This window comes from Stenella coeruleoalba (assembly GCF_951394435.1).
Source record: "Stenella coeruleoalba genome assembly, contig: scaffold_34, whole genome shotgun sequence".
Classification (NCBI taxonomy): Eukaryota; Metazoa; Chordata; class Mammalia; order Artiodactyla; family Delphinidae; genus Stenella; species Stenella coeruleoalba.
The window spans coordinates 1-576716 of record NW_027646159.1 but is presented as its reverse complement, the minus strand read 5'-3'; the positions used below and the strand labels follow the sequence as shown (position 1 = coordinate 576716).

The window sequence follows — 576716 nt, the reverse complement described above, 5'->3', positions numbered from 1 at the left end:
TGTAAAATCCAGAAAGGCAGGACAGGCCATGGAGAACTGGGAGCCTTGTTATGCTGAAGGGCGGGATGTAAATTGCCAACAGACACTCGGGAGAAGTGTATGGTGTTTCCTGAAACATCTAAAAAACAAAGAAACAGAACCTAGGGCACTGCCACTTATGGTCCTATAGCTTAGGGAAATTAAAATCAAAAAGACACAGCCACCCCAAAGTTTGGGACACCTCCGTTTACAAGAACCTCGTTTACCGTACAAGTTCAATATCATAGAAAGTGAAAAATGGATAAAGAACTTGTGGTACTTACGTACAATGCAGTATCACTCAGCAATGAAATCTATGTCACCAGGCCCGTAGCAGCATAATGAGTGGATTCAGGTACGATGATTCTAACTGAAATAAGTCACACAGAAAAAGAAACATCATAAGATATCACTAATACATGGAATGTAAACTTGGCTACACAGGAACTCAATTCCAAAACAGAACAGGTTCTCAAATTTAGAAAACCAACTTATGCTTGCTTAAGGGGAAAGGTGAGTTGGGTTGCTGCATAAAACCAGAGATTGAAATGAGCACAGATAAAGTTCCTTAAGCCAAATATGGAATAGACAAGAGCTACTCCTTGCTCAACGAAATGGACTCAACACTGCATATTAAACGCCTAAGAATGTACCTGACTAGTAAGTATCTTAAAACCTATGGATTGCTATGTCTCCAAAAGAGAATCAAGCATGTGTACAGGGGCATAAACGCAGCAGTGATAGGATTGGAGAGGTTCGGTGAGCAAATGAAGACCCTTTGAAGTCATATTGCATGGTACCCATTCCACGGGTTTCAACTACCCAGGTTTTAGGTATTCTTCCTTCAGCTAAAACATGCATGTGGAACCCAGAGTATGATCAACCATGTGATCGGGAGACGTGTTCCAATATGTCTCAGTTTTCCTCCCCTGGTCCTCGGGTGCAACATTCCAGACGCTTTACTAACACTCTCCCCACTTGGAGAGTCAGCGCCTTTAACCTCCTGTTTGGCCCAGTTTGCAATTTCTGCGGAAGATGAACAGGAATAGCGAGAACCAATGAGAGGCTAGCTGGAGGTGTCTGGACGGGCAAATTTAACTCTCATTTCCCAACAGGAAGAGGAAATAACCAAAGGCTCAGCGTGCCGTACCGGAACCAGTTTAGGGCCTGAAGCCATCCTGCGGTGTTGCGGCCAGCTCAAAACAAAGCGAGTTGAAGAAAGGAGCTCAGGGGCACTGTAATTCACAAACCTGCAGAGTTATAAATGACAGCTATCGTCCAAAAATAGACTGAAGTAAGGCTGCCAAGAGGACTTGAAAGCGGGGCAGAATTGCAGGAAACCGATTTCAGGAGGTAGACTGGAATTGCATTGAAAGCATAGGAAAAGAGGCAGAACGTCCACAATGATGCACTTGGCCAAAAAGGGCGTATGCGTTTTTTCCTGAATATATTCAGGAAAAAACGCATACGCCCTTTTTGGCCAACCAAGCAAGCTTGCAAAGGAAATCTGCACTACAATGAAGTCTCACTTCCCCCCGGTCAAAAGGGCCATCTGAAAAAAGTGTAAAATCCAGAAAGGCAGGACAGGCCATGGAGAACTGGGAGCCTTGTTATGCTGAAGGGCGGGATGTAAATTGCCCACAGACACTCGGCAGAAGTGTATGGTGTTTCCTGAAACATCTAAAAAACAAAGCAACAGAACCTAGGGCACTGCCACTTATGGTCCTATAGCTTAGGGAAATTAAAATCAAAAAGACACAGCCACCTCAAAGTTTGGAACGCACTGTTTACAAGAACCTCGTTTACAGTACAAGTTCAACATCGCAGAAAGTGAAAAATGGATAAAGAAGTTGTGGTATTTACTTACAAAGCAATATCACTCAGCAATGAAATCTATGTCATCAGGCCCGTAGCAGCATAATGAGTGGATTCAGGTACGATGATTCTAACTGAAATAAGTCACACAGAAAAAGAAACATCATAAGATATCACTAATACACGGAATGTAAACTTGGCTACAAAGGCACTGCATTCCAAAACAGAACAGGGTCTCAAATTTAGAAAACCAACTTATGCTTGCTTAAGGGGAAAGGTGAGTTGGGGTGCTGCATAAAACCAGAGATTGAAATGAGCACAGATAAAGTTCCTTAAGCCAAATATGGAATAGACAAGAGCTACTCCTTGCTCAACGAAATGGACTCAACACCCCATATTAAACGCCTAAGAATGTACCTGACTAGTAAGTATCTTAAAACCTATGGATTGCTATGTCTCCGAAAGAGAATCAAGCATGTGTACAGGGGCATAAATGCAGCAGTGATAGGATTGGAGAGGTTCGGTGAGCAAATGAAGACCCTTTGAAGTCATATTGCATGGTACCCATTCCACGGGTTTCAACTACCCAGGTTTAAGGTATTCTTCCTTCAGCTAAAATATGCATGTGGAACCTAGAGTATGATCAACCATGTGATCGGGAGACGTGTTCAAATATGTCTCAGTTTTCGTATCCTGGTACTCGGGTGCAACATTCCAGACGCTTTACTAACACTCTCCCGACTTGGAGAGTCAGTCCCTTTAACCTCCTGTTTGTCCCAGTTTGCAATTTCCGCAGAAGATGAACAGGAATAGCGAGAACCAATGAGAGGCTAGCTGGAGGTGTCTGGACGGGCAAATTTAACTCTCATTTCCCACCAGGAAGAGGAATTAACCAAAGGCTCAGCGTGCCGTGCCGGAACCAGATTAGGGCCTGAAGCCATCCTGCGGTGTTGCGGCCAGCTCACAAGAAAGCGAGTTGAAGAAAGGAGCTCAGGGGCACTGTAATTCACAAACCTGCAGAGTTATAAATGACAGCTATCGTCCAAAAATAGACTGAAGTAAGGCTGCCAAGAGGACTTGAAAGCGGGGCAGAATTGCAGGAAACCGATTTCAGGAGGTAGACTGGAATTGCATTGAAAGCATAGGAAAAGAGGCAGAACGTCCACAATGATGCACTTGGCCAAAAAGGGCGTATGCGTTTTTTCCTGAATATATTCAGGAAAAAACGCATACGCCCTTTTTGGCCAACCAAGCAAGCTTGCAAAGGAAATCTGCACTACAATGAAGTCTCACTTCCCCCCGGTCAAAAGGGCCATCTGAAAAAAGTGTAAAATCCAGAAAGGCAGGACAGGCCATGGAGAACTGGGAGCCTTGTTATGCTGATGGGCAGGATGTAAATTGCCAACAGACACTCGGGAGAAGTGTATGGTGTTTCCTGAAACATCTAAAAAACAAAGCAACAGAGCCTAGGGCACTGCCACTTATGGTCCTATAGCTTAGGGAAATTAAAATCAAAAAGACACAGCCACCCCAAAGTTTGGAACGCACTGTTTACAAGAACCTCGTTTACAGTACAAGTTCAACATCGCAGAAAGTGAAAAATGGATAAAGAAGTTGTGGTATTTACTTACAAAGCAATATCACTCAGCAATGAAATCTATGTCATCAGGCCCGTAGCAGCATAATGAGTGGATTCAGGTACGATGATTCTAACTGAAATAAGTCACACAGAAAAAGAAACATCATAAGATATCACTAATACACGGAATTTAAACTTGGCTACACAGGAACTGCATTCCAAAACAGAACAGGGTCTCAAATTTAGAAAACCAACTTATGCTTGCTTAAGGGTAAAGGTGAGTTGGGGTGCTGCATAAAACCAGAGATTGAAATGAGCACAGATAAAGTTCCTTAAGCCAAATATGGAATAGACAAGAGCTACTCCTTGCTCAACGAAATGGACTCAAAACCCCATATTAAACCCCTAAGAATGTACCTGACTAGTAAGTATCTTAAAACCTATGGATTGCTATGTCTCCGAAAGAGAATCAAGCGTGTGTACAGGGGCATAAACGCAGCAGTGATAGGATTGGAGAGGTTCGGTGAGCAAATGAAGACCCTTTGAAGTCATATTGCATGGTACCCATTCCACGGGTCTCAACTCTCCAGGTTTAAGGTATTCTTCCTTCAGCTAAAACATGCATGTGGAACCTAGAGTATGATCAACCATGTGATCGGGAGACGTGTTCCAATATGTCTCAGTTTTCCTCCCCTGATACTCGGGTGCAACATTCCAGACGCTTTACTAACACTCTCCCCACTTGGAGAGTCAGTCCCTTTAAACTCCTGTTTGGCCCAGTTTGCAATTTCTGCGGAAGATTAACAGGAATAGCGAGAACCAATGAGAGAGTAGCTGGAGGTGTCTGGACGGGCAAATTTAACTCTCATTTCCCACAGGAAGAGGAATTAACCAAAGGCTCAGCATGCCGGGCCGGAACCAGCTTACAGCCTGAAGCCATCCTGCGGTGTTGCGGCCTGGTCACAAGAAAGCGAGTTGAAGAAAGGAGCTCAGGGGCACTGTAATTCACAAACCTGCAGAGTTATAAATGACAGCTATCGTCCAAAAATAGACTGAAGTAAGGCTGCCAAGAGGACTTGAAAGCGGGGCAGAATTGCAGGAAACCGATTTCAGGAGGTAGACTGGAATTGCATTGAAAGCATAGGAAAAGAGGCAGAACGTCCACAATGATGCACTTGGCCAAAAAGGGCGTATGCGTTTTTTCCTGAATATATTCAGGAAAAAACGCATATGCGCTTTTTGGCCAACCAAGCAAGCTTGCACAGGAAATCTGCACTACAATGAAGTCTCACTTCCCCCCGGTCAAAAGGGCCACCTGAAAAAAGTGTAAAATCCAGAAAGGCAGGACAGGCCATGGAGAACTGGGAGCCTTGTTATGCTGATGGGCGGGATGTAAATTGCCAACAACCACTCGGGAGAAGTGTACGGTGTTTCCTGAAAAATCTAAAAAACAAAGCAACAGAGCCTAGGGCACTTCCACTTATGGTCCTATAGCTTAGGGAAATTAAAATCAAAAAGACACAGCCACCCCAAAGTTTGGGACACCTCCGTTTACAAGAACCTCGTTTACCGTACAAGTTCAATATCATAGAAAGTGAAAAATGGATAAAGAACTTGTGGTACTTACGTACAATGCAGTATCACTCAGCAATGAAATCTATGTCATCAGGCCCGTAGCAGCATAATGAGTGGATTCAGGTACGATGATTCTAACTGAAATAAGTCACACAGAAAAAGAAACATCATAAGATATCACTAATACATGGAATGTAAACTTGGCTACACAGGAACTGAATTACAGAACAGAACAGGGTCTCAAATTTAGAAAACCAACTTATGCTTGCTTAAGGGGAAAGGTGAGTTGGGGTGCTGCATAAAACCAGAGATTGAAATGAGCACAGATAAAGTTCCTTAAGCCAAATATGGAATAGACAAGAGCTACTCCTTGCTCAACGAAATGGACTCAACACCCCATATTAAACGCCTAAGAATGTACCTGACTAGTAAGTATCTTAAAACCTATGGATTGCTATGTCTCCGAAAGAGAATCAAGCATGTGTACAGGGGCATAAACGCAGCAGTGATAGGATTGGAGAGGTTCGGTGAGCAAATGAAGACCCTTTGAAGTCATATTGCATGGTACCCATTCCACGGGTTTCAACTACCCAGGTTTAAGGTATTCTTCCTTCAGCTAAAATATGCATGTGGAACCTAGAGTATGATCAACCATGTGATCGGGAGACGTGTTCAAATATGTCTCAGTTTTCGTATCCTGGTACTCGGGTGCAACATTCCAGACGCTTTACTAACACTCTCCCGACTTGGAGAGTCAGTCCCTTTAACCTCCTGTTTGGCCCAGTTTGCAATTTCCGCAGAAGATGAACAGGAATAGCGAGAACCAATGAGAGGCTAGCTGGAGGTGTCTGGACGGGCAAATTTAACTCTCATTTCCCACCAGGAAGAGGAATTAACCAAAGGCTCAGCGTGCCGTGCCGGAACCAGATTAGGGCCTGAAGCCATCCTGCGGTGTTGCGGCCAGCTCAAAAGAAAGCGAGTTGAAGAAAGGAGCTCAGGGGCACTGTAATTCACAAACCTGCAGAGTTATAAATGACAGCTATCGTCCAAAAATAGACTGAAGTAAGGCTGCCAAGAGGACTTGAAAGCGGGGCAGAATTGCAGGAAACCGATTTCAGGAGGTAGACTGGAATTGCATTGAAAGCATAGGAAAAGAGGCAGAACGTCCACAATGATGCACTTGGCCAAAAAGGGCGTATGCGTTTTTTCCTGAATATATTCAGGAAAAAACGCATACGCCCTTTTTGGCCAACCAAGCAAGCTTGCAAAGGAAATCTGCACTACAATGAAGTCTCACTTCCCCCCGGTCAAAAGGGCCATCTGAAAAAAGTGTAAAATCCAGAAAGGCAGGACAGGCCATGGAGAACTGGGAGCCTTGTTATGCTGATGGGCGGGATGTAAATTGCCAACAGACACTTGGGAGAAGTGTATGGTGTTTCCTGAAACATCTAAAAAACAAAGCAACAGAGCCTAGGGCACTGCCACTTATGGTCCTATAGCTTAGGAAAATTAAAATCAAAAAGACACAGCCACCCCAAAGTTTGGGACGGCTCTGTTTACAAGAACCTCGTTTACAGTACAAGTTCAACATCGCAGAAAGTGAAAAATGTCTAAAGAACTTGTGGTACTTACGTACAATGCAGTATCACTCAGCAATGAAATCTGTGTCATCAGGCCCTTAGCAGCACAATGAGTGGATTCAGGTATGATGATTCTAACTGAAATAAGTCACACAGAAAAAGAAACATCATAAGATATCACTAATACACGGAATGTAAACTTGGCTACACAGGAACTGAATTACAGAACAGAACAGGGTCTCAAATTTAGAAAACCAACTTATGCTTGCTTAAGGGGAAAGGTGAGTTGGGGTGCTGCATAAAACCAGAGATTGAAATGAGCACAGATAAAGTTCCTTAAGCCAAATATGGAATAGACAAGAGCTACTCCTTGCTCAACGAAATGGACTCAACACCCCATATTAAACGCCTAAGAATGTACCTGACTAGTAAGTATCTTAAAACCTATGGATTGCTATGTCTCCGAAAGAGAATCAAGCATGTGTACAGGGGCATAAACGCAGCAGTGATAGGATTGGAGAGGTTCCGTGAGCAAATGAAGACCCTTTGAAGTCATATTGCCTTCTACCCATTCCACGGGTTTCAACTACCCAGGTTTAAGGTATTCTTCCTTCAGCTAAAACATGCATGTGGAACCTAGAGTATGATCAACCATGTGATCGGGAGACGTGTTCAAATATGTCTCAGTTTTCGTACGCTGGTACTCGGGTGCAACATTCCAAACGCTTTACTAACACTCTCCCGACTTGGAGAGTCAGTCCCTTTAACCTCCTGTTTGGCCCAGTTTGCAATTTCTGCGGAAGATGAACAGGAATAGTGAGAACCAATGAGAGGCTAGCTGGAGGTGTCTGGACGGGCAAATTTAACTCTCATTTCCCACCAGGAAGAGGAATTAACCAAAGGCTCAGCATGCCGTGCCGGAACCAGATTAGGGCCTGAAGCCATCCTGCGGTGTTGCGGCCAGCTCAAAAGAAAGCAAGTTGAAGAAAGGAGCTCAGGGGCACTGTAATTCACAAACCTGCAGAGTTATAAATGACAGCTATCGTCCAAAAATAGACTGAAGTAAGGCTGCCAAGAGGACTTGAAAGCGGGGCAGAATTGCAGGAAACCGATTTCAGGAGGTAGACTGGAATTGCATTGAAAGCATAGGAAAAGAGGCAGAACGTCCACAATGATGCACTTGGCCAAAAAGGGCGTATGCGTTTTTTCCTGAATATATTCAGGAAAAAACGCATACGCCCTTTTTGGCCAACCAAGCAAGCTTGCAAAGGAAATCTGCACTACAATGAAGTCTCACTTCCCCCGGTCAAAAGGGCCATCTGAAAAAAGTGTAAAATCCAGAAAGGCAACAGGCCATTGAGAACTGGGAGCCTTCTTATGCTGATGGGCGGGATGTAAATTGCCAACAGACACTGGGGAGAAGTGTATGGTGTTCCCTGAAACATCTAAAAAACAAAGCAACAGAACCTCGGGCACTTCCACTTATGGTCCTATAGCTTAGGGAAATTAAAATCAAAAAGACACAGCCACCCCAAAGTTTGGAACGGCTCTGTTTACAAGAACCTCGTTTACAGTACAAATTCAACATCGCAGAAAGTGAAAAATGGATAAAGAACTTGTGGTATTTACTTACAAAGCAATATCACTCAGCAATGAAATCTGTGTCATCAGGCCCTTAGCAGCACAATGAGTGGATTCAGGTATGATGATTCTAACTGAAATAAGTCACACAGAAAAAGAAACATCATAAGATATCAGTAATACACGGAATGTAAACTTGGCTACACAGGAACTGCATTCCAAAACAGAACAGGGTCTCAAATTTAGAAAACCAACTTATGCTTGCTTAAGGGGAAAGGTGAGTTGGGGTGCTGCATAAAACCAGAGATTGAAATGAGCACAGATAAAGTTCCTTAAGCCAAATATGGAATAGACAAGAGCTACTCCTTGCTCAACGAAATGGACTCAACACCCCATATTAAACGCCTAAGAATGCACCTGACTAGTAAGTATCTTAAAACCTATGGATTGCTATGTCTCCGAAAGAGAATCAAGCATGTGTACAGGGGCATAAACGCAGCAGTGATAGGATTGGAGAGGTTCGGTGAGCAAATGAAGACCCTTTGAAGTCATATTGCATGGTACCCATTCCACGGGTTTCAACTACCCAGGTTTAAGGTATTCTTCCTTCAGCTAAAATATGCATGTGGAACCTAGAGTATGATCAACCATGTGATCGGGAGACGTGTTCAAATATGTCTCAGTTTTCGTATCCTGGTACTCGGGTGCAACATTCCAGACGCTTTACTAACACTCTCCCGACTTGGAGAGTCAGTCCCTTTAACCTCCTGTTTGGCCCAGTTTGCAATTTCCGCAGAAGATGAACAGGAATAGCGAGAACCAATGAGAGGCTAGCTGGAGGTGTCTGGACGGGAAAATTTAACTCTCATTTCCCACCAGGAAGAGGAATTAACCAAAGGCTCAGCGTGCCGTGCCGGAACCAGATTAGGGCCTGAAGCCATCCTGCGGTGTTGCGGCCAGCTCAAAAGAAAGCGAGTTGAAGAAAGGAGCTCAGGGGCACTGTAATTCACAAACCTGCAGAGTTATAAATGACAGCTATCGTCCAAAAATAGACTGAAGTAAGGCTGCCAAGAGGACTTGAAAGCGGGGCAGAATTGCAGGAAACCGATTTCAGGAGGTAGACTGGAATTGCATTGAAAGCATAGGAAAAGAGGCAGAACGTCCACAATGATGCACTTGGCCAAAAAGGGCGTATGCGTTTTTTCCTGAATATATTCAGGAAAAAACGCATACGCCCTTTTTGGCCAACCAAGCAAGCTTGCAAAGGAAATCTGCACTACAATGAAGTCTCACTTCCCCCCGGTCAAAAGGGCCATCTGAAAAAAGTGTAAAATCCAGAAAGGCAGGACAGGCCATGGAGAACTGGGAGCCTTGTTATGCTGATGGGCGGGATGTAAATTGCCAACAGACACTTGGGAGAAGTGTATGGTGTTTCCTGAAACATCTAAAAAACAAAGCAACAGAGCCTAGGGCACTGCCACTTATGGTCCTATAGCTTAGGAAAATTAAAATCAAAAAGACACAGCCACCCCAAAGTTTGGGACGGCTCTGTTTACAAGAACCTCGTTTACAGTACAAGTTCAACATCGCAGAAAGTGAAAAATGTCTAAAGAACTTGTGGTACTTACGTACAATGCAGTATCACTCAGCAATGAAATCTGTGTCATCAGGCCCTTAGCAGCACAATGAGTGGATTCAGGTATGATGATTCTAACTGAAATAAGTCACACAGAAAAAGAAACATCATAAGATATCACTAATACACGGAATGTAAACTTGGCTACACAGGAACTGAATTACAGAACAGAACAGGGTCTCAAATTTAGAAAACCAACTTATGCTTGCTTAAGGGGAAAGGTGAGTTGGGGTGCTGCATAAAACCAGAGATTGAAATGAGCACAGATAAAGTTCCTTAAGCCAAATATGGAATAGACAAGAGCTACTCCTTGCTCAACGAAATGGACTCAACACCCCATATTAAACGCCTAAGAATGTACCTGACTAGTAAGTATCTTAAAACCTATGGATTGCTATGTCTCCGAAAGAGAATCAAGCATGTGTACAGGGGCATAAACGCAGCAGTGATAGGATTGGAGAGGTTCCGTGAGCAAATGAAGACCCTTTGAAGTCATATTGCCTTCTACCCATTCCACGGGTTTCAACTACCCAGGTTTAAGGTATTCTTCCTTCAGCTAAAACATGCATGTGGAACCTAGAGTATGATCAACCATGTGATCGGGAGACGTGTTCAAATATGTCTCAGTTTTCGTACGCTGGTACTCGGGTGCAACATTCCAAACGCTTTACTAACACTCTCCCGACTTGGAGAGTCAGTCCCTTTAACCTCCTGTTTGGCCCAGTTTGCAATTTCTGCGGAAGATGAACAGGAATAGTGAGAACCAATGAGAGGCTAGCTGGAGGTGTCTGGACGGGCAAATTTAACTCTCATTTCCCACCAGGAAGAGGAATTAACCAAAGGCTCAGCATGCCGTGCCGGAACCAGATTAGGGCCTGAAGCCATCCTGCGGTGTTGCGGCCAGCTCAAAAGAAAGCAAGTTGAAGAAAGGAGCTCAGGGGCACTGTAATTCACAAACCTGCAGAGTTATAAATGACAGCTATCGTCCAAAAATAGACTGAAGTAAGGCTGCCAAGAGGACTTGAAAGCGGGGCAGAATTGCAGGAAACCGATTTCAGGAGGTAGACTGGAATTGCATTGAAAGCATAGGAAAAGAGGCAGAACGTCCACAATGATGCACTTGGCCAAAAAGGGCGTATGCGTTTTTTCCTGAATATATTCAGGAAAAAACGCATACGCCCTTTTTGGCCAACCAAGCAAGCTTGCAAAGGAAATCTGCACTACAATGAAGTCTCACTTCCCCCGGTCAAAAGGGCCATCTGAAAAAAGTGTAAAATCCAGAAAGGCAACAGGCCATTGAGAACTGGGAGCCTTCTTATGCTGATGGGCGGGATGTAAATTGCCAACAGACACTGGGGAGAAGTGTATGGTGTTCCCTGAAACATCTAAAAAACAAAGCAACAGAACCTCGGGCACTTCCACTTATGGTCCTATAGCTTAGGGAAATTAAAATCAAAAAGACACAGCCACCCCAAAGTTTGGAACGGCTCTGTTTACAAGAACCTCGTTTACAGTACAAATTCAACATCGCAGAAAGTGAAAAATGGATAAAGAACTTGTGGTATTTACTTACAAAGCAATATCACTCAGCAATGAAATCTGTGTCATCAGGCCCTTAGCAGCACAATGAGTGGATTCAGGTATGATGATTCTAACTGAAATAAGTCACACAGAAAAAGAAACATCATAAGATATCAGTAATACACGGAATGTAAACTTGGCTACACAGGAACTGCATTCCAAAACAGAACAGGGTCTCAAATTTAGAAAACCAACTTATGCTTGCTTAAGGGGAAAGGTGAGTTGGGGTGCTGCATAAAACCAGAGATTGAAATGAGCACAGATAAAGTTCCTTAAGCCAAATATGGAATAGACAAGAGCTACTCCTTGCTCAACGAAATGGACTCAACACCCCATATTAAACGCCTAAGAATGCACCTGACTAGTAAGTATCTTAAAACCTATGGATTGCTATGTCTCCGAAAGAGAATCAAGCATGTGTACAGGGGCATAAACGCAGCAGTGATAGGATTGGAGAGGTTCGGTGAGCAAATGAAGACCCTTTGAAGTCATATTGCCTTCTACCCATTCCACGGGTTTCAACTACCCAGGTTTTAGGTATTCTTCCTTCAGCTAAAACATGCATGTGGAACCCAGAGTATGATCAACCATGTGATCGGGAGACGTGTTCAAATATGTCTCAGTTTTCCTCCCCTGGTACTCGGGTGCAACATTCCAGACGCTTTACTAACACTCTCCCCACTTGGAGAGTCAGCGCCTTTAACCTCCTGTTTGGCCCAGTTTGCAATTTCTGCGGAAGATGAACAGGAATAGCGAGAACCAATGAGAGGCTAGCTGGAGGTGTCTGGACGGGCAAATTTAACTCTCATTTCCCACCAGGAAGAGGAAATAACCAAAGGCTGAGCGTGCCGTACCGGAACCAGATTAGGGCCTGAAGCCATCCTGCGGTGTTGCGGCCAGCTCAAAAGAAAGCGAGTTGAAGAAAGGAGCTCAGGGGCACTGTAATTCACAAACCTGCAGAGTTATAAATGACAGCTATCGTCCAAAAATAGACTGAAGTAAGGCTGCCAAGAGGACTTGAAAGCGGGGCAGAATTGCAGGAAACCGATTTCAGGAGGTAGACTGGAATTGCATTGAAAGCATAGGAAAAGAGGCAGAACGTCCACAATGATGCACTTGGCCAAAAAGGGCGTATGCGTTTTTTCCTGAATATATTCAGGAAAAAACGCATACGCCCTTTTTGGCCAACCAAGCAAGCTTGCAAAGGAAATCTGCACTACAATGAAGTCTCACTTCCCCCCGGTCAAAAGGGACATCTGAAAAAAGTGGAAAATCCAGAAAGGCAGGACAGGCCATGGAGAACTGGGAGCCTTGTTATGCTGATGGGCGGGATGTAAATTGCCAACAACCACTCGGGAGAAGTGTATGGTGTTTCCTGAAACATCTAAAAAACAAAGCAACAGAACCTAGGGCACTTCCACTTATGGTCCTATAGCTTAGGGAAATTAAAATCAAAAAGACACAGCCACCCCAAAGTTTGGAACGGCTCTGTTTACAAGAACCTCGTTTACAGTACAAGTTCAACATCGCAGAAAGTGAAAAATGGATAAAGAAGTTGTGGTATTTACTTACAAAGCAATATCACTCAGCAATGAAATCTGTGTCATCAGGCCCTTAGCAGCACAATGAGTGGATTCAGGTATGATGATTCTAACTGAAGTAAGTCACACAGAAAAAGAAACATCATAAGATATCACTAATACACGGAATGTAAACTTGGCTACACAGGAACAGAATTACAGAACAGAACAGTGTCTCAAATTTAGAAAACCAACTTATGCTTGCTTAAGGGGAAAGGTGAGTTGGGGTGCTGCATAAAACCAGAGATTGAAATGAGCACAGATAAAGTTCCTTAAGTCAAATATGGAATAGACAAGAGCTACTCCTTGCTCAACGAAATGGACTCAACACCGCATATTAAACGCCTAAGAATGTACCTGACTAGTAAGTATCTTAAAACCTATGGATTGCTATGTCTCCGAAAGAGAATCAAGCATGTGTACAGGGGCATAAACGCAGCAGTGATAAGATTGGAGATGTTCGGTGAGCAAATGAAGACCCTTTGAAGTCATATTGCATGGTACCCATTACACGGGTCTTAACTCTCCAAGTTTAAGGTATTCTTCCTTCAGCTAAAACATGCATGTGGAACCCAAGTATGATCAACCATGTGAACGGGAGACGTGTTCAAATATGTCTCAGTTTTCCTCCCCTGGTACTCGGGTGCAACATTCCAGACGCTTTACTAACACTCTCCCCACTTGGAGAGTCAGCGCCTTTAACCTCCTGTTTGGCCCAGGTTGCAATTTCTGCGGAAGATGAACAGGAATAGCGAGAACCAATGAGAGACTAGCTGGAGGTGTCTGGACGGGCAAATTTAACTCTCATTTCCCACCAGGAAGAGGAATTAACCAAAGGCTCAGCATGCCGGGCCGGAACCAGATTAGGGCCTGAAGCCATCCTGCGGTGTTGCGGCCAGGTCACAAGAAAGCGAGTTGAAGAATGGAGCTCAGGGGCACTGTAATTCACAAACCTGCAGAGTTATAAATGACAGCTATCGTCCAAAAATAGACTGAAGTAAGGCTGCCAAGAGGACTTGAAAGCGGGGCAGAATTGCAGGAAACCGATTTCAGGAGGTAGACTGGAATTGCATTGAAAGCATAGGAAAAGAGGCAGAACGTCCACAATGATGCACTTGGCCAAAAAGGGCGTATGCGTTTTTTCCTGAATATATTCAGGAAAAAACGCATACGCCCTTTTTGGCCAACCAAGCAAGCTTGCAAAGGAAATCTGCACTACAATGAAGTCTCACTTCCCCCCGGTCAAAAGGGCCATCTGAAAAAAGTGTAAAATCCAGAAAGGCAGGACAGGCCATGGAGAACTGGGAGCCTTGTTATGCTGATGGGCGGGATGTAAATTGCCAACAACCACTCGGGAGAAGTGTATGGTGTTTCCTGAAACATCTAAAAAACAAAGCAACAGAGCCTAGGGCACTGCCACTTATGGTCCTATAGCTTAGGGAAATTAAAATCAAAAAGACACAGCCACCCCAAAGTTTGGGACGCCTCTGTTTACAAGAACCTCGTTTACAGTACAAGTTCAACATCGCAGAAAGTGAAAAATGGATAAAGAAGTTGTGGTATTTACTTACAAAGCAATATCACTCAGCAATGAAATCTATGTCATCAGGCCCTTAGCATCACAATGAGTGGATTCAGGTATGATGATTCTAACTGAAATAAGTCACACAGAAAAAGAAACATCATAAGATATCAGTAATACACGGAATGTAAACTTGGCTACTCAGGAACTGAATTACAGAACAGAACAGGGTCTCAAATTTAGAAAACCAACTTATGCTTGCTTAAGGGTATAGGTGAGTTGGGGTGCTGCATAAAACCAGAGATTGAAATGAGCACAGATAAAGTTCCTTAAGTCAAATATGGAATAGACAAGAGCTACTCCTTGCTCAACGAAATGGACTCAACACCGCATATTAAACGCCTAAGAATGTACCTGACTAGTAAGTATCGTAAGACCTATGGATTGCTAAGTCTCCAAAAGAGAATCAAGCATGTGTACAGGGGCATAAACGCAGCAGTGATAGGATTGGAGAGGTTCGGTGAGCAAATGAAGACCCTTTGAAGTCATATTGCATGGTACCCATTACACGGGTCTCAACTCTCCAGGTTTAAGGTATTCTTCCTTCAGCTAAAACATGCATGTGGAACCCAAGTATGATCAACCATGTGAACGGGAGACGTGTTCAAATATGTCTCAGTTTTCCTCCCCTGGTACTCGGGTGCAACATTCCAGACGCTTTACTAACACTCTCCCCACTTGGAGAGTCAGTCCCTTTAACCTCCTGTTTGGCCCAGTTTGCAATTTTTGCGGAAGATGAACAGGAATAGCAAGAACCAATGAGAGACTAGCTGGAGGTGTCTGAACGGGCAAATTTAACTCTCATTTCCCACCAGGAAGAGGAATTAACCAAAGGCTCAGCGTGCCATGCCGGAACCAGATTAGGGCCTGAAGCCATCCTGCGGTGTTGCGGCCAGCTCACAAGAAAGCGAGTTGAAGAAAGGAGCTCAGGGGCACTGTAATTCACAAACCTGCAGAGTTATAAATGACAGCTATCGTCCAAAAATAGACTGAAGTAAGGCTGCCAAGAGGACTTGAAAGCGGGGCAGAATTGCAGGAAACCGATTTCAGGAGGTAGACTGGAATTGCATTGAAAGCATAGGAAAAGAGGCAGAACGTCCACAATGATGCACTTGGCCAAAAAGGGCGTATGCGTTTTTTCCTGAATATATTCAGGAAAAAACGCATACACACTTTTTGGCCAACCAAGCAAGCTTGCAAAGGAAACCTGCACTACAATGAAGTCTCACTTCCCCCCGGTCAAAAGGGCCATCTGAAAAAACTGTAAAATCCATAAAGGCACGAAAGGCCATGGAGAACTGGGAGCCTTCTTATGCTGATGGGCGGGATGTAAATTGCCAACAGCCACTCTGGAGAAGTGTATGGTGTTTCCTGAAACATCTAAAAAACAAAGCAACAGAGCCTAGGGCACTTCCACTTATGGTCCTATAGATTAGGGAAATTAAAATCAAAAAGACACAGCCACCCCAAAGTCTGGAACGGCTCTGTTTACAAGAACCTCGTTTACAGTACAAGTTCAACATCGCAGAAAGTGAAAAATGGATAAAGAAGTTGTGGTATTCACTTACAAAGCAATATCACTCAGCATTGAAATCTATGTCATCAGGCCGTTAGCAGCACAATGAGTGGATTCAGGTATGATGATTCTAACTGAAATAAGTCACACAGAAAAAGAAACATCATAAGATATAAGTAATACACGGAATGGAAATTGGCTACACAGGAACTGAATTACAGAACAGAACAGGGTCTCAAATTGAGAAAACCAACTTATGCTTGCTTAAGGGGAAAGGTGAGTTGGGGTGCTGCATAAAACCAGAGATTGAAATGAGCACAGATAAAGTTCCTTAAGCCAAATATGGAATAGACAAGAGGTACTCCTTGCTCAACGAAATGGACTCAACACCCCATATTAAACGCCTAAGAATGTACCTGACTAGTAAGTATCTTAAAACCTATGGATTGCTATGTCTCCGAAAGAGAATCAAACATGTGTACAGGGGCATAAACGCAGCAGTGATAGGATTGGAGAGGTTCGGTGAGCAAATGAAGATCCTTTGAAGTCATATTGCATGGTACCCATTCCACGGGTTTCAACTACCCAGGTTTAAGGTATTCTTCCTTCAGCTAAAACATGCATGTGGAACCTAGAGTATGATCAACCATGTGATCGGGAGACGTGTTCAAATATGTCTCAGTTTTCGTACCCTGGTACTCGGGTGCAACATTCCAGACGCTTTACTAACACTCTCCCGACTTGGAGAGTCAGTCCCTTTAACCTCCTGTTTGGCCCAGTTTGCAATTTCTGCGGAAGATGAACAGGAATAGCGAGAACCAATGAGATACTAGCTGGAGGTGTCTGGACGGGCAAATTTAACTCTCATTTCCCACCAGGAAGAGGAATTAACCAAAGGCTCAGCGTGCCGTGCCGGAACCAGATTAGGGCATGAAGCCATCCTGCGGTGTTGCGGCCAGCTCACAAGAAAGCGAGTTGAATAAAGGAGCTCAGGGGCACTGTAATTCACAAACCTGCAGAGTTATAAATGACAGCTATCGTCCAAAAATAGACTGAAGTAAGGCTGCCAAGAGGACTTGAAAGCGGGGCAGAATTGCAGGAAACCGATTTCACGAGGTAGACTGGAATTGCATTGAAAGCATAGGAAAAGAGGCAGAACGTCCACAATGATGCACTTGGCCAAAAAGGGCGTATGCGTTTTTTCCTGAATATATTCAGGAAAAAACGCATACGCCCTTTTTGGCCAACCAAGCAAGCTTGCAAAGGAAATCTGCACTAAAATGAAGTCTCACTTCCCCCCGGTCAAAAGGGCCATCTGAAAAAAGTGTAAAATCCAGAAAGGCAGGACAGGCCATGGAGAACTGGGAGCCTTGTTATGCTGATGGGCGGGATGTAAATTGCCAACAGACACTTGGGAGAAGTATATGGTGTTTCCTGAAACATCTAAAAAACAAAGCAACAGAGCCTAGGGCACTTCCACTTATGGTCCTATAGCTTAGGGAAATTAAAATCAAAAAGATACAGCCACCCCAAAGTTTGGGAAGCCTCTGTTTACAAGAACCTCGTTTACAATACAAGTTCAACATCGCAGAAAGTGAAAAATGGATAAAGAAGTTGTGGTATTCACTTACAAAGTAATATCACTCAGCAATGAAATCTATGTCATCAGGCCCTTAGCATCACAATGAGTGGATTCAGGTATGATGATTGTAACTGAAATAAGTCACACAGAAAAAGAAACATCATAAGATATCAGTAATACACGGAATGTAAACTTGGCTACACAGGAACTGAATTACAGAACAGAACAGGGTCTCAAATTTAGAAAACCAACTTATTCTTGCTTAAGGGTAAAGGTGCCTTGGGGTGCTGCATAAAACCAGAGATTGAAATGAGCACAGATAAAGTTCCTTAAGTCAAATATGGAATAGACAAGAGCTACTCCTTGCTCAAGGAAATGGACTCAACACCGCATATTAAACGCCTAAGAATGTACCTGACTAGTAAGTATCGTAAAACCTATGGATTGCTATGTTTCCGAAAGAGAATCAAGCATGTCTACAGGGGCATAAACGCAGCAGTGATAGGATTGGAGAGGTTCGGTGAGCAAATGAAGACCCTTTGAAGTCATATTGCATGGTACCCATTACACGGGTCTCAACTCTCCATGTTTAAGGTATTCTTCCTTCAGCTAAAACATGCATGTGGAACCCAAGTATGATCAACCATGTGAACGGGAGACGTGTTCAAATATGTTTCAGTTTTCTTCCCCTGGTACTCGGGTGCAACATTCCAGACGCTTTACTAACACTCTCCCCACTTGGAGAGTCAGCGCCTTTAACCTCCTGTTTGGCCCAGTTTGCAATTTCTGCGGAAGATGAACAGGAATAGCGAGAACCAATGAGAGACTAGCTGGAGGTTTCTGGACGGGCAAATTTAACTCTCATTTCCCACCAGGAAGAGGAAATAACCAAAGGCTCAGCGTGCCGTGCCGGAACCAGATTAGGGCCTGAAGCCATCCTGCGGTGTTGCGGCCAGGTCACAAGAAAGAGAGTTGAAGAAAGGAGCTCAGGGGCACTGTAATTCACAAACGTGCAGAGTTATAAATGACAGCTATCGTCCAAAAATAGACTGAAGTAAGGCTGCCAAGAGGACTTGAAAGCGGGGCAGAATTGCAGGAAACCGATTTCAGGAGGTAGACTAGAATTACATTGAAAGCATAGGAAAAGAGGCAGAACGTACACAATGATGCACTTGGCCAAAAATGGCGTATGCGTTTTTTCCTGAATATATTCAGGAAAAAACGCATATGCCCTTTTTGGCCAACCAAGCAAGCTTGCAAAGGAAATCTGCACTACAATGAAGTCTCACTTCCCCCCGGTCAAAAGGGCCATCTGAAAAAAGTGTAAAATCCAGAAAGGCAGGACAGGCCATGGAGAACTGGGAGCCTTGTTATGCTGAAGGGCGGGATGTAAATTGCCAACAACCACTAGGGAGAAGTGTATGGTGTTTCCTGAAACATCTAAAAAACAAAGCAACAGAACCTAGGGCACTTCCACTTATGGTCCTATAGCTTAGGGAAATTAAAATCAAAAAGACACAGCCACCCCAAAGTTTGGGACACCTCCGTTTACAAGAACCTCGTTTACCGTACAAGTTCAATATCACAGAATGTGAAAAATGGATAAAGAACTTGTGGTACTTACGTACAATGCAGTATCACTCAGCAATGAAATCTATGTCATCAGGCCCGTCGCAGCATAATGAGTGGATTCAGGTACGATGATTCTAACTGAAATAAGTCACACAGAAAAAGAAACATCATAAGATATCACTAATACACGGAATGTAAACTTGGCTACACAGGAACTGCATTCCAAAACAGAAAAGGGTCTCAAATTTAGAAAACCAACTTATGCTTGCTTAAGGGGAAAGGTGAGTTGGGGTGCTGCATAAAACCAGAGATTGAAATGAGCACAGATAAAGTTCCTTAAGCCAAATATGGAATACACAAGAGCTACTCCTTGCTCAACGAAATGGACTCAACACCCCATATTAAACGCCTAAGAATGTACCTGACTAGTAAGTATCTTAAAACCTATGGATTGCTATGTCTCGAAAAGAGAATCAAGCGTGTGTACAGGGGCATAAACGCAGCAGTGATAGGATTGGAGAGGTTCGGTGAGCAAATGAAGACCCTTTGAAGTTATATTGCATGGTACCCATTACACGGGTCTCAACTCTCCAGGTTTAAGGTATTCTTCCTTCAGCTAAAACATGCATGTGGAACCCAGAGTATGATCAACCATGTGAACGGGAGACGTGTTCAAATATGTCTCAGTTTTCCTCCCCTGGTACTCGGGTGCAACATTCCAGACGCTTTACTAACACTCTCCCAACTTGGAGAGTCAGTCCCTTTAACCTCCTGTTTGGCCCAGTTTGCAATTTCTGCGGAAGATGAACAGGAATAGCGAGAACCAATGAGAGGCTAGCTGGAGGTGTCTGGACGGGCAAATTTAACTCTCATTTCCCACCAGGAAGAGGAATTAACCAAAGGCTCAGCATGCCGGGCCAGAACCAGATTAGGGCCTGAAGCCATCCTGCGGTGTTGCGGCCAGCTCAAAAGAAAGCGAGTTGAAGAAAGGAGCTCAGGGGCACTGTAATTCACAAACCTGCAGAGTTATAAATGACAGCTATCGTCCAAAAATAGACTGAAGTAAGGCTGCCAAGAGGACTTGAAAGCGGGGCAGAATTGCAGGAAACCGATTTCAGGAGGTAGACTGGAATTGCATTGAAAGCATAGGAAAAGAGGCAGAACGTCCACAATGATGCACTTGGCCAAAAAGGGCGTCTGCGTTTTTTCCTGAATATATTCAGGAAAAAACGCATACGCCCTTTTTGGCCAACCAAGCAAGCTTGCAAAGGAAATCTGCACTACAATGAAGTCTCACTTCCCCCCGGTCAAAAGGTCCATCTGAAAAAAGTGTAAAATCCAGAAAGGCAGGACAGGCCATGGAGAACTGGGAGCCTTGTTATGCTGATGGGCGGGATGTAAATTGCCAACAACCACTAGGGAGAAGTGTATGGTGTTTCCTGAAACATCTAAAAAACAAAGCAACAGAACCTAGGGCACTTCCACTTATGGTCCTATAGCTTAGGGAAATTAAAATCAAAAAGACATAGCCACCCCAAAGTTTGGGACACCTCTGTTTACAAGAACCTCGTTTACAGTACAAGTTCAACATCGCAGAAAGTGAAAAATGGATAAAGAAGTTGTGGTATTTACTTACAAAGCAATATCACTCAGCAATGAAATCTGTGTCATCAGGCCCTTAGCAGCACAATGAGTGGATTCAGGTATGATGATTCTAACTGAAATAAGTCACACAGAAAAAGAAACATCATAAGATATCAGTAATACACGGAATGTAAACTTGGCTACACAGGAACTGAATTACAGAACAGAACAGGGTCTCAAATTTAGAAAACCAACTTATTCTTGCTTAAGGGTAAAGGTGAGTTGGGGTGCTGCATAAAACCAGAGATTGAAATGAGCACAGATAAAGTTCCTTAAGCCAAATATGGAATAGACAAGAGCTACTCCTTGCTCAACGAAATGGACTCAACACCCCATATTAAACGCCTAAGAATGTACCTGACTAGTAAGTATCTTAAAACCTATGGATTGCTATGTCTCCGAAAGAGAATCAAGCATGTGTACAGGGGCATAAACGCAGCAGTGATAGGATTGGAGAGGTTCCGTGAGCAAATGAAGACCCTTTGAAGTCATATTGCATGGTGCCCATTCCACGGGTTTCAACTACCCAGGTTTAAGGTATTCTTCCTTCAGCTAAAATATGCATGTGGAACCTAGAGTATGATCAACCATGTGATCGGGAGACGTGTTCAAATATGTCTCAGTTTTCCTCCCCTGGTACTCGGGTGCAACATTCCAGACGCTTTACTAACACTCTCCCCACTTGGAGAGTCAGTCCCTTTAACCTCCTGTTTGGCCCAGTTTGCAATTTCTGCGGAAGATGAACAGGAATACCGAGAACCAATGAGAGGCTAGCTGGAGGTGTCTGGACGGGCAAATTTAACTCTCATTTCCCACCAGGAAGAGGAATTAACCAAAGGCTCAGCATGCCGGGCCGGAACCAGATTAGGGCCTGAAGCCATCCTGCGGTGTTGCGGCCAGGTCACAAGAAAGCGAGTTGAAGAAAGGAGCTCAGGGGCACTGTAATTCACAAACCTGCAGAGTTATAAATGACAGCTATCGTCCAAAAATAGACTGAAGTAAGGCTGCCAAGAGGACTTGAAAGCGGGGCAGAATTGCAGGAAACCGATTTCAGGAGGTAGACTGGAATTGCATTGAAAGCATAGGAAAAGAGGCAGAACGTCCACAATGATGCACTTGGCCAAAAAGGGCGTATGCGTTTTTTCCTGAATATATTCAGGAAAAAACGCATACGCCCTTTTTGGCCAACCAAGCAAGCTTGCAAAGGAAATCTGCACTACAATGAAGTCTCACTTCCCCCCGGTCAAAAGGGCCATCTGAAAAAAGTGTAAAATCCAGAAAGGCAGGACAGGCCATGGAGAAGTGGGAGCCTTGTTATGCTGATGGGCGGGATGTAAATTGCCAACAACCACTCGGGAGAAGTGTATGGTGTTTCCTGAAACATCTAAAAAACAAAGCAACAGAGCCTAGGGCACTTCCACTTATGGTCCTATAGATTAGGGAAATTAAAATCAAAAAGACACAGCCACCCCAAAGTCTGGAACGGCTCTGTTTACAAGAACCTCGTTTACAGTACAAGTTCAACATCGCAGAAAGTGAAAAATGGATAAAGAAGTTGTGGTATTCACTTACAAAGCAATATCACTCAGCAATGAAATCTATGTCATCAGGCCGTTAGCAGCACAATGAGTGGATTCAGGTATGATGATTCTAACTGAAATAAGTCACACAGAAAAAGAAACATCATAAGATATAAGTAATACACGGAATGGAAATTGGCTACACAGGAACTGAATTACAGAACAGAACAGGGTCTCAAATTGAGAAAACCAACTTATGCTTGCTTAAGGGGAAAGGTGAGTTGGGGTGCTGCATAAAACCAGAGATTGAAATGAGCACAGATAAAGTTCCTTAAGCCAAATATGGAATAGACAAGAGGTACTCCTTGCTCAACGAAATGGACTCAACACCCCATATTAAACGCCTAAGAATGTACCTGACTAGTAAGTATCTTAAAACCTATGGATTGCTATGTCTCCGAAAGAGAATCAAACATGTGTACAGGGGCATAAACGCAGCAGTGATAGGATTGGAGAGGTTCGGTGAGCAAATGAAGATCCTTTGAAGTCATATTGCATGGTACCCATTCCACGGGTTTCAACTACCCAGGTTTAAGGTATTCTTCCTTCAGCTAAAACATGCATGTGGAACCTAGAGTATGATCAACCATGTGATCGGGAGACGTGTTCAAATATGTCTCAGTTTTCGTACCCTGGTACTCGGGTGCAACATTCCAGACGCTTTACTAACACTCTCCCGACTTGGAGAGTCAGTCCCTTTAACCTCCTGTTTGGCCCAGTTTGCAATTTCTGCGGAAGATGAACAGGAATAGCGAGAACCAATGAGATACTAGCTGGAGGTGTCTGGACGGGCAAATTTAACTCTCATTTCCCACCAGGAAGAGGAATTAACCAAAGGCTCAGCGTGCCGTGCCGGAACCAGATTAGGGCATGAAGCCATCCTGCGGTGTTGCGGCCAGCTCACAAGAAAGCGAGTTGAATAAAGGAGCTCAGGGGCACTGTAATTCACAAACCTGCAGAGTTATAAATGACAGCTATCGTCCAAAAATAGACTGAAGTAAGGCTGCCAAGAGGACTTGAAAGCGGGGCAGAATTGCAGGAAACCGATTTCACGAGGTAGACTGGAATTGCATTGAAAGCATAGGAAAAGAGGCAGAACGTCCACAATGATGCACTTGGCCAAAAAGGGCGTATGCGTTTTTTCCTGAATATATTCAGGAAAAAACGCATACGCCCTTTTTGGCCAACCAAGCAAGCTTGCAAAGGAAATCTGCACTAAAATGAAGTCTCACTTCCCCCCGGTCAAAAGGGCCATCTGAAAAAAGTGTAAAATCCAGAAAGGCAGGACAGGCCATGGAGAACTGGGAGCCTTGTTATGCTGATGGGCGGGATGTAAATTGCCAACAGACACTTGGGAGAAGTATATGGTGTTTCCTGAAACATCTAAAAAACAAAGCAACAGAGCCTAGGGCACTTCCACTTATGGTCCTATAGCTTAGGGAAATTAAAATCAAAAAGATACAGCCACCCCAAAGTTTGGGAAGCCTCTGTTTACAAGAACCTCGTTTACAATACAAGTTCAACATCGCAGAAAGTGAAAAATGGATAAAGAAGTTGTGGTATTCACTTACAAAGTAATATCACTCAGCAATGAAATCTATGTCATCAGGCCCTTAGCATCACAATGAGTGGATTCAGGTATGATGATTGTAACTGAAATAAGTCACACAGAAAAAGAAACATCATAAGATATCAGTAATACACGGAATGTAAACTTGGCTACACAGGAACTGAATTACAGAACAGAACAGGGTCTCAAATTTAGAAAACCAACTTATTCTTGCTTAAGGGTAAAGGTGCCTTGGGGTGCTGCATAAAACCAGAGATTGAAATGAGCACAGATAAAGTTCCTTAAGTCAAATATGGAATAGACAAGAGCTACTCCTTGCTCAAGGAAATGGACTCAACACCGCATATTAAACGCCTAAGAATGTACCTGACTAGTAAGTATCGTAAAACCTATGGATTGCTATGTTTCCGAAAGAGAATCAAGCATGTCTACAGGGGCATAAACGCAGCAGTGATAGGATTGGAGAGGTTCGGTGAGCAAATGAAGACCCTTTGAAGTCATATTGCATGGTACCCATTACACGGGTCTCAACTCTCCATGTTTAAGGTATTCTTCCTTCAGCTAAAACATGCATGTGGAACCCAAGTATGATCAACCATGTGAACGGGAGACGTGTTCAAATATGTTTCAGTTTTCTTCCCCTGGTACTCGGGTGCAACATTCCAGACGCTTTACTAACACTCTCCCCACTTGGAGAGTCAGCGCCTTTAACCTCCTGTTTGGCCCAGTTTGCAATTTCTGCGGAAGATGAACAGGAATAGCGAGAACCAATGAGAGACTAGCTGGAGGTTTCTGGACGGGCAAATTTAACTCTCATTTCCCACCAGGAAGAGGAAATAACCAAAGGCTCAGCGTGCCGTGCCGGAACCAGATTAGGGCCTGAAGCCATCCTGCGGTGTTGCGGCCAGGTCACAAGAAAGAGAGTTGAAGAAAGGAGCTCAGGGGCACTGTAATTCACAAACGTGCAGAGTTATAAATGACAGCTATCGTCCAAAAATAGACTGAAGTAAGGCTGCCAAGAGGACTTGAAAGCGGGGCAGAATTGCAGGAAACCGATTTCAGGAGGTAGACTAGAATTACATTGAAAGCATAGGAAAAGAGGCAGAACGTCCACAATGATGCACTTGGCCAAAAAGGGCGTATGCGTTTTTTCCTGAATATATTCAGGAAAAAACGCATATGCCCTTTTTGGCCAACCAAGCAAGCTTGCAAAGGAAATCTGCACTACAATGAAGTCTCACTTCCCCCCGGTCAAAAGGGCCATCTGAAAAAAGTGTAAAATCCAGAAAGGCAGGACAGGCCATGGAGAACTGGGAGCCTTGTTATGCTGAAGGGCGGGATGTAAATTGCCAACAACCACTAGGGAGAAGTGTATGGTGTTTCCTGAAACATCTAAAAAACAAAGCAACAGAACCTAGGGCACTTCCACTTATGGTCCTATAGCTTAGGGAAATTAAAATCAAAAAGACACAGCCACCCCAAAGTTTGGGACACCTCCGTTTACAAGAACCTCGTTTACCGTACAAGTTCAATATCACAGAATGTGAAAAATGGATAAAGAACTTGTGGTACTTACGTACAATGCAGTATCACTCAGCAATGAAATCTATGTCATCAGGCCCGTCGCAGCATAATGAGTGGATTCAGGTACGATGATTCTAACTGAAATAAGTCACACAGAAAAAGAAACATCATAAGATATCACTAATACACGGAATGTAAACTTGGCTACACAGGAACTGCATTCCAAAACAGAAAAGGGTCTCAAATTTAGAAAACCAACTTATGCTTGCTTAAGGGGAAAGGTGAGTTGGGGTGCTGCATAAAACCAGAGATTGAAATGAGCACAGATAAAGTTCCTTAAGCCAAATATGGAATACACAAGAGCTACTCCTTGCTCAACGAAATGGACTCAACACCCCATATTAAACGCCTAAGAATGTACCTGACTAGTAAGTATCTTAAAACCTATGGATTGCTATGTCTCGAAAAGAGAATCAAGCGTGTGTACAGGGGCATAAACGCAGCAGTGATAGGATTGGAGAGGTTCGGTGAGCAAATGAAGACCCTTTGAAGTTATATTGCATGGTACCCATTACACGGGTCTCAACTCTCCAGGTTTAAGGTATTCTTCCTTCAGCTAAAACATGCATGTGGAACCCAGAGTATGATCAACCATGTGAACGGGAGACGTGTTCAAATATGTCTCAGTTTTCCTCCCCTGGTACTCGGGTGCAACATTCCAGACGCTTTACTAACACTCTCCCAACTTGGAGAGTCAGTCCCTTTAACCTCCTGTTTGGCCCAGTTTGCAATTTCTGCGGAAGATGAACAGGAATAGCGAGAACCAATGAGAGGCTAGCTGGAGGTGTCTGGACGGGCAAATTTAACTCTCATTTCCCACCAGGAAGAGGAATTAACCAAAGGCTCAGCATGCCGGGCCAGAACCAGATTAGGGCCTGAAGCCATCCTGCGGTGTTGCGGCCAGCTCAAAAGAAAGCGAGTTGAAGAAAGGAGCTCAGGGGCACTGTAATTCACAAACCTGCAGAGTTATAAATGACAGCTATCGTCCAAAAATAGACTGAAGTAAGGCTGCCAAGAGGACTTGAAAGCGGGGCAGAATTGCAGGAAACCGATTTCAGGAGGTAGACTGGAATTGCATTGAAAGCATAGGAAAAGAGGCAGAACGTCCACAATGATGCACTTGGCCAAAAAGGGCGTCTGCGTTTTTTCCTGAATATATTCAGGAAAAAACGCATACGCCCTTTTTGGCCAACCAAGCAAGCTTGCAAAGGAAATCTGCACTACAATGAAGTCTCACTTCCCCCCGGTCAAAAGGTCCATCTGAAAAAAGTGTAAAATCCAGAAAGGCAGGACAGGCCATGGAGAACTGGGAGCCTTGTTATGCTGATGGGCGGGATGTAAATTGCCAACAACCACTAGGGAGAAGTGTATGGTGTTTCCTGAAACATCTAAAAAACAAAGCAACAGAACCTAGGGCACTTCCACTTATGGTCCTATAGCTTAGGGAAATTAAAATCAAAAAGACATAGCCACCCCAAAGTTTGGGACACCTCTGTTTACAAGAACCTCGTTTACAGTACAAGTTCAACATCGCAGAAAGTGAAAAATGGATAAAGAAGTTGTGGTATTTACTTACAAAGCAATATCACTCAGCAATGAAATCTGTGTCATCAGGCCCTTAGCAGCACAATGAGTGGATTCAGGTATGATGATTCTAACTGAAATAAGTCACACAGAAAAAGAAACATCATAAGATATCAGTAATACACGGAATGTAAACTTGGCTACACAGGAACTGAATTACAGAACAGAACAGGGTCTCAAATTTAGAAAACCAACTTATTCTTGCTTAAGGGTAAAGGTGAGTTGGGGTGCTGCATAAAACCAGAGATTGAAATGAGCACAGATAAAGTTCCTTAAGCCAAATATGGAATAGACAAGAGCTACTCCTTGCTCAACGAAATGGACTCAACACCCCATATTAAACGCCTAAGAATGTACCTGACTAGTAAGTATCTTAAAACCTATGGATTGCTATGTCTCCGAAAGAGAATCAAGCATGTGTACAGGGGCATAAACGCAGCAGTGATAGGATTGGAGAGGTTCGGTGAGCAAATGAAGACCCTTTGAAGTCATATTGCATGGTACCCATTCCACGGGTTTCAACTACCCAGGTTTTAGGTATTCTTCCTTCAGCTAAAACATGCATGTGGAACCCAGAGTATGATCAACCATGTGAACGGGAGACGTGTTCAAATATGTCTCAGTTTTCCTCCCCTGGTACTCGGGGGCAACATTCCAGATGCTTTACTAACACTCTCCCCACTTGGAGAGTCAGCGCCTTTAACCTCCTGTTTGGCCCAGTTTGCAATTTCTGCGGAAGATGAACAGGAATAGCGAGAACCAATGAGAGGCTAGCTGGAGGTGTCTGGACGGGCAAATTTAACTCTCATTTCCCACCAGGAAGAGGAAATAACCAAAGGCTCAGCGTGCCGTACCGGAACCAGATTAGGGCCTGAAGCCATCCTGCGGTGTTGCGGCCAGCTCAAAAGAAAGCGAGTTGAAGAAAGGAGCTCAGGGGCACTGTAATTCACAAACCTGCAGAGTTATAAATGACAGCTATCGTCCAAAAATAGACTGAAGTAAGGCTGCCAAGAGGACTTGAAAGCGGGGCAGAATTGCAGGAAACCGATTTCAGGAGGTAGACTGGAATTGCATTGAAAGCATAGGAAAAGAGGCAGAACGTCCACAATGATGCACTTGGCCAAAAAGGGCGTATGCGTTTTTTCCTGAATATATTCAGGAAAAAACGCATATGCCCTTTTTGGCCAACCAAGCAAGCTTGCAAAGGAAATCTGCACTACAATGAAGTCTCACTTCCCCCCGGTCAAAAGGGCCATCTGAAAAAGTGTAAAATCCAGAAAGGCAGGACAGGCCATGGAGAACTGGGAGCCTTGTTATGCTGATGGGCGGGATGTAAATTGCCAACAACCACTCGGGAGAAGTGTATGGTGTTTCCTGAAACATCTAAAAAACAAAGCAACAGAACCTAGGGCACTTCCACTTATGGTCCTATAGCTTAGGGAAATTAAAATCAAAAAGACACAGCCACCCCAAAGTTTGGGACGCCTCTGTTTACATGAACCTCATTTACAATACAAGTTCAAGATCGTAGAAAGTGAAAAATGGATAAAGAACTTGTGGTACTTACGTACAATGCAGTATCACTCAGCAATGAAATCTATGTCATCAGGCCCGTAGCAGCATAATGAGTGGATTCAGGTACGATGATTCTAACTGAAATAAGTCACACAGAAAAAGAAACATCATAAGATATCACTAATACACGGAATGTAAACTTGGCTACACAGGAACTGCATTCCAAAACAGAACAGGGTCTCAAATTTAGAAAACCAACTTATGCTTGCTTAAGGGTAAAGGTGAGTTGGGGTGCTGCATAAAACCGGAGATTGAAATGAGCACAGATAAAGTCCCTTAAGCCAAATATGGAATAGACAAGAGCTACTCCTTGCTCAACGAAATGGACTCAAAACCCCATATTAAACCCCTAAGAATGTACCTGACTAGTAAGTATCTTAAAACCTATGGATTGCTATGTCTCCAAAAGAGAATCAAGCGTGTGTACAGGGGAATAAACGCAGCAGTGATAGGATTGGAGAGGTTCGGTGAGCAAATGAAGACCCTTTGAAGTCATATTGCATGGTACCCATTCCACGGGTCTCAACTCTCCAGGTTTAAGGTATTCTTCCTTCAGCTAAAACATGCATGTGGAACCCAGAGTATGATCAACCATGTGAACGGGAGACGTGTTCAAATATGTCTCAGTTTTCCTCCCCTGGTACTCGGGTGCAACATTCCAGACGCTTTACTAACACTCTCCCGACTTGGAGAGTCAGTCCCTTTAACCTCCTGTTTGGCCCAGTTTGCAATTTCTGCGGAAGATGAACAGGAATAGCGAGAACCAATGAGAGGCTAGCTGGAGGTGTCTGGACGGGCAAATTTAACTCTCATTTCCCACCAGGAAGAGGAATTAACCAAAGGCTCAGCATGCCGGGCCGGAACCAGATTAGGGCCTGAAGCCATCCTGCGGTGTTGTGGCCAGGTCACAAGAAAGCGAGTTGAAGAAAGGAGCTCAGGGGCACTGTAATTCACAAACCTGCAGAGTTATAAATGACAGCTATCGTCCAAAAATAGACTGAAGTAAGGCTGCCAAGAGGACTTGAAAGCGGGGCAGAATTGCAGGAAACCGATTTCAGGAGGTAGACTGGAATTGCATTGAAAGCATAGGAAAAGAGGCAGAACGTCCACAATGATGCACTTGGCCACAAAGGGCGTCTGCGTTTTTTCCTGAATATATTCAGGAAAAAACGCATACGCCCTTTTTGGCCAACCAAGCAAGCTTGCAAAGGAAATCTGCACTACAATGAAGTCTCACTTCCCCCCGGTCAAAAGGGCCATCTGAAAAAAGTGTAATATCCAGAAAGGCAGGACAGGCCATGGAGAACTGGGAGCCTTGTTATGCTGATGGGCGGGATGTAAATTGCCAACAACCACTCCGGAGAAGTGTATGGTGTTTCCTGAAACATCTAAAAAACAAAGCAACAGAACCTAGGGCACTTCCACTTATGGTCCTATAGCTTAGGGAAATTAAAATCAAAAAGACACAGCCACCCCAAAGTTTGGAACGGCTCTGTTTACAAGAACCTCGTTTACAGTACAAGTTCAACATCGCAGAAAGTGAAAAATGGATAAAGAAGTTGTGGTATTTACTTACAAAGCAATATCACTCAGCAATGAAATCTGTGTCATCAGGCCCTTAGCAGCACAATGAGTGGATTCAGGTATGTTGATTCTAACTGAAGTAAGTCACACAGAAAAAGAAACATCATAAGATATCAGTAATACACGGAATGTAAACTTGGCTACACAGGAACTGAATTACAGAACAGAACAGGGTCTCAAATTTAGAAAACCAACTTATGCTTGCTTAAGGGGAAAGGTGAGTTGGGGTGCTGCATAAAACCAGAGATTGAAATGAGCACAGATAAAGTTCCTTAAGCCAAATATGGAATAGACAAGAGCTACTCCTTGCTCAACGAAATGGACTCAACACCCCATATTAAACGCCTAAGAATGTACCTGACTAGTAAGTATCTTAAAACCTATGGATTGCTATGTCTCCGAAAGAGAATCAAGCATGTGTACAGGGGCATAAACGCAGCAGTGATAGGATTGGAGAGGTTTGGTGAGCAAATGAAGACGCTTTGAAGTCATATTGCATGGTACCCATTCCACGGGTCTCAACTCTCCAGGTTTAAGGTATTCTTCCTTCAGCTAAAACATGCATGTGGAACCTAGAGTATGATCAACCATGTGATCGGGAGACGTGTTCAAATATGTCTCAGTTTTCCTCCCCTGGTACTCGGGTGCAACATTCCAGACGCTTTACTAACACTCTCCCCACTTGGAGAGTCAGTCCCTTTAACCTCCTGTTTGGCCCAGTTTGCAATTTCTGCGGAAGATGAACAGGAATAGCGAGAACCAATGAGAGGCTAGCTGGAGGTGTCTGGACGGGCAAATTTAACTCTCATTTCCCACCAGGAAGAGGAATTAACCAAAGGCTCAGCATGCCGGGCCGGAACCATATTAGGGCCTGAAGCCATCCTGCGGTGTTGTGGCCAGGTCACAAGAAAGCGAGTTGAAGAAAGGAGCTCAGGGGCACTGTAATTCACAAACCTGCAGAGTTATAAATGACAGCTATCGTCCAAAAATAGACTGAAGTAAGGCTGCCAAGAGGACTTGAAAGCGGGGCAGAATTGCAGGAAACCGATTTCAGGAGGTAGACTGGAATTGCATTGAAAGCATAGGAAAAGAGGCAGAACGTCCACAATGATGCACTTGGCCAAAAAGGGCGTATGCGTTTTTTCCTGAATATATTCAGGAAAAAACGCATACGCCCTTTTTGGCCAACCTAGCAAGCTTGCAAAGGAAATCTGCACTAAAATGAAGTCTCACTTCCCCCCGGTCAAAAGGGCCATCTGAAAAAAGTGTAAAATCCAGAAAGGCAGGACAGGCCATGGAGAACTGGGAGCCTTGTTATGCTGATGGGCGGGATGTAAATTGCCAACAACCACTAGGGAGAAGTGTATGGTGTTTCCTGAAACATCTAAAAAACAAAGCAACAGAGCCTAGGGCACTTCCACTTATGGTCCTATAGCTTAGGGAAATTAAAATAAAAAAGACACAGCCACCCCAAAGTTTGGAACGGCTCTGTTTACAAGAACCTCGTTTACAGTACAAGTTCAACATCGCAGAAAGTGAAAAATGGATAAAGAAGTTGTGGTATTTACTTACAAAGCAATATCACTCAGCAATGAAATCTGTGTCATCAGGCCCTTAGCAGCACAATGAGTGGATTCAGGTATGATGATTCTAACTGAAATAAGTCACACAGAAAAAGAAACATCATAAGATATCAGTAATACACGGAATGTAAACTTGGCTACACAGGAACTGAATTACAGAACAGAACAGGGTCTCACATTTAGAAAACCAACTTATTCTTGCTTAAGGGTAAAGGTGAGTTGGGGTGCTGCATAAAACCAGAGATTGAAATGAGCACAGATAAAGTTCCTTAAGCCAAATATGGAATAGACAAGAGCTACTCCTTGCTCAACGAAATGGACTCAACACCCCATATTAAACGCCTAAGAATGTACCTGACTAGTAAGTATCTTAAAACCTATGGATTGCTATGTCTCCGAAAGAGAATCAAGCATGTGTACAGGGGCGTAAACGCAGCAGTGATAGGATTGGAGAGGTTCGGTGAGCAAATGAAGACCCTTTGAAGTCATATTGCATGGTACCCATTCCACGGGTTTCAACTACCCAGGTTTAAGGTATTCTTCCTTCAGCTAAAACATGCATGTGGAACCTAGAGTATGATCAACCATGTGATCGGGAGACGTGTTCAAATATGTCTCAGTTTTCCTCCCCTGGTACTCGGGTGCAACATTCCAGACGCTTTACTAACACTCTCCCCACTTGGAGAGTCAGTCCCTTTAACCTCCTGTTTGGCCCAGTTTGCAATTTCTGCGGAAGATGAACAGGAATAGCGAGAACCAATGAGAGGCTAGCTGGAGGTGTCTGGACGGGCAAATTTAACTCTCATTTCCCACCAGGAAGAGGAATTAACCAAAGGCTCAGCATGCCGGGCCGGAACCATATTAGGGCCTGAAGCCATCCTGCGGTGTTGTGGCCAGGTCACAAGAAAGCGAGTTGAAGAAAGGAGCTCAGGGGCACTGTAATTCACAAACCTGCAGAGTTATAAATGACAGCTATCGTCCAAAAATAGACTGAAGTAAGGCTGCCAAGAGGACTTGAAAGCGGGGCAGAATTGCAGGAAACCGATTTCAGGAGGTAGACTGGAATTGCATTGAAAGCATAGGAAAAGAGGCAGAACGTCCACAATGATGCACTTGGCCAAAAAGGGCGTATGCGTTTTTTCCTGAATATATTCAGGAAAAAACGCATACGCCCTTTTTGGCCAACCAAGCAAGCTTGCAAAGGAAATCTGCACTACAATGAAGTCTCACTTCCCCCCGGTCAAAAGGGCCATCTGAAAAAAGTGTAAAATCCAGAAAGGCAGGACAGGCCATGGAGAACTGGGAGCCTTGTTATGCTGAAGGGCGGGATGTAAATTGCCAACAAAAACTCGGGAGAAGTGTATGGTGTTTCCTGAAACATCTAAAAAACAAAGCAACAGAGCCTAGGGCACTTCCACTTATGGTCCTATAGCTTAGGGAATTTAAAATCAAAAAGACACAGCCACCCCAAAGTTTGGAACGGCTCTGTTTACAAGAACCTCGTTTACAGTACAAGTTCAACATCGCAGAAAGTGAAAAATGGATAAAAAAGTTGTGGTATTTACTTACAAAGCAATATCACTCAGCAATGAAATCTGTGTCATCAGGCCCTTACCAGCACAATGAGTGGATTCAGGTATGATGATTCTAACTGAAATAAGTCACACAGAAAAAGAAACATCATAAGATATCAGTAATACACGGAATGTAAACTTGTCTACACAGGAACTGAATTACAGAACAGAACAGGGTCTCAAATTTAGAAAACCAACTTATGCTTGCTTAAGGGTAAAGGTGAGTTGGGGTGCTGCATAAAACCAGAGATTGAAATGAGCACAGATAAAGTTCCTTAAGCCAAATATGGAATAGAGAAGAGCTACTCCTTGCTCAAAGAAATGGACTCAACACCCCATATTAAACGCCTAAGAATGTGCCTGACTAGTAAGTATCTTAAAACCTAGGGATTGCTATGTCTCCGAAAGAGAATCAAGCATGTGTACAGGGGCATAAACGCAGCAGTGATAGGATTGGAGAGGTTCGGTGAGCAAATGAAGACCCTTTGAAGTCATATTGCATGGTACCCATTCCACGGGTTTCAACTACCCAGGTTTTAGGTATTCTTCCTTCAGCTAAAACATGCATGTGGAACCCAAGTATGATCAACCATGTGAACGGGAGACCTGTTCAAATATGTCTCAGTTTTCCTCCCCTGGTACTCGGGTGCAACGTTCCAGACGCTTTACTAACACTCTGCCCACTTGTAGAGTCAGCGCCTTTAACCTCCTGTTTGGCCCAGTTTGCAATTTCTGCGGAAGATGAACAGGAATAGCGAGAACCAATGAGAGGCTATCTGGAGGTGCCTAGACGGGCAAATTTAACTCTCATTTCCCACCAGGAAGAGGAAATAACCAGAGGCTCAGCGTGCCGTGACGGAACCAGATTAGGGCCTGAAGCCATCCTGCGGTGTTGCGGCCAGGTCACAAGAAAGCGAGTTGAAGAAAGGAGCTCAGGGGCACTGTAATTCACAAACCTGCAGAGTTATAAATGACAGCTATCGTCAAAAAATAGACTGAAGTAAGGCTGCCAAGAGGACTTGAAAGTGGGGCAGAATTGCAGGAAACCGATTTCAGGAGGTAGACTGGAATTGCATTGAAAGCATAGGAAAAGAGGCAGAACGTCCACAATGATGCACTTGGCCAAAAAGGGCGTATGCGTTTTTTCCTGAATATATTCAGGAAAAAACGCATACGCCCTTTTTGGCCAACCAAGCAAGCTTGCAAAGGAAATCTGCACTACAATGAAGTCTCACTTCCCCCCGGTCAAAAGGGCCATCTGAAAAAAGTGTAAAATCCAGAAAGGCAACAGGCCATTGAGAACTGGGAGCCTTGTTATGCTGATGGGCGGGATGTAAATTGCCAACAGACACTTGGGAGAAGTGTATGGTGTTTCCTGAAACATCTAAAAAACAAAGCAACAGAGCCTAGGGCACTTCCACTTATGGTCCTATAGCTTAGGGAAATTAAAATCAAAAAGACACAGCCACCCCAAAGTTTGGAATGGCTCTGTTTACAAGAACCTCGTTTACAGTACAAGTTCAACATCGCAGAAAGTGAAAAATGGATAAAGAAGTTGTGGTATTTACTTACAAAGCAATATCACTCAGCAATGAAATCTGTGTCATCAGGCCCTTAGCAGCACAATGAGTGGATTCAGGTATGATGATTCTAACTGAAATAAGTCACACAGAAAAAGAAACATCATAAGATATTAGTAATACACGGAATGTAAACTTGGCTACACAGGAACTGAATTACAGAACAGAACAGGGTCTCAAATTTAGAAAACCAACTTATGCTTGCTTAAGGGGAAAGGTGAGTTGGGGTGCTGCATAAAACCAGAGATTGAAATGAGCACAGATAAAGTTCCTTAAGCCAAATATGGAATAGACAAGAGCTACTCCTTGCTCAACGAAATGGACTCAACACCGCATATTAAACGCCTAAGAATGTACCTGACTAGTAAGTATCTTAAAACCTATGGATTGCTATGTCTCCGAAAGAGAATCAAGCATGTGTACAGGGGCATAAACGCAGCAGTGATAGGATTGGAGAGGTTCAGTGAGCAAATGAAGACCCTTTGAAGTCATATTGCATGGTACCCATTCCACGGGTTTCAACTACGCAGATTTTAGGTATTCTTCCTTCAGCTAAAACATGCATGTGGAACCCAGAGTATGATCAACCATGTGATCGGGAGACGTGTTCAAATATGTCTCAGTTTTCCTCCCCTGGTACTCGGGTGCAACATTCCAGACGCTTTACTAACACTCTCCCCACTTGGAGAGTCAGTCCCTTTAACCTCCTGTTTGGCCCAGTTTGCAATTTCTGCGGAAGATGAACAGGAATAGCGAGAACCAATGAGAGGCTAGCTGGAGGTGTCTAGACGGGCAAATTTAACTCTAATTTCCCACCAGGAAGAGGAATTAACCAAAGGCTCAGCGTGCCGTACCGGAACCAGATTAGGGCCTGAAGCCATCCTGCGGTGTTGCGGCCAGGTCACAAGAAAGCAAGTTGAAGAAAGGAGCTCAGGGGCACTGTAATTCACAAACCTGCAGAGTTATAAATGACAGCTATCGTCCAAAAATAGACTGAAGTAAGGCTGCCAAGAGGACTTGAAAGCGGGGCAGAATTGCAGGAAACCGATTTCAGGAGGTAGACTGGAATTGCATTGAAAGCATAGGAAAAGAGGCAGAACGTCCACAATGATGCACTTGGCCAAAAAGGGCGTATGCGTTTTTTCCTGAATATATTCAGGAAAAAACGCATACGCCCTTTTTGGCCAACCAAGCAAGCTTGCAAAGGAAATCTGCACTACAATGAAGTCTCACTTCCCCCCGGTCAAAAGGGCCATCTGAAAAAAGTGTAAAATCCAGAAAGGCAGGACAGGCCATGGAGAACTGGGAGCCTTGTTATGCTGATGGGCGGGATGTAAATTGCCAACAGACACTCGGGAGAACTGTATGGTGTTTCCTGAAACATCTAAAAAACAAAGCAACAGAGCCTAGGGCACTTCCACTTATGGTCCTATAGCTTCGGGAAATTAAAATCAAAAAGACACAGCCACCCCAAAGTTTGGGACGCCTCTGTTTACAAGAACCTCGTTTACCGTACAAGTTCAATATCACAGAAAGTGAAAAATGGATAAAGAACTTGTGGTACTTACGTACAATGCAGTATCACTCAGCAATGAAATCTGTGTCATCAGGCCCTTAGCAGCACAATGAGTGGATTCAGGTATGATGATTCTAACTGAAATAAGTCACACAGAAAAAGAAACATCATAAGATATCAGTAATACACGGAATGTAAACTTGGCTACACAGGAACTGAATTACAGAACAGAACAGGGTCTCACATTTAGAAAACCAACTTATTCTTGCTTAAGGGTAAAGGTGAGTTGGGGTGCTGCATAAAACCAGAGATTGAAATGAGCACAGATAAAGTTCCTTAAGCCAAATATGGAATAGACAAGAGCTACGCCTTGCTCAACGAAATGGACTCAACACCCCATATTAAACGCCTAAGAATGTACCTGACTAGTAAGTATCTTAAAACCTATGGATTGCTATGTCTCCGAAAGAGAATCAAGCATGTGTACAGGGGCGTAAACGCAGCAGTGATAGGATTGGAGAGGTTCGGTGAGCAAATGAAGACCCTTTGAAGTCATATTGCATGGTACCCATTCCACGGGTTTCAACTACCCAGGTTTAAGGTATTCTTCCTTCAGCTAAAACATGCATGTGGAACCTAGAGTATGATCAACCATGTGATCGGGAGACGTGTTCAAATATGTCTCAGTTTTCCTCCCCTGGTACTCGGGTGCAACATTCCAGACGCTTTACTAACACTCTCCCCACTTGGAGAGTCAGTCCCTTTAACCTCCTGTTTGGCCCAGTTTGCAATTTCTGCGGAAGATGAACAGGAATAGCGAGAACCAATGAGAGGCTAGCTGGAGGTGTCTGGACGGGCAAATTTAACTCTCATTTCCCACCAGGAAGAGGAATTAACCAAAGGCTCAGCATGCCGGGCCGGAACCATATTAGGGCCTGAAGCCATCCTGCGGTGTTGTGGCCAGGTCACAAGAAAGCGAGTTGAAGAAAGGAGCTCAGGGGCACTGTAATTCACAAACCTGCAGAGTTATAAATGACAGCTATCGTCCAAAAATAGACTGAAGTAAGGCTGCCAAGAGGACTTGAAAGCGGGGCAGAATTGCAGGAAACCGATTTCAGGAGGTAGACTGGAATTGCATTGAAAGCATAGGAAAAGAGGCAGAACGTCCACAATGATGCACTTGGCCAAAAAGGGCGTATGCGTTTTTTCCTGAATATATTCAGGAAAAAACGCATACGCCCTTTTTGGCCAACCAAGCAAGCTTGCAAAGGAAATCTGCACTACAATGAAGTCTCACTTCCCCCCGGTCAAAAGGGCCATCTGAAAAAAGTGTAAAATCCAGAAAGGCAGGACAGGCCATGGAGAACTGGGAGCCTTGTTATGCTGAAGGGCGGGATGTAAATTGCCAACAAAAACTCGGGAGAAGTGTATGGTGTTTCCTGAAACATCTAAAAAACAAAGCAACAGAGCCTAGGGCACTTCCACTTATGGTCCTATAGCTTAGGGAATTTAAAATCAAAAAGACACAGCCACCCCAAAGTTTGGAACGGCTCTGTTTACAAGAACCTCGTTTACAGTACAAGTTCAACATCGCAGAAAGTGAAAAATGGATAAAAAAGTTGTGGTATTTACTTACAAAGCAATATCACTCAGCAATGAAATCTGTGTCATCAGGCCCTTACCAGCACAATGAGTGGATTCAGGTATGATGATTCTAACTGAAATAAGTCACACAGAAAAAGAAACATCATAAGATATCAGTAATACACGGAATGTAAACTTGTCTACACAGGAACTGAATTACAGAACAGAACAGGGTCTCAAATTTAGAAAACCAACTTATGCTTGCTTAAGGGTAAAGGTGAGTTGGGGTGCTGCATAAAACCAGAGATTGAAATGAGCACAGATAAAGTTCCTTAAGCCAAATATGGAATAGAGAAGAGCTACTCCTTGCTCAAAGAAATGGACTCAACACCCCATATTAAACGCCTAAGAATGTGCCTGACTAGTAAGTATCTTAAAACCTAGGGATTGCTATGTCTCCGAAAGAGAATCAAGCATGTGTACAGGGGCATAAACGCAGCAGTGATAGGATTGGAGAGGTTCGGTGAGCAAATGAAGACCCTTTGAAGTCATATTGCATGGTACCCATTCCACGGGTTTCAACTACCCAGGTTTTAGGTATTCTTCCTTCAGCTAAAACATGCATGTGGAACCCAAGTATGATCAACCATGTGAACGGGAGACCTGTTCAAATATGTCTCAGTTTTCCTCCCCTGGTACTCGGGTGCAACGTTCCAGACGCTTTACTAACACTCTGCCCACTTGTAGAGTCAGCGCCTTTAACCTCCTGTTTGGCCCAGTTTGCAATTTCTGCGGAAGATGAACAGGAATAGCGAGAACCAATGAGAGGCTATCTGGAGGTGCCTAGACGGGCAAATTTAACTCTCATTTCCCACCAGGAAGAGGAAATAACCAGAGGCTCAGCGTGCCGTGACGGAACCAGATTAGGGCCTGAAGCCATCCTGCGGTGTTGCGGCCAGGTCACAAGAAAGCGAGTTGAAGAAAGGAGCTCAGGGGCACTGTAATTCACAAACCTGCAGAGTTATAAATGACAGCTATCGTCAAAAAATAGACTGAAGTAAGGCTGCCAAGAGGACTTGAAAGTGGGGCAGAATTGCAGGAAACCGATTTCAGGAGGTAGACTGGAATTGCATTGAAAGCATAGGAAAAGAGGCAGAACGTCCACAATGATGCACTTGGCCAAAAAGGGCGTATGCGTTTTTTCCTGAATATATTCAGGAAAAAACGCATACGCCCTTTTTGGCCAACCAAGCAAGCTTGCAAAGGAAATCTGCACTACAATGAAGTCTCACTTCCCCCCGGTCAAAAGGGCCATCTGAAAAAAGTGTAAAATCCAGAAAGGCAACAGGCCATTGAGAACTGGGAGCCTTGTTATGCTGATGGGCGGGATGTAAATTGCCAACAGACACTTGGGAGAAGTGTATGGTGTTTCCTGAAACATCTAAAAAACAAAGCAACAGAGCCTAGGGCACTTCCACTTATGGTCCTATAGCTTAGGGAAATTAAAATCAAAAAGACACAGCCACCCCAAAGTTTGGAATGGCTCTGTTTACAAGAACCTCGTTTACAGTACAAGTTCAACATCGCAGAAAGTGAAAAATGGATAAAGAAGTTGTGGTATTTACTTACAAAGCAATATCACTCAGCAATGAAATCTGTGTCATCAGGCCCTTAGCAGCACAATGAGTGGATTCAGGTATGATGATTCTAACTGAAATAAGTCACACAGAAAAAGAAACATCATAAGATATTAGTAATACACGGAATGTAAACTTGGCTACACAGGAACTGAATTACAGAACAGAACAGGGTCTCAAATTTAGAAAACCAACTTATGCTTGCTTAAGGGGAAAGGTGAGTTGGGGTGCTGCATAAAACCAGAGATTGAAATGAGCACAGATAAAGTTCCTTAAGCCAAATATGGAATAGACAAGAGCTACTCCTTGCTCAACGAAATGGACTCAACACCGCATATTAAACGCCTAAGAATGTACCTGACTAGTAAGTATCTTAAAACCTATGGATTGCTATGTCTCCGAAAGAGAATCAAGCATGTGTACAGGGGCATAAACGCAGCAGTGATAGGATTGGAGAGGTTCAGTGAGCAAATGAAGACCCTTTGAAGTCATATTGCATGGTACCCATTCCACGGGTTTCAACTACGCAGATTTTAGGTATTCTTCCTTCAGCTAAAACATGCATGTGGAACCCAGAGTATGATCAACCATGTGATCGGGAGACGTGTTCAAATATGTCTCAGTTTTCCTCCCCTGGTACTCGGGTGCAACATTCCAGACGCTTTACTAACACTCTCCCCACTTGGAGAGTCAGTCCCTTTAACCTCCTGTTTGGCCCAGTTTGCAATTTCTGCGGAAGATGAACAGGAATAGCGAGAACCAATGAGAGGCTAGCTGGAGGTGTCTAGACGGGCAAATTTAACTCTAATTTCCCACCAGGAAGAGGAATTAACCAAAGGCTCAGCGTGCCGTACCGGAACCAGATTAGGGCCTGAAGCCATCCTGCGGTGTTGCGGCCAGGTCACAAGAAAGCAAGTTGAAGAAAGGAGCTCAGGGGCACTGTAATTCACAAACCTGCAGAGTTATAAATGACAGCTATCGTCCAAAAATAGACTGAAGTAAGGCTGCCAAGAGGACTTGAAAGCGGGGCAGAATTGCAGGAAACCGATTTCAGGAGGTAGACTGGAATTGCATTGAAAGCATAGGAAAAGAGGCAGAACGTCCACAATGATGCACTTGGCCAAAAAGGGCGTATGCGTTTTTTCCTGAATATATTCAGGAAAAAACGCATACGCCCTTTTTGGCCAACCAAGCAAGCTTGCAAAGGAAATCTGCACTACAATGAAGTCTCACTTCCCCCCGGTCAAAAGGGCCATCTGAAAAAAGTGTAAAATCCAGAAAGGCAGGACAGGCCATGGAGAACTGGGAGCCTTGTTATGCTGATGGGCGGGATGTAAATTGCCAACAGACACTCGGGAGAACTGTATGGTGTTTCCTGAAACATCTAAAAAACAAAGCAACAGAGCCTAGGGCACTTCCACTTATGGTCCTATAGCTTCGGGAAATTAAAATCAAAAAGACACAGCCACCCCAAAGTTTGGGACGCCTCTGTTTACAAGAACCTCGTTTACCGTACAAGTTCAATATCACAGAAAGTGAAAAATGGATAAAGAACTTGTGGTACTTACGTACAATGCAGTATCACTCAGCAATGAAATCTATGTCATCAGGCCCGTAGCAGCATAATGAGTGGATTCAGGTACGATGATTCTAACTGAAATAAGTCACACAGAAAAAGAAACATCATAAGATATCACTAATACACGGAATGTAAACTTGACTACACAGGAACTGAATTCCAAAACAGAACAGGGTCTCAAATTTAGAAAACCAACTTATGCTTGCTTAAGGGGAAAGGTGAGTTGGGGTGCTGCATAAAACCAGAGATTGAAATGAGCACAGATAAAGTTCCTTAAGCCAAATATGGAATAGACAAGAGCTACTCCTAGCTCAACGAAATGGACTCAACACCCCATATTAAAAGCCTAAGAATGTACCTGACTAGTAAGTATCTTAAAACCTAGGGATTGCTATGTCTCCGAAAGAGAATCAAGCGTGTGTACTGGGGCATAAATGCCGCAGTGATAGGATTGGAGAGGTTCGGTGAGCAAATGAAGACCCTTTGAAGTCATATTGCATGGTACCCATTCCACGGGTCTCAACTCTCCAGGTTTAAGGTATTCTTCCTTCAGCTAAAACATGCATGTGGAACCCAGAGTATGATCAACCGTGTGATCGGGAGACGTGTTCAAATATGTCTCAGTTTTCCGCCCCTGGTACTCGGGTGCAACATTCCAGACGCTTTACTAACACTCTCCCGACTTGGACAGTCAGTGCCTTTAACCTCCTGTTTGGCCCAGTTTGCAATTTCTGCGGAAGATGAACAGGAATAGGGAGAACCAATGAGAGACTAGCTGGAGGTGTCTGGACGGGCAAATTTAACTCTCATTTCCCACTAGGAAGAGGAATTAACCAAAGGCTCAGCGTGCCGTGGCGGAACCAGATTAGGGCCTGAAGCCATCCTGCGGTGTTGCGGCCAGGTCACAAGAAAGTGAGTTGAAGAAAGGAGCTCAGGGGCTCTGTAATTCACAAACCTGCAGAGTTATAAATGACAGCTATCGTCCAAAAATAGACTGAAGTAAGGCTGCCAAGAGGACTTGAAAGCGGGGCAGAATTGCAGGATACCGATTTCAGGAGGTAGACTGGAATTGTATTGAAAGCGTAGGAAAAGAGGCAGAACGTCCACAATGATGCACTTTGCCAAAAGGGCATATGCGTTTTTTCCTGAATATATTCAGGAAAAAACGCATACGCCCTTTTTGGCCAACCAAGCAAGCTTGCAAAGGAAATCTGCACTACAATGAAGTCTCACTTCCCCCCGGTCAAAAGGGCCATCAGAATAAAGTGTAAAATCCAGAAAGGCAGGACAGGCCATGGAGAACTGGGAGCCTTGTTATGCTGATGGGCGGGGTGTAAATTGCCAACAGACACTCGGGAGAAGTGTATGGTGTTTCCTGAAACATCTAAAAAACAAAGCAACAGAGCCTAGGGCACTTCCACTTATGGTCCTATAGCTTAGGGAAATTAATATCAAAAAGACACAGCAACCCCAAAATTTGGGACGGCTCTTTTTACAGGAATCTCTTCTACGGCACAAGTTAAATATCCCAGAGAGCAAATAATGGATAAAGAAGTTGCGGTACTTCTGTACAACAGAATACCACTCAGCAATGAAATCTATGTCACCAGGCCCGTACCAGCATAATGAGTGCATTGAGGCACGATGATTCTAAGTGAAATAAGTCACACAGAAAAAGAAACATCATAAGGTATCACTAATACACGGAATGTGAACTTGGCTACACATGAACTGAATTACAAAACAGAACAGGGTCTCAAGTTTAGAAAACCAACTTATGCCTGCTTAAGGGGGAAGGTGAGTTGGGGTGCTGCATAAAAGCAGAGTTTGAAATTAGCACAGATACCGTTCCATAAGCCAAATATGTAATAGACAAGAGCTACCCCTTGCTCAACGAAATGGATTCAACAATGAGGTATCACCTCACACCTGGTAGAATAGGCATCATTGAAAATCTACAAACAAAAAATGCTGGAAAGGGTGTGGAGAAAAGGAACCCTCTTCCACTATTGTTGGGAATATAAATTGATACAGTCATTATGGAGAACAATATGGAATTTCTTAAGAAACTAACAATAGAATTACCATATGATACAGCAATCCCAGTACTGGACATATACCCAGACAAAACCATAAATCAAAAAGAGTCATTCACCGCAATGTTCATTGCATCACTATTTACAATATCGAGGTAATGGAAGCAACCTAAATGCCCACAGACAGACGAATGCATAAAGCTGTGGTACATATATAAAATGGAATATTACTAAGCCATGAAAAGGAATGAAATTGGGTCATTTGTAGAGACGTCGATGGATCTAGAGACTGTCATACAGAGTGAAGTAAGTCAGAAAGAGAAAAACAAATCTTGTATATTCATGCATATATGTGGAACCTAGAAAAACTGTACAGATTAACCATTTTGCAAGGCATAAATAGAGCAACAGATGTAGACAACAAACGTATGGACAACAAGAGGGGAAAGCTGTTGGGGGGGTGGTGGTGGGAGGAGTTGAGAGACTGGGATTGGCATGTATACATTTATATGTATAAAATAGATAACCAATAAGAACCTGCTGTATAAAAATATAAAATAAAATTCAAAATTAAAAAGAAATAAAATTTAAAAAATAAAACAGAAAAAACAATTATTCCCTGCACATACATGTATTTATATGAATAAATTATTTCCATGCTTATATCTGTAAATACAAAAAAGAGGAATAAAATCTACCTTGAACCAAAAACGAAAAAGAGAAAAAAAACACAGAACCCACCAGTTACACAGAGGAAAACCGTATCAGGGCACTTGCTCCAGTTGTAAACAATTCTGAAGTTGGTCAGTGGTGGGGAATCGTCTCCCATTCAGCCAGCAGCCCCCACGCAACAAGCGTCCTCATTGCAAAGCTGGGGCACCGTGCCGAGGCATCTGTGAGTAAACGTGAGCTGAGCCCCAGGCCAGTTGCTGCTGAACTATTCCCACCCGTCCCAGGTAAAACACCTGAATATATACAAGGACTTGAAAGCCTAGAGGAAGGGCCATAGAGCCACACGAGTGACAGCATGCCAGCCGACTTGGTGCCTGCAGGCCAGCCAGGATGGTCCTGGCCCTGGGTGCTCTTCTGGAAGATTTCCATTTCCCTGCCTGAGATACCCGTCCTGTCCCTGCCCCCACTGCTTTTTTCCTTCCTCACCTCTGCCCAGGGAGAAATTCCAGCAGCAGGTATGGGTGACACATCCTCTTCTTTAGCAGGTGGCAGCCTGGCAACTGCTGCAGAAAGTCCAGCAGAGCCCCACTCACACTGGGCCACCCACAAAGCCGTGGCCTCTCACTCCCTCCCACCAGCCCAGCCCCGAGACTGCTGACAGGGCAGAGAAAATGGCGTCAGGCACGGCTGCAGGGGCTCTTGCTGCCTGGAGTGGTATTTATATTGATCTCAACCCAGGCACACCTGGGGAGGGCTGGCCGGCACGGTAAGGCTGCCCAGGTCAGCCAATCATCACCCCTCAGGGGCTCACAGTTGCAGAAAATGGAACTTGCTGAACCGGCCAGGTCCAAGGAACAGGTGTGGGCTCCTGAGAGTCAGGATAGACAAGGGGCTGCAGCTTTGGCTTGTTTTCTAATCATTTTATCTGGCCCATGAGTGGGAGACAACTTCAAGAAAACCCTCTCCTAATGAGAGGAACCCAGGAGTCAGGCAGAGGAGGGGTGGGTGGTGGTTGGAGACAGAGGCCTGGTGCCCCGGGTGCAGTGGAAGTCTCTGGAAGACCAGGTGGAGGGAGGCCTCACGGAGTGATGCCCAGGGTCACAGACCTGTCGCAGCTGCTGTTTGTTAGTTCAAGTCCTGCTCTGAGGTGCTCTGTGTCAGCTCTGAGTGACAGGTGAGCTGGGGGTGCTCTGCAATGAGGGCTATGTGCACGGTTCCTGTGTGCCCAGCCCTGCCACGGTACCTGCAAGGGTAGCTCTGTATCCTGGGAGGGACCTGACCACGAGAGCCCCGTGGGCTGGGGTGGGGGTGGGGTACCTGCCCAGGTGAGCTCCATATTCTGGGATTGGTCTGACCACCAGAGCCCCATGGGCTGCTGGGGACCTGGTAAAGGATGTCAGGACAGTCAGTGAAGCCACCGAGGATATACCTCCAGTTGCTCCTAATTCCTACACCCTGCTGGTCATTCTACCAACCACCAGGACATGGTATTCTGTATTAGTCTTCAATGATGCCTTCTTTTGTATTCCATTAGTCCCAGAGTCACAAGAAATTTTGGCTTGTGAGTGGCAGGACTCCACATACAACTAAAACAATACTTCCGGGCCGTCTGGCCCCAAGGGTGCAAAAATTCCCACACCATCTTTGGGGAAAGCTTAGCTAAAGACCTAAAAGTTCTACCTCTGGAAAAGGAAACCCTCCTTCAATATGCAGATGACATTCTGATCACCAGCCCTACTAAGGAGGCCTCTGAACTACCAAGCCAATAAAGGATAGAAGTTGTCCAAGAAAAAGCTCAAATATCACAGACTGCGGTGACCTGCCTGGGCTTCATTCTCACAGAAGGTCAGAGAAGCCCATCCCAGGAAAGGGAAGAAACCATTTTCAGCCTTACCCCTTTCTAAAACTAGAAGACAGCTTAGGGGTTCCTGGGGAGGCCAGGGTTTGCTGCTTCTGGATCCCTAACTACAGTCTACTAGCTGGGCCTCTATATGAAACACTGAAAGGAAAAGATGATGATCCTTTTGAATAGAATCCAGAAGTGGCCTTTCAAGAATGGAAAGAGCAGTCAATTCAGACCCTTGCCCTGGAACTCCCTAATTTAGCTAAACCCTTTGACCTTTACATTCCCGGTGAAAGGTGAATCGCCATTGGAGAATTAGTGCAAAAACTGGGACCGCTTGAAATGGAACAATGCAAGAATGCCATCCAGGTAGGATAAACTACGGTCACTAAGGGGCTTGGCCCACTGCCACATCTGGCCAAGATACTGGCGGTATCTAAAAACCTGGAAATCAGCAGCCCAAAAGGCCACCTCCCTCCTAAGGGAAAAGGACCCCACGTGGTGATCCTAACCACCAACCATGCCCTGAAGTTGCAGGGTTCGCTCCGTGGGCACACCGACCTCGAGTGAGGAGGCCCTCCAACTCCAACATCCAGAGAGATAACCGGGGGCAACAGGGCACCATGACGACTCGTGTGAACATCACTTGACCTGGAGTTTCTCTCATAAAACAACAAGAGTGTGTCCCAAAAGAGTAGACTACTGCTTGCAGGACTTACTGCACCCAGAGGGGAGCTAATAATCTTGGCGGGGGAACAGTATACCACACTGTCACCATAGAAAAGCCTACAGACACCGTGATGATGGTGGCCAATAAGACCGGCTGGACTCCTGTTTACTTCAAAAGGCTGTTGACTCAGTAGCCATCATGGTCCTTGGTCACCACTGACCCTGGACTGTCTGGGAGTTGAGCGGGCAGGGCTCTGACACCTGGTGCTGTTTGTACGTTAATTCAGGGGCCTAACTGAAGAAAGCGCAGACTACTGGTCAGAGCATCTAGGCTGGCAGAGACGGTCAGCCTAAGGTGGCCGAACAAATGTGGGGCGGGGTGAAACCGGCCCCCACAGCGTCTCTGCACATCTCTTTCCTGGACCCTTAAAGGTCATTAGAATCTATAACACTTCCAATGCTGGTGCTCAGGTGGACGAGCAGGGAGGCAGGGGTCCTGGGGACAATCAACGTCACCGGGAGGCTGCTGGGGAGAAGCTCTGACCCTCGCCCCAGGGTATGAGGGCTCCCAACTCAGCACTCAGCAGTTACAGAAGAAGGGTCTGCACCCTCAGCACTCCAAGAATGAGGAACGGGACAAAAGGCAGAGGAGGGGTTTGTCCCCAGCAAAGCCCATTAAAACTCCCTGGGAGATAAAAATAGAATCTGGGCAATAAAGTCAAGTCTAACCTTTTTTATCCTTTGTGCTTTGTCTAATTTCACGTGCTCCTAGGGTCCCGCATGCAGAGGTTCCACACCCGGCACTTCAGACCAGATTTCCTAGTGCAGAATGGCTGGGTCGACACCTCAGCTCCTGGGGCCCAGTGCAGACTCCACGATATAGAGCCTGAGCTACAGCCAACCCGGCCCTCGAGAGCTCCGCCGCCTCCCTCCCTCCCACTGACTCTGACAGGATCTCTACACAGCAGCCCAGCCCACAGCCCACGGGGTAGTGCATGCTCTCACCTCTCCATTCTCTGATCAAAATATAAAGTTTCCTTTGCTTGTGAACCAAACTCAGTCTCGATCTGTTGGCCCCAATGACACTGGGCAGGGGGACACTTGTTGGGGTCCACTCTGGAGGATCAGTAACAGAAATTGAGACTATTGTAACCTCAATGAACAGATGTGTGAGCCAAACTGTAGTTAACATAGAACAGTGTATAAGGCTCGGGTAAAATAAGATGTTTTTAACACTTCCATTTGATATTTCCATCACTTTTTATAAGCAAGTTCAGTGAAAAGGTTTGTCTTATTTGTCAGGTCAATATTAGAGAAACGAAGTGATTTCTTTCCAAGGATGTACAGCTAATAATCTTGGTTAAACCTTCAATCTTGTTTTAAATGCTTTTCCATTGAAAATGATACCTCTCTTTCAGCTCCCCCATTTCTGAGAAGTATAAAATCTTATAATTTATTATTACCAAAGGGGAAAGGTGGGAGGAGGGATAAATTAACAGTTTGGAATGAACACATACACACTGCTATGTATAAAATAGATCATCAACAAGGAACTAGTGTATAGCACAGGGAACTACACTCAACATTTTGCAATAACCTATAAGGGGAAATAATCTGAAAAAGAATAGATATTTTTATTGACATCATCTATCAATGACAGTTAAAGTGTAGCCTAAGGGAAGCTGGTGGTGAGTGCTTCTGACCCTGAAGACTTCAATCATCTAAAGTTTGGACTCTGCCTACTTCCCAAGGCCCTTAATGAACATATGTGTAGCTGTAGCTTAAAAAATTCCCCAGTTTGGGTTTCGGGGAGACACTGATTTTGAAAAAGCCCTGGTGTTCTCCTTATATGAATGGGACTCTTCCTACTGCTAAAACATGTCTGTCACACCCAGAGGATGGTATACCGTCTGATTGGGAAGAGTTTGGAAAAGGCATCTCATCTCCTTATCTCCTGGTGCTCGGGTTCACCCCTCCAGCGTCTTTACTAACAGTCTCCCCACTTGGAGATGTCAGCACTGTCAACATCCTGTTGCGTACAGTTTGGAATTTGTCCAGAGGATGAAGCGGAAGGATGAGGAACAATGAGAGACAAGTCCTAGGTGTTCAGACAGGCACATGTCACTCTAATTTCCAATCAGGAAGACGAATTGACCAAAGGCTAGGGTTGCCCATGGAAACAGTATAGGGCTTGAGGAAATCCCGCTGCTTTGTGGCCAGTTCCCATAAACACGAGTTGAACAATGGAACTCAGGGGCAGTAAAATTCACAAAACTGCAGAGTTGAAAATATCCATCACTGAAAAATGTCTTGAGGAAAGTCAGAGAAAAGGACTTGTAAGCAAGGGAGAATGGCAGGAAAGGGATTTGAGGAGGTAGAAAGGACTCGCCATTAAGCACAAGAAAAGGAGCTGAACATTGCCAACATTGCCAACATTGCAGTTGGCCAAAAAGTGTGTATGCGTTCTTTTCTGTATATATTCAAGAAAAGGCCATACACTTTTTTAGCCAACCAAACAGGTGGGCACTGGAAGTCAATACTACAAAAGATATCACTTCGCATCAGTCAGAAGAGCCATCCTCATAAAGCGTAAACAACAGAAATGCAGGACAGGGCAACGAGAAGAGGGAGCCCTGTGAGACTTATAGTGGAAATGTATATTGCCAACGGCCATTCTGGAGAAGTGTATTGTGTTTACTAAAGCATCTAAAAAATGAGCTACAGAGCATAGGGCACTTGCACTCATGGGCGTATATCTTGGGAAAAACAAAAATCGAGAGGACACAGGCACCCCAATGTTTACCCCCTCTCTGTTTAAAAGATCCTCGACTAGGATATAACTTAAATGTCTCTGGAGGGAAAAAATGGATAGAGATGTGGTACTTAGGTAGAGTGGAATATTATTCAGCCTGGAAATCAATGAAATATGGCCAGTTGTAACAACTCCGGAGGAGTTACGTATGATCATTCTAAGTGACAGAATTCAAAAAGAAAAAGACACATATCATAAGATATCACTTAAAGGTGGAATCCAAAATGGCTACACATGAAATAAATTACAAAACAAAAACATAGTCAAATATGTAGAAAACACGCATAAGGCTGCTAAACGGGAAAGGTGGGGAGGGGTGAGGCATCATCCAGGAGGTTGAAATTAGCAAAGATACCATTCCAAATACCAAACTGATAATCAACAAGGCCTACACGGTAGCTAAAAGAACTGCACTCAGCACACTCAAGTCACCGGAAAAGAATATATACGACTGGTAAGAATCTGAAAAAGAATTTATTGATGTCTCTCTGTACGCGAATCAAGTGGATGTACAGCAGCAAGAAACAGAGCTTTGAAAATCAGCTGTAACCAATATAGTAATAAATTGAAAAAAATAAACGACAGAGAGACAGAGAAAACCTCTTACAACTTTTCCTCAGGGACGGTGATGCAACATGGATTGAACACATCTAGACCCACAGCAGGATGAGACATAAGGCTGGAAACTGTTTGCGCTAAGAGAAATGTGAGGTTGGGTGAGGAAATGCACACCCTTTAAAGTAATACTACCTGGTACCCATTCAATGGGTCCCAAATCTGCAGGTTCAAGGGATCTTCCTACAGCTAAAACATGCATGGAAAACCCAGAGGACTGTACACCATGTGATCAGGAGATGTGTCTAAAATGCACCTCATTTATCCTCTCCTGGTGCTCCTGTTCACCATTCCAGCCACGCTACTTAGAATCTCCCCACTTGGAGAATCAGCACATTTAAACTTCTGTTTCACACATTTTGCAAATTGTGAGGAGGATGAACGGGAAGAGGGGGAACCAATGAGAGAAGAGTTGTAGGGGTTTGGACGGGCACATATCACTCTAATTTCCCATTAAGAGTAAGAATTAAAGGAAGGCTCAGCCTGCCTCGCTGGAGCCAAAATAGGGCCTGAAGCAATCCTGCGGGTTTGAGGCCAGCTCACAAAAGAGCAACTTAAAAAATGGAGCTCAGGGTCACTGCAATTCACAAACCTGCAGAGTTATAAATGAAAACTAACGTCCAAAAATATGTTGAGGTAAGGCAAAGAAGAGGATCTGAATGCAAGACAGAATTGCAAGAAACAGATTTCAAGAGATAGATTGGACTCGTCTTTAACGCACATGAAAAGCGGCAGAATTTCGACAATGATGCAGTTGGCCCAAAAGGGCGTATGCGTTTTTTCCTGATTATATCCAGGAAAAAACGCATACGCACTTTATGGGCAACGAAGCAAGCAAGCAATGCAAATGTGCACAACAAAGAAGTCTCACTTCCCACCGGTCAAAAGGGCCATCCTAAAAAATTGTAAAAACCAGAAATGCAGGACAGGCCATGGAGAACAGGGAGCCTTTATACGCTGATGGGCAGTGTGTGAACTGCCGAGAGCCACTCTGGAGAAGTGTATGGTGGTTCCTAAATCATCTAAAAAACAGAGCTACAGAGCATAGGACACTTCCAATCATGGGAGTATATCTAGGGAAGTCTAAAAATCAACAAGACACAAGCACACCACAGTTTAGGGCTACTCTGTTTACAAGAACCTCAACTTCAGTACACCTTAAATATCCCAGGAAAGAGAACAATGGATAAAGAAGATGTGGTACTTATGTACAATGGAATATCTCTTCACCATGAAATCAATGTAATAAGGCTAGTAGAAGGATAAAGAGTGGATTTAGGTCCGATAATACTACTTGAAATAAGTCAAACAGAAAAAGAAACATATCATAAGATATCACTTATAGAGGGAGGGTAAATATGGCTGCACAAGAAATGAATTACAGAACAGAACAGTGTCTCACATTTAGAAAACACACTTATGTCAGCTTAAGGGGAAAGGAGAGGTGGGGTGATGCATAAAACCAGAGTTTGAAATTAGCACAGATACCGTTCAATAAACCAAATAGGTATTAGACAAGATCTACACCTTGCTCAATGAACAGGCCTCAACACACCCTATACACCGCAGAGAAATATATCTGAGGAATAAGAATCTTAAAACCCATGTATTGATATATCTCCATAAGGGAATCAAGTGTGTGCAGAGCGGCACAAACACAGCAGTGAAAAGGAGCTAAACCCCATTATAGAAATAAATTTTAAAAACAAAACGCTGAAACAATGAAAGAGAGAAAAATTCTTACAAAATTCGCTCAGGGGCTGTGATGCAACCTGGATTGACCACATATAAACCCACAGCTGGATAAGACATAAGGCTGGACACTTGGGGCTGACAGGATTGGTGAGCTTTGGTGAGCGACTGCCGAAAGTTTAATGCAATACTTCATGCTACTCAGTCCAAGGGTCCCAACACTCCAGGTTGAAGGGAATCTTCCTACAGCTAAACCATGCTTGGGAAACCCAGCGACTGGTATACCATATGATCGGGAAAGGTTTCTAAAACGCACCTCATTTTTCCTCTCCTGGGGCTCCGGATCGACATTCCAGCTGCTTTACTAACAACATCCCCACATGGAGTCAATGCCTTTAAGTTCTGGTATCGCACAGTCTGCAGTTAGTGCAGAGGATGAATGGGAATAGGGGGAACCAGTGAGAAACTAGCTGTAGCGGTTTCAATGGGCACATGTCACTCTAATATCACATCAGTAAGAAGAATTAACCAAAGGCACAGCAAGGTGCCCCAGAAGAAAAATAGGGCTTCAAGGAATCCTGTGGTTATGGGGCAAGACCACAAAAATAAGAGCTAAAAAATGGAGCTAAGGGCCACTGCAATTCAAAAACCTGCAGAGTTATAAAGGCCAACTATTTTTAAAAAATATATTGAGGTAAGGCTATGAAGAGGCATTGAAAGCAAGGCAGAATTGCAGGAAACCGATTTCATGAGGTAGACTGGAATTGCATTGAAAGCATATGAAGAGAGTCAGAAACTCGACAATGATGCACTTGGCCAAAAAGGGCGTATGCGTTTTTTCCTGAATATATTCAGGAAAAAACGCATACGCCCTTTTTGGCCATCCAAGGAAGCTTGCAAAGGAAATCTGCACTACAATGAAGTCTCACTTCCACCTGGTCAAAAGGGTCATCTGAAAAAAGTGTAAAATCCATAAAGGCACGACAGGCCATGGAGAACTGGGAGCCTTCTTATGCTGATGGGCGGGATGTAAATTGCCAACAGACACTCGGGAGAAGTGTATGGTGTTTCCTGAAACATCTAAAAAACAAAGCAACAGAGCCTAGGGCACTTCCACTTATGGTCCTATAGCTTAGGGAAATTAAAATCAAAAAGACACAGCCACCCCAAAGTTTGGGACACCTCTGTTTACAAGAACCTCGTTTACAGTACAAGTTCAATATCACAGAAAGTGAAAAATGGATAAAGAAGTTGTGGTACTTACGTACAATGCAGTATCACTCAGCAATGAAATCTATGTCATCAGGCCCGTAGCAGCACAATGAGTGGATTCAGGTACGATGATTCTAACTGAAATAAGTCACACAGAAAAAGAAACATCATAAGATATCTCTAATACTCGGAATGTAAACTTGGCTACACAGGAACTGCATTCCAAAACAGAACAGGGTCTCAAATTTAGAAAACCAACTTATGCTTGCTTAAGGGGAAAGGTGAGTTGGGGTGCTGCATAAAACCAGAGATTGAAATGAGCACAGATAAAGTTCCTTAAGCCAAATATGGAATAGACAAGAGCTACTCCTTGCTCAACGAAATGGACTCAACACCGCATATTAAACGCCTAAGAATGTACCTGACTAGTAAGTATCTTAAAACCTATGGATTGCTATGTCTCCAAAAGAGAATCAAGCGTGTGTACAGGGGCATAAACGCAGCAGTGATAGGATTGGAGAGGTTCGGTGAGCAAATGAAGACCCTTTGAAGTCATATTGCATGGTACCCATTACACGGGTCTCAACTACCCAGGTTTAAGTATTCTTCATTCAGCTAAAACATGCATGTGGAACCCAGAGTATGATCAACCATGTGAACGGGAGACGTGTTCAAATATGTCTCAGTTTCCCTCCCCTGGTACTCGGGTGCAACATTCCAGACGCTTTACTAACACTCTCCCCACTTGGAGAGTCAGTCCGTTTAACCTCCTGTTTGGCCCAGTTTGCAATTTCTGCGGAAGATGAACAGACATAGCGAGAACCAATGAGAGGCTAGCTGGAGGTGTCTGGACGGGCAAATTTAACTCTCATTTCCCACCAGGAAGAGGAATTAACCAAAGGCTCAGCGTGCCATGCCGGAACCAGATTAGGGCCTGAAGCCATCCTGCGGTGTTGCGGCCAGCTCAAAAGAAACCGAGTTGAAGAAAGGAGCTCAGGGGCACTGTAATTCACAAACCTGCAGAGTTATAAATGACAGCTATCGTCCAAAAATAGACTGAAGTAAGGCTGCCAAGAGGACTTGAAAGCGGGGCAGAATTGCAGGAAACCGATTTCAGGAGGTAGACTGGAATTGCATTGAAAGCATAGGAAAAGAGGCAGAACGTCCACAATGATGCACTTGGCCAAAAAGGGCGTATGCGTTTTTTCCTGAATATATTCAGGAAAAAACGCATACGCCCTTTTTGGCCAACCAAGCAAGCTTGCAAAGGAAATCTGCACTACAATGAAGTCTCACTTCCCCCCGGTCAAAAGGGCCATCTGAAAAAAGTGTAAAATCCAGAAAGGCAGGACAGGCCATGGAGAACTGGGAGCCTTGTTATGGTGATGGGCGGGATGTAAATTGCCAACAACCACTCGGGAGAAGTGTATGGTGTTTCCTGAAACATCTAAAAAACAAAGCAACAGAACCTAGGGCACTTCCACTTATGGTCCTATAGCTTAGGGAAATTAAAATCAAAAAGACACAGCCACCCCAAAGTTTGGAACGGCTCTGTTTACAAGAACCTCGTTTACAGTACAAGTTCAACATCACAGAAAGTGAAAAATGGATAAAGAAGTTGTGGTATTTACTTACAAAGCAATATCACTCAGCAATGAAATCTGTGTCATCAGACCCTTAGCAGCACAATGAGTGGATTCAGGTATGATGATTCTAACTGAAATAAGTCACACAGAAAAAGAAACATCATAAGATATCAGTAATACACGGAATGTAAACTTGGCTACACAGGAACTGAATTACAGAACAGAACAGGGTCTCAAATTTAGAAAACCAACTTATGCTTGCTTAAGGGTAAAGGTGAGTTGGGGTGCTGCATAAAACCAGAGATTGAAATGAGCACAGATAAAGTTCCTTAAGCCAAATATGGAATAGACAAGAGCTACTCCTTGTTCAACGAAATGGACTCAACACCCCATATTAAACGCCTAAGAATGTACCTGACTAGTAAGTATCTTAAAACCTATGGATTGCTATGTCTCCGAAAGAGAATCAAGCATGTGTACAGGGGCATAAACGCAGCAGTGATAGGATTGGAGAGGTTCGGTGAGCAAATGAAGACCCTTTGAAGTCATATTGCATGGTACCCATTCCACGGGTTTCAACTACCCAGGTTTAAGGTATTCTTCCTTCAGCTAAAACATGCATGTGGAACCTAGAGTATGATCAACCATGTGATCGGGAGACGTGTTCAAATATGTCTCAGTTTTCCTCCCCTGGTACTCGGGTGCAACATTCCAGACGCTTTACTAACACTCTCCCCACTTGGAGAGTCAGCGCCTTTAACCTCCTGTTTGGCCCAGTTTGCAATTTCTGCGGAAGATGAACAGGAATAGCGAGAACCAATGAGAGGCTAGCTGGAGGTGTCTGGACGGGCAAATTTAACTCTCATTTCCCACCAGGAAGAGGAAATAACCAAAGGCTCAGCGTGCCGTACCGGAACCAGATTAGGGCCGGAAGCCATCCTGCGGTGTTGCGGCCAGCTCAAAAGAAAGTGAGTTGAAGAAAGGAGCTCAGGGGCACTGTAATTCACAAACCTGCAGAGTTATAAATGACAGCTATCGTCCAAAAATATACTGAAGTAAGGCTGCCAAGAGGACTTGAAAGCGGGGCAGAATTGCAGGAAACCGATTTCAGGAGGTAGACTGGAATTGCATTGAAAGCATAGGAAAAGAGGCAGAACGTCCACAATGATGCACTTGGCCAAAAAGGGCGTATGCGTTTTTTCCTGAATATATTCAGGAAAAAACGCATACGCCCTTTTTGGCCAACCAAGCAAGCTTGCAAAGGAAATCTGCACTACAATGAAGTCTCACTTCCCCCCGGTCAAAAGGGCCATCTGAAAAAAGTGTAAAATCCAGAAAGGCAGGACAGGCCATGGAGAACTGGGAGCCTTGTTATGCTGAAGGGCGGGATGTAAATTGCCAACAGACACTCGGGAGAAGTGTATGGTGTTTCCTGAAACATCTAAAAAACAAAGCAACAGAACCTAGGGCACTGCCACTTATGGTCCTATAGCTTAGGGAAATTAAAATCAAAAAGACACAGCCACCCCAAAGTTTGGAACGGCACTGTTTACAAGAACCTCGTTTACAGTACAAGTTCAACATCACAGAAAGTGAAAAATGGATAAAGAAGTTGTGGTATTTACTTACAAAGCATTATCACTCAGCAATGAAATCTGTGTCATCAGGCACTTAGCAGCACAATGAGTGGATTCAGGTATGATGATTCTAACTGAAATAAGTCACACAGAAAAAGAAACATCATAAGATATCAGTAATACACGGAATGTAAACTTGGCTACACAGGAACTGAATTACAGAACAGAACAGGGTCTCAAATTTAGAAAACCAGCTTATGCTTGCTTAAGGGTAAAGGTGAGTTGGGGTGCTGCATAAAACCAGAGATTGAAATGAGCACAGATAAAGTTCCTTAAGTCAAATATGGAATAGACAAGAGCTACTCCTTGCTCAACGAAATGGACTCAACATCGCATATTAAACGCCTAAGAATGTACGTGACTAGTAAGTATCGTAAAACCTATGGATTGCTATGTGTCCAAAAGAGAATCAAGCATGTGTACAGGGGCATAAACGTAGCAGTGATAGGATTGCAGAGGTTCAGTGAGCAAATGAAGACCCTTTGAAGTCATATTGCATGGTACCCATTCCACGGGTTTCAACTACCCAGGTTTAAGGTACTCTTCCTTCAGCTAAAACATGCATGTGGAACCTAGAGTATGATCAACCATGTGATCGGGAGACGTGTTCAAATATGTCTCAGTTTTCGTACCCTGGTACTCGGGTGCAACATTCCAGACGCTTTACTAACACTCTCCCCACTTGGAGAGTCAGCGCCTTTAACCTCCTGTTTGGCCCAGTTTGCAATTTCTGCGGAAGATGAACAGGAATAGCGAGAACCAATGGAGGCTAGCTGGAGGTGTCTGGACGGGCAAATTTAACTCTCATTTCCCACCAGGAAGAGGAATTAACCAAAGGCTCAGCGTGCCGTGCCGGAACCAGATTAGGGCCTGAAGCCATCCTGCGGTGTTGCGGCCACCTCAAAAGAAAGCGAGTTGAAGAAAGGAGCTCAGCGGCACTGTAATTCACAAACCTGCAGAGTTATAAATGACAGCTATCGTCCAAAAATAGACTGAAGTAAGGCTGCCAGGAGGACTTGAAAGCGGGGCAGAATTGCAGGAAACCAATTTCAGCAGGTAGACTGGAATTGCATTGAAAGCATAGGAAAAGAGGCAGAACGTCCACAATGATGCACTTGGCCAAAAAGCGCGTAGGCGTTTTTTCCTGAATATATTCAGGAAAAAACGCATACGCCCTTTTTGGCCAACCAAGCAAGCTTGCAAAGGAAATCTGCACTACAATGAAGTCTCACTTCCCCCCGGTCAAAAGGGCCATCTGAAAAAAGTGTAAAATCCAGAAAGGCAGGACAGGCCATGGAGAACTGGGAGCCTTGTTATGCTGATGGGCGGGATGTAAATTGCCAACAGACACTCGGGAGAAGTGTATGGTGTTTCCTGAAACATCTAAAAAACAAAGCAACAGAGCCTAGGGCACTGCCACTTATGGTCCTATAGCTTAGGGAAATTAAAATCAAAAAGACACAGCCACCCCAAAGTTTGGAACGCCTCTGTTTACAAGAACCTCGTTTACAGTACAAGTTCAACATCGCAGAAAGTGAAAAATGGATAAAGAAGTTGTGGTATTTACTTACAAAGCAGTATCACTCAGCAATGAAATCTATGTCATCAGGCCCTTAGCAGCACAATGAGTGGATTCAGGTATGATGATTCTAACTGAAATAAGTCACACAGAAAAAGAAACATCATAAGATATCAGTAATACACGGAATGTAAACTTGGCTACACAGGAACAGAATTACAGAACAGAACAGGGTCTCAAATTTAGAAAACCAACTTATGCTTGCTTAAGGGGAAAGGTGAGTTGGGGTGCTGCATAAAACCAGAGATTGAAATGAGCACAGATAAAGTTCCTTAAGCCAAATATGGAATAGACAAGAGCTACTCCTTGCTCAACGAAATGGACTCAACACCGCATATTAAACGCCTAAGAATGTACCTGACTAGTAAGTATCTTAAAACCTATGGATTGCTATGTCTCCGAAAGAGAATCAAACATGTGTACAGGGGCATAAACGCAGCAGTGATAGGATTGGAGAGGTTCGGTGAGCAAATGAAGACCCTTTGAAGTCATATTGCATGGTACCCATTCCACAGGTCTCAACTCTCCAGGTTTAAGGTATTCTTCCTTCAGCTAAAACATGCATGTGGAACCCAGAGTATGATCAACCATGTGAACGGGAGACGTGTTCAAATATGTCTCAGTTTTCCTCCCCTGGTACTCGGGTGCAACATTCCAGACGCTTTACTAACACTCTCCCGACTTGGAGAGTCAGTCCCTTTAACCTCCTGTTTGGCCCAGTTTGCAATTTCTGCGGAAGATGAACAGGAATAGCGAGAACCAATGGAGGCTAGCTGGAGGTGTCTGGACGGGCAAATTTAACTCTCATTTCCCACCAGGAAGAGGAATTAACCAAAGGCTCAGCATGCCGTGCCGGAACCAGATAAGGGCCTGAAGCTATCCTGCGGTGTTGCGGCCAGGTCACAAGAAAGCGAGTTGAAGAAAGGAGCTCAGGGGCACTGTAATTCACAAACCTGCAGAGTTATAAATGACAGCTATCGTCCAAAAATAGACTGAAGTAAAGCTGCCAAGAGGACTTGAAAGCGGGGCAGAATTGCAGGAAACCAATTTCAGGAGGTAGACTGGAATTGCATTGAAAGCATAGGAAAAGAGGCAGAACGTCCACAATGATGCACTTGGCCAAAAAGGGCGTATGCGTTTTTTCCTGAATATATTCAGGAAAAAAGGCATACGCCCTTTTTGGCCAACCAAGCAAGCTTGCAAAGGAAATCTGGACTACAATGAAGTCTCACTTCCCCCCAGTCAAAAGGGCCATCTGAAAAATGTGTAAAATCCAGAAAGGCAGGACAGGCCATGGAGAACTGGGAGCCTTGTTATGCTGATGGGCGGGATGTAAATTGCCAACAGACACTCGGGAGAAGTGTATGGTGTTTCCTGAAACATCTAAAAAACAAAGCAACAGAACCTAGGGCACTTCCACTTATGGTCCTATAGATTAGGGAAATTAAAATCAAAAAGACACAGCCACCCCAAAGTTTGGAACGGCTCTGTTTACAAGAACCTCGTTTACAGTACAAGTTCAACATTGCAGAAAGTGAAAAATGGATAAAGAAGTTGTGGTATTTACTTACAAAGCAATATCACTCAGCAATGAAATCTGTGTCATCAGGCCCTTAGCAGCACAATGAGTGGATTCACGTATGATGATTCTAACTGAAATAAGTCACACAGAAAAAGAAACATCATAAGATATCAGTAATACACGGAATGTAAACTTGGCTACACAGGAACTGAATTACAGAACAGAACAGGGTCTCAAATTTAGAAAACCAACTTATTCTTGCTTAAGGGTAAAGGTGAGTTGGGGTGCTGCATAAAACCAGAGATTGAAATGAGCACAGATAAAGTTCCTTAAGCCAAATATGGAATAGACAAGAGCTACTCCTTGCTCAACGAAATGGACTCAACACCCCATATTAAACGCCTAAGAATGTACCTGACTAGTAAGTATCTTAAAACCTATGGATTGCTATGTCTGCGAAAGAGAATCAAGCATGTGTACAGGGGCATAAACGCAGCAGTGATAGGATTGGAGAGGTTCGGTGAGCAAATGAAGACCCTTTGAAGTCATATTGCATGGTACCCATTACACGGGTCTCAACTCTCCAGGTTTAAGGTATTCTTCCTTCAGCTAAAACATGCATGTGGAACCCAGAGTATGATCAACCATGTGAACGGGAGACGTGTTCAAATATGTCTCAGTTTTCCTCCCCTGGTACTCGGGTGCAACATTCCAGACGCATTACTAACACTCTCCCGACTTGGAGAGTCAGTCCCTTTAACCTCCTGTTTGGCCCAGTTTGCAATTTCTGCGGAAGATGAACAGGAATAGCGAGAACCAATGAGAGGCTAGCTGGAGGTGTCTGGACGGGCAAATTTAACTCTCATTTCCCACCAGGAAGAGGAATTAACCAAAGGCTCAGCATGCCGGGCCGGAACCAGATTAGGGCCTGAAGCCATCCTGTGGTGTTGCGGCCAGGTCACAAGAAAGCGAGTTGAAGAAAGGAGCTCAGGGGCACTGTAATTCACAAACCTGCAGAGTTATAAATGACAGCTATCGTCCAAAAATAGACTGAAGTAAGGCTGCCAAGAGGACTTGAAAGCGGGGCAGAATTGCAGGAAACCGATTTCAGGAGGTAGACTGGAATTGCATTGAAAGCATAGGAAAAGAGGCAGAACGTCCACAATGATGCACTTGGCCAAAAAGGGCGTATGCGTTTTTTCCTGAATATATTCAGGAAAAAACGCATACGCCCTTTTTGGCCAACCAAGCAAGCTTGCAAAGGAAATCTGCACTACAATGAAGTCTCACTTCCCCCCGGTCAAAAGGGCCATCTGAAAAAAGTGTAAAATCCAGAAAGGCAGGACAGGCCATGGAGAACTGGGAGCCTTGTTATGCTGAAGGGCGGGATGTAAATTGCCAACAGACACTCGGGAGAAGTGTATGGTGTTTCCTGAAACATCTAAAAAACAAAGCAACAGAACCTAGGGCACTGCCACTTATGGCCCTATAGCTTAGGGAAATTAAAATCAAAAAGACACAGCCACCCGAAAGTTTGGAACGGCACTGTTTACAAGAACCTCGTTTACAGTACAAGTTCAACATCGCAGAAAGTGAAAAATGGATAAAGAAGTTGTGGTATTTACTTACAAAGCAATATCACTCAGCAATGAAATCTATGTCATCAGGCCCGTAGCAGCATAATGAGTGGATTCAGGTACGATGATTCTAACTGAAATAAGTCACACAGAAAAAGAAACATCATAAGATATCAGTAATACACGGAATGTATACTTGGCTACACAGGAACTGCATTCCAAAACAGAACAGGGTCTCAAATTTAGAAAACCAACTTATGCTTGCTTAAGGGTAAAGGTGAGTTGGGGTGCTGCATAAAACCAGAGATTGAAATGAGCACAGATAAAGTTCCTTAAGCCAAATATGGAATAGACAAGAGCTACTCCTTGCTCAACGAAATGGACTCAAAACCCCATATTAAACCCCTAAGAATGTACCTGACTAGTAAGTATCTTAAAACCTATGGATTGCTATGTCTCCAAAAGAGAATCAAGCATGTGTACAGGGGAATAAACGCAGCAGTGATAGGATTGGAGAGGTTCGGTGAGCAAATGAAGACCCTTTGAAGTCATATTGCATGGTACCCATTCCACGGGTCTCAACTCTCCAGGTTTAAGGTATTCTTCCTTCAGCTAAAACATGCATGTGGAACCCAGAGTATGATCAACCATGTGAACGGGAGACGTGTTCAAATATGTCTCAGTTTTCCTCCCCTGGTACTCGGGTGCAACATTCCAGACGCTTTACTAACACTCTCCCGACTTGGAGAGTCAGTCCCTTTAACCTCCTGTTTGGCCCAGTTTGCAATTTCTGCGGAAGATGAACAGGAATAGCGAGAACCAATGAGAGGCTAGCTGGAGGTGTCTGGACGGGCAAATTTAACTCTCATTTCCCACCAGGAAGTGGAATTAACCAAAGGCTCAGCGTGCCGTGCCGGAACCAGATTAGGGCCTGAAGCCATCCTGCGGTGTTGCGGCCAGCTCAAAAGAAAGTGAGTTGAAGAAAGGAGCTCAGGGGCACTGTAATTCACAAACCTGCAGAGTTATAAATGACAGCTATCGTCCAAAAATAGACTGACGTAAGGCTGCCAAGAGGACTTGAAAGCGGGGCAGAATTGCAGGAAACCGATTTCAGGAGGTAGACTGGAATTGCATTGAAAGCATAGGAAAAGAGGCAGAACGTCCACAATGATGCACTTGGCCAAAAAGGGCGTATGCGTTTTTTCCTGAATATATTCAGGAAAAAACGCATACGCCCTTTTTGGCCAACCAAGCAAGCTTGCAAAGGAAATCTGCACTACAATGAAGTCTCACTTCCCCCCGGTCAAAAGGGCCATCTGAAAAAAGTGTAAAATCCAGAAAGGCAGGACAGGCCATGGAGAACTGGGAGCCTTGTTATGCTGAAGGGCGGGATGTAAATTGCCAACAGACACTCGGGAGAAGTGTATGGTGTTTCCTGAAACATCTAAAAAACAAAGCAACAGAACCTAGCGCACTGCCACTTATGGTCCTATAGCTTAGGGAAATTAAAATCAAAAAGACACAGCCACCCCAAAGTTTGGAACGGCACTGTTTACAAGAACCTCGTTTACAGTACAAGTTCAACATCGCAGAAAGTGAAAAATGGATAAAGAAGTTGTGGTATTTACTTACAAAGCAATATCACTCAGCAATGAAATCTATGTCATCATGCCCGTAGCAGCACAATGAGTGGATTCAGGTACGATGATTCTAACTGAAATAAGTGACACAGAAAAAGAAACATCATAAGATATCACTAATACACGGAATGTAAACTTGGCTACACAGGAACTGCATTCCAAAACAGAACAGGGTCTCAAATTTAGAAAACCAACTTATACTTGCTTAAGGGTAAAGGTGAGTTGGGGTGCAGCATAAAACCAGAGATTGAAATGAGCACAGATAAAGTTCCTTAAGCCAAATATGGAATAGACAAGAGCTACTCCTTGCTCAACGAAATGGACTCAAAACCCCATATTAAACCCCTAAGAATGTACTTGACTAGTAAGTATCTTAAAACCTATGGATTGCTATGTCTCCGAAAGAGAATCAAGCATGTGTACAGGGGCATAAACGCAGCAGTGATAGGATTGGAGAGGTTCGGTGAGCAAATGAAGACCCTTTGAAGTCATATTGCATGGTACCCATTCCACGGGTTTCAACTACCCAGGTTTAAGGTATTCTTCCTTCAGCTAAAACATGCATGTGGAACCTAGAGTATGATCAACCATGTGATCGGGAGACGTGTTCAAATATGTCTCAGTTTTCCTCCCCTGGTACTCGGGTGCAACATTCCAGACGCCTTACTAACACTCTCCCCACTTGGAGAGTCAGCGCCTTTAACCTCCTGTTTGGCCCAGTTTGCAATTTCTGCGGAAGATGAACAGGAATAGTGAGAACCAATGAGAGGCTAGCTGGAGGTGTCTGGACGGGCAAATTTAACTCTCATTTCCCACCAGGAAGAGGAAATAACCAAAGGCTCAGCGTGCCGTACCGGAACCAGATTAGGGCCTGAAGCCATCCTGTGGTGTTGCGGCCAGCTCAAAAGAAAGTGAGTTGAAGAAAGGAGCTCAGGGGCACTGTAATTCACAAACATGCAGAGTTATAAATGACAGCTATCGTCCAAAAATAGACTGAAGTAAGGCTGCCAAGAGGACTTGAAAGCGGGGCAGAATTGCAGGAAACCGATTTCAGGAGGTAGACTGGAATTGCATTGAAAGCATAGGAAAAGAGGCAGAACGTCCACAATGATGCACTTGGCCAAAAAGGGCGTATGCGTTTTTTCCTGAATATATTCAGGATAAAACGCATACGCCCTTTTTGGCCAACCAAGCAAGCTTGCAAAGGAAATCTGCACTACAATGAAGTCTCACTTCCCCCCGGTCAAAAGGGCCATCTGAAAAAAGTGTAAAATCCAGAAAGGCAGGACAGGCCATGGAGAACTGGGAGCCTTGTTATGCTGAAGGGCGGGATGTAAATTGCCAACAGACACTCGGGAGAAGTGTATGGTGTTTCCTGAAACATCTAAAAAACAAAGCAACAGAACCTAGGGCACTGCCACTTATGGTCCTATAGCTTAGGGAAATTAAAATCAAAAAGACACAGCCACCCCAAAGTTTGGAATGGCACTGTTTACAATAACCTCGTATACAGTACAAGTTCAACATCGCAGAAAGTGAAAAATGGATAAAGAAGTTGTGGTATTTACTTACAAAGCAATATCACTCAGCAATGAAATCTATGTCATCAGGCCCGTAGCAGCACAATGAGTGGATTCAGGTACGATGATTCTAACTGAAATAAGTGACACAGAAAAAAAAACATCATAAGATATCACTAATACACGGAATGTAAACTTGGCTACACAGGAACTGCATTCCAAAACAGAACAGGGTCTCAAATTTAGAAAACCAACTTATTCTTGCTTAAGGGTAAAGGTGAGTTGGGGTGCTGCATAAAACCAGAGATTGAAATGAGCACAGATAAAGTTCCTTAAGCCAAATATGGAATAGACAAGAGCTACTCCTTGCTCAACGAAATGGACTCAAAACCCCATATTAAACCCCTAAGAATGTACCTGACTAGTAAGTATCTTAAAACCTACGGATTGCTATGTCTCCAAAAGAGAATCAAGCGTGTGTACAGGGGAATAAACGCAGCAGTGATAGGATTGGAGAGGTTCGGTGAGCAAATGAAGACCCTTTGAAGTCATATTGCATGGTACCCATTCCACGGGTCTCAACTCTCCAGGTTTAAGGTATTCTTCCTTCAGCTAAAACATGCATGTGGAACCCAGAGTATGATCAACCATGTGTTCGGGAGACGTGTTCAAATATGTCTCAGTTTTCGTACCCTGGTACTCGGGTGCAACATTCCAGATGCTTTACTAACACTCTCCCCACTTGGAGAGTCAGTCCCTTTAACCTCCTGTTTGGCCCAGTTTGCAATTTCTGTGGAAGATGAACAGGAATAGCGAGAACCAATGAGAGACTAGCTGGAGGTGTCTGGATGGGCAAATTTAACTCTCATTTCCCACCAGGAAGAGGAATTAACCAAAGGCTCAGCATGCCGTGCCAGAACCAGATTAGGGCCTGACGACATCCTGCGGTGTTGCGGCCAGGTCACAAGAAAGCGAGTTGAAGAAAGGAGCTCAGGGGCACTGTAATTCACAAACCTGCAGAGTTATAAATGACAGCTATCGTCCAAAAATAGACTGAAGTAAGGCTGCCAAGAGGACTTGAAAGCGGGGCAGAATTGCAGGAAACCGATTTCAGGAGGTAGACTGGAATTGCATTGAAAGCATAGGAAAAGAGGCAGAACGTCCACAATGATGCACTTGGCCAAAAAGGGCGTATGCGTTTTTTCCTGAATATATTCAGGAAAAAACGCATACGCCCTTTTTGGCCAACCAAGCAAGCTTGCAAAGGTAATCTGCACTACAATGAAGTCTCACTTCTCCCCGGTCAAAAAGGCCATCTGAAAAAAGTGTAAAATCCAGAAAGACAGGACAGGCCATGGAGAACTGGGAGCCTTGTTATGCTGATGGGCGGGATGTAAATTGCCAACAGACACTCAGGAGAAGTGTATGGTGTTTCCTGAAACATCTAAAAAACAAAGCAACAGAGCCTAGGGCACTTCCACTTATGGTCCTATAGCTTAGGGAAACTAAAATCCAAAAGACACAGCCACCCCAAATTTTGGGACGCCTCCGTTTACAAAAACCTCGTTTACTGTACAAGTTCAATATCACAGAAAGTGAAAAATGGATAAAGAACTTGTGGTACTTACGTACAATGCAGTATCACTCAGCAATGAAATCTATGTCATCAGGCCCATAGCAGCATAATGAGTGGATTCAGGTACGATGATTCTAACTGAAATAAGTCACACAGAAAAAGAATCATCATAAGATATCACTAATACACGGAATGTAAACTTGGCTACACAGGAACTGAATTACAGAACAGAACAGGGTCTCAAATTTAGAAAACCAGCTTATCCTTGCTTAAGGGTAAAGGTGAGTTGGGGTGCTGCATAAAACCAGAGATTGAAATGAGCACAGATAAAGTTCCTTAAACCAAATATGGAATAGACAAGAGCTACTCCTTGCTCAACGAAATGGACTCAACACCGCATATTAAACGCCTAAGAATGTACCTGACTAGTAAGTATCTTAAAACCTATGGATTGCTATGTCTCCGAAAGAGAATCAAGCATGTGTACAGGGGCATAAACGCAGCAGTGATAGGATTGGAGAGGTTCGGTGAGCAAATGAAGACCCTTTGAAGTCATATTGCATGGTACCCATTCCACAGGTCTCAACTCTCCAGGTTTAAGGTATTCTTCCTTCAGCTAAAACATGCATGTGGAACCCAGAGTATGATCAACCATGTGAACGGGAGACGTGTTCAAATATGTCTCAGTTTCCCTCCCCTGGTACTCGGGTGCAACATTCCAGACGCTTTACTAACACTCTCCCGACTTGGAGAGTCAGTCCCTTTAACCTCCTGTTTGGCCCAGTTTGCAATTTCTGCGGAAGATGAACAGGAATAGCGAGAACCAATGGAGGCTAGCTGGAGGTGTCTGGACGGGCAAATTTAACTCTCATTTCCCACCAGGAAGAGGAATTAACCAAAGGCTCAGCATGCCGTGCCGGAACCAGATTAGGGCCTGAAGCTATCCTGCGGTGTTGCGGCCAGGTCACAAGAAAGCGAGTTGAAGAATGAAGCTCAGGGGCACTGTAATTCACAAACCTGCAGAGTTATAAATGACAGCTATTGTCCAAAAATAGACTGAAGTAAGGCTGCCAAGAGGACTTGAAAGCGGGGCAGAATTGCAGGAGACCGATTTCAGGAGGTAGACTGGAATTGCATTGAAAGCATAGGAAAAGAGGCAGAACGTCCACAATGATGCACTTGGCCAAAAAGGGCGTATGCGTTTTTTCCTGAATATATTCAGGAAAAAAGGCATACGCCCTTTTTGGAAAACCAAGCAAGCTTGCAAAGGAAATCTGCACTACAATGAAGTCTCACTTCCCCCCAGTCAAAAGGGCCATCTGAAAAAAGTGTAAAATCCAGAAAGGCAGGACAGGCCATGGAGAACTGGGAGCCTTGTTATGCTGATGGGCGGGATGTAAATTGCCAACAGACACTCGGGAGAAGTGTATGGTGTTTCCTGAAACATCTAAAAAACAAAGCAACAGAGCCTAGGGCACTTCCACTTATGGTCCTATAGCTTAGGGAAATTAAAATCAAAAAGACACAGCCTCCTCAAAGTTTGGGACGCCTCTGTTTACAAGAACCTCATTTACCGTACAAGTTCAATATCACAGAAAGTGAAAAATGGATAAAGAACTTGTGGTACTTACGTACAATGCAGTATCACTCAGCAATGAAATCTATGTCATCAGGCCCGTAGCAGCATAATGAGGGGATTCAGGTACGATGATTCTAACTGAAATAAGTCACACAGAAAAAGAAACATCATAAGATATCACTAATACACGGAATGTAAACTTGGCTACACAGGAACTGAATTCCAAAACAGAACAGGGTCTCAAATTTAGAAAACCAACTTATGCTTGCTTAAGGGGAAAGGTGAGTTGGGGTGCTGCATAAAACCAGAGATTGAAATGAGCACAGATAAAGTTCCTTAAGCCAAATATGGAATAGACAAGAGCTACTCCTTGCTCAACGAAATGGACTCAACACCCCATATTAAACGCCTAAGAATGTACCTGACTAGTAAGTATCTTAAAACCTATGGATTGCTATGTCTCCGAAAGAGAATCAAGCATGTGTACAGGGGCATAAACGCAGCAGTGATAGGATTGGAGAGGTTCGGTGAGCAAATGAAGACCCTTTGAAGTCATATTGCATGGTACCCATTCCACGGGTTTCAACTACCCAGGTTTAAGGTATTCTTCCTTCAGCTAAAACATGCATGTGGAACCTAGAGTATGATCAACCATTTGATCGGGAGACGTGTTCAAATATGTCTCAGTTTTCGTACCCTGGTACTCGGGTGCAACATTCCAGACGCTTTACTAACACTCTCCCGACTTGGAGAGTCAGTCCCTTTAACCTCCTGTTTGGCCCAGTTTGCAATTTCTGCGGAAGATGAACAGGAATAGCGAGAACCAATGAGAGACTAGCTGGAGGTGTCTGAACGGGCAAATTTAACTCTCATTTCCCACCAGGAAGAGGAATTAACCAAAGGCTCAGCATGCCGTGCCGGAACCAAAGTAGGGCCTGAAGCCATCCTGCGGTGTTGCGGCCAGGTCACAAGAAAGCGAGTTGAAGAAAGGCGCTCAGGGGCACTATAATTCACAAACCTGCAGAGTTATAAATGACAGCTATCGTCCAAAAATATACTGAAGTAAGGCTGCCAAGAGGACTTGAAAGCGGGGCAGAATTGCAGGAAACCGATTTCAGGAGGTAGACTGGAATTGCATTGAAAGCATAGGAAAAGAGGCAGAACGTCCACAATGATGCACTTGGCCAAAAAGGGCGTATGCGTTTTTTCCTGAATATATTCAGGAAAAAACGCATACGCCCTTTTTGGAAAACCAAGCAAGCTTGCAAAGGAAATCTGCACTACAATGAAGTCTCACTTCCCCCCAGTCAAAAGGGCTATCTGAAAAAAGTGTAAAATCCAGAAAGGCAGGACAGGCCATGGAGAACTGGGAGCCTTGTTATGCTGATGGGCGGGATGTAAATTGCCAACAGACACTGGGGAGAAGTGTATGGTGTTTCCTGAAACATCTAAAAAACAAAGCAACAGAGCCTAGGGCACTTCCACTTATGGTCCTATAGCTTAGGGAAATTAAAATCAAAAAGACACAGCCTCCTCAAAGTTTGGGACGCCTCTGTTTACAAGAACCTCATTTACCGTACAAGTTCAATATCACAGAAAGTGAAAAATGGATAAAGAACTTGTGGTACTTACGTACAATGCAGTATCACTCAGCAATGAAATCTATGTCATCAGGCCCGTAGCAGCATAATGAGGGGATTCAGGTACGATGATTCTAACTGAAATAAGTCACACAGAAAAAGAAACATCATAAGATATCACTAATACACGGAATGTAAACTTGGCTACACAGGAACTGAATTCCAAAACAGAACAGGGTCTCAAATTTAGAAAACCAACTTATGCTTGCTTAAGGGGAAAGGTGAGTTGGGGTGCTGCATAAAACCAGAGATTGAAATGAGCACAGATAAAGTTCCTTAAGCCAAATATGGAATAGACAAGAGTTACTCCTTGCTCAACGAAATGGACTCAACACCGCATATTAAACGCCTAAGAATGTACCAGACTAGTAAGTATCTTAAAACCTATGGATTGCTATGTCTTCGAAAGAGAATCAAGCATGTGTACAGGGGCATAAACGCAGCAGTGATAGGATTGGAGAGGTTCGGTGAGCAAATGAAGACCCTTTGAAGTCATATTGCATGGTACCCATTCCACGGGTTTCAACTACCCAGGTTTAAGGTATTCTTCCTTCAGCTAAAACATGCATGTGGAACCTAGAGTATGATCAACCATGTGATCGGGAGACGTGTTCAAATATGTCTCAGTTTTCCTCCCCTGGTACTCGGGTGCAACATTCCAGACGCCTTACTAACACTCTCCCCACTTGGAGAGTCAGCGCCTTTAACCTCCTGTTTGGCCCAGTTTGCAATTTCTGCGGAAGATGAACAGGAATAGTGAGAACCAATGAGAGGCTAGCTGGAGGTGTCTGGACGGGCAAATTTAACTCTCATTTCCCACCAGGAAGAGGAAATAACCAAAGGCTCAGCGTGCCGTACCGGAACCAGATTAGGGCCTGAAGCCATCCTGCGGTGTTGCGGCCAGCTCAAAAGAAAGTGAGTTGAAGAAAGGAGCTCAGGGGCACTGTAATTCACAAACATGCAGAGTTATAAATGACAGCTATCGTCCAAAAATAGACTGAAGTAAGGCTGCCAAGAGGACTTGAAAGCGGGGCAGAATTGCAGGAAACCGATTTCAGGAGGTAGACTGGAATTGCATTGAAAGCATAGGAAAAGAGGCAGAACGTCCACAATGATGCACTTGGCCAAAAAGGGCGTATGCGTTTTTTCCTGAATATATTCAGGATAAAACGCATACGCACTTTTTGGCCAACCAAGCAAGCTTGCAAAGGAAATCTGCACTACAATGAAGTCTCACTTCCCCCCGGTCAAAAGGGCCATCTGAAAAAAGTGTAAAATCCAGAAAGGCAGGACAGGCCATGGAGAACTGGGAGCCTTGTTATGCTGAAGGGCGGGATGTAAATTGCCAACAGACACTCGGGAGAAGTGTATGGTGTTTCCTGAAACATCTAAAAAACAAAGCAACAGAACCTAGGGCACTGCCACTTATGGTCCTATAGCTTAGGGAAATTAAAATCAAAAAGACACAGCCACCCCAAAGTTTGGAACGGCACTGTTTACAAGAACCTCGTTTACAGTACAAGTTCAACATCGCAGAAAGTGAAAAATGGATAAAGAAGTTGTGGTATTTACTTACAAAGCAATATCACTCAGCAATGAAATCTATGTCATCAGGCCCGTAGCAGCACAATGAGTGGATTCAGGTACGATGATTCTAACTGAAATAAGTGACACAGAAAAAGAAACATCATAAGATATCACTAATACACGGAATGTAAACTTGGCTACACAGGAACTGCATTCCAAAACAGAACAGGGTCTCAAATTTAGAAAACCAACTTATGCTTGCTTAAGGGTAAAGGTGAGTTGGGGTGCAGCATAAAACCAGAGATTGAAATGAGCACAGATAAAGTTCCTTAAGCCAAATATGGAATAGACAAGAGCTATTCCTTGCTCAACGAAATGGACTCAAAACCCCATATTAAACCCCTAAGAATGTACCTGACTAGTAAGTATCTTAAAACCTACGGATTGCTATGTCTCCAAAAGAGAATCAAGCGTGTGTACAGGGGAATAAACGCAGCAGTGATAGGATTGGAGAGGTTCGGTGAGCAAATGAAGACCCTTTGAAGTCATATTGCATGGTACCCATTCCATGGGTCTCAACTCTCCAGGTTTAAGGTATTCTTCCTTCAGCTAAAACATGCATGTGGAACCCAGAGTATGATCAACCATGTGAACGGGAGACGTGTTCAAATATGTCTCAGTTTTCCTCCCCTGGTACTCGGGTGCAACATTCCAGAAGCTTTACTAACACTCTCCCCACTTGGAGAGTCAGTCCCTTTAACCTCCTGTTTGGCCCAGTTTGCAATTTCTGCGGAAGATGAACAGGAATAGCGAGAACCAATGAGAGGCTAGCTGGAGGTGTCTGGATGGGCAAATTTAACTCTCATTTCCCACCAGGAAGAGGAATTAACCAAAGGCCCAGCATGCCGGGCCGGAACCAGATTAGGGCCTGAAGCCATCCTGCGGTGTTGCGGCCAGGTCACAAGAAAGCGAGTTGAAGAAAGGAGCTCAGGGGCACTGTAATTCACAAACCTGCAGAGTTATAAATGACAGCTATCGTCCAAAAATAGACTGAAGTAAGGCTGCCAAGAGGACTTGAAAGCGGGGCAGAATTGCAGGAAACCGATTTCAGGAGGTAGACTGGAATTGCATTGAAAGCATAGGAAAAGAGGCAGAACGTCCACAATGATGCACTTGGCCAAAAAGGGCGTATGCGTTTTTTCCTGAATATATTCAGGAAAAAACGCATACGCCATTTTTGGCCAACCAAGCAAGCTTGCAAAGGAAATCTGCACTACAAAGAAGTCTCACTTCCCCCCAGTCAAAAGGGCCATCTTAAAAAAGTGTAAAATCCAGAAAGGCAGGACAGGCCATGGAGAACTGGGAGCCTTGTTATGCTGATGGGCGGGACGTAAATTGCCAACAGACACTCGGGAGAAGTGTATGGTGTTTCCTGAAACATCTAAAAAACAAAGCAACAGAGCCTAGGGCACTGCCACTTATGGTCCTATAGCTTAGGGAAATTAAAATCAAAAAGACACAGCCACCCCAAAGTTTGGAACGGCTCTGTTGACAAGAACCTCGTTTACAGTACAAGTTCAACATCGCAGAAAATGAAAAATGGATAAAGAAGTTGTGGTATTTACTTACAAAGCAATATCACTCAGCAATGAAATCTGTGTCATCAGGCCCTTAGCAGCACAATGAGTGGATTCAGGTATGATGATTCTAACTGAAATAAGTCACACAGAAAAAGAAACATCATAAGATATCAGTAATACACGGAATGGAAACTTGGCTACACAGGAACTGAATTACAGAACAGAACAGGATCTCAAATTTAGAAAACCAACTTATTCTTGCTTAAGGGTAAAGGTGAGTTGGGGTGCTGCATAAAACCAGAGATTGAAATGAGCACAGATAAAGTTCCTTAAGTCAAATATGGAATAGACAAGAGCTACTCCTTGCTCAACGAAATGGACTCAACACCGCATATTAAACGCCTAAGAATGTACCAGACTAGTAAGTATCTTAAAACCTATGGATTGCTATGTCTTCGAAAGAGAATCAAGCATGTGTACAGGGGCATAAACGCAGCAGTGATAGGATTGGAGAGGTTTGGTGAGCAAATGAAGACGCTTTGAAGTCATATTGCATGGTACCTTTACACGGGTCTTAACTCTCCAGGTTTAAGGTATTCTTCCTTCAGCTAAAACATGCATGTGGAACCTAGAGTATGATCAACCATGTGTTCGGGAGACGTGTTCAAATATGTCTCAGTTTTCGTACCCTGGTACTCGGGTGCAACATTCCAGATGCTTTACTAACACTCTCCCCACTTGGAGAGTCAGTCCCTTTAACCTCCTGTTTGGCCCAGTTTGCAATTTCTGTGGAAGATGAACAGGAATAGCGAGAACCAATGAGAGACTAGCTGGAGGTGTCTGGATGGGCAAATTTAACTCTCATTTCCCACCAGGAAGAGGAATTAACCAAAGGCTCAGCATGCCGTGCCAGAACCAGATTAGGGCCTGACGACATCCTGCGGTGTTGCGGCCAGGTCACAAGAAAGCGAGTTGAAGAAAGGAGCTCAGGGGCACTGTAATTCACAAACCTGCAGAGTTATAAATGACAGCTATCGTCCAAAAATAGACTGAAGTAAGGCTGCCAAGAGGACTTGAAAGCGGGGCAGAATTGCAGGAAACCGATTTCAGGAGGTAGACTGGAATTGCATTGAAAGCATAGGAAAAGAGGCAGAACGTCCACAATGATGCACTTGGCCAAAAAGGGCGTATGCGTTTTTTCCTGAATATATTCAGGAAAAAACGCATACGCCCTTTTTGGCCAACCAAGCAAGCTTGCAAAGGAAATCTGCACTACAATGAAGTCTCACTTCTCCCCGGTCAAAAGGGCCATCTGAAAAAAGTGTAAAATCCAGAAAGACAGGACAGGCCATGGAGAACTGGGAGCCTTGTTATGCTGATGGGCGGGATGTAAATTGCCAACAGACACTCAGGAGAAGTGTATGGTGTTTCCTGAAACATCTAAAAAACAAAGCAACAGAGCCTAGGGCACTTCCACTTATGGTCCTATAGCTTAGGGAAACTAAAATCAAAAAGACACAGCCACCCCAAATTTTGGGACGCCTCCGTTTACAAAAACCTCGTTTACTGTACAAGTTCAATATCACAGAAAGTGAAAAATGGATAAAGAACTTGTGGTACTTACGTACAATGCAGTATCACTCAACAATGAAATCTATGTCATCAGGCCCATAGCAGCATAATGAGTGGATTCAGGTACGATGATTCTAACTGAAATAAGTCACACAGAAAAAGAATCATCATAAGATATCACTAATACACGGAATGTAAACTTGGCTACACAGGAACTGAATTACAGAACAGAACAGGGTCTCAAATTTAGAAAACCAGCTTATGCTTGCTTAAGGGTAAAGGTGAGTTGGGGTGCTGCATAAAACCAGAGATTGAAATGAGCACAGATAAAGTTCCTTAAGCCAAATATGGAATAGACAAGAGCTACTCCTTGCTCAACGAAATGGACTCAACACCGCATATTAAACGCCTAAGAATGTTCCTGACTTGTAAGTATCTTAAAACCTATGGATTGCTATGTCTCCGAAAGAGAATCAAGCATGTGTACAGGGGCATAAACGCAGCAGTGATAGGATTGGAGAGGTTCGGTGAGCAAATGAAGACCCTTTGAAGTTATTGCATGGTACCCATTCCACAGGTCTCAACTCTCCAGGTTTAAGGTATTCTTCCTTCAGCTAAAACATGCATGTGGAACCCAGAGTATGATCAACCATGTGAACGGGAGACGTGTTCAAATATGTCTCAGTTTTCCTCCCCTGGTACTCGGGTGCAACATTCCAGACGCTTTACTAACACTCTCCCGACTTGGAGAGTCAGTCCCTTTAACCTCCTGTTTGGCCCAGTTTGCAATTTCTGCGGAAGATGAACAGGAATAGCGAGAACCAATGGAGGCTAGCTGGAGGTGTCTGGACGGGCAAATTTAACTCTCATTTCCCACCAGGAAGAGGAATTAACCAAAGGCTCAGCATGCCGTGCCGGAACCAGATTAGGGCCTGAAGCTATCCTGCGGTGTTGCGGCCAGGTCACAAGAAAGCGAGTTGAAGAAAGGAGCTCAGGGGCACTGTAATTCACAAACCTGCAGAGTTATAAATGACAGCTATCGTCCAAAAATAGACTGAAGTAAGGCTGCCAAGAGGACTTGAAAGCGGGGCAGAATTGCAGGAAACCGATTTCAGGAGGTAGACTGGAATTGCATTGAAAGCATAGGAAAAGAGGCAGAACGTCCACAATGATGCACTTGGCCAAAAAGGGCGTATGCGTTTTTTCCTGAATATATTCAGGAAAAAACGCATACGCCCTTTTTGGCCAACCAAGCAAGCTTACAAAGGAAATCTGCACTACAAAGAAGTCTCACTTCCCCCCAGTCAAAAGGGCCATCTTAAAAAAGTGTAAAATCCAGAAAGGCAGGACAGGCCATGGAGAACTGGGAGCCTTGTTATGCTGATGGGCGGGATGTAAATTGCCAACAGACACTCGGGAGAAGTGTATGGTGTTTCCTGAAACATCTAAAAAACAAAGCAACAGAGCCTAGGGCACTGCCACTTATGGTCCTATAGCTTAGGGAAATTAAAATCAAAAAGACACAGCCACCCCAAAGTTTGGAACGGCTCTGTTGACAAGAACCTCGTTTACAGTACAAGTTCAACATCGCAGAAAATGAAAAATGGATAAAGAAGTTGTGGTATTTACTTACAAAGCAATATCACTCAGCAATGAAATCTGTGTCATCAGGCCCTTAGCAGCACAATGAGTGGATTCAGGTATGATGATTCTAACTGAAATAAGTCACACAGAAAAAGAAACATCATAAGATATCAGTAATACACGGAATGGAAACTTGGCTACACAGGAACTGAATTACAGAACAGAACAGGATCTCAAATTTAGAAAACCAACTTATTCTTGCTTAAGGGTAAAGGTGAGTTGGGGTGCTGCATAAAACCAGAGATTGAAATGAGCACAGATAAAGTTCCTTAAGTCAAATATGGAATAGACAAGAGCTACTCCTTGCTCAACGAAATGGACTCAACACCGCATATTAAACGCCTAAGAATGTACCAGACTAGTAAGTATCTTAAAACCTATGGATTGCTATGTCTTCGAAAGAGAATCAAGCATGTGTACAGGGGCATAAACGCAGCAGTGATAGGATTGGAGAGGTTCGGTGAGCAAATGAAGACCCTTTGAAGTCATATTGCATGGTACCCATTCCACGGGTCTCAACTCTCCAGGTTTAAGGTATTCTTCCTTCAGCTAAAACATGCATGTGGAACCCAGAGTATGATCAACCATGTGTTCGGGAGACGTGTTCAAATATGTCTCAGTTTTCGTACCCTGGTACTCGGGTGCAACATTCCAGATGCTTTACTAACACTCTCCCCACTTGGAGAGTCAGTCCCTTTAACCTCCTGTTTGGCCCAGTTTGCAATTTCTGTGGAAGATGAACAGGAATAGCGAGAACCAATGAGAGACTAGCTGGAGGTGTCTGGATGGGCAAATTTAACTCTCATTTCCCACCAGGAAGAGGAATTAACCAAAGGCTCAGCATGCCGTGCCAGAACCAGATTAGGGCCTGACGACATCCTGCGGTGTTGCGGCCAGGTCACAAGAAAGCGAGTTGAAGAAAGGAGCTCAGGGGCACTGTAATTCACAAACCTGCAGAGTTATAAATGACAGCTATCGTCCAAAAATAGACTGAAGTAAGGCTGCCAAGAGGACTTGAAAGCGGGGCAGAATTGCAGGAAACCGATTTCAGGAGGTAGACTGGAATTGCATTGAAAGCATAGGAAAAGAGGCAGAACGTCCACAATGATGCACTTGGCCAAAAAGGGCGTATGCGTTTTTTCCTGAATATATTCAGGAAAAAACGCATACGCCCTTTTTGGCCAACCAAGCAAGCTTGCAAAGGAAATCTGCACTACAATGAAGTCTCACTTCTCCCCGGTCAAAAGGGCCATCTGAAAAAAGTGTAAAATCCAGAAAGACAGGACAGGCCATGGAGAACTGGGAGCCTTGTTATGCTGATGGGCGGGATGTAAATTGCCAACAGACACTCAGGAGAAGTGTATGGTGTTTCCTGAAACATCTAAAAAACAAAGCAACAGAGCCTAGGGCACTTCCACTTATGGTCCTATAGCTTAGGGAAACTAAAATCAAAAAGACACAGCCACCCCAAATTTTGGGACGCCTCCGTTTACAAAAACCTCGTTTACTGTACAAGTTCAATATCACAGAAAGTGAAAAATGGATAAAGAACTTGTGGTACTTACGTACAATGCAGTATCACTCAGCAATGAAATCTATGTCATCAGGCCCGTAGCAGCATAATGAGGGGATTCAGGTACGATGATTCTAACTGAAATAAGTCACACAGAAAAAGAAACATCATAAGATATCACTAATACACGGAATGTAAACTTGGCTACACAGGAACTGAATTCCAAAACAGAACAGGGTCTCAAATTTAGAAAACCAACTTATGCTTGCTTAAGGGGAAAGGTGAGTTGGGGTGCTGCATAAAACCAGAGATTGAAATGAGCACAGATAAAGTTCCTTAAGCCAAATATGGAATAGACAAGAGCTACTCCTTGCTCAACGAAATGGACTCAACACCCCATATTAAACGCCTAAGAATGTACCTGACTAGTAAGTATCTTAAAACCTATGGATTGCTATGTCTCCGAAAGAGAATCAAGCATGTGTACAGGGGCATAAACGCAGCAGTGATAGGATTGGAGAGGTTCGGTGAGCAAATGAAGACCCTTTGAAGTCATATTGCATGGTACCCATTCCACGGGTTTCAACTACCCAGGTTTAAGGTATTCTTCCTTCAGCTAAAACATGCATGTGGAACCTAGAGTATGATCAACCATTTGATCGGGAGACGTGTTCAAATATGTCTCAGTTTTCGTACCCTGGTACTCGGGTGCAACATTCCAGATGCTTTACTAACACTCTCCCGACTTGGAGAGTCAGTCCCTTTAACCTCCTGTTTGGCCCAGTTTGCAATTTCTGCGGAAGATGAACAGGAATAGTGAGAACCAATGAGAGACTAGCTGGAGGTGTCTGAACGGGCAAATTTAACTCTCATTTCCCACCAGGAAGAGGAATTAACCAAAGGCTCAGCATGCCGTGCCGGAACCAAAGTAGGGCCTGAAGCCATCCTGCGGTGTTGCGGCCAGGTCACAAGAAAGCGAGTTGAAGAAAGGAGCTCAGGGGCACTATAATTCACAAACCTGCAGAGTTATAAATGACAGCTATCGTCCAAAAATATACTGAAGTAAGGCTGCCAAGAGGACTTGAAAGCGGGGCAGAATTGCAGGAAACCGATTTCAGGAGGTAGACTGGAATTGCATTGAAAGCATAGGAAAAGAGGCAGAACGTCCACAATGATGCACTTGGCCAAAAAGGGCGTATGCGTTTTTTCCTGAATATATTCAGGAAAAAACGCATACGCCCTTTTTGGCCAACCAAGCAAGCTTGCAAAGGAAATCTGCACTACAATGAAGTCTCACTTCCCCCCGGTCAAAAGGGCCATCTGAAAAAGTGGAAAATCCAGAAAGGCAGGACAGGCCATGGAGAACTGGGAGCCTTGTTATGCTGATGGGCGGGATGTAAATTGCCAACAGACACTCGGGAGAAGTGTATGGTGTTTCCTGAAACATCTAAAAAACAAAGCAACAGAGCCTAGGGCACTGCCACTTATGGTCCTATAGCTTAGGGAAATTAAAATCAAAAAGACACAGCCACCCCAAAGTTTGGGACGCCTCTGTTTACAAGAACCTCATTTACAGTACAAGTTCAACATCGCAGAAAGTGAAAAATGGATAAAGAAGTTGTGGTATTTACTTACAAAGCAATATCACTCAGCAATGAAATCTATGTCATCAGGCCCTTAGCAGCACAATGAGTGGATTCAGGTATGATGATTCTAACTGAAATAAGTCACACAGAAAAAGAAACATCATAAGATATCAGTAATACACGGAATGTAAACTTGGCTACACAGGAACTGAATTACAGAACAGAACAGGGTCTCAAATTTAGAAAACCAACTTATGCTTGCTTAAGGGTAAAGGTGAGTTGGGGTGCTGCATAAAACCAGAGATTGAAATGAGCACAGATAAAGTTCCTTAAGCCAAATATGGAATAGACAAGAGCTACTCCTTGCTCAACGAAATGGACTCAACACCGCATATTAAACGCCTAAGAATGTACCTGACTAGTAAGTATCTTAAAACCTATGGATTGCTATGTCTCCGAAAGAGAATCAAGCATGTGTACAGGGGCATAAACGCAGCAGTGATAGGATTGGAGAGGTTCGGTGAGCAAATGAAGACCCTTTGAAGTCATATTGCATGGTACCCATTCCACAGGTCTCAACTCTCCAGGTTTAAGGTATTCTTCCTTCAGCTAAAACATGCATGTGGAACCCAGAGTATGATCAACCATGTGAACGGGAGACGTGTTCAAATATGTCTCAGTTTTCCTCCCCTGGTACTCGGGTGCAACATTCCAGACGCTTTACTAACACTCTCCCGACTTGGAGAGTCAGTCCCTTTAACCTCCTGTTTGGCCCAGTTTGCAATTTCTGCGGAAGATGAACAGGAATAGCGAGAACCAATGGAGGCTAGCTGGAGGTGTCTGGACGGGCAAATTTAACTCTCATTTCCCACCAGGAAGAGGAATTAACCAAAGGCTCAGCATGCCGTGCCGGAACCAGATTAGGGCCTGAAGCTATCCTGCGGTGTTGCGGCCAGGTCACAAGAAAGCGAGTTGAAGAAAGGAGCTCAGGGGCACTGTAATTCACAAACCTGCAGAGTTATAAATGACAGCTATTGTCCAAAAATAGACTGAAGTAAGGCTGCCAAGAGGACTTGAAAGCGGGGCAGAATTGCAGGAGACCGATTTCAGGAGGTAGACTGGAATTGCATTGAAAGCATAGGAAAAGAGGCAGAACGTCCACAATGATGCACTTGGCCAAAAAGGGCGTATGCGTTTTTTCCTGAATATATTCAGGAAAAAAGGCATACGCCCTTTTTGGAAAACCAAGCAAGCTTGCAAAGGAAATCTGCACTACAATGAAGTCTCACTTCCCCCCAGTCAAAAGGGCCATCTGAAAAAAGTGTAAAATCCAGAAAGGCAGGACAGGCCATGGAGAACTGGGAGCCTTGTTATGCTGATGGGCGGGATGTAAATTGCCAACAGACACTCGGGAGAAGTGTATGGTGTTTCCTGAAACATCTAAAAAACAAAGCAACAGAGCCTAGGGCACTTCCACTTATGGTCCTATAGCTTAGGGAAATTAAAATCAAAAAGACACAGCCTCCTCAAAGTTTGGGACGCCTCTGTTTACAAGAACCTCATTTACCGTACAAGTTCAATATCACAGAAAGTGAAAAATGGATAAAGAACTTGTGGTACTTACGTACAATGCAGTATCACTCAGCAATGAAATCTATGTCATCAGGCCCGTAGCAGCATAATGAGGGGATTCAGGTACGATGATTCTAACTGAAATAAGTCACACAGAAAAAGAAACATCATAAGATATCACTAATACACGGAATGTAAACTTGGCTACACAGGAACTGAATTCCAAAACAGAACAGGGTCTCAAATTTAGAAAACCAACTTATGCTTGCTTAAGGGGAAAGGTGAGTTGGGGTGCTGCATAAAACCAGAGATTGAAATGAGCACAGATAAAGTTCCTTAAGCCAAATATGGAATAGACAAGAGCTACTCCTTGCTCAACGAAATGGACTCAACACCCCATATTAAACGCCTAAGAATGTACCTGACTAGTAAGTATCTTAAAACCTATGGATTGCTATGTCTCCGAAAGAGAATCAAGCATGTGTACAGGGGCATAAACGCAGCAGTGATAGGATTGGAGAGGTTCGGTGAGCAAATGAAGACCCTTTGAAGTCATATTGCATGGTACCCATTCCATGGGTTTCAACTACCCAGGTTTAAGGTATTCTTCCTTCAGCTAAAACATGCATGTGGAACCTAGAGTATGATCAACCATTTGATCGGGAGATGTGTTCAAATATGTCTCAGTTTTCGTACCCTGGTACTCGGGTGCAACATTCCAGACGCTTTACTAACACTCTCCCGACTTGGAGAGTCAGTCCCTTTAACCTCCTGTTTGGCCCAGTTTGCAATTTCTGCGGAAGATGTACAGGAATAGCGAGAACCAATGAGAGACTAGCTGGAGGTGTCTGAACGGGCAAATTTAACTCTCATTTCCCACCAGGAAGAGGAATTAACCAAAGGCTCAGCATGCTGTGCCGGAACCAGATTAGGGCCTGAAGCCATCCTGCGGTGTTGCGGCCAGGTCACAAGAAAGCGAGTTGAAGAAAGGAGCTCAGGGGCACTATAATTCACAAACCTGCAGAGTTATAAATGACAGCTATCGTCCAAAAATAGACTGAAGTAAGGCTGCCAAGAGGACTTGAAAGCGGGGCAGAATTGCAGGAGACCGATTTCAGGAGGTAGACTGGAATTGCATTGAAAGCATAGGAAAAGAGGCAGAACGTCCACAATGATGCACTTGGCCAAAAAGGGCGTATGCGTTTTTTCCTGAATATATTCAGGAAAAAAGGCATACGCCCTTTTTGGAAAACCAAGGAAGCTTGCAAAGGAAATCTGCACTACAATGAAGTCTCAATTCCCCCCAGTCAAAAGGGCCATCTGAAAAAAGTGTAAAATCCAGAAAGGCAGGACAGGCCATGGAGAACTGGGAGCCTTGTTATGCTGATGGGCGGGATGTAAATTGCCAACAGACACTCGGTAGAAGTGTATGGTGTTTCCTGAAACATCTAAAAAACAAAGCAACAGAGCCTAGGGCACTTCCACTTATGGTCCTATAGCTTAGGGAAATTAAAATCAAAAAGACACAGCCACCTCAAAGTTTGGGACGCCTCTGTTTACAAATACCTCATTTACCGTACAAGTTCAATATCACAGAAAGTGAAAAATGGATAAAGAACTTGTGGTACTTACGTACAATGCAGTATCACTCAGCAATGAAATCTATGTCATCAGGCCCATAGCAGCATAATGAGTGGATTCAGGTACGATGATTCTAACTGAAATAAGTCACACAGAAAAAGAAACATCATAAGATATCACTAATACACGGAATGTAAACTTGGCTACACAGGAACTGAATTACAGAACAGAACAGGGTCTCAAATTTAGAAAACCAACTTATGCTTGCTTAAGGGTAAAGGTGAGTTGGGGTGCTGCATAAAACCAGAGATTGAAATGAGCACAGATAAAGTTCCTTAAGCCAAATATGGAATAGACAAGAGCTACTCCTTGCTCAACGAAATGGACTCAACACCGCATATTAAACGCCTAAGAATGTACCTGACTAGTAAGTATCTTAAAACCTATGGATTGCTATGTCTCCGAAAGAGAATCAAGCATGTGTACAGGGGCATAAACGCAGCAGTGATAGGATTGGAGAGGTTCGGTGAGCAAATGAAGACCCTTTGAAGTCATATTGCATGGTACCCATTCCACAGGTCTCAACTCTCCAGGTTTAAGGTATTCTTCCTTCAGCTAAAACATGCATGTGGAACCCAGAGTATGATCAACCATGTGAACGGGAGACGTGTTCAAATATGTCTCAGTTTTCCTCCCCTGGTACTCGGGTGCAACATTCCAGACGCTTTACTAACACTCTCCCGACTTGGAGAGTCAGTCCCTTTAACCTCCTGTTTGGCCCAGTTTGCAATTTCTGCGGAAGATGAACAGGAATAGCGAGAACCAATGGAGGCTAGCTGGAGGTGTCTGGACGGGCAAATTTAACTCTCATTTCCCACCAGGAAGAGGAATTAACCAAAGGCTCAGCATGCCGTGCCGGAACCAGATTAGGGCCTGAAGCTATCCTGCGGTGTTGCGGCCAGGTCACAAGAAAGCGAGTTGAAGAAAGGAGCTCAGGGGCACTGTAATTCACAAACCTGCAGAGTTATAAATGACAGCTATCGTCCAAAAATAGACTGAAGTAAGGCTGCCAAGAGGACTTGAAAGCGGGGCAGAATTGCAGGAGACCGATTTCAGGAGGTAGACTGGAATTGCATTGAAAGCATAGGAAAAGAGGCAGAACGTCCACAATGATGCACTTGGCCAAAAAGGGCGTATGCCTTTTTTCCTGAATATATTCAGGAAAAAAGGCATACGCCCTTTTTGGAAAACCAAGCAAGCTTGCAAAGGAAATCTGCACTACAATGAAGTCTCAATTCCCCCCAGTCAAAAGGGCCATCTGAAAAAAGTGTAAAATCCAGAAAGGCAGTTCAGGCCATGGAGAACTGGGAGCCTTGTTATGCTGATGGGAGGGATGTAAATTGCCAACAGACACTCGGGAGAAGTGTATGGTGTTTCCTGAAACATCTAAAAAACAAAGCAACAAAGCCTAGGGCACTTCCACTTATGGTCCTATAGCTTAGGGAAATTAAAATCAAAAAGACACAGCCACCTCAAAGTTTGGGACGCCTCTGTTTACAAGTACCTCATTTACCGTACAAGTTCAATATCACAGAAAGTGAAAAATGGATAAAGAACTTGTGGTACTTACGTACAATGCAGTATCACTCAGCAATGAAATCTATGTCATCAGGCCCGTAGCAGCATAATGAGGGGATTCAGGTACGATGATTCTAACTGAAATAAGTCACACAGAAAAAGAAACATCATAAGATATCACTAATACACGGAATGTAAACTTGGCTACACAGGAACTGAATTCCAAAACAGAACAGGGTCTCAAATTTAGAAAACCAACTTATGCTTGCTTAAGGGGAAAGGTGAGTTGGGGTGCTGCATAAAACCAGAGATTGAAATGAGCACAGATAAAGTTCCTTAAGCCAAATATGGAATAGACAAGAGCTACTCCTTGCTCAACGAAATGGACTCAACACCCCATATTAAACGCCTAAGAATGTACCTGACTAGTAAGTATCTTAAAACCTATGGATTGCTATGTCTCCGAAAGAGAATCAAGCATGTGTACAGGGGCATAAACGCAGCAGTGATAGGATTGGAGAGGTTCGGTGAGCAAATGAAGACCCTTTGAAGTCATATTGCATGGTACCCATTCCACGGGTTTCAACTACCCAGGTTTAAGGTATTCTTCCTTCAGCTAAAACATGCATGTGGAACCTAGAGTATGATCAACCATTTGATCGGGAGACGTGTTCAAATATGTCTCAGTTTTCGTACCCTGGTACTCGGGTGCAACATTCCAGACGCTTTACTAACACTCTCCCGACTTGGAGTGTCAGTCCCTTTAACCTCCTGTTTGGCCCAGTTTGCAATTTCTGCGGAAGATGAACAGGAATAGCGAGAACCAATGAGAGACTAGCTGGAGGTGTCTGAACGGGCAAATTTAACTCTCATTTCCCACCAGGAAGAGGAATTAACCAAAGGCTCAGCATGCCGTGCCGGAACCAAAGTAGGGCCTGAAGCCATCCTGCGGTGTTGCGGCCAGGTCACAAGAAAGCGAGTTGAAGAAAGGAGCTCAGGGGCACTATAATTCACAAACCTGCAGAGTTATAAATGACAGCTATCGTCCAAAAATATACTGAAGTAAGGCTGCCAAGAGGACTTGAAAGCGGGGCAGAATTGCAGGAAACCGATTTCAGGAGGTAGACTGGAATTGCATTGAAAGCATAGGAAAAGAGGCAGAACGTCCACAATGATGCACTTGGCCAAAAAGGGCGTATGCGTTTTTTCCTGAATATATTCAGGAAAAAACGCATACGCCCTTTTTGGCCAACCAAGCAAGCTTGCAAAGGAAATCTGCACTACAATGAAGTCTCACTTCTCCCCGGTCAAAAGGGCCATCTGAAAAAAGTGTAAAATCCAGAAAGACAGGACAGGCCATGGAGAACTGGGAGCCTTGTTATGCTGATGGGCGGGATGTAAATTGCCAACAGACACTCAGGAGAAGTGTATGGTGTTTCCTGAAACATCTAAAAAACAAAGCAACAGAGCCTAGGTCACTTCCACTTATGGTCCTATAGCTTAGGGAAACTAAAATCAAAAAGACACAGCCACCCCAAATTTTGGGACGCCTCCGTTTACAAAAACCTCGTTTACTGTACAAGTTCAATATCACAGAAAGTGAAAAATGGATAAAGAACTTGTGGTACTTACGTACAATGCAGTATCACTCAGCAATGAAATCTATGTCATCAGGCCCATAGCAGCATAATGAGTGGATTCAGGTACGATGATTCTAACTGAAATAAGTCACACAGAAAAAGAAACATCATAAGATATCACTAATACACGGAATGTAAACTTGGCTACACAGGAACTGAATTACAGAACAGAACAGGGTCTCAAATTTAGAAAACCAGCTTATGCTTGCTTAAGGGTAAAGGTGAGTTGGGGTGCTGCATAAAACCAGAGATTGAAATGAGCACAGATAAAGTTCCTTAAGTCAAATATGGAATAGACAAGAGCTACTCCTTGCTCAATGAAATGGACTCAACATCGCATATTAAACGCCTAAGAATGTACCTGACTAGTAAGTATCGTAAAACCTATGGATTGCTATGTGTCCAAAAGAGAATCAAGCATGTGTACAGGGGCATAAACGTAGCAGTGATAGGATTGGAGAGGTTCGGTGAGCAAATGAAGACCCTTTGAAGTCATATTACATGGTACCCATTCCACGGGTTTCAACTACCCAGGTTTAAGGTATTCTTCCTTCAGCTAAAACATGCATGTGGAACCTAGAGTATGATCAACCATGTGATCGGGAGACGTGTTCAAATATGTCTCAGTTTTCGTACCCTGGTACTCGGGTGCAACATTCCAGACGCTTTACTAACACTCTCCCCACTTGGAGAGTCAGCGCCTTTAACCTCCTGTTTGGCCCAGTTTGCAATTTCTGCGGAAGATGAACAGGAATAGCGAGAACCAATGAGAGACTAGTTGGAGGTGTCTGGACGGGCAAATTTAACTCTCATTTCCCACCAGGAAGAGGAATTAACCAAAGGCTCAGCGTGCCGTGCCGGAACCAGATTAGGGCCTGAAGCCATCCTGCAGTGTTGCGGCCACCTCAAAAGAAAGCGAGTTGAAGAAAGGAGCTCAGCGGCACTGTAATTCACAAACCTGCAGAGTTATAAATGACAGCTATCGTCCAAAAATAGACTGAAGTAAGGCTGCCAGGAGGACTTGAAAGCGGGGCAGAATTGCAGGAAACCAATTTCAGCAGGTAGACTGGAATTGCATTGAAAGCATAGGAAAAGAGGCAGAACGTCCACAATGATGCACTTGGCCAAAAAGGGCGTATGCATTTTTTCCTGAATATATTCAGGAAAAAACGCATACGCCCTTTTTGGCCAATCAAGCAAGCTTGCAAAGGAAATCTGCACTACAATGAAGTCTCACTTCCCCCCGGTCAAAAGGGCCATCTGAAAAAAGTGTAAAATCCAGAAAGGCAGGACAGGCCATGGAGAACTGGGAGCCTTGTTATGCTGATGGGCGGGATGTAAATTGCCAACAGACACTCGGGAGAAGTGTATGGTGTTTCCTGAAACATCTAAAAAACAAAGCAACAGAGCCTAGGGCACTGCCACTTATGGTCCTATAGCTTAGGGAAATTAAAATCAAAAAGACACAGCCACCCCAAAGTTTGGGACGCCTCTGTTTACAAGAAGCTCGTTTACAGTACAAGTTCAACATCGCAGAAAGTGAAAAATGGATAAAGAAGTTGTGGTATTTACTTACAAAGCAATATCACTCAGCAATGAAATCTATGTCATCAGGCCCTTAGCAGCACAATGAGTGGATTCAGGTATGATGATTCTAACTGAAATAAGTCACACAGAAAAAGAAACATCATAAGATATCTGTAATACACGGAATGTAAACTTGGCTACACAGGAACTGAATTACAGAACAGAACAGGGTCTCAAATTTAGAAAACCAACTTATGCTTGCTTAAGGGTAAAGGGGAGTTGGGGTGCTGCATAAAACCAGAGATTGAAATGAGCACAGATAAAGTTCCTTAAGCCAAATATGGAATAGACAAGAGCTACTCCTTGCTCAACGAAATGGACTCAACACCGCATATTAAACGCCTAAGAATGTACCTGACTAGTAAGTATCTTAAAACCTATGGATTGCTATGTCTCCGAAAGAGAATCAAGCATGTGTACAGGGGCATAAACGCAGCAGTGATAGGATTGGAGAGGTTCGGTGAGCAAATGAAGACCCTTTGAAGTCATATTGCATGGTACCCATTCCACAGGTCTCAACTCTCCAGGTTTAAGGTATTCTTCCTTCAGCTAAAACATGCATGTGGAACCCAGAGTATGATCAACCATGTGAACGGGAGACGTGTTCAAATATGTCTCAGTTTTCCTCCCCTGGTACTCGGGTGCAACATTCCAGACGCTTTACTAACACTCTCCCGACTTGGAGAGTCAGTCCCTTTAACCTCCTGTTTGGCCCAGTTTGCAATTTCTGCGGAAGATGAACAGGAATAGCGAGAACCAATGGAGGCTAGCTGGAGGTGTCTGGACGGGCAAATTTAACTCTCATTTCCCACCAGGAAGAGGAATTAACCAAAGGCTCAGCATGCCGTGCCGGAACCAGATTAGGGCCTGAAGCTATCCTGCGGTGTTGCGGCCAGGTCACAAGAAAGCGAGTTGAAGAAAGGAGCTCAGGGGCACTGTAATTCACAAACCTGCAGAGTTATAAATGACAGCTATCGTCCAAAAATAGACTGAAGTAAGGCTGCCAAGAGGACTTGAAAGCGGGGCAGAATTGCAGGAGACCGATTTCAGGAGGTAGACTGGAATTGCATTGAAAGCATAGGAAAAGAGGCAGAACGTCCACAATGATGCACTTGGCCAAAAAGGGCGTATGCGTTTTTTCCTGAATATATTCAGGAAAAAAGGCATACGCCCTTTTTGGAAAACCAAGCAAGCTTGCAAAGGAAATCTGCACTACAATGAAGTCTCACTTCCCCCCAGTCAAAAGGGCCATCTGAAAAAAGTGTAAAATCCAGAAAGGCAGGACAGGCCATGGAGAACTGGGAGCCTTGTTATGCTGATGGGAGGGATGTAAATTGCCAACAGACACTCGGGAGAAGTGTATGGTGTTTCCTGAAACATCTAAAAAACAAAGCAACAGAGCCTAGGGCACTTCCACTTATGGTCCTATAGCTTAGGGAAATTAAAATCAAAAAGACACAGCCTCCTCAAAGTTTGGGACGCCTCTGTTTACAAGAACCTCATTTACCGTACAAGTTCAATATCACAGAAAGTGAAAAATGGATAAAGAACTTGTGGTACTTACGTACAATGCAGTATCACTCAGCAATGAAATCTATGTCATCGGGCCGTAGCAGCATAATGAGGGGATTCAGGTACGATGATTCTAACTGAAATAAGTCACACAGAAAAAGAAACATCATAAGATTTCACTAATACACGGAATGTAAACTTGGCTACACAGGAACTGAATTCCAAAACAGAACAGGGTCTCAAATTTAGAAAACCAACTTATGCTTGCTTAAGGGGAAAGGTGAGTTGGGGTGCTGCATAAAACCAGAGATTGAAATGAGCACAGATAAAGTTCCTTAAGCCAAATATGGAATAGACAAGAGCTACTCCTTGCTCAACGAAATGGACTCAACACCCCATATTAAACGCCTAAGAATGTACCTGACTAGTAAGTATCTTAAAACCTATGCATTGCTATGTCTCCGAAAGAGAATCAAGCATGTGTACAGGGGCATAAACGCAGCAGTGATAGGATTGGAGAGGTTCGGTGAGCAAATGAAGACCCTTTGAAGTCATATTGCATGGTACCCATTCCATGGGTTTCAACTACCCAGGTTTAAGGTATTCTTCCTTCAGCTAAAACATGCATGTGGAACCTAGAGTATGATCAACCATTTGATCGGGAGATGTGTTCAAATATGTCTCAGTTTTCGTACCCTGGTACTCGGGTGCAACATTCCAGACGCTTTACTAACACTCTCCCGACTTGGAGAGTCAGTCCCTTTAACCTCCTGTTTGGCCCAGTTTGCAATTTCTGCGGAAGATGTACAGGAATAGCGAGAACCAATGAGAGACTAGCTGGAGGTGTCTGAACGGGCAAATTTAACTCTCATTTCCCACCAGGAAGAGGAATTAACCAAAGGCTCAGCATGCTGTGCCGGAACCAGATTAGGGCCTGAAGCCATCCTGCGGTGTTGCGGCCAGGTCACAAGAAAGCGAGTTGAAGAAAGGAGCTCAGGGGCAGTATAATTCACAAACCTGCAGAGTTATAAATGACAGCTATCGTCCAAAAATAGACTGAAGTAAGGCTGCCAAGAGGACTTGAAAGCGGGGCAGAATTGCAGGAAACCGATTTCAGGAGGTAGACTGGAATTGCATTGAAAGCATAGGAAAAGAGGCAGAACGTCCACAATGATGCACTTGGCCAAAAAGGGCGTATGCGTTTTTTCCTGAATATATTCAGGAAAAAACGCATACGCACTTTTTGGCCAACCAAGCAAGCTTGCAAAGGAAATCTGCACTACAATGAAGTCTCACTTCCCCCCGGTCAAAAGGGCCATCTGAAAAAAGTGTAAAATCCAGAAAGGCAGGACAGGCCATGGAGAACTGGGAGCCTTGTTATGCTGATGGGCGGGATGTAAATTGCCAACAGACACTCGGGAGAAGTGTATGGTGTTTCCTGAAACATCTAAAAAACAAAGCAACAGAGCCTAGGGCACTGCCACTTATGGTCCTATAGCTTAGGGAAATTAAAATCAAAAAGACACAGCCTCCCCAAAGTTTGGGACGCCTCCGTTTACAAGAACCTCGTTTACCGTACAAGTTCAATATCACAGAAAGTGAAAAATGGATAAAGAACTTGTGGTACTTACGTACAATGCAGTATCATTCAGCAATGAAATCTATGTCATCAGGCCCGTAGCAGCATAATGAGTGGATTCAGGTACGATGATTCTAACTGAAATAAGTCACACAGAAAAAGAAACATCATAAGATATCACTAATAAATGGAATGTAAACTTGGCTACACAGGAACTGCATTCCAAAACAGAACAGGGTCTCAAATTTAGAAAACCAACTTATGCTTGCTTAAGGGGAAAGGTGAGTTGGGGTGCTGCATAAAACCAGAGATTGAAATGAGCACAGATAAAGTTCCTTAAGCCAAATATGGAATAGACAAGAGCTACTCCTTGCTCAACGAAATGGACTCAACACCGCATATTAAACGCCTAAGAATGTACCTGACTAGTAAGTATCTTAAAACCTATGGATTGCTATGTCTCTGAAAGAGAATCAAGCATGTGTACAGGGGCATAAACGCAGCAGTGATAGGATTGGAGAGGTTCGGTGAGCAAATGAAGACCCTTTGAAGTCATATTGCATGGTACCCATTCCACGGGTTTCAACTACCCAGGTTTAAGGTATTGTTCCTTCAGCTAAAACATGCATGTGGAACCCAGAGTATGATCAACCGTGTGAATGGGAGACGTGTTCAAATATGTCTCAGTTTGCCTCCCCTGGTACTCGGGTGCAACATTGCAGACGCTTTACTAACAGTCTCCCCACTTGGAGAGTCAGCGCCTTTAACCTCCTGTTTGGCCCAGTTTGCAATTTCTGCGGAAAATGAACAGGAATAGCGAGAACCAATGAGAGACTAGCTGGAGGTGTCTGGACGGGCAAATTTAACTCTCATTTCCCACCAGGAAGAGGAATTAACCAAAGGCTCAGCGTGCCGTGCCGGAACCAGATTAGGGCCTGAAGACATCCTGCGGTGTTGCGGCCAGGTCACAAGAAAGCAAGTTGAAGAAAGGAGCTCAGGGGCACTGTAATTCACAAACCTGCAGAGTTATAAATGACAGCTATCGTCCAAAAATATACTGAAGTAAGGCTGCCAAGAGGACTTGAAAGCGGGGCAGAATTGCAGGAAACCGATTTCAGGAGGTAGACTGGAATTGCATTGAAAGCATAGGAAAAGAGGCAGAACGTCCACAATGATGCACTTGGCCAAAAAGCGCGTATGCGTTTTTTCCTGAATATATTCAGGAAAAAACGCATACGCGCTTTTTGGCCAACCAAGCAAGCTTGCAAAGGAAATCTGCACTACAATGAAGTCTCACTTCCCCCCGGTCAAAAGGGCCATCTGAAAAAAGTGTAAAATCCAGAAAGGCAGGACAGGCCATGGAGAACTGGGAGCCTTGTTATGCTGATGGGCGGGATGTAAATTGCCAACAACCACTCGGGAGAAGTGTATGGTGTTTCCTGAAACATCTAAAAAACAAAGCAACAGAACCTAGGGCACTTCCACTTATGGTCCTATAGCTTAGGGAAATTAAAATCAAAAAGACACAGCCACCCCAAAGTTTGGAACGGCTCTGTTTACAAGAACCTCGTTTACAGTACAAGTTCAACATCGCAGAAAGTGAAAAATGGATAAAGAAGTTGTGGTATTTACTTACAAAGCAATATCACTCAGCAATGAAATCTGTGTCATCAGGCCCTTAGCAGCACAATGAGTGGATTCAGGTATGATGATTCTAACTGAAATAAGTCACACAGAAAAAGAAACATCATAAGATATCAGTAATACACGGAATGTAAACTTGGCTACACAGGAACTGAATTACAGAACAGAACAGGGTCTCAAATTTAGAAAACCAACTTATGCTTGCTTAAGGGTAAAGGTGAGTTGGGGTGCTGCATAAAACCAGAGATTGAAATGAGCACAGATAAAGTTCCTTAAGCCAAATATGGAATAGACAAGAGCTACTCCTTGCTCAACGAAATGGACTCAACACCGCATATTAAAAGCCTAAGAATGTACCTGACTAGTAAGTATCTGAAAACCTATGGATTGCTATGTCTCCGAAAGAGAATCAAGCATGTGTACAGGGGCATAAACGCAGCAGTGATAGGATTGGAGAGGTTCGGTGAGCAAATGAAGACCCTTTGAAGTCATATTGCATGGTACCCATTCCACGGGTTTCAACTACCCAGGTTTTAGGTATTCTTCCTTCAGCTAAAACATGCATGTGGAACCCAGAGTATGATCAACCATGTGATCGGGAGACGTGTTCAAATATGTCTCAGTTTTCGTACCCTGGTACTCGGGTGCAACATTCCAGACACTTTACTAACACTCTCCCGACTTGGAGAGTCAGTCCCTTTAACCTCCTGTTTGGCCCAGTTTGCAATTTCTGCGGAAGATGAACAGGAATAGCGAGAACCAATGAGAGACTAGCTAGAGGTGTCTGGACGGGCAAATTTAACTCTCATTTCCCACCAGGAAGAGGAATTAACCAAAGGCTCAGCGTGCCGTGCCAGAACCAGATTAGGGCCTGAAGCCATCCTGCGGTGTTGCGGCCAGCTCACAAGAAAGCGAGTTGAAGAAAGGAGCTCAGGGGCACTGTAATTCACAAACCTGCAGAGTTATAAATGACAGCTATCGCCCAAAAATAGACTGAAGTAAGGCTGCCAAGAGGACTTGAAAGTGGGGCAGAATTGCAGGAAACCGATTTCAGGAGGTAGACTGGAATTGCATTGAAAGCATAGAAAAGAGGCAGAACGTCCACAATGATGCACTTGGCCAAAAAGGGCGTATGCGTTTTTTCCTGAATATATTCAGGAAAAAACGCATACGCCCTTTTTGGCCAACCAAGCAAGCTTGCAAAGGAAATCTGCACTACAATGAAGTCTCACTTCCCCCCCTGTCAAAAGGGCCATCTGAAAAAAGTTTAAAATCCAGAAAGGCAGGACAGGCCATGGAGAACTGGGAGCCTTGTTATGCTGATGGGCGGGATGTAAATTGCCAACAGACACTGGGGTGAAGTGTATGGTGTTTCCTGAAACATCTAAAAAACAAAGCAACAGAGCCTAGGGCACTTCCACTTATGGTCCTATAGCTTAGGGAAATTAAAATCAAAAAGACACAGCCACCCCAAAGTTTCGAAAGGCTCTCTTTACAAGAACCTCGTTTACAGTACAAGTTCAACATCGCAGAAAGTGAAAAATGGATAAAGAAGTTGTGGTATTTACTTACAAAGCAATATCACTCAGCAATGAAATCTATGTCATCAGGCCCTTAGCAGCACAATGAGTGGATTCAGGTACGATGATTCTAACTGAAATAAGTCACACAGAAAAAGAAACATCATAAGATATCAGTAATACACGGAATGTAAACTTGGCTACACAGGAACTGAATTACAGAACAGAACAGGGTCTCAAATTTAGAAAACCAACTTATGCTTGCTTAAGGGTAAAGGTGAGTTGGGGTGCTGCATAAAACCAGAGATTGAAATGAGCACAGATAAAGTTCCTTAAGCCAAATATGGAATAGACAAGAGCTACTCCTTGCTCAACGAAATGGACTCAACACCGCATATTAAACGCCTAAGAATGTACCTGACTTGTAAGTATCTTAAAACCTATGGATTGCTATGTCTCCGAAAGAGAATCAAGCATGTGTACAGGGGCATAAACGCAGCAGTGATAGGATTGGAGAGGTTCGGTGAGCAAATGAAGACCCTTTGAAGTCATATTGCATGGTACCCATTCCACGGGTTTCAACTACCCAGGTTTTAGGTATTCTTCCTTCAGCTAAAACATGCATGTGGAACCTAGAGTATGCTCAACCATGTGATCGGGAGACGTGTTCAAATATGTCTCAGTTTTCGTACCCTGGTACTCGGGTGCAACATTCCAGACGCTTTACTAACACTCTCCCGACTTGGAGAGTCAGTCCCTTTAACCTCCTGTTTGGCCCAGTTTCCAATTTCTGCGGAAGATGAACAGGAATAGCGAGAACCAATGAGAGGCTAGCTGGAGGTGTCTGGACGGGCAAATTTAACTCTCATTTCCCACCAGGAAGAGGAATTAACCAAAGGCTCAGCGTGCCGTGCCGGAACCAGATTAGGGCCTGAAGCCATCCTACGGTGTTGCGGCCAGCTCAAAAGAAAGCGAGTTGAAGAAAGGAGCTCAGGGGCACTGTAATTCACAAACCTGCAGAGTTATAAATGACAGCTATCGTCCAAAAATAGACTGAAGCAAGGCTGCCAAGAGGACTTGAAAGCGGGGCAGCATTGCAGGAAACCGATTTAAGGAGGTAGACTGGAATTGCATTGAAAGCATAGGAAAAGAGGCAGAACGTCCACAATGATGCACTTGGCCAAAAAGGGCGTATGCATTTTTTCCTGAATATATTCAGGAAAAAACGCATACGCCCTTTTTGGCCAACCAAGCAAGCTTGCAAAGGAAATCTGCATTACAATGAAGTCTCACTTCCCCCCGGTCAAAAGGGCCATCTGAAAAAAGTGTAAAATCCAGAAAGGCAGGACAGGCCATGGAGAACTGGGAGCCTTGTTATGCTGATGGGCGGGATGTAAATTGCAAACAGACACTCGGGAGAAGTGTATGGTGTTTCCTGAAACATCTAAAAAACAAAGCAACAGAGCCTAGGGCACTTCCACTTATGGTCCTATAGCTTAGGGAAATTAAAATCAAAAAGACACAGCCACCCCAAAGTTTCGAAAGGCTCTGTTTACAAGAACCTCGTTTACAGTACAAGTTCAACATCGCAGAAAGTGAAAAATGGATAAAGAAGTTGTGGTATTTACTTACAAAGCAATATCACTCAGCAATGAAATCTATGTCATCAGGCCCTTAGAAGCACAATGAGTGGATTCAGGTACGATGATTCTAACTGAAATAAGTCACACAGAAAAAGAAACATTATAAGATATCACTAATACACGGAATGTAAACTTGGCTACACAGGAACTGCATTCCAAAACAGAAGAGGGTCTCAAATTTAGAAAACCAACTTATGCTTGCTTAAGGGGAAAGGTGAGTTGGGGTGCTGCATAAAACCAGAGATTGAAATGAGCACAGATAAAGTTCCTTAAGCCAAATATGGAATAGACAAGAGCTACTCCTTGCTCAACGAAATGGACTCAAAACCCCATATTAAACGCCTAAGAATGTACCTGACTAGTAAGTATCTTAAAACCTATGGATTGCTATGTCTCCAAAAGAGAATCAAGCGTGTGTACAGGGGCATAAACGCAGCAGTGATAGGATTGGAGAGGTTCGGTGAGCAAATGAAGACCCTTTGAAGTCATATTGCATGGTACCCATTACACGGGTCTCAACTCTCCAGGTTTAAGGTATTCTTCCTTCAGCTAAAACATGCATGTGGAACACAGAGTATGATCAACCATGTGAACGGGAGTCGTGTTCAAATATGTCTCAGTTTTCCTCCCCTGGTACTCGGGTGCAACATTCCAGATGCTTTAGTAACACTCTCCCGACTTGGAGAGTCAGTCCCTTTAACCTCCTGTTTGGCCCAGTTTGCAATTTCTGCGGAAGATGAACAGGAATAGCGAGAACCAATGAGAGGCTAGCTGGAGGTGTCTGGACGGGCAAATTTAACTCTCATTTCCCACCAGGAAGAGGAATTAACCAAATGCTCAGCGTGCCGTGCCAGAACCAGATTAGGGCCTGAAGCCATCCTGCGGTGTTGCGGCCAGCTGACAAGAAAGCGAGTTGAAGAAAGGAGCTCAGGGGCACTGTAATTCACAAACCTGCAGAGTTATAAATGACAGCTATCGTCCAAAAATATACTGAAGTAAGGCTGCCAAGAGGACTTGAAAGCGGGGCAGAATTGCAGGAAACCGATTTCAGGAGGTAGACTGGAATTGCATTGAAAGCATAGGAAAAGAGGCAGAACGTCCACAATGATGCACTTGGCCAAAAAGGGCGTATGCGTTTTTTCCTGAATATATTCAGGAAAAAACGCATACGTACTTTTTGGCCAACCAAGCAAGCTTGCAAAGGAAATCTGCACTACAATGAAGTCTCACTTCCCCCCGGTCAAAAGGGCCATCTGAAAAAAGTGTAAAACCCAGAAAGGCAGGACAGGCCATGGAGAACTGGGAGCCTTGTTATGCTGATGGGCGGGATGTAAATTGCCAGCAACCACTCGGGAGAAGTGTATGGTGTTTCCTGAAACATCTAAAAAACAAAGCAACAGAGCCTAGGGCACTTCCACTTATGGTCCTATAGCTTAGGGAAATTAAAATCAAAAAGACACAGCCACCCCAAAGTTTGGAACGGCTCTGTTTACAAGAACCTCGTTTACAGTACAAGTTCAACATCACAGAAAGTGAAAAATGGATAAAAAAGTTGTGGTATTTACTTACAAAGCAATATCACTCAGCAATGAAATCTGTGTCATCAGGCCCTTAGCAGCACAATGAGTGGATTCAGGTACGATGATTCTAACTGAAATAAGTCACACAGAAAAAGAAACATCATAAGATATCAGTAATACACGGAATGGAAACTTGGCTACACAGGAACTGAATTACAGAACAGAACAGGGTCTCAAATTTAGAAAACCAACTTATGCTTGCTTAAGGGTAAAGGTGAGTTGGGGTGCTGCATAAAACCAGAGACTGAAATGAGCACAGATAAAGTTCCTTAAGCCAAATATGGAATAGACAAGAGCTACTCCTTGCTCAACGAAATGGACTCAACACCGCATATTAAACGCCTAAGAATGTACCTGACTAGTAAGTATCTTAAAACCTATGGATTGCTATGTCTCCGAAAGAGAATCAAGCATGTGTACAGGGGCATAAACGCAGCAGTGATAGGATTGGAGAGGTTCGGTGAGCAAATGAAGACCCTTTGAAGTCATATTGCATGGTACCCATTCCACGGGTTTCAACTACCCAGGTTTAAGGTATTCTTCCTTCAGCTAAAACATGCATGTGGAACCCAGAGTATGATCAACCATGTGATCGGGAGACGTGTTCAAATATGTCTCAGTTTTCGTACCCTGGTACTCGGGTGCAACATTCCAGACGCTTTACTAACACTCTCCCGACTTGGAGAGTCAGTCCCTTTAACCTCCTGTTTGGCCCAGTTTCCAATTTCTGCGGAAGATGAACAGGAATAGCGAGAACCAATGAGAGGCTAGCTGGAGGTGTCTGGACGGGCAAATTTAACTCTCATTTCCCACCAGGAAGAGGAATTAACCAAAGGCTCAGCGTGCCGTGCCGGAACCAGATTAGGGCCTGAAGCCATCCTGCGGTGTTGCGGCCAGCTCAAAAGAAAGCGAGTTGAAGAAAGGAGCTCAGGGGCACTGTAATTCACAAACCTGCAGAGTTATAAATGACAGCTATCGTCCAAAAATAGACTGAAGTAAGGCTGCCAAGAGGACTTGAAAGCGGGGCAGAATTGCAGGAAACCGATTTAAGGAGGTAGACTGGAATTGCATTGAAAGCATAGGAAAAGAGGCAGAACGTCCACAATGATGCACTTGGCCAAAAAGGGCGTATGCGTTTTTTCCTGAATATATTCAGGAAAAAACGCATACGCCCTTTTTGGCCAACCAAGCAAGCTTGCAAAGGAAATCTGCACTACAATGAAGTCTCACTTCCCCCCGGTCAAAAGGGCCATCTGAAAAAAGTGTAAAATCCAGAAAGGCAGGAAAGGCCATGGAGAACTGGGAGCCTTGTTATGCTGATGGGCGGGATGTAAATTGCAAACAGACACTCGGGAGAAGTGTATGGTGTTTCCTGAAACATCTAAAAAACAAAGCAACAGAGCCTAAGGCACTTCCACTTATGGTCCTATAGCTTAGGGAAATTAAAATCAAAAAGACACAGCCACCCCAAAGTTTCGAAAGGCTCTGTTTACAAGAACCTCGTTTACAGTACAAGTTCAACATCGCAGAAAGTGAAAAATGGATAAAGAAGTTGTGGTATTTACTTACAAAGCAATATCACTCAGCAATGAAATCTATGTCATCAGGCCCTTAGCAGCACAATGAGTGGATTCAGGTACGATGATTCTAACTGAAATAAGTCACACAGAAAAAGAAACATCATAAGATATCACTAATACACGGAATGTAAACTTGGCTACACAGGAACTGAATTACAGAACAGAACAGGGTCTCAAATTTAGAAAACCAACTTATGCTTGCTTAAGGGGAAAGGTGAGTTGGGGTGCTGCATAAAACCAGAGATTGAAATGAGCACAGATAAAGTTCCTTAAGCCAAATATGGAATAGACAAGAGCTACTCCTTGCTCAACGAAATGGACTCAAAACCCCATATTAAACCCCTAAGAATGTACCTGACTAGTAAGTATCTTAAAACCTATGGATTGCTATGTCTCCAAAAGAGAATCAAGCGTGTGTACAGGGGCATAAACGCAGCAGTGATAGGATTGGAGAGGTTCGGTGAGCAAATGAAGACCCTTTGAAGTCATATTGCATGGTACCCATTACACGGGTCTCAACTCTCCAGGTTTAAGGTATTCTTCCTTCAGCTAAAACATGCATGTGGAACCCAGAGTATGATCAACCATGTGAACGGGAGTCGTGTTCAAATATGTCTCAGTTTTCCTCCCCTGGTACTCGGGTGCAACATTCCAGACGCTTTACTAACACTCTCCCGACTTGGAGAGTCAGTCCCTTTAACCTCCTGTTTGGCCCAGTTTGCAATTTCTGCGGAAGATGAACAGGAATAGCGAGAACCAATGAGAGGCTAGCTGGAGGTGTCTGGACGGGCAAATTTAACTCTCATTTCCCACCAGGAAGAGGAATTAACCAAAGGCTCAGCATGCCGGGCTGGAACCAGATTAGGGCCTGAAGCCATCCTGCGGTGTTACGGCCAGGTCACAAGAAAGCGAGTTGAAGAAAGGAGCTCAGGGGCACTGTAATTCACAAACCTGCAGAGTTATAAATGACAGCTATCGTCCAAAAATAGACTGAAGTAAGGCTGCCAAGAGGACTTGAAAGCGGGGCAGAATTGCAGGAAACCGATTTCAGGAGGTAGACTGGAATTGCATTGAAAGCATAGGAAAAGAGGCAGAACGTCCACAATGATGCACTTGGCCAAAAAGGGCGTATGCGTTTTTTCCTGAATATATTCAGGAAAAATCGCATACGCCCTTTTTGGCCAACCAAGCAAGCTTGCAAAGGAAATCTGCACTACAATGAAGTCTCACTTCTCCCCGGTCAAAAGGGCCATCTGAAAAAAGTGTAAAACCCAGAAAGGCAGGACAGGCCATGGAGAACTGGGAGCCTTGTTATGCTGATGGGCGGGATGTAAATTGCCAACAACCACTCGGGAGAAGTGTATGGTGTTTCCTGAAACATCTAAAAAACAAAGCAACAGAGCCTAGGGCACTTCCACTTATGGTCCTATAGCTTAGGGAAATTAAAATCAAAAAGACACAGCCACCCCAAAGTTTGGAACGGCTCTGTTTACAAGAACCTCGTTTACAGTACAAGTTCAACATCACAGAAAGTGAAAAATGGATAAAAAAGTTGTGGTATTTACTTACAAAGCAATATCACTCAGCAATGAAATCTGTGTCATCAGGCCCTTAGCAGCACAATGAGTGGATTCAGGTATGATGATTCTAACTGAAATAAGTCACACAGAAAAAGAAACATCATAAGATATCAGTAATACACGGAATGGAAACTTGGCTACACAGGAACTGAATTACAGAACAGAACAGGGTCTCAAATTTAGAAAACCAACTTATGCTTGCTTAAGGGTAAAGGTGAGTTGGGGTGCTGCATAAAACCAGAGACTGAAATGAGCACAGATAAAGTTCCTTAAGCCAAATATGGAATAGACAAGAGCTACTCCTTGCTCAACGAAATGGACTCAACACCGCATATTAAACGCCTAAGAATGTACCTGACTAGTAAGTATCTTAAAACCTATGGATTGCTATGTCTCCGAAAGAGAATCAAGCATGTGTACAGGGGCATAAACGCAGCAGTGATAGGATTGGAGAGGTTCGGTGAGCAAATGAAGACCCTTTGAAGTCATATTGCATGGTACCCATTCCACGGGTTTCAACTACCCAGGTTTAAGGTATTCTTCCTTCAGCTAAAACATGCATGTGGAACCTAGAGTATGATCAACCATGTGATCAGGAGACGTGTTCAAATATGTCTCAGTTTTCGTACCCTGGTACTCGGGTGCAACATTCCAGACGCTTTACTAACACTCTCCCGACTTGGAGAGTCAGTCCCTTTAACCTCCTGTTTGGCCCATTTTCCAATTTCTGCGGAAGATGAACAGGAATAGCGAGAACCAATGAGAGGCTAGCTGGAGGTTTCTGGACGGGCAAATTTAACTCTCATTTCCCACCAGGAAGAGGAATTAACCAAAGGCTCAGCGTGCCGTGCCGGAACCAGATTAGGGCCTGAAGCCATCCTGCGGTGTTGCGGCCAGCTCAAAAGAAAGCGAGTTGAAGAAAGGAGCTCAGGGGCACTGTAATTCACAAACCTGCAGAGTTATAAATGACAGCTATCGTCCAAAAATAGACTGAAGTAAGGCTGCCAAGAGGACTTGAAAGCGGGGCAGAATTGCAGGAAACCGATTTCAGGAGGTAGACTGGAATTGCATTGAAAGCATAGGAAAAGAGGCAGAACGTCCACAATGATGCACTTGGCCAAAAAGGGCGTATGCATTTTTTCCTGAATATATTCAGGAAAAAACGCATACGCCCTTTTTGGCCAACCAAGCAAGCTTGCAAAGGAAATCTGCACTACAATGAAGTCTCACTTCCCCCCGGTCAAAAGGGCCATCTGAAAAAAGTGTAAAACCCAGAAAGGCAGGACAGGCCATGGAGAACTGGGAGCCTTGTTATGCTGATGGGCGGGATGTAAATTGCCAACAACCACTCGGGAGAAGTGTATGGTGTTTCCTGAAACATCTAAAAAACAAAGCAACAGAGCCTAGGGCACTTCCACTTATGGTCCTATAGCTTAGGGAAATTAAAATCAAAAAGACACAGCCACCCCAAAGTTTGGAACGGCTCTGTTTACAAGAACCTCGTTTACAGTACAAGTTCAACATCGCAGAAAGTGAAAAATGGATAAAGAAGTTGTGGTATTTACTTACAAAGCAATATCACTCAGCAATGAAATCTATGTCATCAGGCCCTTAGCAGCACAATGAGTGGATTCAGGTATGATGATTCTAACTGAAATAAGTCACACAGAAAAAGAAACATCATAAGATATCAGTAATACACGGAATGGAAACTTGGCTACACAGGAACTGAATTACAGAACAGAACAGGGTCTCAAATTTAGAAAACCAACTTATGCTTGCTTAAGGGTAAAGGTGAGTTGGGGTGCTGCATAAAACCAGAGACTGAAATGAGCACAGATAAAGTTCCTTAAGCCAAATATGGAATAGACAAGAGCTACTCCTTGCTCAACGAAATGGACTCAACACCGCATATTAAACGCCTAAGAATGTACCTGACTAGTAAGTATCTTAAAACCTATGGATTGCTATGTCTCCGAAAGAGAATCAAGCATGTGTACAGGGGCATAAACGCAGCAGTGATAGGATTGGAGAGGTTCGGTGAGCAAATGAAGACCCTTTGAAGTCATATTGCATGGTACCCATTCCACGGGTTTCAACTACCCAGGTTTAAGGTATTCTTCCTTCAGCTAAAACATGCATGTGGAACCTAGAGTATGATCAACCATGTGATCGGGAGACGTGTTCAAATATGTCTCAGTTTTCGTACCCTGGTACTCGGGTGCAACATTCCAGACGCTTTACTAACACTCTCCCCACTTGGAGAGTCAGTCCCTTTAACCTCCTGTTTTGCCCAGTTTGCAATTTCTGTGGAAGATGAACAGGAATAGCGAGAACCAATGAGAGGCTAGCTGGAGGTGTCAGCACGGGCAAATTTAACTCTCATTTCCCACCAGGAAGAGGAAATAACCAAAGGCTCAGTGTGCCGTGCCGGAACCAGATTAGGGCCTGAAGCCATCCTGCGGTGTTGCGGCCAGCTCAAAAGAAAGCGAGTTGAAGAAAGGAGCTCAGGGGCACTGTAATTCACAAACATGCAGAGTTATAAATGACAGCTATCATCCAAAAATAGACTGAAGTAAGGCTGCCAAGAGGACTTGAAAGCGGGGCAGAATTGCAGGAAACCGATTTCAGGAGGTAGACTGGAATTGCATTGAAAGCATAGGAAAAGAGGCAGAACGTCCACAATGATGCACTTGGCCAAAAAGGGCGTATGCGTTTTTTCCTGAATATATTCAGGAAAAAACGCATACGCCCTTTTTGGCAAACCAAGCAAGCTTGCAAAGGAAATCTGTACTACAATGAAGTCTCACTTCCCCCCGGTCAAAAGGGCCATCTGAAAAAAGTGTAAAATCCAGAAAGGCAGGACAGGCCATGGAGAACTGGGAGCCTTGTTATGCTGATGGGCGGGATGTAAATTGCCAACAGCCACTTGGGAGAAGTGTATGGTGTTTCCTGAAACATCTAAAAAACAAAGCAACAGAGCCTAGGGCACTTCCACCTATGGTCCTATAGCTTAGGGAAATTAAAATCAAAAAGACACAGCCACCCCAAAGTTTGGAACGGCTCTGTTTACAAGAACCTCGTTTACAGTACAAGTTCAACATCGCAGAAAGTGAAAAATGGATGAAGAAGTTGTGGTATTTACTTACAAAGCAATATCACTCAGCAATGAAATCTATGTCATCAGGCCCTTAGCAGCACAATGAGTGGATTCAGGTACGATGATTCTAACTGAAATAAGTCACACAGAAAAAGAAACATCATAAGATATCACTAATACACGGAATGTAAACTTGGCTACACAGGAACTGCATTCCAAAACAGAACAGGGTCTCAAATTTAGAAAACCAACTTATGCTTGCTTAAGGGGAAAGGTGAGTTGGGGTGCTGCATAAAACCAGAGATTGAAATGAGCACAGATAAAGTTCCTTAAGCCAAATATGGAATAGACAAGAGCTACTCCTTGCTCAACGAAATGGACTCAAAACCCCATATTAAACCCCTAAGAATGTACCTGACTAGTAAGTATCTTAAAACCTATGGATTGCTATGTCTCCGAAAGAGAATCAAGCGTGTGTACAGGGGCATAAACGCAGCAGTGATAGGATTGGAGAGGTTCGGTGAGCAAATGAAGACCCTTTGAAGTCATATTGCATGGTACCCATTCCACGGGTCTCAACTCTCCAGGTTTAAGGTATTCTTCCTTCAGCTAAAACATGCATGTGGAACCCAGAGTATGATGAACCATGTGAACGGGAGTCGTGTTCAAATATGTCTCAGTTTTCCTCCCTTGGTACTCGGGTGCAACATTCCAGACGCTTTACTAACACTCTCCCGACTTGGAGAGTCAGTCCCTTTAACCTCCTGTTTGGCCCAGTTTGCAATTTCTGCGGAAGATGAACAGTAATAGCGAGAACCAATGAGAGGCTAGCTGGAGGTGTCTGGACGGGCAAATTTAACTCTCATTTCCCACCAGGAAGAGGAATTAAGCAAAGGCTCAGCATGCCGGGCCAGAACCAGATTAGGGCCTGAAGCCATCCTGCGGTGTTGCGGCCAGCTCAAAAGAAAGCGAGTTGAAGAAAGGAGCTCAGGGGCACTGTAATTCACAAACCTGCAGAGTTATAAATGACAGCTATCGTCCAAAAATAGACTGAAGTAAGGCTGCCAAGAGGACTTGAAAGCGGGGCAGAATTGCAGGAAACCGATTTCAGGAGGTAGACTGGAATTGCATTTCAAGCATAGGAAAAGAGGCAGAACGTCCACAATGATGCACTTGGCCAAAAAGGGCGTGTGCGTTTTTTCCTGAATATATTCAGGAAAAAACGCATATGCCCTTTTTGGCCAACCAAGCAAGCTTGCAAAGGAAATCTGCACTACAATGAAGTCTCACTTCTCCCCGGTCAAAAGGGCCATCTGAAAAAAGTGTAAAATCCAGAAAGGCAGGACAGGCCATGGAGAACTGGGAGCCTTGTTATGCTGATGGGCGGGATGTAAATTGCCAACAACCACTCGGGAGAAGTGTATGGTGTTTCCTGAAACATCTAAAAAACAAAGCAACAGAACCTAGGGCATTTCCACTTATGGTCCTATAGCTTAGGGAAATTAAAATCAAAAAGACACAGCCACCCCAAAGTTTGGAACGGCTCTGTTTACAAGAACCTCGTTTACAGCACAAGTTCAACATCGCAGAAAGTGAAAAATGGATAAAGAACTTGTGGTACTTACGTACAATGCAGTATCACTCAGCAATGAAATCTATGTCATCAGGCCCGTAGCAGCATAATGAGTGGATTCAGGTACGATGATTCTAACTGAAATAAGTCACACAGAAAAAGAAACATCATAAGATATCACTAATACACGGAATGGAAACTTGGCTACACAGGAACTGCATTCCAAAACAGAACAGGGTCTCAAATTTAGAAAACCACCTTACGCTTGCTTAAGGGGACAGGTGAGTTGGGGTGCTGCATAAAAAAAGAGATTGAAATGAGCACAGATAAAGTTCCTTAAGCCCAATATGGAATAGACAAGAGCTACTCCTTGCTCAACGAAATGGACTCAAAACCCCATATTAAACACCTAAGAATGTACCTGACTAGTAAGTATCTTAAAACCTATGGATTGCTATGTCTCCAAAAGAGAATCAAGCATGTGTACAGGGGCATAAACGCAGCAGTGATAGGATTGGAGATGTTCGGTGAGCAAATGAAGACCCTTTGAAGTCATATTGCATGGTACCCATTACACGGGTCTCAACTCTCCAGGTTTAAGGTATTCTTCCTTCAGCTAAAACATGCATGTGGAACCCAGAGTATGATCAACCATGTGAACAGGAGACGTGTTCAAATATGCCTCAGTTTTCCTCCCCTGGTACTCGGGTGCAACATTCCAGACGCTTTACTAAAACTCTCCTGACTTGGAGAGTCAGTCCCGTTAACTTCCTGTTTGGCCCAGTTTGCAATTTCTGCGGAAGATGAACAGGAATAGCGAGAACCAATGAGAGGCTAGCTGGAGGTGTCTGGACGGGCAAATTTAACTCTCATTTCCCACCAGGAAGAGGAATTAACCAAAGGCTCAGTATGCCGGGCCAGAACCAGATTAGGGCCTGAAGCCATCCTGCGGTGTTGCGGCCAGGTCACAAGAAAGCGAGTTGAAGAAAGGAGCTCAGGGGCACTGTAATTCACAAACCTGCAGAGTTATAAATGACAGCTATCGTCCAAAAATAGACTGAAGTAAGCCTGCCAAGAGGACTTGAAAGCGGGGCAGAATTGCAGGAAACCGATTTCAGGAGGTAGACTGGAATTGCATTGAAAGCATAGGAAAAGAGGCAGAACGTCCACAATGATGCACTTGGCCAAAAAGGGCGTATGCGTTTTTTCCTGAATATATTCAGGAAAAAACGCATACGCCCTTTTTGGCCAACCAAGCAAGCTTGCAAAGGAAATCTGCACTACAATGAAGTCTCACTTCCCCCCGGTCAAAAGGGCCATCTGAAAAAAGTGTAAAATCCAGAAAGGCAGGACAGGCCATGGAGAACTGGGAGCCTTGTTATGCTGAAGGGCCAGATGTAAATTGCCAACAACCACTCGGGAGAAGTGTATGGTGTTTCCTGAAACATCTAAAAAACAAAGCAACAGAGCCTAGGGCACTTCCACTTATGGTCCTATAGCTTAGGGAATTTAAAATCAAAAAGACACAGCCACCCCAAAGTTTGGAACGGCTCTGTTTACAAGAACCTCGATTACAGTACAAGTTCAACATCGCAGAAAGTGAAAAATGGATAAAAAAGTTGTGGTATTTACTTACAAAGCAATATCACTCAGCAATGAAATCTGTGTCATCAGGCCCTTAGCAGCACAATGAGTGGATTCAGGTATGATGATTCTAACTGAAATAAGTCACACAGAAAAAGAAACATCATAAGATATCAGTAATACACGGAATGTAAACTTGGCTACACAGGAACTGAATTACAGAACAGAACAGGGTCTCAAATTTAGAAAACCAACTTATGCTTGCTTAAGGGTAAAGGTGAGTTGGGGTGCTGCATAAAACCAGAGATTGAAATGAGCACAGATAAAGTTCCTTAAGCCAAATATGGAATAGACAAGAGCTACTCCTTGCTCAACGAAATGGACTCAACACCGCATATTAAACGCCTAAGAATGTACCTGACTAGTAAGTATCTTAAAACCTATGGATTGCTATGTCTCCGAAAGAGAATCAAGCATGTGTACAGGGGCATAAACGCAGCAGTGATAGGATTGGAGAGGTTCGGTGAGCAAATGAAGACCCTTTGAAGTCATATTGCATGGTACCCATTACACGGGTCTCAACTCTCCAGGTTTAAGGTATTCTTCCTTCAGCTAAAACATGCATGTGGAACCCAAGTATGATCAACCATGTGAACGGGAGACGTGTTCAAATATGTCTCAGTTTTCCTCCCCTGGTACTCGGGTGCAACTTTCCAGACGCTTTACTAACATTCTCCCCACTTGGAGAGTCAGCGCCTTTAACCTCCTGTTTGGCCCAGTTTGCAATTTCTGCGGAAGATGAAGAGGAATAGCGAGAACCAATTAGAGGCTAGCTGGAGGTGTCTGGACGGGCAAATTTAACTCTCATTTCCCACCAGGAAGAGGAAATAACCAAAGGCTCAGTGTGCCGTGCCGGAACCAGATTAGGGCCTGAAGACATCCTGCGGTGTTGCGGCCAGGTCACAAGAAAGCGAGTTGAAGAAAGGAGCTCAGGGGCACTGTAATTCACAAACCTGCAGAGTTATAAATGACAGCTATCGTCCAAAAATAGACTGAAGTAAGGCTGCCAAGAGGACTTGAAAGCGGGGCAGAATTGCAGGAAACCGATTTAAGGAGGTAGACTGGAATTGCATTGAAAGCATAGGAAAAGAGGCAGAACGTCCACAATGATGCACTTGGCCAAAAAGGGCGTATGCGTTTTTTCCTGAATATATTCAGGAAAAAACGCATACGCCCTTTTTGGCCAACCAAGCAAGCTTGCAAAGGAAATCTGCACTACAATGAAGTCTCACTTCCCCCCGGTCAAAAGGGCCATCTGAAAAAAGTGTAAAACCCAGAAAGGCAGGACAGGCCATGGAGAACTGGGAGCCTTGTTATGCTGATGGGCGGGATGTAAATTGCCAACAGACACTCAGGAGAAGTGTATGGTGTTTCCTGAAACATCTAAAAAACAAAGCAACAGAGCCTAGGGCACTTCCACCTATGGTCCTATAGCTTAGGGAAATTAAAATCAAAAAGACACAGCCACCCCAAAGTTTGGAACGGCTCTGTTTACAAGAACCTCGTTTACAGTACAAGTTCAACATCGCAGAAAGTGAAAAATGGATAAAGAAGTTGTGGTATTTACTTACAAAGCAATATCACTCAGCAATGAAATCTATGTCATCAGGCCCTTAGCAGCACAATGAGTGGATTCAGGTATGATGATTCTAACTGAAATAAGTCACACAGAAAAAGAAACATCATAAGATATCAGTAATACACGGAATGGAAACTTGGCTACACAGGAACTGAATTACAGAACAGAACAGGGTCTCAAATTTAGAAAACCAACTTATGCTTGCTTAAGGGTAAAGGTGAGTTGGGGTGCTGCATAAAACCAGAGACTGAAATGAGCACAGATAAAGTTCCTTAAGCCAAATATGGAATAGACAAGAGCTACTCCTTGCTCAACGAAATGGACTCAACACCGCATATTAAACGCCTAAGAATGTACCTGACTAGTAAGTATCTTAAAACCTATGGATTGCTATGTCTCCGAAAGAGAATCAAGCATGTGTACAGGGGCATAAACGCAGCAGTGATAGGATTGGAGAGGTTCGGTGAGCAAATGAAGACCCTTTGAAGTCATATTGCATGGTACCCATTCCACGGGTTTCAACTACCCAGGTTTAAGGTATTCTTCCTTCAGCTAAAACATGCATGTGGAACCTAGAGTATGATCAACCATGTGATCGGGAGACGTGTTCAAATATGTCTCAGTTTTCGTACCCTGGTACTCGGGTGCAACATTCCAGACGCTTTACTAACACTCTCCCCACTTGGAGAGTCAGTCCCTTTAACCTCCTGTTTTGCCCAGTTTGCAATTTCTGTGGAAGATGAACAGGAATAGCGAGAACCAATGAGAGGCTAGCTGGAGGTGTCAGCACGGGCAAATTTAACTCTCATTTCCCACCAGGAAGAGGAAATAACCAAAGGCTCAGTGTGCCGTGCCGGAACCAGATTAGGGCCTGAAGCCATCCTGCGGTGTTGCGGCCAGCTCAAAAGAAAGCGAGTTGAAGAAAGGAGCTCAGGGGCACTGTAATTCACAAACATGCAGAGTTATAAATGACAGCTATCGTCCAAAAATAGACTGAAGTAAGGCTGCCAAGAGGACTTGAAAGCGGGGCAGAATTGCAGGAAACCGATTTCAGGAGGTAGACTGGAATTGCATTGAAAGCATAGGAAAAGAGGCAGAACGTCCACAATGATGCACTTGGCCAAAAAGGGCGTATGCGTTTTTTCCTGAATATATTCAGGAAAAAACGCATACGCCCTTTTTGGCCAACCAAGCAAGCTTGCAAAGGAAATCTGTACTACAATGAAGTCTCACTTCCCCCCGGTCAAAAGGGCCATCTGAAAAAAGTGTAAAATCCAGAAAGGCAGGACAGGCCATGGAGAACTGGGAGCCTTGTTATGCTGATGGGCGGGATGTAAATTGCCAACAGCCACTTGGGAGAAGTGTATGGTGTTTCCTGAAACATCTAAAAAACAAAGCAACAGAGCCTAGGGCACTTCCACTTATGGTCCTATAGCTTAGGGAAATTAAAATCAAAAAGACACAGCCACCCCAAAGTTTGGAACGGCTCTGTTTACAAGAACCTCGTTTACAGTACAAGTTCAACATCGCAGAAAGTGAAAAATGGATGAAGAAGTTGTGGTATTTACTTACAAAGCAATATCACTCAGCAATGAAATCTATGTCATCAGGCCCTTAGCAGCACAATGAGTGGATTCAGGTACGATGATTCTAACTGAAATAAGTCACACAGAAAAAGAAACATCATAAGATATCACTAATACACGGAATGTAAACTTGGCTACACAGGAACTGCATTCCAAAACAGAACAGGGTCTCAAATTTAGAAAACCAACTTATGCTTGCTTAAGGGGAAAGGTGAGTTGGGGTGCTGCATAAAACCAGAGATTGAAATGAGCACAGATAAAGTTCCTTAAGCCAAATATGGAATAGACAAGAGCTACTCCTTGCTCAACGAAATGGACTCAAAACCCCATATTAAACCCCTAAGAATGTACCTGACTAGTAAGTATCTTAAAACCTATGGATTGCTATGTCTCCGAAAGAGAATCAAGCGTGTGTACAGGGGCATAAACGCAGCAGTGATAGGATTGGAGAGGTTCGGTGAGCAAATGAGGACCCTTTGAAGTCATATTGCATGGTACCCATTCCACGGGTCTCAACTCTCCAGGTTTAAGGTATTCTTCCTTCAGCTAAAACATGCATGTGGAACCCAGAGTATGATGAACCATGTGAACGGGAGTCGTGTTCAAATATGTCTCAGTTTTCCTCCCTTGGTACTCGGGTGCAACATTCCAGACGCTTTACTAACACTCTCCCGACTTGGAGAGTCAGTCCCTTTAACCTCCTGTTTGGCCCAGTTTGCAATTTCTGCGGAAGATGAACAGTAATAGCGAGAACCAATGAGAGGCTAGCTGGAGGTGTCTGGACGGGCAAATTTAACTCTCATTTCCCACCAGGAAGAGGAATTAAGCAAAGGCTCAGCATGCCGGGCCAGAACCAGATTAGGGCCTGAAGCCATCCTGCGGTGTTGCGGCCAGCTCAAAAGAAAGCGAGTTGAAGAAAGGAGCTCAGGGGCACTGTAATTCACAAACCTGCAGAGTTATAAATGACAGCTATCGTCCCAAAATAGACTGAAGTAAGGCTGCCAAGAGGACTTGAAAGCGGGGCAGAATTGCAGGAAACCGATTTCAGGAGGTAGACTGGAATTGCATTGAAAGCATAGGAAAAGAGGCAGAACGTCCACAATGATGCACTTGGCCAAAAAGGGCGTATGCGTTTTTTCCTGAATATATTCAGGAAAAAACGCATACGCCCTTTTTGGCCAACCAAGCAAGCTTGCAAAGGAAATCTGCACTACAATGAAGTCTCACTTCCCCCCGGTCAAAAGGGCCATCTGAAAAAGTGGAAAATCCAGAAAGGCAGGACAGGCCATGGAGAACTGGGAGCCTTGTTATGCTGATGGGCGGGATGTAAATTGCCAACAGACACTCGGGAGAAGTGTATGGTGTTTCCTGAAACATCTAAAAAACAAAGCAACAGAGCCTAGGGCACTGCCACTTATGGTCCTATAGCTTAGGGAAATTAAAATCAAAAAGACACAGCCACCCCAAAGTTTGGGACGCCTCTGTTTACAAGAACCTCATTTACAGTACAAGTTCAACATCGCAGAAAGTGAAAAATGGATAAAGAAGTTGTGGTATTTACTTACAAAGCAATATCACTCAGCAATGAAATCTATGTCATCAGGCCCGTAGCAGCACAATGAGTGGATTCAGGTATGATGATTCTAACTGAAATAAGTCACACAGAAAAAGAAACATCATAAGATATCAGTAATACACGGAATGTAAACTTGGCTACACAGGAACTGAATTACAGAACAGAACAGGGTCTCAAATTTAGAAAACCAACTTATGCTTGCTTAAGGGTAAAGGTGAGTTGGGGTGCTGCATAAAACCAGAGATTGAAATGAGCACAGATAAAGTTCCTTAAGCCAAATATGGAATAGACAAGAGCTACTCCTTGCTCAACGAAATGGACTCAACACCGCATATTAAACGCCTAAGAATGTACCTGACTAGTAAGTATCTTAAAACCTATGGATTGCTATGTCTCCGAAAGAGAATCAAGCATGTGTACAGGGGCATAAACGCAGCAGTGATAGGATTGGAGAGGTTCGGTGAGCAAATGAAGACCCTTTGAAGTCATATTGCATGGTACCCATTCCACAGGTCTCAACTCTCCAGGTTTAAGGTATTCTTCCTTCAGCTAAAACATGCATGTGGAACCCAGAGTATGATCAACCATGTGAACGGGAGACGTGTTCAAATATGTCTCAGTTTTCCTCCCCTGGTACTCGGGTGCAACATTCCAGACGCTTTACTAACACTCTCCCGACTTGGAGAGTCAGTCCCTTTAACCTCCTGTTTGGCCCAGTTTGCAATTTCTGCGGAAGATGAACAGGAATAGCGAGAACCAATGGAGGCTAGCTGGAGGTGTCTGGACGGGCAAATTTAACTCTCATTTCCCACCAGGAAGAGGAATTAACCAAAGGCTCAGCATGCCGTGCCGGAACCAGATTAGGGCCTGAAGCTATCCTGCGGTGTTGCGGCCAGGTCACAAGAAAGCGAGTTGAAGAAAGGAGCTCAGGGGCACTGTAATTCACAAACCTGCAGAGTTATAAATGACAGCTATTGTCCAAAAATAGACTGAAGTAAGGCTGCCAAGAGGACTTGAAAGCGGGGCAGAATTGCAGGAGACCGATTTCAGGAGGTAGACTGGAATTGCATTGAAAGCATAGGAAAAGAGGCAGAACGTCCACAATGATGCACTTGGCCAAAAAGGGCGTATGCGTTTTTTCCTGAATATATTCAGGAAAAAAGGCATACGCCCTTTTTGGAAAACCAAGCAAGCTTGCAAAGGAAATCTGCACTACAATGAAGTCTCACTTCCCCCCAGTCAAAAGGGCCATCTGAAAAAAGTGTAAAATCCAGAAAGGCAGGACAGGCCATGGAGAACTGGGAGCCTTGTTATGCTGATGGGCGGGATGTAAATTGCCAACAGACACTCGGGAGAAGTGTATGGTGTTTCCTGAAACATCTAAAAAACAAAGCAACAGAGCCTAGGGCACTTCCACTTATGGTCCTATAGCTTAGGGAAATTAAAATCAAAAAGACACAGCCTCCTCAAAGTTTGGGACGCCTCTGTTTACAAGAACCTCATTTACCGTACAAGTTCAATATCACAGAAAGTGAAAAATGGATAAAGAACTTGTGGTACTTACGTACAATGCAGTATCACTCAGCAATGAAATCTATGTCATCAGGCCCGTAGCAGCATAATGAGGGGATTCAGGTACGATGATTCTAACTGAAATAAGTCACACAGAAAAAGAAACATCATAAGATATCACTAATACACGGAATGTAAACTTGGCTACACAGGAACTGAATTCCAAAACAGAACAGGGTCTCAAATTTAGAAAACCAACTTATGCTTGCTTAAGGGGAAAGGTGAGTTGGGGTGCTGCATAAAACCAGAGATTGAAATGAGCACAGATAAAGTTCCTTAAGCCAAATATGGAATAGACAAGAGCTACTCCTTGCTCAACGAAATGGACTCAACACCCCATATTAAACGCCTAAGAATGTACCTGACTAGTAAGTATCTTAAAACCTATGGATTGCTATGTCTCCGAAAGAGAATCAAGCATGTGTACAGGGGCATAAACGCAGCAGTGATAGGATTGGAGAGGTTCGGTGAGCAAATGAAGACCCTTTGAAGTCATATTGCATGGTACCCATTCCACGGGTTTCAACTACCCAGGTTTAAGGTATTCTTCCTTCAGCTAAAACATGCATGTGGAACCTAGAGTATGATCAACCATTTGATCGGGAGATGTGTTCAAATATGTCTCAGTTTTCGTACCCTGGTACTCGGGTGCAACATTCCAGACGCTTTACTAACACTCTCCCGACTTGGAGAGTCAGTCCCTTTAACCTCCTGTTTGGCCCAGTTTGCAATTTCTGCGGAAGATGAACAGGAATAGCGAGAACCAATGAGAGACTAGCTGGAGGTGTCTGAACGGGCAAATTTAACTCTCATTTCCCACCAGGAAGAGGAATTAACCAAAGGCTCAGCATGCCGTGCCGGAACCAAAGTAGGGCCTGAAGCCATCCTGCGGTGTTGCGGCCAGGTCACAAGAAAGCGAGTTGAAGAAAGGAGCTCAGGGGCACTATAATTCACAAACCTGCAGAGTTATAAATGACAGCTATCGTCCAAAAATATACTGAAGTAAGGCTGGCAAGAGGACTTGAAAGCGGGGCAGAATTGCAGGAAACCGATTTCAGGAGGTAGACTGGAATTGCATTGAAAGCATAGGAAAAGAGGCAGAACGTCCACAATGATGCACTTGGCCAAAAAGGGCGTATGCGTTTTTTCCTGAATATATTCAGGAAAAAACGCATACGCCCTTTTTGGAAAACCAAGCAAGCTTGCAAAGGAAATCTGCACTACAATGAAGTCTCACTTCCCCCCAGTCAAAAGGGCCATCTGAAAAAAGTGTAAAATCCAGAAAGGCAGGACAGGCCATGGAGAACTGGGAGCCTTGTTATGCTGATGGGCGGGATGTAAATTGCCAACAGACACTTGGGAGAAGTGTATGGTGTTTCCTGAAACATCTAAAAAACAAAGCAACAGAGCCTAGGGCACTTCCACTTATGGTCCTATAGCTTAGGGAAATTAAAATCAAAAAGACACAGCCTCCTCAAAGTTTGGGACGCCTCTGTTTACAAGAACCTCTTTTACCGTACAAGTTCAATATCACAGAAAGTGAAAAATGGATAAAGAACTTGTGGTACTTACGTACAATGCAGTATCACTCAGCAATGAAATCTATGTCATCAGGCCCGTAGCAGCATAATGAGGGGATTCAGGTACGATGATTCTAACTGAAATAAGTCACACAGAAAAAGAAACATCATAAGATATCACTAATACACGGAATGTAAACTTGGCTACACAGGAACTGAATTCCAAAACAGAACAGGGTCTCAAATTTAGAAAACCAACTTATGCTTGCTTAAGGGGAAAGGTGAGTTGGGGTGCTGCATAAAACCAGAGATTGAAATGAGCACAGATAAAGTTCCTTAAGCCAAATATGGAATAGACAAGAGCTACTCCTTGCTCAACGAAATGGACTCAACACCGCATATTAAACGCCTAAGAATGTACCTGACTAGTAAGTATCTTAAAACCTATGGATTGCTATGTCTCCGAAAGAGAATCAAGCATGTGTACAGGGGCATAAACGCAGCAGTGATAGGATTGGAGAGGTTCGGTGAGCAAATGAAGACCCTTTGAAGTCATATTGCATGGTACCCATTCCACAGGTCTCAACTCTCCAGGTTTAAGGTATTCTTCCTTCAGCTAAAACATGCATGTGGAACCCAGAGTATGATCAACCATGTGAACGGGAGACGTGTTCAAATATGTCTCAGTTTTCCTCCCCTGGTACTCGGGTGCAACATTCCAGACGCTTTACTAACACTCTCCCGACTTGGAGAGTCAGTCCCTTTAACCTCCTGTTTGGCCCAGTTTGCAATTTCTGCGGAAGATGAACAGGAATAGCGAGAACCAATGGAGGCTAGCTGGAGGTGTCTGGACGGGCAAATTTAACTCTCATTTCCCACCAGGAAGAGGAATTAACCAAAGGCTCAGCATGCCGTGCCGGAACCAGATTAGGGCCTGAAGCTATCCTGCGGTGTTGCGGCCAGGTCACAAGAAAGCGAGTTGAAGAAAGGAGCTCAGGGGCACTGTAATTCACAAACCTGCAGAGTTATAAATGACAGCTATCGTCCAAAAATAGACTGAAGTAAGGCTGCCAAGAGGACTTGAAAGCAGGGCAGAATTGCAGGAGACCGATTTCAGGAGGTAGACTGGAATTGCATTGAAAGCATAGGAAAAGAGGCAGAACGTCCACAATGATGCACTTGGCCAAAAAGGGCGTATGCCTTTTTTCCTGAATATATTCAGGAAAAAAGGCATACGCCCTTTTTGGAAAACCAAGCAAGCTTGCAAAGGAAATCTGCACTACAATGAAGTCTCAATTCCCCCCAGTCAAAAGGGCCATCTGAAAAAAGTGTAAAATCCAGAAAGGCAGGACAGGCCATGGAGAACTGGGAGCCTTGTTATGCTGATGGGAGGGATGTAAATTGCCAACAGACACTCGGGAGAAGTGTATGGTGTTTCCTGAAACATCTAAAAAACAAAGCAACAAAGCCTAGGGCACTTCCACTTATGGTCCTATAGCTTAGGGAAATTAAAATCAAAAAGACACAGCCACCTCAAAGTTTGGGACGCCTCTGTTTACAAGTACCTCATTTACCGTACAAGTTCAATATCACAGAAAGTGAAAAATGGATAAAGAACTTGTGGTACTTACGTACAATGCAGTATCACTCAGCAATGAAATCTATGTCATCAGGCCCGTAGCAGCATAATGAGGGGATTCAGGTACGATGATTCTAACTGAAATAAGTCACACAGAAAAAGAAACATCATAAGATATCACTAATACACGGAATGTAAACTTGGCTACACAGGAACTGAATTCCAAAACAGAACAGGGTCTCAAATTTAGAAAACCAACTTATGCTTGCTTAAGGGGAAAGGTGAGTTGGGGTGCTGCATAAAACCAGAGATTGAAATGAGCACAGATAAAGTTCCTTAAGCCAAATATGGAATAGACAAGAGCTACTCCTTGCTCAACGAAATGGACTCAACACCCCATATTAAACGCCTAAGAATGTACCTGACTAGTAAGTATCTTAAAACCTATGGATTGCTATGTCTCCGAAAGAGAATCAAGCATGTGTACAGGGGCATAAACGCAGCAGTGATAGGATTGGAGAGGTTCGGTGAGCAAATGAAGACCCTTTGAAGTCATATTGCATGGTACCCATTCCACGGGTTTCAACTACCCAGGTTTAAGGTATTCTTCCTTCAGCTAAAACATGCATGTGGAACCTAGAGTATGATCAACCATTTGATCGGGAGACGTGTTCAAATATGTCTCAGTTTTCGTACCCTGGTACTCGGGTGCAACATTCCAGACGCTTTACTAACACTCTCCCGACTTGGAGTGTCAGTCCCTTTAACCTCCTGTTTGGCCCAGTTTGCAATTTCTGCGGAAGATGAACAGGAATAGCGAGAACCAATGAGAGACTAGCTGGAGGTGTCTGAACGGGCAAATTTAACTCTCATTTCCCACCAGGAAGAGGAATTAACCAAAGGCTCAGCATGCCGTGCCGGAACCAAAGTAGGGCCTGAAGCCATCCTGCGGTGTTGCGGCCAGGTCACAAGAAAGCGAGTTGAAGAAAGGAGCTCAGGGGCACTATAATTCACAAACCTGCAGAGTTATAAATGACAGCTATCGTCCAAAAATATACTGAAGTAAGGCTGCCAAGAGGACTTGAAAGCGGGGCAGAATTGCAGGAAACCGATTTCAGGAGGTAGACTGGAATTGCATTGAAAGCATAGGAAAAGAGGCAGAACGTCCACAATGATGCACTTGGCCAAAAAGGGCGTATGCGTTTTTTCCTGAATATATTCAGGAAAAAACGCATACGCCCTTTTTGGCCAACCAAGCAAGCTTGCAAAGGAAATCTGCACTACAATGAAGTCTCACTTCTCCCCGGTCAAAAGGGCCATCTGAAAAAAGTGTAAAATCCAGAAAGACAGGACAGGCCATGGAGAACTGGGAGCCTTGTTATGCTGATGGGCGGGATGTAAATTGCCAACAGACACTCAGGAGAAGTGTATGGTGTTTCCTGAAACATCTAAAAAACAAAGCAACAGAGCCTAGGGCACTTCCACTTATGGTCCTATAGCTTAGGGAAACTAAAATCAAAAAGACACAGCCACCCCAAATTTTGGGACGCCTCCGTTTACAAAAACCTCGTTTACTGTACAAGTTCAATATCACAGAAAGTGAAAAATGGATAAAGAACTTGTGGTACTTACGTACAATGCAGTATCACTCAGCAATGAAATCTATGTCATCAGGCCCATAGCAGCATAATGAGTGGATTCAGGTACGATGATTCTAACTGAAATAAGTCACACAGAAAAAGAAACATCATAATATATCACTAATACACGGAATGTAAACTTGGCTACACAGGAACTGAATTACAGAACAGAACAGGGTCTCAAATTTAGAAAACCAGCTTATGCTTGCTTAAGGGTAAAGGTGAGTTGGGGTGCTGCATAAAACCAGAGATTGAAATGAGCACAGATAAAGTTCCTTAAGTCAAATATGGAATAGACAAGAGCTACTCCTTGCTCAATGAAATGGACTCAACACCGCATATTAAACGCCTAAGAATGTACCTGACTAGTAAGTATCGTAAAACCTATGGATTGCTATGTGTCCAAAAGAGAATCAAGCATGTGTACAGGGGCATAAGCGTAGCAGTGATAGGATTGGAGAGGTTCGGTGAGCAAATGAAGACCCTTTGAAGTCATATTACATGGTACCCATTCCACGGGTTTCAACTACCCAGGTTTAAGGTATTCTTCCTTCAGCTAAAACATGCATGTGGAACCTAGAGTATGATCAACCATGTGATCGGGAGATGTGTTCAAATATGTCTCAGTTTTCGTACCCTGGTACTCGGGTGCAACATTCCAGACGCTTTACTAACACTCTCCCCACTTGGAGAGTCAGCGCCTTTAACCTCCTGTTTGGCCCAGTTTGCAATTTCTGCGGAAGATGAACAGGAATAGCGAGAACCAATGAGAGACTAGTTGGAGGTGTCTGGACGGGCAAATTTAACTCTCATTTCCCACCAGGAAGAGGAAATAACCAAAGGCTCAGCGTGCCGTGCCGGAACCAGATTAGGGCCTGAAGCCATCCTGCAGTGTTGCGGCCACCTCAAAAGAAAGCGAGTTGAAGAAAGGAGCTCAGCGGCACTGTAATTCACAAACCTGCAGAGTTATAAATGACAGCTATCGTCCAAAAATAGACTGAAGTAAGGCTGCCAGGAGGACTTGAAAGCGGGGCAGAATTGCAGGAAACCAATTTCAGCAGGTAGACTGGAATTGCATTGAAAGCATAGGAAAAGAGGCAGAACGTCCACAATGATGCACTTGGCCAAAAAGGGCGTATGCGTTTTTTCCTGAATATATTCAGGAAAAAACGCATACGCCCTTTTTGGCCAACCAAGCAAGCTTGCAAAGGAAATCTGCACTACAATGAAGTCTCACTTCCCCCCGGTCAAAAGGGCCATCTGAAAAAAGTGTAAAATCCAGAAAGGCAGGACAGGCCATGGAGAACTGGGAGCCTTGTTATGCTGATGGGCGGGATGTAAATTGCCAACAGACACTCGGGAGAAGTGTATGGTGTTTCCTGAAACATCTAAAAAACAAAGCAACAGAGCCTAGGGCACTGCCACTTATGGTCCTATAGCTTAGGGAAATTAAAATCAAAAAGACACAGCCACCCCAAAGTTTGGGACGCCTCTGTTTACAAGAAGCTCGTTTACAGTACAAGTTCAACATCGCAGAAAGTGAAAAATGGATAAAGAAGTTTTGGTATTTACTTACAAAGCAATATCACTCAGCAATGAAATCTATGTCATCAGGCCCTTAGCAGCACAATGAGTGGATTCAGGTATGATGATTCTAACTGAAATAAGTCACACAGAAAAAGAAACATCATAAGATATCTGTAATACACGGAATGTAAACTTGGCTACACAGGAACTGAATTACAGAACAGAACAGGGTCTCAAATTTAGAAAACCAACTTATGCTTGCTTAAGGGGAAAGGTGAGTTGGGGTGCTGCATAAAACCAGAGATTGAAATGAGCACAGATAAAGTTCCTTAAGCCAAATATGGAATAGACAAGAGCTACTCCTTGCTCAACGAAATGGACTCAACACCGCATATTAAACGCCTAAGAATGTACCTGACTAGTAAGTATCTTAAAACCTATGGATTGCTATGTCTCCGAAAGAGAATCAAGCATGTGTACAGGGGCATAAACGCAGCAGTGATAGGATTGGAGAGGTTCGGTGAGCAAATGAAGACCCTTTGAAGTCATATTGCATGGTACCCATTCCACAGGTCTCAACTCTCCAGGTTTAAGGTATTCTTCCTTCAGCTAAAACATGCATGTGGAACCCAGAGTATGATCAACCATGTGAACGGGAGACGTGTTCAAATATGTCTCAGTTTTCCTCCCCTGGTACTCGGGTGCAACATTCCAGACGCTTTACTAACACTCTCCCGACTTGGAGAGTCAGTCCCTTTAACCTCCTGTTTGGCCCAGTTTGCAATTTCTGCGGAAGATGAACAGGAATAGCGAGAACCAATGGAGGCTAGCTGGAGGTGTCTGGACGGGCAAATTTAACTCTCATTTCCCACCAGGAAGAGGAATTAACCAAAGGCTCAGCATGCCGTGCCGGAACCAGATTAGGGCCTGAAGCTATCCTGCGGTGTTGCGGCCAGGTCACAAGAAAGCGAGTTGAAGAAAGGAGCTCAGGGGCACTGTAATTCACAAACCTGCAGAGTTATAAATGACAGCTATCGTCCAAAAATAGACTGAAGTAAGGCTGCCAAGAGGACTTGAAAGCGGGGCAGAATTGCAGGAGACCGATTTCAGGAGGTAGACTGGAATTGCATTGAAAGCATAGGAAAAGAGGCAGAACGTCCACAATGATGCACTTGGCCAAAAAGGGCGTATGCGTTTTTTCCTGAATATATTCAGGAAAAAAGGCATACGCCCTTTTTGGAAAACCAAGCAAGCTTGCAAAGGAAATCTGCACTACAATGAAGTCTCACTTCCCCCCAGTCAAAAGGACCATCTGAAAATAGTGTAAAATCCAGAAAGGCAGGACAGGCCATGGAGAACTGGGAGCCTTGTTATGCTGATGGGAGGGATGTAAATTGCCAACAGACACTCGGGAGAAGTGTATGGTGTTTCCTGAAACATCTAAAAAACAAAGCAACAGAGCCTAGGGCACTTCCACTTATGGTCCTATAGCTTAGGGAAATTAAAATCAAAAAGACACAGCCTCCTCAAAGTTTGGGACGCCTCTGTTTACAAGAACCTCATTTACCGTACAAGTTCAATATCACAGAAAGTGAAAAATGGATAAAGAACTTGTGGTACTTACGTACAATGCAGTATCACTCAGCAATGAAATCTATGTCATCAGGCCCGTAGCAGCATAATGAGGGGATTCAGGTACGATGATTCTAACTGAAATAAGTCACACAGAAAAAGAAACATCATAAGATTTCACTAATACACGGAATGTAAACTTGGCTACACAGGAACTGAATTCCAAAACAGAACAGGGTCTCAAATTTAGAAAACCAACTTATGCTTGCTTAAGGGGAAAGGTGAGTTGGGGTGCTGCATAAAACCAGAGATTGAAATGAGCACAGATAAAGTTCCTTAAGCCAAATATGGAATAGACAAGAGCTACTCCTTGCTCAACGAAATGGACTCAACACCCCATATTAAACGCCTAAGAATGTACCTGACTAGTAAGTATCTTAAAACCTATGGATTGCTATGTCTCCGAAAGAGAATCAAGCATGTGTACAGGGGCATAAACGCAGCAGTGATAGGATTGGAGAGGTTCGGTGAGCAAATGAAGACCCTTTGAAGTCATATTGCATGGTACCCATTCCATGGGTTTCAACTACCCAGGTTTAAGGTATTCTTCCTTCAGCTAAAACATGCATGTGGAACCTAGAGTATGATCAACCATTTGATCGGGAGATGTGTTCAAATATGTCTCAGTTTTCGTACCCTGGTACTCGGGTGCAACATTCCAGACGCTTTACTAACACTCTCCCGACTTGGAGAGTCAGTCCCTTTAACCTCCTGTTTGGCCCAGTTTGCAATTTCTGCGGAAGATGTACAGGAATAGTGAGAACCAATGAGAGACTAGCTGGAGGTGTCTGAACGGGCAAATTTAACTCTCATTTCCCACCAGGAAGAGGAATTAACCAAAGGCTCAGCATGCTGTGCCGGAACCAGATTAGGGCCTGAAGCCATCCTGCGGTGTTGCGGCCAGGTCACAAGAAAGCGAGTTGAAGAAAGGAGCTCAGGGGCACTATAATTCACAAACCTGCAGAGTTATAAATGACAGCTATCGTCCAAAAATAGACTGAAGTAAGGCTGCCAAGAGGACTTGAAAGCGGGGCAGAATTGCAGGAGACCGATTTCAGGAGGTAGACTGGAATTGCATTGAAAGCATAGGAAAAGAGGCAGAACGTCCACAATGATGCACTTGGCCAAAAAGGGCGTATGCGTTTTTTCCTGAATATATTCAGGAAAAAAGGCATACGCCCTTTTTGGAAAACCAAGGAAGCTTGCAAAGGAAATCTGCACTACAATGAAGTCTCAATTCCCCCCAGTCAAAAGGGCCATCTGAAAAAAGTGTAAAATCCAGAAAGGCAGGACAGGCCATGGAGAACTGGGAGCCTTGTTATGCTGATGGGCGGGATGTAAATTGCCAACAGACACTCGGTAGAAGTGTATGGTGTTTCCTGAAACATCTAAAAAACAAAGCAACAGAGCCTAGGGCACTTCCACTTATGGTCCTATAGCTTAGGGAAATTAAAATCAAAAAGACACAGCCACCTCAAAGTTTGGGACGCCTCTGTTTACAAATACCTCATTTACCGTACAAGTTCAATATCACAGAAAGTGAAAAATGGATAAAGAACTTGTGGTACTTACGTACAATGCAGTATCACTCAGCAATGAAATCTATGTCATCAGGCCCATAGCAGCATAATGAGTGGATTCAGGTACGATGATTCTAACTGAAATAAGTCACACAGAAAAAGAAACATCATAAGATATCACTAATACACGGAATGTAAACTTGGCTACACAGGAACTGAATTACAGAACAGAACAGGGTCTCAAATTTAGAAAACCAACTTATGCTTGCTTAAGGGTAAAGGTGAGTTGGGGTGCTGCATAAAACCAGAGATTGAAATGAGCACAGATAAAGTTCCTTAAGCCAAATATGGAATAGACAAGAGCTACTCCTTGCTCAACGAAATGGACTCAACACCGCATATTAAACGCCTAAGAATGTACCTGACTAGTAAGTATCTTAAAACCTATGGATTGCTATGTCTCCGAAAGAGAATCAAGCATGTGTACAGGGGCATAAACGCAGCAGTGATAGGATTGGAGAGGTTCGGTGAGCAAATGAAGACCCTTTGAAGTCATATTGCATGGTACCCATTCCACAGGTCTCAACTCTCCAGGTTTAAGGTATTCTTCCTTCAGCTAAAACATGCATGTGGAACCCAGAGTATGATCAACCATGTGAACGGGAGACGTGTTCAAATATGTCTCAGTTTTCCTCCCCTGGTACTCGGGTGCAACATTCCAGACGCTTTACTAACACTCTCCCGACTTGGAGAGTCAGTCCCTTTAACCTCCTGTTTGGCCCAGTTTGCAATTTCTGCGGAAGATGAACAGGAATAGCGAGAACCAATGGAGGCTAGCTGGAGGTGTCTGGACGGGCAAATTTAACTCTCATTTCCCACCAGGAAGAGGAATTAACCAAAGGCTCAGCATGCCGTGCCGGAACCAGATTAGGGCCTGAAGCTATCCTGCGGTGTTGCGGCCAGGTCACAAGAAAGCGAGTTGAAGAAAGGAGCTCAGGGGCACTGTAATTCACAAACCTGCAGAGTTATAAATGACAGCTATCGTCCAAAAATAGACTGAAGTAAGGCTGCCAAGAGGACTTGAAAGCGGGGCAGAATTGCAGGAGACCGATTTCAGGAGGTAGACTGGAATTGCATTGAAAGCATAGGAAAAGAGGCAGAACGTCCACAATGATGCACTTGGCCAAAAAGGGCGTATGCCTTTTTTCCTGAATATATTCAGGAAAAAAGGCATACGCCCTTTTTGGAAAACCAAGCAAGCTTGCAAAGGAAATCTGCACTACAATGAAGTCTCAATTCCCCCCAGTCAAAAGGGCCATCTGAAAAAAGTGTAAAATCCAGAAAGGCAGTTCAGGCCATGGAGAACTGGGAGCCTTGTTATGCTGATGGGAGGGATGTAAATTGCCAACAGACACTCGGGAGAAGTGTATGGTGTTTCCTGAAACATCTAAAAAACAAAGCAACAAAGCCTAGGGCACTTCCACTTATGGTCCTATAGCTTAGGGAAATTAAAATCAAAAAGACACAGCCACCTCAAAGTTTGGGACGCCTCTGTTTACAAGTACCTCATTTACCGTACAAGTTCAATATCACAGAAAGTGAAAAATGGATAAAGAACTTGTGGTACTTACGTACAATGCAGTATCACTCAGCAATGAAATCTATGTCATCAGGCCCGTAGCAGCATAATGAGGGGATTCAGGTACGATGATTCTAACTGAAATAAGTCACACAGAAAAAGAAACATCATAAGATATCACTAATACACGGAATGTAAACTTGGCTACACAGGAACTGAATTCCAAAACAGAACAGGGTCTCAAATTTAGAAAACCAACTTATGCTTGCTTAAGGGGAAAGGTGAGTTGGGGTGCTGCATAAAACCAGAGATTGAAATGAGCACAGATAAAGTTCCTTAAGCCAAATATGGAATAGACAAGAGCTACTCCTTGCTCAACGAAATGGACTCAACACCCCATATTAAACGCCTAAGAATGTACCTGACTAGTAAGTATCTTAAAACCTATGGATTGCTATGTCTCCGAAAGAGAATCAAGCATGTGTACAGGGGCATAAACGCAGCAGTGATAGGATTGGAGAGGTTCGGTGAGCAAATGAAGACCCTTTGAAGTCATATTGCATGGTACCCATTCCACGGGTTTCAACTACCCAGGTTTAAGGTATTCTTCCTTCAGCTAAAACATGCATGTGGAACCTAGAGTATGATCAACCATTTGATCGGGAGACGTGTTCAAATATGTCTCAGTTTTCGTACCCTGGTACTCGGGTGCAACATTCCAGACGCTTTACTAACACTCTCCCGACTTGGAGTGTCAGTCCCTTTAACCTCCTGTTTGGCCCAGTTTGCAATTTCTGCGGAAGATGAACAGGAATAGCGAGAACCAATGAGAGACTAGCTGGAGGTGTCTGAACGGGCAAATTTAACTCTCATTTCCCACCAGGAAGAGGAATTAACCAAAGGCTCAGCATGCCGTGCCGGAACCAAAGTAGGGCCTGAAGCCATCCTGCGGTGTTGCGGCCAGGTCACAAGAAAGCGAGTTGAAGAAAGGAGCTCAGGGGCACTATAATTCACAAACCTGCAGAGTTATAAATGACAGCTATCGTCCAAAAATATACTGAAGTAAGGCTGCCAAGAGGACTTGAAAGCGGGGCAGAATTGCAGGAAACCGATTTCAGGAGGTAGACTGGAATTGCATTGAAAGCATAGGAAAAGAGGCAGAACGTCCACAATGATGCACTTGGCCAAAAAGGGCGTATGCGTTTTTTCCTGAATATATTCAGGAAAAAACGCATACGCCCTTTTTGGCCAACCAAGCAAGCTTGCAAAGGAAATCTGCACTACAATGAAGTCTCACTTCTCCCCGGTCAAAAGGGCCATCTGAAAAAAGTGTAAAATCCAGAAAGACAGGACAGGCCATGGAGAACTGGGAGCCTTGTTATGCTGATGGGCGGGATGTAAATTGCCAACAGACACTCAGGAGAAGTGTATGGTGTTTCCTGAAACATCTAAAAAACAAAGCAACAGAGCCTAGGGCACTTCCACTTATGGTCCTATAGCTTAGGGAAACTAAAATCAAAAAGACACAGCCACCCCAAATTTTGGGACGCCTCCGTTTACAAAAACCTCGTTTACTGTACAAGTTCAATATCACAGAAAGTGAAAAATGGATAAAGAACTTGTGGTACTTACGTACAATGCAGTATCACTCAGCAATGAAATCTATGTCATCAGGCCCATAGCAGCATAATGAGTGGATTCAGGTACGATGATTCTAACTGAAATAAGTCACACAGAAAAAGAAACATCATAAGATATCACTAATACACGGAATGTAAACTTGGCTACACAGGAACTGAATTACAGAACAGAACAGGGTCTCAAATTTAGAAAACCAGCTTATGCTTGCTTAAGGGTAAAGGTGAGTTGGGGTGCTGCATAAAACCAGAGATTGAAATGAGCACAGATAAAGTTCCTTAAGTCAAATATGGAATAGACAAGAGCTACTCCTTGCTCAATGAAATGGACTCAACATCGCATATTAAACGCCTAAGAATGTACCTGACTAGTAAGTATCGTAAAACCTATGGATTGCTATGTGTCCAAAAGAGAATCAAGCATGTGTACAGGGGCATAAACGTAGCAGTGATAGGATTGGAGAGGTTCGGTGAGCAAATGAAGACCCTTTGAAGTCATATTACATGGTACCCATTCCACGGGTTTCAACTACCCAGGTTTAAGGTATTCTTCCTTCAGCTAAAACATGCATGTGGAACCTAGAGTATGATCAACCATGTGATCGGGAGACGTGTTCAAATATGTCTCAGTTTTCGTACCCTGGTACTCGGGTGCAACATTCCAGACGCTTTACTAACACTCTCCCCACTTGGAGAGTCAGCGCCTTTAACCTCCTGTTTGGCCCAGTTTGCAATTTCTGCGGAAGATGAACAGGAATAGCGAGAACCAATGAGAGACTAGTTGGAGGTGTCTGGACGGGCAAATTTAACTCTCATTTCCCACCAGGAAGAGGAATTAACCAAAGGCTCAGCGTGCCGTGCCGGAACCAGATTAGGGCCTGAAGCCATCCTGCAGTGTTGCGGCCACCTCAAAAGAAAGCGAGTTGAAGAAAGGAGCTCAGCGGCACTGTAATTCACAAACCTGCAGAGTTATAAATGACAGCTATCGTCCAAAAATAGACTGAAGTAAGGCTGCCAGGAGGACTTGAAAGCGGGGCAGAATTGCAGGAAACCAATTTCAGCAGGTAGACTGGAATTGCATTGAAAGCATAGGAAAAGAGGCAGAACGTCCACAATGATGCACTTGGCCAAAAAGGGCGTATGCATTTTTTCCTGAATATATTCAGGAAAAAACGCATACGCCCTTTTTGGCCAACCAAGCAAGCTTGCAAAGGAAATCTGCACTACAATGAAGTCTCACTTCCCCCCGGTCAAAAGGGCCATCTGAAAAAAGTGTAAAATCCAGAAAGGCAGGACAGGCCATGGAGAACTGGGAGCCTTGTTATGCTGATGGGCGGGATGTAAATTGCCAACAGACACTCGGGAGAAGTGTATGGTGTTTCCTGAAACATCTAAAAAACAAAGCAACAGAGCCTAGGGCACTGCCACTTATGGTCCTATAGCTTAGGGAAATTAAAATCAAAAAGACACAGCCACCCCAAAGTTTGGGACGCCTCTGTTTACAAGAAGCTCGTTTACAGTACAAGTTCAACATCGCAGAAAGTGAAAAATGGATAAAGAAGTTGTGGTATTTACTTACAAAGCAATATCACTCAGCAATGAAATCTATGTCATCAGGCCCTTAGCAGCACAATGAGTGGATTCAGGTATGATGATTCTAACTGAAATAAGTCACACAGAAAAAGAAACATCATAAGATATCTGTAATACACGGAATGTAAACTTGGCTACACAGGAACTGAATTACAGAACAGAACAGGGTCTCAAATTTAGAAAACCAACTTATGCTTGCTTAAGGGTAAAGGTGAGTTGGGGTGCTGCATAAAACCAGAGATTGAAATGAGCACAGATAAAGTTCCTTAAGCCAAATATGGAATAGACAAGAGCTACTCCTTGCTCAACGAAATGGACTCAACACCGCATATTAAACGCCTAAGAATGTACCTGACTAGTAAGTATCTTAAAACCTATGGATTGCTATGTCTCCGAAAGAGAATCAAGCATGTGTACAGGGGCATAAACGCAGCAGTGATAGGATTGGAGAGGTTCGGTGAGCAAATGAAGACCCTTTGAAGTCATATTGCATGGTACCCATTCCACAGGTCTCAACTCTCCAGGTTTAAGGTATTCTTCCTTCAGCTAAAACATGCATGTGGAACCCAGAGTATGATCAACCATGTGAACGGGAGACGTGTTCAAATATGTCTCAGTTTTCCTCCCCTGGTACTCGGGTGCAACATTCCAGACGCTTTACTAACACTCTCCCGACTTGGAGAGTCAGTCCCTTTAACCTCCTGTTTGGCCCAGTTTGCAATTTCTGCGGAAGATGAACAGGAATAGCGAGAACCAATGGAGGCTAGCTGGAGGTGTCTGGACGGGCAAATTTAACTCTCATTTCCCACCAGGAAGAGGAATTAACCAAAGGCTCAGCATGCCGTGCCGGAACCAGATTAGGGCCTGAAGCTATCCTGCGGTGTTGCGGCCAGGTCACAAGAAAGCGAGTTGAAGAAAGGAGCTCAGGGGCACTGTAATTCACAAACCTGCAGAGTTATAAATGACAGCTATCGTCCAAAAATAGACTGAAGTAAGGCTGCCAAGAGGACTTGAAAGCGGGGCAGAATTGCAGGAGACCGATTTCAGGAGGTAGACTGGAATTGCATTGAAAGCATAGGAAAAGAGGCAGAACGTCCACAATGATGCACTTGGCCAAAAAGGGCGTATGCGTTTTTTCCTGAATATATTCAGGAAAAAAGGCATACGCCCTTTTTGGAAAACCAAGCAAGCTTGCAAAGGAAATCTGCACTACAATGAAGTCTCACTTCCCCCCAGTCAAAAGGGCCATCTGAAAAAAGTGTAAAATCCAGAAAGGCAGGACAGGCCATGGAGAACTGGGAGCCTTGTTATGCTGATGGGAGGGATGTAAATTGCCAACAGACACTCGGGAGAAGTGTATGGTGTTTCCTGAAACATCTAAAAAACAAAGCAACAGAGCCTAGGGCACTTCCACTTATGGTCCTATAGCTTAGGGAAATTAAAATCAAAAAGACACAGCCTCCTCAAAGTTTGGGACGCCTCTGTTTACAAGAACCTCATTTACCGTACAAGTTCAATATCACAGAAAGTGAAAAATGGATAAAGAACTTGTGGTACTTACGTACAATGCAGTATCACTCAGCAATGAAATCTATGTCATCGGGCCGTAGCAGCATAATGAGGGGATTCAGGTACGATGATTCTAACTGAAATAAGTCACACAGAAAAAGAAACATCATAAGATTTCACTAATACACGGAATGTAAACTTGGCTACACAGGAACTGAATTCCAAAACAGAACAGGGTCTCAAATTTAGAAAACCAACTTATGCTTGCTTAAGGGGAAAGGTGAGTTGGGGTGCTGCATAAAACCAGAGATTGAAATGAGCACAGATAAAGTTCCTTAAGCCAAATATGGAATAGACAAGAGCTACTCCTTGCTCAACGAAATGGACTCAACACCCCATATTAAACGCCTAAGAATGTACCTGACTAGTAAGTATCTTAAAACCTATGGATTGCTATGTCTCCGAAAGAGAATCAAGCATGTGTACAGGGGCATAAACGCAGCAGTGATAGGATTGGAGAGGTTCGGTGAGCAAATGAAGACCCTTTGAAGTCATATTGCATGGTACCCATTCCATGGGTTTCAACTACCCAGGTTTAAGGTATTCTTCCTTCAGCTAAAACATGCATGTGGAACCTAGAGTATGATCAACCATTTGATCGGGAGATGTGTTCAAATATGTCTCAGTTTTCGTACCCTGGTACTCGGGTGCAACATTCCAGACGCTTTACTAACACTCTCCCGACTTGGAGAGTCAGTCCCTTTAACCTCCTGTTTGGCCCAGTTTGCAATTTCTGCGGAAGATGTACAGGAATAGCGAGAACCAATGAGAGACTAGCTGGAGGTGTCTGAACGGGCAAATTTAACTCTCATTTCCCACCAGGAAGAGGAATTAACCAAAGGCTCAGCATGCTGTGCCGGAACCAGATTAGGGCCTGAAGCCATCCTGCGGTGTTGCGGCCAGGTCACAAGAAAGCGAGTTGAAGAAAGGAGCTCAGGGGCAGTATAATTCACAAACCTGCAGAGTTATAAATGACAGCTATCGTCCAAAAATAGACTGAAGTAAGGCTGCCAAGAGGACTTGAAAGCGGGGCAGAATTGCAGGAAACCGATTTCAGGAGGTAGACTGGAATTGCATTGAAAGCATAGGAAAAGAGGCAGAACGTCCACAATGATGCACTTGGCCAAAAAGGGCGTATGCGTTTTTTCCTGAATATATTCAGGAAAAAACGCATACGCACTTTTTGGCCAACCAAGCAAGCTTGCAAAGGAAATCTGCACTACAATGAAGTCTCACTTCCCCCCGGTCAAAAGGGCCATCTGAAAAAAGTGTAAAATCCAGAAAGGCAGGACAGGCCATGGAGAACTGGGAGCCTTGTTATGCTGATGGGCGGGATGTAAATTGCCAACAGACACTCGGGAGAAGTGTATGGTGTTTCCTGAAACATCTAAAAAACAAAGCAACAGAGCCTAGGGCACTGCCACTTATGGTCCTATAGCTTAGGGAAATTAAAATCAAAAAGACACAGCCTCCCCAAAGTTTGGGACGCCTCCGTTTACAAGAACCTCGTTTACCGTACAAGTTCAATATCACAGAAAGTGAAAAATGGATAAAGAACTTGTGGTACTTACGTACAATGCAGTATCATTCAGCAATGAAATCTATGTCATCAGGCCCGTAGCAGCATAATGAGTGGATTCAGGTACGATGATTCTAACTGAAATAAGTCACACAGAAAAAGAAACATCATAAGATATCACTAATAAATGGAATGTAAACTTGGCTACACAGGAACTGCATTCCAAAACAGAACAGGGTCTCAAATTTAGAAAACCAACTTATGCTTGCTTAAGGGGAAAGGTGAGTTGGGGTGCTGCATAAAACCAGAGATTGAAATGAGCACAGATAAAGTTCCTTAAGCCAAATATGGAATAGACAAGAGCTACTCCTTGCTCAACGAAATGGACTCAACACCGCATATTAAACGCCTAAGAATGTACCTGACTAGTAAGTATCTTAAAACCTATGGATTGCTATGTCTCTGAAAGAGAATCAAGCATGTGTACAGGGGCATAAACGCAGCAGTGATAGGATTGGAGAGGTTCGGTGAGCAAATGAAGACCCTTTGAAGTCATATTGCATGGTACCCATTCCACGGGTTTCAACTACCCAGGTTTAAGGTATTGTTCCTTCAGCTAAAACATGCATGTGGAACCCAGAGTATGATCAACCGTGTGAATGGGAGACGTGTTCAAATATGTCTCAGTTTGCCTCCCCTGGTACTCGGGTGCAACATTGCAGACGCTTTACTAACAGTCTCCCCACTTGGAGAGTCAGCGCCTTTAACCTCCTGTTTGGCCCAGTTTGCAATTTCTGCGGAAAATGAACAGGAATAGCGAGAACCAATGAGAGACTAGCTGGAGGTGTCTGGACGGGCAAATTTAACTCTCATTTCCCACCAGGAAGAGGAATTAACCAAAGGCTCAGCGTGCCGTGCCGGAACCAGATTAGGGCCTGAAGACATCCTGCGGTGTTGCGGCCAGGTCACAAGAAAGCAAGTTGAAGAAAGGAGCTCAGGGGCACTGTAATTCACAAACCTGCAGAGTTATAAATGACAGCTATCGTCCAAAAATATACTGAAGTAAGGCTGCCAAGAGGACTTGAAAGCGGGGCAGAATTGCAGGAAACCGATTTCAGGAGGTAGACTGGAATTGCATTGAAAGCATAGGAAAAGAGGCAGAACGTCCACAATGATGCACTTGGCCAAAAAGCGCGTATGCGTTTTTTCCTGAATATATTCAGGAAAAAACGCATACGCGCTTTTTGGCCAACCAAGCAAGCTTGCAAAGGAAATCTGCACTACAATGAAGTCTCACTTCCCCCCGGTCAAAAGGGCCATCTGAAAAAAGTGTAAAATCCAGAAAGGCAGGACAGGCCATGGAGAACTGGGAGCCTTGTTATGCTGATGGGCGGGATGTAAATTGCCAACAACCACTCGGGAGAAGTGTATGGTGTTTCCTGAAACATCTAAAAAACAAAGCAACAGAACCTAGGGCACTTCCACTTATGGTCCTATAGCTTAGGGAAATTAAAATCAAAAAGACACAGCCACCCCAAAGTTTGGAACGGCTCTGTTTACAAGAACCTCGTTTACAGTACAAGTTCAACATCGCAGAAAGTGAAAAATGGATAAAGAAGTTGTGGTATTTACTTACAAAGCAATATCACTCAGCAATGAAATCTGTGTCATCAGGCCCTTAGCAGCACAATGAGTGGATTCAGGTATGATGATTCTAACTGAAATAAGTCACACAGAAAAAGAAACATCATAAGATATCAGTAATACACGGAATGTAAACTTGGCTACACAGGAACTGAATTACAGAACAGAACAGGGTCTCAAATTTAGAAAACCAACTTATGCTTGCTTAAGGGTAAAGGTGAGTTGGGGTGCTGCATAAAACCAGAGATTGAAATGAGCACAGATAAAGTTCCTTAAGCCAAATATGGAATAGACAAGAGCTACTCCTTGCTCAACGAAATGGACTCAACACCGCATATTAAAAGCCTAAGAATGTACCTGACTAGTAAGTATCTGAAAACCTATGGATTGCTATGTCTCCGAAAGAGAATCAAGCATGTGTACAGGGGCATAAACGCAGCAGTGATAGGATTGGAGAGGTTCGGTGAGCAAATGAAGACCCTTTGAAGTCATATTGCATGGTACCCATTCCACGGGTTTCAACTACCCAGGTTTTAGGTATTCTTCCTTCAGCTAAAACATGCATGTGGAACCCAGAGTATGATCAACCATGTGATCGGGAGACGTGTTCAAATATGTCTCAGTTTTCGTACCCTGGTACTCGGGTGCAACATTCCAGACACTTTACTAACACTCTCCCGACTTGGAGAGTCAGTCCCTTTAACCTCCTGTTTGGCCCAGTTTGCAATTTCTGCGGAAGATGAACAGGAATAGCGAGAACCAATGAGAGACTAGCTAGAGGTGTCTGGACGGGCAAATTTAACTCTCATTTCCCACCAGGAAGAGGAATTAACCAAAGGCTCAGCGTGCCGTGCCAGAACCAGATTAGGGCCTGAAGCCATCCTGCGGTGTTGCGGCCAGCTCACAAGAAAGCGAGTTGAAGAAAGGAGCTCAGGGGCACTGTAATTCACAAACCTGCAGAGTTATAAATGACAGCTATCGCCCAAAAATAGACTGAAGTAAGGCTGCCAAGAGGACTTGAAAGCGGGGCAGAATTGCAGGAAACCGATTTCAGGAGGTAGACTGGAATTGCATTGAAAGCATAGAAAAGAGGCAGAACGTCCACAATGATGCACTTGGCCAAAAAGGGCGTATGCGTTTTTTCCTGAATATATTCAGGAAAAAACGCATACGCCCTTTTTGGCCAACCAAGCAAGCTTGCAAAGGAAATCTGCACTACAATGAAGTCTCACTTCCCCCCCTGTCAAAAGGGCCATCTGAAAAAAGTTTAAAATCCAGAAAGGCAGGACAGGCCATGGAGAACTGGGAGCCTTGTTATGCTGATGGGCGGGATGTAAATTGCCAACAGACACTGGGGTGAAGTGTATGGTGTTTCCTGAAACATCTAAAAAACAAAGCAACAGAGCCTAGGGCACTTCCACTTATGGTCCTATAGCTTAGGGAAATTAAAATCAAAAAGACACAGCCACCCCAAAGTTTCGAAAGGCTCTCTTTACAAGAACCTCGTTTACAGTACAAGTTCAACATCGCAGAAAGTGAAAAATGGATAAAGAAGTTGTGGTATTTACTTACAAAGCAATATCACTCAGCAATGAAATCTATGTCATCAGGCCCTTAGCAGCACAATGAGTGGATTCAGGTACGATGATTCTAACTGAAATAAGTCACACAGAAAAAGAAACATCATAAGATATCAGTAATACACGGAATGTAAACTTGGCTACACAGGAACTGAATTACAGAACAGAACAGGGTCTCAAATTTAGAAAACCAACTTATGCTTGCTTAAGGGTAAAGGTGAGTTGGGGTGCTGCATAAAACCAGAGATTGAAATGAGCACAGATAAAGTTCCTTAAGCCAAATATGGAATAGACAAGAGCTACTCCTTGCTCAACGAAATGGACTCAACACCGCATATTAAACGCCTAAGAATGTACCTGACTTGTAAGTATCTTAAAACCTATGGATTGCTATGTCTCCGAAAGAGAATCAAGCATGTGTACAGGGGCATAAACGCAGCAGTGATAGGATTGGAGAGGTTCGGTGAGCAAATGAAGACCCTTTGAAGTCATATTGCATGGTACCCATTCCACGGGTTTCAACTACCCAGGTTTTAGGTATTCTTCCTTCAGCTAAAACATGCATGTGGAACCTAGAGTATGCTCAACCATGTGATCGGGAGACGTGTTCAAATATGTCTCAGTTTTCGTACCCTGGTACTCGGGTGCAACATTCCAGACGCTTTACTAACACTCTCCCGACTTGGAGAGTCAGTCCCTTTAACCTCCTGTTTGGCCCAGTTTCCAATTTCTGCGGAAGATGAACAGGAATAGCGAGAACCAATGAGAGGCTAGCTGGAGGTGTCTGGACGGGCAAATTTAACTCTCATTTCCCACCAGGAAGAGGAATTAACCAAAGGCTCAGCGTGCCGTGCCGGAACCAGATTAGGGCCTGAAGCCATCCTACGGTGTTGCGGCCAGCTCAAAAGAAAGCGAGTTGAAGAAAGGAGCTCAGGGGCACTGTAATTCACAAACCTGCAGAGTTATAAATGACAGCTATCGTCCAAAAATAGACTGAAGCAAGGCTGCCAAGAGGACTTGAAAGCGGGGCAGCATTGCAGGAAACCGATTTAAGGAGGTAGACTGGAATTGCATTGAAAGCATAGGAAAAGAGGCAGAACGTCCACAATGATGCACTTGGCCAAAAAGGGCGTATGCGTTTTTTCCTGAATATATTCAGGAAAAAACGCATACGCCCTTTTTGGCCAACCAAGCAAGCTTGCAAAGGAAATCTGCATTACAATGAAGTCTCACTTCCCCCCGGTCAAAAGGGCCATCTGAAAAAAGTGTAAAATCCAGAAAGGCAGGACAGGCCATGGAGAACTGGGAGCCTTGTTATGCTGATGGGCGGGATGTAAATTGCAAACAGACACTCGGGAGAAGTGTATGGTGTTTCCTGAAACATCTAAAAAACAAAGCAACAGAGCCTAGGGCACTTCCACTTATGGTCCTATAGCTTAGGGAAATTAAAATCAAAAAGACACAGCCACCCCAAAGTTTCGAAAGGCTCTGTTTACAAGAACCTCGTTTACAGTACAAGTTCAACATCGCAGAAAGTGAAAAATGGATAAAGAAGTTGTGGTATTTACTTACAAAGCAATATCACTCAGCAATGAAATCTATGTCATCAGGCCCTTAGAAGCACAATGAGTGGATTCAGGTACGATGATTCTAACTGAAATAAGTCACACAGAAAAAGAAACATTATAAGATATCACTAATACACGGAATGTAAACTTGGCTACACAGGAACTGCATTCCAAAACAGAAGAGGGTCTCAAATTTAGAAAACCAACTTATGCTTGCTTAAGGGGAAAGGTGAGTTGGGGTGCTGCATAAAACCAGAGATTGAAATGAGCACAGATAAAGTTCCTTAAGCCAAATATGGAATAGACAAGAGCTACTCCTTGCTCAACGAAATGGACTCAAAACCCCATATTAAACGCCTAAGAATGTACCTGACTAGTAAGTATCTTAAAACCTATGGATTGCTATGTCTCCAAAAGAGAATCAAGCGTGTGTACAGGGGCATAAACGCAGCAGTGATAGGATTGGAGAGGTTCGGTGAGCAAATGAAGACCCTTTGAAGTCATATTGCATGGTACCCATTACACGGGTCTCAACTCTCCAGGTTTAAGGTATTCTTCCTTCAGCTAAAACATGCATGTGGAACACAGAGTATGATCAACCATGTGAACGGGAGTCGTGTTCAAATATGTCTCAGTTTTCCTCCCCTGGTACTCGGGTGCAACATTCCAGATGCTTTAGTAACACTCTCCCGACTTGGAGAGTCAGTCCCTTTAACCTCCTGTTTGGCCCAGTTTGCAATTTCTGCGGAAGATGAACAGGAATAGCGAGAACCAATGAGAGGCTAGCTGGAGGTGTCTGGACGGGCAAATTTAACTCTCATTTCCCACCAGGAAGAGGAATTAACCAAATGCTCAGCGTGCCGTGCCAGAACCAGATTAGGGCCTGAAGCCATCCTGCGGTGTTGCGGCCAGCTGACAAGAAAGCGAGTTGAAGAAAGGAGCTCAGGGGCACTGTAATTCACAAACCTGCAGAGTTATAAATGACAGCTATCGTCCAAAAATATACTGAAGTAAGGCTGCCAAGAGGACTTGAAAGCGGGGCAGAATTGCAGGAAACCGATTTCAGGAGGTAGACTGGAATTGCATTGAAAGCATAGGAAAAGAGGCAGAACGTCCACAATGATGCACTTGGCCAAAAAGGGCGTATGCGTTTTTTCCTGAATATATTCAGGAAAAAACGCATACGTACTTTTTGGCCAACCAAGCAAGCTTGCAAAGGAAATCTGCACTACAATGAAGTCTCACTTCCCCCCGGTCAAAAGGGCCATCTGAAAAAAGTGTAAAACCCAGAAAGGCAGGACAGGCCATGGAGAACTGGGAGCCTTGTTATGCTGATGGGCGGGATGTAAATTGCCAGCAACCACTCGGGAGAAGTGTATGGTGTTTCCTGAAACATCTAAAAAACAAAGCAACAGAGCCTAGGGCACTTCCACTTATGGTCCTATAGCTTAGGGAAATTAAAATCAAAAAGACACAGCCACCCCAAAGTTTGGAACGGCTCTGTTTACAAGAACCTCGTTTACAGTACAAGTTCAACATCACAGAAAGTGAAAAATGGATAAAAAAGTTGTGGTATTTACTTACAAAGCAATATCACTCAGCAATGAAATCTGTGTCATCAGGCCCTTAGCAGCACAATGAGTGGATTCAGGTACGATGATTCTAACTGAAATAAGTCACACAGAAAAAGAAACATCATAAGATATCAGTAATACACGGAATGGAAACTTGGCTACACAGGAACTGAATTACAGAACAGAACAGGGTCTCAAATTTAGAAAACCAACTTATGCTTGCTTAAGGGTAAAGGTGAGTTGGGGTGCTGCATAAAACCAGAGACTGAAATGAGCACAGATAAAGTTCCTTAAGCCAAATATGGAATAGACAAGAGCTACTCCTTGCTCAACGAAATGGACTCAACACCGCATATTAAACGCCTAAGAATGTACCTGACTAGTAAGTATCTTAAAACCTATGGATTGCTATGTCTCCGAAAGAGAATCAAGCATGTGTACAGGGGCATAAACGCAGCAGTGATAGGATTGGAGAGGTTCGGTGAGCAAATGAAGACCCTTTGAAGTCATATTGCATGGTACCCATTCCACGGGTTTCAACTACCCAGGTTTAAGGTATTCTTCCTTCAGCTAAAACATGCATGTGGAACCTAGAGTATGATCAACCATGTGATCGGGAGACGTGTTCAAATATGTCTCAGTTTTCGTACCCTGGTACTCGGGTGCAACATTCCAGACGCTTTACTAACACTCTCCCGACTTGGAGAGTCAGTCCCTTTAACCTCCTGTTTGGCCCAGTTTCCAATTTCTGCGGAAGATGAACAGGAATAGCGAGAACCAATGAGAGGCTAGCTGGAGGTGTCTGGACGGGCAAATTTAACTCTCATTTCCCACCAGGAAGAGGAATTAACCAAAGGCTCAGCGTGCCGTGCCGGAACCAGATTAGGGCCTGAAGCCATCCTGCGGTGTTGCGGCCAGCTCAAAAGAAAGCGAGTTGAAGAAAGGAGCTCAGGGGCACTGTAATTCACAAACCTGCAGAGTTATAAATGACAGCTATCGTCCAAAAATAGACTGAAGTAAGGCTGCCAAGAGGACTTGAAAGCGGGGCAGAATTGCAGGAAACCGATTTAAGGAGGTAGACTGGAATTGCATTGAAAGCATAGGAAAAGAGGCAGAACGTCCACAATGATGCACTTGGCCAAAAAGGGCGTATGCGTTTTTTCCTGAATATATTCAGGAAAAAACGCATACGCCCTTTTTGGCCAACCAAGCAAGCTTGCAAAGGAAATCTGCACTACAATGAAGTCTCACTTCCCCCCGGTCAAAAGGGCCATCTGAAAAAAGTGTAAAATCCAGAAAGGCAGGAAAGGCCATGGAGAACTGGGAGCCTTGTTATGCTGATGGGCGGGATGTAAATTGCAAACAGACACTCGGGAGAAGTGTATGGTGTTTCCTGAAACATCTAAAAAACAAAGCAACAGAGCCTAAGGCACTTCCACTTATGGTCCTATAGCTTAGGGAAATTAAAATCAAAAAGACACAGCCACCCCAAAGTTTCGAAAGGCTCTGTTTACAAGAACCTCGTTTACAGTACAAGTTCAACATCGCAGAAAGTGAAAAATGGATAAAGAAGTTGTGGTATTTACTTACAAAGCAATATCACTCAGCAATGAAATCTATGTCATCAGGCCCTTAGCAGCACAATGAGTGGATTCAGGTACGATGATTCTAACTGAAATAAGTCACACAGAAAAAGAAACATCATAAGATATCACTAATACACGGAATGTAAACTTGGCTACACAGGAACTGAATTACAGAACAGAACAGGGTCTCAAATTTAGAAAACCAACTTATGCTTGCTTAAGGGGAAAGGTGAGTTGGGGTGCTGCATAAAACCAGAGATTGAAATGAGCACAGATAAAGTTCCTTAAGCCAAATATGGAATAGACAAGAGCTACTCCTTGCTCAACGAAATGGACTCAAAACCCCATATTAAACCCCTAAGAATGTACCTGACTAGTAAGTATCTTAAAACCTATGGATTGCTATGTCTCCAAAAGAGAATCAAGCGTGTGTACAGGGGCATAAACGCAGCAGTGATAGGATTGGAGAGGTTCGGTGAGCAAATGAAGACCCTTTGAAGTCATATTGCATGGTACCCATTACACGGGTCTCAACTCTCCAGGTTTAAGGTATTCTTCCTTCAGCTAAAACATGCATGTGGAACCCAGAGTATGATCAACCATGTGAACGGGAGTCGTGTTCAAATATGTCTCAGTTTTCCTCCCCTGGTACTCGGGTGCAACATTCCAGACGCTTTACTAACACTCTCCCGACTTGGAGAGTCAGTCCCTTTAACCTCCTGTTTGGCCCAGTTTGCAATTTCTGCGGAAGATGAACAGGAATAGCGAGAACCAATGAGAGGCTAGCTGGAGGTGTCTGGACGGGCAAATTTAACTCTCATTTCCCACCAGGAAGAGGAATTAACCAAAGGCTCAGCATGCCGGGCTGGAACCAGATTAGGGCCTGAAGCCATCCTGCGGTGTTACGGCCAGGTCACAAGAAAGCGAGTTGAAGAAAGGAGCTCAGGGGCACTGTAATTCACAAACCTGCAGAGTTATAAATGACAGCTATCGTCCAAAAATAGACTGAAGTAAGGCTGCCAAGAGGACTTGAAAGCGGGGCAGAATTGCAGGAAACCGATTTCAGGAGGTAGACTGGAATTGCATTGAAAGCATAGGAAAAGAGGCAGAACGTCCACAATGATGCACTTGGCCAAAAAGGGCGTATGCGTTTTTTCCTGAATATATTCAGGAAAAAACGCATACGCCCTTTTTGGCCAACCAAGCAAGCTTGCAAAGGAAATCTGCACTACAATGAAGTCTCACTTCTCCCCGGTCAAAAGGGCCATCTGAAAAAAGTGTAAAACCCAGAAAGGCAGGACAGGCCATGGAGAACTGGGAGCCTTGTTATGCTGATGGGCGGGATGTAAATTGCCAACAACCACTCGGGAGAAGTGTATGGTGTTTCCTGAAACATCTAAAAAACAAAGCAACAGAGCCTAGGGCACTTCCACTTATGGTCCTATAGCTTAGGGAAATTAAAATCAAAAAGACACAGCCACCCCAAAGTTTGGAACGGCTCTGTTTACAAGAACCTCGTTTACAGTACAAGTTCAACATCACAGAAAGTGAAAAATGGATAAAAAAGTTGTGGTATTTACTTACAAAGCAATATCACTCAGCAATGAAATCTGTGTCATCAGGCCCTTAGCAGCACAATGAGTGGATTCAGGTATGATGATTCTAACTGAAATAAGTCACACAGAAAAAGAAACATCATAAGATATCAGTAATACACGGAATGGAAACTTGGCTACACAGGAACTGAATTACAGAACAGAACAGGGTCTCAAATTTAGAAAACCAACTTATGCTTGCTTAAGGGTAAAGGTGAGTTGGGGTGCTGCATAAAACCAGAGACTGAAATGAGCACAGATAAAGTTCCTTAAGCCAAATATGGAATAGACAAGAGCTACTCCTTGCTCAACGAAATGGACTCAACACCGCATATTAAACGCCTAAGAATGTACCTGACTAGTAAGTATCTTAAAACCTATGGATTGCTATGTCTCCGAAAGAGAATCAAGCATGTGTACAGGGGCATAAACGCAGCAGTGATAGGATTGGAGAGGTTCGGTGAGCAAATGAAGACCCTTTGAAGTCATATTGCATGGTACCCATTCCACGGGTTTCAACTACCCAGGTTTAAGGTATTCTTCCTTCAGCTAAAACATGCATGTGGAACCTAGAGTATGATCAACCATGTGATCAGGAGACGTGTTCAAATATGTCTCAGTTTTCGTACCCTGGTACTCGGGTGCAACATTCCAGACGCTTTACTAACACTCTCCCGACTTGGAGAGTCAGTCCCTTTAACCTCCTGTTTGGCCCATTTTCCAATTTCTGCGGAAGATGAACAGGAATAGCGAGAACCAATGAGAGGCTAGCTGGAGGTTTCTGGACGGGCAAATTTAACTCTCATTTCCCACCAGGAAGAGGAATTAACCAAAGGCTCAGCGTGCCGTGCCGGAACCAGATTAGGGCCTGAAGCCATCCTGCGGTGTTGCGGCCAGCTCAAAAGAAAGCGAGTTGAAGAAAGGAGCTCAGGGGCACTGTAATTCACAAACCTGCAGAGTTATAAATGACAGCTATCGTCCAAAAATAGACTGAAGTAAGGCTGCCAAGAGGACTTGAAAGCGGGGCAGAATTGCAGGAAACCGATTTAAGGAGGTAGACTGGAATTGCATTGAAAGCATAGGAAAAGAGGCAGAACGTCCACAATGATGCACTTGGCCAAAAAGGGCGTATGCGTTTTTTCCTGAATATATTCAGGAAAAAACGCATACGCCCTTTTTGGCCAACCAAGCAAGCTTGCAAAGGAAATCTGCACTACAATGAAGTCTCACTTCCCCCCGGTCAAAAGGGCCATCTGAAAAAAGTGTAAAACCCAGAAAGGCAGGACAGGCCATGGAGAACTGGGAGCCTTGTTATGCTGATGGGCGGGATGTAAATTGCCAACAACCACTCGGGAGAAGTGTATGGTGTTTCCTGAAACATCTAAAAAACAAAGCAACAGAGCCTAGGGCACTTCCACTTATGGTCCTATAGCTTAGGGAAATTAAAATCAAAAAGACACAGCCACCCCAAAGTTTGGAACGGCTCTGTTTACAAGAACCTCGTTTACAGTACAAGTTCAACATCGCAGAAAGTGAAAAATGGATAAAGAAGTTGTGGTATTTACTTACAAAGCAATATCACTCAGCAATGAAATCTATGTCATCAGGCCCTTAGCAGCACAATGAGTGGATTCAGGTATGATGATTCTAACTGAAATAAGTCACACAGAAAAAGAAACATCATAAGATATCAGTAATACACGGAATGGAAACTTGGCTACACAGGAACTGAATTACAGAACAGAACAGGGTCTCAAATTTAGAAAACCAACTTATGCTTGCTTAAGGGTAAAGGTGAGTTGGGGTGCTGCATAAAACCAGAGACTGAAATGAGCACAGATAAAGTTCCTTAAGCCAAATATGGAATAGACAAGAGCTACTCCTTGCTCAACGAAATGGACTCAACACCGCATATTAAACGCCTAAGAATGTACCTGACTAGTAAGTATCTTAAAACCTATGGATTGCTATGTCTCCGAAAGAGAATCAAGCATGTGTACAGGGGCATAAACGCAGCAGTGATAGGATTGGAGAGGTTCGGTGAGCAAATGAAGACCCTTTGAAGTCATATTGCATGGTACCCATTCCACGGGTTTCAACTACCCAGGTTTAAGGTATTCTTCCTTCAGCTAAAACATGCATGTGGAACCTAGAGTATGATCAACCATGTGATCGGGAGACGTGTTCAAATATGTCTCAGTTTTCGTACCCTGGTACTCGGGTGCAACATTCCAGACGCTTTACTAACACTCTCCCCACTTGGAGAGTCAGTCCCTTTAACCTCCTGTTTTGCCCAGTTTGCAATTTCTGTGGAAGATGAACAGGAATAGCGAGAACCAATGAGAGGCTAGCTGGAGGTGTCAGCACGGGCAAATTTAACTCTCATTTCCCACCAGGAAGAGGAAATAACCAAAGGCTCAGTGTGCCGTGCCGGAACCAGATTAGGGCCTGAAGCCATCCTGCGGTGTTGCGGCCAGCTCAAAAGAAAGCGAGTTGAAGAAAGGAGCTCAGGGGCACTGTAATTCACAAACATGCAGAGTTATAAATGACAGCTATCATCCAAAAATAGACTGAAGTAAGGCTGCCAAGAGGACTTGAAAGCGGGGCAGAATTGCAGGAAACCGATTTCAGGAGGTAGACTGGAATTGCATTGAAAGCATAGGAAAAGAGGCAGAACGTCCACAATGATGCACTTGGCCAAAAAGGGCGTATGCGTTTTTTCCTGAATATATTCAGGAAAAAACGCATACGCCCTTTTTGGCAAACCAAGCAAGCTTGCAAAGGAAATCTGTACTACAATGAAGTCTCACTTCCCCCCGGTCAAAAGGGCCATCTGAAAAAAGTGTAAAATCCAGAAAGGCAGGACAGGCCATGGAGAACTGGGAGCCTTGTTATGCTGATGGGCGGGATGTAAATTGCCAACAGCCACTTGGGAGAAGTGTATGGTGTTTCCTGAAACATCTAAAAAACAAAGCAACAGAGCCTAGGGCACTTCCACCTATGGTCCTATAGCTTAGGGAAATTAAAATCAAAAAGACACAGCCACCCCAAAGTTTGGAACGGCTCTGTTTACAAGAACCTCGTTTACAGTACAAGTTCAACATCGCAGAAAGTGAAAAATGGATGAAGAAGTTGTGGTATTTACTTACAAAGCAATATCACTCAGCAATGAAATCTATGTCATCAGGCCCTTAGCAGCACAATGAGTGGATTCAGGTACGATGATTCTAACTGAAATAAGTCACACAGAAAAAGAAACATCATAAGATATCACTAATACACGGAATGTAAACTTGGCTACACAGGAACTGCATTCCAAAACAGAACAGGGTCTCAAATTTAGAAAACCAACTTATGCTTGCTTAAGGGGAAAGGTGAGTTGGGGTGCTGCATAAAACCAGAGATTGAAATGAGCACAGATAAAGTTCCTTAAGCCAAATATGGAATAGACAAGAGCTACTCCTTGCTCAACGAAATGGACTCAAAACCCCATATTAAACCCCTAAGAATGTACCTGACTAGTAAGTATCTTAAAACCTATGGATTGCTATGTCTCCGAAAGAGAATCAAGCGTGTGTACAGGGGCATAAACGCAGCAGTGATAGGATTGGAGAGGTTCGGTGAGCAAATGAAGACCCTTTGAAGTCATATTGCATGGTACCCATTCCACGGGTCTCAACTCTCCAGGTTTAAGGTATTCTTCCTTCAGCTAAAACATGCATGTGGAACCCAGAGTATGATGAACCATGTGAACGGGAGTCGTGTTCAAATATGTCTCAGTTTTCCTCCCTTGGTACTCGGGTGCAACATTCCAGACGCTTTACTAACACTCTCCCGACTTGGAGAGTCAGTCCCTTTAACCTCCTGTTTGGCCCAGTTTGCAATTTCTGCGGAAGATGAACAGTAATAGCGAGAACCAATGAGAGGCTAGCTGGAGGTGTCTGGACGGGCAAATTTAACTCTCATTTCCCACCAGGAAGAGGAATTAAGCAAAGGCTCAGCATGCCGGGCCAGAACCAGATTAGGGCCTGAAGCCATCCTGCGGTGTTGCGGCCAGCTCAAAAGAAAGCGAGTTGAAGAAAGGAGCTCAGGGGCACTGTAATTCACAAACCTGCAGAGTTATAAATGACAGCTATCGTCCAAAAATAGACTGAAGTAAGGCTGCCAAGAGGACTTGAAAGCGGGGCAGAATTGCAGGAAACCGATTTCAGGAGGTAGACTGGAATTGCATTTCAAGCATAGGAAAAGAGGCAGAACGTCCACAATGATGCACTTGGCCAAAAAGGGCGTGTGCGTTTTTTCCTGAATATATTCAGGAAAAAACGCATATGCCCTTTTTGGCCAACCAAGCAAGCTTGCAAAGGAAATCTGCACTACAATGAAGTCTCACTTCTCCCCGGTCAAAAGGGCCATCTGAAAAAAGTGTAAAATCCAGAAAGGCAGGACAGGCCATGGAGAACTGGGAGCCTTGTTATGCTGATGGGCGGGATGTAAATTGCCAACAACCACTCGGGAGAAGTGTATGGTGTTTCCTGAAACATCTAAAAAACAAAGCAACAGAACCTAGGGCATTTCCACTTATGGTCCTATAGCTTAGGGAAATTAAAATCAAAAAGACACAGCCACCCCAAAGTTTGGAACGGCTCTGTTTACAAGAACCTCGTTTACAGCACAAGTTCAACATCGCAGAAAGTGAAAAATGGATAAAGAACTTGTGGTACTTACGTACAATGCAGTATCACTCAGCAATGAAATCTATGTCATCAGGCCCGTAGCAGCATAATGAGTGGATTCAGGTACGATGATTCTAACTGAAATAAGTCACACAGAAAAAGAAACATCATAAGATATCACTAATACACGGAATGGAAACTTGGCTACACAGGAACTGCATTCCAAAACAGAACAGGGTCTCAAATTTAGAAAACCACCTTACGCTTGCTTAAGGGGACAGGTGAGTTGGGGTGCTGCATAAAAAAAGAGATTGAAATGAGCACAGATAAAGTTCCTTAAGCCAAATATGGAATAGACAAGAGCTACTCCTTGCTCAACGAAATGGACTCAAAACCCCATATTAAACACCTAAGAATGTACCTGACTAGTAAGTATCTTAAAACCTATGGATTGCTATGTCTCCAAAAGAGAATCAAGCATGTGTACAGGGGCATAAACGCAGCAGTGATAGGATTGGAGATGTTCGGTGAGCAAATGAAGACCCTTTGAAGTCATATTGCATGGTACCCATTACACGGGTCTCAACTCTCCAGGTTTAAGGTATTCTTCCTTCAGCTAAAACATGCATGTGGAACCCAGAGTATGATCAACCATGTGAACAGGAGACGTGTTCAAATATGCCTCAGTTTTCCTCCCCTGGTACTCGGGTGCAACATTCCAGACGCTTTACTAAAACTCTCCTGACTTGGAGAGTCAGTCCCGTTAACTTCCTGTTTGGCCCAGTTTGCAATTTCTGCGGAAGATGAACAGGAATAGCGAGAACCAATGAGAGGCTAGCTGGAGGTGTCTGGACGGGCAAATTTAACTCTCATTTCCCACCAGGAAGAGGAATTAACCAAAGGCTCAGTATGCCGGGCCAGAACCAGATTAGGGCCTGAAGCCATCCTGCGGTGTTGCGGCCAGGTCACAAGAAAGCGAGTTGAAGAAAGGAGCTCAGGGGCACTGTAATTCACAAACCTGCAGAGTTATAAATGACAGCTATCGTCCAAAAATAGACTGAAGTAAGCCTGCCAAGAGGACTTGAAAGCGGGGCAGAATTGCAGGAAACCGATTTCAGGAGGTAGACTGGAATTGCATTGAAAGCATAGGAAAAGAGGCAGAACGTCCACAATGATGCACTTGGCCAAAAAGGGCGTATGCGTTTTTTCCTGAATATATTCAGGAAAAAACGCATACGCCCTTTTTGGCCAACCAAGCAAGCTTGCAAAGGAAATCTGCACTACAATGAAGTCTCACTTCCCCCCGGTCAAAAGGGCCATCTGAAAAAAGTGTAAAATCCAGAAAGGCAGGACAGGCCATGGAGAACTGGGAGCCTTGTTATGCTGAAGGGCCAGATGTAAATTGCCAACAACCACTCGGGAGAAGTGTATGGTGTTTCCTGAAACATCTAAAAAACAAAGCAACAGAGCCTAGGGCACTTCCACTTATGGTCCTATAGCTTAGGGAATTTAAAATCAAAAAGACACAGCCACCCCAAAGTTTGGAACGGCTCTGTTTACAAGAACCTCGATTACAGTACAAGTTCAACATCGCAGAAAGTGAAAAATGGATAAAAAAGTTGTGGTATTTACTTACAAAGCAATATCACTCAGCAATGAAATCTGTGTCATCAGGCCCTTAGCAGCACAATGAGTGGATTCAGGTATGATGATTCTAACTGAAATAAGTCACACAGAAAAAGAAACATCATAAGATATCAGTAATACACGGAATGTAAACTTGGCTACACAGGAACTGAATTACAGAACAGAACAGGGTCTCAAATTTAGAAAACCAACTTATGCTTGCTTAAGGGTAAAGGTGAGTTGGGGTGCTGCATAAAACCAGAGATTGAAATGAGCACAGATAAAGTTCCTTAAGCCAAATATGGAATAGACAAGAGCTACTCCTTGCTCAACGAAATGGACTCAACACCGCATATTAAACGCCTAAGAATGTACCTGACTAGTAAGTATCTTAAAACCTATGGATTGCTATGTCTCCGAAAGAGAATCAAGCATGTGTACAGGGGCATAAACGCAGCAGTGATAGGATTGGAGAGGTTCGGTGAGCAAATGAAGACCCTTTGAAGTCATATTGCATGGTACCCATTACACGGGTCTCAACTCTCCAGGTTTAAGGTATTCTTCCTTCAGCTAAAACATGCATGTGGAACCCAAGTATGATCAACCATGTGAACGGGAGACGTGTTCAAATATGTCTCAGTTTTCCTCCCCTGGTACTCGGGTGCAACTTTCCAGACGCTTTACTAACATTCTCCCCACTTGGAGAGTCAGCGCCTTTAACCTCCTGTTTGGCCCAGTTTGCAATTTCTGCGGAAGATGAAGAGGAATAGCGAGAACCAATTAGAGGCTAGCTGGAGGTGTCTGGACGGGCAAATTTAACTCTCATTTCCCACCAGGAAGAGGAAATAACCAAAGGCTCAGTGTGCCGTGCCGGAACCAGATTAGGGCCTGAAGACATCCTGCGGTGTTGCGGCCAGGTCACAAGAAAGCGAGTTGAAGAAAGGAGCTCAGGGGCACTGTAATTCACAAACCTGCAGAGTTATAAATGACAGCTATCGTCCAAAAATAGACTGAAGTAAGGCTGCCAAGAGGACTTGAAAGCGGGGCAGAATTGCAGGAAACCGATTTAAGGAGGTAGACTGGAATTGCATTGAAAGCATAGGAAAAGAGGCAGAACGTCCACAATGATGCACTTGGCCAAAAAGGGCGTATGCGTTTTTTCCTGAATATATTCAGGAAAAAACGCATACGCCCTTTTTGGCCAACCAAGCAAGCTTGCAAAGGAAATCTGCACTACAATGAAGTCTCACTTCCCCCCGGTCAAAAGGGCCATCTGAAAAAAGTGTAAAACCCAGAAAGGCAGGACAGGCCATGGAGAACTGGGAGCCTTGTTATGCTGATGGGCGGGATGTAAATTGCCAACAACCACTCGGGAGAAGTGTATGGTGTTTCCTGAAACATCTAAAAAACAAAGCAACAGAGCCTAGGGCACTTCCACCTATGGTCCTATAGCTTAGGGAAATTAAAATCAAAAAGACACAGCCACCCCAAAGTTTGGAACGGCTCTGTTTACAAGAACCTCGTTTACAGTACAAGTTCAACATCGCAGAAAGTGAAAAATGGATAAAGAAGTTGTGGTATTTACTTACAAAGCAATATCACTCAGCAATGAAATCTATGTCATCAGGCCCTTAGCAGCACAATGAGTGGATTCAGGTATGATGATTCTAACTGAAATAAGTCACACAGAAAAAGAAACATCATAAGATATCAGTAATACACGGAATGGAAACTTGGCTACACAGGAACTGAATTACAGAACAGAACAGGGTCTCAAATTTAGAAAACCAACTTATGCTTGCTTAAGGGTAAAGGTGAGTTGGGGTGCTGCATAAAACCAGAGACTGAAATGAGCACAGATAAAGTTCCTTAAGCCAAATATGGAATAGACAAGAGCTACTCCTTGCTCAACGAAATGGACTCAACACCGCATATTAAACGGCTAAGAATGTACCTGACTAGTAAGTATCTTAAAACCTATGGATTGCTATGTCTCCGAAAGAGAATCAAGCATGTGTACAGGGGCATAAACGCAGCAGTGATAGGATTGGAGAGGTTCGGTGAGCAAATGAAGACCCTTTGAAGTCATATTGCATGGTACCCATTACACGGGTCTCAACTCTCCAGGTTTAAGGTATTCTTCCTTCAGCTAAAACATGCATGTGGAACCCAGAGTATGATCAACCATGTGAACAGGAGACGTGTTCAAATATGCCTCAGTTTTCCTCCCCTGGTACTCGGGTGCAACATTCCAGACGCTTTACTAAAACTCTCCTGACTTGGAGAGTCAGTCCCGTTAACTTCCTGTTTGGCCCAGTTTGCAATTTCTGCGGAAGATGAACAGGAATAGCGAGAACCAATGAGAGGCTAGCTGGAGGTGTCTGGACGGGCAAATTTAACTCTCATTTCCCACCAGGAAGAGGAATTAACCAAAGGCTCAGTATGCCGGGCCAGAACCAGATTAGGGCCTGAAGCCATCCTGCGGTGTTGCGGCCAGGTCACAAGAAAGCGAGTTGAAGAAAGGAGCTCAGGGGCACTGTAATTCACAAACCTGCAGAGTTATAAATGACAGCTATCGTCCAAAAATAGACTGAAGTAAGCCTGCCAAGAGGACTTGAAAGCGGGGCAGAATTGCAGGAAACCGATTTCAGGAGGTAGACTGGAATTGCATTGAAAGCATAGGAAAAGAGGCAGAACGTCCACAATGATGCACTTGGCCAAAAAGGGCGTATGCGTTTTTTCCTGAATATATTCAGGAAAAAACGCATACGCCCTTTTTGGCCAACCAAGCAAGCTTGCAAAGGAAATCTGCACTACAATGAAGTCTCACTTCCCCCCGGTCAAAAGGGCCATCTGAAAAAAGTGTAAAATCCAGAAAGGCAGGACAGGCCATGGAGAACTGGGAGCCTTGTTATGCTGAAGGGCCAGATGTAAATTGCCAACAACCACTCGGGAGAAGTGTATGGTGTTTCCTGAAACATCTAAAAAACAAAGCAACAGAGCCTAGGGCACTTCCACTTATGGTCCTATAGCTTAGGGAATTTAAAATCAAAAAGACACAGCCACCCCAAAGTTTGGAACGGCTCTGTTTACAAGAACCTCGATTACAGTACAAGTTCAACATCGCAGAAAGTGAAAAATGGATAAAAAAGTTGTGGTATTTACTTACAAAGCAATATCACTCAGCAATGAAATCTGTGTCATCAGGCCCTTAGCAGCACAATGAGTGGATTCAGGTATGATGATTCTAACTGAAATAAGTCACACAGAAAAAGAAACATCATAAGATATCAGTAATACACGGAATGTAAACTTGGCTACACAGGAACTGAATTACAGAACAGAACAGGGTCTCAAATTTAGAAAACCAACTTATGCTTGCTTAAGGGGAAAGGTGAGTTGGGGTGCTGCATAAAACCAGAGATTGAAATGAGCACAGATAAAGTTCCTTAAGCCAAATATGGAATAGACAAGAGCTACTCCTTGCTCAACGAAATGGACTCAACACCGCATATTAAACGCCTAAGAATGTACCTGACTAGTAAGTATCTTAAAACCTATGGATTGCTATGTCTCCGAAAGAGAATCAAGCATGTGTACAGGGGCATAAACGCAGCAGTGATAGGATTGGAGAGGTTCGGTGAGCAAATGAAGACCCTTTGAAGTCATATTGCATGGTACCCATTACACGGGTCTCAACTCTCCAGGTTTAAGGTATTCTTCCTTCAGCTAAAACATGCATGTGGAACCCAAGTATGATCAACCATGTGAACGGGAGACGTGTTCAAATATGTCTCAGTTTTCCTCCCCTGGTACTCGGGTGCAACTTTCCAGACGCTTTACTAACATTCTCCCCACTTGGAGAGTCAGCGCCTTTAACCTCCTGTTTGGCCCAGTTTGCAATTTCTGCGGAAGATGAAGAGGAATAGCGAGAACCAATTAGAGGCTAGCTGGAGGTGTCTGGACGGGCAAATTTAACTCTCATTTCCCACCAGGAAGAGGAAATAACCAAAGGCTCAGTGTGCCGTGCCGGAACCAGATTAGGGCCTGAAGACATCCTGCGGTGTTGCGGCCAGGTCACAAGAAAGCGAGTTGAAGAAAGGAGCTCAGGGGCACTGTAATTCACAAACCTGCAGAGTTATAAATGACAGCTATCGTCCAAAAATAGACTGAAGTAAGGCTGCCAAGAGGACTTGAAAGCGGGGCAGAATTGCAGGAAACCGATTTAAGGAGGTAGACTGGAATTGCATTGAAAGCATAGGAAAAGAGGCAGAACGTCCACAATGATGCACTTGGCCAAAAAGGGCGTATGCGTTTTTTCCTGAATATATTCAGGAAAAAACGCATACGCCCTTTTTGGCCAACCAAGCAAGCTTGCAAAGGAAATCTGCACTACAATGAAGTCTCACTTCCCCCCGGTCAAAAGGGCCATCTGAAAAAAGTGTAAAACCCAGAAAGGCAGGACAGGCCATGGAGAACTGGGAGCCTTGTTATGCTGATGGGCGGGATGTAAATTGCCAACAACCACTCGGGAGAAGTGTATGGTGTTTCCTGAAACATCTAAAAAACAAAGCAACAGAGCCTAGGGCACTTCCACCTATGGTCCTATAGCTTAGGGAAATTAAAATCAAAAAGACACAGCCACCCCAAAGTTTGGAACGGCTCTGTTTACAAGAACCTCGTTTACAGTACAAGTTCAACATCGCAGAAAGTGAAAAATGGATAAAGAAGTTGTGGTATTTACTTACAAAGCAATATCACTCAGCAATGAAATCTATGTCATCAGGCCCTTAGCAGCACAATGAGTGGATTCAGGTATGATGATTCTAACTGAAATAAGTCACACAGAAAAAGAAACATCATAAGATATCAGTAATACACGGAATGGAAACTTGGCTACACAGGAACTGAATTACAGAACAGAACAGGGTCTCAAATTTAGAAAACCAACTTATGCTTGCTTAAGGGTAAAGGTGAGTTGGGGTGCTGCATAAAACCAGAGACTGAAATGAGCACAGATAAAGTTCCTTAAGCCAAATATGGAATAGACAAGAGCTACTCCTTGCTCAACGAAATGGACTCAACACCGCATATTAAACGCCTAAGAATGTACCTGACTAGTAAGTATCTTAAAACCTATGGATTGCTATGTCTCCGAAAGAGAATCAAGCATGTGTACAGGGGCATAAACGCAGCAGTGATAGGATTGGAGAGGTTCGGTGAGCAAATGAAGACCCTTTGAAGTCATATTGCATGGTACCCATTCCACGGGTTTCAACTACCCAGGTTTAAGGTATTCTTCCTTCAGCTAAAACATGCATGTGGAACCTAGAGTATGATCAACCATGTGATCGGGAGACGTGTTCAAATATGTCTCAGTTTTCGTACCCTGGTACTCGGGTGCAACATTCCAGACGCTTTACTAACACTCTCCCCACTTGGAGAGTCAGTCCCTTTAACCTCCTGTTTTGCCCAGTTTGCAATTTCTGTGGAAGATGAACAGGAATAGCGAGAACCAATGAGAGGCTAGCTGGAGGTGTCAGCACGGGCAAATTTAACTCTCATTTCCCACCAGGAAGAGGAAATAACCAAAGGCTCAGTGTGCCGTGCCGGAACCAGATTAGGGCCTGAAGCCATCCTGCGGTGTTGCGGCCAGCTCAAAAGAAAGCGAGTTGAAGAAAGGAGCTCAGGGGCACTGTAATTCACAAACATGCAGAGTTATAAATGACAGCTATCGTCCAAAAATAGACTGAAGTAAGGCTGCCAAGAGGACTTGAAAGCGGGGCAGAATTGCAGGAAACCGATTTCAGGAGGTAGACTGGAATTGCATTGAAAGCATAGGAAAAGAGGCAGAACGTCCACAATGATGCACTTGGCCAAAAAGGGCGTATGCGTTTTTTCCTGAATATATTCAGGAAAAAACGCATACGCCCTTTTTGGCCAACCAAGCAAGCTTGCAAAGGAAATCTGTACTACAATGAAGTCTCACTTCCCCCCGGTCAAAAGGGCCATCTGAAAAAAGTGTAAAATCCAGAAAGGCAGGACAGGCCATGGAGAACTGGGAGCCTTGTTATGCTGATGGGCGGGATGTAAATTGCCAACAGCCACTTGGGAGAAGTGTATGGTGTTTCCTGAAACATCTAAAAAACAAAGCAACAGAGCCTAGGGCACTTCCACTTATGGTCCTATAGCTTAGGGAAATTAAAATCAAAAAGACACAGCCACCCCAAAGTTTGGAACGGCTCTGTTTACAAGAACCTCGTTTACAGTACAAGTTCAACATCGCAGAAAGTGAAAAATGGATGAAGAAGTTGTGGTATTTACTTACAAAGCAATATCACTCAGCAATGAAATCTATGTCATCAGGCCCTTAGCAGCACAATGAGTGGATTCAGGTACGATGATTCTAACTGAAATAAGTCACACAGAAAAAGAAACATCATAAGATATCACTAATACACGGAATGTAAACTTGGCTACACAGGAACTGCATTCCAAAACAGAACAGGGTCTCAAATTTAGAAAACCAACTTATGCTTGCTTAAGGGGAAAGGTGAGTTGGGGTGCTGCATAAAACCAGAGATTGAAATGAGCACAGATAAAGTTCCTTAAGCCAAATATGGAATAGACAAGAGCTACTCCTTGCTCAACGAAATGGACTCAAAACCCCATATTAAACCCCTAAGAATGTACCTGACTAGTAAGTATCTTAAAACCTATGGATTGCTATGTCTCCGAAAGAGAATCAAGCGTGTGTACAGGGGCATAAACGCAGCAGTGATAGGATTGGAGAGGTTCGGTGAGCAAATGAGGACCCTTTGAAGTCATATTGCATGGTACCCATTCCACGGGTCTCAACTCTCCAGGTTTAAGGTATTCTTCCTTCAGCTAAAACATGCATGTGGAACCCAGAGTATGATGAACCATGTGAACGGGAGTCGTGTTCAAATATGTCTCAGTTTTCCTCCCTTGGTACTCGGGTGCAACATTCCAGACGCTTTACTAACACTCTCCCGACTTGGAGAGTCAGTCCCTTTAACCTCCTGTTTGGCCCAGTTTGCAATTTCTGCGGAAGATGAACAGTAATAGCGAGAACCAATGAGAGGCTAGCTGGAGGTGTCTGGACGGGCAAATTTAACTCTCATTTCCCACCAGGAAGAGGAATTAAGCAAAGGCTCAGCATGCCGGGCCAGAACCAGATTAGGGCCTGAAGCCATCCTGCGGTGTTGCGGCCAGCTCAAAAGAAAGCGAGTTGAAGAAAGGAGCTCAGGGGCACTGTAATTCACAAACCTGCAGAGTTATAAATGACAGCTATCGTCCCAAAATAGACTGAAGTAAGGCTGCCAAGAGGACTTGAAAGCGGGGCAGAATTGCAGGAAACCGATTTCAGGAGGTAGACTGGAATTGCATTTCAAGCATAGGAAAAGAGGCAGAACGTCCACAATGATGCACTTGGCCAAAAAGGGCGTGTGCGTTTTTTCCTGAATATATTCAGGAAAAAACGCATATGCCCTTTTTGGCCAACCAAGCAAGCTTGCAAAGGAAATCTGCACTACAATGAAGTCTCACTTCTCCCCGGTCAAAAGGGCCATCTGAAAAAAGTGTAAAATCCAGAAAGGCAGGACAGGCCATGGAGAACTGGGAGCCTTGTTATGCTGATGGGCGGGATGTAAATTGCCAACAACCACTCGGGAGAAGTGTATGGTGTTTCCTGAAACATCTAAAAAACAAAGCAACAGAACCTAGGGCATTTCCACTTATGGTCCTATAGCTTAGGGAAATTAAAATCAAAAAGACACAGCCACCCCAAAGTTTGGAACGGCTCTGTTTACAAGAACCTCGTTTACAGCACAAGTTCAACATCGCAGAAAGTGAAAAATGGATAAAGAACTTGTGGTACTTACGTACAATGCAGTATCACTCAGCAATGAAATCTATGTCATCAGGCCCGTAGCAGCATAATGAGTGGATTCAGGTACGATGATTCTAACTGAAATAAGTCACACAGAAAAAGAAACATCATAAGATATCACTAATACACGGAATGGAAACTTGGCTACACAGGAACTGCATTCCAAAACAGAACAGGGTCTCAAATTTAGAAAACCACCTTACGCTTGCTTAAGGAGACAGGTGAGTTGGGGTGCTGCATAAAAAAAGAGATTGAAATGAGCACAGATAAAGTTCCTTAAGCCAAATATGGAATAGACAAGAGCTACTCCTTGCTCAACGAAATGGACTCAAAACCCCATATTAAACACCTAAGAATGTACCTGACTAGTAAGTATCTTAAAACCTATGGATTGCTATGTCTCCAAAAGAGAATCAAGCATGTGTACAGGGGCATAAACGCAGCAGTGATAGGATTGGAGATGTTCGGTGAGCAAATGAAGACCCTTTGAAGTCATATTGCATGGTACCCATTACACGGGTCTCAACTCTCCAGGTTTAAGGTATTCTTCCTTCAGCTAAAACATGCATGTGGAACCCACAGTATGATCAACCATGTGAACAGGAGACGTGTTCAAATATGCCTCAGTTTTCCTCCCCTGGTACTCGGGTGCAACATTCCAGACGCTTTACTAAAACTCTCCTGACTTGGAGAGTCAGTCCCGTTAACTTCCTGTTTGGCCCAGTTTGCAATTTCTGCGGAAGATGAACAGGAATAGCGAGAACCAATGAGAGGCTAGCTGGAGGTGTCTGGACGGGCAAATTTAACTCTCATTTCCCACCAGGAAGAGGAATTAACCAAAGGCTCAGTATGCCGGGCCAGAACCAGATTAGGGCCTGAAGCCATCCTGCGGTGTTGCGGCCAGGTCACAAGAAAGCGAGTTGAAGAAAGGAGCTCAGGGGCACTGTAATTCACAAACCTGCAGAGTTATAAATGACAGCTATCGTCCAAAAATAGACTGAAGTAAGCCTGCCAAGAGGACTTGAAAGCGGGGCAGAATTGCAGGAAACCGATTTCAGGAGGTAGACTGGAATTGCATTGAAAGCATAGGAAAAGAGGCAGAACGTCCACAATGATGCACTTGGCCAAAAAGGGCGTATGCGTTTTTTCCTGAATATATTCAGGAAAAAACGCATACGCCCTTTTTGGCCAACCAAGCAAGCTTGCAAAGGAAATCTGCACTACAATGAAGTCTCACTTCCCCCCGGTCAAAAGGGCCATCTGAAAAAAGTGTAAAATCCAGAAAGGCAGGACAGGCCATGGAGAACTGGGAGCCTTGTTATGCTGAAGGGCCAGATGTAAATTGCCAACAACCACTCGGGAGAAGTGTATGGTGTTTCCTGAAACATCTAAAAAACAAAGCAACAGAGCCTAGGGCACTTCCACTTATGGTCCTATAGCTTAGGGAATTTAAAATCAAAAAGACACAGCCACCCCAAAGTTTGGAACGGCTCTGTTTACAAGAACCTCGATTACAGTACAAGTTCAACATCGCAGAAAGTGAAAAATGGATAAAAAATTTGTGGTATTTACTTACAAAGCAATATCACTCAGCAATGAAATCTGTGTCATCAGGCCCTTAGCAGCACAATGAGTGGATTCAGGTATGATGATTCTAACTGAAATAAGTCACACAGAAAAAGAAACATCATAAGATATCAGTAATACACGGAATGTAAACTTGGCTACACAGGAACTGAATTACAGAACAGAACAGGGTCTCAAATTTAGAAAACCAACTTATGCTTGCTTAAGGGTAAAGGTGAGTTGGGGTGCTGCATAAAACCAGAGATTGAAATGAGCACAGATAAAGTTCCTTAAGCCAAATATGGAATAGACAAGAGCTACTCCTTGCTCAACGAAATGGACTCAACACCGCATATTAAACGCCTAAGAATGTACCTGACTAGTAAGTATCTTAAAACCTATGGATTGCTATGTCTCCGAAAGAGAATCAAGCATGTGTACAGGGGCATAAACGCAGCAGTGATAGGATTGGAGAGGTTCGGTGAGCAAATGAAGACCCTTTGAAGTCATATTGCATGGTACCCATTACACGGGTCTCAACTCTCCAGGTTTAAGGTATTCTTCCTTCAGCTAAAACATGCATGTGGAACCCAAGTATGATCAACCATGTGAACGGGAGACGTGTTCAAATATGTCTCAGTTTTCCTCCCCTGGTACTCGGGTGCAACTTTCCAGACGCTTTACTAACATTCTCCCCACTTGGAGAGTCAGCGCCTTTAACCTCCTGTTTGGCCCAGTTTGCAATTTCTGCGGAAGATGAAGAGGAATAGCGAGAACCAATTAGAGGCTAGCTGGAGGTGTCTGGACGGGCAAATTTAACTCTCATTTCCCACCAGGAAGAGGAAATAACCAAAGGCTCAGTGTGCCGTGCCGGAACCAGATTAGGGCCTGAAGACATCCTGCGGTGTTGCGGCCAGCTCAAAAGAAAGTGAGTTGAAGAATGGAGCTCAGGGGCACTGTAATTCACAAACCTGCAGAGTTATAAATGACAGCTATCGTCCAAAAATATACTGAAGTAAGGCTGCCAAGAGGACTTGAAAGCAGGGCAGAATTGCAGGAAACCGATTTCAGGAGGTAGACTGGAATTGCATTGAAAGCATAGGAAAAGAGGCAGAACGTCCACAATGATGCACTTGGCCAAAAAGGGCGTATGCGTTTTTTCCTGAATATATTCAGGAAAAAACGCATACGCCCTTTTTGGCCAACCAAGCAAGCTTGCAAAGGAAATCTGCACTACAAAGAAGTCTCACTTCCCCCCGGTCAAAATGGCCATCTGAAAAAAGTGTAAAATCCAGAAAGGCAGGACAGGCCATGGAGAACTGGGAGCCTTGTTATGCTGAAGGGCGGGATGTAAATTGCCAACAACCACTCGGGAGAAGTGTATGGTGTTTCCTGAAACATCTAAAAAACAAAGCAACAGAGCCTAGGGCACTTCCACTTATGGTCCTATAGCTTAGGGAATTTAAAATCAAAAAGACACAGCCACCCCAAAGTTTGGAACGGCTCTGTTTACAAGAACCTCGATTACAGTACAAGTTCAACATCGCAGAAAGTGAAAAATGGATAAAAAAGTTGTGGTATTTACTTACAAAGCAATATCACTCAGCAATGAAATCTGTGTCATCAGGCCCTTAGCAGCACAATGAGTGGATTCAGGTATGATGATTCTAACTGAAATAAGTCACACAGAAAAAGAAACATCATAAGATATCAGTAATACACGGAATGTAAACTTGGCTACACAGGAACTGAATTACAGAACAGAACAGGGTCTCAAATTTAGAAAACCAACTTATGCTTGCTTAAGGGGAAAGGTGAGTTGGGGTGCTGCATAAAACCAGAGATTGAAATGAGCACAGATAAAGTTCCTTAAGCCAAATATGGAATAGACAAGAGCTACTCCTTGCTCAACGAAATGGACTCAACACCGCATATTAAACGCCTAAGAATGTACCTGACTAGTAAGTATCTTAAAACCTATGGATTGCTATGTCTCCGAAAGAGAATCAAGCATGTGTACAGGGGCATAAACGCAGCAGTGATAGGATTGGAGAGGTTCGGTGAGCAAATGAAGACCCTTTGAAGTCATATTGCATGGTACCCATTACACGGGTCTCAACTCTCCAGGTTTAAGGTATTCTTCCTTCAGCTAAAACATGCATGTGGAACCCAAGTATGATCAACCATGTGAACGGGAGACGTGTTCAAATATGTCTCAGTTTTCCTCCCCTGGTACTCGGGTGCAACATTCCAGACGCTTTACTAACACTCTCCCGACTTGGAGAGTCAGTGCCTTTAACCTCCTGTTTGGCCCAGTTTGCAATTTCTGCGGAAGATGAACAGGAATAGCGAGAACCAATGAGAGACTAGCTGGAGGTGTCTGGACGGGCAAATTTAACTCTAATTTCCCACCAGGAAGAGGAATTAACCAAAGGCTCAGCGTGCCGTGCCAGAACCACATTAGGGCCTGAAGCCATTCTGCGGTGTTGCGGCCAGGTCACAAGAAAGCGAGTTGAAGAAAGGAGCTCAGGGGCACTGTAATTCACAAACCTGCAGAGTTATAAATGACAGCTATCGTCCAAAAATATACTGAAGTAAGGCTGCCAAGAGGACTTGAAAGCGGGGCAGAATTGCAGGAAACCGATTTCAGGAGGTAGACTGGAATTGCATTGAAAGCATAGGAAAAGAGGCAGAACGTCCACAATGATGCACTTGGCCAAAAAGGGCGTATGCGTTTTTTCCTGAACATATTCAGGAAAAAACGCATACGCCCTTTTTGGCCAACCAAGCAAGCTTGCAAAGGAAATCTGCACTACAATGAAGTCTCACTTCCCCCCGGTCAAAAGGGCCATCTGAAAAAAGTGTAAAATCCAGAAAGGCAGGACAGGCCATGGAGAACTGGGAGCCTTGTTACGCTGAAGGGCCGGATGTAAATTGCCAACAACCACTCGGGAGAAGTGTATGGTGTTTCCTGAAACATCTAAAAAACAAAGCAACAGAGCCTAGGGCACTTCCACTTATGGTCCTATAGCTTAGGGAATTTAAAATCAAAAAGACACAGCCACCCCAAAGTTTGGAACGGCTCTGTTTACAAGAACCTCGATTACAGTACAAGTTCAACATCGCAGAAAGTGAAAAATGGATAAAAAAGTTGTGGTATTTACTTACAAAGCAATATCACTCAGCAATGAAATCTGTGTCATCAGGCCCTTAGCAGCACAATGAGTGGATTCAGGTATGATGATTCTAACTGAAATAAGTCACACAGAAAAAGAAACATCATAAGATATCAGTAATACACGGAATGTAAACTTGGCTACACAGGAACTGAATTACAGAACAGAACAGGGTCTCAAATTTAGAAAACCAACTTATGCTTGCTTAAGGGGAAAGGTGAGTTGGGGTGCTGCATAAAACCAGAGATTGAAATGAGCACAGATAAAGTTCCTTAAGCCAAATATGGAATAGACAAGAGCTACTCCTTGCTCAACGAAATGGACTCAACACCGCATATTAAACGCCTAACAATGTACCTGACTAGTAAGTATCGTAAAACCTATGGATTGCTATGCCTCCAAAAGAGAATCAAGCATGTGTACAGGGGCATAAACGCAGCAGTGATAGGATTGGAGAGGTTCGGTGAGCAAATGAAGACCCTTTGAAGTCATATTGCATGGTACCCATTACACGGGTCTCAACTCTCCAGGTTTAAGGTATTCTTCCTTCAGCTAAAACATGCATGTGGAACCCAGAGTATGATCAACCATGTGATCGGGAGACGTGTTCAAATATGTCTCAGTTTTCCTCCCCTGGTACTCGGGTGCAACATTCCAGACGCTTTACTAACACTCTCCCCACTTGGAGAGTCAGCGCCTTTAACCTCCTGTTTGGCCCAGTTTGCAATTTCTGCGGAAGATGAACAGGAATAGCGAGAACCAATTAGAGACTAGCCGGAGGTGTCTGGACGGGCAAATTTAACTCTCATTTCCCACCAGGAAGAGGAAATAACCAAAGGCTCAGCGTGCCGTGCCAGAACCAGATTAGGGCCTGAAGCCATTCTGCGGTGTAGCGGCCAGGTCACAAGAAAGCGAGTTGAAGAACGGAGCTCAGGGGCACTGCAATTCACAAACCTGCAGAGTTATAAATGACAGCTATCGTCCAAAAATATACTGAAGTAAGGCTGCCAAGAGGACTTGAAAGCGGGGCAGAATTGCAGGAAACCGATTTCAGGAGGTAGACTGGAATTGCATTGAAAGCATAGGAAAAGAGGCAGAACGTCCACAATGATGCACTTGGCCAAAAAGGGCGTATGCGTTTTTTCCTGAATATATTCAGGAAAAAACGCATACGCCCTTTTTGGCCAACCAAGCAAGCTTGCAAAGGAAATCTGCACTACAATGAAGTCTCACTTCCCCCCGGTCAAAAGGGCCATCTGAAAAAAGTGTAAAATCCAGAAAGGCAGGACAGGCCATGGAGAACTGGGAGCCTTGTTATGCTGATGGGCGGGATGTAAATTGCCAACAACCACTCGGGAGAAGTGTATGGTGTTTCCTGAAACATCTAAAAAACAAAGCAACAGAACCTAGGGCACTTCCACTTATGGTCCTATAGCTTAGGGAAATTAAAATCAAAAAGACACAGCCACCCCAAAGTTTGGAACGGCTCTGTTTACAAGAACCTCGTTTACAGTACAAGTTCAACATCGCAGAAAGTGAAAAATGGATAAACAAGTTGTGGTATTTACTTACAAAGCAATATCACTCAGCAATGAAAACTGTGTCATCAGGCCCTTAGCAGCACAGTGAGTGGATTCAGGTATGATGATTCTAACTGAAATAAGCACACAGAAAAAGAAACATCATAAGATATCAGTAATACACGGAATGTAAACTTGGCTACACAGGAACTGAATTACAGAACAGAACAGGGTCTCAAATTTAGAAAACCAACTTATGCTTGCTTAAGGGGAAAGGTGAGTTGGGGTGCTGCATAAAACCAGAGATTGAAATGAGCACAGATAAATTTCCTTAAGCCAAATATGGAATAGACAAGAGCTACTCCTTGCTCAACGAAATGGACTCAACACCGCATATTAAACGCCTAACAATGTACCTGACTAGTAAGTATCGTAAAACCTATGGATTGCTATGTCTCCAAAAGAGAATCAAGCATGTGTACAGGGGCATAAACGCAGCAGTGATAGGATTGGAGAGGTTCGGTGAGCAAATGAAGACCCTTTGAAGTCATATTGCATGGTACCCATTACACGGGTCTCAACTCTCCAGGTTTAAGGTATTCTTCCTTCAGCTAAAACATGCATGTGGAACCCAGAGTATGATCAACCATGTGATCGGGAGACGTGTTCAAATATGTCTCAGTTTTCCTCCCCTGGTACTCGGGTGCAACATTCCAGACGGCTTACTAACACTCTCCCCACTTGGAGAGTCAGCGCCTTTAACCTCCTGTTTGGCCCAGTTTGCAATTTCTGCGGAAGATGAACAGGAATAGCGAGAACAAATGAGAGACTAGCTGGAGGTGTCTGGACGGGCAAATTTAACTCTCATTTCCCACCAGGAAGAGGAAATAACCAAAGGCTCAGCGTGCCGTGCCGGAACCAGATTAGGGCCTGAAGCCATCCTTCAGTGTTGCGGCCAGCTCAAAAGAAAGCGAGTTGAAGAAAGTAGCTCAGGGGCACTGTAATTCACAAACCTGCAGAGTTATAAATGACAGCTATCGTCCAAAAATATACTGAAGTAAGGCTGCCAAGAGGACTTGAAAGCGGGGCAGAATTGCAGGAAACCGATTTCAGGAGGTAGACTGGAATTGCATTGAAAGCATAGGAAAAGAGGCAGAACGTCCACAATGATGCACTTGGCCAAAAAGGGCGTATGCGTTTTTTCCTGAATATATTCCTGAATATATTCAGGAATATTAAAATATTAATATTACTAAAATATTAGGGCTGAAGACATCCTGCGGTGTTGCGGCCAGCTCAAAAGAAAGCGAGTTGAAGAAAGGAGCTCAGGGGCACTGTAATTCACAAACCTGCAGAGTTATAAATGACAGCTATCGTCCAAAAATAGACTGAAGTAAGGCTGCCAAGAGGACTTGAAAGCGGGGCAGAATTGCAGGAAACCGATTTCAGGAGGTAGACTGAAATTGCATTGAAAGCATAGGAAAAGAGGCAGAACGTCCACAATGATGCACTTGGCCAAAAAGGGCGTATGCGTTTTTCCCTGAATATATTCAGGAAAAAACGCATACGCCCTTTTTGGCCAACCAAGCAGGCTTGCAAAGGAAATCTGCACTACAATGAAGTCTCACTTCCCCCCGGTCAAAAGGGCCATCTGAAAAAAGTGTAAAATCCAGAAAGGCAGGACAGGCCATGGAGAAATGGGAGCCTTGTTATGCTGATGGGCGGGATGTAAATTGCCAACAACCACTCGGGAGAAGTGTATGGTGTTTCCTGAAACATCTAAAAAACAAAGCAACAGAGCCTAGGGCACTTCCACTTATGGTCCTATAGCTTAGGGAAATTAAAATCAAAAAGACACAGCCACCCCAAAGTTTGGAATGGCTCTGTTTACAAGAACCTCGTTTACAGTACAAGTTCAACATCGCAGAAAGTGAAAAATGGATAAAGAAGTTGTGGTATTTACTTAAAAAGCAATATCACTTAGCAATGAAAACTGTGTCATCAGGCCCTTAGCAGCACAATGAGTGGATTCAGGTATGATGATTCTAACTGAAATAAGCACACAGAAAAGGAAACATCATAAGATATCAGTAATACACGGAATGTAAACTTGGCTACACAGGAACTGAATTACAGAACAGAACAGGGTCTCAAATTTAGAAAACCAACTTATGCTTGCTTAAGGGGAAAGGTGAGTTGGGGTGCTGCATAAAACCAGAGATTGAAATGAGCACAGATAAAGTTCCTTAAGCCAAATATGGAATAGACAAGACCTACTCCTTGCTCAACGAAATGGACTCAACACCGCATATTAAATGCCTAAGAATGTACCTGACTAGTAAGTATCTTAAAACCTATGGATTGCTATGTCTCTGAAAGAGAATCAAGCATGTGTACAGGGGCATAAACGCAGCACTGATAGGATTGGAGAGGTTCGGTGAGCAAATGAAGACCCTTTGAAGTCATATTGCATGGTACCCATTCCACGGGTTTCAACTACCCAGGTTTTAGGTATTCTTCCTTCAGCTAAAACATGCATGTGGAACCCAGAGTATGATCAACCATGTGATCGGGAGACGTGTTCAAATATGTCTCAGTTTTCGTACCCTGGTACTCGGGTGCAACATTCCAGACGCTTTACTAACACTCTCCCGACTTGGAGAGTCAGTTCCTTTAACCTCCTGTTTGGCCCAGTTTGCAATTTCTGCGGAAGATGAACAGGAATAGCGAGAACCAATGAGAGACTAGCTGGAGGTGTCTGGACGGGCAAATTTAACTCTCATTTCCCACCAGGAAGAGGAATTAACCAAAGGCTCAGCGTGCCGTGCCGGAACCAAATTAGGGCCTGAAGCCATCCTGCGGTGTTGCGGCCAGCTCAAAAGAAAGCGAGTTGAAGAAAGGAGCTCAGGGGCACTGTAATTCACAAACCTGCAGAGTTATAAATGACAGCTATCGTCCAAAAATAGACTGAAGTAAGGCTGCCAAGAGGACTTGAAAGCGGGGCAGAATTGCAGGAAACCGATTTCAGGAGGTAGACTGAAATTGCATTGAAAGCATAGGAAAAGAGGCAGAACGTCCACAATGATGCACTTGGCCAAAAAGGGCGTATGCGTTTTTCCCTGAATATATTCAGGAAAAAACGCATACGCCCTTTTTGGCCAACCAAGCAAGCTTGCAAAGGAAATCTGCACTACAATGAAGTCTCACTTCCCCCCGGTCAAAAGGGCCATCTGAAAAAAGTGTAAAATCCAGAAAGACAGGACAGGCCATGGAGAAATGGGAGCCTTGTTATGCTGATGGGCGGGATGTAAATTGCCAACAGACACTCGGGAGAAGTGTATGGTGTTTCCTGAAACATCTAAAAAACAAAGCAACAGAGCCTAGGGCACTTCCACTTATGGTCCTATAGCTTAGGGAAATTAAAATCAAAAAGACACAGCCACCCCAAAGTTTGGGACGCCTCTGTTTACAAGAACCTCGTTTACAGTACAAGTTCAACATCGCAGAAAGTGAAAAATGGATAAAGAAGTTGTGGTATTTACTTACAAAGCAATATCACTCAGCAATGAAATCTATGTCATCAGGCCCTTAGCATCACAATGAGTGGATTCAGGTATGATGATTCTAACTGAAATAAGTCACACAGAAAAAGAAACATCATAAGATATCAGTAATACACGGAATGTAAACTTGGCTACACAGGAACTGAATTACAGAGCAGAACAGGGTCTCAAATTTAGAAAACCAACTTATTCTTGCTTAAGGGGAAAGGTGAGTTGGGGTGCTGCATAAAACCAGAGATTGAAATGAGCACAGATAAAGTTCCTTAAGTCAAATATGGAATAGACAAGAGCTACTCCTTGCTCAACGAAATGGACTCAACACCGCATATTAAACGCCTAAGAATGTACCTGACTAGTAAGTATCGTAAAACCTATGGATTGCTATGTCTCCGAAAGAGAATCAAGCATGTGTACAGGGGCATAAACGCAGCAGTGATAGGATTGGAGAGGTTCGGTGAGCAAATGAAGACCCTTTGAAGTCATATTGCAAGGTACCCTTTACACGGGTCTCAACTCTCCAGGTTTAAGGTATTCTTCCTTCAGCTAAAACATGCATGTGGAACCCAAGTATGATCAACCATGTGAACGGGAGACGTGTTCAAATATGTCTCAGTTTTCCTCCCCTGCTACTCGGGTGCAACATTCCAGACGCTTTACTAACACTCTCCCCACTTGGAGAGTCAGCGCCTTTAACCTCCTGTTTGGCCCAGTTTGCAATTTCTGCGGAAGATGAACAGGAATAGTGAGAACCAATGAGAGAGTAGCTGGAGGTGTCTGGACGGGCAAATTTAACTCTCATTTCCCACCAGGAAGAGGAAATAACCAAAGGCTCAGTGGGTCATGCCGGAACCAGATTAGGGCCTGAAGCCATGCTGCGGTGTTGCGGCCAGCTCAAAAGAAAGCGAGTTGAAGAAAGGAGCTCAGGGCCACTGTTATTCACAAACCTGCAGAGTTATAAATGACAGCTATCGTCCAAAAATAGACTGAAGTAAGGCTGCCAAGAGGACTTGAAAGCGGGGCAGAATTGCAGGAAACCAATTTCAGGAGGTAGACTGGAATTGCATTGAAAGCATAGGAAAAGAGGCAGAACGTCCACAATGATGCTCTTGGCCAAAAAGGGCGTATGCGTTTTTTCCTGAATATATTCAGGAAAAAACGCATACGCCCTTTTTGGCCAACCAAGCAAGCTTGCAAAGGAAATCTGCACTACAATGAAGTCTCACTTCCCCCCGGTCAAAAGGGTCATCTGAAAAAAGTGTAAAATCCAGAAAGGCAGGACAGGTCATTGAGAACTGGGAGCCTTGTTATGCTGATGGGCGGGATGTAAATTGCCAACAACCACTCGGGAGAAGTGTATGGTGTTTCCTGAAACATCTAAAAAACAAAGCAACAGAGCCTAGGGCACTTCCACTTATGGTCCTATAGCTTAGGGAATTTAAAATCAAAAAGACACAGCCACCCCAAAGTTTGGGACGCCTCTGTTTACAAGAACCTCGTTTACAGTACAAGTTCAACATCGCAGAAAGTGAAAAATGGATAAAGAAGTTGTGGTATTTACTTACAAAGCAATATCACTCAGCAATGAAATCTATGTCATCAGGCACTTAGCATCACAATGAGTGGGTTCAGGTATGATGATTCTAACTGAAATAAGTCACACAGAAAAAGAAAAATCATAAGATATCAGTAATACACGGAATGTAAACTTGGCTACACAGGAACTGAATTACAGAACAGAACAGGGTCTCAAATTTAGAAATCCAACTTATGCTTGCTTAAGGGGAAAGGTGAGTTGGGGTGCTGCATAAAACCAGAGATTGAAATGAGCACAGATAAAGTTCCTTAAGCCAAATATGGAATAGACAAGACCTACTCCTTGCTCAACGAAATGGACTCAACACCGCATATTAAATGCCTACGAATGTACCTGACTAGTAAGAATCTTAAAACCTATGGATTGCTATGTCTCCGAAAGAGAATCAAGCATGTCTACAGGGGCATAAACGCAGCAGTGATAGGATTGGAGAGGTTCGGTGAGCAAATGAAGACCCTTTGAAGTCATATTGCATGGTACCCATTCCACGGGTTTCAACTACCCAGGTTTTAGGTATTCTTCCTTCAGCTAAAACATGCATGTGGAACTCAAGTATGATCAACCATGTGATCGGGAGACGTGTTCAAATATGTCTCAGTTTTCCTCCCCTGGTACTCGGGTGCAACATTCCAGACGCTTTACTAACACTCTCCCCACTTGGAGAGTCAGCGCCTTTAACCTCCTGTTTGGCCCAGTTTGCAATTTCTGCGGAAGATGAACAGGAATAGCGAGAACCAATGAGAGACTAGCTGGAGGTGTCTGGACGGGCAAATTTAACTCTCATTTCCCACCAGGAAGAGGAAATAACCAAAGGCTCTGTGGGTCATGCCGGAACCAGATTAGGGCCTGAAGCCATCCTGCGGTGTTGCGGCCAGCTCAAAAGAAAGCGAGTTGTAGAAAGGAGCTCAGGGGCACTGTAATTCACAAACCTGCAGAGTTATAAATGACAGCTATCGTCCAAAAATAGACTGAAGTAAGGCTGCCAAGAGGACTTGAAAGCGGGGCAGAATTGCAGGAATCCGATTTCAGGAGGTAGACTGGAATTGCATTGAAAGCATAGAAAAGCGGCAGAACGTCCACAATGATGCACTTGGCCAAAAAGGGCGTATGCGTTTTTTCCTGAATATATTCAGGAAAAAACGCATACGCCCTTTTTGGCCAACAAGCAAGCTTGCAAAGGAAATCTGTACTACAATGAAGTCTCACTTCCCCCCGGTCAAAAGGGCCATCTGAAAAAAGTGTAAAATCCAGAAAGGCAGGACAGGCCATGGAGAACTGGGAGCCTTGTTATGCTGATGTGCGGGATGTAAATTGCCAACAGACACTCGGGAGAAGTGTATGGTGTTTCCTGAAACATCTAAAAAACAAAGCAACAGAGCCTAGGCACTGCCACTTATGGTCCTATAGCTTAGGGAAATTAAAATCAAAAAGACACAGCCACCCCAAAGTTTGGGACGCCTCTGTTTACAAGAACCTCGTTTACAGTACAAGTTCAACATCGCAAAAAGTGAAAAATGGATAAAGAAGTTGTGGTATTTACTTACAAAGCAATATCACTCAGCAATGAAATCTATGTCATCAGGCCCTTAGCATCACAATGAGTGGATTCAGGTATGATGATTCTAACTGAAATAAGTCACACAGAAAAAGAAACATCATAAGATATCAGTAATACACGGAATGGAAACTTGGCTACACAGGAACTGAATTACAGAACAGAACAGGGTCTCAAATTTAGAAATCCAACTTATGCTTGCTTAAGGGGAAAGGTGAGTTGGGGTGCTGCATAAAACCAGAGATTGAAATGAGCACAGATAAAGTTCCTTAAGCCAAATATGGAATAGACAAGACCTACTCCTTGCTCAACGAAATGGACTCAACACCGCATATTAAATGCCTACGAATGTACCTGACTAGTAAGTATCTTAAAACCTATGGATTGCTATGTCTCCGAAAGAGAATCAAGCATGTGTACAGGGGCATAAACGCAGCAGTGATAGGATTGGAGAGGTTCAGTGAGCAAATGAAGACCCTTTGAAGTCATATTGCATGGTACCCATTACACGGGTCTCAACTCTCCAGGTTTAAGGTATTCTTCCTTCAGCTAAAACATGCATGTGGAACCCAAGTATGATCAACCATGTGAACGGGAGACGTGTTCAAATATGTCTCAGTTTTCCTCCCCTGGTACTCGGGTGCAACATTCCAGACGCTTTACTAACACTCTCCCCACTTGGAGAGTCAGCGCCTTTAACCTCCTGTTTGGCCCAGTTTGCAATTTCTGCGGAAGATGAACAGGAATAGCGAGAACCAATGAGAGACTAGCTTGAGGTGTCTGGACGGGCAAATTTAACTCTCATTTCCCACCAGGAAGAGGAAATAACCAAAGGCTCAGTGTGCCGTGCCGGAACCAGATTAGGGCCTGAAGACATCCTGCGGTGTTGCGGCCAGCTCAAAAGAAAGCGAGTTGAAGAATGGAGCTCAGGGGCACTGTAATTCACAAACCTGCAGAGTTATAAATGACAGCTATCGTCCAAAAATATACTGAAGTAAGGCTGCCAAGAGGACTTGAAAGCGGGGCAGAATTGCAGGAAACCGATTTCAGGAGGTAGACTGGAATTGCATTGAAAGCATAGGAAAAGAGGCAGAACGTCCACAATGATGCACTTGGCCAAAAAGGGCGTATGCGTTTTTTCCTGAATATATTCAGGAAAAAACGCATACGCCCTTTTTGGCCAACCAAGCAAGCTTGCAAAGGAAATCTGCACTACAATGAAGTCTCACTTCCCCCCGGTCAAAATGGCCATCTGAAAAAAGTGTAAAATCCAGAAAGGCAGGACAGGTCATGGAGAACTGGGAGCCTTGTTATGCTGAAGGGCGGGATGTAAATTGCCAACAACCACTCGGGAGAAGTGTATGGTGTTTCCTGAAACATCTAAAAAACAAAGCAAGAGAGCCTAGGGCACTTCCACTTATGGTCCTATAGCTTAGGGAAATTAAAATCAAAAAGACACAGCCACCCCAAAGTTTGGAATGGCTCTGTTTACAAGAACCTCGTTTACAGTACAAGTTCAACATCGCAGAAAGTGAAAAATGGATAAAGAAGTTGTGGTATTTACTTACAAAGCAATATCACTTAGCAATGAAAACTGTGTCATCAGGCCCTTAGCAGCACAATGAGTGGATTCAGGTATGATGATTCTAACTGAAATAAGCACACAGAAAAGGAAACATCATAAGATATCAGTAATACACGGAATGTAAACTTGGCTACACAGGAACTGAATTACAGAAGAGAACAGGGTCTCAAATTTAGAAAACCAACTTATGCTTGCTTAAGGGGAAAGGTGAGTTGGGGTGCTGCATAAAACCAGAGATTGAAATGAGCACAGATAAAGTTCCTTAAGCCAAATATGGAATAGACAAGAGCTACTCCTTGCTCAACGAAATGGACTCAACACCGCATATTAAATGCCTAAGAATGTACCTGACTAGTAAGTATCTTAAAACCTATGGATTGCTATGTCTCTGAAAGAGAATCAAGCATGTGTACAGGGGCATAAACGCAGCACTGATAGGATTGGAGAGGTTCGGTGAGCAAATGAAGACCCTTTGAAGTCATATTGCATGGTACCCATTCCACGGGTTTCAACTACCCAGGTTTTAGGTATTCTTCCTTCAGCTAAAACATGCATGTGGAACCCAGAGTATGATCAACCATGTGATCGGGAGACGTGTTCAAATATGTCTCAGTTTTCGTACCCTGGTACTCGGGTGCAACATTCCAGACGCTTTACTAACACTCTCCCGACTTGGAGAGTCAGTTCCTTTAACCTCCTGTTTGGCCCAGTTTGCAATTTCTGCGGAAGATGAACAGGAATAGCGAGAACCAATGAGAGACTAGCTGGAGGTGTCTGGACGGGCAAATTTAACTCTCATTTCCCACCAGGAAGAGGAATTAACCAAAGGCTCAGCGTGCCATGCCGGAACCAAATTAGGGCCTGAAGCCATCCTGCGGTGTTGCGGCCAGCTCAAAAGAAAGCGAGTTGAAGAAAGGAGCTCAGGGGCACTGTCATTCACAAACCTGCAGAGTTATAAATGACAGCTATCGTCCAAAAATAGACTGAAGTAAGGCTGCCAAGAGGACTTGAAAGCGGGGCAGAATTGCAGGAAACCGATTTCAGGAGGTAGACTGAAATTGCATTGAAAGCATAGGAAAAGAGGCAGAACGTCCACAATGATGCACTTGGCCAAAAAGGGCGTATGCGTTTTTCCCTGAATATATTCAGGAAAAAACGCATACGCCCTTTTTGGCCAACCAAGCAAGCTTGCAAAGGAAATCTGCACTACAATGAAGTCTCACTTCCCCCCGGTCAAAAGGGCCATCTGAAAAAAGTGTAAAATCCAGAAAGACAGGACAGGCCATGGAGAAATGGGAGCCTTGTTATGCTGATGGGCGGGATGTAAATTGCCAACAGACACTCGGGAGAAGTGTATGGTGTTTCCTGAAACATCTAAAAAACAAAGCAACAGAGCCTAGGGCACTTCCACTTATGGTCCTATAGCTTAGGGAAATTAAAATCAAAAAGACACAGCCACCCCAAAGTTTGGGACGCCTCTGTTTACAAGAACCTCGTTTACAGTACAAGTTCAACATCGCAGAAAGTGAAAAATGGATAAAGAAGTTGTGGTATTTACTTACAAAGCAATATCACTCAGCAATGAAATCTGTGTCATCAGGCCCTTAGCATCACAATGAGTGGATTCAGGTATGATGATTCTAACTGAAATAAGTCACACAGAAAAAGAAACATCATAAGATATCAGTAATACACGGAATGTAAACTTGGCTACACAGGAACTGAATTACAGAGCAGAACAGGGTCTCAAATTTAGAAAACCAACTTATGCTTGCTTAAGGGGAAAGGTGAGTTGGGGTGCTGCATAAAACCAGAGATTGAAATGAGCACAGATAAAGTTCCTTAAGTCAAATATGGAATAGACAAGAGCTACTCCTTGCTCAACGAAATGGACTCAACACCGCATATTAAACGCCTAAGAATGTACCTGACTAGTAAGTATCGTAAAACCTATGGATTGCTATGTCTCCGAAAGAGAATCAAGCATGTCTACAGGGGCATAAACGCAGCAGTGATAGGATTGGAGAGGTTCGGTGAGCAAATGAAGACCCTTTGAAGTCATATTGCATGGTACCCATTCCACGGGTTTCAACTACCCAGGTTTTAGGTATTCTTCCTTCAGCTAAAACATGCATGTGGAACTCAAGTATGATCAACCATGTGATCGGGAGACGTGTTCAAATATGTCTCAGTTTTCCTCCCCTGGTACTCGGGTGCAACATTCCAGACGCTTTACTAACACTCTCCCCACTTGGAGAGTCAGCGCCTTTAACCTCCTGTTTGGCCCAGTTTGCAATTTCTGCGGAAGATGAACAGGAATAGCGAGAACCAATGAGAGACTAGCTGGAGGTGTCTGGACGGGCAAATTTAACTCTCATTTCCCACCAGGAAGAGGAAATAACCAAAGGCTCTGTGGGTCATGCCGGAACCAGATTAGGGCCTGAAGCCATCCTGCGGTGTTGCGGCCAGCTCAAAAGAAAGCGAGTTGTAGAAAGGAGCTCAGGGGCACTGTAATTCACAAACCTGCAGAGTTATAAATGACAGCTATCGTCCAAAAATAGACTGAAGTAAGGCTGCCAAGAGGACTTGAAAGCGGGGCAGAATTGCAGGAATCCGATTTCAGGAGGTAGACTGGAATTGCATTGAAAGCATAGAAAAGCGGCAGAACGTCCACAATGATGCACTTGGCCAAAAAGGGCGTATGCGTTTTTTCCTGAATATATTCAGGAAAAAACGCATACGCCGTTTTTGGCCAACAAGCAAGCTTGCAAAGGAAATCTGCACTACAATGAAGTCTCACTTCCCCCCGGTCAAAAGGGCCATCTGAAAAAAGTGTAAAATACAGAAAGGCAGGACAGGCCATGGAGAACTGGGAGCCTTGTTATGCTGATGTGCGGGATGTAAATTGCCAACAGACACTCGGGAGAAGTGTATGGTGTTTCCTGAAACATCTAAAAAACAAAGCAACAGAGCCTAGGCACTGCCACTTATGGTCCTATAGCTTAGGGAAATTAAAATCAAAAAGACACAGCCACCCCAAAGTTTGGGACGCCTCTGTTTACAAGAACCTCGTTTACAGTACAAGTTCAACATCGCAGAAAGTGAAAAATGGATAAAGAAGTTGTGGTATTTACTTACAAAGCAATATCACTCAGCAATGAAATCTGTGTCATCAGGCCCTTAGCAGCACAATGAGTGGATTCAGGTATGATGATTCTAACTGAAATAAGTCACACAGAAAAAGAAACATCATAAGATATCAGTAATACACGGAATGTAAACTTGGCTACACAGGAACTGAATTACAGAACAGAACAGGGTCTCAAATTTAGAAAACCAACTTATGCTTGCTTAAGGGGAAAGGTGAGTTGGGGTGCTGCATAAAACCAGAGATTGAAATGAGCACAGATAAAGTTCCTTAAGCCAAATATGGAATAGACAAGAGCTACTCCTTGCTCAATGAAATGGACTCAACACCGCATATTAAACTCCTAAGAATGTACCTGACTTGTAAGTATCTTAAAACCTATGGATTGCTATGTCTCCGAAAGAGAATCAAGCATGTGTACAGGGGCATAAACGCAGCAGTGATAGGATTGGAGAGGTTCGGTGAGCAAATGAAGACCCTTTGAAGTCATATTGCATGGTACCCATTCCACGGTTTTCAACTACCCAGTTTTAAGGTATTCTTCCTTCAGCTAAAACATGTGTGTGGAACCTAGAGTATGATCAACCATGTGATCAGGAGACGTGTTCAAATATGTCTCAGTTTTCGTACCCTGGTATTCGGGTGCAACATTCCAGACGCTTTACTAACACTCTCCCGACTTGGAGAGTCAGTCCCTTTAACCTCCTGTTTGGCCCAGTTTGCAATTTCTGCGGAAGATGAACAGGAATAGCGAGAACCAATGAGAGACTAGCTGGAGGTGTCTGGACGGGCAAATTTAACTCTCATTTCCCACCAGGAAGAGGAATTAACCAAAGGCTCAGCGTGCCATGCCGGAACCAGATTAGGGCCTGAAGCCATCCTGCGGTGTTGCGGCCAGGTCACAAGAAAGCGAGTTGAAGAAAGGAGCTCAGGGGCACTGTAATTCACAAACCTGCAGAGTTATAAATGACAGCTATCGTCCAAAAATAGACTGAAGTAAGGCTGCCAAGAGGACTTGAAAGCGGGGCAGAATTGCAGGAAACCGATTTCAGGAGGTAGACTGGAATTGCATTGAAAGCATAGGAAAAGAGGCAGAACGTCCACAATGATGCACTTGGCCAAAAAGGGCGTATGCGTTTTTTCCTGAATATATTCAGGAAAAAACGCATACGACCTTTTTGGCCAACCAAGCAAGCTTGCAAAGGAAATCTGCACTACAATGAAGTCTCACTTCCCCCCGGTCAAAAGGGCCATCTGAAAAAAGTGTAAAATCCAGAAAGGCAGGACAGGCCATGGAGAACTGGGAGCCTTGTTATGCTGATGGGCGGGATGTAAATTGCCAACAACCACTCGGGAGAAGTGTATGGTGTTTCCTAAAACATCTAAAAAACAAAGCAACAGAACCTAGGGCACTTCCACTTATGGTCCTATAGCTTAGGGAAATTAAAATAAAAAAGACACAGCCACCCAAATGTTTGGAACGGCTCTGTTTACAAGAACCTCGTTTACAGTACAAGTTCAACATCGCAGAAAGTGAAAAATGGAGAAAGAAGTTGTGGTATTTACTTACAAAGCAATATCACTCAGCAATGAAATCTGTGTCATCAGGACATTAGCAGCACAATGAGTGGATTCAGGTATGATGATTCTAACTGAAATAAGTCACACAGAAAAAGAAACATCATAAGATATCAGTAATACACGGAATGTAAACCTGGCTACACAGGAACTGAATTACAGAACAGAACAGGGTCTCAAATTTAGAAAACCAACTTATGCTTGCTCAAGGGTAAAGGTGAGTTGGGGTGCTGCATAAAACCAGAGATTGAAATGAGCACAGATAAAGTTCCTTAAGCCAAATATGGAATAGACAAGAGCTACTCCTTGCTCAACGAAATGGACTCAACACCGCATATTAAACGCCTAAGAATGTACCTGACTAGTAAGTATCATAAAACCTATGGATTGCTATGTCTCCGAAAGAGAATCAAGCATGTGTACAGGGGAATAAACGCAGCAGTGATAGGATTGGAGAGGTTCGGTGAGCAAATGAAGACCCTTTGAAGTCATATTGGAATGGTACCCATTCCAACGGTTTCAACTACCCAGGTTTTCGGTATTCTTCCGTCAGCTAAAACATGCATGTGGAACCCAGAGTATGATCAACCATGTGATCGGGAGACGTGTTCAAATATGTCTCAGTTTTCGTACCCTGGTACTCGGGTGCAACATTCCAGACGCTTTACTAACACTCTCCCGACTTGGAGAGTCAGTCCCTTTAACCTCCTGTTTGGCCCAGTTTGCAATTTCTGCGGAAGATGAACAGGAATAGCGAGAACCAATGAGAGACTAGCTGGAGGTGTCTGGACGGGCAAATTTAACTCTCATTTCCCACCAGGAAGAGGAATTAACCAAAGGCTCAGCGTGCCGTGCCGGAACCAGATTAGGGCCTGAAGCCATCCTGCGGTGTTGCGGCCAGGTCACAAGAAAGCGAGTTGAAGAAAGGAGCTCAGGGGCACTGTAATTCACAAACCTGCAGAGTTATAAATGACAGCTATCGTCCAAAAATAGACTGAAGTAAGGCTGCCAAGAGGACTTGAAAGCGGGGCAGAATTGCAGGAAACCGATTTCAGGAGGTAGACTGAAATTGCATTGAAAGCATAGGAAAAGAGGCAGAACGTCCACAATGATGCACTTGGCCAAAAAGGGCGTATGCATTTTTTCCTGAATATATTCAGGAAAAAACGCATACGCCCTTTTTGGCCAACCAAGCAAGCTTGCAAAGGAAATCTGCACTACAATAAAGTCTCACTTCCCCCCGGTCAAAAGGGCCATCTGAATAAAGTGTAAAATCCAAAAAGGCAGGACAGGCCATGGAGAACTGGGAGCCTTGTTATGCTGATGGGCGGGATGTAAATTGCCAACAGACACTTGGGAGAAGTGTATGGTGTTTCCTGAAACATCTAAAAAACAAAGCAACAGAGCCTAGGGCACTTCCACTTATGGTCCTATAGCTTAGGGAAATTAAAATCAAAAAGACACAGCCACCCGAAAGTTTGGGACGCCTCTGTTTACAAGAACCTCGTTTTCAGTACAAGTTCAACATTGCAGAAAGTGAAAAATGGATAAAGAATTTGTAGTATTTACTTACAAAGCAATATCACTCAGCAATGAAATCTGTGTCATCAGGCCCTTAGCAGCACAATGAGTGGATTCAGGTATGATGATTCTAACTGAAATAAGTCACACAGAAAAAGAAACATCATAAGATATCAGTAATACACGGAATGTAAACTTGGCTACACAGGAACTGAATTACAGAACAGAACAGGGTCTCAAATTTAGAAAACCAACTTATGCTTGCTTAAGGGTAAAGGTGAGTTGGGGTGCTGCATAAAACCAGAGATTGAAATGAGCACAGATAAAGTTCCTTAAGTCAAATATGGAATAGACAAGAGCTACTCCTTGCTCAACGAAATGGACTCAACACCGCATATTGAACGCCTAAGAATGTACCTGACTTGTAAGTATCTTAAAACCTATGGATTGCTGTCTCCGAAAGAGAATCAAGCATGTGTACAGGGGCATAAACGCAGCAGTGATAGGATTGGAGAGGTTCGGTGAGCAAATGAAGACCCTTTGAAGTCATATTGCATGGTACCCATTCCACGGGTTTCAACTACCCATGTTTAAGGTATTCTTCCTTCAGCTAAAACATGCATGTGGTACCTAGAGTATGATCAACCATGTGATTGGGAGACGTGTTCAAATATGTCTCAGTTTTCGTACCCTGGTACTCGCGTGCAACATTCCACACGCTTTACTAACACTCTCCCGACTTGGAGAGTCAGTCCCTTTAACTTCCTGTTTGGCCCAGTTTGCAATTTCTGCGGAAGATGAACAGGAATAGCGAGAACCAATGAGAGACTAGCTGGAGGTGTCTGGACGGGCAAATTTAACTCTCATTTCCCACCAGAAAGAGGAATTAACCAAAGGCTCAGTGTGCCGTGCCGGAACCAGATTAGGGCCTGAAGCCATCCTGCGGTGTTGCGGCCAGCTCACAAGAAAACGAGTTGAAGAAAGGGGCTCAGGGGCACTGTAATTCACAAACCTGCAGAGTTTTAAATGACAGCTATCGTCCAAAGATAGACTGAAGTAAGGCTGCCAAGAGGACTTGAAAGTGGGGCAGAATTGCAGGAAACCGATTTCAGGAGGTAGACAGGAATTGCATTGAAAGCATAGGAAAAGAGGCAGAACGTCCACAATGATGCACTTGGCCAAAAAGGGCGTATGCGTTTTTTCCTGAATATATTCAGGAAAAAACGCATACGCCCTTTTTGGCCAACCAAGCAAGCTTGCAAAGGAAATCTGCACTACAATGAAGTCTCACTTCCCCCCGGTCAAAAGGGCCATCTGAATAAAGTGTAAAATCCAGAAAGGCAGGACAGGCCATGGAGAACTGGGAGCCTTGTTATGCTGATGGGCGGGATGTAAATTGCCAACAGACACTTGGGAGAAGTGTATGGTGTTTCCTGAAACATCTAAAAAACAAAGCAACAGAGCCTAGGGCACTTCCACTTATGGTCCTATAGCTTAGGGAAATTAAAATCAAAAAGACACAGCCACCCGAAAGTTTCGGACGCCTCTGTTTACAAGAACCTCGTTTTCAGTACAAGTTCAACATCGCAGAAAGTGAAAAATGGATAAAGAATTTGTGGTATTTACTTACAAAGCAATATCACTCAGCAATGAAATCTGTGTCATCAGGCCCTTAGCAGCACAAAGAGTGGATTCAGGTATGATGATTCTAACTGAAATAAGTCACACAGAAAAAGAAACATCATAAGATATCAGTAATACACGGAATGTAAACTTGGCTACACAGGAACTGAATTACAGAACAGAACAGGGTCTCAAATTTAGAAAACCAACTTATGCTTGCTTAAGGGTAAAGGTGAGTTGGGGTGCTGCATAAAACCAGAGATTGAAATGAGCACAGATAAAGTTCCTTAAGCCAAATATGGAATAGACAAGAGCTACTCCTTGCTCAACGAAATGGACTCAACACCGCATATTAAAAGCCTAAGAATGTACCTGACTAGTAAGTATCTGAAAACCTATGGATTGCTATGTCTCCGAAAGAGAATCAAGCATGTGTACAGGGGCATAAACGCAGCAGTGATAGGATTGGAGAGGTTCGGTGAGCAAATGAAGACCCTTTGAAGTCATATTGCATGGTACCCATTCCACGGGTTTCAACTACCCAGGTTTTAGGTATTCTTCCTTCAGCTAAAACATGCATGTGGAACCCAGAGTATGATCAACCATGTGATCGGGAGACGTGTTCAAATATGTCTCAGCTTTCGTACCCTGGTACTCGGGTGCAACATTCCAGACACTTTCCTAACACTCTCCCGACTTGGAGAGTCAGTCCCTTTAACCTCCTGTTTGGCCCAGTTTGCAATTTCTGCGGAAGATGAACAGGAATAGCGAGAACCAATGAGAGACTAGCTAGAGGTGTCTGGACGGGCAAATTTAACTCTCATTTCCCACCAGGAAGAGGAATTAACCAAAGGCTCAGCATGCCGTGCCAGAACCAGATTAGGGCCTGAAGCCATCCTGCGGTGTTGCGGCCAGCTCACAAGAAAGCGAGTTGAAGAAAGGAGCTCAGGGGCACTGTAATTCACAAACCTGCAGAGATATAAATGACAGCTATCGCCCAAAAATAGACTGAAGTAAGGCTGCCAAGAGGACTTGAAAGCGGGGCAGAATTGCAGGAAACCGATTTCAGGAGGTAGACTGGAATTGTATTGAAAGCATAGAAAAGAGGCAGAACGTCCACAATGATGCACTTGGCCAAAAAGGGCGTATGCGTTTTTTCCTGAATATATTCAGGAAAAAACGCATACGCCCTTTTTGGCCAACCAAGCAAGCTTGCAAAGGAAATCTGCACTACAATGAAGTCTCACTTCCCCCCCGGTCAAAAGGGCCATCTGAAAAAAGTGTAAAATCCAGAAAGGCAGGACAGGCCATGGAGAACTGGGAGCCTTGTTATGCTGATGGGCGGGATGTAAATTGCCAACAGACACTTGGGAGAAGTGTATGGTGTTTCCTGAAACATCTAAAAAACAAAGCAACAGAGCCTAGGGCACTTCCACTTATGGTCCTATAGCTTAGGGAAATTGAAATCAAAAAGACACAGCCACCCCAAAGTTTGGGACGCCTCTGTTTATAAGAACCTCGTTTACAGTACAACTTCAACATCGCAGAAAGTGAAAAATGGATAAAGAAGTTGTGGTATTTACTTACAAAGCAATATCAACCAGCAATGAAATCTATGTCATCAGGCCCTTAGCATCACAATGAGTGGGTTCAGGTATGATGATTCTAACTGAAATAAGTCACACAGAAAAAGAAACATCATAAGATATCAGTAATACACGGAATGTAAACTTGGCTACACAGGAACTGAATTACAGAACAGAACAGGGTCTCAAATTTAGAAAACCAACTTATGCTTGCTTAAGGGTAAAGGTGAGTTGGGGTGCTGCATAAAACCAGAGATTGAAATGAGCACAGATAAAGTTCCTTAAGTCAAATATGGAATAGACAAGAGCTACTCCTTGCTCAACGAAATGGACTCAACACCGCATATTAAACGCCTAAGAATGTACCTGACTAGTAAGTATCGTAAAACCTATGGATTGCTATGTCTCCAAAAGAGAATCAAGCATGTGTACAGGGGCATAAACACAGCAGTGATAGGATTGGAGAGGTTCGGTGAGCAAATGAAGACCCTTTGAATTCATATTGCATGGTACCCATTACACGGGTCTCAACTCTCCAGGTTTAAGGTATTCTTCCTTCAGCTAAAACATGCATGTGGAACCCAAGTATGATCAACCATGTGAACGGGAGACGTGTTCAAATATGTCTCAGTTTTCCTCCCCTGGTACTCGGGTGCAACATTCCAGACGCTTTACTAACACTCTCCCGACTTGGAGAGTCTGCGCCTTTAACCTCCTGTTTGGCCCAGTTTGCAATTTCTGCGGAAGATGAACAGGAATAGCGAGAACCAATGAGAGGCTAGCTGGAGGTGTCTGGACGGGCAAATTTAACTCTCATTTCCCACCAGGAAGAGGAATTAACCAAAGGTTCAGCATGCCGGGCCGGAACCAAAGTAGGGCCTGAAGCCATCCTGCGGTGTTGCGGCCAGGTCACAAGAAAGCGAGTTGAAGAAAGGAGCTCAGGGGCACTGTAATTCACAAACCTGCAGAGTTATAAATGACAGCTATCGTCCAAAAATAGACTGAAGTAAGGCTGCCAAGAGGACTTGAAAGCGGGGCAGCATTGCAGGAAACCGATTTCAGGAGGTAGACTGGAATTGCATTGAAAGCATAGAAAAGAGGCAGAACGTCCACAATGATGCACTTGGCCAAAAAGGGCGTATGCGTTTTTTCCTGAATATATTCAGGAAAAAACGCATACGCCCTTTTTGGCCAACCAAGCAAGCTTGCAAAGGAAATCTGCACTACAATGAAGTCTCACTTCCCCCCGGTCAAAAGGGACATCTGAAAAAAGTGGAAAATCCAGAAAGGCAGGACAGGCCATGGAGAACTGGGAGCCTTGTTATGCTGATGGGCGGGATGTAAATTGCCAACAACCACTCTGGAGAAGTGTATGGTGTTTCCTGAAACATCTAAAAAACAAAGCAACAGAACCTAGGGCACTTCCACTTATGGTCCTATAGCTTAGGGAAATTAAAATCAAAAAGACACAGCCACCCCAAAGTTTGGAACGGCTCTGTTTACAAGAACCTCGTTTACAGTACAAGTTCAACATCGCAGAAAGTGAAAAATGGATAAAGAAGTTGTGGTATTTACTTACAAAGCAATATCAGTCAGCAATGAAATCTATGTCATCAGGCCCTTAGCAGCACAATGAGTGGATTCAGGTATGATGATTCTAACTGAAATAAGTCACACAGAAAAAGGAACATCATAAGATATCAGTAATACACGGAATGTAAACTTGGCTACACAGGAACTGAATTACAGAACAGAACAGGGTCTCAAATTTAGAAAACCAACTTATGCTTGCTTAAGGGGAAAGGTGAGTTGGGGTGCTGCATAAAACCAGAGATTGAAATGAGCACAGATAAAGTTCCTTAAGCCAAATATGGAATAGACAAGAGCTACTCCTTGCTCAACGAAATGGACTCAAAACCCCATATTAAACACCTAAGAATGTACCTGACTAGTAAGTATCTTAAAACCTATGGATTGCTATGTCTCCAAAAGAGAATCAAGCGTGTTTACAGGGGCATAAACACAGCAGTGATAGGATTGGAGAGGTTCGGTGAGCAAATGAAGACCCTTTGAAGTCATATTGCACGGTACCCATTCCACGGGTCTCAACTCTCCAGGTTTAAGGTATTCTTCCTTCAGCTAAAACATGCATGTGGAACCCAGAGTATGATCAACCATGTGAACGGGAGACGTGTTCAAATATGTCTCAGTTTTCCTTCCCTGGTACTCGGGTGCAACATTCCAGACGCTTTACTAACACTCTCCCGACTTGGAGAGTCTGTCCCTTTAACCTCCTGTTTGGCCCAGTTTGCAATTTCTGCGGAAGATGAACAGGAATAGCGAGAACCAATGAGAGGCTAGCTGGAGGTGTCTGGACGGGCAAATTTAACTCTCATTTCCCACCAGGAAGAGGAAATAACCAAAGGCTCAGCGTGCCGTGCCGGAACCAGATTAGGGCCTAAAGCCATCCTGCGGTGTTGCGGCCAGGTCACAAGAAAGCGAGTTGAAGAAAGGAGCTCAGGGGCACTGTAATTCACAAACCTGCAGAGTTATAAATGACAGCTAGCGTCCAAAAATAGACTGAAGTAAGGCTGCCAAGAGGACTTGAAAGCGGGGCAGAATTGCAGGAAACCGATTTCAGGAGGTAGACTGGAATTGCATTGAAAGCATAGGAAAAGAGGCAGAACGTCCACAATGATGCACTTGGCCAAAAAGGGCGTATGCGTTTTTTCCTGAATATATTCAGGAAAAAACGCATACGCCCTTTTTGGCCAACCAAGCAAGCTTGCAAAGGAAATCTGCACTACAATGAAGTCTCACTTCCCCCCGGTCAAAAGGGCCATCTGAAAAAAGTGTAAAATCCAGAAAGGCAGGACAGGCCATGGAGAACTGGGAGCCTTGTTATGCTGATGGGCGGGATGTAAATTGCCAACAACCACTCAGGAGAAGTGTATGGTGTTTCCTGAAACATCTAAAAAACAAAGCAACAGAGCCTAGGGCACTTCCACTTATGGTCCTATAGCTTAGAGAAATTAAAATCAAAAAGACACAGCCACCCCAAAGTTTGGAACGGCTCTGTTTACAAGAACCTCGTTTACAGTACAAGTTCAACATCACAGAAAGTGAAAAATGGATAAAGAACTTGTGGTACTTACGTACAATGCAGTATCACTCAGCAATGAAATCTATGTCATCAGGCCCGTAGCAGCATAATGAGTAGATTAAGGTACGATGATTCTAACTGAAATAAGTCACACAGAAAAAGAAACATCATAAGATATCACTAATACACGGAATGTAAACTTGGCTACACAGGAACTGCATTCCAAAACAGAACAGGGTCTCAAATTTAGAAAACCAACTTATGCTTGCTTAAGGGGAAAGGTGAGTTGGGGTGCTGCATAAAACCAGAGATTGAAATGAGCACAGATAAAGTTCCTTAAGCCAAATATGGAATAGACAAGAGCTACTCCTTGCTCAAAGAAATGGACTCAACACCGCATATTAAACGCCTAAGAATGTACCTGACTAGTAAGTATCTTAAAACCTATGGATTGCTATGTCTCCGAAAGAGAATCAAGCATGTGTACAGGGGCATAAACGCAGCAGTGATAGGATTGGAGAGGTTCGGTAAGCAAATGAAGACCCTTTGAAGTCATATTGCATGGTACCCATTCCATGGGTTTCAACTACCCAGGTTTTAGGTATTCTTCCTTCAGCTAAAACATGCATGTGGAACCCAGAGTATGATCAACCATGTGATCGGGAGACGTGTTCAAATATGTCTCAGTTTTCCTCCCCTGGTACTCGGGTGCAACATTCCAGACGCTTTACTAACACTCTCCCCACTTGGAGAGTCAGCGCCTTTAACCTCCTGTTTGGCCCAGTTTGCAATTTCTGCGGAAGATGAACAGAAATAGCGAGAACCAATGAGAGACTAGCTGGAGGTGTCTGGACGGGCAAATTTAACTCTCATTTCCCACCAGGAAGAGGAAATAACCAGAGGCTCAGCGTGCCGTGCCGGAACCAGATTAGGGCCTGAAGCCATCCTGCGGTGTTGCGGCCAGGTCACAAGAAAGCAAGTTGAAGAAAGGAGCTCAGGGGCACTGTAATTCACAAACCTGCAGAGTTATAAATGACAGCTATCGTCCAAAAATAGACTGAAGTAAGGCTGCCAAGAGGACTTGAAAGCGGGGCAGAATTGCAGGAAACCGATTTCAGGAGGTAGACTGGAATTGCATTGAAAGCATAGGAAAAGAGGCAGAACGTCCACAATGATGCACTTGGCCAAAAAGGGCGTATGCGTTTTTTCCTGAATATATTCAGGAAAAAACGCATACGCCCTTTTTGGCCAACCAAGCAAGCTTGCAAAGGAAATCTGCACTACAATGAAGTCTCACTTCCCCCCGGTCAAAAGGGCCATCTGAAAAAAGTGTAAAATCCAGAAAGGCAGGACAGGCCATGGAGAACTGGGAGCCTTGTTATGCTGAAGGGCGGGATGTAAATTGCCAACAAAAACTCGGGAGAAGTGTATGGTGTTTCCTGAAACATCTAAAAAACAAAGCAACAGAGCCTAGGGCACTTCCACTTATGGTCCTATAGCTTAGGGAATTTAAAATCAAAAAGACACAGCCACCCCAAAGTTTGGAACGGCTCTGTTTACAAGAACCTCGTTTACAGTACAAGTTCAACATCGCAGAAAGTGAAAAATGGATAAAAAAGTTGTGGTATTTACTTACAAAGCAATATCACTCAGCAATGAAATCTGTGTCATCAGGCCCTTACCAGCACAATGAGTGGATTCAGGTATGATGATTCTAACTGAAATAAGTCACACAGAAAAAGAAACATCATAAGATATCAGTAATACACGGAATGTAAACTTGTCTACACAGGAACTGAATTAAAGAACAGAACAGGGTCTCAAATTTAGAAAACCAACTTATGCTTGCTTAAGGGTAAAGGTGAGTTGGGGTGCTGCATAAAACCAGAGATTGAAATGAGCACAGATAAAGTTCCTTAAGCCAAATATGGAATAGAGAAGAGCTACTCCTTGCTCAAAGAAATGGACTCAACACCCCATATTAAACGCCTAAGAATGTACCTGACTAGTAAGTATCTTAAAACCTATGGATTGCTATGTCTCCGAAAGAGAATCAAGCATGTGTACAGGGGCATAAACGCAGCAGTGATAGGATTGGAGAGGTTCGGTAAGCAAATGAAGACCCTTTGAAGTCATATTGCATGGTACCCATTCCATGGGTTTCAACTACCCAGGTTTTAGGTATTCTTCCTTCAGCTAAAACATGCATGTGGAACCCAGAGTATGATCAACCATGTGATCGGGAGACGTGTTCAAATATGTCTCAGTTTTCCTCCCCTGGTACTCGGGTGCAACATTCCAGACGCTTTACTAACACTCTCCCCACTTGGAGAGTCAGCGCCTTTAACCTCCTGTTTGGCCCAGTTTGCAATTTCTGCGGAAGATGAACAGAAATAGCGAGAACCAATGAGAGACTAGCTGGAGGTGTCTGGACGGGCAAATTTAACTCTCATTTCCCACCAGGAAGAGGAAATAACCAGAGGCTCAGCGTGCCGTGCCGGAACCAGATTAGGGCCTGAAGCCATCCTGCGGTGTTGCGGCCAGGTCACAAGAAAGCAAGTTGAAGAAAGGAGCTCAGGGGCACTGTAATTCACAAACCTGCAGAGTTATAAATGACAGCTATCGTCCAAAAATAGACTGAAGTAAGGCTGCCAAGAGGACTTGAAAGCGGGGCAGAATTGCAGGAAACCGATTTCAGGAGGTAGACTGGAATTGCATTGATAGCATAGGAAAAGAGGCAGAACGTCCACAATGATGCACTTGGCCAAAAAGGGCGTATGCGTTTTTTCCTGAATATATTCAGGAAAAAACGCATACGCCCTTTTTGGCCAACCAAGCAAGCTTGCAAAGGAAATCTGCACTACAATGAAGTCTCACTTCCCCCCGGTCAAAAGGGCCATCTGAAAAAAGTGTAAAATCCAGAAAGGCAGGACAGGCCATGGAGAACTGGGAGCCTTGTTATGCTGAAGGGCGGGATGTAAATTGCCAACAAAAACTCGGGAGAAGTGTATGGTGTTTCCTGAAACATCTAAAAAACAAAGCAACAGAGCCTAGGGCACTTCCACTTATGGTCCTATAGCTTAGGGAATTTAAAATCAAAAAGACACAGCCACCCCAAAGTTTGGAACGGCTCTGTTTACAAGAACCTCGTTTACAGTACAAGTTCAACATCGCAGAAAGTGAAAAATGGATAAAAAAGTTGTGGTATTTACTTACAAAGCAATATCACTCAGCAATGAAATCTGTGTCATCAGGCCCTTACCAGCACAATGAGTGGATTCAGGTATGATGATTCTAACTGAAATAAGTCACACAGAAAAAGAAACATCATAAGATATCAGTAATACACGGAATGTAAACTTGTCTACACAGGAACTGAATTACAGAACAGAACAGGGTCTCAAATTTAGAAAACCAACTTATGCTTGCTTAAGGGTAAAGGTGAGTTGGGGTGCTGCATAAAACCAGAGATTGAAATGAGCACAGATAAAGTTCCTTAAGCCAAATATGGAATAGAGAAGAGCTACTCCTTGCTCAAAGAAATGGACTCAACACCCCATATTAAACGCCTAAGAATGTACCTGACTAGTAAGTATCTTAAAACCTAGGGATTGCTATGTCTCCGAAAGAGAATCAAGCATGTGTACAGGGGCATAAACGCAGCAGTGATAGGATTGGAGAGGTTCGGTGAGCAAATGAAGACCCTTTGAAGTCATATTGCATGGTACCCATTCCACGGGTTTCAACTACCCAGGTTTTAGGTATTCTTCCTTCAGCTAAAACATGCATGTGGAACCCAAGTATGATCAACCATGTGAACGGGAGACCTGTTCAAATATGTCTCAGTTTTCCTCCCCTGGTACTCGGGTGCAACGTTCCAGACGCTTTACTAACACTCTGCCCACTTGTAGAGTCAGCGCCTTTAACCTCCTGTTTGGCCCAGTTTGCAATTTCTGCGGAAGATGAACAGGAATAGCGAGAACCAATGAGAGGCTATCTGGAGGTGCCTAGACGGGCAAATTTAACTCTCATTTCCCACCAGGAAGAGGAAATAACCAGAGGCTCAGCGTGCCGTGACGGAACCAGATTAGGGCCTGAAGCCATCCTGCGGTGTTGCGGCCAGGTCACAAGAAAGCGAGTTGAAGAAAGGAGCTCAGGGGCACTGTAATTCACAAACCTGCAGAGTTATAAATGACAGCTATCGTCCAAAAATAGACTGAAGTAAGGCTGCCAAGAGGACTTGAAAGCGGGGCAGAATTGCAGGAAACCGATTTCAGGAGGTAGACTGGAATTGCATTGAAAGCATAGGAAAAGAGGCAGAACGTCCACAATGATGCACTTGGCCAAAAAGGGCGTATGCGTTTTTTCCTGAATATATTCAGGAAAAAACGCATACGCCCTTTTTGGCCAACCAAGCAAGCTTGCAAAGGAAATCTGCACTACAATGAAGTCTCACTTCCCCCCGGTCAAAAGGGCCATCTGAAAAAAGTGTAAAATCCAGAAAGGCAGGACAGGCCATGGAGAACTGGGAGCCTTGTTATGCTGATGGGCGGGATATAAATTGCCAACAGACACTCGGGAGAAGTGTATGGTGTTTCCTGAAACATCTAAAAAACAAAGCAACAGAGCCTAGGGCACTGCCACTTATGGTCCTATAGCTTAGGGAAATTAAAATCAAAAAGACACAGCCACCCCAAAGTTTGGGACGCCTCTGTTTACAAGAACCTGGTTTACAGTACAAGTTCAACATCGCAGAAAGTGAAAAATGGATAAAGAAGTTGTGGTATTTACTTACAAAGCAATATCACTCAGCAATGAAATCTGTGTCATCAGGCCCTTAGCATCACAATGAGTGGCTTCAGGTATGATGATTCTAACTGAAATAAGTCACACAGAAAAGAAACATCATAAGATATCAGTAATACACGGAATGTAAACTTGGCTACACAGGAACTGAATTACAGAACAGAACAGGGTCTCAAATTTAGAAAACCAACTTATGCTTGCTTAAGGGGAAAGGTGAGTTGGGGTGCTGCATAAAACCAGAGATTGAAATGAGCACAGATAAAGTTCCTTAAGTCAAATATGGAATAGACAAGAGCTACTCCTTGCTCAACGAAATGGACTCAACACCGCATATTAAACGCCTAAGAATGTACCTGACTAGTAAGTATCGTAAAACCTATGGATTGCTATGTCTCCAAAAGAGAATCAAGCATGTGTACAGGGGCATAAACGCAGCAGTGATAGGATTGGAGAGGTTCGGTGAGCAAATGAAGACCCTTTGAAGTCATATTGCATGGTACCAATTACACGGGTCTCAACTCTCCAGGTTTAAGGTATTCTTCCTTCAGCTAAAACATGCATGTGGAACCCAAGTATGATCAACCATGTGAACGGGAGTCGTGTTCAAATATGTCTCAGTTTTCCTCCCGTGGTACTCGGGTGCAACATTCCAGACGCTTTACTAACACTCTCCCCACTTGGAGAGTCAGCGCCTTTAACCTCCTGTTTGGCCCAGTTTGCAATTTCTGCGGAAGATGAACAGGAATAGCGAGAACCAATGAGAGGCTAGCTGGAGGTGTCTGGACGGGCAAATTTAACTCTCATTTCCTACCAGGAAGAGGAAATAACCAAAGGATCAGCATGCCGTACCGGAACCAGATTAGGGCCTGAAGCCATCCTGCGGTGTTGCGGCCAGCTCAAAAGAAAGCGAGTTGAAGAAAGGAGCTCAGGGGCACTGTAATTCACAAACCTGCACAGTTATAAATGACAGCTATCGTCCAAAAATAGACTGAAGTAAGGCTGCCAAGAGGACTTGAAAGCGGGGCAGAATTGCAGGAAACCGATTTCAGGAGGTAGACTGGAATTGCATTGAAAGCATAGGAAAAGAGGCAGAACGTCCACAATGATGCACTTGGCCAAAAAGGGCGTATGCGTTTTTTCCTGAATATATTCAGGAAAAAACGCATACGCCCTTTTTGGCCAACCAAGCAAGCTTGCAAAGGAAATCTGCACTACAATGAAGTCTCACTTCCCCCCGGTCAAAAGGGCCATCTGAAAAAAGTGTAAAATCCAGAAAGGCAGGACAGGCCATGGAGAACTGGGAGCCTTGTTATGCTGAAGGGCGGGATGTAAATTGCCAACAACCACTCGGGAGAAGTGTATGGTGTTTCCTGAAACATCTAAAAAACAAAGCAACAGAACCTAGGGCACTTCCACTTATGGTCCTATAGCTTAGGGAAATTAAAATCAAAAAGACACAGCCACCCCAAAGTTTGGAATGGCTCTGTTTACAAGAACCTCGTTTACAGTACAAGTTCAACATCGCAGAAAGTGAAAAATGGATAAAGAAGTTGTGGTATTTACTTACAAAGCAATATTACTCAGCAATGAAATCTGTGTCATCAGGCCCTTAGCAGCACAATGAGTGGATTCAGGTATGATGATTCTAACTGAAGTAAGTCACACAGAAAAAGAAACATCATAAGATATCAGTAATACACGGAATGTAAACTTGGCTACACAGGAACTGAATTACAGAACAGAACAGGGTCTCAAATTTAGAAAACCAACTTATGCTTGCTTAAGGGTAAAGGTGAGTTGGGGTGCTGCATAAAACCAGAGATTGAAATGAGCACAGATAAAGTTCCTTAAGTCAAATATGGAATAGACAAGAGCTACTCCTTGCTCAACGAAATGGACTCAACACCGCATATTAAACGCCTAAGAATGTACCTGACTAGTAAGTATCTTAAAACCTATGGATTGCTATGTCTCCGAAAGAGAATCAAGCATGTGTACAGGGGCATAAACGCAGCAGTGATAGGATTGGAGAGGTTCGGTGAGCAAATGAAGACCCTTTGAAGTCATATTGCATGGTACCCATTCCACGGGTTTCAACTACCCAGGTTTAAGGTATTCTTCCTTCAGCTAAAACATGCATGTGGAACCTAGAGTATGATCAACCATGTGATCGGGAGACGTGTTCAAATATGTCTCAGTTTTCCTCCCCTGCTACTCGGCTGCAACATTCCAGACGCTTTACTAACACTCTCCCCACTTGGAGAGTCAGTCCCTTTAACCTCCTGTTTGGCCCAGTTTGCAATTTCTGCGGAAGATGAACAGGAATAGCGAGAACCAATGAGAGGCTAGCTGGAGGTGTCTGGACGGGCAAATTTAACTCTCATTTCCCACCAGGAAAAGGAAATAACCAAAGGCTCAGCGTGCCGTGCCGGAACCAGATTAGGGCCTGAAGCCATCCTGCGGTGTTGCGGCCAGGTCAGAAGAAAGCGAGTTGAAGAAAGGAGCTCAGGGGCACTGTAATTCACAAACCTGCAGAGTTATAAATGACAGCTATCGTCCAAAAATAGACTGAAGTAAGGCTGCCAAGAGGACTTGAAAGCGGGGCAGAATTGCAGGAAACCGATTTCAGGAGGTAGACTGGAATTGCATTGAAAGCATAGGAAAAGAGGCAGAACGTCCACAATGATGCACTTGGCCAAAAAGGGCGTATGCGTTTTTTCCTGAATATATTCAGGAAAAAACGCATACGCCCTTTTTGGCCAACCAAGCAATCTTGCAAAGGAAATCTGCACTACAATGAAGTCTCACTTCCCCCCGGTCAAAAGGGCCATCTGAAAAAAGTGTAAAATCCAGAAAGGCAGGACAGGCCATGGAGAACTGGGAGCCTTGTTATGCTGATGGGCGGGATGTAAATTGCCAACAACCACTCGGGAGAAGTGTATGGTGTTTCTTGAAACATCTAAAAAACAAAGCAACAGAGCCTAGGGCACTGCCACTTATGGTCCTATAGCTTAGGGAAATTAAAATCAAAAAGACACAGCCACCCCAAAGTTTGGGACGCCTCTGTTTACAAGAACCTGGTTTACAGTACAAGTTCAACATCGCAGAAAGTGAAAAATGGATAAAGAAGTTGTGGTATTTACTTACAAAGCAATATCACTCAGCAATGAAATCTGTGTCATCAGGCCCTTAGCATCACAATGAGTGGCTTCAGGTATGATGATTCTAACTGAAATAAGTCACACAGAAAAGAAACATCATAAGATATCAGTAATACACGGAATGTAAACTTGGCTACACAGGAACTGAATTACAGAACAGAACAGGGTCTCAAATTTAGAAAACCAACTTATGCTTGCTTAAGGGGAAAGGTGAGTTGGGGTGCTGCATAAAACCAGAGATTGAAATGAGCACAGATAAAGTTCCTTAAGTCAAATATGGAATAGACAAGAGCTACTCCTTGCTCAACGAAATGGACTCAACACCGCATATTAAACGCCTAAGAATGTACCTGACTAGTAAGTATCGTAAAACCTATGGATTGCTATGTCTCCAAAAGAGAATCAAGCATGTGTACAGGGGCATAAACACAGCAGTGATAGGATTGGAGAGGTTCGGTGAGCAAATGAAGACCCTTTGAAGTCATATTGCATGGTACCCATTACACGGGTCTCAACTCTCCAGGTTTAAGGTATTCTTCCTTCAGCTAAAACATGCATGTGGAACCCAAGTATGATCAACCATGTGAACGGGAGACGTGTTCAAATATGTCTCAGTTTTCCTCCAGTGGTACTCGGGTGCAACATTCCAGACGCTTTACTAACACTCTCCCCACTTGGAGAGTCAGCGCCTTTAACCTCCTGTTTGGCCCAGTTTGCAATTTCTGCGGAAGATGAACAGGAATAGCGAGAACCAATGAGAGGCTAGCTGGAGGTGTCTGGACGGGCAAATTTAACTCTCATTTCCTACCAGGAAGAGGAAATAACCAAAGGATCAGCGTGCCGTACCGGAACCAGATTAGGGCCTGAAGCCATCCTGCGGTGTTGCGGCCAGCTCAAAAGAAAGCAAGTTGAAGAAAGGAGCTCAGGGGCACTGTAATTCACAAACCTGCAGAGTTATAAATGACAGCTATCGTCCAAAAATAGACTGAAGTAAGGCTGCCAAGAGGACTTGAAAGCGGGGCAGAATTGCAGGAAACCGATTTCAGGAGGTAGACTGGAATTGCATTGAAAGCATAGGAAAAGAGGCAGAACGTCCACAATGATGCACTTGGCCAAAAAGGGCGTATGCGTTTTTTCCTGAATATATTCAGGAAAAAACGCATACGCCCTTTTTGGCCAACCAAGCAAGCTTGCAAAGGAAATCTGCACTACAATGAAGTCTCACTTCCCCCCGGTCAAAAGGGCCATCTGAAAAAAGTGTAAAATCCAGAAAGGCAGGACAGGCCATGGAGAACTGGGAGCCTTGTTATGCTGAAGGGCGGGATGTAAATTGCCAACAACCACTCGGGAGAAGTGTATGGTGTTTCCTGAAACATCTAAAAAACAAAGCAACAGAACCTAGGGCACTTCCACTTATGGTCCTATAGCTTAGGGAAATTAAAATCAAAAAGACACAGCCACCCCAAAGTTTGGAACGGCTCTGTTTACAAGAACCTCGTTTACAGTACAAGTTCAACATCGCAGAAAGTGAAAAATGGATAAAGAAGTTGTGGTATTTACTTACAAATCAATATTACTCAGCAATGAAATCTGTGTCATCAGGCCCTTAGCAGCACAATGAGTGGATTCAGGTATGATGATTCTAACTGAAGTAAGTCACACAGAAAAAGAAACATCATAAGATATCAGTAATACACGGAATGTAAACTTGGCTACACAGGAACTGAATTACAGAACAGAACAGGGTCTCAAATTTAGAAAACCAACTTATGCTTGCTTAAGGGGAAAGGTGAGTTGGGGTGCTGCATAAAACCAGAGATTGAAATGAGCACAGATAAAGTTCCTTAAGTCAAATATGGAATAGACAAGAGCTACTCCTTGCTCAACGAAATGGACTCAACACCGCATATTAAACGCCTAAGAATGTACCTGACTAGTAAGTATCTTAAAACCTATGGATTGCTATGTCTCCGAAAGAGAATCAAGCATGTGTACAGGGGCATAAACGCAGCAGTGATAGGATTGGAGAGGTTCGGTGAGCAAATGAAGACCCTTTGAAGTCATATTGCATGGTACCCATTACACGGGTCTTAACTCTCCAGGTTTAAGGTATTCTTCCTTCAGGTAGAACATGCATGTGGAACCCAAGTATGATCAACCATGTGAACGGGAGACGTGTTCAAATATGTCTCAGTTTTCCTCCCCTGGTACTCGGGTGCAACATTCCAGACGCTTTACTAACACTCTCCCCACTTGGAGAGTCAGCGCCTTTAACCTCCTGTTTGGCCCAGTTTGCAATTTCTGCGGAAGATGAACAGGAATAGCGAGAACCAATGAGAGACTAGCTGGAGGTGTCTGGACGGGCAAATTTAACTCTCATTTCCCACCAGGAAAAGGAAATAACCAAAGGCTCAGCGTGCCGTGCCGGAACCAGATTAGGGCCTGAAGCCATCCTGCGGTGTTGCGGCCAGGTCACAAGAAAGCGAGTTGAAGAAAGGAGCTCAGGGGCACTGTAATTCACAAACCTGCAGAGTTATAAATGACAGCTATCGTCCAAAAATAGACTGAAGTAAGGCTGCCAAGAGGACTTGAAAGTGGGGCAGAATTGCAGGAAACCGATTTCAGGAGGTAGACTGGAATTGCATTGAAAGCATAGGAAAAGAGGCAGAACGTCCACAATGATGCACTTGGCCAAAAAGGGCGTATGCGTTTTTTCCTGAATATATTCAGGAAAAAACGCATACGCCCTTTTTGGCCAACCAAGCAAGCTTGCAAAGGAAATCTGCACTACAATGAAGTCTCACTTCCCCCTGGTCAAAAGGGCCATCCGAAAAAAGTGTAAAATCCAGAAAGGCAACAGGCCATTGAGAACTGGGAGCCTTGTTATGCTGATGGGCGGGATGTAAATTGCCAACAGACACTTGGGAGAAGTGTATGGTGTTTCCTGAAACATCTAAAAAACAAAGCAACAGAGCCTAGGGCACTTCCACTTATGGTCCTATAGCTTAGGGAAAATAAATCAAAAAGACACAGCCACCCCAAAGTTTGGAACGGCTCTGTTTACAAGAACCTCGTTTACAGTACAAGTTCAACATCGCAGAAAGTGAAAAATGGATAAAGAACTTGTTGTACTTACATACAATGCAGTATCACTCAGCAATGAAATCTATGTCATCAGACCCATAGCAGCATAATGAGTAGATTCAGGTACGATGATTCTAACTGAAATAAGTCACACAGAAAAAGAAACATCATAAGATATCACTAATGCACGGAATGTAAACTTGGCTACACAGGAACTGAATTCCAAAACAGAACAGGTTCTCAAATTTAGAAAAGCAACTTATGCTTGCTTAAGGGGAAAGGTGAGTTGGGTTGCTGCATAAAACCAGAGATTGAAATGAGCACAGATAAAGTTCCTTAATTCAAATATGGAATAGACAAGAGCTACTCCTTGCTCAACGAAATGGACTCAACACCGCATATTAAACGCCTAAGAATGTACCTGACTAGTAAGTATCTTAAAACCTATGGATTGCTATGTCTCCGAAAGAGAATCAAGCATGTGTACAGGGGCATAAACGCAGCAGTGATAGGATTGGAGAGGTTTGGTGAGCAAATGAAGACTCTTTGAAGTCATATTGCATGGTACCCATTCCACGGGTTTCAACTACCCAGGTTTTAGGTATTCTTCCTTCAGCTAAAACATGCATGTGGAACCCAGAGTATGATCAACCATGTGATCGGGAGACGTGTTCAAATATGTCTCAGTTTTCCTCCCCTGGTACTCGGGTGCAACATTCCAGACGCTTTACTAACACTCTCCCCACTTGGAGAGTCAGCGCCTTTAACCTCCTGTTTGGCACAGTTTGCAATTTCTGCGGAAGATGAACAGGAATAGCGAGAACCAATGAGAGGCTAGCTGGAGGTGTCTGGACGGGCAAATTTAACTCTCATTTCCCACCAGGAAGAGGAAATAACCAAAGGCTCAGTGTGCCGTACCGGAACCAGATTAGGGCCTGAAGCCATCCTGCAGTGTTGCGGCCAGGTCACAAGAAAGCGAGTTGAAGAAAGGAGCTCAGGGGCACTGTAATTCACAAACCTGCAGAGTTATAAATGACAGCTATCGTCCAAAAATAGACTGAAGTAAGGCTGCCAAGAGGACTTGAAAGCGGGGCAGAATTGCAGGAAACCGATTTCAGGAGGTAGACCGGAATTGCATTGAAAGCATAGGAAAAGAGGCAGAACGTCCACAATGATGCACTTGGCCAAAAAGGGCGTATGCGTTTTTTCCTGAATATATTCAGGAAAAAACGCATACGCCCTTTTTGGCCAACCAAGCAAGCTTGCAAAGGAAATCTGCACTACAATGAAGTTTCACTTCCCTCCGGTCAAAAGGGCCATCTGAAAAAAGTGTAAAATCCAGAAAGGCAGGACAGGCCATGGAGAACTGGGAGCCTTGTTATGCTGATGGGCGGGATGTAAATTGCCAACAACCACTCGGGAGAAGTGTATGGTGTTTCCTGAAACATCGAAAAAACAAAGCAACAGAACCTAGGGCACTTCCACTTATGGTCCTATAGCTTAGGGAAATTAAAATCAAAAAGACACAGCCACCCCAAAGTTTGGAACGGCTCTGTTTACAAGAACCTCGTTTACAGTACAAGTTCAACATCGCAGAAAGTGAAAAATGGATAAAGAAGTTGTGGTATTTACTTACAAAGCAATATCACTCAGCAATGAAATCTGTGTCATCAGGCCCTTAGCAGCACAATGAGTGGATTCAGGTATGATGATTCTAACTGAAGTAAGTCACACAGAAAAAGAAACATCATAAGATATCAGTAATACACGGAATGTAAACTTGGCTACACAGGAACTGAATTACAGAACAGAACAGGGTCTCAAATTTAGAAAACCAACTTATTCTTGCTTAAGGGTAAAGGTGAGTTGGGGTGTTGCATAAAACCAGAGATTGCAATGAGCACAGATAAAGTTCCTTAAGCCAAATACGGAACAGACAAGAGCTACTCCTTGCTCAACGAAATGGACTCAACACCGCATATTAAACGCCTAAGAATGTTCCTGACTAGTAAGTATCTTAAAACCTATGGATTGCTATGTCTCCGAAAGAGAATCAAGCATGTGTACAGGGGCATAAACGCAGCAGTGATAGGATTGGAGAGGTTCGGTGAGCAAACGAAGACCCTTTGAAGTCATATTGCATGGTACCCATTCCACGGGTTTCAACTACCCAGGTTTAAGGTATTCTTCCTTCAGCTAAAACATGCATGTGGAACCTAGAGTATGATCAACCATGTGATCGGGAGACGTGTTCAAATATGTCTCAGTTTTCGTACCCTGGTACTCGGGTGCAACATTCCAGACGCTTTACTAACACTCTCCCGACTTGGAGAGTCAGTCCCTTTAACCTCCTGTTTGGCCCAGTTTGCAATTTCTGCGGAAGATGAACAGGAATATCGAGAACCAATGAGAGACTAGCTGGAGGTGTCTGGACGGGCAAATTTAACTCTCATTTCCCACCAGGAAGAGGAATTAACCAAAGGCTCAGCGTGCCGTGCCGGAACCAGATTAGGGCCTGAAGCCATCCTGCGGTGTTGCGGCCAGGTCACAAGAAAGCGAGTTGAAGAAAGGAGCTCAGGGGCACTGTAATTCACAAACCTGCAGAGTTATAAATGACAGCTATCGTCCAAATATAGACTGAAGTAAGGCTGCCAAGAGGACTTGAAAGCGGGGCAGAATTGCAGGAAACCGATTTCAGGAGGTAGACTGGAATTGCATTGAAAGCATAGGAAAAGAGGCAGAACGTCCACAATGATGCACTTGGCCAAAAAGGGCGTATGCGTTTTTTCCTGAATATATTCAGGAAAAAACGCATACGCCCTTTTTGGCCAACCAAGCAAGCTTGCAAAGGAAATCTGCACTACAATGAAGTCTCACTTCCCCCCGGTCAAAAGGGCCATCTGAAAAAAGTGTAAAATCCAGAAAGGCAACAGGCCATTGAGAACTGGGAGCCTTGTTATGCTGATGGGCGGGATGTAAATTGCCAACAGACACTTGGGAGAAGTGTATGGTGTTTCCTGAAACATCTAAAAAACAAAGCAACAGAGCCTAGGGCACTTCCACTTATGGTCCTATAGCTTAGGGAAATTAAATTCAAAAAGACACAGCCACCCCAAAGTTTGGAACGGCTCTGTTTACAAGAACCTCGTTTACAGTACAAGTTCAACATCGCAGAAAGTGAAAAATGGATAAAGAAGTTGTGGTATTTACTTACAAAGCAATATCACTCAGCAATGAAATCTGTGTCATCAGGCCCTTAGCAGCACAATGAGTCGATTCAGGTATGATGATTCTAACTGAAGTAAGTCACACAGAAAAAGAAACATCATAAGATATCACTAATACACGGAATGTAAACTTGGCTACACAGGAACTGAATTCCAAAACAGAACAGGTTCTCAAATTTAGAAAACCAACTTATGCTTGCTTAAGGGGAAAGGTGAGTTGGGTTGCTGCATAAAACCAGAGATTGAAATGAGCACAGATAAAGTTCCTTAAGCCAAATATGGAATAGACAAAGCTACTCCTTGCTCAACGAAATGGACTCAACACCGCATATTAAACGCCTAAGAATGTACCTGACTAGTAAGTATCTTAAAACCTATGGATTGCTATGTCTCCGAAAGAGAATCAAGCATGTGTACAGGGGCATAAACGCATCAGTGATAGGATTGGAGAGGTTCGGTGAGCAAATGAAGACCCTTTGAAGTCATATTGCATGGTACCCATTCCACGGGTTTCAACTACCCAGGTTTTAGGTATTCTTCCTTCAGCTAAAACATGCAGGTGGAACCCAGAGTATGATCAACCATGTGATCGGGAGACGTGTTCAAATATGTCTCAGTTTTCCTCCCCTGGTACTTGGGTGCAACATTCCAGACGCTTTACTAACACTCTCCCCACTTGGAGAGTCAGCGCCTTTAACCTCCTGTTTGGCACAGTTTGCAATTTCTGCGGAAGATGAACAGGAATAGCGAGAACCAATGAGAGGCTATCTGGAGGTGTCTGGACGGGCAAATTTAACTCTCATTTCCCAACAGGAAGAGGAAATAACCAAAGGCTCAGCGTGCCGTACCGGAACCAGATTAGGGCCTGAAGCCATCCTGCGGTGTTGCGGCCAGGTCACAAGAAAGCGAGTTGAAGAAAGGAGCTCAGGGGCACTGTAATTCACAAACCTGCAGAGTTATAAATGACAGCTATCGTCCAAAAATAGACTGAAGTAAGGCTGCCAAGAGGACTTGAAAGCGGGGCAGAATTGCAGGAAACCGATTTCAGGAGGTAGACTGGAATTGCATTGAAAGCATAGGAAAAGAGGCAGAACGTCCACAATGATGCACTTGGCCAAAAAGGGCGTATGCGTTTTTTCCTGAATATATTCAGGAAAAAACGCATACGCCCTTTTTGGCCAACCAAGCAAGCTTGCAAAGGAAATCTGCACTACAATGAAGTCTCACTTCCCCCCGGTGAAAAGGGCCATCTGAAAAAAGTGTAAAATCCAGAAAGGCAGGACAGGCCATGGAGAACTGGGAGCCTTGTTATGCTGATGGGCGGGATGTAAATTGCCAACAACCACTCGGGAGAAGTGTATGGTGTTTCCTGAAACATCTAAAAAACAAAGCAACAGAACCTAGGGCACTTCCACTTATGGTCCTATAGCTTAGGGAAATTAAAATCAAAAAGACACAGCCACCCCAAAGTTTGGAACGGCTCTGTTTACAAGAACCTCGTTTACAGTACAAGTTCAACATCGCAGAAAGTGAAAAATGGATAAAGAAGTTGTGGTATTTACTTACAAAGCAATATCACTCAGCAATGAAATCTGTGTCATCAGGCCCTTAGAAGCACAGTGAGTGGATTCAGGTATGATGATTCTAACTGAAATAAGTCACACAGAAAAAGAAACATCATAAGATATCAGTAATACACGGAATGTAAACTTGGCTACACAGGAACTGAATTACAGAACAGAACAGGGTCTCAAATTTAGAAAACCAACTTATTCTTGCTTAAGGGTAAAGGTGAGTTGGGGTGCTGCATAAAACCAGAGATTGAAATGAGCACAGATAAAGTTCCTTAAGCCAAATATGGAATAGACAAGAGCTACTCCTTGCTCAACGAAATGGACTCAACACCGCATATTAAACGCCTAAGAATGTACCTGACTAGTAAGTATCTTAAAACCTATGGATTGCTATGTCTCCGAAAGAGAATCAAGCATGTGTACAGGGGCATAAACGCAGCAGTGATAGGATTGGTGAGGTTTGGTGAGCAAATGAAGACCCTTTGAATTCATATTGCATGGTACCCAATACACGGGTCTTAACTCTCCAGGTTTAAGGTATTCTTCCTTCAGCTAAAACATGCATGTGGAACCCAAGTATAATCAACCATGTGAACGGGAGACGTGTTCAAATATGTCTCAGTTTTCCTCCCCTGGTACTCGGGTGCAACATTCCAGACGCTTTACTAACACTCTCCCCACTTGGAGAGTCAGCGCCTTTAACCTCCTGTTTGGCCCAGTTTGCAATTTCTGCGGAAGATGAATAGGAATAGCGAGAACCAATGAGAGACTAGCTGGAGGTGTCTGGACCGGCAAATTTAACTCTCATTTCCCACCAGGAAAAGGAAATAACCAAAGGCTCAGCGTGCCGTGCCGGAACCAGATTAGGGCCTGACGCCATCCTGCGGTGTTGCGGCCAGGTCACAAGAAAGCGAGTTGAAGAAAGGAGCTCAGGGGCACTGTAATTCACAAACCTGCAGAGTTATAAATGACAGCTATCGTCCAAAAATAGACTGAAGTAAGGCTGCCAAGAGGACTTGAAAGCGGGGCAGAATTGCAGGAAACCGATTTCAGGAGGTAGACTGGAATTGCATTGAAAGCATAGGAAAAGAGGCAGAACGTCCACAATGATGCACTTGGCCAAAAAGGGCGTATGCGTTTTTTCCTGAATATATTCAGGAAAAAACGCATACGCCCTTTTTGGCCAACCAAGCAAGCTTGCAAAGGAAATCTGCACTACAATGAAGTCTCACTTCCCCCCGGTCAAAAGGGCCATCTGAAAAAAGTGTAAAATCCAGAAAGGCAGGACAGGCCATGGAGAACTGGGAGCCTTGTTATGCTGATGGGCGGGATGTAAATTGCCAACAACCACTCGGGAGAAGTGTATGGTGTTTCCTGAAACATCTAAAAAACAAAGCAACAGAACCTAGGGCACTTCCACTTATGGTCCTATAGCTTAGGGAAATTAAAATCAAAAAGACACAGCCACCCCAAAGTTTGGAACGGCTCTGTTTACAAGAACCTCGTTTACAGTACAAGTTCAACATCGCAGAAAGTGAAAAATGGATAAAGAAGTTGTGGTATTTACTTACAAAGCAATATCACTCAGCAATGAAATCTGTGTCATCAGGCCCTTAGCAGCACAGTGAGTGGATTCAGGTATGATGATTCTAACTGAAGTAAGTCACACAGAAAAAGAAACATCATAAGATATCAGTAATACATGGAATGTAAACTTGGCTACACAGGAACTGAATTACAGAACAGAACAGGGTCTCAAATTTAGAAAACCAACTTATTCTTGCTTAAGGGTAAAGGTGAGTTGGGGTGCTGCATAAAACCAGAGATTGAAATGAGCACAGATAAAGTTCCTTAAGCCAAATATGGAATAGACAAGAGCTACTCCCTGCTCAACGAAATGGACTCAACACCCCATATTAAACGCCTAAGAATGTTCCTGACTAGTTAGTATCTTAAAACCTATGAATTGCTATGTCTCCGAAAGAGAATCAAGCATGTGTACAGGGGCATAAACGCAGCAGTGATAGGATTGGAGAGGTTCGGTGAGCAAATGAAGACCCTTTGAAGTCATATTGCATGGTACCCATTCCACGGGTTTCAACTACCCAGGTTTAAGGTATTCCTCCTTCAGCTAAAACATGCATGTGGAACCTAGAGTATGATCAACCATGTGATCGGGAGACGTGTTCAAATATGTCTCAGTTTTCCTCCCCTGGTACTCGGGTGCAACATTCCAGACGCTTTACTAACACTCTCCCGACCTGGAGAGTCAGTCCCTTTAACCTCCTGTTTGGCCCAGTTTGCAATTTCTGCGGAAGATGAACAGGAATAGCGAGAACCAATGAGAGACTAGCTGGAGGTGTCGGGACGGGCAAATTTAACTCTCATTTCCAACCAGGAAGAGGAATTAACCAAAGGCTCAGCGTGCCGTGCCGGAACCAGATTAGGGCCTGAAGCGATCCTGCGGTGTTGCGGCCAGGTCACAAGAAAGCGAGTTGAAGAAAGGAGCTCAGGGGCACTGTAATTCACAAACCTGCAGAGTTATAAATGACAGCTATCGTCCAAAAATAGACTGAAGTAAGGCTGCCAAGAGGACTTGAAAGCGGGGCAGAATTGCAGGAAACCGATTTCAGGAGGTAGACTGGAATTGCATTGAAAGCATAGGAAAAGAGGCAGAACGTCTACAATGATGCACTTGGCCAAAAAGGGCGTATGCGTTTTTTCCTGAATATATTCAGGAAAAAACGCATACGCCCTTTTTGGCCAACCAAGCAAGCTTGCAAAGGAAATCTGCACTACAATGAAGTCTCACTTCCCCCCGGTCAAAAGGGCCATCTGAAAAAAGTGTAAAATCCAGAAAGGCAGGACAGGCCATGGAGAACTGGGAGCCTTGTTATGCTGATGGGCGGGATGTAAATTGCCAACAACCACTCGGGAGAAGTGTATGGTGTTTCCTGAAACATCTAAAAAACAAAGCAACAGAACCTAGGGCACTTCCACTTATGGTCCTATAGCTTAGGGAAATTAAAATCAAAAAGACACAGCCACCCCAAAGTTTGGAACGGCTCTGTTTACAAGAACCTCGTTTACAGTACAAGTTCAACATCGCAGAAAGTGAAAAATGGATAAAGAAGTTGTGGTATTTACTTACAAAGCAATATCACTCAGCAATGAAATCTGTGTCATCAGGCCCTTAGCAGCACAGTGAGTGGATTCAGGTATGATGATTCTAACTGAAGTAAGTCACACAGAAAAAGAAACATCATAAGATATCAGTAATACACGGAATGTAAACTTGGCTACACAGGAACTGAATTACAGAACAGAACAGGGTCTCAAATTTAGAAAACCAACTTATTCTTGCTTAAGGGTAAAGGTGAGTTGGGGTGCTGCATAAAACCAGAGATTGAAATGAGCACAGATAAAGTTCCTTAAGCCAAATATGGAATAGACAAGAGCTACTCCCTGCTCAACGAAATGGACTCAACACCCCATATTAAACGCCTAAGAATGTTCCTGACTAGTTAGTATCTTAAAACCTATGGATTGCTATGTCTCCGAAAGAGAATCAAGCATGTGTACAGGGGCATAAACGCAGCAGTGATAGGATTGGAGAGGTTCGGTGAGCAAATGAAGACCCTTTGAAGTCATATTGCATGGTACCCATTCCACGGGTTTCAACTACCCAGGTTTAAGGTATTCTTCCTTCAGCTAAAACATGCATGTGGAACCTAGAGTATGATCAACCATGTGATCGGGAGACGTGTTCAAATATGTCTCAGTTTTCCTCCCCTGGTACTCGGGTGCAACATTCCAGACGCTTTACTAACACTCTCCCGACCTGGAGAGTCAGTCCCTTTAACCTCCTGTTTGGCCCAGTTTGCAATTTCTGCGGAAGATGAACAGGAATAGCGAGAACCAATGAGAGACTAGCTGGAGGTGTCGGGACGGGCAAATTTAACTCTCATTTCCAACCAGGAAGAGGAATTAACCAAAGGCTCAGCGTGCCGTGCCGGAACCAGATTAGGGCCTGAAGCGATCCTGCGGTGTTGCGGCCAGGTCACAAGAAAGCGAGTTGAAGAAAGGAGCTCAGGGACACTGTAATTCACAAACCTGCAGAGTTATAAATGACAGCTATCGTCCAAAAATAGACTGAAGTAAGGCTGCCAAGAGGACTTGAAAGCGGGGCAGAATTGCAGGAAACCGATTTCAGGAGGTAGACTGGAATTGCATTGAAAGCATAGGAAAAGAGGCAGAACGTCCACAATGATGCACTTGGCCAAAAAGGGCGTATGCGTTTTTTCATGAATATATTCAGGAAAAAACGCATACGCCCTTTTTGGCCAACCAAGCAAGCTTGCAAAGGAAATCTGCACTACAATGAAGTCTCACTTCCCCCCGGTCAAAAGGGCCATCTGAAAAAAGTGTAAAATCCAGAAAGGCAACAGGCCATAGAGAACTGGGAGCCTTGTTATGCTGATGGGTGGGATGTAAATTGCCAAAAGACACTTGGGAGAAGTGTATGGTGTTTCCTGAAACATCTAAAAAACAAAGCAACAGAGCCTAGGGCACTTCCACTTATGGTCCTATAGCTTAGGGAAATTAAAATCAAAAAGACACAGCCACCCCAAAGTTTGGAACGGCTCTGTTTACAAGAACCTCGTTTACAGTACAAGTTCAACATCGCAGAAAGTGAAAAATGGATAAAGAACTTGCGGTACTTACGTACAATGCAGTATCACTCAGCAATGAAATCTATGTCATCAGGCCCGTAGCAGCATAATGAGTAGATTCAGGTACGATGATTCTAACTGAAATAAGTCACACAGAAAAAGAAACATCATAAGATATCACTAATACACGGAATGTAAACTTGGCTACACAGGAACTGAATTCCAAAACAGAACAGGTTCTCAAATTTAGAAAACCAACTTATGCTTGCTTAAGGGGAAAGGTGAGTTGGGTTGCTGCATAAAACCAGAGATTGAAATGAGCACAGATAAAGTTCCTTAAGCCAAATATGGAATAGACAAGAGCTACTCCTTGCTCAACGAAATGGACTCAACACCGCATATTAAACGCCTAAGAATGTACCTGACTAGTAAGTATCGTAAAACCTATGGATTGCTATGTCTCCGAAAGAGAATCAAGCATGTGTACAGGGGCATAAACGCAGCAGTGATAGGATTGGAGAGGTTCGGTGAGCAAATGAAGACCCTTTGAAGTCATATTGCATGGTACCCATTCCACGGGTTTCAACTACCCAGGTTTTAGGTATTCTTCCTTCAGCTAAAATATGCATGTGGAACCCAGAGTATGATCAACCATGTGATCGGGAGACGTGTTCAAATATGTCTCAGTTTTCCTCCCCTGGTACTCGGGTGCAACATTCCAGACGCTTTACTAACACTCTCCCCACTTGGAGAGTCAGCGCCTTTAACCTCCTGTTTGGCCCAGTTTGCAATTTCTGCGGAAGATGAACAGGAATAGCGAGAACCAATGAGAGGCTAGCTGGAGGTGTCTGGACGGGCAAATTTAACTCTCATTTCCCACCAGGAAGAGGAAATAACCAAAGGCTCAGCGTGCCGTACCGGAACCAGATTAGGGCCTGAAGCCATCCTGCGGTGTTGCGGCCAGCTCAAAAGAAAGCGAGTTGAAGAAAGGAGCTCAGGGGCACTGTAATTCACAAACCTGCAGAGTTATAAATGACAGCTATCGTCCAAAAATAGACTGAAGTAAGGCTGCCAAGAGGACTTGAAAGCGGGGCAGAATTGCAGGAAACCGATTTCAGGAGGTAGACTGGAATTGCATTGAAAGCATAGGAAAAGAGGCAGAACGTCCACAATGATGCACTTGGCCAAAAAGGGCGTATGTGTTTTTTCCTGAATATATTCAGGAAAAAACGCATACGCCCTTTTTGGCCAACCAAGCAAGCTTGCAAAGGAAATCTGCACTACAATGAAGTCTCACTTACCCCCGGTCAAAAGGGCCATCTGAGAAAAGTGTAAAATCCAGAAAGGCAGGACAGGCCATGGAGAACTGGGAGCTTTGTTATGCTGATGGGCGGGATGTAAATTGCCAACAACCACTCGGGAGAAGTGTATGGTGTTTCCTGAAACATCTAAAAAACAAAGCAACAGAACCTAGGGCACTTCCACTTATGGTCCTATAGCTTAGGGAAATTAAAATCAAAAAGACACAGCCACCCCAAAGTTTGGAACGGCTCTGTTTACAAGAACCTCGTTTACAGTACAAGTTCAACATCGCAGAAAGTGAAAAATGGATAAAGAAGTTGTGGTATTTACTTACAAAGCAATATCACTCAGCAATGAAATCTGTGTCATCAGGCCCTTAGCAGCACAGTGAGTGGATTCAGGTATGATGATTCTAACTGAAATAAGTCACACAGAAAAAGAAACATCATAAGATATCAGTAATACACGGAATGTAAACTTGGCTACACAGGAACTGAATTACAGAACAGAACAGGGTCTCAAATTTACAAAACCAACTTATTCTTGCTTAAGGGTAAAGGTGAGTTGGGGTGCTGCATAAAACCAGAGATTGAAATGAGCACAGATAAAGTTCCTTAAGCCAAATATGGAATAGACAAGAGCTACTCCTTGCTCAACGAAATGGACTCAACACCGCATATTAAACGCCTAAGAATGTACCTTACTAGTAAGTATCTTAAAACCTATGGATTGCTATGTCTCCGAAAGAGAATCAAGCATGTGTACAGGGGCATAAACGCAGCAGTGATAGGATTGGTGAGGTTTGGTGAGCAAATGAAGACCCTTTGAATTCATATTGCATGGTACCCATTACACGGGTCTTAACTCTCCAGGTTTAAGGTATTCTTCCTTCAGCTAAAACATGCATGTGGAACCCAAGTATAATCAACCATGTGAACGGGAGACGTGTTCAAATATGTCTCAGTTTTCCTCCCCTGGTACTCGGGTGCAACATTCCAGACGCTTTACTAACACTCTCCCCACTTGGAGAGTCAGCGCCTTTAACCTCCTGTTTGGCCCAGTTTGCAATTTCTGCGGAAGATGAACAGGAATAGCGAGAACCAATGAGAGACTAGCTGGAGGTGTCTGGACTGGCAAATTTAACTCTCATTTCCCACCAGGAAAAGGAAATAACCAAAGGCTCAGCGTGCCATGCCGGAACCAGATTAGGGCCTGACGCCATCCTGCGGTGTTGCGACCAGGTCACAAGAAAGCGAGTTGAAGAAAGGAGCTCAGGGGCACTGTAATTCACAAACCTGCAGAGTTATAAATGACAGCTATCGTCCAAAAATAGACTGAAGTAAGGCTGCCAAGAGGACTTGAAAGCGGGGCAGAATTGCAGGAAACCGATTTCAGGAGGTAGACTGGAATTGCATTGAAAGCATAGGAAAAGAGGCAGAACGTCCACAATGATGCACTTGGCCAAAAAGGGCGTATGCGTTTTTTCCTGAATATATTCAGGAAAAAACGCATACGCCCTTTTTGGCCAACCAAGCAAGCTTGCAAAGGAAATCTGCACTACAATGAAGTCTCACTTCCCCCCGGTCAAAAGGGCCATCTGAAAAAAGTGTAAAATCCAGAAAGGCAGGACAGGCCATGGAGAACTGGGAGCCTTGTTATGCTGATGGGCGGGATGTAAATTGCCAACAACCACTCGGGAGAAGTGTATGGTGTTTCCTGAAACATCTAAAAAACAAAGCAACAGAACCTAGGGCACTTCCACTTATGGTCCTATAGCTTAGGGAAATTAAAATCAAAAAGACACAGCCACCCCAAAGTTTGGAACGGCTCTGTTTACAAGAACCTCGTTTACAGTACAAGTTCAACATCGCAGAAAGTGAAAAATGGATAAAGAAGTTGTGGTATTTACTTACAAAGCAATATCACTCAGCAATGAAATCTGTGTCATCAGGCCCTTAGCAGCACAGTGAGTGGATTCAGGTATGATGATTCTAACTGAAGTAAGTCACACAGAAAAAGAAACATCATAAGATATCAGTAATACACGGAATGTAAACTTGGCTACACAGGAACTGAATTACAGAACAGAACAGTGTCTCAAATTTAGAAAACCAACTTATTCTTGCTTAAGGGTAAAGGTGAGTTGGGGTGCTGCATAAAACCAGAGATTGAAATGAGCACAGATAAAGTTCCTTAAGCCAAATATGAAATAGACAAGAGCTACTCCCTGCTCAACGAAATGGACTCAACACCCCATATTAAACGCCTAAGAATGTTCCTGACTAGTTAGTATCTTAAAACCTATGGATTGCTATGTCTCCGAAAGAGAATCAAGCATGTGTACAGGGGCATAAACGCAGCAGTGATAGGATTGGAGAGGTTCGGTGAGCAAATGAAGACCCTTTGAAGTCATATTGCATGGTACCCATTCCACGGGTTTCAACTACCCAGGTTTAAGGTATTCTTCCTTCAGCTAAAACATGCATGTGGAACCTAGAGTATGATCAACCATGTGATCGGGAGACGTGTTCAAATATGTCTCAGTTTTCCTCCCCTGGTACTCGGGTGCAACATTCCAGACGCATTACTAACACTCTCCCGACCTGGAGAGTCAGTCCCTTTAACCTCCTGTTTGGCCCAGTTTGCAATTTCTGCGGAAGATGAACAGGAATAGCGAGAACCAATGAGAGACTAGCTGGAGGTGTCGGGACGGGCAAATTTAACTCTCATTTCCAACCAGGAAGAGGAATTAACCAAAGGCTCAGCGTGCCGTTCCGGAACCAGATTAGGGCCTGAAGCGATCCTGCGGTGTTGCGGCCAGGTCACAAGAAAGCGAGTTGAAGAAAGGAGCTCAGGGACACTGTAATTCACAAACCTGCAGAGTTATAAATGACAGCTATCGTCCAAAAATAGACTGAAGTAAGGCTGCCAAGAGGACTTGAAAGCGGGGCAGAATTGCAGGAAACCGATTTCAGGAGGTAGACTGGAATTGCATTGAAAGCATAGGAAAAGAGGCAGAACGTCCACAATGATGCACTTGGCCAAAAAGGGCGTATGCGTTTTTTCATGAATATATTCAGGAAAAAACGCATACGCCCTTTTTGGCCAACCAAGCAAGCTTGCAAAGGAAATCTGCACTACAATGAAGTCTCACTTCCCCCCGGTCAAAAGGGCCATCTGAAAAAAGTGTAAAATCCAGAAAGGCAACAGGCCATAGAGAACTGGGAGCCTTGTTATGCTGATGGGTGGGATGTAAATTGCCAAAAGACACTTGGGAGAAGTGTATGGTGTTTCCTGAAACATCTAAAAAACAAAGCAACAGAGCCTAGGGCACTTCCACTTATGGTCCTATAGCTTAGGGAAATTAAAATCAAAAAGACACAGCCACCCCAAAGTTTGGAACGGCTCTGTTTACAAGAACCTCGTTTACAGTACAAGTTCAACATCGCAGAAAGTGAAAAATGGATAAAGAACTTGTGGTACTTACGTACAATGCAGTATCACTCAGCAATGAAATCTATGTCATCAGGCCCGTAGCAGCATAATGAGTAGATTCAGGTACGATGATTCTAACTGAAATAAGTCACACAGAAAAAGAAACATCATAAGATATCACTAATACACGGAATGTAAACTTGGCTACACAGGAACTGAATTCCAAAACAGAACAGGTTCTCAAATTTAGAAAACCAACTTATGCTTTCTTAAGGGGAAAGGTGAGTTGGGGTGCTGCATAAAACCAGAGATTGAAATGAGCACAGATAAAGTTCCTTAAGCCAAATATGGAATAGACAAGAGCTACTCCTTGCTCAACGAAATGGACTCAACACCGCATATTAAACGCCTAAGAATGTACCTGACTAGTAAGTATCGTAAAACCTATGGATTGCTATGTCTCCGAAAGAGAATCAAGCATGTGTACAGGGGCATAAACGCAGCAGTGATAGGATTGGAGAGGTTCGGTGAGCAAATGAAGACCCTTTGAAGTCATATTGCATGGTACCCATTCCACGGGTTTCAACTACCCAGGTTTTAGGTATTCTTCCTTCAGCTAAAATATGCATGTGGAACCCAGAGTATGATCAACCATGTGATCGGGAGACGTGTTCAAATATGTCTCAGTTTTCCTCCCCTGGTACTCGGGTGCAACATTCCAGACGCTTTACTAACACTCTCCCCACTTGGAGAGTCAGCGCCTTTATCCTCCTGTTTGGCCCAGTTTGCAATTTCTGCGGAAGATGAACAGGAATAGCGAGAACCAATGAGAGGCTAGCTGGAGGTGTCTGGACGGGCAAATTTAACTCTCATTTCCCACCAGGAAGAGGAAATAACCAAAGGCTCAGCGTGCCGTACCGGAACCAGATTAGGGCCTGAAGCCATCCTGCGGTGTTGCGGCCAGGTCACAAGAAAGTGAGTTGAAGAAAGGAGCTCAGGGGCACTGTAATTCACAAACCTGCAGAGTTATAAATGACAGCTATCGTCCAAAAATAGACTGAAGTAAGGCTGCCAAGAGGACTTGAAAGCGGGGCAGAATTGCAGGAAACCGATTTCAGGAGGTAGACTGGAATTGCATTGAAAGCATAGGAAAAGAGGCAGAACGTCCACAATGATGCACTTGGCCAAAAAGGGCGTATGCGTTTTTTCCTGAATATATTCAGGAAAAAACGCATACGCCCTTTTTGGCCAACCAAGCAAGCTTGCAAAGGAAATCTGCACTACAATGAAGTCTCACTTCCCCCGGTCAAAAGGTCCATCTGAAAAAAGTGTAAAATCCAGAAAGGCAGGACAGGAAATGGAGAACTGGGAGCCTTGTTATGCTGATGGGCGGGATGTAAATTGCCAACAGACACTCCGGAGAAGTGTATGGTGTTTCCTGAAACATCTAAAAAACAAAGCAACAGAGCCTAGGGCACTGCCACTTATGGTCCTATAGCTTAGGGAAATTAAAATCAAAAAGACACAGCCACCCCAAAGTTTGGGACACCTCTGTTTACAAGAACCTCGTTTACAGTACAAGTTCAACAACGCAGAAAGTGAAAAATGGATAAAGAAGTTGTGGTATTTACTTACAAAGCAATATCACTCAGCAATGAAATCTATGTCATCAGGCCCTTAGCATCACAATGAGTGGATTCAGGTATGATGATTCTAACTGAAATAAGTCACAAAGAAAAAGAAACATCATAAGATATCAGTAATACACGGAATGTAAACTTGGCTACACAGGAACTGAATTACAGAACAGAACAGGGTCTCAAATTTAGAAAACCATCTTATGCTTGCTTAAGGGGAAAGGTGAGTTGGGGTGCTGCATAAAATCAGAGATTGAAATGAACACAGATAAATTTCCTTAAGCCAAATATGGAATAGACAAGAGCTACTCCTTGCTCAACGAAATGGACTCAAGACCGCATATTAAACGCCTAAGAATGTACCTGACTAGTAAGTATCGTAAAACCTATGGATTGCTATGTCTCCAAAAGAGAATCAAGCATGTGTACAGGGGCATAAACGCAGCAGTGATAGGATTGGAGAGGTTCGGTGAGCAAATGAAGACCCTTTGAAGTCATATTGCATGGTACCCATTCCACGGGTCTCAACTCTCCAGGTTTAAGGTATTCTTCCTTCAGCTAAAACATGCATGTGGAACCCAAGTATGATCAACCATGTGAACGGGAGACGTGTTCAAATATGTCTCAGTTTTCCTCCCCTGGTACTCGGGTGCAACATTCCAGACGCTTTACTAACACTCTCCCCTCTTGGAGAGTCAGCGCCTTTAACCTCCTGTTTGGCCCAGTTTGCAATTTCTGCGGAAGATGAACAGGAATAGCGAGAACCAATGAGAGGCTAGCTGGAGGTGTCTGGACGGGCAAATTTAACTCTCATTTCCCACCAGGAAGAGGAATTAACCAAAGGTTCAGCATGCCGGGCCGGAACCAGATTAGGGCCTGAAGCCATCCTGCGGTGTTGCGGCCAGCTCAAAAGAAAGCGAGTTGAAGAAAGGAGCTCAGGGGCACTGTAATTCACAAACCTGCAGAGTTATAAATGACAGCTATCGTCCAAAAATAGACTGAAGTAAGGCTGCCAAGAGGACTTGAAAGCGGGGCAGAATTGCAGGAAACCGATTTCAGGAGGTAGACTGGAATTGCATTGAAAGCATAGGAAAAGAGGCAGAACGTCCACAATGATGCACTTGGCCAAAAAGGGCGTATGCGTTTTTTCCTGAATATATTCAGGAAAAAACGCATATGCACTTTTTGGCCAACCAAGCAAGCTTGCAAAGGAAATCTGCACTACAATGAAGTCTCACTTCCCCCCGGTCAAAAGGGTCATCTGAAAAAAGTGTAAAATCCAGAAAGGCAGGACAGGCCATGGAGAACTGGGAGCCTTGTTATGCTGATGGGCGGGATGTAAATTGCCAACAACCACTCGGGAGAAGTGTATGGTGTTTCCTGAAACATCTAAAAAACAAAGCAACAGAGCCTAGGGCACTTCCACTTATGGTCCTATAGCTTAGGGAAATTAAAATCAAAAAGACACAGCCACCCCAAAGTTTGGAACGGCTCTGTTTACAAGAACCTCGTTTACAGTACAAGTTCAACATCGCAGAAAGTGAAAAATGGATAAAGAAGTTGTGGTATTTACTTACAAAGCAATATCACTCAGCAATGAAATCTGTGTCATCAGGCCCTTAGCAGCACAATGAGTGGATTCAGGTATGATGATTCTAACTGAAGTATGTCACACAGAAAAAGAAACATCATAAGATATCAGTAATACACGGAATGTAAACTTGGCTACACAGGAACTGAATTACAGAACAGAACAGGGTCTCAAATTTAGAAAACCAACTTATGCTTGCTTAAGGGTAAAGGTGAGTTGGGGTGCTGCATAAAACCAGAGATTGAAATGAGCACAGATAAAGTTCCTTAAGTCAAATATGGAATAGACAAGAGCTACTCCTTGCTCAACGAAATGGACTCAACACCGCATATTAAACGCCTAAGAATGTACCTGACTAGTAAGTATCTTAAAACCTATGGATTGCTATGTCTCCGAAAAAGAATCAATCATGTGTACAGGGGCATAAACGCAGCAGTGATAGGATTGGAGAGGTTCGGTGAGCAAATGAAGACCCTTTGAAGTCATATTGCATGGTACCCATTCCACGGGTCTCAACTCTCCAGGTTTAAGGTATTCTTCCTTCAGCTAAAACATGCATGTGGAACCTAGAGTATGATCAACCATGTGATCGGGAGACGTGTTCAAATATGTCTCAGTTTTCGTACCCTGGTACTCGGGTGCAATATTCCAGACGCTTTACTAACACTCTCCCCACTTGGAGAGTCAGTCCCTTTAACCTCCTGTTTGGCCCAGTTTGCAATTTCTGCGGAAGATGAACAGGAATAGCGAGAACCAATGGAGACTAGCTGGAGGTGTCTGGACGGGCAAAATTTAACTCTCATTTCCTACCAGGAAGAGGAATTAACCAAAGGCTCAGCGTGCCATGCCAGAACCAGATTAGGGCCTGAAGCCATTCTGCGGTGTTGCGGCCAGCTCAAAAGAAAGCGAGTTGAAGAACGGAGCTCAGTGGCACTGTAATTCACAAACCTGCAGAGTTATAAATGACAGCTATCGTCCAAAAATAGACTGAAGTAAGGCTGCCAAGAGGACTTGAAAGCGGGGCAGAATTGCAGGAAACCGATTTCAGGAGGTAGACTGGAATTGCATTGAAAGCATAGGAAAAGAGGCAGAACGTCCACAATGATGCACTTGGCCAAAAAGGGCGTATGCGTTTTTTCCTGAATATATTCAGGAAAAAACGCATACGCCCTTTTTGGCCAACCAAGCAAGCTTGCAAAGGAAATCTGCACTACAATGAAGTCTCACTTCTCCCCAGTCAAAAGGGCCATCTGAAAAAAGTGTAAAATCCAGAAAGGCAGGACAGGCCATGGAGAACTGGGAGCCTTGTTATGCTGATGGGCGGGATGTAAATTGCCAACAGACACTTGGGAGAAGTGTATGGTGTTTCCTGAAACATCTAAAAAACAAAGCAACAGAGCCTAGGGCACTTCCACTTATGGTCCTATAGCTTAGGGAAATTAAAATCAAAAAGACACAGCCACCCCAAAGTTTGGAACGGCTCTGTTTACAAGATCCTCGTTTACAGTACAAGTTCAACATCGCAGAAAGTGAAAAATGGATAAAGAAGTTGTGGTATTCACTTACAAAGCAATATCACTCAGCAATGAAATCTATGTCATCAGGCCCTTAGCAGCACAATGAGTGGATTCAGGTATGATGATTCTAACTGAAATAAGTCACACAGAAAAAGAAACATCATAAGATATCAGTAATACACGGAATGGAAACTTGGCTACACAGGAACTGAATTACAGAACAGAACAGGGTCTCAAATTTAGAAAAGCAACTTATGCTTGCTTAAGGGGAAAGGTGAGTTGGGGTGCTGCATAAAACCAGAGATTGAAATGAGCACAGATAAAGTTCCTTAAGCCAAATATGGAATAGACAAGAGCTACTCCTTGCTCAACGAAATGGACTCAACACCCCATATTAAACGCCTAAGAATGTACCTGACTAGTAAGTATCTTAAAACCTATGGATTGCTATGTCTCCAAAAGAGAATCAAGCGTGTGTACAGGGGCATAAACGCAGCAGTGATAGGATTGGAGAGGTTTGGTGAGCAAATGAAGACCCTTTGAAGTCATATTGCATGGTACCCATTCCACGGGTCTCAACTCTCCAGGTTTAAGGTATTCTTCCTTCAGCTAAAACATGCATGTGGAACCCAGAGTATGATCTACCATGTGAACGGGAGACGTGTTCAAATATGTCTCAGTTTTCCTCCCCTGGTACTCGGGTGCAACATTCCAGATGCTTTATTAACACTCTCCCGAGTTGGAGAGTCACTCCCTTTAACCGCCTGTTTGGCCCAGTTTGCAATTTCTGCGGAAGATGAACAGGAATAGCGAGAACCAATGAGAGACTAGCTGGAGGTGTCTGAACGGGCAAATTTAACTCTCATTTCCCACCAGGAAGAGGAATTAACCAAAGGCTCTGCATGCCGGGCCGGAACCAGATTAGGGCCTGAAGCCATCCTGCGGTGTTGCGGCCAGCTCACAAGAAAGCGAGTTGAAGAAAGGAGCTCAGGGGCACTGTAATTCACAAACCTGCAGAGTTATAAATGACAGCTATCGTCCAAAAATAGACTGAAGTAAGGCTGCCAAGAGGACTTGAAAGTGGGGCAGAATTGCAGGAAACCGATTTCAGGAGGTAGACTGGAATTGCATTGAAAGCATAGGAAAAGAGGCAGAACGTCCACAATGATGCACTTGGCCAAAAAGGGCGTATGCGTTTTTTCCTGAATATATTCAGGAAAAAACGCATACGCCCTTTTTGGCCAACCAAGCAAGCTTGCAAAGGAAATCTGCACTACAATGAAGTCTCACTTCACCCCAGTCAAAAGGGCCATCTGAAAAAAGTGTAAAATCCAGAAAGGCAACAGGCCATTGAGAACTGGGAGCCTTGTTATGCTGATGGGCGGGATGTAAATTGCCAACAGACACTCGGGAGAAGTGTATGGTGTTTCCTGAAACATCTAAAAAACAAAGCAACAGAGCCTAGGGCACTTCCACTTATGGTCCTATAGCTTAGGGAAATTAAAATCAAAAAGACACAGCCACCCCAAAGTTTGGAACAGCTCTGTTTACAAGAACCTCGTTTACAGTACAAGTTCAACATCGCAGAAAGTGAAACATGGATAAAGAACTTGTGGTACTTACGTACAATACAGTATCACTCAGCAATGAAATCTATGTCAACAGGCCTGTAGCAGCATAATGAGTAGATTCAGGTACGATGATTCTAACTGAAATAAGTCACACAGAAAAAGAAACATCATAAGATATCACTAATACACGGAATGTAAACTTGGCTACACAGGAACTGAATTCCAAAAGAGAACAGGGTCTCAAATTTAGAAAACCAACTTATGCTTGCTTAAGGGGAAAGGTGAGTTGAGGTGCTGCATAAAAACAGAGATTGAAATGAGCACAGATAAAGTTCCTTAAGCCAAATATGGAATAGACAAGAGCTACTCCTTGCTCAACGAAATGGACTCAACACCGCATATTAAACGCCTAAGAATGTACCTGACTAGTAAGTATCTTAAAACCTATGGATTGCTATGTCTCCGAAAGAGAATCAAGCATGTGTACAGGGGCATAAACGCAGCAGTGATAGGATTGGAGAGGTTTGGTGAGCAAATGAAGACCCTTTGAAGTCATATTGCATGGTACCCATTACACGGGTTTCAACTACCCAGGTTTTAGGTATTCTTCCTTCAGCTAAAACATGCATGTGGAACCCAGAGTATGATCAACCATGTGATCGGGAGACGTGTTCAAATATGTCTCAGTTTTCCTCCCCTGGTACTCGGGTGCAACATTCCAGACGCTTTACTAACACTCTGCCCACTTGGAGAGTCAGTCCCTTTAACCTCCTGTTTGGCCCAGTTTGCAATTTCTGCGGAAGATGAACAGGAATAGCGAGAACCAATGAGAGGCTGGCTGGAGGTGTCTGGAGGGGCAAATTTAACTCTCATTTCCCACCAGGAAGAGGAATTAACCAAAGGCTCAGCATGCCGGGCCGGAACCAGATTAGGGCCTGAAGCCATCCTGCGGTGTTGCGGCCAGGTCACAAGAAAGCGAGTTGAAGAAAGGAGCTCAGGGGCACTGTAATTCACAAACCTGCAGAGTTATAAATGACAGCTATCGTCCAAAAATAGACTGAAGTAAGGCTGCCAAGAGGACTTGAAAGCGGGGCAAAATTGCAGGAAACCGATTTCAGGAGGTAGACTGGAATTGCATTGAAAGCATAGGAAAAGAGGCAGAACGTCCACAATGATGCACTTGGCCAAAAAGGGCGTATGCGTTTTTTCCTGAATATATTCAGGAAAAAACGCATGCGCCCTTTTTGGTCAACCAAGCAAGCTTGCAAAGGAAATCTGCACTACAATGAAGTCTCACTTCCCCCCGGTCAAAAGGGCCATCTGAAAAAAGTGTAAAATCCAGAAAGGCAGGACAGGCCATGGAGAACTGGGAGCCTTGTTATGCTGATGGGCGGGATGTAAATTGCCAACAGACACTCGGGAGAAGTGTATGGTATTTCCTGAAACATCTAAAAAACAAAGCAACAGACCCTAGGGCACTGCCACTTATGGTCCTATAGCTTAGGGAAATTAAAATCAAAAAGACACAGCCACCCCAAAGTTTGGGACGCCTCTGTTTACAAGAACCTCGTTTACAGTACAAGTTCAACATCGCAGAAAGTGAAAAATGGATAAAGAAGTTGTGGTATTTACTTACAAAGCAATATCACTCAGCAATGAAATCTATGTCATCAGGCCGTTAGCTTCACTATGAGTGGATTCAGGTATGATGATTCTAACTGAAATAATTCACACAGAAAAAGAAACATCATAAGAGATCAGTAATACACGGAATGTAAACTTGGCTACACAGGAACTGAATTACAGAACAGAACAGGGTCTCAAATTTAGAAAACCAACTTATGCTTGCTTAAGGGTAAAGGTGAGTTGGGGTGCTGCATAAAACCAGAGATTGAAATGAGCACAGATAAACTTCCTTAAGTCAAATATGGAATAGACAAGAGCTACTCCTTGCTCAACGAAATGGACTCAACACCGCATATTAAACGCCTAAGAATGTACCTGACTAGTAAGTATCTTAAAACCTATGGATTGCTATGTCTCCGAAAGAGAATCAAGCATGTGTACAGGGGCATAAAAGCAGCAGTGATAGGATTGGAGAGGTTCGGTGAGCAAATGAAGATCCTTTGAAGTTATATTGCATGGTACCCATTCCACGGGTCTCAACTCTCCAGGTTTTAGGTATTCTTCCTTCAGCTAAAACATGCATGTGGAACCCAGAGTATGATCAACCATGTGATCGGGAGACGTGTTCAAATATGTCTCAGTTTTCCTCCCCTGGTACTCGGGTGCAACATTCCAGACGCTTTACTAACACTCTCCCCACTTGGAGAGTCAGCGCCTTTAACCTCCTGTTTGGCCCAGTTTGCAATTTCTGCGGAAGATGAACAGGAATAGCGAGAACCAATGAGAGGCTAGCTGGAGATGTCTGGTCGGGCAAATTTAACTCTCATTTCCCACCAGGAAGAGGAAATAACCAAAGGCTCAGCGTGCCGTACCGGAGCCAGATTAGGGCCTGAAGCCATCCTGCGGTGTTGCGGCCAGCTCAAAAGAAAGCGAGTTGAAGAAAGGAGCTCAGGGGCACTGTAATTCACAAACCTGCAGAGTTATAAATGACAGCTATCGTCCAAAAATAGACTGAAGTAAGGCTGCCAAGAGGACTTGAAAGCGGGGCAGAATTGCAGGAAACCGATTTCAGGAGGTAGACTGGAATTGCATTGAAAGCATAGGAAAAGAGGCAGAACGTCCACAATGATGCACTTGGCCAAAAAGGGCGTATGCGTTTTTTCCTGAATATATTCAGGAAAAAACGCATACGCCCTTTTTGGCCAACCAAGCAAGCTTGCAAAGGAAATCTGCACTACAATGAAGTCTCACTTCCCCCCGGTCAAAAGGGCCATCTGAAAAAAGTGTAAAATCCAGAAAGGCAGGACAGGCCATGGAGAACTGGGAGCCTTGTTATGCTGATGGGCGGGATGTAAATTGCCAACAACCACTCGGGAGAAGTGTATGGTGTTTCCTGAAACATCTAAAAAACAAAGCAACAGAACCTAGGGCACTTCCACTTATGGTCCTATAGCTTAGGGAAATTAAAATCAAAAAGACACAGCCACCCCAAAGTTTGGAACGGCTCTGTTTACAAGAACCTCGTTTACAGTACAAGTTCAACATCGCAGAAAGTGAAAAATGGATAAAGAAGTTGTGGTATTTACTTACAAAGCAATATCACTCAGCAATGAAATCTGTGTCATCAGGCCCTTAGCAGCACAATGAGTGGATTCAGGTATGATGATTCTAACTGAAGTAAGTCACACAGAAAAAGAAACATCATAAGATATCAGTAATACACGGAATGTAAACTTGGCTACACAGGAACTGAATTACAGAACAGAACAGGGTCTCAAATTTAGAAAACCAACTTATGCTTGCTTAAGGGGAAAGGTGAGTTGGGGTGCTGCATAAAACCAGAGATTGAAATGAGCACAGATAAAGTTCCTTAAGTCAAATATGGAATAGACAAGAGCTACTCCTTGCTCAACGAAATGGACTCAACACCGCATATTAAACGCCTAAGAATGTACCTGACTAGTAAGTATCTTAAAACCTATGGATTGCTATGTCTCCGAAAGAGAATCAAGCATGTGTACAGGGGCATAAACGCAGCAGTGATAGGATTGGAGAGGTTCGGTGAGCAAATGAAGACCCTTTGAAGTCATATTGCATGGTACCCATTCCACGGGTTTCAACTACCCAGGTTTTAGGTATTCTTCCTTCAGCTAAAACATGCATGTGGAACCCAGAGTATGATCAACCATGTGATCGGGAGACGTGTTCAAATATGTCTCAGTTTTCCTCCCCTGGTACTCGGGTGCAACATTCCAGACGCTTTACTAACACTCTCCCCACTTGGAGAGTCAGCGCCTTTAACCTCCTGTTTGGCCCAGTTTGCAATTTCTGCGGAAGATGAACAGGAATAGCGAGAACCAATGAGAGGCTAGCTGGAGGTGTCTGGACGGGCAAATTTAACTCTCATTTCCCACCAGGAAGAGGAAATAACCAAAGGCTCAGCGTGCCGTACCGGAGCCAGATTAGGGCCTGAAGCCATCCTGCGGTGTTGCGGCCAGCTCAAAAGAAAGCGAGTTGAAGAAAGGAGCTCAGGGGCACTGTAATTCACAAACCTGCAGAGTTATAAATGACAGCTATCGTCCAAAAATAGACTGAAGTAAGGCTGCCAAGAGGACTTGAAAGCGGGGCAGAATTGCAGGAAACCGATTTCAGGAGGTAGACTGGAATTGCATTGAAAGCATAGGAAAAGAGGCAGAACGTCCACAATGATGCACTTGGCCAAAAAGGGCGTATGCGTTTTTTCCTGAATATATTCAGGAAAAAACGCATACGCCCTTTTTGGCCAACCAAGCAAGCTTGCAAAGGAAATCTGCACTACAATGAAGTCTCACTTCCCCCCGGTCAAAAGGGCCATCTGAAAAAAGTGTAAAATCCAGAAAGGCAGGACAGGCCATGGAGAACTGGGAGCCTTGTTATGCTGATGGGCGGGATGTAAATTGCCAACAACCACTCGGGAGAAGTGTATGGTGTTTCCTGAAACATCTAAAAAACAAAGCAACAGAACCTAGGGCACGTCCACTTATGGTCCTATAGCTTAGGGAAATTAAAATCAAAAAGACACAGCCACCCCAAAGTTTGGAACGGCTCTGTTTACAAGAACCTCGTTTACAGTACAAGTTCAACATCGCAGAAAGTGAAAAATGGATAAAGAAGTTGTGGTATTTACTTACAAAGCAATATCACTCAGCAATGAAATCTGTGTCATCAGGCCCTTAGCAGCACAATGAGTGGATTCAGGTATGATGATTCTAACTGAAGTAAGTCACACAGAAAAAGAAACATCATAAGATATCAGTAATACACGGAATGTAAACTTGGCTACACAGGAACTGAATTACAGAACAGAACAGGGTCTCAAATTTAGAAAACCAACTTATGCTTGCTTAAGGGGAAAGGTGAGTTGGGGTGCTGCATAAAACCAGAGATTGAAATGAGCACAGATAAAGTTCCTTAAGTCAAATATGGAATAGACAAGAGCTACTCCTTGCTCAACGAAATGGACCCAACACCGCATATTAAACGCCTAAGAATGTACCTGACTAGTAAGTATCTTAAAACCTATGGATTGCTATGTCTCCGAAAGAGAATCAAGCATGTGTACAGGGGCATAAAAGCAGCAGTGATAGGATTGGAGAGGTTCGGTGAGCAAATGAAGATCCTTTGAAGTCATATTGCATGGTACCCATTACACGGGTCTTAACTCTCCAGGTTTAAGGTATTCTTCCTTCAGCTAAAACATGCATGTGGAACCCAGAGTATGATCAACCATGTGATCGGGAGACGTGTTCAAATGTGTCTCAGTTTTCCTCCCCTGGTACTCGGGTGCAACATTCCAGACGCTTTACTAACACTCTCCCCACTTGGAGAGTCAGCGCCTTTAACCTCCTGTTTGGCACAGTTTGCAATTTCAGCGGAAGATGAACAGGAATAGCGAGAACCAATGAGAGGCTAGCTGGAGGTGTCTGGACGGGCAAATTTAACTCTCATTTCCCAACAGGAAGAGGAAATAACCAAAGGCTCAGCGTGCAGTACCGGAACCAGATTAGGGCCTGAAGCCATCCTGTGGTGTTGCGGCCAGCTCAAAAGAAAGCGAGTTGAAGAAAGGAGCTCAGGGGCACTGTAATTCACAAACCTGCAGAGTTATAAATGACAGCTATCGTCCAAAAATAGACTGAAGTAAGGCTGCCAAGAGGACTTGAAAGCGGGGCAGAATTGCAGGAAACCGATTTCAGGAGGTAGACTGGAATTGCATTGAAAGCATAGGAAAAGAGGCAGAACGTCCACAATGATGCACTTGGCCAAAAAGGGCGTATGCGTTTTTTCCTGAATATATTCAGGAAAAAACGCATACGCCCTTTTTGGCCAACCAAGCAAGCTTGCAAAGGAAATCTGCACTACAATGAAGTCTCACTTCCCCCCGGTCAAAAGGGCCATCTGAAAAAAGTGTAAAATCCAGAAAGGCAGGACAGGCCATGGAGAACTGGGAGCCTTGTTATGCTGATGGGCGGGATGTAAATTGCCAACAGACACTTGGGAGAAGTGTATGGTGTTTCCTGAAACATCTAAAAAACAAAGCAACAGAGCCTAGGGCACTGCCACTTATGGTCCTATAGCTTAGGGAAATTAAAATCCAAAAGACACAGCCACCCCAAAGTTTGGGACGCCTCTGTTTACAAGAACCTCGTTTACAGTACAAGTTCAACATCGCAGGAAGTGAAAAATGGATAAAGAAGTTGTGGTATTTACTTACAAAGCAATATCACTAAGCAATGAAATCTATGTCATCAGGCCCTTAGCATCACAATGAGTGGATTCAGGTATGATGATTCTAACTGAAATAAGTCACACAGAAAAAGAAACATCATAAGATATCAGTAATACACGGAATGTAAACTTGGCTACACAGGAACTGAATTACAGAACAGAACAGTGTCTCAAATTTAGAAAACCAACTTATGCTTGCTTAAGGGTAAAGGTGAGTTGGGGTGCTGCATAAAACCAGAGATTGAAATGAGCACAGATAAAGTTCCTTAAGCCAAATATGGAATACACAAGAGCTACTCCTTGCTCAACGAAATGGACTCAACACTGCATATTAAACGCCTAAGAATGTACCTGACTAGTAAGTATCTTAAAACCTATGGAATGCTATGTCTCCGAAAGAGAATCAAGCATGTGTACAGGGGCATAAACGCAGCAGTGATAGGATTGGAGAGGTTCGGTGAGCAAATGAAGACCCTTTGAAGTCATATTGCATGGTACCCATTACACGGGTCTCAACTCTCCAGGTTTAAGGTATTCTTCCTTCAGCTAAAACATGCATGTGGAACCCAAGTATGATCAACCATGTGAACGGGAGACGTGTTCAAATATGTCTCAGTTTTCCTCCCCTGGTACTCGGGTGCAACATTCCAGACGCTTTACTAACACTCTCCCCACTTGGAGAGTCAGCGCCTTTAACCTCCTGTTTGGCCCAGTTTGCAATTTCTGCGGAAGATGAACAGGAATAGCGAGAACCAATGAGAGGCTAGCTGGAGGTGTCTGGACGGGCAAATTTAACTCTCATTTCCCACCAGGAAGAGGAAATAACCAAAGGCTCAGCGTGCCGTACCGGAACCAGATTAGGGCCTGAAGCCATCCTGTGGTGTTGCGGCCAGCTCAAAAGAAAGCGAGTTGAAGAAAGGAGCTCAGGGGCACTGTAATTCACAAACCTGCAGAGTTATAAATGACAGCTATCGTCCAAAAATAGACTGAAGTAAGGCTGCCAAGAGGACTTGAAAGCGGGGCAGAATTGCAGGAAACCGATTTCAGGAGGTAGACTGGAATTGCATTGAAAGCATAGGAAAAGAGGCAGAACGTCCACAATGATGCACTTGGCCAAAAAGGGTGTATGCGTTTTTTCCTGAATATATTCAGGAAAAAACGCATACGCCCTTTTTGGCCAACCAAGCAAGCTTGCAAAGGAAATCTGCACTACAATGAAGTCTCACTTCCCCCCGGTCAAAAGGGCCATCTGAAAAAAGTGTAAAATCCAGAAAGGCAGGACAGGCCATGGAGAACTGGGAGCCTTGTTATGCTGATGGGCGGGATGTAAATTGCCAACAGACACTTGGGAGAAGTCTATGGTGTTTCCTGAAACATCTAAAAAACAAAGCAACAGAGCCTAGGGCACTGCCACTTATGGTCCTATAGCTTAGGGAAATTAAAATCAAAAAGACACAGCCACCCCAAAGTTTGGGACGCCTCTGTTTACAAGAACCTCGTTTACAGTACAAATTCAACATCGCAGAAAGTGAAAAATGGATAAAGAACTTGTGGTACTTACGTACAATGCAGTATCACTCAGCAATGAAATCTATGTCATCAGGCCCGTAGCAGCATAATGAGTGGATTTAGGTACGATGATTCTAACTGAAATAAGTCACACAGAAAAAGAAACATCATAAGATATCACTAATACACGGAATGTAAACTTGGCTACACAGGAACTGCATTCCAAAACAGAACAGGGTCTCAAATTTAGAAAACCAACTTATGCTTGCTTAAGGGGAAAGGTGAGTTGGGGTGCTGCAGAAAACCAGAGATTGAAATGAGCACAGATAAATTTCCTTAAGCCAAATATGGAATAGACAAGAGCTACTCCTTGCTCAACGAAATGGACTCAAAACCCATTATTAAACGACTAAGAATGTACCTGACTAGTAAGTATCTTAAAACCTATGGATTGCTATGTCTCCAAAAGAGAATCAAGCGTGTGTACAGGGGAATAAACGCAGCAGTGATAGGATTGGAGAGGTTCGGTGAGCAAATGAAGACCCTTTGAAGTCATATTGCATGGTACCCATTACACGAGTCTCAACTCTCCAGGTTTAAGGTATTCTTCCTTCAGCTAAAACATGCATGTGGAACCCAGAGTATGATCAACCATGTGAACGGGAGATGTGTTCAAATATGTCTCAGTTTTCCTCCCCTGGTACTCGGGTGCAACATTCCAGATGCTTTACTAACACTCTCCCGACTTGGAGAGTCAGTCCCTTTAACCTCCTGTTTGGCCCAGTTTGCAATTTCTGCGGAAGATGAACAGGAATAGCGAGAACCAATGAGAGGCTAGCTGGAGGTGTCTGGACGGGCAAATTTAACTCTCATTTCCCACCAGGAAGAGGAATTAACCAAAGGCTCAGCATGCCGGGCCGGAACCAGATTAGGGCCTGAAGCCATCCTGCGGTGTTGCGGCCAGGTCACAAGAAAGCGAGTTGAAGAAAGGAGCTCAGGGGCACTGTAATTCACAAAACTGCAGAGTTATAAATGACAGCTATCGTCCAAAAATAGACTGAAGTAAGGCTGCCAAGAGGACTTGAAAGCGGGGCAGAATTGCAGGAAACCGATTTCAGGAGGTAGACTGGAATTGCATTGAAAGCATAGGAAAAGAGGCAGAACGTCCACAATGATGCACTTGGCCAAAAAGGGCGTATGCGTTTTTTCCTGAATATATTCAGGAAAAAACGCATACGCCCTTTTTGGCCAACCAAGCAAGCTTGCAAAGGAAATCTGCACTACAATGAAGTCTCACTTCCCCCCGGTCAAAAGGGCCATCTGAAAAAACTGTAAAATCCAGAAAGGCAGGACAGGCCATGGAGAACTGGGAGCCTTGTTATGCTGATGGGCGGGATGTAAATTGCCAACAACCACTCGGGAGAAGTGTATGGTGTTTCCTGAAACATCTAAAAAACAAAGCAACAGAACCTAGGGCACTTCCAATTATGCTCCTATAGCTTAGGGAAATTAAAATCAAAAAGACACAGCCACCCCAAAGTTAGGAACGGCTCTGTTTACAAGAACCTCGTTTACAGTACAAGTTCAACATCGCAGAAAGTGAAAAATGGATAAAGAACTTGTGGTACTTACGTACAATGCAGTATCACTCAGCAATGAAATCTATGTCATCAGGCACGTAGCAGCATAATGAGTAGATTCAGGTACGATGATTCTAACTGAAATAAGTCACACAGAAAAAGAAACATCATAAGATATCAGTAATACACGGAATGTAAACTTGGCTACACAGGAACTGAATTCCAAAACAGAACAGGGTCTCAAATTTAGAAAACCAACTTATGCTTGCTTAAGGGGAAAGGTGAGTTGGGGTGCTGCATAAAACCAGAGATTGAAATGAGCACAGATAAAGTTCCTTAAGCCAAATATGGAATAGACAAGAGCTACTCCTTGCTCAACGAAATGGACTCAACACCCCATATTAAACGCCTAAGAATGTACCTGACTAGTAAGTATCTTAAAACCTATGGATTGCTATGTCTCCGAAAGAGAAACAAGCATGTGTACAGGGGCATAAACGCAGCAGTGATAGGATTGGAGAGGTTCAGTGAGCAAATGAAGACCCTTTGAAGTCATATTGCATGGTACCCATTCCACGGGTTTCAACTACCCAGGTTTAAGGTATTCTTCCTTCAGCTAAAACATGCATGTGGAACCTAGAGTATGATCAATCATGTGATCGGGAGACGTGTTCAAATATGTCTGAGTTTTCCTCCCCTGGTACTCGGGTGCAACATTCCAGACGCTTTACTAACACTCTCCCGACTTGGAGAGTCAGTCCCTTTAACCTCCTGTTTGGCCCAGTTTGCAATTTCTGCGGAAGATGAACAGGAATAGCGAGAACCAATGAGAGGATAGCTGGAGGTGTCTGGACGGGCAAATTTAACTCTCATTTCCCACCAGGAAGAGGAATTAACCAAAGGCTCAGCATGCCGGGCCGGAACCAGATTAGGGCCTGAAGCCATCCTGCGGTGTTGCGGCCAGCTCAAAAGAAAGCGAGTTGAAGAAAGGAGCTCAGGGGCACTGTAATTCACAAACCTGCAGAGTTATAAATGACAGCTATCGTCCAAAAATAGACTGAAGTAAGGCTGCCAAGAGGACTTGAAAGCGGGGCAGAATTGCAGGAAACCGATTTCAGGAGGTAGACTGGAATTGCATTGAAAGCATAGGAAAAGAGGCAGAACGTCCACAATGATGCACTTGGCCAAAAAGGGTGTATGCGTTTTTCCTGAATATATTCAGGAAAAAACGCATACGCCCTTTTTGGCCAACCAAGCAAGCTTGCAAAGGAAATCTGCACTACAATGAAGTCTCACTTCCCCCCGGTCAAAAGGGCCATCTGAAAAAACTGTAAAATCCAGAAAGGCAGGACAGGCCATGGAGAACTGGGAGCCTTGTTATGCTGATGGGCGGGATGTAAATTGCCAACAGACACTCGGGAGAAGTGTATGGTGTTTCCTGAAACATCTAAAAAACAAAGCAACAGAGCCTAGGGCACTGCCACTTATGGTCCTATAGCTTAGGGAAATTAAAATCCAAAAGACACAGCCACCCCAAAGTTTGGGACGCCTCTGTTTACAAGAACCTCGTTTACAGTACAAGTTCAACATCGCAGGAAGTGAAAAATGGATAAAGAAGTTGTGGTATTTACTTACAAAGCAATATCACTCAGCAATGAAATCTATGTCATCAGGCCCTTAGCATCACAATGAGTGGATTCAGGTATGATGATTCTAACTGAAATAAGTCACACAGAAAAAGAAACATCATAAGATATCAGTAATACACGGAATGTAAACTTGGCTACACAGGAACTGAATTACAGAACAGAACAGGGTCTCAAATTTAGAAAACCAACTTATGCTTGCTTAAGGGTAAAGGTGAGTTGGGGTGCTGCATAAAACCAGAGATTGAAATGAGCACAGATAAAGTTCCTTAAGCCAAATATGGAATAGACAAAAGCTACTCCTTGCTCAACGAAATGGACTCAACACCGCATATTAAACACCTAAGAATGTACCTGACTAGTAAGTATCTTAAAACCTATGGAATGCTATGTCTCCGAAAGAGAATCAAGCATGTGTACAGGGGCATAAACGCAGCAGTGATAGGATTGGAGAGGTTCGGTGAGCAAATGAAGACCCTTTGAAGTCATATTGCATGGTACCCATTACACGGGTCTCAACTCTCCAGGTTTAAGGTATTCTTCCTTCAGCTAAAACATGCATGTGGAACCCAAGTATGATCAACCATGTGAACGGGAGACGTGTTCAAATATGTCTCAGTTTTCCTCCCCTGGTACTCGGGTGCAACATTCCAGACGCTTTACTAACACTCTCCCCACTTGGAGAGTAAGCGCCTTTAACCTCCTGTTTGGCCCAGTTTGCAATTTCTGCGGAAGATGAACAGGAATAGCGAGAACCAATGAGAGGCTAGCTGGAGGTGTCTGGACGGGCAAATTTAACTCTCATTTCCCACCAGGAAGAGGAAATAACCAAAGGCTCAGCGTGCCGTACCGGAACCAGATTAGGGCCTGAAGCCATCCTGCGGTGTTGCGGCCAGGTCACAAGAAAGCGAGTTGAAGAAAGGAGCTCAGGGGCACTGTAATTCACAAACCTGCAGAGTTATAAATGACAGCTATCGTCCAAAAATAGACTGAAGTAAGGCTGCCAAGAGGACTTGAAAGCGGGGCAGAATTGCAGGAAACCGATTTCAGGAGGTAGACTGGAATTGCATTGAAAGCATAGGAAAAGAGGCAGAACGTCCACAATGATGCACTTGGCCAAAAAGGGCGTATGCGTTTTTTCCTGAATATATTCAGGAAAAAACGCATACGCCCTTTTTGGCCAACCAAGCAAGCTTGCAAAGGAAATCTGCACTACAATGAAGTCTCACTTCCCCCCGGTCAAAAGGGCCATCTGAAAAAAGTGTAAAATCCAGAAAGGCAGGACAGGCCATGGAGAACTGGGAGCCTTGTTATGCTGATGGGCGGGATGTAAATTGCCAACAGACACTTGGGAGAAGTCTATGGTGTTTCCTGAAACCTCTAAAAAACAAAGCAACAGAGCCTAGGGCACTGCCACTTATGGTCCTATAGCTTAGGGAAATTAAAATCAAAAAGACACAGCCACCCCAAAGTTTGGGACGCATCTGTTTACAAGAACCTCGTTTACAGTACAAGTTCAACATCGCAGGAAGTGAAAAATGGATAAAGAAGTTGTGGTATTTACTTACAAAGCAATATCACTCAGCAATGAAATCTATGTCATCAGGCCCTTAGCATCACAATGAGTGGATTCAGGTATGATGATTCTAACTGAAATAAGTCACACAGAAAAAGAAACATCATAAGATATCAGTAATACACGGAATGTAAACTTGGCTACACAGGAACTGAATTACAGAACAGAACAGGGTCTCAAATTTAGAAAACCAACTTATGCTTGCTTAAGGGTAAAGGTGAGTTGGGGTGCTGCATAAAACCAGAGATTGAAATGAGCACAGATAAAGTTCCTTAAGCCAAATATGGAATAGACAAAAGCTACTCCTTGCTCAACGAAATGGACTCAACACCGCATATTAAACACCTAAGAATGTACCTGACTAGTAAGTATCTTAAAACCTATGGAATGCTATGTCTCCGAAAGAGAATCAAGCATGTGTACAGGGGCATAAACGCAGCAGTGATAGGATTGGAGAGGTTCGGTGAGCAAATGAAGACCCTTTGAAGTCATATTGCATGGTACCCATTACACGGGTCTCAACTCTCCAGGTTTAAGGTATTCTTCCTTCAGCTAAAACATGCATGTGGAACCCAAGTATGATCAACCATGTGAACGGGAGACGTGTTCAAATATGTCTCAGTTTTCCTCCCCTGGTACTCGGGTGCAACATTCCAGACGCTTTACTAACACTCTCCCCACTTGGAGAGTAAGCGCCTTTAACCTCCTGTTTGGCCCAGTTTGCAATTTCTGCGGAAGATGAACAGGAATAGCGAGAACCAATGAGAGGCTAGCTGGAGGTGTCTGGACGGGCAAATTTAACTCTCATTTCCCACCAGGAAGAGGAAATAACCAAAGGCTCAGCGTGCCGTACCGGAACCAGATTAGGGCCTGAAGCCATCCTGCGGTGTTGCGGCCAGGTCACAAGAAAGCGAGTTGAAGAAAGGAGCTCAGGGGCACTGTAATTCACAAACCTGCAGAGTTATAAATGACAGCTATCGTCCAAAAATAGACTGAAGTAAGGCTGCCAAGAGGACTTGAAAGCGGGGCAGAATTGCAGGAAACCGATTTCAGGAGGTAGACTGGAATTGCATTGAAAGCATAGGAAAAGAGGCAGAACGTCCACAATGATGCACTTGGCCAAAAAGGGCGTATGCGTTTTTTCCTGAATATATTCAGGAAAAAACGCATACGCCCTTTTTGGCCAACCAAGCAAGCTTGCAAAGGAAATCTGCACTACAATGAAGTCTCACTTCCCCCCGGTCAAAAGGGCCATCTGAAAAAAGTGTAAAATCCAGAAAGGCAGGACAGGCCATGGAGAACTGGGAGCCTTGTTATGCTGATGGGCGGGATGTAAATTGCCAACAGACACTTGGGAGAAGTCTATGGTGTTTCCTGAAACCTCTAAAAAACAAAGCAACAGAGCCTAGGGCACTGCCACTTATGGTCCTATAGCTTAGGGAAATTAAAATCAAAAAGACACAGCCACCCCAAAGTTTGGGACGCATCTGTTTACAAGAACCTCGTTTACAGTACAAATTCAACATCGCAGAAAGTGAAAAATGGATAAAGAAGTTGTGGTATTTACTTACAAAGCAATATCACTCAGCAATGAAATCTATGTCATCAGGCCCTTAGCAGCACAATGAGTGGATTCAGGTATGATGATTCTAACTGAAATAAGTCACACAGAAAAAGAAACATCATAAGATATCAGTAATACACGGAATGTAAACTTGGCTACACAGGAACTGAATTACAGAACAGAACAGGGTCTCAAATTTAGAAAACCAACTTATGCTTGCTTAAGGGTAAAGGTGAGTTGGGGTGCTGCATAAAACCAGAGATTGAAATGAGCACAGATAAAGTTCCTTAAGCCAAATATGGAATAGACAAGAGCTACTCCTTCCTCAACGAAATGGACTCAACACCGCATATTAAACGCCTAAGAATGTACCTGACTAGTAAGTATCTTAAAACCTATGGATTGCTATGTCTCCGAAAGAGAATCAAGCATGTGTACAGGGGCATAAACGCAGCAGTGATAGGATTGGAGATGTTCGGTGAGCAAATGAAGACCCTTTGAAGTCATATTGCATGGTACCCATTCCACGGGTTTCAACTACCCAGGTTTTAGGTATTCTTCCTTTAGCTAAAACATGCATGTGGAACCCAGAGTATGATCAACCATGTGATCAGGAGACGTGTTCAAATATGTCTCAGTTTTCGTACCCTGGTACTCGTGTGCAGCATTCCAGACGCTTTACTAACACTCTCCCCACTTGGAGAGTCAGCGCCTTTAACCTCCTTTTTGGCACAGTTTGCAATTTCTGCGGAAGATGAACAGGAATAGCGAGAACCAATGAGAGGCTAGCTGGAGGTGTCTGGACGGGCAAATTTAACTCTCATTTCCCACCAGGAAGAGGAATTAACCAAAGGCTCAGCATGCCGGGCCGGAACCAGATTAGGGCCTGAAGCCATCCTGCGGTGTTGCGGCCAGGTCACAAGAAAGCGAGTTGAAGAAAGGAGCTCAGGGGCACTGTAATTCACAAACCTGCAGAGTTATAAATGACAGCTATCGTCCAAAAATAGACTGAAGTAAGGCTGCCAAGAGGACTTGAAAGCGGGGCAGAATTGCAGGAAACCGATTTCAGGAGGTAGACTGGAATTGCATTGAAAGCATAGGAAAAGAGGCAGAACGTCCACAATGATGCACTTGGCCAAAAAGGGCGTATGCGTTTTTTCCTGAATATATTCAGGAAAAAACGCATACGCCCTTTTTGGCCAACCAAGCAAGCTTGCAAAGGAAATCTGCACTACAATGAAGTCTCACTTCCCCCCGGTCAAAAGGGCCATCTGAAAAAAGTGTAAAATCCAGAAAGGCAGGACAGGCCATGGAGAACTGGGAGCCTTGTTATGCTGATGGGCGGGATGTAAATTGCCAACAACCACTTGGGAGAAGTGTATGGTGTTTCCTGAAACATCTAAAAACAAAGCAACAGAGCCTAGGGCACTTCCGCTAATGGTCCTATAGCTTAGGGAAATTAAAATCCAAAAGACACAGCCACCCCAAAGTTTGGGACACCTCCTTTTACAAGAACCTCGTTTACCGTACATGTTCAATATCACAGAAAATGAAAAATGGATAAAGAACTTGTGGTACTTACGTACAATGCAGTATCACTCAGCAATGAAATCTATGTCATCAGGCCCGTAGCAGCATAATGAGTGGATTCAGGTACGATGATTCTAACTGAAATAAGTCACACAGAAAAAGAAACATCATAAGATATCAGTAATACACGGAATGTAAACTTGGCTACACAGGAACTGCATTCCAAAACAGAACAGGGTCTCAAATTTAGAAAACCAACTTATGCTTGCTTAAGGGGAAAGGTGAGTTGGGGTGCTGCATAAAACCAGAGATTGAAATGAGCACAGATAAAGTTCCTTAAGCCAAATATGGAATAGACAAGAGCTACTCCTTGCTCAACGAAATGGACACAAAACCCCATATTAAACGCCTAAGAATGCACCTGACTAGTAAGTATCTTAAAACCTATGGATTGCTATGTCTCCGAAAGAGAATCAAGCATGTGTACAGGGGCATAAACGCAGCAGTGATAGGATTGCAGAGGTTCGGTGAGCAAATGAAGACCCTTTGAAGTCATATTGCATGGTACCCATTCCACGGGTTTCAACTACCCAGGTTTAAGGTATTCTTCCTTCATCTAAAACATGCATGTGGAACCTAGAGTATGATCAACCATGTGATCGGGAAACGTGTTCAAATATGTCTCAGTTTTCGTACCCTGGTATTCGGGTGCAACATTCCAGACGCTTTACTAACACTCTCCCCACTTGGAGAGTCAGTCCCTTTAACTTCCTGTTTGGCCCAGTTTGCAATTTCTGTGGAAGATGAACAGGAATAGCGAGAACCAATGAAAGACTAGCTGGAGGTGTCTGGATGGGCAAATTTAACTCTCATTTCCCACCAGGAAGAGGAATTAACCAAAGGCTCAGCGTGCCGTGCCAGAACCAGATTAGGGCCTGAAGACGTCCTGCGGTGTTGCGGCCAGGTAACAAGAAAGCGAGTTGAAGAAAGGCGCTCAGGGGCACTGTAATTCACAAACCTGCAGAGTTATAAATGACAGCTATCGTCCAAAAATAGACTGAAGTAAGGCTGCCAAGAGGACTTGAAAGCGGGGCAGAATTGCAGGAAACCTATTTCAGGAGGTAGACTGGAATTGCATTGAAAGCATAGGAAAAGAGGCAGAACGTCCACAATGATGCACTTGGCCAAAAAGGGCGTATGCGTTTTTTCCTGAATATATTCAGGAAAAAACGCATACGCCCTTTTTGGCCAACCAAGCAAGCTTGCAAAGAAATCTGCACTACAATGAAGTCTCACTTCCCCCCAGTCAAAAGGGCCATCTGAAAAAAGTGTAAAATCCAGAAAGGCAGGACAGGCCATGGAGAACTGGGAGCCTTGTTATGCTGATGGGCGGGTTGTGAATTGCCAACAGACACTCGGGAGAAGTGTATGGTGTTTCCTGAAACATCTAAAAAACAAAGCAACAGAGCCTAGGGCACTTCCACTTATGCTCCTATAGCTTAGGGAAATTAAAATCAAAAAGACACAGCCACCCCAAAGTTTGGAACGGCTCTGTTTACAAGAAACTCGCTTACAGTACAAGTTCAACATCGCAGAAAGTGAAAAATGGATAAAGAAGTTGTGGTATTTACTTACAAAGCAATATCACTCAGCAATGAAATCTGTGTCATCAGGCTCTTAGCATCACAATGAGTGGATTCAGGTATGATGATTCTAATTGAAATAAGTCACACAGAAAAAGAAACATCATAAGATATCAGTAATACCCGGAATGTAATCTTGGCTACACAGGAACTGAATTACAGAACAGAACAGGGTCTCAAATTTAGATAACAAACTTATGCTTGCTTAAGGGGAAAGGTGAGTTGGGGTGCTGCATAAAACCAGAGATTGAAATGAGCACAGATAAAGTTCCTTAAGCCAAATATGGAATAGACAAGAGCTACTCCTTGCTCAACGAAATGGACTCAACACCGCATATTAAACGCGTAAGAATGTACCTGACTAGTAAGTATCTTAAAACCTATGGATTGCTATGTCTCCGAAAGAGAATCAAGAATGTGTGCAGGGGCATAAATGCAGCAGTGATAGGATTGGAGAGGTTCGTGAGCAAATGAAGACCCTTTGAAGTCATATTGCATGGTACCCATTCCACGGGTTTCAACTACCCAGGTGTAAGGTATTGTTCCTTCAGCTAAAACATGCATGTGGAACCTAGAGTATGATCAACCATTTGATCGGGAGACGTGTTCAAATATGTCTCAGTTTTCGTACCCTGGTACTCGGGTGCAACATTCCAGACGCTTTACTAACACTCTCCCCACTTGGAGAGTCAGTCCCTTTAACCTCCTGTTTGGCCCAGTTTGCAATTTCTGCGGAAGATGAACAGGAATAGCGAGAACCAATGAGAGACTAGCTGGAGGTGTCTGGACGGGCAAATTTAACTCTCATTTCCCACCAGGAAGAGGAATTAACCAAAGGCTCAGCGTGCCATGCCGGAACCAGATTAGGGCCTGAAGCCATCCTGTGGTGTTGCGGCCAGGTCACCAGAAAGCGAGTTGAAGAAAGGAGCTCAGGGGCACTGTAATTCACAAACCTGCAGAGTTATAAATGACAGCTATCGTCCAAAAATAGACTGAAGTAAGGCTGCCAAGAGGACTTGAAAGCGGGGCAGAATTGCAGGAAACCGATTTCAGGAGGTAGACTGGAATTGCATTGAAAGCATAGGAAAAGAGGCAGAACGTCCACAATGATGCACTTGGCCAAAAAGGGCGTATGCGTTTTTTCCTGAATATATTCAGGAAAAAACGCATACGCACTTTTTGGCCAACCAAGCAAGCTTGCAAAGGAAATCTGCACTACAATGAAGTCTCACTTCCCCCCGGTCAAAAGGGCCATCTGAAAAAAGTGTAAAATCCAGAAGGGCAGGACAGGCCATGGAGAACTGGGAGCCTTCTTATGCTGATGGGCGGGATGTAAATTGCCAACAGACACTCGGGATAAGTGTATGGTGTTTCCTGAAACATCTAAAAAACAAAGCAACAGAGCCTAGGGCACTTCCACTTATGCTCCTATAGCTTAGGGAAATTAAAATCAAAAAGACACAGCCACCCCAAAGTTTGGAACGCCTCTGTTTACAAGAACCTCGTTTACAGTACAAGTTCAACATCGCAGAAAGTGAAAAATGGATAAAGAAGTTGTGGTATTTACTTACAAAGCAATATCACTCAGCAATGAAATCTGTGTCATCAGGCCCGTAGCAGCATAATGAGTGGATTCAGGTACGATGATTCTAACTGAAATAAGTCACACAGAAAAAGAAACATCATAAGATATCAGTAATACACGGAATGTAAACTTGGCTACACAGGAACTGCATTCCAAAACAGAACAGGGTCTCAAATTTAGAAAACCAACTTATGCTTGCTTAAGGGGAAAGGTGAGTTGGGGTGCTGCATAAAACCAGAGATTGAAATGAGCACAGATAAAGTTCCTTAAGCCAAATATGGAATAGACAAGAGCTACTCCTTGCTCAACGAAATGGACACAAAACCCCATATTAAACGCCTAAGAATGCACCTGACTAGTAAGTATCTTAAAACCTATGGATTGCTATGTCTCCGAAAGAGAATCAAGCATGTGTACAGGGGCATAAACGCAGCAGTGATAGGATTGGAGAGGTTCGGTGAGCAAATGAAGACCCTTTGAAGTCATATTGCATGGTACCCATTCCACGGGTTTCAACTACCCAGGTTTAAGGTATTCTTCCTTCATCTAAAACATGCATGTGGAACCTAGAGTATGATCAACCATGTGATTGGGAGACGTGTTCAAATATGTCTCAGTTTTCGTACCCTGGTACTCGGGTGCAACATTCCAGACGCTTTACTAACACTCTCCCCACTTGGAGAGTCAGTCCCTTTAACTTCCTGTTTGGCCCAGTTTGCAATTTCTGTGGAAGATGAACAGGAATAGCGAGTACCAATGAAAGACTAGCTGGAGGTGTCTGGATGGGCAAATTTAACTCTCATTTCCCACCAGGAAGAGGAAATAACCAAAGGCTCAGCGTGCCGTGCCAGAACCAGATTAGGGCCTGAAGACGTCCTGCGGTGTTGCGGCCAGGTCACAAGAAAGCGAGTTGAAGAAAGGAGCTCAGGGACACTGTAATTCACAAACCTGCAGAGTTATAAATGACAGCTATCGTCCAAAAATAGACTGAAGTAAGGCTGCCAAGAGGACTTGAAAGCGGGGCAGAATTGCAGGAAACCGATTTCAGGAGGTAGACTGGAATTGCATTGAAAGCATAGGAAAAGAGGCAGAACGTCCACAATGATGCACTTGGCCAAAAAGGGCGTATGCGTTTTTTCCTGAATATATTCAGGAAAAAACGCATACGCCCTTTTTGGCCAACCAAGAAAGCTTGCAAAGAAATCTGCACTACAATGAAGTCTCACTTCGCCCCAGTCAAAAGGGCCATCTGAAAAAAGTGTAAAATCCAGAAAGGCAGGACAGGCCATGGAGAACTGGGAGCCTTGTTATGCTGATGGGCGGGTTGTAAATTGCCAACAGACACTGGGGAGAAGTGTATGGTGTTTCCTGAAACATCTAAAAAACAAAGCAACAGAGCCTAGGGCACTTCCACTTATGGTCCTATAGCTTAGGGAAATTAAAATCAAAAAGACACAGCCACCCCAAAGTTTGGAACGGCTCTGTTTACAAGAAACTCGTTTACAGTACAAGTTCAACATCGCAGAAAGTGAAAAATGGATAAAGAAGTTGTGGTATTTACTTACAAAGCAATATCACTCAGCAATGAAATCTGTGTCATCAGGCTCTTAGCATCACAATGAGTGGATACAGGTATGATGATTCTAACTGAAATAAGTCACACAGAAAAAGAAACATCATAAGATATCAGTAATACACGGAATGTAAACTTGGCTACACAGGAACTGAATTACAGAACAGAACAGGGTCTCAAATTTAGAAAACCAACTTATGCTTGCTTAAGGGTAAAGGTGAGTTGGGTGCTGCATAAAACCAGAGATTGAAATGAGCACAGATAAAGTTCCTTAAGCCAAATATGGAATAGACAAGAGCTACTCCTTGCTCAACGAAATGGACTCAACACCGCATATTAAACGCCTAAGAATGTACCTGACTAGTAAGTATCTTAAAACCTATGGATTGCTATGTCTCCAAAAGAGAATCAAGCATGTGCACAGGGGCATAAACGCAGCAGTGATAGGATTGGAGAGGTTCGGTGAGCAAATGAAGACCCTTTGAAGTCATATTGCATGGTACCCATTACACGGGTCTCAACTCTCCAGGTTTAAGGTATTCTTCCTTCAGCTAAAACATGCATGTGGAACCCAGAGTATGATCAACCATGTGAACGGGAGACGTGTTCAAATATGTCTCAGTTTTCCTCCCCTGGTACTCGGGTACAACATTCCAGACGCTTTACTAACACTCTCCCGACTTGGAGAGTCAGTCCCTTTAACCTCCTGTTTGGCCCAGTTTGCAATTTCTGTGGAAGATGAACAGGAATAGTGAGAACCAATGAGAGGCTAGCTGGAGATGTGAGGATGGGCAAATTTAACTCTCATTTCCCACCAGGAAGAGGAATTAACCAAAGGCTCAGCGTGCCGTGCCAGAACCAGATTAGGGCCTGAAGACATCCTGCGGTGTTGCGGCCAGGTCGCAAGAAAGCGAGTTGAAGAAAGGAGCTCAGGGGCGCTGTAATTCACAAACCTGCAGAGTTATAAATGACAGCTATCGTCCAAAAATAGACTGAAGTAAGGCTGCCAAGAGGACTTGAAAGCGGGGCAGAATTGCAGGAAACCGATTTCAGGAGGTAGACTGGAATTGCATTGAAAGCATAGGAAAAGAGGCAGAACGTCCACAATGATGCACTTGGCCAAAAAGGGCGTATGCGTTTTTTCCTGAATATATTCAGGAAAAAACGCATACGCCCTTTTTGGCCAACCAAGCAAACTTGCAAAGGAAATCTGCACTACAATGAAGTCTCACTTCTCCCCGGTCAAAAGGGCCATCTGAAAAAAGGGTAAAATCCAGAAAGGCAGGACAGGCCATGGAGAACTGGGAGCCTTGTTATGCTGATGGGCGGGATGTAAATTGCCAACAGACACTCAGCAGAAGTGTATGGTGTTTCCTGAAACATCTAAAAAACGAAGCAACAGAGCCTAGGGCACTTCCACTTATGGTCCTATAGCTTAGGGAAATTAAAATCAAAAAGACACAGCCACCCCAAAGTTTGGGACGCCTCCGTTTACAAGAACCTCGTTTACCGTACAAGTTCAATATCACAGAAAGTGAAAAATGGATAAAGAACTTGTGGTACTTACGTACAATGCAGTATCACTCAGCAATGAAATCTATGTCATCAGGCCCGTAGCAGCATAATGAGTGGATTCAGGTATGATGATTCTAACTGAAATAAGTCACACAGAAAAAAAACATCATAAGATATCACTAATACACGGAATGTAAACTTGGCTACACAGGAACTGCATTCCAAAACAGAACAGGGTCTAAAATTTAGAAAACCAACTTATGCTTGCTTAAGGGTAAAGGTGAGTTGGGGTGCTGCATAAAACCAGAGATTGAAATGAGCACAGATAAAGTTCCTTAAGCCAAATATGGAATAGACAAGAGCTACTCCTTGCTCAACGAAATCGACTCAACACCCCATATTAAACGCCTAAGAATGTACCTGACTAGTAAGTATCTTAAAACCTATGGATTGCTATGTCTCCAAAAGAGAATCAAGCGTGTGTACAGGGGCATAAACGCAGCAGTGATAGGATTGGAGAGGTTCGGTGAGCAAATGAAGACCCTTTGAAGTCATATTGCATGGTAACCATTACACGGGTCTCAACTCTCCAGGTTTAAGGTATTCTTCCTTCAGCTAAAACATGCATGTGGAACCCAGAGTATGATCAACCATGTGAACGGGAGACGTGTTCAAATATGTCTCAGTTTTCCTCCCCTGGTACTCGGGTGCAACATTCCAGACGCTTTACTAACACTCTCCCCACTTGGAGAGTCAGCGCCTTTAACCTCCTGTTTGGCCCAGTTTGCAATTTCTGCGGAAGATGAACAGGAATAGCAAGAACCAATGAGAGGCTAGCTGGAGGTGTCTGGACGGGCAAATTTAACTCTCATTTCCCACCAGGAAGAGGAAATAACCAAAGGCTCAGCGTGCCGTACCGTAACCAGATTAGGGCCTGAATCCATCCTGCGGTGTTGGGGCCAGCTCAAAAGAAAGCGAGTTGAAGAAAGGAGCTCAGGGGCACTGTAATTCACAAACCTGCAGAGTTATAAATGACAGCTATTGTCCAAAAATATACTGAAGTAAGGCTGCCAAGAGGACTTGAAAGCGGGGCAGAATTGCAGGAAACCGATTTCAGGAGGTAGACTGGAATTGCATTGAAAGCATAGGAAAACAGGCAGAACGTCCACAATGATGCACTTGGCCAAAAAGGGCGTATGCGTTTTTTCCTGAATATATTCAGGAAAAAACGCATACGCCCTTTTTGGCCAACCAAGCAAGCTTGCAAAGGAAATCTGCACTACAATGAAGTCTCACTTCCCCCCGGTCAAAAGGGCCATCTGAAAAAAGTGTAAAATCCAGAAAGACAAGACAGGCCATGGAGAACTGGGAGCCTTGTTATGCTGATGGGCGGGATGTAAACTGCCAACAACCACTCGGGAGAAGTGTATGGTGTTTCCTGAAACATGTAAAAAACAAAGCAACAGAACCTAGGGCACTTCCACTTATGGTCCTATAGCTTAGGGAAATTAAAATCAAAAAGACACAGCCACCCCAAAGTTTGGAACGGCTCTGTTTACAAGAACCTCGTTTACAGTACAAGTTCAACATCGCAGAAAGTGAAAAATGGATGAAGAAGTTGTGGTATTTACTTACAAAGCAATATCACTCAGCAATGAAATCTGTGTCATCAGGCCCTTAGCAGCACAATGAGTGGATTCAGGTATGATGATTCTAACTGAAATAAGTCACACAGAAAAAGAAACATCATAAGATATCAGTAATACACGGAATGTAAACTTGGCTACACAGGAACTGAATTACAGAACAGAACAGGGTCTCAAATTTAGAAAATCAACTTATGCTTGCTTAAGGGGAAAGGAGAGTTGGGGTGCTGCATAAAACCAGAGATTGAAATGAGCACAGATAAAGTTCCTTAAGCCAAATATGGAATAGACAAGAGCTACTCCTTGCTCAACGAAATGGACTCAACACCGCATATTAAATGCCTAAGAATGTACCTGACTAGTAAGTATCTTAAAACCTATGGATTGCTATGTCTCCGAAAGAGAATCAAGCATGTGTACAGGGGCATAAACGCAGCAGTGATAGGATTGGAGAGGTTCGTAGAGCAAATGAAGACCCTTTGAAGTCATATTGCATGGTACCCATTCCACGGGTTTCAAATACACAGGTTTAAGGTATTCTTCCTTCAGCTAAAACATGCATGTGGAACCCAAGTATGATCAACCATGTGAACGGGAGACGTGTTCAAATATGTCTCAGTTTTCCTCCCCTGGTACTCGGGTGCAACATTCCAGATGCTTTACTAACACTCTCCCCACTTGGAGAGTCAGCGCCTTTAACCTCCTGTTTGGCCCAGTTTGCAATTTCTGCGGAAGATGAACAGGAATAGCGAGAACCAATGAGAGGCTAGCTGGAGGTGTCTGGACGGGCAAATTTAACTCTCATTTCCCACCAGGAAGAGGAATTAACCAAAGGCTCAGCATGCCGGGCCGGAACCAGATCAGGGCCTGAAGCCATCCTGCGGTGTTGTGGCCAAGTCACAAGAAAGCGAGTTGAAGAAAGGAGCTCAGGGGCACTGTAATTCACAAACCTGCAGAGTTATAAATGAGAGCTATCGTTCAAAAATAGGCTGAAGTAAGGCTGCCAAGAGGACTTGAAAGCGGGGCAGAATTGCAGGAAACCGATTTCAGGAGGTAGACTGGAATTGCATTGAAAGCATAGGAAAAGAGGCAGAACGTCCACAATGATGCACTTGGCCAAAAAGGGCGTATGCGTTTTTTCCTGAATATATTCAGGAAAAAACGCATACGCCCTTTTTGGCCAACCAAGCAAGCTTGCAAAGGAAATCTGCACTAAAATGAAGTCTCACTTCCCCCCGGTCAAAAGGGCCATCTGAAAAAAGTGTAAAATCCAGAAAGGCAGGACAGGCCATGGAGAACTGGGAGCCTTGTTATGCTGATGGGCGGGATGTAAATTGCCAACAACCACTAGGGAGAAGTGTATGGTGTTTCCTGAAACATCTAAAAAACAAAGCAACAGAGCCTAGGGCACTTCCACTTATGGTCCTATAGCTTAGGGAAATTAAAATCAAAAAGACACAGCCACCCCAAAGTTTGGAACGCCTCTGTTTACAAGAACCTCGTTTACAGTACAAGTTCAACATCGCAGAAAGTGAAAAATGGATAAAGAACTTGTGGTACTTACGTTCAATGCAGTATCACTCAGCAATGAAATCTATGTCATCAGGTGCGTAGCAGCATAATGAGTGGATTCAGGTACGATGATTCTAACTGAAATAAGTCACACAGAAAAAGAAACATCATAAGATATCACTAATACACGGAATGTAAACTTGGCTACACAGGAACTGCATTCCAAAACAGAACAGGGTCTCAAATTTAGAAAACCAACTTATGCTTGCTTAAGGGGAAAGGTGAGTTGGGGTGCTGCATAAAACCAGAGATTGAAATGAGCACAGATAAAGTTCCTTAAGCCAAATATGGAATACACAAGAGCTACTCCTTGCTCAACGAAATGGACTCAAAACCCCATATTAAACGCCTAAGAATGTACCTGACTAGTAAGTATCTTAAAACCTATGGATTGCTATGCCTCCAAAAGAGAATCAAGCATGTGTATAGGGGCATAAACGCAGCAGTGATAGGATTGGAGAGGTTCGGTGAGCAAATGAAGACCCTTTGAAGTCATATTGCATGGTACCCATTACACGGGTCTCAACTCTCCAGGTTTAAGGTATTCTTCCTTCAGCTAAAACATGCATGTGGAACCCAGAGTATGATCAACCATGTGAACGGGAGACGTGTTCAAATATGTCTCAGTTTTCCTCCCCTGGTACTCGGGTGCAACATTCCAGACGCTTTACTAACACTCTCCCGACTTGGAGAGTCAGCGCCTTTAACCTCCTGTTTGGCCCAGTTTGCAATTTCTGCGGAAGATGAACAGGAATAGCGAGAACCAATGAGAGGCTAGCTGGAGGTGTCTGGACGGGCAAATTTAACTCTCATTTCCCACCAGGAAGAGGAATTAACCAAAGGCTCAGCATGCCGGGCCGGAACCAGATTAGGGCCTGAAGCCATCCTGCGGAGTTGCGGCCAGGTCACAAGAAAGCGAGTTGAAGAAAGGAGCTCAGGGGCACTGCAATTCACAAACCTGCAGAGTTATAAATGACAGCTATCGTCCAAAAATAGACTGAAGTAAAGCTGCCAAGAGGACTTGAAAGCGGGGCAGAATTGCAGGAAACCGATTTCAGGAGGTAGACTGGAATTGCATTGAAAGCATAGGAAAAGAGGCAGAACGTCCACAATGATGCACTTGGCCAAAAAGGGCGTATGCGTTTTTTCCTGAATATATTCAGGAAAAAACGCATACGCACTTTTTGGCCAACCAAGCAAGCTTGCAAAGGAAATCTGCACTACAATGAAGTCTCACTTCCCCCCGGTCAAAAGGGCCATCTGAAAAAAGTGTAAAATCCAGAAAGGCAACAGGCCATTGAGAACTGGGAGCCTTGTTATGCTGATGGGCGGGATGTAAATTGCCAACAGACACTTGGGAGAAGTGTATGGTGTTTCCTGAAACATCTAAAAAACAAAGCAACAGAGCCTAGGGCACTTCCACTTATGGTCCTATAGCTTAGGGAAATTAAAATCAAAAAGACACAGCCACCCCAAAGTTTGGAATGGCTCTGTTTACAAGAACCTCGTTTACAGTACAAGTTCAACATCGCAGAAAGTGAAAAATGGATAAAGAAGTTGTGGTATTTACTTACAAAGCAATATCACTCAGCAATGAAATCTGTGTCATCAGGCCCTTAGCAGCACAATGAGTGGATTCACGTATGATGATTCTAACTGAAATAAGTCACACAGAAAAAGAAACATCATAAGATATTAGTAATACACGGAATGTAAACTTGGCTACACAGGAACTGAATTACAGAACAGAACAGGGTCTCAAATTTAGAAAACCAACTTATGCTTGCTTAAGGGGAAAGGTGAGTTGGGGTGCTGCATAAAACCAGAGATTGAAATGAGCACAGATAAAGTTCCTTAAGCCAAATATGGAATAGACAAGAGCTACTCCTTGCTCAACGAAATGGACTCAACACCCCATATTAAACGCCTAAGAATGTACCTGACTAGTAAGTATCTTAAAACCTATGGATTGCTATGTCTCCGAAAGAGAATCAAGCATGTGTACAGGGGCATAAACGCAGCAGTGATAGGATTGGAGAGGTTCAGTGAGCAAATGAAGACCCTTTGAAGTCATATTGCATGGTACCCATTCCACGGGTTTCAACTACGCAGATTTTAGGTATTCTTCCTTCAGCTAAAACATGCATGTGGAACCCAGAGTATGATCAACCATGTGATCGGGAGACGTGTTCAAATATGTCTCAGTTTTCCTCCCCTGGTACTCGGGTGCAACATTCCAGACGCTTTACTAACACTCTCCCCACTTGGAGAGTCAGTCCCTTTAACCTCCTGTTTGGCCCAGTTTGCAATTTCTGCGGAAGATGAACAGGAATAGCGAGAACCAATGAGAGGCTAGCTGGAGGTGTCTAGACGGGCAAATTTAACTCTAATTTCCCACCAGGAAGAGGAATTAACCAAAGGCTCAGCGTGCCGTACCGGAACCAGATTAGGGCCTGAAGCCATCCTGCGGTGTTGCGGCCAGGTCACAAGAAAGCAAGTTGAAGAAAGGAGCTCAGGGGCACTGTAATTCACAAACCTGCAGAGTTATAAATGACAGCTATCGTCCAAAAATAGACTGAAGTAAGGCTGCCAAGAGGACTTGAAAGCGGGGCAGAATTGCAGGAAACCGATTTCAGGAGGTAGACTGGAATTGCATTGAAAGCATAGGAAAAGAGGCAGAACGTCCACAATGATGCACTTGGCCAAAAAGGGCGTATGCGTTTTTTCCTGAATATATTCAGGAAAAAACGCATACGCCCTTTTTGGCCAACCAAGCAAGCTTGCAAAGGAAATCTGCACTACAATGAAGTCTCACTTCCCCCCGGTCAAAAGGGCCATCTGAAAAAAGTGTAAAATCCAGAAAGGCAGGACAGGCCATGGAGAACTGGGAGCCTTGTTATGCTGATGGGCGGGATGTAAATTGCCAACAGACACTCGGGAGAAGTGTATGGTGTTTCCTGAAACATCTAAAAAACAAAGCAACAGAGCCTAGGGCACTTCCACTTATGGTCCTATAGCTTCGGGAAATTAAAATCAAAAAGACACAGCCACCCCAAAGTTTGGGACGCCTCTGTTTACAAGAACCTCGTTTACCGTACAAGTTCAATATCACAGAAAGTGAAAAATGGATAAAGAACGTGTGGTACTTACGTACAATGCAGTATCACTCAGCAATGAAATCTATGTCATCAGGCCCGTAGCAGCATAATGAGTGGATTCAGGTACGATGATTCTAACTGAAATAAGTCACACAGAAAAAGAAACATCATAAGATATCACTAATACACGGAATGTAAACTTGACTACACAGGAACTGAATTCCAAAACAGAACAGGGTCTCAAATTTAGAAAACCAACTTATGCTTGCTTAAGGGGAAAGGTGAGTTGGGGTGCTGCATAAAACCAGAGATTGAAATGAGCACAGATAAAGTTCCTTAAGCCAAATATGGAATAGACAAGAGCTACTCCTAGCTCAACGAAATGGACTCAACACCCCATATTAAAAGCCTAAGAATGTACCTGACTAGTAAGTATCTTAAAACCTAGGGATTGCTATGTCTCCGAAAGAGAATCAAGCGTGTGTACTGGGGCATAAATGCCGCAGTGATAGGATTGGAGAGGTTCGGTGAGCAAATGAAGACCCTTTGAAGTCATATTACATGGTACCCATTCCACGGGTCTCAACTCTCCAGGTTTAAGGTATTCTTCCTTCAGCTAAAACATGCATGTGGAACCCAGAGTATGATCAACCGTGTGATCGGGAGACGTGTTCAAATATGTCTCAGTTTTCCGCCCCTGGTACTCGGGTGCAACATTCCAGACGCTTTACTAACACTCTCCCGACTTGGACAGTCAGTGCCTTTAACCTCCTGTTTGGCCCAGTTTGCAATTTCTGCGGAAGATGAACAGGAATAGGGAGAACCAATGAGAGACTAGCTGGAGGTGTCTGGACGGGCAAATTTAACTCTCATTTCCCACTAGGAAGAGGAATTAACCAAAGGCTCAGCGTGCCGTGGCGGAACCAGATTAGGGCCTGAAGCCATCCTGCGGTGTTGCGGCCAGCTCACAAGAAAGTGAGTTGAAGAAAGGAGCTCAGGGGCTCTGTAATTCACAAACCTGCAGAGTTATAAATGACAGCTATCGTCCAAAAATAGACTGAAGTAAGGCTGCCAAGAGGACTTGAAAGCGGGGCAGAATTGCAGGATACCGATTTCAGGAGGTAGACTGGAATTGTATTGAAAGCGTAGGAAAAGAGGCAGAACGTCCACAATGATGCACTTTGCCAAAAGGGCATATGCGTTTTTTCCTGAATATATTCAGGAAAAAACGCATACGCCCTTTTTGGCCAACCAAGCAAGCTTGCAAAGGAAATCTGCACTACAATGAAGTCTCACTTCCCCCCGGTCAAAAGGGCCATCAGAATAAAGTGTAAAATCCAGAAAGGCAGGACAGGCCATGGAGAACTGGGAGCCTTGTTATGCTGATGGGCGGGGTGTAAATTGCCAACAGACACTCGGGAGAAGTGTATGGTGTTTCCTGAAACATCTAAAAAACAAAGCAACAGAGCCTAGGGCACTTCCACTTATGGTCCTATAGCTTAGGGAAATTAATATCAAAAAGACACAGCAACCCCAAAATTTGGGACGGCTCTTTTTACAGGAATCTCTTCTACGGCACAAGTTAAATATCCCAGAGAGCAAATAATGGATAAAGAAGTTGCGGTACTTCTGTACAACAGAATACCACTCAGCAATGAAATCTATGTCACCAGGCCCGTACCAGCATAATGAGTGCATTGAGGCACGATGATTCTAAGTGAAATAAGTCACACAGAAAAAGAAACATCATAAGGTATCACTAATACACGGAATGTGAACTTGGCTACACATGAACTGAATTACAAAACAGAACAGGGTCTCAAGTTTAGAAAACCAACTTATGCCTGCTTAAGGGGGAAGGTGAGTTGGGGTGCTGCATAAAAGCAGAGTTTGAAATTAGCACAGATACCGTTCCATAAGCCAAATATGTAATAGACAAGAGCTACCCCTTGCTCAACGAAATGGATTCAACAATGAGGTATCACCTCACACCTGGTAGAATAGGCATCATTGAAAATCTACAAACAAAAAATGCTGGAAAGGGTGTGGAGAAAAGGAACCCTCTTCCACTATTGTTGGGAATATAAATTGATACAGTCATTATGGAGAACAATATGGAATTTCTTAAGAAACTAACAATAGAATTACCATATGATACAGCAATCCCAGTACTGGACATATACCCAGACAAAACCATAAATCAAAAAGAGTCATTCACCGCAATGTTCATTGCATCACTATTTACAATATCGAGGTAATGGAAGCAACCTAAATGCCCACAGACAGACGAATGCATAAAGCTGTGGTACATATATAAAATGGAATATTACTAAGCCATGAAAAGGAATGAAATTGGGTCATTTGTAGAGACGTCGATGGATCTAGAGACTGTCATACAGAGTGAAGTAAGTCAGAAAGAGAAAAACAAATCTTGTATATTCATGCATATATGTGGAACCTAGAAAAACTGTACAGATTAACCATTTTGCAAGGCATAAATAGAGCAACAGATGTAGACAACAAACGTATGGACAACAAGAGGGGAAAGCTGTTGGGGGGGTGGTGGTGGGAGGAGTTGAGAGACTGGGATTGGCATGTATACATTTATATGTATAAAATAGATAACCAATAAGAACCTGCTGTATAAAAATATAAAATAAAATTCAAAATTAAAAAGAAATAAAATTTAAAAAATAAAACAGAAAAAACAATTATTCCCTGCACATACATGTATTTATATGAATAAATTATTTCCATGCTTATATCTGTAAATACAAAAAAGAGGAATAAAATCTACCTTGAACCAAAAACGAAAAAGAGAAAAAAAACACAGAACCCACCAGTTACACAGAGGAAAACCGTATCAGGGCACTTGCTCCAGTTGTAAACAATTCTGAAGTTGGTCAGTGGTGGGGAATCGTCTCCCATTCAGCCAGCAGCCCCCACGCAACAAGCGTCCTCATTGCAAAGCTGGGGCACCGTGCCGAGGCATCTGTGAGTAAACGTGAGCTGAGCCCCAGGCCAGTTGCTGCTGAACTATTCCCACCCGTCCCAGGTAAAACACCTGAATATATACAAGGACTTGAAAGCCTAGAGGAAGGGCCATAGAGCCACACGAGTGACAGCATGCCGGCCGACTTGGTGCCTGCAGGCCAGCCAGGATGGTCCTGGCCCTGGGTGCTCTTCTGGAAGATTTCCATTTCCCTGCCTGAGATACCCGTCCTGTCCCTGCCCCCACTGCTTTTTTCCTTCCTCACCTCTGCCCAGGGAGAAATTCCAGCAGCAGGTATGGGTGACACATCCTCTTCTTTAGCAGGTGGCAGCCTGGCAACTGCTGCAGAAAGTCCAGCAGAGCCCCACTCACACTGGGCCACCCACAAAGCCGTGGCCTCTCACTCCCTCCCACCAGCCCAGCCCCGAGACTGCTGACAGGGCAGAGAAAATGGCGTCAGGCATGGCTGCAGGGGCTCTTGCTGCCTGGAGTGGTATTTATATTGATCTCAACCCAGGCACACCTGGGGAGGGCTGGCCGGCACGGTAAGGCTGCCCAGGTCAGCCAATCATCACCCCTCAGGGGCTCACAGTTGCAGAAAATGGAACTTGCTGAACCGGCCAGGTCCAAGGAACAGGTGTGGGCTCCTGAGAGTCAGGATAGACAAGGGGCTGCAGCTTTGGCTTGTTTTCTAATCATTTTATCTGGCCCATGAGTGGGAGACAACTTCAAGAAAACCCTCTCCTAATGAGAGGAACCCAGGAGTCAGGCAGAGGAGGGGTGGGTGGTGGTTGGAGACAGAGGCCTGGTGCCCCGGGTGCAGTGGAAGTCTCTGGAAGACCAGGTGGAGGGAGGCCTCACGGAGTGATGCCCAGGGTCACAGACCTGTCGCAGCTGCTGTTTGTTAGTTCAAGTCCTGCTCTGAGGTGCTCTGTGTCAGCTCTGAGTGACAGGTGAGCTGGGGGTGCTCTGCAATGAGGGCTATGTGCACGGTTCCTGTGTGCCCAGCCCTGCCACGGTACCTGCAAGGGTAGCTCTGTATCCTGGGAGGGACCTGACCACGAGAGCCCCGTGGGCTGGGGTGGGGGTGGGGTACCTGCCCAGGTGAGCTCCATATTCTGGGATTGGTCTGACCACCAGAGCCCCATGGGCTGCTGGGGACCTGGTAAAGGATGTCAGGACAGTCAGTGAAGCCACCGAGGATATACCTCCAGTTGCTCCTAATTCCTACACCCTGCTGGTCATTCTACCAACCACCAGGACATGGTATTCTGTATTAGTCTTCAATGATGCCTTCTTTTGTATTCCATTAGTCCCAGAGTCACAAGAAATTTTGGCTTGTGAGTGGCAGGACTCCACATACAACTAAAACAATACTTCCGGGCCGTCTGGCCCCAAGGGTGCAAAAATTCCCACACCATCTTTGGGGAAAGCTTAGCTAAAGACCTAAAAGTTCTACCTCTGGAAAAGGAAACCCTCCTTCAATATGCAGACGACATTCTGATCACCAGCCCTACTAAGGAGGCCTCTGAACTACCAAGCCAATAAAGGATAGAAGTTGTCCAAGAAAAAGCTCAAATATCACAGACTGCGGTGACCTGCCTGGGCTTCATTCTCACAGAAGGTCAGAGAAGCCCATCCCAGGAAAGGGAAGAAACCATTTTCAGCCTTACCCCTTTCTAAAACTAGAAGACAGCTTAGGGGTTCCTGGGGAGGCCAGGGTTTGCTGCTTCTGGATCCCTAACTACAGTCTACTAGCTGGGCCTCTATATGAAACACTGAAAGGAAAAGATGATGATCCTTTTGAATAGAATCCAGAAGTGGCCTTTCAAGAATGGAAAGAGCAGTCAATTCAGACCCTTGCCCTGGAACTCCCTAATTTAGCTAAACCCTTTGACCTTTACATTCCCGGTGAAAGGTGAATCGCCATTGGAGAATTAGTGCAAAAACTGGGACCGCTTGAAATGGAACAATGCAAGAATGCCATCCAGGTAGGATAAACTACGGTCACTAAGGGGCTTGGCCCACTGCCACATCTGGCCAAGATACTGGCGGTATCTAAAAACCTGGAAATCAGCAGCCCAAAAGGCCACCTCCCTCCTAAGGGAAAAGGACCCCACGTGGTGATCCTAACCACCAACCATGCCCTGAAGTTGCAGGGTTCGCTCCGTGGGCACACTGACCTCGAGTGAGGAGGCCCTCCAACTCCAACATCCAGAGAGATAACCGGGGGCAACAGGGCACCATGACGACTCGTGTGAACATCACTTGACCTGGAGTTTCTCTCATAAAACAACAAGAGTGTGTCCCAAAAGAGTAGACTACTGCTTGCAGGACTTACTGCACCCAGAGGGGAGCTAATAATCTTGGCGGGGGAACAGTATACCACACTGTCACCATAGAAAAGCCTACAGACACCGTGATGATGGTGGCCAATAAGACCGGCTGGACTCCTGTTTACTTCAAAAGGCTGTTGACTCAGTAGCCATCATGGTCCTTGGTCACCACTGACCCTGGACTGTCTGGGAGTTGAGCGGGCAGGGCTCTGACACCTGGTGCTGTTTGTACGTTAATTCAGGGGCCTAACTGAAGAAAGCGCAGACTACTGGTCAGAGCATCTAGGCTGGCAGAGACGGTCAGCCTAAGGTGGCCGAACAAATGTGGGGCGGGGTGAAACCGGCCCCCACAGCGTCTCTGCACATCTCTTTCCTGGACCCTTAAAGGTCATTAGAATCTATAACACTTCCAATGCTGGTGCTCAGGTGGACGAGCAGGGAGGCAGGGGTCCTGGGGACAATCAACGTCACCGGGAGGCTGCTGGGGAGAAGCTCTGACCCTCGCCCCAGGGTATGAGGGCTCCCAACTCAGCACTCAGCAGTTACAGAAGAAGGGTCTGCACCCTCAGCACTCCAAGAATGAGGAACGGGACAAAAGGCAGAGGAGGGGTTTGTCCCCAGCAAAGCCCATTAAAAATCCCTGGGAGATAAAAATAGAATCTGGGCAATAAAGTCAAGTCTAACCTTTTTTATCCTTTGTGCTTTGTCTAATTTCACGTGCTCCTAGGGTCCCGCATGCAGAGGTTCCACACCCGGCACTTCAGACCAGATTTCCTAGTGCAGAATGGCTGGGTCGACACCTCAGCTCCTGGGGCCCAGTGCAGACTCCACGATATAGAGCCTGAGCTACAGCCAACCCGGCCCTCGAGAGCTCCGCCGCCTCCCTCCCTCCCACTGACTCTGACAGGATCTCTACACAGCAGCCCAGCCCACAGCCCACGGGGTAGTGCATGCTCTCACCTCTCCATTCTCTGATCAAAATATAAAGTTTCCTTTGCTTGTGAACCAAACTCAGTCTCGATCTGTTGGCCCCAATGACACTGGGCAGGGGGACACTTGTTGGGGTCCACTCTGGAGGATCAGTAACAGAAATTGAGACTATTGTAACCTCAATGAACAGATGTGTGAGCCAAACTGTAGTTAACATAGAACAGTGTATAAGGCTCGGGTAAAATAAGATGTTTTTAACACTTCCATTTGATATTTCCATCACTTTTTATAAGCAAGTTCAGTGAAAAGGTTTGTCTTATTTGTCAGGTCAATATTAGAGAAACGAAGTGATTTCTTTCCAAGGATGTACAGCTAATAATCTTGGTTAAACCTTCAATCTTGTTTTAAATGCTTTTCCATTGAAAATGATACCTCTCTTTCAGCTCCCCCATTTCTGAGAAGTATAAAATCTTATAATTTATTATTACCAAAGGGGAAAGGTGGGAGGAGGGATAAATTAACAGTTTGGAATGAACACATACACACTGCTATGTATAAAATAGATCATCAACAAGGAACTACTGTATAGCACAGGGAACTACACTCAACATTTTGCAATAACCTATAAGGGGAAATAATCTGAAAAAGAATAGATATTTTTATTGACATCATCTATCAATGACAGTTAAAGTGTAGCCTAAGGGAAGCTGGTGGTGAGTGCTTCTGACCCTGAAGACTTCAATCATCTAAAGTTTGGACTCTGCCTACTTCCCAAGGCCCTTAATGAACTTATGTGTAGCTGTAGCTTAAAAAATTCCCCAGTTTGGGTTTCGGGGAGACACTGATTTTGAAAAAGCCCTGGTGTTCTCCTTACATGAATGGGACTCTTCCTACTGCTAAAACATGTCTGTCACACCCAGAGGATGGTATACCGTCTGATCGGGAAGAGTTTGGAAAAGGCATCTCATCTCCTCATCTCCTGGTGCTCGGGTTCACCCCTCCAGCGTCTTTACTAACAGTCTCCCCACTTGGAGATGTCAGCACTGTCAACATCCTGTTGCGTACAGTTTGGAATTTGTCCAGAGGATGAAGCGGAAGGATGAGGAACAATGAGAGACAAGTCCTAGGTGTTCAGACAGGCACATGTCACTCTAATTTCCAATCAGGAAGACGAATTGACCAAAGGCTAGGGTTGCCCATGGAAACAGTATAGGGCTTGAGGAAATCCCGCTGCTTTGTGGCCAGTTCCCATAAACACGAGTTGAACAATGGAACTCAGGGGCAGTAAAATTCACAAAACTGCAGAGTTGAAAATATCCATCACTGAAAAATGTCTTGAGGAAAGTCAGAGAAAAGGACTTGTAAGCAAGGGAGAATGGCAGGAAAGGGATTTGAGGAGGTAGAAAGGACTCGCCATTAAGCACAAGAAAAGGAGCTGAACATTGCCAACATTGCCAACATTGCAGTTGGCCAAAAAGGGTGTATGCGTTCTTTTCTGTATATATTCAAGAAAAGGCCATACACTTTTTTAGCCAACCAAACAGGTGGGCACTGGAAGTCAATACTACAAAAGATATCACTTCGCATCAGTCAGAAGAGCCATCCTCATAAAGCGTAAACAACAGAAATGCAGGACAGGGCAACGAGAAGAGGGAGCCCTGTGAGACTTATAGTGGAAATGTATATTGCCAACGGCCATTCTGGAGAAGTGTATTGTGTTTACTAAAGCATCTAAAAAATGAGCTACAGAGCATAGGGCACTTGCACTCATGGGCGTATATCTTGGGAAAAACAAAAATCGAGAGGACACAGGCACCCCAATGTTTACCCCCTCTCTGTTTAAAAGATCCTCGACTAGGATATAACTTAAATGTCTCTGGAGGGAAAAAATGGATAGAGATGTGGTACTTAGGTAGAGTGGAATATTATTCAGCCTGGAAATCAATGAAATATGGCCAGTTGTAACAACTCCGGAGGAGTTACGTATGATCATTCTAAGTGACAGAATTCAAAAAGAAAAAGACACATATCATAAGATATCACTTAAAGGTGGAATCCAAAATGGCTACACATGAAATAAATTACAAAACAAAAACATAGTCAAATATGTAGAAAACACGCATAAGGCTGCTAAACGGGAAAGGTGGGGAGGGGTGAGGCATCATCCAGGAGGTTGAAATTAGCAAAGATACCATTCCAAATACCAAACTGATAATCAACAAGGCCTACACGGTAGCTAAAAGAACTGCACTCAGCACACTCAAGTCACCGGAAAAGAATATATACGACTGGTAAGAATCTGAAAAAGAATTTATTGATGTCTCTCTGTACGCGAATCAAGTGGATGTACAGCAGCAAGAAACAGAGCTTTGAAAATCAGCTGTAACCAATATAGTAATAAATTGAAAAAAATAAACGACAGAGAGACAGAGAAAACCTCTTACAACTTTTCCTCAGGGACGGTGATGCAACATGGATTGAACACATCTAGACCCACAGCAGGATGAGACATAAGGCTGGAAACTGTTTGCGCTAAGAGAAATGTGAGGTTAGGTGAGGAAATGCACACCCTTTAAAGTAATACTACCTGGTACCCATTCAATGGGTCCCAAATCTGCAGGTTCAAGGGATCTTCCTACAGCTAAAACATGCATGGAAAACCCAGAGGACTGTACACCATGTGATCGGGAGATGTGTCTAAAATGCACCTCATTTATCCTCTCCTGGTGCTCCTGTTCACCATTCCAGCCATGCTACTTAGAATCTCCCCACTTGGAGAATCAGCACATTTAAACTTCTGTTTCACACATTTTGCAAATTGTGAGGAGGATGAACGGGAAGAGGGGGAACCAATGAGAGAAGAGTTGTAGGGGTTTGGACGGGCACATATCACTCTAATTTCCCATTAAGAGTAAGAATTAAAGAAAGGCTCAGCCTGCCTCACCGGAGCCAAAATAGGGCCTGAAGCAATCCTGCGGGTTTGAGGCCAGCTCACAAAAGAGCAACTTAAAAAATGGAGTTCAGGGTCACTGCAATTCACAAACCTGCAGAGTTATAAATGAAAACTAACGTCCAAAAATATGTTGAGGTAAGGCAAAGAAGAGGATCTGAATGCAAGACAGAATTGCATAAAACCCATGTATTGATATATCTCCATAAGGGAATCAAGTGTGTGCAGAGCGGCACAAACACAGCAGTGAAAAGGAGCTAAACCCCATTATAGAAATAAATTTTAAAAACAAAACGCTGAAACAATGAAAGAGAGAAAAATTCTTACAAAATTCGCTCAGGGGCTGTGATGCAACCTGGATTGACCACATATAAACCCACAGCTGGATAAGACATAAGGCTGGACACTTGGGGCTGACAGGATTGGTGAGCTTTGGTGAGCAACTGCCGAAAGTTTAATGCAATACTTCATGCTACTCAGTCCAAGGGTCCCAACACTCCAGGTTGAAGGGAATCTTCCTACAGCTAAACCATGCTTGGGAAACCCAGCGACTGGTATACCATATGATCGGGAAAGGTTTCTAAAACGCACCTCATTTTTCCTCTCCTGGGGCTCTGGATCGACATTCCAGCCGCTTTACTAACAACATCCCCACATGGAGTCAATGCCTTTAAGTTCTGGTATCGCACAGTCTGCAGTTAGTGCAGAGGATGAATGGGAATAGGGGGAACCAGTGAGAAACTAGCTGTAGCGGTTTCAATGGGCACATGTCACTCTAATATCACATCAGTAAGAAGAATTAACCAAAGGCACAGCAGGTGCCCCAGAAGAAAAATAGGGCTTCAAGGAATCCTGTGGTTATGGGGCAATACCACAAAAATAAGAGCTAAAAAATGGAGCTAAGGGCCACTGCAATTCAAAAACCTGCAGAGTTATAAAGGCCAACTATTTTTAAAAAATATATTGAGGTAAGGCTATGAAGAGGCATTGAAAGCAAGGCAGAATTGCAGGAAATCGATTTCAGGAGGTAGACTGGAATTGCATTGAAAGCATATGAAGAGAGTCAGAAACTCGACAATGATGCACTTGGCCAAAAAGGGCGTATGTGTTTTTTCCTGAATATATTCAGAAAAAAACGCATACGCACTTTTTGGCCAACCAAGCAAGCTTGCAAAGGAAATCTGCACTACAATGAAGTCTCACTTCCACCTGGTCAAAAGGGCCATCTGAAAAAAGTGTAAAATCCAGAAAGGCACGACACGCCATGGAGAACTGGGAGCCTTCTTATGCTGATGGGCGGGATGTAAATTGCCAACAGCCACTCTGGAGAAGTGTATGGTGTTTCCTGAAACATCTAAAAAACAAAGCAACAGAGCCTAGGGCACTTCCACTTATGGACCTATAGCTTAGGGAAATTAAAATCAAAAAGACACAGCCACCCCAAAGTTTGGAACGGCTCTGTTTACAAGAACCTCGTTTACAGTACAAGTTCAACATCGCAGAAAGTGAAAAATGGATAAAGAACTTGTGGTACTTACGTACAATGCAATATCACTCAGTAATGAAATCTATGTCATCAGGCCCGTAGCAGCATAATGAGTGGATTCAGGTATGATGATTCTAACTGAAGTAAGTCACACAGAAAAAGAAACATCATAAGATATCAGTAATACACGGAATGTAAACTTGGCTACACAGGAACTGAATTACAGAACAGAACAGGGTCTCAAATTTAGAAAACCAACTTATGCTTGCTTAAGGGTAAAGGTGAGTTGGGGTGCTGCATAAAACCAGAGATTGAAATGAGCACAGATAAAGTTCCTTAAGCCAAATATGGAATAGACAAGAGCTACTCCTTGCTCAACGAAATGGACTCAAAACCGCATATTAAACGCCTAAGAATGTACCTGACTAGTAAGTATCGTAAAACCTATGGATTGCTATGTCTCCAAAAGAGAATCAAGCATGTGTACAGGGGCATAAACGCAGCAGTGATAGGATTGGAGAGGTTCGGTGAGCAAATGAAGACCCTTTGAAGTCATATTGCATGGTACCCATTCCACGGGTTTCAACTACCCAGGTTTTAGGTATTCTTCCTTCAGCTAAAACATGCATGTGGAACCCAGAGTATGATCAACCATGTGATCGGGAGACGTGTTCAAATATGTCTCAGTTTTCGTACCCTGGTACTCGGGTGCAACATTCCAGACGCTTTACTAACACTCTCCCGACTTGGAGAGTCAGTCCCTATAACCTCCTGTTTGGCCCAGTTTGCAATTTCTGCGGAAGATGAACAGGAATAGCGAGAACCAATGAGAGACTAGCTGGAGGTGTCTGGACGGGCAAATTTAACTCTCATTTCCCACCAGGAAGAAGAATTAACCAAAGGCTCAGCGTGCCGTGCCGGAACCAGATTAGGGCCTGAAGCCAACCTGCGGTGTTGCGGCCAGCTCACAAGAAAGCGAGTTGAAGAAAGGAGCTCAGGGGCACTGTAATTCACAAACCTGCAGAGTTATAAATGAGAGCTATCGTCCAAAAATAGACTGAAGTAAGGCTGCCAAGAGGACTTGAAAGCGGGGCAGAATTGCAGGAAACCGATTTCAGGAGGTAGACTGGAATTGCATTGAAAGCATAGGAAAAGAGGCAGAACGTCCACAATGATGCACTTGGCCAAAAAGGGCGTATGCGTTTTTTCCTGAATATATTCAGGAAAAAACGCATACGCCCTTTTTGGCCAACCAAGCAAGCTTGCAAAGGAAATCTGCACTACAATGAAGTCTCACTTCTCCCCGGTCAAAAGGGCCATCTGAAAAAAGTGTAAAATCCAGAAAGGCAGGACAGGCCATTGAGAACTGGGAGCCTTGTTATGCTGATGGGCGGGATGTAAATTGCCAACAGACACTCAGGAGAAGTGTATGGTGTTTCCTGAAACATCGTAAAACCAAATCAACAGAGCCTAGTGCACTTCCACTTATGGTCCTATAGATTAGGGAAATTAAAATCAAAAAGACACAGCCACCCCAAAGTTTGGGACGCCTGTGTTTACAAGAACCTCGTTTACAGTACAAGTTCAACATCGCAGAAAATGAAAAATGGATAAAGAAGCTGTGGTATTTACTTACAAAGCAATAACACTCAGCAATGAAATCTATGTCATCAGGCCCTTAGCAGCACAATGAGTGGATTCAGGTATGATGATTCTAACTGAAATAAGTCACACAGAAAAAGAAACATCATAAGATATCAGTAATACACGGAATGTAAACTTGGCTACACAGGAACTGAATTACAGAACAGAACAGGGTCTCAAATTTAGAAAACCAACTTATGCTTGCTTAAGGGGAAAGGTGAGTTGGGGTGCTGCATAAAACCAGAGATTGAAATGAGCACAGATAAAGTTCCTTAAGCCAAATATGGAATAGACAAGAGCTACTCCTTGCTCAACGAAATGGACTCAACACCGCATATTAAACGCCTAAGAATGTACCTGACTAGTAAGTATCTTAAAACCTATGGATTGCTATGTCTCCGAAAGAGAATCAAGCATGTGTACAGGGGCATAAACGCAGCAGTGATAGGACGGGAGAGGTTCGTGAGCAAATGAAGACCCTTTGAAGTCATATTGCATGGTACCCATTCCACGGGTTTCAACTACCCAGGTTTAAGGTATTCTTCCTTCAGCTAAAACATGCATGTGGAACCTAGAGTATGATCAACCATGTGATCGGGAGACGTGTTCAAATATGTCTCAGTTTTCGTACCCTGGTACTCGGGTGCAACATTCCAGACGCTTACTAACACTCTCCCCACTTGGAGAGTCAGTCCCTTTAACCTCCTGTTTGGCCCAGTTTGCAATTTCTGCGGAAGATGAACAGGAATAGCGAAAATCAATGAGAGACTAGCTGGAGGTGTCTGGATGGGCAAATTTAACTCTCATTTCCCACCAGGAAGAGGAATTAACCAAAGGCTCAGCGTGCCGTGCCAGAACCAGATTAGGGCCTGAAGCCATCCTGCGGTGTTGCGGCCAGCTCACAAGAAAGCGAGTTGAAGAAAGGAGCTCAGGGGCACTGTAATTCACAAACCTGCAGAGTTATAAATGACAGCTATCGTCCAAAAATAGACTGAAGTAAGGCTGCCAAGAGGACTTGAAAGCGGGGCAGCATTGCAGGAAACCGATTTCAGGAGGTAGACTGGAATTGCATTGAAAGCATAGGAAAAGAGGCAGAACGTCCACAATGATGCACTTGGCCAAAAAGGGCGTATGCGTTTTTTCCTGAATATATTCAGGAAAAAACGCATACGCCCTTTTTGGCCAACCAAGCAAGCTTGCAAAGGAAATCTGCACTACAATGAAGTCTCACTTCCCCCCGGTCAAAAGGGCCATCTGAAAAAAGTGTAAAATCCAGAAAGGCAGGACAGGCCATGGAGAACTGGGAGCCTTGTTATGCTGATGGGCGGGATGTAAATTGCCAACAACCACTGGGGAGAAGTGTATGGTGTTTCCTGAAACATCTAAAAAACAAAGCAACAGAGCCTAGGGCACTTCCACTTATGGTCCTATAGCTTAGGGAATTTAAAATCAAAAAGACACAGCCACCCCAAAGTTTGGAACCGCTCTGTTTACAAGAACCTCGTTTACAGTACAAGTTCAACATCGCAGAAAGTGAAAAATGGATAAAGAAGTTGTGGTATTTACTTACAAAGCAATATCACTCAGCAATGAAATCTGTGTCATCAGGCCCTTAGCAGCACAATGAGTGGATTCAGGTATGATGATTCTAACTGAAATAAGTCACACAGAAAAAGAAACATCATAAGATATCAGTAATACACGGAATGTAAACTTGGCTACACAGGAACTGAATTACAGAACAGAACAGGGTCTCAAATTTAGAAAACCAACTTATGCTTGCTTAAGGGGAAAGGTGAGTTGGGGTGCTGCATAAAACCAGAGATTGAAATGAGCACAGATAAAGTTCCTTAAGCCAAATATGGAATAGACAAGAGCTACTCCTTGCTCAACGAAATGGACTCAACACCGCATATTAAACGCCTAAGAATGTACCTGACTAGTAAGTATCGTAAAACCTATGGATTGCTATGTCTCCAAAAGAGAATCAAGCATGTGTACAGGGGCATAAACGCAGCAGTGATAGGATTGGAGAGGTTCGGTGAGCAAATGAAGACCCTTTGAAGTCATATTGCATGGTACCCATTCCACGGGTTTCAACTACCCAGGTTTTAGGTATTCTTCCTTCAGCTAAAACATGCATGTGGAACCCAGAGTATGATCAACCATGTGATCGGGAGACGTGTGCAAATATGTCTCAGTTTTCGTACCCTGGTACTCGGGTGCAACATTCCAGATGCTTTACTAACACTCTCCCGACTTGGAGAGTCAGTCCCTTTAACCTCCTGTTTGGCCCAGTTTGCAATTTCTGCGGAAGATGAACAGGAATAGCGAGAACCAATGAGAGACTAGCTGGAGGTGTCTGGACGGGCAAATTTAACTCTCATTTCCCACCAGGAAGAGGAATTAACCAAAGGCTCAGCGTGCCGTGCCGGAACCAGATTAGGGCCTGAAGCCATCCTGCAGTGTTGCGGCCAGCTCACAAGAAAGCGAGTTGAAGAAAGGAGCTCAGGGGCACTGTAATTCACAAACCTGCAGAGTTATAAATGACAGCTATCGTCCAAAAATAGACTGAAGTAAGGCTGCCAAGAGGACTTGAAAGCGGGGCAGAATTGCAGGAAACCGATTTCAGGAGGTAGACTGGAATTGCATTGAAAGCATAGGAAAAGAGGCAGAACGTCCACAATGATGCACTTGGCCAAAAAGGGCATATGCGTTTTTTCCTGAATATATTCAGGAAAAAACGCATACGCCCTTTTTGGCCAACCAAGCAAGCTTGCAAAGGAAATCTGCACTACAATGAAGTCTCACTTCCCCCCGGTCAAAAGGGCCATCTGAAAAAAGTGTAAAATCCAGAAAGGCAGGACAGGCCATGCAGAACTGGGAGCCTTGTTATGCTGATGGGCGGGATGTAAATTGCCAACAGACACTCGGGAGAAGTGTATGGTGTTTCCTGAAACATCGAAAAAACAAATCAACAGAACCTAGTGCACTTCGACTTATGGTCCTATCTCTTAGGGAAATTAAAATCTAAAAGACACAGCCACCCCAAAGTTTGGGACGCCTCTGTTTACAAGAACCTCGTTTACAGTACAAGTTCAACATCGCAGAAAATGAAAAATGGATAAAGAAGCTGTGGTATTTACTTACAAAGCAATAACACTCAGCAATGAAATCTATGTCATCAGGCCCTTAGCAGCACAATGAGTGGATTCAGGTATGATGATTCTAACTGAAATAAGTCACACAGAAAAAGAAACATCATAAGATATCAGTAATACACGGAATGTAAACTTGGCTACACAGGAACTGAATTACAGAACAGAACAGGGTCTCAAATTTAGAAAACCAACTTATGCTTGCTTAAGGGGAAAGGTGAGTTGGGGTGCTGCATAAAACCAGAGATTGAAATGAGCACAGATAAAGTTCCTTAAGCCAAATATGGAATAGACAAGAGCTACTCCTTGCTCAACGAAAAGGACTCAACACCGCATATTAAACGCCTAAGAATGTACCTGACTAGTAAGTATCTTAAAACCTATGGATTACTATGTCTCCGAGAGAGAATCAAGCATGTGTACAGGGGCATAAACGCAGCAGTGATAGGACTGGAGAGGTTCGTGAGCAAATGAAGACCCTTTGAAGTCATATTGCATGGTACCCATTCCACGGGTTTCAACTACCCAGGTTTAAGGTATTCTTCCTTCAGCTAAAACATGCATGTGGAACCTAGAGTATGATCAACCATGTGATCGGGAGACGTGTTCAAATATGTCTCAGTTTTCGTACCCTGGTACTCGGGTGCAACATTCCAGACGCTTACTAACACTCTCCCCACTTGGAGAGTCAGTCCCTTTAACCTCCTGTTTGGCCCAGTTTGCAATTTCTGCGGAAGATGAACAGGAATAGCGAGAATCAATGAGAGACTAGCTGGAGGTGTCTGGATGGGCAAATTTAACTCTCATTTCCCACCAGGAAGAGGAATTAACCAAAGGCTCAGCGTGCCGTGCCAGAACCAGATTAGGGCCTGAAGCCATCCTGCGGTGTTGCGGCCAGCTCACAAGAAAGCGAGTTGAAGAAAGGAGCTCAGGGGCACTGTAATTCACAAACCTGCAGAGTTATAAATGACAGCTATCGTCCAAAAATAGACTGAAGTAAGGCTGCCAAGAGGACTTGAAAGCGGGGCAGAATTGCAGGAAACCGATTTCAGGAGGTAGACTGGAATTGCATTGAAAGCATAGGAAAAGAGGCAGAACGTCCACAATGATGCACTTGGCCAAAAAGGGCGTATGCGTTTTTTCCTGAATATATTCAGGAAAAAACGCATACGCCCTTTTTGGCCAACCAAGCAAACTTGCAAAGGAAATCTGCACTACAATGAAGTCTCACTTCTCCCCGGTTAAAAGGGCCATCTGAAAAAAGTGTAAAATCCAGAAAGGCAGGACAGGCCATGGAGAACTGGGAGCCTTGTTATGCTGATGGGCGGGATGTAAATTGCCAACAGACACTCAGGAGAAGTGTATGGTGTTTCCTGAAACATCTAAAAAACAAAGCAACAGAGCCTAGGGCACTTCCACTTATGGTCCTATAGCTTAGGGAAATTAAAATAAAAAACACAGCCACCCCAAAGTTTGGGACGCCTCCGTTTACAAGAACCTCGTTTACCGTACAAGTTCAACATCACAGAAAGTGAAAAATGGATAAAGAACTTGTGGTACTTACGTACAATGCAGTATCACTCAGCAATGAAATCTATGTCATCAGGCCCGTAGCAGCATAATGATTGGATTCACGTACGATGATTCTAACTGAAATAAGTCACAAAGAAAAAGAAACATCATAAGATATCAGCAATACACGGAATGTAAACTTGGCTACACAGGAACTGCATTCCAAAACAGAACAGGGTCTCAAATTTAGAAAACCAACTTATGCTTGCTTAAGGGGAAAGGTGAGTTGGGGTGCTGCATAAAACCAGAGATTGAAATGAGCACAGATAAAGTTCCTTAAGCCAAATATGGAATAGACAAGAGCTACTCCTTGCTCAACGAAATGGACTCAACACCCCATATTAAACGCCTAAGAATGTACCTGACTAGTAAGTATCTTAAAACCTATGGATTGCTATGTCTCCGAAAGAGAATCAAGCATGTGTACAGGGGAATAAACGCAGCAGTGATAGGATTGGAGAGGTTCGGTGAGCAAATGAAGACCCTTTGAAGTCATATTGCATGGTACCCATTCCACGGGTTTCAACTACCCAGGTTTAAGGTATTCTTCCTTCAGCTAAAACATGCATGTGGAACCCAGAGTATGATCAACCATGTGATCGGGAGACGTGTTCAAATATGTCTCAGTTTTCGTACCCTGGTACTTGGGTGCAACATTCCAGACGCTTTACTAACACTCTCCCGACTTGGAGAGCCAGTCCCTTTAACCTCCTGTTTGGCCCAGTTTGCAATTTCTGCGGAAGATGAACAGGAATAGCGAGAACCAATGAGAGACTAGCTGGAGGTGTCTGGACGGGCAAATTTAACTCTCATTTCCCACCAGGAAGAGGAATTAACCAAAGGCTCTGCGTGCCGTGCCAGAACCAGATTAGGGCCTGAAGCCATCCTGCGGTGTTGCGGCCAGGTCACAAGAAAGCGGGTTGAAGAAAGGAGCTCAGGGGCACTGTAATTCACAAACCTGCAGAGTTATAAATGACAGCTTTCGTCCAAAAATAGACTGAAGTAAGGCTGCCAAGAGGACTTGAAAGCGGGGCAGAATTGCAGGAAACCGATTTCAGGAGGTAGACTGGAATTGCATTGAAAGCATATGAAGAGAGTCAGAAACTCGACAATGATGCACTTGGCCAAAAAGGGCGTATGTGTTTTTTCCTGAATATATTCAGAAAAAAACGCATACGCACTTTTTGGCCAACCAAGCAAGCTTGCAAAGGAAATCTGCACTACAATGAAGTCTCACTTCCACCTGGTCAAAAGGGCCATCTGAACAAAGTGTAAAATCCAGAAAGGCACGACACGCCATGGAGAACTGGGAGCCTTCTTATGCTGATGGGCGGGATGTAAATTGCCAACAGCCACTCTGGAGAAGTGTATGGTGTTTCCTGAAACATCTAAAAAACAAAGCAACAGAGCCTAGGGCACTTCCACTTATGGACCTATAGCTTAGGGAAATTAAAATCAAAAAGACACAGCCACCCCAAAGTTTGGAACGGCTCTGTTTACAAGAACCTCGTTTACAGTACAAGTTCAACATCGCAGAAAGTGAAAAATGGATAAAGAACTTGTGGTACTTACGTACAATGCAATATCACTCAGCAATGAAATCTATGTCATCAGGCCTGTAGCAGCATAATGAGTGGATTCAGGTATGATGATTCTAACTGAAGTAAGTCACACAGAAAAAGAAACATCATAAGATATCAGTAATACACGGAATGTAAACTTGGCTACACAGGAACTGAATTACAGAACAGAACAGGGTCTCAAATTTAGAAAACCAACTTATGCTTGCTTAAGGGTAAAGGTGAGTTGGGGTGCTGCATAAAACCAGAGATTGAAATGAGCACAGATAAAGTTCCTTAAGCCAAATATGGAATAGACAAGAGCTACTCCTTGCTCAACGAAATGGACTCAACACCGCATATTAAACGCCTAAGAATGTACCTGACTAGTAAGTATCGTAAAACCTATGGATTGCTATGTCTCCAAAAGAGAATCAAGCATGTGTACAGGGGCATAAACGCAGCAGTGATAGGATTGGAGAGGTTCGGTGAGCAAATGAAGACCCTTTGAAGTCATATTGCATGGTACCCATTCCACGGGTTTCAACTACCCAGGTTTTAGGTATTCTTCCTTCAGCTAAAACATGCATGTGGAACCCAGAGTATGATCAACCATGTGATCGGGAGATGTGTTCAAATATGTCTCAGTTTTCGTACCCTGGTACTCGGGTGCAACATTCCAGATGCTTTACTAACACTCTCCCTACTTGGAGAGTCAGTCCCTATAACCTCCTGTTTGGCCCAGTTTGCAATTTCTGCGGAAGATGAACAGGAATAGCGAGAACCAATGAGAGACTAGCTGGAGGTGTCTGGACGGGCAAATTTAACTCTCATTTCCCACCAGGAAGAGGAATTAACCAAAGGCTCAGCGTGCCGTGCCGGAACCAGATTAGGGCCTGAAGCCATCCTGCGGTGTTGCGGCCAGCTCACAAGAAAGCGAGTTGAAGAAAGGAGCTCAGGGGCACTGTAATTCACAAACCTGCAGAGTTATAAATGACAGCTATCGTCCAAAAATAGACTGAAGTAAGGCTGCCAAGAGGACTTGAAAGCGGGGCAGAATTGCAGGAAACCGATTTCAGGAGGTAGACTGGAATTGCATTGAAAGCATAGGAAAAGAGGCAGAACGTCCACAATGATGCACTTGGCCAAAAAGGGCATATGCGTTTTTTCCTGAATATATTCAGGAAAAAACGCATACGCCCTTTTTGGCCAACCAAGCAAGCTTGCAAAGGAAATCTGCACTACAATGAAGTCTCACTTCTCCCCGGTCAAAAGGGCCATCTGAAAAAAGTGTAAAATCCAGAAAGGCAGGACAGGCCATGGAGAACTGGGAGCCTTGTTATGCTGATGGGCGGGATGTAAATTGCCAACAGACACTCAGGAGAAGTGTATGGTGTTTCCTGAAACATCGTAAAACCAAATCAACAGAGCCTAGTGCACTTCAACTTATGGTCCTATAGATTAGGGAATTAAAATCAAAAAGACACAGCCACCCCAAAGTTTGGGACGCCTGTGTTTACAAGAACCTCGTTTACAGTACAAGTTCAACATCGCAGAAAATGAAAAATGGATAAAGAAGCTGTGGTATTTACTTACAAAGCAATAACACTCAGCAATGAAATCTATGTCATCAGGCCCTTAGCAGCACAATGAGTGGATTCAGGTATGATGATTCTAACTGAAATAAGTCACACAGAAAAAGAAACATCATAAGATATCAGTAATACACGGAATGTAAACTTGGCTACACAGGAACTGAATTACAGAACAGAACAGGGTCTCAAATTTAGAAAACCAACTTATGCTTGCTTAAGGGGAAAGGTGAGTTGGGGTGCTGCATAAAACCAGAGATTGAAATGAGCACAGATAAAGTTCCTTAAGCCAAATATGGAATAGACAAGAGCTACTCCTTGCTCAACGAAATGGACTCAACACCGCATATTAAACGCCTAAGAATGTACCTGACTAGTAAGTATCTTAAAACCTATGGATTGCTATGTCTCCGAAAGAGAATCAAGCATGTGTACAGGGGCACAAACGCAGCAGTGATAGGACGGGAGAGGTTTGTGAGCAAATGAAGACCCTTTGAAGTCATATTGCATGGTACCCATTCCACGGGTTTCAACTACCCAGGTTTAAGGTATTCTTCCTTCAGCTAAAACATGCATGTGGAACCTAGAGTATGATCAACCATGTGATCGGGAGACGTGTTCAAATATGTCTCAGTTTTCGTACCCTGGTACTCGGGTGCAACATTCCAGACGCTTACTAACACTCTCCCCACTTGGAGAGTCAGTCCCTTTAACCTCCTGTTTGGCCCAGTTTGCAATTTCTGCGGAAGATGAACAGGAATAGCGAAAATCAATGAGAGACTAGCTGGAGGTGTCTGGATGGGCAAATTTAACTCTCATTTCCCACCAGGAAGAGGAATTAACCAAAGGCTCAGCGTGCCGTGCCAGAACCAGATTAGGGCCTGAAGCCATCCTGCGGTGTTGCGGCCAGCTCACAAGAAAGCGAGTTGAAGAAAGGAGCTCAGGGGCACTGTAATTCACAAACCTGCAGAGTTATAAATGACAGCTATCGTCCAAAAATAGACTGAAGTAAGGCTGCCAAGAGGACTTGAAAGCGGGGCAGAATTGCAGGAAACTGATTTCAGGAGGTAGACTGGAATTGCATTGAAAGCATAGGAAAAGAGGCAGAACGTCCACAATGATGCACTTGGCCAAAAAGGGCGTATGCGTTTTTTCCTGAATATATTCAGGAAAAAACGGATACGCACTTTTTGGCCAACCAAGCAAGCTTGCAAAGGAAATCTGCACTACAATGAAGTCTCACTTCCCCCCGGTCAAAAGGGCCATCTGAAAAAAGTGTAAAATCCAGAAAGGCAGGACAGGCCATGGAGAACTGGGAGCCTTGTTATGCTGATGGGCGGGATGTAAATTGCCAACAACCACTGGGGAGAAGTGTATGGTGTTTCCTGAAACATCTAAAAAACAAAGCAACAGAGCCTAGGGCACTTCCACTTATGGTCCTATAGCTTAGGGAATTTAAAATCAAAAAGACACAGCCACCCCAAAGTTTGGAACGGCTCTGTTTACAAGAACCTCGTTTACAGTACAAGTTCAACATCGCAGAAAGTGAAAAATGGATAAAGAAGTTGTGGTATTTACTTACAAAGCAATATCACTCAGCAATGAAATCTGTGTCATCAGGCCCTTAGCAGCACAATGAGTGGATTCAGGTATGATGATTCTAACTGAAATAAGTCACACAGAAAAAGAAACATCATAAGATATCAGTAATACACGGAATGTAAACTTGGCTACACAGGAACTGAATTACAGAACAGAACAGGGTCTCAAATTTAGAAAACCAACTTATGCTTGCTTAAGGGGAAAGGTGAGTTGGGGTGCTGCATAAAACCAGAGATTGAAATGAGCACAGATAAAGTTCCTTAAGCCAAATATGGAATAGACAAGAGCTACTCCTTGCTCAACGAAATGGACTCAACACCGCATATTAAACGCCTAAGAATGTACCTGACTAGTAAGTATCGTAAAACCTATGGATTGCTATGTCTCCGAAAGAGAATCAAGCATGTGTACAGGGGCATAAACGCAGCAGTGATAGGATTGGAGAGGTTCAGTGAGCAAATGAAGACCCTTTGAAGTCATATTGCATGGTACCCATTCCACGGGTTTCAACTACCCAGGTTTTAGGTATTCTTCCTTCAGCTAAAACATGCATGTGGAACCCAGAGTATGATCAACCATGTGATCGGGAGACGTGTTCAAATATGTCTCAGTTTTCGTACCCTGGTACTCGGGTGCAACATTCCAGATGCTTTACTAACACTCTCCCGACTTGGAGAGTCAGTCCCTTTAACCTCCTGTTTGGCCCAGTTTGCAATTTCTGCGGAAGATGAACAGGAATAGCGAGAACCAATGAGAGACTAGCTGGAGGTGTCTGGACGGGAAAATTTAACTCTCATTTCCCACCAGGAAGAGGAATTAACCAAAGGCTCAGCGTGCCGTGCCGGAACCAGATTAGGGCCTGAAGCCATCCTGCAGTGTTGCGGCCAGCTCACAAGAAAGCGAGTTGAAGAAAGGAGCTCAGGGGCACTGTAATTCACAAACCTGCAGAGTTATAAATGAGAGCTATCGTCCAAAAATAGACTGAAGTAAGGCTGCCAAGAGGACTTGAAAGCGGGGCAGAATTGCAGGAAACCGATTTCAGGAGGTAGACTGGAATTGCATTGAAAGCATAGGAAAAGAGGCAGAACGTCCACAATGATGCACTTGGCCAAAAAGGGCGTATGCATTTTTTCCTGAATATATTCAGGAAAAAACGCATACGCCCTTTTTGGCCAACCAAGCAAGCTTGCAAAGGAAATCTGCACTACAATGAAGTCTCACTTCCCCCCGGTCAAAAGGGCCATCTGAAAAAAGTGTAAAATCCAGAAAGGCAGGACAGGCCATGCAGAACTGGGAGCCTTGTTATGCTGATGGGCGGGATGTAAATTGCCAACAGACACTCGGGAGAAGTGTATGGTGTTTCCTGAAACATCGAAAAAACAAATCAACAGAACCTAGTGCACTTCCACTTATGGTCCTATAGCTTAGGGAAATTAAAATCTAAAAGACACAGCCACCCCAAAGTTTGGGACGCCTCTGTTTACAAGAACCTCGTTTACAGTACAAGTTCAACATCGCAGAAAATGAAAAATGGATAAAGAAGCTGTGGTATTTACTTACAAAGCAATAACACTCAGCAATGAAATCTATGTCATCAGGCCCTTAGCAGCACAATGAGTGGATTCAGGTATGATGATTCTAACTGAAATAAGTCACACAGAAAAAGAAACATCATAAGATATCAGTAATACACGGAATGTAAACTTGGCTACACAGGAACTGAATTACAGAACAGAACAGGGTCTCAAATTTAGAAAACCAACTTATGCTTGCTTAAGGGGAAAGGTGAGTTGGGGTGCTGCATAAAACCAGAGATTGAAATGAGCACAGATAAAGTTCCTTAAGCCAAATATGGAATAGACAAGAGCTACTCCTTGCTCAACGAAAAGGACTCAACACCGCATATTAAACGCCTAAGAATGTACCTGACTAGTAAGTATCTTAAAACCTATGGATTACTATGTCTCCGAGAGAGAATCAAGCATGTGTACAGGGGCATAAACGCAGCAGTGATAGGACTGGAGAGGTTCGTGAGCAAATGAAGACCCTTTGAAGTCATATTGCATGGTACCCATTCCACGGGTTTCAACTACCCAGGTTTAAGGTATTCTTCCTTCAGCTAAAACATGCATGTGGAACCTAGAGTATGATCAACCATGTGATCGGGAGACGTGTTCAAATATGTCTCAGTTTTCGTACCCTGGTACTCGGGTGCAACATTCCAGACGCTTACTAACACTCTCCCCACTTGGAGAGTCAGTCCCTTTAACCTCCTGTTTGGCCCAGTTTGCAATTTCTGCGGAAGATGAACAGGAATAGCGAGAATCAATGAGAGACTAGCTGGAGGTGTCTGGATGGGCAAATTTAACTCTCATTTCCCACCAGGAAGAGGAATTAACCAAAGGCTCAGCGTGCCGTGCCAGAACCAGATTAGGGCCTGAAGCCATCCTGCGGTGTTGCGGCCAGGTCACAAGAAAGCGAGTTGAAGAAAGGAGCTCAGGGGCACTGTAATTCACAAACCTGCAGAGTTATAAATGACAGCTATCGTCCAAAAATAGACTGAAGTAAGGCTGCCAAGAGGACTTGAAAGCGGGGCAGAATTGCAGGAAACCGATTTCAGGAGGTAGACTGGAATTGCATTGAAAGCATAGGAAAAGAGGCAGAACGTCCACAATGATGCACTTGGCCAAAAAGGGCGTATGCGTTTTTTCCTGAATATATTCAGGAAAAAACGCATACGCCCTTTTTGGCCAACCAAGCAAACTTGCAAAGGAAATCTGCACTACAATGAAGTCTCACTTCTCCCCGGTTAAAAGGGCCATCTGAAAAAAGTGTAAAATCCAGAAAGGCAGGACAGGCCATGGAGAACTGGGAGCCTTGTTATGCTGATGGGCGGGATGTAAATTGCCAACAGACACTCAGGAGAAGTGTATGGTGTTTCCTGAAACATCTAAAAAACAAAGCAACAGAGCCTAGGGCACTTCCACTTATGGTCCTATAGCTTAGGGAAATTAAAATAAAAAACACAGCCACCCCAAAGTTTGGGACGCCTCCGTTTACAAGAACCTCGTTTACCGTACAAGTTCAATATCACAGAAAGTGAAAAATGGATAAAGAACTTGTGGTACTTACGTACAATGCAGTATCACTCAGCAATGAAATCTATGTCATCAGGCCCGTAGCAGCATAATGATTGGATTCACGTACGATGATTCTAACTGAAATAAGTCACAAAGAAAAAGAAACATCATAAGATATCAGCAATACACGGAATGTAAACTTGGCTACACAGGAACTGCATTCCAAAACAGAACAGGGTCTCAAATTTAGAAAACCAACTTATGCTTGCTTAAGGGGAAAGGTGAGTTGGGGTGCTGCATAAAACCAGAGATTGAAATGAGCACAGATAAAGTTCCTTAAGCCAAATATGGAATAGACAAGAGCTACTCCTTGCTCAACGAAATGGACTCAACACCCCATATTAAACGCCTAAGAATGTACCTGACTAGTAAGTATCTTAAAACCTATGGATTGCTATGTCTCCGAAAGAGAATCAAGCATGTGTACAGGGGAATAAACGCAGCAGTGATAGGATTGGAGAGGTTCGGTGAGCAAATGAAGACCCTTTGAAGTCATATTGCATGGTACCCATTCCACGGGTTTCAACTACCCAGGTTTAAGGTATTTTTCCTTCAGCTAAAACATGCATGTGGAACCCAGAGTATGATCAACCATGTGATCGGGAGACGTGTTCAAATATGTCTCAGTTTTCGTACCCTGGTACTTGGGTGCAACATTCCAGACGCTTTACTAACACTCTCCCGACTTGGAGAGTCAGTCCCTTTAACCTCCTGTTTGGCCCAGTTTGCAATTTCTGCGGAAGATGAACAGGAATAGCGAGAACCAATGAGAGACTAGCTGGAGGTGTCTGGACGGGCAAATTTAACTCTCATTTCCCACCAGGAAGAGGAATTAACCAAAGGCTCTGCGTGCCGTGCCAGAACCAGATTAGGGCCTGAAGCCATCCTGCGGTGTTGCGGCCAGGTCACAAGAAAGCGGGTTGAAGAAAGGAGCTCAGGGGCACTGTAATTCACAAACCTGCAGAGTTATAAATGACAGCTTTCGTCCAAAAATAGACTGAAGTAAGGCTGCCAAGAGGACTTGAAAGCGGGGCAGCATTGCAGGAAACCGATTTCAGGAGGTAGACTGGAATTGCATTGAAAGCATAGGAAAAGAGGCAGAACGTCCACAATGATGCACTTGGCCAAAAAGGGCGTATGCGTTTTTTCCTGAATATATTCAGGAAAAAACGCATACGCCCTTTTTGGCAAACCAAGCAAACTTGCAAAGGAAATCTGCACTACAATGAAGTCTCACTTCCCCCCGGTCAAAAGGGCCATCTGAAAAAAGTGTAAAATCCAGAAAGGCAGGACAGGCCATGGACAACTGGGAGCCTTGTTATGCTGATGGGCGGGATGTAAATTGCCAACAGACACTCTGGAGAAGTGTATGGTGTTTCCTGAAACATCTAAAAAACAAAGCAACAGAGCCTAGGGCACTGCCACTTATGGTCCTATAGCTTAGGGAAATTAAAATCAAAAAGACACAGCCACCCCAAAGTTTCGAACGGCTCTGTTTACAAGAACCTCGTTTACAGTACAAGTTCAACATCGCAGAAAGTGAAAAATGGATAAAGAAGTTGTGGTATTTACTTACAAAGCAATATCACTCAGCAATGAAATCTGTGTCATCAGGCCCGTAGCAGCACAATGAGTGGATTCAGGTATGATGATTCTAACTGAAATAAGTCACACAGAAAAGAAACATCATAAGATATCAGTAATACACGAAATGTAAACTTGGCTACACAGGAACTGAATTACAGAACAGAACAGGGTCTCAAATTTAGAAAACCAACTTATGCTTGCTTAAGGGTAAAGGTGAGTTGGGGTGCTGCATAAAACCAGAGATTGAAATGAGCACAGATAAAGTTCCTTAAGTCAAATATGGAATAGACAAGAGCTACTCCTTGCTCAACGAAATGGACTCAACACCGCATATTAAACGCCTAAGAATGTACCTGACTAGTAAGTATCTTAAAACCTATGGATTGCTATGTCTCCGACAGAGAATCAAACATGTGTACAGGGGCATAAACGCAGCAGTGATAGGATTGGAGAGGTTCGGTGAGCAAATGAAGACCCTTTGAAGTCATATTGCATGGTACCCATTCCACGGGTTTCAACTACCCAGGTTTAAGGTATTCTTCCTTCAGCTAAAACATGCATGTGGAACCCAAGTATGATCAACCATGTGAACGGGAGACGTGTTCAAATATGTCTCAGTTTTCCTCCCCTGGTACTCGGGTGCAACATTCCAGACGCTTTACTAACACTCTCCCCACTTGGAGAGTCAGCGCCTTTAACCTCCTGTTTGGCCCAGTTTGCAATTTCTGCGGAAGATGAACAAAAATAGCGAGAACCAATGAGAGACTAGCTGGAGGTGTCTGGACGGGCAAATTTAACTCTCATTTCCCACCAGGAAGAGGAATTAACCAAAGGCTCAGCGTGCCGTGCCGGAACCAGATTAGGGCCTGAAGCCATCCTGCGGTGTTGCGGCCAGGTCACAAGAAAGCAAGTTGAAGAAAGGAGCTCAGGGGCACTGTAATTCACAAACCTGCAGACTTATAAATGACAGCTATCGTCCAAAAATAGACTGAAGTAAGACTGCCAAGAGGACTTGAAAGCGGGGCAGAATTGCAGGAAACCAATTTCTGGAGGTAGACTGGAATTGCATTGAAAGCATAGGAAAAGAGGCAGAACGTCCACAATGATGCACTTGGCCAAAAAGGGCGTATGCGTTTTTTCCTGAATATATTCAGGAAAAAACGCATACGCCCTTTTTGGCCAACCAAGCAAGCTTGCAAAGGAAATCTGCACTACAATGAAGTCTCACTTCCCCCCGGTCAAAAGGGCCATCTGAAAAAAGTGTAAAATCCAGAAAGGCAGGACAGGCCATGGAGAACTGGGAGCCTTGTTATGCTGATGGGCGGGATGTAAATTGCCAACAACCACTCGGGAGAAATGTATGGTGTTTCCTGAAACATGTAAAAAACAAAGCAACAGATCCTAGGGCACTTCCACTTATGGTCCTATAGCTTAGGGAAATTAAAATCAAAAAGACACAGCCACCCCAAAGTTTGGAACGGCTCTGTTTACAAGAACCTCGTTTACAGTACAAGTTCAACATCGCAGAAAGTGAAAAATGGATAAAGAAGTTGTGGTATTTACTTACAATGCAGTATCACTCAGCAATGAAATCTATGTCATCAGGCCCGTAGCAGCATAATGAGTGGATTCAGGTACGATGATTCTAACTGAAATAAGTCACACAGAAAAAGAAACATCATAAGATATCAGTAATACACGGAATGTAAACTTGGCTACACAGGAACTGAATTACAGAACAGAACAGGGTCTCAAATTTAGAAAACCAACTTATGCTTGCTTAAGGGTAAAGTGAGTTGGGGTGCTGCATAAAACCAGAGATTGAAATGAGCACAGATAAAGTTCCTTAAGCCAAATATGGAATAGACAAGAGCTACTCCTTGCTCAACGAAATGGACTCAACACCGCATATTAAACGCCTAAGAATGTACCTGACTAGTAAGTATCTTAAAACCTATGGATTGCTATGTCTCCGAAAGAGAATCAAGCACGTGTACAGGGGCATAAACGCAGCAGTGATAGGATTGGAGAGGTTCGGTGAGCAAATGAAGACCCTTTGAAGTCATATTGCATGGTACCCATTCCACGGGTTTCAACTACCCAGGTTTAAGGTATTCTTCCTTCAGCTAAAACATGCATGTGGAACCTAGAGTATGATCAACCATGTGATCGGGAGACGTGTTCAAATATGTCTCAGTTTTCCTCCCCTGGTACTCGGGTGCAACATTCCAGATGCTTTACTAACACTCTCCCGACTTGGAGAGTCAGTCCCTTTAACCTCCTGTTTGGCCCAGTTTGCAATTTCTGCGGAAGATGAACAGGAATAGCGAGAAACAATGAGAGGCTAGCTGGAGGTGTCTGGACGGGCAAATTTAACTCTCATTTCCCACCAGGAAGAGGAATTAACCAAAGGCTCAGCGTGCCGTGCCGGAACCAGATTAGGGCCTGAAGCCATCCTGCGGTGTTGCGGCCAGCTCAAAGAAAGCGAGTTGAAGAAAGGAGCTCAGGGGCACTGTAATTCACAAACCTGCAGAGTTATAAATGACAGCTATCGTCCAAAAATAGACTGAAGTAAGGCTGCCAAGAGGACTTGAAAGCGGGGCAGCATTGCAGGAAACCGATTTCAGGAGGTAGACTGGAATTGCATTGAAAGCATAGGAAAAGAGGCAGAACGTCCACAATGATGCACTTGGCCAAAAAGGGTGTATGCGTTTTTTCCTGAATATATTCAGGAAAAAACGCATACGCCCTTTTTGGCCAACCAAGCAAGCTTGCAAAGGAAATCTGCACTACAATGAAGTCTCACTTCCCCCCGGTCAAAAGGGCCATCTGAAAAAAGTGTAAAATCCAGAAAGGCAGGACAGGCCATGGAGAACTGGGAGCCTTGTTATGCTGATGGGCGGGATGTAAATTGCCAACAGACACTCGGGAGAAGTGTATGGTGTTTCCTGAAACATCGAAAAAACAAATCAACAGAGCCTAGTGCACTTCAACTTATGGTCCTATAGCTTAGGGAAATTAAAATCAAAATGACACAGCCACCCCAAAGTTTGGGACGCCTCTGTTTACAAGAACCTCGTTTACAGTACAAGTTCAACATCGCAGAAAATGAAAAATGGATAAAGAAGCTGTGGTATTTACTTACAAAGCAATAACACTCAGCAATGAAATCTATGTCATCAGGCCCGTAGCAGCACAATGAGTGGATTCAGGTATGATGATTCTAACTGAAATAAGTCACACAGAAAAAGAAACATCATAAGATATCAGTAATACACGGAATGTAAACTTGGCTACACAGGAACTGAATTACAGAACAGAACAGGGTCTCAAATTTAGAAAACCAACTTATGCTTGCTTAAGGGTAAAGGTGAGTTGGGGTGCTGCATAAAACCAGAGATTGAAATGAGCACAGATAAAGTTCCTTAAGCCAAATATGGAATAGACAAGAGCTACTCCTTGCTCAACGAAATGGACTCAACACCGCATATTAAACGCCTAAGAATGTACCTGACTAGTATGTATCTTAAAACCTATGGATTGCTATGTCTCCGAAAGAGAATCAAGCATGTGTACAGGGGCATAAACGCAGCAGTGATAGGACTGGAGAGGTTCGTGAGCAAATGAAGACCCTTTGAAGTCATATTGCATGGTACCCATTCCACGGGTTTCAACTACCCAGGTTTAAGGTATTCTTCCTTCAGCTAAAACATGCATGTGGAACCTAGAGTATGATCAACCATGTGATCGGGAGACGTGTTCAAATATGTCTCAGTTTTCGTACCCTGGTACTCGGGTGCAACATTCCAGACGCTTACTAACACTCTCCCCACTTGGAGAGTCAGTCCCTTTAACCTCCTGTTTGGCCCAGTTTGCAATTTCTGCGGAAGATGAACAGGAATAGCGAGAATCAATGAGAGACTAGCTGGAGGTGTCTGGATGGGCAAATTTAACTCTCATTTCCCACCAGGAAGAGGAATTAACCAAAGGCTCAGCGTGCCGTGTCAGAACCAGATTAGGGCCTGAAGCCATCCTGCGGTGTTGCGGCCAGGTCACAAGAAAGCGAGTTGAAGAAAGGAGCTCAGGGGCACTGTAATTCACAAACCTGCAGAGTTATAAATGACAGCTATCGTCCAAAAATAGACTGAAGTAAGGCTGCCAAGAGGACTTGAAAGCGGGGCAGAATTGCAGGAAACCGATTTCAGGAGGCAGACTGGAATTGCATTGAAAGCATAGGAAAAGAGGCAGAACGTCCACAATGATGCACTTGGCCAAAAAGTGCGTATGCGTTTTTTCCTGAATATATTCAGGAAAAAACGCATACGCCCTTTTTGGCCAACCAAGCAAACTTGCAAAGGAAATCTGCACTACAATGAAGTCTCACTTCTCCCCGGTTAAAAGGGCCATCTGAAAAAAGTGTAAAATCCAGAAAGGCAGGACAGGCCATGGAGAACTGGGAGCCTTGTTATGCTGATGGGCGGGATGTAAATTGCCAACAGACACTAAGGAGAAGTGTATGGTGTTTCCTGAAACATCTAAAAAACAAAGCAACAGAGCCTAGGGCACTTCCACTTATGGGCCTATAGCTTAGGGAAATTAAAATCAAAAACACAGCCACCCCAAAGTTTGGGACGCTTCCGTTTACAAGAACCTCGTTTACCGTACAAGTTCAATATCACAGAAAGTGAAAAATGGATAAAGAACTTGTGGTACTTACGTACAATGCAGTATCACTCAGCAATGAAATCTATGTCATCATGCCCGTAGCAGCATAATGATTGGATTCAGGTACGATGATTCTAACTGAAATAAGTCACACAGAAAAAGAAACATCATAAGATATCAGTAATACACGGAATGTAAACTTGGCTACACAGGAACTGCATTCCAAAACAGAACAGGGTCTCAAATTTAGAAAACCAACTTATGCTTGCTTAAGGGGAAAGGTGAGTTGGGGTGCTGCATAAAACCAGAGATTGAAATGAGCACAGATAAAGTTCCTTAAGCCAAATATGGAATAGACAAGAGCTACTCCTTGCTCAACGAAACGGACTCAACACCCCATATTAAACGCCTAAGAATGTACCTGACTAGTAAGTATCTTAAAACCTATGGATTGCTATGTCTCCGAAAGAGAATCAAGCATGTGTACAGGGGCATAAACGCAGCAGTGATAGGATTGGAGAGGTTCGGTGAGCAAATGAAGACCCTTTGAAGTCATATTGCATGGTACCCATTCCACGGGTTTCAACTACCCAGGTTTAAGGTATTCTTCCTTCAGCTAAAACATGCATGTGGAACCCAGAGTATGATCAACCATGTGATCGGGAGACGTGTTCAAATATGTCTCAGTTTTCGTACCCTGGTACTCGGGTGCAACATTCCAGACGCTTTACTAACACTCTCCCGACTTGGAGAGTCAGTCCCTTTAACCTCCTGTTTGGCCCAGTTTGCAATTTCTGCGGAAGATGAACAGGAATAGCGAGAACCAATGAGAGGCTACCTGGAGGTGTCTGGACGGGCAAATTTAACTCTCATTTCCCACCAGGAAGAGGAATTAACCAAAGGCTCAGCGTGCCGTGCCGGAACCAGATTAGGGCCTGAAGCCATCCTGCAGTGTTGCGGCCAGCTCACAAGAAAGCGAGTTGAAGAAAGGAGCTCAGGGGCACTGTAATTCACAAACCTGCAGAGTTATAAATGAGAGCTATCGTCCAAAAATAGACTGAGGTAAGGCTGCCAAGAGGACTTGAAAGCGGGGCAGCATTGCAGGAAACCGATTTCAGGAGGTAGACTGGAATTGCATTGAAAGCATAGGAAAAGAGGCAGAACGTCCACAATGATGCACTTGGCCAAAAAGGGCGTATGCGTTTTTTCCTGAATATATTCAGGAAAAAACGCATACGCCCTTTTTGGCCAACCAAGCAAGCTTGCAAAGGAAATCTGCACTACAATGAAGTCTCACTTCCCCCCGGTCAAAAGGGCCATCTGAAAAAAGTGTAAAATCCAGAAAGGCAGGACAGGCCATGGAGAACTGGGAGCCTTGTTATGCTGATGGGCGGGATGTAAATTGCCAACAGACACTCGGGAGAAGTGTATGGTGTTTCCTGAAACATCGAAAAAACAAATCAACAGAGCCTAGTGCACTTCAACTTATGGTCCTATAGCTTAGGGAAATTAAAATCAAAAAGACACAGCCACCCCAAAGTTTGGGACGCCTCTGTTTACAAGAACCTCGTTTACAGTACAAGTTCAACATCGCAGAAAATGAAAAATGGATAAAGAAGATGTGGTATTTACTTACAAAGCAATAACACTCAGCAATGAAATCTATGTCATCAGGCCCTTAGCAGCACAATGAGTGGATTCAGGTATGATGATTCTAACTGAAATAAGTCACACAGAAAAAGAAACATCATAAGATATCAGTAATACACGGAATGTAAACTTGGCTACACAGGAACTGAATTACAGAACAGAACAGGGTCTCAAATTTCGAAAACCAACTTATGCTTGCTTAAGGGGAAAGGTGAGTTGGGGTGCTGCATAAAACCAGAGATTGAAATGAGCACAGATAAAGTTCCTTAAGCCAAATATGGAATAGACAAGAGCTACTCCTTGCTCAACGAAATGGACTCAACACCGCATATTAAACGCCTAAGAATGTACCTGACTAGTAAGTATCTTAAAACCTATGGATTGCTATGTCTCCGAAAGAGAATCAAGCATGTGTACAGGGGCATAAACGCAGCAGTGATAGGACTGGAGAGGTTCGTGAGCAAATGAAGACCCTTTGAAGTCATATTGCATGGTACCCATTCCACGGGTTTCAACTACCCAGGTTTAAGGTATTCTTCCTTCAGCTAAAACATGCATGTGGAACCTAGAGTATGATCAACCATGTGATCGGGAGACGTGTTCAAATATGTCTCAGTTTTCGTACCCTGGTACTCGGGTGCAACATTCCAGACGCTTACTAACACTCTCCCCACTTGGAGAGTCAGTCCCTTTAACCTCCTGTTTGGCCCAGTTTGCAATTTCTGCGGAAGATGAACAGGAATAGCGAGAATCAATGAGAGACTAGCTGGAGGTGTCTGGATGGGCAAATTTAACTCTCATTTCCCACCAGGAAGAGGAATTAACCAAAGGCTCAGCGTGCCGTGTCAGAACCAGATTAGGGCCTGAAGCCATCCTGCGGTGTTGCGGCCAGGTCACAAGAAAGCGAGTTGAAGAAAGGAGCTCAGGGGCACTGTAATTCACAAACCTGCAGAGTTATAAATGACAGCTATCGTCCAAAAATAGACTGAAGTAAGGCTGCCAAGAGGACTTGAAAGCGGGGCAGAATTGCAGGAAACCGATTTCAGGAGGTAGACTGGAATTGCATTGAAAGCATAGGAAAAGAGGCAGAACGTCCACAATGATGCACTTGGCCAAAAAGTGCGTATGCGTTTTTTCCTGAATATATTCAGGAAAAAACGCATACGCCCTTTTTGGCCAACCAAGCAAACTTGCAAAGGAAATCTGCACTACAATGAAGTCTCACTTCTCCCCGGTTAAAAGGGCCATCTGAAAAAAGTGTAAAATCCAGAAAGGCAGGACAGGCCATGGAGAACTGGGAGCCTTGTTATGCTGATGGGCGGGATGTAAATTGCCAACAGACACTAAGGAGAAGTGTATGGTGTTTCCTGAAACATCTAAAAAACAAAGCAACAGAGCCTAGGGCACTTCCACTTATGGTCCTATAGCTTAGGGAAATTAAAATCAAAAACACAGCCACCCCAAAGTTTGGGACGCTTCCGTTTGCAAGAACCTCGTTTACCGTACAAGTTCAATATCACAGAAAGTGAAAAATGGATAAAGAACTTGTGGTACTTACGTACAATGCAGTATCACTCAGCAATGAAATCTATGTCATCATGCCCGTAGCAGCATAATGATTGGATTCAGGTACGATGATTCTAACTGAAATAAGTCACACAGAAAAAGAAACATCATAAGATATCAGTAATACACGGAATGTAAACTTGGCTACACAGGAACTGCATTCCAAAACAGAACAGGGTCTCAAATTTAGAAAACCAACTTATGCTTGCTTAAGGGGAAAGGTGAGTTGGGGTGCTGCATAAAACCAGAGATTGAAATGAGCACAGATAAAGTTCCTTAAGCCAAATATGGAATAGACAAGAGCTACTCCTTGCTCAACGAAACGGACTCAACACCCCATATTAAACGCCTAAGAATGTACCTGACTAGTAAGTATCTTAAAACCTATGGATTGCTATGTCTCCGAAAGAGAATCAAGCATGTGTACAGGGGCATAAACGCAGCAGTGATAGGATTGGAGAGGTTCGGTGAGCAAATGAAGACCCTTTGAAGTCATATTGCATGGTACCCATTCCACGGGTTTCAACTACCCAGGTTTAAGGTATTCTTCCTTCAGCTAAAACATGCATGTGGAACCCAGAGTATGATCAACCATGTGATCGGGAGACGTGTTCAAATATGTCTCAGTTTTCGTACCCTGGTACTCGGGTGCAACATTCCAGACGCTTTACTAACACTCTCCCGACTTGGAGAGTCAGTCCCTTTAACCTCCTGTTTGGCCCAGTTTGCAATTTCTGCGGAAGATGAACAGGAATAGCGAGAACCAATGAGAGACTAGCTGGAGGTTTCTGGACGGGCAAATTTAACTCTCATTTCCCACCAGGAAGAGGAATTAACCAAAGGCTCAGCGTGCCATGCCAGAACCAGATTAGGGCCTGAAGCCATCCTGCGGTGTTGCGGCCAGCTCACAAGAAAGCGAGTTGAAGAAAGGAGCTCAGGGGCACTGTAATTCACAAACCTGCAGAGTTATAAATGACAGCTATCGTCCAAAAATAGACTTAAGTAAGGCTGCCAAGAGGACTTGAAAGCGGGGCAGCATTGCAGGAAACCAATTTCAGGAGGTAGACTGGAATTGCATTGAAAGCATAGGAAAAGAGGCAGAACGTCCACAATGATGCACTTGGCCAAAAAGGATGTATGCGTTTTTTCCTGAATATATTCAGGAAAAAACGCATACGCCCTTTTTGGCCAACCAAGCAAGCTTGCAAAGGAAATCTGCACTACAATGAAGTCTCACTTCCCCCCGGTCAAAAGGGTCATCTGAAAAAAGTGTAAAATCCAGAAAGGCAGGACAGGCCATGGAGAACTGGGAGCCTTGTTATGCTGATGGGCGGGATGTAAATTGCCAACAACCACTGGGGAGAAGTGTATGGTGTTTCCTGAAACATCTAAAAAACAAAGCAACAGAGCCTAGGGCACTTCCACTTATGGTCCTATAGCTTAGGGAATTTAAAATCAAAAAGACACAGCCACCCCAAAGTTTGGAACGGCTCTCTTTAGAAGAACCTCGTTTACAGTACAAGTTCAACATCGCAGAAAGTGAAAAATGGATAAAGAAGTTGTGGTATTTGCTTACAAAGCAATATCACTCAGCAATGAAATCTGTGTCATCAGGCCCTTAGCAGCACAATGAGTGGATTCAGGTATGATGATTCTAACTGAAATAAGTCACACAGAAAAGGAAACATCATAAGATATCACTAATACACGGAATGTAAACTTGGCTACACAGAAACTGAATTACAGAACAGAACATGGTCTCAAATTTAGAAAACCAACTTATGCTTGCTTAAGGGGGAAGGTGAGTTGGGGTGCTGCATAAAACCAGAGATTGAAATGAGCACAGATAAAGTTCCTTAAGTCAAATATGGAATAGACAAGAGCTACTCCTTGCTCAACGAAATGGACTCAACACCGCATATTAAACGCCTAAGAATGTACCTGACTAGTAAGTATCTTAAAACCTATGGATTGCTATGTCTCCGAAAGAGAATCAAGCATGTGTACAGGGGCATAAACGCAGCAGTGATAGGACTGGAGAGGTTCGTGAGCAAATGAAGACCCTTTGAAGTCATATTGCATGGTACCCATTCCACGGGTTTCAACTACCCAGGTTTAAGGTATTCTTCCTTCAGCTAAAACATGCATGTGGAACCTAGAGTATGATCAACCATGTGATCGGGAGACGTGTTCAAATATGTCTCAGTTTTCGTACCCTGGTACTCGGGTGCAACATTCCAGACGCTTACTAACACTCTCCCCACTTGGAGAGTCAGTCCCTTTAACCTCCTGTTTGGCCCAGTTTGCAATTTCTGCGGAAGATGAACAGGAATAGCGAGAACCAATGAGAGACTAGCTGGAGGTGTCTGGACGGGCAAATTTAACTCTCATTTCCCACCAGGAAGAGGAAATAACCAGAGGCTCAGCGTGCCGTGCCGGAACCAGATTAGGGCCTGAAGCCATCCTGCAGTGTTGCGGCCAGCTCAAAAGAAAGCGAGTTGAAGAAAGGAGCTCAGGGGCACTGTAATTCACAAACCTGCAGAGTTATAAATGACAGCTATCGTCCAAAAATAGACTGAAGTAAGGCTGCCAAGAGGACTTGAAAGCGGGGCAGAATTGCAGGAAACCGATTTCAGGAGGTAGACTGGAATTGCATTGAAAGCATAGGAAAAGAGGCAGAACGTCCACAATGATGCACTTGGCCAAAAAGGGCGTATGCGTTTTTTCCTGAATATATTCAGGAAAAAACGCATACGCCGTTTTTGGCCAACCAAGCAAGCTTGCAAAGGAAATCTGCACTACAATGAAGTCTCACTTCCCCCCGGTCAAAAGGGCCATCTGAAAAAAGTGTAAAATCCAGAAAGGCAGGACAGGCCATGGAGAACTGGGAGCCTTGTTATGCTGATGGGCGGGATGTAAATTGCCAACAACCACTCGGGAGAAGTGTATGGTGTTTCCTGAAACATCTAAAAAACAAAGCAACAGAACCTACGGCACTTCCACTTATGGTCCTATAGCTTAGGGAAATTAAAATCAAAAAGACACAGCCACCCCAAAGTTTGGAACGGCTCTGTTTACAAGAACCTCGTTTACAGTACAAGTTCAACATCGCAGAAAGTGAAAAATGGATAAAGAAGTTGTGGTATTTACTTACAAAGCAATATCACTCAGCAATGAAATCTGTGTCATCAGGCCCTTAGCAGCACAATGAGTGGATTCAGGTACGATGATTCTAACTGAAATAAGTCACACAGAAAAAGAAACATCATAAGATATCAGTAATACACGGAATGGAAACTTGGCTACACAGGAACTGAATTACAGAACAGAACAGGGTCTCAAATTTAGAAAACCAACTTATGCTTGCTTAAGGGTAAAGGTGAGTTGGGGTGCTGCATAAAACCAGAGATTGAAATGAGCACAGATAAAGTTCCTTAAGCCAAATATGGAATAGACAAGAGCTACTCCTTGCTCAACGAAATGGACTCCACACCCCATATTAAACGCCTAAGAATGTACCTGACTAGTAAGTATCTTAAAACCTATGGATTGCTATGTCTCCGAAAGAGAATCAAGCATGTGTACAGGGGCATAAACGCAGCAGTGATAGGATTGGAGAGGTTCGGTGAGCAAATGAAGACCCTTTGAAGTCATATTGCATGGTACCCATTCCACGGGTTTCAACTACCAGGTTTAAGGTATTCTTCCTTCAGCTAAAACATGCATGTGGAACCTAGAGTATGATCAACCATGTGATCAGGAGACGTGTTCAAATATGTCCCAGTTTTCGTACCCTGGTACTCGGGTGCAACATTCCAGACGCTTTACTAACACTCTCCCGACTTGGAGAGTCAGTCCCTTTAACCTCCTGTTTGGCCCAGTTTGCAATTTCTGCTGAAGATGAACAGGAATAGCGAGAACCAATGAGAGGCTAGCTGGAGGTGTCTGGACGGGCAAATTTAACTCTCATTTCCCACCAGGAAGAGGAATTAACCAAAGGCTCAGCATGCCGGGCCGGAACCAGATTAGGGCCTGAAACCATCTTGCGGTGTAGCGGCCAGGTCACAAGAAAGCGAGTTGAAGAAAGGAGCTGAGGGGCACTGTAATTCACAAAGCTGCAGAGTTATAAATGACAGCTATCGTCCAAAAATAGACTGAAGTAAGGCTGCCAAGAGGACTTGAAAGCGGGGCAGAATTGCAGGAAACCGATTTCAGGAGGTAGACTGGAATTGCATTGAAAGCATAGGAAAAAAGGCAGAACGTCCACAATGATGCACTTGGCCAAAAAGGGCGTATGCGTTTTTTCCTGAATATATTCAGGAAAAAACGCATACGCCCTTTTTGGCCAACCAAGCAAGCTTGCAAAGGAAATCTGCACTACAATGAAGTCTCACTTCCCCCCGGTCAAAAGGGCCATCTGAAAAAAGTGTAAAATCCAGAAAGGCAGGACAGGCCATTGAGAACTGGGAGCCTTGTTATGCTGATGGGTGGGATGTAAATTGCCAACAGACTCGGGAGAAGTGTATGGTGTTTCCTGAAACATCTAAAAAACAAAGCAACAGAGCCTAGGGCACTTCCACTTATGGTCCTATAGCTTAGGGAATTTAAAATCAAAAAGACACAGCCACCCCAAAGTTTGGAACGGCTCTCTTTAGAAGAACCTCGTTTACAGTACAAGTTCAACATCGCAGAAAGTGAAAAATGGATAAAGAAGTTGTGGTATTTGCTTACAAAGCAATATCACTCAGCAATGAAATCTGTGTCATCAGGCCCTTAGCAGCACAATGAGTGGATTCAGGTATGATGATTCTAACTGAAATAAGTCACACAGAAAAAGAAACATCATAAGATATCACTAATACACGGAATGTAAACTTGGCTACACAGAAACTGAATTACAGAACAGAACATGGTCTCAAATTTAGAAAACCAACTTATGCTTGCTTAAGGGGGAAGGTGAGTTGGGGTGCTGCATAAAACCAGAGATTGAAATGAGCACAGATAAAGTTCCTTAAGCCAAATATGGAATAGACAAGAGCTACTCCTTGCTCAACAAAATGGACTCAACACCGCATATTAAACGCCTAAGAATGTACCTGACTAGTAAGTATCTTAAAACCTATGGATTGCTATGTCTCCGAAAGAGAATCAAGCATGTGTACAGGGGCATAAACGCAGCAGTGATAGGATTGGAGAGGTTCGGTGAGCAAATGAAGACCCTTTGAAGTCATATTGCATGGTACCCATTCCACGGGTTTCACCTACCCAGGTTTAAGGTATTCTTCCTTCAGCTAAAACATGCATGTGGAACCTAGAGTATGATCAACCATGTGATCGGGAGACGTGTTCAAATATGTCTCAGTTTTCGTACCCTGGTACTCGGGTGCAACATTCCAGACGCTTTACTAACACTCTCCCGACTTGGAGAGTCAGTCCCTTTAACCTCCTGTTTGGCCCAGTTTGCAATTTCTGCGGAAGATGAACAGGAATAGCGAGAACCAATGAGAGACTAGCTGGAGGTGTCTGAACGGGCAAATTTAACACTCATTTCCCACCAGGAAGAGGAATTAACCAAAGGCTCAGCGTGTCGTGCCGGAACCAGATTAGGGCCTGAAGCCATCCTGCGGTGTTGCGGCCAGGTCACAAGAAAGCGAGTTGAAGAAAGGAGCTCAGGGGCACTGTAATTCACAAACCTGCAGAGTTATAAATGACAGCTATCGTCCAAAAATAGACTGAAGTAAGGCTGCCAAGAGGACTTAAAAGAGGGGCAGAATTGCAGGAAACCGATTTCAGGAGGTAGACTGGAATTGCATTGAAAGCATAGGAAAAGAGGCAGAACGTCCACAATGATGCACTTGGCCAAAAAGGGCGTATGCGTTTTTTCCTGAATATATTCAGGAAAAAACGCATACGCACTTTTTGGCCAACCAAGCAAACTTGCAAAGGAAATCTGCACTACAATGAAGTCTCACTTCCCCCCGGTCAAAAGGGCCATCTGAAAAAAGTGTAAAATCCAGAAAGGCAGGACAGGCCATGGAGAACTGGGAGCCTTGTTATGCTGATGGGCGGGATGTAAATTGCCAACAGACACTTGGGAGAAGTGTATGGTGTTTCCTGAAACATCTAAAAAACAAAGCAACAGAGCCTAGGGCACTTCCACTTATGGTCCTATAGCTTAGGGAAATTAAAATCAAAAAGACACAGCCACCCCAAAGTTTGGGACGCCTCTGTTTACAAGAACCTCGTTTACCGTACAAGTTCAATATCACAGAAAGTGAAAAATGGATAAAGAACTTGTGGTACTTACGTACAATGCAGTATCACTCAGCAATGAAATCTATGTCATCAGGCCCGTAGCAGCATAATGAGTGGATTCAGGTACGATGATTCTAACTGAAATAAGTCACACAGAAAAAGAAACATCATAAGATATCAGTAATACACGGAATGTAAACTTGGCTACAGAGGAACTGAATTACAGAACAGAACAGGGTCTCAAATTTAGAAAACCAACTTATGCTTGCTTAAGGGGAAAGGTGAGTTGGGGTGCTGCATAAAACCAGAGATTGAAATGAGCACAGATAAAGTTCCTTAAGCCAAATATGGAATAGTCAAGAGCTACTCCTTGCTCAACGAAATGGACTCAACACCGCATATTAAACGCCTAAGAATGTACTTGACTAGTAAGTATCTTAAAACCTATAGATTGCTATGTCTCCGAAAGAGAATCAAGCATGTGTACAGGGGCATAAACGCAGCAGTGATAGGATTGGAGAGGTTCGGTGAGCAAATGAAGACCCTTTGAAGTCATATTGCATGGTACCCATTCCACGGGTTTCAACTACCCAGGTTTTAGGTATTCTTCCTTCAGCTAAAACATGCATGTGGAACCTAGAGTATGATCAACCATGTGATCAGGAGACGTGTTCAAATATGTCCCAGTTTTCGTACCCTGGTACTCGGGTGCAACATTCCAGACGCTTTACTAACACTCTCCCGACTTGGAGAGTCAGTCCCTTTAACCTCCTGTTTGGCCCAGTTTGCAATTTCTGCGGAAGATGAACAGGAATAGCGAGAACCAATGAGAGGCTAGCTGGAGGTGTCTGGACGGGCAAATTTAACTCTCATTTCCCACCAGGAAGAGGAATTAACCAAAGGCTCAGCATGCCGGGCCGGAACCAGATTAGGGCCTGAAACCATCTTGCGGTGTTGCGGCCAGGTCAAAAGAAAGCGAGTTGAAGAAAGGAGCTGAGGGGCACTGTAATTCACAAAGCTGCAGAGTTATAAATGACAGCTATCGTCCAAAAATAGACTGAAGTAAGGCTGCCAAGAGGACTTGAAAGCGGGGCAGAATTGCAGGAAACCGATTTCAGGAGGTAGACTGGAATTGCATTGAAAGCATAGGAAAAAAGGCAGAACGTCCACAATGATGCACTTGGCCAAAAAGGGCGTATGCGTTTTTTCCTGAATATATTCAGGAAAAAACGCATACGCCCTTTTTGGCCAACCAAGCAAGCTTGCAAAGGAAATCTGCACTACAATGAAGTCTCACTTCCCCCCGGTCAAAAGGGCCATCTGAAAAAAGTGTAAAATCCAGAAAGGCAGGACAGGCCATGGAGAACTGGGAGCCTTGTTATGCTGATGGGCGGGATGTAAATTGCCAACAGACACTTGGGAGAAGTGTATGGTGTTTCCTGAAACATCTAAAAAACAAAGCAACAGAGCCTAGGGCACTTCCACTTATGGTCCTATAGCTTAGGGAAATTAAAATCAAAAAGACACAGCCACCCCAAAGTTTGGAACCGCTCTGTTTACAAGAACCTCGTTTACAGTACAAGTTCAACATCGCAGAAAGTGAAAAATGGATAAAGAAGTTGTGGTAATCACTTACAAAGCAATATCACTCAGCAATGAAATCTATGTCATCAGGCCCTTAGCAGCACAATGAGTGGATTCAGGTATGATGATTCTAACTGAAATAAGTCACACAGAAAAAGAAACATCATAAGATATCAGTAATACACGGAATGGAAACTTGGCTACACAGGAACTGAATTACAGAACAGAACAGGGTCTCAAATTTAGAAAACCAACTTATGCTTGCTTAAGGGGAAAGGTGAGTTGGGGTGCTGCATAAAACCAGAGATTGAAATGAGCACAGATAAAGTTCCTTAAGCCAAATATGGAATAGACAAGAGCTACTCCTTGCTCAACGAAATGGACTCAACACCGCATATTAAACGCCTAAGAATGTACCTGACTAGTAAGTATCTTAAAACCTATGGATTGCTATGTCTCCGAAAGAGAATCAAGCATGTGTACAGGGGCATAAACGCAGCAGTGATAGGATTGGAGAGGTTCGGTGAGCAAATGAAGACCCTTTGAAGTCATATTGCATGGTACCCATTCCACGGGTTTCACCTACCCAGGTTTAAGGTATTCTTCCTTCAGCTAAAACATGCATGTGGAACCTAGAGTATGATCAACCATGTGATCGGGAGACGTGTTCAAATATGTCTCAGTTTTCGTACCCTGGTACTCGGGTGCAACATTCCAGACGCTTTACTAACACTCTCCCGACTTGGAGAGTCAGTCCCTTTAACCTCCTGTTTGGCCCAGTTTGCAATTTCTGCGGAAGATGAACAGGAATAGCGAGAACCAATGAGAGACTAGCTGGAGGTGTCTGAACGGGCAAATTTAACTCTCATTTCCCACCCGGAAGAGGAATTAACCAAAGGCTCAGCGTGTCGTGCCGGAACCAGATTAGGGCCTGAAGCCATCCTGCGGTGTTGCGGCCAGGTCACAAGAAAGCGAGTTGAAGAAAGGAGCTCAGGGGCACTGTAATTCACAAACCTGCAGAGTTATAAATGACAGCTATCGTCCAAAAATAGACTGAAGTAAGGCTGCCAAGAGGACTTAAAAGAGGGGCAGAATTGCAGGAAACCGATTTCAGGAGGTAGACTGGAATTGCATTGAAAGCATAGGAAAAGAGGCAGAACGTCCACAATGATGCACTTGGCCAAAAAGGGCGTATGCGTTTTTTCCTGAATATATTCAGGAAAAAACGCATACGCCCTTTTTGGCCAACCAAGCAAACTTGCAAAGGAAATCTGCACTACAATGAAGTCTCACTTCCCCCCGGTCAAAAGGGCCATCTGAAAAAAGTGTAAAATCCAGAAAGGCAGGACAGGCCATGGAGAACTGGGAGCCTTGTTATGCTGATGGGCGGGATGTAAACTGCCAACAGACACTTGGGAGAAGTGTATGGTGTTTCCTGAAACATCTAAAAAACAAAGCAACAGAGCCTAGGGCACTTCCACTTATGGTCCTATAGCTTAGGGAAATTAAAATCAAAAAGACACAGCCACCCCAAAGTTTGGGACGCCTCTGTTTACAAGAACCTCGTTTACCGTACAAGTTCAATATCACAGAAAGTGAAAAATGGATAAAGAACTTGTGGTACTTACGTACAATGCAGTATCACTCAGCAATGAAATCTATGTCATCAGGCCCGTAGCAGCATAATGAGTGGATTCAGGTACGATGATTCTAACTGAAATAAGTCACACAGAAAAAGAAACATCATAAGATATCAGTAATACACGGAATGTAAACTTGGCTACAGAGGAACTGAATTACAGAACAGAACAGGGTCTCAAATTTAGAAAACCAACTTATGCTTGCTTAAGGGGAAAGGTGAGTTGGGGTGCTGCATAAAACCAGAGATTGAAATGAGCACAGGTAAAGTTCCTTAAGCCAAATATGGAATAGACAAGAGCTACTCCTTGCTCAACGAAATGGACTCAACACCGCATATTAAACGCCTAAGAATGTACTTGACTAGTAAGTATCTTAAAACCTATAGATTGCTATGTCTCCGAAAGAGAATCAAGCATGTGTACAGGGGCATAAACGCAGCAGTGATAGGATTGGAGAGGTTCGGTGAGCAAATGAAGACCCTTTGAAGTCATATTGCATGGTACCCATTCCACAGGTTTCAACTACCCAGGTTTTAGGTATTCTTGCTTCAGCTAAAACATGCATGTGGAACCCAGAGTATGATCAACCATGTGATCGGCAGACTTGTTCAAATATGTCTCAGTTTTCCTCCCCTGGTACTCGGGTGCAACATTCCAGACGCTTTACTAACACTCTCCCCACTTGGAGAGTAAGCGCCTTTAACCTCCTGTTTGGCCCAGTTTGCAATTTCTGCGGAAGATGAACAGGAATAGCGAGAACCAATGAGAGGCTAGCTGGAGGTGTCTGGACGGGCAAATTTAACTCTCATTTCCCACCAGGAAGAGGAAATAACCAAAGGCTGAGCGTGCCGTACCGGAACCAGATTAGGGCCTGAAGCCATCCTGCGGTGTTGCGGCCAGCTCAAAAGAAAGCGAGTTGAAGAAATGAGCTCAGGGGCACTGTAATTCACAAACCTTCAGAGTTATAAATGACAGCTATCGTCCAAAAATAGACTGAAGTAAGGCTGCCAAGAGGACTTGAAAGCGGGGCAGAATTGCAGGAAACCGATTTCAGGAGGTAGACTGGAATTGCATTGAAAGCATAGGAAAAGAGGCAGAACGTCCACAATGATGCACTTGGCCAAAAAGGGCGTATGCGTTTTTTCCTGAATATATTCAGGAAAAAACGCATACGCCCTTTTTGGCCAACCAAGCAAGCTTGCAAAGGAAATCTGCACTACAATGAAGTCTCACTTCCCCCCGGTCAAAAGGGCCATCTGAAAAAAGTGTAAAATCCAGAAAGGCAGGACAGGCCATGGAGAACTGGGAGCCTTGTTATGCTGATGGGCGGGATGTAAATTGCCAACAGACACTGGAGAGAAGTGCATGGTGTTTCCTGAAACATCTAAAAAACAAAGCAACAGAACCTAGGGCACTTCCACTTATGGTCCTATAGCATAGGGAAATTAAAATCAAAAAGACACAGCCACCCCAAAGTTTGGAACGGCTCTGTTTACAAGAACCTCGTTTACAGTACAAGTTCAACATCGCAGAAAGTGAAAAATGGATAAAGAAGTTGTGGTAATCACTTACAAAGCAATATCACTCAGCAATGAAATCTATGTCATCAGGCACTTAGCAGCACAATGAGTGGATTCAGGTATGATGATTCTAACTGAAATAAGTCACACAGAAAAAGAAACATCATAAGATATCAGTAATACACGGAATGGAAACTTGGCTACACAGGAACTGAATTACAGAACAGAACAGGGTCTCAAATTTAGAAAACCAACTTATGCTTGCTTAAGGGGAAAGGTGAGTTGGGGTGCTGCATAAAACCAGAGATTGAAATGAGCACAGATAAAGTTCCTTAAGCCAAATATGGAATAGACAAGAGCTACTCCTTGCTCAACGAAATGGACTCAACACCGCATATTAAACGCCTAAGAATGTACCTGACTAGTAAGTATCTTAAAACCTATGGATTGCTATGTCTCCGAAAGAGAATCAAGCATGTGTACAGGGGCATAAACGCAGCAGTGATAGGATTGGAGAGGTTCGGTGAGCAAATGAAGACCCTTTGAAGTCATATTGCATGGTACCCATTCCACGGGTTTCACCTACCCAGGTTTAAGGTATTCTTCCTTCAGCTAAAACATGCATGTGGAACCTAGAGTATGATCAACCATGTGATCGGGAGACGTGTTCAAATATGTCTCAGTTTTCGTACCCTGGTACTCGGGTGCAACATTCCAGACGCTTTACTAACACTCTCCCGACTTGGAGAGTCAGTCCCTTTAACCTCCTGTTTGGCCCAGTTTGCAATTTCTGCGGAAGATGAACAGGAATAGCGAGAACCAATGAGAGACTAGCTGGAGGTGTCTGAACGGGCAAATTTAACTCTCATTTCCCACCAGGAAGAGGAATTAACCAAAGGCTCAGCGTGTCGTGCCGGAACCAGATTACGGCCTGAAGCCATCCTGCGGTGTTGCGGCCAGTTCACAAGAAAGCGAGTTGAAGAAAGGAGCTCAGGGGCACTGTAATTCACAAACCTGCAGAGTTATAAATGACAGCTATCGTCCAAAAATAGACTGAAGTAAGGCTGCCAAGAGGACTTAAAAGAGGGGCAGAATTGCAGGAAACTGATTTCAGGAGGTAGACTGGAATTGCATTGAAAGCATAGGAAAAGAGGCAGAACGTCCACAATGATGCACTTGGCCAAAAAGGGCGTATGCGTTTTTTCCTGAATATATTCAGGAAAAAACGCATACGCCCTTTTTGGCCAACCAAGCAAACTTGCAAAGGAAATCTGCACTATAATGAAGTCTCACTTCCCCCCGGTCAAAAGGGCCATCTGAAAAAAGTGTAAAATCCAGAAAGGCAGGACAGGCCATGGACAACTGGGAGCCTTGTTATGCTGATGGGCGGGATGTAAATTGTCAACAGACACTTGGGAGAAGTGTATAGTGTTTCCTGAAACATCTAAAAAACAAAGCAACAGAGCCTAGGGCACTTCCACTTATGGTCCTATAGCTTAGGGAAATTAAAATCAAAAAGACACAGCCACCCCAAAGTTTGGGACGCCTCTGTTTACAAGAACCTCGTTTACCGTACAAGTTCAATATCACAGAAAGAGAAAAATGGATAAAGAACTTGTGGTACTTATGTACAATGCAGTATCACTCAGCAATGAAATCTATGTCATCAGGCCCGTAGCAGCATAATGAGTGGATTCAGGTACGATGATTCTAACTGAAATAAGTCACACAGAAAAAGAAACATCATAAGATATCAGTAATACACGGAATGTAAACTTGGCTACACAGGAACTGAATTACAGAACAGAACAGGGTCTCAAATTTAGAAAACAAACTTATGCTTGCTTAAGGGGAAAGGTGACTTGGGGTGCTGCATAAAACCAGAGATTGAAATGAGCACAGATAAAGTTCCTTAAGCCAAATATGGAATAGACAAGAGCTACTCCTTGCTCAACGAAATGGACTCAACACCGCATATTAAACGCCTAAGAATGTACCTGACTAGTAAGTATCTTAAAACCTATAGATTGCTATGTCTCCGAAAGAGAATCAAGCATGTGTACAGGGGCATAAACGCAGCAGTGATAGGATTGGAGAGGTTCGGTGAGCAAATGAAGACCCTTTGAAGTCATATTGCATGGTACCCATTCCACGGGTTTCAACTACCCAGGTTTTAGGTATTCTTCCTTCAGCTAAAACATGCATGTGGAACCCAGAGTATGATCAACCATGTGATCGGGAGACGTGTTCAAATATGTCTCAGTTTTCCTCCCCTGGTACTCGGGTGCAACATTCCAGACGCTTTACTAACACTCTCCCCACTTGGAGAGTAAGCGCCTTTAACCTCCTGTTTGGCCCAGTTTGCAATTTCTGCGGAAGATGAACAGGAATAGCGAGAACCAATGAGAGGCTAGCTGGAGGTGTCTGGACGGGCAAATTTAACTCTCATTTCCCACCAGGAAGAGGAATTAACCAAAGGCTCACCGTGCCGTGCCGGAACCAGATTAGGGCCTGAAGCCATCCTGCGGTGTTGCGGCCAGCTCAAAAGAAAGCGAGTTGAAGAAAGGAGCTCAGGGGCACTGTAATTCACAAACCTGCAGAGTTATAAATGACAGCTATCGTCCAAAAATAGACTGAAGTAAGGCTGCCAAGAGGACTTGAAAGCGGGGCAGAATTGCAGGAAACCGATTTCAGGAGGTAGACTGGAATTGCATTGCAAGCATAGGAAAAGAGGCAGAACGTCCACAATGATGCACTTGGCCAAAAAGGGCGTATGCGTTTTTTCCTGAATATATTCAGGAAAAAACGCATACGCCCTTTTTGGCCAACCAAGCAAGCTTGCAAAGGAAATCTGCACTACAATGAAGTCTCACTTCCCCCCGGTCAAAAGGGCCATCTGAAAAAAGTGTAAAATCCAGAAAGGCAGGACAGGCCATGGAGAACTGGGAGCCTTGTTATGCTGATGGGCGGGATGTAAATTGCCAACAGACACTGGAGAGAAGTGTATGGTGTTTCCTGAAACATCTAAAAAACAAAGCAACAGAACCTAGGGCACTTCCACTTATGGTCCTATAGCTTAGGGAAATTAAAATCAAAAAGACACAGCCACCCCAAAGTTTGGAACGGCTCTGTTTACAAGAACCTCGTTTACATTACAAGTTCAACATCGCAGAAAGTGAAAAATGGATAAAGAAGTTGTGGTAATCACTTACAAAGCAATATCACTCAGCAATGAAATCTATGTCATCATGCCCTTAGCAGCACAATGAGTGGATTCAGGTATGATGATTCTAACTGAAATAAGTCACACAGAAAAAGAAACATCATAAGATATCAGTAATACACGGAATGTAAACTTGGCTACACAGGAACTGAATTACAGAACAGAACAGGGTCTCAAATTTAGAAAACCAACTTATGCTTGCTTAAGGGGAAAGGTGAGTTGGGGTGCTGCATAAAACCAGAGATTGAAATGAGCACAGATAAAGTTCCTTAAGCCAAATATGTAATAGACAAGAGCTACTCCTTGCTCAACGAAATGGACTCAACACCGCATATTAAACGCCTAAGAATGTACCTGACTAGTAAGTATCTTAAAACCTATGGATTGCTATGTCTCCGAAAGAGAATCAAGCATGTGTACAGGGGCATAAACGCAGCAGTGATAGGATTGGAGAGGTTCGGTGAGCAAATGAAGACCCTTTGAAGTCATATTGCATGGTACCCATTCCACGGGTTTCACCTACCCAGGTTTAAGGTATTCTTCCTTCAGCTAAAACATGCATGTGGAACCTAGAGTATGATCAACCATGTGATCGGGAGACGTGTTCAAATATGTCTCAGTTTTCGTACCCTGGTACTCGGGTGCAACATTCCAGACGCTTTACTAACACTCTCCCAACTTGGAGAGTCAGTCCCTTTAACCTCCTGTTTGGCCCAGTTTGCAATTTCTGCGGAAGATGAACAGGAATAGCGAGAACCAATGAGAGGCTAGCTGGAGGTGTCTGGACGGGCAAATTTAACTCTCATTTCCCACCAAGAAGAGGAATTAACCAAAGGCTCAGCGTGCCGTGCCGGAACCAGATTAGGGCCTGAAGCCATCCTGCAGTGTTGCGGCCAGCTCAAAAGAAAGCGAGTTGAAGAAAGGAGCTCAGGGGCACTGTAATTCACAAACCTGCAGAGTTATAAATGACAGCTATCGTCCAAAAATAGACTGAAGTAAGGCTGCCAAGAGGACTTGAAAGCGGGGCAGAATTGCAGGAAACCGATTTCAGGAGGTAGACTGGAATTGCATTGAAAGCATAGGAAAAGAGGCAGAACGTCCACAATGATGCACTTGGCCAAAAAGGGCGTATGCGTTTTTTCCTGAATATATTCAGGAAAAAACGCATACGCCCTTTTTGGCCAACCAAGCAAGCTTGCAAAGGAAATCTGCACTACAATGAAGTCTCACTTCCCCCGGTCAAAAGGGCCATCTGAAAAAAGTGTAAAATCCAGAAAGGCAGGACAGGCCATGGAGAACTGGGAGCCTTGTTATGCTGATGGGCGGGATGTAAATTGCCAACAGACACTCAGGAGAAGTGTATGGTATTTCCTGAAACATCTAAAAAACAAAGCAACAGAGCCTAGGGCACTGCCACTTATGGTCCTATAGCTTAGGGAAATTAAAATCAAAAAGACACAGCCACCCCAAAGTTTGGGACGCCTCTGTTTACAAGAACCTCGTTTACAGTACAAGTTCAACATCGCAGAAAGTGAAAAATGGATAAAGAAGTTGTGGTATTTACTTACAAAGCAATATCACTCAGCAATGAAATCTGTGTCATCAGGCCCTTAGCAGCACAATGAGTGGATTCAGGTATGATGATTCTAACTGAAGTAAGTCACACAGAAAAAGAAACATCATAAGATATCAGTAATACACGGAATGTAAACTTGGCTACACACGAACTGAATTACAGAACAGAACAAGGTTTCAAATTTAGAAAACCAACTTATTCTTGCTTAAGGGTAAAGGTGAGTTGGGATGCTGCATAAAACCAGAGATTGAAATGAGCACAGATAAAGTTCCTTAAGCCAAATATGGAATAGACAAGAGCTACTCCTTGCTCAACGAAATGGACTCAACACCCCATATTAAACGCCTAAGAATGTACCTGACTAGTAAGTATCTTAAAACCTATGGATTGCTATGTCTTCGAAAGAGAATCAAGCATTTGTACAGGGGCATAAACGCAGCAGTGATAGGATTGGAGAGTTTCGGTGAGCAAATGAAAACCCTTTGAAGTCATATTGCATGGTACCCATTCCACGGGTTTCAACTACCCAGGTTTAAGGTATTCTTCCTTCAGCTAAAACATGCATGTGGAACCTAGAGTATGATCAACCATGTGATCGGGAGACGTGTTCAAATATGTCCCAGTTTTCGTACCCTGGTACTCGGGTGCAACATTCCAGACGCTTTACTAACACTCTCCCGTCTTGTAGAGTCAGTCCCTTTAACCTCTTGTTTGGCCCAGTTTGCAATTTCTGCGGAAGATGAACAGGAATAGCGAGAACCAATGAGAGGCTAGCTGGAGGTGTCTGGACGGGCAAATTTAACTCTCATTTCCCACCAGGAAGAGGAATTAACCAAAGGCTCACCGTGCCGTGCCGGAACCAGATTAGGGCCTGAAGCCATCCTGCGGTGTTGCGGCCAGCTCAAAAGAAAGCGAGTTGAAGAAAGGAGCTCAGGGGCACTGTAATTCACAAACCTGCAGAGTTATAAATGACAGCTATCGTCCAAAAATAGACTGAAGTAAGGCTGCCAAGAGGACTTGAAAGCGGGGCAGAATTGCAGGAAACCGATTTCAGGAGGTAGACTGGAATTGCATTGAAAGCATAGGAAAAGAGGCAGAACGTCCACAATGATGCACTTGGCCAAAAAGGGCGTATGCGTTTTTTCCTGAATATATTCAGGAAAAAATGCATACGCCCTTTTTGGCCAACCAAGCAAGCTTGCAAAGGAAATCTGCACTACAATGAAGTCTCACTTCCCCCCGGTCAAAAGGGCCATCTGAAAAAAGTGTAAAATCCAGAAAGGCAGGACAGGCCATGGAGAACTGGGAGCCTTGTTATGCTGATGGGCGGGATGTAAATTGCCAACAGACACTGGAGAGAAGTGTATGGTGTTTCCAGAAACATCTAAAAAACTAAGCAACAGAACCTAGGGCACTTCCACTTATGGTCCTATAGCTTAGGGAATTTAAAATCAAAAAGACACAGCCACCCCAAAGTTTGGAACGGCTCTGTTTACAAGAACCTCGTTTACAGTACAAGTTCAACATCGCAGAAAGTGAAAAATGGATAAAGAAGTTGTGGTAATCACTTACAAAGCAATATCACTCAGCAATGAAATCTATGTCATCAGGCCCGTAGCAGCACAATGAGTGGATTCAGGTATGATGATTCTAAGTGAAATAAGTCACACAGAAAAAGAAACATCATAAGATATCACTAATACACGGAATGGAAACTTGGCTACACAGGAACTGAATTACAGAACAGAACAGGGTCTCAAATTTAGAAAACCAACTTATGCTTGCTTAAGGGTAAAGGTGAGTTGGGGTGCTGCATAAAACCAGAGATTGAAATGAGCACAGATAAAGTTCCTTAAGCCAAATATGGAATAGACAAGAGCTACTCCTTGCTCAACGAAATGGACTCAACACCGCATATTAAACGCCTAAGAATGTACCTGACTAGTAAGTATCTTAAAACCTATGGATTGCTATGTCTCCGAAAGAGAATCAAGCATGTGTACAGGGGCATAAACGCAGCAGTGATAGGATTGGAGAGGTTCGGTGAGCAAATGAAGACCCTTTGAAGTCATATTGCATGGTACCCATTCCACGGGTTTCAACTACCCAGGTTTTAGGTATTCTTCCTTCAGCTAAAACATGCATGTGGAACCCAGAGTATGATCAACCATGTGATCGGGAGACGTGTTCAAATATGTCTCAGTTTTCCTCCCCTGGTACTCGGGTGCAACATTCCAGACGCTTTACTAACACTCTCCCCACTTGGAGAGTCAGCGCCTTTAACCTCCTGTTTGGCCCAGTTTGCAATTTCTGTGGAAGATGAACAGGAATAGCGAGAACCAATGAGAGACTAGCTGGAGGTGTCTGGACGGGCAAATTTAACTCTCATTTCCCACCAGGAAGAGGAAATAACCAGAGGCTCAGTGTGCCGTGCGGGAACCAGATTAGGGCCTGAAGCCATCCTGCGGTGTTGCGGACAGGTCACAAGAAAGCGAGTTGAAGAAAGGAGCTCAGGGGCACTGTAATTCACAAACCTGCAGAGTTATAAATGACAGCTATCGTCCAAAAATAGACTGAAGTAAGGCTGCCAAGAGGACTTGAAAGCGGGGCAGAATTGCAGGAAACCGATTTCAGGAGTTAGACTGGAATTGCATTGAAAGCATAGGAAAAGAGGCAGAACGTCCACAATGATGCACTTGGCCAAAAAGGGCGTATGCGTTTTTTCCTGAATATATTCAGGAAAAAACGCATACGCCCTTTTTGGCCAACCAAGCAAGCTTGCAAAGGAAATCTGCACTACAATGAAGTCTCACTTCCCCCCGGTCAAAAGGGCCATCTGAAAAAAGTGTAAAATCCAGAAAGGCAGGACAGGCCATGGAGAACTGGGAGCCTTGTTATGCTGATGGGCGGGATGTAAATTGCCAACAACCACTCGGGAGAAGTGTATGGTATTTCCTGAAACATCTAAAAAACAAAGCAACAGAACCTAGGGCACTTCCACTTATGGTCCTATAGCTTAGGGAACTTAAAATCAAAAAGACACAGCCACCCCAAAGTTTGGGACGCCTCTGTTTACAAGAACCTCGTTTACAGTACAAGTTCAACATCGCAGAAAGTGAAAAATGGATAAAGAAGTTGTGGTATTTACTTACAAAGCAATATCACTCAGCAATGAAATCTGTGTCATCAGGCCCTTAGCAGCACAATGAGTGGATTCAGGTATGATGATTCTAACTGAAGTAAGTCACACAGAAAAAGAAACATCATAAGATATCAGTAATACACGGAATGTAAACTTGGCTACACAGGAACTGAATTACAGAACAGAACAAGGTTTCAAATTTAGAAAACCAACTTATTCTTGCTTAAGGGTAAAGGTGAGTTGGGGTGCTGCATAAAACCAGAGATTGAAATGAGCACAGATAAAGTTCCTTAAGCCAAATATGGAATAGACAAGAGCTACTCCTTGCTCAACGAAATGGACTCAACACCGCATATTAAACGCCTAAGAATGTACCTGACTAGTAAGTATCTTAAAACCTATGGATTGCTATGTCTCCGAAAGAGAATCAAGCATGTGTACAGGGGCATAAACGCAGCAGTGATAGGATTGGAGAGGTTCGGTGAGCAAATGAAGACCCTTTGAAGTCATATTGCATGGTACCCATTCCACGGGTTTCAACTACCCAGGTTTTAGGTATTCTTCCTTCAGCTAAAACATGCATGTGGAACCCAGAGTATGATCAACCATGTGATCGGGAGACGTGTTCAAATATGTCTCAGTTTTCCTCCCCTGGTACTCGGGTGCAACATTCCAGACGCTTTACTAACACTCTCCCCACTTGGAGAGTCAGCGCCTTTAACCTCCTGTTTGGCCCAGTTTGCAATTTCTGTGGAAGATGAACAGGAATAGCGAGAACCAATGAGAGACTAGCTGGAGGTGTCTGGACGGGCAAATTTAACTCTCATTTCCCACCAGGAAGAGGAAATAACCAGAGGCTCAGCGTGCCGTGCCGGAACCAGATTAGGGCCTGAAGCCATGCTGCGGTGTTGCGGCCAGCTCAAAAGAAAGCGAGTTGAAGAAAGGAGCTCAGGGGCACTGTAATTCACAAACCTGCAGAGTTATAAATGAGAGCTATCGTCCAAAAATAGACTGAAGTAAGGCTGCCAAGAGGACTTGAAAGCGGGGCAGAATTGCAGGAAACCGATTTCAGGAGGTAGACTGGAATTGCATTGAAAGCATAGGAAAAGAGGCAGAACGTCCACAATGATGCACTTGGCCAAAAAGGGCGTATGCGTTCTTTCCTGAATATATTCAGGAAAAAACGCATACGCCCTTTTTGGCCAACCAAGCAAGCTTGCAAAGGAAATCTGCACTACAATGAAGTCTCACTTCCCCCCGGTCAAAAGGGCCATCTGAAAAAAGTGTAAAATCCAGAAAGGCAGGACAGGCCATGGAGAACTGGGAGCCTTGTTATGCTGATGGGCGGGATGTAAATTGCCAACAACCACTCGGGAGAAGTGTATGGTGTTTCCTGAAACATCTAAAAAACAAAGCAACAGAACCTAGGGCACTTCCACTTATGGTCCTATAGCTTAGGGAACTTAAAATCAAAAAGACACAGCCACCCCAAAGTTTGGGACGCCTCTGTTTACAAGAACCTCGTTTACAGTACAAGTTCAACATCGCAGAAAGTGAAAAATGGATAAAGAAGTTGTGGTATTTACTTACAAAGCAATATCACTCAGCAATGAAATCTGTGTCATCAGGCCCTTAGCAGCACAATGAGTGGATTCAGGTATGATGATTCTAACTGAAGTAAGTCACACAGAAAAAGAAACATCATAAGATATCAGTAATACACGGAATGTAAACTTGGCTACACAGGAACTGAATTACAGAACAGAACAAGGTTTCAAATTTAGAAAACCAACTTATTCATGCTTAAGGGTAAAGGTGAGTTGGGGTGCTGCATAAAACCAGAGATTGAAATGAGCAAAGATAAAGTTCCTTAACCCAAATATGGAATAGACAAGAGCTACTCCTTGCTCAACGAAATGGACTCCACACCCCATATTAAACGCCTAAGAATATACCTGACTAGTAAGTATCTTAAAACCTATGGATTGCTATGTCTCCGAAAGAGAATGAAGCATGTGTACAGGGGCATAAACGCAGCAGTGATAGGATTGGAGAGTTTCGGTGAGCAAATGAAAACCCTTTGAAGTTATATTGCATGGTACCCATTCCACGGGTTTCAACTACCCAGGTTTAAGGTATTCTTCCTTCAGCTAAAACATGCATGTGGAACCTAGAGTATGATCAACCATGTGATCGGGAGACGTGTTCAAATATGTCCCAGTTTTCGTACCCTGGTACTCTGGTGCAACATTCCAGACGCTTTACTAACACTCTCCCGACTTGGAGAGTCAGTCCCTTTAACCTCCTGTTTGGCCCAGTTTGCAATTTCTGCGGAAGATGAACAGGAATAGCGAGAACCAATGAGAGGCTAGCTGGAGGTGTCTGGACGGGCAAATTTAACTCTCATTTCCCACCAGGAAGAGGAAATAACCAAAGGCTCAGCGTGCCGTGCCGGAACCAGATTAGGGCCTGAAGCCATCCTGCGGTGTTGCGGCCAGCTCAAAAGAAAGCGAGTTGAAGAAAGGAGCTCAGGGGCACTGTAATTCACAAACCTGCAGAGTTATAAATGACAGCTATCTCCAAAAATAGACTGAAGTAAGGCTGCCAAGAGGACTTGAAAGCGGGGCAGAATTGCAGGAAACCGATTTCAGGAGGTAGACTGGAATTGCATTGAAAGCATAGGAAAAGAGGCAGAACGTCCACAATGATGCACTTGGCCAAAAAGGGCGTATGCGTTTTTTCCTGAATATATTCAGGAAAAAACGCATACGCCCTTTTTGGCCAACCAAGCAAGCTTGCAAAGGAAATCTGCACTACAATGAAGTCTCACTTCCCCCCGTCAAAAGGGCCATCTGAAAAAAGTGTAAAATCCAGAAAGGCAGGACAGGCCATGGAGAACTGGGAGCCTTGTTATGCTGATGGGCGGGATGTAAACTGCCAACAGACACTCCGGAGAAGTGTATCCTGTTTCCTGAAACATCTAAAAAACAAAGCAACAGAGCCTAGGGCACTTCCACTTATGGTCCTATAGCTTAGGGAATTTAAAATCAAAAAGACACAGCCACCCCAAAGTTTCGAACGGCTCTGTTTACAAGAACCTCGTTTACAGTACAAGTTCAACATCGCAGAAAGTGAAAAATGGATAAAAAAGTTGTGGTATTTACTTACAAAGCAATATCACTCAGCAATGAAATCTGTGTCATCAGGCCCGTAGCAGCACAATGAGTGGATTCAGGTATGATGATTCTAACTGAAATAAGTCACACAGAAAAAGAAACATCATAAGATATCACTAATACACGGAATGGAAACTTGGCTACACAGGAACTGAATTACAGAACAGAACAGGGTCTCAAATTTAGAAAACCAACTTATGCTTGCTTAAGGGTAAAGGTGAGTTGGGGTGCTGCATAAAACCAGAGATTGAAATGAGCACAGATAAAGTTCCTTAAGCCAAATATGGAATAGACAAGAGCTACTCCTTGCTCAACGAAATGGACTCAACACCGCATATTAAACGCCTAAGAATGTACCTGACTAGTAAGTATCTTAAAACCTATGGATTGCTATGTCTCCGAAAGAGAATCAAGCATGTGTACAGGGGCATAAACGCAGCAGTGATAGGATTGGAGAGGTTCGGTGAGCAAATGAAGACCCTTTGAAGTCATATTGCATGGTACCCATTCCACGGGTTTCAACTACCCAGGTTTTAGGTATTCTTCCTTCAGCTAAAACATGCATGTGGAACCCAGAGTATGATCAACCATGTGATCAGGAGACGTGTTCAAATATGTCTCAGTTTTCCTCCCCTGGTACTCGAGTGCAACATTCCAGACGCTTTACTAACACTCTCCCCACTTGGAGAGTCAGCGCCTTTAACCTCCTGTTTGGCCCAGTTTGCAATTTCTGCGGAAGATGAACAGGAATAGCGAGAACCAATGAGAGACTAGCTGGCGGTGTCTGGACGGGCAAATTTAACTCTCATTTCCCACCAGGAAGAGGAATTAACCAAAGGCTCAGCATGCCGGGCCGGAACCAGATTAGGGCCTGAAGCCATCCTGCGGTGTTGCGGCCAGGTCACAAGAAAGCGAGTTGAAGAAAGGAGCTCAGGGACACTGTAATTCACAAAGCTGCAGAGTTATAAATGACAGCTATCGTCCAAAAATAGACTGAAGTAAGGCTGCCAAGAGGACTTGAAAGTGGGGCAGAATTGCAGGAAACCGATTTCAGGAGGTAGACTGCAATTGCATTGAAAGCATAGGAAAAGAGGCAGAACGTCCACAATGATGCACTTGGCCAAAAAGGGCGTATGCGTTTTTTCCTGAATATATTCAGGAAAAAACGCATACGCCCTTTTTGGCCAACCAAGCAAGCTTGCAAAGGAAATCTGCACTACAATGAAGTCTCACTTCCCCCCGGTCAAAAGGGCCATCTGAAAAAAGTGTAAAATCCAGAAAGGCAGGACAGGCCATGGAGAACTGGGAGCCTTGTTATGCTGAAGGGCGGGATGTAAATTGCCAACAAACACTCGGGAGAAGTGTATGGTGTTTCCTGAAACATCTAAAAAACAAAGCAACAGAGCCTAGGGCACTTCCACTTATGGTCCTATAGCTTAGGGAATTTAAAATCAAAAAGACACAGCCACCCCAAAGTTTGGAACGGCTCTGTTTACAACAACCTCGTTTACAGTACAAGTTCAACATCACAGAAAGTGAAAAATGGATAAAAAAGTTGTGGTATTTACTTACAAAGCAATATCACTCAGCAATGAAATCTGTGTCATCAGACCCGTAGCAGCACAATGAGTGGATTCAGGTATGATGATTCTAACTGAAATAAGTCACACAGAAAAAGAAACATCATAAGATATCACTAATACACGGAATGTAAACTTGGCTACACAGGAACTGAATTACAGAACAGAACAGGGTCTCAAATTTAGAAAACCAACTTATGCTTGCTTAAGGGTAAAGGTGAGTTGGGGTGCTGCATAAAACCAGAGATTGAAATGAGCACAGATAAAGTTCCTTAAGCCAAATATGGAATAGACAAGAGCTACTCCTTGCTCAAAGAAATGGACTCAACACCGCATATTAAACGCCTAAGAATGTACCTGACTAGTAAGTATCTTAAAACCTATAGATTGCTATGTCTCCGAAAGAGAATCAAGCATGTGTACAGGGACATAAACGCAGCAGTGATAGGATTGGAGAGGTTCGGTGAGCAAATGAAGACCCTTTGAAGTCATATTGCATGGTACCCATTCCACGGCTTTCAACTACCCAGGTTTTAGGTATTCTTCCTTCAGCTAAAACATGCATGTGGAACCCAAGTATGATCAACCATGTGAACGGGAGACGTGTTCAAATATGTCTCAGTTTTCCTCCCCTGGTACTCGGGTGCAACATTCCAGACGCTTTACTAACACTCTCCCCCACTTGGAGAGTCAGTCCCTTTAACCTCCTGTTTGGCCCAGTTTGCAATTTCTGCGGAAGATGAACAGGAATAGCGAGAACCAATGAGAGGCTAGCTGGAGGTGTCTGGACGGGCAAATTTAACTCTCATTTCCCACCAGGACGAGGAAATAACCAAAGGCTCAGCGTGCAGTGCCAGAACCAGATTAGGGCCTGAAGCCATCCTGTGGTGTTGCGGCCAGGTCACAAGAAAGCGAGTTGAAGAAAGGAGCTCAGGGGCACTGTAATTCACAAACCTGCAGAGTTATAAATGACAGCTATCGTCCAAAAATAGACTGAAGTAAGGCTGCCAAGAGGACTTGAAAGCGGGGCAGAATTGCAGGAAACCGATTTCAGGAGGTAGACTGGAATTGCATTGAAAGCATAGGAAAAGAGGCAGAACGTCCACAATGATGCACTTGGCCAAAAAGGGCGTATGCGTTTTTTCCTGAATATATTCAGGAAAAAACGCATACGCCCTTTTTGGCCAACCAAGCAAGCTTGCAAAGGAAATCTGCACTACAATGAAGTCTCACTTCCCCCCGGTCAAAAGGGCCATCTGAAAAAAGTGTAAAATCCAGAAAGGCAGGACAGGCCATGGAGAACTGGGAGCCTTGTTTTGCTGATGGGCGGGATGTAAATTGCCAAGAACCACTTGGGAGAAGTGTATGGTGTTTCCTGAAACATCTAAAAAACAAAGCAACAGAACCTAGGGCACTTCCACTTATGGTCCTATAGCTTAGGGAAATTAAAATGAAAAAGACACAGCCACCCCAAAGTTTGGAACGGCTCTGTTTACAAGAACCTCGTTTACAGTACAAGTTCAACATTGCAGAAAGTGAAAAATGGATAAAGAAGTTGTGGTATTTACTTACAAAGCAATATCACTCAGCAATGAAATCTGTGTCATCAGGCCCTTAGCAGCACAATGAGTGGATTCAGGTACGATGATTCTACCTAAAATAAGTCACACAGAAAAAGAAACATCATAAGATATCAGTAATACACGGAATGTAAACTTGGCTACACAGGAACTGAATCACAGAACAGAACAGGGTCTCAAATTTAGAAAACAAACTTATGCTTGCTTAAGGGGAAAGGTGAGTTGGGGTGCTGCATAAAACCAGAGATTGAAATGAGCACAGATAAAGTTCCTTAAGCCAAATATGGAATAGACAAGAGCTACTCCTTGCTCAACGAAATGGACTCAACACCACATATTAAACGCCTAAGAATGTACCTGACTAGTAAGTATCTTAAAACCTATGGATTGCTATGTCTCCGAAAGAGAATCAAGCATGTGTACAGGGGCATAAACGCAGCAGTGATAGGATTGTAGAGGTTCGTGAGCAAATGAAGACCCTTTGAAGTCATATTGCATGGTACCCATTCCAAGGGTTTCAACTACCCAGGTTTAAGGTATTCTTCCTTCATCTAAAACATGCATGTGGAACCTAGAGTATGATCAACCATGTGATCGGGAGACGTGTTCAAATATGTCTCAGTTTTTGTACCCTGGTACTCGGGTGCAACATTCCAGACGCTTTACTAACACTCTCCCCACTTGGAGAGTCAGTCCCTTTAACTTCCTGTTTGGCCCAGTTTGCAATTTCTGTGGAAGATGAACAGGAATAGCGAGAACCAATGAAAGAGTAGCTGGAGGTGTCTGCATGGGCAAATTTAACTCTCATTTCCCACCAGGAAGAGGAATTAACCAAAGGCTCAGCGTGCCGTGCCAGAACCAGATTAGGGCCTGAAGACGTCCTGCGGTGTTGCGGCCAGGTCACAAGAAAGCGAGTTGAAGAAAGGAGCTCAGGGGCACTGTAATTCACAAACCTGCAGAGTTATAAATGACAGCTCTCGTCCAAAAATATACTGAAGTAAGGCTGCCAAGAGGACTTGAATGCGGGGCAGAATTGCAGGAAACCGATTTCAGGAGGTAGACTGGAATTGCATTGAAAGCATAGGAAAAGAGGCAGAACGTCCACAATGATGCACTTGGCCAAAAAGGGCGTATGCGTTTTTTCCTGAATATATTCAGGATAAAACGCATACGCCCTTTTTGGCCAACCAAGCAAGCTTGCAAAGGAAATCTGCACTACAATGAAGTCTCACTTCCCCCGGATCAAAAGGGTCATCTGAAAAAAGTGTAAAATCCAGAAAGGCAGGACAGGCCATGGAGAACTGGGAGCCTTGTTATGCTGATGGGCGGGATGTAAATTGCCAACAACCACTCCGGAGAAGTGTATGGTGTTTCCTGAGACATCTAAAAAACAAAGCAACAGAACCTAGGGCACTTCCACTTATGGTCCTATACCTTAGGGAAATTAAAATCAAAAAGACACAGCCACCACAAAGTTTGGAACGGCTCTGTTTACAAGAACCTCGTTTACAGTACAAGTTCAACATCGCAGAAAGTGAAAAATGGAGAAAGAAGTTGTGGTATTTACTTACAAAGCAATATCACTCAGCAATGAAATCTGTGTCATCAGGCCCTTAGCAGCACAATGAGTGGATTCAGGTATGATGATTCTAACTGAAATAAGTCACACAGAAAAAGAAACATCATAAGATATCAGTAATACACGGAATGTAAACTTGGCTACACAGGAACTGAATTACAGAACAGAACAGGGTCTCAAATTTAGAAAACCAACTTATGCTTGCTTAAGGGGAAAGGTGAGTTGGGGTGCTGCATAAAACCAGAGATTGAAATGAGCACAGATAAAGTTCCTTAAGTCAAATATTGAATAGACAAGAGCTACTCCTTGCTCAATGAAATGGACTCAACACCGCATATTAAACGCCTAAGAATGTACCTGACTAGTAACTGTCTTAAAACCTATGGATTGCTATGTCTACGAAAGAGAATCAAGCATGTGTACAGGGCCATAAATGCAGCAGTGATAGGATTGGAGAGGTTCGGTGAGCAAATGAAGACCCTTTGAAGTCATATTGCATTGTACCCATTACACGGGTCTCAACTCTCCAGGTTTAAGGTATTCTTCCTTCAGCTAAAACATGCATGTGGAACCCAGAGTATGATCAACCATGTGAACGGGAGACGTATTCAAATATGTCTCAGTTTTCCTCCCCTGGCACTCGGGTGCAACATTCCAGACGCTTTACTAACACTCTCCCCACTTGGAGAGTCAGTCCCTTTAACCTCCTGTTTGGCCCAGTTTGCAATTTCTGCGGAAGATGAACAGGAATAGCGAGAACAAATGAGAGGCTAGCTGGAGGTGTCTGGACGGGCAAATTTAACTCTCATTTCCCACCAGGAAGAGGATTAACCAAAGGCTCAGCATGCCGTGCCAGAACCAGATTAGGGCCTGAAGCCATCCTGCGGTGTTGCGGCCAGCTCAAAAGAAAGCGAGTTGAAGAAAGGAGCTCAGGGGCACTGTAATTCACAACACTGCAGAGTTATAAATGACAGCTATCGTCCAAAAATAGACTGAAGTAAGGCTGCCAAGAGGACTTGAAAGCGGGGCAGAATTGCAGGAAACCGATTTCAGGAGGTAGACTGGAATTGCATTGAAAGCATAGGAAAAGAGGCAGAACGTCCACAATGATGCACTTGGCCAAAAAGGGCGTATGCGTTTTTTCCTGAATATATTCAGGAAAAAACGCATACGCCGTTTTTGGCCAACCAAGCAAGCTTGCAAAGGAAATCTGCACTACAATGAAGTCTCACTTCCCCCCGGTCAAAAGGGCCATCTGAAAAAAGTGTAAAATCCAGAAAGGCAACAGGCCATTGAGAACTGGGAGCCTTGTTATGCTGATGGGCGGGATGTAAATTGCCAACAGACACTCAGGAGAAGTGTATGGTGTTTCCTGAAACATCTAATAAACAAAGCAACAGAACCTAGGGCACTTCCATTTATGGTCCTATAGCTTAGGGAAATTAAAATCAAAAAGACACAGCCACCCCAAAGTTTGAGACGCCTCCGTTTACAAGAACCTCGTTTACCGTACAAGTTCAATATCACAGAAAGTGAAAAATGGATAAAGAACTTGTGGTACTTACGTACAATGCAGTATCACTCAGCAATGAAATCTATGTCATCAGGCCCGTAGCAGCATAATGAGTGGATTCAGGTACGATGATTCTAACTGAAATAAGTCACACAGAAAAAGAAACATCATAAGATATCAGTAATACACGGAATGTAAACTTGGCTACACAGGAACTGCATTCCAAAACAGAACAGGGTCTCAAATTTAGAAAACCAACTTATGCTTGCTTAAGGGGAAAGGTGAGTTGGGGTGCTGCATAAAACCAGAGATTGAAATGAGCACAGATAAAGTTCCTTAAGCCAAATATGGAATAGACAAGAGCTACTCCTTGCTCAACGAAATGGACTCAACACCCCATATTAAACGCCTAAGAATGTACCTGACTAGTAAGTATCTTAAAACCTATGGATTGCTATGTCTCCAAAAGATAATCAAGCGTGTGTACAGGGGCATAAATGCAGCAGTGATAGGATTGGACAGGTTCGGTGAGCAAATGAAGACCCTTTGAAGTCATATTGCATGGTACCCATTACACGGGTCTCAACTCTCCAGGTTTAAGGTATTCTTCCTTCAGCTAAAACATGCATGTGAAACCCAGAGTATGATCAACCATGTGAACGGGAGACGTGTTCAAATATGTCTCAGTTTTCCTCCCCTGGTACTCGGGTGCAACATTCCAGACGCTTTACTAACACTCTCCCCACTTGGAGAGTCAGCGCCTTTAACCTCCTGTTTGGCCCAGATTGCAAATTCTGCGGAAGATGAACAGGACTAGCGAGAACCAATGAGAGGCTAGCTGGAGGTGTCTGGACGGGCAAATTTAACTCTCATTTCCCACCAGGAAGAGGAAATAACCAAAGGCTCAGCGTGCCGTACCGTAACCAGATTAGGGCCTGAAGCCATCCTGCGGTGTTGCGGCCAGCTCAAAAGAAAGCGAGTTGAAGAAAGGAGCTCAGGGGCACTGTAATTCAGAAACCTGCAGAGTTATAAATGACAGCTATCGTCCAAAAATATACTGAAGTAAGGCTGCCAAGAGGACTTGAAAGCGGGGAAGAATTGCAGGAAACCCATTTCAGGAGGTAGACTGGAATTGCATTGAAAGCATAGGAAAAGAGGCAGAACGTCCACAATGATGCACTTGGCCAAAAAGGGCGTATGCGTTTTTTCCTGAATATATTCAGGAAAAAACGCATACGCCCTTTTTGGCCAAGCAAGCAAGCTTGCAAAGGAAATCTGCACTACAATGAAGTCTCACTTCCCCCCAGTCAAAAGGGCCATCTGAAAAAAGTGTAAAATCCAGAAAGGCAGGACAGGTCATGGAGAACTGGGAGCCTTGTTATGCTGATGGGCGGGATGTAAATTGCCAACAGACACTCGGGAGAAGTGTATGGTGTTTCCTGAAACATCTAAAAAACAAAGCAACTGAACCTAGGGCACTTCCACTTATGGTCCTATAGCTTAGGGAAATTAAAATGAAAAAGACACAGCCACCCCAAAGTTTGGAACGGCTCTGTTTAGAAGAAACTCGTTTACAGTACAAGTTCAACATCGCAGAAAGTGAAAAATGGATAAAGAAGTTGTGGTATTTACTTACAAAGCAATATCACTCAGCAATGAAATCTGTGTCATCAGGCCCTTAGCAGCACAATGAGTGGATTCAGGTATGATGATTCTAACTGAAATAAGTCACACAGAAAAAGAAACATCATAAGATATCAGTAATACACGGAATGGAAACTTGGCTACACAGGAACTGAATTACAGAACAGAACAGGGTCTCAAATTTAGAAAACCAACTTATGCTTGCTTAAGGGGAAAGGTGAGTTGGGGTGCTGCATAAAACCAGAGATTGAAATGAGCACAGATAAAGTTCCTTAAGCCAAATATGGAATAGACAAGAGCTACTCCTTGCTCAATGAAATGGACACAACACCGCATATTAAACGTCTAAGAATGTACCTGACTAGTAAGTATCTTAAAACCTATGGATTGCTATGTCTCCGAAAGAGAATCAAGCATGTGTACAGGGGCATAAACGCAGCAGTGATAGGATTGGAGAGGTTCGGTGAGCAAATGAAGACCCTTTGAAGTCATATTGCATGGTACCCATTACACGGGTCTCAACTCTCCAGGTTTAAGGTATTCTTCCTTCAGCTAAAACATGCATGTGGAACCCAGAGTATGATCAACCATGTGAACGGGAGACGTGTTCAAATATGTCTCAGTTTTCCTCCCCTGGTACTCGGGTGCAACATTCCAGACGCTTTACTAACACTCTCCCGACTTGGAGAGTCAGTTCCTTTAACCTCCTGTTTGGCCCAGTTTGCAATTTCTGCGGAAGATGAACAGGAATAGCGAGAACCAATGAGAGGCTAGCTGGAGGTGTCTGGACGGGCAAATTTAACTCTCATTTCCCACCAGGAAGAGGAATTAACCAAAGGCTCAGCATGCCGGGCCGGAACCAGATTAGGGCCTGAAGCCATCCTGCGGTGTTGCGGCCAGCTCACAAGAAGCGAGTTGAAGAAAGGAGCTCAGGGGCACTATAATTCACAAACCTGCAGAGTTATAAATGAGAGCTATCGTCCAAAAATAGACTGAAGTAAGGCTGCCAAGAGGACTTGAAAGCGGGGCAGAATTGCAGGAAACCGATTTCAGGAGGTAGACTGGAATTGCATTGAAAGCATAGGAAAAGAGGCAGAACGTCCACAATGATGCACTTGGCCAAAAAGGGCGTATGCGTTTTTTCCTGAATATATTCAGGAAAAAACGCATACGCCCTTTTTGGCCAACCAAGCAAGCTTGCAAAGGAAATCTGCACTACAATGAAGTCTCACTTCCCCCCGGTCAAAAGGGCCATCTGAAAAAAGTGTAAAATCCAGAAAGGCAGGACAGGCCATGGAGAACTGGGAGCCTTGTTATGCTGATGGGCGGGATGTAAATTGCCAAGAACCACTTGGGAGAAGTGTATGGTGTTTCCTGAAACAACTAAAAAACAAAGCAACAGAACCTAGGGCACTTCCACTTATGGTCCTATAGCTTAGGGAAATTAAAATGAAAAAGACACAGCCACCCCAAAGTTTGGAACGGCTCTGTTTACAAGAACCTCGTTTACAGTACAAGTTCAACATCGCAGAAAGTGAAAAATGGATAAAGAAGTTGTGGTATTTACTTACAAAGCAATATCACTCAGCAATGAAATCTGTGTCATCAGGCCCTTAGCAGCACAATGAGTGGATTCAGGTATGATGATTCTAACTGAAATAAGTCACACAGAAAAAGAAACATCATAAGATATCAGTAATACACGGAATGTAAACTTGGCTACACAGGAACTGAATTACAGAACAGAACAGGGTCTCAAATTTAGAAAACTAACTTATGCTTGCTTAAGGGGAAAGGTGAGTTGGGGTGCTGCATAAAACCAGAGATTGAAATGAGCACAGATAAAGTTCCTTAAGCCAAATATGGAATAGACAAGAGCTACTCCTTGCTCAACGAAATGGACTCAACACCGCATATTAAACGCCTAAGAATGTACCTGACTAGTAAGTATCTTAAAACCTATGGATTGCTATGTCTCCGAAAGAGAATCAAGCATGTGTACAGGGGCATAAATGCAGCAGTGATAGGATTGGAGAGGTTCGTGAGCAAATGAAGACCCTTTGAAGTCATATTGCATGGTACCCATTCCACGGGTTTCCACTACCCAGGTTTAAGGTATTCTTCCTTCAGCTAAAACATGCATGTGGAACCTAGAGTATGATCAACCATGTGATCGGGAGACGTGTTCAAATATGTCTCAGTTTTCGTACCCTGGTACTCGGGTGCAACATTCCAGATGCTTTACTAACACTCTCCCCACTTGGAGAGTCAGTCCCTTTAACCTCCTGTTTGGCCCAGTTTGCAATTTTTGTGGAAGATGAACAGGAATAGCGAGAACCAATGAGAGGCTAGCTGGAGGTGTCTGGATGGGCAAATTTAACTCTCATTTCCCACCAGGAAGAGGAATTAACCAAAGGCTCAGCGTGCCGTGCCAGAACCAGATTAGGGCCTGAAGCCATCCTGCGGTGTTGCGGCCAGGTCACAAGAAAGCGAGTTGAAGAAAGGAGCTCAGGGGCACTGTAATTCACAAACCTGCAGAGTTATAAATGACAGCTATCGTCCAAAAATAGACTGAAGTAAGGCTGCCAAGAGGACTTGAAAGCGGGGCAGAATTGCAGGAAACCGATTTCAGGAGGTAGACTGGAATTGCATTGAAAGCATAGGAAAAGAGGCAGAACGTCCACAATGATGCACTTGGCCAAAAAGGGCGTATGCGTTTTTTCCTGAATATATTCAGGAAAAAACGCATACGCCCTTTTTGGCCAACCAAGCAAGCTTGCAAAGGAAATCTGCACTACAATGAAGTCTCACTTCCCCCCGGTCAAAAGGGCCATCTGAAAAAAGTGTAAAATCCAGAAAGGCAGGACAGGCCATGGAGAACTGGGAGCCTTGTTATGCTGATGGGCGGGATGTAAATTGCCAACAACCACTCGGGAGAAGTGCATGGTGTTTCCTGAAACATCTAAAAAACAAAGCAACAGAGCCTAGGGCACTTCCACTTATGGTCCTATAGCTTAGGGAAATTAAAATCAAAAAGACACAGCCACCCCAAAGTTTGGAACGGCTCTGTTTACAAGAACCCCGTTTACAGTACAAGTTCAACATCGCAGAAAGTGAAAAATGGATAAAGAACTTGTGGTACTTATGTACAATGCAGTATCACTCAGCAATGAAATCTATGTCATCAGGCCCGTAGCAGCATAATGAGTGGATTCAGGTACGATGATTCTAACTGAAATAAGTCACACAGAAAAAGAAACATCATAAGATATCACTAATACACGGAATGTAAACTTGGCTACACAGGAACTGCATTCCAAAACAGAACAGGGTCTCAAATTTAGAAAACCAACTTATGCTTGCTTAAGGGGAAAGGTGAGTTGGGGTGCTGCATAAAGCCAGAGATTGAAATGAGCACAGATAAAGTTCCTTAAGCCAAATATGGAATAGACAAGAGCTACTCCTTGCTGAACGAAATGGACTCAAAACCCCATATTAAACGCCTAAGAATGTACCTGACTAGTAAGTATCTTAAAACCTATGGATTGCTATGCCTCCAAAAGAGAATCAAGCATGTGTACAGGGGCATAAACGCAGCAGTGATAGGATTGGAGAGGTTTGGTGAGCAAATGAAGACCCTTTGAAGTCATATTGCATGGTACCCATTACACGGGTCTCAACTCTCCAGGTTTAAGGTATTCTTCCTTCAGCTAAAACATGCGTGTGGAACCTAGAGTATGATCAACCATGTGAACGGGAGACGTGTTCAAATATGTCTCAGTTTTCCTCCCCTGGTACTCGGGTGCAACATTCCAGACGCTTTACTAACACTCTCCCCACTTGGAGAGTCAGTCCCTTTAACCTCCTGTTTGGCCCAGTTTGCAATTTCTGCGGAAGATGAACAGGAATAGCGAGAACCAATGAGAGGCTAGCTGGAGGTGTCTGGACGGGCAAATTTAACTCTCATTTCCCACCAGGAAGAGGAATTAACCAAAGGCTCAGCATGCCGGGCCGGAACCAGATTAGGGCCTGAAGCCATCCTGCGGAGTTGCGGCCAGGTCACAAGAAAGCGAGTTGAAGAAAGGAGCTCAGGGGCACTGCAATTCACACACCTGCAGAGTTATAAATGACAGCTATCGTCCAAAAATAGACTGAAGTACGGCTGCCAAGAGGACTTGAAAGCGGGGCAGAATTGCAGGAAACCGATTTCAGGAGGTAGACTGGAATTGCATTGAAAGCATAGGAAAAGAGGCAGAACGTCCACAATGATGCACTTGGCCAAAAAGGGCGTATGTGTTTTTTCCTGAATATATTCAGGAAAAAACGCATACGCCCTTTTTGGCCAACCAAGCAAGCTTGCAAAGGAAATCTGCACTACAATGAAGTCTCACTTCCCCCCGGTCAAAAGGGCCATCTGAAAAAAGTGTAAAATCCAGAAAGGCAACAGGCCATTGAGAACTGGGAGCCTTGTTATGCTGATGGGCGGGATGTAAATTGCCAACAGACACTCAGGAGAAGTGTATGGTGTTTCCTGAAACATCTAAAAAACGAAGCAACAGAGCCTAGGGCACTTCCACTTATGGTCCTATAGCTTAGGGAAATTAAAATCAAAAAGACACAGCCACCCCAAAGTTTGGGACACCTCCGTTTACAAGAACCTCGTTTACCGTACAAGTTCAATATCACAGAAAGTGAAAAATGGATAAAGAACTTGTGGTACTTACGTACAATGCAGTATCACTCAGCAATGAAATCTATGTCATCAGGCCCGTAGCAGCATAATGAGTGGATTCAGGTACGATGATTCTAACTGAAATAAGTCACACAGAAAAAGAAACATCATAAGATATCAGTAATACACGGAATGTAAACTTGGCTACACAGGAACTGAATTACAGAACAGAACAGGGTCTCAAATTTAGAAAACTAACTTATGCTTGCTTAAAGGGGAAAGGTGAGTTGGGGTGCTGCATAAAACCAGAGATTGAAATGAGCACAGATAAAGTTCCTTAAGCCAAATATGGAATAGACAAGAGCTACTCCTTGCTCAACGAAATGGACTCAACACCGCATATTAAACGCCTAAGAATGTACCTGACTAGTAAGTATCTTAAAACCTATGGATTGCTATGTCTCCGAAAGAGAATCAAGCATGTGTACAGGGGCATAAACGCAGCAGTGATAGGATTGGAGAGGTTCGTGAGCAAATGAAGACCCTTTGAAGTCATATCGCATGGTACCCATTCCACGGGTTTCAACTACCCAGGTTTAAGGTATTCTTCCTTCAGCTAAAACATGCATGTGGAACCCAGAGTATGATCAACCATGTGAACGGGAGACGTGTTCAAATATGTCTCAGTTTTCCTCCCCTGGTACTCGGGTGCAACATTCCAGACGCTTTACTAACACTCTCCCCACTTGGAGAGTCAGTCCCTTTAACCTCCTGTTTGGCCCAGTTTGCAATTTCTGTGGAAGATGAACAGGAATAGCGAGAACCAATGAGAGGCTAGCTGGAGGTGTCTGGACGGGCAAATTTAACTCTCATTTCCCACGAGGAAGAGGAATTAACCAAAGGCTCAGCATGCCGGGCCGGAACCAGATTAGGGCCTGAAGCCATCCTGCGGATTTGCGGCCAGGTCACAAGAAAGCGAGTTGAAGAAAGGAGCTCAGGGGCACTGCAATTCACAAACCTGCAGAGTTATAAATGACAGCTATCGTCCAAAAATAGACTGAAGTAAGGCTGCCAAGTGGACTTGAAAGTGGGGCAGAATTGCAGGAAACCGATTTCAGGAGGTAGACTGGAATTGCATTGAAAGCATAGGAAAAGAGGCAGAACGTCCACAATGATGCACTTGGCCAAAAAGGGCGTATGCGTTTTTTCCTGAATATATTCAGGAAAAAACGCATACGCCCTTTATGGCCAACCAAGCAAGCTTGCAAAGGAAATCTGCACTACAATGAAGTCTCACTTCCCCCCGGTCAAAAGGGCCATCTGAAAAAAGTGTAAAATCCAGAAAGGCAGGACAGGCCATGGAGAATTGGGAGCTTTGTTATGCTGATGAGCGGGATGTAAATTGCCAACAACCACTCGGGAGAAGTGTATGGTGTTTCCTGAAACATCTAAAAAACAAAGCAACAGAACCTAGGGCACTTCCACTTATGGTCCTATAGCTTAGGGAAATTAAAATCAAAAAGACACAGCCACCCCAAAGTTTGGAACGGCTCTGTTTACAAGAACCTCGTTTACAGTACAAGTTCAACATCGCAGAAAGTGAAAAATGGATAAAGAAGTTGTGGTATTTACTTACAAAGCAATATCACTCAGCAATGAAATCTGTGTCATCAGGCCCTTAGCAGCACAATGAGTGGATTCAGGTATGATGATTCTAACTGAAATAAGTCACACAGAAAAAGAAACATCATAAGATATCAGTAATACACGGAATGTAAACTTGGATACACAGGAACTGAATTACAGAACAGAACAGGGTCTCAAATTTAGAAAACCAACTTATGCTTGCTTAAGGGGAAAGGTGAGTTGGGGTGCTGCATAAAACCAGAGATTGAAATGAGCACAGATAAAGATCCTTAAGCCAAATATGGAATAGACAAGAGCTACTCCTTGCTCAACGAAATGGACTCAACACCGCATATTAAACGCCTAAGAATGTACCTGAGTAGTAAGTATCTTAAAACCTATAGATTGCTATGTCTCGGAAAGAGAATCAAGCATGTGTACAGGGGCATAAACGCAGCAGTGATAGGATTGGAGAGGTTCAGTGAGCAAATGAAGACCTTTGAAGTCATATTGCATGGTACCCATTCCACGGGTTTCAACTACGCAGATTTTAGGTATTCTTCCTTAAGCTAAAACATGCATGTGGAACCCAGAGTATGATCAACCATGTGATCTGGAGACGTGTTCAAATATGTCTCAGTTTTCCTCCCCTGGTACTTGGGTGCAACATTCCAGACGCTTTACTAACACTCTCCCGACTTGGAGAGTCAGTCCCTTTAACCTCCTGTTTGGCCCAGTTTGCAATTTCTGCGGAAGATGAACAGGAATAGCGAGAACCAATGAGAGGCTAGCTGGAGGTGTCTGGACGGGCAAATTTAACTCTCATTTCCCACCAGGAAGAGGAAATAACCAAAGGCTCAGCGTGCCGTACCGGAACCAGATTAGGGCCTGAAGCCATCCTGCGGTGTTGCGGCCAACTCAAAAGAAAGCGAGTTGAAGAAAGGAGCTCAGGGGCACTGTAATTCACAAACCTGCAGAGTTATAAATGACAGCTATCGTCCAAAAATAGACTGAAGTAAGGCTGCCAAGAGGACTTGAAAGCGGGGCAGAATTGCAGGAAACCGATTTCAGGAGGTAGACTGGAATTGCATTGAAAGCATAGGAAAAGAGGCAGAACGTCCACAATGATGCACTTGGCCTAAAAGGGCGTATGCATTTTTTCCCGAATATATTCAGGAAAAAACGCATACGCCCTTTTTGGCCAACCAAGCAAGCTTGCAAAGGAAATCTGCACTACAATGAAGTCTCACTTCCCCCCGGTCAAAGGGCCATCTGAAAAAAGTGTAAAATCCAGAAAGGCAGGACAGGACATGGAGAACTGGGAGCCTTGTTATGCTGATGGGCGGGATGTAAATTGCCAACAGCCACTCCGGAGAAGTGTATGGTGTTTCCTGAAACATCTAAAAAACAAAGCAACAGAACCTAGGGCACTTCCACTTATGGTCCTATAGCTTAGGGAAATTAAAATCAAAAAGACACAGCCACCCCAAAGTTTGGATCGGCTCTGTTTACAAGAACCTCGTTTACAGTACAAGTTCAACATCGCAGAAAGTGAAAAATGGATAAAGAAGTTGTGGTATTTACTTACAAAGCAATATCACACAGCAATGAAATCTGTGTCATCAGGCCCTTAGCAGCACAATGAGTGGATTCAGGTATGATGATTCTAACTGAAATAAGTCACACAGAAAAGGAAACATCATAAGATATCAGTAATACACGGAATGTAAACTTGGCTACACAGGAACTGAATTACAGAACAGAACAGGGTCTCAAATTTAGAAAACCAACTTATGCTTGCTTAAGGGGAAAGGTGAGTTGGGGTGCTACATAAAACCAGAGATTGAAATGAGCACAGATAAAGTTCCTTAAGCCAAATATGGAATAGACAAGAGCTACTCCTTGCTCAACGAAATCGACTCAACACCCCATATTAAACGCCTAAGAATGTACCTGACTAGTAAGTATCTTAAAACCTATGGAATGCTATGTCTCCGAAAGAGAATCAAGCATGTGTACAGGGGCATAAACGCAGCAGTGATAGGATTGGAGAGGTTCGGTGAGCATATGAAGACCCTTTGAAGTCATATTGCATGGTACACATTACACGGGTCTCAACTCTCCAGGTTTAAGGTATTCTTCCTTCAGCTAAAACATGCATGTGGAACACAGAGTATGATCAACCATGTGAAGGGGAGACGTGTTCAAATATGTCTCAGTTTTCGTACCCTGGTACTCGGGTGCAACATTCCAGACGCTTTACTAACACTCTCCCCACTTGGAGAGTCAGCGCCTTTAACCTCCTGTTTGGCCCAGTTTGCAATTTCTGCGGAAGATGAACAGGAATAGCGAGAACCAATGAGAGGCTAGCTGGAGGTGTCTGGACGGGCAAATTTAACTCTCATTTCCCACCAGGAAGAGGAAATAACCAAAGGCTCAGCGTGCCGTGCCGGAACCAGATTAGGGCCTGAAGCCATCCTGCGGTGTTGCGGCCAGGTCACAAGAAAGCGAGTTGAAGAAAGGAGCTCAGGGGCACTGTAATTCACAAACCTGCAGAGTTATAAATGACAGCTATCGTCCAAAAATAGACTGAAGTAAGGCTGCCAAGAGGACTTGAAAGCGGGGCAGAATTGCAGGAAACCAATTTTAGGAGGTAGACTGGAATTGCATTGAAAGCATAGGAAAAGAGGCAGAACGTCCACAATGATGCACTTGGCCAAAAAGGGCGTATGCGTTTTTTCCTGAATATATTCAGGAAAAAACGCATACGCCCTTTTTGGCCAACCAAGCAAGCTTGCAAAGGAAATCTGCACTACAATGAAGTCTCAGTTCCCCCCGGTCAAAAGGGCCATCTGAAAAAAGTGTAAAATCCAGAAAAGCAGGACAGGCCATGGAGAACTGGGAGCCTTGTTATGCTGAAGGGCGGGATATAAATTGCCAACAAACACTCGGGAGAAGTGTATGGTGTTTCCTGAAACATCTAAAAAACAAAGCAACAGAGCCTAGGGCACTTCCACTTATGGTCCTATAGCTTAGGGAATTTAAAATCAAAAAGACACAGCCACCCCAAAGTTTCGAACGGCTCTGTTTACAAGAACCTCGTTTACAGTACAAGTTCAACATCGCAGAAAGTGAAAAATGGATAAAAAAGTTGTTGTACTTACTTACAAACAATATCACTCAGCAATGAAATCTGTGTCATCAGGCCCTTAGCAGCACAATGAGTGGATTCAGGTATGATGATTCTAACTGAAGTAAGTCACACAGAAAAAGAAACATCATAAGATATCAGTAATACACGGAATGTAAACTTGGCTACACAGGAACTGAATTACAGAACAGAACAGGGTCTCAAATTTAGAAAACCAACTTATGCTTGCTTAAGGGGAAAGGTGAGTTGGGGTGCTGCATAAAACCAGCGATTGAAATGAGCACAAAGTTCCTTAAGCCAAATATGGAATAGACAAGAGCTACTCCTTGCTCAACGAAATGGACTCAACACCGCATATTAAACACCTAAGAATGTACCTGACTAGTAAGTATCTTAAAACCTATAGATTGCTATGTCTCCGAAAGAGAATCAAGCATGTGTACAGGGGCATAAACGCAGCAGTGATAGGATTGGAGAGGTTCAGTGAGCAAATGAAGACCTTTGAAGTCATATTGCATGGTACCCATTCCACGGGTTTCAACTACGCAGATTTTAGGTATTCTTCCTTCAGCTAAAACATGCATGTGGAACCCAGAGTATGATCAACCATGTGATCTGGAGACGTGTTCAAATATGTCTCAGTTTTCCTCCCCTGGTACTCGGGTGCAACATTCCAGACGCTTTACTAACACTCTCCCCACTTGGAGAGTCAGTCCCTTTAACCTCCTGTTTGGCCCAGTTTGCAATTTCTGCGGAAGATGAACAGGAATAGCGAGAACCAATGAGAGGCTAGCTGGAGGTGTCTGGACGGGCAAATTTAACTCTCATTTCCCACCAGGAAGAGGAAATAACCAAAGGCTCAGCGTGCCGTACTGGAACCAGGTTAGGGCCTGAAGCCATCCTGCGGTGTTGCGGCCAGCTCAAAAGAAAGCGAGTTGAAGAAAGGAGCTCAGGGGCACTGTAATTCACAAACCTGCAGAGTTATAAATGACAGCTATCGTCCAAAAATAGACTGAAGTAAGGCTGTCAAGAGGACTTGAAAGCGGGGCAGAATTGCAGGAAACCAATTTCAGGAGGTAGACTGGAATTGCATTGAAAGCATAGGAAAAGAGGCAGAACGTCCACAATGATGCACTTGGCCAAAAAAGGCGTATGCGTTTTTTCCTGAATATATTCAGGAAAAAACGCATACGCCCTGTTTGGCCAACCAAGCAAGCTTGCAAAGGAAATCTGCACTACAATGAAGTCTCACTTCCCCCCGGTCAAAAGGGCCATCTGAAAAAAGGGAAAAATCCAGAAAGGCAGGACAGGCCATGGAGAACTGGGAGCCTTGTTATGCTGATGGGCGGGATGTAAATTGCCAACAACCACTCGGGAGAAGTGTATGGTGTTTCCTGAAACATCTAAAAAACAAAGCAACAGAACCTAGGGCACTTCCACTTATGGTCCTATAGCTTAGGGAAATTAAAATCAAAAAGACACAGCCACCCCAAAGTTTGGATCGGCTCTGTTTACAAGAACCTCCTTTACAGTACAAGTTCAACATCGCAGAAAGTGAAAAATGGATAAAGAACTTGTGATACTTACGTACAATGCAGTATCACTCAGCAATGAAATCTATGTCATCAGGCCCGTAGCAGCATAATGAGTGGATTCAGGTACGATGATTCTAACTGAAATAAGTCACACAGAAAAAGAAACATCATAAGATATCAGTAATACACGGAATGTAAACTTGGCTACACAGGAACTGCATTCCAAAACAGAACAGTGTCTCAAATTTAGAAAACCAACTTATGCTTGCTTAAGGGGAAAGGTGAGTTGGGGTGCTGCATAAAACCAGAGATTGAAATGAGCACAGATAAAGTTCCTTAAGCCAAATATGGAATAGACAAGAACTACTCCTTGCTCAACGAAATGGACTCAACACCCCATATTAAACACCTAAGAATGTACCTGACTAGTAAGTATCTTAAAACCTATGGATTGCTATGTCTCCAAAAGAGAATCAAGCGTATGTACAGGGGCATAAATGCAGCAGTGATAGGATTGGAGAGGTTCGGTGAGCAAATGAAGACCCTTTGAAGTCATATTGCATGGTACCCATTACACGGGTCTCAACTCTCCAGGTTTAAGGTATTCTTCCTTCAGCTAAAACATGCATGTGAAACCCAGAGTATGATCAACCATGTGAACGGGAGACGTGTTCAAATATGTCTCCGTTTTCCTCCCCTGGTACTCGGGTGCAACATTCCAGACGCTTTACTAACACTCTCCCCACTTGGAGAGTCAGCGCCTTTAACCTCCTGTTTGGCACAGTTTGCAATTTCTGCGGAAGATGAACAGGAATAGCGAGAACCAATGAGAGGCTAGCTGGAGGTGTCTGGACGGGCAAATTTAACTCTCATTTCCCACCAGGAAGAGGAAATAACCAAAGGCTCAGCGTGCCGTGCCGGAACCAGATTAGGGCCTGAAACCATCCTGCGGTGTTGCGGCCAGCTCAAAAGAAAGCGAGTTGAAGAAAGGAGCTCAGGGGCACTGTAATTCACAAACCTGCAGAGTTATAAATGACAGCTATCGTCCAAAAATAGACTGAAGTAAGGCTGCCAAGAGGACTTGAAAGCGGGGCAGAATTGCAGGAAACCGATTTCAGGAGGTAGACTGGAATTGCATTGAAAGCATAGGAAAAGAGGCAGAACGTCCACAATGATGCACTTGGCCAAAAAGGGCGTATGCGTTTTTTCCTGAATATATTCAGGAAAAAACACATACGCCGTTTTTGGCCAACCAAGCAAGCTTGCAAAGGAAATCTGCACTACAATGAAGTCTCACTTCCCCCCGTTCAAAAGGGCCATCTGAAAAAAGTGTAAAATTCAGAAAGGCAACAGGCCATTGAGAACTGGGAGCCTTGTTATGCTGATGGGCGGGATGTAAATTGCCAACAGACACTCAGGAGAAGTGTATGGTGTTTCCTGAAACATCTAAAAAACAAAGCAACAGAACCTAGGGCACTTCCACTTATGGTCCTATAGCTTAGGGAAATTAAAATCAAAAAGACACAGCCACCCCAAAATTTGGGACGCCTCCGTTTACAAGAACCTCGTTTACCGTACAAGTTCAATATCACAGAAAGTGAAAAATGGATAAAGAACTTGTGGTACTTACGTACAATGCAGTATCACTCAGCAATGAAATCTATGTCATCAGGCCCGTAGCAGCATAATGAGTGGATTCAGGTATGATGATTCTAACTGAAATAAGTCACACAGAAAAAGAAACATCATAAGATATCACTACTAGACGGAATGTAAACTTGGCTACACAGGAACTGCATTCCAAAACAGAACAGGGTCTCAAATTTAGAAAACCAACTTATGCTTGCTTAAGGGGAAAGGTGAGTTGGGGTGCTGCATAAAACCAGAGATTGAAATGAGCACAGATAAAGTTCCTTAAGCCAAATATGGAATAGACAAGAGCTACTCCTTGCTCAACGAAATGGACTCAACACCCCATATTAAACGCCTAAGAATGTACCTGACTAGTAAGTATCTTAAAACCTATGGATTGCTATGTCTCCAAAAGAGAATCAAGCGTGTGTACAGGGGCATAAATGCAGCAGTGATAGGATTGGAGAGGTTCAGTGAGCAAATGAAGACCCTTTGAAGTCATATTGCATGGTACCCATTACACGGGTCTCAACTCTCCAGGTTTAAGGTATTCTTCCTTCAGCTAAAACATGCATGTGAAACCCAGAGTATGATCAACCATGTGAACGGGAGACGTGTTCAAATATGTCTCAGTTTTCCTCCCCTGGTACTCGGGTGCAACATTCCAGACGCTTTACTAACACTCTCCCCACTTGGAGAGTCAGCGCCTTTAACCTCCTGTTTGGCCCAGTTTGCAATTTCTGCGGAAGATGAACAGGAATAGCGAGAACCAATGAGAGGCTAGCTGGAGGTGTCTGGACGGGCAAATTTAACTGTCATTTCCCACCAGGAAGAGGAAATAACCAAAGGCTCAGCGTGCCGTACCGGAACCAGATTAGGGCCTGAAGCCATCCTGCGGTGTTGCGGCCAGCTCAAAAGAAAGCGAGTTGAAGAAAGGAGCTCAGGGGCACTGTAATTCACAAACCTGCAGAGTTATAAATGACAGCTATCGTCCAAAAATAGACTGAAGTAAGGCTGCCAAGAGGACTTGAAAGCGGGGCAGAATTGCAGGAAACCGATTTCAGGAGGTAGACTGGAATTGCATTGAAAGCATAGGAAAAGAGGCAGAACGTCCACAATGATGCACTTAGCCAAAAAGGGCGTATGCGTTTTTTCCTGAATATATTCAGGAAAAAACGCATACGCCCTTTTTGGCCAACCAAGCAAGCTTGCAAAGGAAATCTGCACTACAATGAAGTCTCACTTCCCCCCGGTCAAAAGGGCCATCTGAAAAAAGTGTAAAATCCAGAAAGGCAGGACAGGCCATGGAGAACTGGGAGCCTTGTTATGCTGATGGGCGGGATGTAAATTGCCAACAACCACTCGGGAGAAGTGTATGGTGTTTCCTGAAACATCTAAAAAACAAAGCAACAGAACCTAGGGCACTTCCACTTATGGTCCTATAGCTTAGGGAAATTAAAATCAAAAAGACACAGCCACCCCAAAGTTTGGAACGGCTCTGTTTACAAGAACCTCGTTTACAGTACAAGTTCAACATCGCAGAAAGTGAAAAATGGATAAAGAAGTTGTGGTATTTAGTTACAAAGCAATATCACTCAGCAATGAAATCTGTGTCATCAGGCCCTTAGCAGCACAATGAGTGGATTCAGGTATGATGATTCTAACTGAAATAAGTCACACAGAAAAAGAAACATCATAAGATATCAGTAATACACGGAATGTAAACTTGGCTACACAGGAACTGAATTACAGAACAGAACAGGGTCTCAAATTTAGAAAACCAACTTATGCTTGCTTAAGGGGAAAGGTGAGTTGGGGTGCTGCATAAAACCAGAGATTGAAATGACCACAAAGTTCCTTAAGCCAAATATGGAATAGACAAGAGCTACTCCTTGCTCAACGAAATGGACTCAACACCGCATATTAAACGCCTAAGAATGTACCTGACTAGTAAGTATCTTAAAACCTATAGATTGCTATGTCTCCGAAAGAGAATAAAGCATGTGTACAGGGGCATAAACGCAGCAGTGATAGGATTGGAGAGATTCAGTGAGCAAATGAAGACCTTTGAAATCATATTGCATGGTACCCATTCCACGGGTTTCAACTACGCAGATTTTAGGTATTCTTCCTTCAGCTAAAACATGCATGTGGAACCCAGAGTATGATCAACCATGTGATCGGGAGACGTGTTCAAATATGTCTCAGTTTTCCTCCCCTGGTACTCGGGTGCAACATTCCAGACGCTTTACTAACACTCTCCCCACTTGGAGAGTCAGTCCCTTTAACCTCCTGTTTGGCCCAGTTTGCAATTTCTGCGGAAGATGAACAGGAATAGCGAGAACCAATGAGAGGCTAGCTGGAGATGTCTGGACGGGCAAATTTAACTCTAATTTCCCACCAGGAAGAGGAATTAACCAAAGGCTCAGCATGCCGGGCCGGAACCAGATTAGGGCCTGAAGCCATCCTGCGGTGTTGCGGCCAGGTCACAAGAAAGCGAGTTGAAGAAAGGAGCTCAGGGGCACTGTAATTCACAAACCTGCAGAGTTATAAATGACAGCTATCGTCCAAAAATAGACTGAAGTAAGGCTGCCAAGAGGACTTGAAAGCGGGGCAGAATTGCAGGAAACCGATTTCAGGAGGTAGACTGGAATTGCATTGAAAGCATAGGAAAAGAGGCAGAACGTCCACAATGATGCACTTGGCCAAAAAGGGCGTATGCGTTTTTTCCTGAATATATTCAGGAAAAAACGCATACGCCCTTTTTGGCCAAGCAAGCAAGCTTGCAAAGGAAATCTGCACTACAATGAAGTCTCACTTCCCCCCGGTCAAAAGGGCCATCTGAAAAAAGTGTAAAATCCAGAAAGGCAGGACAGGCCATGGAGAACTGGGAGCCTTGTTATGCTGATGGGCGGGATGTAAATTGCCAACAGACACTCAGGAGAAGTGTATGGTGTTTCCTGAAACATCTAAAAAACAAAGCAACAGAGCCTAGGGCACTTCCACTTATGGTCCTATAGCTTAGGGAAATTAATATCAAAAAGACACAGCAACCCCAAAATTTGCGACGGCTCTTTTTACAGGAATCTCTTCTACGGCACAAGTTAAATATCCCAGAGAGCAAATAATGGATAAAGAAGTTGCGGTACTTCTGTACAACAGAATACCACTCAGCAATGAAATCTATGTCACCAGGCCCGTACCAGCATAATGAGTGCATTGAGGCACGATGATTCTAAGTGAAATAAGTCACACAGAAAAAGAAACATCATAAGGTATCACTAATACACGGAATGTGAACTTGGCTACACATGAACTGAATTACAAAACAGAACAGGGTCTCAAGTTTAGAAAACCAACTTATGCCTGCTTAAGGGGGAAGGTGAGTTGGGGTGCTGCATAAAAGCAGAGTTTGAAATTAGCACAGATACCGTTCCATAAGCCAAATATGTAATAGAGAAGAGCTACCCCTTGCTCAACGAAATGGATTCAACAATGAGGTATCACCTCACACCTGGTAGAATAGGCATCATTGAAAATCTACAAACAAAAAATGCTGGAAAGGGTGTGGAGAAAAGAACCCTCTTCCACTATTGTTGGGAATATAAATTGATACAGTCATTATGGAGAACAATATGGAATTTCTTAAGAAACTAACAATAGAATTACCATATGATACAGCAATCCCAGTACTGGACATATACCCAGACAAAACCATAAATCAAAAAGAGTCATTCACCGCAATGTTCATTGCATCACTATTTACAATATCGAGGTAATGGAAGCAACCTAAATGCCCACAGACAGACGAATGCATAAAGCTGTGGTACATATATAAAATGGAATATTACTAAGCCATGAAAAGGAATGAAATTGGGTCATTTGTAGAGACGTCGATGGATCTAGAGACTGTCATACAGAGTGAAGTAAGTCAGAAAGAGAAAAACAAATCTTGTATATTCATGCATATATGTGGAACCTAGAAAAACTGTACAGATTAACCATTTTGCAAGGCATAAATAGAGCAACAGATGTAGACAACAAACGTATGGACAACAAGGGGGGAAAGCTGTTGGGGGGGTGGTGGTGGGAGGAGTTGAGAGACTGGGATTGGCATGTATACATTTATATGTATAAAATAGATAACCAATAAGAACCTGCTGTATAAAAATATAAAATAAAATTCAAAATTAAAAAGAAATAAAATTTAAAAAATAAAACAGAAAAAACAATTATTCCCTGCACATACATGTATTTATATGAATAAATTATTTCCATGCTTATATCTGTAAATACAAAAAAGAGGAATAAAATCTACCTTGAACCAAAAATGAAAAAGAGAAAAAAAACACAGAACCCACCAGTTACACAGAGGAAAACCGTATCAGGGCACTTGCTCCAGTTGTAAACAATTCTGAAGTTGGTCAGTGGTGGGGAATCGTCTCCCATTCAACCAGCAGCCCCCACGCAACAAGCATCCTCATTGCAAAGCTGGGGCACCGTGCCGAGGCATCTGTGAGTAAACGTGAGCTGAGCCCCAGGCCAGTTGCTGCTGAACTATTCCCACCCGTCCCAGGTAAAACACCTGAATATATACAAGGACTTGAAAGCCTAGAGGAAGGGCCATAGAGCCACACGAGTGACAGCATGCCGGCCGACTTGGTGCCTGCAGGCCAGCCAGGATGGTCCTGGCCCTGGGTGCTCTTCTGGAAGATTTCCATTTCCCTGCCTGAGATACCCGTCCTGTCCCTGCCCCCACTGCTTTTTTCCTTCCTCACCTCTGCCCAGGGAGAAATTCCAGCAGCAGGTATGGGTGACACATCCTCTTCTTTAGCAGGTGGCAGCCTGGCAACTGCTGCAGAAAGTCCAGCAGAGCCCCACTCACACTGGGCCACCCACAAAGCCGTGGCCTCTCACTCCCTCCCACCAGCCCAGCCCCGAGACTGCTGACAGGGCAGAGAAAATGGCGTCAGGCACGGCTGCAGGGGCTCTTGCTGCCTGGAGTGGTATTTATATTGATCTCAACCCAGGCACACCTGGGGAGGGCTGGCCGGCACGGTAAGGCTGCCCAGGTCAGCCAATCATCACCCCTCAGGGGCTCACAGTTGCAGAAAATGGAACTTGCTGAACCGGCCAGGTCCAAGGAACAGGTGTGGGCTCCTGAGAGTCAGGATAGACAAGGGGCTGCAGCTTTGGCTTGTTTTCTAATCATTTTATCTGGCCCATGAGTGGGAGACAACTTCAAGAAAACCCTCTCCTAATGAGAGGAACCCAGGAGTCAGGCAGAGGAGGGGTGGGTGGTGGTTGGAGACAGAGGCCTGGTGACCCGGGTGCAGTGGAAGTCTCTGGAAGACCAGGTGGAGGGAGGCCTCACGGAGTGATGCCCAGGGTCACAGACCTGTCGCAGCTGCTGTTTGTTAGTTCAAGTCCTGCTCTGAGGTGCTCTGTGTCAGCTCTGAGCGACAGGTGAGCTGGGGGTGCTCTGCAATGAGGGCTATGTGCACGGTTCCTGTGTGCCCAGCCCTGCCACGGTACCTGCAAGGGTAGCTCTGTATCCTGGGAGGGGCCTGACCACGAGAGCCCCATGGGCTGGGGTGGGGGTGGGGTACCTGCCCAGGTGAGCTCCATATTCTGGGATTGGTCTGACCACGAGAGCCCCATGGGCTGCTGGGGACCTGGTAAAGGATGTCAGGACAGGTAGTGAAGCCACCGAGGATATACCTCCAGTTGCTCCTAATTCCTACACCCTGCTGGTCATTCTACCAACCACCAGGACATGGTATTCTGTATTAGTCTTCAATGATGCCTTCTTTTGTATTCCATTAGTCCCAGAGTCACAAGAAATTTTGGCTTGTGAGTGGCAGGACTCCACATACAACTAAAACAATACTTCCGGGCCGTCTGGCCCCAAGGGTGCAAAAATTCCCACACCATCTTTGGGGAAAGCTTAGCTAAAGACCTAAAAGTTCTACCTCTGGAAAAGGAAACCCTCCTTCAATATGCAGACGACATTCTGATCACCAGCCCTACTAAGGAGGCCTCTGAACTACCAAGCCAATAAAGGATAGAAGTTGTCCAAGAAAAAGCTCAAATATCACAGACTGCGGTGACCTGCCTGGGCTTCATTCTCACAGAAGGTCAGAGAAGCCCATCCCAGGAAAGGGAAGAAACCATTTTCAGCCTTACCCCTTTCTAAAACTAGAAGACAGCTTAGGGGTTCCTGGGGAGGCCAGGGTTTGCTGCTTCTGGATCCCTAACTACAGTCTACTAGCTGGGCCTCTATATGAAACACTGAAAGGAAAAGATGATGATCCTTTTGAATAGAATCCAGAAGTGGCCTTTCAAGAATGGAAAGAGCAGTCAATTCAGACCCTTGCCCTGGAACTCCCTAATTTAGCTAAACCCTTTGACCTTTACATTCCCGGTGAAAGGTGAATCGCCATTGGAGAATTAGTGCAAAAACTGGGACCGCTTGAAATGGAACAATGCAAGAATGCCATCCAGGTAGGATAAACTACGGTCACTAAGGGGCTTGGCCCACTGCCACATCTGGCCAAGATACTGGCGGTATCTAAAAACCTGGAAATCAGCAGCCCAAAAGGCCACCTCCCTCCTAAGGGAAAAGGACCCCACGTGGTGATCCTAACCACCAACCATGCCCTGAAGTTGCAGGGTTCGCTCCGTGGGCACACCGACCTCGAGTGAGGAGGCCCTCCAACTCCAACATCCAGAGGGATAACCGGGGGCAACAGGGCACCATGACGACTCGTGTGAACATCACTTGACCTGGAGTTTCTCTCATAAAACAACAAGAGTGTGTCCCAAAAGAGTAGACTACTGCTTGCAGGACTTACTGCACCCAGAGGGGAGCTAATAATCTTGGCGGGGGAACAGTATACCACACTGTCACCATAGAAAAGCCTACAGACACCGTGATGATGGTGGCCAATAAGACCGGCTGGACTCCTGTTTACTTCAAAAGGCTGTTGACTCAGTAGCCATCATGGTCCTTGGTCACCACTGACCCTGGACTGTCTGGGAGTTGAGCGGGCAGGGCTCTGACACCTGGTGCTGTTTGTACGTTAATTCAGGGGCCTAATTGAAGAAAGCGCAGACTACTGGTCAGAGCATCTAGGCTGGCAGAGACGGTCAGCCTAAGGTGGCCGAACAAATGTGGGGCGGGGTGAAACCGGCCCCCACAGCGTCTCTGCACATCTCTTTCCTGGACCCTTAAAGGTCATTAGAATCTATAACACTTCCAATGCTGGTGCTCAGGTGGACGAGCAGGGAGGCAGGGGTCCTGGGGACAATCAACGTCACCGGGAGGCTGCTGGGGAGAAGCTCTGACCCTCGCCCCAGGGTATGAGGGCTCCCAACTCAGCACTCAGCAGTTACAGAAGAAGGGTCTGCACCCTCAGCACTCCAAGAATGAGGAACGGGACAAAAGGCAGAGGAGGGGTTTGTCCCCAGCAAAGCCCATTAAAAATCCCTGGGAGATAAAAATAGAATCTGGGCAATAAAGTCAAGTCTAACCTTTTTTATCCTTTGTGCTTTGTCTAATTTCACGTGCTCCTAGGGTCCCGCATGCAGAGGTTCCACACCCGGCACTTCAGACCAGATTTCCTAGTGCAGAATGGCTGGGTCGACACCTCAGCTCCTGGGGCCCAGTGCAGACTCCACGATATAGAGCCTGAGCTACAGCCAACCCGGCCCTCGAGAGCTCCGCCGCCTCCCTCCCTCCCACTGACTCTGACAGGATCTCTACACAGCAGCCCAGCCCACAGCCCACGGGGTAGTGCATGCTCTCACCTCTCCATTCTCTGATCAAAATATAAAGTTTCCTTTGCTTGTGAACCAAACTCAGTCTCGATCTGTTGGCCCCAATGACACTGGGCAGGGGGACACTTGTTGGGGTCCACTCTGGAGGATCAGTAACAGAAATTGAGACTATTGTAACCTCAATGAACAGATGTGTGAGCCAAACTGTAGTTAACATAGAACAGTGTATAAGGCTCGGGTAAAATAAGATGTTTTTAACACTTCCATTTGATATTTCCATCACTTTTTATAAGCAAGTTCAGTGAAAAGGTTTGTCTTATTTGTCAGGTCAATATTAGAGAAACGAAGTGATTTCTTTCCAAGGATGTACAGCTAATAATCTTGGTTAAACCTTCAATCTTGTTTTAAATGCTTTTCCATTGAAAATGATACCTCTCTTTCAGCTCCCCCATTTCTGAGAAGTATAAAATCTTATAATTTATTATTACCAAAGGGGAAAGGTGGGAGGAGGGATAAATTAACAGTTTGGAATGAACACATACACACTGCTATGTATAAAATAGATCATCAGCAAGGAACTACTGTATAGCACAGGGAACTACACTCAACATTTTGCAATAACCTATAAGGGGAAATAATCTGAAAAAGAATAGATATTTTTATTGACATCATCTATCAATGACAGTTAAAGTGTAGCCTAAGGGAAGCTGGTGGTGAGTGCTTCTGACCCTGAAGACTTCAATCATCTAAAGTTTGGACTCTGCCTACTTCCCAAGGCCCTTAATGAACATATGTGTAGCCGTAGCTTAAAAACTTCCCCAGTTTGGGTTTCGGGGAGACACTGATTTTGAAAAAGCCCTGGTGTTCTCCTTACATGAATGGGACTCTTCCTACTGCTAAAACATGTCTGTCACACCCAGAGGATGGTATACCGTCTGATCGGGAAGAGTTTGGAAAAGGCATCTCATCTCCTCATCTCCTGGTGCTCGGGTTCACCCCTCCAGCGTCTTTACTAACAGTCTCCCCACTTGGAGATGTCAGCACTGTCAACATCCTGTTGCGTACAGTTTGGAATTTGTCCAGAGGATGAAGCGGAAGGATGAGGAACAATGAGAGACAAGTCCTAGGTGTTCAGACAGGCACATGTCACTCTAATTTCCAATCAGGAAGACGAATTGACCAAAGGCTAAGGTTGCCCATGGAAACAGTATAGGGCTTGAGGAAATCCCGCTGCTTTGTGGCCAGTTCCCATAAACACGAGTTGAACAATGGAACTCAGGGGCAGTAAAATTCACAAAACTGCAGAGTTGAAAATATCCATCACTGAAAAATGTCTTGAGGAAAGTCAGAGAAAAGGACTTGTAAGCAAGGGAGAATGGCAGGAAAGGGATTTGAGGAGGTAGAAAGGACTCGCCATTAAGCACAAGAAAAGGAGCTGAACATTGCCAACATTGCCAACATTGCAGTTGGCCAAAAAGGGTGTATGCGTTCTTTTCTGTATATATTCAAGAAAAGGGCATACACTTTTTTAGCCAACCAAACAGGTGGGCACTGGAAGTCAATACTACAAAAGATATCACTTCGCATCAGTCAGAAGAGCCATCCTCATAAAGCGTAAACAACAGAAATGCAGGACAGGGCAACGAGAAGAGGGAGCCCTGTGAGACTTATAGTGGAAATGTATATTGCCAACGGCCATTCTGGAGAAGTGTATTGTGTTTACTAAAGCATCTAAAAAATGAGCTACAGAGCATAGGGCACTTGCACTCATGGACGTATATCTTGGGAAAAACAAAAATCGAGAGGACACAGACACCCCAATGTTTACCCCCTCTCTGTTTAAAAGATCCTCGACTAGGATATAACTTAATTGTCTCTGGAGGGAAAAAATGGATAGAGATGTGGTACTTAGGTAGAGTGGAATATTATTCAGCCTGGAAATCAATGAAATATGGCCAGTTGTAACAACTCCGGAGGAGTTACGTATGATCATTCTAAGTGACAGAATTCAAAAAGAAAAAGACACATATCATAAGATATCACTTAAAGGTGGAATCCAAAATGGCTACACATGAAATAAATTACAAAACAAAAACATAGTCAAATATGTAGAAAACACGCATAAGGCTGCTAAACGGGAAAGGTGGGGAGGGGTGAGGCATCATCCAGGAGGTTGAAATTAGCAAAGATACCATTCCAAATACCAAACTGATAATCAACAAGGCCTACACGGTAGCTAAAAGAACTGCACTCAGCACACTCAAGTCACCGGAAAAGAATATATACGACTGGTAAGAATCTGAAAAAGAATTTATTGATGTCTCTCTGTACGTGAATCAAGTGGATGTACAGCAGCAAGAAACAGAGCTTTGAAAATCAGCTGTAACCAATATAGTAATAAATTGAAAAAAATAAACGACAGAGAGACAGAGAAAACCTCTTACAACTTTTCCTCAGGGACGATGATGCAACATGGATTGAACACATCTAGACCCACAGCAGGATGAGACATAAGGCTGGAAACTGTTTGCGCTAAGAGAAATGTGAGGTTGGGTGAGGAAATGCACACCCTTTAAAGTAATACTACCTGGTACCCATTCAATGGGTCCCAAATCTGCAGGTTCAAGGGATCTTCCTACAGCTAAAACATGCATGGAAAACCCAGAGGACTGTACACCATGTGATCGGGAGATGTGTCTAATATGCACCTCATTTATCCTCTCCTGGTGCTCCTGTTCACCATTCCAGCCACGCTACTTAGAATCTCCCCACTTGGAGAATCAGCACATTTAAACTTCTGTTTCACACATTTTGCAAATTGTGAGGAGGATGAACGGGAAGAGGGGGAACCAATGAGAGAAGAGTTGTAGGGGTTTGGACGGGCACATATCACTCTAATTTCCCATTAAGAGTAAGAATTAAAGAAAGGCTCAGCCTGCCTCGCCGGAGCCAAAATAGGGCCTGAAGCAATCCTGCGGGTTTGAGGCCAGCTCACAAAAGAGCAACTTAAAAAATGGAGCTCAGGGTCACTGCAATTCACAAACCTGCAGAGTTATAAATGAAAACTAACGTCCAAAAATATGTTGAGGTAAGGCAAAGAAGAGGATCTGAATGCAAGACAGAATTGCAAGAAACAGATTTCAAGAGATAGATTGGACTCGTCTTTAACGCACATGAAAAGCGGCAGAATTTCGACAATGATGCAGTTGGCCCAAAAGGGCGTATGTGTTTTTTCCTGATTATATCCAGGAAAAAACGCATACGCACTTTATGGGCAACGAAGCAAGCAAGCAATGCAAATGTGCACAACAAAGAAGTCTCACTTCCCACCGGTCAAAAGGGCCATCCTAAAAAATTGTAAAAACCAGAAATGCAGGACAGGCCATGGAGAACAGGGAGCCTTTATACGCTGATGGGCAGTGTGTGAACTGCCGAGAGCCACTCTGGAGAAGTGTATGGTGGTTCCTAAATCATCTAAAAAACAGAGCTACAGAGCATAGGACACTTCCAATCATGGGAGTATATCTAGGGAAGTCTAAAAATCAACAAGACACAAGCACACCACAGTTTAGGGCTACTCTGTTTACAAGAACCTCAACTTCAGTACACCTTAAATATCCCAGGAAAGAGAACAATGGATAAAGAAGATGTGGTACTTATGTACAATGGAATATCTCTTCACCATGAAATCAATGTAATAAGGCTAGTAGAAGGATAAAGAGTGGATTTAGGTCCAATAATACTACTTGAAATAAGTCAAACAGAAAAAGAAACATATCATAAGATATCACTTATAGAGGGAGGGTAAATATGGCTGCACAAGAAATGAATTACAGAACAGAACAGTGTCTCACATTTAGAAAACACACTTATGTCAGCTTAAGGGGAAAGGAGAGGTGGGGTGATGCATAAAACCAGAGTTTGAAATTAGCACAGATACCGTTCAATAAACCAAATAGGTATTAGACAAGATCTACACCTTGCTCAATGAACAGGCCTCAACACACCCTATACACCGCAGAGAAATATATCTGAGGAATAAGAATCTTAAAACCCATGTATTGATATATCTCCATAAGGGAATCAAGTGTGTGCAGAGCAGCACAAACACAGCAGTGAAAAGGAGCTAAACCCCATTATAGAAATAAATTTTAAAAACAAAACGCTGAAACAATGAAAGAGAGAAAAATTCTTACAAAATTCGCTCAGGGGCTGTGATGCAACCTGGATTGACCACATATAAACCCACAGCTGGATAAGACATAAGGCTGGACACTTGGGGCTGACAGGATTGGTGAGCTTTGGTGAGCAACTGCCGAAAGTTTAATGCAATACTTCATGCTACTCAGTCCAAGGGTCCCAACACTCCAGGTTGAAGGGAATCTTCCTACAGCTAAACCATGCTTGGGAAACCCAGCGACTGGTATACCATATGATCGGGAAAGGTTTCTAAAACGCACCTCATTTTTCCTCTCCTGGGGCTCCGGATCGACATTCCAGCCGCTTTACTAACAACATCCCAACATGGAGTCAATGCCTTTAAGTTCTGGTATCGCACAGTCTGCAGTTAGTGCAGAGGATGAATGGGAATAGGGGGAAACAGTGAGAAACTAGCTGTAGCAGTTTCAATGGGCACATGTCACTCTAATATCACATCAGTAAGAAGAATTAACCAAAGGCACAGCAGGTACCCCAGAAGAAAAATAGGGCTTCAAGGAATCCTGTGGTTATGGGGCAATACCACAAAAATAAGAGCTAAAAAATGGAGCTAAGGGCCACTGCAATTCAAAAACCTGCAGAGTTATAAAGGCCAACTATTTTTAAAAAATATATTGAGGTAAGGCTATGAAGAGGCATTGAAAGCAAGGCAGAATTGCAGGAAACCGATTTCAGGAGGTAGACTGGAATTGCATTGAAAGCATATGAAGAGAGTCAGAAACTCGACAATGATGCACTTGGCCAAAAAGGGCGTATGTGTTTTTTCCTGAATATATTCAGGAAAAAACGCATACGCACTTTTTGGCCAACCAAGCAAGCTTGCAAAGGAAATCTGCACTACAATGAAGTCTCACTTCCACCTGGTCAAAAGGGCCATCTGAAAAAAGTGTAAAATCCATAAAGGCACGACAGGCCATGGAGAACTGGGAGCCTTCTTATGCTGATGGGCGGGATGTAAATTGCCAACAGCCACTCTGGAGAAGTGTATGGTGTTTCCTGAAACATCTAAAAAACAAAGCAACAGAGCCTAGGGCACTTCCACTTATGGTCCTATAGCTTAGGGAAATTAAAATCAAAAAGACACAGCCACCCCAAAGTTTGGGACGGCTCTGTTTACAAGAACCTCGTTTACAGTACAAGTTCAATATCGCAGAAAGTGAAAAATGGATAAAGAACTTGTGGTACTTACGTACAATGCAATATCACTCAGCAATGAAATCTATGTCATCAGGCCCGTAGCAGCATAATGAGTGGATTCAGGTATGATGATTCGAACTGAAATAAGTCACACAGAAAAGAAACATCATAAGGTATCACTAATACAGAGAATGTGAACTTGGCTACACATGAACTGAATTACAAAACAGAACAGTGTCTCAAGTTTAGAAAACCAACTTATGCTTGCTTAAGGGGGAAGGTGAGTTGGGGTGCTGCATAAAACCAGAGATTGAAATGAGCACAGATAAAGTTCCTTAAGCCAAATATGGAATAGACAAGAGCTACTCCTTGCTCAACGAAATGGACTCAACACCGCATATTAAACGCCTAAGAATGTACCTGACTTGTAAGTATCTTAAAACCTATGGATTGCTATGTCTCCGAAAGAGAATCAAGCATTTGTACAGGGGCATAAACGCAGCAGTGATAGGATTGGATAGGTTCAGTGAGCAAATGAAGACCCTTTGAAGTCATATTGCATGGTACCCATTCCACGGGTTTCAACTACCCAGGTTTAAGGTATTCTTCCTTCAGCTAAAACATGCATGTGGAACCTAGAGTATGATCAACCATGTGATCGGGAGACGTGTTCAAATATGTCTCAGTTTTCGTACCCTGGTACTCGGGTGCAACATTCCAGACGCTTTACTAACACTCTCCCTACTTGGAGAGTCAGTGCCTTTAACCTCCTGTTTGCCCCAGTTTGCAATTTCTGCGGAAGATGAACAGGAATAGCGAGAACCAATGAGAGACTAGCTGGAGGTGTCTGGACGGGCAAATTTAACTCTCATTTCCCACCAGGAAGAGGAATTAACCAAAGGCTCAGCGTGCCGTGCCGGAACCAGATTAGGGCCTGAAGCCATCCTGCGGTGTTGCGGCCAGGTCACAAGAAAGCGAGTTGAAGAAAGGAGCTCAGGGGCACTGTAATTCACAAACCTGCAGAGTTATAAATGACAGCTATCGTCCAAAAATAGACTGAAGTAAGGCTGCCAAGAGGACTTGAAAGTGGGGCAGAATTGCAGGAAACCGATTTCAGGAGGTAGACTGGAATTGCATTGAAAGCATAGGAAAAGAGGCAGAACGTCCACAATGATGCACTTGGCCAAAAAGGGCGTATGCTTTTTTTCCTGAATATATTCAGGAAAAAACGCATACGCCCTTTTTGGCCAACCAAGCAAGCTTGCAAAGAAAATCTGCACTACAATGAAGTCTCACTTCCCCCCGGTCAAAAGGGCCATCTGAAAAAAGTGTAAAATCCAGAAAGGCAGGACAGGCCATGGAGAACTGAGAGCCTTGTTATGCTGATGGGCGGGATGTAAATTGCCAACAGACACTCGGGAGAAGTGTATGGTGTTTCCTGAAACATCTAAAAAACAAAGCAACAGAGCCTAGGGCACTGCCACTTATGGTCCTATAGCTTAGGGAAATTAAAATCAAAAAGACACAGCCACCCCAAAGTTTGGGACGCCTCTGTTTACAAGAACCTCATTTACAGTACAAGTTCAACATCGCAGAAAGTGAAAAATGGATAAAGAAGTTGTGGTATTCACTTACAAAGCAATATCACTCAGCAATGAAATCTATGTCATCAGGCCCTTAGCAGCACAATGAGTGGATTCAGGTATGATGATTCTAACTGAAGTAAGTCACACAGAAAAAGAAACATCATAAGATATCAGTAATACACGGAATGTAAACTTGGCTACACAGGAACTGAATTACAGAACAGAACAGGGTCTCAAATTTAGAAAACCAACTTATGCTTGCTTAAGGGTAAAGGTGAGTTGGGGTGCTGCATAAAACCAGAGATTGAAATGAGCACAGATAAAGTTCCTTAAGTCAAATATGGAATAGACAAGAGCTACTCCTTGCTCAACGAAATGGACTCAACACCGCATATTAAACGCCTAAGAATGTACCTGACTAGTAAGTATCGTAAAACCTATGGATTGCTATGTCTCCAAAAGAGAATCAAGCATGTGTACAGGGGCATAAACGCAGCAGTGATAGGATTGGAGAGGTTCGGTGAGCAAATGAAGACCCTTTGAAGTCATATTGCATGGTACCCATTACACGGGTCTCAACTCTCCAGGTTTAAGGTATTCTTCCTTCAGCTAAAACATGCATGTGGAACCCAAGTATGATCAACCATGTGAACGGGAGACGTGTTCAAATATGTCTCAGTTTTCCTCCCCTGGTACTCGGGTGCAACATTCCAGACGCTTTACTAACACTCTCCCCACTTGGAGAGTCAGCGCCTTTAACCTCCTGTTTGGCCCAGTTTGCAATTTCTGCGGAAGATGAACAGGAATAGCGAGAACCAATGAGAGGCTAGCTGGAGGTGTCTGGACGGGCAAATTTAACTCTCATTTCCCACCAGGAAGAGGAAATAACCAAAGGCTCAGCGTGCCGTACCGGAACCAGATTAGGGCCTGAGGCCATCCTGCGGTGTTGCGGCCAGCTCAAAAGAAAGCGAGTTGAAGAAAGGAGCTCAGGGGTACTGTAATTCACAAACCTGCAGAGTTATAAATGACAGCTATCGTCCAAAAATAAACTGAAGTAAGGCTGCCAAGAGGGCTTGAAAGCGGGGCAGAATTGCAGGAAACCGATTTCAGGAGGTAGACTGGAATTGCATTGAAAGCATAGGAAAAGAGGCAGAACGTCCACAATGATGCACTTGGCCAAAAAGGGCGTATGCGTTTTTTCCTGAATATATTCAGGAAAAAACGCATACGCCCTTTTTGGCCAACCAAGCAAGCTTGCAAAGGAAATCTGCACTACAATGAAGTCTCACTTCCCCCCGGTCAAAAGGGACATCTGAAAAAAGTGTAAAATCCAGAAAGGCAGGACAGGCCATGGAGAACTGGGAGCCTTGTTATGCTGATGGGCGGGATGTAAATTGCCAACAACCACTCGGGAGAAGTGTATGGTGTTTCCTAAAACATCTAAAAAACAAAGCAACAGAACCTAGGGCCCTTCCACTTATGGTCCTATAGCTTAGGAAAATTAAAATCAAAAAGACACAGCCACCCCATAGTTTGGAACGGCTCTGTTTACAAGAACCTCGTTTACAGTACAAGTTCAACATCGCAGAAAGTGAAAAATGGATAAAGAAGTTGTGGTATTTACTTACAAAGCAATATCACTCAGCAATGAAATCTGTGTCATCAGGCCCTTAGCAGCACAATGAGTGGATTCAGGTATGATGATTCTAACTGAAGTAAGTCACACAGAAAAAGAAACATCATAAGATATCAGTAATACACGGAATGTAAACTTGGCTACACAGGAACTGAATTACAGAACAGAACAGGGTCTCAAATTTAGAAAACCAACTTATGCTTGCTTTAGGGTAAAGGTGAGATGGGGTGCTGCATAAAACCAGAGATTGAAATGAGCACAGATAAAGTTCCTTAAGCCAAATATGGAATAGACAAGAGCTACTCCTTGCTCAACGAAATGGACTCAACACCCCATATTAAATGCCTAAGAATGTACCTGACTAGTAAGTATCTTAAAACCTATGGATTGCTATGTCTCCGAAAGAGAATCAAGAATGTGAACAAGGGCATAAACGCAGCAGTGATAGGACTGCAGAGGTTCGGTGAGCAAATGAAGACCCTTTGAAGTCATATTGCATGGTACCCATTCCACGGGTTTCAACTACCCAGGTTTAAGGTATTCTTCCTTCAGCTAAAACATGCATGTGGAACCTAGAGTATGATCAACCATGTGATCGGGAGACGTGTTCAAATATGTCTCAGTTTTCCTCCCCTGGTACTCGGGTGCAACATTCCAGACGCTTTACTAACACTCTCCCCACTTGGAGAGTCAGCGCCTTTAACCTCCTGTTTGGCCCAGTTTGCAATTTCTGCGGAAGACGAACAGGAATAGCGAGAACCAATGAGAGGCTAGATGGAGGTGTCTGGACGGGCAAATTTAACTCTCATTTCCCACCAGGAAGAGGAATTAACCAAAGGTTCAGCATGCCGGGCCGGAACCAGATTAGGGCCTGAAGCCATCCTGCGGTGTTGCGGCCAGCTCAAAAGAAACCGAGTTGAAGAAAGGAGCTCAGGGGCACTGTAATTCACAAACCTGCAGAGTTATAAATGACAGCTATCGTCAAAAAATAGACTGAAGTAAGGCTGCCAAGAGGACTTGAAAGTGGGGCAGAATTGCAGGAAACCGATTTCAGGAGGTAGACTGGAATTGCATTGAAAGCATAGGAAAAGAGGCAGAACGTCCACAATGATGCACTTGGCCAAAAAGGGCGTATGCGTTTTTTCCTGAATATATTCAGGAAAAAACGCATACGCACTTTTTGGCCAACCAAGCAAGCTTGCAAAGGAAATCTGCACTACAATGAAGTCTCACTTCCCCCCGGTCAAAAGGGCCATCTGAAAAAAGTGTAAAATCCAGAAAGGCAAGACAGGCCATGGAGAACTGGGAGCCTTGTTATGCTGATGGGCGGGATGTAAATTGCCAACAGACACTTGGGAGAAGTGTATGGTGTTTCCTGATACATCGAAAAAACAAAGCAACAGAGCCTAGGGCACTGCCACTTATGGTCCTATAGCTTAGGGAAATTAAAATCAAAAAGACACAGCCACCCCAAAGTTTGGGACGCCTCTGTTTACAAGAACCTCGTTTACAGTACAAGTTCAACATCGCAGAAAGTGAAAAATGCATAAAGAAGTTGTGGTACTTACGTACAATGCAGTATCACTCAGCAATGAAATCTATGTCATCAGGCCCGTAGCAGCACAATGAGTGGATTCAGGTATGATGATTCTAACTGAAGTAAGTCACACAGAAAAAGAAACATCATAAGATATCAGTAATACACGGAATGTAAACTTGGCTACACAGGAACTGAATTACAGAACAGAACAGGGTCTCAAATTTAGAAAACCAACTTATGCTTGCTTAAGGGTAAAGGTGAGTTGGGGTGCTGCATAAAACCAGAGATTGAAATGAGCACAGATAAAGTTCCTTAAGTCAAATATGGAATAGACAAGAGCTACTCCTTGCTCAACGAAATGGACTCAACACCGCATATTAAACGCCTAAGAATGTACCTGACTAGTAAGTATCTTAAAACCTATGGATTGCTATGTCTCAGAAAGAGAATCAAGCATGTGTACAGGGGCATAAACGCAGCAGTGATAGGATTGGAGAGGTTTGGTGAGCAAATGAAGACCCTTTGAAGTCATATTGCATGGTACCCATTACACGGGTCTTAACTCTCCAGGTTTAAGGTATTCTTCCTTCAGCTAAAACATGCATGTGGAACCCAAGTATGATCAACCATGTGAAGGGGAGACGTGTTCAAATATGTCTCAGTTTTCCTCCCCTGGTACTCGGATGCAACATTCCAGACGCTTTACTAACACTCTCCCCACTTGGAGAGTCAGCGCCTTTAACCTCCTGTTTGGCCCAGTTTGCAATTTCTGCGGAAGATGAACAGGAATAGCGAGAACCAATGAGAGACTAGCTGGAGGTGTCTGGACGGGCAAATTTAACTCTCATTTCCCACCAGGAAAAGGAAATAACCAAAGGCTCAGCGTGCCGTGCCAGAACCAGATTAGGGCCTGAAGCCATCCTGCGGTGTTGCGGCCAGGTCACAAGAAAGCAAGTTGAAGAAAGGAGCTCAGGGGCACTGTAATTCACAAACCTGCAGAGTTATAAATGACAGCTATCGTCCAAAAATAGACTGAAGTAAGGCTGCCAAGAGGACTTGAAAGCGGGGCAGAATTGCAGGAAACCGATTTCAGGAGGTAGACTGGAATTGCATTGAAAGCATAGGAAAAGAGGCAGAACGTCCACAATGATGCACTTGGCCAAAAAGGGCGTATGCGTTTTTTCCTGAATATATTCAGGAAAAAACGCATACGCCCTTTTTGGCCAACCAAGCAAGCTTGCAAAGGAAATCTGCACTACAATGAAGTCTCACTTCCCCCCGGTCAAAAGGGCCATCTGAAAAAAGTGTAAAATCCAGAAAGGAAGGACAGGCCATGGAGAACTGGGAGCCTTGTTATGCTGATGGGCGGGATGTAAATTGCCAACAACCACTCGGGAGAAGTGTATGGTGTTTCCTGAAACATCTAAAAAACAAAGCAACAGAACCTAGGGCACTTCCACTTATGGTCCTATAGCTTAGGGAAATTAAAATCAAAAAGACACAGCCACCCCAAAGTTTGGAACGGCTCTGTTTACAAGAACCTCGTTTACAGTACAAGTTCAACATCGCAGAAAGTGAAAAATGGATAAAGAAGTTGTGGTATTTACTTACAAAGCAATATCACTCAGCAATGAAATCTGTGTCATCAGGCCCTTAGCAGCACAATGAGTGGATTCAGGTATGATGATTCTAACTGAAATAAGTCACACAGAAAAAGAAACATCATAAGATATCAGTAATACACGGAATGTAAACTTGGCTACACAGGAACTGAATTACAGAACAGAACAGGGTCTCAAATTTAGAAAACCAACTTATGCTTGCTTAAGGGTAAAGGTGAGTTGGGGTGCTGCATAAAACCAGAGATTGAAATGAGCACAGATAAAGTTCCTTAAGCCAAATATGGAATAGACAAGAGCTACTCCTTGCTCAACGAAATGGACTCAACACCCCATATTAAACGCCTAAGAATGTACCTGACTAGTAAGTATCTTAAAACCTATGGATTGCTATGTCTCCAAAGGAGAATCAAGCATGTGTACAGGGGCATAAACGCAGCAGTGATAGGATTGGAGAGGTTCGGTGAGCAAATGAAGACCCTTTGAAGTCATATTGCATGGTACCCATTCCACGGGTTTCAACTACCCAGGTTTAAGGTATTCTTCCTTCAGCTAAAACATGCATGTGGAACCTAGAGTATGATCAACCATGTGATCGGGAGACGTGTTCAAATATGTCTCAGTTTTCCTCCCCTGGTACTCGGGTGCAACATTCCAGACGCTTTACTAACACTCTCCCCACTTGGAGAGTCAGTCCCTTTAACCTCCTGTTTGGCCCAGTTTGCAATTTCTGCGGAAGATGAACAGGAATAGCGAGAACCAATGAGAGGCTAGCTGGAGGTGTCTGGACGGGCAAATTTAACTCTCATTTCCCAACAGGAAGAGGAAATAACCAAAGGCTCAGCATGCCGTACCGGAACCAGATTAGGGCCTGAAGCCATCCTGCGGTGTTGCGGCCAGCTCAAAAGAAACCGAGTTGAAGAAAGGAGCTCAGGGGCACTGTAATTCACAAACCTGCAGAGTTATAAATGACAGCTATCGTCCAAAAATAGACTGAAGTAAGGCTGCCAAGAGGACTTGAAAGCGGGGCAGAATTGCAAGAAACCGATTTCAGGAGGTAGACTGGAATTGCATTGAAAGCATAGGAAAAGAGGCAGAACGTCCACAATGATGCACTTGGCCAAAAAGGGCGTATGCGTTTTTTCCTGAATATATTCAGGAAAAAACGCATACGCCCTTTTTGGCCAACCAAGCAAGCTTGCAAAGGAAATCTGCACTACAATGAAGTCTCACTTCCCCCCGGTCAAAAGGGCCATCTGAAAAAAGTGTAAAATCCAGAAAGGCAACAGGCCATTGAGAACTGGGAGCCTTGTTATGCTGATGGGCGGGATGTAAATTGCCAACAGACACTTGAGAGAAGTGTATGGTGTTTCCTGAAACATTTAAAAAACAAAGCAACAGAGCCTAGGGCACTTCCACTTATGGTCCTATAGCTTAGGGAAATTAAAATCAAGAAGACACAGCCACCCCAAAGTTTGGAACGGCTCTGTTTACAAGAACCTCGTTTACAGTACAAGTTCAACATCGCAGAAAGTGAAAAATGGATAAAGAAGTTGTGGTATTCACTTACAAAGCAATATCACTCAGCAATGAAATCTATGTCATCAGGCCCTTAGCAGCACAATGAGTGGATTCAGGTATGATGATTCTAACTGAAATAAGTCACACAGAAAAAGAAACATCATAAGATATCAGTAATACACGGAATGGAAACTTGGCTACACAGGAACTGAATTACAGAACAGAACAGGGTCTCAAATTTAGAAAAACAACTTATGCTTGCTTAAGGGTAAAGGTGAGTTGGGGTGCTGCATAAAACCAGAGATTGAAATGAGCACAGATAAAGTTCCTTAAGCCAAATATGGAATAGACAAGAGCTACTCCTTGCTCAACGAAATGGACTCAACACCGCATATTAAACGCCTAAGAATGTACCTGACTTGTAAGTATCTTAAAACCTATGGATTGCTATGTCTCCGAAAGAGAATCAAGCATGTGTACAGGGGCATAAACGCAGCAGTGATAGGATTGGAGAGGTTCGGTGAGCAAATGAAGACCCTTTGAAGTCATATTGCATGGTACCCATTCCACGGGTTTCAACTACCCAGGTTTAAGGTATTCTTCCTTCAGCTAAAACATGCATGTGGAACCTAGAGTATGATCAACCATGTGATCGGGAGACGTGTTCAAATATGTCTCAGTTTTCCTCCCCTGGTACTCGGGTGCAACATTCCAGACGCTTTACTAACACTCTCCCCACTTGGAGAGTCAGTCCCTTTAACCTCCTGTTTGGCCCAGTTTGCAATTTCTGCGGAAGATGAACAGGAATAGCGAGAACCAATGAGAGGCTAGCTGGAGGTGTCTGGACGGGCAAATTTAACTCTCATTTCCCACCAGGAAGAGGAATTAACCAAAGGCTCAGCATGCCGGGCCGGAACCAGATTAGGGCCTGAAGCCATCCTGCGGTGTTGCGGCCAGGTCACAAGAAAGCGAGTTGAAGAAAGGAGCTCAGGGGCACTGTAATTCACAAACCTGCAGAGTTATAAATGACAGCTATCGTCCAAAAATAGACTGAAGTAAGGCTGCCAAGAGGACTTGAAAGCGGGGCAGAATTGCAGGAAACCGATTTCAGGAGGTAGACTGGAATTGCATTGAAAGCATAGGAGAAGAGGCAGAACGTCCACAATGATGCACTTGGCCAAAAAGGGCGTATGCGTTTTTTCCTGAATATATTCAGGAAAAAACGCATACGCCCTTTTTGGCCAACCAAGCAAGCTTGCAAAGGAAATCTGCACTACAATGAAGTCTCACTTCCCCCCGGTCAAAAGGGCCATCTGAAAAAAGTGTAAAATCCAGAAAGGCAGGACAGGCCATGGAGAACTGGGAGCCTTGTTATGCTGATGGGCGGGATGTAAATTGCCAAGAGGCACTCGGGAGAAGTGTATGGTGTTTCCTGAAACATCTAAAAAACAAAGCAACAGAGCCAAGGGCACTTCCACTTATGGTCCTATAGCTTAGGGAAATTAAAATCAAAAAGACACAGCCACCCCAAAGTTTGGAACGGCTCTGTTTACAAGAACCTCGTTTACAGTACAAGTTCAACATCGCAGAAAGTGAAAAATGGATAAAGAAGTTGTGGTATTTACTTACAAAGCAATATCACTCAGCAATGAAATCTGTGTCATCAGGCCCTTAGCAGCACAATGAGTGGATTCAGGTATGATGATTCTAACTGAAATAAGTCACACAGAAAAAGAAACATCATAAGATATCAGTAATACACGGAATGGAAACTTGGCTACACAGGAACTGAATTACAGAACAGAACAGGGTCTCAAATTTAGAAAACCAACTTATTCTTGCTTAAGGGTAAAGGTGAGTTGGGTTGCTGCATAAAACCAGAGATTGAAATGAGCACAGATAAAGTTCCTTAAGTCAAATATGGAATAGACAAGAGCTACTCCTTGCTCAACGAAATGGACTCAACACCCCATATTAAACGCCTAAGAATGTACCTGACTAGTAAGTATCTTAAAACCTATGGATTGCTATGTCTCTGAAAGAGAATCAAGCATGTGTACAGGGGCATAAACGCAGCAGTGATAGGATTGGAGAGGTTCGGTGAGCAAATGAAGACCCTTTGAAGTCATATTGCATGGTACCCATTCCACGGGTTTCAACTACCCAGGTTTAAGGTATTCTTCCTTCAGCTAAAACATGCATGTGGAACCTAGAGTATGATCAACCATGTGATCGGGAGACGTGTTCAAATATGTCTCAGTTTTCCTCCCCTGGTACTCGGGTGCAACATTCCAGACGCTTTACTAACACTCTCCCCACTTGGAGAGTCAGTCCCTTTAACCTCCTGTTTGGCCCAGTTTGCAATTTCTGCGGAAGACGAACAGGAATAGCGAGAACCAATGAGAGGCTAGCTGGAGGTGTCTGGACGGGCAAATTTAACTCTCATTTCCCACCAGGAAGAGGAATTAACCAAAGGCTCAGCATGCCGGGCCGGAACCAGATTAGGGCCTGAAGCCATCCTGCGGTGTTGCGGCCAGGTCACAAGAAAGCGAGTTGAAGAAAGGAGCTCAGGGGCACTGTAATTCACAAACCTGCAGAGTTATAAATGACAGCTATCGTCCAAAAATAGACTGAAGTAAGGCTGCCAAGAGGACTTGAAAGCGGGGCAGAATTGCAGGAAACCAATTTCAGGAGGTAGACTGGAATTGCATTGAAAGCATAGGAAAAGAGGCAGAACGTCCACAATGATGCACTTGGCCAAAAAGGGCGTATGCGTTTTTTCCTGAATATATTCAGGAAAAAACGCATACGCCCTTTTTGGCCAACCAAGCAAGCTTGCAAAGGAAATCTGCACTACAATGAAGTCTCACTTCCCCCCGGTCAAAAGGGCCATGTGAAAAAAGTGTAAAATCCAGAAAGGCAACAGGCCATTGAGAACTGGGAGCCTTGTTATGCTGATGGGCGGGATGTAAATTGCCAACAGACACTTGGGAGAAGTGTATGGTGTTTCCTGAAACATCTAAAAAACAAAGCAACAGAGCCTAGGGTACTTCCACTTATGGTCCTATAGCTTAGGGAAATTAAAATCAAAAAGACACAGCCACCCCAAAGTTTGGAATGGCTCTGTTTACAAGAACCTCGTTTACAGTAGAAGTTCAACATCGCAGAAAGTGAAAAATGGATAAAGAAGTTGTGGTATTCACTTACAAAGCAATATCAATCAGCAATGAAATCTGTGTCATCAGGCCCTTAGCAGCACAATGAGTGGATTCAGGTATGATGATTCTAACTGAAATAAGTCACACAGAAAAAGAAACATCATAAGATATCACTACTACACGGAATGGAAACTTGGCTACACAGGAACTGCATTCCAAAACAGAACAGGGTCTGAAATTTAGAAAACCAACTTATGCTTGCTTAAGGGGAAAGGTGAGTTGGGGTGCTGCATAAAACCAGAGATTGAAATGAGCACAGATAAAGTTCCTTAAGCCAAATATGGAATAGACAAGAGCTACTCCTTGCTCAACGAAATGGACTCAACACCGCATATTAAACGCCTAAGAATGTACCTGACTAGTAAGTATCTTAAAACCTATGGATTGCTATGTCTCCAAAAGAGAATCAAGCGTGTGTACAGGGGCATAAACGCAGCAGTGATAGGATTGGAGAGGTTCGGTGAGCAAATGAAGACCCTTTGAAGTCATATTGCATGGTACCCATTCCACGGGTCTCAACTCTCCAGGTTTAAGGTATTCTTCCTTCAGCTAAAACATGCATGTGGAACCCAGAGTATGATCAACCATGTGAACGGGAGACGTGTTCAAATATGTCTCAGTTTTCCTCCCCTGGTACTCGGGTGCAACATTCCAGACGCTTAACTAACACTCTCCCGACTTGGAGAGTCAGTCCCTTTAACCTCCTGTTTGGCCCAGTTTGCAATTTCTACGGAAGATGAACAGGAATAGCGAGAACCAATGAGAGACTAGCTGGAGGTGTCTGAACGGGCAAATTTAACTCTCATTTCCCACCAGGAAGAGGAATTAACCAAAGGCTCAGCATGCCGGGCCGGAACCAGATTAGGGCCTGAAGCCATCCTGCGGTGTTGCGGCCAGGTCACAAGAAAGCGGGTTGAAGAAAGGAGCTCAGGGGCACTGTAATTCACAAACCTGCAGAGTTATAAATGACAGCTTTCGTCCAAAAATAGACTGAAGTAAGGCTGCCAAGAGGACTTGAAAGCGGGGCAGAATTGCAGGAAACCGATTTCAGGAAGTAGACTGGAATTGCATTGAAAGCATAGGAAAAGAGGCAGAACGTCCACAGTGATGCACTTGGCCAAAAAGCGCGTATGCGTTTTTTCCTGAATATATTCAGGAAAAAACGCATACGCCCTTTTTGGCCAACCAAGCAAGCTTGCAAAGGAAATCTGCACTACAATGAAGTCTCACTTTGCCCCGGTCAAAAGGGCCATCTGAAAAAAGTGTAAAATCCAGAAAGGCAGGACAGGCCATGGAGAACTGGGAGCCTTGTTATGCTGATGGGCGGGATGTAAATTGCCAACAACCACTCGGGAGAAGTGTATGGTGTTTCCTGAAACATCTAAAAAACAAAGCAACAGAGCCTAGGGCACTTCCACTTATGGTCCTATAGCTTAGGGAAATTAAAATCAAAAAGACACAGCCACCCCAAAGTTTGGAACGGCTCTGTTTACAAGAACCTCGTTTACAGTACAAGTTCAACATCGCAGAAAGTGAAAAATGGATAAAGAACTTGTGGTACTTACGTACAATGCAGTATCACTCAGCAATGAAATCTATGTCATCAGGCCCGTAGCAGCATAATGAGTAGATTCAGGTATGATGATTCTAACTGAAATAAGTCACACAGAAAAAGAAACATCATAAGATATCAGTAATACACGGAATGGAAACTTGGCTACACAGGAACTGAATTCCAAAACAGAACAGGTTCTCAAATTTAGAAAACCAACTTATGCTTGCTTAAGGGGAAAGGTGAGTTGGGGTGCTGCATAAAACCAGAGATTGAAATGAGCACAGATAAAGTTCCTTAAGCCAAATATGGAATAGACAAGAGCTACTCCTTGCTCAACGAAATGGACTCAACACCCCATATTAAACGCCTAAGAATGTACCTGACTAGTAAGTATCTTAAAACCTATGGATTGCTATGTCTCCGAAAGAGAATCAAGCATGTGTACAGGGGCATAAACGCAGCAGTGATAGGATTGGAGAGGTTCGGTGAGCAAATGAAGACCCTTTGAAGTCATATTGCATGGTACCCATTCCATGGGTTTCAACTACCCAGGATTTAGGTATTCTTCCTTCAGCTAAAACATGCATGTGGAACCCAGAGTATGATCAACCATGTGATCGGGAGACGTGTTCAAATATGTCTCAGTTTTCCTCCCCTGGAACTCGGGTGCAACATTCCAGACGCTTTACTAACACTCTCCCCACTTGGAGAGTCAGCGCCTTTAAACTCCTGTTTGGCCCAGTTTGCAATTTCTGCGGAAGATGAACAGGAATAGCGAGAACCAATGAGAGGCTAGCTGGAGGTGTCTGGACGGGCAAATTTAACTCTCATTTCCCAACAGGAAGAGGAAATAACCAAAGGCTCAGCGTGCCGTGCCGGAACCAGATTAGGGCCTGAAGCCATCCTGCGGTGTTGCGGCCAGGTCACAAGAAAGCGAGTTGAAGAAAGGAGCTCAGGGGCACTGTAATTCACAAACCTGCAGAGTTATAAATGACAGCTATCGTCCAAAAATAGACTGAAGTAAGGCTGCCAAGAGGACTTGAAACCGGGGCAGAATTGCAGGAAACCGATTTCAGGAGGTAGACTGGAATTGCATTGAAAGCATAGGAAAAGAGGCAGAACGTCCACAATGATGCACTTGGCCAAAAAGGGCGTATGCGTTTTTTCCTGAATATATTCAGGAAAAAACGCATACGCCCTTTTTGGCCAACCAAGCAAGCTTGCAAAGGAAATCTGCACTACAATGAAGTCTCACTTCCCCCCGGTCAAAAGGGCCATCTGAAAAAAGTGTAAAATCCAGAAAGGCAGGACAGGCCATGGAGAACTGGGAGCCTTGTTATGCTGATGGGCGGGATGTAAATTGCCAACAGACACTCGGGAGAAGTGTATGGTGTTTCCTGAAACATCTAAAAAACAAAGCAACAGAGCCTAGGGCACTTCCACTTATGGTCCTATAGCTTAGGGAAATTAAAATCAAAAAGACACAGCCACCCCAAAGTTTGGAACGGCTCTGTTTACAAGAACCTCGTTTACAGTACAAGTTCAACATCGCAGAAAGTGAAAAATGGATAAAGAAGTTGTGGTATTTACTTACAAAGCAATATCACTCAGCAATGAAATCTGTGTCATCAGGCCCTTAGCAGCACAATGAGTGGATTCAGGTATGATGATTCTAACTGAAATAAGTCACACAGAAAAAGAAACATCATAAGATATCAGTAATACACGGAATGTAAACTTGGCTACACAGGAACTGAATTACAGAACAGAACAGGGTCTCAAATTTAGAAAACCAACTTATGCTTGCTTAAGGGTAAAGGTGAGTTGGGGTGCTGCATAAAACCAGAGATTGAAATGAGCACAGATAAAGTTCCTTAAGCCAAATATGGAATAGACAAGAGCTACTCCTTTCTCAACGAAATGGACTCAACACCCCATATTAAACGCCTAAGAATGTACCTGACTTGTAAGTATCTTAAAACCTATGGATTGCTATGTCTCCGAAAGAGAATCAAGCATGTGTACAGGGGCATAAACGCAGCAGTGATAGGATTGGAGAGGTTCGGTGATCAAATGAAGACCCTTTGAAGTCATATTGCATGGTACCCATTCCACGGGTTTCAACTACCCAGGTTTAAGGTATTCTTCCTTCAGCTAAAACATGCATGTGGAACCTAGAGTATGATCAACCATGTGATCAGGAGACGTGTTCAAATATGTCTCAGTTTTCGTACCCTGGTACTCGGGTGCAACATTCCAGACGCTTTACTAACACTCTCCCCACTTGGAGAGTCAGTCCCTTTAACCTCCTGTTTGGCCCAGTTTGCAATTTCTGCGGAAGATGAACAGGAATAGCGAGAACCAATGAGAGGCTAGCTGGAGGTGTCTGGACGGGCAAATTTAACTCTCATTTCCCACCAGGAAGAGGAATTAACCAAAGGCTCAGCATGCCGGGCCGGAACCAGATTAGGGCCTGAAGCCATCCTGCGGTGTTGCGGCCAGCTCAAAAGAAAGCGAGTTGAAGAAAGGAGCTCAGGGGCACTGTAATTCACAAACCTGCAGAGTTATAAATGACAGCTATCGTCCAAAAATAGACTGAAGTAAGGCTGCCAAGAGGACTTGAAAGCGGGGCAGAATTGCAGGAAACCGATTTCAGGAGGTAGACTGGAATTGCATTGAAAGCATAGGAAAAAAGGCAGAACGTCCGCAATGATGCACTTGGCCAAAAAGAGCGTATGCGTTTTTTCCTGAAAATATTCAGGAAAAAACGCATACGCCCTTTTTGGCCAACCAAGCAAGCTTGCAAAGGAAATCTGCACTACAATGAAGTCTCACTTCCCCCCGGTCAAAAGGGCCATCTGAAAAAAGTGTAAAATCCAGAAAGGCAGGACAGGCCATGGAGAACTGGGAGCCTTGTTATGCTGATGGGCGGGATGTAAATTGCCAATAGACAATCGGGAGAAGTGTATGGTGTTTCCTGAAACATCTAAAAAACAAAGCAACAGAGCCTAGGGCACTTCCACTTATGGTCCTATAGCTTAAGGAAATTAAAATCAAAAAGACACAGCCACCCCAAAGTTTGGGACGCCTCTGTTTACAAGAACCTCGTTTACAGTACAAGTTCAACATCGCAGAAAGTGAAAAATGGATAAAGAAGTTGTGGTATTTACTTACAAAGCAATATCACTCAGCAATGAAATCTATGTCATCAGGCCCTTAGCAGCACAATGAGTGGATTCAGGTATGATGATTCTAACTGAAATAAGTCACACAGAAAAAGAAACATCATAAGATATCAGTAATACACGGAATGGAAACTTGGCTACACAGGAACTGAATTACAGAACAGAACAGGGTCTCAAATTTAGAAAACCATCTTATGCTTGCTTAAGGGTAAAGGTGAGTTGGGGTGCTGCATAAAACCAGAGATTGAAATGAGCACAGATAAAGTTCCTTAAGTCAAATATGGAATAGACAAGAGCTACTCCTTGCTCAACGAAATGGACTCAACACCGCATATTAAACGCCTAAGAATGTACCTGACTAGTAAGTATCGTAAAACCTATGGATTGCTATGTCTCCAAAAGAGAATCAAGCATGTGTACAGGGGCATAAACGCAGCAGTGATAGGATTGGAGAGGTTCGGTGAGCAAATGAAGACCCTTTGAAGTCATATTGCATGGTACCCATTACACGGGTCTCAACTCTCCAGGTTTAAGGTATTCTTCCTTCAGCTAAAACATGCATGTGGAACCCAAGTATGATCAACCATGTGAACGGGAGACGTGTTCAAATAAGTCTCAGTTTTCCTCCCCTGGTACTCGGGTGCAACATTCCAGACGCTTTACTAACACTCTCCCCACTTGGAGAGTCAGCGCCTTTAACCTCCTGTTTGGCCCAGTTTGCAATTTCTGCGGAAGATGAACAGGAATAGCGAGAACCAATGAGAGGCTAGCTGGAGGTGTCTGGACGGGCAAATTTAACTCTCATTTCCCACCAGGAAGAGGAAATAACCAAAGGCTCAACGTGCCGTACCGGAACCAGATTAGGGCCTGAAGCCATACTGCGGTGTTGCCGTCAGCTCAAAAGAAAGCGAGTTGAAGAAAGGAGCTCAGGGGCACTGTAATTCACAAACCTGCAGAGTTATAAATGACAGCTATCGTCCAAAAATAGACTAAAGTAAGGCTGCCAAGAGGACTTGAAAGCGGGGCAGAATTGCAGGAAACCGATTTCAGGAGGTAGACTGGAATTGCATTGAAAGCATAGGAAAAGAGGCAGAACGTCCACAATGATGCACTTGGCCAAAAAGGGCGTATGCGTTTTTTCCTGAATATATTCAGGAAAAAACGCATACGCCCTTTTTGGCCAACCAAGCAAGCTTGCAAAGGAAATCTGCACTACAATGAAGTCTCACTTCCCCCCGGTCAAAAGGGCCATCTGAAAAAAGTGTAAAATCCAGAAAGGCAGGACAGGCCATGGAGAACTGGGAGCCTTGTTATGCTGATGGGCGGGATGTAAATTGCCAACAACCACTCCGGAGAAGTGTATGGTGTTTCCTGAAACATCTAAAAAACAAAGCAACAGAACATAGGGCACTTCCACTTATGGTCCTATAGCTTAGGGAAATTAAAATCAAAAAGACACAGCCACCCCAAAGTTTGGAACGGCTCTGTTTACAAGAACCTCGTTTACAGTACAAGTTCAACATCGCAGAAAGTGAAAAATGGATAAAGAAGTTGTGGTATTTACTTACAAAGCAATATCACTCAGCAATGAAATCTGTGTCATCAGGCCCTTAGCAGCACAATGAGTGGATTCAGGTATGATGATTCTAACTGAAATAAGTCACACAGAAAAAGAAACATCATAAGATATCAGTAATACACGGAATGGAAACTTGGCTACACAGGAACTGAATTACAGAACAGAACTGGGTCTCAAATTTAGAAAAACAACTTATGCTTGCTTAAGGGTAAAGGTGAGTTGGGGTGCTGCATAAAACCAGAGATTGAAATGAGCACAGATAAAGTTCCTTAAGTCAAATATGGAATAGACAAGAGCTACTCCTTGCTCAACGAAATGGACTCAACACCGCATATTAAACGCCTAAGTATGTACCTGACTAGTAAGTATCTTAAAACCTATGGATTGCTATGTCTCCGAAAGAGAATCAAGCATGTGTACAGGGGCATAAACGCAGCAGTGATAGGATTGGAGAGGTTCGGTGAGCAAATGAAGACCCTTTGAAGTCATATTGCATGGTACCCATTCCACGGGTTTCAACTACCCAGGTTTAAGGTATTCTTCCTTCAGCTAAAACATGCATGTGGAACCCAAGTATGATCAACCATGTGAATGGGAGACGTGTTCAAATATGTCTCAGTTTTCCTCCCCTGGTACTCGGGTGCAACATTCCAGACGCTTTACTAACACTCTCCCCACTTGGAGAGTCAGTCCCTTTAACCTCCTGTTTGGCCCAGTTTGCAATTTCTGCGGAAGATGAACAGGAATAGCGAGAACCAATGAGAGACTAGCTGGAGGTGTCTGGACGGGCAAATTTAACTCTCATTTCCCACCAGGAAGAGGAATTAACCAAAGGCTCAGCGTGCCGTACCGGAACCAGATTAGGGCCTGAAGCCATCCTGCGGTGTTGCGGCCAGGTCACAAGAAAGCGAGTTGAAGAAAGGAGCTCAGGGGCACTGTAATTCACAAACCTGCAGAGTTATAAATGACAGCTATCGTCCAAAAATAGACTGAAGTAAGGCTGCCAAGAGGACTTGAAAGCGGGGCAGAATTGCAGGAAACCGATTTCAGGAGGTAGACTGGAATTGCATTGAAAGCATAGGAAAAGAGGCAGAACGTCCACAATGATGCACTTGGCCAAAAAGGGCGTATGCGTTTTTTCCTGAATATATTCAGGAAAAAACGCATACGCCCTTTTTGGCCAACCAAGCAAGCTTGCAAAGGAAATCTGCACTACAATGAAGTCTCACTTCCCCCCGGTCAAAAGGGCCATCTGAATAAAGTGTAAAATACAGAAAGGCAGGACAGGCCATGGAGAACTGGGAGCCTTGTTATGCTGATGGGCGGGATGTAAATTGCCAACAGACACTCGGGAGAAGTGTATGGTGTTTCCTGAAACATCTAAAAAACAAAGCAACAGAGCCTAGGGCACTGCCACTTATGGTCCTATAGCTTAGGGAAATTAAAATCAAAAAGACACAGCCACCCCAAAGTTTGGGACGCCTCTGTTTACAAGAACCTCATTTACAGTACAAGTTCAACATCGCAGAAAGTGAAAAATGGATAAAGATGTTGTGGTATTTACTTACAAAGCAATATCACTCAGCAATGAAATCTATGTCATCAGGCCCTTAGCAGCACAATGAGTGGATTCAGGTATGATGATCCTAACTGAAATAAGTCACACAGAAAAAGAAACATCATAAGATATCAGTAATACACGGAATGTAAACTTGGCTACACAGGAACTGAATTACAGAACAGAACAGGGTCTCAAATTTAGAAAACCAACTTATGCTTGCTTAAGGGGAAAGGTGAGTTGGGGTGCTGCATAAAACCAGAGATTGAAATGAGCACAGATAAAGTTCCTTAAGCCAAATATGGAATAGACAAGAGCTACTCCTTGCTCAACGAAATGGACTCAACACCGCATATTAAACGCCTAAGAATGTACCTGACTAGTAAGTATCTTAAAACCTATGGATTGCTATGTCTCCGAAAGAGAATCAAGCATGTGTACAGGGGCATAAACGCAGCAGTGATAGGATTGGAGAGGTTCGGTGAGCAAATGAACACCCTTTGAAGTCATATTGCATGGTACCCATTACACGGGTCTCAACTCTCCAGGTTTAAGGTATTCTTCCTTCAGCTAAAACATGCATGTGGAACCCAAGTATGATCAACCATGTGAACGGGAGACGTGTTCAAATATGTCTCAGTTTTCCTCCCCTGGTACTCGGGTGCAACGTTCCAGACGCTTTACTAACACTCTCCCCACTTGGAGAGTCAGCGCCTTTAACCTCCTGTTTGGCCCAGTTTGCAATTTCTGCGGAAGATGAACAGGAATAGCGAGAACCAATGAGAGGCTAGCTGGAGGTGTCTGGACGGGCAAATTTAACTCTCATTTCCCACCAGGAAGAGGAAATAACCAAAGGCTCAGCATGCCGTACCGGAACCAGATTAGGGCCTGAAGCCATCCTGCGGTGTTGCGGCCAGCTCAAAAGAAAGCGAGTTGAAGAAAGGAGCTCAGGGGCACTGTAATTCACAAACCTGCAGAGTTATAAATGACAGCTATCGTCCAAAAATAGACTGAAGTAAGGCTGCCAAGAGGACTTGAAAGCGGGGCAGAATTGCAGGAAACCGATTTCAGGAGGTAGACTGGAATTGCATTGAAAGCATAGGAAAAGAGGCAGAACGTCCACAATGATGCACTTGGCCAAAAAGGGCGTATGCGTTTTTTCCTGAATATATTCAGGAAAAAACGCATACGCCCTTTTTGGCCAACCAAGCAAGCTTGCAAAGGAAATCTGCACTACAATGAAGTCTCACTTCCCCCTGGTCAAAAGGGCCATCTGAAAAAAGTGTAAAATCCAGAAAGGCAGGACAGGCCATTGAGAACTGGGAGCCTTGTTATGCTGATGGGCGGGATGTAAATTGCCAACAGACACTTGGGAAAAGTGTATGGTGTTTCCTGAAACATCTAAAAAACAAAGCAACAGAGCCTAGGGCACTTCCACTTATGGTCCTATAGCTTAGGGAAATTAAAATCAAAAAGACACAGCCACCCCAAAGTTTGGAACGGCTCTGTTTACAAGATCCTCGTTTACAGTACAAGTTCAACATCGCAGAAAGTGAAAAATGGATAAAGAAGTTGTGGTATTCACTTACAAAGCAATATCACTCAGCAATGAAATCTATGTCATCAGGACCTTAGCAGCACAATGAGTGGATTCAGGTATGATGATTCTAACTGAAATAAGTCACACAGAAAAAGAAACATCATAAGATATCAGTAATACACGGAATGGAAACTTGGCTACACAGGAACTGAATTACAGAACAGAACAGGGTCTCAAATTTAGAAAAACAACTTATGCTTGCTTAAGGGTAAAGGTGAGTTGGGTTGCTGCATAAAACCAGAGATTGAAATGAGCACAGATAAAGTTCCTTAAATCAAATATGGAATAGACAAGAGCTACTCCTTGCTCAACGAAATGGACTCAACACCGCATATTAAACGCCTAAGAATGTACCTGACTAGTAAGTATCTTAAAACCTATGGATTGCTATGTCTCCGAAAGAGAATCAAGCATGTGTACAGGGGCATAAACGCAGCAGTGATAGGATTGGAGAGGTTCGGTGAGCAAATGAAGACCCTTTGAAGTCATATTGCATGGTACCCATTCCACGGGTTTCAACTACCCAGGTTTAAGGTATTCTTCCTTCAGCTAAAACATGCATGTGGAACCTAGAGTATGATCAACCATTTAATCGGGAGACGTGTTCAAATATGTCTCAGTTTTACTCCCCTGGTACTCGGGTGCAACATTCCAGATGCTTTACTAACACTCTCCCCACTTGGAGAGTCAGTCCCTTTAACCTCCTGTTTGGCCCAGTTTGCAATTTCTGCGGAAGATGAACAGGAATAGCGAGAACCAATGAGAGGCTAGCTGGAGGTGTCTGGACGGGCAAATTTAACTCTCATTTCCCACCAGTAAGAGGAATTAACCAAAGGCTCAGCATGCCGGGCCGGAACCAGATTAGGGCCTGAAGCCATCCTGCGGTGTTGCGGCCAGGTCACAAGAAAGCGAGTTGAAGAAAGGAGCTCAGGGGCACTGTAATTCACAAACCTGCAGAGTTATAAATGACAGCTATCGTCCAAAAATAGACTGAAGTAAGGCTGCCAAGAGGACTTGAAAGCGGGGCAGAATTGCAGGAAACCGATTTCAGGAGGTAGACTGGAATTGCATTGAAAGCATAGGAAAAGAGGCAGAACGTCCACAATGATGCACTTGGCCAAAAGGGGCGTATGCGTTTTTTCCTGAATATATTCAGGAAAAAACGCATACGCCCTTTTTGGCCAACCAAGCAAGCTTGCAAAGGAAATCTGCACTACAATGAAGTCTCACTTCTCCCCGATCAAAAGGGCCATCTGAAAAAAGTGTAAAATCCAGAAAGGCAACAGGCCATTGAGAACTGGGAGCCTTGTTATGCTGATGGGCGGGATGTAAATTGCCAACAGACACTCGGGAGAAGTGTATGGTGTTTCCTGAAACATCGAAAAAACAAAGCAACAGAGCCTACGGCACTGCCACTTATGGTTCTATAGCTTAGGGAAATTAAAATCAAAAAGACACAGCCACCCCAAAGTTTGGGACGCCTCTGTTTACAAGAACCTCGTTTACAGTACAAGTTCAACATCGCAGAAAGTGAAAAATGGATAAAGAAGTTGTGGTATTCACTTACAAAGCAATATCACTCAGCAATGAAATCTGTGTCATCAGGCCCTTAGCAGCACGATGAGTGGATTCAGGTATGATGATTCTAACTGAAATAAGTCACACAGAAAAAGAAACATCATAAGATATCAGTAATACACGGAATGTAAACTTGGCTACACAGGAACTGAATTACAGAACAGAACAGGGTCTCAAATTTAGAAAACCAACTTATTCTTGCTTAAAGGTAAAGGTGAGTTGGGGTGCTGCATAAAACCAGAGATTGAAATGAGCACAGATAAAGTTCCTTAAGCCAAATATGGAATAGACAAGAGCTACTCCTTGCTCAACGAAATGGACTCAACACCCCATATTAAACGCCTAAGAATGTACCTGACTAGTAAGTATCTTAAAACCTATGGATTGCTATGTCTCCGAAAGAGAATCAAGCATGTGTACAGGGGCATAAACGCAGCAGTGATAGGATTGGAGAGGTTCGGTGAGCAAATGAAGACCCTTTGAAGTCATATTGCATGGTACCCATTCCACGGGTTTCAACTACCCAGGTTTAAGGTATTCTTCCTTCAGCTAAAACATGCATGTGGAACCCAAGTATGATCAACCATGTGAACAGGAGACGTGTTCAAATATGTCTCAGTTTTCCTCCCCTGGTACTCGGGTGCAACATTCCAGACGCTTTACTAACACTCTCCCCACTTGGAGAGTCAGTCCCTTTAACCTCCTGTTTGGCCCAGTTTGCAATTTCTGCGGAAGATGAACAGGAATAGCGAGAACCAATGAGAGACTAGCTGGAGGTGTCTGGACGGGCAAATTTAACTCTCATTTCCCACCAGGAAGAGGAATTAACCAAAGGCTCAGCGTGCCGTACCGGAACCAGATTAGGGCCTGAAGCCATCCTGCGGTGTTGCGGCCAGGTCACAAGAAAGCGAGTTGAAGAAAGGAGCTCAGGGGCACTGTAATTCACAAACCTGCAGAGTTATAAATGACAGCTATCGTCCAAAAATAGACTGAAGTAAGGCTGCCAAGAGGACTTGAAAGCCGGGCAGAATTGCAGGAAACCGATTTCAGGAGGTAGACTGGAATTGCATTGAAAGCATAGGAAAAGAGGCAGAACGTCCACAATGATGCACTTGGCCAAAAAGGGCGTATGCGTTTTTTCCTGAATATATTCAGGAAAAAACGCATACGCCCTTTTTGGCCAACCAAGCAAGCTTGCAAAGGAAATCTGCACTACAATGAAGTCTCACTTCCCCCCGGTCAAAAGGGCCATCTGAATAAAGTGTAAAATACAGAAAGGCAGGACAGGCCATGGAGAACTGGGAGCCTTGTTATGCTGATGGGCGGGATGTAAATTGCCAACAGACACTCGGGAGAAGTGTATGGTGTTTCCTGAAACATCTAAAAAACAAAGCAACAGAGCCTAGGGCACTGCCACTTATGGTCCTATAGCTTAGGGAAATTAAAATCAAAAAGACACAGCCACCCCAAAGTTTGGGACGCCTCTGTTTACAAGAACCTCATTTACAGTACAAGTTCAACATCGCAGAAAGTGAAAAATGGATAAAGATGTTGTGGTATTTACTTACAAAGCAATATCACTCAGCAATGAAATCTATGTCATCAGGCCCTTAGCAGCACAATGAGTGGATTCAGGTATGATGATCCTAACTGAAATAAGTCACACAGAAAAAGAAACATCATAAGATATCAGTAATACACGGAATGTAAACTTGGCTACACAGGAACTGAATTACAGAACAGAACAGGGTCTCAAATTTAGAAAACCAACTTATGCTTGCTTAAGGGGAAAGGTGAGTTGGGGTGCTGCATAAAACCAGAGATTGAAATGAGCACAGATAAAGTTCCTTAAGCCAAATATGGAATAGACAAGAGCTACTCCTTGCTCAACGAAATGGACTCAACACCGCATATTAAACGCCTAAGAATGTACCTGACTAGTAAGTATCTTAAAACCTATGGATTGCTATGTCTCCGAAAGAGAATCAAGCATGTGTACAGGGGCATAAACGCAGCAGTGATAGGATTGGAGAGGTTCGGTGAGCAAATGAACACCCTTTGAAGTCATATTGCATGGTACCCATTACACGGGTCTCAACTCTCCAGGTTTAAGGTATTCTTCCTTCAGCTAAAACATGCATGTGGAACCCAAGTATGATCAACCATGTGAACGGGAGACGTGTTCAAATATGTCTCAGTTTTCCTCCCCTGGTACTCGGGTGCAACGTTCCAGACGCTTTACTAACACTCTCCCCACTTGGAGAGTCAGCGCCTTTAACCTCCTGTTTGGCCCAGTTTGCAATTTCTGCGGAAGATGAACAGGAATAGCGAGAACCAATGAGAGGCTAGCTGGAGGTGTCTGGACGGGCAAATTTAACTCTCATTTCCCACCAGGAAGAGGAAATAACCAAAGGCTCAGCATGCCGTACCGGAACCAGATTAGGGCCTGAAGCCATCCTGCGGTGTTGCGGCCAGCTCAAAAGAAAGCGAGTTGAAGAAAGGAGCTCAGGGGCACTGTAATTCACAAACCTGCAGAGTTATAAATGACAGCTATCGTCCAAAAATAGACTGAAGTAAGGCTGCCAAGAGGACTTGAAAGCGGGGCAGAATTGCAGGAAACCAATTTCAGGAGGTAGACTGGAATTGCATTGAAAGCATAGGAAAAGAGGCAGAACGTCCACAATGATGCACTTGGCCAAAAAGGGCGTATGCGTTTTTTCCTGAATATATTCAGGAAAAAACGCATACGCCCTTTTTGGCCAACCAAGCAAGCTTGCAAAGGAAATCTGCACTACAATGAAGTCTCACTTCCCCCCGGTCAAAAGGGCCATCTGAAAAAAGTGTAAAATCCAGAAAGGCAGGACAGGCCATGGAGAACTGGGAGCCTTGTTATGCTGATGGGCGGGATGTAAATTGCCAACAGACACTCGGGAGAAGTGTATGGTGTTTCCTGAAACATCTAAAAAACAAAGCAACAGAACCTAGGGCACTTCCACTTATGGTCCTATAGCTTAGGGAAATTAAAATCAAAAAGACACAGCCACCCCAAAGTTTGGAACGGCTCTGTTTACAAGAACCTCATTTACAGTACAAGTTCAACATCGCAGAAAGTGAAAAATGGATAAAGAAGTTGTGGTATTTACTTACAAAGCAGTATCACTCAGCAATGAAATCTGTGTCATCAGGCCCTTAGCAGCACAATGAGTGGATTCAGGTATGATGATTCTAACTGAAATAAGTCACACAGAAAAAGAAACATCATAAGATATCAGTAATACACGGAATGTAAACTTGGCTACACAGGAACTGAATTACAGAACAGAACAGGTTCTCAAATTTAGAAAACCAACTTATTCTTCCTTAAGGGTAAAGGTGAGTTGGGGTGCTGCATAAAACCAGAGATTGAAATGAGCACAGATAAAGTTCCTTAAGCCAAATATGGAATAGACAAGAGCTACTCCTTGCTCAACGAAATGGACTCAACACCCCATAGTAAACGCCTAAGAATGTACCTGACTAGTAAGTATCTTAAAACCTATGGATTGCTATGTCTCCGAAAGAGAATCAAGCATGTGTACAGGGGCATAAACGCAGCAGTGATAGGATTGGAGAGGTTCGGTGAGCAAATGAACACCCTTTGAAGTCATATTGCATGGTACCCATTACACGGGTCTCAACTCTCCAGGTTTAAGGTATTCTTCCTTCAGCTAAAACATGCATGTGGAACCCAAGTATGATCAACCATGTGAACGGGAGACGTGTTCAAATATGTCTCAGTTTTCCTCCCCTGGTACTCGGGTGCAACGTTCCAGACGCTTTACTAACACTCTCCCCACTTGGAGAGTCAGCGCCTTTAACCTCCTGTTTGGCCCAGTTTGCAATTTCTGCGGAAGATGAACAGGAATAGCGAGAACCAATGAGAGGCTAGCTGGAGGTGTCTGGACGGGCAAATTTAACTCTCATTTCCCACCAGGAAGAGGAAATAACCAAAGGCTCAGCATGCCGGGCCGGAACCAGATTAGGGCCTGAAGCCATCCTGCGGTGTTGCGGCCAGCTCAAAAGAAAGCGAGTTGAAGAAAGGAGCTCAGGGGCACTGTAATTCACAAACCTGCAGAGTTATAAATGACAGCTATCGTCCAAAAATAGACTGAAGTAAGGCTGCCAAGAGGACTTGAAAGCGGGGCAGAATTGCAGGAAACCAATTTCAGGAGGTAGACTGGAATTGCATTGAAAGCATAGGAAAAGAGGCAGAACGTCCACAATGATGCACTTGGCCAAAAAGGGCGTATGCGTTTTTTCCTGAATATATTCAGGAAAAAACGCATACGCCCTTTTTGGCCAACCAAGCAAGCTTGCAAAGGAAATCTGCACTACAATGAAGTCTCACTTCCCCCCGGTCAAAAGGGCCATCTGAAAAAAGTGTAAAATCCAGAAAGGCAGGACAGGCCATGGAGAACTGGGAGCCTTGTTATGCTGATGGGCGGGATGTAAATTGCCAACAGACACTCGGGAGAAGTGTATGGTGTTTCCTGAAACATCTAAAAAACAAAGCAACAGAACCTAGGGCACTTCCACTTATGGTCCTATAGCTTAGGGAAATTAAAATCAAAAAGACACAGCCACCCCAAAGTTTGGAACGGCTCTGTTTACAAGAACCTCATTTACAGTACAAGTTCAACATCGCAGAAAGTGAAAAATGGATAAAGAAGTTGTGGTATTTACTTACAAAGCAGTATCACTCAGCAATGAAATCTGTGTCATCAGGCCCTTAGCAGCACAATGAGTGGATTCAGGTATGATGATTCTAACTGAAATAAGTCACACAGAAAAAGAAACATCATAAGATATCAGTAATACACGGAACGTAAACTTGGCTACACAGGAACTGAATTACAGAACAGAACAGGGTCTCAAATTTAGAAAACCGACTTATTCTTCCTTAAGGGTAAAGGTGAGTTGGGGTGCTGCATAAAACCAGAGATTGAAATGAGCACAGATAAAGTTCCTTAAGCCAAATATGGAATAGACAAGAGCTACTCCTTGCTCAACGAAATGGACTCAACACCCCATAGTAAACGCCTAAGAATGTACCTGACTAGTAAGTATCTTAAAACCTATGGATTGCTATGTCTCCGAAAGAGAATCAAGCATGTGTACAGGGGCATAAACGCAGCAGTGATAGGATTGGAGAGGTTCGGTGAGCAAATGAAGACCCTTTGAAGTCATATTGCATGGTACCCATTCCACGGGTTTCAACTACCCAGGTTTAAGGTATTCTTCCTTCAGCTAAAACATGCATGTGGAACCCAAGTATGATCAACCATGTGAATGGGAGACGTGTTCAAATATGTCTCAGTTTTCCTCCCCTGGTACTTGGGTGCAACATTCCAGACGCTTTACTAACACTCTCCCCACTTGGAGAGTCAGTCCCTTTAACCTCCTGTTTGGCCCAGTTTGCAATTTCTGCGGAAGATGAACAGGAATAGCGAGAACCAATGAGAGACTAGCTGGAGGTGTCTGGACGGGCAAATTTAACTCTCATTTCCCACCAGGAAGAGGAATTAACCAAAGGCTCAGCGTGCCGTACCGGAACCAGATTAGGGCCTGAAGCCATCCTGCGGTGTTGCGGCCAGGTCACAAGAAAGCGAGTTGAAGAAAGGAGCTCAGGGGCACTGTAATTCACAAACCTGCAGAGTTATAAATGACAGCTATCGTCCAAAAATAGACTGAAGTAAGGATGCCAAGAGGACTTGAAAGCGGGGCAGAATTGCAGGAAACCGATTTCAGGAGGTTGACTGGAATTGCATTGAAAGCATAGGAAAAGAGGCAGAACGTCCACAATGATGCACTTGGCCAAAAAGGGCGTATGCGTTTTTTCCTGAATATATTCAGGAAAAAACGCATACGCCCTTTTTGGCCAACCAAGCAAGCTTGCAAAGGAAATCTGCACTACAATGAAGTCTCACTTCCCCCCGGTCAAAAGGGCCATCTGAAAAAAGTGTAAAATCCAGAAAGGCAGGACAGGCCATGGAGAACTGGGAGCCTTGTTATGCTGATGGGCGGGATGTAAATTGCCAACAACCACTCGGGAGAAGTGTATGGTGTTTCCTGAAACATCTAAAAAACAAAGCAACAGAACCTAGGGCACTTCCACTTATGGTCCTATAGCTTAGGGAAATTAAAATCAAAAAGACACAGCCACCCCAAAGTTTGGAACGGCTCTGTTTACAAGAACCTCGTTTACAGTACAAGTTCAACATCGCAGAAAGTGAAAAATGGATAAAGAAGTTGTGGTATTTACTTACAAAGCAATATCACTCAGCAATGAAATCTGTGTCATCAGGCCCTTAGCAGCACAATGAGTGGATTCAGGTATGATGATTCTAACTGAAATAAGTCACACAGAAAAAGAAACATCATAAGATATCAGTAATACACGGAATGTAAACTTGGCTACACAGGAACTGAATTACAGAACAGAACAGTGTCTCACTTTAGAAAACCAACTTATTCTTGCTTAAGGGTAAAGGTGAGTTGGGGTGCTGCATAAAACCAGAGATTGAAATGAGCACAGATAAAGTTCCTTAAGCCAAATATGGAATAGACAAGAGCTACTCCTTGCTCAACGAAATGGACTCAACACCCCATATTAAACGCCTAAGAATGTACCTGACTAGTAAGTATCTTAAAACCTATGGATTGCTATGTCTCCGAAAGAGAATCAAGCATGTGTACAGGGGCATAAACGCAGCAGTGATAGGATTGGAGAGGTTCGGTGAGCAAATGAAGACCCTTTGAAGTCATATTGCATGGTACCCATTCCACGGGTTTCAACTACCCAGGTTTTAGGTATTCTTCCTTCAGCTAAAACATGCATGTGGAACCTAGAGTATGATCAACCATGTGATCGGGAGACGTGTTCAAATATGTCTCAGTTTTCCTCCCCTGGTACTCGGGTGCAACATTCCAGATGCTTTACTAACACTCTCCCCACTTGGAGAGTCAGTCCCTTTAACCTCCTGTTTGGCCCAGTTTGCAATTTCTGCGGAAGATGAACAGGAATAGCGAGAACCAATGAGAGGCTAGCTGGAGGTGTCTGGACGGGCAAATTTAACTCTCATTTCCCACCAGGAAGAGGAATTAACCAAAGGCTCAGCATGCCGGGCCGGAACCAGATTAGGGCCTGAAGCCATCCTGCGGTGTTTCGGCCAGGTCACAAGAAAGCGAGTTGAAGAAAGGAGCTCAGGGGCACTGTAATTCACAAACCTGCAGAGTTATAAATGACAGCTATCGTCCAAAAATAGACTGAAGTAAGGCTGCCAAGAGGACTTGAAAGCGGGGCAGAATTGCAGGAAACCGATTTCAGGAGGTAGACTGGAATTGCATTGAAAGCATAGGAAAAGAGGCAGAACGTCCACAATGATGCACTTGGCCAAAAAGGGCGTATGCGTTTTTTCCTGAATATATTCAGGAAAAAACGCATACGCCCTTTTTGGCCAACCAAGCAAGCTTGCAAAGGAAATCTGCACTACAATGAAGTCTCACTTCCCCCCGGTCAAAAGGGCCATCTGAAAAAAGTGTAAAATCCAGAAAGGCAGGACAGGCCATGGAGAACTGGGAGCCTTGTTATGCTGATGGGCGGGATGTAAATTGCCAACAGACACTCGGGAGAAGTGTATGGTGTTTCCTGAAACATCTAAAAAACAAAGCAACAGAGCCTAGGGCACTTCCACTTATGGTCCTATAGCTTAGGGAAATTAAAATCAAAAAGACACAGCCACCCCAAAGTTTGGAACGGCTCTGTTTACAAGAACCTCGTTTACAGTACAAGTTCAACATCACAGAAAGTGAAAAATGGATAAAGAAGTTGTGGTATTTACTTACAAAGCAATATCACTCAGCAATGAAATCTGTGTCATCAGGCCCTTAGCAGCACAATGAGTGGATTCAGGTATGATGATTCTAACTGAAATAAGTCACACAGAAAAAGAAACATCATAAGATATCAGTAATACACGGAATGTAAACTTGGCTACAAAGGAACTGAATTACAGAACAGAACAGGGTCTCAAATTTAGAAAACCAACTTATGCTTGCTTAAGGGTAAAGGTGAGTTGGGGTGCTGCATAAAACCAGAGATTGAAATGAGCACAGATAAAGTTCCTTAAGCCAAATATGGAATAGACAAGAGCTACTCCTTGCTCAACGAAATGGACTCAACACCCCATATTAAACGCCTAAGAATGTACCTGACTAGTAAGTATCTTAAAACCTATGGATTGCTATGTCTCCGAAAGAGAATCAAGCATGTGTACAGGGGCATAAACGCAGCAGTGATAGGATTGGAGAGGTTCGGTGAGCAAATGAAGACCCTTTGAAGTCATATTGCATGGTACCCATTCCACGGGTTTCAATTACCCAGGTTTAAGGTATTCTTCCTTCAGCTAAAACATGCATGTGGAACCTAGAGTATGATCAACCATGTGATCGGGAGACGTGTTCAAATATGTCTCAGTTTTCCTCCCCTGGTACTCGGGTGCAACATTCCAGACGCTTTACTAACACTCTCCCCACTTGGAGAGTCAGTCCCTTTAACCTCCTGTTTGGCCCAGTTTGCAATTTCTGCGGAAGATGAACAGGAATAGCGAGAACCAATGAGAGGCTAGCTGGAGGTGTCTGGACGGGCAAATTTAACTCTCATTTCCCAACAGGAAGAGGAAATAACCAAAGGCTCAGCGTGCCGTACCGGAACCAGATTAGGGCCTGAAGCCATCCTGCGGTGTTGCGGCCAGCTCAAAAGAAAGCGAGTTGAAGAAAGGAGCTCAGGGGCACTGTAATTCACAAACCTGCAGAGTTATAAATGACAGCTATCGTCCAAAAATAGACTGAAGTAAGGCTGCCAAGAGGACTTGAAAGCGGGGCAGAATTGCAGGAAACCGATTTCAGGAGGTAGACTGGAATTGCATTGAAAGCATAGGAAAAGAGGCAGAACGTCCACAATGATGCACTTGGCCAAAAAGGGCGTATGCGTTTTTTCCTGAATATATTCAGGAAAAAACGCATACGCCCTTTTTGGCCAACCAAGCAAGCTTGCAAAGGAAATCTGCACTACAATGAAGTCTCACTTCCCCCCGGTCAAAAGGGCCATCTGAAAAAAGTGTAAAATCCAGAAAGGCAGGACAGGCCATGGAGAACTGGGAGCCTTGTTATGCTGATGGGCGGGATGTAAATTGCCAACAACCACTCAGGAGAAGTGTATGGTGTTTCCTGAAACATCTAAAAAACAAAGCAACAGAGCCTAGGGCACTTCCACTTATGGTCCTAAAGCTAGGGAAATTAAAATCAAAAAGACACAGCCACCCCAAAGTTTGGAACGGCTCTGTTTACAAGAACCTCGTTTACAGTACAAGTTCAAAATCGCAGAAAGTGAAAAATGGATAAAGAAGTTGTGGTATTTACTTACAAAGCAATATCACTCAGCAATGAAATCTGTGTCATCAGGCCCTTAGCAGCACAATGAGTGGATTCAGGTATGATGATTCTAACTGAAATAAGTCACACAGAAAAAGAAACATCATAAGATATCAGTAATACACGGAATGTAAACTTGGCTACACAGGAACTGAATTACAGAACAGAACAGTGTCTCACTTTAGAAAACCAACTTATTCTTGCTTAAGGGTAAAGGTGAGTTGGGGTGCTGCATAAAACCAGAGATTGAAATGAGCACAGATAAAGTTCCTTAAGCCAAATATGGAATAGACAAGAGCTACTCCTTGCTCAACGAAATGGACTCAACACCCCATATTAAACGCCTAAGAATGTACCTGACTAGTAAGTATCTTAAAACCTATGGATTGCTATGTCTCCGAAAGAGAATCAAGCATGTGTACAGGGGCATAAACGCAGCAGTGATAGGATTGGAGAGGTTCGGTGAGCAAATGAAGACCCTTTGAAGTCATATTGCATGGTACCCATTCCACGGGTTTCAACTACCCAGGTTTAAGGTATTCTTCCTTCAGCTAAAACATGCATGTGGAACCTAGAGTATGATCAACCATGTGATCGGGAGACGTGTTCAAATATGTCTCAGTTTTCCTCCCCTGGTACTCGGGTGCAACATTCCAGACGCTTTACTAACACTCTCCCGACTTGGAGAGTCAGTCCCTTTAACCTCCTGTTTGGCCCAGTTTGCAATTTCTGCCGAAGATGAACAGGAATAGCGAGAACCAATGAGAGGCTAGCTGGAGGTGTCTGGACGGGCAAATTTAACTCTCATTTCCCACCAGGAAGAGGAATTAACCAAAGGCTCAGCATGCCGGGCCGGAACCAGATTAGGGCCTGAAGCCATCCTGCGGTGTTGCGGCCAGCTCAAAAGAAAGCGAGTTGAAGAAAGGAGCTCAGGGGCACTGTAATTCACAAACCTGCAGAGTTATAAATGACAGCTATCGTCCAAAAATAGACTGAAGTAAGGCTGCCAAGAGGACTTGAAAGCGGGGCAGAATTGCAGGAAACCGATTTCAGGAGGTAGACTGGAATTGCATTGAAAGCATAGGAAAAGAGGCAGAACGTCCACAATGATGCACTTGGCCAAAAAGGGCGTATGCGTTTTTTCCTGAATATATTCAGGAAAAAACGCATACGCCCTTTTTGGCCAACCAAGCAAGCTTGCAAAGGAAATCTGCACTACAATGAAGTCTCACTTCCCCCCGGTCAAAAGGGCCATCTGAAAAAAGTGTAAAATCCAGAAAGGCAGGACAGGCCATGGAGAACTGAGAGCCTTGTTATGCTGATGGGCGGGATGTAAATTGCCAACAGACACTCGGGAGAAGTGTATGGTGTTTCCTGAAACATCTAAAAAACAAAGCAACAGAGCCTAGGGCACTTCCACTTATGGTCCTAAAGCTAGGGAAATTAAAATCAAAAAGACACAGCCACCCCAAAGTTTGGAACGGCTCTGTTTACAAGAACCTCGTTTACAGTACAAGTTCAAAATCGCAGAAAGTGAAAAATGGATAAAGAAGTTGTGGTATTTACTTACAAAGCAATATCACTCAGCAATGAAATCTGTGTCATCAGGCCCTTAGCAGCACAATGAGTGGATTCAGGTATGATGATTCTAACTGAAATAAGTCACACAGAAAAAGAAACATCATAAGATATCAGTAATACACGGAATGTAAACTTGGCTACACAGGAACTGAATTACAGAACAGAACAGTGTCTCACTTTAGAAAACCAACTTATTCTTGCTTAAGGGTAAAGGTGAGTTGGGGTGCTGCATAAAACCAGAGATTGAAATGAGCACAGATAAAGTTCCTTAAGCCAAATATGGAATAGACAAGAGCTACTCCTTGCTCAACGAAATGGACTCAACACCCCATATTAAACGCCTAAGAATGTACCTGACTAGTAAGTATCTTAAAACCTATGGATTGCTATGTCTCCGAAAGAGAATCAAGCATGTGTACAGGGGCATAAACGCAGCAGTGATAGGATTGGAGAGGTTCGGTGAGCAAATGAAGACCCTTTGAAGTCATATTGCATGGTACCCATTCCACGGGTTTCAACTACCCAGGTTTAAGGTATTCTTCCTTCAGCTAAAACATGCATGTGGAACCTAGAGTATGATCAACCATGTGATCGGGAGACGTGTTCAAATATGTCTCAGTTTTCCTCCCCTGGTACTCGGGTGCAACATTCCAGACGCTTTACTAACACTCTCCCGACTTGGAGAGTCAGTCCCTTTAACCTCCTGTTTGGCCCAGTTTGCAATTTCTGTGGAAGATGAACAGGAATAGCGAGAACCAATGAGAGGCTAGCTGGAGGTGTCTGGTCGGGCAAATTTAACTCTCATTTCCCACCAGGAAGAGGAATTAACCAAAGGCTCAGCATGCCGGGCCGGAACCAGATTAGGGCCTGAAGCCATCCTGCGGTGTTGCGGCCAGCTCAAAAGAAAGCGAGTTGAAGAAAGGAGCTCAGGGGCACTGTAATTCACAAACCTGCAGAGTTATAAATGACAGCTATCGTCCAAAAATAGACTGAAGTAAGGCTGCCAAGAGGACTTGAAAGCGGGGCAGAATTGCAGGAAACCAATTTCAGGAGGTAGACTGGAATTGCATTGAAAGCATAGGAAAAGAGGCAGAACGTCCACAATGATGCACTTGGCCAAAAAGGGCGTATGCGTTTTTTCCTGAATATATTCAGGAAAAAACGCATACGCCCTTTTTGGCCAACCAAGCAAGCTTGCAAAGGAAATCTGCACTACAATGAAGTCTCACTTCCCCCCGGTCAAAAGGGCCATCTGAAAAAAGTGTAAAATCCAGAAAGGCAGGACAGGCCATGGAGAACTGAGAGCCTTGTTATGCTGATGGGCGGGATGTAAATTGCCAACAGACACTCGGGAGAAGTGTATGGTGTTTCCTGAAACATCTAAAAAACAAAGCAACAGAACCTAGGGCACTTCCACTTATGGTCCTATACCTTAGGGAAATTAAAATCAAAAAGACACAGCCACCACAAAGTTTGGAACGGCTCTGTTTACAAGAACCTCGTTTACAGTACAAGTTCAACATCGCAGAAAGTGAAAAATGGAGAAAGAAGTTGTGGTATTTACTTACAAAGCAATATCACTCAGCAATGAAATCTGTGTCATCAGGCCCTTAGCAGCACAATGAGTGGATTCAGGTATGATGATTCTAACTGAAATAAGTCACACAGAAAAAGAAACATCATAAGATATCAGTAATACACGGAATGTAAACTTGGCTACACAGGAACTGAATTACAGAACAGAACAGGGTCTCAAATTTAGAAAACCAACTTATGCTTGCTTAAGGGGAAAGGTGAGTTGGGGTGCTGCATAAAACCAGAGATTGAAATGAGCACAGATAAAGTTCCTTAAGCCAAATATGGAATAGACAAGAGCTACTCCTTGCTCAACGAAATGGACTCAACACCGCATATTAAACGCCTAAGAATGTACCTGACTAGTAAGTATCTTAAAACCTATGGATTGCTATGTCTCCGAAAGAGAATCAAGCATGTGTACAGGGGCATAAACGCAGCAGTGATAGAATTGGAGAGGTTCGGTGAGCAAATGAAGACCCTTTGAAGTCATATTGCATGGTACCCATTCCTCGGGTTTCAACTACCCAGGTTTTAGGTATTCTTCCTTCAGCTAAAACATGCATGTGGAACCCAGAGTATGATCAACCATGTGATCAGGAGACGTGTTCAAATATGTCTCAGTTTTCCTCCCCTGGTACTCGCGTGCAACATTCCAGACGCTTTACTAACACTCTCCCCACTTGGAGAGTCAGCGCCTTTAACCTCCTGTTTGGCACAGTTTGCAATTTCTGCGGAAGATGAACAGGAATAGCGAGAACCAATGAGAGGCTAGCTGGAGGTGTCTGGACGGGCAAATTTAACTCTCATTTCCCACCAGGAAGAGGAATTAACCAAAGGCTCAGCATGCCGAGCCGGAACCAGATTGGGGCCTGAAGCCATCCTGCGGTGTTGCGGCCAGGTCACAAGAAAGCGAGTTGAAGAAAGGAGCTCAGGGGCACTGTAATTCACAAACCTGCAGAGTTATAAATGACAGCTATCGTCCAAAAATAGACTGAAGTAAGGCTGCCAAGAGGACTTGAAAGCGGGGCAGAATTGCAGGAAACCAATTTCAGGAGGTAGACTGGAATTGCATTGAAAGCATAGGAAAAGAGGCAGAACGTCCACAATGATGCACTTGGCCAAAAAGGGCGTATGCGTTTTTTCCTGAATATATTCAGGAAAAAACGCATACGCCCTTTTTGGCCAACCAAGCAAGCTTGCAAAGGAAATCTGCACTACAATGAAGTCTCACTTCCCCCCGGTCAAAAGGGCCATCTGAAAAAAGTGTAAAATCCAGAAAGGCAGGACAGGCCATGGAGAACTGGGAGCCTTGTTATGCTGATGGGCGGGATGTAAATTGCCAACAGACACTCGGGAGAAGTGTATGGTGTTTCCTGAAACATCTAAAAAACAAAGAAACAGAGCCTAGGGCACTTCCACTTATGGTCCTATAGCTTAGGGAAATTAAAATCAAAAAGACACAGCCACCCCAAAGTTTGGAACGGCTCTGTTTACAAGAACCTCGTTTACAGTACAAGTTCAACATCACAGAAAGTGAAAAATGGATAAAGAAGTTGTGGTATTTACTTACAAAGCAATATCACTCAGCAATGAAATCTGTGTCATCAGGCCCTTAGCAGCACAATGAGTGGATTCAGGTATGATGATTCTAACTGAAATAAGTCACACAGAAAAAGAAACATCATAAGATATCAGTAATACACGGAATGTAAACTTGGCTACACAGGAACTGAATTACAGAACAGAACAGGGTCTCAAATTTAGAAAACCAACTTATGCTTGCTTAAGGGTAAAGGTGAGTTGGGGTGCTGCATAAAACCAGAGATTGAAATGAGCACAGATAAAGTTCCTTAAGCCAAATATGGAATAGACAAGAGCTACTCCTTGCTCAACGAAATGGACTCAACACCCCATATTAAACGCCTAAGAATGTACCTGACTAGTAAGTATCTTAAAACCTATGGATTGCTATGTCTCCGAAAGAGAATCAAGCATGTGTACAGGGGCATAAACGCAGCAGTGATAGGATTGGAGAGGTTCGGTGAGCAAATGAAGACCCTTTGAAGTCATATTGCATGGTACCCATTCCACGGGTTTCAATTACCCAGGTTTAAGGTATTCTTCCTTCAGCTAAAACATGCATGTGGAACCTAGAGTATGATCAACCATGTGATCGGGAGACGTGTTCAAATATGTCTCAGTTTTCCTCCCCTGGTACTCGGGTGCAACATTCCAGACGCTTTACTAACACTCTCCCCACTTGGAGAGTCAGTCCCTTTAACCTCCTGTTTGGCCCAGTTTGCAATTTCTGCGGAAGATGAACAGGAATAGCGAGAACCAATGAGAGGCTAGCTGGAGGTGTCTGGACGGGCAAATTTAACTCTCATTTCCCAACAGGAAGAGGAAATAACCAAAGGCTCAGCGTGCCGTACCGGAACCAGATTAGGGCCTGAAGCCATCCTGCGGTGTTGCGGCCAGCTCAAAAGAAAGCGAGTTGAAGAAAGGAGCTCAGGGGCACTGTAATTCACAAACCTGCAGAGTTATAAATGACAGCTATCGTCCAAAAATAGACTGAAGTAAGGCTGCCAAGAGGACTTGAAAGCGGGGCAGAATTGCAGGAAACCGATTTCAGGAGGTAGACTGGAATTGCATTGAAAGCATAGGAAAAGAGGCAGAACGTCCACAATGATGCACTTGGCCAAAAAGGGCATATGCGTTTTTTCCTGAATATATTCAGGAAAAAACGCATACGCCCTTTTTGGCCAACCAAGCAAGCTTGCAAAGGAAATCTGCACTACAATGAAGTCTCACTTCCCCCCGGTCAAAAGGGCCATCTGAAAAAAGTGTAAAATCCAGAAAGGCAGGACAGGCCATGGAGAACTGGGAGCCTTGTTATGCTGATGGGCGGGATGTAAATTGCCAACAACCACTCAGGAGAAGTGTATGGTGTTTCCTGAAACATCTAAAAAACAAAGCAACAGAGCCTAGGGCACTTCCACTTATGGTCCTAAAGCTAGGGAAATTAAAATCAAAAAGACACAGCCACCCCAAAGTTTGGAACGGCTCTGTTTACAAGAACCTCGTTTACAGTACAAGTTCAAAATCGCAGAAAGTGAAAAATGGATAAAGAAGTTGTGGTATTTACTTACAAAGCAATATCACTCAGCAATGAAATCTGTGTCATCAGGCCCTTAGCAGCACAATGAGTGGATTCAGGTATGATGATTCTAACTGAAATAAGTCACACAGAAAAAGAAACATCATAAGATATCAGTAATACACGGAATGTAAACTTGGCTACACAGGAACTGAATTACAGAACAGAACAGTGTCTCACTTTAGAAAACCAACTTATTCTTGCTTAAGGGTAAAGGTGAGTTGGGGTGCTGCATAAAACCAGAGATTGAAATGAGCACAGATAAAGTTCCTTAAGCCAAATATGGAATAGACAAGAGCTACTCCTTGCTCAACGAAATGGACTCAACACCCCATATTAAACGCCTAAGAATGTACCTGACTAGTAAGTATCTTAAAACCTATGGATTGCTATGTCTCCGAAAGAGAATCAAGCATGTGTACAGGGGCATAAACGCAGCAGTGATAGGATTGGAGAGGTTCGGTGAGCAAATGAAGACCCTTTGAAGTCATATTGCATGGTACCCATTCCACGGGTTTCAACTACCCAGGTTTAAGGTATTCTTCCTTCAGCTAAAACATGCATGTGGAACCTAGAGTATGATCAACCATGTGATCGGGAGACGTGTTCAAATATGTCTCAGTTTTCCTCCCCTGGTACTCGGGTGCAACATTCCAGACGCTTTACTAACACTCTCCCCACTTGGAGAGTCAGTCCCTTTAACCTCCTGTTTGGCCCAGTTTGCAATTTCTGCGGAAGATGAACAGGAATAGCGAGAACCAATGAGAGGCTAGCTGGAGGTGTCTGGACGGGCAAATTTAACTCTCATTTCCCAACAGGAAGAGGAAATAACCAAAGGCTCAGCGTGCCGTACCGGAACCAGATTAGGGCCTGAAGCCATCCTGCGGTGTTGCGGCCAGCTCAAAAGAAAGCGAGTTGAAGAAAGGAGCTCAGGGGCACTGTAATTCACAAACCTGCAGAGTTATAAATGACAGCTATCGTCCAAAAATAGACTGAAGTAAGGCTGCCAAAAGGACTTGAAAGCGGGGCAGAATTGCAGGAAACCGATTTCAGGAGGTAGACTGGAATTGCATTGAAAGCATAGGAAAAGAGGCAGAACGTCCACAATGATGCACTTGGCCAAAAAGGGCGTATGCGTTTTTTCCTGAATATATTCAGGAAAAAACGCATACGCCCTTTTTGGCCAACCAAGCAAGCTTGCAAAGGAAATCTGCACTACAATGAAGTCTCACTTCCCCCCGGTCAAAAGGGCCATCTGAAAAAAGTGTAAAATCCAGAAAGGCAGGACAGGCCATGGAGAACTGGGAGCCTTGTTATGCTGATGGGCGGGATGTAAATTGCCAACAGACACTCGGGAGAAGTGTATGGTGTTTCCTGAAACATCTAAAAAACAAAGCAACAGAGCCTAGGGCACTTCCACTTATTGTCCTAAAGCTTAGGGAAATTAAAATCAAAAAGACACAGCCACCCCAAAGTTTGGAACGGCTCTGTTTACAAGAACCTCGTTTACAGTACAAGTTCATTATCGCAGAAAGTGAAAAATGGATAAAGAAGTTGTGGTATTTACTTACAAAGCAATATCACTCAGCAATGAAATCTGTGTCATCAGGCCCGTAGCAGCACAATGAGTGGATTCAGGTATGATGATTCTAACTGAAATAAGTCACACAGAAAAAGAAACATCATAAGATATCAGTAATACACGGAATGTAAACTTGGCTACACAGGAACTGAATTACAGAACAGAACAGGGTCTCAAATTTAGAAAACCAACTTATGCTTGCTTAAGGGTAAAGGTGAGTTGGGGTGCTGCATAAAACCAGAGATTGAAATGAGCACAGATAAAGTTCCTTAAGCCAAATATGGAATAGACAAGAGCTACTCCTTGCTCAACGAAATGGACTCAACACCCCATATTAAACGCCTAAGAATGTACCTGACTAGTAAGTATCTTAAAACCTATGGATTGCTATGTCTCCGAAAGAGAATCAAGCATGTGTACAGGGGCATAAACGCAGCAGTGATAGGATTGGAGAGGTTCGGTGAGCAAATGAAGACCCTTTGAAGTCATATTGCATGGTACCCATTCCACGGGTTTCAATTACCCAGGTTTAAGGTATTCTTCCTTCAGCTAAAACATGCATGTGGAACCTAGAGTATGATCAACCATGTGATCGGGAGACGTGTTCAAATATGTCTGAGTTTTCCTCCCCTGGTACTCGGGTGCAACATTCCAGACGCTTTACTAACACTCTCCCCACTTGGAGAGTCAGTCCCTTTAACCTCCTGTTTGGCCCAGTTTGCAATTTCTGCGGAAGATGAACAGGAATAGCGAGAACCAATGAGAGGCTAGCTGGAGGTGTCTGGACGGGCAAATTTAACTCTCATTTCCCAACAGGAAGAGGAAATAACCAAAGGCTCAGCGTGCCGTACCGGAACCAGATTAGGGCCTGAAGCCATCCTGCGGTGTTGCGGCCAGCTCAAAAGAAAGCGAGTTGAAGAAAGGAGCTCAGGGGCACTGTAATTCACAAACCTGCAGAGTTATAAATGACAGCTATCGTCCAAAAATAGACTGAAGTAAGGCTGCCAAGAGGACTTGAAAGCGGGGCAGAATTGCAGGAAACCGATTTCAGGAGGTAGACTGGAATTGCATTGAAAGCATAGGAAAAGAGGCAGAACGTCCACAATGATGCACTTGGCCAAAAAGGGCGTATGCGTTTTTTCCTGAATATATTCAGGAAAAAACGCATACGCCCTTTTTGGCCAACCAAGCAAGCTTGCAAAGGAAATCTGCACTACAATGAAGTCTCACTTCCCCCCGGTCAAAAGGGCCATCTGAAAAAAGTGTAAAATCCAGAAAGGCAGGACAGGCCATGGAGAACTGGGAGCCTTGTTATGCTGATGGGCGGGATGTAAATTGCCAACAGACACTCGGGAGAAGTGTATGGTGTTTCCTGAAACATCTAAAAAACAAAGCAACAGAGCCTAGGGCACTTCCACTTATGGTCCTAAAGCTTAGGGAAATTAAAATCAAAAAGACACAGCCACCCCAAAGTTTCGAACGGCTCTGTTTACAAGAACTTCGTTTACAGTACAAGTTCAACATCGCAGAAAGTGAAAAATGGATAAAGAAGTTGTGGTATTTACTTACAAAGCAATATCACTCAGCAATGAAATCTGTGTCATCAGGCCCTTAGCAGCACAATGAGTGGATTCAGGTATGATGATTCTAACTGAAATAAGTCACACAGAAAAAGAAACATCATAAGATATCAGTAATACACGGAATGTAAACTTGGCTACACAGGAACTGAATTACAGAACAGAACAGTGTCTCACTTTAGAAAACCAACTTATTCTTCCTTAAGGGTAAAGGTGAGTTGGGGTGCTGCATAAAACCAGAGATTGAAATGAGCACAGATAAAGTTCCTTAAGCCAAATATGGAATAGACAAGAGCTACTCCTTGCTCAACGAAATGGACTCAACACCCCATATTAAACGCCTAAGAATGTACCTGACTAGTAAGTATCTTAAAACCTATGGATTGCTATGTCTCCGAAAGAGAATCAAGCATGTGTACAGGGGCATAAACGCAGCAGTGATAGGATTGGAGAGGTTCGGTGAGCAAATGAAGACCCTTTGAAGTCATATTGCATGGTACCCATTCCACGGGTTTCAACTACCCAGGTTTAAGGTATTCTTCCTTCAGCTAAAACATGCATGTGGAACCTAGAGTATGATCAACCATGTGATCGGGAGACGTGTTCAAATATGTCTCAGTTTTCCTCCCCTGGTACTCGGGTGCAACATTCCAGACGCTTTACTAACACTCTCCCGACTTGGAGAGTCAGTCCCTTTAACCTCCTGTTTGGCCCAGTTTGCAATTTCTGCGGAAGATGAACAGGAATAGCGAGAACCAATGAGAGGCTAGCTGGAGGTGTCTGGACGGGCAAATTTACCTCTCATTTCCCAACAGGAAGAGGAAATAACCAAAGGCTCAGCGTGCCGTACCGGAACCAGATTCGGGCCTGAAGCCATTCTGCGGTGTTGCGGCCAGCTCAAAAGAAAGCGAGTTGAAGAAAGGAGCTCAGGGGCACTGTAATTCACAAACCTGCAGAGTTATAAATGACAGCTATCGTCCAAAAATAGACTGAAGTAAGGCTGCCAAGAGGACTTGAAAGCGGGGCAGAATTGCAGGAAACCGATTTCAGGAGGTAGACTGGAATTGCATTGAAAGCATAGGAAAAGAGGCAGAACGTCCACAATGATGCACTTGGCCAAAAAGGGCGTATGCGTTTTTTCCTGAATATATTCAGGAAAAAACGCATACGCCCTTTTTGGCCAACCAAGCAAGCTTGCAAAGGAAATCTGCACTACAATGAAGTCTCACTTCCCCCCCGGTCAAAAGGGCCATCTGAAAAAAGTGTAAAATCCAGAAAGGCAGGACAGGCCATGGAGAACTGGGAGCCTTGTTATGCTGATGGGCGGGATGTAAATTGCCAACAGACACTCGGGAGAAGTGTATGGTGTTTCCTGAAACATCTAAAAAACAAAGCAACAGAGCCTAGGGCACTTCCACTTATGGTCCTATAGCTTAGGGAAATTAAAATCAAAAAGACACAGCCACCCCAAAGTTTGGAACGGCTCTGTTTACAAGAACCTCGTTTACAGTACAAGTTCAACATCGCAGAAAGTGAAAAATGGATAAAGAAGTTGTGGTATTTACTTACAAAGCAATATCACTCAGCAATGAAATCTGTGTCATCAGGCCCTTAGCAGCACAATGAGTGGATTCAGGTATGATGATTCTAACTGAAATAAGTCACACAGAAAAAGAAACATCATAAGATATCAGTAATACACGGAATGTAAACTTGGCTACACAGGAACTGAATTACAGAACAGAACAGGGTCTCAAATTTAGAAAACCAACTTATGCTTGCTTAAGGGTAAAGGTGAGTTGGGGTGCTGCATAAAACCCGAGATTGAAATGAGCACAGATAAAGTTCCTTAAGCCAAATATGGAATAGACAAGAGCTACTCCTTGCTCAACGAAATGGACTCAACACCCCATATTAAACGCCTAAGAATGTACCTGACTAGTAAGTATCTTAAAACCTATGGATTGCTATGTCTCCGAAAGAGAATCAAGCATGTGTACAGGGGCATAAACGCAGCAGTGATAGGATTGGAGAGGTTCGGTGAGCAAATGAAGACCCTTTGAAGTCATATTGCATGGTACCCATTCCACGGGTCTTAACTCTCCAGGTTTAAGGTATTCTTCCTTCAGCTAAAACATGCATGTGGAACCCAAGTATGATCAACCATGTGAACGGGAGACGTGTTCAAATATGTCTCAGTTTTCCTCCCCTGGTACTCGGGTGCAACATTCCAGACGCTTTACTAACACTCTCCCCACTTGGAGAGTCAGCGCCTTTAACCTCCTGTTTGGCCCAGTTTGCAATTTCTGCGGAAGATGAACAGGAATAGCGAGAACCAATGAGAGACTAGCTGGAGGTGTCTGGACGGGCAAATTTAACTCTCATTTCCCACCAGGAAGAGGAAATAACCAAAGGCTCAGTGTGCCGTGCCGGAACCAGATTAGGGCCTGAAGACATCCTGCGGTGTTGCGGCCAGCTCAAAAGAAAGCAACTTGAAGAAAGGAGCTCAGGGGCACTGTAATTCACAAACCTGCAGAGTTATAAATGACAGCTATCGTCCAAAAATAGACTGAAGTAAGGCAGCCAAGAGGACTTGAAAGCGGGGCAGAATTGCAGGAAACCCATTTCAGGAGGTAGACTGGAATTGCATTGAAAGCATAGGAAAAGAGGCAGAACGTCCACAATGATGCACTTGGCCAAAAAGGGCGTATGCGTTTTTTCCTGAATATATTCAGGAAAAAACGCATACACACTTTTTGGCCAACCAAGGAAGCTTGCAAAGGAAATCTGCACTACAATGAAGTCTCACTTCCCCCCGGTCAAAAGGGCCATCTGAAAAAAGTGTAAAATCCAGAAAGGCAGGACAGGCCATGGAGAACTGGGAGCCTTGTTATGCTGATGGGCGGGATGTAAATTGCCAACAACCACTCGGGAGAAGTGTATGGTGTTTCCTGAAACATCTAAAAAACAAAGCAACAGAACCTAGGGCACTTCCACTTATGGTCCTATAGCTTAGGGAAATTAAAATCAAAAAGACACAGCCACCCCAAAGTTTGGAACGGCTCTGTTTACAAGAACCTCGTTTACAGTACAAGTTCAACATCGCAGAAAGTGAAAAATGGATAAAGAAGTTGTGGTATTTACTTACAAAGCAATATCACTCAGCAATGAAATCTGTGTCATCAGGCCCTTAGCAGCACAATGAGTGGATTCAGGTATGATGATTCTAACTGAAATAAGTCACACAGAAAAAGAAACATCATAAGATATCAGTAATACACGGAATGTAAACTTGGCTAAACAGGAACTGAATTACAGAACAGAACAGGGTCTCAAATTTAGAAAACCAACTTATTCTTGCTTAAGGGTAAAGGTGAGTTGGGGTGCTGCATAAAACCAGAGATTGAAATGAGCACAGATAAAGTTCCTTAACCCAAATATGGAATAGACAAGAGCTACTCCTTGCTCAACGAAATGGACTCAACACCCCATATTAAACGCCTAAGAATGTACCTGACTAGTAAGTATCTTAAAACCTATGGATTGCTATGTCTCCGAAAGACAATCAAGCATCTGTACATGGGCATAAACGCAGCAGTGATAGGATTGGAGAGGTTCGGTGAGCAAATGAAGACCCTTTGAAGTCATATTGCATGGTACCCATTCCACGGGTTTCAACTACCCAGGTTTAAGGTATTCTTCCTTCAGCTAAAACATGCATGTGGAACCTAGAGTATGATCAACCATGTGATCGGGAGACGTGTTCAAATATGTCTCAGTTTTCCTCCCCTGGTACTCGGGTGCAACATTCCAGACGCTTTACTAACACTCTCCCCACTTGGAGAGTCAGCGCCTTTAACCTCCTGTTTGGCACAGTTTGCAATTTCTGCGGAAGATGAACAGGAATAGCGAGAACCAATGAGAGGCTAGCTGAGGTGTCTGGACGGGCAAATTTAACTCTCATTTCCCACCAGGAAGAGGAATTAACCAAAGGCTCAGCATGCCGGGCCGGAACCAGATTAGGGCCTGAAGCCATCCTGCGGTGTTGCGGCCAGGTCACAAGAAAGCGAGTTGAAGAAAGGAGCTCAGGGGCACTGTAATTCACAAACCTGCAGAGTTATAAATGACAGCTATCGTCCAAAAATAGACTGAAGTAAGGCTGCCAAGAGGACTTGAAAGCGGGGAAGAATTGCAGGAAACCCATTTCAGGAGGTAGACTGGAATTGCATTGAAAGCATAGGAAAAGAGGCAGAACGTCCACAATGATGCACTTGGCCAAAAAGGGCGTATGCGTTTTTTCCTGAATATATTCAGGAAAAAACGCATACGCCCTTTTTGGCCAACCAAGCAAGCTTGCAAAGGAAATCTGCACTACAATGAAGTCTCACTTCCCCCCGGTCAAAAGGGCCATCTGAAAAAAGTGTAAAATCCAGAAAGGCAACAGGCCATTGAGAACTGGGAGCCTTGTTATGCTGATGGGCGGGATGTAAATTGCCAACAGACACTTGGGAGAAGTGTATGGTGTTTCCTGAAACATCTAAAAAACAAAGCAACAGAGCCTAGGGCACTTCCACTTATGGTCCTATAGCTTAGGGAAATTAAAATCAAAAAGACACAGCCACCCCAAAGTTTGGAACGGCTCTGTTTACAAGAACCTCGTTTACAGTACAAGTTCAACATCGCAGAAAGTGAAAAGTGGATAAAGAACTTGTGGTACTTACGTACAATGCAGTATCACTCAGCAATGAAATCTATGTCATCAGGCCCGTAGCAGCATAATGAGTAGATTCAGGTACGATGATTCTAACTGAAATAAGTCACACAGAAAAAGAAACATCATAAGATATCACTAATACACGGAATGTAAACTTGGCTACACAGGAATTGAATTCCAAAACAGAACAGGTTCTCAAATTTAGAAAACCAACTTATGCTTGCTTAAGGGGAAAGGTGAGTTGGGTTGCTGCATAAAACCAGAGATTGAAATGAGCACAGATAAAGTTCCTTAAGCCAAATATGGAATAGACAAGAGCTACTCCTTGCTCAACGAAATGGACTCAACACCGCATATTAAACGCCTAAGAATGTACCTGACTAGTAAGTATCGTAAAACCTATGGATTGCTATGTCTCCGAAAGAGAATCAAGCATGTGTACAGGGGCATAAACGCAGCAGTGATAGGATTGGAGAGGTTCGGTGAGCAAATGAAGACCCTTTGAAGTCATATTGCATGGTACCCTTTACACGGGTCTCAACTCTCCAGGTTTAAGGTATTCTTCCTTCAGCTAAAACATGCATGTGGAACCCAAGTATGATAAACCATGTGAACGGGAGACGTGTTCAAATATGTCTCAGTTTACCTCCCCTGGTACTCGGGTGCAACATTCCAGATGCTTTACTAACACTCTCCCGACTTGGAGAGTCAGTCCCTTTAACCTCCTGTTTGGCCCAGTTTGCAATTTATGCGGAAGATGAACAGGAATAGCGAGAACCAATGAGAGACTAGCTGGAGGTGTCTGGACGGGCAAATTTAACTCTCATTTCCCACCAGGAAGAGGAATTAACCAAAGGCTCAGCGTGCCGTGCCGGAACCAGATTAGGGCCTGAAGCCATCCTGCGGTGTTGCGGCCAGCTCACAAGAAAGCGAGTTGAAGAAAGGAGCTCAGGGGCACTGTAATTCACAAACCTGCAGAGTTATAAATGACAGCTATCGTCCAAAAATATACTGAAGTAAGGCTGCCAAGAGGACTTGAAAGCAGGGCAGAATTGCAGGAAACCGATTTCAGGAAGTAGACTGGAATTGCATTGAAAGCATAGGAAAAGAGGCAGAACGTCCACAATGATGCACTTGGCCAAAAAGGACGTATGCGTTTTTTCCTGAATATATTCAGGAAAAAACGCATACACACTTTTTGGCCAACCAAGCAAGCTTGCAAAGGAAATCTGCACTACAATGAAGTCTCACTTCCCCCCGGTCAAAAGGGCCATCTGAAAAAAGTGTAAAATCCAGAAAGGCAGGACAGGCCATGGAGAACTGGGAGCCTTGTTATGCTGATGGGCGGGATGTAAATTGCCAACAACCACTCGGGAGAAGTGTATGGTGTTTCCTGAAACATCTAAAAAACAAAGCAACAGAACCTAGGGCACTTCCACTTATGGTCCTATAGCTTAGGGAAATTAAAATCAAAAAGACACAGCCACCCCAAAGTTTGGAACGGCTCTGTTTACAAGAACCTCGTTTACAGTACAAGTTCAACATCGCAGAAAGTGAAAAATGGATAAAGAAGTTGTGGTATTTACTTACAAAGCAATATCACTCAGCAATGAAATCTGTGTCATCAGGCCCTTAGCAGCACAATGAGTGGATTCAGGTATGATGATTCTAACTGAAATAAGTCACACAGAAAAAGAAACATCATAAGATATCAGTAATACACGGAATGTAAACTTGGCTACACAGGAACTGAATTACAGAACAGAACAGGGTCTCAAATTTAGAAAAACACCTTATTCTTGCTTAAGGGTAAAGGTGAGTTGGGGTGCTGCATAAAACCAGAGATTGAAATGAGCACAGATAAAGTTCCTTAACCCAAATATGGAATAGACAAGAGCTACTCCTTGCTCAACGAAATGGACTCAACACCGCATATTAAACGCCTAAGAATGTACCTGACTAGTAAGTATCTTAAAACCTATGGATTGCTATGTCTCCGAAAGAGAATCAAGCATGTGTAGAGGGGCATAAACGCAGCAGTGATAGGATTGGAGAGGTTCGGTGAGCAAATGAAGACCCTTTGAAGTCATATTGCATGGTACCCATTCCACGGGTTTCAACTACCCAGGTTTAAGGTATTCTTCCTTCAGCTAAAACATGCATGTGGAACCTAGAGTATGATCAACCATGTGAACGGGAGACGTGTTCAAATATGTCTCAGTTTTCGTACCCTGGTATTCGGGTGCAACATTCCAGACGCTTTACTAACACTCTCCCCACTTGGAGAGTCAGTCCCTTTAACCTCCTGTTTGGCCCAGTTTGCAATTTCTGTGGAAGATGAACAGGAATAGCGAGAACCAATGAGAGACTAGCTGGAGGTGTCTGGACGGGCAAATTTAACTCTCATTTCCCACCAGGAAGAGGAATTAACCAAAGGCTCAGCGTGCCGTGCCGGAACCAGATTAGGGCCTGAAGCCATCCTGCGGTGTTGCGGCCAGCTCACAAGAAAGCGAGTTGAAGAAAGGAGCTCAGGGGCACTGTAATTCACAAACCTGCAGAGTTTTAAATGACAGCTATCGTCCAAAAATAGACTGAAGTAAGGCTGCCAAGAGGACTTGAAAGCGGGGCAGAATTGCAGGAAACCGATTTCAGGAGGTAGACTGGAATTGCATTGAAAGCATAGGAAAAGAGGCAGAACGTCCACAAAGATGCACTTGGTCAAAAAGGGCGTATGCGTTTTTTCCTGAATATATTCAGGAAAAAACGCATACGCCCTTTTTGGCCAACCAAGCAAGCTTGCAAAGGAAATCTGCACTACAATGAAGTCTCTCTTCTCCCCGGTCAAAAGGGCCATCTGAAAAAAGTGTAAAATCCAGAAAGGCAGGACAGGCCATGGAGAACTGGGAGCCTTGTTATGCTGATGGGCGGGATGTAAATTGCCAACAGCCACTCCGGAGAAGTGTATGGTGTTTCCTGAAACATCTAAAAAACAAAGCAACAGAGCCTAGGGCACTGCCACTTATGGTCCTATAGCTTAGGGAAATTAAAATCAAAAAGACACAGCCACCCCAAAGTTTGGAACGGCTCTGTTTACAAGAACCTCGTTTACAGTACAAGTTCAACATCGCAGAAAGTGAAAAATGGATAAAGAAGTTGTGGTATTTACTTACAAAGCAATATCACTCAGCAATGAAATCTGTGTCATCAGGCCCTTAGCAGCACAATGAGTGGATTCAGGTATGATGATTCTAAGTGAAATAAGTCACACAGAAAAAGAAACATCATAAGATATCAGTAATACACGGAATGTAAACTTGGCTACACAGGAACTGAATTACAGAACAGAACAGGGTCTCAAATTTAGAAAACCAACTTATGCTTGCTTAAGGGGAAAGGTGAGTTGGGGTGCTGCATAAAACCAGAGATTGAAATGAGCACAGATAAAGTTCCTTAAGCCAAATATGGAATAGACAAGAGCTACTCCTTGCTCAACGAAATGGACTCAACACCGCATATTAAACGTCTAAGAATGTACCTGACTAGTAAGTATCTTAAAACCTATGGATTGCTATGTCTCCGAAAGAGAATCAAGCATGTGTACAGGGTCATAAACGCAGCAGTGATAGGATTGGAGAGGTTCGTGAGCAAATGAAGACCCTTTGAAGTCATATTGCATGGTACCCATTCCACGGGTTTCAACTACCCAGGTTTAAGGTATTCTTCCTTCAGCTAAAACATGCATGTGGAACCTAGAGTATGATCAACCATGTGATCGGGAGACGTGTTCAAATATGTCTCAGTTTTCCTCCCCTGGTACTCGGGTGCAACATTCCAGACGCTTTACTAACACTCTCCCGACTTGGAGAGTCAGCGCCTTTAACCTCCTGTTTGGCACAGTTTGCAATTTCTGCGGAAGATGAACAGGAATAGCGAGAACCAATGAGAGGCTAGCTGGAGGTGTCTGGACGGGCAAATTTAACTCTCATTTCCTACCAGGAAGAGGAAATAACCAAAGGCTCAGCGTGCCGTACCGGAACCAGATTAGGGCCTGAAGCCATCCTGCGGTGTTGCGGCCAGGTCACAAGAAAGCGAGTTGAAGAAAGGAGCTCAGGGGCACTGTAATTCACAAACCTGCAGAGTTATAAATGACAGCTATTGTCCAAAAATAGACTGAAGTAAGGCTGCCAAGAGGACTTGAAAGCGGGGAAGAATTGCAGGAAACCCATTTCAGGAGGTAGACTGGAATTGCATTGAAAGCATAGGAAAAGAGGCAGAACGTCCACAATGATGCACTTGGCCAAAAAGGGCGTATGCGTTTTATCCTGAATATATTCAGGAAAAAACGCATACGCCCTTTTTGGCCAACCAAGCAAGCTTGCAAAGGAAATCTGCACTACAATGAAGTCTCACTTCCCCCGGTCAAAAGGGCCATCTGAAAAAAGTGTAAAATCCAGAAAGGCAACAGGCCATTGAGAACTGGGAGCCTTGTTATGCTGATGGGCGGGATGTAAATTGCCAACAGACACTTGGGAGAAGTGTATGGTGTTTCCTGAAACATCTAAAAAACAAAGCAACAGAGCCTAGGGCACTTCCACTTATGGTCCTATAGCTTAGGGAAATTAAAATCAAAAAGACACAGCCACCCCAAAGTTTGGAACGGCTCTGTTTACAAGAACCTCGTTTACAGTACAAGTTCAACATCGCAGAAAGTGAAAAGTGGATAAAGAACTTGTGGTACTTACGTACAATGCAGTATCACTCAGCAATGAAATCTATGTCATCAGGCCCGTAGCAGCATAATGAGTAGATTCAGGTACGATGATTCTAACTGAAATAAGTCACACAGAAAAAGAAACATCATAAGATATCACTAATACACGGAATGTAAACTTGGCTACACAGGAACTGAATTCCAAAACAGAACAGGTTCTCAAATTTAGAAAACCAACTTATGCTTGCTTAAGGGGAAAGGTGAGTTGGGTTGCTGCATAAAACCAGAGATTGAAATGAGCACAGATAAAGTTCCTTAAGCCAAATATGGAATAGACAAGAGCTACTCCTTGCTCAACGAAATGGACTCAACACCGCATATTAAACGCCTAAGAATGTACCTGACTAGTAAGTATCGTAAAACCTATGGATTGCTATGTCTCCGAAAGAGAATCAAGCATGTGTACAGGGGCATAAACGCAGCAGTGATAGGATTGGAGAGGTTCGGTGAGCAAATGAAGACCCTTTGAAGTCATATTGCATGGTACCCTTTACACGGTTCTCAACTCTCCAGGTTTAAGGTATTCTTCCTTCAGCTAAAACATGCATGTGGAACCCAAGTATGATAAACCATGTGAACGGGAGACGTGTTCAAATATGTCTCAGTTTACCTCCCCTGGTACTCGGGTGCAACATTCCAGACGCTTTACTAACACTCTCCCGACTTGGAGAGTCAGTCCCTTTAACCTCCTGTTTGGCCCAGTTTGCAATTTATGCGGAAGATGAACAGGAATAGCGAGAACCAATGAGAGACTAGCTGGAGGTGTCTGGACGGGCAAATTTAACTCTCATTTCCCACCAGGAAGAGGAATTAACCAAAGGCTCAGCGTGCCGTGCCGGAACCAGATTAGGGCCTGAAGCCATCCTGCGGTGTTGCGGCCAGCTCACAAGAAAGCGAGTTGAAGAAAGGAGCTCAGGGGCACTGTAATTCACAAACCTGCAGAGTTATAAATGACAGCTATCGTCCAAAAATATACTGAAGTAAGGCTGCCAAGAGGACTTGAAAGCAGGGCAGAATTGCAGGAAACCGATTTCAGGAAGTAGACTGGAATTGCATTGAAAGCATAGGAAAAGAGGCAGAACGTCCACAATGATGCACTTGGCCAAAAAGGGCGTATGCGTTTTTCCTGAATATATTCAGGAAAAAACGCATACACACTTTTTGGCCAACCAAGCAAGCTTGCAAAGGAAATCTGCACTACAATGAAGTCTCACTTCCCCCCGGTCAAAAGGGCCATCTGAAAAAAGTGTAAAATCCAGAAAGGCAGGACAGGCCATGGAGAACTGGGAGCCTTGTTATGCTGATGGGCGGGATGTAAATTGCCAACAATTACTCGGGAGAAGTGTATGGTGTTTCCTGAAACATCTAAAAAACAAAGCAACAGAACCTAGGGCACTTCCACTTATGGTCCTATAGCTTAGGGAAATTAAAATCAAAAAGACACAGCCACCCCAAAGTTTGGAACGGCTCTGTTTACAAGAACCTCGTTTACAGTACAAGTTCAACATCGCAGAAAGTGAAAAATGGATAAAGAAGTTGTGGTATTTACTTACAAAGCAATATCACTCAGCAATGAAATCTGTGTCATCAGGCCCTTAGCAGCACAATGAGTGGATTCAGGTATGATGATTCGAACTGAAATAAGTCACACAGAAAAAGAAACATCATAAGATATCAGTAATACACGGAATGTAAACTTGGCTACACAGGAACTGAATTACAGAACAGAACAGGGTCTCAAATTTAGAAAACCAACTTATGCTTGCTTAAGGGTAAAGGTGAGTTGGGGTGCTGCATAAAACCAGAGATTGAAATGAGCACAGATAAAGTTCCTTAAGCCAAATATGGAATAGACAAGAGCTACTCCTTGCTCAACGAAATGGACTCAACACCGCATATTAAACGCCTAAGAATGTACCTGACTAGTAAGTATCTTAAAACCTATGGATTGCTATGTCTCCGAAAGAGAATCAAGCATGTGTAGAGGGGCATAAACGCAGCAGTGATAGGATTGGAGAGGTTCGGTGAGCAAATGAAGACCCTTTGAAGTCATATTGCATGGTACCCATTCCACGGGTTTCAACTACCCAGGTTTAAGGTATTCTTCCTTCAGCTAAAACATGCATGTGGAACCTAGAGTATGATCAACCATGTGAACGGGAGACGTGTTCAAATATGTCTCAGTTTTCGTACCCTGGTATTCGGGTGCAACATTCCAGACGCTTTACTAACACTCTCCCCACTTGGAGAGTCAGTCCCTTTAACCTCCTGTTTGGCCCAGTTTGCAATTTCTGTGGAAGATGAACAGGAATAGCGAGAACCAATGAGAGACTAGCTGGAGGTGTCTGGACGGGCAAATTTAACTCTCATTTCCCACCAGGAAGAGGAATTAACCAAAGGCTCAGCGTGCCGTGCCAGAACCAGATTAGGGCCTGAAGCCATCCTGCGGTGTTGCAGCCAGCTCACAAGAAAGCGAGTTGAAGAAAGGAGCTCAGGGGCACTGTAATTCACAAACCTGCAGAGTTATAAATGACAGCTATCGTCCAAAAATAGACTGAAGTAAGGCTGCCAAGAGGACTTGAAAGCGGGGCAGAATTGCAGGAAACCGATTTCAGGAGGTAGACTGGAATTGCATTGAAAGCATAGGAAAAGAGGCAGAACGTCCACAATGATGCACTTGGCCAAAAAGGGCGTATGCGTTTTTTCCTGAATATATTCAGGAAAAAACGCATACGCCCTTTTTGGCCAACCAAGCAAGCTTGCAAAGGAAATCTGCACTACAATGAAGTCTCACTTCCCCCCGGTCAAAAGGGCCATCTGAAAAAAGTGTAAAATCCAGAAAGGCAGGACAGGCCATGGAGAACTGGGAGCCTTGTTATGCTGATGGGCGGGATGTAAATTGCCAACAGACACTCGGGAGAAGTGTATGGTGTTTCCTGAAACATCTAAAAAACAAAGCAACAGAGCCTAGGGCACTTCCACTTATGGTCCTATAGCTTAGGGAAATTAAAATCAAAAAGACACAGCCACCCCAAAGTTTGGAACGGCTCTGTTTACAAGAACCTCGTTTACAGTACAAGTTCAACATCGCAGAAAGTGAAAAATGGATAAAGAAGTTGTGGTATTTACTTACAAAGCAATATCACTCAGCAATGAAATCTGTGTCATCAGGCCCTTAGCATCACAATGAGTGGATTCAGGTATGATGATTCTAACTGAAATAAGTCACACAGAAAAAGAAACATCATAAGATATCAGTAATACACGGAATGTAAACTTGGCTACACAGGAACTGAATTACAGAACAGAACAGGGTCTCAAATTTAGAAAACCAACTTATGCTTGCTTAAGGGTAAAGATGAGTTGGGGTGCTGCATAAAACCAGAGATTGAAATGAGCACAGATAAAGTTCCTTAAGCCAAATATGGAATAGACAAGAGCTACTCCTTGCTCAACGAAATGGACTCAACACCCCATATTAAACGCCTAAGAATGTACCTGACTAGTAAGTATCTTAAAACCTATGGATTGCTATGTTTCCGAAAGAGAATCAAGCATGTGTACAGGGGCATAAACGCAGCAGTGATAGGATTGGAGAGGTTCGGTGAGCAAATGAAGACCCTTTGAAGTCATATTGCATGGTACCCATTCCACGGGTTTCAACTACCCAGGTTTAAGTTATTCTTCCTTCAGCTAAAACATGCATGTGGAACCTAGAGTATGATCAACCATGTGATCGGGAGACGTGTTCAAATATGTCTCAGTTTTCCTCCCCTGGTACTCGGGTGCAACATTCCAGACGCTTTACTAACACTCTCCCGACTTGGAGAGTCATTCCCTTTAACCTCCTGTTTGGCCCAGTTTGCAATTTCTGCGGAAGATGAACAGGAATAGCGAGAACCAATGAGAGGCTAGCTGGAGGTGTCTGGACGGGCAAATTTAACTCTCATTTCCCAACAGGAAGAGGAAATAACCAAAGGCTCAGCGTGCCGTACCGGAACCAGATTAGGGCCTGAAGCCATCCTGCGGTGTTGCGGCCAGCTCAAAAGAAAGCGAGTTGAAGAAAGGAGCTCAGGGGCACTGTAATTCACAAACCTGCAGAGTTATAAATGACAGCTATCGTCCAAAAATAGACTGAAGTAAGGCTGCCAAGAGGACTTGAAAGCGGGGCAGAATTGCAGGAAACCGATTTCAGGAGGTAGACTGGAATTGCATTGAAAGCATAGGAAAAGAGGCAGAACGTCCACAATGATGCACTTGGCCAAAAAGGGCGTATGCGTTTTTTCCTGAATGTATTCAGGAAAAAACGCATACGCCCTTTTTGGCCAACCAAGCAAGCTTGCAAAGGAAATCTGCACTACAATGAAGTCTCACTTCCCCCCGGTCAAAAGGGCCATCTGAAAAAAGTGTAAAATCCAGAAAGGCAGGACAGGCCATGGAGAACTGGGAGCCTTGTTATGCTGATGGGCGGGATGTAAATTGCCAACAACCACTCGGGAGAAATGTATGGTGTTTCCTGAAACATCTAAAAAACAAAGCAACAGAACCTAGGGCACTTCCACTTATGGTCCTATAGCTTAGGGAAATTAAAATCAAAAAGACACAGCCACCCCAAAGTTTGGAACGGCTCTGTTTACAAGAACCTCGTTTACAGTACAAGTTCAACATCGCAGAAAGTGAAAAATGGATAAAGAAGTTGTGGTATTTACTTACAAAGCAATATCACTCAGCAATGAAATCTGTGTCATCAGGCCCTTAGCAGCACAATGAGTGGATTCAGGTATGATGATTCTAACTGAAATAAGTCACACAGAAAAAGAAACATCATAAGATATCAGTAATACACGGAATGTAAACTTGGCTACACAGGAACTGAATTACAGAACAGAACAGTGTCTCACTTTAGAAAACCAACTTATTCTTGCTTAAGGGTAAAGGTGAGTTGGGGTGCTGCATAAAACCAGAGATTGAAATGAGCACAGATAAAGTTCCTTAAGCCAAATATGGAATAGACAAGAGCTACTCCTTGCTCAACGAAATGGACTCAACACCCCATATTAAACGCCTAAGAATGTACCTGACTAGTAAGTATCTTAAAACCTATGGATTGCTATGTCTCCGAAAGAGAATCAAGCATGTGTACAGGGGCATAAACGCAGCAGTGATAGGATTGGAGAGGTTCGGTGAGCAAATGAAGACCCTTTGAAGTCATATTGCATGGTACCCATTCCACGGGTTTCAACTACCCAGGTTTTAGGTATTCTTCCTTCAGCTAAAACATGCATGTGGAACCTAGAGTATGATCAACCATGTGATCGGGAGACGTGTTCAAATATGTCTCAGTTTTCCTCCCCTGGTACTCGGGTGCAACATTCCAGACGCTTTACTAACACTCTCCCCACTTGGAGAGTCAGTCCCTTTAACCTCCTGTTTGGCCCAGTTTGCAATTTCTGCGGAAGATGAACAGGAATAGCGAGAACCAATGAGAGGCTAGCTGGAGGTGTCTGGACAGGCAAATTTAACTCTCATTTCCCACCAGGAAGAGGAATTAACCAAAGGCTCAGCATGCCGGGCCGGAACCAGATTAGGGCCTGAAGCCATCCTGCGGTGTTGCGGCCAGCTCAAAAGAAACCGAGTTGAAGAAAGGAGCTCAGGGGCACTGTAATTCACAAACCTGCAGAGTTATAAATGACAGCTATCGTCCAAAAATAGACTGAAGTAAGGCTGCCAAGAGGACTTGAAAGCGGGGCAGAATTGCAGGAAACCGATTTCAGGAGGTAGACTGGAATTGCATTGAAAGCATAGGAAAAGAGGCAGAACGTCCACAATGATGCACTTGGCCAAAAAGGGCGTATGCGTTTTTTCCTGAATATATTCAGGAAAAAACGCATACGCCCTTTTTGGCCAACCAAGCAAGCTTGCAAAGGAAATCTGCACTACAATGAAGTCTCACTTCCCCCCGGTCAAAAGGGCCATCTGAAAAAAGTGTAAAATCCAGAAAGGCAGGACAGGCCATGGAGAACTGAGAGCCTTGTTATGCTGATGGGCGGGATGTAAATTGCCAACAGACACTCGGGAGAAGTGTATGGTGTTTCCTGAAACATCTAAAAAACAAAGCAACAGAGCCTAGGGCACTTCCACTTATGGTCCTATACCTTAGGGAAATTAAAATCAAAAAGACACAGCCACCACAAAGTTTGGAACGGCTCTGTTTACAAGAACCTCGTTTACAGTACAAGTTCAACATCGCAGAAAGTGAAAAATGGAGAAAGAAGTTGTGGTATTTACTTACAAAGCAATATCACTCAGCAATGAAATCTGTGTCATCAGGCCCTTAGCAGCACAATGAGTGGATTCAGGTATGATGATTCTAACTGAAATAAGTCACACAGAAAAAGAAACATCATAAGATATCAGTAATACACGGAATGTAAACTTGGCTACACAGGAACTGAATTACAGAACAGAACAGGGTCTCAAATTTAGAAAACCAACTTATGCTTGCTTAAGGGGAAAGGTGAGTTGGGGTGCTGCATAAAACCAGAGATTGAAATGAGCACAGATAAAGTTCCTTAAGCCAAATATGGAATAGACAAGAGCTACTCCTTGCTCAACGAAATGGACTCAACACCGCATATTAAACGCCTAAGAATGTACCTGACTAGTAAGTATCTTAAAACCTATGGATTGCTATGTCTCCGAAAGAGAATCAAGCATGTGTACAGGGGCATAAACGCAGCAGTGATAGAATTGGAGAGGTTCGGTGAGCAAATGAAGACCCTTTGAAGTCATATTGCATGGTACCCATTCCTCGGGTTTCAACTACCCAGGTTTTAGGTATTCTTCCTTCAGCTAAAACATGCATGTGGAACCCAGAGTATGATCAACCATGTGATCAGGAGACGTGTTCAAATATGTCTCAGTTTTCCTCCCGTGGTACTCGCGTGCAACATTCCAGACGCTTTACTAACACTCTCCCCACTTGGAGAGTCAGCGCCTTTAACCTCCTGTTTGGCCCAGTTTGCAATTTCTGCGGAAGATGAACAGGAATAGCGAGAACCAATGAGAGGCTAGCTGGAGGTGTCTGGACGGGCAAATTTAACTCTCATTTCCCACCAGGAAGAGGAATTAACCAAAGGCTCAGCATGCCGAGCCGGAACCAGATTAGGGCCTGAAGCCATCCTGCGGTGTTGCGGCCAGGTCACAAGAAAGCGAGTTGAAGAAAGGAGCTCAGGGGCACTGTAATTCACAAACCTGCAGAGTTATAAATGACAGCTATCGTCCAAAAATAGACTGAAGTAAGGCTGCCAAGAGGACTTGAAAGCGGGGCAGAATTGCAGGAAACCAATTTCAGGAGGTAGACTGGAATTGCATTGAAAGCATAGGAAAAGAGGCAGAACGTCCACAATGATGCACTTGGCCAAAAAGGGCGTATGCGTTTTTTCCTGAATATATTCAGGAAAAAACGCATACGCCCTTTTTGGCCAACCAAGCAAGCTTGCAAAGGAAATCTGCACTACAATGAAGTCTCACTTCCCCCCGGTCAAAAGGGCCATCTGAAAAAAGTGTAAAATCCAGAAAGGCAGGACAGGCCATGGAGAACTGGGAGCCTTGTTATGCTGATGGGCGGGATGTAAATTGCCAACAGACACTCGGGAGAAGTGTATGGTGTTTCCTGAAACATCTAAAAAACAAAGCAAGAGAGCCTAGGGCACTTCCACTTATGGTCCTATAGCTTAGGGAAATTAAAATCAAAAAGACACAGCCACCCCAAAGTTTGGAACGGCTCTGTTTACAAGAACCTCGTTTACAGTACAAGTTCAACATCACAGAAAGTGAAAAATGGATAAAGAAGTTGTGGTATTTACTTACAAAGCAATATCACTCAGCAATGAAATCTGTGTCATCAGGCCCTTAGCAGCACAATGAGTGGATTCAGGTATGATGATTCTAACTGAAATAAGTCACACAGAAAAAGAAACATCATAAGATATCAGTAATACACGGAATGTAAACTTGGCTACAAAGGAACTGAATTACAGAACAGAACAGGGTCTCAAATTTAGAAAACCAACTTATGCTTGCTTAAGGGTAAAGGTGAGTTGGGGTGCTGCATAAAACCAGAGATTGAAATGAGCACAGATAAAGTTCCTTAAGCCAAATATGGAATAGACAAGAGCTACTCCTTGCTCAACGAAATGGACTCAACACCCCATATTAAACGCCTAAGAATGTACCTGACTAGTAAGTATCTTAAAACCTATGGATTGCTATGTCTCCGAAAGAGAATCAAGCATGTGTACAGGGGCATAAACGCAGCAGTGATAGGATTGGAGAGGTTCGGTGAGCAAATGAAGACCCTTTGAAGTCATATTGCATGGTACCCATTCCACGGGTTTCAATTACCCAGGTTTAAGGTATTCTTCCTTCAGCTAAAACATGCATGTGGAACCTAGAGTATGATCAACCATGTGATCGGGAGACGTGTTCAAATATGTCTCAGTTTTCCTCCCCTGGTACTCGGGTGCAACATTCCAGACGCTTTACTAACACTCTCCCGACTTGGAGAGTCAGTCCCTTTAACCTCCTGTTTGGCCCAGTTTGCAATTTCTGCGGAAGATGAACAGGAATAGCGAGAACCAATGAGAGGCTAGCTGGAGATGTCTGGACGGGCAAATTTAACTCTCATTTCCCAACAGGAAGAGGAAATAACCAAAGGCTCAGCGTGCCGTACCGGAACCAGATTAGGGTCTGAAGCCATCCTGCGGTGTTGCGGCCAGCTCAAAAGAAAGCGAGTTGAAGAAAGGAGCTCAGGGGCACTGTAATTCACAAACCTGCAGAGTTATAAATGACAGCTATCGTCCAAAAATAGACTGAAGTAAGGCTGCCAAGAGGACTTGAAAGCGGGGCAGAATTGCAGGAAACCGATTTCAGGAGGTAGACTGGAATTGCATTGAAAGCATAGGAAAAGAGGCAGAACGTCCACAATGATGCACTTGGCCAAAAAGGGCGTATGCGTTTTTTCCTGAATATATTCAGGAAAAAACGCATACGCCCTTTTTGGCCAACCAAGCAAGCTTGCAAAGGAAATCTGCACTACAATGAAGTCTCACTTCCCCCAGGTCAAAAGGGCCATCTGAAAAAAGTGTAAAATCCAGAAAGGCAGGACAGGCCATGGAGAACTGGGAGCCTTGTTATGCTGATGGGCGGGATGTAAATTGCCAACAACCACTCGGGAGAAGTGTATGGTGTTTCCTGAAACATCTAAAAAACAAAGCAACAGAGCCTAGGGCACTTCCACTTATGGTCCTAAAGCTAGGGAAATTAAAATCAAAAAGACACAGCCACCCCAAAGTTTGGAACGGCTCTGTTTACAAGAACCTCGTTTACAGTACAAGTTCAAAATCGCAGAAAGTGAAAAATGGATAAAGAAGTTGTGGTATTTACTTACAAAGCAATATCACTCAGCAATGAAATCTGTGTCATCAGGCCCTTAGCAGCACAATGAGTGGATTCAGGTATGATGATTCTAACTGAAATAAGTCACACAGAAAAAGAAACATCATAAGATATCAGTAATACACGGAATGTTAACTTGGCTACACAGGAACTGAATTACAGAACAGAACAGTGTCTCACTTTAGAAAACCAACTTATTCTTGCTTAAGGGTAAAGGTGAGTTGGGGTGCTGCATAAAACCAGAGATTGAAATGAGCACAGATAAAGTTCCTTAAGCCAAATATGGAATAGACAAGAGCTACTCCTTGCTCAACGAAATGGACTCAACACCCCATATTAAACGCCTAAGAATGTACCTGACTAGTAAGTATCTTAAAACCTATGGATTGCTATGTCTCCGAAAGAGAATCAAGCATGTGTACAGGGGCATAAACGCAGCAGTGATAGGATTGGAGAGGTTCGGTGAGCAAATGAAGACCCTTTGAAGTCATATTGCATGGTACCCATTCCACGGGTTTCAACTACCCAGGTTTAAGGTATTCTTCCTTCAGCTAAAACATGCATGTGGAACCTAGAGTATGATCAACCATGTGATCGGGAGACGTGTTCAAATATGTCTCAGTTTTCCTCCCCTGGTACTCGGGTGCAACATTCCAGACGCTTTACTAACACTCTCCCCACTTGGAGAGTCAGTCCCTTTAACCTCCTGTTTGGCCCAGTTTGCAATTTCTGCGGAAGATGAACAGGAATAGCGAGAACCAATGAGAGGCTAGCTGGAGGTGTCTGGACGGGCAAATTTAACTCTCATTTCCCAACAGGAAGAGGAAATAACCAAAGGCTCAGCGTGCCGTACCGGAACCAGATTAGGGCCTGAAGCCATCCTGCGGTGTTGCGGCCAGCTCAAAAGAAAGCGAGTTGAAGAAAGGAGCTCAGGGGCACTGTAATTCACAAACCTGCAGAGTTATAAATGACAGCTATCGTCCAAAAATAGACTGAAGTAAGGCTGCCAAGAGGACTTGAAAGCGGGGAAGAATTGCAGGAAACCCATTTCAGGAGGTAGACTGGAATTGCATTGAAAGCATAGGAAAAGAGGCAGAACGTCCACAATGATGCACTTGGCCAAAAAGGGCGTATGCGTTTTTTCCTGAATATATTCAGGAAAAAACGCATACGCCCTTTTTGGCCAACCAAGCAAGCTTGCAAAGGAAATCTGCACTACAATGAAGTCTCACTTCCCCCCGGTCAAAAGGGCCATCTGAAAAAAGTGTAAAATCCAGAAAGGCAACAGGCCATTGAGAACTGGGAGCCTTGTTATGCTGATGGGCGGGATGTAAATTGCCAACAGACACTTGGGAGAAGTGTATGGTGTTTCCTGAAACATCTAAAAAACAAAGCAACAGAGCCTAGGGCACTTCCACTTATGGTCCTATAGCTTAGGGAAATTAAAATCAAAAAGACACAGCCACCCCAAAGTTTGGAACGGCTCTGTTTACAAGAACCTCGTTTACAGTACAAGTTCAACATCGCAGAAAGTGAAAAGTGGATAAAGAACTTGTGGTACTTACGTACAATGCAGTATCACTCAGCAATGAAATCTATGTCATCAGGCCCGTAGCAGCATAATGAGTAGATTCAGGTACGATGATTCTAACTGAAATAAGTCACACAGAAAAAGAAACATCATAAGATATCACTAATACACGGAATGTAAACTTGGCTACACAGGAACTGAATTCCAAAACAGAACAGGTTCTCAAATTTAGAAAACCAACTTATGCTTGCTTAAGGGGAAAGGTGAGTTGGGTTGCTGCATAAAACCAGAGATTGAAATGAGCACAGATAAAGTTCCTTAAGCCAAATATGGAATAGACAAGAGCTACTCCTTGCTCAACGAAATGGACTCAACACCGCATATTAAACGCCTAAGAATGTACCTGACTAGTAAGTATCGTAAAACCTATGGATTGCTATGTCTCCGAAAGAGAATCAAGCATGTGTACAGGGGCATAAACGCAGCAGTGATAGGATTGGAGAGGTTCGGTGAGCAAATGAAGACCCTTTGAAGTCATATTGCATGGTACCCTTTACACGGGTCTCAACTCTCCAGGTTTAAGGTATTCTTCCTTCAGCTAAAACATGCATGTGGAACCCAAGTATGATAAACCATGTGAACGGGAGACGTGTTCAAATATGTCTCAGTTTACCTCCCCTGGTACTCGGGTGCAACATTCCAGACGCTTTACTAACACTCTCCCGACTTGGAGAGTCAGTCCCTTTAACCTCCTGTTTGGCCCAGTTTGCAATTTATGCGGAAGATGAACAGGAATAGCGAGAACCAATGAGAGACTAGCTGGAGGTGTCTGGACGGGCAAATTTAACTCTCATTTCCCACCAGGAAGAGGAATTAACCAAAGGCTCAGCATGCCGGGCCGGAACCAGATTAGGGCCTGAAGCCATCCTGCGGTGTTGCGGCCAGATCACAAGAAAGCGAGTTGAAGAAAGGAGCTCAGGGGCACTGTAATTCACAAACCTGCAGAGTTATAAATGACAGCTATCGTCCAAAAATAGACTGAAGTAAGGCTGCCAAGAGGACTTGAATGCGGGGCAGAATTGCAGGAAACCCATTTCAGGAGGTAGACTGGAATTGCATTGAAAGCATAGGAAAAGAGGCAGAACGTCCACAATGATGCACTTGGCCAAAAAGGGCGTATGCGTTTTTTCCTGAATATATTCAGGAAAAAACGCATACGCCCTTTTTGGCCAACCAAGCAAGCTTGCAAAGGAAATCTGCACTACAATGAAGTCTCACTTCCCCCCGGTCAAAAGGGCCATCTGAAAAAAGTGTAAAATCCAGAAAGGCAGGACAGGCCATGGAGAACTGGGAGCCTTGTTATGCTGATGGGCGGGATGTAAATTGCCAACAACCACTCGGGAGAAGTGTATGGTGTTTCCTGAAACATCTAAAAAACAAAGCAACAGAACCTAGGGCACTTCCACTTATGGTCCTATAGCTTAGGGAAATTAAAATCAAAAAGACACAGCCACCCCAAAGTTTGGAACGGCTCTGTTTACAAGAACCTCGTTTACAGTACAAGTTCAACATCGCAGAAAGTGAAAAATGGATAAAGAAGTTGTGGTATTTACTTACAAAGCAATATCACTCAGCAATGAAATCTGTGTCATCAGGCCCTTAGCAGCACAATGAGTGGATTCAGGTATGATGATTCGAACTGAAATAAGTCACACAGAAAAAGAAACATCGTAAGATATCAGTAATACACGGAATGTAAACTTGGCTACACAGGAACTGAATTACAGAACAGAACAGGGTCTCAAATTTAGAAAAACAACTTATTCTTGCTTAAGGGTAAAGGTGAGTTGGGGTGCTGCATAAAACCAGAGATTGAAATGAGCACAGATAAAGTTCCTTAAGCCAAATATGGAATAGACAAGAGCTACTCCTTGCTCAACGAAATGGACTCAACACCGCATATTAAACGCCTAAGAATGTACCTGACTAGTAAGTATCTTAAAACCTATGGATTGCTATGTCTCCGAAAGAGAATCAAGCATGTGTAGAGGGGCATAAACGCAGCAGTGATAGGATTGGAGAGGTTCGGTGAGCAAATGAAGACCCTTTGAAGTCATATTGCATGGTACCCATTCCACGGGTTTCAACTACCCAGGTTTAAGGTATTCTTCCTTCAGCTAAAACATGCATGTGGAACCTAGAGTATGATCAACCATGTGAACGGGAGATGTGTTCAAATATGTCTCAGTTTTCGTACCCTGGTATTCGGGTGCAACATTCCAGACGCTTTACTAACACTCTCCCCACTTGGAGAGTCAGTCCCTTTAACCTCCTGTTTGGCCCAGTTTGCAATTTCTGTGGAAGATGAACAGGAATAGCGAGAACCAATGAGAGACTAGCTGCAGGTGTATGGACGGGCAAATTTAACTCTCATTTCCCACCAGGAAGAGGAATTAACCAAAGGCTCAGCGTGCTGTGCCGGAACCAGATTAGGGCCTGAAGCCATCCTGCGGTGTTGCAGCCAGCTCACAAGAAAGCGAGTTGAAGAAAGGAGCTCAGGGGCACTGTAATTCACAAACCTGCAGAGTTATAAATGACAGCTATCGTCCAAAAATAGACTGAAGTAAGGCTGCCAAGAGGACTTGAAAGCGGGGCAGAATTGCAGGAAACCGATTTCAGGAGGTAGACTGGAATTGCATTGAAAGCATAGGAAAAGAGGCAGAACGTCCACAATGATGCACTTGGCCAAAAAGGGCGTATGCGTTTTTTCCTGAATATATTCAGGAAAAAACGCATACGCCCTTTTTGGCCAACCAAGCAAGCTTGCAAAGGAAATCTGCACTACAATGAAGTCTCACTTCCCCCCGGTCAAAAGGGCCATCTGAAAAAAGTGTAAAATCCAGAAAGGCAACAGGCCATTGAGAACTGGGAGCCTTGTTATGCTGATGGGCGGGATGTAAATTGCCAACAGACACTTGGGAGAAGTGTATGGTGTTTCCTGAAACATCTAAAAAACAAAGCAACAGAGCCTAGGGCACTTCCACTTATGGTCCTATAGCTTAGGGAAATTAAAATCAAAAAGACACAGCCACCCCAAAGTTTGGAACGGCTCTGTTTACAAGAACCTCGTTTACAGTACAAGTTCAACATCGCAGAAAGTGAAAAGTGGATAAAGAACTTGTGGTACTTACGTACAATGCAGTATCACTCAGCAATGAAATCTATGTCATCAGGCCCGTAGCAGCATAATGAGTAGATTCAGGTACGATGATTCTAACTGAAATAAGTCACACAGAAAAAGAAACATCATAAGATATCACTAATACACGGAATGTAAACTTGGCTACACAGGAACTGAATTCCAAAACAGAACAGGTTCTCAAATTTAGAAAACCAACTTATGCTTGCTTAAGGGGAAAGGTGAGTTGGGTTGCTGCATAAAACCAGAGATTGAAATGAGCACAGATAAAGTTCCTTAAGCCAAATATGGAATAGACAAGAGCTACTCCTTGCTCAACGAAATGGACTCAACACCGCATATTAAACGCCTAAGAATGTACCTGACTAGTAAGTATCGTAAAACCTATGGATTGCTATGTCTCCGAAAGAGAATCAAGCATGTGTACAGGGGCATAAACGCAGCAGTGATAGGATTGGAGAGGTTCGGTGAGCAAATGAAGACCCTTTGAAGTCATATTGCATGGTACCCTTTACACGGGTCTCAACTCTCCAGGTTTAAGGTATTCTTCCTTCAGCTAAAACATGCATGTGGAACCCAAGTATGATAAACCATGTGAACGGGAAACGTGTTCAAATATGTCTCAGTTTACCTCCCCTGGTACTCGGGTGCAACATTCCAGACGCTTTACTAACACTCTCCCGACTTGGAGAGTCAGTCCCTTTAACCTCCTGTTTGGCCCAGTTTGCAATTTCTGCGGAAGATGAACAGGAATAGCGAGAACCAATGAGAGGCTAGCTGGAGGTGTCTGGACGGGCAAATTTAACTCTCATTTCCCACCAGGAAGAGGAATTAACCAAAGGCTCAGCATGCCGGGCCGGAACCAGATTAGGGCCTGAAGCCATCCTGCGGTGTTGCGGCCAGATCACAAGAAAGCGAGTTGAAGAAAGGAGCTCAGGGGCACTGTAATTCACAAACCTGCAGAGTTATAAATGACAGCTATCGTCCAAAAATAGACTGAAGTAAGGCTGCCAAGAGGACTTGAAAGCGGGGCAGAATTGCAGGAAACCGATTTCAGGAGGTAGACTGGAATTGCATTGAAAGCATAGGAAAAGAGGCAGAACGTCCACAATGATGCACTTGGCCAAAAAGGGCGTATGCGTTTTTTCCTGAATATATTCAGGAAAAAACGCATACGCCCTTTTTGGCCAACCAAGCAAGCTTGCAAAGGAAATCTGCACTACAATGAAGTCTCACTTCCCCCCGGTCAAAAGGGCCATCTGAAAAAAGTGTAAAATCCAGAAAGGCAACAGGCCATTGAGAACTGGGAGCCTTGTTATGCTGATGGGCGGGATGTAAATTGCCAACAGACACTTGGGAGAAGTGTATGGTGTTTCCTGAAACATCTAAAAAACAAAGCAACAGAGCCTAGGGCACTTCCACTTATGGTCCTATAGCTTAGGGAAATTAAAATCAAAAAGACACAGCCACCCCAAAGTTTGGAACGGCTCTGTTTACAAGAACCTCGTTTACAGTACAAGTTCAACATCGCAGAAAGTGAAAAGTGGATAAAGAACTTGTGGTACTTACGTACAATGCAGTATCACTCAGCAATGAAATCTATGTCATCAGGCCCGTAGCAGCATAATGAGTAGATTCAGGTACGATGATTCTAACTGAAATAAGTCACACAGAAAAAGAAACATCATAAGATATCACTAATACACGGAATGTAAACTTGGCTACACAGGAACTGAATTCCAAAACAGAACAGGTTCTCAAATTTAGAAAACCAACTTATGCTTGCTTAAGGGGAAAGGTGAGGTGGGTTGCTGCATAAAACCAGAGATTGAAATGAGCACAGATAAAGTTCCTTAAGCCAAATATGGAATAGACAAGAGCTACTCCTTGCTCAACGAAATGGACTCAACACCGCATATTAAACGCCTAAGAATGTACCTGACTAGTAAGTATCGTAAAACCTATGGATTGCTATGTCTCCGAAAGAGAATCAAGCATGTGTACAGGGGCATAAACGCAGCAGTGATAGGATTGGAGAGGTTCGGTGAGCAAATGAAGACCCTTTGAAGTCATATTGCATGGTACCCTTTACACGGGTCTCAACTCTCCAGGTTTAAGGTATTCTTCCTTCAGCTAAAACATGCATGTGGAACCCAAGTATGATAAACCATGTGAACGGGAAACGTGTTCAAATATGTCTCAGTTTACCTCCCCTGGTACTCGGGTGCAACATTCCAGACGCTTTACTAACACTCTCCCGACTTGGAGAGTCAGTCCCTTTAACCTCCTGTTTGGCCCAGTTTGCAATTTCTGCGGAAGATGAACAGGAATAGCGAGAACCAATGAGAGGCTAGCTGGAGGTGTCTGGACGGGCAAATTTAACTCTCATTTCCCACCAGGAAGAGGAATTAACCAAAGGCTCAGCATGCCGGGCCGGAACCAGATTAGGGCCTGAAGCCATCCTGCGGTGTTGCGGCCAGATCACAAGAAAGCGAGTTGAAGAAAGGAGCTCAGGGGCACTGTAATTCACAAACCTGCAGAGTTATAAATGACAGCTATCGTCCAAAAATAGACTGAAGTAAGGCTGCCAAGAGGACTTGAAAGCGGGGCAGAATTGCAGGAAACCGATTTCAGGAGGTAGACTGGAATTGCATTGAAAGCATAGGAAAAGAGGCAGAACGTCCACAATGATGCACTTGGCCAAAAAGGGCGTATGCGTTTTTTCCTGAATATATTCAGGAAAAAACGCATACGCCCTTTTTGGCCAACCAAGCAAGCTTGCAAAGGAAATCTGCACTACAATGAAGTCTCACTTCCCCCCGGTCAAAAGGGCCATCTGAAAAAAGTGTAAAATCCAGAAAGGCAACAGGCCATTGAGAACTGGGAGCCTTGTTATGCTGATGGGCGGGATGTAAATTGCCAACAGACACTTGGGAGAAGTGTATGGTGTTTCCTGAAACATCTAAAATACAAAGCAACAGAGCCTAGGGCACTTCCACTTATGGTCCTATAGCTTAGGGAAATTAAAATCAAAAAGACACAGCCACCCCAAAGTTTGGAACGGCTCTGTTTACAAGAACCTCGTTTACAGTACAAGTTCAACATCGCAGAAAGTGAAAAGTGGATAAAGAACTTGTGGTACTTACGTACAATGCAGTATCACTCAGCAATGAAATCTATGTCATCAGGCCCGTAGCAGCATAATGAGTAGATTCAGGTACGATGATTCTAACTGAAATAAGTCACACAGAAAAAGAAACATCATAAGATATCACTAATACACGGAATGTAAACTTGGCTACACAGGAACTGAATTCCAAAACAGAACAGGTTCTCAAATTTAGAAAACCAACTTATGCTTGCTTAAGGGGAAAGGTGAGGTGGGTTGCTGCATAAAACCAGAGATTGAAATGAGCACAGATAAAGTTCCTTAAGCCAAATATGGAATAGACAAGAGCTACTCCTTGCTCAACGAAATGGACTCAACACCGCATATTAAACGCCTAAGAATGTACCTGACTAGTAAGTATCGTAAAACCTATGGATTGCTATGTCTCCGAAAGAGAATCAAGCATGTGTACAGGGGCATAAACGCAGCAGTGATAGGATTGGAGAGGTTCGGTGAGCAAATGAAGACCCTTTGAAGTCATATTGCATGGTACCCTTTACACGGGTCTCAACTCTCCAGGTTTAAGGTATTCTTCCTTCAGCTAAAACATGCATGTGGAACCCAAGTATGATAAACCATGTGAACGGGAAACGTGTTCAAATATGTCTCAGTTTACCTCCCCTGGTACTCGGGTGCAACATTCCAGACGCTTTACTAACACTCTCCCGACTTGGAGAGTCAGTCCCTTTAACCTCCTGTTTGGCCCAGTTTGCAATTTCTGCGGAAGATGAACAGGAATAGCGAGAACCAATGAGAGGCTAGCTGGAGGTGTCTGGACGGGCAAATTTAACTCTCATTTCCCACCAGGAAGAGGAATTAACCAAAGGCTCAGCATGCTAGGCTGGAACCAGATTAGGGCCTGAAGCCATCCTGCGGTGTTGCGGCTAGGTCACAAGAAAGCGAGTTGAAGAAAGGAGCTCAGGGGCACTGTAATTCACAAACCTGCAGAGTTATAAATGACAGCTATCGTCCAAAAATAGACTGAAGTAAGGCTGCCAAGAGGACTTGAAAGCGGGGCAGAATTGCAGGAAACCGATTTCAGGAGGTAGACTGGAATTGCATTGAAAGCATAGGAAAAGAGGCAGAACGTCCACAATGATGCACTTGGCCAAAAAGGGCGTATGCGTTTTTTCCTGAATATATTCAGGAAAAAACCCATACGCACTTTTTGGCCAACCAAGCAAGCTTGCAAAGGAAATCTGCACTACAATGAAGTCTCACTTCCCCCCGGTCAAAAGGGCCATCTGAAAAAAGTGTAAAATCCAGAAAGGCAGGACAGGCCATGGAGAACTGGGAGCCTTGTTATGCTGATGGGCGGGATGTAAATTGCCAACAGACACTCGGGAGAAGTGTATGGTGTTTCCTGAAACATCTAAAAAACAAAGCAACAGAACCTAGGGCACTTCCACTTATGGTCCTATAGCTTAGGGAAATTAAAATCAAAAAGACACAGCCACCCCAAAGTTTGGAACGGCTCTGTTTACAAGAACCTCGTTTACAGTACAAGTTCAACATCGCAGAAAGTGAAAAATGGATAAAGAAGTTGTGGTATTTACTTACAAAGCAATATCACTCAGCAATGAAATCTGTGTCATCAGGCCCTTAGCAGCACAATGAGTGGATTCAGGTATGATGATTCTAACTGAAATAAGTCACACAGAAAAAGAAACATCATAAGATATCAGTAATACACGGAATGTAAACTTGGCTACACAGGAACTGAATTACAGAACAGAACAGGGTCTCAAATTTAGAAAACCAACTTATGCTTGTTTAAGGGGAAAGGTGAGTTGGGGTGCTGCATAAAACCAGAGATTGAAATCAGCACAGATAAAGTTCCTTAAGCCAAATATGGAATAGACAAGAGCTACTCCTTGCTCAACGAAATGGACTCAACACCGCATATTAAACGCCTAAGAATGTACCTGACTAGTAAGTATCTTAAAACCTATGGATTGCTATGTCTCCAAAAGAGAATCAAGCGTGTGTACAGGGGCATAAACGCAGCAGTGATAGGATTGGAGAGGTTCGGTGAGCAAATGAAGACCCTTTGAAGTCATATTGCATGGTACCCATTACACGGGTCTCAACTCTCCAGGTTTAAGGTATTCTTCCTTCAGCTAAAACATGCATGTGGAACCCAGAGTATGATCAACCATGTGATCGGGAGACGTGTTCAAATATGTCTCAGTTTTCCTCCCCTGGTACTCGGGTGCAACATTCCAGACCCTTTACTAACACTCTCCCGACTTGGAGAGTCAGCGCCTTTAACCTCCTGTTTGGCCCAGTTTGCAATTTCTGTGGAAGATGAACAGGAATAGCGAGAACCAATGAGAGACTAGCTGGAGGTGTCTGGACGGGCAAATTTAACTCTCATTTCCCACCAGGAAGAGGAAATAACCAAAGGCTCAGCGTGCCGTGCCGAAACCAGATTAGGGCCTGAAGCCATCATGCGGTGTTGCGGCCAGCTCAAAAGAAAGCAAGTTGAAGAAAGGAGCTCAGGGTCTCTGTAATTCACAAACCTGCAGAGTTATAAATGACAGCTATCGTCCAAAAATATACTGAAGTAAGCCTGCCAAGAGGACTTGAAAGCGGGGCCGAATTGCAGGATACCGATTTCAGGAGGTAGACTGGAATTGCATTGAAAGCATAGGAAAAGAGGCAGAACGTCCACAATGATGCACTTTGCCAAAAGGGCGTATGCGTTTTTTCCTGAATATATTCAGGAAAAAACACATATGCCCTTTTTGGCCAACCAAGCAAGCTTGCAAAGGAAATCTGCACTACAATGAAGTCTCACTTCCCCCCAGTCAAAAGGGCCATCTGAAAAAAGTGTAAAACCCAGAAAGGCAGGACAGGCCATGGAGAACTGGGAGCCTTGTTATGCTGATGGGCGGGATGTAAATTGCCAACAGACACTCGGGAGATGTGTATGGTGTTTCCTGAAACATCTAAAAAACAAAGCAACAGAGCCTAGGGCACTTCCACTTATGGTCCTATAGCTTAGGGAAATTAATATCAAAAAGACACAGCAACCCCAAAATTTGGGATGGCTCTTTTTACAGAAATCTCTTCTACGGCACAAGTTAAATATCCCAGAGAGCAAATAATGGATAAAGAAGTTGCGGTACTTCTGTACAACAGAATACCACTCAGCAATGAAATCTATGTCACCAGGCCCGTACCAGCATAATGAGTGCATTGAGGCACGATGATTCTAAGTGAAATAAGTCACACAGAAAAAGAAACATCATAAGGTATCACTAATACACGGAATGTGAACTTGGCTACACATGAACTGAATTACAAAACAGAACAGGGTCTCAAGTTTAGAAACCCAACTTATGCCTGCTTAAGGGGGAAGGTGAGTTGGGGTGCTGCATAAAAGCAGAGTTTGAAATTAGCACAGATACCGTTCCATAAGCCAAATATGTAATAGACAAGAGCTACCCCTTGCTCAACGAAATGGATTCAACAATGAGGTATCATCTCACACCTGGTAGAATAGGTATCATTGAAAATCTACAAACAAAAAATGCTGGAAAGGGTGTGGAGAAAAGGAACCCTCTTCCACTATTGTTGGGAATATGAATTGATACAGTCATTATGGAGAACAATATGGAATTTCTTAAGAAACTAACAATAGAATTACCATATGATACAGCAATCCCAGTACTGGACATATACCCAGACAAAACCATAAATCAAAAAGAGTCATTCACCGCAATGTTCATTGCATCACTATTTACAATATCGAGGTAATGGAAGCAACCTAAATGCCCACAGACAGACGAATGCATAAAGCTGTGGTACATATATAAAATGGAATATTACTAAGCCATGAAAAGGAATGAAATTGGGTCATTTGTAGAGACGTCGATGGATCTAGAGACTGTCATACAGAGTGAAGTAAGTCAGAAAGAGAAAAACAAATCTTGTATATTCATGCATATATGTGGAACCTAGAAAAACTGTACAGATTAACCATTTTGCAAGGCATAAATAGAGCAACAGATGTAGACAACAAACGTATGGACAACAAGGGGGGAAAGCTGTTGGGGGGGTGGTGGTGGGAGGAGTTGAGAGACTGGGATTGGCATGTATACATTTATATGTATAAAATAGATAACCAATAAGAACCTGCTGTATAAAAATATAAAATAAAATTCAAAATTAAAAAGAAATAAAATTTAAAAAATAAAACAGAAAAAACAATTATTCCCTGCACATACATGTATTTATATGAATAAATTATTTCCATGCTTATATCTGTAAATACAAAAAAGAGGAATAAAATCTACCTTGAACCAAAAACGAAAAAGAGAAAAAAAACACAGAACCCACCAGTTACACAGAGGAAAACCGTATCAGAGCACTTGCTCCAGTTGTAAACAATTCTGAAGTTGGTCAGTGGTGGGGAATCGTCTCCCATTCAGCCAGCAGCCCCCACGCAACAAGCGTCCTCATTGCAAAGCTGGGGCACCGTGCCGAGGCATCTGTGAGTAAACGTGAGCTGAGCCCCAGGCCAGTTGCTGCTGAACTATTCCCACCCGTCCCAGGTAAAACACCTGAATATATACAAGGACTTGAAAGCCTAGAGGAAGGGCCATAGAGCCACATGAGTGACAGCATGCCGGCCGACTTGGTGCCTGCAGGCCAGCCAGGATGGTCCTGGCCCTGGGTGCTCTTCTGGAAGATTTCCATTTCCCTGCCTGAGATACCCGTCCTGTCCCTGCCCCCATTGCTTTTTTCCTTCCTCACCTCTGCCCAGGGAGAAATTCCAGCAGCAGGTATGGGTGACACATCCTCTTCTTTAGCAGGTGGCAGCCTGGCAACTGCTGCAGAAAGTCCAGCAGAGCCCCACTCACACTGGGCCACCCACAAAGCCGTGGCCTCTCACTCCCTCCCACCAGCCCAGCCCCGAGACTGCTGACAGGGCAGAGAAAATGGCGTCAGGCACGGCTGCAGGGGCTCTTGCTGCCTGGAGTGGTATTTATATTGATCTCAACCCAGGCACACCTGGGGAGGGCTGGCCGGCACGGTAAGGCTGCCCAGGTCAGCCAATCATCACCCCTCAGGGGCTCACAGTTGCAGAAAATGGAACTTGCTGAACCGGCCAGGTCCAAGGAACAGGTGTGGGCTCCTGAGAGTCAGGCTAGACAAGGGGCTGCAGCTTTGGCTTGTTTTCTAATCATTTTATCTGGCCCATGAGTGGGAGACAACTTCAAGAAAACCCTCTCCTAATGAGAGGAACCCAGGAGTCAGGGAGAGGAGGGGTGGGTGGTGGTTGGAGACAGAGGCCTGGTGCCCCGGGTGCAGTGGAAGTCTCTGGAAGACCAGGTGGAGGGAGGCCTCACGGAGTGATGCCCAGGGTCACAGACCTGTCGCAGCTGCTGTTTGTTAGTTCAAGTCCTGCTCTGAGGTGCTCTGTGTCAGCTCTGAGCGACAGGTGAGCTGGGGGTGCTCTGCAATGAGGGCTATGTACACGGTTCCTGTGTGCCCAGCCCTGCCACGGTACCTGCAAGGGTAGCTCTGTATCCTGGGAGGGGCCTGACCACGAGAGCCCCGTGGGCTGGGGTGGGGGTGGGGTACCTGCCCAGGTGAGCTCCATATTCTGGGATTGGTCTGACCACGAGAGCCCCATGGGCTGCTGGGGACCTGGTAAAGGATGTCAGGACAGTCAGTGAAGCCACTGAGGATATACCTCCAGTTGCTCCTAATTCCTACACCCTGCTGGTCATTCTACCAACCACCAGGACATGGTATTCTGTATTAGTCTTCAATGATGCCTTCTTTTGTATTCCATTAGTCCCAGAGTCACAAGAAATTTTGGCTTGTGAGTGGCAGGACTCCACATACAACTAAAACAATACTTCCGGGCCGTCTGGCCCCAAGGGTGCAAAAATTCCCACACCATCTTTGGGGAAAGCTTAGCTAAAGACCTAAAAGTTCTACCTCTGGAAAAGGAAACCCTCCTTCAATATGCAGACGACATTCTGATCACCAGCCCTACTAAGGAGGCCTCTGAACTACCAAGCCAATAAAGGATAGAAGTTGTCCAAGAAAAAGCTCAAATATCACAGACTGCGGTGACCTGCCTGGGCTTCATTCTCACAGAAGGTCAGAGAAGCCCATCCCAGGAAAGGGAAGAAACCATTTTCAGCCTTACCCCTTTCTAAAACTAGAAGACAGCTTAGGGGTTCCTGGGGAGGCCAGGGTTTGCTGCTTCTGGATCCCTAACTACAGTCTACTAGCTGGGCCTCTATATGAAACACTGAAAGGAAAAGATGATGATCCTTTTGAATAGAATCCAGAAGTGGCCTTTCAAGAATGGAAAGAGCAGTCAATTCAGACCCTTGCCCTGGAACTCCCTAATTTAGCTAAACCCTTTGACCTTTACATTCCCGGTGAAAGGTGAATCGCCATTGGAGAATTAGTGCAAAAACTGGGACCGCTTGAAATGGAACAATGCAAGAATGCCATCCAGGTAGGATAAACTACGGTCACTAAGGGGCTTGGCCCACTGCCACATCTGGCCAAGATACTGGCGGTATCTAAAAACCTGGAAATCAGCAGCCCAAAAGGCCACCTCCCTCCTAAGGGAAAAGGACCCCACGTGGTGATCCTAACCACCAACCATGCCCTGAAGTTGCAGGGTTCGCTCCGTGGGCACACTGACCTCGAGTGAGGAGGCCCTCCAACTCCAACATCCAGAGGGATAACCGGGGGCAACAGGGCACCATGACGACTCGTGTGAACATCACTTGACCTGGAGTTTCTCTCATAAAACAACAAGAGTGTGTCCCAAAAGAGTAGACTACTGCTTGCAGGACTTACTGCACCCAGAGGGGAGCTAATAATCTTGGCGGGGGAACAGTATACCACACTGTCACCATAGAAAAGCCTACAGACACCGTGATGATGGTGGCCAATAAGACCGGCTGGACTCCTGTTTACTTCAAAAGGCTGTTGACTCAGTAGCCATCATGGTCCTTGGTCACCACTGACTCTGGACTGTCTGGGAGTTGAGCGGGCAGGGCTCTGACACCTGGTGCTGTTTGTACGTTAATTCAGGGGCCTAATTGAAGAAAGCGCAGACTACTGGTCAGAGCATCTAGGCTGGCAGAGACGGTCAGCCTAAGGTGGCCGAACAAATGTGGGGCGGGGTGAAACCGGCCCCCACAGCGTCTCTGCACATCTCTTTCCTGGACCCTTAAAGGTCATTAGAATCTATAACACTTCCAATGCTGGTGCTCAGGTGGACGAGCAGGGAGGCAGGGGTCCTGGGGACAATCAACGTCACCGGGAGGCTGCTGGGGAGAAGCTCTGACCCTCGCCCCAGGGTATGAGGGCTCCCAACTCAGCACTCAGCAGTTACAGAAGAAGGGTCTGCACCCTCAGCACTCCAAGAATGAGGAACGGGACAAAAGGCAGAGGAGGGGTTTGTCCCCAGCAAAGCCCATTAAAAATCCCTGGGAGATAAAAATAGAATCTGGGCAATAAAGTCAAGTCTAACCTTTTTTATCCTTTGTGCTTTGTCTAATTTCACGTGCTCCTAGGGTCCCGCATGCAGAGGTTCCACACCCGGCACTTCAGACCAGATTTCCTAGTGCAGAATGGCTGGGTCGACACCTCAGCTCCTGGGGCCCAGTGCAGACTCCACGATATAGAGCCTGAGCTACAGCCAACCCGGCCCTCGAGAGCTCCGCCGCCTCCCTCCCTCCCACTGACTCTGACAGGATCTCTACACAGCAGCCCAGCCCACAGCCCACGGGGTAGTGCATGCTCTCACCTCTCCATTCTCTGATCAAAATATAAAGTTTCCTTTGCTTGTGAACCAAACTCAGTCTCGATCTGTTGGCCCCAATGACACTGGGCAGGGGGACACTTGTTGGGGTCCACTCTGGAGGATCAGTAACAGAAATTGAGACTATTGTAACCTCAATGAACAGATGTGTGAGCCAAACTGTAGTTAACATAGAACAGTGTATAAGGCTCGGGTAAAATAAGATGTTTTTAACACTTCCATTTGATATTTCCATCACTTTTTATAAGCAAGTTCAGTGAAAAGGTTTGTCTTATTTGTCAGGTCAATATTAGAGAAACGAAGTGATTTCTTTCCAAGGATGTACAGCTAATAATCTTGGTTAAACCTTCAATCTTGTTTTAAATGCTTTTCCATTGAAAATGATACCTCTCTTTCAGCTCCCCCATTTCTGAGAAGTATAAAATCTTATAATTTATTATTACCAAAGGGGAAAGGTGGGAGGAGGGATAAATTAACAGTTTGGAATGAACACATACACACTGCTATGTATAAAATAGATCATCAGCAAGGAACTACTGTATAGCACAGGGAACTACACTCAACATTTTGCAATAACCTATAAGGGGAAATAATCTGAAAAAGAATAGATATTTTTATTGACATCATCTATCAATGACAGTTAAAGTGTAGCCTAAGGGAAGCTGGTGGTGAGTGCTTCTGACCCTGAAGACTTCAATCATCTAAAGTTTGGACTCTGCCTACTTCCCAAGGCCCTTAATGAACATATGTGTAGCCGTAGCTTAAAAACTTCCCCAGTTTGGGTTTCGGGGAGACACTGATTTTGAAAAAGCCCTGGTGTTCTCCTTACATGAATGGGACTCTTCCTACTGCTAAAACATGTCTGTCACACCCAGAGGATGGTATACCGTCTGATTGGGAAGAGTTTGGAAAAGGCATCTCATCTCCTCATCTCCTGGTGCTCGGGTTCACCCCTCCAGCGTCTTTACTAACAGTCTCCCCACTTGGAGATGTCAGCACTGTCAACATCCTGTTGCGTACAGTTTGGAATTTGTCCAGAGGATGAAGCGGAAGGATGAGGAACAATGAGAGACAAGTCCTAGGTGTTCAGACAGGCACATGTCACTCTAATTTCCAATCAGGAAGACGAATTGACCAAAGGCTAAGGTTGCCCATGGAAACAGTATAGGGCTTGAGGAAATCCCGCTGCTTTGTGGCCAGTTCCCATAAACACGAGTTGAACAATGGAACTCAGGGGCAGTAAAATTCACAAAACTGCAGAGTTGAAAATATCCATCACTGAAAAATGTCTTGAGGAAAGTCAGAGAAAAGGACTTGTAAGCAAGGGAGAATGGCAGGAAAGGGATTTGAGGAGGTAGAAAGGACTCGCCATTAAGCACAAGAAAAGGAGCTGAACATTGCCAACATTGCCAACATTGCAGTTGGCCAAAAAGGGTGTATGCGTTCTTTTCTGTATATATTCAAGAAAAGGGCATACACTTTTTTAGCCAACCAAACAGGTGGGCACTGGAAGTCAATACTACAAAAGATATCACTTCGCATCAGTCAGAAGAGCCATCCTCATAAAGCGTAAACAACAGAAATGCAGGACAGGGCAACGAGAAGAGGGAGCCCTGTGAGACTTATAGTGGAAATGTATATTGCCAACGGCCATTCTGGAGAAGTGTATTGTGTTTACTAAAGCATCTAAAAAATGAGCTACAGAGCATAGGGCACTTGCACTCATGGGCGTATATCTTGGGAAAAACAAAAATCGAGAGGACACAGGCACCCCAATGTTTACCCCCTCTCTGTTTAAAAGATCCTCGACTAGGATATAACTTAAATGTCTCTGGAGGGAAAAAATGGATAGAGATGTGGTACTTAGGTAGAGTGGAATATTATTCAGCCTGGAAATCAATGAAATATGGCCAGTTGTAACAACTCCGGAGGAGTTACGTATGATCATTCTAAGTGACAGAATTCAAAAAGAAAAAGACACATATCATAAGATATCACTTAAAGGTGGAATCCAAAATGGCTACACATGAAATAAATTACAAAACAAAAACATAGTCAAATATGTAGAAAACACGCATAAGGCTGCTAAACGGGAAAGGTGGGGAGGGGTGAGGCATCATCCAGGAGGTTGAAATTAGCAAAGATACCATTCCAAATACCAAACTGATAATCAACAAGGCCTACACGGTAGCTAAAAGAACTGCACTCAGCACACTCAAGTCACCGGAAAAGAATATATACGACTGGTAAGAATCTGAAAAAGAATTTATTGATGTCTCTCTGTACGTGAATCAAGTGGATGTACAGCAGCAAGAAACAGAGCTTTGAAAATCAGCTGTAACCAATATAGTAATAAATTGAAAAAAATAAACGACAGAGAGACAGAGAAAACCTCTTACAACTTTTCCTCAGGGACGATGATGCAACATGGATTGAACACATCTAGACCCACAGCAGGATGAGACATAAGGCTGGAAACTGTTTGCGCTAAGAGAAATGTGAGGTTGGGTGAGGAAATGCACACCCTTTAAAGTAATACTACCTGGTACCCATTCAATGGGTCCCAAATCTGCAGGTTCAAGGGATCTTCCTACAGCTAAAACATGCATGGAAAACCCAGAGGACTGTACACCATGTGATCGGGAGATGTGTCTAATATGCACCTCATTTATCCTCTCCTGGTGCTCCTGTTCACCATTCCAGCCACGCTACTTAGAATCTCCCCACTTGGAGAATCAGCACATTTAAACTTCTGTTTCACACATTTTGCAAATTGTGAGGAGGATGAACGGGAAGAGGGGGAACCAATGAGAGAAGAGTTGTAGGGGTTTGGACGGGCACATATCACTCTAATTTCCCATTAAGAGTAAGAATTAAAGAAAGGCTCAGCCTGCCTCGCCGGAGCCAAAATAGGGCCTGAAGCAATCCTGCGGGTTTGAGGCCAGCTCACAAAAGAGCAACTTAAAAAATGGAGCTCAGGGTCACTGCAATTCACAAACCTGCAGAGTTATAAATGAAAACTAACGTCCAAAAATATGTTGAGGTAAGGCAAAGAAGAGGATCTGAATGCAAGACAGAATTGCAAGAAACAGATTTCAAGAGATAGATTGGACTCGTCTTTAACGCACATGAAAAGCGGCAGAATTTCGACAATGATGCAGTTGGCCCAAAAGGGCGTATGTGTTTTTTCCTGATTATATCCAGGAAAAAACGCATACGCACTTTATGGGCAACGAAGCAAGCAAGCAATGCAAATGTGCACAACAAAGAAGTCTCACTTCCCACCGGTCAAAAGGGCCATCCTAAAAAATTGTAAAAACCAGAAATGCAGGACAGGCCATGGAGAACAGGGAGCCTTTATACGCTGATGGGCAGTGTGTGAACTGCCGAGAGCCACTCTGGAGAAGTGTATGGTGGTTCCTAAATCATCTAAAAAACAGAGCTACAGAGCATAGGACACTTCCAATCATGGGAGTATATCTAGGGAAGTCTAAAAATCAACAAGACACAAGCACACCACAGTTTAGGGCTACTCTGTTTACAAGAACCTCAACTTCAGTACACCTTAAATATCCCAGGAAAGAGAACAATGGATAAAGAAGATGTGGTACTTATGTACAATGGAATATCTCTTCACCATGAAATCAATGTAATAAGGCTAGTAGAAGGATAAAGAGTGGATTTAGGTCCAATAATACTACTTGAAATAAGTCAAACAGAAAAAGAAACATATCATAAGATATCACTTATAGAGGGAGGGTAAATATGGCTGCACAAGAAATGAATTACAGAACAGAACAGTGTCTCACATTTAGAAAACACACTTATGTCAGCTTAAGGGGAAAGGAGAGGTGGGGTGATGCATAAAACCAGAGTTTGAAATTAGCACAGATACCGTTCAATAAACCAAATAGGTATTAGACAAGATCTACACCTTGCTCAATGAACAGGCCTCAACACACCCTATACACCGCAGAGAAATATATCTGAGGAATAAGAATCTTAAAACCCATGTATTGATATATCTCCATAAGGGAATCAAGTGTGTGCAGAGCAGCACAAACACAGCAGTGAAAAGGAGCTAAACCCCATTATAGAAATAAATTTTAAAAACAAAACGCTGAAACAATGAAAGAGAGAAAAATTCTTACAAAATTCGCTCAGGGGCTGTGATGCAACCTGGATTGACCACATATAAACCCACAGCTGGATAAGACATAAGGCTGGACACTTGGGGCTGACAGGATTGGTGAGCTTTGGTGAGCAACTGCCGAAAGTTTAATGCAATACTTCATGCTACTCAGTCCAAGGGTCCCAACACTCCAGGTTGAAGGGAATCTTCCTACAGCTAAACCATGCTTGGGAAACCCAGCGACTGGTATACCATATGATCGGGAAAGGTTTCTAAAACGCACCTCATTTTTCCTCTCCTGGGGCTCCGGATCGACATTCCAGCCGCTTTACTAACAACATCCCAACATGGAGTCAATGCCTTTAAGTTCTGGTATCGCACAGTCTGCAGTTAGTGCAGAGGATGAATGGGAATAGGGGGAAACAGTGAGAAACTAGCTGTAGCAGTTTCAATGGGCACATGTCACTCTAATATCACATCAGTAAGAAGAATTAACCAAAGGCACAGCAGGTACCCCAGAAGAAAAATAGGGCTTCAAGGAATCCTGTGGTTATGGGGCAATACCACAAAAATAAGAGCTAAAAAATGGAGCTAAGGGCCACTGCAATTCAAAAACCTGCAGAGTTATAAAGGCCAACTATTTTTAAAAAATATATTGAGGTAAGGCTATGAAGAGGCATTGAAAGCAAGGCAGAATTGCAGGAAACCGATTTCAGGAGGTAGACTGGAATTGCATTGAAAGCATATAAAGAGAGTCAGAAACTCGACAATGATGCACTTGGCCAAAAAGGGCGTATGTGTTTTTTCCTGAATATATTCAGGAAAAAACGCATACGCACTTTTTGGCCAACCAAGCAAGCTTGCAAAGGAAATCTGCACTACAATGAAGTCTCACTTCCACCTGGTCAAAAGGGCCATCTGAAAAAAGTGTAAAATCCATAAAGGCACGACAGGCCATGGAGAACTGGGAGCCTTCTTATGCTGATGGGCGGGATGTAAATTGCCAACAGCCACTCTGGAGAAGTGTATGGTGTTTCCTGAAACATCTAAAAAACAAAGCAACAGAGCCTAGGGCACTTCCACTTATGGTCCTATAGCTTAGGGAAATTAAAATCAAAAAGACACAGCCACCCCAAAGTTTGGGACGGCTCTGTTTACAAGAACCTCGTTTACAGTACAAGTTCAATATCGCAGAAAGTGAAAAATGGATAAAGAACTTGTGGTACTTACGTACAATGCAATATCACTCAGCAATGAAATCTATGTCATCAGGCCCGTAGCAGCATAATGAGTGGATTCAGGTATGATGATTCGAACTGAAATAAGTCACACAGAAAAGAAACATCATAAGGTATCACTAATACAGAGAATGTGAACTTGGCTACACATGAACTGAATTACAAAACAGAACAGTGTCTCAAGTTTAGAAAACCAACTTATGCTTGCTTAAGGGGGAAGGTGAGTTGGGGTGCTGCATAAAACCAGAGATTGAAATGAGCACAGATAAAGTTCCTTAAGCCAAATATGGAATAGACAAGAGCTACTCCTTGCTCAACGAAATGGACTCAACACCGCATATTAAACGCCTAAGAATGTACCTGACTTGTAAGTATCTTAAAACCTATGGATTGCTATGTCTCCGAAAGAGAATCAAGCATTTGTACAGGGGCATAAACGCAGCAGTGATAGGATTGGATAGGTTCAGTGAGCAAATGAAGACCCTTTGAAGTCATATTGCATGGTACCCATTACATCGGTCTTAACTCTCCAGGTTTAAGGTATTCTTCCTTCAGCTAAATCATACATGAGGAACCCAAGTATGATCAACCATGTGAACGGGAGACGTGTTCAAATATGTCTCAGTTTTCCTCCCCTGGTACTCGGGTGCAACATTCCAGACGCTTTACTAACACTCTCCCCACTTGGAGAGTCAGCGCCTTTAACCTCCTGTTTGGCCCAGTTTGCAATTTCTGCGGAAGATGAACAGGAATAGCGAGAACCAATGAGAGACTAGCTGGAGGTGTCTGGACGGGCAAATTTAACTCTCATTTCCCACCAGGAAGAGGAAATAACCAAAGGCTAAGCGTGCCGTGCCGGAACCAGATTAGGGCCTGAAGCCATCCTGCGGTGTTGCGGCCAGGTCACAAGAAAGCGAGTTGAAGAAAGGAGCTCAGAGGTACTGTAATTCACAAACCTGCAGAGTTATAAATGACAGCTATCGTCCAAAAATAGACTGAAGTAAGGCTGCCAAGAGGACTTGAAAGCGGGGCAGAATTGCAGGAAACCGATTTCAGGAGATAGACTGGAATTGCATTGAAAGCATAGGAAAAGAGGCTGAACGTCCACAATGATGCACTTGGCCAAAAAGGGCGTATGCGTTTTTTCCTGAATATATTCAGGAAAAAACGCATACGCCCTTTTTGGCCAACCAAGCAAGCTTGCAAAGGAAATCTGCACTACAATGAAGTCTCACTTCCCCCCGGTCAAAAGGGCCATCTGAAAAAAGTGTAAAATCCAGAAAGGCAGGACAGGCCATGGAGAACTGGGAGCCTTGTTATGCTGATGGGCGGGATGTAAATTGCCAACAACCACTGGGGAGAAGTGTATGGTGTTTCCTGAAACATCTAAAAAACAAAGCAACAGAACCTAGGGCACTTCCACTTATGGTCCTATAGCTTAGGGAAATTAAAATCAAAAAGACACAGCCACCCCAAAGTTTGGAACGGCTCTGTTTACAAGAACCTCGTTTACAGTACAAGTTCAACATCGCAGAAAGTGAAAAATGGATAAAGAAGTTGTGGTATTTACTTACAAAGCAATATCACTCAGCAATGAAATCTGTGTCATCAGGCCCTTAGCAGCACAATGAGTGGATTCAGGTATGATGATTCTAACTGAAATAAGTCACACAGAAAAAGAAACATCATAAGATATCAGTAATACACGGAATGTAAACTTGGCTACACAGGAACTGAATTACAGAACAGAACAGGGTCTCAAATTTAGAAAAAAAACTTATGCTTGCTTAAGGGTAAAGGTGAGTTGGGGTGCTGCATAAAACCAGAGATTGAAATGAGCACAGATAAAGTTCCTTAAGCCAAATATGGAATAGACAAGCGCTACTCCTTGCTCAATGAAATGGACTCAACACCCCATATTAAACGCCTAAGAATGTACCTGACTAGTAAGTATCGTAAAACCTATGGATTGCTATGTCTCCGAAAGAGAATCAAGCATGTGTACAGGGGCATAAACGCAGCAGTGATAGGATTGGAGAGGTTCGGTGAGCAAATGAAGACCCTTTGAAGTCATATTGCATGGTACCCATTCCACGGGTCTCAACTCTCCAGATTTAAGGTATTCTTCCTTCAGCTAAAACATGCATATGGAACCCAAGTATGATCAACCATGTGAACGGGAGACGTGTTCAAATATGTCTCAGTTTTCCTCCCCTGGTACTCGGGTGCAACATTCCAGATGCTTTACTAACACTCTCCCCACTTGGAGAGTCAGCGCCTTTAACCTCCTGTTTGGCCCAGTTTGCAATTTCTGCGGAAGATGAACAGGAATAGCGAGAACCAATGAGAGGCTAGCTGGAGGTGTCTGGACGGGCAAATTTAACTCTCATTTCCCACCAGGAAGAGGAAATAACCAAAGGCTCAGCGTTCCGTACCGGAACCAGATTAGGGCCTGAAGCCATCCTGCGGTGTTGCGGCCAGCTCAAAAGAAAGCGAGTTGAAGAAAGGAGCTCAGGGGCACTGTAATTCACAAACCTGCAGAGTTATAAATGACAGCTATCGTCCAAAAATAGACTGAAGTAAGGCTGCCAAGAGGACTTGAAAGCGGGGCAGAATTGCAGGAAACCGATTTCAGGAGGTAGACTGGAATTGCATTGAAAGCATAGGAAAAGAGGCAGAACGTCCACAATGATGCACTTGGCCAAAAAGGGCGGATGCGTTTTTTCCTGAATATATTCAGGAAAAAACGCATACGCCCTTTTTGGCCAACCAAGCAAGCTTGCAAAGGAAATCTGCACTACAATGAAGTCTCACTTCCCCCCGGTCAAAAGGGCCATCTGAAAAAAGTGTAAAATCCAGAAAGGCAGGACAGGCCATGGAGAACTGGGAGCGTTGTTATGCTGAAGGGCGGGATGTAAATTGCCAACAACCACTCGGGAGAAGTGTATGGTGTTTCCTGAAACATCTAAAAAACAAAGCAACAGAACCTAGGGCACTTCCACTTATGGTCTTATAGCTTAGGGAAATTAAAATCAAAAAGACACAGCCACCCCAAAGTTTGGAACGGCTCTGTTTACAAGAACCTCGTTTACAGTACAAGTTCAACATCGCAGAAAGTGAAAAATGGATAAAGAAGTTGTGGTATTTACTTACAAAGCAATATCACTCAGCAATGAAATCTGTGTCATCAGGCCCTTAGCAGCACAATGAGTGGATTCAGGTATGATGATTCTAACTGAAATAAGTCACACAGAAAAAGAAACATCATAAGATATCAGTAATACACGGAATGTAAACTTGGCTACACAGGAACTGAATTACAGAACAGAACAGGGTCTCAAATTTAGAAAACCAACTTATTCTTGCTTAAGGGTAAAGGTGAGTTGGGGTGCTGCATAAAACCAGAGATTGCAATGAGCACAGATAAAGTTCCTTAAGTCAAATATGGAATAGACCAGAGCTACTCCTTGCTCAACGAAATGGACTCAACACCCCATATTAAACGCCTAAGAATGTTCCTGACTAGTAAGTATCTTAAAACCTATGGATTGCTATGTCTCCGAAAGAGAATCAAGCATGTGTACAGGGGCATAAACGCACCAGTGATAGGATTGGAGAGGTTCGGTGAGCAAATGAAGACCCTTTGAAGTCATATTGCATGGTACCCATTCCACGGGTTTCAACTACCCAGGTTTAAGGTATTCTTCCTTCAGCTAAAACATGCATGTGGAACCTAGAGTATGATCAACCATGTGATCGGGAGACGTGTTCAAATATGTCTCAGTTTTCGTACCCTGGTACTCGGGTGCAACATTCCAGACGCTTTACTAACACACTCCCCACTTGGAGAGTCAGCGCCTTTAACCTCCTGTTTGGCCCAGTTTGCAATTTCTGCGGAAGATGAACAGGAATAGCGAGAACCAATGAGAGACTAGCTGGAGGTGTCTGGACGGGCAAATTTAACTCTCATTTCCCAACAGGAAGAGGAATTAACCAAAGGCTCAGCGTGCCGTGCCGGAACCAGATTAGGGCCTGAAGCCATCCTGCGGTGTTGCGGCCAGGTCACAAGAAAGCGAGTTGAAGAAAGGAGCTCAGGGGCACTGTAATTCACAAACCTGCAGAGTTATAAATGACAGCTATCGTCCAAAAATAGACTGAAGTAAGGCTGCCAAGAGGACTTGAAAGCGGGGCAGAATTGCAGGAAACCGATTTCAGGAGGTAGACTGGAATTGCATTGAAAGCATAGGAAAAGAGGCAGAACGTCCACAATGATGCACTTGGCCAAAAAGGGCGTATGCGTTTTTTCCTGAATATATTCAGGAAAAAACGCATACGCCCTTTTTGGCCAACCAAGCAAGCTTGCAAAGGAAATCTGCACTACAATGAAGTCTCACTTCCCCCCGGTCAAAAGGGCCATCTGAAAAAAGTGTAAAATCCAGAAAGGCAACAGGCCATTGAGAACTGGGAGCCTTGTTATGCTGATGGGCGGGATGTAAATTGCCAACAGACACTTGGGAGAAGTGTATGGTGTTTCCTGAAACATCTAAAAAACAAAGCAACAGAGCCTAGGGCACTTCCACTTATGGTCCTATAGCTTAGGGAAAATAAATCAAAAAGACACAGCCACCCCAAAGTTTGGAACGGCTCTGTTTACAAGAACCTCGTTTACAGTACAAGTTCAACATCGCAGAAAGTGAAAAATGGATAAAGAACTTGTGGTACTTACGTACAATGCAGTATCACTCAGCAATGAAATCTATGTCATCAGGCCCATAGCAGCATAATGAGTAGATTCAGGTACGATGATTCTAACTGAAATAAGTCACACAGAAAAAGAAATATCATAAGATATCACTAATACACGGAATGTAAACTTGGCTACACAGGAACTGAATTCCAAAACAGAACAGGTTCTCAAATTTAGAAAACCAACTTATGCTTGCTTAAGGGGAAAGGTGAGTTGGGTTGCTGCATAAAACCAGAGATTGAAATGAGCACAGATAAAGTTCCTTAAGCCAAATATGGAATAGACAAGAGCTACTCCTTGCTCAACGAAATGGACTCAACACCGCATATTTAACGCCTAAGAATGTACCTGACTAGTAAGTATCTTAAAACCTATGGATTGCTATGTCTCCGAAAGAGAATCAAGCATGTGTACAGGGGCATAAACGCAGCAGTGATAGGATTGGAGAGGTTCGGTGAGCAAATGAAGACTCTTTGAAGTCATATTGCATGGTACCCATTCCACGGGTTTCAACTACCCAGGTTTTAGGTATTCTTCCTTCAGCTAAAACATGCATGTGGAACCCAGAGTATGATCAACCATGTGATCGGGAGACGTGTTCAAATATGTCTCAGTTTTCCTCCCCTGGTACTCGGGTGCAACATTCCAGACGCTTTACTAACACTCTCCCCACTTGTAGAGTCAGCGCCTTTAACCTCCTGTTTGGCACAGTTTGCAATTTCTGCGGAAGATGAACAGGAATAGCGAGAACCAATGAGAGGCTAGCTGGAGGTGTCTGGACGGGCAAATTTAACTCTCATTTCCCACCAGGAAGAGGAAATAACCAAAGGCTCAGCGTGCCGTACCGGAACCAGATTAGGGCCTGAAGCCATCCTGCGGTGTTGCAGCCAGGTCACAAGAAAGCGAGTTGAAGAAAGGAGCTCAGGGGCACTGTAATTCACAAACCTGCAGAGTTATAAATGACAGCTATCGTCCAAAAATAGACTGAAGTAAGGCTGCCAAGAGGACTTGAAAGCGGGGCAGAATTGCAGGAAACCGATTTCAGGAGGTAGACTGGAATTGCATTGAAAGCATAGGAAAAGAGGCAGAACGTCCACAATGATGCACTTGGCCAAAAAGGGCATATGCGTTTTTTCCTGAATATATTCAGGAAAAAACGCATATGCCCTTTTTGGCCAACCAAGCAAGCTTGCAAAGGAAATCTGCACTACAATGAAGTCTCACTTCCCCCCGGTCAAAAGGGCCATCTGAAAAAAGTGTAAAATCCAGAAAGGCAGGACAGGCCATGGAGAACTGGGAGCCTTGTTATGCTGATGGGCGGGATGTAAATTGCCAACAACCACTCGGGAGAAGTGTATGGTGTTTCCTGAAACATCTAAAAAACAAAGCAACAGAACCTAGGGCACTTCCACTTTCGGTCCTATAGCTTAGGGAAATTAAAATCAAAAAGACACAGCCACCCCAAAGTTTGGAACGGCTCTGTTTACAAGAACCTCGTTTACAGTACAAGTTCAACATCGCAGAAAGTGAAAAATGGATAAAGAAGTTGTGGTATTTACTTACAAAGCAATATCACTCAGCAATGAAATCTGCGTCATCAGGCCCTTAGCAGCACAATGAGTGGATTCAGGTATGATGATTCTAACTGAAGTAAGTCACACAGAAAAAGAAACATCATAAGATATCAGTAATACACGAAATGTAAACTTGGCTACACAGGAACTGAATTACAGAACAGAACAGGGTCTCAAATTTAGAAAACCAACTTATTCTTGCTTAAGGGTAAAGGTGAGTTGGGGTGCTGCATAAAACCAGAGATTGCAATGAGCACAGATAAAGTTCCTTAAGCCAAATATGGAACAGACAAGAGCTACTCCTTGCTCAACGAAATGGACTCAACACCGCATATTAAACGCCTAAGAATGTTCCTGACTAGTAAGTATCTTAAAACCTATGGATTGCTATGTCTCCGAAAGAGAATCAAGCATGTGTACAGGGGCATAAACGCAGCAGTGATAGGATTGGAGAGGTTCGGTGAGCAAATGAAGACCCTTTGAAGTCATATTGCATGGTACCCATTCCACGGGTTTCAACTACCCAGGTTTAAGGTATTCTTCCTTCAGCTAAAACATGCATGTGGAACCTAGAGTATGATCAACCATGTGATCGGGAGACGTGTTCAAATATGTCTCAGTTTTCGTACCCTGGTACTCGGGTGCAACATTCCAGACGCTTTACTAACACTCTCCCGACTTGGAGAGTCAGTCCCTTTAACCTCCTGTTTGGCCCAGTTTGCAATTTCTGCGGAAGATGAACATCAATAGCGAGAACCAATGAGAGACTAGCTGGAGGTGTCTGGACGGGCAAATTTAACTCTCATTTCCCACCAGGAAGAGGAATTAACCAAAGGCTCAGCGTGCCGTGCCGGAACCAGATTAGGGCCTGAAGCCATCCTGCGGTGTTGCGGCCAGGTCACAAGAAAGCGAGTTGAAGAAAGGAGCTCAGGGGCACTGTAATTCACAAACCTGCAGAGTTATAAATGACAGCTATCGTCCAAAAATAGACTGAAGTAAGGCTGCCAAGAGGACCTGAAAGCGGGGCAGAATTGCAGGAAACCGATTTCAGGAGGTAGACTGGAATTGCATTGAAAGCATAGGAAAAGAGGCAGAACGTCCACAATGATGCACTTGGCCAAAAAGGGCGTATGCGTTTTTTCCTGAATATATTCAGGAAAAAACGCATACGCCCTTTTTGGCCAACCAAGCAAGCTTGCAAAGGAAATCTGCACTACAATGAAGTCTCACTTCCCCCCGGTCAAAAGGGCCATCTGAAAAAAGTGTAAAATCCAGAAAGGCAACAGGCCATTGAGAACTGGGAGCCTTGTTATGCTGATGGGCGGGATGTAAACTGCCAACAGACACTTGGGAGAAGTGTATGGTGTTTCCTGAAACATCTAAAAAACAAAGCAACAGAGCCTAGGGCACTTCCACTTATGGTCCTATAGCTTAGGGAAATTAAATTCAAAAAGACACAGCCACCCCAAAGTTTGGAACGGCTCTGTTTACAAGAACCTCGTTTACAGTACAAGTTCAACATCGCAGAAAGTGAAAAATGGATAAAGAACTTGTGGTACTTACGTACAATGCAGTATCACTCAGCAATGAAATCTATGTCATCAGGTCCGTAGCAGCATAATGAGTAGATTCAGGTACGATGATTCTAACTGAAATAAGTCACACAGAAAAAGAAACATCATAAGATATCACTAATACACGGAATGTAAACTTGGCTACACAGGAACTGAATTCCAAAACAGAACAGGTTCTCAAATTTAGAAAACCAACTTATGCTTGCTTAAGGGGAAAGGTGAGTTGGGGTGCTGCATAAAACCAGAGATTGAAATGAGCACAGATAAAGTTCCTTAAGCCAAATATGGAATAGACAAGAGCTACTCCTTGCTCAACGAAATGGACTCAACACCGCATATTAAACGCCTAAGAATGTACCTGACTAGTAAGTATCTTAAAACCTATGGATTGCTATGTCTCCGAAAGAGAATCAAGCATGTGTACAGGGGCATAAACGCATCAGTGATAGGATTGGAGAGGTTCGGTGAGCAAATGAAGACCCTTTGAAGTCATATTGCATGGTACCCATTCAACGGGTTTCAACTACCAAGGTTTTAGGTATTCTTCCTTCAGCTAAAACATGCAGGTGGAAACCAGAGTATGATCAACCATGTGATCGGGAGACGTGTTCAAATATGTCTCAGTTTTCCTCCCCTGGTACTCGGGTGCAACATTCCAGACGCTTTACTAACACTCTCCCCACTTGGAGAGTCAGCGCCTTTAACCTCCTGTTTGGCACAGTTTGCAATTTCTGCGGAAGATGAACAGGAATAGCGAGAACCAATGAGAGGCTAGCTGGAGGTGTCTGGACGGGCAAATTTAACTCTCATTTCCCACCAGGAAGAGGAAATAACCAAAGGCTCAGCGTGCCGTACCGGAACCAGATTAGGGCCTGAAGCCATCCTGCGGTGTTGCGGCCAGGTCACAAGAAAGCGAGTTGAAGAAAGGAGTTCAGGGGCACTGTAATTCACAAACCTGCAGAGTTATAAATGACAGCTATCGTCCAAAAATAGACTGAAGTAAGGCTGCCAAGAGGACTTGAAAGCGGGGCAGAATTGCAGGAAACCGATTTCAGGAGGTAGACTGGAATTGCATTGAAAGCATAGGAAAAGAGGCAGAACGTCCACAATGATGCACTTGGCCAAAAAGGGCGTATGCATTTTTTCCTGAATATATTCAGGAAAAAACGCATACGCCCTTTTTGGCCAACCAAGCAAGCTTGCAAAGGAAATCTGCACTACAATGAAGTCTCACTTCCCCCCGGTCAAAAGGGCCATCTGAAAAAAGTGTAAAATCCAGAAAGGCAGGACAGGCCATGGAGAACTGGGAGCCTTGTTATGCTGATGGGCGGGATGTAAATTGCCAACAACCACTCGGGAGAAGTGTATGGTGTTTCCTGAAACATCTAAAAAACAAAGCAACAGAACCTAGGGCACTTCCACTTATGGTCCTATAGCTTAGGGAAATTAAAATCAAAAAGACACAGCCACCCCAAAGTTTGGAACGGCTCTGTTTACAAGAACCTCGTTTACAGTACAAGTTCAACATCGCAGAAAGTGAAAAATGGATAAAGAAGTTGTGGTATTTACTTACAAAGCAATATCACTCAGCAATGAAATCTGTGTCATCAGGCCCTTAGCAGCACAATGAGTGGATTCAGGTATGATGATTCTAACTGAAGTAAGTCACACAGAAAAAGAAACATCATAAGATATCACTAATACACGGAATGTAAACTTGGCTACACAGGAACTGAATTACAGAACAGAACAGGGTCTCAAATTTAGAAAACCAACTTATGCTTGCTTAAGGGGAAAGGTGAGTTGGGGTGCTGCATAAAACCAGAGATTGAAATGAGCACAGATAAAGTTCCTTAAGCCAAATATGGAATAGACAAGAGCTACTCCTTGCTCAACGAAATGGACTCAACATCGCATATTAAACGCCTAAGAATGTACCTGACTAGAAAGTATCTTAAAACCTATAGATTGCTATGTCTCCGAAAGAGAATCAAGCATGTGTACAGGGGCATAAACGCAGCAGTGATAGGATTGGAGAGGTTCGGTGAGCAAATGAAGACCCTTTGAAGTCATATTGCATGGTACCCATTCCACGGGTTTCAACTACCCAGGTTTTAGGTATTCTTCCTTCAGCTAAAACATGCATGTGGAACCCAGAGTATGATCAACCATGTGATCGGGAGACGTGTTCAAATATGTCTCAGTTTTCCTCCCCTGGTACTCGGGTGCAACATTCCAGATGCTTTACTAACACTCTCCCCACTTGGAGAGTCAGTCCCTTTAACCTCCTGTTTGGCACAGTTTGCAATTTCTGCGGAAGATGAACAGGAATAGCGAGAACCAATGAGAGGCTAGCTGGAGGTGTCGGGACGGGCAAATTTAACTCTCATTTCGCACCAGGAAGAGGAAATAACCAAAGGCTCAGCGTGCCGTGCCGGAACCAGATTAGGGCCTGAAGCCATCCTGCGGTGTTGCGGCCAGGTCACAAGAAAGCGAGTTGAAGAAAGGAGCTCAGGGGCACTGTAATGCACAAAACTGCAGAGTTATAAATGACAGCTATCGTCCAAAAATAGACTGAAGTAAGGCTGCCAAGAGGACTTGAAAGCGGGGCAGAATTGCAGGAAACCGATTTCAGGAGGTAGACTGGAATTGCATTGAAAGCATAGGAAAAGAGGCAGAACGTCCACAATGATGCACTTGGCCAAAAAGGGCGTATGCGTTTTTTCCTGAATATATTCAGGAAAAAACGCATACGCCCTTTTTGGCCAACCAAGCAAGCTTGCAAGGGAAATCTGCACTACAATGAAGTCTCACTTCCCCCCGGTCAAAAGGGCCATCTGAAAAAAGTGTAAAATCCAGAAAGGCAGGACAGGCCATGGAGAACTGGGAGCCTTGTTATGCTGATGGGCGGGATGTAAATTGCCAATAACCACTCGGGAGAAGTGTATGGTGTTTCCTGAAACATCTAAAAAACAAAGCAACAGAACCTAGGGCACTTCCACTTATGGTCCTATAGCTTAGGGAAATTAAAATCAAAAAGACACAGCCACCCCAAAGTTTGGAACGGCTCTGTTTACAAGAACCTCGTTTACAGTACAAGTTCAACATCGCAGAAAGTGAAAAATGGATAAAGAAGTTGTGGTATTTACTTACAAAGCAATATCACTCAGCAATGAAATCTGTGTCATCAGGCCCTTAGCAGCACAATGAGTGGATTCAGGTATGATGATTCTAACTGAAATAAGTCACACAGAAAAAGAAACATCATAAGATATCAGTAATACACAGAATGTAAACTTGGCTACACAGGAACTGAATTACAGAACAGAACAGGGTCTCAAATTTAGAAAACCAACTTATGCTTGCTTAAGGGTAAAGGTGAGTTGGGGTGCTGCATAAAACCAGAGATTGAAATGAGCACAGATAAAGTTCCTTAAGCCAAATATGGAATAGACAAGAGCTACTCCTTGCTCAACGAAATGGACTCAACACCCCATATTAAACGCCTAAGAATGTACCTGACTAGTAAGTATCTTAAAACCTATGGATTGCTATGTCTCCAAAAGAGAATCAAGCATGTGTACAGGGGCATAAACGCAGCAGTGATAGGATTGGAGAGGTTCGGTGAGCAAATGAAGACCCTTTGAAGTCATATTGCATGGTACCCATTCCACGGGTTTCAACTACCCAGGTTTAAGGTATTCTTCCTTCAGCTAAAACATGCATGTGGAACCTAGAGTATGATCAACCATGTGATCGGGAGACGTGTTCAAATATGTCTCAGTTTTCCTCCCCTGGTACTCGGGTGCAACATTCCAGACGCTTTACTAACACTCTCCCCACTTGGAGAGTCAGTCCCTTTAACCTCCTGTTTGGCCCAGTTTGCAATTTCTGCGGAAGATGAACAGGAATAGCCGGAACCAATGAGAGGCTAGCTGGAGGTGTCTGGACGGGCAAATTTAACTCTCATTTCCCACCAGGAAAAGGAAATAACCAAAGGCTCAGCGTGCCGTGCCGGAACCAGATTAGGGCCTGAAGCCATCCTGCGGTGTTGCGGCCAGGTCACAAGAAAGCGAGTTGAAGAAAGGAGCTCAGGGGCACTGTAATTCACAAACCTGCAGAGTTATAAATGACAGCTATCGTCCAAAAATAGACTGAAGTAAGGCTGCCAAGAGGACTTGAAAGCGGGGCAGAATTGCAGGAAACCGATTTCAGGAGGTAGACTGGAATTGCATTGAAAGCATAGGAAAAGAGGCAGAACGTCCACAATGATGCACTTGGCCAAAAAGGGCGTATGCGTTTTTTCCTGAATATATTCAGGAAAAAACGCATACGCCCTTTTTGGCCAACCAAGCAAGCTTGCAAAGGAAATCTGCACTACAATGAAGTCTCACTTCCCCCCGGTCAAAAGGGCCATCTGAAAAAAGTGTAAAATCCAGAAAGGCAGGACAGGCCATGGAGAACTGGGAGCCTTGTTATGCTGATGGGCGGGATGTATATTGCCAACAACCACTCGGGAGAAGTGTATGGTGTTTCTTGAAACATCTAAAAAACAAAGCAACAGAGCCTAGGGCACTGCCACTTATGGTCCTATAGCTTAGGGAAATTAAAATCAAAAAGACACAGCCACCCCAAAGTTTGGGACGCCTCTGTTTACAAGAACCTCGTTTACAGTACAAGTTCAACATCGCAGAAAGTGAAAAATGGATAAAGAAGTTGTGGTATTTACTTACAAAGCAATATCACTCAGCAATGAAATCTGTGTCATCAGGCCCTTAGCAGCACGATGAGTGGCTTCAGTTATGATGATTCTAACTGAAATAAGTCACACAGAAAAAGAAACATCATAAGATATCAGTAATACACGGAATGTAAACTTGGCTACACAGGAACTGAATTACAGAACAGAACAGGGTCTCAAATTTAGAAAACCAACTTATGCTTGCTTAAGGGGAAAGGTGAGTTGGGGTGCTGCATAAAACCAGAGATTGAAATGAGCACAGATAAAGTTCCTTAAGTCAAATATGGAATAGACAAGAGCTACTCCTTGCTCAACGAAATGGACTCAACACCGCATATTAAACGCCTAAGAATGTACCTGACTAGTAAGTATCGTAAAACCTATGGATTGCTATGTCTCCAAAAGAGATACAAGCATGTGTACAGGGGCATAAACGCAGCAGTGATAGGATTGGAGAGGTTCGGTGAGCAAATGAAGACCCTTTGAAGTCATATTGCATGGTACCCATTACACGGGTCTCAACTCTCCAGGTTTAAGGTATTCTTCCTTCAGCTAAAACATGCATGTGGAACCCAAGTATGATCAACCATGTGAATGGGAGACGTGTTCAAATATGTCTCAGTTTTCCTCCCCTGGTACTCGGGTGCAACATTCCAGACGCTTTACTAACACTCTCCCGACTTGGAGAGTCAGTCCCTTTAACCTCCTGTTTGGACCAGTTTGCAATTTCTGCGGAAGATGAACAGGAATATCGAGAACCAATGAGAGACTAGCTGGAGGTGTCTGGACGGGCAAATTTAACTCTCATTTCCCACCAGGAAGAGGAATTAACCAAAGGCTCAGCGTGCCGTGCCGGAACCAGATTAGGGCCTGAAGCCATCCTGCGGTGTTGCGGCCAGGTCACAAGAAAGCGAGTTGAAGAAAGGAGCTCAGGGGCACTGTAATTCACAAACCTGCAGAGTTATAAATGACAGCTATCGTCCAAATATAGACTGAAGTAAGGCTGCCAAGAGGACTTGAAAGCGGGGCAGAATTGCAGGAAACCGATTTCAGGAGGTAGACTGGAATTGCATTGAAAGCATAGGAAAAGAGGCAGAACGTCCACAATGATGCACTTGGCCAAAAAGGGCGTATGCGTTTTTTCCTGAATATATTCAGGAAAAAACGCATACGCCCTTTTTGGCCAACCAAGCAAGCTTGCAAAGGAAATCTGCACTACAATGAAGTCTCACTTCCCCCCGGTCAAAAGGGCCATCTGAAAAAAGTGTAAAATCCAGAAAGGCAACAGGCCATTGAGAACTGGGAGCCTTGTTATGCTGATGGGCGGGATGTAAATTGCCAACAGACACTTGGGAGAAGTGTATGGTGTTTCCTGAAACATCTAAAAAACAAAGCAACAGAGCCTAGGGCACTTCCACTTATGGTCCTATAGCTTAGGGAAATTAAATTCAAAAAGACACAGCCACCCCAAAGTTTGGAACGGCTCTGTTTACAAGAACCTCGTTTACAGTACAAGTTCAACATCACAGAAAGTGAAAAATGGATAAAGAAGTTGTGGTATTTACTTACAAAGCAATATCACTCAGCAATGAAATCTGTGTCATCAGGCCCTTAGCAGCACAATGAGTGGATTCAGGTATGATGATTCTAACTGAAGTAAGTCACACAGAAAAACAAACATCATAATATATCACTAATACACGGAATGTAAACTTGGCTACACAGGAACTGAATTCCAAAACAAAACAGGTTCTCCAATTTAGAAAACCAACTTATGCTTGCTTAAGGGGAAAGGTGAGTTGGGTTGCTGCATAAAACCAGAGATTTAAATGAGCACAGATAAAGTTCCTTAAGCCAAATATGGAATAGACAAGAGCTACTCCTTGCTCAACGAAATGGACTCAACACCGCATATTAAACATCTAAGAATGTACCTGACTAGTAAGTATCTTAAAACCTATGGATTGCTATGTCTCCGAAAGAGAATCAAGCATGTGTACAGGGGCATAAACGCATCAGTGATAGGATTGGAGAGGTTCGGTGAGCAAATGAAGACCCTTTGAAGTCATATTGCATGGTACCCATTCCACGGGTTTCAACTACCCAGGTTTTAGGTATTCTTCCTTCAGCTAAAACATGCAGGTGGAACCCAGAGTATGATCAACCATGTGATCGGGAGACGTGTTCCAATATGTCTCAGTTTTCCTCCCCTGGTACTCGGGTGCAACATTCCAGACGCTTTACTAACACTCTCCCCACTTGGAGAGTCAGTCCCTTTAACCTCCTGTTTGGCACAGTTTGCAATTTCTGCGGAAGATGAACAGGAATAGCGAGAACCAATGAGAGGCTAGCTGGAGGTGTCTGGACGGGCAAATTTAACTCTCATTTCCCACCAGGAGGAGGAAATAACCAAAGGCTCAGCGTGCCGTGCCAGAACCAGATTAGGGCCTGAAGCCATCCTGCTGTGTTGCGGCCAGGTCACAAGAAAGCGAGTTGAAGAAAGGAGCTCAGGGGCACTGTAATTCACAAACCTGCAGAGTTATAAATGACAGCTATCGTCCAAAAATAGACTGAAGTAAGGCTGCCAAGAGGACTTGAAAGCGGGGCAGAATTGCAGGAAACCGATTTCAGGAGGTAGACTGGAATTGCATTCAAAGCACAGGAGAAGAGGCAGAACGTCCACAATGATGCACTTGGCCAAAAAGGGCGTATGCGTTTTTTCCTGAATATATTCAGGAAAAAACGCATACGCCCTTTTTGGCCAACCAAGCAAGCTTGCAAAGGAAATCTGCACTACAATGAAGTCTCACTTCCCCCCCGGTCAAAAGGGCCATCTGAAAAAAGTGTAAAATCCAGAAAGGCAGGACAGGCCATGGAGAACTGGGAGCCTTGTTATGCTGATGGGCGGGATGTAAATTGCCAACAACCACTCGGGAGAAGTGTATGGTGTTTCCTGAAACATCTAAAAAACAAAGCAACAGAGCCTAGGGCACTGCCACTTATGGTCCTATAGCTTAAGGAAATTAAAATCAAAAAGACACTGCCACCCCAAAGTTTGGGACGCCTCTCTTTACAAGAACCTCGTTTACAGTACAAGTTCAACATCGCAGAAAGTGAAAAATGGATAAAGAAGTTGTGGTATTTACTTACAAAGCAATATATCTCAGCAATGAAATCTATGTCATCAGGCCCTTAGCATCACAATGAGTGGCTTCAGGTATGATGATTCTAACTGAAATAAGTCACACAGAAAAAGAAACATCATAAGATATCAGTAATACACGGAATGTAAACTTGGCTACACAGGAACTGCATTCCAAAACAGAACAGGGTCTCAAATTTAGAAAACCAACTTATGCTTGCTTAAGGGTAAAGGTGAGTTGGGGTGCTGCATAAAACCAGAGATTGAAATGAGCACAGATAAAGTTCCTTAAGCCAAATATGGAATAGACAAGAGCTACTCCTTGCTCAACGAAATGGACTCAACACCCCATATTAAACGCCTAAGAATGTTCCTGACTTGTAAGTATCTTAAAACCTATGGATTGCTATGTCTCCGAAAGAGAATCAAGCATGTGTACAGGGGCATAAACGCAGCAGTGATAGGATTGGAGAGGTTCGGTGAGCAAATGAAGACCCTTTGAAGTCATATTGCATGGTACCCATTCCACGGGTTTCAACTACCCAGGTTTAAGGTATTCTTCCTTCAGGTAAAACATGCATGTGGAACCCAAGTATGATCAACCATGTGAACGGGAGACGTGTTCAAATATGTCTCAGTTTTCCTCCCCTGGTACTCGGGTGCAACATTCCAGACGCTTTACTAACACTCTCCCCACTTGGAGAGTCAGCGCCTTTAACCTCCTGTTTGGCCCAGTTTGCAATTTCTGCGGAAGATGAACAGGAATAGCGAGAACCAATGAGAGGCTAGCTGGAGGTGTCTGGACGGGCAAATTTAACTCTCATTTTCCACCAGGAAGAGGAAATAACCAAAGGCTCAGCGTGCCGTACCGGAACCAGATTAGGGCCTGAAGCCATCCTGCGGTGTTGCGGCCAGCTCAGAAGAAAGCGAGTTGAAGAAAGGAGCTCAGGGGTACTGTAATTCACAAACCTGCAGAGTTATAAATGACAGCTATCGTCCAAAAATAGACTGAAGTAAGGCTGCCAAGAGGACTTGATAGCAGGGCAGAATTGCAGGAAACCGATTTCAGGAGGTAGACTGGAATTGCATTGAAAACATAGGAAAAGAGGCAGAACGTCCACAATGATGCACTTGGCCAAAAAGGGCGTATGCGTTTTTTCCTGAATATATTCAGGAAAAAACGCATACGCCCTTTTTGGCCAACCAAGCAAGCTTGCAAAGGAAATCTGCACTACAATGAAGTCTCACTTCCCCCCGGTCAAAAGGGCCATCTGAAAAAAGTGTAAAATCCAGAAAGGCAGGACAGGCCATGGAGAACTGGGAGCCTTGTTATGCTGATGGGCGGGATGTAAATTGCCAACAGACACTCGGGAGAAGTGTATGGTGTTTCCTGAAACATCTAAAAAACAAAGCAACAGAGCCTAGGGCACTGCCACTTATGGTCCTATAGCTTAGGGAAATTAAAATCAAAAAGACACAGCCACCCCAAAGTTTGGGACCCCTCTGTTTACAAGAACCTCGTTTACAGTACAAGTTCAACATCGCAGAAAGTGAAAAATGGATAAAGAAGTTGTGGTATTTACTTACAAAGCAATATCCCTCAGCAATGAAATCTATGTCATCAGGCCCTTAGCATCACAATGAGTGGATTCAGGTATGATGATTCTAAATGAAATAAGTCACACAGAAAAAGAAACATCATAAGATATCAGTAATACACGGAATGTAAACTTGGCTACACAGGAACTGAATTACAGAACAGAACAGGGTCTCAAATTTAGAAAACCAACTTATGCTTGCTTAAGGGTAAAGGTGAGTTGGGGTGCTGCATAAAACCAGAGATTTAAATGAGCACAGATAAAGTTCCTTAAGTCAAATATGGAATAGACAAGAGCTACTCCTTGCTCAACGAAATGGACTCAACACCGCATATTAAACACCTAAGAATGTACCTGACTAGTAAGTATCGTAAAACCTATGGATTGCTATGTCTCCAAAAGAGAATCAAGCATGTGTACAGGGGCATAAACGCAGCAGTGATAGGATTGGAGAGGTTCGGTGAGCAAATGAAGACCCTTTGAAGTCATATTGCATGGTACCCATTACACGGGTCTCAACTCTCCAGGTTTAAGGTATTCTTCCTTCAGCTAAAACATGCATGTGGAACCCAAGTATGATCAACCATGTGAACGGGAGACGTGTTCAAATATGTCTCAGTTTTCCTCCCCTGGTACTCGGGTGCAACATTCCAGACGCTTTACTAACACTCTCCCCACTTGGAGAGTCAGCGCCTTTAACCTCCTGTTTGGCCGAGTTTGCAATTTCTGCGGAAGATGAACAGGAATAGCGAGAACCAATGAGAGGCTAGCTGGAGGTGTCTGGACGGGCAAATTTAACTCTCATTTCCCACCAGGAAGAGGAAATAACCAAAGGCTCAACGTCCCGTACTGGAACCATATTAGGGCCTGAAGCCATCCTGCGGTGTTGCGGCCAGCTCAAAAGAAAGCGAGTTGAAGAAAGGAGCTCAGGGGCACTGTAATTCACAAACCTGCAGAGTTATAAATGACAGCTATCGTCCAAAAATAGACTGAAGTAAGGCTGCCAAGAGGACTTGAAAGCAGGGCAGAATTGCAGGAAACCGATTTCAGGAGGTAGACTGGAATTGCATTGAAAGCATAGGAAAAGAGGCAGAACGTCCACAATGATGCACTTGGCCAAAAAGGGCGTATGTGTTTTTTCCTGAATATATTCAGGAAAAAACGCATACGCCCTTTTTGGCCAACCAAGCAAGCTTGCAAAGGAAATCTGCACTACAATGAAGTCTCACTTCCCCCTGGTCAAAAGGGCCATCTGAAAAAAGTGTAAAATCCAGAAAGGCAGGACAGGCCATGGAGAACTGGGAGCCTTGTTATGCTGATGGGCGGGATGTAAATTGCCAACAACCACTCGGGAGAAGTGTATGGTGTTTCCTGAAACATCTAAAAAACAAAGCAACAGAACCTAGGGCACTTCCACTTATGGTACTATAGCTTAGGGAAATTAAAATCAAAAAGACACAGCCACCCAAAGTTTGGAACGGCTCTGTTTACAAGAACCTCGTTTACAGTACAAGTTCAACATCGCAGAAAGTGAAAAATGGATAAAGAATTTGTGGTATTTACTTACAAAGCAATATCACTCAGCAATGAAATCTGTGTCATCAGGCCCTTAGCAGCACAATGAGTGGATTCAGGTATGATGATTCTAACTGAAATAAGTCACACAGAAAAAGAAACATAATAAGATATCAGTAATACATGGAATGGAAACTTGGCTACACAGGAACTGAATTACAGAACAGAACAGGGTCTCAAATTTAGAAAAACAACTTATGCTTGCTTAAGGGTAAAGGTGAGTTGGGGTGCTGCATAAAACCAGAGATTGAAATGAGCACAGATAAAGTTCCTTAAGCCAAATATGGAATAGACAAGAGCTACTCCTTGCTCAACGAAATGGACTCAACACCCCATATTAAACGCCTAAGAATGTACCTGACTAGTAAGTATCTTAAAACCTATGGATTGCTATGTCTCCGAAAGAGAATCAAGCATGTGTACAGGGGCATAAACGCAGCAGTGATAGGATTGGAGAGGTTCGGTGAGCAAATGAAGACCCTTTGAAGTCATATTGCATGGTACCCATTCCACGGGTTTCAACTACCCAGGTTTAAGGTATTCTTCCTTCAGCTAAAACATGCATGTGGTACCTAGAGTATGATCAACCATGTGATCAGGAGACGTGTTCAAATATGTCTCAGTTTTCCTCCCCTGGTACTCGGGTGCAACATTCCAGACGCTTTACTAACACTCTCCCGACTTGGAGAGTCAGTCCCTTTAACCTCCTGTTTGGCCCAGTTTGCAATTTCTGCGGAAGATGAACAGGAATAGCGAGAACCAATGAGAGGCTAGCTGGAGGTGTCTGGACGGGCAAATTTAACTCTCATTTCCCACCAGGAAGAGGAATTAACCAAAGGCTCAGCATGCCGGGCCGGAACCAGCTTAGGGCCTGATGCCATCCTGCGGTGTTGCCGCCAGCTGAAAAGAAAGCGAGTTGAAGAAAGGAGCTCAGGGGCACTGTAATTCACAAACCTGCAGAGTTATAAATGACAGCTATCATCCAAAAATAGACTGAAGTAAGGCTGCCAAGAGGACTTGAAAGCGGGGCAGAATTGCAGGAAACCGATTTCAGGAGGTAGACTGGAATTGCATTGAAAGCATAGGAAAAGAGGCAGAACGTCCACAATGATGCACTTGGCCAAAAAGGGCGTATGCGTTTTTTCCTGAATATATTCAGGAAAAAACGCATACGCCCTTTTTGGCCAACCAAGCAAGCTTGCAAAGGAAATCTGCACTACAATGAAGTCTCACTTCCCCCTGGTCAAAAGGGCCATCTGAAAAAAGTGTAAAATCCAGAAAGGCAGGACAGGCCATGGAGAACTGGAAGCCTTGTTATGCTGATGGGCGGGATGTAAATTGCCAACAGACACTCGGGAGAAGTGTATGGTGTTTCCTGAAACATCGAAAAAACAAAGCAACAGAGCCTAGGGCACTGCCACTTATGGTCCTATAGCTTAGGGAAATTAAAATCAAAAAGACACAGCCACCCCAAAGTTTGGGACGCCTCTGTTTACAAGAACCTCGTTTACAGTACAAGTTCAACATCGCAGAAAGTGAAAAATGGATAAAGAAGTTGTGGTATTTACTTACAAAGCAATATCACTCAGCAATGAAATCTATGTCATCAGGCCCTTAGCATCACAATGAGTGGATTCAGGTATGATGATTCTAACTGAAATAAGTCACACAGAAAAAGAAACATCATAAGATATCAGTAATACACGGAATGTAAACTTGGCTACACAGGAACTGAATTACAGAACAGAACAGGGTCTCAAATTTAGAAAACCAACTTATGCTTGCTTAAGGGTAAAGGTGAGTTGGGGTGCTGCATAAAACCAGAGATTGAAATGAGCACAGATAAAGTTCCTTAAGTCAAATATGGAATAGACAAGAGCTACTCCTTGGTCAACGAAATGGACACAACACCGCATATTAAACGCCTAAGAATGTACCTGACTAGTAAGTATCGTAAAACCTATGGATTGCTATGTCTCCAAAAGAGAATCAAGCATGTGTACAGGGGCATAAACACAGCAGTGATAGGATTGGAGAGGTTCGGTGAGCAAATGAAGACCCTTTGAAGTCATATTGCATGGTACCCATTCCACGGGTCTCAACTCTCCAGGTTTAAGGTATTCTTCCTTCAGCTAAAACATGCATGTGGAACCCAAGTATGATCAACCATGTGAACGGGAGACGTGTTCAAATATGTCTCAGTTTTCCACCCCTGGTACTCGGGTGCAACATTCCAGACGCTTTACTAACACTCTCCCCACTTGGAGAGTCAGCGCCTTTAACCTCCTGTTTGGCCCAGTTTGCAATTTCTGCGGAAGATGAACAGGAATAGCGAGAACCAATGAGAGGCTAGCTGGAGGTGTCTGGACGGGCAAATTTAACTCTCATTTCCCACAAGGAAGAGGAAATAACCAAAGGCTCAGCATGCCGTACCGGAACCAGATTAGGGCCTGAAGCCATCCTGCGATGTTGCGGCCAGCTCAAAAGAAAGCGAGTTGAAGAAAGGAGCTCAGGGGCACTGTAATTCACAAAGCTGCAGAGTTATAAATGACAGCTATCGTCCAAAAATAGACTGAAGTAAGGCTGCCAAGAGGACTTGAAAGCGGGGCAGAATTGCAGGAAACCGATTTCAGGAGGTAGACTGGAATTGCATTGAAAGCATAGGAAAAGAGGCAGAATGTCCACAATGATGCACTTGTCCAAAAAGGGCATATGCGTTTTTTCATGAATATATACAGGAAAAAACGCATACGCCCTTTTTGGCCAACCAAGCAAGCGTGCAAAGGAAATCTGCACTACAATGAAGTCTCACTTCCCCCCGGTCAAAAGGGCCATCTGAAAAAAGTGTAAAATCCAGAAAGGCAGGACAGGCCATGGAGAACTGGGAGCCTTGTTATGCTGATGGGCGGGATGTAAATTGCCAACAACCACTCGGGAGAAGTGTATGGTGTTTCCTGAAACATCTAAAAAACAAAGCAACAGAACCTAGGGCACTTCCACTTATGGTCCTATAGCTTAGGGAAATTAAAATCAAAAAGACACAGCCACCCCAAAGTTTGGAACGGCTCTGTTTACAAGAAGCTCATTTACAGTACAAGTTCAACATCACAGAAAGTGAAAAATGGATAAAGAAGTTGTGGTATTTACTTACAAAGCAATATCACTCAGCAATGACATCTGTGTCATCAGGCCCTTAGCAGCACAATGAGTGGATTCAGGTATGATGATTCTAACTGAAGTAAGTCACACAGAAAAAGAAACATCATAAGATATCAGTAATACACGGAATGTAAACTTGGCTACACAGGAACTGAATTACAGAACAGAACAGGGTCTCAAATTTAGAAAACCAACTTATGCTTGCTTAAGGGTAAAGGTGAGTTGGGGTGCTGCATAAAACCAGAGATTGAAATGAGCACAGATAAAGTTCCTTAAGTCAAATATGGAACAGACAAGAGCTACTCCTTGCTCAACGAAATGGACTCAACACCGCATATTAAACGCCTAAGAATGTACCTGACTAGTAAGTATCTTAAAACCTATGGATTGCTATGTCTCCGAAAGAGAATCAAGCATGTGTACAGGGGCATAAACGCAGCAGTGATAGGATTGGAGAGGTTTGGTGAGCAAATGAAGACCCTTTGAAGTCATATTGCATGGTACCCATTACACGGGTCTTAACTCTCCAGGTTTAAGGTATTCTTCCTTCAGCTAAAACATGCATGTGGAACCCAAGTATGATCAACCATGTGAACGGGAGACGTGTTCAAATATGTCTCAGTTTTACTCCCCTGGTACTCGGGTGCAACATTCCAGACGCTTTACTAACACTCTCCCCACTTGGAGAGTCAGCGCCTTTAACCTCCTGTTTGGCCCAGTTTGCAATTTCTGCGGAAGATGAACAGGAATAGCGAGAACCAATGAGAGGCTAGCTGGAGGTGTCTGGACGGGCAAATTTAACTCTCATTTCCCACCAGGAAGAGGAATTAACCAAAGGCTCAGCATGCCGGGACGGAACCAGATTAGGGCCTGAAGCCATCCTGCGGTGTTGCGGCCAGGTCACAAGAAAGCGAGTTGAAGAAAGGAGCTCAGGGGCACTGTAATTCACAAACCTGCAGAGTTATAAATGACAGCTATCGTCCAAAAATAGACTGAAGTAAGGCTGCCAAGAGGACTTGAAAGCGGGGCAGAATTGCAGGAAACCGATTTCAGGAGGTAGACTGGAATTGCATTGAAAGCATAGGAAAAGAGGCAGAACGTCCACAATGATGCACTTGTCCAAAAAGGGCGTATGCGTTTTTTCCTGAATATATTCAGGAAAAAACGCATACGCCCTTTTTGGCCAACCAAGCAAGCTTGCAAAGGAAATCTGCACTACAATGAAGTCTCACTTCCCCCCAGTCAAAAGGGCCATCTGAAAAAAGTGTAAAATCCAGAAAGGCAGGACAGGCCATTGAGAACTGGGAGCCTTGTTATGCTGATGGGTGGGATGTAAATTGCCAACAGACACTCGGGAGAAGTGTATGGTGTTTCCTGAAACATCTAAAAAACAAAGCAACAGAGCCTAGGGCACTTCCACTTATGGTCCTATAGCTTAGGGAAATTAAAATCAAAAAGACACAGCCACCCCAAAGTTTGGAACGGCTCTGTTTACAAGAACCTCGTTTACAGTACAAGTTCAACATCGCAGAAAGTGAAAAATGGATAAAGAACTTGTGGTACTTACGTACAATGCAGTATCACTCAGCAATGAAATCTATGTCATCAGGCCCGTAGCAGCATAATGAGTAGATTCAGGTACGATGATTCTAACTGAAATAAGTCACACAGAAAAAGAAACATCATAAGATATCAGTAATACACGGAATGTAAACTTGGCTACACAGGAACTGAATTCCAAAACAGAACAGGTTCTCAAATTTAGAAAACCAACTTATGCTTGCTTAAGGGGAAAGGTGAGTTGGGGTGCTGCATAAAACCAGAGATTGAAATGAGCACAGATAAAGTTCCTTAAGCCAAATATGGAATAGACAAGAGCTACTCCTTGCTCAACGAAATGGACTCAACACCGCATATTAAACGCCTAAGAATGTACCTGACTAGTAAGTATCGTAAAACCTATGGATTGCTATGTCTCCGAAAGAGAATCAAGCATGTGTACAGGGGCATAAACGCAGCAGTGATAGGATTGGAGAGGTTCGGTGAGCAAATGAAGACCCTTTGAAGTCATATTGCATGGTACCCATTCCACGGGTTTCAACTACCCAGGTTTTAGGTATTCTTCCTTCAGCTAAAATATGCATGTGGAACCCAGAGTATGATCAACCATGTGATCGGGAGACGTGTTCAAATATGTCTCAGTTTTCCTCCCCTGGTACTCGGGTGCAACATTCCAGACGCTTTACTAACACTCTCCCCACTTGGAGAGTCAGCGCCTTTAACCTCCTGTTTGGCCCAGTTTGCAATTTCTGCGGAAGATGAACAGGAATAGCGAGAACCAATGAGAGGCTAGCTGGAGGTGTCTGGACGGGCAAATTTAACTCTCATTTCCCAACAGGAAGAGGAAATAACCAAAGGCTCAGCGTGCCGTACCGGAACCAGATTAGGGCCTGAAGCCATCCTGTGGTGTTGCGGCCAGGTCACAAGAAAGTGAGTTGAAGAAAGGAGCTCAGGGGCACTGTAATTCACAAACCTGCAGAGTTATAAATGACAGCTATCGTCCAAAAATAGACTGAAGTAAGGCTGCCAAGAGTACTTGAAAGCGGGGCAGAATTGCAGGATACCGATTTCAGGAGGTAGACTGGAATTGCATAAAAGCATAGGAAAAGAGGCAGAACGTCCACAATGATGCACTTGGCCAAAAAGGGCGTATGCGTTTTTTCCTGAATATATTCAGGAAAAAACGCATACGCCCTTTTTGGCCAACCAAGCAAGCTTGCAAAGGAAATCTGCACTACAATGAAGTCTCACTTCCCCCCGGTCAAAAGGGCCATCTGAAAAAAGTGTAAAATCCAGAAAGGCAGGACAGAAAATGGAGAACTGGGAGCCTTGTTATGCTGATGGGCGGGATGTAAATTGCCAACAGACACTCCGGAGAAGTGTATGGTGTTTCCTGAAACATCTAAAAAACAAAGCAACAGAGCCTAGGGCACTGCCACTTATGGTCCTATAGCTTAGGGAAATTAAAATCAAAAAGACACAGCCACCCCAAAGTTTGGGACACCTCTGTTTACAAGAACCTCGTTTACAGTACAAGTTCAACATCGCAGAAAGTGAAAAATGGATAAAGAAGTTGTGGTATTTACTTACAAAGCAATATCACTCAGCAATGAAATCTATGTCATCAGGCCCTTAGCATCACAATGAGTGGATTCAGGTATGATGATTCTAACTGAAATAAGTCACACAGAAAAAGAAACATCATAAGATATCAGTAATACACGGAATGTAAACTTGGCTACACAGGAACTGAATTACAGAACAGAACAGGGTCTCAAATTTAGAAAACCAACTTATGCTTGCTTTAGGGTAAAGGTGAGATGGGGTGCTGCATAAAACCAGAGATTGAAATGAGCACAGATAAAGTTCCTTAAGCCAAATATGGAATAGACAAGAGCTACTCCTTGCTCAACGAAATGGACTCAACACCCCATATTAAATGCCTAAGAATGTACCTGACTAGTAAGTATCTTAAAACCTATGGATTGCTATGTCTCCGAAAGAGAATCAAGAATGTGAACAGGGGCATAAACGCAGCAGTGATAGGACTGCAGAGGTTCGATGAGCAAATGAAGACCCTTTGAAGTCATATTGCATGGTACCCATTCCACGGGTTTCAACTACCCAGGTTTAAGGTATTCTTCCTTCAGCTAAAACATGCATGTGGAACCTAGAGTATGATCAACCATGTGATCGGGAGACGTGTTCAAATATGTCTCAGTTTTCCTCCCCTGGTACTCGGGTGCAACATTCCAGACGCTTTACTAACACTCTCCCCACTTGGAGAGTCAGCGCCTTTAACCTCCTGTTTGGCCCAGTTTGCAATTTCTGCGGAAGATGAACAGGAATAGCGAGAACCAATGAGAGGCTAGCTGGAGGTGTCTGGACGGGCAAATTTAACTCTCATTTCCCACCAGGAAGAGGAATTAACCAAAGGTTCAGCGTGCCGGGCCGGAACCAGATTAGGGCCTGAAGCCATCCTGCGGTGTTGCGGCCAGCTCAAAAGAAACCGAGTTGAAGAAAGGAGCTCAGGGGCACTGTAATTCACAAACCTGCAGAGTTATAAATGACAGCTATCGTCCAAAAATAGACTGAAGTAAGGCTGCCAAGAGGACTTGAAAGTGGGGCAGAATTGCAGGAAACCGATTTCAGGAGGTAGACTGGAATTGCATTGAAAGCATAGGAAAAGAGGCAGAACGTCCACAATGATGCACTTGGCCAAAAAGGGCGTATGCGTTTTTTCCTGAATATATTCAGGAAAAAACGCATACGCCCTTTTTGGCCAACCAAGCAAGCTTGCAAAGGAAATCTGCACTACAATGAAGTCTCACTTCCCCCCGGTCAAAAGGGCCATCTGAAAAAAGTGTAAAATCCAGAAAGGCAAGACAGGCCATGGAGAACTGGGAGCCTTGTTATGCTGATGGGCGGGATGTAAATTGCCAGCAGACACTTGGGAGAAGTGTATGGTGTTTCCTGATACATCGAAAAAACAAAGCAACAGAGCCTAGGGCACTGCCACTTATGGTCCTATAGCTTAGGGAAATTAAAATCAAAAAGACACAGCCACCCCAAAGTTTGGGACGCCTCTGTTTACAAGAACCTCGTTTACAGTACAAGTTCAACATCGCAGAAAGTGAAAAATGGATAAAGAAGTTGTGGTACTTACGTACAATGCAGTATCACTCAGCAATGAAATCTATGTCATCAGGCCCGTAGCAGCACAATGAGTGGATTCAGGTATGATGATTCTAACTGAAGTAAGTCACACAGAAAAAGAAACATCATAAGATATCAGTAATACACGGAATGTAAACTTGGCTACACAGGAACTGAATTACAGAACAGAACAGGGTCTCAAATTTAGAAAACCAACTTATGCTTGCTTAAGGGTAAAGGTGAGTTGGGGTGCTGCATAAAACCAGAGATTGAAATGAGCACAGATAAAGTTCCTTAAGTCAAATATGGAATAGACAAGAGCTACTCCTTGCTCAACGAAATGGACTCAACACCGCATATTAAACGCCTAAGAATGTACCTGACTAGTAAGTATCTTAAAACCTATGGATTGCTATGTCTCCGAAAGAGAATCAAGCATGTGTACAGGGGCATAAACGCAGCAGTGATAGGATTGGAGAGGTTTGGTGAGCAAATGAAGACCCTTTGAAGTCATATTGCATGGTACCCATTACACGGGTCTTAACTCTCCAGGTTTAAGGTATTCTTCCTTCAGCTAAAACATGCATGTGGAACCCAAGTATGATCAACCATGTGAACGGGAGACGTGTTCAAATATGTCTCAGTTTTCCTCCCCTGGTACTCGGATGCAACATTCCAGACGCTTTACTAACACTCTCCCCACTTGGAGAGTCAGCGCCTTTAACCTCCTGTTTGGCCCAGTTTGCAATTTCTGCGGAAGATGAACAGGAATAGCGAGAACCAATGAGAGACTAGCTGGAGGTGTCTGGACGGGCAAATTTAACTCTCATTTCCCACCAGGAAAAGGAAATAACCAAAGGCTCAGCGTGCCGTGCCAGAACCAGATTAGGGCCTGAAGCCATCCTGCGGTGTTGCGGCCAGGTCACAAGAAAGCAAGTTGAAGAAAGGAGCTCAGGGGCACTGTAATTCACAAACCTGCAGAGTTATAAATGACAGCTATCGTCCAAAAATAGACTGAAGTAAGGCTGCCAAGAGGACTTGAAAGCGGGGCAGAATTGCAGGAAACCGATTTCAGGAGGTAGACTGGAATTGCATTGAAAGCATAGGAAAAGAGGCAGAACGTCCACAATGATGCACTTGGCCAAAAAGGGCGTATGCGTTTTTTCCTGAATATATTCAGGAAAAAACGCATACGCCCTTTTTGGCCAACCAAGCAAGCTTGCAAAGGAAATCTGCACTACAATGAAGTCTCACTTCCCCCCAGTCAAAAGGGCCATCTGAAAAAAGTGTAAAATCCAGAAAGGAAGGACGGGCCATGGAGAACTGGGAGCCTTGTTATGCTGATGGGCGGGATGTAAATTGCCAACAACCACTCGGGAGAAGTGTATGGTGTTTCCTGAAACATCTAAAAAACAAAGCAACAGAACCTAGGGCACTTCCACTTATGGTCCTATAGCTTAGGGAAATTAAAATCAAAAAGACACAGCCACCCCAAAGTTTGGAACGGCTCTGTTTACAAGAACCTCGTTTACAGTACAAGTTCAACATCGCAGAAAGTGAAAAATGGATAAAGAAGTTGTGGTATTTACTTACAAAGCAATATCACTCAGCAATGCAATCTGTGTCATCAGGCCCTTAGCAGCACAATGAGTGGATTCAGGTATGATGATTCTAACTGAAATAAGTCACACAGAAAAAGAAACATCATAACATATCAGTAATACACGGAATGTAAACTTGGCTACACAGGAACTGAATTACAGAACAGAACAGGGTCTCAAATTTAGAAAACCAACTTATGCTTGCTTAAGGGTAAAGGTGAGTTGCGGTGCTGCATAAAACCAGAGATTGAAATGAGCACAGATAAAGTTCCTTAAGCCAAATATGGAATAGACAAGAGCTACTCCTTGCTCAACGAAATGGACTCAACACCCCATATTAAACGCCTAAGAATGTACCTGACTAGTAAGTATCTTAAAACCTATGGATTGCTATGTCTCCAAAGGAGAATCAAGCATGTGTACAGGGGCATAAACGCAGCAGTGATAGGATTGGAGAGGTTCGGTGAGCAAATGAAGACCCTTTGAAGTCATATTGCATGGTACCCATTCCACGGGTTTCAACTACCCAGGTTTAAGGTATTCTTCCTTCAGCTAAAACATGCATGTGGAACCTAGAGTATGATCAACCATGTGATCGGGAGACGTGTTCAAATATGTCTCAGTTTTCGTACCCTGGTACTCGGGTGCAACATTCCAGACGCTTTACTAACACTCTCCCCACTTGGAGAGTCAGTCCCTTTAACCTCCTGTTTGGCCCAGTTTGCAATTTCTGCGGAAGATGAACAGGAATAGCGAGAACCAATGAGAGGCTAGCTGGAGGTGTCTGGACGGGCAAATTTAACTCTCATTTCCCAACAGGAAGAGGAAATAACCAAAGGCTCAGCGTGCCGTACCGGAACCAGATTAGGGCCTGAAGCCATCCTGCGGTGTTGCGGCCAGCTCAAAAGAAACCGAGTTGAAGAAAGGAGCTCAGGGGCACTGTAATTCACAAACCTGCAGAGTTATAAATGACAGCTTTCGTCCAAAAATAGACTGAAGTAAGGCTGCCAAGAGGACTTGAAAGCGGGGCAGAATTGCAGGAAACCGATTTCAGGAGGTAGACTGGAATTGCATTGAAAGCATAGGAAAAGAGGCAGAACGTCCACAATGATGCACTTGGCCAAAAAGGGCGTATGCGTTTTTTCCTGAATATATTCAGGAAAAAACGCATACGCCCTTTTTGGCCAACCAAGCAAGCTTGCAAAGGAAATCTGCACTACAATGAAGTCTCACTTCCCCCCGGTCAAAAGGGCCATCTGAAAAAAGTGTAAAATCCAGAAAGGCAGGACAGGCCATGGAGAACTGGGAGCCTTGTTATGCTGATGGGCGGGATGTAAATTGCCAAGAGGCACTCGGGAGAAGTGTATGGTGTTTCCTGAAACATCTAAAAAACAAAGCAACAGAGCCAAGGGCACTTCCACTTATGGTCCTATAGCTTAGGGAAATTAAAATCAAAAAGACACAGCCACCCCAAAGTTTGGAATGGCTCTGTTTACAAGAACCTCGTTTACAGTACAAGTTCAACATCGCAGAAAGTGAAAAATGGATAAAGAAGTTGTGGTATTTACTTACAAAGCAATATCACTCAGCAATGAAATCTGTGTCATCAGGCCCTTAGCAGCACAATGAGTGGATTCAGGTATGATGATTCTAACTGAAATAAGTCACACAGAAAAAGAAACATCATAAGATATCAGTAATACACGGAATGGAAACTTGGCTACACAGGAACTGAATTACAGAACAGATAAGGGTCTCAAATTTAGAAAACCAACTTATTCTTGCTTAAGGGTAAAGGTGAGTTGGGTTGCTGCATAAAACCAGAGATTGAAATGAGCACAGATAAAGTTCCTTAAGTCAAATATGGAATAGACAAGAGCTACTCCTTGCTCAACGAAATGGACTCAACACCCCATATTAAACGCCTAAGAATGTACCTGACTAGTAAGTATCTTAAAACCTATGGATTGCTATGTCTCTGAAAGAGAATCAAGCATGTGTACAGGGGCATAAACGCAGCAGTGATAGGATTGGAGAGGTTCGGTGAGCAAATGAAGACCCTTTGAAGTCATATTGCATGGTACCCATTCCACGGGTTTCAACTACCCAGGTTTAAGGTATTCTTCCTTCAGCTAAAACATGCATGTGGAACCTAGAGTATGATCAACCATGTGATCGGGAGACGTGTTCAAATATGTCTCAGTTTTCCTCCCCTGGTACTCGGGTGCAACATTCCAGACGCTTTACTAACACTCTCCCCACTTGGAGAGTCAGTCCCTTTAACCTCCTGTTTGGCCCAGTTTGCAATTTCTGCGGAAGACGAACAGGAATAGCGAGAACCAATGAGAGGCTAGCTGGAGGTGTCTGGACGGGCAAATTTAACTCTCATTTCCCACCAGGAAGAGGAATTAACCAAAGGCTCAGCATGCCGGGCCGGAACCAGATTAGGGCCTGAAGCCATCCTGCGGTGTTGCGGCCAGGTCACAAGAAAGCGAGTTGAAGAAAGGAGCTCAGGGGCACTGTAATTCACAAACCTGCAGAGTTATAAATGACAGCTATCGTCCAAAAATAGACTGAAGTAAGGCTGCCAAGAGGACTTGAAAGCGGGGCAGAATTGCAGGAAACCGATTTCAGGAGGTAGACTGGAATTGCATTGAAAGCATAGGAAAAGAGGCAGAACGTCCACAATGATGCACTTGGCCAAAAAGGGCGTATGCGTTTTTTCCTGAATATATTCAGGAAAAAACGCATACGCCCTTTTTGGCCAACCAAGCAAGCTTGCAAAGGAAATCTGCACTACAATGAAGTCTCACTTCCCCCCGGTCAAAAGGGCCATGTGAAAAAAGTGTAAAATCCAGAAAGGCAGGACAGGCCATGGAGAACTGGGAGCCTTGTTATGCTGAAGGGCGGGATGTAAATTGCCAACAACCACTCGGGAGAAGTGTATGGTGTTTCCTGAAACATCGAAAAAACAAAGCAACAGAGCCTACGGCACTGCCACTTATGGTTCTATAGCTTAGGGAAATTAAAATCAAAAAGACACAGCCACCCCAAAGTTTGGGACGCCTCTGTTTACAAGAACCTCGTTTACAGTACAAGTTCAACATCGCAGAAAGTGAAAAATGGATAAAGAAGTTGTGGTATTTACTTACAAAGCAATATCACTCAGCAATGAAATCTATGTCATCAGGCCCTTAGCATCACAATGAGTGGATTCAGGTATGATGATTCTAACTGAAATAAGTCACACAGAAAAAGAAACATCATAAGATATCAGTAATACACGGAATGTAAACTTGGCTACACAGGAACTGAATTACAGAACAGAACAGGGTCTCAAATTTAGAAAACCAACTTATGCTTGCTTAAGGGTAAAGGTGAGTTGGGGTGCTGCATAAAACCAGAGATTGAAATGAGCACAGATAAAGTTCCTTAAGTCAAATATGGAATAGACAAGAGCTACTCCTTGCTCATCGAAATGGACTCAACACCGCATATTAAATGCCTAAGAATGTACCTGACTAGTAAGTATCTTAAAACCTATGGATTGCTATGTCTCCAAAAGAGAATCAAGCATGTGTACAGGGGCATAAACGCAGCAGTGATAGGATTGGAGAGGTTCGGTGAGCAAATGAAGACCCTTTGAAGTCATATTGCATGGTACCCATTACACGGGTCTTAACTCTCCAGGTTTAAGGTATTCTTCCTTCAGCTAAAACATGCATGTGGTACCCAAGTATGATCAACCATGTGAACGGGAGACGTGTTCAAATATGTCTCAGTTTTCCTCCCCTGGTACTCGGGTGCAACATTCCAGACGCTTTACTAACACTCTCCCCACTTGGAGAGTCAGCGCCTTTAACCTCCTGTTTGGCCCAGTTTGCAATTTCTGCGGAAGATGAACAGGAATAGCGAGAACCAATGAGAGACTAGCTAGAGGTGTCTGGACGGGCAAATTTAACTCTCATTTCCCACCAGGAAGAGGAAATAACCAAAGGCTCAGCGTGCCGTGCCGGAACCAGATAAGGGCCTGAAGCCATCCTGCGGTGTTGCGGCCAGGTCACAAGAAAGCAAGTTGAAGAAAGGAGCTCAGGGGCACTGTAATTCACAAACCTGCAGAGTTATAAATGACAGCTATCGTCCAAAAATAGACTGAAGTAAGGCTGCCAAGAGGACTTGAAAGCGGGGAAGAATTGCAGGAAACCCATTTCAGGAGGTAGACTGGAATTGCATTGAAAGCATAGGAAAAGAGGCAGAACGTCCACAATGATGCACTTGGCCAAAAAGGGCGTATGCGTTTTTTCCTGAATATATTCAGGAAAAAACGCATACGCCCTTTTTGGCCAACCAAGCAAGCTTGCAAAGGAAATCTGCACTACAATGAAGTCTCACTTCCCCCCGGTCAAAAGGGCCATCTGAAAAAAAGTGTAAAACACAGAAAGGCAGGACAGGCCATGGAGAACTGGGAGCCTTGTTATGCTGATGGGCGGGATGTAAATTGCCAACAGACACTCCAGAGAAGTGTATGGTGTTTCCTGAAACATCTAAAAAACAAAGCAACAGAGCCTAGGGCACTGCCACTTATGGTTCTATAGCTTAGGGAAATTAAAATCAAAAAGACACAGCCACCCCAAAGTTTGGGACGCCTCTGTTTACAAGAACCTCGTTTACAGTACAAGTTCAACATCGCAGAAAGTGAAAAATGGATAAAGAAGTTGTGGTATTTACTTACAAAGCAATATCACTCAGCAATGAAATCTATGTCATCAGGCCCTTAGCATCACAATGAGTGGATTCAGGTATGATGATTCTAACAGATATAAGTCACACAGAAAAAGAAACATCATAAGATATCAGTAATACACGGAATGTAAACTTGGCTACAAAGGAACTGAATTACAGAACAGAACAGGGTCTCAAATTTGAAAACCAACTTATGCTTGCTTAAGGGTAAAGGTGAGTTGGGGTGCTGCATAAAACCAGAGATTGAAATGAGCACAGATAAAGTTCCTTAAGTCAAATATGGAATAGACAAGAGCTACTCCTTGCTCAACGAAATGGACTCAACACCGCATATTAAACGCCTAAGAATGTACCTGACTAGTAAGTATCGTAAAACCTATGGATTGCTATGTCTCCAAAAGAGAATCAAGCATGTGTACAGGGGCATAAACGCAGCAGTGATAGGATTGGAGAGGTTCGGTGAGCAAATGAAGACCCTTTGAAGTCATATTGCATGGTACCCATTACACGGGTCTTAACTCTCCAGGTTTAAGGTATTCTTCCTTCAGCTAAAACATGCATGTGGTACCCAAGTATGATCAACCATGTGAACGGGAGACGTGTTCAAATATGTCTCAGTTTTCCTCCCCTGGTACTCGGGTGCAACATTCCAGACGCTTTACTAACACTCTCCCCACTTGGAGAGTCAGTCCCTTTAACCTCCTGTTTGGCCCAGTTTGCAATTTCTGCGGAAGATGAACAGGAATAGCGAGAACCAATGAGAGACTAGCTAGAGGTGTCTGGACGGGCAAATTTAACTCTCATTTCCCACCAGGAAGAGGAATTAACCAAAGGTTCAGCGTGCCGGGCCGGAACCAGATTAGGGCCTGAAGCCATCCTGCGGTGTTGCGGCCAGCTCAAAAGAAACCGAGTTGAAGAAAGGAGCTCAGGGGCACTGTAATTCACAAACCTGCAGAGTTATAAATGACAGCTATCGTCCAAAAATAGACTGAAGTAAGGCTGCCAAGAGGACTTGAAAGTGGGGCAGAATTGCAGGAAACCGATTTCAGGAGGTAGACTGGAATTGCATTGAAAGCATAGGAAAAGAGGCAGAACGTCCACAATGATGCACTTGGCCAAAAAGGGCGTATGCGTTTTTTCCTGAATATATTCAGGAAAAAACGCATACGCCCTTTTTGGCCAACCAAGCAAGCTTGCAAAGGAAATCTGCACTACAATGAAGTCTCACTTCCCCCCGGTCAAAAGGGCCATCTGAAAAAAGTGTAAAATCCAGAAAGGCAAGACAGGCCATGGAGAACTGGGAGCCTTGTTATGCTGATGGGCGGGATGTAAATTGCCAGCAGACACTTGGGAGAAGTGTATGGTGTTTCCTGATACATCGAAAAAACAAAGCAACAGAGCCTAGGGCACTGCCACTTATGGTCCTATAGCTTAGGGAAATTAAAATCAAAAAGACACAGCCACCCCAAAGTTTGGGACGCCTCTGTTTACAAGAACCTCGTTTACAGTACAAGTTCAACATCGCAGAAAGTGAAAAATGGATAAAGAAGTTGTGGTACTTACGTACAATGCAGTATCACTCAGCAATGAAATCTATGTCATCAGGCCCGTAGCAGCACAATGAGTGGATTCAGGTATGATGATTCTAACTGAAGTAAGTCACACAGAAAAAGAAACATCATAAGATATCAGTAATACACGGAATGTAAACTTGGCTACACAGGAACTGAATTACAGAACAGAACAGGGTCTCAAATTTAGAAAACCAACTTATGCTTGCTTAAGGGTAAAGGTGAGTTGGGGTGCTGCATAAAACCAGAGATTGAAATGAGCACAGATAAAGTTCCTTAAGTCAAATATGGAATAGACAAGAGCTACTCCTTGCTCAACGAAATGGACTCAACACCGCATATTAAACGCCTAAGAATGTACCTGACTAGTAAGTATCTTAAAACCTATGGATTGCTATGTCTCCGAAAGAGAATCAAGCATGTGTACAGGGGCATAAACGCAGCAGTGATAGGATTGGAGAGGTTTGGTGAGCAAATGAAGACCCTTTGAAGTCATATTGCATGGTACCCATTACACGGGTCTTAACTCTCCAGGTTTAAGGTATTCTTCCTTCAGCTAAAACATGCATGTGGAACCCAAGTATGATCAACCATGTGAACGGGAGACGTGTTCAAATATGTCTCAGTTTTCCTCCCCTGGTACTCGGATGCAACATTCCAGACGCTTTACTAACACTCTCCCCACTTGGAGAGTCAGCGCCTTTAACCTCCTGTTTGGCCCAGTTTGCAATTTCTGCGGAAGATGAACAGGAATAGCGAGAACCAATGAGAGACTAGCTGGAGGTGTCTGGACGGGCAAATTTAACTCTCATTTCCCACCAGGAAAAGGAAATAACCAAAGGCTCAGCGTGCCGTGCCAGAACCAGATTAGGGCCTGAAGCCATCCTGCGGTGTTGCGGCCAGGTCACAAGAAAGCAAGTTGAAGAAAGGAGCTCAGGGGCACTGTAATTCACAAACCTGCAGAGTTATAAATGACAGCTATCGTCCAAAAATAGACTGAAGTAAGGCTGCCAAGAGGACTTGAAAGCGGGGCAGAATTGCAGGAAACCGATTTCAGGAGGTAGACTGGAATTGCATTGAAAGCATAGGAAAAGAGGCAGAACGTCCACAATGATGCACTTGGCCAAAAAGGGCGTATGCGTTTTTTCCTGAATATATTCAGGAAAAAACGCATACGCCCTTTTTGGCCAACCAAGCAAGCTTGCAAAGGAAATCTGCACTACAATGAAGTCTCACTTCCCCCCAGTCAAAAGGGCCATCTGAAAAAAGTGTAAAATCCAGAAAGGAAGGACAGGCCATGGAGAACTGGGAGCCTTGTTATGCTGATGGGCGGGATGTAAATTGCCAACAACCACTCGGGAGAAGTGTATGGTGTTTCCTGAAACATCTAAAAAACAAAGCAACAGAACCTAGGGCACTTCCACTTATGGTCCTATAGCTTAGGGAAATTAAAATCAAAAAGACACAGCCACCCCAAAGTTTGGAACGGCTCTGTTTACAAGAACCTCGTTTACAGTACAAGTTCAACATCGCAGAAAGTGAAAAATGGATAAAGAAGTTGTGGTATTTACTTACAAAGCAATATCACTCAGCAATGCAATCTGTGTCATCAGGCCCTTAGCAGCACAATGAGTGGATTCAGGTATGATGATTCTAACTGAAATAAGTCACACAGAAAAAGAAACATCATAACATATCAGTAATACACGGAATGTAAACTTGGCTACACAGGAACTGAATTACAGAACAGAACAGGGTCTCAAATTTAGAAAACCAACTTATGCTTGCTTAAGGGTAAAGGTGAGTTGCGGTGCTGCATAAAACCAGAGATTGAAATGAGCACAGATAAAGTTCCTTAAGCCAAATATGGAATAGACAAGAGCTACTCCTTGCTCAACGAAATGGACTCAACACCCCATATTAAACGCCTAAGAATGTACCTGACTAGTAAGTATCTTAAAACCTATGGATTGCTATGTCTCCAAAGGAGAATCAAGCATGTGTACAGGGGCATAAACGCAGCAGTGATAGGATTGGAGAGGTTCGGTGAGCAAATGAAGACCCTTTGAAGTCATATTGCATGGTACCCATTCCACGGGTTTCAACTACCCAGGTTTAAGGTATTCTTCCTTCAGCTAAAACATGCATGTGGAACCTAGAGTATGATCAACCATGTGATCGGGAGACGTGTTCAAATATGTCTCAGTTTTCGTACCCTGGTACTCGGGTGCAACATTCCAGACGCTTTACTAACACTCTCCCCACTTGGAGAGTCAGTCCCTTTAACCTCCTGTTTGGCCCAGTTTGCAATTTCTGCGGAAGATGAACAGGAATAGCGAGAACCAATGAGAGGCTAGCTGGAGGTGTCTGGACGGGCAAATTTAACTCTCATTTCCCAACAGGAAGAGGAAATAACCAAAGGCTCAGCGTGCCGTACCGGAACCAGATTAGGGCCTGAAGCCATCCTGCGGTGTTGCGGCCAGCTCAAAAGAAACCGAGTTGAAGAAAGGAGCTCAGGGGCACTGTAATTCACAAACCTGCAGAGTTATAAATGACAGCTTTCGTCCAAAAATAGACTGAAGTAAGGCTGCCAAGAGGACTTGAAAGCGGGGCAGAATTGCAGGAAACCGATTTCAGGAGGTAGACTGGAATTGCATTGAAAGCATAGGAAAAGAGGCAGAACGTCCACAATGATGCACTTGGCCAAAAAGGGCGTATGCGTTTTTTCCTGAATATATTCAGGAAAAAACGCATACGCCCTTTTTGGCCAACCAAGCAAGCTTGCAAAGGAAATCTGCACTACAATGAAGTCTCACTTCCCCCCGGTCAAAAGGGCCATCTGAAAAAAGTGTAAAATCCAGAAAGGCAGGACAGGCCATGGAGAACTGGGAGCCTTGTTATGCTGATGGGCGGGATGTAAATTGCCAAGAGGCACTCGGGAGAAGTGTATGGTGTTTCCTGAAACATCTAAAAAACAAAGCAACAGAGCCAAGGGCACTTCCACTTATGGTCCTATAGCTTAGGGAAATTAAAATCAAAAAGACACAGCCACCCCAAAGTTTGGAATGGCTCTGTTTACAAGAACCTCGTTTACAGTACAAGTTCAACATCGCAGAAAGTGAAAAATGGATAAAGAAGTTGTGGTATTTACTTACAAAGCAATATCACTCAGCAATGAAATCTGTGTCATCAGGCCCTTAGCAGCACAATGAGTGGATTCAGGTATGATGATTCTAACTGAAATAAGTCACACAGAAAAAGAAACATCATAAGATATCAGTAATACACGGAATGGAAACTTGGCTACACAGGAACTGAATTACAGAACAGATAAGGGTCTCAAATTTAGAAAACCAACTTATTCTTGCTTAAGGGTAAAGGTGAGTTGGGTTGCTGCATAAAACCAGAGATTGAAATGAGCACAGATAAAGTTCCTTAAGTCAAATATGGAATAGACAAGAGCTACTCCTTGCTCAACGAAATGGACTCAACACCCCATATTAAACGCCTAAGAATGTACCTGACTAGTAAGTATCTTAAAACCTATGGATTGCTATGTCTCTGAAAGAGAATCAAGCATGTGTACAGGGGCATAAACGCAGCAGTGATAGGATTGGAGAGGTTCGGTGAGCAAATGAAGACCCTTTGAAGTCATATTGCATGGTACCCATTCCACGGGTTTCAACTACCCAGGTTTAAGGTATTCTTCCTTCAGCTAAAACATGCATGTGGAACCTAGAGTATGATCAACCATGTGATCGGGAGACGTGTTCAAATATGTCTCAGTTTTCCTCCCCTGGTACTCGGGTGCAACATTCCAGACGCTTTACTAACACTCTCCCCACTTGGAGAGTCAGTCCCTTTAACCTCCTGTTTGGCCCAGTTTGCAATTTCTGCGGAAGACGAACAGGAATAGCGAGAACCAATGAGAGGCTAGCTGGAGGTGTCTGGACGGGCAAATTTAACTCTCATTTCCCACCAGGAAGAGGAATTAACCAAAGGCTCAGCATGCCGGGCCGGAACCAGATTAGGGCCTGAAGCCATCCTGCGGTGTTGCGGCCAGGTCACAAGAAAGCGAGTTGAAGAAAGGAGCTCAGGGGCACTGTAATTCACAAACCTGCAGAGTTATAAATGACAGCTATCGTCCAAAAATAGACTGAAGTAAGGCTGCCAAGAGGACTTGAAAGCGGGGCAGAATTGCAGGAAACCGATTTCAGGAGGTAGACTGGAATTGCATTGAAAGCATAGGAAAAGAGGCAGAACGTCCACAATGATGCACTTGGCCAAAAAGGGCGTATGCGTTTTTTCCTGAATATATTCAGGAAAAAACGCATACGCCCTTTTTGGCCAACCAAGCAAGCTTGCAAAGGAAATCTGCACTACAATGAAGTCTCACTTCCCCCCGGTCAAAAGGGCCATGTGAAAAAAGTGTAAAATCCAGAAAGGCAGGACAGGCCATGGAGAACTGGGAGCCTTGTTATGCTGAAGGGCGGGATGTAAATTGCCAACAACCACTCGGGAGAAGTGTATGGTGTTTCCTGAAACATCGAAAAAACAAAGCAACAGAGCCTACGGCACTGCCACTTATGGTTCTATAGCTTAGGGAAATTAAAATCAAAAAGACACAGCCACCCCAAAGTTTGGGACGCCTCTGTTTACAAGAACCTCGTTTACAGTACAAGTTCAACATCGCAGAAAGTGAAAAATGGATAAAGAAGTTGTGGTATTTACTTACAAAGCAATATCACTCAGCAATGAAATCTATGTCATCAGGCCCTTAGCATCACAATGAGTGGATTCAGGTATGATGATTCTAACTGAAATAAGTCACACAGAAAAAGAAACATCATAAGATATCAGTAATACACGGAATGTAAACTTGGCTACACAGGAACTGAATTACAGAACAGAACAGGGTCTCAAATTTAGAAAACCAACTTATGCTTGCTTAAGGGTAAAGGTGAGTTGGGGTGCTGCATAAAACCAGAGATTGAAATGAGCACAGATAAAGTTCCTTAAGTCAAATATGGAATAGACAAGAGCTACTCCTTGCTCATCGAAATGGACTCAACACCGCATATTAAATGCCTAAGAATGTACCTGACTAGTAAGTATCTTAAAACCTATGGATTGCTATGTCTCCAAAAGAGAATCAAGCATGTGTACAGGGGCATAAACGCAGCAGTGATAGGATTGGAGAGGTTCGGTGAGCAAATGAAGACCCTTTGAAGTCATATTGCATGGTACCCATTACACGGGTCTTAACTCTCCAGGTTTAAGGTATTCTTCCTTCAGCTAAAACATGCATGTGGTACCCAAGTATGATCAACCATGTGAACGGGAGACGTGTTCAAATATGTCTCAGTTTTCCTCCCCTGGTACTCGGGTGCAACATTCCAGACGCTTTACTAACACTCTCCCCACTTGGAGAGTCAGCGCCTTTAACCTCCTGTTTGGCCCAGTTTGCAATTTCTGCGGAAGATGAACAGGAATAGCGAGAACCAATGAGAGACTAGCTAGAGGTGTCTGGACGGGCAAATTTAACTCTCATTTCCCACCAGGAAGAGGAAATAACCAAAGGCTCAGCGTGCCGTGCCGGAACCAGATAAGGGCCTGAAGCCATCCTGCGGTGTTGCGGCCAGGTCACAAGAAAGCAAGTTGAAGAAAGGAGCTCAGGGGCACTGTAATTCACAAACCTGCAGAGTTATAAATGACAGCTATCGTCCAAAAATAGACTGAAGTAAGGCTGCCAAGAGGACTTGAAAGCGGGGCAGAATTGCAGGAAACCAATTTCAGGAGGTAGACTGGAATTGCATTGAAAGCATAGGAAAAGAGGCAGAACGTCCACAATGATGCACTTGGCCAAAAAGGGCGTATGCGTTTTTTCCTGAATATATTCAGGAAAAAACGCATACGCCCTTTTTGGCCAACCAAGCAAGCTTGCAAAGGAAATCTGCACTACAATGAAGTCTCACTTCCCCCCGGTCAAAAGGGCCATCTGAAAAAAAGTGTAAAATACAGAAAGGCAGGACAGGCCATGGAGAACTGGGAGCCTTGTTATGCTGATGGGCGGGATGTAAATTGCCAACAGACACTCCAGAGAAGTGTATGGTGTTTCCTGAAACATCTAAAAAACAAAGCAACAGAGCCTAGGGCACTGCCACTTATGGTTCTATAGCTTAGGGAAATTAAAATCAAAAAGACACAGCCACCCCAAAGTTTGGGACGCCTCTGTTTACAAGAACCTCGTTTACAGTACAAGTTCAACATCGCAGAAAGTGAAAAATGGATAAAGAAGTTGTGGTATTTACTTACAAAGCAATATCACTCAGCAATGAAATCTATGTCATCAGGCCCTTAGCATCACAATGAGTGGATTCAGGTATGATGATTCTAACAGATATAAGTCACACAGAAAAAGAAACATCATAAGATATCAGTAATACACGGAATGTAAACTTGGCTACAAAGGAACTGAATTACAGAACAGAACAGGGTCTCAAATTTGAAAACCAACTTATGCTTGCTTAAGGGTAAAGGTGAGTTGGGGTGCTGCATAAAACCAGAGATTGAAATGAGCACAGATAAAGTTCCTTAAGTCAAATATGGAATAGACAAGAGCTACTCCTTGCTCAACGAAATGGACTCAACACCGCATATTAAACGCCTAAGAATGTACCTGACTAGTAAGTATCGTAAAACCTATGGATTGCTATGTCTCCAAAAGAGAATCAAGCATGTGTACAGGGGCATAAACGCAGCAGTGATAGGATTGGAGAGGTTCGGTGAGCAAATGAAGACCCTTTGAAGTCATATTGCATGGTACCCATTACATGGGTCTTAACTCTCCAGGTTTAAGGTATTCTTCCTTCAGCTAAAACATGCATGTGGAACCTAGAGTATGATCAACCATGTGATCGGGAGACGTGTTCAAATATGTCTCAGTTTTCCTCCCCTGGTACTCGGGTGCAACATTCCAGACGCTTTACTAACACTCTCCCCACTTGGAGAGTCAGTCCCTTTAACCTCCTGTTTGGCCCAGTTTGCAATTTCTGCGGAAGATGAACAGGAATAGCGAGAACCAATGAGAGGCTAGCTGGAGGTGTCTGGACGGGCAAATTTAACTCTCATTTCCCACCAGTAAGAGGAATTAACCAAAGGCTCAGCATGCCGGGCCGGAACCAGATTAGGGCCTGAAGCCATCCTGCCGTGTTGCGGCCAGGTCACAAGAAAGCGAGTTGAAGAAAGGAGCTCAGGGGCACTGTAATTCACAAACCTGCAGAGTTATAAATGACAGCTATCGTCCAAAAATAGACTGAAGTAAGGCTGCCAAGAGGACTTGAAAGCGGGGCAGAATTGCAGGAAACCGATTTCAGGAGGTAGACTGGAATTGCATTGAAAGCATAGGAAAAGAGGCAGAACGTCCACAATGATGCACTTGGCCAAAAGGGGCGTATGCGTTTTTTCCTGAATATATTCAGGAAAAAACGCATACGCCCTTTTTGGCCAACCAAGCAAGCTTGCAAAGGAAATCTGCACTACAATGAAGTCTCACTTCTCCCCGATCAAAAGGGCCATCTGAAAAAAGTGTAAAATCCAGAAAGGCAACAGGCCATTGAGAACTGGGAGCCTTGTTATGCTGATGGGCGGGATGTAAATTGCCAACAGACACTCGGGAGAAGTGTATGGTGTTTCCTGAAACATCGAAAAAACAAAGCAACAGAGCCTACGGCACTGCCACTTATGGTTCTATAGCTTAGGGAAATTAAAATCAAAAAGACACAGCCACCCCAAAGTTTGGGACGCCTCTGTTTACAAGAACCTCGTTTACAGTACAAGTTCAACATCGCAGAAAGTGAAAAATGGATAAAGAAGTTGTGGTATTCACTTACAAAGCAATATCACTCAGCAATGAAATCTGTGTCATCAGGCCCTTAGCAGCACGATGAGTAGATTCAGGTATGATGATTCTAACTGAAATAAGTCACACAGAAAAAGAAACATCATAAGATATCAGTAATACACGGAATGTAAACTTGGCTACACAGGAACTGAATTACAGAACAGAACAGGGTCTCAAATTTAGAAAACCAACTTATTCTTGCTTAAGGGTAAAGGTGAGTTGGGGTGCTGCATAAAACCAGAGATTGAAATGAGCACAGATAAAGTTCCTTAAGCCAAATATGGAATAGACAAGAGCTACTCCTTGCTCAACGAAATGGACTCAACACCCCATATTAAACGCCTAAGAATGTTCCTGACTTGTAAGTATCTTAAAACCTATGGATTGCTATGTCTCCGAAAGAGAATCAAGCATGTGTACAGGGGCATAAACGCAGCAGTGATAGGATTGGAGAGGTTCGGTGAGCAAATGAAGACCCTTTGAAGTCATATTGCATGGTACCCATTCCACGGGTTTCAACTACCCAGGTTTAAGGTATTCTTCCTTCAGGTAAAACATGCATGTGGAACCCAAGTATGATCAACCATGTGAACGGGAGACGTGTTCAAATATGTCTCAGTTTTCCTCCCCTGGTACTCGGGTGCAACATTCCAGACGCTTTACTAACACTCTCCCCACTTGGAGAGTCAGCGCCTTTAACCTCCTGTTTGGCCCAGTTTGCAATTTCTGCGGAAGATGAACAGGAATAGCGAGAACCAATGAGAGATTGGCTGGAGGTGTCTGGACGGGCAAATTTAACTCTCATTTCCCACCAGGAAGAGGAAATAACCAAAGGCTCAGCGTGCCGTGCCGGAACCAGATTAGGGCCTGAAGCCATCCTGCGGTGTTGCGGCCAGGTCACAAGAAAGCAAGTTGAAGAAAGGAGCTCAGGGGCACTGTAATTCACAAACCTGCAGAGTTATAAATGACAGCTATCGTCCAAAAATAGACTGAAGTAAGGCTGCCAAGAGGACTTGAAAGTGGGGCAGAATTGCAGGAAACCGATTTCAGGAGGTAGACTGGAATTGCATTGAAAGCATAGGAAAAGAGGCAGAACGTCCACAATGATGCACTTGGCCAAAAAGGGCGTATGCGTTTTTTCCTGAATATATTCAGGAAAAAACGCATACGCCCTTTTTGGCCAACCAAGCAAGCTTGCAAAGGAAATCTGCACTACAATGAAGTCTCACTTCCCCCCGGTCAAAAGGGCCATCTGAAAAAAGTGTAAAATCCAGAAAGGCAACAGGCCTTTGAGAACTGGGAGCCTTGTTATGCTGATGGGCGGGATGTAAATTGCCAACAACCACTCGGGAGAAGTGTATGGTGTTTCCTGAAACATCTAAAAAACAAAGCAACAGAGCCTAGGGTACTTCCACTTATGGTCCTATAGCTTAGGGAAATTAAAATCAAAAAGACACAGCCACCCCAAAGTTTGGAACGGCTCTGTTTACAAGAACCTCGTTTACAGTACAAGTTCAACATCGCAGAAAGTGAAAAATGGATAAAGAAGTTGTGGTATTCACTTACAAAGCAATATCACTCAGCAATGAAATCTGTGTCATCAGGCCCTTAGCAGCACAATGAGTGGATTCAGGTATGATGATTCTAACTGAAATAAGTCACACAGAAAAAGAAACATCATAAGATATCAGTAATACACGGAATGTAAACTTGGCTACACAGGAACTGAATTGCAGAACAGAACAGGGTCTCAAATTTAGAAAACCAACTTATTCTTGCTTAAAGGTAAAGGTGAGTTGGGGTGCTGCATAAAACCAGAGATTGAAATGAGCACAGATAAAGTTCCTTAAGCCAAATATGGAATAGACAAGAGCTACTCCTTGCTCAACGAAATGGACTCAACACCCCATATTAAACGCCTAAGAATGTACCTGACTAGTAAGTATCTTAAAACCTATGGATTGCTATGTCTCCGAAAGAGAATCAAGCATGTGTACAGGGGCATAAACGCAGCAGTGATAGGATTGGAGAGGTTCGGTGAGCAAATGAAGACCCTTTGAAGTCATATTGCATGGTACCCATTCCACGGGTTTCAACTACCCAGGTTTAAGGTATTCTTCCTTCAGGTAAAACATGCATGTGGAACCCAAGTATGATCAACCATGTGAATGGGAGACGTGTTCAAATATGTCTCAGTTTTCCTCCCCTGGTACTCGGGTGCAACATTCCAGACGCTTTACTAACACTCTCCCCACTTGGAGAGTCAGTCCCTTTAACCTCCTGTTTGGCCCAGTTTGCAATTTCTGCGGAAGATGAACAGGAATAGCGAGAACCAATGAGAGGCTAGCTGGAGGTGTCTGGACGGGCAAATTTAACTCTCATTTCCCACCAGGAAGAGGAATTAACCAAAGGCTCAGCGTGCCGTACCGGAACCAGATTAGGGCCTGAAGCCATCCTGCGGTGTTGCGGCCAGGTCACAAGAAAGCGAGTTGAAGAAAGGAGCTCAGGGGCACTGTAATTCACAAACCTGCAGAGTTATAAATGACAGCTATCGTCCAAAAATAGACTGAAGTAAGGCTGCCAAGAGGACTTGAAAGCGGGGCAGAATTGCAGGAAACCGATTTCAGGAGGTAGACTGGAATTGCATTGAAAGCATAGGAAAAGAGGCAGAACGTCCACAATGATGCACTTGGCCAAAAAGGGCGTATGCGTTTTTTCCTGAATATATTCAGGAAAAAACGCATACGCCCTTTTTGGCCAACCAAGCAAGCTTGCAAAGGAAATCTGCACTACAATGAAGTCTCACTTCCCCCCGGTCAAAAGGGCCATCTGAATAAAGTGTAAAATACAGAAAGGCAGGACAGGCCATGGAGAACTGGGAGCCTTGTTATGCTGATGGGCGGGATGTAAATTGCCAACAGACACTCGGGAGAAGTGTATGGTGTTTCCTGAAACATCTAAAAAACAAAGCAACAGAGCCTAGGGCACTGCCACTTATGGTCCATTAGCTTAGGGAAATTAAAATCAAAAAGACACAGCCACCCCAAAGTTTGGGACGCCTCTGTTTACAAGAACCTCATTTACAGTACAAGTTCAACATCGCAGAAAGTGAAAAATGGATAAAGATGTTGTGGTATTTACTTACAAAGCAATATCACTCAGCAATGAAATCTATGTCATCAGGCCCTTAGCAGCACAATGAGTGGATTCAGGTATGATGATCCTAACTGAAATAAGTCACACAGAAAAAGAAACATCATAAGATATCAGTAATACACGGAATGTAAACTTGGCTACACAGGAATTGAATTACAGAACAGAACAGTGTCTCACTTTAGAAAACCAACTTATTCTTCCTTAAGGGTAAAGGTGAGTTGGGGTGCTGCATAAAACCAGAGATTGAAATGAGCACAGATAAAGTTCCTTAAGCCAAATATGGAATAGACAAGAGCTACTCCTTGCTCAACGAAATGGACTCAACACCCCATAGTAAACGCCTAAGAATGTACCTGACTAGTAAGTATCTTCAAACCTATGGATTGCTATGTCTCCGAAAGAGAATCAAGCATGTGTACAGGGGCATAAACGCAGCAGTGATAGGATTGGAGAGGTTCGGTGAGCAAATGAAGACCCTTTGAAGTCATATTGCATGGTACCCATTCCACGGGTTTCAACTACCCAGGTTTAAGTTATTCTTCCTTCAGCTAAAACATGCATGTGGAACCTAGAGTATGATCAACCATGTGATCGGGAGACGTGTTCAAATATGTCTCAGTTTTCCTCCCCTGGTACTCGCGTGCAACATTCCAGACGCTTTACTAACACTCTCCCCACTTGGAGAGTCAGCGCCTTTAACCTCCTGTTTGGCACAGTTTGCAATTTCTGCGGAAGATGAACAGGAATAGCGAGAACCAATGAGAGGCTAGCTGGAGGTGTCTGGACGGGCAAATTTAACTCTCATTTCCCACCAGGAAGAGGAATTAACCAAAGGCTCAGCATGCCGAGCCGGAACCAGATTGGGGCCTGAAGCCATCCTGCGGTGTTGCGGCCAGGTCACAAGAAAGCGAGTTGAAGAAAGGAGCTCAGGGGCACTGTAATTCACAAACCTGCAGAGTTATAAATGACAGCTATCGTCCAAAAATAGACTGAAGTAAGGCTGCCAAGAGGACTTGAAAGCGGGGCAGAATTGCAGGAAACCAATTTCAGGAGGTAGACTGGAATTGCATTGAAAGCATAGGAAAAGAGGCAGAACGTCCACAATGATGCACTTGGCCAAAAAGGGCGTATGCGTTTTTTCCTGAATATATTCAGGAAAAAACGCATACGCCCTTTTTGGCCAACCAAGCAAGCTTGCAAAGGAAATCTGCACTACAATGAAGTCTCACTTCCCCCCGGTCAAAAGGGCCATCTGAAAAAAGTGTAAAATCCAGAAAGGCAGGACAGGCCATGGAGAACTGGGAGCCTTGTTATGCTGATGGGCGGGATGTAAATTGCCAACAGACACTCGGGAGAAGTGTATGGTGTTTCCTGAAACATCTAAAAAACAAAGCAACAGAGCCTAGGGCACTTCCACTTATGGTCCTATAGCTTAGGGAAATTAAAATCAAAAAGACACAGCCACCCCAAAGTTTGGAACGGCTCTGTTTACAAGAACCTCGTTTACAGTACAAGTTCAACATCACAGAAAGTGAAAAATGGATAAAGAAGTTGTGGTATTTACTTACAAAGCAATATCACTCAGCAATGAAATCTGTGTCATCAGGCCCTTAGCAGCACAATGAGTGGATTCAGGTATGATGATTCTAACTGAAATAAGTCACACAGAAAAAGAAACATCATAAGATATCAGTAATACACGGAATGTAAACTTGGCTACAAAGGAACTGAATTACAGAACAGAACAGGGTCTCAAATTTAGAAAACCAACTTATGCTTGCTTAAGGGGAAAGGTGAGTTGGGGTGCTGCATAAAACCAGAGATTGAAATGAGCACAGATAAAGTTCCTTAAGCCAAATATGGAATAGACAAGAGCTACTCCTTGCTCAACGAAATGGACTCAACACCCCATATTAAACGCCTAAGAATGTACCTGACTAGTAAGTATCTTAAAACCTATGGATTGCTATGTCTCCGAAAGAGAATCAAGCATGTGTACAGGGGCATAAACGCAGCAGTGATAGGATTGGAGAGGTTCGGTGAGCAAATGAAGACCCTTTGAAGTCATATTGCATGGTACCCATTCCATGGGTTTCAACTACCCAGGATTTAGGTATTCTTCCTTCAGCTAAAACATGCATGTGGAACCCAGAGTATGATCAACCATGTGATCGGGAGACGTGTTCAAATATGTCTCAATTTTCCTCCCCTGGAACTCGGGTGCAACATTCCAGACGCTTTACTAACACTCTCCCCACTTGGAGAGTCAGCGCCTTTAAACTCCTGTTTGGCACAGTTTGCAATTTCTGCGGAAGATGAACAGGAATAGCGAGAACCAATGAGAGGTTAGCTGGAGGTGTCTGGACGGGCAAATTTAACTCTCATTTCCCACCAGGAAGAGGAATTAACCAAAGGCTCAGCATGCCGAGCCGGAACCAGATTGGGGCCTGAAGCCATCCTGCGGTGTTGCGGCCAGGTCACAAGAAAGCGAGTTGAAGAAAGGAGCTCAGGGGCACTGTAATTCACAAACCTGCAGAGTTATAAATGACAGCTATCGTCCAAAAATAGACTGAAGTAAGGCTGCCAAGAGGACTTGAAAGCGGGGCAGAATTGCAGGAAACCAATTTCAGGAGGTAGACTGGAATTGCATTGAAAGCATAGGAAAAGAGGCAGAACGTCCACAATGATGCACTTGGCCAAAAAGGGCGTATGCGTTTTTTCCTGAATATATTCAGGAAATATATTCAGGAAAAATATTCAGGAAATATATTCAGGAATATATTCAGGAAAAAACGCATACGCCCTTTTTGGCCAACCAAGCAAGCTTGCAAAGGAAATCTGCACTACAATGAAGTCTCACTTCCCCCCGGTCAAAAGGGCCATCTGAAAAAAGTGTAAAATCCAGAAAGGCAGGACAGGCCATGGAGAACTGAGAGCCTTGTTATGCTGATGGGCGGGATGTAAATTGCCAACAGACACTCGGGAGAAGTGTATGGTGTTTCCTGAAACATCTAAAAAACAAAGCAACAGAGCCTAGGGCACTTCCACTTATGGTCCTATAGCTTAGGGAAATTAAAATCAAAAAGACACAGCCACCCCAAAGTTTGGAACGGCTCTGTTTACAAGAACCTCGTTTACAGTACAAGTTCAACATCACAGAAAGTGAAAAATGGATAAAGAAGTTGTGGTATTTACTTACAAAGCAATATCACTCAGCAATGAAATCTATGTCATCAGGCCCTTAGCAGCACAATGAGTGGATTCAGGTATGATGATCCTAACTGAAATAAGTCACACAGAAAAAGAAACATCATAAGATATCAGTAATACACGGAATGTAAACTTGGCTACACAGGAATTGAATTACAGAACAGAACAGTGTCTCACTTTAGAAAACCAACTTATTCTTCCTTAAGGGTAAAGGTGAGTTGGGGTGCTGCATAAAACCAGAGATTGAAATGAGCACAGATAAAGTTCCTTAAGCCAAATATGGAATAGACAAGAGCTACTCCTTGCTCAACGAAATGGACTCAACACCCCATAGTAAACGCCTAAGAATGTACCTGACTAGTAAGTATCTTCAAACCTATGGATTGCTATGTCTCCGAAAGAGAATCAAGCATGTGTACAGGGGCATAAACGCAGCAGTGATAGGATTGGAGAGGTTCGGTGAGCAAATGAAGACCCTTTGAAGTCATATTGCATGGTACCCATTCCACGGGTTTCAACTACCCAGGTTTAAGTTATTCTTCCTTCAGCTAAAACATGCATGTGGAACCTAGAGTATGATCAACCATGTGATCGGGAGACGTGTTCAAATATGTCTCAGTTTTCCTCCCCTGGTACTCGCGTGCAACATTCCAGACGCTTTACTAACACTCTCCCCACTTGGAGAGTCAGCGCCTTTAACCTCCTGTTTGGCACAGTTTGCAATTTCTGCGGAAGATGAACAGGAATAGCGAGAACCAATGAGAGGCTAGCTGGAGGTGTCTGGACGGGCAAATTTAACTCTCATTTCCCACCAGGAAGAGGAATTAACCAAAGGCTCAGCATGCCGAGCCGGAACCAGATTGGGGCCTGAAGCCATCCTGCGGTGTTGCGGCCAGGTCACAAGAAAGCGAGTTGAAGAAAGGAGCTCAGGGGCACTGTAATTCACAAACCTGCAGAGTTATAAATGACAGCTATCGTCCAAAAATAGACTGAAGTAAGGCTGCCAAGAGGACTTGAAAGCGGGGCAGAATTGCAGGAAACCAATTTCAGGAGGTAGACTGGAATTGCATTGAAAGCATAGGAAAAGAGGCAGAACGTCCACAATGATGCACTTGGCCAAAAAGGGCGTATGCGTTTTTTCCTGAATATATTCAGGAAAAAACGCATACGCCCTTTTTGGCCAACCAAGCAAGCTTGCAAAGGAAATCTGCACTACAATGAAGTCTCACTTCCCCCCGGTCAAAAGGGCCATCTGAAAAAAGTGTAAAATCCAGAAAGGCAGGACAGGCCATGGAGAACTGGGAGCCTTGTTATGCTGATGGGCGGGATGTAAATTGCCAACAGACACTCGGGAGAAGTGTATGGTGTTTCCTGAAACATCTAAAAAACAAAGCAACAGAGCCTAGGGCACTTCCACTTATGGTCCTATAGCTTAGGGAAATTAAAATCAAAAAGACACAGCCACCCCAAAGTTTGGAACGGCTCTGTTTACAAGAACCTCGTTTACAGTACAAGTTCAACATCACAGAAAGTGAAAAATGGATAAAGAAGTTGTGGTATTTACTTACAAAGCAATATCACTCAGCAATGAAATCTGTGTCATCAGGCCCTTAGCAGCACAATGAGTGGATTCAGGTATGATGATTCTAACTGAAATAAGTCACACAGAAAAAGAAACATCATAAGATATCAGTAATACACGGAATGTAAACTTGGCTACAAAGGAACTGAATTACAGAACAGAACAGGGTCTCAAATTTAGAAAACCAACTTATGCTTGCTTAAGGGGAAAGGTGAGTTGGGGTGCTGCATAAAACCAGAGATTGAAATGAGCACAGATAAAGTTCCTTAAGCCAAATATGGAATAGACAAGAGCTACTCCTTGCTCAACGAAATGGACTCAACACCCCATATTAAACGCCTAAGAATGTACCTGACTAGTAAGTATCTTAAAACCTATGGATTGCTATGTCTCCGAAAGAGAATCAAGCATGTGTACAGGGGCATAAACGCAGCAGTGATAGGATTGGAGAGGTTCGGTGAGCAAATGAAGACCCTTTGAAGTCATATTGCATGGTACCCATTCCATGGGTTTCAACTACCCAGGATTTAGGTATTCTTCCTTCAGCTAAAACATGCATGTGGAACCCAGAGTATGATCAACCATGTGATCGGGAGACGTGTTCAAATATGTCTCAATTTTCCTCCCCTGGAACTCGGGTGCAACATTCCAGACGCTTTACTAACACTCTCCCCACTTGGAGAGTCAGCGCCTTTAAACTCCTGTTTGGCACAGTTTGCAATTTCTGCGGAAGATGAACAGGAATAGCGAGAACCAATGAGAGGTTAGCTGGAGGTGTCTGGACGGGCAAATTTAACTCTCATTTCCCACCAGGAAGAGGAATTAACCAAAGGCTCAGCATGCCGAGCCGGAACCAGATTGGGGCCTGAAGCCATCCTGCGGTGTTGCGGCCAGGTCACAAGAAAGCGAGTTGAAGAAAGGAGCTCAGGGGCACTGTAATTCACAAACCTGCAGAGTTATAAATGACAGCTATCGTCCAAAAATAGACTGAAGTAAGGCTGCCAAGAGGACTTGAAAGCGGGGCAGAATTGCAGGAAACCGATTTCAGGAGGTAGACTGGAATTGCATTGAAAGCATAGGAAAAGAGGCAGAACGTCCACAATGATGCACTTGGCCAAAAAGGGCGTATGCGTTTTTTCCTGAATATATTCAGGAAATATATTCAGGAAAAATATTCAGGAAATATATTCAGGAATATATTCAGGAAAAAACGCATACGCCCTTTTTGGCCAACCAAGCAAGCTTGCAAAGGAAATCTGCACTACAATGAAGTCTCACTTCCCCCCGGTCAAAAGGGCCATCTGAAAAAAGTGTAAAATCCAGAAAGGCAGGACAGGCCATGGAGAACTGAGAGCCTTGTTATGCTGATGGGCGGGATGTAAATTGCCAACAGACACTCGGGAGAAGTGTATGGTGTTTCCTGAAACATCTAAAAAACAAAGCAACAGAGCCTAGGGCACTTCCACTTATGGTCCTATAGCTTAGGGAAATTAAAATCAAAAAGACACAGCCACCCCAAAGTTTGGAACGGCTCTGTTTACAAGAACCTCGTTTACAGTACAAGTTCAACATCACAGAAAGTGAAAAATGGATAAAGAAGTTGTGGTATTTACTTACAAAGCAATATCACTCAGCAATGAAATCTGTGTCATCAGGCCCTTAGCAGCACAATGAGTGGATTCAGGTATGATGATTCTAACTGAAATAAGTCACACAGAAAAAGAAACATCATAAGATATCAGTAATACACGGAATGTAAACTTGGCTACAAAGGAACTGAATTACAGAACAGAACAGGGTCTCAAATTTAGAAAACCAACTTATGCTTGCTTAAGGGTAAAGGTGAGTTGGGGTGCTGCATAAAACCAGAGATTGAAATGAGCACAGATAAAGTTCCTTAAGCCAAATATGGAATAGACAAGAGCTACTCCTTGCTCAACGAAATGGACTCAACACCCCATATTAAACGCCTAAGAATGTACCTGACTAGTAAGTATCTTAAAACCTATGGATTGCTATGTCTCCGAAAGAGAATCAAGCATGTGTACAGGGGCATAAACGCAGCAGTGATAGGATTGGAGAGGTTCGGTGAGCAAATGAAGACCCTTTGAAGTCATATTGCATGGTATCCATTCCACGGGTTTCAACTACCCAGGTTTAAGGTATTCTTCCTTCAGCTAAAACATGCATGTGGAACCTAGAGTATGATCAACCATGTGATCGGGAGACGTGTTCAAATATGTCTCAGTTTTCCTCCCCTGGTACTCGGGTGCAACATTCCAGACGCTTTACTAACACTCTCCCGACTTGGAGAGTCAGTCCCTTTAACCTCCTGTTTGGCCCAGTTTGCAATTTCTGCGGAAGATGAACAGGAATAGCGAGAACCAATGAGAGGCTAGCTGGAGGTGTCTGGACGGGCAAATTTACCTCTCATTTCCCAACAGGAAGAGGAAATAACCAAAGGCTCAGCGTGCCGTACCGGAACCAGATTCGGGCCTGAAGCCATTCTGCGGTGTTGCGGCCAGCTCAAAAGAAAGCGAGTTGAAGAAAGGAGCTCAGGGGCACTGTAATTCACAAACCTGCAGAGTTATAAATGACAGCTATCGTCCAAAAATAGACTGAAGTAAGGCTGCCAAGAGGACTTGAAAGCGGGGCAGAATTGCAGGAAACCGATTTCAGGAGGTAGACTGGAATTGCATTGAAAGCATAGGAAAAGAGGCAGAACGTCCACAATGATGCACTTGGCCAAAAAGGGCGTATGCGTTTTTTCCTGAATATATTCAGGAAAAAACGCATACGCCCTTTTTGGCCAACCAAGCAAGCTTGCAAAGGAAATCTGCACTACAATGAAGTCTCACTTCCCCCTGGTCAAAAGGGCCATCTGAAAAAAGTGTAAAATCCAGAAAGGCAGGACAGGCCATGGAGAACTGGGAGCCTTGTTATGCTGATGGGCGGGATGTAAATTGCCAACAGACACTCGGGAGAAGTGTATGGTGTTTCCTGAAACATCTAAAAAACAAAGCAACAGAGCCTAGGGCACTTCCACTTATGGTCCTATAGCTTAGGGAAATTAAAATCAAAAAGACACAGCCACCCCAAAGTTTGGAACGGCTCTGTTTACAAGAACCTCGTTTACAGTACAAGTTCAACATCGCAGAAAGTGAAAAATGGATAAAGAAGTTGTGGTATTTACTTACAAAGCAATATCACTCAGCAATGAAATCTGTGTCATCAGGCCCTTAGCAGCACAATGAGTGGATTCAGGTATGATGATTCTAACTGAAATAAGTCACACAGAAAAAGAAACATCATAAGATATCAGTAATACACGGAATGTAAACTTGGCTACACAGGAACTGAATTACAGAACAGAACAGGGTCTCAAATTTAGAAAACCAACTTATGCTTGCTTAAGGGTAAAGGTGAGTTGGGGTGCTGCATAAAACCAGAGATTGAAATGAGCACAGATAAAGTTCCTTAAGCCAAATATGGAATAGACAAGAGCTACTCCTTGCTCAACGAAATGGACTCAACACCCCATATTAAACGCCTAAGAATGTACCTGACTAGTAAGTATCTTAAAACCTATGGATTGCTATGTCTCCGAAAGAGAATCAAGCATGTGTACAGGGGCATAAACGCAGCAGTGATAGGATTGGAGAGGTTCGGTGAGCAAATGAAGACCCTTTGAAGTCATATTGCATGGTACCCATTCCACGGGTCTTAACTCTCCAGGTTTAAGGTATTCTTCCTTCAGCTAAAACATGCATGTGGAACCCAAGTATGATCAACCATGTGAACGGGAGACGTGTTCAAATATGTCTCAGTTTTCCTCCCCTGGTACTCGGGTGCAACATTCCAGACGCTTTACTAACACTCTCCCCACTTGGAGAGTCAGCGCCTTTAACCTCCTGTTTGGCCCAGTTTGCAATTTCTGCGGAAGATGAACAGGAATAGCGAGAACCAATGAGAGACTAGCTGGAGGTGTCTGGACGGGCAAATTTAACTCTCATTTCCCACCAGGAAGAGGAAATAACCAAAGGCTCAGTGTGCCGTGCCGGAACCAGATTAGGGCCTGAAGCCATCCTGCGGTGTTGCGGCCAGCTCAAAAGAAAGCAAGTTGAAGAAAGGAGCTCAGGGGCACTGTAATTCACAAACCTGCAGAGTTATAAATGACAGCTATCGTCCAAAAATAGACTGAAGTAAGGCAGCCAAGAGGACTTGAAAGCGGGGCAGAATTGCAGGAAACCCATTTCAGGAGGTAGACTGGAATTGCATTGAAAGCATAGGAAAAGAGGCAGAACGTCCACAATGATGCACTTGGCCAAAAAGGGCGTATGCGTTTTTTCCTGAATATATTCAGGAAAAAACGCATACACACTTTTTGGCCAACCAAGCAAGCTTGCAAAGGAAATCTGCACTACAATGAAGTCTCACTTCCCCCCGGTCAAAAGGGCCATCTGAAAAAAGTGTAAAATCCAGAAAGGCAGGACAGGCCATGGAGAACTGGGAGCCTTGTTATGCTGATGGGCGGGATGTAAATTGCCAACAACCACTCGGGAGAAGTGTATGGTGTTTCCTGAAACATCTAAAAAACAAAGCAACAGAACCTAGGGCACTTCCACTTATGGTCCTATAGCTTAGGGAAATTAAAATCAAAAAGACACAGCCACCCCAAAGTTTGGAACGGCTCTGTTTACAAGAACCTCGTTTACAGTACAAGTTCAACATCGCAGAAAGTGAAAAATGGATAAAGAAGATGTGGTATTTACTTACAAAGCAATATCACTCAGCAATGAAATCTGTGTCATCAGGCCCTTAGCAGCACAATGAGTGGATTCAGGTATGATGATTCTAACTGAAATAAGTCACACAGAAAAAGAAACATCATAAGATATCAGTAATACACGGAATGTAAACTTGGCTAAACAGGAACTGAATTACAGAACAGAACAGGGTCTCAAATTTAGAAAACCAACTTATTCTTGCTTAAGGGTAAAGGTGAGTTGGGGTGCTGCATAAAACCAGAGATTGAAATGAGCACAGATAAAGTTCCTTAACCCAAATATGGAATAGACAAGAGCTACTCCTTGCTCAACGAAATGGACTCAACACCCCATATTAAACGCCTAAGAATGTACCTGACTAGTAAGTATCTTAAAACCTATGGATTGCTATGTCTCCGAAAGACAATCAAGCATGTGTACAGGGGCATAAACGCAGCAGTGATAGGATTGGAGAGGTTCGGTGAGCAAATGAATACCCTTTGAAGTCATATTGCATGGTACCCATTCCACGGGTTTCAACTACCCAGGTTTAAGGTATTCTTCCTTCAGCTAAAACATGCATGTGGAACCTAGAGTATGATCAACCATGTGATCGGGAGACGTGTTCAAATATGTCTCAGTTTTCCTCCCCTGGTACTCGGGTGCAACATTCCAGACGCTTTACTAACACTCTCCCCACTTGGAGAGTCAGCGCCTTTAACCTCCTGTTTGGCACAGTTTGCAATTTCTGCGGAAGATGAACAGGAATAGCGAGAACCAATGAGAGGCTAGCTGAGGTGTCTGGACGGGCAAATTTAACTCTCATTTCCCACTAGGAAGAGGAATTAACCAAAGGCTCAGCATGCCGGGCTGGAACCAGATTAGGGCCTGAAGCCATCCTGCGGTGTTGCGGCCAGGTCACAAGAAAGCGAGTTGAAGAAAGGAGCTCAGGGGCACTGTAATTCACAAACCTGCAGAGTTATAAATGACAGCTATCGTCCAAAAATAGACTGAAGTAAGGCTGCCAAGAGGACTTGAAAGCGGGGAAGAATTGCAGGAAACCCATTTCAGGAGGTAGACTGGAATTGCATTGAAAGCATAGGAAAAGAGGCAGAACGTCCACAATGATGCACTTGGCCAAAAAGGGCGTATGCGTTTTTTCCTGAATATATTCAGGAAAAAACGCATACACACTTTTTGGCCAACCAAGCAAGCTTGCAAAGGAAATCTGCACTACAATGAAGTCTCACTTCCCCCCGGTCAAAAGGGCCATCTGAAAAAAGTGTAAAATCCAGAAAGGCAGGACAGGCCATGGAGAACTGGGAGCCTTGTTATGCTGATGGGCGGGATGTAAATTGCCAACAACCACTCGGGAGAAGTGTATGGTGTTTCCTGAAACATCTAAAAAACAAAGCAACAGAACCTAGGGCACTTCCACTTATGGTCCTATAGCTTAGGGAAATTAAAATCAAAAAGACACAGCCACCCCAAAGTTTGGAACGGCTCTGTTTACAAGAACCTCGTTTACAGTACAAGTTCAACATCGCAGAAAGTGAAAAATGGATAAAGAAGATGTGGTATTTACTTACAAAGCAATATCACTCAGCAATGAAATCTGTGTCATCAGGCCCTTAGCAGCACAATGAGTGGATTCAGGTATGATGATTCTAACTGAAATAAGTCACACAGAAAAAGAAACATCATAAGATATCAGTAATACACGGAATGTAAACTTGGCTAAACAGGAACTGAATTACAGAACAGAACAGGGTCTCAAATTTAGAAAACCAACTTATTCTTGCTTAAGGGTAAAGGTGAGTTGGGGTGCTGCATAAAACCAGAGATTGAAATGAGCACAGATAAAGTTCCTTAACCCAAATATGGAATAGACAAGAGCTACTCCTTGCTCAACGAAATGGACTCAACACCCCATATTAAACGCCTAAGAATGTACCTGACTAGTAAGTATCTTAAAACCTATGGATTGCTATGTCTCCGAAAGAGAATCAAGCATGTGTACAGGGGCATAAACGCAGCAGTGATAGGATTGGAGAGGTTCGGTGAGCAAATGAAGACCCTTTGAAGTCATATTGCATGGTACCCATTCCACGGGTTTCAACTACCCAGGTTTAAGGTATTCTTCCTTCAGCTAAAACATGCATGTGGAACCTAGAGTATGATCAACCATGTGATCGGGAGACGTGTTCAAATATGTCTCAGTTTTCCTCCCCTGGTACTCGGGTGCAACATTCCAGACGCTTTACTAACACTCTCCCCACTTGGAGAGTCAGCGCCTTTAAACTCCTGTTTGGCACAGTTTGCAATTTCTGCGGAAGATGAACAGGAATAGCGAGAACCAATGAGAGGCTAGCTGAGGTGTCTGGACGGGCAAATTTAACTCTCATTTCCCACCAGGAAGAGGAATTAACCAAAGGCTCAGCATGCCGGGCTGGAACCAGATTAGGGCCTGAAGCCATCCTGTGGTGTTGCGGCCAGGTCACAAGAAAGCGAGTTGAAGAAAGGAGCTCAGGGGCACTGTAATTCACAAACCTGCAGAGTTATAAATGACAGCTATCGTCCAAAAATAGACTGAAGTAAGGCTGCCAAGAGGACTTGAAAGCGGGGAAGAATTGCAGGAAACCCATTTCAGGAGGTAGACTGGAATTGCATTGAAAGCATAGGAAAAGAGGCAGAACGTCCACAATGATGCACTTGGCCAAAAAGGGCGTATGCGTTTTTTCCTGAATATATTCAGGAAAAAACGCATACGCCCTTTTTGGCCAACCAAGCAAGCTTGCAAAGGAAATCTGCACTACAATGAAGTCTCACTTCCCCCCGGTCAAAAGGGCCATCTGAAAAAAGTGTAAAATCCAGAAAGGCAACAGGCCATTGAGAACTGGGAGCCTTGTTATGCTGATGGGCGGGATGTAAATTGCCAACAGACACTTGGGAGAAGTGTATGGTGTTTCCTGAAACATCTAAAAAACAAAGCAACAGAGCCTAGGGCACTTCCACTTATGGTCCTATAGCTTAGGGAAATTAAAATCAAAAAGACACAGCCACCCCAAAGTTTGGAACGGCTCTGTTTACAAGAACCTCGTTTACAGTACAAGTTCAACATCGCAGAAAGTGAAAAGTGGATAAAGAACTTGTGGTACTTACGTACAATGCAGTATCACTCAGCAATGAAATCTATGTCATCAGGCCCGTAGCAGCATAATGAGTAGATTCAGGTACGATGATTCTAACTGAAATAAGTCACACAGAAAAAGAAACATCATAAGATATCACTAATACACGGAATGTAAACTTGGCTACACAGGAACTGAATTCCAAAACAGAACAGGTTCTCAAATTTAGAAAATCAACTTATGCTTGCTTAAGGGGAAAGGTGAGTTGGGTTGCTGCATAAAACCAGAGATTGAAATGAGCACAGATAAAGTTCCTTAAGCCAAATATGGAATAGACAAGAGCTACTCCTTGCTCAACGAAATGGACTCAACACCGCATATTAAACGCCTAAGAATGTACCTGACTAGTAAGTATCGTAAAACCTATGGATTGCTATGTCTCCGAAAGAGAATCAAGCATGTGTACAGGGGCATAAACGCAGCAGTCATAGGATTGGAGAGGTTCGGTGAGCAAATGAAGACCCTTTGAAGTCATATTGCATGGTACCCTTTACACGGGTCTCAACTCTCCAGGTTTAAGGTATTCTTCCTTCAGCTAAAACATGCATGTGGAACCCAAGTCTGATAAACCGTGTGAACGGGAGACGTGTTCAAATATGTCTCAGTTTACCTCCCCTGGTACTCGGGTGCAACATTCCAGACGCTTTACTAACACTCTCCCGACTTGGAGAGTCAGTCCCTTTAACCTCCTGTTTGGCCCAGTTTGCAATTTATGCGGAAGATGAACAGGAATAGCGAGAACCAATGAGAGACTAGCTGGAGGTGTCTGGACGGGCAAATTTAACTCTCATTTCCCACCAGGAAGAGGAATTAACCAAAGGCTCAGCGTGCCGTGCCGGAACCAGATTAGGGCCTGAAGCCATCCTGCGGTGTTGCGGCCAGCTCACAAGAAAGCGAGTTGAAGAAAGGAGCTCAGGGGCACTGTAATTCACAAACCTGCAGAGTTATAAATGACAGCTATCGTCCAAAAATATACTGAAGTAAGGCTGCCAAGAGGACTTGAAAGCAGGGCAGAATTGCAGGAAACCGATTTCAGGAAGTAGACTGGAATTGCATTGAAAGCATAGGAAAAGAGGCAGAACGTCCACAATGATGCACTTGGCCAAAAAGGGCGTATGCGTTTTTTCCTGAATATATTCAGGAAAAAACGCATACGCCCTTTTTGGCCAACCAAGCAAGCTTGCAAAGGAAATCTGCACTACAATGAAGTCTCACTTCCCCCCGGTCAAAAGGGCCATCTGAAAAAAGTGTAAAATCCAGAAAGGCAGGACAGGCCATGGAGAACTGGGAGCCTTGTTATGCTGATGGGCGGGATGTAAATTGCCAACAACCACTCGGGAGAAGTGTATGGTGTTTCCTGAAACATCTAAAAAACAAAGCAACAGAACCTAGGGCACTTCCACTTATGGTCCTATAGCTTAGGGAAATTAAAATCAAAAAGACACAGCCACCCCAAAGTTTGGAACGGCTCTGTTTACAAGAACCTCGTTTACAGTACAAGTTCAACATCGCAGAAAGTGAAAAGTGGATAAAGAACTTGTGGTACTTACGTACAATGCAGTATCACTCAGCAATGAAATCTATGTCATCAGGCCCGTAGCAGCATAATGAGTAGATTCAGGTACGATGATTCTAACTGAAATAAGTCACACAGAAAAAGAAACATCATAAGATATCACTAATACACGGAATGTAAACTTGGCTACACAGGAACTGAATTCCAAAACAGAACAGGTTCTCAAATTTAGAAAACCAACTTATGCTTGCTTAAGGGGAAAGGTGAGTTGGGTTGCTGCATAAAACCAGAGATTGAAATGAGCACAGATAAAGTTCCTTAAGCCAAATATGGAATAGACAAGAGCTACTCCTTGCTCAACGAAATGGACTCAACACCGCATATTAAACGCCTAAGAATGTACCTGACTAGTAAGTATCGTAAAACCTATGGATTGCTATGTCTCCGAAAGAGAATCAAGCATGTGTACAGGGGCATAAACGCAGCAGTCATAGGATTGGAGAGGTTCGGTGAGCAAATGAAGACCCTTTGAAGTCATATTGCATGGTACCCTTTACACGGGTCTCAACTCTCCAGGTTTAAGGTATTCTTCCTTCAGCTAAAACATGCATGTGGAACCCAAGTCTGATAAACCGTGTGAACGGGAGACGTGTTCAAATATGTCTCAGTTTACCTCCCCTGGTACTCGGGTGCAACATTCCAGACGCTTTACTAACACTCTCCCGACTTGGAGAGTCAGTCCCTTTAACCTCCTGTTTGGCCCAGTTTGCAATTTATGCGGAAGATGAACAGGAATAGCGAGAACCAATGAGAGACTAGCTGAGGTGTCTGGACGGGCAAATTTAACTCTCATTTCCCACCAGGAAGAGGAATTAACCAAAGGCTCAGCGTGCCGTGCCGGAACCAGATTAGGGCCTGAAGCCATCCTGCGGTGTTGCGGCCAGCTCACAAGAAAGCGAGTTGAAGAAAGGAGCTCAGGGGCACTGTAATTCACAAACCTGCAGAGTTATAAATGACAGCTATCGTCCAAAAATATACTGAAGTAAGGCTGCCAAGAGGACTTGAAAGCAGGGCAGAATTGCAGGAAACCGATTTCAGGAAGTAGACTGGAATTGCATTGAAAGCATAGGAAAAGAGGCAGAACGTCCACAATGATGCACTTGGCCAAAAAGGGCGTATGCGTTTTTTCCTGAATATATTCAGGAAAAAACGCATACGCCCTTTTTGGCCAACCAAGCAAGCTTGCAAAGGAAATCTGCACTACAATGAAGTCTCACTTCCCCCCGGTCAAAAGGGCCATCTGAAAAAAGTGTAAAATCCAGAAAGGCAGGACAGGCCATGGAGAACTGGGAGCCTTGTTATGCTGATGGGCGGGATGTAAATTGCCAACAACCACTCGGGAGAAGTGTATGGTGTTTCCTGAAACATCTAAAAAACAAAGCAACAGAACCTAGGGCACTTCCACTTATGGTCCTATAGCTTAGGGAAATTAAAATCAAAAAGACACAGCCACCCCAAAGTTTGGAACGGCTCTGTTTACAAGAACCTCGTTTACAGTACAAGTTCAACATCGCAGAAAGTGAAAAATGGATAAAGAAGTTGTGGTATTTACTTACAAAGCAATATCACTCAGCAATGAAATCTGTGTCATCAGGCCCTTAGCAGCACAATGAGTGGATTCAGGTATGATGATTCTAACTGAAATAAGTCACACAGAAAAAGAAACATCATAAGATATCAGTAATACACGGAATGTAAACTTGGCTACACAGGAACTGAATTACAGAACAGAACAGGGTCTCAAATTTAGAAAAACAACTTATTCTTGCTTAAGGGTAAAGGTGAGTTGGGGTGCTGCATAAAACCAGAGATTGAAATGAGCACAGATAAAGTTCCTTAAGCCAAATATGGAATAGACAAGAGCTACTCCTTGCTCAACGAAATGGACTCAACACCGCATATTAAACGCCTAAGAATGTACCTGACTAGTAAGTATCTTAAAACCTATGGATTGCTATGTCTCCGAAAGAGAATCAAGCATGTGTAGAGGGGCATAAACGCAGCAGTGATAGGACTGGAGAGGTTCGGTGAGCAAATGAAGACCCTTTGAAGTCATATTGCATGGTACCCATTCCACGGGTTTCAACTACCCAGGTTTAAGGTATTCTTCCTTCAGCTAAAACATGCATGTGGAACCTAGAGTATGATCAACCATGTGAACGGGAGACGTGTTCAAATATGTCTCAGTTTTCGTACCCTGGTATTCGGGTGCAACATTCCAGACGCTTTACTAACACTCTCCCCACTTGGAGAGTCAGTCCCTTTAACCTCCTGTTTGGCCCAGTTTGCAATTTCTGTGGAAGATGAACAGGAATAGCGAGAACCAATGAGAGACTAGCTGGAGGTGTATGGACGGGCAAATTTAACTCTCATTTCCCACCAGGAAGAGGAATTAACCAAAGGCTCAGCGTGCCGTGCCGGAACCAGATTAGGGCCTGAAGCCATCCTGCGGTGTTGCAGCCAGCTCACAAGAAAGCGAGTTGAAGAAAGGAGCTCAGGGGCACTGTAATTCACAAACCTGCAGAGTTATAAATGACAGATATCGTCCAAAAATAGACTGAAGTAAGGCTGCCAAGAGGACTTGAAAGCGGGGCAGAATTGCAGGAAACCGATTTCAGGAGGTAGACTGGAATTGCATTGAAAGCATAGGAAAAGAGGCAGAACGTCCACAATGATGCACTTGGCCAAAAAGGGCGTATGCGTTTTTTCCTGAATATATTCAGGAAAAAACGCATACGCCCTTTTTGGCCAACCAAGCAAGCTTGCAAAGGAAATCTGCACTACAATGAAGTCTCTCTTCTCCCCGGTCAAAAGGGCCATCTGAAAAAAGTGTAAAATCCAGAAAGGCAGGACAGGCCATGGAGAACTGGGAGCCTTGTTATGCTGATGGGCGGGATGTAAATTGCCAACAACCACTCGGGAGAAGTGTATGGTGTTTCCTGAAACATCTAAAAAACAAAGCAACAGAGCCTAGGGCACTGCCACTTATGGTCCTATAGCTTAGGGAAATTAAAATCAAAAAGACACAGCCACCCCAAAGTTTGGAACGGCTCTGTTTACAAGAACCTCGTTTACAGTACAAGTTCAACATCGCAGAAAGTGAAAAATGGATAAAGAAGTTGTGGTATTTACTTACAAAGCAATATCACTCAGCAATGAAATCTGTGTCATCAGGCCCTTAGCAGCACAATGAGTGGATTCAGGTATGATGATTCTAAGTGAAATAAGTCACACAGAAAAAGAAACATCATAAGATATCAGTAATACACGGAATGTAAACTTGGCTACACAGGAACTGAATTACAGAACAGAACAGGGTCTCAAATTTAGAAAACCAACTTATGCTTGCTTAAGGGGAAAGGTGAGTTGGGGTGCTGCATAAAACCAGAGATTGAAATGAGCACAGATAAAGTTCCTTAAGCCAAATATGGAATAGACAAGAGCTACTCCTTGCTCAACGAAATGGACTCAACACCGCATATTAAACGTCTAAGAATGTACCTGACTAGTAAGTATCTTAAAACCTATGGATTGCTATGTCTCCGAAAGAGAATCAAGCATGTGTAGAGGGGCATAAACGCAGCAGTGATAGGATTGGAGAGGTTCGGTGAGCAAATGAAGACCCTTTGAAGTCATATTGCATGGTACCCATTCCACGGGTTTCAACTACCCAGGTTTAAGGTATTCTTCCTTCAGCTAAAACATGCATGTGGAACCTAGAGTATGATCAACCATGTGAACGGGAGACGTGTTCAAATATGTCTCAGTTTTCGTACCCTGGTATTCGGGTGCAACATTCCAGACGCTTTACTAACACTCTCCCCACTTGGAGAGTCAGTCCCTTTAACCTCCTGTTTGGCCCAGTTTGCAATTTCTGTGGAAGATGAACAGGAATAGCGAGAACCAATGAGAGACTAGCTGGAGGTGTCTGGACGGGCAAATTTAACTCTCATTTCCCACCAGGAAGAGGAATTAACCAAAGGCTCAGCGTGCCGTGCCGGAACCAGATTAGGGCCTGAAGCCATCCTGCGGTGTTGCAGCCAGCTCACAAGAAAGCGAGTTGAAGAAAGGAGCTCAGGGGCACTGTAATTCACAAACCTGCAGAGTTATAAATGACAGCTATCGTCCAAAAATAGACTGAAGTAAGGCTGCCAAGAGGACTTGAAAGCGGGGCAGAATTGCAGGAAACCGATTTCAGGAGGTAGACTGGAATTGCATTGAAAGCATAGGAAAAGAGGCAGAACGTCCACAATGATGCACTTGGCCAAAAAGGGCGTATGCGTTTTTTCCTGAATATATTCAGGAAAAAACGCATACGCCCTTTTTGGCCAACCAAGCAAGCTTGCAAAGGAAATCTGCACTACAATGAAGTCTCACTTCCCCCCGGTCAAAAGGGCCATCTGAAAAAAGTGTAAAATCCAGAAAGGCAACAGGCCATTGAGAACTGGGAGCCTTGTTATGCTGATGGGCGGGATGTAAATTGCCAACAGACACTTGGGAGAAGTGTATGGTGTTTCCTGAAACATCTAAAAAACAAAGCAACAGAGCCTAGGGCACTTCCACTTATGGTCCTATAGCTTAGGGAAATTAAAATCAAAAAGACACAGCCACCCCAAAGTTTGGAACGGCTCTGTTTACAAGAACCTCGTTTACAGTACAAGTTCAACATCGCAGAAAGTGAAAAGTGGATAAAGAACTTGTGGTACTTACGTACAATGCAGTATCACTCAGCAATGAAATCTATGTCATCAGGCCCGTAGCAGCATAATGAGTAGATTCAGGTACGATGATTCTAACTGAAATAAGTCACACAGAAAAAGAAACATCATAAGATATCACTAATACACGGAATGTAAACTTGGCTACACAGGAATTGAATTACAGAACAGAACAGTGTCTCACTTTAGAAAACCAACTTATTCTTCCTTAAGGGTAAAGGTGAGTTGGGGTGCTGCATAAAACCAGAGATTGAAATGAGCACAGATAAAGTTCCTTAAGCCAAATATGGAATAGACAAGAGCTACTCCTTGCTCAACGAAATGGACTCAACACCCCATATTAAACGCCTAAGAATGTACCTGACTAGTAAGTATCTTAAAACCTATGGATTGCTATGTCTCCGAAAGAGAATCAAGCATGTGTACAGGGGCATAAACGCAGCAGTGATAGGATTGGAGAGGTTCGGTGAGCAAATGAAGACCCTTTGAAGTCATATTGCATGGTACCCATTCCACGGGTTTCAACTACCCAGGTTTAAGTTATTCTTCCTTCAGCTAAAACATGCATGTGGAACCTAGAGTATGATCAACCATGTGATCGGGAGACGTGTTCAAATATGTCTGAGTTTTCCTCCCCTGGTACTCGGGTGCAACATTCCAGACGCTTTACTAACACTCTCCCCACTTGGAGAGTCAGCGCCTTTAACCTCCTGTTTGGCACAGTTTGCAATTTCTGCGGAAGATGAACAGGAATAGCGAGAACCAATGAGAGGCTAGCTGAGGTGTCTGGACGGGCAAATTTAACTCTCATTTCCCACCAGGAAGAGGAATTAACCAAAGGCTCAGCATGCCGGGCCGGAACCAGATTAGGGCCTGAAGCCATCCTGCGGTGTTGCGGCCAGATCACAAGAAAGCGAGTTGAAGAAAGGAGCTCAGGGGCACTGTAATTCACAAACCTGCAGAGTTATAAATGACAGCTATCGTCCAAAAATAGACTGAAGTAAGGCTGCCAAGAGGACTTGAAAGCGGGGAAGAATTGCAGGAAACCCATTTCAGGAGGTAGACTGGAATTGCATTGAAAGCATAGGAAAAGAGGCAGAACGTCCACAATGATGCACTTGGCCAAAAAGGGCGTATGCGTTTTTTCCTGAATATATTCAGGAAAAAACGCATACGCCCTTTTTGGCCAACCAAGCAAGCTTGCAAAGGAAATCTGCACTACAATGAAGTCTCACTTCCCCCCGGTCAAAAGGGCCATCTGAAAAAAGTGTAAAATCCAGAAAGGCAACAGGCCATTGAGAACTGGGAGCCTTGTTATGCTGATGGGCGGGATGTAAATTGCCAACAGACACTTGGGAGAAGTGTATGGTGTTTCCTGAAACATCTAAAAAACAAAGCAACAGAGCCTAGGGCACTTCCACTTATGGTCCTATAGCTTAGGGAAATTAAAATCAAAAAGACACAGCCACCCCAAAGTTTGGAACGGCTCTGTTTACAAGAACCTCGTTTACAGTACAAGTTCAACATCGCAGAAAGTGAAAAGTGGATAAAGAACTTGTGGTACTTACGTACAATGCAGTATCACTCAGCAATGAAATCTATGTCATCAGGCCCGTAGCAGCATAATGAGTAGATTCAGGTACGATGATTCTAACTGAAATAAGTCACACAGAAAAAGAAACATCATAAGATATCACTAATACACGGAATGTAAACTTGGCTACACAGGAACTGAATTCCAAAACAGAACAGGTTCTCAAATTTAGAAAACCAACTTATGCTTGCTTAAGGGGAAAGGTGAGTTGGGTTGCTGCATAAAACCAGAGATTGAAATGAGCACAGATAAAGTTCCTTAAGCCAAATATGGAATAGACAAGATCTACTCCTTGCTCAACGAAATGGACTCAACACCGCATATTAAACGCCTAAGAATGTACCTGACTAGTAAGTATCGTAAAACCTATGGATTGCTATGTCTCCGAAAGAGAATCAAGCATGTGTACAGGGGCATAAACGCAGCAGTCATAGGATTGGAGAGGTTCGGTGAGCAAATGAAGACCCTTTGAAGTCATATTGCATGGTACCCTTTACACGGGTCTCAACTCTCCAGGTTTAAGGTATTCTTCCTTCAGCTAAAACATGCATGTGGAACCCAAGTATGATAAACCATGTGAACGGGAGACGTGTTCAAATATGTCTCAGTTTACCTCCCCTGGTACTCGGGTGCAACATTCCAGACGCTTTACTAACACTCTCCCGACTTGGAGAGTCAGTCCCTTTAACCTCCTGTTTGGCCCAGTTTGCAATTTATGCGGAAGATGAACAGGAATAGCGAGAACCAATGAGAGACTAGCTGGAGGTGTCTGGACGGGCAAATTTAACTCTCATTTCCCACCAGGAAGAGGAATTAACCAAAGGCTCAGCATGCCGTGCCGGAACCAGATTAGGGCCTGAAGCCATCCTGCGGTGTTGCGGCCAGCTCACAAGAAAGTGAGTTGAAGAAAGGAGCTCAGGGGCACTGTAATTCACAAACCTGCAGAGTTATAAATGACAGCTATCGTCCAAAAATAGACTGAAGTAAGGCTGCCAAGAGGACTTGAAAGCAGGGCAGAATTGCAGGAAACCGATTTCAGGAAGTAGACTGGAATTGCATTGAAAGCATAGGAAAAGAGGCAGAACGTCCACAATGATGCACTTGGCCAAAAAGGGCGTATGCGTTTTTTCCTGAATATATTCAGGAAAAAACGCATACGTCCTTTTTGGCCAACCAAGCAAGCTTGCAAAGGAAATCTGCACTACAATGAAGTCTCACTTCCCCCCGGTCAAAAGGGCCATCTGAAAAAAGTGTAAAATCCAGAAAGGCAGGACAGGCCATGGAGAACTGGGAGCCTTGTTATGCTGATGGGCGGGATGTAAATTGCCAACAACCACTCGGGAGAAGTGTATGGTGTTTCCTGAAACATCTAAAAAACAAAGCAACAGAACCTAGGGCACTTCCACTTATGGTCCTATAGCTTAGGGAAATTAAAATCAAAAAGACACAGCCACCCCAAAGTTTGGAACGGCTCTGTTTACAAGAACCTCGTTTACAGTACAAGTTCAACATCGCAGAAAGTGAAAAATGGATAAAGAAGTTGTGGTATTTACTTACAAAGCAATATCACTCAGCAATGAAATCTGTGTCATCAGGCCCTTAGCAGCACAATGAGTGGATTCAGGTATGATGATTCTAACTGAAATAAGTCACACAGAAAAGAAACATCATAAGATATCAGTAATACACGGAATGTAAACTTGGCTACACAGGAACTGAATTACAGAACAGAACAGTGTCTCACTTTAGAAAACCAACTTATTCTTGCTTAAGGGTAAAGGTGAGTTGGGGTGCTGCATAAAACCAGAGATTGAAATGAGCACAGATAAAGTTCCTTAAGCCAAATATGGAATAGACAAGAGCTACTCCTTGCTCAACGAAATGGACTCAACACCCCATATTAAACGCCTAAGAATGTACCTGACTAGTAAGTATCTTAAAACCTATGGATTGCTATGTCTCCGAAAGAGAATCAAGCATGTGTACAGGGGCATAAACGCAGCAGTGATAGGATTGGAGAGGTTCGGTGAGCAAATGAAGACCCTTTGAAGTCATATTGCATGGTACCCATTCCACGGGTTTCAACTACCCAGGTTTTAGGTATTCTTCCTTCAGCTAAAACATGCATGTGGAACCTAGAGTATGATCAACCATGTGATCGGGAGACGTGTTCAAATATGTCTCAGTTTTCCTCCCCTGGTACTCGGGTGCAACATTCCAGACGCTTTACTAACACTCTCCCCACTTGGAGAGTCAGTCCCTTTAACCTCCTGTTTGGCCCAGTTTGCAATTTCTGCGGAAGATGAACAGGAATAGCGAGAACCAATGAGAGGCTAGCTGGAGGTGTCTGGACAGGCAAATTTAACTCTCATTTCCCACCAGGAAGAGGAATTAACCAAAGGCTCAGCATGCCGGGCCGGAACCAGATTAGGGCCTGAAGCCATCCTGCGGTGTTTCGGCCAGGTCACAAGAAAGCGAGTTGAAGAAAGGAGCTCAGGGGCACTGTAATTCACAAACCTGCAGAGTTATAAATGACAGCTATCGTCCAAAAATAGACTGAAGTAAGGCTGCCAAGAGGACTTGAAAGCGGGGCAGAATTGCAGGAAACCGATTTCAGGAGGTAGACTGGAATTGCATTGAAAGCATAGGAAAAGAGGCAGAACGTCCACAATGATGCACTTGGCCAAAAAGGGCGTATGCGTTTTTTCCTGAATATATTCAGGAAAAAACGCATACGCCCTTTTTGGCCAACCAAGCAAGCTTGCAAAGGAAATCTGCACTACAATGAAGTCTCACTTCCCCCCGGTCAAAAGGGCCATCTGAAAAAAGTGTAAAATCCAGAAAGGCAGGACAGGCCATGGAGAACTGAGAGCCTTGTTATGCTGATGGGCGGGATGTAAATTGCCAACAGACACTCGGGAGAAGTGTATGGTGTTTCCTGAAACATCTAAAAAACAAAGCAACAGAGCCTAGGGCACTTCCACTTATGGTCCTATACCTTAGGGAAATTAAAATCAAAAAGACACAGCCACCACAAAGTTTGGAACGGCTCTGTTTACAAGAACCTCGTTTACAGTACAAGTTCAACATCGCAGAAAGTGAAAAATGGAGAAAGAAGTTGTGGTATTTACTTACAAAGCAATATCACTCAGCAATGAAATCTGTGTCATCAGGCCCTTAGCAGCACAATGAGTGGATTCAGGTATGATGATTCTAACTGAAATAAGTCACACAGAAAAAGAAACATCATAAGATATCAGTAATACACGGAATGGAAACTTGGCTACACAGGAACTGAATTACAGAACAGAACAGGGTCTCAAATTTAGAAAACCACCTTATTCTTGCTTAAGGGTAAAGGTGAGTTGGGGTGCTGCATAAAACCAGAGATTGAAATGAGCACAGATAAAGTTCCTTAAGCCAAATATGGAATAGACAAGAGCTACTCCTTGCTCAACGAAATGGACTCAACACCCCATATTAAACGCCTAAGAATGTACCTGACTAGTAAGTATCTTAAAACCTATGGATTGCTATGTCTCCGTAAGAGAATCAAGCATGTGTACAGGGGCATAAACGCAGCAGTGATAGGATTGGAGAGGTTCGGTGAGCAAATGAAGACCCTTTGAAGTCATATTGCATGGTACCCATTCCACGGGTTTCAATTACCCAGGTTTAAGGTATTCTTCCTTCAGCTAAAACATGCATGTGGAACCTAGAGTATGATCAACCATGTGATCGGGAGACGTGTTCAAATATGTCTGAGTTTTCCTCCCCTGGTACTCGGGTGCAACATTCCAGACGCTTTACTAACACTCTCCCCACTTGGAGAGTCAGTCCCTTTAACCTCCTGTTTGGCCCAGTTTGCAATTTCTGCGGAAGATGAACAGGAATAGCGAGAACCAATGAGAGGCTAGCTGGAGGTGTCTGGACGGGCAAATTTAACTCTCATTTCCCAACAGGAAGAGGAAATAACCAAAGGCTCAGCATGCCATACCGGAACCAGATTAGGGCCTGAAGCCATCCTGCGGTGTTGCGGCCAGCTCAAAAGAAAGCGAGTTGAAGAAAGGAGCTCAGGGGCACTGTAATTCACAAACCTGCAGAGTTATAAATGACAGCTATCGTCCAAAAATAGACTGAAGTAAGGCTGCCAAGAGGACTTGAAAGCGGGGCAGAATTGCAGGAAACCGATTTCAGGAGGTAGACTGGAATTGCATTGAAAGCATAGGAAAAGAGGCAGAACGTCCACAATGATGCACTTGGCCAAAAAGGGCGTATGCGTTTTTTCCTGAATATATTCAGGAAAAAACGCATACGCCCTTTTTGGCCAACCAAGCAAGCTTGCAAAGGAAATCTGCACTACAATGAAGTCTCACTTCCCCCCGGTCAAAAGGGCCATCTGAAAAAAGTGTAAAATCCAGAAAGGCAGGACAGGCCATGGAGAACTGGGAGCCTTGTTATGCTGATGGGCGGGATGTAAATTGCCAACAGACACTCGGGAGAAGTGTATGGTGTTTCCTGAAACATCTAAAAAACAAAGCAACAGAGCCTAGGGCACTTCCACTTATGGTCCTAAAGCTTAGGGAAATTAAAATCAAACAGACACAGCCACCCCAAAGTTTGGAACGGCTCTGTTTACAAGAACCTCGTTTACAGTACAAGTTCAACATCGCAGAAAGTGAAAAATGGATAAAGAAGTTGTGGTATTTACTTACAAAGCAATATCACTCAGCAATGAAATCTGTGTCATCAGGCCCTTAGCAGCACAATGAGTGGATTCAGGTATGATGATTCTAACTGAAATAAGTCACACAGAAAAAGAAACATCATAAGATATCAGTAATACACGGAATGTAAACTTGGCTACACAGGAACTGAATTACAGAACAGAACAGTGTCTCACTTTAGAAAACCAACTTATTCTTGCTTAAGGGTAAAGGTGAGTTGGGGTGCTGCATAAAACCAGAGATTGAAATGAGCACAGATAAAGTTCCTTAAGCCAAATATGGAATAGACAAGAGCTACTCCTTGCTCAACGAAATGGACTCAACACCCCATATTAAACGCCTAAGAATGTACCTGACTAGTAAGTATCTTAAAACCTATGGATTGCTATGTCTCCGAAAGAGAATCAAGCATGTGTACAGGGGCATAAACGCAGCAGTGATAGGATTGGAGAGGTTCGGTGAGCAAATGAAGACCCTTTGAAGTCATATTGCATGGTACCCATTCCACGGGTTTCAACTACCCAGGTTTAAGTTATTCTTCCTTCAGCTAAAACATGCATGTGGAACCTAGAGTATGATCAACCATGTGATCGGGAGACGTGTTCAAATATGTCTCAGTTTTCCTCCCCTGGTACTCGGGTGCAACATTCCAGACGCTTTACTAACACTCTCCCGACTTGGAGAGTCAGTCCCTTTAACCTCCTGTTTGGCCCAGTTTGCAATTTCTGCGGAAGATGAACAGGAATAGCGAGAACCAATGAGAGGCTAGCTGGAGGTGTCTGGACGGGCAAATTTACCTCTCATTTCCCAACAGGAAGAGGAAATAACCAAAGGCTCAGCGTGCCGTACCGGAACCAGATTCGGGCCTGAAGCCATTCTGCGGTGTTGCGGCCAGCTCAAAAGAAAGCGAGTTGAAGAAAGGAGCTCAGGCGCACTGTAATTCACAAACCTGCAGAGTTATAAATGACAGCTATCGTCCAAAAATAGACTGAAGTAAGGCTGCCAAGAGGACTTGAAAGCGGGGCAGAATTGCAGGAAACCGATTTCAGGAGGTAGACTGGAATTGCATTGAAAGCATAGGAAAAGAGGCAGAACGTCCACAATGACGCACTTGGCCAAAAAGGGCGTATGCGTTTTTTCCTGAATATATTCAGGAAAAAACGCATACGCCCTTTTTGGCCAACCAAGCAAGCTTGCAAAGGAAATCTGCACTACAATGAAGTCTCACTTCCCCCCGGTCAAAAGGGCCATCTGAAAAAAGTGTAAAATCCAGAAAGGCAGGACAGGCCATGGAGAACTGGGAGCCTTGTTATGCTGATGAGCGGGATGTAAATTGCCAACAGACACTCGGGAGAAGTGTATGGTGTTTCCTGAAACATCTAAAAAACAAAGCAACAGAGCCTAGGGCACTTCCACTTATGGTCCTATAGCTTAGGGAAATTAAAATCAAAAAGACACAGCCACCCCAAAGTTTGGAACGGCTCTGTTTACAAGAACCTCGTTTACAGTACAAGTTCAACATCGCAGAAAGTGAAAAATGGATAAAGAAGTTGTGGTATTTACTTACAAAGCAATATCACTCAGCAATGCAATCTGTGTCATCAGGCCCTTAGCAGCACAATGAGTGGATTCAGGTATGATGATTCTAACTGAAATAAGTCACACAGAAAAAGAAACATCATAACATATCAGTAATACACGGAATGTAAACTTGGCTACACAGGAACTGAATTACAGAACAGAACAGGGTCTCAAATTTAGAAAACCAACTTATGCTTGCTTAAGGGTAAAGGTGAGTTGCGGTGCTGCATAAAACCAGAGATTGAAATGAGCACAGATAAAGTTCCTTAAGCCAAATATGGAATAGACAAGAGCTACTCCTTGCTCAACGAAATGGACTCAACACCCCATATTAAACGCCTAAGAATGTACCTGACTAGTAAGTATCTTAAAACCTATGGATTGCTATGTCTCCAAAGGAGAATCAAGCATGTGTACAGGGGCATAAACGCAGCAGTGATAGGATTGGAGAGGTTCGGTGAGCAAATGAAGACCCTTTGAAGTCATATTGCATGGTACCCATTCCACGGGTTTCAACTCTCCAGGTTTAAGGTATTCTTCCTTCAGCTAAAACATGCATGTGGAACCCAAGTATGATCAACCATGTGAACGGGAGACGTGTTCAAATATGTCTCAGTTTTCCTCCCCTGGTACTCGGGTGCAACATTCCAGACGCTTTACTAACACTCTCCCCACTTGGAGAGTTAGCGCCTTTAACCTCCTGTTTGGCCCAGTTTGCAATTTCTGCGGAAGATGAACAGGAATAGCGAGAACCAATGAGAGACTAGCTGGAGGTGTCTGGACGGGCAAATTTAACTCTCATTTCCCACCAGGAAGAGGAAATAACCAAAGGCTCAGTGTGCCGTGCCGGAACCAGATTAGGGCCTGAAGCCATCCTGCGGTGTTGCGGCCAGCTCAAAAGAAAGCAAGTTGAAGAAAGGAGCTCAGGGGCACTGTAATTCACAAACCTGCAGAGTTATAAATGACAGCTATCGTTCAAAAATAGACTGAAGTAAGGCAGCCAAGAGGACTTGAAAGCGGGGCAGAATTGCAGGAAACCCATTTCAGGAGGTAGACTGGAATTGCATTGAAAGCATAGGAAAAGAGGCAGAACGTCCACAATGATGCACTTGGCCAAAAAGGGCGTATGCGTTTTTTCCTCAATATATTCAGGAAAAAACGCATACGCACTTTTTGGCCAACCAAGCAAGCTTGCAAAGGAAATCTGCACTACAATGAAGTCTCACTTCCCCCCGGTCAAAAGGGCCATCTGAAAAAAGTGTAAAATCCAGAAAGGCAGGACAGGCCATGGAGAACTGGGAGCCTTGTTATGCTGATGGGCAGGATGTAAATTGCCAACAACCACTCGGGAGAAGTGCATGGTGTTTCCTGAAACATCTAAAAAACAAAGCAACAGAACCTAGGGCACTTCCACTTATGGTCCTATAGCTTAGGGAAATTAAAATCAAAAAGACACAGCCACCCCAAAGTTTGGAACGGCTCTGTTTACAAGAACCTCGTTTACAGTACAAGTTCAACATCGCAGAAAGTGAAAAATGGATAAAGAAGTTGTGGTATTTACTTACAAAGCAATATCACTCAGCAATGAAATCTGTGTCATCAGGCCTTTAGCAGCACAATGAGTGGATTCAGGTATGATGATTCTAACTGAAATAAGTCACACAGAAAAAGAAACATCATAAGATATCAGTAATACACGGAATGTAAACTTGGCTACACAGGAACTGAATTACAGAACAGAACAGGGTCTCAAATTTAGAAAACCAACTTATTCTTGCTTAAGGGTAAAGGTGAGTTGGGGTGCTGCATAAAACCAGAGATTGAAATGAGCACAGATAAAGTTCCTTAAGCCAAATATGGAATAGACAAGAGCTACTCCTTGCTCAACGAAATGGACTCAACACCCCATATTAAACGCCTAAGAATGTACCTGACTAGTAAGTATCTTAAAACCTATGGATTGCTATGTCTCCGAAAGACAATCAAGCATCTGTACAGGGGCATAAACGCAGCAGTGATAGGATTGGAGAGGTTCGGTGAGCAAATGAAGACCCTTTGAAGTCATATTGCATGGTACCCATTCCACGGGTTTCAACTACCCAGGTTTAAGGTATTCTTCCTTCAGCTAAAACATGCATGTGGAACCTAGAGTATGATCAACCATGTGAACGGGAGACGTGTTCAAATATGTCTCAGTTTTCCTCCCCTGGTACTCGGGTGCAACATTCCAGACGCTTTACTAACACTCTCCCCACTTGGAGAGTCAGCGCCTTTAACCTCCTGTTTGGCACAGTTTGCAATTTCTGCGGAAGATGAACAGGAATAGCGAGAACCAATGAGAGGCTAGCTGAGGTGTCTGGACGGGCAAATTTAACTCTCATTTCCCACCAGGAAGAGGAATTAACCAAAGGCTCAGCATGCCGGGCCGGAACCAGATTAGGGCCTGAAGCCATCCTGCGGTGTTGCGGCCAGATCACAAGAAAGCGAGTTGAAGAAAGGAGCTCAGGGGCACTGTAATTCACAAACCTACAGAGTTATAAATGACAGCTATCGTCCAAAAATAGACTGAAGTAAGGCTGCCAAGAGGACTTGAAAGCGGGGAAGAATTGCAGGAAACCCATTTCAGGAGGTAGACTGGAATTGCATTGAAAGCATAGGAAAAGAGGCAGAACGTCCACAATGATGCACTTGGCCAAAAAGGGCGTATGCGTTTTTTCCTGAATATATTCAGGAAAAAACGCATACGCCCTTTTTGGCCAACCAAGCAAGCTTGCAAAGGAAATCTGCACTACAATGAAGTCTCACTTCCCCCCGGTCAAAAGGGCCATCTGAAAAAAGTGTAAAATCCAGAAAGGCAACAGGCCATTGAGAACTGGGAGCCTTGTTATGCTGATGGGCGGGATGTAAATTGCCAACAGACACTTGGGAGAAGTGTATGGTGTTTCCTGAAACATCTAAAAAACAAAGCAACAGAGCCTAGGGCACTTCCACTTATGGTCCTATAGCTTAGGGAAATTAAAATCAAAAAGACACAGCCACCCCAAAGTTTGGAACGGCTCTGTTTACAAGAACCTCGTTTAGAGTACAAGTTCAACATCGCAGAAAGTGAAAAGTGGATAAAGAACTTGTGGTACTTACGTACAATGCAGTATCACTCAGCAATGAAATCTATGTCATCAGGCCCGTAGCAGCATAATGAGTAGATTCAGGTACGATGATTCTAACTGAAATAAGTCACACAGAAAAAGAAACATCATAAGATATCACTAATACACGGAATGTAAACTTGGCTACACAGGAACTGAATTCCAAAACAGAACAGGTTCTCAAATTTAGAAAACCAACTTATGCTTGCTTAAGGGGAAAGGTGAGTTGGGTTGCTGCATAAAACCAGAGATTGAAATGAGCACAGATAAAGTTCCTTAAGCCAAATATGGAATAGACAAGATCTACTCCTTGCTCAACGAAATGGACTCAACACCGCATATTAAACGCCTAAGAATGTACCTGACTAGTAAGTATCGTAAAACCTATGGATTGCTATGTCTCCGAAAGAGAATCAAGCATGTGTACAGGGGCATAAACGCAGCAGTCATAGGATTGGAGAGGTTCGGTGAGCAAATGAAGACCCTTTGAAGTCATATTGCATGGTACCCATTCCACGGGTTTCAACTACCCAGGTTTAAGTTATTCTTCCTTCAGCTAAAACATGCATGTGGAACCTAGAGTATGATCAACCATGTGATCGGGAGACGTGTTCAAATATGTCTCAGTTTTCCTCCCCTGGTACTCGGGTGCAACATTCCAGACGCTTTACTAACACTCTCCCGACTTGGAGAGTCAGTCCCTTTAACCTCCTGTTTGGCCCAGTTTGCAATTTCTGCGGAAGATGAACAGGAATAGCGAGAACCAATGAGAGGCTAGCTGGAGGTGTCTGGACGGGCAAATTTACCTCTCATTTCCCAACAGGAAGAGGAAATAACCAAAGGCTCAGCGTGCCGTACCGGAACCAGATTCGGGCCTGAAGCCATTCTGCGGTGTTGCGGCCAGCTCAAAAGAAAGCGAGTTGAAGAAAGGAGCTCAGGCGCACTGTAATTCACAAACCTGCAGAGTTATAAATGACAGCTATCGTCCAAAAATAGACTGAAGTAAGGCTGCCAAGAGGACTTGAAAGCGGGGCAGAATTGCAGGAAACCGATTTCAGGAGGTAGACTGGAATTGCATTGAAAGCATAGGAAAAGAGGCAGAACGTCCACAATGACGCACTTGGCCAAAAAGGGCGTATGCGTTTTTTCCTGAATATATTCAGGAAAAAACGCATACGCCCTTTTTGGCCAACCAAGCAAGCTTGCAAAGGAAATCTGCACTACAATGAAGTCTCACTTCCCCCCGGTCAAAAGGGCCATCTGAAAAAAGTGTAAAATCCAGAAAGGCAGGACAGGCCATGGAGAACTGGGAGCCTTGTTATGCTGATGAGCGGGATGTAAATTGCCAACAGACACTCGGGAGAAGTGTATGGTGTTTCCTGAAACATCTAAAAAACAAAGCAACAGAGCCTAGGGCACTTCCACTTATGGTCCTATAGCTTAGGGAAATTAAAATCAAAAAGACACAGCCACCCCAAAGTTTGGAACGGCTCTGTTTACAAGAACCTCGTTTACAGTACAAGTTCAACATCGCAGAAAGTGAAAAATGGATAAAGAAGTTGTGGTATTTACTTACAAAGCAATATCACTCAGCAATGCAATCTGTGTCATCAGGCCCTTAGCAGCACAATGAGTGGATTCAGGTATGATGATTCTAACTGAAATAAGTCACACAGAAAAAGAAACATCATAACATATCAGTAATACACGGAATGTAAACTTGGCTACACAGGAACTGAATTACAGAACAGAACAGGGTCTCAAATTTAGAAAACCAACTTATGCTTGCTTAAGGGTAAAGGTGAGTTGCGGTGCTGCATAAAACCAGAGATTGAAATGAGCACAGATAAAGTTCCTTAAGCCAAATATGGAATAGACAAGAGCTACTCCTTGCTCAACGAAATGGACTCAACACCCCATATTAAACGCCTAAGAATGTACCTGACTAGTAAGTATCTTAAAACCTATGGATTGCTATGTCTCCAAAGGAGAATCAAGCATGTGTACAGGGGCATAAACGCAGCAGTGATAGGATTGGAGAGGTTCGGTGAGCAAATGAAGACCCTTTGAAGTCATATTGCATGGTACCCATTCCACGGGTTTCAACTCTCCAGGTTTAAGGTATTCTTCCTTCAGCTAAAACATGCATGTGGAACCCAAGTATGATCAACCATGTGAACGGGAGACGTGTTCAAATATGTCTCAGTTTTCCTCCCCTGGTACTCGGGTGCAACATTCCAGACGCTTTACTAACACTCTCCCCACTTGGAGAGTTAGCGCCTTTAACCTCCTGTTTGGCCCAGTTTGCAATTTCTGCGGAAGATGAACAGGAATAGCGAGAACCAATGAGAGACTAGCTGGAGGTGTCTGGACGGGCAAATTTAACTCTCATTTCCCACCAGGAAGAGGAAATAACCAAAGGCTCAGTGTGCCGTGCCGGAACCAGATTAGGGCCTGAAGCCATCCTGCGGTGTTGCGGCCAGCTCAAAAGAAAGCAAGTTGAAGAAAGGAGCTCAGGGGCACTGTAATTCACAAACCTGCAGAGTTATAAATGACAGCTATCGTTCAAAAATAGACTGAAGTAAGGCAGCCAAGAGGACTTGAAAGCGGGGCAGAATTGCAGGAAACCCATTTCAGGAGGTAGACTGGAATTGCATTGAAAGCATAGGAAAAGAGGCAGAACGTCCACAATGATGCACTTGGCCAAAAAGGGCGTATGCGTTTTTTCCTCAATATATTCAGGAAAAAACGCATACGCACTTTTTGGCCAACCAAGCAAGCTTGCAAAGGAAATCTGCACTACAATGAAGTCTCACTTCCCCCCGGTCAAAAGGGCCATCTGAAAAAAGTGTAAAATCCAGAAAGGCAGGACAGGCCATGGAGAACTGGGAGCCTTGTTATGCTGATGGGCAGGATGTAAATTGCCAACAACCACTCGGGAGAAGTGCATGGTGTTTCCTGAAACATCTAAAAAACAAAGCAACAGAACCTAGGGCACTTCCACTTATGGTCCTATAGCTTAGGGAAATTAAAATCAAAAAGACACAGCCACCCCAAAGTTTGGAACGGCTCTGTTTACAAGAACCTCGTTTACAGTACAAGTTCAACATCGCAGAAAGTGAAAAATGGATAAAGAAGTTGTGGTATTTACTTACAAAGCAATATCACTCAGCAATGAAATCTGTGTCATCAGGCCTTTAGCAGCACAATGAGTGGATTCAGGTATGATGATTCTAACTGAAATAAGTCACACAGAAAAAGAAACATCATAAGATATCAGTAATACACGGAATGTAAACTTGGCTACACAGGAACTGAATTACAGAACAGAACAGGGTCTCAAATTTAGAAAACCAACTTATTCTTGCTTAAGGGTAAAGGTGAGTTGGGGTGCTGCATAAAACCAGAGATTGAAATGAGCACAGATAAAGTTCCTTAAGCCAAATATGGAATAGACAAGAGCTACTCCTTGCTCAACGAAATGGACTCAACACCCCATATTAAACGCCTAAGAATGTACCTGACTAGTAAGTATCTTAAAACCTATGGATTGCTATGTCTCCGAAAGACAATCAAGCATCTGTACAGGGGCATAAACGCAGCAGTGATAGGATTGGAGAGGTTCGGTGAGCAAATGAAGACCCTTTGAAGTCATATTGCATGGTACCCATTCCACGGGTTTCAACTACCCAGGTTTAAGGTATTCTTCCTTCAGCTAAAACATGCATGTGGAACCTAGAGTATGATCAACCATGTGAACGGGAGACGTGTTCAAATATGTCTCAGTTTTCCTCCCCTGGTACTCGGGTGCAACATTCCAGACGCTTTACTAACACTCTCCCCACTTGGAGAGTCAGCGCCTTTAACCTCCTGTTTGGCACAGTTTGCAATTTCTGCGGAAGATGAACAGGAATAGCGAGAACCAATGAGAGGCTAGCTGAGGTGTCTGGACGGGCAAATTTAACTCTCATTTCCCACCAGGAAGAGGAATTAACCAAAGGCTCAGCATGCCGGGCCGGAACCAGATTAGGGCCTGAAGCCATCCTGCGGTGTTGCGGCCAGATCACAAGAAAGCGAGTTGAAGAAAGGAGCTCAGGGGCACTGTAATTCACAAACCTACAGAGTTATAAATGACAGCTATCGTCCAAAAATAGACTGAAGTAAGGCTGCCAAGAGGACTTGAAAGCGGGGAAGAATTGCAGGAAACCCATTTCAGGAGGTAGACTGGAATTGCATTGAAAGCATAGGAAAAGAGGCAGAACGTCCACAATGATGCACTTGGCCAAAAAGGGCGTATGCGTTTTTTCCTGAATATATTCAGGAAAAAACGCATACGCCCTTTTTGGCCAACCAAGCAAGCTTGCAAAGGAAATCTGCACTACAATGAAGTCTCACTTCCCCCCGGTCAAAAGGGCCATCTGAAAAAAGTGTAAAATCCAGAAAGGCAACAGGCCATTGAGAACTGGGAGCCTTGTTATGCTGATGGGCGGGATGTAAATTGCCAACAGACACTTGGGAGAAGTGTATGGTGTTTCCTGAAACATCTAAAAAACAAAGCAACAGAGCCTAGGGCACTTCCACTTATGGTCCTATAGCTTAGGGAAATTAAAATCAAAAAGACACAGCCACCCCAAAGTTTGGAACGGCTCTGTTTACAAGAACCTCGTTTAGAGTACAAGTTCAACATCGCAGAAAGTGAAAAGTGGATAAAGAACTTGTGGTACTTACGTACAATGCAGTATCACTCAGCAATGAAATCTATGTCATCAGGCCCGTAGCAGCATAATGAGTAGATTCAGGTACGATGATTCTAACTGAAATAAGTCACACAGAAAAAGAAACATCATAAGATATCACTAATACACGGAATGTAAACTTGGCTACACAGGAACTGAATTCCAAAACAGAACAGGTTCTCAAATTTAGAAAACCAACTTATGCTTGCTTAAGGGGAAAGGTGAGTTGGGTTGCTGCATAAAACCAGAGATTGAAATGAGCACAGATAAAGTTCCTTAAGCCAAATATGGAATAGACAAGATCTACTCCTTGCTCAACGAAATGGACTCAACACCGCATATTAAACGCCTAAGAATGTACCTGACTAGTAAGTATCGTAAAACCTATGGATTGCTATGTCTCCGAAAGAGAATCAAGCATGTGTACAGGGGCATAAACGCAGCAGTCATAGGATTGGAGAGGTTCGGTGAGCAAATGAAGACCCTTTGAAGTCATATTGCATGGTACCCTTTACACGGGTCTCAACTCTCCAGGTTTAAGGTATTCTTCCTTCAGCTAAAACATGCATGTGGAACCCAAGTATGATAAACCATGTGAACGGGAGACGTGTTCAAATATGTCTCAGTTTACCTCCCCTGGTACTCGGGTGCAACATTCCAGACGCTTTACTAACACTCTCCCGACTTGGAGAGTCAGTCCCTTTAACCTCCTGTTTGGCCCAGTTTGCAATTTATGCGGAAGATGAACAGGAATAGCGAGAACCAATGAGAGACTAGCTGGAGGTGTCTGGACGGGCAAATTTAACTCTCATTTCCCACCAGGAAGAGGAATTAACCAAAGGCTCAGCATGCCGTGCCGGAACCAGATTAGGGCCTGAAGCCATCCTGCGGTGTTGCGGCCAGCTCACAAGAAAGTGAGTTGAAGAAAGGAGCTCAGGGGCACTGTAATTCACAAACCTGCAGAGTTATAAATGACAGCTATCGTCCAAAAATATACTGAAGTAAGGCTGCCAAGAGGACTTGAAAGCAGGGCAGAATTGCAGGAAACCGATTTCAGGAAGTAGACTGGAATTGCATTGAAAGCATAGGAAAAGAGGCAGAACGTCCACAATGATGCACTTGGCCAAAAAGGGCGTATGCGTTTTTTCCTGAATATATTCAGGAAAAAACGCATACGTCCTTTTTGGCCAACCAAGCAAGCTTGCAAAGGAAATCTGCACTACAATGAAGTCTCACTTCCCCCCGGTCAAAAGGGCCATCTGAAAAAAGTGTAAAATCCAGAAAGGCAGGACAGGCCATGGAGAACTGGGAGCCTTGTTATGCTGATGGGCGGGATGTAAATTGCCAACAACCACTCGGGAGAAGTGTATGGTGTTTCCTGAAACATCTAAAAAACAAAGCAACAGAACCTAGGGCACTTCCACTTATGGTCCTATAGCTTAGGGAAATTAAAATCAAAAAGACACAGCCACCCCAAAGTTTGGAACGGCTCTGTTTACAAGAACCTCGTTTACAGTACAAGTTCAACATCGCAGAAAGTGAAAAATGGATAAAGAAGTTGTGGTATTTACTTACAAAGCAATATCACTCAGCAATGAAATCTGTGTCATCAGGCCCTTAGCAGCACAATGAGTGGATTCAGGTATGATGATTCTAACTGAAATAAGTCACACAGAAAAAGAAACATCATAAGATATCAGTAATACACGGAATGTAAACTTGGCTACACAGGAACTGAATTACAGAACAGAACAGGGTCTCAAATTTAGAAAAACAACTTATTCTTGCTTAAGGGTAAAGGTGAGTTGGGGTGCTGCATAAAACCAGAGATTGAAATGAGCACAGATAAAGTTCCTTAAGCCAAATATGGAATAGACAAGAGCTACTCCTTGCTCAACGAAATGGACTGAACACCGCATATTAAACGCCTAAGAATGTACCTGACTAGTAAGTATCTTAAAACCTATGGATTGCTATGTCTCCAAAAGAGAATCAAGCATGTGTAGAGGGGCATAAACGCAGCAGTGATAGGATTGGAGAGGTTCGGTGAGCAAATGAAGACCCTTTGAAGTCATATTGCATGGTACCCATTCCACGGGTTTCAACTACCCAGGTTTAAGGTATTCTTCCTTCAGCTAAAACATGCATGTGGAACCTAGAGTATGATCAACCATGTGAACGGGAGACGTGTTCAAATATGTCTCAGTTTTCGTACCCTGGTATTCGGGTGCAACATTCCAGACGCTTTACTAACACTCTCCCCACTTGGAGAGTCAGTCCCTTTAACCTCCTGTTTGGCCCAGTTTGCAATTTCTGTGGAAGATGAACAGGAATAGCGAGAACCAATGAGAGACTAGCTGGAGGTGTATGGACGGGCAAATTTAACTCTCATTTCCCACCAGGAAGAGGAATTAACCAAAGGCTCAGCGTGCCGTGCCGGAACCAGATTAGGGCCTGAAGCCATCCTGCGGTGTTGCAGCCAGCTCACAAGAAAGCGAGTTGAAGAAAGGAGCTCAGGGGCACTGTAATTCACAAACCTGCAGAGTTATAAATGACAGCTATCGTCCAAAAATAGACTGAAGTAAGGCTGCCAAGAGGACTTGAAAGCGGGGCAGAATTGCAGGAAACCGATTTCAGGAGGTAGACTGGAATTGCATTGAAAGCATAGGAAAAGAGGCAGAACGTCCACAATGATGCACTTAGCCAAAAAGGGCGTATGCGTTTTTTCCTGAATATATTCAGGAAAAAACGCATACGCCCTTTTTGGCCAACCAAGCAAGCTTGCAAAGGAAATCTGCACTACAATGAAGTCTCACTTCCCCCCGGTCAAAAGGGCCATCTGAAAAAAGTGTAAAATCCAGAAAGGCAACAGGCCATTGAGAACTGGGAGCCTTGTTATGCTGATGGGCGGGATGTAAATTGCCAACAGACACTTGGGAGAAGTGTATGGTGTTTCCTGAAACATCTAAAAAACAAAGCAACAGAGCCTAGGGCACTTCCACTTATGGTCCTATAGCTTAGGGAAATTAAAATCAAAAAGACACAGCCACCCCAAAGTTTGGAACGGCTCTGTTTACAAGAACCTCGTTTACAGTACAAGTTCAACATCGCAGAAAGTGAAAAGTGGATAAAGAACTTGTGGTACTTACGTACAATGCAGTATCACTCAGCAATGAAATCTATGTCATCAGGCCCGTAGCAGCATAATGAGTAGATTCAGGTACGATGATTCTAACTGAAATAAGTCACACAGAAAAAGAAACATCATAAGATATCACTAATACACGGAATGTAAACTTGGCTACACAGGAACTGAATTCCAAAACAGAACAGGTTCTCAAATTTAGAAAACCAACTTATGCTTGCTTAAGGGGAAAGGTGAGTTGGGGTGCTGCATAAAACCAGAGATTGAAATGAGCACAGATAAAGTTCCTTAAGCCAAATATGGAATAGACAAGAGCTACTCCTTGCTCAACGAAATGGACTCAACACCGCATATTAAACGCCTAAGAATGTACCTGACTAGTAAGTATCGTAAAACCTATGGATTGCTATGTCTCCGAAAGAGAATCAAGCATGTGTACAGGGGCATAAACGCAGCAGTGATAGGATTGGAGAGGTTCGGTGAGCAAATGAAGACCCTTTGAAGTCATATTGCATGGTACCCTTTACACGGGTCTCAACTCTCCAGGTTTAAGGTATTCTTCCTTCAGCTAAAACATGCATGTGGAACCCAAGTATGATAAACCATGTGAACGGGAAACGTGTTCAAATATGTCTCAGTTTACCTCCCTTGGTACTCGGGTGCAACATTCCAGACGCTTTACTAACACTCTCCCGACTTGGAGAGTCAGTCCCTTTAACCTCCTGTTTGGCCCAGTTTGCAATTTATGCGGAAGATGAACAGGAATAGCGAGAACCAATGAGAGACTAGCTGGAGGTGTCTGGACGGGCAAATTTAACTCTCATTTCCCACCAGGAAGAGGAATTAACCAAAGGCTCAGCATGCCGTGCCGGAACCAGATTAGGGCCTGAAGCCATCCTGCGGTGTTGCGGCCAGCTCACAAGAAAGCGAGTTGAAGAAAGGAGCTCAGGGGCACTGTAATTCACAAACCTGCAGAGTTATAAATGACAGCTATCGTCCAAAAATAGACTGAAGTAAGGCTGCCAAGAGGACTTGAAAGCAGGGCAGAATTACAGGAAACCGATTTCAGGAAGTAGACTGGAATTGCATTGAAAGCATAGGAAAAGAGGCAGAACGTCCACAATGATGCACTTGGCCAAAAAGGGCGTATGCGTTTTTTCCTGAATATATTCAGGAAAAAACGCATACGCCCTTTTTGGCCAACCAAACAAGCTTGCAAAGGAAATCTGCACTACAATGAAGTCTCACTTCCCCCCGGTCAAAAGGGCCATCTGAAAAAAGTGTAAAATCCAGAAAGGCAACAGGCCATTGAGAACTGGGAGCCTTGTTATGCTGATGGGCGGGATGTAAATTGCCAACAGACACTTGGGAGAAGTGTATGGTGTTTCCTGAAACATCTAAAAAACAAAGCAACAGAGCCTAGGGCACTTCCACTTATGGTCCTATAGCTTAGGGAAATTAAAATCAAAAAGACACAGCCACCCCAAAGTTTGGAACGGCTCTGTTTACAAGAACCTCGTTTACAGTACAAGTTCAACATCGCAGAAAGTGAAAAGTGGATAAAGAACTTGTGGTACTTACGTACAATGCAGTATCACTCAGCAATGAAATCTATGTCATCAGGCCCGTAGCAGCATAATGAGTAGATTCAGGTACGATGATTCTAACTGAAATAAGTCACACAGAAAAAGAAACATCATAAGATATCACTAATACACGGAATGTAAACTTGGCTACACAGGAACTGAATTCCAAAACAGAACAGGTTCTCAAATTTAGAAAACCAAATTATGCTTGCTTAAGGGGAAAGGTGAGTTGGGTTGCTGCATAAAACCAGAGATTGAAATGAGCACAGATAAAGTTCCTTAAGCCAAATATGGAATAGACAAGAGTTACTCCTTGCTCAACGAAATGGACTCAACACCGCATATTAAACGCCTAAGAATGTACCTGACTAGTAAGTATCGTAAAACCTATGGATTGCTATGTCTCCGAAAGAGAATCAAGCATGTGTACAGGGGCATAAACGCAGCAGTGATAGGATTGGAGAGGTTCGGTGAGCAAATGAAGACCCTTTGAAGTCATATTGCATGGTACCCTTTACACGGGTCTCAACTCTCCAGGTTTAAGGTATTCTTCCTTCAGCTAAAACATGCATGTGGAACCCAAGTATGATAAACCATGTGAACGGGAGACGTGTTCAAATATGTCTCAGTTTACCTCCCCTGGTACTCGGGTGCAACATTCCAGACGCTTTACTAACACTCTCCCGACTTGGAGAGTCAGTCCCTTTAACCTCCTGTTTGGCCCAGTTTGCAATTTATGCGGAAGATGAACAGGAATAGCGAGAACCAATGAGAGACTAGCTGGAGGTGTCTGGACGGGCAAATTTAACTCTCATTTCCCACCAGGAAGAGGAATTAACCAAAGGCTCAGCGTGCCGTGCCGGAACCAGATTAGGGCCTGAAGCCATCCTGCGGTGTTGCGGCCAGCTCAAAAGAAAGCGAGTTGAAGAAAGGAGGTCAGGGGCACTGTAATTCACAAACCTGCAGAGTTATAAATGACAGCTATCGTCCAAAAATAGACTGAAGTAAGGCTGCCAAGAGGACTTGAAAGCGGGGCAGAATTGCAGGAAACCGATTTCAGGAGGTAGACTGGAATTGCATTGAAAGCATAGGAAAAGAGGCAGAACGTCCACAATGATGCACTTGGCCAAAAAGGGCGTATGCGTTTTTTCCTGAATATATTCAGGAAAAAACGCATACGCACTTTTTGGCCAACCAAGCAAGCTTGCAAAGGAAATCTGCACTACAATGAAGTCTCACTTCCCCCCGGTCAAAAGGGCCATCTGAAAAAAGTGTAAAATCCAGAAAGGCAGGACAGGCCATGGAGAACTGGGAGCCTTGTTATGCTGATGGGCGGGATGTAAATTGCCAACAACCACTCGGGAGAAGTGCATGGTGTTTCCTGAAACATCTAAAAAACAAAGCAACAGAACCTAGGGCACTTCCACTTATGGTCCTATAGCTTAGGGAAATTAAAATCAAAAAGACACAGCCACCCCAAAGTTTGGAACGGCTCTGTTTACAAGAACCTCGTTTACAGTACAAGTTCAACATCGCAGAAAGTGAAAAATGGATAAAGAAGTTGTGGTATTTACTTACAAAGCAATATCACTCAGCAATGAAATCTGTGTCATCAGGCCCTTAGCAGCACAATGAGTGGATTCAGGTATGATGATTCTAACTGAAATAAGTCACACAGAAAAAGAAACATCATAAGATATCAGTAATACACGGAATGTAAACTTGGCTACACAGGAAATGAATTACAGAACAGAACAGGGTCTCAAATTTAGAAAACCAACTTATTCTTGCTTAAGGGTAAAGGTGAGTTGGGGTGCTGCATAAAACCAGAGATTGAAATGAGCACAGATAAAGTTCCTTAAGCCAAATATGGAATAGACAAGAGCTACTCCTTGCTCAACGAAATGGACTCAACACCCCATATTAAACGCCTAAGAATGTACCTGACTAGTAAGTATCTTAAAACCTATGGATTGCTATGTCTCCGAAAGACAATCAAGCATCTGTACAGGGGCATAAACGCAGCAGTGATAGGATTGGAGAGGTTCGGTGAGCAAATGAAGACCCTTTGAAGTCATATTGCATGGTACCCATTCCACGGGTTTCAACTACCCAGGTTTAAGGTATTCTTCCTTCAGCTAAAACATGCATGTGGAACCTAGAGTATGATCAACCATGTGAACGGGAGACGTGTTCAAATATGTCTCAGTTTTCCTCCCCTGGTACTCGGGTGCAACATTCCAGACGCTTTACTAACACTCTCCCCACTTGGAGAGTCAGCGCCTTTAACCTCCTGTTTGGCACAGTTTGCAATTTCTGCGGAAGATGAACAGGAATAGCGAGAACCAATGAGAGGCTAGCTGAGGTGTCTGGACGGGCAAATTTAACTCTCATTTCCCACCAGGAAGAGGAATTAACCAAAGGCTCAGCATGCCGGGCCGGAACCAGATTAGGGCCTGAAGCCATCCTGCGGTGTTGCGGCCAGATCACAAGAAAGCGAGTTGAAGAAAGGAGCTCAGGGGCACTGTAATTCACAAACCTGCAGAGTTATAAATGACAGCTATCGTCCAAAAATAGACTGAAGTAAGGCTGCCAAGAGGACTTGAAAGCGGGGCAGAATTGCAGGAAACCGATTTCAGGAGGTAGACTGGAATTGCATTGAAAGCATAGGAAAAGAGGCAGAACGTCCACAATGATGCACTTGGCCAAAAAGGGCGTATGCGTTTTTTCCTGAATATATTCAGGAAAAAACGCATACGCCCTTTTTGGCCAACCAAGCAAGCTTGCAAAGGAAATCTGCACTACAATGAAGTCTCACTTCCCCCCGGTCAAAAGGGCCATCTGAAAAAAGTGTAAAATCCAGAAAGGCAACAGGCCATTGAGAACTGGGAGCCTTGTTATGCTGATGGGCGGGATGTAAATTGCCAACAGACACTTGGGAGAAGTGTATGGTGTTTCCTGAAACATCTAAAAAACAAAGCAACAGAGCCTAGGGCACTTCCACTTATGGTCCTATAGCTTAGGGAAATTAAAATCAAAAAGACACAGCCACCCCAAAGTTTGGAACGGCTCTGTTTACAAGAACCTCGTTTAGAGTACAAGTTCAACATCGCAGAAAGTGAAAAGTGGATAAAGAACTTGTGGTACTTACGTACAATGCAGTATCACTCAGCAATGAAATCTATGTCATCAGGCCCGTAGCAGCATAATGAGTAGATTCAGGTACGATGATTCTAACTGAAATAAGTCACACAGAAAAAGAAACATCATAAGATATCACTAATACACGGAATGTAAACTTGGCTACACAGGAACTGAATTCCAAAACAGAACAGGTTCTCAAATTTAGAAAACCAACTTATGCTTGCTTAAGGGGAAAGGTGAGTTGGGTTGCTGCATAAAACCAGAGATTGAAATGAGCACAGATAAAGTTCCTTAAGCCAAATATGGAATAGACAAGAGCTACTCCTTGCTCAACGAAATGGACTCAACACCGCATATTAAACGCCTAAGAATGTACCTGACTAGTAAGTATCGTAAAACCTATGGATTGCTATGTCTCCGAAAGAGAATCAAGCATGTGTACAGGGGCATAAACGCAGCAGTGATAGGATTGGAGAGGTTCGGTGAGCAAATGAAGACCCTTTGAAGTCATATTGCATGGTACCCTTTACACGGGTCTCAACTCTCCAGGTTTAAGGTATTCTTCCTTCAGCTAAAACATGCATGTGGAACCCAAGTATGATAAACCATGTGAACGGGAGACGTGTTCAAATATGTCTCAGTTTACCTCCCCTGGTACTCGGGTGCAACATTCCAGACGCTTTACTAACACTCTCCCGACTTGGAGAGTCAGTCCCTTTAACCTCCTGTTTGGCCCAGTTTGCAATTTATGCGGAAGATGAACAGGAATAGCGAGAACCAATGAGAGACTAGCTGGAGGTGTCTGGACGGGCAAATTTAACTCTCATTTCCCACCAGGAAGAGGAATTAACCAAAGGCTCAGCATGCCGTGCCGGAACCAGATTAGGGCCTGAAGCCATCCTGCGGTGTTGCGGCCAGCTCACAAGAAAGCGAGTTGAAGAAAGGAGCTCAGGGGCACTGTAATTCACAAACCTGCAGAGTTATAAATGACAGCTATCGTCCAAAAATATACTGAAGTAAGGCTGCCAAGAGGACTTGAAAGCAGGGCAGAATTGCAGGAAACCGATTTCAGGAAGTAGACTGGAATTGCATTGAAAGCATAGGAAAAGAGGCAGAACGTCCACAATGATGCACTTGGCCAAAAAGGGCGTATGCGTTTTTTCCTGAATATATTCAGGAAAAAACGCATACGTCCTTTTTGGCCAACCAAGCAAGCTTGCAAAGGAAATCTGCACTACAATGAAGTCTCACTTCCCCCCGGTCAAAAGGGCCATCTGAAAAAAGTGTAAAATCCAGAAAGGCAGGACAGGCCATGGAGAACTGGGAGCCTTGTTATGCTGATGGGCGGGATGTAAATTGCCAACAACCACTCGGGAGAAGTGTATGGTGTTTCCTGAAACATCTAAAAAACAAAGCAACAGAACCTAGGGCACTTCCACTTATGGTCCTATAGCTTAGGGAAATTAAAATCAAAAAGACACAGCCACCCCAAAGTTTGGAACGGCTCTGTTTACAAGAACCTCGTTTACAGTACAAGTTCAACATCGCAGAAAGTGAAAAATGGATAAAGACGTTGTGGTATTTACTTACAAAGCAATATCACTCAGCAATGAAATCTGTGTCATCAGGCCCTTAGCAGCACAATGAGTGGATTCAGGTATGATGATTCTAACTGAAATAAGTCACACAGAAAAAGAAACATCATAAGATATCAGTAATACACGGAATGTAAACTTGGCTACACAGGAAATGAATTACAGAACAGAACAGGGTCTCAAATTTAGAAAACCAACTTATTCTTGCTTAAGGGTAAAGGTGAGTTGGGGTGCTGCATAAAACCAGAGATTGAAATGAGCACAGATAAAGTTCCTTAAGCCAAATATGGAATAGACAAGAGCTACTCCTTGCTCAACGAAATGGACTCAACACCCCATATTAAACGCCTAAGAATGTACCTGACTAGTAAGTATCTTAAAACCTATGGATTGCTATGTCTCCGAAAGACAATCAAGCATCTGTACAGGGGCATAAACGCAGCAGTGATAGGATTGGAGAGGTTCGGTGAGCAAATGAAGACCCTTTGAAGTCATATTGCATGGTACCCATTCCACGGGTTTCAACTACCCAGGTTTAAGGTATTCTTCCTTCAGCTAAAACATGCATGTGGAACCTAGAGTATGATCAACCATGTGAACGGGAGACGTGTTCAAATATGTCTCAGTTTTCCTCCCCTGGTACTCGGGTGCAACATTCCAGACGCTTTACTAACACTCTCCCCACTTGGAGAGTCAGCGCCTTTAACCTCCTGTTTGGCACAGTTTGCAATTTCTGCGGAAGATGAACAGGAATAGCGAGAACCAATGAGAGGCTAGCTGAGGTGTCTGGACGGGCAAATTTAACTCTCATTTCCCACCAGGAAGAGGAATTAACCAAAGGCTCAGCGTGCCGTGCCGGAACCAGATTAGGGCCTGAAGCCATCCTGCGGTGTTGCAGCCAGCTCACAAGAAAGCGAGTTGAAGAAAGGAGCTCAGGGGCACTGTAATTCACAAACCTGCAGAGTTATAAATGACAGCTATCGTCCAAAAATAGACTGAAGTAAGTCTGCCAAGAGGACTTGAAAGCGGGGCAGAATTGCAGGAAACCGATTTCAGGAGGTAGACTGGAATTGCATTGAAAGCATAGGAAAAGAGGCAGAACGTCCACAATGATGCACTTGGCCAAAAAGGGCGTATGCGTTTTTTCCTGAATATATTCAGGAAAAAACGCATACGCCCTTTTTGGCCAACCAAGCAAGCTTGCAAAGGAAATCTGCACTACAATGAAGTCTCACTTCCCCCCGGTCAAAAGGGCCATCTGAAAAAAGTGTAAAATCCAGAAAGGCAACAGGCCATTGAGAACTGGGAGCCTTGTTATGCTGATGGGCGGGATGTAAATTGCCAACAGACACTTGGGAGAAGTGTATGGTGTTTCCTGAAACATCTAAAAAACAAAGCAACAGAGCCTAGGGCACTTCCACTTATGGTCCTATAGCTTAGGGAAATTAAAATCAAAAAGACACAGCCACCCCAAAGTTTGGAACGGCTCTGTTTACAAGAACCTCGTTTACAGTACAAGTTCAACATCGCAGAAAGTGAAAAGTGGATAAAGAACTTGTGGTACTTACGTACAATGCAGTATCACTCAGCAATGAAATCTATGTCATCAGGCCCGTAGCAGCATAATGAGTAGATTCAGGTACGATGATTCTAACTGAAATAAGTCACACAGAAAAAGAAACATCATAAGATATCACTAATACACGGAATGTAAACTTGGCTACACAGGAACTGAATTCCAAAACAGAACAGGTTCTCAAATTTAGAAAACCAACTTATGCTTGCTTAAGGGGAAAGGTGAGTTGGGTTGCTGCATAAAACCAGAGATTGAAATGAGCACAGATAAAGTTCCTTAAGCCAAATATGGAATAGACAAGAGTTACTCCTTGCTCAACGAAATGGACTCAACACCGCATATTAAACGCCTAAGAATGTACCTGACTAGTAAGTATCGTAAAACCTATGGATTGCTATGTCTCCGAAAGAGAATCAAGCATGTGTACAGGGGCATAAACGCAGCAGTGATAGGATTGGAGAGGTTCGGTGAGCAAATGAAGACCCTTTGAAGTCATATTGCATGGTACCCTTTACACGGGTCTCAACTCTCCAGGTTTAAGGTATTCTTCCTTCAGCTAAAACATGCATGTGGAACCCAAGTATGATAAACCATGTGAACGGGAGACGTGTTCAAATATGTCTCAGTTTACCTCCCCTGGTACTCGGGTGCAACATTCCAGACGCTTTACTAACACTCTCCCGACTTGGAGAGTCAGTCCCTTTAACCTCCTGTTTGGCCCAGTTTGCAATTTATGCGGAAGATGAACAGGAATAGCGAGAACCAATGAGAGACTAGCTGGAGGTGTCTGGACGGGCAAATTTAACTCTCATTTCCCACCAGGAAGAGGAATTAACCAAAGGCTCAGCGTGCCGTGCCGGAACCAGATTAGGGCCTGAAGCCATCCTGCGGTGTTGCGGCCAGCTCAAAAGAAAGCGAGTTGAAGAAAGGAGCTCAGGGGCACTGTAATTCACAAACCTGCAGAGTTATAAATGACAGCTATCGTCCAAAAATAGACTGAAGTAAGGCTGCCAAGAGGACTTGAAAGCGGGGCAGAATTGCAGGAAACCGATTTCAGGAGGTAGACTGGAATTGCATTGAAAGCATAGGAAAAGAGGCAGAACGTCCACAATGATGCACTTGGCCAAAAACGGCGTATGCGTTTTTTCCTGAATATATTCAGGAAAAAACGCATACGCCCTTTTTGGCCAACCAAGCAAGCTTGCAAAGGAAATCTGCACTACAATGAAGTCTCACTTCCCCCCGGTCAAAAGGGCCATCTGAAAAAGTGTAAAATCCAGAAAGGCAGGACAGGCCATGGAGAACTGGGAGCCTTGTTATGCTGATGGGCGGGATGTAAATTGCCAACAACCACTCGGGAGAAGTGTATGGTGTTTCCTGAAACATCTAAAAAACAAAGCAACAGAACCTAGGGCACTTCCACTCATGGTCCTATAGCTTAGGGAAATTAAAATCAAAAAGACACAGCCACCCCAAATTTTCGAACGGCTCTGTTTACAAGAACCTCGTTTACAGTACAAGTTCAACATCGCAGAAAGTGAAAAATGGATAAAGAAGTTGTGGTATTTACTTACAAAGCAATATCACTCAGCAATGAAATCTGTGTCATTAGGCCCTTAGCAGCACAATGAGTGGATTCAGGTATGATGATTCTAACTGAAATAAGTCACACAGAAAAAGAAACATCATAAGATATCAGTAATACACGGAATGTAAACTTGGCTACACAGGAACTGAATTACAGAACAGAACAGGGTCTCAAATTTAGAAAACCAACTTATGCTTGCTTAAGGGGAAAGGTGAGTTGGGGTGCTGCATAAAACCAGAGATTGAAATGAGCACAGATAAAGTTCCTTAAGCCAAATATGGAATAGACAAGAGCTACTCCTTGCTCAACGAAATGGACTCAACACCCCATATTAAACGCCTAAGAATGTACCTGACTAGTAAGTATCTTAAAACCTATGGATTGCTATGTCTCCGAAAGAGAATCAAGCATGTGTACAGGGGCATAAACGCAGCAGTGATAGGATTGGAGAGGTTCGGTGAGCAAATGAAGACCCTTTGAAGTCATATTGCATGGTACCCATTCCACGGGTTTCAATTACCCAGGTTTAAGGTATTCTTCCTTCAGCTAAAACATGCATGTGGAACCTAGAGTATGATCAACCATGTGATCGGGAGACGTGTTCAAATATGTCTGAGTTTTCCTCCCCTGGTACTCGGGTGCAACATTCCAGACGCTTTACTAACACTCTCCCCACTTGGAGAGTCAGTCCCTTTAACCTCCTGTTTGGCCCAGTTTGCAATTTCTGCGGAAGATGAACAGGAATAGCGAGAACCAATGAGAGGCTAGCTGGAGGTGTCTGGACGGGCAAATTTAACTCTCATTTCCCAACAGGAAGAGGAAATAACCAAAGGCTCAGCATGCCGTACCGGAACCAGATTAGGGCCTGAAGCCATCCTGCGGTGTTGCGGCCAGCTCAAAAGAAAGCGAGTTGAAGAAAGGAGCTCAGGGGCACTGTAATTCACAAACCTGCAGAGTTATAAATGACAGCTATCGTCCAAAAATAGACTGAAGTAAGGCTGCCAAGAGGACTTGAAAGCGGGGCAGAATTGCAGGAAACCGATTTCAGGAGGTAGACTGGAATTGCATTGAAAGCATAGGAAAAGAGGCAGAACGTCCACAATGATGCACTTGGCCAAAAAGGGCGTATGCGTTTTTTCCTGAATATATTCAGGAAAAAACGCATACGCCCTTTTTGGCCAACCAAGCAAGCTTGCAAAGGAAATCTGCACTACAATGAAGTCTCACTTCCCCCCGGTCAAAAGGGCCATCTGAAAAAAGTGTAAAATCCAGAAAGGCAGGACAGGCCATGGAGAACTGGGAGCCTTGTTATGCTGATGGGCGGGATGTAAATTGCCAACAGACACTCGGGAGAAGTGTATGGTGTTTCCTGAAACATCTAAAAAACAAAGCAACAGAGCCTAGGGCTCTTCCACTTATGGTCCTAAAGCTTAGGGAAATTAAAATCAAAAAGACACAGCCACCCCAAAGTTTGGAACGGCTCTGTTTACAAGAACCTCGTTTACAGTACAAGTTCAACATCGCAGAAAGTGAAAAATGGATAAAGAAGTTGTGGTATTTACTTACAAAGCAATATCACTCAGCAATGAAATCTGTGTCATCAGGCCCTTAGCAGCACAATGAGTGGATTCAGGTATGATGATTCTAACTGAAATAAGTCACACAGAAAAAGAAACATCATAAGATATCAGTAATACACGGAATGTAAACTTGGCTACACAGGAACTGAATTACAGAACAGAACAGTGTCTCACTTTAGAAAACCAACTTATTCTTGCTTAAGGGTAAAGGTGAGTTGGGGTGCTGCATAAAACCAGAGATTGAAATGAGCACAGATAAAGTTCCTTAAGCCAAATATGGAATAGACAAGAGCTACTCCTTGCTCAACGAAATGGACTCAACACCCCATATTAAACGCCTAAGAATGTACCTGACTAGTAAGTATCTTAAAACCTATGGATTGCTATGTCTCCGAAAGAGAATCAAGCATGTGTACAGGGGCATAAACGCAGCAGTGATAGGATTGGAGAGGTTCGGTGAGCAAATGAAGACCCTTTGAAGTCATATTGCATGGTACCCATTCCACGGGTTTCAACTACCCAGGTTTAAGGTATTCTTCCTTCAGCTAAAACATGCATGTGGAACCTAGAGTATGATCAACCATGTGAACGGGAGACGTGTTCAAATATGTCTCAGTTTTCCTCCCCTGGTACTCGGGTGCAACCTTCCAGACGCTTTACTAACACTCTCCCCACTTGGAGAGTCAGTCCCTTTAACCTCCTGTTTGGCCCAGTTTGCAATTTCTGCGGAAGATGAACAGGAATAGCGAGAACCAATGAGAGGCTAGCTGGAGGTGTCTGGACGGGCAAATTTACCTCTCATTTCCCAACAGGAAGAGGAAATAACCAAAGGCTCAGCGTGCCGTACCGGAACCAGATTCGGGCCTGAAGCCATTCTGCGGTGTTGCGGCCAGCTCAAAAGAAAGCGAGTTGAAGAAAGGAGCTCAGGGGCACTGTAATTCACAAACCTGCAGAGTTATAAATGACAGCTATCGTCCAAAAATAGACTGAAGTAAGGCTGCCAAGAGGACTTGAAAGCGGGGCAGAATTGCAGGAAACCGATTTCAGGAGGTAGACTGGAATTGCATTGAAAGCATAGGAAAAGAGGCAGAACGTCCACAATGATGCACTTGGCCAAAAAGGGCGTATGCGTTTTTTCCTGAATATATTCAGGAAAAAACGCATACGCCCTTTTTGGCCAACCAAGCAAGCTTGCAAAGGAAATCTGCACTACAATGAAGTCTCACTTCCCCCCGGTCAAAAGGGCCATCTGAAAAAAGTGTAAAATCCAGAAAGGCAGGACAGGCCATGGAGAACTGGGAGCCTTGTTATGCTGATGGGCGGGATGTAAATTGCCAACAGACACTCGGGAGAAGTGTATGGTGTTTCCTGAAACATCTAAAAAACAAAGCAACAGAGCCTAGGGCACTTCCACTTATGGTCCTATAGCTTAGGGAAATTAAAATCAAAAAGACACAGCCACCCCAAAGTTTGGAACGGCTCTGTTTACAAGAACCTCGTTTACAGTACAAGTTCAACATCGCAGAAAGTGAAAAATGGATAAAGAAGTTGTGGTATTTTCTTACAAAGCAATATCACTCAGCAATGAAATCTGTGTCATCAGGCCCTTAGCAGCACAATGAGTGGATTCAGGTATGATGATTCTAACTGAAATAAGTCACACAGAAAAAGAAACATCATAAGATATCAGTAATACACGGAATGTAAACTTGGCTACACAGGAACTGAATTACAGAACAGAACAGGGTCTCAAATTTAGAAAACCAACTTATGCTTGCTTAAGGGTAAAGGTGAGTTGGGGTGCTGCATAAAACCAGAGATTGAAATGAGCACAGATAAAGTTCCTTAAGCCAAATATGGAATAGACAAGAGCTACTCCTTGCTCAACGAAATGGACTCAACACCCCATATTAAACGCCTAAGAATGTACCTGACTAGTAAGTATCTTAAAACCTATGGATTGCTATGTCTCCGAAAGAGAATCAAGCATGTGTACAGGGGCATAAACGCAGCAGTGATAGGATTGGAGAGGTTCGGTGAGCAAATGAAGACCCTTTGAAGTCATATTGCATGGTACCCATTCCACGGGTCTTAACTCTCCAGGTTTAAGGTATTCTTCCTTCAGCTAAAACATGCATGTGGAACCCAAGTATGATCAACCATGTGAACGGGAGACGTGTTCAAATATGTCTCAGTTTTCCTCCCCTGGTACTCGGGTGCAACATTCCAGACGCTTTACTAACACTCTCCCCACTTGGAGAGTCAGTCCCTTTAACCTCCTGTTTGGCCCAGTTTGCAATTTCTGCGGAAGATGAACAGGAATAGCGAGAACCAATGAGAGACTAGCTGGAGGTGTCTGGACGGGCAAATTTAACTCTCATTTCCCACCAGGAAGAGGAAATAACCAAAGGCTCAGTGTGCCGTGCCGGAACCAGATTAGGGCCTGAAGCCATCCTGCGGTGTTGCGGCCAGCTCAAAAGAAAGCAAGTTGAAGAAAGGAGCTCAGGGGCACTGTAATTCACAAACCTGCAGAGTTATAAATGACAGCTATCGTCCAAAAATAGACTGAAGTAAGGCAGCCAAGAGGACTTGAAAGCGGGGCAGAATTGCAGGAAACCCATTTCAGGAGGTAGACTGGAATTGCATTGAAAGCATAGGAAAAGAGGCAGAACGTCCACAATGATGCACTTGGCCAAAAAGGGCGTATGCGTTTTTTCCTGAATATATTCAGGAAAAAACGCATACGCCCTTGTTGGCCAACCAAGCAAGCTTGCAAAGGAAATCTGCACTACAATGAAGTCTCACTTCCCCCCGGTCAAAAGGGCCATCTGAAAAAAGTGTAAAATCCAGAAAGGCAGGACAGGCCATGGAGAACTGGGAGCCTTGTTATGCTGATGGGCGGGATGTAAATTGCCAACAACCACTCGGGAGAAGTGCATGGTGTTTCCTGAAACATCTAAAAAAAAAAGCAACAGAACCTAGGGCACTTCCACTTATGGTCCTATAGCTTAGGGAAATTAAAATCAAAAAGACACAGCCACCCCAAAGTTTGGAATGGCTCTGTTTACAAGAACCTCGTTTACAGTACAAGTTCAACATCGCAGAAAGTGAAAAATGGATAAAGAAGTTGTGGTATTTACTTACAAAGCAATATCACTCAACAATGAAATCTGTGTCATCAGGCCCTTAGCAGCACAATGAGTGGATTCAGGTATGATGATTCTAACTGAAATAAGTCACACAGAAAAAGAAACATCATAAGATATCAGTAATACACGGAATGTAAACTTGGCTAAACAGGAACTGAATTACAGAACAGAACAGGGTCTCAAATTTAGAAAACCAACTTATTCTTGCTTAAGGGTAAAGGTGAGTTGGGGTGCTGCATAAAACCAGAGATGGAAATGAGCACAGATAAAGTTCCTTAACCCAAATATGGAATAGACAAGAGCTACTCCTTGCTCAACGAAATGGACTCAACACCCCATATTAAACGCCTAAGAATGTACCTGACTAGTAAGTATCTTAAAACCTATGGATTGCTATGTCTCCGAAAGAGAATCAAGCATGTGTACAGGGGCATAAACGCAGCAGTGATAGGATTGCAGAGGTTCGGTGAGCAAATGAAGACCCTTTGAAGTCATATTGCATGGTACCCATTCCACCGGTTTCAACTACCCAGGTTTAAGGTATTCTTCCTTCAGCTAAAACATGCATGTGGAACCTAGAGTATGATCAACCATGTGAACGGGAGACGTGTTCAAATATGTCTCAGTTTTCCTCCCCTGGTACTCGAGTGCAACATTCCAGACGCTTTACTAACACTCTCCCCACTTGGAGAGTCAGCGCCTTTAACCTCCTGTTTGGCACAGTTTGCAATTTCTGCGGAAGATGAACAGGAATAGCGAGAACCAATGAGAGGCTAGCTGAGGTGTCTGGACGGGCAAATTTAACTCTCATTTCCCACCAGGAAGAGGAATTAACCAAAGGCTCAGCGTGCCGGGCCGGAACCAGATTAGGGCCTGAAGCCATCCTGCGGTGTTGCGGCCAGATCACAAGAAAGCGAGTTGAAGAAAGGAGCTCAGGGGCACTGTAATTCACAAACCTGCAGAGTTATAAATGACAGCTATCGTCCAAAAATAGACTGAAGTAAGGCTGCCAAGAGGACTTGAAAGCGGGGCAGAATTGCAGGAAACCCATTTCAGGAGGTAGACTGGAATTGCATTGAAAGCATAGGAAAAGAGGCAGAACGTCCACAATGATGCACTTGGCCAAAAAGGGCGTATGCGTTTTTTCCTGAATATATTCAGGAAAAAACGCATACGCCCTTTTTGGCCAACCAAGCAAGCTTGCAAAGGAAATCTGCACTACAATGAAGTCTCTCTTCTCCCCGGTCAAAAGGGCCATCTGAAAAAAGTGTAAAATCCAGAAAGGCAGGACAGGCCACGGAGAACTGGGAGCCTTGTTATGCTGATGGGCGGGATGTAAATTTCCAACAGCCACTCGGGAGAAGTGTATGGTGTTTCCTGAAACATCTAAAAAACAAAGCAACAGAGGCTAGGGCACTGCCACTTATGGTCCTATAGCTTAGGGAAATTAAAATCAAAAAGACACAGCCACCCCAAAGTTTGGGACGCCTCTGTTTACAAGAACCTCGTTTACAGTACAAGTTCAACATCGCAGAAAGTGAAAAATGGATAAAGAAGTTGTGGTATTTACTTACAAAGCAATATCACTCAGCAATGAAATCTGTGTCATCAGGCCCTTAGCAGCACAATGAGTGGATTCAGGTATGATGATTCTAACTGAAATAAGTCACACAGAAAAAGAAACATCATAAGATATCAGTAATACACGGAATGTAAACTTGGCTACACAGGAACTGAATTACAGAACAGAACAGGGTCTCAAATTTAGAAAACCAACTTATGCTTGCTTAAGGGTAAAGGTGAGTTGGGGTGCTGCATAAAACCAGAGATTGAAATGAGCACAGATAAAGTTCCTTAAGCCAAATATGGAATAGACAAGAGCTACTCCTTGCTCAACGAAATGGACTCAACACCCCATATTAAACGCCTAAGAATGTACCTGACTAGTAAGTATCTTAAAACCTATGGATTGCTATGTCTCCGAAAGAGAATCAAGCATGTGTACAGGGGCATAAACGCAGCAGTGATAGGATTGGAGAGGTTCGGTGAGCAAATGAAGACCCTTTGAAGTCATATTGCATGGTACCCATTCCACGGGTCTTAACTCTCCAGGTTTAAGGTATTCTTCCTTCAGCTAAAACATGCATGTGGAACCCAAGTATGATCAACCATGTGAACGGGAGACGTGTTCAAATATGTCTCAGTTTTCCTCCCCTGGTACTCGGGTGCAACATTCCAGACGCTTTACTAACACTCTCCCCACTTGGAGAGTCAGTCCCTTTAACCTCCTGTTTGGCCCAGTTTGCAATTTCTGCGGAAGATGAACAGGAATAGCGAGAACCAATGAGAGACTAGCTGGAGGTGTCTGGACGGGCAAATTTAACTCTCATTTCCCACCAGGAAGAGGAAATAACCAAAGGCTCAGTGTGCCGTGCCGGAACCAGATTAGGGCCTGAAGCCATCCTGCGGTGTTGCGGCCAGCTCAAAAGAAAGCAAGTTGAAGAAAGGAGCTCAGGGGCACTGTAATTCACAAACCTGCAGAGTTATAAATGACAGCTATCGTCCAAAAATAGACTGAAGTAAGGCAGCCAAGAGGACTTGAAAGCGGGGCAGAATTGCAGGAAACCCATTTCAGGAGGTAGACTGGAATTGCATTGAAAGCATAGGAAAAGAGGCAGAACGTCCACAATGATGCACTTGGCCAAAAAGGGCGTATGCGTTTTTTCCTGAATATATTCAGGAAAAAACGCATACGCACTTTTTGGCCAACCAAGCAAGCTTGCAAAGGAAATCTGCACTACAATGAAGTCTCACTTCCCCCCGGTCAAAAGGGCCATCTGAAAAAAGTGTAAAATCCAGAAAGGCAGGACAGGCCATGGAGAACTGGGAGCCTTGTTATGCTGATGGGCGGGATGTAAATTGCCAACAACCACTCGGGAGAAGTGCATGGTGTTTCCTGAAACATCTAAAAAAAAAAGCAACAGAACCTAGGGCACTTCCACTTATGGTCCTATAGCTTAGGGAAATTAAAATCAAAAAGACACAGCCACCCCAAAGTTTGGAATGGCTCTGTTTACAAGAACCTCGTTTACAGTACAAGTTCAACATCGCAGAAAGTGAAAAATGGATAAAGAAGTTGTGGTATTTACTTACAAAGCAATATCACTCAACAATGAAATCTGTGTCATCAGGCCCTTAGCAGCACAATGAGTGGATTCAGGTATGATGATTCTAACTGAAATAAGTCACACAGAAAAAGAAACATCATAAGATATCAGTAATACACGGAATGTAAACTTGGCTAAACAGGAACTGAATTACAGAACAGAACAGGGTCTCAAATTTAGAAAACCAACTTATTCTTGCTTAAGGGTAAAGGTGAGTTGGGGTGCTGCATAAAACCAGAGATGGAAATGAGCACAGATAAAGTTCCTTAACCCAAATATGGAATAGACAAGAGCTACTCCTTGCTCAACGAAATGGACTCAACACCCCATATTAAACGCCTAAGAATGTACCTGACTAGTAAGTATCTTAAAACCTATGGATTGCTATGTCTCCGAAAGAGAATCAAGCATGTGTACAGGGGCATAAACGCAGCAGTGATAGGATTGCAGAGGTTCGGTGAGCAAATGAAGACCCTTTGAAGTCATATTGCATGGTACCCATTCCACCGGTTTCAACTACCCAGGTTTAAGGTATTCTTCCTTCAGCTAAAACATGCATGTGGAACCTAGAGTATGATCAACCATGTGAACGGGAGACGTGTTCAAATATGTCTCAGTTTTCCTCCCCTGGTACTCGAGTGCAACATTCCAGACGCTTTACTAACACTCTCCCCACTTGGAGAGTCAGCGCCTTTAACCTCCTGTTTGGCACAGTTTGCAATTTCTGCGGAAGATGAACAGGAATAGCGAGAACCAATGAGAGGCTAGCTGAGGTGTCTGGACGGGCAAATTTAACTCTCATTTCCCACCAGGAAGAGGAATTAACCAAAGGCTCAGCGTGCCGGGCCGGAACCAGATTAGGGCCTGAAGCCATCCTGCGGTGTTGCGGCCAGATCACAAGAAAGCGAGTTGAAGAAAGGAGCTCAGGGGCACTGTAATTCACAAACCTGCAGAGTTATAAATGACAGCTATCGTCCAAAAATAGACTGAAGTAAGGCTGCCAAGAGGACTTGAAAGCGGGGCAGAATTGCAGGAAACCCATTTCAGGAGGTAGACTGGAATTGCATTGAAAGCATAGGAAAAGAGGCAGAACGTCCACAATGATGCACTTGGCCAAAAAGGGCGTATGCGTTTTTTCCTGAATATATTCAGGAAAAAACGCATACGCCCTTTTTGGCCAACCAAGCAAGCTTGCAAAGGAAATCTGCACTACAATGAAGTCTCTCTTCTCCCCGGTCAAAAGGGCCATCTGAAAAAAGTGTAAAATCCAGAAAGGCAGGACAGGCCACGGAGAACTGGGAGCCTTGTTATGCTGATGGGCGGGATGTAAATTTCCAACAGCCACTCGGGAGAAGTGTATGGTGTTTCCTGAAACATCTAAAAAACAAAGCAACAGAGGCTAGGGCACTGCCACTTATGGTCCTATAGCTTAGGGAAATTAAAATCAAAAAGACACAGCCACCCCAAAGTTTGGGACGCCTCTGTTTACAAGAACCTCGTTTACAGTACAAGTTCAACATCGCAGAAAGTGAAAAATGGATAAAGAAGTTGTGGTATTTACTTACAAAGCAATATCACTCAGCAATGAAATCTATGTCATCAGGCCCTTAGCAGCACAATGAGTGGATTCAGGTATGATGATTCTAACTGAAATAAGTCACACAGAAAAAGAAACATCATAAGATATCAGTAATACACGGAATGTAAACTTGGCTACACAGGAACTGAATTACAGAACAGAACAGGGTCTCAAATTTATAAAACCAACTTATGCTTGCTTAAGGGGAAAGGTGAGTTGGGGTGCTGCATAAAACCAGAGATTGAAATGAGCACAGATAAAGTTCCTTAAGCCAAATATGGAATAGACAAGAGCTACTCCTTGCTCAACGAAATGGACTCAAAACCACATATTAAACGCCTAAGAATGTACCTGACTAGTAAGTATCTTAAAACCTATGGATTGCTATGTCTCCAAAAGAGAATCAAGCATGTGTACAGGGGCATAAACGCAGCAGTGATAGGATTGGAGAGGTTCGGTGAGCAAATGAAGACCCTTTGAAGTCATATTGCATGGTACCCATTACACGGGTCTCAACTCTCCAGGTTTAAGGTATTCTTCCTTCAGCTAAAACATGCATGTGGAACCTAGAGTATGATCACCATGTGAACGGGAGTCGTGTTCAAATATGTCTCAGTTTTCGTACCCTGGTACTCGGGTGCAACATTCCAGACGCTTTACTAACACTCTCCCGACTTGGAGAGTCAGTCCCTTTGACCTCCTGTTTGGTCCAGTTTGCAATTTCTGCGGAAGATGAACAGGAATAGCGAGAACCAATGAGAGGCTAGCTGGAGGTGGCTGGATGGGCAAATTTAACTCTCATTTCCCACCAGGAAGAGGAATTAACCAAAGGCTCAGCGTGCCGTGCTGGAACCACATTAGGGCCTGAAGCCATCCTGCGGTGTTGCGGCCAGCTCAAAAGAAAGCGAGTTGAAGAAAGGAGCTCAGGGGCACTGTAATTCACAAACCTGCAGAGTTATAAATGACAGCTATCGTCCAAAAATATACTGAAGTAAGGCTGCCAAGAGGACTTGAAAGCGGGGCAGAATTGCAGGAAACCGATTTCAGGAGGTAGACTGGAATTGCATTGAAAGCATAGGAAAAGAGGCAGAACGTCCACAATGATGCACTTGGCCAAAAAGGGCGTATGCGTTTTTTCCTGAATATATTCAGGAAAAAACGCATATGCCCTTTTTGGCCAACCAAGCAAGCTTGCAAAGGAAATCTGCACTACAATGAAGTCTCACTTCTCCCCGGTCAAAAGGGCCATCTGAAAAAAGTGTAAAATCCAGAAAGGCAGGACAGGCCATGGAGAACTGGGAGCCTTGTTATGCTGATGGGCGGGATGTAAATTGCCAACAACCACTCGGGAAAAGTGTATGGTGTTTCCTGAAACATCTAAAAAACAAAGCAACAGAGCCTAGGGCACTGCCACTTATGGTCCTATAGCTTAGGGAAATTAAAATCAAAAAGACACAGCCACCCCAAAGTTTGGGACGCCTCCGTTTACAAGAACCTCGTTTACCATACAAGTTCAATATCACAGAAAGTGAAAAATGGATAAAGAACTTGTGGTACTTACGTACAATGCAGTATCACTCAGCAATGAAATCTATGTCATCAGGCCCGTAGCAGCATAATGAGTGGATTCAGGTACGATGATTCTAACTGAAATAAGTCACACAGAAAAAGAAACATCATAAGATATCACTAATACACGGAATGTAAACTTGGCTACACAGGAACTGCATTCCAAAACAGAACAGGGTCTCAAATTTAGAAAACCAACTTATGCTTGCTTAAGGGGAAAGGTGAGTTGGGGTGCTGCATAAAACCAGAGATTGAAATGAGCACAGATAAAGTTCCTTAAGCCAAATATGGAATAGACAAGAGCTACTCCTTGCTCAACGAAATGGACTCAACACCGCATATTAAACGCCTAAGAATGTACCTGACTAGTAAGTATCTTAAAACCTATGGATTGCTATGTCTCTGAAAGAGAATCAAGCATGTGTACAGGGGCATAAACGCAGCAGTGATAGGATTGGAGAGGTTCGGTGAGCAAATGAAGACCCTTTGAAGTCATATTGCATGGTACCCATTCCACGGGTTTCAACTACCCAGGTTTTAGGTATTCTTCCTTCAGCTAAAACATGCATGTGGAACCTAGAGTATGATCAACCATGTGATCGGGAGGCGTGTTCAAATATGTCTCAGTTTTCCTCCCCTGGTACTCGGGTGCAACATTCCAGATGCTTTACTAACACTCTCCCCACTTGGAGAGTCAGCGCCTTTAACCTCCTGTTTGGCACAGTTTGCAATTTCTGCGGAAGATGAACAGGAATAGCGAGAACCAATGAGAGGCTAGCTGGAGGTGTCTGGACGGGCAAATTTAACTCTCATTTCCCAAGACGAAGAGGAAATAACCAAAGGCTCAGCGTGCCGTACCGGAACCAGATTAGGGCCTGAAGCCATCCTGCAGTGTTGCGGCCAGCTCAAAACAAACCGAGTTGAAGAAAGGAGCTCAGGGGCACTGTAATTCACAAACCTGCAGAGTTATAAATGACAGCTATCGTCCAAAAATAGACTGAAGTAAGGCTGCCAAGAGGACTTGAAAGCGGGGCAAAATTGCAGGAAACCGATTTCAGGAGGTAGACTGGAATTGCATTGAAAGCATAGGAAAAGAGGCAGAACGTCCACAATGATGCACTTGGCCAAAAAGGGCGTATGTGTTTTTTCCTGAATATATTCAGGAAAAAACGCATACGCCCTTTTTGGCCAACCAAGCAAGCTTGCAAAGGAAATCTGCACTACAATGAAGTCTCACTTCCCCCCGGTCAAAAGGGCCATCTGAAAAAAGTGTAAAATCCAGAAAGGCAGGACAGGCCATGGAGAACTGGGAGCCTTGTTATGCTGATGGGCGGGTTGTAAATTGCCAACAACCACTCGGGAGAAGTGTATGGTGTTTCCTGAAACATCTAAAAAACAAAGCAACAGAACCTAGGGCACTTCCACTTATGGTCCTATAGCTTTGGGAAATTAAAATCAAAAAGACACAGCCACCGCAAAGTTTGGAACGGCTCTGTTTACAAGACCCTCGTTTACAGTACAAGTTCAACATCGCAGAAAGTGAAAAATGGATAAAGAAGTTGTGGTATTTACTTACAAAGCAATATCACTCAGCAATGAAATCTATGTCATCAGGCCCTTAGCAGCACAATGAGTGGATTCAGGTATGATGATTCTAACTGAAATAAGTCACACAGAAAAAGAAACATCATAAGATATCAGTAATACACGGAATGTAAACTTGGCTACACAGGAACTGAATTACAGAACAGAACAGGGTCTCAAATTTAGAAAACCAACTTATGCTTGCTTAAGGGGAAAGGTGAGTTGGGGTGCTGCATAAAACCAGAGATTGAAATGAGCACAGATAAAGTTCCTTAAGCCAAATATGGAATAGACAAGAGCTACTCCTTGCTCAACGAAATGGACTCAACACCCCATATTAAACGCCTAAGAATATACCTGACTAGTAAGTATCTTAAAACCTATGGATTGCTATGTCTCCGAAAGAGAATCAAGCATGTGTACAGGGGCATAAACGCAGCAGTGATAGGATTGGAGAGGTTCGGTGAGCAAATGAAGACCCTTTGAAGTCATATTGCATGGTACCCATTCCACGGGTCTCAACTCTCCAGGTTTAAGGTATTCTTCCTTCAGCTAAAACATGCATGTGGAACCCAAGTATGATCAACCATGTGAACGGGAGACGTGTTCAAATATGTCTCAGTTTTCCTCCCCTGGTACTCGGATGCAACATTCCAGACGCTTTACTAACACTCTCCCCACTTGGAGAGTCAGCGCCTTTAACCTCCTGTTTGGCCCAGTTTGCAATTTCTGCGGAAGATGAACAGGAATAGCGAGAACCAATGAGAGGCTAGCTGGAGGTGTCTGGACGGGCAAATTTAACTCTCATTTCCCACCAGGAAGAGGAATTAACCAAAGGCTCAGCATGCCGGGCCGGAACCAGATTAGGGCCTGAAGCCATCCTGCGGTGTTGCGGCCAGGTCACAAGAAAGCGAGTTGAAGAAAGGAGCTCAGGGGCACTGTAATTCACAAACCTGCAGAGTTATAAATGACAGCTATCGTCCAGAAATAGACTGAAGTAAGGCTGCCAAGAGGACTTGAAAGCGGGGCAGAATTGCAGGAAACCGATTTCAGGAGGTAGACTGGAATTGCATTGAAAGCATAGGAAAAGAGGCAGAACGTCCACAATGATGCACTTGGCCAAAAAGGGCGTATGCGTTTTTTCCTGAATATATTCAGGAAAAAACGCATACGCCCTTTTTGGCCAACCAAGCAAGCTTGCACAGGAAATCTGCACTACAATGAAGTCTCACTTCCCCCCGGTGAAAAGGGCCATCTGAAAAAAGTGTAAAATCCAGAAAGGCAGGACAGGCCATGGAGAACTGGGAGCCTTGTTATGCTGATGGGCGGGTTGTAAATTGCCAACAACCACTCGGGAGAAGTGTATGGTGTTTCCTGAAACATCTAAAAAACAAAGCAACAGAACCTAGGGCACTTCCACTTATGGTCCTATAGCTTAGGGAAATTAAAATCAAAAAGACACAGCCACCGCAAAGTTTGGAACGGCTCTGTTTACAAGAACCTCGTTTACAGTACAAGTTCAACATCGCAGAAAGTGAAAAATGGATAAAGAAGTTGTGGTATTTACTTACAAAGCAATATCACTCAGCAATGAAATCTATGTCATCAGGCCCTTAGCAGCACAATGAGTGGATTCAGGTATGATGATTCTAACTGAAATAAGTCACACAGAAAAAGAAACATCATAAGATATCAGTAATACACGGAATGTAAACTAGGCTACACAGGAACTGAATTACAGAACAGAACAGGGTCTCAAATTTAGAAAACCAACTTATGCTTGCTTAAGGGGAAAGGTGAGTTGGGGTGCTGCATAAAACCAGAGATTGAAATGAGCACAGATAATGTTCCTTAAGCCAAATATGGAATAGACAAGAGCTACTCCTTGCTCAACGAAATGGACTCAACACCCCATATTAAACGCCTAAAAATATACCTGACTAGTAAGTATCTTAAAACCTATGGATTGCTATGTCTCCGAAAGAGAATCAAGCATGTGTACAGGGGCATAAACGCAGCAGTGATAGGATTGGAGAGGTTCGGTGAGCAAATGAAGACCCTTTGAAGTCATATTGCATGGTACCCATTCCACGGGTCTCAACTCCCCAGGTTTAAGGTATTCTTCCTTCAGCTAAAACATGCATGTGGAACCCAAGTATGATCAACCATGTGAACGGGAGACGTGTTCAAATACGTCTCAGTTTTCCTCCCCTGGTACTCGGATGCAACATTCCAGACGCTTTACTAACACTCTCCCCACTTGGAGAGTCAGCGCCTTTAACCTCCTGTTTGGCCCAGTTTGCAATTTCTGCGGAAGAGGAACAGGAATAGCGAGAACCAATGAGAGGCTAGCTGGAGGTGTCTGGACGGGCAAATTTAACTCTCATTTCCCACCAGGAAGAGGAATTAACCAAAGGCTCAGCATGCCGGGCCGGAACCAGATTAGGGCCTGAAGCCATCCTGCGGTGTTGCGGCCAGGTCACAAGAAAGCGAGTTGAAGAAAGGAGCTCAGGGGCACTGTAATTCACAAACCTGCAGAGTTATAAATGACAGCTATCGTCCAAAAATAGACTGAAGTAAGGCTGCCAAGAGGACTTGGAAGCGGGGCAGAATTGCAGGAAACCGATTTCAGGAGGTAGACTGGAATTGCATTGAAAGCATAGGAAAAGAGGCAGAACGTCCACAATGATGCACTTGGCCAAAAAGGGCATATGCGTTTTTTCCTGAATATATTCAGGAAAAAACGCATACGCCCTTTTTGGCCAACCAAGCAAGCTTGCAAAGGAAATCTGCACTACAATGAAGTCTCACTTCCCCCCGGTCAAAAGGGCCATCTGAAAAAAGTGTAAAATCCAGAAAGGCAGGACAGGCCATGGAGAACTGGGAGCCTTGCTATGCTGATGGGCGGGATGTAAATTGCCAACAACCACTCGGGAGAAGTGTATGGTGTTTCCTGAAACATCTAAAAAACAAAGCAACAGAGCCTAGGGCACTGCCACTTATGGTCCTATAGCTTAGGGAAATTAAAATCAAAAAGACACAGCCACCCCAAAGTTTGGGACGCCTCTGTTTACAAGAACCTCGTTTACAGTACAAGTTCAACATCGCAGAAAGTGAAAAATGGATAAAGAAGTTGTGGTATTTACTTACAAAGCAATATCACTCAGCAATGAAATCTATGTCATCAGGCCCTTAGCAGCACAATGAGTGGATTCAGGTATGATGATTCTAACTGAAATAAGTCACACAGAAAAAGAAACATCATAAGATATCACTAATACACGGAATGTAAACTTGGCTACACAGGAACTGAATTACAGAACAGAACAGGGTCTCAAATTTAGAAAAACAACTTATGCTTGCTTAAGGGTAAAGGTGAGTTGGGGTGCTGCATAAAACCAGAGATTGAAATGAGCACAGATAAAGTTCCTTAAGTCAAATATGGAATAGACAAGAGCTACTCCTTGCTCAACGAAATGGACTCAACACCGCATATTAAACGCCTAAGAATGTACCTGACTAGTAAGTATCTTAAAACCTATGGATTGCTATGTCTCCGAAAGAGAATCAAGCATGTGTACAGGGGCATAAACGCAGCAGTGATAGGATTGGAGAGGTTCGGTGAGCAAATGAAGACCCTTTGAAGTCATATTGCATGGTACCCATTACACGGGTCTCAACTCTCCAGGTTTAAGGTATTCTTCCTTCAGCTAAAACATGCATGTGGAACCCAAGTATGATCAACCATGTGAACGGGAGACGTGTTCAAATATGTCTCAGTTTTCCTCCCCTGGTACTCGGGTGCAACATTCCAGACGCTTTACTAACACTCTCCCCACTTGGAGAGTCAGCGCCTTTAACCTCCTGTTTGGCACAGTTTGCAATTTCTGCGGAAGATGAACAGGAATAGCGAGAACCAATGAGAGGCTAGCTGGAGGTGTCTGGACGTTCAAATTTAACTCTCATTTCTCACCATGAAGAGGAAATAACCAAAGGCTCAGCGTGCCGTACCGGAACCAGATTAGGGCCTGAAGCCATCCTGCGGTGTTGCGGCCAGCTCAAAAGAAAGCGAGTTGAAGAAAGGAGCTCAGGGGCACTGTAATTCACAAACATGCAGAGTTATAAATGACAGCTATCGTCCAAAAATAGACTGAAGTAAGGCTGCCAAGAGGACTTGAAAGCGGGGAAGAATTGCAGGAAACCCATTTCAGGAGGTAGACTGGAATTGCATTGAAAGCATAGGAAAAGAGGCAGAACGTCCACAATGATGCACTTGGCCAAAAAGGGCGTATGCGTTTTTTCCTGAATATATTCAGGAAAAAACGCATACGCCCTTTTTGGCCAACCAAGCAAGCTTGCAAAGGAAATCTGCACTACAATGAAGTCTCACTTCCCCCCGGTCAAAAGGGCCATCTGAAAAAAGTGTAAAATCCAGAAAGGCAGGACAGGCCATGGAGAACTGGGAGCCTTGTTATGCTGATGGGCGGGATGTAAATTGCCAACAACCACTCGGGAGAAGTGTATGGTGTTTCCTGAAACATCTAAAAAACAAAGCAACAGAACCTAGGGCACATCCACTTATGGTCCTATAGCTTAGGGAAATTAAAATCAAAAAGACACAGCCACCCCAAAGTTTGGAACGGCTCTGTTTACAAGAACCTCGTTTACCATACAAGTTCAATATCACAGAAAGTGAAAAATGGATAAAGAACTTGTGGTACTTACGTACAATGCAGTATCACTCAGCAATGAAATCTATGTCATCAGGCCCGTAGCAGCATAATGAGTGGATTCAGGTACGATGATTCTAACTGAAATAAGTCACACAGAAAAAGAAACATCATAAGATATCACTAATACACGGAATGTAAACTTGGCTACACAGGAACTGCATTCCAAAACAGAACAGGGTCTCAAATTTAGAAAACCAACTTATGCTTGCTTAAGGGGAAAGGTGAGTTGGGGTGCTGCATAAAACCAGAGATTGAAATGAGCACAGATAAAGTTCCTTAAGCCAAATATGGAATAGACAAGAGCTACTCCTTGCTCAACGAAATGGACTCAACACCGCATATTAAACGCCTAAGAATGTACCTGACTAGTAAGTATCTTAAAACCTATGGATTGCTATGTCTCTGAAAGAGAATCAAGCATGTGTACAGGGGCATAAACGCAGCAGTGATAGGATTGGAGAGGTTCGGTGAGCAAATGAAGACCCTTTGAAGTCATATTGCATGGTACCCATTCCACGGGTTTCAACTACCCAGGTTTTAGGTATTCTTCCTTCAGCTAAAATATGCATGTGGAACCCAGAGTATGATCAACCATGTGAATGGGAGACGTGTTCAAATATGTCTCAGTTTTCCTCCCCTGGTACTCGGGTGCAACATTCCAGATGCTTTACTAACACTCTCCCCACTTGGAGAGTCAGCGCCTTTAACCTCCTGTTTGGCACAGTTTGCAATTTCTGCGGAAGATGAACAGGAATAGCGAGAACCAATGAGAGGCTAGCTGGAGGTGTCTGGACGGGCAAATTTAACTCTCATTTCCCAAGACGAAGAGGAAATAACCAAAGGCTCAGCGTGCCGTACCGGAACCAGATTAGGGCCTGAAGCCATCCTGCAGTGTTGCGGCCAGCTCAAAACAAACCGAGTTGAAGAAAGGAGCTCAGGGGCACTGTAATTCACAAACCTGCAGAGTTATAAATGACAGCTATCGTCCAAAAATAGACTGAAGTAAGGCTGCCAAGAGGACTTGAAAGCGGGGCAAAATTGCAGGAAACCGATTTCAGGAGGTAGACTGGAATTGCATTGAAAGCATAGGAAAAGAGGCAGAACGTCCACAATGATGCACTTGGCCAAAAAGGGCGTATGCGTTTTTTCCTGAATATATTCAGGAAAAAACGCATACGCCCTTTTTGGCCAACCAAGCAAGCTTGCAAAGGAAATCTGCACTACAATGAAGTCTCACTTCCCCCCGGTCAAAAGGGCCATCTGAAAAAAGTGTAAAATCCAGAAAGGCAGGACAGGCCATGGAGAACTGGGAGCCTTGTTATGCTGATGGGCGGGATGTAAATTGCCAACAACCACTCGGGAGAAGTGTATGGTGTTTCCTGAAACATCTGAAAAACAAAGCAACAGAGCCTAGGGCACTGCCACTTATGGTCCTATAGCTTAGGGAAATTAAAATCAAAAAGACACAGCCACCCCAAAGTTTGGGACGCCTCTGTTTACAAGAACCTCGTTTACAGTACAAGTTCAACATCGCAGAAAGTGAAAAATGGATAAAGAAGTTGTGGTATTTACTTACAAAGCAATATCACTCAGCAATGAAATCTATGTTATCAGGCCCTTAGCAGCACAATGAGTGGATTCAGGTATGATGATTCTAACTGAAATAAGTCACACAGAAAAAGAAACATCATAAGATATCAGTAATACACGGAATGTAAACCTGACTACACAGGAACTGAATTACAGAACAGAACAGGGTCTCAAATTTAGAAAAGCAACTTATGCTTGCTAAAGGGTAAAGGTGAGTTGGGGTGCTGCATAAAACCAGAGATTGAAATGAGCACAGATAAAGTTCCTTAAGCCAAATATGGAATAGACAAGAGCTACTCCTTGCTCAACGAAATGGACTCAACACCGCATATTAAACGCCTAAGAATGTACCTGACTAGTAAGTATCTTAAAACCTATGGATTGCTATGTCTCCGAAAGAGAATCAAGCATGTGTACAGGGGCATAAACGCAGCAGTGATAGGATTGGAGAGGTTCGGTGAGCAAATGAAGACCCTTTGAAGTCATATTGCATGGTACCCATTCCACGGGTTTCAACTACCCAGGTTTTAGGTATTCTTCCTTCAGCTAAAACATGCATGTGGAACCCAGAGTATGATCAACCATGTGATCGGGAGACGTGTTCAAATATGTCTAAGGTTTCCTCCCCTTGTACTCGGGTGCAACATTCCAGACGCTTTACTAACACTCTCCCCACTTGGAGAGTCAGCGCCTTTAACCTCCTGTTTGGCACAGTTTGCAATTTCTGCGGAAGATGAACAGGAATATCGAGAACCAATGAGAGACTAGCTGGAGGTGTCTGGACGGGCAAATTTAACTCTCATTTCCCAACAGGAAGAGGAAATAACCAAAGGCTCAGCGTGCCGTACCGGAACCAGATTAGGGCCTGAAGCCATCCTGCGGTGTTGCGGCCAGGTCACAAGAAAGCGAGTTGAAGAAAGGAGCTCAGGGGCACTGTAATTCACAAACCTGCAGAGTTATAAATGACAGCTATCGTCCAAAAATAGACTGAAGTAAGGCTGCCAAGAGGACTTGAAAGCGGGGCAGAATTGCAGGAAACCGATTTCAGGAGGTAGACTGGAATTGCATTGAAAGCATAGGAAAAGAGGCAGAACGTCCACAATGATGCACTTGGCCAAAAAGGGCGTATGCGTTCTTTCCTGAATATATTCAGGAAAAAACGCATACGCCCTTTTTGGCCAACCAAGCAAGCTTGCAAAGGAAATCTGCACTACAATGAAGTCTCACTTCCCCCCGGTCAAAAGGGCCATCTGAAAAAAGTGTAAAATCCAGAAAGGCAGGACAGGCCATGGAGAACTGGGAGCCTTGTTATGCTGATGGGCGGGATGTAAATTGCCAACAACCACTCGGGAGAAGTGTATGGTGTTTCCTGAAACATCTAAAAAACAAAGCAACAGAACCTAGGGCACTTCCACTCATGGTCCTATAGCTTAGGGAAATTAAAATCAAAAAGACACAGCCACCCCAAATTTTCGAACGGCTCTGTTTACAAGAACCTCGTTTACAGTACAAGTTCAACATCGCAGAAAGTGAAAAATGGATAAAGAAGTTGTGGTATTTACTTACAAAGCAATATCACTCAGCAATGAAATCTGTGTCATTAGGCCCTTAGCAGCACAATGAGTGGATTCAGGTATGATAATTCTAACTGAAATAAGTCACACAGAAAAAGAAACATCATAAGATATCAGTAATACATGGAATGTAAACTTGGCTACACAGGAACTGAATTACAGAACAGAACAGGGTCTCAAATTTAGAAAACCAACTTATTCCTGCTTAAGGGTAAAGGTGAGTTGGGGTGCTGCATAAAACCAGAGATTGAAATGAGCACAGATAAAGTTCCTTAAGCCAAATATGGAATAGACAAGAGCTACTCCTTGCTCAACGAAATGGACTCAACACTCCATATTAAACGCCTAAGAATGTACTTGACTAGTAAGTATCTTAAAACCTATGGATTGCTATGTCTCCAAAAGAGAATCAAGCGTGTGTACAGGGGCATAAACGCAGCAGTGATAGGATTGGAGAGGTTCGGTGAGCAAATGAAGACCCTTTGAAGTCATATTGCATGGTACCCATTCCACGGGTTTCAACTACCCAGGTTTAAGGTATTCTTCCTTCAGCTAAAACATGCATGTGGAACCTAGAGTATGATCAACCATGTGATCGGGAGACGTGTTCAAATATGTCTCAGTTTTCCTCCCCTGGTACTCGGGTGCAACATTCCAGACGCTTTACTAACACTCTCCCCACTTGGAGAGTCAGCGCCTTTAACCTCCTGTTTGGCCCAGTTTGCAATTTCTGCGGAAGATGAACAGGAATAGCGAGAACCAATGAGAGGCTAGCTGGAGGTGTCTGGAAGGGCAAATTTAATTCTCATTTCCCACCAGGAAGAGGAAATAACCAAAGGCTCAGCGTGCCCTACCGGAACCAGATTAGGGCCTGAAGCCATCCTGCGGTGTTGCGGCCAGCTCAAAAGAAACCGAGTTGAAGAAAGGAGCTCAGGGGCACTGTAATTCACAAACCTGCAGAGTTATAAATGACAGCTATCGTCCAAAAATAGACTGAAGTAAGGCTGCCAAGAGGACTTGAAAGCGGGGCAGAATTGCAGGAAACCGATTTCAGGAGGTAGACTGGAATTGCATTGAAAGCATAGGAAAAGAGGCAGAACGTCCACAATGATGCACTTGGCCAAAAAGGGCGTATGCGTTTTTTCCTGAATATATTCAGGAAAAAACGCATACGCCCTTTTTGGCCAACCAAGCAAGCTTGCAAAGGAAATCTGCACTACAATGAAGTCTCACTTCCCCCCGGTCAAAAGGGCCATCTGAAAAAAGTGTAAAATCCAGAAAGGCAGGACAGGCCATGGAGAACTGGGAGCCTTGTTATGCTGATGGGCGGGATGTAAATTGCCAACAGACACTCGGGAGAAGTGTATGGTGTTTCCTGAAACATCTAAAAAACAAAGCAACAGAGCCTAGGGCACTGCCACTTATGGTCCTATAGCTTAGGGAAATTAAAATCAAAAAGACACAGCCACCCCAAAGTTTGGGACGCCTCTGTTTACAAGAACCTCGTTTACAGTACAAGTTCAACATCGCAGAAAGTGAAAAATGGATAAAGAAGTTGTGGTATTTACTTACAAAGCAATATCACTCAGCAATGAAATCTGTGTCATTAGGCCCTTAGCAGCACAATGAGTGGATTCAGGTATGATGATTCTAACTGAAATAAGTCACACAGAAAAAAAAACATCATAAGATATCAGTAATACACGGAATGTAAACTTGGCTACACAGGAACTGAATTACAGAACAGAACAGGGTCTCAAATTTAGAAAACCAACTTATTCCTGCTTAAGGGTAAAGGTGAGTTGGGGTGCTGCATAAAACCAGAGATTGAAATGAGCACAGATAAAGTTCCTTAAGCCAAATATGGAATAGATAAGAGCTACTCCTTGCTCAACGAAATGGACTCAACACCCCATATTAAACGCCTAAGAATGTACCTGACTAGTAAGTATCTTAAAACCTATGGATTGCTATGTCTCCGAAAGAGAATCAAGCATGTGTACAGGGGCATAAACGCAGCAGTGATAGGATTGGAGAGGTTCGGTGAGCAAATGAAGACCCTTTGAAGTCATATTGCATGGTACCCATTCCACGGGTTTCAACTACCCAGGTTTAAGGTATTCTTCCTTCAGCTAAAACATGCATGTGGAACCTAGAGTATGATCAACCATGTGATCGGGAGACGTGTTCAAATATGTCTCAGTTTTCGTACCCTGGTACTCGGGTGCAACATTCCAGACGCTTTACTAACACTCTCCCGACTTGGAGAGTCAGTCCCTTTAACCTCCTGTTTGGCCCAGTTTGCAATTTCTGCGGAAGATGAACAGGAATAGCGAGAACCAATGGAGACTAGCTGGAGGTGTCTGGACGGGCAAATTTAACTCTCATTTCCTACCAGGAAGAGGAATTAACCAAAGGCTCAGCGTGCCATGCCAGAACCAGATTAGGGCCTGAGCCATCCTGCCGTGTTGCGGCCAGCTCAAAAGAAAGCGAGTTGAAGAAAGGAGCTCAGGGGCACTGTAATTCACAAACATGCAGAGTTATAAATGACAGCTATCGTCCAAAATTAGACTGAAGTAAGGCTGCCAAGAGGACTTGAAAGCGGGGCAGAATTGCAGGAAACCGATTTCAGGAGGTAGACTGGAATTGCATTGAAAGCATAGGAAAAGAGGCAGAACGTCCACAATGATGCACTTGGCCAAAAAGGGCGTATGCGTTTTTTCCTGAATATATTCAGGAAAAAACGCATACGCCCTTTTTGGCCAACCAAGCAAGCTTGCAAAGGAAATCTGCACTACATCGAAGTCTCACTTCCCCCCGGTCAAAAGGGCCATCTGAAAAAAGTGTAAAATCCAGAAAGGCAGGACAGGCCATGGAGAACTGGGAGCCTTGTTATGCTGATGGGCGGGATGTAAATTGCCAACAACCACTCGGGAGAAGTGTATGGTGTTTCCTGAAACATCTAAAAAACAAAGCAACAGAGCCTAGGGCACTGCCACTTATGGTCCTATAGCTTAGGGAAATTAAAATCAAAAAGACACAGCCACCCCAAAGTTTGGGACGCCTCCGTTTACAAGAACCTCGTTTACCGTACAAGTTCAATATCACAGAAAGTGAAAAATGGATAAAGAACTTGTGGTACTTACGTACAATGCAGTATCACTCAGCAATGAAATCTATGGCATCAGGCCCGTAGCAGCATAATGAGTGGATTCAGGTACGATGATTCTAACTGAAATAAGTCACACAGAAAAAGAAACATCATAAGATATCACTAATACACGGAATGTAAACTTGGCTACACAGGAACTGCATTCCAAAACAGAACAGGGTCTCAAATTTGGAAAACCAACTTATGCTTGCTTAAGGGTAAAGGTGAGTTGGGGTGCTGCATAAAACCAGAGATTGAAATGAGCACAGATAAAGTTCCTTAAGCCAAATATGGAATAGACAAGAGCTACTCCTTGCTCAACGAAATGGACTCAACACCCCATATTAAACGCCTAAGAATGTACTTGCCTAGTAAGTATCTTAAAACCTATGGATTGCTATGTCTCCAAAAGAGAATCAAGCGTGTGTACAGGGGCATAAACGCAGCAGTGATAGGATTGGAGAGGTTCGGTGAGCAAATGAAGACCCTTTGAAGTCATATTGCATGGTACCCATTCCACGGGTTTCAACTACCCAGGTTTTAGGTATTCTTCCTTCAGCTAAAACATGCATGTGGAACCCAGAGTATGATCAACCATGTGATCGGGAGACGTGTTCAAATATGTCTCAGTTTTCCTCCCCTGGTACTCGGGTGCAACATTCCAGACGCTTTACTAACACTCTCCCCACTTGGAGAGTCAGCGCCTTTAACCTACTGTTTGGCACAGTTTGCAATTTCTGGGGAAGATGAACAGGAATAGCGAGAACCAATGAGAGGCTAGCTGGAGGTGTCTGGAAGGGCAAATTTAATTCTCATTTCCCAACAGGAAGAGGAAATAACCAAAGGCTCAGCGTGCCCTACCGGAACCAGATTAGGGCCTGAAGCCATCCTGCGGTGTTGCGGCCAGCTCAAAAGAAACCGAGTTGAAGAAAGGAGCTCAGGGGCACTGTAATTCACAAACCTGCAGAGTTATAAATGAGAGGTATCGTCCAAAAATAGACTGAAGTAAGGCTGCCAAGAGGACTTGAAAGCGGGGCAGAATTGCAGGAAACCGATTTCAGGAGGTAGACTGGAATTGCATTGAAAGCATAGGAAAAGAGGCAGAACGTCCACAATGATGCACTTGGCCAAAAAGGGCGTATGCGTTTTTTCCTGAATATATTCAGGAAAAAACGCATACGCCCTTTTTGGCCAACCAAGCAAGCTTGCAAAGGAAATCTGCACTACAATGAAGTCTCACTTCCCCCCGGTCAAAAGGGCCATCTGAAAAAAGTGTAAAATCCAGAAAGGCAGGACAGGCCATGGAGAACTGGGAGCCTTGTTATGCTGATGGGCGGGTTGTAAATTGCCAACAACCACTCGGGAGAAGTGTATGGTGTTTCCTGAAACATCTAAAAAACAAAGCAACAGAACCTAGGGCACTTCCACTCATGGTCCTATAGCTTAGGGAAATTAAAATCAAAAAGACACAGCCACCCCAAAGTTTGGAACGGCTCTGTTTACAAGAACCTCGTTTACAGTACAAGTTCAACATCGCAGAAAGTGAAAAATGGATTAAGAAGTTGTGGTATTTACTTACAAAGCAATATCACTCAGCAATGAAATCTGTGTCATTAGGCCCTTAGCACCACAATGAGTGGATTCAGGTATGATGATTCTAACTGAAATAAGTCACACAGAAAAAGAAACATCATAAGATATCAGTAATACACGGAATGTAAACTTGGCTACACAGGAACTGAATTACAGAACAGAACAGGGTCTCAAATTTAGAAAACCAACTTATTCCTGCTTAAGGGGAAAGGTGAGTTGGGGTGCTGCATAAAACCAGAGATTGAAATGAGCACAGATAAAGTTCCTTAAGTCAAATATGGAATAGACAAGAGCTACTCCTTGCTCAACGAAATGGACTCAACACCCCATATTAAACGCCTAAGAATGTACCTGACTAGTAAGTATCTTAAAACCTATGGATTGCTATGTCTCCGAAAGAGAATCAAGCATGTGTACAGGGGCATAAACGCAGCAGTGATAGGATTGGAGAGGTTCGGTGAGCAAATGAAGACCCTTTGAAGTTATATTGCATGGTACCCATTCCACGGGTTTCAACTACCCAGGTTTAAGGTATTCTTCCTTCAGCTAAAACATGCATGTGGAACCTAGAGTATGATCAACCATGTGATCAGGAGATGTGTTCAAATATGTCTGAGTTTTCCTCCCCTGGTACTCGGGTGCAACATTCCAGACGCTTTACTAACACTCTCCCCACTTGGAGAGTCAGTCCCTTTAACCTCCTGTTTGGCCCAGTTTGCAATTTCTGCGGAAGATGAACAGGAATAGCAAGAACAAATGAGAGGCTAGCTGGAGGTGTCTGGACGGGCAAATTTAACTCTCATTTCCCACCAGGAAGAGGAATTAACCAAAGGCTCAGCATGCCGGGCCGGAACCAGATTAGGGCCTGAAGCCATCCTGCGGTGTTGCGGCCAGGTCACAAGAAAGCGAGTTGAAGAAAGGAGCTCAGGGGCACTGTAATTCACAAACCTGCAGAGTTATAAATGACAGCTATCGTCCAAAAATAGACTGAAGTAAGGCTGCCAAGAGGACTTGAAAGCGGGGCAGAATTGCAGGAAACCGATTTCAGGAGGTAGACTGGAATTGCATTGAAAGCATAGGAAAAGAGGCAGAACGTCCACAATGATGCACTTGGCCAAAAAGGGCGTATGCGTTTTTTCCTGAATATATTCAGGAAAAAACGCATACGCCCTTTTTGGCCAACCAAGCAAGCTTGCAAAGGAAATCTGCACTACAATGAAGTCTCACTTCCCCCCGGTCAAAAGGGCCATCTGAAAAAAGTGTAAAATCCAGAAAGGCAGGACAGGCCATGGAGAACTGGGAGCCTTGTTATGCTGATGGGCGGGATGTAAATTGCCAACAGACACTCGGGAGAAGTGTATGGTGTTTCCTGAAACATCTAAAAAACAAAGCAACAGAGCCTAGGGCACTGCCACTTATGGTCCTATAGCTTAGGGAAATTAAAATCAAGAAGACACAGCCACCCCAAAGTTTGGGACGCCTCTGTTTACAAGAACCTCGTTTACAGTACAAGTTCAACATCGCAGAAAGTGAAAAATGGATAAAGAAGTTGTGGTATTTACTTACAAAGCAATATCACTCAGCAATGAAATCTGTGTCATTAGGCCCTTAGCACCACAATGAGTGGATTCAGGTATGATGATTCTAACTGAAATAAGTCACACAGAAAAAGAAACATCATAAGATATCAGTAATACACGGAATGTAAACTTGGCTACACAGGAACTGAATTACAGAACAGAACAGGGTCTCAAATTTAGAAAACCAACTTATTCCTGCTTAAGGGGAAAGGTGAGTTGGTGTGCTGCATAAAACCAGAGATTGAAATGAGCACAGATAAAGTTCCTTAAGTCAAATATGGAATAGACAAGAGCTACTCCTTGCTCAACGAAATGGACTCAACACCCCATATTAAACGCCTAAGAATGTACCTGACTAGTAAGTATCTTAAAACCTATGGATTGCTATGTCTCCCAAAGAGAATCAAGCATGTGTACAGGGGCATAAACGCAGCAGTGATAGGATTGGAGAGGTTCGGTGAGCAAATGAAGACCCTTTGAAGTCATATTGCATGGTACCCATTCCACGGGTTTCAACTACCCAGGTTTAAGGTATTCTTCCTTCAGCTAAAACATGCATGTGGAACCTAGAGTATGATCAACCATGTGATCAGGAGATGTGTTCAAATATGTCTCAGTTTTCCTCCCCTGGTACTCGGGTGCAACATTCCAGACGCTTTACTAACACTCTCCCCACTTGGAGAGTCAGTCCCTTTAACCTCCTGTTTGGCCCAGTTTGCAATTTCTGCGGAAGATGAACAGGAATAGCAAGAACCAATGAGAGGCTAGCTGGAGGTGTCTGGACGGGCAAATTTAACTCTCATTTCCCACCAGGAAGAGGAATTAACCAAAGGCTCAGCATGCCGGGCCGGAACCAGATTAGGGCCTGAAGCCATCCTGCGGTGTTGCGGCCAGGTCACAAGAAAGCGAGTTGAAGAAAGGAGCTCAGGGGCACTGTAATTCACAAACCTGCAGAGTTATAAATGACAGCTATCGTCCAAAAATAGACTGAAGTAAGGCTGCCAAGAGGACTTGAAAGCGGGGCAGAATTGCAGGAAACCGATTTCAGGAGGTAGACTGGAATTGCATTGAAAGCATAGGAAAAGAGGCAGAACGTCCACAATGATGCACTTGGCCAAAAAGGGCGTATGCGTTTTTTCCTGAATATATTCAGGAAAAAACGCATACGCCCTTTTTGGCCAACCAAGCAAGCTTGCAAAGGAAATCTGCACTACAATGAAGTCTCACTTCCCCCCGGTCAAAAGGGCCATCTGAAAAAAGTGTAAAATCCAGAAAGGCAGGACAGGCCATGGAGAACTGGGAGCCTTGTTATGCTGATGGGCGGGATGTAAATTGCCAACAGACACTCGGGAGAAGTGTATGGTGTTTCCTGAAACATCTAAAAAACAAAGCAACAGAGCCTAGGGCACTGCCACTTATGGTCCTATAGCTTAGGGAAATTAAAATCAAAAAGACACAGCCACCCCAAAGTTTGGGACGCCTCTGTTTACAAGAACCTCGTTTACAGTACAAGTTCAACATCGCAGAAAGTGAAAAATGGATAAAGAAGTTGTGGTATTTACTTACAAAGCAATATCACTCAGCAATGAAATCTATGTCATCAGGCCCTTAGCATCACAATGAGTGGATTCAGGTATGATGATTCTAACTGAAATAAGTCACACAGAAAAAGAAACATCATAAGATATCAGTAATACACGGAATGTAAACTTGGCTACTCAGGAACTGAATTACAGAACAGAACAGGGTCTCAAATTTAGAAAACCAACTTATGCTTGCTTAAGGGTAAAGGTGAGTTGGGGTACTGCATAAAACCAGAGATTGAAATGAGCACAGATAAAGTTCCTTAAGTCAAATATGGAATAGACAAGAGCTACTCCTTGCTCAACGAAATGGACTCAACACCGCATATTAAACGCCTAAGAATGTACCTGACTAGTAAGTATCTTAAAACCTATGGATTGCTATGTCTCCGAAAGAGAATCAAGCATGTGTACAGGGGCATAAACGCAGCAGTGATAGGATTGGAGAGGTTCGGTGAGCAAATGAAGACCCTTTGAAGTCATATTGCATGGTACCCATTCCACGGGTTTCAACTACCCAGGTTTTAGGTATTCTTCCTTCAGCTAAAACATGCATGTGGAACCTAGAGTATGATCAACCATGTGATCAGGAGACGTGTTCAAATATGTCTCAGTTTTCCTCCCCTGGTACTCGGGTGCAACATTCCAGACGCTTTACTAACACTCTCCCCACTTGGAGGGTCAGTCCCTTTAACCTCCTGTTTGGCCCAGTTTGCAATTTCTGCGGAAGATGAACAGGAATAGCGAGAACCAATGAGAGGCTAGCTGGAGGTGTCTGGACGGGCAAATTTAACTCTCATTTCCCACCAGGAAGAGGAATTAACCAAAGGCTCAGCATGCCGGGCCGGAACCAGATTAGGGCCTGAAGCCATCCTGCGGTGTTGCGGCCAGGTCACAAGAAAGCGAGTTGAAGAAAGGAGCTCAGGGGCACTGTAATTCACAAACCTGCAGAGTTATAAATGACAGCTATCGTCCAAAAATAGACTGAAGTAAGGCTGCCAAGAGGACTTGAAAGCGGGGCAGAATTGCAGGAAATCGATTTCAGGAGATAGACTGGAATTGCATTGAAAGCATAGGAAAAGAGGCAGAACGTCCACAATGATGCACTTGGCCAAAAAGGGCGTATGCGTTTTTTCCTGAATATATTCAGGAAAAAACGCATACGCCCTTTTTGGCCAACCAAGCAAGCTTGCAAAGGAAATCTGCACTACAATGAAGTCTCACTTCCCCCCGGTCAAAAGGGCCATCTGAAAAAAGTGTGAAATCCAGAAAGGCAGGACAGGCCATGGAGAACTGGGAGCCTTGTTATGCTGATGGGCGGGATGTAAATTGCCAACAACCACTCGGGAGAAGTGTATGGTGTTTCCTGAAACATCTAAAAAACAAAGCAACAGAACCTAGGGCACTTCCACTTATGGTCCTATAGCTTAGGGAAATTAAAATCAAACAGACACAGCCACCCCGAAGTTTGGGACGCCTCCGTTTACAAGAACCTCGTTTACCGTACAAGTTCAATATCACAGAAAGTGAAAAATGGATAAAGAACTTGTGGTACTTACGTACAATGCAGTATCACTCAGCAATGAAATCTATGTCATCAGGCCCGTAGCAGCATAATGAGTGGATTCAGGTACGATGATTCTAACTGAAATAAGTCACACAGAAAAAGAAACATCATAAGATATCAGTAATACACGGAATGTAAACTTGGCTACACAGGAAATGAATTACAGAACAGAACAGGGTCTCAAATTTAGAAAACCAACTTATGCTTGCTTAAGGGTAAAGGTGAGTTGGGGTGCTGCATAAAACCAGAGATTGAAATGAGCACAGATAAAGTTCCTTAAGTCAAATATGGAATAGACAAGAGCTACTCCTTGCTCAACGAAATGGACTCAACACCGCATATTAAACGCCTAAGAATGTACCTGACTAGTAAGTATCTTAAAACCTATGGATTGCTATGTCTCCGAAAGAGAATCAAGCATGTGTACAGGGGCATAAACGCAGCAGTGATAGGATTGGAGAGGTTCAGTGAGCAAATGAAGACCCTTTGAAGTCATATTGCATGGTACCCATTCCACGTGTTTCAACTACCCAGGTTTTAGGTATTCTTCCTTCAGCTAAAACATGCATGTGGAACCCAGAGTATGATCAACCATGTGATCGGGAGACGTGTTCAAATATGTCTCAGGTTTCCTCCCCTGGTACTCGGGTGCAACATTCCAGACGCTTTACTAACACTCTCCCCACTTGGAGAGTCAGCGCCTTTAACCTCCTGTTTGGCACAGTTTGCAATTTCTGCGGAAGATGAACAGGAATAGCGAGAACCAATGAGAGACTAGCTGGAGGTGTCTGGACGGGGAAATTTAACTCTCATTTCCCAACAGGAAGAGGAAATAACCAAAGGCTCAGCGTGCCGTACCGGAACCAGATTAGGGCCTGAAGCCATCCTGCGGTGTTGCGGCCAGCTCAAAAGAAACCGAGTTGAAGAAAGGAGCTCAGGGGCACTGTAATTCACAAACCTGCAGAGTTTTAAATGACAGCTATCGTCCAAAAATAGACTGAAGTAAGGCTGCCAAGAGGACTTGAAAGCGGGGCAGAATTGCAGGAAACCGATTTCAGGAGGTAGACTGGAATTGCATTGAAAGCATAGGAAAAGAGGCAGAACGTCCACAATGATGCACTTGGCCAAAAAGGGCGTATGCGTTTTTTCCTGAATATATTCAGGAAAAAACGCATACGCCCTTTTTGGCCAACCAAGCAAGCTTGCAAAGGAAATCTGCACTACAATGAAGTCTCACTTCCCCCCGGTCAAAAGGGCCATCTGAAAAAAGTGTAAAATCCAGAAAGGCAGGACAGGCCATGGAGAACTGGGAGCCTTGTTATGCTGATGGGCGGGATGTAAATTGCCAACAACCACTCGGGAGAAGTGTATGGTGTTTCCTGAAACATCTAAAAAACAAAGCAACAGAACCTAGGGCACTTCCACTCATGGTCCTATAGCTTAGGGAAATTAAAATCAAAAAGACACAGCCACCCCAAATTTTCGAACGGCTCTGTTTACAAGAACCTCATTTACATTACAAGTTCAACATCGCAGAAAGTGAAAAATGGATAAAGAAGTTGTGGTATTTACTTAAAAAGCAATATCACTCAGCAATGAAATCTGTGTCATCAGGCCCTTAGCAGCACAATGAGTGGATTCAGGTATGATGATTCTAACTGAAGTAAGTCACACAGAAAAAGAAACATCATAAGATATCAGTAATACACGGAATGTAAACTTGGCTAAACAGGAACTGAATTACAGAACAGAACAGGGTCTCAAATTTAGAAAACCAACTTATTCTTGCTTAAGGGTAAAGGTGAGTTGGGGTGCTGCATAAAACCAGAGATTGAAATGAGCACAGATAAAGTTCCTTAAGCCAAATATGGAATAGACAAGAGCTACTCCTTGCTCAACGAAATGGACTCAACACCCCATATTAAACGCCTAAGAATGTACCTGACTAGTAAGTATCTTAAAACCTATGGATTGCTATGTCTCCGAAAGAGAATCAAGCATGTGTACAGGGGCATAAACGCAGCAGTGATAGGATTGGAGAGGTTCGGTGAGCAAATGAAGACCCTTTGAAATCATATTGCATGGTACCCATTCCACGGGTTTCAACTACCCAGGTTTAAGGTATTCTTCCTTCAGCTAAAACATGCATGTGGAACCTAGAGTATGATCAACCATGTGATCAGGAGATGTGTTCAAATATGTCTCAGTTTTCCTCCCCTGGTACTCGGGTGCAACATTCCAGACGCTTTACTAACACTCTCCCTACTTGGAGGGTCAGTCCCTTTAACCTCCTGTTTGGCCCAGTTTGCAATTTCTGCGGAAGATGAACAGGAATAGCGAGAACCAATGAGAGGCTAGCTGGAGGTGTCTGGACGGGCAAATTTAACTCTCATTTCCCACCAGGAAGAGGAATTAACCAAAGGCTCAGCATGCCGGGCCGGAACCAGATTAGGGCCTGAAGCCATCCTGCGGTGTTGCGGCCAGGTCACAAGAAAGCGAGTTGAAGAAAGGAGCTCAGGGGCACTGTAATTCACAAACCTGCAGAGTTATAAATGACAGCTATCGTCCAAAAATAGACTGAAGTAAGGCTGCCAAGAGGACTTGAAAGCGGGGCAGAATTGCAGGAAACCGATTTCAGGAGGTAGACTGGAATTGCATTGAAAGAATAGGAAAAGAGGCAGAACGTCCACAATGATGCACTTGGCCAAAAAGGGCGTATGCGTTTTTTCCTGAATATATTCAGGAAAAAACGCATACGCCCTTTTTGGCCAACCAAGCAAGCTTGCAAAGGAAATCTGCACTACAATGAAGTCTCACTTCCCCCCAGTCAAAAGGGCCATCTGAAAAAAGTGTAAAATCCAGAAAGGCAGGACAGGCCATGGAGAACTGGGAGCCTTGTTATGCTGATGGGCAGGATGTAAATTGCCAACAACCACTGGGGAGAAGTGTATGCTGTTTCCTGAAACATCTAAAAAACAAAGCAACAGAACCTAGGGCACTTCCACTTATGGTCCTATAGCTTAGGGAAATTAAAATCAAAAAGACACAGCCACCCAAATGTTTGGAATGGCTCTGTTTACAAGAACCTCGTTTACAGTACAAGTTCAACATCGCAGAAAGTGAAAAATGGATAAAGAAGTTGTGGTATTTACTTACAAAGCAATATCACTCAGCAATGAAATCTGTGTCATCAGGCCCTTAGCAGCACAATGAGTGGATTCAGGTATGATGATTCTAACTGAAATAAGTCACACAGAAAAAGAAACATCATAAGATATCAGTAATACACGGAATGTAAACTTGGCTACACAGGAACTGCATTCCAAAACAGAACAGGGTCTCAAATTTAGAAAACCAACTTATGCTTGCTTAAGGGGAAAGGTGAGTTGGGGTGCTGCATAAAACCAGAGATTGAAATGAGCACAGATAAAGTTCCTTAAGCCAAATATGGAATAGACAAGAGCTACTCCTTGCTCAACGAAATGGACTCAACACCCCATATTAAACGCCTAAGAATGTACCTGACTAGTAAGTATCTTAAAACCTATGGATTGCTATGTCTCCAAAAGAGAATCAAGCGTGTGTACAGGGGCATAAACGCAGCAGTGATAGGATTGGAGAGGTTCGGTGAGCAAATGAAGACCCTTTGAAGTCATATTGCATGGGACCCATTCCACGGGTCTCAACTCTGCAGGTTTAAAGTATTCTTCCTTCAGCTAAAACATGCAGGTGGAACCCAGAGTATGATCAACCGTGTGAACAGGAGACGTGTTCAAATATGTCTCAGTTTTCCTCCCCTGGTACTCGGGTGCAACATTCCAGACGCTTTACTAACACTCTCCCCACTTGGAGAGTCAGCGCCTTTAACCTCCTGTTTGGCCCAGTTTGCAATTTCTGCGGAAGATGAACAGGAATAGCGAGAACCAATGAGAGACTAGCTGGAGGTGTCTGGACGGGCAAATTTAACTCTCATTTCCCACCAGGATGAGGAAATAACCAAAGGCTCAGCGTGCCGTGCCGGAACCAGATTAGGGCCTGAAGCCATCCTGCGATGTTGCGGCCAGGTCACAAGAAAGCGAGTTGAAGAAAGGAGCTCAGGGGCACTGTAATTCACAAACCTGCAGAGTTATAAATGACAGCTATCGTCCAAAAATAGACTGAAGTAAGGCTGCCAAGAGGACTTGAAAGCGGGGCAGAATTGCAGGAAACCGATTTCAGGAGGTAGACTGGAATTGCATTGAAAGCATAGGAAAAGAGGCAGAACGTCCACAATGATGCACTTGGCCAAAAAGGGCATATGCGTTTTTTCCTGAATATATTCAGGAAAAAACGCATACGCCCTTTTTGGCCAACCAAGCAAGCTTGCAAAGGAAAACTGCACTACAATGAAGTCTCACTTCCCCCCGGTCAAAAGGGCCATCTGAAAAAAGTGTAAAATCCAGAAAGGCAGGACAGGCCATGGAGAACTGGGAGCCTTGTTATGCTGATGGGCGGGATGTAAATTGCCAACAACCACTCGGGAGAAGTGTATGGTGTTTCCTGAAACATCTAAAAAACAAAGCAACAGAGCCTAGGGCACTTCCACTTATGGTCCTATAGCTTAGGGAAATTAAAATCAAAAAGACACAGCAACCCCAAAGTTTGGGACGCCTCCGTTTACAAGAACCTCGTTTACCGTACAAGTTCAATATCACAGAAAGTGAAAAATGGATAAAGAACTTGTGGTACTTACGTACAATGCAGTATCACTCAGCAATGAAATCTATGTCATCAGGCCCGTAGCAGCATAATGAGTAGATTCAGGTACGATGATTCTAACTGAAATAAGTCACACAGAAAGGAAACATCATAAGATATCAGTAATACACGGAATGGAAACTTGCCTACACAGGAACTGAATTCCAAAACAGAACAGGTTCTCAAATTTAGAAAACCAACTTATGCTTGCTTAAGGGGAAAGGTGAGTTGGGGTGCTGCATAAAACCAGAGATTGAAATGAGCACAGATAAAGGTCCTTAAGCCAAATACGGAATAGACAAGAGCTACTCCTTGCTCAACGAAATGGACTCAACACCGCATGTTAAATGCCTAAGTATGTACCTGACTAGTAAGTATCTTAAAACCTATGGATTGCTATGTCTCCGAAAGAGAATCAAGCATGTGTACAGGGGCATAAACGCAGCAGTGATAGGATTGGAGAGGTTCGGTGAGCAAATGAAGACCCTTTGAAGTCATATTGCATGGTACCCATTCCATGGGTTTCAACTACCCAGGTTTAAGGTATTCTTCCTTCAGCTAAAACATGCATGTAGAACCTAGAGTATGATCAACCATGTGACCAGGAGACGTGTTCAAATATGTCTCAGTTTTCATACCCTGGTACTCGGGTGCAAAATTCCAGATGCTTTACTAACACTCTCCCCACTTGGAGAGTCAGCGCCTTTAACCTCCTGTTTGGCCCAGTTTGCAATTTCTGCGCAAGATGAACAGGAATAGGGAGAACCAATGAGAGACTAGCTGGAGGTGTCTGGACGGGCAAATTTAACTCTCATTTCCCACCAGGAAGAGGAAATAACCAAAGGCTCAGCATGCCGTACCGGAACCAGATTAGGGCCTGAAGCCATCCTGCGGTGTTGCGGCCAGCTCACAAGAAAGCGAGTTGAAGAAAGGAGCTCAGGGGCACTGTAATTCACAAACCTGCAGAGTTATAAATGACAGCTATCGTCCAAAAATATACTGAGGTAAGGCTGCCAAGAGGACTTGAAAGCGGGGCAGAATTGCAGGAAACCGATTTCAGGAGGTAGACTGGAATTGCATTGAAAGCATAGGAAAAGAGGCAGAACGTCCACAATGATGCACTTGGCCAAAAAGGGCGTATGCGTTTTTTCCTGAATATATTCAGGAAAAAACGCATACGCCCTTTTTGGCCAACCAAGCAAGCTTGCAAAGGAAATCTGCACTACAATGAAGTCTCACTTCCCCCCGGTCAAAAGGGCCATCTGAAAAAAGTGTAAAATCCAGAAAGGCAGGACAGGCCATGGAGAACTGGGAGCCTTGTTATGCTGATGGGCGGGATGTAAATTGCCAATAACCACTCGGGAGAAGTGTATGGTGTTTCCTGAAACATCTAAAAAACAAAGCAACAGAACCTAGGGCACTTCCACTTATGGTCCTATAGCTTAGGGAAATTAAAATCAAAAAGACACAGCCACCCCAAAGTTTGGAACGGCTCTGTTTACAAGAACCTCGTTTACAGTACAAGTTCAACATCGCAGAAAGTGAAAAATGGATAAAGACGTTGTGGTATTTACTTACAAAGCAATATCACTCAGCAATGAAATCTGTGTCATCAGGCCCTTAGCAGCACAATGAGTGGATTCAGGTATGATGATTCTAACTGAAATAAGTCACACAGAAAAAGAAACATCATAAGATATCAGTAATACACGGAATGTAAACTTGGCTACACAGGAAATGAATTACAGAACAGAACAGGGTCTCAAATTTAGAAAACCAACTTATTCTTGCTTAAGGGTAAAGGTGAGTTGGGGTGCTGCATAAAACCAGAGATTGAAATGAGCACAGATAAAGTTCCTTAAGCCAAATATGGAATAGACAAGAGCTACTCCTTGCTCAACGAAATGGACTCAACACCCCATATTAAACGCCTAAGAATGTACCTGACTAGTAAGTATCTTAAAACCTATGGATTGCTATGTCTCCGTAAGAGAATCAAGCGTGTGTACAGGGGCATAAACGCAGCAGTGATAGGATTGGAGAGGTTCGGTGAGCAAATGAAGACCCTTTGAAGTCATATTGCATGGTACCCATTCCACGGGTTTCAACTACCCAGGTTTAAGGTATTCTTCCTTCAGCTAAAACATGCATGTGGAACCTAGAGTATGATCAACCATGTGATCGGGAGACGTGTTCAAATATGTCTCAGTTTTCCTCCCCTGGTACTCGGGTGCAACATTCCAGACGCTTTCCTAACACTCTCCCCACTTGGAGAGTCAGCGCCTTTAACCTCCTGTTTGGCCCAGTTTGCAATTTCTGCGGAAGATGAACAGGAATAGCGAGAACCAATGAGAGGCTAGCTGGAGGTGTCTGGACGGGCAAATTTAACTCTCATTTCCCACCAGGAAGAGGAAATAACCAAAGGCTCAGCGTGCCGTACCGGAACCAGATTAGGGCCTGAAGCCATCCTGCGGTGTTGCGGCCAGCTCAAAAGAAAGCGAGTTGAAGAAAGGAGCTCAGGGGCACTGTAATTCACAAACCTGCAGAGTTATAAATGACAGCTATCGTCCAAAAATAGACTGAAGTAAGGCTGCCAAGAGGACTTGAAAGCGGGGCAGAATTGCAGGAAACCGATTTCAGGAGGTAGACTGGAATTGCATTGAAAGCATAGGAAAAGAGGCAGAACGTCCACAATGATGCACTTGGCCAAAAAGGGCGTATGCGTTTTTTCCTGAATATATTCAGGAAAAAACGCATACGCCCTTTTTGGCCAACCAAGCAAGCTTGCAAAGGAAATCTGCACTACAATGAAGTCTCACTTCCCCCCGGTCAAAAGGGCCATCTGAAAAAAGTGTAAAATCCAGAAAGGCAGGACAGGCCATGGAGAACTGGGAGCCTTGTTATGCTGATGGGCGGGATATAAATTGCCAACAACCACTCGGGAGAAGTGTATGGTGTTTCCTGAAACATCTAAAAAACAAAGCAACAGAACCTAGGGCACTTCCACTTATGGTCCTATAGCTTAGGGAAATTAAAATCAAAAAGACACAGCCACCCCAAAGTTTGGAACGGCTCTGTTTACAAGAACCTCGTTTACAGTACAAGTTCAACATCGCAGAAAGTGAAAAATGGATAAAGACGTTGTGGTATTTACTTACAAAGCAATATCACTCAGCAATGAAATCTGTGTCATCAGGCCCTTAGCAGCACAATGAGTGGATTCAGGTATGATGATTCTAACTGAAATAAGTCACACAGAAAAAGAAACATCATAAGATATCAGTAATACACGGAATGTAAACTTGGCTACACAGGAAATGAATTACAGAACAGAACAGGGTCTCAAATTTAGAAAACCAACTTATTCTTGCTTAAGGGTAAAGGTGAGTTGGGGTGCTGCATAAAACCAGAGATTGAAATGAGCACAGATAAAGTTCCTTAAGCCAAATATGGAATAGACAAGAGCTACTCCTTGCTCAACGAAATGGACTCAACACCCCATATTAAACGCCTAAGAATGTACCTGACAAGTAAGTATCTTAAAACCTATGGATTGCTATGTCTCCGTAAGAGAATCAAGCGTGTGTACAGGGGCATAAACGCAGCAGTGATAGGATTGGAGAGGTTCGGTGAGCAAATGAAGACCCTTTGAAGTCATATTGCATGGTACCCATTCCACGGGTTTCAACTACCCAGGTTTAAGGTATTCTTCCTTCAGCTAAAACATGCATGTGGAACCTAGAGTATGATCAACCATGTGATCGGGAGACGTGTTCAAATATGTCTCAGTTTTCCTCCCCTGGTACTCGGGTGCAACATTCCAGACGCTTTCCTAACACTCTCCCCACTTGGAGAGTCAGCGCCTTTAACCTCCTGTTTGGCCCAGTTTGCAATTTCTGCGGAAGATGAACAGGAATAGCGAGAACCAATGAGAGGCTAGCTGGAGGTGTCTGGACGGGCAAATTTAACTCTCATTTCCCACCAGGAAGAGGAAATAACCAAAGGCTCAGCATGCCGTACCGGAACCAGATTAGGGCCTGAAGCCATCCTGCGGTGTTGCGGCCAGCTCAAAAGAAAGCGAGTTGAAGAAAGGAGCTCAGGGGCACTGTAATTCACAAACCTGCAGAGTTATAAATGACAGCTATCGTCCAAAAATAGACTGAAGTAAGGCTGCCAAGAGGACTTGAAAGCGGGGCAGAATTGCAGGAAACCGATTTCAGGAGGTAGACTGGAATTGCATTGAAAGCATAGGAAAAGAGGCAGAACGTCCACAATGATGCACTTGGCCAAAAAGGGCGTATGCGTTTTTTCCTGAATATATTCAGGAAAAAACGCATACGCCCTTTTTGGCCAACCAAGCAAGCTTGCAAAGGAAATCTGCACTACAATGAAGTCTCACTTCCCCCCGGTCAAAAGGGCCATCTGAAAAAAGTGTAAAATCCAGAAAGGCAGGACAGGCCATGGAGAACTGGGAGCCTTGTTATGCTGATGGGCGGGATATAAATTGCCAACAACCACTCGGGAGAAGTGTATGGTGTTTCCTGAAACATCTAAAAAACAAAGCAACAGAACCTAAGGCACTTCCACTTATGGTCCTATAGCTTAGGGAAATTAAAATCAAAAAGACACAGCCACCCCAAAGTTTGGAACAGCTGTGTTTACAAGAACCTCGTTTACAGTACAAGTTCAACATCGCAGAAAGTGAAAGATGGATAAAGAAATTGTGGTATTTACTTACAAAGCAATATCACTCAGCAATGAAATCTGTGTCATCAGGCCCTTAGCAGCACAATGAGTGGATTCAGTTATGATGATTCTAACTGAAGTAAGTCACACAGAAAAAGAAACATCATAAGATATCAGTAATACACGGAATGTAAACTTGGCTACACAGGAACTGAATTACAGAACAGAACAGGGACTCAAATTTAGAAAAACAACTTATGCTTGCTTAAGGGTAAAGGTGAGTTGGGGTGCTGCATAAAACCAGAGATTGAAATGAGCACAGATAAAGTTCCTTAAGCCAAATATGGAATAGACAAGAGCTACTCCTTGCTCAACGAAATGGACTCAACACCGCATATTAAACGCCTAAGAATGTACCTGACTTGTAAGTATCTTAAAACCTATGGATTGCTATGTCTCCAAAAGAGAATCAAGCATGTGTACAGGGGCATAAATGCAGCAGTGATAGGATTGGAGAGGTTCGGTGAGCAAATGAAGACCCTTTGAAGTCATATTACATGGTACCCATTCCACGGGTTTCAACTACCCAGGTTTAAGGTATTCTTCCTTCAGCTAAAACATGCATGGGGAACCTAGAGTATGATCAACCATGTGATCGGGAGACGTGTTCAAATATGTCTCAGTTTTCGTACCCTGGTACTCGGGTGCAACATTCCAGACGCTTTACTAACACTCTCCCGACTTGGAGAGTCAGTCCCTTTAACCTCCTGTTTGGCCCAGTTTGCAATTTCTGCGGAAGATGAACAGGAATAGCGAGAACCAATGAGAGGCTAGCTGGAGGTGTCTGGACGGGCAAATTTAACTCTCATTTCCCACCAGGAAGAGGAATTAACCAAAGGCTCAGCATGCCGGGCCGGAACCACATTAGGGCCTGAAGCCATCCTGCGGTGTTGCGGCCAGGTCACAAGAAAGCGAGTTGAAGAAAGGAGCTCAGGGGCACTGTAATTCACAAACCTGCAGAGTTATAAATGACAGCTATCGTCCAAAAATAGACTGAAGTAAGGCTGCCAAGAGGACTTGAAAGCGGGGCAGAATTGCAGGAAACCGATTTCAGGAGGTAGACTGGAATTGCATTGAAAGCATAGGAAAAGAGGCAGAACGTCCACAATGATGCACTTGGCCAAAAAGGGCGTATGCGTTTTTTCCTGAATATATTCAGGAAAAAACGCATACGCCCTTTTTGGCCAACCAAGCAAGCTTGCAAAGGAAATCTGCACTACAATGAAGTCTCACTTCCCCCCGGTCAAAAGGGCCATCTGAAAAAAGTGTAAAATCCAGAAAGGCAGGACAGGCCATGGAGAACTGGGAGCCTTGTTATGCTGATGGGCGGGATGTAAATTGCCAACAGACACTCGGGAGAAGTGTATGGTGTTTCCTGAAACATCTAAAAAACAAAGCAACAGAGCCTAGGGCACTGCCACTTATGGTCCTATAGCTTAGGGAAATTAAAATCAAAAAGACACAGCCACCCCAAAGTTTGGGACGCCTCTGTTTACAAGAACCTCTTTTATAGTACAAGTTCAACATCGCAGAAAGTGAAAAATGGATAAAGAATTTGTGGTATTTACTTACAAAGCAATATCACTCAGCAATGAAATCTATGTCATCAGGCCCTTAGCATCACAATGAGTGGATTCAGGTATGATGATTCTAACTGAAATAAGTCACACAGAAAAAGAAACATCATAAGATATCAGTAATACACGGAATGGAAACTTGGCTACACAGGAACTGAATTACAGAACAGAACAGGGTCTCAAATTTAGAAAAACAACTTATGCTTGCTTAAGGGTAAAGGTGAGGTGGGGTGCTGCATAAAACCAGAGATTGAAATGAGCACAGATAAAGTTCCTTAAGTCAAATATGGAATAGACAAGAGCTACTCCTTGCTCAACGAAATGGACTCAACACCGCATATTAAACGCCTAAGAATGTACCTGACTAGTAAGTATCGTAAAACCTATGGATTGCTATGTCTCCAAAAGAGAATCAAGCATGTGTACAGGGGCATAAACACAGCAGTGATAGGATTGGAGAGGTTCGGTGAGCAAATGAAGACCCTTTGAAGTCATATTGCATGGTACCCATTCCACGGGTCTCAACTCTCCAGGTTTAAGGTATTCTTCCTTCAGCTAAAACATGCATGTGGAACCCCAGTATGATCAACCATGTGAACGGGAGACGTGTTCAAATATGTCTCAGTTTTCCTCCCCTGGTACTCGGGTGCAACATTCCAGACGCTTTACTAACACTCTCCCCACTTGGAGAGTCAGCGCCTTTAACCTCCTGTTTGGCCCAGTTTGCAATTTCTGCAGAAGATGAACAGGAATAGCGAGAACCAATGAGAGACTAGCTGGAGGTGTCTGGACGGGCAAATTTAACTCTCATTTCCCACCAGGAAGAGGAAATAACCAAAGGCTCAGCGTGCCGTACCGGAACCAGATTAGGGCCTGAAGCCATCCTGCGGTGTTGCGGCCAGCTCAAAAGAAAGCGAGTTGAAGAAAGGAGCTCAGGGGCACTGTAATTCACAAACCTGCAGAGTTATAAATGACAGCTATCGTCCAAAAATAGACTGAAGTAAGGCTGCCAAGAGGACTTGAAAGCGGGGCAGAATTGCAGGAAACCGATTTCAGGAGGTAGACTGGAATTGCATTGAAAGCATAGGAAAAGAGGCAGAACGTCCACAATGATGCACTTGGCCAAAAAGGGCGTATGCGTTTTTTCCTGAATATATTCAGGAAAAAACGCATACGCCCTTTTTGGCCAACCAAGCAAGCTTGCAAAGGAAATCTGCACTACAATGAAGTCTCACTTCCCCCTGGTCAAAAGGGCCATCTGAAAAAAGTGTAAAATCCAGAAAGGCAGGACAGGCCATGGAGAACTGGGATCCTTGTTATGCTGATGGGCGGGATGTAAATTGCCAACAGACACTCGGGAGAAGTGTATGGTGTTTCCTGAAACATCTAAAAAACAAAGCAACAGAGCCTAGGGCACTGCCACTTATGGTCCTATAGCTTAGGGAAATTAAAATCAAACAGACACAGCCACCCCAAAGTTTGGGACGCCTCTGTTTACAAGAACCTCGTTTACAGTACAAGTTCAACATCGCAGAAAGTGAAAAATGGATAAAGAAGTTGTGGTATTTACTTACAAAGCAATATCACTCAGCAATGAAATCTATGTCATCAGGCCCTTAGCATCACAATGAGTGGATTCAGGTATGATGATTCTAACTGAAATAAGTCACACAGAAAAAGAAACATCATAAGATATCAGTAATACACGGAATGGAAACTTGGCTACACAGGAACTGAATTACAGAACAGAACAGGGTCTCAAATTTAGAAAACCAACTTATTCTTGCTTAAGGGTAAAGGTGAGTTGGGGTGCTGCATAAAACCAGAGATTGAAATGAGCACAGATAAAGTTCCTTAAGCCAAATATGGAATAGACAAGAGCTACTCCTTGCTCAACGAAATGGACTCAACACCCCATATTAAACGCCTAAGAATGTACCTGACTAGTAAGTATCTTAAAACCTATGGATTGCTATGTCTCCGATAGAGAATCAAGCATGTGTACAGAGGCATAAATGCAGCAGTGATAGGATTGGAGAGGTTCGGTGAGCAAATGAAGACCCTTTGAAGTCATATTGCATGGTACCCATTCCACGGGTTTCAACTACCCAGGTTTAAGGTATTCTTCCTTCAGCTAAAACATGCATGTGGAACCTAGAGTATGATCAACCATGTGATCGGGAGACGTGTTCAAATATGTCTCAGTTTTCCTCCCCTGGTACTCAGGTGCAACATTCCAGACGCTTTACTAACACTCTCCCCACTTGGAGAGTCAGCGCCTTTAACCTCCTGTTTGGCCCAGTTTGCAATTTCTGCGGAAGATGAACAGGAATAGCGAGAACCAATGAGAGGCTAGCTGGAGGTGTCTGGACGGGCAAATTTAACTCTCATTTCCCACCAGGAAGAGGAAATAACCAAAGGCTCAGCATGCCGTACCGGAACCAGATTAGGGCCTGAAGCCATCCTGCGGTGTTGCGGCCAGGTCACAAGAAAGCGAGTTGAAGAAAGGAGCTCAGGGGCACTGTAATTCACAAACCTGCAGAGTTATAAATGACAGCTATCGTCCAAAAATAGACTGAAGTAAGGCTGCCAAGAGGACTTGAAAGCGGGGCAGAATTGCAGGAAACCGATTTCAGGAGGTAGACTGGAATTGCATTGAAAGCATAGGAAAAGAGGCAGAACGTACACAATGATGCACTTGGCCATAAAGGGCGTATGCGTTTTTTCCTGAATATATTCAGGAAAAAACGCATACGCCCTTTTTGGCCAACCAAGCAAGCTTGCAAAGGAAATCTGCACTACAATGAAGTCTCACTTCCCCCCGGTCAAAAGGGCCATCTGAAAAAAGTGTAAAATCCAGAAAGGCAGGACAGGCCATGGAGAACTGGGAGCCTTGTTATGCTGATGGGCGGGATGTAAATTGCCAACAACCACTCGGGAGAAGTGTATGGTGTTTCCTGAAACATCTAAAAAACAAAGCAACAGAACCTAGGGCACTTCCACTTATGGTCCTATAGCTTAGGGAAATTAAAATCAAAAAGACACAGCCACCCCAAAGTTTGGAATGGCTCTGTTTACAAGAACCTCGTTTACAGTACAAGTTCAACATCGCAGAAAGTGAAAAATGGATAAAGAAGTTGTGGTATTTACTTACAAAGCAATATCACTCAGCAATGAAATCTGTGTCATCAGGCCCTTAGCAGCACAATGAGTGGATTCAGGTATGATGATTCTAACTGAAGTAAGTCACACAGAAAAAGAAACATCATAAGATATCAGTAATACACGGAATGTAAACTTGGCTACACAGGAACTGAATTACAGAATAGAACAGGGACTCAAATTTAGAAAAACAACTTATGCTTGCTTAAGGGTAAAGGTGAGTTGGGGTGCTGCATAAAACCAGAGATTGAAATGAGAACAGATAAAGTTCCTTAAGCCAAATATGGAATAGACAAGAGCTACTCCTTGCTCAACGAAATGGACTCAACACCGCATATTAAACGCCTAAGAATGTACCTGACTTGTAATTATCTTAAAACCTATGGATTGCTATGTCTCCAAAAGAGAATCAAGCATGTGTACAGGGGCATAAACGCAGCAGTGATAGGATTGGAGAGGTTCGGTGAGCAAATGAAGACCCTTTGAAGTCATATTGCATGGTACCCATTCCACGGGTTTCAACTACCCAGGTTTAAGGTATTCTTCCTTCAGCTAAAACATGCATGTGGAACCTAGAGTATGATCAACCATGTGATCGGGAGACGTGTTCAAATATGTCTCAGTTTTCGTACCCTGGTACTCGGATGCAACATTCCAGACGCTTTACTAACACTCTCCCCACTTGGAGAGTCAGTCCCTTTAACCTCCTGTTTGGCCCAGTTTGCAATTTCTGCGGAAGATGAACAGGAATAGCGAGAACCAATGAGAGACTAGCTGGAGGTGTCTGGACGGGCAAATTTAACTCTCATTTCCCACCAGGAAGAGGAATTAACCAAAGGCTCAGCATGCCGGGCCGGAACCAGATTAGGGCCTGAAGCCATCCTGCGGTGTTGCGGCCAGGTCACAAGAAAGCGAGTTGAAGAAAGGAGCTCAGGGGCACTGTAATTCACAAACCTGCAGAGTTATAAATGACAGCTATCGTCCAAAAATAGACTGAAGTAAGGCTGCCAAGAGGACTTGAAAGCGGGGCAGAATTGCAGGAAACCGATTTCAGGAGGTAGACTGGAATTGCATTGAAAGCATAGGAAAAGAGGCAGAACGTCCACAATGATGCACTTGGCCAAAAAGGGCGTATGCGTTTTTTCCTGAATATATTCAGGAAAAAACGCATACGCCCTTTTTGGCCAACCAAGCAAGCTTGCAAAGGAAATCTGCACTACAATGAAGTCTCACTTCCCCCTGGTCAAAAGGGCCATCTGAAAAAAGTGTAAAATCCAGAAAGGCAGGACAGGCCATGGAGAACTGGGATCCTTGTTATGCTGATGGGCGGGATGTAAATTGCCAACAGACACTCGGGAGAAGTGTATGGTGTTTCCTGAAACATCTAAAAAACAAAGCAACAGAGCCTAGGGCACTGCCACTTATGGTCCTATAGCTTAGGGAAATTAAAATCAAACAGACACAGCCACCCCAAAGTTTGGGACGCCTCTGTTTACAAGAACCTCGTTTACAGTACAAGTTCAACATCGCAGAAAGTGAAAAATGGATAAAGAAGTTGTGGTATTTACTTACAAAGCAATATCACTCAGCAATGAAATCTATGTCATCAGGCCCTTAGCATCACAATGAGTGGATTCAGGTATGATGATTCTAACTGAAATAAGTCACACAGAAAAAGAAACATCATAAGATATCAGTAATACACGGAATGGAAACTTGGCTACACAGGAACTGAATTACAGAACAGAACAGGGTCTCAAATTTAGAAAACCAACTTATTCTTGCTTAAGGGTAAAGGTGAGTTGGGGTGCTGCATAAAACCAGAGATTGAAATGAGCACAGATAAAGTTCCTTAAGCCAAATATGGAATAGACAAGAGCTACTCCTTGCTCAACGAAATGGACTCAACACCCCATATTAAACGCCTAAGAATGTACCTGACTAGTAAGTATCTTAAAACCTATGGATTGCTATGTCTCCGATAGAGAATCAAGCATGTGTACAGAGGCATAAATGCAGCAGTGATAGGATTGGAGAGGTTCGGTGAGCAAATGAAGACCCTTTGAAGTCATATTGCATGGTACCCATTCCACGGGTTTCAACTACCCAGGTTTAAGGTATTCTTCCTTCAGCTAAAACATGCATGTGGAACCTAGAGTATGATCAACCATGTGATCGGGAGACGTGTTCAAATATGTCTCAGTTTTCCTCCCCTGGTACTCAGGTGCAACATTCCAGACGCTTTACTAACACTCTCCCCACTTGGAGAGTCAGCGCCTTTAACCTCCTGTTTGGCCCAGTTTGCAATTTCTGCGGAAGATGAACAGGAATAGCGAGAACCAATGAGAGGCTAGCTGGAGGTGTCTGGACGGGCAAATTTAACTCTCATTTCCCACCAGGAAAAGGAAATAACCAAAGGCTCAGCATGCCGTACCAGAACCAGATTAGGGCCTGAAGCCATCCTGCGGTGTTGCGGCCAGGTCACAAGAAAGCGAGTTGAAGAAAGGAGCTCAGGGGCACTGTAATTCACAAACCTGCAGAGTTATAAATGACAGCTATCGTCCAAAAATAGACTGAAGTAAGGCTGCCAAGAGGACTTGAAAGCGGGGCAGAATTGCAGGAAACCGATTTCAGGAGGTAGACTGGAATTGCATTGAAAGCATAGGAAAAGACGCAGAACGTCCACAATGATGCACTTGGCCAAAAAGGGCGTATGCGTTTTTTCCTGAATATATTCAGGAAAAAACGCATACGCCCTTTTTGGCCAACCAAGCAAGCTTGCAAAGGAAATCTGCACTACAATGAAGTCTCACTTCCCCCCGGTCAAAAGGGCCATCTGAAAAAAGTGTAAAATCCAGAAAGGCAGGACAGGCCATGGAGAACTGGGAGCCTTGTTATGCTGATGGGCGGGATGTAAATTGCCAACAACCACTCGGGAGAAGTGTATGGTGTTTCCTGAAACATCTAAAAAACAAAGCAACAGAACCTAGGGCACTTCCACTTATGGTCCTATAGCTTAGGGAAATTAAAATCAAAAAGACACAGCCACCCCAAAGTTTGGAACGGCTCTGTTTACAAGAACCTCGTTTACAGTACAAGTTCAACATCGCAGAAAGTGAAAAATGGATAAAGAAGTTGTGGTATTTACTTACAAAGCAATATCACTCAGCAATGAAATCTGTGTCATCAGGCCCTTAGCAGCACAATGAGTGGATTCAGGTATGATGATTCTAACTGAAATAAGTCACACAGAAAAAGAAACATCATAAGATATCAGTAATACACGGAATGGAAACTTGGCTACACAGGAAGTGAATTACAGAACAGAACAGGGTCTCAAATTTAGAAAACCAACTTATTCTTGCTTAAGGGTAAAGGTGAGTTGGGGTGCTGCATAAAACCAGAGATTGAAATGAGCACAGATAAAGTTCCTTAAGCCAAATATGGAATAGACAAGAGCTACTCCTTGCTCAACGAAATGGACTCAACACCCCATATTAAACGCCTAAGAATGTACCTGACTAGTAAGTATCTTAAAACCTATGGATTGCTATGTCTCCGATAGAGAATCAAGCATGTGTACAGAGGCATAAATGCAGCAGTGATAGGATTGGAGAGGTTCGGTGAGCAAATGAAGACCCTTTGAAGTCATATTGCATGGTACCCATTCCACGGGTTTCAACTACCCAGGTTTAAGGTATTCTTCCTTCAGCTAAAACATGCATGTGGAACCTAGAGTATGATCAACCATGTGATCGGGAGACGTGTTCAAATATGTCTCAGTTTTCGTACCCTGGTACTCGGGTGCAACATTCCAGACGCTTTACTAACACTCTCCCCACTTGGAGAGTCAGTCCCTTTAACCTCCTGTTTGGCCCAGTTTGCAATTTCTGCGGAAGATGAACAGGAATAGCGAGAACCAATGAGAGGCTAGCTGGAGGTGTCTGGACGGGCAAATTTAACTCTCATTTCCCACCAGGAAGAGGAATTAACCAAAGGCTCAGCATGCCGGGCCAGAACCAGATTAGGGCCTGAAGCCATCCTGCGGTGTTGCGGCCAGGTCACAAGAAAGCGAGTTGAAGAAAGGAGCTCAGGGGCACTGTAATTCACAAACCTGCAGAGTTATAAATGACAGCTATCGTCCAAAAATAGACTGAAGTAAGGCTGCCAAGAGGACTTGAAAGCGGGGCAGAATTGCAGGAAACCGATTTCAGGAGGTAGACTGGAATTGCATTGAAAGCATAGGAAAAGAGGCAGAACGTCCACAATGATGCACTTGGCCAAAAAGGGCGTATGCGTTTTTTCCTGAATATATTCAGGAAAAAACGCATACGCCCTTTTTGGCCAACCAAGCAAGCTTGCAAAGGAAATCTGCACTACAATGAAGTCTCACTTCCCCCCGGTCAAAAGGGCCATCTGAAAAGGGTGTAAAATCCAGAAAGGCAGGACAGGCCATGGAGAACTGGGAGCCTTGTTATGCTGATGGGCGGGATGTAAATTGCCAACAACCACTCGGGAGAAGTGTATGGTGTTTCCTGAAACATCTAAAAAACAAAGCAACAGAACCTAGGGCACTTCCACTTATGGTCCTATAGCTTAGGGAAATTAAAATCAAAAAGACACAGACAGCCCAAAGTTTGGAACGGCTCTGTTTACAAGAACCTCATTTACAGTACAAGTTCAACATCGCAGAAAGTGAAAAATGGATAAAGAAGTTGTGGTATTTACTTACAAAGCAATATCACTCAGCAATGAAATCTGTGTCATCAGGCCCTTAGCAGCACAATGAGTGGATTCAGGTATGATGATTCTAACTGAAGTAAGTCACACAGAAAAAGAAACATCATAAGATATCAGTAATACACGGAATGTAAACTTGGCTACACAGGAACTGAATTACAGAACAGAACAGGGTCTCAAATTTAGAAAACCAACTTATGCTTGCTTAAGGGTAAAGGTGAGTTGGGGTGCTGCATAAAACCAGAGATTGAAATGAGCACAGATAAAGTTCCTTAAGTCAAATATGGAATAGACAAGAGCTACTCCTTGCTCAACGAAATGGACTCAACACCGCATATTAAATGCCTAAGAATGTACCTGACTAGTAAGTATCTTAAAACCTATGGATTGCTATGTCTCCGAAAGAGAATCAAGCATGTGTACAGGGGCATAAACGCAGCAGTGATAGGATTGGAGAGGTTCAGTGAGCAAATGAAGACCCTTTGAAGTCATATTGCATGGTACCCATTACACGGGTCTCAACTCTCCAGGTTTAAGGTATTCTTCCTTCAGCTAAAACATGCATGTGGAACCCAGAGTATGATCAACCATGTGAACGGGAGACGTGTTCAAATATGTCTCAGTTTTCCTCCCCTGGTACTCGGGTGCAACATTCCAGACGCTTTACTAACACTCTCCCCACTTGGAGAGTCAGCGCCTTTAACCTGTTTGGCCCAGTTTGCAATTTCTGCGGAAGATGAACAGGAATAGCGAGAACCAATGAGAGGCTAGCTGGAGGTGTCTGGACGGGCAAATTTAACTCTCATTTCCCACCAGGAAGAGGAATTAACCAAAGGCTCAGCGTGCCGTACCGGATCCAGATTAGGGCCTGAAGCCATCCTGCGGTGTTGCGGCCAGCTCAAAAGAAAGCGAGTTGAAGAAAGGAGCTCAGGGGCACTGTAATTCACAAACCTGCAGAGTTATAAATGACAGCTATCGTCCAAAAATAGACTGAAGTAAGGCTGCCAAGAGGACTTGAAAGCGGGGCAGAATTGCAGGAAACCGATTTCAGGAGGTAGACTGGAATTGCATTGAAAGCATAGGAAAAGAGGCAGAACGTCCACAATGATGCACTTGGCCAAAAAGGGCGTATGCGTTTTTTCCTGAATATATTCAGGAAAAAACGCATACGCCCTTTTTGGCCAACCAAGCAAGCTTGCAAAGGAAATCTGCACTACAATGAAGTCTCACTTCCCCCCGGTCAAAAGGGCCATCTGAAAAAAGTGTAAAATCCAGAAAGGCAGGACAGGCCATGGAGAACTGGGAGCCTTGTTATGCTGATGGGCGGGATGTAAATTGCCAACAACCACTCGGGAGAAGTGTATGGTGTTTCCTGAAACATCTAAAAAACAAAGCAACAGAACCTAGGGCACTTCCACTTATGGTCCTATAGCTTAGGGAAATTAAAATCAAAAAGACACAGACAGCCCAAAGTTTGGAACGGCTCTGTTTACAAGAACCTCATTTACAGTACAAGTTCAACATCGCAGAAAGTGAAAAATGGATAAAGAAGTTGTGGTATTTACTTACAAAGCAATATCACTCAGCAATGAAATCTGTGTCATCAGGCCCTTAGCAGCACAATGAGTGGATTCAGGTATGATGATTCTAACTGAAGTAAGTCACACAGAAAAAGAAACATCATAAGATATCAGTAATACACGGAATGTAAACTTGGCTACACAGGAACTGAATTACAGAACAGAACAGGGTCTCAAATTTAGAAAACCAACTTATGCTTGCTTAAGGGTAAAGGTGAGTTGGGGTGCTGCATAAAACCAGAGATTGAAATGAGCACAGATAAAGTTCCTTAAGTCAAATATGGAATAGACAAGAGCTACTCCTTGCTCAACGAAATGGACTCAACACCGCATATTAAATGCCTAAGAATGTACCTGACTAGTAAGTATCTTAAAACCTATGGATTGCTATGTCTCCGAAAGAGAATCAAGCATGTGTACAGGGGCATAAACGCAGCAGTGATAGGATTGGAGAGGTTCAGTGAGCAAATGAAGACCCTTTGAAGTCATATTGCATGGTACCCATTACACGGGTCTCAACTCTCCAGGTTTAAGGTATTCTTCCTTCAGCTAAAACATGCATGTGGAACCCAGAGTATGATCAACCATGTGAACGGGAGACGTGTTCAAATATGTCTCAGTTTTCCTCCCCTGGTACTCGGGTGCAACATTCCAGACGCTTTACTAACACTCTCCCCACTTGGAGAGTCAGCGCCTTTAACCTGTTTGGCCCAGTTTGCAATTTCTGCGGAAGATGAACAGGAATAGCGAGAACCAATGAGAGGCTAGCTGGAGGTGTCTGGACGGGCAAATTTAACTCTCATTTCCCACCAGGAAGAGGAATTAACCAAAGGCTCAGCGTGCCGTACCGGATCCAGATTAGGGCCTGAAGCCATCCTGCGGTGTTGCGGCCAGCTCAAAAGAAAGCGAGTTGAAGAAAGGAGCTCAGGGGCACTGTAATTCACAAACCTGCAGAGTTATAAATGACAGCTATCGTCCAAAAATAGACTGAAGTAAGGCTGCCAAGAGGACTTGAAAGCGGGGCAGAATTGCAGGAAACCGATTTCAGGAGGTAGACTGGAATTGCATTGAAAGCATAGGAAAAGAGGCAGAACGTCCACAATGATGCACTTGGCCAAAAAGGGCGTATGCGTTTTTTCCTGAATATATTCAGGAAAAAACGCATACGCCCTTTTTGGCCAACCAAGCAAGCTTGCAAAGGAAATCTGCACTACAATGAAGTCTCACTTCCCCCCGGTCAAAAGGGCCATCTGAAAAAAGTGTAAAATCCAGAAAGGCAGGACAGGCCATGGAGAACTGGGAGCCTTGTTATGCTGATGGGCGGGATGTAAATTGCCAACAACCACTCGGGAGAAGTGTATGGTGTTTCCTGAAACATCTAAAAAACAAAGCAACAGAGCCTAGGGCACTGCCACTTATGGTCCTATAGCTTAGGGAAATTAAAATCAAAAAGACACAGCCACCCCAAAGTTTGGGACGCCTCTGTTTACAAGAACCTCGTTTACAGTACAAGTTCAACATCGCAGAAAGTGAAAAATGGATAAAGAAGTTGTGGTATTTACTTACAAAGCAATATCACTCAGCAATGAAATCTATGTCATCAGACCCTTAGCATCACAATGAGTGGATTCAGGTATGATGATTCTAACTGAAATAAGTCACACAGAAAAAGAAACATCATAAGATATCAGTAATACACGGAATGTAAACTTGGCTACACAGGAACTGAATTACAGAACAGAACAGGGTCTCAAATTTAGAAAACCAACTTATGCTTGCTTAAGGGTAAAGGTGAGTTGGGGTGCTGCATAAAACCAGAGATTGAAATGAGCACAGATAAAGTTCCTTAATTCAAATATGGAATAGACAAGAGCTACTCCTTGCTCAACGAAATGGACTCAACACCGCATATTAAACGCCTAAGAATGTACCTGACTAGTAAGTATCGTAAAACCTATGGATTGCTATGTCTCCAAAAGAGAATCAAGCATGTGTACAGGGGCATAAACGCAGCAGTGATAGGATTGGAGAGGTTCGGTGAGCAAATGAAGACCCTTTGAAGTCATATTGCATGGTACCCATTACACGGGTCTTAACTCTCCAGGTTTAAGGTATTCTTCCTTCAGCTAAAACATGCATGTGGAACCCAAGTATGATCAACCATGTGAATGGGAGACGTGTTCAAATATGTCTCAGTTTTCCTCCCCTGGTACTCGGGTGCAACATTCCAGACGCTTTACTAACACTCTCCCCACTTGGAGAGTCAGCGCCTTTAACCTCCTGTTTGGCCCAGTTTGCAATTTCTGCGGAAGATGAACAGGAATAGCGAGAACCAATGAGAGGCTAGCCGGAGGTGTCTGGACGGGCAAATTTAACTCTCATTTCCCACCAGGAAGAGGAAATAACCAAAGGCTCAGCGTGCCGTACCGGAACCAGATTAGGGCCTGAAGCCATCCTGCGGTGTTGCGGCCAGCTCAAAAGAAAGCGAGTTGAAGAAAGGAGCTCAGGGGCACTGTAATTCACAAACCTGCAGAGTTATAAATGACAGCTATCGTCCAAAAATAGACTGAAGTAAGGCTGCCAAGAGGACTTGAAAGCGGGGCAGAATTGCAGGAAACCGATTTCAGGAGGTAGACTGGAATTGCATTGAAAGCATAGGAAAAGAGGCAGAACGTCCACAATGATGCACTTGGCCAAAAAGGGCGTATGCGTTTTTTCCTGAATATATTCAGGAAAAAACGCATACGCCCTTTTTGGCCAACCAAGCAAGCTTGCAAAGGAAATCTGCACTACAATGAAGTCTCACTTCCCCCCGGTCAAAAGGGCCATCTGAAAAAAGTGTAAAATCCAGAAAGGCAGGACAGGTCATGGAGAACTGGGAGCCTTGTTATGCTGATGGGCGGGATGTAAATTGCCAACAACCACTCGGGAGAAGTGTATGGTGTTTCCTGAAACATCTAAAAAACAAAGCAACAGAGACTAGGGCACTGCCACTTATGGTCCTATAGCTTAGGGAAATTAAAATCAAAAAGACACAGCCACCCCAAAGTTTGGGACGCCTCTGTTTAAAAGAACCTCGTTTACAGTACAAGTTCTACATCGCAGAAAGTGGAAAATGGATAAAGAAGTTGTGGTATTTACTTACAAAGCAATATCACTCAGCAATGAAATCTATGTCATCAGGCCCTTAGCATCACAATGAGTGGATTCAGGTATGATGATTCTAACTGAAATAAGTCACACAGAAAAAGAAACATCATAAGATATCAGTAATACACGGAATGGAAACTTGGCTACACAGGAACTGAATTACAGAACAGAACAGGGTCTCAAATTCAGAAAAACAACTTATGCTTGCTTAAGGGTAAAGGTGAGGTGGGGTGCTGCATAAAACCAGAGATTGAAATGAGCACAGATAAAGTTCCTTAAGTCAAATATGGAATAGACAAGAGCTACTCCTTGCTCAACGAAATGGACTCAACACCGCATATTAAACGCCTAAGAATGTACCTGACTAGTAAGTATCGTAAAACCTATGGATTGCTATGTCTCCAAAAGAGAATCAAGCATGTGTACAGGGGCATAAACGCAGCAGTGATAGGATTGGAGAGGTTCGGTGAGCAAATGAAGACCCTTTGAAGTCATATTGCATGGTACCCATTACACGGGTCTCAACTCTCCAGGTTTAAGGTATTCTTCCTTCAGCTAAAACATGCATGTGGAACCCAAGTATGATCAACCATGTGAACGGGAGACGTGTTCAAATATGTCTCAGTTTTCCTCCCCTGGTACTCGGGTGCAACATTCCAGACGCTTTACTAACACTCTCCCCACTTGGAGAGTCAGCGCCTTTAACCTCCTGTTTGGCCCAGTTTGCAATTTCTGCGGAAGATGAACAGGAATAGCGAGAACCAATGAGAGACTAGCTGGAGGTGTCTGGACGGGCAAATTTAACTCTCATTTCCCACCAGGAAAAGGAAATAACGAAAGGATCAGCGTGCCGTGCCGGAACCAGATTAGGGCCTGAAGCCATCCTGCGGTGTTGCGGCCAGGTCACAAGGAAGCAAGTTGAAGAAAGGAGCTCAGGGGCACTGTAATTCACAAACCTGCAGAGTTATAAATGACAGCTATCGTCCAAAAATAGACTGAAGTAAGGCTGCCAAGAGGACTTGAAAGCGGGGCAGAATTGCAGGAAACCGATTTCAGGAGGTAGACTGGAATTGCATTGAAAGCATAGGAAAAGAGGCAGAACGTCCACAATGATGCACTTGGCCAAAAAGGGCGTATGCGTTTTTTCCTGAATATATTCAGGAAAAAACGCATACGCCCTTTTTGGCCAACCAAGCAAGCTTGCAAAGGAAATCTGCACTACAATGAAGTCTCACTTCCCCCCGGTCAAAAGGGCCATCTGAAAAAAGTGTAAAATCCAGAAAGGCAGGACAGGCCATGGAGAACTGGGAGCCTTGTTATGCTGATGGGCGGGATGTAAATTGCCAACAACCACTCGGGAGAAGTGTATGGTGTTTCCTGAAACATCTAAAAAACAAAGCAACAGAACCTAGGGCACTTCCACTTATGGTCCTATAGCTTAGGGAAATTAAAATCAAAAAGACACAGCCACCCCAAAGTTTGGAACGGCTCTGTTTACAAGAACCTCATTTACAGTACAAGTTCAACATCGCAGAAAGTGAAAAATGGATAAAGAAGTTGTGGTATTTACTTACAAAGCAATATCACTCAGCAATGAAATCTGTGTCATCAGGCCCTTAGCAGCACAATGAGTGGATTCAGGTATGATGATTCTAACTGAAGTAAGTCACACAGAAAAAGAAACATCATAAGATATCAGTAATACACGGAATGTAAACTTGGCTACACAGGAACTGAATTACAGAACAGAACAGGGTCTCAAATTTAGAAAACCAACTTATGCTTGCTTAAGGGTAAAGGTGAGTTGGGGTGCTGCATAAAACCAGAGATTGAAATGAGCACAGATAAAGTTCCTTAAGTCAAATATGGAATAGACAAGAGCTACTCCTTGCTCAACGAAATGGACTCAACACCCCATATTAAATGCCTAAGAATGTAACTGACTAGTAAGTATCTTAAAACCTATGGATTGCTATGTCTCCGAAAGAGAATCAAGCATGTGTACAGGGGCATAAACGCAGCAGTGATAGGATTGGAGAGGTTCGGTGAGCAAATGAAGACCCTTTGATTTCATATTGCATGGTACCCATTACACGGGTCTCAACTCTCCAGGTTTAAGGTATTCTTCCTTCAGCTAAAACATGCATGTGGAACCCAGAGTATGATCAACCACGTGAACGGGAGACGTGTTCAAATATGTCTCAGTTTCCCTCCCCTGGTACTCGGGTGCAACACTCCAGACGCTTTACTAACACTCTCCCCACTTGGAGAGTCAGCGCCTTTAACCTCCTGTTTGGCCCAGTTTGCAATTTCTGCGGAAGATGAACAGGAATAGCGAGAACCAATGAGAGGCTAGCTGGAGGTGTCTGGACGGGCAAATTTAACTCTCATTTCCCACCAGGAAGAGGAAATAACCAAAGGCTCAGCGTGCCGTACCGGAACCAGATTAGGGCCTGAAGCCATCCTGCGGTGTTGCGGCCAGGTCACAAGAAAGCAAGTTGAAGAAAGGAGCTCAGGGGCACTGTAATTCACAAACATGCCGACTTATAAATGACAGGTATCGTCCAAAAATAGACTGAAGTAAGGCTGCCAAGAGGACTTGAAAGCGGGGCAGAATTGCAGGAAACCGATTTCAGGAGGTAGACTGGAATTGCATTGAAAGCATAGGAAAAGAGGCAGAACGTCCACAATGATGCACTTGGCCAAAAAGGGCGTATGCGTTTTTTCCTGAATATATTCAGGAAAAAACGCATACGCCCTTTTTGGCCAACCAAGCAAGCTTGCAAAGGAAATCTGCACTACAATGAAGTCTCACTTCCCCCCGGTCAAAAGGGCCATCTGAAAAAAGTGTAAAATCCAGAAAGGCAGGACAGGCCATGGAGAACTGGGAGCCTTGTTATGCTGATGGGCGGGATGTAAATTGCCAACAACCACTCGGGAGAAGTGTATGGTGTTTCCTGAAACATCTAAAAAACAAAGCAACAGAACCTAGGGCACTTCCACTTATGGTCCTATAGCTTAGGGAAATTAAAATCAAAAAGACACAGCCACCCCAAAGTTTGGAACGGCTCTGTTTACAAGAACCTCATTTACAGTACAAGTTCAACATCGCAGAAAGTGAAAAATGGATAAAGAAGTTGTGGTATTTACTTACAAAGCAATATCACTCAGCAATGAAATCTGTGTCATCAGGCCCTTAGCAGCACAAAGAGTGGATTCAGGTATGATGATTCTAACTGAAATAAGTCACACAGAAAAAGAAACATCATAAGATATCAGTAATACACGGAATGTAAACTTGGCTACACAGGAACTGAATTACAGAACAGAACAGGGTCTCAAATTTAGAATACCAACTTATGCTTGCTTAAGGGTAAAGGTGAGTTGGGGTGCTGCATAAAACCAGAGATTGAAATGAGCACAGATAAAGTTCCTTAAGTCAAATATGGAATAGACAAGAGCTACTCCTTGGTCAACGAAATGGACTCAACACCGCATATTAAACGCCTAAGAATGTACCTGACTAGTAAGTATCTTAAAACCTATGGATTGCTATGTCTCCGAAAGAGAATCAAGCATGTGTACAGGGGCATAAACGCAGCAGTGATAGGATTGGAGAGGTTCGGTGAGCAAATGAAGACCCTTTGAAGTCATATTGCATGGTACCCATTCCACGGGTCTTAACTCTCCAGGTTTAAGGTATTCTTCCTTCAGCTAAAACATGCATGTGGAACCCAAGTATGATCAACCATGTGAACGGGAGACGTGTTCAAATATGTCTCAGTTTTCGTACCCTGGTACTCGGGTGCAACATTCCAGACGCTTTACTAACACTCTCCCCACTTGGAGAGTCAGCGCCTTTAACCTCCTGTTTGGCCCAGTTTGCAATTTCTGCGGAAGATGAACAGGAATAGCGAGAACCAATGAGAGGCTAGCCGGAGGTGTCTGGACGGGCAAATTTAACTCTCATTTCCCACCAGGAAGAGGAAATAACCAAAGGCTCAGCGTGCCGTACCGGAACCAGATTAGGGCCTGAAGCCATCCTGCGGTGTTGCGGCCAGCTCAAAAGAAAGCGAGTTGAAGAAAGGAGCTCAGGGGCACTGTAATTCACAAACCTGCAGAGTTATAAATGACAGCTATCGTCCAAAAATAGACTGAAGTAAGGCTGCCAAGAGGACTTGAAAGCGGGGCAGAATTGCAGGAAACCGATTTCAGGAGGTAGACTGGAATTGCATTGAAAGCATAGGAAAAGAGGCAGAACGTCCACAATGATGCACTTGGCCAAAAGGGGCGTATGCGTTTTTTCCTGAATATATTCAGGAAAAAACGCATACGCCCTTTTTGGCCAACCAAGCAAGCTTGCAAAGGAAATCTGCACTACAATGAAGTCTCACTTCCCCCCGGTCAAAAGGGCCATCTGAAAAAAGTGTAAAATCCAGAAAGGCAGGACAGGCCATGGAGAACTGGGAGCCTTGTTATGCTGATGGGCGGGATGTAAATTGCCAACAGACACCTGGGAGAAGTGTATGGTGTTTCCTGAAACATCTAAAAAACAAAGGAACAGAGCCTAGGGCACTTCCACTTATGGTCCTATAGCTTAGGGAAATTAAAATCAAAAAGATACAGCCACCCCAAAGTTTGGGACGCCTCTGTTTACAAGAACCTCGTTTACAGTACAAGTTCAACATCGCAGAAAGTGAAAAATGGATAAAGAAGTTGTGGTATTTACTTACAAAGCAATATCACTCAGCAATGAAATCTATGTCATCAGGCCCTTAGCATCACAATGAGTGGATTCAGGTATGATGATTCTAACTGAAATAAGTCACACAGAAAAAGAAACATCATAAGATATCAGTAATACACGGAATGTAAACTTGGCTACACAGGAACTGAATTACAGAACAGAACAGGGTCTCAAATTTAGAAAACCAACTTATGCTTGCTTAAGGGGAAAGGTGAGTTGGGGTGCTGCATAAAACCAGAGATTGAAATGAGCACAGATAAAGTTCCTTAAGCCAAATATGGAATAGACAAGAGCTACTCCTTGCTCAACGAAATGGACTCAACACCGCATATTAAACGCCTAAGAATGTACCTGACTAGTAAGTATCTTAAAACCTATGGATTGCTATGTCTCCGAAAGAGAATCAAGCATGTGTACAGGGGCATAAACGCAGCAGTGATAGGACGGGAGAGGTTCGTGAGCAAGTGAAGACCCTTTGAAGTCATATTGCATGGTACCCATTCCACGGGTTTCAACTACCCAGGTTTAAGGTATTCTTCCTTCAGCTAAAACATGCATGTGGAACCTAGAGTATTATCAACCATGTGATCGGGAGACGTGTTCAAATATGTCTCAGTTTTCGTACCCTGGTACTCGGGTGCAACATTCCAGACGCTTACTAACACTCTCCCCACTTGGAGAGTCAGTCCCTTTAACCTCCTGTTTGGCCCAGTTTGCAATTTCTGCGGAAGATGAACAGGAATAGCGAAAATCAATGAGAGACTAGCTGGAGGTGTCTGGATGGGCAAATTTAACTCTCATTTCCCACCAGGAAGAGGAATTAACCAAAGGCTCAGCATGCCGTGCCAGAACCAGATTAGGGCCTGAAGCCATCCTGCGGTGTTGCGGCCAGCTCACAAGAAAGCGAGTTGAAGAAAGGAGCTCAGGGTCACTGTAATTCACAAACCTGCAGAGTTATAAATGACAGCTATCGTCCAAAAATAGACTGAAGTAAGGCTGCCAAGAGGACTTGAAAGCGGGGCAGCATTGCAGGAAACCGATTTCAGGAGGTAGACTGGAATTGCATTGAAAGCATAGGAAAAGAGGCAGAACGTCCACAATGATGCACTTGGCCAAAAAGGGCGTATGCGTTTTTTCCTGAATATATTCAGGAAAAAACGCATACGCCCTTTTTGGCCAACCAAGCAAGCTTGCAAAGGAAATCTGCACTACAATGAAGTCTCACTTCCCCCCGGTCAAAAGGGCCATCTGAAAAAAGTGTAAAATCCAGAAAGGCAGGACAGGCCATGGAGAACTGGGAGCCTTGTTATGCTGATGGGCGGGATGTAAATTGCCAACAACCACTGGGGAGAAGTGTATGGTGTTTCCTGAAACATCTAAAAAACAAAGCAACAGAGCCTAGGGCACTTCCACTTATGGTCCTATAGCTTAGGGAAATTAAAATCAAAAAGACACAGCCACCCCAAAGTTTGGAACGGCTCTGTTTACAAGAACCTCGTTTACAGTACAAGTTCAACATCGCAGAAAGTGAAAAATGGATAAAGAAGTTGTGGTATTTACTTACAAAGCAATATCACTCAGCAATGAAATCTGTGTCATCAGGCCCTTAGCAGCACAATGAGTGGATTCAGGTATGATGATTCTAACTGAAATAAGTCACACAGAAAAAGAAACATCATAAGATATCAGTAATACACGGAATGTAAACTTGGCTACACAGGAACTGAATTACAGAACAGAACAGGGTCTCAAATTTAGAAAACCAACTTATGCTTGCTTAAGGGGAAAGGTGAGTTGGGGTGCTGCATAAAACCAGAGATTGAAATGAGCACAGATAAAGTTCCTTAAGCCAAATATGGAATAGACAAGAGCTACTCCTTGCTCAACGAAATGGACTCAACACCGCATATTAAACGCCTAAGAATGTACCTGACTAGTAAGTATCTTAAAACCTATGGATTGCTATGTCTCCGAAAGAGAATCAAGCATGTGTACAGGGGCATAAACGCAGCAGTGATAGGATTGGAGAGGTTCGGTGAGCAAATGAAGACCCTTTGAAGTCATATTGCATGGTACCCATTCCACGGGTTTCAACTACCCAGGTTTTAGGTATTCTTCCTTCAGCTAAAACATGCATGTGGAACCCAGAGTATGATCAACCATGTGATCGGGAGACGTGTTCAAATATGTCTCAGTTTTCGTACCCTGGTACTCGGGTGTAACATTCCACATGCTTTACTAACACTCTCCCGACTTGGAGAGTCAGTCCCTTTAACCTCCTGTTTGGCCCAGTTTGCAATTTCTGCGGAAGATGAACAGGAATAGCGAGAACCAATGAGAGACTAGCTGGAGGTGTCTGGACGGGAAAATTTAACTCTCATTTCCCACCAGGAAGAGGAATTAACCAAAGGCTCAGCGTGCCGTGCCGGAACCAGATTAGGGCCTGAAGCCATCCTGCAGTGTTGCGGCCAGCTGACAAGAAAGCGAGTTGAAGAAAGGAGCTCAGGGGCACTGTAATTCACAAACCTGCAGAGTTATAAATGACAGCTATCGTCCAAAAATAGACTGAAGTAAGGCTGCCAAGAGGACTTGAAAGCGGGGCAGAATTGCAGGAAACCGATTTCAGGAGGTAGACTGGAATTGCATTGAAAGCATAGGAAAAGAGGCAGAACGTCCACAATGATGCACTTGGCCAAAAAGGGCGTATGCGTTTTTTCCTGAATATATTCAGGAAAAAACACATACGCCCTTTTTGGCCAACCAAGCAAGCTTGCAAAGGAAATCTGCACTACAATGAAGTCTCACTTCCCCCCGGTCAAAAGGGCCATCTGAAAAAAGTGTAAAATCCAGAAAGGCAGGACAGGCCATGGAGAACTGGGAGCCTTGTTATGCTGATGGGCGGGATGTAAATTGCCAACAGACACTCGGGAGAAGTGTATGGTGTTTCCTGAAACATCGAAAAAACAAATCAACAGAGCCTAGTGCACTTCCACTTATGGTCCTATAGCTTAGGGAAATTAAAATCTAAAAGACACAGCCACCCCAAAGATTGGGACGCCTCTGTTTACAAGAACCTCGTTTACAGTACAAGTTCAACATCGCAGAAAATGAAAAATGGATAAAGAAGCTGTGGTATTTACTTACAAAGCAATAACACTCAGCAATGAAATCTATGTCATCAGGCCCTTAGCAGCACAATGAGTGGATTCAGGTATGATGATTCTAACTGAAATAAGTCACACAGAAAAAGAAACATCATAAGATATCAGTAATACACAGAATGTAAACTTGGCTACACAGGAACTGAATTACAGAACAGAACAGGGTCTCAAATTTAGAAAACCAACTTATGCTTGCTTAAGGGGAAAGGTGAGTTGGGGTGCTGCATAAAACCAGAGATTGAAATGAGCACAGATAAAGTTCCTTAAGCCAAATATGGAATAGACAAGAGCTACTCCTTGCTCAACGAAATGGACTCAACACCGCATATTAAACGCCTAAGAATGTACCTGACTAGTAAGTATCTTAAAACCTATGGATTACTATGTCTCCGAAAGAGAATCAAGCATGTGTACAGGGGCATAAACGCAGCAGTGATAGGACTGGAGAGGTTCGTGAGCAAATGAAGACCCTTTGAAGTCATATTGCATGGTACCCATTCCACGGGTTTCAACTACCCAGGTTTAAGGTATTCTTCCTTCAGCTAAAACATGCATGTGGAACCTAGAGTATGATCAACCATGTGATCGGGAGACGTGTTCAAATATGTCTCAGTTTTCGTACCCTGGTACTCGGGTGCAACATTCCAGACGCTTACTAACACTCTCCCCACTTGGAGAGTCAGTCCCTTTAACCTCCTGTTTGACCCAGTTTGCAATTTCTGCGGAAGATGAACAGGAATAGCGAGAATCAATGAGAGACTAGCTGGAGGTGTCTGGACGGGCAAATTTAACTCTCATTTCCCACCAGGAAGAGGAATTAACCAAAGGCTCAGCGTGCCGTGCCAGAACCAGATTAGGGCCTGAAGCCATCCTGCGGTGTTGCGGCCAGCTCACAAGAAAGCGAGTTGAAGAAAGGAGCTCAGGGGCACTGTAATTCACAAACCTGCAGAGTTATAAATGACAGCTATCATCCAAAAATAGACTGAAGTAAGGCTGCCAAGAGGACTTGAAAGCGGGGCAGAATTGCAGGAAACCGATTTCAGGAGGTAGACTGGAATTGCATTGAAAGCATAGGAAAAGAGGCAGAACGTCCACAATGATGCACTTGGCCAAAAAGGGCGTATGCGTTTTTTCCTGAATATATTCAGGAAAAAACGCATACGCCCTTTTTGGCCAACCAAGCAAACTTGCAAAGGAAATCTGCACTACAATGAAGTCTCACTTCTCCCCGGTTAAAAGGGCCATCTGAAAAAAGTTAAAATCCAGAAAGGCAGGACAGGCCATGGAGAACTGGGAGCCTTGTTATGCTGATGGGCGGGATGTAAATTGCCAACAGACACTCAGGAGAAGTGTATGGTGTTTCCTGAAACATCTAAAAAACAAAGCAACAGAGCCTAGGGCACTTCCACTTATGGTCCTATAGCTTAGGGAAATTAAAATAAAAAACACAGCCACCCCAAAGTTTGGGACGCCTCCGTTTACAAGAACCTCGTTTACCGTACAAGTTCAATATCACAGAAAGTGAAAAATGGATAAAGAACTTGTGGTACTTACGTACAATGCAGTATCACTCAGCAATGAAATCTATGTCATCAGGCCCGTAGCAGCATAATGATTGGATTCACGTACGATGATTCTAACTGAAATAAGTCACAAAGAAAAAGAAACATCATAAGATATCAGCAATACACGGAATGTAAACTTGGCTACACAGGAACTGCATTCCAAAACAGAACAGGGTCTCAAATTTAGAAAACCAACTTATGCTTGCTTAAGGGGAAAGGTGAGTTGGGGTGCTGCATAAAACCAGAGATTGAAATGAGCACAGATAAAGTTCCTTAAGCCAAATATGGAATAGACAAGAGCTACTCCTTGCTCAACGAAATGGACTCAACACCCCATATTAAACGCCTAAGAATGTACCTGACTAGTAAGTATCTTAAAACCTATGGATTGCTATGTCTCCGAAAGAGAATCAAGCATGTGTACAGGGGAATAAACGCAGCAGTGATAGGATTGGAGAGGTTCGGTGAGCAAATGAAGACCCTTTGAAGTCATATTGCATGGTACCCATTACACGGGTTTCAACTACCCAGGTTTAAGGTATTCTTCCTTCAGCTAAAACATGCATGTGGAACCCAGAGTATGATCAACCATGTGATCGGGAGACGTGTTCAAATATGTCTCAGTTTTCCTCCCCTGGTACTCGGGTGCAACATTCCAGACGCTTTACTAACACTCTCCCGACTTGGAGAGTCAGTCCCTTTAACCTCCTGTTTGGCCCAGTTTGCAATTTCTGCGGAAGATGAACAGGAATAGCGAGAACCAATGAGAGACTAGCTGGAGGTGTCTGGACGGGCAAATTTAACTCTCATTTCCCACCAGGAAGAGGAATTAACCAAAGGCTCTGCGTGCCGTGCCAGAACCAGATTAGGGCCTGAAGCCATCCTGCGGTGTTGCGGCCAGGTCACAAGAAAGCGAGTTGAAGAAAGGAGCTCAGGGGCACTGTAATTCACAAACCTGCAGAGTTATAAATGACAGCTTTCGTCCAAAAATAGACCAAAGTAAGGCTGCCAAGAGGACTTGAAAGCGGGGCAGCATTGCAGGAAACCGATTTCAGGAGGTAGACTGGAATTGCATTGAAAGCATAGGAAAAGAGGCAGAACGTCCACAATGATGCACTTGGCCAAAAAGGGCGTATGCGTTTTTTCCTGAATATATTCAGGAAAAAACGCATACGCCCTTTTTGGCCAACCAAGCAAACTTGCAAAGGAAATCTGCACTACAATGAAGTCTCACTTCCCCCCGGTCAAAAGGGCCATCTGAAAAAAGTGTAAAATCCAGAAAGGCAGGACAGGCCATGGACAACTGGGAGCCTTGTTATGCTGATGGGCGGGATGTAAATTGCCAACAGACACTCTGGAGAAGTGTATGGTGTTTCCTGAAACATCTAAAAAACAAAGCAACAGAGCCTAGGGCACTGCCACTTATGGTCCTATAGCTTAGGGAAATTAAAATCAAAAAGACACTGCCACCCCAAAGTTTCGAACGGCTCTGTTTACAAGAACCTCGTTTACTGTACAAGTTCAACATCGCAGAAAGTGAAAAATGGATAAAGAAGTTGTGGTATTTACTTACAAAGCAATATCACTCAGCAATGAAATCTGTGTCATCAGGCCCGTAGCAGCACAATGAGTGGATTCAGGTATGATGATTCTAACTGAAATAAGTCACACAGAAAAGAAACATCATAAGATATCAGTAATACACGGAATGTAAACTTGGCTACACAGGAACTGAATTACAGAACAGAACAGGGTCTCAAATTTAGAAAACCAACTTATGCTTGCTTAAGGGGAAAGGTGAGTTGGGGTGCTGCATAAAACCAGAGATTGAAATGAGCACAGATAAAGTTCCTTAAGTCAAATATGGAATAGACAAGAGCTACTCCTTGCTCAACGAAATGGACTCAACACCGCATATTAAACGCCTAAGAATGTACCTGACTAGTAAGTATCTTAAAACCTATGGATTGCTATGTCTCCGAAAGAGAATCAAACATGTGTACAGGGGCATAAACGCAGCAGTGATAGGATTGGAGAGGTTCGGTGAGCAAATGAAGACCCTTTGAAGTCATATTGCATGGTACCCATTCCACGGGTTTCAACTACCCAGGTTTAAGGTATTCTTCCTTCAGCTAAAACATGCATGTGGAACCCAAGTATGATCAACCATGTGAACGGGAGACGTGTTCAAATATGTCTCAGTTTTCCTCCCCTGGTACTCGGGTGCAACATTCCAGACGCTTTACTAACACTCTCCCCACTTGGAGAGTCAGCGCCTTTAACCTCCTGTTTGGCCCAGTTTGCAATTTCTGCGGAAGATGAACAGGAATAGCGAGAACCAATGAGAGACTAGCTGGAGGTGTCTGGACGGGCAAATTTAACTCTCATTTCCCACCAGGAAGAGGAATTAACCAAAGGCTCAGCGTGCCGTGCCGGAACCAGATTAGGGCCTGAAGCCATCCTGCGGTGTTGCGGCCAGGTCACAAGAAAGCAAGTTGAAGAAAGGAGCTCAGGGGCACTGTAATCCACAAACCTGCAGACTTATAAATGACAGCTATCGTCCAAAAATAGACTGAAGTAAGACTGCCAAGAGGACTTGAAAGCGGGGCAGAATTGCAGGAAACCGATTTCTGGAGGTAGACTGGAATTGCATTGAAAGCATAGGAAAAGAGGCAGAACGTCCACAATGATGCACTTGGCCAAAAAGGGCGTATGCGTTTTTTCCTGAATATATTCAGGAAAAAACGCATACGCCCTTTTTGGCCAACCAAGCAAGCTTGCAAAGGAAATCTGCACTACAATGAAGTCTCACTTCCCCCCGGTCAAAAGGGCCATCTGAAAAAAGTGTAAAATCCAGAAAGGCAGGACAGGCCATGGAGAACTGGGAGCCTTGTTATGCTGATGGGCGGGATGTAAATTGCCAACAACCACTCGGGAGAAATGTATGGTGTTTCCTGAAACATGTAAAAAACAAAGCAACAGATCCTAGGGCACTTCCACTTATGGTCCTATAGCTTAGGGAAATTAAAATCAAAAAGACACAGCCACCCCAAAGTTTGGAACGGCTCTGTTTACAAGAACCTCGTTTACAGTACAAGTTCAACATCGCAGAAAGTGAAAAATGGATAAAGAAGTTGTGGTATTTACTTACAATGCAGTATCACTCAGCAATGAAATCTATGTCATCAGGCCCGTAGCAGCATAATGAGTGGATTCAGGTACGATGATTCTAACTGAAATAAGTCACACAGAAAAAGAAACATCATAAGATATCAGTAATACACGGAATGTAAACTTGGCTACACAGGAACTGAATTACAGAACAGAACAGGGTCTCAAATTTAGAAAACAAACTTATGCTTGCTTAAGGGTAAAGTGAGTTGGGGTGCTGCATAAAACCAGAGATTGAAATGAGCACAGATAAAGTTCCTTAAGCCAAATATGGAATAGACAAGAGCTACTCCTTGCTCAACGAAATGGACTCAACACCGCATATTAAACGCCTAAGAATGTACCTGACTAGTAAGTATCTTAAAACCTATGGATTGCTATGTCTCCAAAAGAGAATCAAGCATGTGTACAGGGGCATAAACGCAGCAGTGATAGGACTGGAGAGGTTCGTGAGCAAATGAAGACCCTTTGAAGTCATATTGCATGGTACCCATTCCACGGGTTTCAACTACCCAGGTTTAAGGTATTCTTCCTTCAGCTAAAACATGCATGTGGAACCTAGAGTATGATCAACCATGTGATCGGGAGACGTGTTCAAATATGTCTCAGTTTTCGTACCCTGGTACTCGGGTGCAACATTCCAGACGCTTACTAACACTCTCCCCACTTGGAGAGTCAGTCCCTTTAACCTCCTGTTTGACCCAGTTTGCAATTTCTGCGGAAGATGAACAGGAATAGCGAGAATCAATGAGAGACTAGCTGGAGGTGTCTGGATGGGCAAATTTAACTCTCATTTCCCACCAGGAAGAGGAATTAACCAAAGGCTCAGCGTGCCGTGCCAGAACCAGATTAGGGCCTGAAGCCATCCTGCGGTGTTGCGGCCAGCTCACAAGAAAGCGAGTTGAAGAAAGGAGCTCAGGGGCACTGTAATTCACAAACCTGCAGAGTTATAAATGACAGCTATCATCCAAAAATAGACTGAAGTAAGGCTGCCAAGAGGACTTGAAAGCGGGGCAGAATTGCAGGAAACCGATTTCAGGAGGTAGACTGGAATTGCATTGAAAGCATAGGAAAAGAGGCAGAACGTCCACAATGATGCACTTGGCCAAAAAGGGCGTATGCGTTTTTTCCTGAATATATTCAGGAAAAAACGCATACGCCCTTTTTGGCCAACCAAGCAAACTTGCAAAGGAAATCTGCACTACAATGAAGTCTCACTTCTCCCCGGTTAAAAGGGCCATCTGAAAAAAGTTAAAATCCAGAAAGGCAGGACAGGCCATGGAGAACTGGGAGCCTTGTTATGCTGATGGGCGGGATGTAAATTGCCAACAGACACTCAGGAGAAGTGTATGGTGTTTCCTGAAACATCTAAAAAACAAAGCAACAGAGCCTAGGGCACTTCCACTTATGGTCCTATAGCTTAGGGAAATTAAAATAAAAAACACAGCCACCCCAAAGTTTGGGACGCCTCCGTTTACAAGAACCTCGTTTACCGTACAAGTTCAATATCACAGAAAGTGAAAAATGGATAAAGAACTTGTGGTACTTACGTACAATGCAGTATCACTCAGCAATGAAATCTATGTCATCAGGCCCGTAGCAGCATAATGATTGGATTCACGTACGATGATTCTAACTGAAATAAGTCACAAAGAAAAAGAAACATCATAAGATATCAGCAATACACGGAATGTAAACTTGGCTACACAGGAACTGCATTCCAAAACAGAACAGGGTCTCAAATTTAGAAAACCAACTTATGCTTGCTTAAGGGGAAAGGTGAGTTGGGGTGCTGCATAAAACCAGAGATTGAAATGAGCACAGATAAAGTTCCTTAAGCCAAATATGGAATAGACAAGAGCTACTCCTTGCTCAACGAAATGGACTCAACACCCCATATTAAACGCCTAAGAATGTACCTGACTAGTAAGTATCTTAAAACCTATGGATTGCTATGTCTCCGAAAGAGAATCAAGCATGTGTACAGGGGAATAAACGCAGCAGTGATAGGATTGGAGAGGTTCGGTGAGCAAATGAAGACCCTTTGAAGTCATATTGCATGGTACCCATTCCACGGGTTTCAACTACCCAGGTTTAAGGTATTCTTCCTTCAGCTAAAACATGCATGTGGAACCCAGAGTATGATCAACCATGTGATCGGGAGACGTGTTCAAATATGTCTCAGTTTTCGTACCCTGGTACTCGGGTGCAACATTCCAGACGCTTTACTAACACTCTCCCGACTTGGAGAGTCAGTCCCTTTAACCTCCTGTTTGGCCCAGTTTGCAATTTCTGCGGAAGATGAACAGGAATAGCGAGAACCAATGAGAGACTAGCTGGAGGTGTCTGGACGGGCAAATTTAACTCTCATTTCCCACCAGGAAGAGGAATTAACCAAAGGCTCTGCGTGCCGTGCCAGAACCAGATTAGGGCCTGAAGCCATCCTGCGGTGTTGCGGCCAGGTCACAAGAAAGCGAGTTGAAGAAAGGAGCTCAGGGGCACTGTAATTCACAAACCTGCAGAGTTATAAATGACAGCTTTCGTCCAAAAATAGACCAAAGTAAGGCTGCCAAGAGGACTTGAAAGCGGGGCAGCATTGCAGGAAACCGATTTCAGGAGGTAGACTGGAATTGCATTGAAAGCATAGGAAAAGAGGCAGAACGTCCACAATGATGCACTTGGCCAAAAAGGGCGTATGCGTTTTTTCCTGAATATATTCAGGAAAAAACGCATACGCCCTTTTTGGCCAACCAAGCAAACTTGCAAAGGAAATCTGCACTACAATGAAGTCTCACTTCCCCCCGGTCAAAAGGGCCATCTGAAAAAAGTGTAAAATCCAGAAAGGCAGGACAGGCCATGGACAACTGGGAGCCTTGTTATGCTGATGGGCGGGATGTAAATTGCCAACAGACACTCTGGAGAAGTGTATGGTGTTTCCTGAAACATCTAAAAAACAAAGCAACAGAGCCTAGGGCACTGCCACTTATGGTCCTATAGCTTAGGGAAATTAAAATCAAAAAGACACAGCCACCCCAAAGTTTCGAACGGCTCTGTTTACAAGAACCTCGTTTACTGTACAAGTTCAACATCGCAGAAAGTGAAAAATGGATAAAGAAGTTGTGGTATTTACTTACAAAGCAATATCACTCAGCAATGAAATCTGTGTCATCAGGCCCGTAGCAGCACAATGAGTGGATTCAGGTATGATGATTCTAACTGAAATAAGTCACACAGAAAAGAAACATCATAAGATATCAGTAATACACGGAATGTAAACTTGGCTACACAGGAACTGAATTACAGAACAGAACAGGGTCTCAAATTTAGAAAACCAACTTATGCTTGCTTAAGGGGAAAGGTGAGTTGGGGTGCTGCATAAAACCAGAGATTGAAATGAGCACAGATAAAGTTCCTTAAGTCAAATATGGAATAGACAAGAGCTACTCCTTGCTCAACGAAATGGACTCAACACCGCATATTAAACGCCTAAGAATGTACCTGACTAGTAAGTATCTTAAAACCTATGGATTGCTATGTCTCCGAAAGAGAATCAAACATGTGTACAGGGGCATAAACGCAGCAGTGATAGGATTGGAGAGGTTCGGTGAGCAAATGAAGACCCTTTGAAGTCATATTGCATGGTACCCATTCCACGGGTTTCAACTACCCAGGTTTAAGGTATTCTTCCTTCAGCTAAAACATGCATGTGGAACCCAAGTATGATCAACCATGTGAACGGGAGACGTGTTCAAATATGTCTCAGTTTTCCTCCCCTGGTACTCGGGTGCAACATTCCAGACGCTTTACTAACACTCTCCCCACTTGGAGAGTCAGCGCCTTTAACCTCCTGTTTGGCCCAGTTTGCAATTTCTGCGGAAGATGAACAGGAATAGCGAGAACCAATGAGAGACTAGCTGGAGGTGTCTGGACGGGCAAATTTAACTCTCATTTCCCACCAGGAAGAGGAATTAACCAAAGGCTCAGCGTGCCGTGCCGGAACCAGATTAGGGCCTGAAGCCATCCTGCGGTGTTGCGGCCAGGTCACAAGAAAGCAAGTTGAAGAAAGGAGCTCAGGGGCACTGTAATTCACAAACCTGCAGACTTATAAATGACAGCTATCGTCCAAAAATAGACTGAAGTAAGACTGCCAAGAGGACTTGAAAGCGGGGCAGAATTGCAGGAAACCGATTTCTGGAGGTAGACTGGAATTGCATTGAAAGCATAGGAAAAGAGGCAGAACGTCCACAATGATGCACTTGGCCAAAAAGGGCGTATGCGTTTTTTCCTGAATATATTCAGGAAAAAACGCATACGCCCTTTTTGGCCAACCAAGCAAGCTTGCAAAGGAAATCTGCACTACAATGAAGTCTCACTTCCCCCCGGTCAAAAGGGCCATCTGAAAAAAGTGTAAAATCCAGAAAGGCAGGACAGGCCATGGAGAACTGGGAGCCTTGTTATGCTGGTGGGCGGGATGTAAATTGCCAACAACCACTCGGGAGAAATGTATGGTGTTTCCTGAAACATGTAAAAAACAAAGCAACAGATCCTAGGGCACTTCCACTTATGGTCCTATAGCTTAGGGAAATTAAAATCAAAAAGACACAGCCACCCCAAAGTTTGGAACGGCTCTGTTTACAAGAACCTCGTTTACAGTACAAGTTCAACATCGCAGAAAGTGAAAAATGGATAAAGAAGTTGTGGTATTTACTTACAATGCAGTATCACTCAGCAATGAAATCTATGTCATCAGGCCCGTAGCAGCATAATGAGTGGATTCAGGTACGATGATTCTAACTGAAATAAGTCACACAGAAAAAGAAACATCATAAGATATCAGTAATACACGGAATGTAAACTTGGCTACACAGGAACTGAATTACAGAACAGAACAGGGTCTCAAATTTAGAAAACAAACTTATGCTTGCTTAAGGGTAAAGTGAGTTGGGGTGCTGCATAAAACCAGAGATTGAAATGAGCACAGATAAAGTTCCTTAAGCCAAATATGGAATAGACAAGAGCTACTCCTTGCTCAACGAAATGGACTCAACACCGCATATTAAACGCCTAAGAATGTACCTGACTAGTAAGTATCTTAAAACCTATGGATTGCTATGTCTCCAAAAGAGAATCAAGCATGTGTACAGGGGCATAAACGCAGCAGTGATAGGATTGGAGAGGTTCGGTGAGCAAATGAAGACCCTTTGAAGTCATATTGCATGGTACCCATTCCACGGGTTTCAACTACCCAGGTTTAAGGTATTCTTCCTTCAGCTAAAACATGCATGTGGAACCTAGAATATGATCAACCATGTGATCGGGAGACGTGTTCAAATATGTCTCAGTTTTCGTACCCTGTTACTCGGGTGCAACATTCCAGACGCTTTACTATCACTCTCCCGACTTGGAGAGTCAGTCCCTTTAACCTCCTGTTTGGCCCAGTTTGCAATTTCTGCGGAAGATGAACAGGAATAGCGAGAACCAATGAGAGGCTACCTGGAGGTGTCTGGACGGGCAAATTTAACTCTCATTTCCCACCAGGAAGAGGAATTAACCAAAGGCTCAGCGTGCCGTGCCGGAACCAGATTAGGGCCTGAAAACATCCTGCAGTGTTGCGGCCAGCTCAGAAGAAAGCGAGTTGAAGAAAGGAGCTCAGGGGCACTGTAATTCACAAACCTGCAGAGTTATAAATGAGAGCTATCGTCCAAAAATAGACTGAAGTAAGGCTGCCAAGAGGACTTGAAAGCGGGGCAGCATTGCAGGAAACCGATTTCAGGAGGTAGACTGGAATTGCATTGAAAGCATAGGAAAAGAGGCAGAACGTCCACAATGATGCACTTGGCCAAAAAGGGCGTATGCGTTTTTTCCTGAATATATTCAGGAAAAAACGCATACGCCCTTTTTGGCCAACCAAGCAAGCTTGCAAAGGAAATCTGCACTACAATGAAGTCTCACTTCCCCCCGGTCAAAAGGGCCATCTGAAAAAAGTGTAAAATCCAGAAAGGCAGGACAGGCCATGGAGAACTGGGAGCCTTGTTATGCTGATGGGCGGGATGTAAATTGCCAACAACCACTCGGGAGAAGTGTATGCTGTTTCCTGAAACATCTAAAAAACAAAGCAACAGAACCTAGGGCACTTCCACTTATGGTCCTATAGCTTAGGGAA

General features: G+C 43.9%; 3 long non-coding RNA genes across 19 annotated transcripts; all 3 read right to left on the bottom strand.

Annotated features, from left to right (window-relative positions):
- Positions 1-163800: 163800 nt before the first annotated feature.
- LOC307181300 lies at positions 163801-191670 on the bottom strand. Its single transcript, XR_013826378.1, has 3 exons — positions 191587-191670; positions 165463-165544; positions 163801-163968 (listed from the first exon to the last, which is right to left on the bottom strand). It is a non-coding gene; the product is annotated as an uncharacterized lncRNA (long non-coding RNA).
- Positions 191671-211288: 19618 nt separating this feature from the next.
- Positions 211289-570563, bottom strand: LOC307181293. Of its 17 annotated transcripts, XR_013826345.1 has the most exons (6): positions 546852-546866; positions 545273-545354; positions 535790-535875; positions 428323-428400; positions 223889-223970; positions 222336-222391 (listed from the first exon to the last, which is right to left on the bottom strand). It is a non-coding gene; the product is annotated as an uncharacterized lncRNA (long non-coding RNA). The 17 variants fall into 17 exon arrangements; XR_013826343.1 differs by lacking the exons at positions 222336-222391; positions 223889-223970 and adding an exon at positions 211289-211333; XR_013826344.1 differs by lacking the exons at positions 222336-222391; positions 223889-223970 and adding an exon at positions 212868-212913.
- Positions 321514-328936, bottom strand: LOC307181299. Its single transcript, XR_013826377.1, has 3 exons — positions 328919-328936; positions 324489-324599; positions 321514-321534 (listed from the first exon to the last, which is right to left on the bottom strand). It is a non-coding gene; the product is annotated as an uncharacterized lncRNA (long non-coding RNA).
- Positions 570564-576716: the final 6153 nt, after the last annotated feature.